The sequence below is a fragment of the Hoplias malabaricus genome, chromosome 10 (assembly GCF_029633855.1).
Source record: "Hoplias malabaricus isolate fHopMal1 chromosome 10, fHopMal1.hap1, whole genome shotgun sequence".
In the NCBI taxonomy this organism is placed as follows: Eukaryota; Metazoa; Chordata; class Actinopteri; order Characiformes; family Erythrinidae; genus Hoplias; species Hoplias malabaricus.
This window is the reverse complement of record NC_089809.1, coordinates 9,990,206-10,545,763: the sequence shown is the minus strand read 5'-3', so window position 1 is coordinate 10,545,763 and position 555,558 is coordinate 9,990,206. Positions and strand designations below refer to the sequence as shown.

At 37.9% G+C, this 555,558-nt stretch overlaps 21 protein-coding genes across 38 annotated transcripts; 11 read left to right on the top strand and 10 right to left on the bottom strand.

The window, feature by feature from the left end:
• Positions 1-51,838: 51,838 nt before the first annotated feature.
• tomm40 (translocase of outer mitochondrial membrane 40 homolog (yeast)) lies at positions 51,839-60,968 on the top strand. 2 transcript variants are annotated; one of them, XM_066683724.1, is made up of 10 exons: positions 51,839-51,869; positions 53,465-53,685; positions 55,042-55,109; positions 56,200-56,292; positions 56,454-56,555; positions 57,680-57,785; positions 58,486-58,608; positions 59,034-59,110; positions 59,534-59,636; positions 60,433-60,968. In XM_066683724.1, exons 2-10 carry the CDS (start codon positions 53,466-53,468, stop codon positions 60,570-60,572), a joined length of 1,032 nt encoding a protein of 343 aa, XP_066539821.1. In that variant the 5' UTR covers positions 51,839-51,869; position 53,465; the 3' UTR covers positions 60,573-60,968. The 2 variants fall into 2 exon arrangements, with proteins under 2 accessions (XP_066539821.1, XP_066539822.1); XM_066683725.1 differs by lacking the exon at positions 51,839-51,869 and adding an exon at positions 52,072-52,157.
• A 2,533-nt stretch (positions 60,969-63,501) lies between these two features.
• On the bottom strand, positions 63,502-67,987 carry nsmce2 (NSE2 (MMS21) homolog, SMC5-SMC6 complex SUMO ligase). The gene is made up of 6 exons (XM_066684068.1): positions 67,580-67,987; positions 66,882-66,994; positions 66,637-66,784; positions 65,134-65,228; positions 64,524-64,630; positions 63,502-64,032 (listed from the first exon to the last, which is right to left on the bottom strand). The coding sequence occupies exons 1-6, from the start codon at positions 67,692-67,694 to the stop codon at positions 63,921-63,923; spliced, it is 690 nt and encodes a 229-aa protein (XP_066540165.1). The 5' UTR covers positions 67,695-67,987; the 3' UTR covers positions 63,502-63,920.
• Positions 67,988-69,006: 1,019 nt separating this feature from the next.
• Positions 69,007-84,506, top strand: derl1 (derlin 1). The gene is made up of 8 exons (XM_066683002.1): positions 69,007-69,348; positions 76,616-76,727; positions 77,565-77,629; positions 78,038-78,064; positions 78,407-78,502; positions 79,138-79,190; positions 80,410-80,520; positions 83,899-84,506. Exons 1-8 carry the CDS (start codon positions 69,196-69,198, stop codon positions 84,050-84,052), a joined length of 771 nt encoding a protein of 256 aa, XP_066539099.1. The 5' UTR covers positions 69,007-69,195; the 3' UTR covers positions 84,053-84,506.
• Positions 84,507-85,835: 1,329 nt separating this feature from the next.
• Positions 85,836-108,775, bottom strand: zhx2a (zinc fingers and homeoboxes 2a). Of its 2 annotated transcripts, XM_066683960.1 has the most exons (5): positions 108,440-108,775; positions 98,667-98,778; positions 91,757-91,961; positions 88,535-91,086; positions 85,836-87,303 (listed from the first exon to the last, which is right to left on the bottom strand). In XM_066683960.1, exon 4 carries the CDS (start codon positions 90,927-90,929, stop codon positions 88,545-88,547), a length of 2,385 nt encoding a protein of 794 aa, XP_066540057.1. In that variant the 5' UTR covers positions 90,930-91,086; positions 91,757-91,961; positions 98,667-98,778; positions 108,440-108,775; the 3' UTR covers positions 85,836-87,303; positions 88,535-88,544. The 2 variants fall into 2 exon arrangements, with proteins under 2 accessions (XP_066540057.1, XP_066540056.1); XM_066683959.1 differs by lacking the exon at positions 91,757-91,961.
• Positions 108,776-111,242: 2,467 nt separating this feature from the next.
• On the top strand, positions 111,243-121,154 carry zgc:110410 (uncharacterized protein LOC553618 homolog). Its single transcript, XM_066684094.1, has 10 exons — positions 111,243-111,254; positions 113,345-113,570; positions 114,382-114,460; positions 115,433-115,486; positions 116,156-116,246; positions 116,329-116,366; positions 116,580-116,667; positions 119,934-120,023; positions 120,106-120,153; positions 120,884-121,154. Exons 2-10 carry the CDS (start codon positions 113,351-113,353, stop codon positions 121,031-121,033), a joined length of 858 nt encoding a protein of 285 aa, XP_066540191.1. The 5' UTR covers positions 111,243-111,254; positions 113,345-113,350; the 3' UTR covers positions 121,034-121,154.
• A 1,178-nt stretch (positions 121,155-122,332) lies between these two features.
• On the top strand, positions 122,333-127,908 carry fam8a1b (family with sequence similarity 8 member A1b). 2 transcript variants are annotated; one of them, XR_010804394.1, is made up of 6 exons: positions 122,333-122,714; positions 123,380-123,500; positions 123,869-123,992; positions 124,696-124,835; positions 126,577-126,885; positions 127,059-127,908. XR_010804394.1 is itself a non-coding variant. In XM_066683664.1 (5 exons), the coding sequence occupies exons 1-5, from the start codon at positions 122,333-122,335 to the stop codon at positions 126,719-126,721; spliced, it is 912 nt and encodes a 303-aa protein (XP_066539761.1). In that variant the 3' UTR covers positions 126,722-127,908. The 2 variants fall into 2 exon arrangements, 1 of the variants encoding a protein (XP_066539761.1); XM_066683664.1 differs by having other exon boundaries at positions 126,577-127,908.
• Positions 127,909-157,561: 29,653 nt separating this feature from the next.
• On the top strand, positions 157,562-167,615 carry atxn1b (ataxin 1b). The gene is made up of 3 exons (XM_066683991.1): positions 157,562-157,693; positions 163,175-165,308; positions 166,847-167,615. The coding sequence occupies exons 2-3, from the start codon at positions 163,398-163,400 to the stop codon at positions 167,393-167,395; spliced, it is 2,460 nt and encodes an 819-aa protein (XP_066540088.1). The 5' UTR covers positions 157,562-157,693; positions 163,175-163,397; the 3' UTR covers positions 167,396-167,615.
• A 15,232-nt stretch (positions 167,616-182,847) lies between these two features.
• mylipb (myosin regulatory light chain interacting protein b) lies at positions 182,848-193,849 on the bottom strand. Its single transcript, XM_066683239.1, has 7 exons — positions 193,724-193,849; positions 191,601-191,791; positions 189,618-189,803; positions 187,590-187,787; positions 186,684-186,848; positions 185,951-186,338; positions 182,848-183,027 (listed from the first exon to the last, which is right to left on the bottom strand). Exons 1-7 carry the CDS (start codon positions 193,808-193,810, stop codon positions 182,848-182,850), a joined length of 1,395 nt encoding a protein of 464 aa, XP_066539336.1. The 5' UTR covers positions 193,811-193,849.
• A 1,453-nt stretch (positions 193,850-195,302) lies between these two features.
• Positions 195,303-239,568, top strand: dtnbp1a (dystrobrevin binding protein 1a). Of its 3 annotated transcripts, none has more exons than XM_066682929.1 (10): positions 195,303-195,536; positions 198,107-198,160; positions 198,745-198,798; positions 199,939-199,999; positions 200,434-200,566; positions 205,850-205,982; positions 213,747-213,769; positions 230,936-231,091; positions 234,735-234,863; positions 237,962-239,568. In XM_066682929.1, the coding sequence occupies exons 1-10, from the start codon at positions 195,481-195,483 to the stop codon at positions 238,249-238,251; spliced, it is 1,089 nt and encodes a 362-aa protein (XP_066539026.1). In that variant the 5' UTR covers positions 195,303-195,480; the 3' UTR covers positions 238,252-239,568. The 3 variants fall into 3 exon arrangements, with proteins under 3 accessions (XP_066539026.1, XP_066539025.1, XP_066539027.1); XM_066682928.1 differs by having other exon boundaries at positions 234,726-234,863; XM_066682930.1 differs by lacking the exon at positions 198,107-198,160 and having other exon boundaries at positions 234,726-234,863.
• Positions 239,569-239,708: 140 nt separating this feature from the next.
• On the bottom strand, positions 239,709-345,178 carry jarid2a (jumonji and AT-rich interaction domain containing 2a). Its single transcript, XM_066682931.1, has 19 exons — positions 344,442-345,178; positions 316,960-317,083; positions 308,845-308,989; positions 299,677-299,846; positions 290,527-290,712; positions 280,531-280,694; positions 273,045-273,407; positions 270,324-271,047; positions 260,992-261,470; positions 259,404-259,496; positions 258,606-258,724; positions 258,000-258,070; positions 257,387-257,501; positions 255,796-255,901; positions 252,494-252,676; positions 251,406-251,536; positions 249,911-250,094; positions 247,680-247,787; positions 239,709-241,618 (listed from the first exon to the last, which is right to left on the bottom strand). Exons 1-19 carry the CDS (start codon positions 344,484-344,486, stop codon positions 241,445-241,447), a joined length of 3,684 nt encoding a protein of 1,227 aa, XP_066539028.1. The 5' UTR covers positions 344,487-345,178; the 3' UTR covers positions 239,709-241,444.
• Positions 345,179-363,452: 18,274 nt separating this feature from the next.
• On the top strand, positions 363,453-375,517 carry zgc:136493 (uncharacterized protein LOC692276 homolog). Of its 4 annotated transcripts, none has more exons than XM_066683582.1 (6): positions 363,453-363,565; positions 367,358-367,727; positions 369,511-369,682; positions 371,962-372,140; positions 374,871-374,967; positions 375,098-375,517. In XM_066683582.1, exons 2-6 carry the CDS (start codon positions 367,361-367,363, stop codon positions 375,264-375,266), a joined length of 984 nt encoding a protein of 327 aa, XP_066539679.1. In that variant the 5' UTR covers positions 363,453-363,565; positions 367,358-367,360; the 3' UTR covers positions 375,267-375,517. The 4 variants fall into 4 exon arrangements, with proteins under 4 accessions (XP_066539679.1, XP_066539681.1, XP_066539680.1 ...); XM_066683584.1 differs by lacking the exon at positions 363,453-363,565 and adding an exon at positions 363,824-363,959; XM_066683583.1 differs by lacking the exon at positions 363,453-363,565 and adding an exon at positions 365,581-365,790.
• Positions 375,518-377,585: 2,068 nt separating this feature from the next.
• On the top strand, positions 377,586-384,432 carry pard6ga (par-6 family cell polarity regulator gamma a). The gene is made up of 3 exons (XM_066683690.1): positions 377,586-377,720; positions 378,720-378,942; positions 381,925-384,432. The coding sequence occupies exons 1-3, from the start codon at positions 377,655-377,657 to the stop codon at positions 382,857-382,859; spliced, it is 1,224 nt and encodes a 407-aa protein (XP_066539787.1). The 5' UTR covers positions 377,586-377,654; the 3' UTR covers positions 382,860-384,432.
• Positions 384,433-388,784: 4,352 nt separating this feature from the next.
• Positions 388,785-400,569, top strand: adnp2a (ADNP homeobox 2a). The gene is made up of 4 exons (XM_066682761.1): positions 388,785-388,985; positions 393,400-393,542; positions 393,646-393,738; positions 395,511-400,569. The coding sequence occupies exons 2-4, from the start codon at positions 393,435-393,437 to the stop codon at positions 398,010-398,012; spliced, it is 2,703 nt and encodes a 900-aa protein (XP_066538858.1). The 5' UTR covers positions 388,785-388,985; positions 393,400-393,434; the 3' UTR covers positions 398,013-400,569.
• A 3,416-nt stretch (positions 400,570-403,985) lies between these two features.
• rbfa (ribosome binding factor A) lies at positions 403,986-411,703 on the top strand. The gene is made up of 7 exons (XM_066682762.1): positions 403,986-404,307; positions 406,246-406,273; positions 408,213-408,383; positions 408,482-408,594; positions 408,681-408,765; positions 408,870-408,949; positions 410,228-411,703. Exons 1-7 carry the CDS (start codon positions 404,090-404,092, stop codon positions 410,589-410,591), a joined length of 1,059 nt encoding a protein of 352 aa, XP_066538859.1. The 5' UTR covers positions 403,986-404,089; the 3' UTR covers positions 410,592-411,703.
• Positions 411,704-411,846: 143 nt separating this feature from the next.
• LOC136708962 (zinc finger protein ZFAT-like) lies at positions 411,847-435,408 on the bottom strand. 4 transcript variants are annotated; one of them, XM_066683893.1, is made up of 19 exons: positions 434,686-434,749; positions 434,485-434,510; positions 433,205-433,277; positions 432,964-433,110; positions 432,325-432,579; positions 430,075-430,251; positions 429,832-429,985; positions 426,071-427,380; positions 425,109-425,341; positions 424,490-424,574; positions 423,493-423,642; positions 421,826-421,999; positions 420,584-420,672; positions 417,763-417,901; positions 416,786-416,910; positions 414,891-415,011; positions 414,147-414,283; positions 413,297-413,512; positions 411,847-412,348 (listed from the first exon to the last, which is right to left on the bottom strand). In XM_066683893.1, the coding sequence occupies exons 4-19, from the start codon at positions 433,091-433,093 to the stop codon at positions 412,337-412,339; spliced, it is 3,507 nt and encodes a 1,168-aa protein (XP_066539990.1). In that variant the 5' UTR covers positions 433,094-433,110; positions 433,205-433,277; positions 434,485-434,510; positions 434,686-434,749; the 3' UTR covers positions 411,847-412,336. The 4 variants fall into 4 exon arrangements, with proteins under 4 accessions (XP_066539990.1, XP_066539991.1, XP_066539988.1 ...); XM_066683894.1 differs by lacking the exons at positions 434,485-434,510; positions 434,686-434,749 and adding an exon at positions 433,814-433,874; XM_066683891.1 differs by lacking the exons at positions 433,205-433,277; positions 434,485-434,510; positions 434,686-434,749 and adding an exon at positions 435,273-435,408.
• Positions 435,409-447,469: 12,061 nt separating this feature from the next.
• Positions 447,470-466,826, bottom strand: dync1i1b (dynein cytoplasmic 1 intermediate chain 1b). Of its 6 annotated transcripts, none has more exons than XM_066683161.1 (17): positions 466,668-466,826; positions 464,843-464,953; positions 464,503-464,617; positions 462,632-462,773; positions 461,120-461,179; positions 460,602-460,717; positions 459,952-460,041; positions 459,293-459,455; positions 457,528-457,627; positions 456,770-456,895; positions 455,444-455,590; positions 454,391-454,504; positions 452,924-453,057; positions 452,690-452,834; positions 450,759-450,899; positions 450,080-450,205; positions 447,470-449,956 (listed from the first exon to the last, which is right to left on the bottom strand). In XM_066683161.1, the coding sequence occupies exons 2-17, from the start codon at positions 464,948-464,950 to the stop codon at positions 449,846-449,848; spliced, it is 1,938 nt and encodes a 645-aa protein (XP_066539258.1). In that variant the 5' UTR covers positions 464,951-464,953; positions 466,668-466,826; the 3' UTR covers positions 447,470-449,845. The 6 variants fall into 6 exon arrangements, with proteins under 6 accessions (XP_066539258.1, XP_066539259.1, XP_066539260.1 ...); XM_066683162.1 differs by having other exon boundaries at positions 447,470-449,953; XM_066683163.1 differs by having other exon boundaries at positions 462,632-462,722.
• A 695-nt stretch (positions 466,827-467,521) lies between these two features.
• tbc1d31 (TBC1 domain family, member 31) lies at positions 467,522-493,238 on the bottom strand. Its single transcript, XM_066683984.1, has 22 exons — positions 492,721-493,238; positions 491,129-491,275; positions 490,934-491,049; positions 490,466-490,644; positions 489,911-490,062; positions 488,300-488,459; positions 487,530-487,730; positions 486,446-486,616; positions 485,723-485,802; positions 485,494-485,640; positions 483,498-483,631; positions 482,350-482,483; positions 481,665-481,844; positions 479,144-479,376; positions 478,408-478,560; positions 477,326-477,461; positions 476,511-476,603; positions 475,722-475,862; positions 474,197-474,391; positions 473,940-474,087; positions 470,738-470,860; positions 467,522-469,376 (listed from the first exon to the last, which is right to left on the bottom strand). Exons 1-22 carry the CDS (start codon positions 492,792-492,794, stop codon positions 469,261-469,263), a joined length of 3,213 nt encoding a protein of 1,070 aa, XP_066540081.1. The 5' UTR covers positions 492,795-493,238; the 3' UTR covers positions 467,522-469,260.
• A 1,372-nt stretch (positions 493,239-494,610) lies between these two features.
• On the bottom strand, positions 494,611-500,056 carry si:dkey-29h14.10 (caspase-1). The gene is made up of 5 exons (XM_066684022.1): positions 499,920-500,056; positions 498,709-498,972; positions 497,436-497,486; positions 496,258-496,377; positions 494,611-495,221 (listed from the first exon to the last, which is right to left on the bottom strand). The coding sequence occupies exons 1-5, from the start codon at positions 499,936-499,938 to the stop codon at positions 495,019-495,021; spliced, it is 657 nt and encodes a 218-aa protein (XP_066540119.1). The 5' UTR covers positions 499,939-500,056; the 3' UTR covers positions 494,611-495,018.
• Positions 500,057-502,358: 2,302 nt separating this feature from the next.
• prelid3a (PRELI domain containing 3A) lies at positions 502,359-518,810 on the top strand. Of its 2 annotated transcripts, none has more exons than XM_066683082.1 (7): positions 502,359-502,515; positions 506,183-506,351; positions 507,316-507,405; positions 508,201-508,271; positions 508,503-508,605; positions 514,106-514,171; positions 514,758-518,810. In XM_066683082.1, exons 1-6 carry the CDS (start codon positions 502,484-502,486, stop codon positions 514,157-514,159), a joined length of 519 nt encoding a protein of 172 aa, XP_066539179.1. In that variant the 5' UTR covers positions 502,359-502,483; the 3' UTR covers positions 514,160-514,171; positions 514,758-518,810. The 2 variants fall into 2 exon arrangements, with proteins under 2 accessions (XP_066539179.1, XP_066539180.1); XM_066683083.1 differs by lacking the exon at positions 502,359-502,515 and adding an exon at positions 503,308-503,359.
• A 1,455-nt stretch (positions 518,811-520,265) lies between these two features.
• Positions 520,266-530,619, bottom strand: fbxo32 (F-box protein 32). The gene is made up of 9 exons (XM_066682975.1): positions 530,413-530,619; positions 529,377-529,489; positions 529,159-529,208; positions 528,978-529,070; positions 525,138-525,231; positions 523,655-523,839; positions 522,945-523,127; positions 522,443-522,586; positions 520,266-521,980 (listed from the first exon to the last, which is right to left on the bottom strand). The coding sequence occupies exons 1-9, from the start codon at positions 530,526-530,528 to the stop codon at positions 521,891-521,893; spliced, it is 1,068 nt and encodes a 355-aa protein (XP_066539072.1). The 5' UTR covers positions 530,529-530,619; the 3' UTR covers positions 520,266-521,890.
• A 6,749-nt stretch (positions 530,620-537,368) lies between these two features.
• On the bottom strand, positions 537,369-540,308 carry klhl38b (kelch-like family member 38b). Its single transcript, XM_066684096.1, has 4 exons — positions 540,283-540,308; positions 537,977-539,330; positions 537,764-537,869; positions 537,369-537,658 (listed from the first exon to the last, which is right to left on the bottom strand). The coding sequence occupies exons 1-4, from the start codon at positions 540,306-540,308 to the stop codon at positions 537,369-537,371; spliced, it is 1,776 nt and encodes a 591-aa protein (XP_066540193.1).
• Positions 540,309-555,558: the final 15,250 nt, after the last annotated feature.

Below are 555,558 nucleotides of genomic sequence, written 5' to 3'. Positions count from 1 at the left end.
TCCACAATGTGGATATGTATGCTAAAAGAAAATTACAAATATAAAGTACTTATTTAAAAAATAAAAGAATAAATAAAAATGGCCAGAAATACAATTAGTTTTCAATCTTTAATTTATGCAAAAGAATAAATGGATTGCCAATTTTTTCATTCTGTTCATAGAAAAGTCATTTTTTGCTATGTGGTAAAAGCAACTGATTGTTCCTTTAATGTAACTTAATCATGTGGTATACATATATATGTGTGTGAAAATTCATTACAAACTTCTATAAATCCCTAAGTAATCTGTCCATTCCAATGTGTTACATACATTTCTTATTAAATCAGACTTTCCATTTCTCAAACATATCATTATTTTAGTTCATAACCAAGTTTCTTTTTAATTCCTAGACTTGATTAAATTATGTTTTATATTTTTTTTTTATGTGTCAAAAAAATGACTAATATACAAATATCTAAAAAACAAATATCAAGGTCATATTATTACTATTTCAAGGTCATATTATTTATGATCCTTGGAGCTTACATATAATCTCCAGCCTTCACACCCTCTATGTGATTTATATCATAGGTAATAAAAATAATAATAATAATAAAATAAAATAATAGCATACTACATCAACTTGCACTTCCCCACCATTATGGAAGCCACAGCAGGAAAGCCATGCTGATGTAAACACGGACTCTTCTTCTTAGGAGAGAAAGGCAGAACAAAATGTCTCAGCCTCAGGCTTTTCTCACTTGAGTATGAGAATTGGGAAGATGCCAGAAACAGCTTTCTTCTTCATCCACATAGAGCTAAGACAATCTTTGTATGAATATTGGGACATGACCCGGGCTAGCATACACCAGACAGAGATTGGAATTACACAACAGCTACTCTTGTCCTGGAGTCTACATTTTCATCCAATATTTTAAATGAAGGGTTTAAGTTGGTAGTTTGACTATTTTGCTGCAGTTACAGTCTCTAATCTTCTGGGAAAGCTTTACATTGGATGCTGGAATATTGCTTTGTGGATTTGATGGCATTCAGCTGCAAGAGCTTTGATAATCTGTGGATCACAAATGCTTATCCATCACTCCAGAGAACACAGCAATGGGAGTCTTTAAACTTCTCTGGCTGGTGCTTGGGGTTGAGCTTTGTGAACTTAAGCTCTTGTACAGTTGCTCCAAAGTGAATCATAAAATTTAATTGGTTTTGTTCACGCTTGAACCTTTAACAGTAATACAAAGAGATTTGGATTTTTTTTTTCTAAATAAAAAGGCAGCAAGAAACAGCTAGGAGGGGGTATATTGGTAAAGACAATTTGGGACATTTTGCCATTTCTAAATTCATAGGTGATTATAATAGCTGGGCAGATGGCAACAGGACATTGGTGAATATAAAGCACATTACTTGCCTTGACTAAAGAAATTTTCCAACATCTAGGGTACTTCCTATCGATGTCTTTATTTCAGAGGAAGTGCTCGATGACCTGGTGTTCACAAACATTTAACCACATATTGTATCATTTTTGACAGATGGCAATAGGACAGTGGTGAAGTTCAAGCATGTTCCCAGCATTTTAATGTGTAGAAAATCTCAAGTAAACACAGTATGTGGTGCATACATCCAATTCACCACGCTCCTCCTACCTCCACATTAAAGCCGCACTGAATCTAGATGCAGGACAGCTGGGATCATCCTGGTGTTATGACAGCTGTTTGTGACCCAACCCAGCTGGATATACACAGTTCATAGTCTCTTCTCACACTACTGTGATACAGTGTCCAGGTCACTTCACAACCTCTGATGACATAATTAAATCGTTACACACACAGGCTCGTGAGCTTGAGGCTTAGACCCATTGGGCAGGCCCTATCCAGCTGAAATTACAAACTGACCACAGAGGACAGAGAAGGCTAAATCTGCAGAAGTGATAAAAAATGCAGTGTGTGAGGTTTGTATGTGTCTATATGTTTACATAAAAAGATTTGCAAAAGCGTGTTCTCCCCGTGTCCGCGTGGGTTTCCTCCGGGTGCTCCGGTTTCCTCCCACAGTCCAAAAACACACGTTGCAGGTGGATTGGCGACTCGAAAGTGTCCGTAGGTGTGAGTGTGTGAGTGCATGTGTGTGTGTCTGTGTTGCCCTGTGAAGGACTGGCGTCCCCTCCAGGGTGTATTCCCGCGTTGCGCCCGATGATTCCAGGTAGGCTCTGGACCCCCCACGACCCTAAATTGGATAAGCGGTTACAGATAATGGATGGATGGATGGATTTGCAAAAGCAAAACAAAAGTGTAAAAAAAAGCTAAATACAAGCCGACACCTACCCAAATGGAAGTGTTCGACATAAAATTCAGTTTGAAAATATAAAACAAATTTTTTGTGAACAGCAAAATATATGATCTAAATATATGTAATATACATCTTTCTTCTCTCTCTTTCTCTCTCTCTCTTTCTCTCTCTCTCTCTCTCTCTCTCTCTCTCACACACACACACATTCTCTCTCTTTACTGACACTACATTCACTGTGGCATGACTAATTAATATAGATCTTCTGCAGCGAGGTCAATAAGCCTAGGCAAGCTTTATTTCATTATTAACCAGGGTCGTTCAAGGGTGGACATGTACATGTCCATAGGCTGTTGCTTAGTGTCCATGTTAGCAGTGGTAGAACTAAAGAATATTCAATTTGACATGTTTTCAGCTTTCAAGCCACCAACTTAGCCAACCAATTAGCAAAATTTATGTTAATGTGGCATTAAGCTGTATGTCTCTGTCTCTTTCTTTACAGCAGAAACAGCTCTGAAACATGTGACTAGCCAGCGCTGCAGATTTCCAGTGAAAAAACTAGCCTCTGTCCATAGCAGAGTCATAGCAAACTCATATTAAAACTGACATTATTTACGAGGCTGCAGCTCCTTATCCACAGACACAAGCTCTGGATTATGCTACATGAATTGCTAGCTAGCGTTAATGCATTCATTCCAATAAGCCTAGCCACTGCATACCAGCAGTGTAGGGGCAAAATTGTACTACATCATACATACTGTCTCTTACTTATTCACATAAACAATCTTAGAATCATAACAAGCTAAAGCAGGTTTTCAGTTAAATCTAGCATGGAGCTTGGGGAATTCACAGCCCACATTGTGAGTCACTGGGTTTGCTGGAGGTCAGTTTGAAGGTTGCAATGACAGTTACAGTGCAGTGAGAATGGAAGCACCAGGATTTACAGGCTATGCCTCAGGGAGAGTGCTAATGCCAGGATCTCCTTGAGCATGTGACACAAGCTAAAATAAATATGGGCTACAATGTAAGCAGGTTGACAGTATTCAATAGCTTTCAGTCTGTTGTGGGTCCAGTACAGTTTAGAACTTGAATAATTTTTTTTATCAGAAACACTATACATTGTGTGTTTATAATTTCTGATTGTAGCTCATTGCTGTACAGTTTATTAATCCATCAGTGGTAATGGACCATTACTCAATAAACACTGACAAGTAAATAGGTTTTGGACTATGCTCAGCTCATAAGTTATTCAAACATAGAAGTGACATCGGGGGTTGCACTCATATGAATGTAGTGTAGACACGGGTGTTGCTAAAGCATTTAAACAACATTTAATTTAATTTTTTATTTGTTTATTGATCACTATTGGATTTAAAAAAGGGGAAGTGGAAAGCTGACATCTGATTTCTTTGTAAAATAATTCTAAAAATAAATAGTAGCAGATATTGTTTTCAAAAGAAGTCTATACATTTCTGCTATAGACCTGTTTCCAAGCACTCTGTCAAAAATAGTGTATGTGCAACCTGCAGGGCAGGTGTAGTTATTCTACCTGTTTAAACTGTTTAAATCAAATACTGACATAAAAATGTAAATATATTTCATTAGCATCCAAAGTGTGTTTTTTGACTAATCTGTTCATAAATCTTATACAAAGGGAGTGTTTTGACAGTTCTCATTATGCTTTGTGTGCATGCTTCAAAATGGTGCTGTGCTATAGTCATCTGAAGTGTGATTAAATTCAATGATATATACACACAATCAACTGTTCAAGAAGAGCAGTTCCCATGGTGTAGCTGAGAAGACCTCTTCATTTTTCTACCCCTTTGACCACCATTTCCCCAAAAATAATACAAACATCTGTGCCATCTGTACCTCTAAAAGCCACAGCATGAAAAAGATTTGTCAAGCGTGTCTGAGTTAATGTTATTCAACCTTCATCCAGTATTTACTTTGTTATCATAAGTAGATAAGACATTATGTCGATGCCCTTGCCTTTAATTATATACAAAGTCAGCCTTCCAGCCTCCAACTTGCAGTGTGTTCCTGAGCAAAGGCTCCAAGTGACAAGGAACAACAAAGACACTTTTTTTTTTTTTTTTTTTTTTTTTTTTGCAATTTGTCTTTTGCCATTATAAGAATCCTTTATAGACTCCTTTTAGCCTTGGTAAGGTACAAATTGAGACCAGAATATCTCCATATTCCATGCCCGAATTTCATCTTCCATTTGGATACATAAAGAGGACTGTGTAGATATTAGTTCACTTTGAACAATGCTGTAGCAAATGCCTTATAGGAAAGTCTATTTGGTGATGATCCTCTCGCTGCTGGGTAGTCATACAAGACTAGACACATATATCTTTGTCTAAGACATCTTTTTTATTATTAGCTTTCTCTTATTTTCGTTATTACCAACTCCAGACAATAGCCAAAACTCAAGCAATTCTACCATGCTTTCCAGCTGGGAGAGTGAGACGTGATTTATTGCATGAAACCATCCATTGCATCTTTTCAATTTGCTATAAACACAAAGCTGTTTGACAGCCAAACATAACTGGAAGAGAATGGTAACTCTCCGGATCTATTATGACATCTGTCCTGCAACATCATGCTGAGTGACATCATGCCAGAGACAGTGAGTCCACCTGCAATCATATTACATGTCTGGCTCATATTTCTCATATTCATATTTGCATATTTATTAAATGAAATCAGTATACTAATGTCTATTATTTCAGATTTGAACTAATAGACATGACCTGAAGTTGGACAAATTAATGTTTGTGGAGATTTTAGTGAGCTTTGAGTAGTGTTACAGTTGCTTATGAAAAACAGTTAATTATATAGTTATTTTTAATTTACAAAATTCTCTACTGTCCCCATGAAATAGGTAAGAACTGCAGATTGTTCATTCATGCATCCCAATCACCAGTAGTCAGTTTCTGACCATATTACAATTGGCCAGCTCTCTGAGAATATGGGAACGACACAGGATAAACACTTTAAAGGCCTTTCTGTTGATTGTTCTCTGTAGAGGTTTCCCAAATCTATTTTTGCACAAAAAACACAAGCTCACTGATGATAAATGGTAGTTGCCATGAGAATGCTACCTACTGGAATGCATAATGCCAACTTTAAAATTTGCTGGAGAAGAAATAGTGGTCTTTACAGGTCTTTTTAGAGTATGGACTCTTAGTTCCTGTGAATGGTAATACTAATGCAACAGCACATAAATTATTTTAAAAAATGACATACAATATATGGACAAACATATTGAAAAGCACCACCTAAACACAGAATCCAGGTATTTCATTAAGTCCCATTGCCACAGGTGTATAAAATCAAGCACCATGCTGCCTGCCTTTAGCAAAATTTGTGAAAGCATCAGTCAAGTTGAAGCATTTAAAAACCACTGCAACTCAGCTATGAAGTGACACCTAAAGTTACAGAGTGGACTCAATGAGTATTGAGGCACACAGAGCCTACAAGCTGCCAGTGCTTTGCTAACTTAATAGTTCCAAAACTCCCCTTGTATTAACATGATCACAAAACTGTGTTCTGAGTCTTCCTGGCATGGGTTTCCATGGCCAAACCTCAGGTGTATAGCATGCTGCCACTGCACTCTGTGGAGTGATAATTCATGCTTCCTTTATCCAGATGTCTGATGAATGAGTTTGGGTTTGGTGAATACCTGCATGCTGCATTGTGCCAACAGTAGAATTTGGTAGAGGAGGGATGACATTATGGGTTTGTTCATTAAGGGATGGCATAGGGCTCTTAGTTCCATTCATTCATTCATTATCTGTAACCGCTTATCCAATTCAGGTTCGCGGTGGGTCCAGAGCCTACCTGCAAGGCGGGGAATACACCCTGGAGGGGGCGCCAGTCCTTCACAGGGCAACACAGACACACACACACACACATTCACTCACACCTACGGACACTTTGGAGTCACCAATCCACCTACCAACGTGTGTTTTTGGACTGTGGGAGGAAACCCATGCGGACACAGGGTGACAGACAGTCACCCGGAGTGGGAATTGAACCCACAATCTCCAGGTCCCTGGAGATGTGTAACTGCGACACTACCTGCTGCGCCACCGTGCTGCCTCTTAGTTCCAGTGAAAGGAAATCTTAACACATCGACAATCCAAGACATCTTGAACAAATGTTTTCTTCCAAATTTATGGAATCACTTTAGGGAACTAACATTTCTTTACCAACAAGACTGTGCCTCAGTGTACTAGGCCAGGTTTATACCTTCAGGATGCAGATTGCAAACCAGACCCTCTCATCCATCATCAGTATCTGACTACACAAATGCTCTTCTGGATGAATGGGTAAAATTTCACACACTCTAAAATCTTGTAGAAAGCCTTTCTAGAGGAGTGGAAGTTGTGATAGCTGCAAACGGGGGACCAACTACATATTAATGCCAATGGAGTTAGAAGGGGATGTCATAAAAAAGGACCAAATAGTGCAGCGGTGTGTGGCTGACAATTTCTATATTAAGCCTTAATCTGAAACTGCACCCAAATCTCTGGCCATAGTCTGTTTATACTGTTTGTCACGGCCTCGTCTCATCGTGTCTGTTTTCCCCGGTCATGTGCTCTTTCTAAGCACATGGCTTATGTTTATGTTTATGTTCTTGTCTCCGCCCTTGTCCTGCCTTTGTTCCGCCTCCTCGTCTGTGTCATCTGTTAACCCGTCCTCCTCGTTATCTGTCCAGGTGTGTCTCATTTATGTCTTGTATTTAAGCCCTCTTGTCTCACGTCCTGTTTGTCGTTCATTTCACTTCGTATTGTACTGTTGGTTCCCTAGTCATGTCGTGTCTATTGCTATGTACCGAGTCTTGTTGTTTTCCTCTGTCCAAGTTAAAGTCTAGTCGAGTCATGTCGTTTTGTTTAATTTCCCAGTCGTATTGTTTCACCTTTGTTTGTTCCTGTTCATGTCCTGTTGTTTCTCTCCAGTCCAAGTCGTTTAGTTTAAATTTCCAGTATTGTTGTTTCCTCTGTTGTCTGTCTTGGTTTTGGTATATCGTTTGTTAAATTAAATCTCACCGTGTTTTAGCAAATGCGTCCGCCTCTGTCAGTCCGTCCCGTGATTCCTGACACTGTTAATAACCCTATTTACCTGCTTATCCCATTTATCCTTTTCCTAAAGGATATTTCTTGCAAGCGCCAGTTTCAGTGTTATCACACAGTAATCCATGAGAATCCAAACAAATCATGTGCTCAATGCCCTGGGACGTGCTCTGTTTCAAATATGGAAAAATGTAAATATTTGTTGTAATGGGATGGCCCTAATGAATGCACTTCTCTTGGGAGAGAATGAGCTTGGTTTGCTAATGTTTGGTGTTTCGTGTTATAAACAGTATGGGAAGCACACTTGTATGTGAAACTTTGGTCTTCCTTGTATTAACTCCATCTACATCGTGATGCCACAAACTTATTGCAAATGTTTGATGTGGTGACAAAACATAAGTACACCACACTTTACACAATAACAGTCAACAAAAGACTAATAACTGTGCTGATATTCACTTGTAAAACTTCAGAAACTATTTATTTATTCATTTGTTTGCATATTGGCATACAAGTTAAGATACTGATTTAAAATATACAAGATAATTGTCTTTCCTAGTGAAATAATATTAAAGATGTAACTCATTAGGAAGGGTGGTGCAGCAGGTAGTGCCCCTGTCACACAGCTCCAGCTGTGAGGAACTTACAGCTTGTGGATTTCCTCCGGGTGCTCCGGTTTCCTCCTATGGTAAAAAAACATACGTTGGTAGGTGCATTGGCAACTCTGAAAATTTTCCATGGCTGTGAAACACACAAACAAATACACATAATAATCACCCCAATGCAACCCCAAATCAAAAAGTCTCAAAGACAGAGAAAAACAAAGAAACTCTGAAAATCTGAAAAAATCACAAAAAATATGAAGCATCAAGGTATGCTCGGAGCTCCCTAATGAGTCTCAGCTCCTCCCAGTACTTGGACACTTGTACCACCCCTAATTTTTTGTGTGTTTAAGAGTGAAATAATGCATTTTTTACAGTAAAGAGATCTAAAAATTTGTGTTTTGACTGATAAAGTTATTTACCATATTTCACTGTTACAGAAACTATTTTCAACCTATTTAGAGTTTAAGTTTACGTAAACCTTTACTGTTAAGGTTTTAAATGAAAATTTAAAATAAATAATGTATGCAGGAGTATTCCAGAATGTAAACAAAATAAATAAAGTAAGTCATTATTAAAAATAATAATAATAAATCATACATACAGCTCCTGTACCTGGTGGGGATGGGTTTCCATGAATGTGTTTGAATACTGAAACTTCAGACTTGGCTCAGCCATGCCAGGAATGATATCAAATAATAGCCTCCATCACCCAGCTGAACTTTCTTAGGTACCAGGTGCGTGTGTCACCTGAGAGGCCTAGAAAGCAGTTGCCAACAGGTCAGTCCAGGTTACTACACCGGTTACTTGAATACAGAGTTCAGCCAACCTTCACAAACACATTACCTCCTCAGTTAGGCCATGCTTTGCTGAACATTGCATAACATGAGTAACAGAGCACTGTATGTACATATGACTACGCTAAGTCCAATTAGGTGGCTCCTTCCAATTAGCTTACCTCTCCTGCTACCGATTAAAATGCTCCCTCATTTTGGCACACTTGATTGCCCTGACCTTGTTTCTCATCAGTGCACTTGGCAGCTACATGGCATGCTCAGTGTTTCAGAGTGGAGTAGAATTTCCTTTGGTCATCACATTTCCAGCCACCTGCCCTGAGCCACTGAGCCTCAAAAGTCAGGCACAAGAGAAAGTGAAGAATGACACTTTCAATTTGGGCTAAAATTTCAGTAAGGTATGAAGATATCATTCACCACATGTCCAAGCAGCCTATGTCCAAAATGTGTATGTTTTAAAGAATTAATAGGTCTTTCATTGATGTGCAAGTTACCCATTTATTAGACATTTACATCCCATACCATGATAGTTACTGACATTTTTTTTATTATTAAAATTACTCAACAACTCTTTAATTGGCCAAACACATCAATAACAAATTCATTTGAATTTTAAGATTTATTTTATATAAGTTTTAGTCAATGAGTAGTTTTGATTGATAACTTAATATTTTAGCACACACTAATAAACCATGAAAAAAAATGTTTCCACATTTATCTATGATAATTATATAAACTACCTATTTCTTTTTTTTTTTTTAATCCTAATTTTACTTTTATACCTTCATAGATTCCTATTTGCAAGTGAGGAGTTTTATATGTATTTTATATTGTGACAGATTTAGTATTCTCTTATTTCAGTTTTTTTTCTCACAGAATTCATGCAACACTAAGCATTTTAATACAAGTTTTATTATCTTTTACCTGAACAGAGCTGTAAGTTCTGAACAGCTTTGAGCTGAATGATCGTGACGTGTGCAGCCTTCTTTAGCAAGTATAAATTTAGTCTTTTTACTTTTACAATTACATTTTATAACAATAAGAGCAGGTGTGTTCTTGACCAAGCAGCAATCATTACACAACAAAGGAGTCTCTGGGAGGATCTCGCATATTATATGCGACTCCCTGATGCCCCCATGTAAGATAAAATCTCCCAGAATCTAGCACGTGCGACCAAGGGCGCACACAAACCACACAGAAATATTTTTCCCGATCCTGTGGGAAAGAGGGAGAGGGAGAGAAAGGCCGTACTTGCTGTAGTAGCCTACCTTCTGTTAACGCCCTCCCCTCATGTGCATATTCATGAAGCACATGCAAAACAGAGAGGGTTCTGATTCTTTGCAAAGTGAGTGAGAGTAAAAGGTTGTTATGCACAGTCCTGTATCAAAAAGTAAACTTCTGTTATCACACATATCCTGAAATCCATTCCCCTATACGCTCTTACTGTAGTGTTCAGAATACGCAGTTCTACCAAAAAGAGAGGGGGCTAATTTGCTCAAGCTTTTCCAGGTGGAGGTTTGACTCCAGTTATCCTTTGGTGTGTGCGTTTTTCTTTTTTTTTTCTTGTTTATGAAATATTAGGACTTTTACTGAATGTTCCAGTGTATTAACCTTTTACATTAAACAAAGAGCATTTCCTCAAAGTGGGTAATAAGTAATAATGTAAGTGTGTAATATAAGTTTGATGCTGTGCTTTGCATCTAACAAAGTTGATACAGTTAAAATTAAATATGGTTTACAAAGCATGCTTTCTTTAACTTATTTGCATTCAGCTTAGTGTAGCAAGTATTTTGTTATTGAGGTTTGTATATATATGAATGGATTTCATAACGTCCATAGAAAAGTATGAAATTAGATGGGATACACTACACCCGCTCAGAATGAGCCTGTGGTCATCACACACAGTGCCAAACACGGGCTTGAACCCCTACAGCACTGTCCTGCAAAACAGTGGATCTGTGTGATGGAGCTCTATCTAAAACCTTTGGGATGAACTGGAGTGGCTCGTGATTCAGAACAATAATAATACCTTAATTTTAGAGGAAATTCTGAGCAGGTGTCCAAATGGTACAGTCTTGTTTCTAAAATAATGCACAAAATGTATATAAAACAAAATTTAAACCTATATTTAACATTTTAAATGTTGAAATTTAAATAATTGCCCATTTTAAATTTGATGCCAGCAACATGTTCCAAAACAGTTGGGACTAACCCTAGTTGGGACAGGTGCAGCATTTAACACTGTGTTGCATTCTCTTGTTTTAACAACAATCTATAAGCATTTGGGAACTGAGGAGACCAGTCGCTGTAGTTTTTAAAGTGAACTGTTTTCAGATTTTTGCTTGTTATAGGAGCTCTGCTGATCAACAGCTCAGGGTCTCTGTTATAGTGTTTTTAGTTTCATAATTCACCAGTTGTTTTCTGTGGGTGACAGGTCTGTTGTTGTAATTCATGCAGAATGTGAGTTGGCTTTGTCTTAGTGAAATAAACAAGGCCTTTCCTGAAAAAAGACAGCATTAACAGTACCTTCACAGAAATGCAAGTCACCCATGCCATGTGCACTAAAGCCTCCTCATACAATTATGGATGCTGGCTTAGAACAAACCAGATGGTCTCTCTCCTCTTTAGCCAGGAGGATGCTGCATGCATGACTGAAAAAAAGAATTTCAATTTTTGATTTGTCAGACTACAGTAGACTTTGCCACTCTGTCCCTCTTAAATGAGCATGGGCCCAGAGAAAGCAGCACTTCTGGGTCTTGTTTATAATTACATTAGTGAGTTTAACTTGTGTTTGTAGATGCAGAGATGAACTGTGTTCAAAGACAGTGGTTTGGGAAGTGTTTCCGAGCCCATGCAGTTATTTCCACAACATGAAATCCATAATTTAGAAAAGTACAATATTATTTTAAATTGAGAAATATTATCCTTGAATTATGTTTGCCCATGCCGTCTTTCACAGAGAATTGAAGCTCTCCCTGGCTATACTTCTGAAAATTCTGCCAATCTGGGATGCTCTTTTTTAACCCAGTCACTGACCTATTGCCAGTTAATATTTTGTAGCATTCCTAAACTTTACCAGCCTTTTGTTCCCAGTCCCAATATTTGGAATGTGCTGCTGGCATCAAATTCAAAATGGGCAAATATTTTTCATAAAACAATAATATTTCCCAGTTTCAAATTTTCAACTATATATATATATTTTTTTTTTCTATTTTCAAATAAAAATAGGGTTTAAATGATTTGCACATCATTGCATTCTTTCATTGTTTACATTTTGCTCAGCATCCCAACTTTTTAGTATTAAAAATTATCATACATAAATGTGGAGACTTTTTTTTTCCTGGTTTTGTTAGCTGAAGCATGTGCTAAAATATTTAAAGTTATCAATCAAAACTACTCATTGACAAGCACTTGTATAAGAATTGTATAATGTTCATTAAACTGCTTTAGCTTTAATCAATTTACCCTATATAATGTATGCAAATATGTATAGTATATAATATATAATATGCTATATATTACTGTCAAATATGAAGTCACTTTTGACTGTGACCGGCTGATTTATGCTTCCAAAAAATGCCCATTTGATGTCTGATGTATACGGGTAGGTATTTAAGTGTTTGGACTAAGTTTTTATGGACTGATGAGTCAAAATTTGTGAGTGGGATTATTTAGATTTTAGGGCAGCATGGTGGCAGCAAGTAGTGTTGCAGTTACACAGCTCCAGGGACCTGGAGGTTGTGGGTTCAAGTCCCGCTCTGGGTGATTGTCTGTAAGGAGTTTGGTGTGTTCTTCCCATGTCAATGTGGAACCCATACTGGTAGTTAAGATTGGCTACTCAAAAAATGTCGGTAGGTGTGTGTGTATGAGTGTGTGTGTGTGTGTGTGTGTGTGTGTGTGTGTGAATGAATGTGTGTGTGTGTGTGTGTGCGTGTGTGTTGCACTGTGAAGTACTGGCGGCCCCTCCAGGATGTATTCATACCTTGTGCCCAATGATTCCGGGTAGGCTCCGGACTCACCGCAACCCTGAACTGGATAAGCGGTTACAGATAATGAATAAATGAATGACTCTGATTTTGAAAAGCAGAGAAGGCAACCAACTATTATGACTGAAATTTGGAAGTGCTTACAAGCAGCAGATGAGTATATTTCTGCACATTTATAAAATCTTATACAAAATGTTGTAGATTTTGTTGTGTTTCTAAGTAAAATAATCACATTGCTACAGAGAACACACCTCTTGCGCAATGTAATGCACTGTTGATTTTTGCTTGCTCAATGTAACACATACAATGTAATCAGAAGAGGCATGTGTTGATAATGACAGCAACAAAACCACAGAACAATTGTGTCATAACTGCAAAGTATTACCAAATGTGGGTGGTGTGTGTGTGAGTGTGTGTACACATATACTCAACTGACATTTCTATTTTTGTGAGGTATTTTAATGTAAATGCTGCTGTGATTACTGATCCCTAACCCTAATCTCAAAAGAAAACCTTTGGACACTTCTACTTCTTCAAAATAAAAAACTCATGGGAACCAGGGAAGAATCGTCCTTTAATACAGAGATTATTTCTAAAATAGCTTAAATCCACAGTTCCTGTGTGGGTCAAACAGTTTATGAACTGGAGGATTTAGATGACATAACCACTGCTGTATGAGCTATTGAAGTAAAAAAAAAAAGTTATAGCAATATATATTCAAGACTATTACATATTGAATGAAGCTCCATCACTCCAGAGAACATGGTTCAACTGTTCAGCAGCCCATTGCTGGGGGAAGGGTATAAACCTCTAGCCAACAGTTTGCATTGAGCTTTTGGCTCGTGTGGCTACAACAGTCTCTTATAAACATCATAATCACGGACATATCATGGTTGATTAGGTACCTTTCAACTAGGTTTAGAAAATGATTCCTGAATTATTCTTAAATTTCCTCACACTAATAATGTCATATCCTATACTTAATAGGCATTAAACCCAAGTAAAACCATACATATGTATATGTAAATTTAATAGGGATTAGTTGACTTTTGTCCTAAAGCTAGGATTCCCACACAGAGCCAGCATTACACGATCAAATTGTTCAGCTGATCTAAACAACCAACCAATGAAATGTGATTTGCAAGATTATTCAGTTTTAAATCCAATGGCCCATATTAATCCTTATTACATTAAATCTACTCAAGAAATTATAACACACCTAATATATGAGGGAACCTTTTGAAACAGGCACAAAGTAGATTGTTTCAAACAAAGTATTTAATTGCTAAATGTTTCTGGGATTTTTCTTATCCCATAACAGTCAAAGATTTTTTCCACACATCCATAGTTCAGCTTTAATAGTTTAAGGTTGCATTTTCTTCTTCCTACAATTCAACTCCAATAACTCCTGTTAATAATTCCAAACATTAGATTCATCACTTTACTCCATACCTTAGAGGTCCTGCTTAAAACAGTGTGTGCGCTTTTCATCCAAATCACTTTTTCCACTCACATTGTCTAGCTTGCCAGTCTGTTTGTGTGCTGGCAAAATCTCTGGTGTTTGTATACAGCCCTAGCTTGGTAAATGGGGGAAAAAATATCGTACCGAAATATATACAGGGAGCAGACACTGAGAGGGTGACCTCTTATAAGTACCTGGGTGTCCACCTACACAATAAAGTGGACCGGACAGATAACACTACTGCACTTTACAGAAAAGGACAGAGCAGACTCTACCTGCTTAGGAGTTTGAGGTCATTCAGAGTGCAGGGACCACTCCTGAGGACCTTCTTTGATGCAGTAATGGCATCAGCCATCTTTTATGGAGTGGTCTGCTGGGGCAGCAGTATCTTTGCCACAGACAGGAGAAGACTGGACAAACTTGTTCGAAAGGCCTACTCTGTCCTGGGAAGCCCCCTAGACTCAGTGCAGGTGGTGGGAGAAATGTTAACCAAGTTAACCTCATGCATGAAACTCTGACAGCACTGGGCAGTTCCTTCAGTGACCGGTTGCTTCACCACAAGTGTGTTAAGAAACGTAATTGCAGGTCCTTCCTTCCTGCTGCTGTTAGACCTTACAACCTGCACTGCTCCCATTAAACCATCACTCACATCTATCTACACTGACACTTTACTTACACTAAAATACAGAACGTACATTTATTTGGGTGATATATACACTGTGCTATACTTAATACAAGAGATATTTTATACAATGTGCAATATTTCAATCTATCTACTAACCTGCAATATCTCATGCAATGTTTCTATGTACATTAGTCATGTTCATAGTGGTAAATATTTTTCAGAGCTTTTGATATTTCTATTTTTTATAATATTTTATATATCCATTATTTGTGTTTATAGTAATTACTAAGTTTTTCTTTGTTACCTTTTTATTACTGAGTACTTTACTGTCCCTTTGCTGCTGTTACACTGTGAATTTCCCCACTGTGTGACTGATAAGGGATTATCTTATCTTATTTTATCTTATATCAGATGTCCTCTCTGCACCTGACTGGCTGATCCACAGCCAAGAAACAGCATCTGGAGGTGTTTGGATTTTGAAGAGACTTCTTAATGATGAAAAGCATGAATGAAATGAAAATGAATGAATATGTTGTTCCATTTCTGCTCCCTATGTTGACTTAATGACATATTTTTGCTGTTTTAGATGTATTATTTACAGGCAACATCTACAATTGCTCCACACCTTTTAAGGTTTAACAGGGGAAAAAATAACTGTTGTTTCTTTGTGGATGAAGTTTAACTCATCTGTAAGTTTTTATTCACTGATTGAATTATGACAGAAACTTTTTTTTTTGTCTGTGTTTACTTTCATGTAGTTAGTGCTCTACCAAATTTAGAGTCAGTTTCATCTACAGCAAAGTCAATATTTCTGACCTATGGAGCAGAAATAGAGCAATATATTCATCTCAGTTCATGCTTTTCAATGTTTGATTTGGACATATTCAGCAAACTCTAATGAAATAAGATTTATTTTCAGTCTTCTGTGTCATTATGCTCCTGTCGGCCTCTTAGACACTGAGACTCCACCAACTGGTAGAAGTTTAAACACACATCTGAGGAACTTATTTTGTTTCTTGTGTGAGCTTATGAGAAATGTTTTTCTCTCCTTAAGATAATTCCTTATTAACTATAGTGGTCAAATGTTGGAACTTTAACAGTGAACAAATACGTAAAGTGTTTGAGGTTAAATATAGAAATGAAGACAGAACATTCTAAGGGAATTGTAATCTATAATTATCATTTTATCACACAGTTCTTCAGTGATTATACAATGGGTAATCTGCTAGGGTAAATTAAGCCAGTAAAAAAAAAGTTAGAGTTATCATTTCATGGTGCATCCATTGCTGAGTAATTCAGCTGAACACTTAGCTTGTATTATCTCTGTAGAAATCATTAAATAAACATTAACAATGTGGAACAGCTACAAATGAGCCTAAAATCACCAAGTTAAATGCTTACAGTCAGCTAGAGGTTTATAAAGTCCCCCACCACTGAACTGTGGAGTAGTGAAACTGTGTTCTCTGGAGTGATGTAACTCTGTTCACTTAGAAAAGGATGAGTAGGAATAAGGCTGTGATGCAAAATAATAATCAAATATCAGTACAAGGCCTCTGGAAGGAAAAAAATTCACCATCCAGAAATATCCAACAGCGTCCTGTGTCCTGAAGGAGATCGAGAGGATGACAAACAAATTGTGCAACCACAAATGGAAGGTGGACCAACAAAGTGGGTGTGTCTAACAAAGTGGACTGTGAGTGGACAGAGTGTGTAAAAACTGCAGCATCACTGCTGTGTCTGATCCAATCATATCAGCACAACACACACTATCACACCACTGACTTCTCAGTGTCAACAATGACCCACCACCCAAATCATACCTGCTCTGTGGTGGTCCTCAACGTTCACTGGATTAGGAATACCTACCTTAGACAGTAGTCCACCTGTTTATCTCACACACACACACACACACACACACACACGCACACACACACACACACACACACACACACACACACACACACACATACACACACACATCAAGCAATTGACAATGAGTGCACCTTTTATCATTTAGAACCTGCCAATTGAGCCAGGTTCATATATTTGGCTTAACAAACAGAGAACTAATGGTTTCATTATGTAAGTCATATAGCCATGAGAAAGCCTGACTTCCCTATGCTCTACCCAGAATAAAGCATAGCAAAGTTTTATTCTTTTAACCCTGTTTATTCTGTCATTCACTGATATAAATCTGGCCTTCGACTTTATGAGCAATTCATTTTGAAGCTAGACGTATGTTGACTCTTCTGCCCTTAAACTGATAAGTTATGAATTAACCTTGTTTTCTCACCTCAGCCAGAGTGACACATTCATTCATTCATTATCTGTAACTCTTATCCAGTTCAGGGTCGCGGTGGGTCCAGAGCCTACCTAGAATCACTGGGCACAAGGCGGGAATACACCCTGGAGGGGGCACCATTCCTTCACAGGGCAACACACACACACACTAAAACCTACAGACACTTTTTTGAGTCGCCAATTCCTACCAATGTGTGTTTTTGGACTGTGGGAGGAAACTGGAGCACCCGTAGGAAACCCACACAGACAAAGGGAGAACACACCACACTCCTCACAGACAGTCACCCAGAGGAAACCCACATGGACACAGGGAGAACACACCAACTCCTCACAGACAGTCATCCGGAGCGGGACTCGAACCCACAACCTCCAAGCCCCTGGAGCTGTGTGACTGCAACACTACCTGCTGCGCCACTGTGCCACACAGTGCATCCAAATAACATAAAAAAAGCAAAATAAAAACAAGGTATTTTACTTCTTATCATGAGTGACTTAAAATATCGTGATGTCCACAACCAATAAGGCAAGGACAACATAGCACTTTTATGCAGCATGCGTAAGAAATAAAGGGAATAAGACATACATAGATTTAAGATTATCACAACAAAAGGTAAAATGCACTAATAATAATAATAAACAACAACAAATTCTTTTTCAGTGGGGACATTGTGAATGCTGGGACCCATTCTGCATGGTCATGCAGATAATGACTAAATGAAAAAAGAATAATAAATAATATTTTGAGGCTACAAAATAATATATCGAGGCCATGAAAAAATACATTGATGCTATAAGATAATATATTATTTTGTGTTCTCAAAATATTATCTTGTGGTCACAGTATATTATGTTGTAGCCACAATATATTATTTTGTGCCCTCAATATATTTTTTGTGGTCATGACTTATTAAAAATAACCAACATGGCTCGGTACTGTCCCCTTCTTATAAACGTGGATTATTTTATATATAATCTCCTCAGAGATATCTCAGAAAAAAAAAGAATAATATGTACTTCTTGGTCATGTTGACTAGAAATTAAATAAATGATTTGATCTCTGCAGTTAGTATGTGGGTTTACTGATAATGTATTTTAGCTCAGAGTTTTCATCAGAGAGATGGATTTATCATTTCAGAGATGATCAAGAGATGATTAGACTCTCCACAGATGATCCTCCGCTGGACATCTGCCACAGAGCAGGTGCCCCAAGCAATCAATGGATTGCACTGTCCTTTCAAAATGAATTGCTTTGCTGAAATACATGGAAGAACATGTAATAGTTATTCGAATGAATGAGCACAACAGCTGTGCAAAGTTCATGCTAAAAATGGCATTCCATTCATGGCATGCAGTAGACTGTAGTCACTGATGCCTTAGATACCATTAAGGCTGTTGAGGTTGTGGATGGGAAGCTTGTATCAGAGTACTACACTGAATCATGCACATAAGAAAACACCAAAGACTAAATTCGATTCCAAAATTAGACCAGGCCCTGCTCACTTCCTTAGTCACTGAATAACTCTAATAAATTACAGTTATCTGTCTAAGCCTTGGCTCTATAATTGGGAGATAGCAAGTTTTTATTTCTGTTGATACAGTAGCAGTCTGTATCAGGTGTCAGTATCAAGAGTACACATAGGTAGGATGGCCATTCCTCTCCCTGCTTTAGTGTTCTCCTCCAAGAAGGAAGTGTTTGGGTGTTTGGAATTTTGAAAAGAAGTCATTGGACTTCACATGACCAAACCATGATGCATAAACAGCTCAAGGGATGTCTCTTTTTTCACACAACATCATGTTAAAACCAACATAGGACCAACGAGCTAATGTCATGCACATAACATTAAAGCAACATCGGCTTTAAATGTTTGATCTGATATTTTGAATATATGAATATTTTTGCTCCTGCTTTACCCCTACTAGGTTTAGGTGTATAACGGTAATACTGTATACTACGGTATATAAAAATGTAGATGGTATCTCAAAATGAGGGAAGCATTTCAAAATTATGGTGTCTGCTATGTCAGATTTCTATGGAAGCCCATTTCCACCTCATAATATATAAAAAAAGAAAGAAAGAAAGATGAAATGGAATTCTGTTGTGTTTGGAGAGTGCCACGGGTGCCAGTCGGCTGGTGAAGTCAAACCCTGAAAGCAGGTGTTTAAAAATCACAATCCATTAGCTCATCGTAGTTGTGAGTTTAGCACCAACTTTGGGCAATATCCAGTTGAAACAAAGCTGAAAACAGACAAAAATACTCAGAAGACATTTTAATAAACTTTGTGCCCATAGTTATGATGCTTTATTCTCTAAACATATGTGATTTGGAACATGGTTTGTGCTGTGGTATTTAGCATCTTAACTCACTTACCTGAGTCAGTGCCTGTCTTTTTTCTTTTTTTTCTCTTAGTTCAGAACCAGTCACTCGACTTTGCTCTCTTAGACACAAGATTTTATCATTAACAGTGTGTTAGTGTACACTGAGCTTCATACCAGCTGCACTGAGCTGAACAAAAATTTATTTTTAATGTGTTTTTTAAAAGAATACAGTGTATGAAAATTTACTTCACAGTGTAGTTACTTTCAAATGGGCATAGCAAATGAAAGCAATAACTTGCTTGAGTAACATGAGGTCTTACTCACTTCCCTCATTTCCTTTGTTAAAAGTTTATGAAAGGCATTTCTTTTCCTGTATGTGATGTGGTTCAATGATATTGTCATGTTTTTTCTTCCACAAAGGACACTTGAAGGATACTGTCTAGCCACTGGAGCTCACGGTCAAAAAGAAAAAAAAAGGTTACATTCTTATAAATTGTTTCTCTCTCATTGATAAGCAGAGAATTTCTGTGGAAAGTAGTGATTTTGGTCAATGTTCCAAATGAAGCATGGAAATATGTGTAGATGTGGGGCTTGAAATAAGGAATTACAGACTAAATTAATAAACAAGCAAATTGAACTAAACCTGACAAGGGAACAGCACTAATGTAAACTAAAGAAACAGAAAAACAACGTAAAAAAAAACAAAAAAAAACAAAGCAGATAGGAACATAAAGGGAACGTCTACGTTTGTGGGAAACTGCAATTCTCTCTGTTTAGTTTATATTTAGAAGCGTGGAATGGTATGTTTGAGGAGAAATACAACTGCTGTTTGTACAAAGGGGCAGAAAACCTAAAATCCTAAGGAAAAACCACAATCATGAAAGTCAGACCTTACACAGAGACCATGAGCAAAGATTGAAAAAAAAAAACCACTCACTCAGCCAATGAACATAGAATGTACAGCTTAATGAAACACAAAACACCTGCCAGTATTTACTGGGACGGGGGGGGGGGGGGGGTGTGGCTAAATGGCCACAAGGATGAGAAGAGCACATGGAACAATAAACAAAAACAAAGAAGCACAGGAACATAATTACAAGAGAAAAGCAGAAAACTAAGGTGAAACAAAGCGAGTAGTGTCAAATCCTGACACATACCATGTTTGTGTGAAAATATGTTGTTATGGTTTAAATCTGATGAAAAGTTTTTCTTAATTTAAAATTTTCTACATTTCTGGACTTGCCCATTCACACGTGTAGCTTACAGTTGGAAATTTCCATGTACACATTCTCACGGAGGAAATGTTCCACACAGGCAGCACCTGTGAAAAACAGTCACAACATGAATTCACTGTGAGTTCTCCGGAAAAATTACCTACTCTATTCACACATAAACTCAGTCTGTCATTACCCCTACTTTGTATAAGGGGGCTGACAGGGCAATGTCTGGTACAAACATTTGGGTTCACACATATAGCTCCTCCTAGGTTACTGTGCATGTCTGAAATGGGCTTTAGAGGAGCATGCTAACTGCTCACATCTATTATGTCAGTTGACAGATATCTATAACATTGTTTGGTGGTTTGATAGTTTTGAAGTAGGAAAGGGAGCATTTAATTCATCAGGGGGAGTGAGGCCAAATGTGCTTGCTTGGATTCCCTCTTATGGCAAAGGCATTACCAGGGACAAAGCTGGCATTCTTCCAGTGATAACAAGTTACTGATGTGTGTACAGATCAGTTTTGCTGAAAGTACAATTTTCCACTGGCTGTGCTATGAATAATGACCTTTTTCCAGTGGCTAGTGTAATACGGTTCAGTAAAGTGTCAGATCTCGAATGTGGTTTGTCCTTTTTTTCCCCACTTTTTAACCTACCCGAGCACCCAAGCGCAATTTGGTTACCCTTTGTGTTGGGATACCAACTGGGCTGAATCTATAAGTGGAGCTAAAAGCAATGCTAATCACTGATAGCTTAAACACATTCATCATAGAATCAACACTTGAATCACAGAAACATAACACTAAGGTTGGTTGATGAACTATGAGCCCTTATCTGTACATGGCTGAGGGAAAAGATACAATGAGATTTGGATTTAGAAATAAGAAACGGGAAGATCTTCCCAGTGATCTCTCTGTGTTTACTAGTGCTAGGCAATAAGACAAATCAATATCATGTTTAATCGAACATTTTATCTTGATTACAATTAATGAACATTTTGTTTTTGTTTTGTTGCCTTCATAGTTCACTGACAAGGCTTGTACTGTAAATATCATCACTGTCCATAGTAAAACATGTATCTCCATTTTTAGTTTATTACATCACTTTAACACAGCAGTTGTCCATTACATGGTATGAAAAATGTCATGATGAATGAACCAATGTCGTCTTTTACCAAAGTCCATATCCAAACTACAGACACAGCAGTTTTCTTTGTTACAAGTTTAGTTACTGTAGTGAGTCACTACAGTAGTATATATTTTTAAAAGACATTACATGACTTGTGACTTGATTTGGCTCGCCTCTTGCATTTTCACTGGCCAAATTTGGTACCTGATCCCTGGAACCAGGTACTTTTTTAGTCCCTGCTCGCTTATGGTTCCAATGGAACCGGGTATGTACTAAATTGTAACATGCAAACCCTGCAGAGCTCTGATTGGCCAGAGAGACCTGTCAGCCACCAGAGCAGCTTTCACATGTGTTTTTATCCGACTCACAGCGGCAGCTCTTAACAATCCCCTGAGGGGTTTTGAAGAGATTCAAATGCTCCTTGGGTCAGAAGCAGAAAGCGCAACAAGGAAAACTGATCTGTGAGAACTGGGGTGCCAAGTCGTGTTCGGTCCAAAAAACAAAAACAGCACGCAAATACACAACGAGTAAAGAGTTGCTGGCATTGTTGTGGATTTCAAAGCATGCAGTTCCCATTAGAGATGGGGTTTTGCAATGTCAATGACTAGCTTAAAGCGAGCCGAGCCAAGTGAAGTCAAGTCAAGCCAATTCTATGCACTGGAAAAGCCCCATTTATTGTCGATTCATTGCCAACCCTTAGAGTTTACTTGAAATGCAACCAGAGATGTTCACAAGTCCAACATCACTGCATTGCTATTTCTTAGGAGTTTAAATAATGTACTGTACTGTCGTTTTTTAGGACACAGTGTCAAAACTTATTAGCTGTATAATCACTTTTAAAAGTATATTTCAGTGCAGTGTGTAGAAAGCTTTCAATTTATAACAGTATTTTGCAATATGTGAACAATTTTTTCTGCACTACAGGATACCTTGTGTTTGTGTTTAGCATCAGTTATGATATCACTTATCTTTGTGCCTAAACTCTCACATGGGGAATTAGCACTTGGCTGAGGAGGCCTTTGACAAGTTTGGGCTAAGCCACATCAAGTGCACATTAATTTATTGTTTAGCATGCTGTTTATTTTTGATAAACACTAAAAATGTATAAGAATATACTACCGTTAAATAATCAGCAGTCAGCTAAATTTACCAAATCCAGCAAATTTCTACAGATAATTTTTATTAAAGAAATATATTTTATAAAAAAGTGTAATTACAAAAGTCTCAGCTCCAGCAGGTGAACTTGCCACTGCTGTGGTCAGTGCTGATGTTTGTGGCGGCATGCATGTGCTACTTTGAGTATTGCAGGGAGGGAACTGAATGCAGGTCACCAGAAGAAAAATAAAAACACACAAAAAATATAGATTTAAAAAAAAAAAAAATAAATAAATAAATAATAATATTACATTAAACAAAGCTTGTTCACAAGTCACAGTTTTCAAGTCCAAGTCAAGTGAGAGTCATTTGAAGACAAGTCTTATGTCTGTGACTAGTACTAGTATCAAATTCGAGTCCCAGTGTCTGGCTCCAACATTTTGCTAAATGTAACTGTTGAAACTGAAAAGTATTCACTGTCTGTGTTTTTTCATGTAAAACCAAATTCTGGTTAAAACGTAATTCAGAACCTGAAGCTACTGTTAGCATCATGTGAGAACTCACATGACCAAAACACAGCCACCAGAAACTCTGCTTTCACAATTGTGTTATTTGATGGGAAATGTGAATAGGTTCTCAAAGAGGGAGCAGATATTTCCAAACTGCCCAGTGGAAAAACACTATATTTACCAGTGCAGCCTGTCAAAAAGTAAACATTGTTCATTCGTTTGGAGGGCTCTTTGCCATTTCTTTGCTGTGAGCAGGAGAAAGAGGAAGCTTAGTATGTCTGACTGAGCCATTTTGTTTTATCACTCATTTACCATCTTCTGAATTTTATTTGAATATGTTATAAGAGGGTGGCACGGTGTCGCAGTCACACAACTCCAGGTTGTGCTGTAAGTTGTGGGTTCAAGTCCTGCTCTGGGTGACTGCCTGTAAGGAGTTTGGTGTGTTCTCCCTGTGTGGGTTTCCTTTGGGTCCAAACACATGTTGGTAGGCGGATTGGCGACTCAAAAGTGTCCGTATGTATGTGCATGTTGCCCTGTGAAGGACTGACGCCCCCTCCAGGGTGTATTTCTGCCTTGCGCCCAGGGATTCCAGCTAGGCTCTGGACCCACTGTGACCCTAAACTGGTTAAGCAGTTACAATGAATGAACATTTTATATGAATTTTATGCATGTGGCACATTTAAATGTTATGCTTCAGTTTGGAGATACAATTTTAAAATCCTCTTTAATCTCATCCATTTTGAACTTTGTGCATTTCAGGGCAGAATATTCTGAACCAGTCACAATGAGGGTGCACTCTTAAGACTGGCTCCCAGCTCTTAAAAAGAGCTTAAAGAGTAACAAAGGTTTACATATGGGAATTTTTAAGATGGGAATGAAAGCGGTGAACTTTACACCTTGGGCTTAGCCTCATTCCAGGTGGCTGAATTTTGGAAGAACCACATCAGCAGCTTTTTATACAGCAATTGTGAAACAATAAAAAAAATCCTATTGTGAATAGAGCTGAGTAGAATGCGTCCACTCACCAAATTACAGGTCAAGGTTATGTCTTAAATTCCATCCTTAGAGTGCAAATCTCATTACCTTAATAAAGAGTACAAAGCCATAAGCATCTTACCTAAATCCAGAGCAGCACCTCACATCGCAGCCATTCTGGTCTCTCCCAATTACAGCCTAAACGTTAAGTGCACACCTGCAGAGAAAACCACAGTACCCTCCACATTTAACCAACAATGGATTAATCACTTTACACATAACCATAGTTCTTTAGGACTGGATTTACTTCTATTAGTTTGTTTCCATTACTTGTAGTTTGGTATACGTACCTTTACACAACACAAGTGTGTTTCAGAGATTTCCCCATGAAGAATATACACTTTATCTTTATCTAGGAGTTCCCATAGGTCCAGGAAATCCTGACATCACAGCCACTATTTCAGTGGTCACTCTAATTGTACCAGAGGCAGATCAGTGATAACGCACAAATGTGAGTTGCTTTCAAAAACTATGAGAAAAGGTTTTGCAAATGACAGTAAAGCTTTCAGACATCAGGATATAGTACAATAGCAAAGAATGTGGAACTGGAAATCAGACTAATTATGACTTCCCAGAAATGAGCTCTGTTTAGCCCTAGTGTTGTATTAACTCAAGATGATATTCAAGAAAGTCGTAATTACGTTTAGATTAATATATATATATTAATATATATATTAATAATATATATATATATATATATATATATATATATATATATATATATATTCCAAATATGCTCCAAAATCTAGATGCTATACATCCAAAATTTACTCAGCTACTGTAAGGTTCATTCGTTGTAAACAGATGTTCAATTGTGCAGCTAAATATGTGTCATGTAGTAGGTCATGTAGTAAAATAATTATACCCCACGTTGCAGCGGCATAATTAATATGTAGCAGAGTCAGGAATAATTAATTATTATTTGATTAATAATTAATTATTTAATTCATTTTGTTAAGCCCCTTGGTTGGGAGCCATTAAATAATATGTAGTGTCTTTACCTGTCCAATTTTAGCTTGAACATGTAGGTCATCATGTTGGATGACTTTACATATTATATAGCAGAATTAGCTAGAATTAATTAGTATTAATGAATTATGCTGTCACGCCCTTGTCCTGTCATGTCTGTTTTCCCTGCCCTGTGCTCACTTAGCACATGGCTCTCTTTGTTATTGTTCGTGTCTTCGCCCTTGTCCCGCCTTTGTTGGTCCTCCTTGTCAGTGTCCTCGTCAGTGTTATTTGTAATCCTGCCCCTTCATTATCTTTTCCAGGTGTCCTTTGTCTGTGTTATGTATTTAAGTTCCCATGTGTCATTTCCTGTTTGTCGGTCATTCGTTTCCTGTGCGATGTTTCCCAGTCTAGTCTGTCTCTGCTGTTCCTTGTTTCATTTCCTCTGTTGTCGTTTCCCCTGTTGTTGTTTTTTACTCTCTCCAGTCCTCGTTTTGTCTTGTTTGGTCCTTGTTTCAGTTTGCTCTCCGCCTTCTTTTTGCATTATCCAAGTCTGTCTCTGTATAGTTATATTTTGTTTAAATAAAAATCTGTGTTATTAGCGTGTACGTCTGCCTCCATCAGTCCGCCGTGATCCTGACATATGCTCATTGACCTGCTGTAGGTTCTTGGCTCTGAAATTGAATCTGAACTAAAAGTAATAATTCCGTACAAGAAAGGTGCACACAAACAAATAACCAAGGATTGGTTTTATCACACAACTGGTTTATTAAGTGTAATATCAAATAATGAATATTGATTATACATTCATATAATGAAATGGATTACAGCGATACATGAGGGAGCAGGGAGATTAACATATGAGGGAATTTCTCTATGATAATTATCTTAAATTCTAAAAAGGCTATAGTTTATCCTAGCAAAGCATTCAGCACCAATCTCTTGAGCTATGAAAGAAATTAAACCATGTGATCTTACGTATCCCTGGAGATGGACTGGAGATAGCTGGAAGTATGTCACTGATGAGCGGTGTTTTCTGGAGCAGTTTAGACACAGGTCTTGTAGCATTGCAGCAGTGGTCGTTCCTCTTCTGCCTTTTGGCGAGAGACATGGTGACTATTCCGTCAGAGCTGGTGGCATTCTGAAGGTCTCTGTTGGAATTCTTTATCGCTGTTCCCTAGTGAGAGACATGTCCATGCAGGTCTCTCCTGGGCCTTTGCTCAGAAGATCATCCTGAGGGAGCCTGTGGCCTTCTTCTTCGTTGCTGATCCTGAAGCTCTTGTCACCATTTTGAGGGTCTGAGGTCTCCTTCATGCTCTGGCCTAACATTGAGCTGTGCTGGAATTAAACTATTACTTTTCTTAAACTATAGTTTTCTACTACAAATAAAAATGAAACCTTCTGGTTGGAAGTTCTGGGTTTGTTCTATCTGGACCCTGCTTGAGGAGTCCAATACTTTTTAAGAGAGAGACATAAGAGAGTCTGGAAAGCTTCTGAGGAAGCCTGAAGAGAGTGGAGGGGCTAAACTCTGAACTGAGAGCTCTAGAGAGAGCCAGGGCTCTCCCTTAACTCTAACATCTCTTCTTGTTCTGCTGTTTTTTTCTGTTCTGCTCTGGTCTGTTCTCTCTGTTCTTCTGCTGGTCTTAGTTCTGAGTGAGTTTTTCGCACCCTTGGATTTTAACCAGATTTTAGGAAACCCACCTTTAATGGCTGATTGGTCCTCAGGGATTGAGGATTGGAGCATCTCTTGCTCCTGACTGGATGTTTCCTGTACCCAATTTATGACACTTGACAAGACAAAAGACTTAAGGAGCATTCCTGTTGAATGAATATCCAAGAGTTCTGAATCATACTTTTGCAATATAAGAGATTAGATGTTAAAACAAAGTAATATTATTCAGAAAAACCCATGTTTTACATCATTCTTAATCAAATGACACACAGAGCTTAGAAGATGTATGAGAGAACATTTAATCAAAGTTGAGTCTGTGTGTCTCTGCTTTCCATTTGATGGGAGTTGCTTGACTCTATGAGACCTTGGGTCATAAAAGTTCCTTGGAGTTGCCTGTAGTGTCAGTTTTTATGATTCTCTGATATAGACCTTCAGGCACCAATTTGGGGCCAGTGCTTGCTGGAAGGTTTATCTCAAATTCCAATCTGGCCTTGTGTGAAGACGAAAGGTCTCTGAAGGACCAGTCGAAAATATAAATAGTAAAGTCAAATCCCAAAAGTCAAATTTCTTATTAGACATTAATAAAATAAATTCATGTCCACTACACTGGATTTAAACTATATCTTTTCTTAAACTACAGTTTTTCCATTAGAAATGAAAATAAAACTTCTGGTTGGAAGTTCTGAGCTGTCTTAGCTGCACCTCCGGGCTGGAAGCGAATTCTCCTTCATTCCACCCCTGCTCTTTTAATCTCTCTCTACATTTTCTTTCTATGTTCTATCTGGTGTCTGGAGAGCTCCTGAAGAAGCCTGAAGAGAGCTGAACAGTGTTCTGAAGAGCTGAACTCCCAAGAGCTGAATTCTGAACTGTGAGCTCTAGAGAGAGCCGGGGCTCTCCCTTAACTGGGAATTCTCCCTCTCCTCTGACTGACTTTCTGAAAAAGAAAGGGAACAAAATCCCTTTTGATACTCTCTATATCAGAATAAAAGTTAATATTTATTATATAATATGTATTATATAATGCTTTGGAGATTCTGTGTATCATACTATTGGGCAGTATTGTAATACACACTATTCTAACAGAGCTGATGCCCAGCCCTAGTGTCAGCAAACCTTCCAAATGAATCTTTGCTGAAGTAAAGTTCAAATTTCCAGATGGAAATGTGTCAAGGCCTGTCTGCATATTCTAAAGCTCATATCCAAGCCCCTGTAGGGTGGGGATTTTGGGGATGGGTGGAATTTGGCTCCCATCCCCAAGACTATTGAAACCCCAGTGTGGTTCATCCCCAAAATAAAGCTTTGACTGCAGGATCCACACAGTTAAGCTCAGTGGGCATGGAACAAACAGATCCTCTTGCTGTGTGCATGCCGCTGTGGGACCAATAAGCTTGCATGCACAAATGCACATTATTTTCTTCTCTAGAGCACATGTACAGCACTTAAGGCCAAGCTTAGTAAAGTCCTTGTAGACCTCCAGGCTTGTTGTTTTTAAGGATCTGATTTATGTTCTCCTGTAGTATACTACATGAACATCACATTTACCAAGATCTTCACATATCGTATAGCAGCAACACTGGTTCTACTGATATTAACCATCCTTCAATTGCTAAATATAACATTAGGTGACATTTATCTGGCAGTGTTTTTATTGGGCCAAGGACAAAAAAGACTGGTATCAACTCAAATCAACATTTTATGTAATTCATAACACCATATTATTTTCTAAATCTATTATGAAAACAATTCCAGAAACACACTGGAACATAAAATCCTTCCTAGTTGTATGCTGTTATGAAGCCAATGTCTGTCACTTTATGGGAGTGAATTTTTGCACATGATATAAGTAATTTACATATTTGTTGGAGCAACCCATGTTGCCTGCTAGATATAATGCATTTTTTATGGATGCTTTTGGACCGTGGGAGGAAATCGGAGCACCCTGAGGAGAACACACCAAACTCCTCACAGACAGTCTCCCGGAGCAGGACTTGAACCCACAAACTCCAGCTCCCTGGAGCTGTGTGACCGCGACACTACCTGCTGCACCACTGTGCCGGCCACCATCACTATGTTTTATATATAATATATTGGTAGGTAGATTGGCGACTCAAAAGTGTCTGTAGGTGTGAGTGTGTGAGTGAATGAGTGAGTGTGTTTCACCCTGTGAAGGACTGGCACCCTCTCCAGGGTGTGTCCCTGTCTTGTGCCCAGTGATTCTGGGTAGGCTCCAGACTTACTACAACAATGAACTAGATAATAGTTACAGTCAATAAATGAATAAATAATATATTGTGTTTTTGTACTGTTTGTCAGCTACTGTAGCTAAAACAGAATGCAATTTTTCATGCATTGTTTAGTTAAAGAAGTTTTAATTACACAGTGGCATGTATTTAAAGAATATATATTACCTGATACTATTACATAATATTGGTAATAGTTTTGTATCAAGTTCCATACAGTATCAGGGTCATCTCATCAGTACTATCAGTTCCAAAGATGAAATAAATAGTACCATCGTTCCACCATGAATATACAAATATTTGTGCATGCAGCAGGGATATCTTGCTTTGTGGATTAGGGAAAGGATTTGACATTGAGCTGCACAGCAGGTACAATACTTAGAGTGTAAACAGAAACTGTGTGTGTGGGTGGTGAGAGATAAATACTTGATAAATGCAGGAGAAAACAATGAGTTATTCTGAATGGCTTGACCTTTTCTAGTGAAAGGTGTTGGAAGCTTTGTTTGGTATCCCCTGGGTGGGGGGAATGGCGTTGCCAGTTCCCAGGTAAACTGCCAGGAAGTTTTCTTTTTAGCTGGGGTAGGATTAGAGGTGACAATAGTAAAAATCCTCTCCATGATTTCCCTGATAATCTGAAACCAGCTTGGGGGATGTCAGCGTAAAAAAAAAAAAAAAAAAAAAAAAAAAAAAATATATATATATATATATATATATATATATATATATATATATATATCCCATGAATTCACAAGAGATACTTCACCAGCATTAGTGTATCAGTGTAAAAAAAATCCTGATTATGTTCTTATTATGAGGTAAGCATCTCGTTATGAGCTAGTATTTCGTTATTGAGAGATATTATGTCATAAAACCATGGACCAATGCATCATGGTCCATGGTCAGGGCAGTGTGACCCAGTGAAACCCCAGATCAGAGGCTCTTGTGTTGGAAAAGTATTGGAATTACAGGCAGAATGGAGACAGACATTTCATAATTACAAGATACTTATCTCATAATCACAAGATATGTCATTTTTATGACATCTCATAATAACGACAGGATTTTTTAAAATTGTATGTGGCAGCAATACACTTCCGTACTAATTGATGCATTCAGCCAATTTAAAGTGGACATATGAAAAAGATTTTTGCTGTGTTTTATGTGTAAATAGCAGGCACTTCAGGATTGTCCCACATCCTCATCTCACACTCTCCAATTGCAGTGGTAAACCTGTATTTATGTGACAGCAGAAAGGTGAGGTTAAACTGAGCAAAACAAACACAACAAAAAATAAGTGTACTGTTCATTCTGAACAGGGCATTTTAGGCAGGATAAGCAAAGGGATGTGTTGTTAGATCCTTATGGTATTTTGACAAGAACATGTCACATGTTTTACTAAGTCCCCAGAACTGTGTAGACTTGTGAAAAATGGGTTGTAATGTGTCCCCTTTAAGTTTCCCCATTGCTGTTGCATGCATACACAGCTTATATAATTCCCATAAGATATTTCAACAATGTGGCTGAAATTCACTGGATGCACTGAAGCCAAAATTGACCATTTTAATCAGCTGGAATGTTATAAATCTTTGCCCAGCATTGAGCTGAGGTGCATATTCAGTGGTGTTTGTGATCCAGAAGTAATCACTTGATATTTGTGTCTGACCCATGTCGCTGAATCAAATTCCTCACAGCAAAGTAAAGAAATCTGTTACCACAGCAAAGTAAGGATGGATTCTCTATTAACACTATACATGTTGGCTAAACTGGTGTCCACAAACTTTTGAAGATATAATGTGATCACCATGTGAACTGTAGATGATGTATGAATTTAAGGTAGAGCTGCTGATTTGTGCAATATGCAAAATGACAGTATTATGCTTTCCAAATGAGCTAATGTGACCTGGATTCCTCAGGGAATCTCCTAAAATATTAATTTCAGCGTTCAGTGTCTCCACTGTCGCCTGGGATTATGTTCTACCCAGACAGGAGTTAAATGACTGGCCCAGAATAGCAAGAGAACAACTGCTCAAAACCAGAGCATGGGTATATAAGAGGTCAGCTGAACTGTAGAAATCCTCGCTCAGACAGACCAGTCCAGGAAAGTTTTGCTCTGGGCAGAAACAGGCACAGAAAATCCTGTCAATAAAATGGCCCTGTTGTTCTCATGGGAACCCTGACATTTCTTTGTTATATCCCTTTTCTTACAGCATCATGTCCAGTGCTGACTCACCAAATATATTTTCAAGTATTTGTGGAGTGAATGAGTGAATGGTCTGAGTGTATTGTGATGAGGTGAAGGCCTGCCTCATCACTAAATCTGTAATACGGAGTAGACCATGTGTTAAAAATGTATATGTTTTAAGAGTGTTTACCTGTTTCTGCTTGTCCCTCGGGTGGCGTGGTTAGAGGAGGAGAGGTCCATCCAACTTCCTTTTTTTCGAAGCTGAAGGGCCCTCGATTGACTGGAAAAAGTGGGTAGGTGATCTAATATGGCACCTGTAGAGGAAAGAAGGGAACAGTGTGAATGAGATTGAGTATACTTACCGGTAAGATGAAATATATGTCGTACGTATGTTTATTTTTAGGGATTAGATCTTAGGAATGAGGATAATAGAAATTAGTTTTAAAGAAGTACTACCTGAATGTGGAGAATGGGTTGGCTCAAGTTAATTAGGGGGCGGGGCCGAAACCTATAAAGGGGAGAGAAGGAGAGTCATTAGAGAGAGCTGGAAAGAGCTATCCTAGAGGGTTAGGAAAACCTTGATTTACTGATTGTATGATCCTTTTTACTTATTTTTCTTTTGTTATTTTTGTGTTTGGAGTAAATAAAATAAAGTTAAGCGCTTGGGGTGAAAATAATTTTGGAGTTTGGAGTGATCCTTGATTGGCGGACCCAGTTTCCTGTCCTTCCACTCCCGTCCCGTGGGAACGGTTCTTTCACTACCTAACCTGTATTTAGTGAAAAAGCACCACCAGTGGACAGAACATGGCTAAGTGAACTAAGTTACAATGAATCAATACTCGCAATCAAAACATGGTTGTTTGGAGTCCCATTGTTCTTGCTATATATCTATTTTTATGTTTTTCCTTTTTTTCTGTATTAACTGGGCATTTGTACTGCACTGTATTCTAAATCGTACAATTTGTGTCTTCCTCTGTGGCCCAAGCATAATCAAAGGACACTTCATCTGGTTCACTCTTGTTTTGTCAGCTGTGTCGACATATTGTTCCAGAGGAAGTTCTTCCTGAGGAGGTGACACATTACCACCTTTATCAGAATAAATCACATCCTTTTCTCAGTTTTGTTTACTGTAGTTACTCCATGGTTCAGTAGAAAAGATGCTTTGTAATAGTAATTCCTAACAATTTTTAAGCTAGGTGCCTTAGTTCCTGTGAAGAGTAATGTTCATTTTTATGGCATACAAAGATATTTTAGACAATTATTTCCTAACAGATGTGAGGCAGAAATTTGGAGGTCTTTCCTGAGACAAAAGTACTGCTTAAATTGTAAGATTTCATATGTTTGCTCCGGGGCTCTCCCTACAGTTGCAGAGTTATTCACATTTACAAAACTGTCCTAAAATCAAGTAAGTGAAAACAAGAGAGGGTTACATAGTTCAGTTTCTGTAGTGCTGAATCTAGAATAGCAACAACAGATGCTCTATTCTCCATATTACATGTAAGTGAAGCATCACAATGATTTTGTAGTTGTAATTTTAAGGTAAAAATTCCATAGCTAGATTCTGCCCTGAATATTGAAGCACGTAGCTGATGACATACAACCCCAATTCCAATGAAGCTAGGACATTGTGTAAAACATAGATAAAAACAGAATGCCATGATTTGTGTAGTGGAGATCAATATGTTTTATTCATTTCTAATAAGAAATTTGACTTTTTAGGGCTTAATATGCCAAAAGGTATCTTAATATGCCGAAAGACCTCTCTTCACTCTTGGTCACTCTTCTCATCACAGCAGCCCAGAGGGGAATTTGAGGTAACCGAGCAGAGAAGGATTGTAAACCACACTCCAGGACGGTTTATGACCCAAGGTCTCATAGGGTCAAGAGAGGAATCTTTGGTCACAGAAGAGACCCCAAGGATCAGTTTATGCTCTGTGTAAAACTGCTTAATTAAGAAATTCTCAAACTATAGAATTAAACCTTAACCTTAAACCCTAATTGGGTTAAAACAGTTCGAAGTTACATATGGGTACGGCTGTGTGAAATTAATTCCATTTAGACAATCAAAATTGGTGGAATTAATTTACATGTGTTTAAAATACCCTTTTTTTAAATGAACTTTTGTAGGAACCAGGGAAGCCACATACTCTGTGTGTTATTTAGTTAAGAATGATGTAAAACATGGGTTTTTCTGAATAGTATTACTTTTCTTTTATATTGCAAAAGTTTTGCAAAAGTTCTTGGATATTCATTCAACAGGAACCCTGTTGAGTCTTTGTCTTGTCAAGTGTCATAAACTGGGTACAGGAAACATCCAATCAGGAGCAAGAGATGCTCCAATCCTCAATCCCTGAGGACCGAATCAGGCATTCAAGGTGGGTTTCCTAAAATCAGGTTAAATACCCAGTGGCGCATAAAAACTCACTCAGTCAAGAGGAAAGTTTTTCAAAGTCAGTCAGTTAGACTCAGTTAGAGTTCAGGAAGAATTCCCAGTTAAGGAAGAGCCCCAGCCCTCTCTCTTTTAGAGAGCTCTTTGGAGTTCAGCTCTTCAGCTCTCTTCAGGAGCTCTCCAGACTCTCTTATGGCCCTCTCTTAAACAGGCTTGGACTCCTCAAGCAGGGGCCAGAGAGAACAAACCCAGAACATAGAAAGAAAATGTAGAGAGAGAAGAAAAGAGGAGGGGTGGAATGAAGAAGAATTTGCTTCTAACCTGGATGCTCAGCTAAGAGAGCCCAGAACTTCCAACCAGAAGTTTTATTTTCATTTCTAATAGAAAAACTATAGTTTAAGAAAAGCTATAGTTTAACTCCAGCAAAGCTCAATGCCACATCCAGAGCATGAAAGAGACCTCAGACCTCTGACCCTCAAAGTGGTGACAAGAGCAGGTGCCCAGGAAAGACCTGTATGGACGTGTCTCTCACCAGGAGGCAGATCAGTGATATCGGAGAATCCTCACAGAGGCCTTTAGAAAGCCACCAGCTCCAATGGAGTAGTCGCCGTATCTAAGAGCGTGTTTCTCCCAAAGCCAAATGGGAGAAGAGGAATAACCTCTGCCGCAATGCTACAAGGCCTGTGTCTACAATGCTACAATACTGACTCCACTACATAATATTTATGCTGCCACAACATGGGGCATAATTATTTTACTACATTTCCTTTTTAAACTATATTCAATTGAATACACAACAAAGACAAGATATTTAAAGTTCAAACAGATAAACTTTATTGTTTTTTAGCAAATATTCACTCATTTTGAATTTGAGGCCTGCAACACGTTCCCAAAAAGTTGGGACAGGGGTATATTTGGATGGCAGCATATGTTGCTCCAAAATCTGTATGTACATTTCAGCATTAATGGTGCCTTCACAGATATGCAAGTTACCCATGAAATGGGCACTAACCTTTCCTCTTTGGCCTGAAGTATAGGACGTCCATGATTTCCAAATACAATTTTAAATGTGGACTCATCAGACCACAGAACACTTTTCCACTTTTTCAGTCAATCTCAGATGAGCTCAGGCCCAGAGAAGCCTGCAGCATTTCTGGATATTGTTGATATATGGCTTTCGCTTTGCATGGTAGAGTTTTAACTTGCACTTGAAGATGGAGCGACGAACTGTGTTCACTGACAATGGTTTTCTGAACTGTTCCTGAGCCCACGTGGTAATATCTGTTACAGAATGATGTCGGTTTTTAATGCAGTGCCACATGAGGGATTGAAGGTCACAGGCATTAAGTGTTGCTTTTTGGCCTTGCCACTCACTTGCAGAGATTTCTCCAGACTCTCTGAATATTTTGATGATATTATCAAATCCCTAATTTCCTTGCAATTGTATGTTGAGAAATGTTCTTAAACTGTTGGACAATTTGCTCATGCAGTTGTTCACAAAGTGGTGAACCTCGCCCTATCCTTGCTTGCTTGATTGAGCCCTTTGGGGACACTCCCTTTATACCCAATCATGACACTCACCTGTTTCCAATTAACCTGTTCACCTGTGGAATGTTCCAAACAGGTGTTTTTTGAACATTCCTCAACTTTCCCAGTCTTTTGTTGCCCCTGTCCCAACTCATTTGGAAAGTTTTGCAGCCCTCAAAAAGAGTGAATATTTGCAAAACAACAATAAAGTTTTTTAAAATAAATTTTAATAAAGTGTTTGAACATTAGGGGTGGCAAGGTTGTGCAGCAGGTAGTGTCGCAGTCACACAGCTCCAGGACTGGACCCATCGCGACCCTGAACTGGATAAGCGGTTACGGATAATGAATGAATGAATGAATGAATGAATGAATGTTTGAACATTAAATCTCGTCTTTGTATTCAATTGAATATAGGTTGAAAAGGGTTTGCAAATCATCGTATTCTGTTTTTATTTATGTTTTACACAATGTCCCAAATTCATGAAAATTGGGTTGTACTTAAATATGATTCAAACCACAATGAATATGTTGGCTTTCTGAGAGAAAAACAAACCTATGACACACGATGACAAAAACCCACTGCTTCCATCCACATCCTGATCCTTATTAGCATCTCATGTGAAGCTGCCCTGTCCTGCTGAGGATTATTTTTGGAACAGGGGCTGTGCAGGAGCCCTTCAAAAAAAACAGGAAGTGCTCAGAAGACAAGCTTGTTTATTTCTCATTGAGGAGGGAAACACAGTGTTATTTCCTATTATCTCTAGCCACTGTGACCCATGACTTAAACTGACTAAATCCAGACCGTGCTTCTGTCTTTGATGATGTTAGATATTAGCTGTTTATGCTGTTAGATATACCTGAGGCTAACAGTCATGTTATCTCTATGAACCATCTAAATAGTCATTGACATGCCCTGGTTTCTAATATAGAAGCTAAATTAATGTCTAGGAGATCCCAAACAGAGCAACAGATGTCCATATGATCCACATGCTGGTCTTGTTAACAGGAAACTGAAGCACACATATTAAAACAGACTTTTATTCAATATTCTTTCCAATTTTTGGTCATGGCCATCACACAATCACACAGGCCAGAAGGGTGAAGGCTAGCATATATTTCTTACAAGACATGTTAATCCACTGGGTCTATTCTAACTGCCGCTACTGCAACATCATAAAACAGCTCAACAAGCTGGGGGAGAACATTAATTGTCCAGTTCTGTTACACTAGCATTACATAAACCAGGGGGGGAATGAAGGGTCAGTTTACCTACCTAGAGACTTTCCCTTAAGCTAAATGTAGTCTGACAACCAATGGACAAATAATTTGCACAGGAATTTTATGACAAACCATCAGTTATATATGACAAAAACATAGAATACATTATACGTTATAAAAGCAATAAAAGCAAGTCTACTTTAGATTAGGCAGGAAACCACCCCCCACCCCGCCTTGATTTCAGGACAGTGCAGTAAAAATGAATTACCCTCTGTAACTATAGGGGAAGTCCAGGAGCAGAAATGCAAAATCTTACCAAGTGTTGCTTTAAAAGGAAAAGAAGGAAACTGATCAAACAAGGAAGCTGATGTTCTGTGCTCAATATATCTGTGCAGGTTTTTTTGAAAAACCCAAAGCAAATCTTAAAAAAAAATTAAGCTAAAAAACACAAAAGGTGAGCTTTGGATTCATTTTCTTCAGCTTCTTTTTAGCACTGCAGACTAAACACCCTTATCTAACAAACCTAAAATTACTGGAATCAGATCATTTAAGTCATTCATCTCCCACGCAGTAATGCATCAGAATGTAGGCCTACACTGTCAGGGTGGAATTAGTCACCTCAGTTATCACTCTCTCACAAAGGCAAGACTGCAACATTCCTCTGCTCATTCATTCAAGTGCAACAATGCAGCTGTATTTTCACTTTAAAACATATCTAAGTTTGGTTGGTTACATATGCCTAATAGCCAAAAGTTTTTGGAAAATTTATCCATTGTTATTTCTGAAATTAAATGCCTGGGTCTGTTTATCCCATGTTCCACACAGTTTATTTAGTTCTGCATAGACATCAAAAACAATTGAAAATATATTTCTAGTATCACTTGTACAATTTTAGCCATGTGATGCCCCAGAAGGGTAAAACAAAATCAAACAAAATGGTAAAGCACTTTGTTATACCAGCAGAGGTTTTTTTTGTCTTACCCTTCTGGGCTTCAGAGAAAAAAAATCTTAGGATCTAAGTGCTAGGAAGTAGCATTATAACACAAAAAAAAAAATTATTATTTTTATTTTATATTTGTTCATAATGGCGATGGGGTGACACACCACCAAAAGTGAAAGGGAGGGTTTTTTTCTGTCATTCTACTACTGTAAAAACCCATGGCTATGTATTAACCAAGCTCTGCCAGATGGTTTGTCCCACCTCTAAGTATCACAGTCCCATCAACATTAGGTTTTGTTCCGTGCAGTCCTGTCTCATTTTTGGACAATTTCAAGATGGTGAAAAATTGCCCCAGACTCCACTCATAAACTCTCATATTAAAGCTCTTTTTTTTTTTTGCGCTGCAAAGCCTTCAGCACTTTCTCAGGAGGTTCCAGGAGGGCTCACTGCAATGTACTTTTGTCATATACAACGTGAGGTGTGTTCCAAATGGCCCCTACACTATTATATATAGTATAGAGTGAATAGAGAACTGGTTAATTTTGGGCACAACCTTATATGGATACCTAGAGCAGCCAGCGATTTGGTCAGCATGACTACCGTAAACGTCACAATATTCTTTATTCCAGAACTCCTACACCTAAAGTAAAATATCTGAAGACTGAAGAGTGAAGAAAGGTATAGAATTTTATATGAATAGTGATAAAGCTGGTTTCTCTTCAAAATATCTTCGAGGGCGACTCAATGGCAATTTATTTGTTTATGACCATAGTTGATTTTTGACTCGCTGTAGAGGCGAAGTAACTTTATTAAAGAAGACATTTATAAAGAATGCCTGGAAAAAGCTCTCCATAAATACTGTACCGTATGTAGATAAAAAGAAAGCTTTATGAATCTAGTGGTTACTGGTCGTATTTCTACATGAGGGGCCCACAGGAGTAACTTCAACGTTAGATGACACTGTCAAGTTAGATTCCTAATTCATTTGTATAGTGCAATGTGCCAACTGTCTAGACTGCTAGCTCTTAATTTGTCCAGTGAACAAGTCACCTTAGCAGTTATCGCAACAATTGGGGGGTTTATGTATTTGGATGGGTAAAATTGTACAAATGCTGCTTGAAATATATTTTCTAATGTTATTGGTGTGCTATACAGACAGAAAAAATTAACTGTGTGAAAATTAGTATCAGGAACACACTTTATCTCCTTTTGTGGAAAGGTTTTAACTTAGATGTGAGAACACTGATGTAATTATTGGAAGGCGTTCAATCTTGGAAACATTAGTGAGACCATTAGAGGTAATGCCACTTCAACTCTTCCCAACTCATACATGATGGTGCTCCATCAGTCCAGTTCAATTGGTTCACCTATATTCCACTCTAGTCGACTATTGGCATTGAGCATGGGGACCATAAGCTGAAGTGTGGCTGCTCTAAAGTGAGTCTTTATATGTCATGTTTTTTTCTGTAGGGATTATATAAGCTGTGCAAGCTGAATTTAGTAATTATATAGAGTCACCCAACATTTAGACGGCAATATTAATGTATTACAGCAGCACAACCAATCTAATACCAACTCATCCAAGACTAAGTGCCTTTCAGTAGAGATGCTAAATGCTGCAGCTACTTGCCACTGACCTACAGTAATGATTACTTCAGATTGCTCCAAAAATAGCTTTGAGGCTCTGGCTCCTGCATCCTTTACTGCACACCTTCCCAGCAGCAGCCTTTAATATCCCCCTCTCAGACAAACTAAACTCAGTTTGACCACAGATCATATCTATCCTGAACAAACATAGACACACACACACAGATGCTTTTTTGTTTACTGAAGCTATGATTACATTACACCCATTAATATTGTGTATGTGAGGACATCAAACAGGTAAGATCATATGGTGCAGGTTAAGTAGAGGGTGGCTGAAAGATGTTATTGCTGGTTATGTAATATCTCTAGGGAAAATATCTGGGGCATTTCTTTGACAAACTACAACCAGAAAAAAACAGGCAGGATTTAAGATGTTAAAAATAGAGTCAGGAATTATGTTCTCATGGTTTTTCATCATGCATTTATATATTCTTTGCATATCTGCATAACAATTCTAAGCCTGTTTTTGCATTTTTACTGCCTCTTCTCTTCTGTAAAGACCGTGCATTAACTATTGGAATACTGATGTGAGAATTCGACAGCAATCAGCCTTGGGAGCTTTAGTGAGGTCAGGTACTCCAGAGGTATTGGGTGGAGCTCTATCACCCCACAGAACGTAGTTTCATAGTCTGATGCTTTGTGGATTTACATCCTTTGTAGTGAGCTTGATGACCTTAAGCTTGTTAGCAGCAGCTGCAGAGAATCATATTTTATTTAATACTATTTGGAGTATGTATTTGTCACTCGTCTGAGGATTATATCATTATTCATTATTTACCAGTATTTAAATATGAAGTAATGGCAAATTTATTTAATAATTAAAAGTTTCTTTTTTTTATTTTATCCTTTATTCATCAGAAACAAACAGGTTAGATTAAAGCAACACTAGGAACAATCTGTAAGGTATTTACTGTACTTAGTCATAAAATGTCCAGGGTGTATGATCACAGATTAAGGAAACAGTCAAAGTGAAAACACAGCACTGCTGAAGCTGTATATTGTCTTTGAGAAGTGCTCAGTCCAGAGCGGAGCTCCTGTGATCCTACCCTCAGAGGTCCTGCCTGCGATCCCACTCTCCGAGGTCCTGCCTGTGAGCCCACCCTCTGTCCAATCATTTTGTAGTCTAAGCCCACCGCTGCCAGGTCTACAAACAGTGTCTTGCAGCCATGATATGATCAAGTGAGCAGAGTTAATGTTATATTTTACAAAAAAAAAAGCCCCATTGCCTTCTAAAATCTCCATGACCAGATGAGATGACCATGACCAAAATGAGAGGAAATATTAGCCTTGTGTTTGAAAGTAGGAGGCAGATTAGAAACAACATTACAGAACAGAGCCAGAGCTGGCTAATTTTCTCCTGAACAGGTAACAGTAAATCATTTCTGAAAGAAATATAGAACTACAGACGTCTATGTATAGATTAAAAGGAGTATATGCCATAGGTTGTGTGTTTCTTATAATGTGAGGCATAGTGACATTTTAAAGGTTTCTAGATGGTTTTGTGTGTTTTAAACGTAGAAAGTAATATAAACATGATTGAAAGGTGTAAATACTAGGGGTGCAACGATACACAAATTTCACAAGATAATACATATTGCTGTTTTTGCTCCACAATACGATACATATCCGATACAACATGGAGAAAGACCATGATTTTACTTTCACACAATGGTATATCTGGAAGGAATGGCTGTTACCAGAAATTTTCATAGAAATTTTTTTTAAAAATATATAACAACGGGGACATGGTGCTAACATATGTTCTATCTAAATGCAGAGATTTAAGTTCCCAGCTGTTCAGCACTGACCTGCTGCTCTCTGCGCTGCAGCAAAACAACACCCTGTAGGAGGGACAGTGACTCCATTGGCTGCTGATTGGCTAAATAAAGGTGACGACCAATGAAAAGTGTGTTCTCTGAATAGCAGCCCTGGAGAATCTGCCCCTCGCTCTGGCTGACAGTGAGCTGTGTGTTTCTGTCTCAAACCATCGCCATAACAGTGTGACCTCAAAAATACGGGACAGAACGCGTCCAGTATCGGTTCGAAATGGAGCGCATCTTTTAGTATCCAAATACGGGATGATTCCGTATTTTACGGGACAGTTGGCAACACTCGTTCCAGCCCAGTCTTGCTCTTTCTACTAGCCATGTTACCATCCAGCTTACAGACTAATCAAAACAATAGCATGACATTGTTTCCCCAGAAGCTCTAAACACTTTTCCAGCGTCGTCATAGCAACACAGCATTCCTATTACATGCCGTGCCACTAGATGTCGCATGAAACTACAGCACACCTCAGAACTATGTTCGGCTCTACAGATGGCTGCAACTCATTGAGGCGGGTTGACAAACGGCTCAGATGTTTTTTTTAAATAAAATCTTAATGTATTCGATTCACAGCTTGTATCGTAATGAAACAACCGTATCGAAAATAATGAACATTGCTATGTGTATTGTGACACCCCTAAATACCATTGTTTGTTTGTTTGTTTTAAAGAAATGTATGCAGATTGTGTGTTTCTCCATGGTGTTTGTGTGCGTTTAAAACAAATTAAGGAGTATGAATTTTGTTTGAAAAGCCTCGCATATTCACCTACTTAAGTTGGAGCGGAGAAATCATGTTTGGTAGTATAATACATTGACTTATGAGTTTAATTTGTCCTGTGATCAAGCTCGTAACTCAATTTGCTCGTATATCAAATTAAATTTCCACATTAAAATGAAATACCATTAATCTGTTCCAGTCCCCCAAAAACCACACCAGATTTTAAATAAGAAAAAATAACTTTATTAATAACAAATAATGTATAAAAACTGGTTCTATTAAGTGTATTGAAGATAAGAGGAAAATGCTTCTTGGTGAAGAAGAGTTGGGGGAGTTTTTCTTTTTGTGATCTATCGCTTAACTTACTTGCTTTACACTTAATGCTACAATGCTACCAAAAAAAAAAAAACGGTTTCATACGGAGCCCCTAAGGTGACATGGTGGGTTTATTTAACAAATCGTGGCCTCTATATAGTATTTTGAGACCACAAAATACTATTTGGAGGCAACAAGATAATATATTAAGGCCACAAAATAGTATTTTGCTTGAAATTTTAATAACAATTGCTTCAAAAAGTTTCAAAAGCACTAGCCCTGCTTCGGCTGTTAAGTTGGAACAGAGAATTCCATAAGCTGGTGAATAACACCAAAAAAGATTCATAAACGAACACACGTAAGGTGGAATGAAATGTTTAACTAAGAAAATTGTGACTAAGTAGCAAAGTATTGCAGAGTGAGATAATTCAATTTTACAGCACTGTCCTGAAATCAAGGGGGTGGAGAATGGGGGAGGGGTGGTTTCCAACCCTCCTTCAAAAGTTACTTAGTGCCATTTCTGGAGTGCTGAGCCCAGAGTAGTTTTAATGACTAATCTTCCTATTACAAGACAGTGGAGCATCACAAGTTTTTATCTATATATCCAAGGCAACAAAGAAGAAAATGGTCTATTGGTGAGTCAAAGCCAGCTCAGTGCCCACAATAATCTTGTTTGCATACTGACTTTGGCTTTTTCCATTTGCTGTATTGACTATCATGTTTGCAGCACACAACGTTTATATGCCATAAAAGAGTATTTTGGGTGAGTTTTCATTAAACATTGGCTGTTCATTAACAAGTTTGGATGATATTTGAAGGACTCTTACCAGCAGTTAACTTTCCCTTGAGTTAACCTTTTCACTTCCCATTGCATTTGTACCAGCATGACATACAACACTTACACACACACACTACCATGGTACTACTTTACAATTTAGACAAAAGATTGTGCACCTGCAAACTGTTCTCCTGAAAGCAAGATATTCATTGGAAGTCTGCCACTCTTTGCACAACTCTTGGCCTCAACTCTTCTGTGAAGGCTTTAAATATGATGTTGTGTAATTTCTACCAGGTGTTGATTGCATTCAGCCACATGAGTATTAGTGAGGTCATATACTGATGTTAAATTATTAGTTCTGGATCACAAATCCTACTCTGAATATGAATCAGTTACTCCAGAAAACAGTTCCACTGCTCAAAAATGAATGATCATGATTAATCGCATGCTAAAATGCTAGTAGTTCCTTGTATTTTTGGGAGGGAGAAAAAAAATATTAGGTGGTATGCATGACAAACTGACTAGAGGATAACATTTTATTTATTATAATATCTCAGAGTAGTTGTGATGATATTTGAATTAGACCCTCTCAATTTCATGAATAAAAGTTTCAGGGAGAGCTTTAGCATGACAAACACGTTGGAAGCACAGAAGCTTTAATGGAGAAAACTAATGTTATTGCAGTGCAGCTTGTGGCTCATACAATAAAGTTTTTTACAACTATACAACAATTTTAAGAGGTATATTGATAGATTTAGCAGTATAGAAGAAACATGCCTAGCTGTGCGTGTGTGTGTGTGTGTGAGAGAGAGAGAGAGAGAGACGACTTAAATAAAGGAGGGACGGGTAAGAAAGTGAGAGCTTGATATGAAATATAATACGTATTTCAACATAAATAATGTAATCTACTGTCTGAACACAACAGTAGCGATGATGTGCTTACATTGCCGAATGTAAAATATGTCACTAGACTCTGTAAAAAATCGAATTCCTAGAAGATATTGTGTCCACATATGTTAAAACTGTTAAAACTGCCTTTTTTCCCCAAATTATTTTTTTCACCTTTACACCTTTATTTGTTACACATGGGAAAACATGGGAATTTCTTTTTTATTTAATCCGAGAACTTACATTTACGTTTCGGCATAGCTGCTCGAGATGAGGGTAGGTACATGAGCTTTGCCTAACGTCAACAAGGACTACTGACGTGCAGACTGACCAATTACATGTTTACAGAGAAGGCTATCGACCAATAACGGTAGCTTTACAGTTAGACCGTGCAATCCGAAGATTTTGGCTACTTCACCATGCCCCCTTCTCACTCAAGCGAACCAAACGGAGTAGGGGAGGGCGGGACTAGTTTGTGAACGAAACGCTTCTCGAAATTCTATACAGGGGGCCCTGATCCGTTCCTACGTCGAGTCGTAAACCGATTTTTGGTGTAAGTCGGAACATACGTACATACTGTACGTAAATAACATACTGTAAGCACTTATCCTATCCTAACACCTATCCTCCTCGGTCCCGAGCCACGTAACCATATATTCTTCCTCTGCGCACACCTTTAAAAAAGTCTAAAAAAGAGGACATGTCCGGGTAAAAGAGGACGTCTGGTCACTCTAGTTGACAGCACTAATTTAAAATAAAGTGTGAATGTTCACACAAAAGCATCACATTTCCACAAATTTACAGCTGCTCTTCAAATAGACAGGTTTATGCAACACATTACATCTATTACATTTCTGTGGTCATACACAGCTTTTATAAATCACAAAATGGGGAAGTATTCAGGTTTTCCCACATAGTTCTGTTGGAAAATGACCTGATTTTATTCTCCCACAGTGAGAAAGCTTGAAGAATTGAACTAAGTTCCTATTATAGGCTCCTCTCTGTCGCTGTCTTGTCTGCTTCAAGGGGAAGGAAATGTTTACACTCACACTATCAGCTGATGGCTGACAGCACACTTCCTATTTCAGACACTGACTGTATGTCAAGTCAGCTCCTGCAAAGATAAAGCTCTGATAGGGATCAGTTTTGACTGAAGTATATGGTTCTGAATGTTTACACTAAACAGAGTACACCCGGCTCATATCACCATTTCGCACTGGGTCATTAATTAGTCAAGATCAAGAGTCTTAATGGTGGGCTCCTTGTCTTTTTTTCAGTTCTCACAAGATTATGCTGCCCCCTGTTGACTGAGATATTAATCATTGTTTGAATCCATTTACAGGAACAAGAAAGAACCGGACATATACCAAAATGTCCAAACATTTGTAGACACTCCTGCTGATTAGTGAATTATGCTATTTTAACACGCTCAGATTCTTGACACCGATACATAGCTTAAATAACCTACATAGAAAATGATTAAATTAATCAGGACATCTACAGCCCAAAGTCATCATGCCAAATACCAAGCTTTGGCATAACAGTTGTAAGGTCACCCAGAATAGGGATGTGAAGCAATACAGCTACATTATGTTACTGCACTGCATTGCACTGCACTGCATGTATGGTGTCACAGTTTACTATAAATAATGAGGCCATTTAGATGATCAAGTCGTCAATTCTTTAAGTGCATGTTAAGTTTGGTTTATAAGGCTACATGACAGCTTGTCTGTGAATCATCATATAAACCAGGACAGGTTTATAACTGCTTGAGGCAGAGTGATGACATTGCAGCCGTCTGTCAGAATGTCTTCCTGCAGTGCAATAATGCAGTGTCCTTCACTTTCTGCCCTGGGACATTGGTGCTGCACTAGGCTCTGCAGTGCTGTAGTGCACCAACACTGCCAGGATGTTTAAAGGAACATTAAGCCATTTTACCTCCAAACAGTAGCCCACCATATTTTTTTTTTTTTTTTCTATTTCATGTTGTTTCCAAATAGTGCTACTCATGTGAGAAGAAAAAACAAATTACCTTTTAGCCCCTGCTCTATACAATGACTCACCCACACAGAGGCAGCCATGTGTATGTGTGATTACATCATGACGAAAGGGGATTACAACCTGCTGAATTCAATTAGAAAAAACACTTCATGTCGCATGTCATCACTGACATGAGCTGAGCTAAAATTCACTCAGGAGATTAGAATGTAATTCTGTGAGTGGCTATTTTCTTTAGCTTTCTTTTAATTGACAGAAATGTTGCTAATACAATTACGAAATTAAATGTGACTTCTTTAAGTCACATTTAAGAATAATCTTAAAGTAGGTTTATAAGATTTTGGTTCTGACTTTCAGTTTATTTAAATACAAAAAAACATTATTTCCACATGTTGGAAATCAGTGTAATTATTACATGTTTAAGATCTAAAATATATGCAGAGTTGGCCAAGAGTCAGTTCATGCAAGTGAATTCTGAGTCTCTAAATTGACAAGAATCCAAACTCAAGTCTTTGGGGATTGAGTCAGGATCAAGTTACCAAGATCTGGAGGAAATGTCTGAATTTATTCTGTGGTTTGTGTTCATGCTGGGCCAAAGTATTAGAGTGAGTGTCAGGTTAATCTGGTGACATCTCAAGTTTATGTAAATCTTGAGTATGAGTTCAAGGTCAGTCTCAGGTCTCTGGGGTTCAAGTCTGTGTTGAGTCTCAATTCTGGGGTCAGATTTTGAGTATCTGATACAAGTCTTGAACCTCCAGGGTCTCACATTTCAACACATTTAATAATTAGTTTAATGTGGACCCACTGTGGCTACATAATTCAATTGTGCATTCCTAGCTTGTATGATCTCTACAGGAAAACAATACAAGAAAGGTTACATGCTAGTGCAGCTGCACAAGGATAAGGTCATCATGCCTATGCAATGTGTTGGCCAAAGTTGTATAAACACACCCAAAATTGAGGTGTGGATCAGATATATTTAATATAGCTGTTCATAAATTACAGAAGGGTTTGAACATGTGTAAATCACAATAAGTTTTCATAGCTGCGATTTTCCTAATCTTCATTATGATCATTAAAATGGCCTCATATTTCACCTCAATTCATGAACACCACCACATTCATGCTGTGCAGTGCTGTTATTAACACTATTTTTACACTATGTTCAGAAGCATGAGGTCACCTACATATACAATAGCACTTCTAAAATCAAGAAAATCTAAAGGAAGTTTACTCCACCCCAGCCCCTTTGCTTAATAACAGCTCTGCTATTCTTTCAAGGCTTTACAGTGGAGGTTGGAAGATTTTTATGAGCATTTATATGGATTCTGAAATTACTTAGTTAGTAAGTTTGTATTAGTGCTGGGTGATATGAGCGCAAATCAATATCACGATTAATTGTACCTTTTACCACAATTAAGATTAATGAATGCTTATTTTGTTTTTGTATTTTTGACCCTAATAGTTCACTGACAAGACTCGTACTGTAAATATGCTCCAGTATTAAATATGGGATATGTTTTCTAATGTTGCTGGGAGCTTGTTCCTCTAGTTTTTTTAGCACTGTTTATATTTGGTGTGTGAAGATGCTTTGGCCACTGAAACTGTTTTTTCTCTGATTTGTTTACATTTGACTTCTTTTTGTTCTGTGTCGAGCTGCTTGAGTCACTTGGTTGGCCTTGGCGTTTAGATTGTTTCTATGTGGCAGATGGGGCAGAATCATGTGACTACAGGCTGGTAGCTTGGTTTTAAATGGACAGTACGTAAATACACAGTGGGGACATAACAGAATACAAATAATCGATATAATAGATGTAGAAAAGCTTATGTTTATTAGAAGTTCTGGATGTCGATTTTGATTAATTGCCCAGCCCTAGCTTGTATTTAACACCATATCTGCAAGTAGGGCCATGCTCATGGCAAGAAAGGTAGTAAGATGTAACTGATTTACTAATACAGTTTTTTTAGATATGTTGAGACTGACATGAATTTAAGTTTGTCTGGTGTATTGCTTATGTTTTGTTAGTAACAGAAATTTTAGAAGTGCTGATGCGTTTGTATTGTTGAATAATTCTGTCATGGACTTTGCAGGTAGGAACTTTTGCCTCTCGTGGCCAAAATCAATACAGTCCAACATTAACTGTTTTGCATTCTGAAATTAGAACATCAATGAGGTCAGGTACTGATGTGGGAGGATTATTTCTAGATCACAAACTCTACTCCAAATCATTGTAAAAATACACTTTACAGCTCCAAATCTCAGTGATGGGGATTCATACCCCTCTGGCATGCTTTCTATGAAGATAAATAAAGCTTGGCATGGGCTAACCAGATTTCATGTTACAAATGTGTACATCAAATTTAGGTGTATTTCAGATTGAGCATAATGAATCTCACAGACTTTTTTCTGTGACATTCCTCCAATGACATTGTAAATCTGTACTTTCTGCCAGATAAGAAAATATTCTAACTTGCTGCCTTTGTTGAGCAGGAAATTTGAGTGCTTGTAGTTTAGATTCGACATGCAGATACTGACATCTTGTGGTGGAATTAAATACAACAAATTCCATTATTCAAATTTCCATTCTTTTATTCTTATTAATTGGTTTTTTATTAAATACTTTTGATTCTGTAAAGCACTTTGAATTCCCTTTGTGTATGTAAGATGCTCTGTAAATAAACCTGCCTTGCCTTGCAGTGCTTTACCATTAAGGGGAATAAAAGGCTCAGAGGAAGTTAACAGTGAATCTCTACAAAGCTCTTGTAGAGTTTTGACACTTCATGAAAAACAATATTTTTACAAAAATAGGAAAAACAGCTAAATTAACATGCACATTTTACAATAGTCCTGGGTAAGGATGGGCCACGTTTTTATTACCGTTATACCTATCTATTAACACGGTATACTATATTAGCGGGTTGGGAGTGCACTGTTGGGCTGCGTGAGCCTTATGAGTGAAGTGCTTTCACACGTTGACGATAAAAATCCATTTCTAAGGGAGCAAATATCAGTAACTGGTGCTGGAGAAACAGAAAAGTTCGAAAATCAGCAAAATAAGATGGTTCAACACTATTTAGAAGCATAGCTTGCCAGCTAACAGGCACCTGCGGTTTAGCACACCACAACAGATGATTTTCCAGTGAATTGAAGCTCAGAACACGCATGTTTAGCAGATAAAACATCATACATGTGAGCACAAAGTCAGGTGAAGGGTTTTCCGAAGGGTATTTTGTCTGTTTTGTCGGTTGCTCCCGTCCTCTCTATGGTAACCCAAACTCAGTGCTAAACACAACTGCAGTGGGCTTGTGTACTTTTTTTATATTTTTATGTTTTTTTCTCCTCAACTCGTTTTCAGTGTGTGGCATCACCAGTCAGTGAGCTCCCACAGCGCCCCCTCACTGTAGCTCTCTTAAATGCACATTTGCAACACCTGTTATCAATACCGCCCTCGTTATGAGATACCGTCCAAATGTTTAAATACCGCGGTATATGGTATTACCGTTATACTGACCAATCCTAGTGCTGAACTCATGAAGTATATGCTCAGAAAAAAAATGTACAGCAGAAGTACATTATTGGTTACCAAAGGTACAAACCAGTGGCGGATGCTGGTCTTTCAAGGAGGGGAAGCTCAATTTCGGCCTACATCATAAAATGTTTCGGTTTATTTATACGTAAATTCTACCCTCCGTTCCTTTTCAAGAAAATGACCTGTGACCCTGTCGTACCAACAAGGCGTCTTTTTCAGGGACTTGACTAGTGTCCTCTCAATGGCCAGCAGAGCTAGGCTGCTTAAACGGCCTTGGTCCATGTGAAGTGTGTCCGCCTGTGAGTGCTTTGTGACGGTGGAGGGGCTCAGCAGCACCCGCTGGACAGAAACTGCGATAGAAGTCAGAAAAAGTGATAGAAGTCAGCCTCAGACTTCTATCAGAACAGAATGAAAATGTAACACTCCCATAGATCTTTACACCAAAGGATCGCTGATTCGCTCATTTCGCTGTCAATCAAAAAGGGATTCAGCCTCAGACAGATCATCCAATCATCATGCAGAAGCTGAGCGTCCGGGCCAGCCGAGGCCAGCCCACTGCCCCATAGACCCCCAGAGACGCTGAGCGTCCGATGGGCGGGACAAAGCCCAGCATTTATCCAATGACTCGTCTCGTTTCCCTGAACTTCGCTGCTTCTCCATTGAACTCTGTGGACGCTCAGCGTCCTCTCTGTTTAAATCACTGTTAATCTGCGCGAATGATTGAGAGGAAAGCCGCGTCTTTACCAGTGATAAGAAGCTGATTCTGAACAAACGTTAATCGCGTTGTAGAGCATATTTATTCAATGACATGTACACACAACAGTATATATTTGATCACTTATTTTTTGACATTTTAGGGGAAGCTGGGCCTCCCTTGCAGTCTTAGAGCAATCGCCACTGGTACAAACTATGTAAATGTATATTTAAAGGTACAACTGTGGTTTTAGAGTCCATTTGTGTTCGCTAAAGTTTCATTACATTATCTTCTCCAGCAGGAGTGGGGGGTATATGTAATATTTTATTATAGAACTGTAAAATAAGTGAACACAAGTCCTGGAGATGAAATGGGGCGTATGAAATCAACACAATTTTAAACTACTATTATAATAGAATAAGGTACAATTATGTTCCCTTATTAAATGTAAATAGGTATCCTTGATTGTACCACCATTACTGACAGTACCAGTGACAATTTTGGCAAGCTCCGGAAGCACTCTCAAAATCAGTTCAGTTTTTGTACATTACTGCTATAATACATTGAAATGTTGTATGTGGGCATTATGGGTCCAATTTTAGACCTATGCCCTAAGGTCCTCTTTGAATTGTAAGCTACATTTTCAACACATTGCTGAAAGGTAATCACACATTCACACATATGTATCAGACATCTGAAGAGTGTAATGCATTCAAATGTTATTTCAATCAAATCTATTATATAAAATGGAAGCAAACAAGTTATGTGATGCCTGAGATGTTGTTTTACAATTAATTTGAGAGGGTTCTGGCCTAAGACATATTTTTAATCTATGTTTATCATTAGGCAGAAGGCCTTGTTGTTAGACAAGGTGTTTAGATAAGGTGCTGTTAGAAACACACTTTTTCAAATGTATCTCTTTACTGCTATCAACATTGCCTAGATACGATTGTGTAGGTTTACTGCTCATTTAAGATATTCATTAAAATAGCAGCAAACGTTGTTAACTTCTTTACCCTTGGTTCCTGTCACAACCACTGAAGCCAGTATTTACATTTAAATATTCAGCTTCAACCATCAAAATGTAATCATCTGATTTACAGTTTGACAACTAAATTATGCGTAAATATTTTTTAAAAAGTGATGGAAATCATCCTCATATTTTGGGTAGTTGACACAGTGTGAAAAAAATGAACCCAAGATATTTCATGTTTTGTCAGCTTAATTTCATTTATTAATATATACCAATTCCTAATTTTCAGGCCTGAAAAGAAAGTTGGGATAGGAATTTAGGGTTAGTAATGACGTAAAAAAAAACCGTAATAATAACGTAATCTTAAACAGGTGATATCAACAGGTGGTTCTAAACATGATTTGGTACAAAACTAGTATACACAGATTACTGAGTGTTACTGTGTGTTGTGAGAAGAAATGACAATATTACAAAAACCATCACAACGTTTTATGATTTTGAATGTGTTGCAGGTCTGATTTGCAGGACTGGATTTATATTAACAAATAAAATAAAGTTCACCAGACAAATCATGGAATAAGTGTTTGATCATATTTTCTTAATTTGCATCCACAATTTCATTCCCGATTTTCTTTAAATCACCCCCTCCCCCATCCTCAATCCTTAAAAAAAGGTTGGGAACCCCAGATTTAGACCACCCTGTGAATAACATCGACTTGGTCAATACCCTTGAACTATGGGGCGTGGCCAGTTGTACGTCAATCCCCGAAGCCCTATACTTCTCCAATTGACTTAACGGAGAAACTACACGGCAGCCAATCCGGTCACATCTATAACGCCTATCTGCCAATTACGTTGCGGATTTGTCGGAATTGGGCGGGGCCGACTACTTAGTGCTGTAGGTTGAGCCATAATATCGTGCCGGCGCTTTACCGCCGAGGAACTGGACCGCATTGCACAACGTGAGTAGAGCGCGAGGCCTTACGGGCGCTCAGAACCAATTTCCATCACAAAATGGCTTCATGTTCGGTTCGGAAAGGTCCGGAAAGTTAAAGACCGAGAGAAGTGTATTACCTCCCAAAATTCATTGTATCCACTTCCATAGAGACGAAATAGCGCTAACGTTAGCACCCTAGCTTCTTCCCGACCGAATTCCAGAGGGAGATCTTTATTTGTGTATCTGGGTTTTGAATGTGGCTCCGTTTTTAATTAATTAGGAGTGATTTGCAGCACGTCTTACCTCGGGAGAGGTAGTTATGTTTTTTAAGTAATGGTTCTTATGCGGTTTATTATTGGGGGTAGAACATGGCTTGATACTCATTTAAAACTAGCAACAGGACACTCTTGACCCAAGTCAAGGATACGGAGACAAAAATAACAGAATTTAAGTTAATGTCGTTTACTTTTAGTAATAGCGTGTATATACACTATGTCCAACCGTATCAACTGAATAAATTAAATCAGCTAACCTTACTTTAATCTGCACTTATTAAATATCCATAGAAAAGCACTGACAAATACACAGACGTACAGCTGCACAGGAGTCTAAGTTCACCATGGCTAATGCCAAGCGTCGACAGGAGGGTTATGAAGTCCTCCCACTGGTCTGTGAAGCAGTGCAATGAAGTGATGGAGCAACATCCAGTATTCAGGGAATTGTGTTGGAGTGGTTTGTGTGAAACAGAATCATCCAAGAGACCTAACCTCTCTAATGTTTGTTTTTTAATGCCATCAATGCCTTACAGAAATGTGCTGGCAACTAGTGTAAAACCTTTGTCTAAGAGTCTGAGTGAGCAAGCTTCCTATTGATGTTTATAGTGATTTGATGTGTAGGGATAGTGCCTCTGTGATATAGTGATTAAAAAAATAGTGTTGTGTAGGGGGCTGTGAGGGGAAATGTATTAATATCCAGAGTACTTGAATATGTTTTCACTATTCATAATACAGACCATGTGCAATAAAATTGGAACCGTTAAAAGCTGCCAGCATGAAATGAACACAAAGATTTATATTTAGTTTTTCCACATACTGCACTAAATCTCATTAAACAACTCCGATCTTGCTATCGTCTTCATGAGACATGAAGTTGGTTATTGTTTTTTAAGAATAGAGGGTATGCAAGATTTGCTCATAAAAGCATATTGTTTGGTTAATCAGTGAAAACAGCAATTGTACGTGCAACTGTAAACATATCACCATATTGCTTAGCTCATGTTTGAAATCATGTTTGCTTTTTTTGTAAGATCAAGATAGATTTGAATTTCATCATCAGTCCACTGCAACCTGGGGCTGTTAACACTGTCTTGATGACACGCCCAGCCTTACAGAATCATTTGACCTGTTGTTTTATTTTATTATTTTGAGTAATTATATGGCAAATATTGTGACTTATAAAAATGTTACAAGCAAAAATACTTTATTACATAATTTTTATGCATAAATATATAAATATGCATAAAAAAAATCAATGGATGTAAACCCAGTATGTTGTGTTTGCTGAAATTCAGAGAATTTCTTCATGCAAGCTGTATTAACAATCATCTTGTTTTTTTGGCAGAATGGGCAGTGTTTTGGCTGCCAGCTCACCTAACCCTCCAGCTTCGGGGGGTGGTGGGACCCAGACAGGCTCTGGGCTGATGGCTGTACCTCCAGGGTTCACCATGCCCCCAGTATCTCCAGCCCCCTCTTCCTCTAGCTCAGCCACCCAGCTTGGCACAGAGACTGACCCACCTCTGCCCAACCCTGGGACATTCGAGGAGTGTCATCGGAAATGCAAAGGTCAGTGTCCTTAAAACTTTAATAATTTGACTTTCATCACCCAGCTCAATTTGTTACGTAAGTACGTAAGGAAACATTTAGCGTTAGGCTGTTCCCTTCAAAACAAGACCAAATTTGAGTCTTTCCGTCAAAACATTTGTTAGTAATTCTCATGTTTGTGTAATGAGTAGTGTACAAAAAATATAAAAGACAATTAAAATATGAACCCTGTGTAGCTTCGGCACTCAGCTTTCCAACGACATGTCAATCAAGTTAGTAGACCAATCAGGGAAAAAGTTATGGTGATGCGCAATTAAGGAAGACGGACAAACACTTAGCACTTTATTAACTAAATTTAACAATTTAAATTTAAATTGTTGTTGGAAAAAGACTTTTTATATAAAAGCATTTATGTTGACATGCATTTGTTTCATTGGTTTATTTATCAATTTTTTTTGTTGAGGTGTTGGTACCGACTTTTCGGTACGTTTTCGGTATGGTGATATCCCTAGTACATATTACTGCTCCCTATGCACTACTGTTAAAGAACAATTTCTTCAAATGGGGTGCTATAACTAACCTTATATATAACCTTAGTATTTTAAGGTAGCTAAAAAAACAAATGTAAATTGATGCAAAACATATTTAATTTGAAAGAAGTCTGGGTTTTTTTGTTTTGTTTTGTTTTTTGTTTTTTTAAACCAGACAAACTTTCCAACCTAAGTACTTAAAAGTAATAGAATGAATGTATAGTGAAAAGTGTGTCACACAGCAAATTTATTTCCTAATAGTTAGGCTCAGAACAGTAAAACTAAAATAATTTAAAATGAAATAAAATACTTTTTAATAACGGAGAATACAGATGTTTCTCCTTTATTATTTTAGGAGGCTTAGATGAAACACTAAGTTACAAAAAAACCTGAATATGTGGTGATTGTACTTTAGCTGTGCTTAGCACTTGCTTTGGGGTCTTTACATGCTTAACAAAATTTCTGTTAAAGGCAACAAAAGGGTGATTAAAATGTGAAATAAATGATCGGACTTAAACACAGTTAAAAACATAATTAAAATTTACGGTAAATTGCAGTCTTTGGTGTGAACCTAGTGTATGGCATTGGGATGTATATGATTGCTGAAATTTTTTTGTAAAAATTTATAAAAGAATATTGCCATAAGAATACACGAAAAAGACTACAAACACATTTTGTTTGAATCTGTTTAAGTACATTAAACATCCATGTTGCCTATTGCCCTACCTTTACAAATATTGCTATAAGTGCTATAAATGGTGTCAGTAACTTCCTACTACAATAATGTCTACGTCTGTGTACTGAGTAGAAATATCTTATTCTGATTCAGTTTTTTTCTGATCTTCAGAAGTCTTTCCAATGCAGATGGAGGGGGTGCGTCTTGTGGTCAACAAGGGATTAAGTAATCACTTCCAGGTCTGTGTTAACCATTTTCTTATTGCTGTTTCATTTTAAGCCTTATTATTCATCTACTACAATACAAATTATATTATTCTTGTTAAAGAAGTGTAATAATAAAAATTAAATTTTATGTTAGCTTGCTCGGGCTAAAAATCTTAAGTTGCTGTTATGTTTTATTTAATGAATTCCTGACTATCCCCAGAGGCTGTGGTTGAGTTTATGTAAATGTTTGGATGAATTAGTCAAATGTAACCATTTAAGTGACTCTAATGCAGTCTGATTTTTCACCATTTCATATCAAGCATTCACCAATGCATTTAAAAAATATTTTTAAGGAACAAGGGGATTTCAGTGTAAAATACATGCACATTTGTTAGTTTAATTTTAGTAGCTCATAACTAAGGAAAGTGTTGTAGTCTTAATTAGCAATCAGAACAGATGGCTTATGTATAGTTTCCATTGAAATGGGCATAGAACACAATTTTTTTTAAAGACTGGTGTAATATCTGAGAGCTAAAAATAAAATAAAAAATTGTATTGACAATTACCGGGTGTGTGTGTGGACTGGTGCCCCCTTCAGGGTGTGTTCCTGTCTTGTGCCCATTGATACCGGGTAGCCTCCGGACCCACTGTGACCCTGAACTGGATTGTAGACAATGAATAAATGAATGACAATTACCAGGATCCATGCTAATTCATTCATTCATTGGCAGGAACACATCTTGGAGGGGGTGCCAGTCCTTCACAGGGAGACACACACTCACACATTCACTCACACATATGGACACTTTTGACTTGACAATCCACCTACCATTTTTTTGGCCTGTGGGAGAAAGCTGCAGCACCAGGAGGAAACCTACATGGACACGGGGAGAACACACCAAACTCCTCACAGACACCCGAAGCGGGACTTGAACCCACAACCTCCAGTTCCCTGGAGCTGTGTGACTGAAACACTACCCGCTGCACTCACATCTCATTAACTATAAGAGACAATCCCTCCTGTATGGTGACCTTCTCGCAAGCATTAAAAGGTGACATCTTATATCTGCACATCACATAAAAATGAGCACATTTAAGCAACCTTGTGATTTGTTCATTCCAGGTTAGCCACACGGTTACACTTAGCACGGTTGGAGAATCAGGATACAGGTTTGGAGCAACATACGTTGGGAGCAAGCAGACTGGACCCACTGAAGTGAGCGTGCTTATTTTAAAATACTCTAAACATGTTGTCACATTGATTTTCACCAATCTGAGATGTTTTTGCTTTAACATATGAATACATGCAGTCTAAATGTAATATTTACTTGGGAGTTATGCCACATGCTTTAATATATGCTGGTTAATCTTCTTTAGTCTTTCCCAGTAATGGTTGGTGATATGGACAACACAGGCAGTCTCAATGCACAGATTATTCACCAGCTGACCACACATGTACGCTCCAAAGTGGCTATGCAGGTAGGTGTGGCACAATAAGCAAAAAATAAACGATAGATGTCTTTCTATAAATAGTAAAGCTATACATTTTAAAATATTTCAAATAAATTAGCATTAAATATATTATTTTACAAAATTTTTTAACTTTATTTTTATATTTAGATTAAAAATGAAATAATATACCATTTTGCACAGTCCAATGTTTTAAGTCTTAATTTTTTTTTTTTTTGCTTTGGCCTAGTGCTGGGCGATATCGCAAATCAATATCATGATTAATTGTACATTTTACCTTGATTACAAGTAATGAATGATTATTTTGTTTTTGTATTTTTGACCCTCATAGTTCAGTGACTATGGTTGTACTTTAAATATGCTGCAGTATTAAATATGGGATATATTTTCTAATGTTTCTGGGAGCTTGTTCCTCTTTCACTGTTTATATTTGATGTGTGATTGTGCTTTGGTCACTTAAACTGTTTTTTCTCAGCATTTACAATTGACTCAGCGTTTACATAGGGGCAGAATTGCATGACTGCTGCTTGGTAGCTTGGTTTTAAAGGGACAGTACATGAACACACAATGGGGACAGGACAGAATAAAATTAATCAATATAGACAGGATTATGTCGATTAGAAGTTCTGAATGTCGATTTTGAATAATTTTCAATAAATTGCCCAGCCCTACTTTGGGCCTAAGGACTAAGTGAAATTGCAGGTATTTTAGGTGTCCATCGCTCCCTTTGCCTGTGCCTCCATTTTGGATTTCCAGAAAATTCTCTTTCTATTTAGGAAAGCAACTCTCAAAAGAATAGTTTTTAAACTAAATATTTCTGTGACATATGGTAGACATGTAGTTAAATTTTACATAAATTTTTGCTTGTTTACAGTGGCCCCACATAGAACTATGTAGGTCTGTATTTCATACATATGCAGGAAGGCTGGTTTTAGCAAACTGGGCGACCAGCTGCCATGTGTAATGCTTGAAGCTGGAATCTTACATTTTTCATTACTGCTTATTGAAATGGAACAAGAGCAAAATATTGGATGTTAAATATGCGTGGAGTTGAAACATACTATAAATTAATTTGTTTGTAATAGACATTACAAAAACATGTTACATTTATTTGAGAAACTCTTATTTTACAGACACAGCAACACAAGTTTGTGAACTGGCAGTGCGATGCAGAGTACCGTGGAGATGACTTCACTGCTGCTGTAACCCTAGGCAATCCAGACGTCCTTGTTGGATCTGGTAATTCCCCTCTTCACTCCAATCAAATGAAATGAAGTGTTTATTTGAATTAAACATTGCATAAACTTCTAATGCAAACTATACATTCAGAAATGTGGGCAGGATACAACACACTTAAAGATGGGGTGTCCACATACTGATATTAAAATATTGTTGATATTTTAGTTCCAAACCTGAACTTTTGGATATGAAAGGAAGGAAGCCCCTACTCCAAGACTTCAAAGACATTAAAAAGCCAGGCTGAAGTTAGCACATTTGAGTGATCAAATGGCCGTAATGATCAGCAGCATAACCCAAAAAATGCTCTGCTGTGAGGCATGGGAGTAACAGGATCATTTTTTTATGGCCGTTTTCTGTGCTTGGGACTGTTGCAGTTCAGAAATAGATGGCCTTATGAGGGAGAATTTAGGAAAAACTCTGTTAACACATGAATGCATCAGCCAGAAAGATGAAACTTGGTAAACTGTTTGTGTCAGTTGTACATAAAGATGTTGTTACAAATATTATATGTAATGGTTTGAAAAGAGAAGACAGGATAATTAAAGAAATTCATCAAATTATTATGGTTACCTTGCTTTCCCTCTTTAGCCAGCTTTGAAAGCTTTTTATTAATTGGTAAAAACTGATAATAATATTCTAATCTTAGGTTGAAAGAATGCAAATTACTGATAATAACAGCATGGTTTGTCTGCGATTACAGGTATAATTGTGGCACATTACCTTCAATCTCTGTCCCCTGCTTTGGCACTGGGTGGTGAGTTGGTGTATCACAGGAGACCAGGAGAGGAGGGTACAGTAACCTCATTAGTGGGCAGGTACACAGGTAATTATGACCATACAGATGCCAGGAATCACTTTAATTTTCCTGAGTGTATAGAGTATGTTAAGGACTAGTTAATGATCTTGAAAGCAAAACATAATACAACAAGGAAAACAATAGCATCTGATCATGAAATGGAATGGTTACATGTAATGACTTACACACCACATATTTTGATGTGTTAAACATTTAGGCAAATATTAATGTTGGCTGTGAAGCACTGGTTACACAGCTGAAGAAGGACCTGTGTCTGGAACATCCTGTATTTTTTAAATATTGTGTAGTACCATAAAATTTTACTACAAATTTAATGTAATGTGTAAAAGAAATATATGTAATATGTAGATTAATGGTAGTTTGCCTGTTCCATAATATTACATTTATTTCATTAATACAGATATATTCTAATTATACACTCTCATTTTCAGGTGACAATTATGTGGCCACATTGACTGTTGGAGGAGCTGGTGCGCATGCCTCATATTATCACAAAGCCAATGACCAGGTAGCCCTTTTTTCTTTTCTTTATAATTTATATATTATAAATCTTCCTCTGAAATGGGAACCCCTTTCATACTCTACTGGCATAACTTTTAATGCTAATGTTTTGTTTATGCATCAGTTATTGATCAATTGCTGCACCATTTCTACCGGGATTTCAGCTGTGGTTGCTGTTCACTGTTTAACTGGAAATCCAGAAAACTAGTGTTAATGTGCATGTATGTAAAGCGTTTAAGTGTATAGTTAGCAGTGCTACTAGAACTTCCTGAAAGACTTCAGAATTAAATCTAAAGCTTCATCAGGTTGTTTCTTTGCAATGTGCTTTGGTGAAATGCATGTTAATTATGCAACATTAATTTAAAATATTTGACTTTATAAAATGAGAGAGGACTTGTTTCTGAAACCTGCAACTGTCTGTTTTCTGCAGTTACAAGTCGGGGTGGAATTTGAAGCTAGCACACGAATGCAAGAAACAAATGTGTCCTTTGGCTATCAGGTGGATCTTCCCAAAGCTAATCTTCAGTTTAAAGGTACTATAATTTGCACTTTTGTGAACGATTGTTTTTTCATCACAGTAGTTTTGGGCCATGAAGCATTCAGTTGGTCAATTATACACAATATACTCCTAAAAATAAAAACCTACGATTTTGTAAAAATTGGAATCCTGCAGGATTATTTATTTGCATGAGCCAAGACAAAAAAATTTATGATAATATTTAATATGGTTTGCTTAGTTTTGTGTAAATGGCTAGATTCTTGCCAGGCTTATGATAAAGTGGTGTGGCGAGAGAGCTAATGTGAGAGTTGGTTATGATATTTAATACAGCTTTGATACAGCTTTAGTCACCAGGGAGGCCAGTGTGCATTTACGGTTGTTGGCAGTTAAGGGCAAGGTAGGACTGTATAGGTAGTTTGGAGGGGGTGGGTCTGGGTTGGAAGGGAGTGTGAAGCTCTGCTGAATTGGCATAGGATATTTTACATCATATCCTGTGTATGCTTACAATTACAGGATAAAATTAAATAATAATTATTATATTTTAGTAGTAAAATAAAATGTACCTTACCCAAAGGTAGCGAAGCTTTATTACTGGATAAAACTCTTAAACAAAAAAGTGTGAATTATGGGAGGAATTTGAGGCCAAAATTGGTCAAATTTATTTTTTTATATATTCATAAGTATACCATATATAAATTATATTAACATTAAAAAAAAGTGTTAAATTCCTGAAATCATGTTAATTTTGAAGGCACTAGTTAAAACATTAACCTGAGTTTCAACAGCACTTGTTTGCTGCGATACTCAAATTCCTCTGCTCTCCATCCCAGGTTCATTAGACAGTAACTGGGTGGTAGGAGCAACGCTGGAGAAGAAGCTGCTTCCCCTTCCCCTCTCGCTGGCTTTAGGCGCCTTCCTCAACCACCGCAAGAACAAGTTCCAGTGCGGTTTTGGCGTCACCATCGGTTAGAGTGGCACAGCGACGAAGACTCACAGCAGCTCGCCCCGTTCACCAGGCTTAGACTGGTGCTGAGAGACAGGGGGACATGGACCAACACCCAAACTCAGACGGATTGGGAGGAACTCAAACAGTACCACGATTTAACCTTCACTCAGATGGACCATGCCACAGAGCTGACAGGACTACACTAGCTGAGTCTATCAAGTTCTTTGCTATGTGTACAAACAATAATCAGGCAAAAAGCCACATTAAGGCAGGTTTGTTTGCCAATCATGTAAAACTGTAACATAAAATATATGGGAGGGGGGCCCCTACACATTTTTGTTTACTTAATGGTGCATCAAGGTTACATAGATGCCTTTTTCATGATTGTTACACACCATTTCTGGGTTTTTTTTTGTTTTGTTTTTTTTTTGTTTTTGTTTTTTTTTTTTTTGTTTTTTCTTCTAAAAGGGAAACTTTTTTTTCTAATTTTTTTTTTATTTATTTATCTTTTTATATATAAACGCCAACATTATCCAGTTTCCTCCTCTTTCACTAGCAAAAGCAGTGTTCATGCAATTCAGGTAGCAGAAAAAGAAAGAAAATAAGCATGCCAGCATCTCCCATCTCCAAGTCGTAATGTACTATACAGGACGTATCCGTGTCCCTTTGTCTCTGACCAGACATTCAATGAAGATGCCTGTCTTGTACTTTTTAGTTGAGGCCTTGGGCCTACTTTGTATGCTGGGTTTATATTCGTTAACAATCAAGAATTTTCTTTTTTTTTTTTTTTTTTTTTTGCCCTCCCCTCTTATAATGATTCAAATCAGTAATCACTTTTTAATGCCAAAGTTTTGAGACTTTATTACTTTAAATAAGTCTGAACAATGGACAGAGAAGAGCAAAAGAAAAGATTCATTACTTTAAAGTCGGAACATAGGTGAAATCTGGTTCATGTTTATTTCTGAGGTCATATGCAGCTCCAAGCCTTGGAAGACTGGGTTTTAACTCCTCTCCTTCCCCCAATTCTAAGACCACACAGTTTATGTGCTGCACTAGATCGGTGAGTTAGGGCTAAGAAACCAGTAAACCACCCACGCTTGTCCTAGAACATGCCATTCCTGTGTTCTCGTTTGCTGAATTGTCCATTTATGTCCAATTTAGAGCTGAGGAAATTTGCTTGTTCAGCTAAAATCATGTGTCCAACAGAAGAACTAAGAGAAAAATCCCTCAGTGCATTTTTGACTTTTTGTCAAATCCTCACCCAGTAACTAATATTGGGCACTTGACATTTTAAAGCCCCTGCAGAACGAGAACCAGCCTAGTGAACCAATTATGAATGAAGAAAATTCTGGGGTTTCCTAATCACTTATATTGATGTGACACACCAGCCCAACATGTGGATTTCTTGAATAACTTTGGGTCTGTGGGCTTTGAGGTTTATGTCAGAGAGAATAATACAAGTTAAGCCAGTGGTCACCAACCCTGGTCCTAAAGATCTAATTAAGTATGAACATTCATATCTGTAACCAATTATCCAGTTCAGGGTTGTGGTGGGTCCGGAGCCTACCTGTAATCATTGGGCACAATGCAGGGATTTAAGTATGAACTTGCTCCAGCTTCTTTAACTTCTTTAGTCCTTTCCTTGGGTCTTAATGAAGTGTATGTGACATGCTTTGGTCAAAATACACAACGATCAAGCACCACAGCACCATTCTCACCCTGTTCAGAATGGCTGGTTATACTGCCTGTTCTTTTTAATTATAACGAGTACCACACAGCTCACTACTGCCTCGAGTGTGCTGTAGTGAGAAGCAAGGCACAAAACTATTTGTTTTTGCTCGTATTCCTTATTTCTTTGCTCTCATTTTTGTTCAATTATTTCTCCGCTATTACCTTGTCTGTTTTCATGACTTGACACTCACATAAAGGGTGCTGTGATTGGAGATATTTGGATGAGGGGTTTGGAGAGTTTTAAAGATTTGCACAGAAATCATTGCCCCCAGTAGTTTCTATAACATGGCAGTAAACATTTAAAATGCTTAATATGACAAAACCATATACTCTATTGTTTAAGGCATTACTTGGCTCTGCTGAAAACTATAGTTAACAACAACAAAGTCACTGCATCACAGTTCTGCACCAAAGCTTTTACCTAGACCAGACAAGTTGCTGACAGATTTATGACAGCAGGTTTCTGATAAACATATTGCAAGGCTTGCCAATTCGCTCATTAAGCTAGACAGATCTGATCCTTTCTGTCTCATCTTTACCCCCTTAGGCTGTGAATCATCAGTTCTGTGACATAGGTGTGTGTGTGTGTGTGCACATCCAAGTTTTGAGCAAAAATCACAGTCCAAAACGGCAGCCTAAATTTTGGCTCTATGATGTTTAATGAACAAAGGCATTCTCACTCTCAACTGCCAACTTTCCCCTCCATGTTTTCAGACACCTGTACAAATAAAACGTCTGTATGTATCTCATGATTAAAATGAGAAACCTTGTAGATCTTGTATATATGCTGAATTATGAACTTAGCACTCACAAGTGCACCATTTGGGATTGGGTTAATGTTAAAAGCATGTTTTTTAAAATTTTTTGAAATGGGGCATAATTTTTAGGAGGCGGTTTGTTGACCGCTGAGCTAAGCCACACCTGTTATGTTGGCTGCTGTTTGCCTGAATAGTACAAGGCAGTGAAACTAAATTAGAAATGTGGAAGTTTATTACAAATACTTCTTTATTAAATCATTTTTCCCCCTAGAGGATCATGGAACTAATTTCTGTTAAACAACAAGTCTTCTGAAAAGTTCCACCTTAAATATGTAATGAAGCCAGAGGTTATGGCTGGATTCATAGCTCTAAATTGTTGTATCTACTGTGAGAGAGGAATGATCTGATTTCACTCGACTGCCTGTCTAAATAGTGTGTTTTATTACCCTGTAATGTTCATTTATCATGCAAAGGATACCTGTCATTGTGACATGGGGAGATTTTATGGCTGTTGTGATGGATTATTTTACAGTGAAATAAATCTGGCTCTGGTTTAAAAGTTCAGAAATATGTATAACATCATTTATAACAGTTTGAGCAAGAAAATTAAAATAATAAAAGATAATAAAAAACATGTTAAATAACAGTATTTTATTGTAGTGATTATGGATAATGGTGTATATTAGGCCAAAATAAGTCTTCAGTTTTACAAAAATGTTAATTTATTTGAGCTGGTGGGGGGGATAACAGGGTTGGCTCCTGACATTTTTATTAGAATTCCTCAATTAACATTTTTACAATTAATTTGAACATTGTTTCAGAAAAACAACATAAAATAAAAACAATTCTACAAAAGTTATAATTTATGACTCAACACAACAGTTCAGGTCTTGGCGTTCTGCCTCTTATAATTCTGAATCTTTCTCTTCATCACCAGGTCAAGTTCCAAATCCGATTGTTTCACATCTGGATTTCCACAACCAACCACTGGACAACTGAAAGAAATATATAAATATTGTATAGCAACTATAATATAGAAAGTATACAGCAAGTGTGTGGCGTCCTTATTCATTCCCTTGATTTTTGAAATTTTGGATGAGCAGACATTTACAGATTTTTGGTTATATATTGTATATTCATCACTCATGAGAAAACGTTACCAAGTAGCAATGAGTTAAAATATTAGTAATATATATATATATGTGTGTGTGTGTTTGTGAAGTACCTCTGTATGGCCCTGGCAAATTTACAATTAGCATTTAGATTGTGTTAATGTAAACTGATTAAACAAAAATAGATTTTGGTCATATCTATGATTTGTTTATTTGCCAAGTAAAAATGCTAGGTGAACATCCACTAAGTGTTGTCGTTCCCTAGCTTTTGCCTGGGGTTAGAGCTACTATGAAACAGCACAGCTGTTAATGAACAAGGCCTGATTACAAAACTCTGGCCTTGTGAAAAAGGCACAAAGTTAACTTCATCTTACCGAAAGTTCTTCTTATTGTTATGCTTAGCCTTAATCATTGCCAGCACAGCTTGTTGGTCGTAGTAATGCTGACACTTCTTGTTTTTCACTGGATTCTCCATCTCTTTCTGGCAGCAAGAAGATGATAATAAACCATCAACAACCCTCAATAATGAATAAATAAATATTTTTTAAACCATGCTCATTGAAATATGATGTTCATAATTTTAGTTAAAAGTCAATAAAAAAAATTTTTGAGGTAGAGAACCTCAAATGTTGAAAAGCACAAACAGATGGGACTTGCTCTATTCCTGCTCAAAAGGTAGGCAATATTGACTTATTTTTGCTGTTTAGGATTACTTAATTTGGAAATGTCTACAAATTTAAGAGACATCTAACTGAATGAAAGTAGTTATAAATTTATAACTAAAGTTTCTGTGGTAATTCAAACAGTAAATAAAAACATGAGTTAAACTTCAGCCACATATAAGTCTCTCAAACATACTGTTCCACCTTAAAATATGCATGAACAAACCAGAGAGAACAGCATTTCCCTACAATCGCAGAAGTTCCCTTTACATTAAAACATGAAAAAAGTCTCATCCTGTTGCACAACAAAGCAGATGCATACCAGTGTAACAGGACATGAGAAGTTTGTCTGGCTTTGTGTCACAGCAATATCTTCGTCCAGCTCCTCTTCTATGTTGTTAGCTGCCACTGCATTTCCTGTACAGAGTTACACACATCATAATAATTGTATCACCACAGAATGATCTCAGTTGGTGCAGGGTATTGGGAAATGCCACTGTCCTTTGCACAGCAGACTAATGTTTGATTCCCAGTTTTTTTTCTTGATACAATGAGGGAAATTAATGAAAATTGTGGAACTCCATAAATCTGGTTCCTCCTTATGAGCAATTTCCTAACAACTATTGGTAACTGCACAAATATATAAATACACTGAACAATCATTAGATTAGGATTACCTACCTTGTCTCTATCTTCATTGTAAAATGTATCAGCTCCACTGAACATACAGGAGCACTTTGTAGTTCTACAATAACAGACTGTAGTCCAACTGTTTCTCTGCATACATACTTATCCCCATTTCACTCTGATCTTCCCACAGAGCATGGATTGATTTGGGTGGTGGATCATTCTCAGCACTACAGTGAAACTGATGTGGTGGTGGTGTGTTAGTGTGTGTTGCTTTGGTACAAGTGGATCGGACACAACAGGGCTGCTCAAGTTTTTAAACACTGTGTCCACTCACTGTCCATTCTGGATGATTTTTTTTACTGGTGGACTGTTCTAAATCCAGCAGTGACACTAAGGGCTTTAAAAACTCGAGCAGAACTGTCTCATCCATTTGTAGCAGCACAACACACAACAATCACATCATGATCCACCATCCAAATCATACCTGCCCTGAGAAACAATTACAATCTGTAATTGTAAAACTACAAAGTGCTGTAGGGTCAATGGAGCTGATAAAATAGACAATGTGTGTAGATACAAGGTAGGTGTTCCTAATCCAGTAATTTTTCAGTGTATATGTAGAATATGTACACAAATAGAAAAGTCTGGAATGACAAAAATATTACACTGTTCAAGATGGAGGTTCAAAATAAATCCCAGGGATGAATGAATTTTTAGTTTTCCTTGGTCAGATTAAACAAATCCTGAACCCTTAGGCCATAGTAATCAGATGTATTAAAGGACCACTATGTAAGACTTTGCATTTATGCAGAATTTAATTCACATTTACGGGTATTTTCCGAACATGTTCCCAAAGTTACATAGTGCAGTTTCTGCAGAGCTGAGCCTGGAGTAGCAAAGACAGAAGCTTTATTCTCCCTATTACAGATCATACACTGATTTTGAAGCTGTAATTTTAAGGTAAAATACTACCTACTGTTGCTTTAAAATGGAAAAGCCAATAAATACTAACATTGTGTATATTTTTACCCATTTAAAATCTGATATGTCTCCGCTATTTATTTATTATATACAATTGCATTATGTATTTGGCAGATTCTCAAAAAAATTATCAAATTTTGAATCTATCAAATCTACATAACTGAATTAAGAAACTTATAAAGGCACCTCGCACAATACTTGATTAGAACCCTACCTTGTGACAGAGATTTCTTGATGTTGTCTCTGAAGGCCACTACTTTGCTGTGGTTTTGAATATCTGAATCTGTGGCCATGAGATCAGTGAAGCATTCCTTAACAGAGTTCACTAGTGTGAACAAGGCATGTGGAGGTTCATGTCTCATCTACAGAACAACGAGAAAAGACAGGATAAGTGAGTGGGATGGGGAAAACCAGGTGAGCGACAGTGTGAGACCATGTGAAATAGCCTGCAATATTTACACGTGTTGTGGTCTGCTCGACAGACTCCACAAAGAGGTTAATCTCTCTGTCCAGTGTGGCACACTCCAACATCATCTGCTCCAATTTCTTCAAATTAGCACTGTCATCAGTCCCTGGAATAAAACGTGAGAACACAATTTTATCAACACAGCTGCAATTTATTCAAATAACACAAGAAATGTGTATATCATCACTGTCCAAAAAAAACGTATAGCTCCATTTTTATGGATTTCTAGTTTACTGCATCGTTACAGTGACTTCCATTTAAAATTAAGAAGTATTTTCCTTCTTTCCTTACCTCCTATAAAGTTACTATTTTGGAGACAGATGTTCTTCTTTGGACAGAAGATATTTAGGTTGATTTTCAAAATAGTGTACAATATCTTACTCAACATTTAACTTTTCTGAAAATATCATGACAATTGTATTTAAATTACATTGACCAACTACATTCGTAAGGGTACATATTCAGTACTTTTAATTAGGAAATATAACTGTACCATGCTCTATATAATATGAATATCTTTCCTCTCATTTCAATATCGGGATTTTTTAAACAGTCCTGTAAGGTAAGTATACAAATACACACCTCACACATTTCTTTCTGCAAAAGAGAATTTAATGTACTTTTAGGAAAAACAACTGGGCTCTAAAACCCCTGTAATTTGTTCAGAAAGTGTATATTAAAGCTACTGTACCTTGGGCTTCAACCAAATCCAAAGCTACGTCTGTGACAATGTCCATCCCTGTACCAATGTCAACCTGACATTGCTTCAGTGTGGATAACGTGGGCTGGATTGAATTCAAAGACATGGCTGTGTAGTTAATAAAATGGGTAACACGTGAGTCTCATAGGGTACGAATTTTCGAATTCCTCTCACTGCTGTGAAGCAGTGTTTTTACAACTTTGCACAGTAAGTTAACTGCGCTAAAGCAAAGTGGTTAGAGTCCGCCACAAGAAGTTAAATTAACACTAAAGGCGGTTAGAGATTCTATCGTAAATATAAGCAGTATATTAAAGTCACCCTACTACATATACATCGTTTATTCCAATCAGAGTCTCGCCCGTCCAAAATCAACGCGCCATAACTTAGTGATACATCTGTTATGGTATGATGCCATGACAAAATAAAAGTCATGAAGCGGGCCGCCTGTACTCATCCTGGGTTGCTGTCCCATAATAATGACTCTTTATTTTTACCACATACTAGACTGGCGTGAGACTTCTGTTCATCATGATTTGGCAATTTTAGAGAGTGGCCAAAATTATTGAGCAAAGGTAAAATAATAATAATAACAATGAAAAATAAAAACGTCCCACAGAAGGTATTAGTGCATTTGAATAACTAGTTGCAATACAAATTCTAATCCAATGTATTCTATCGTTTACACACACCGACGTCAGTTGACAAGTACATAATTTATCCCATCCTCCCTCAACAACTGAATTAAATATGGAATCGATCGACTTCGAATAGTTTCTGGCCAATATAGCAACTGATACAAAAATTTGTTGGATTATTGAGAATGACTTAACAATGCCTAGGAATTACTTAATAAAACCTGTCATTCAAACACCTTACGTCATGTAAAATTAAAAAAATCTCACTCCTACATCCTTCTCCCATATATAATTAGGTAAATCCCATGCATTCTTAAGTCGGTCTCATTCTTTTTAAATGTATTTGTAAGGGATGTCAACAGCAGGGCACTAAGGCTGGCGTGGCATAACAGGTAGTTTCACTGTCACACAGATCCAGGGTCCTGGGGTTGTGGGTTTGAGTCCGTCCATCCTGCCTTGGGTGAGGAATTTGGTGTGTTCTCCCCGTGTCTGCGTGGGTTTCCTCCCGGTGCTCCAAAAACACATGTTGGTAAGTGGATAGGATATTCAAACGTGACCACATGGTGAGTGTGTGATGACCTATGCATTAAGCCCAATCATTCACTGTGACACTGAATAGGACGAAAACGTTACAGAAAATGAATGAATAATTATTGGTGTTATTTTTATTATCAACCCCCACACCACATCCATCTCAAGAAAGACAATCCACACCTCACCCGTTAGTTTAATATACACGGCTTTTATTTTGACATTCGGCCAAAAGGGACGAATCGCTGCCGCAGTTTATCGACTCCTGCGCGGCCACGTCACGCAAACAGAGCAACTGTGAATCCGTCCGCGTCCTAAACCAAAACAGAAGCTGCAGTAGAACCGGGGCTTCCTCCTGCGGACACACATATACACACACTCTCACAGGGTGGAACTGCACATAACACAGTGAAAGAGAGGGGCTTCACCTCGTGCGGAGAGATGTCGGACCTCGGGGACTGGTTTAAGAGCGTCCCGTTCATCACTCGCTACTGGTTCGCGGGTTCCATCGCGGTGCCGCTGATTGGGAAACTTGGCTTAATCAGCCCCATGTACCTCGTGCTGTGGCCCGAGGCTTTCATTCACAGATTCCAGGTGAGAAACGACACTGACCGGGGAGAGTGGTGTGTGTATATACAGAGGCCTAGGCCGTATCTCGTAATTAGAAACTTCGGCCCAGTCCCAAACCACATCCCAACTTAACGTTAGTGCACTTGCTCAGCTCACCGAACTGAGTCTCTTAAACCCAGTGGAAGCCTGTGGCTATAGATTTAAATTCAAAATGCCCACGTTTGGTCACTCTTTTTCCCCCTGAGTAACTTAGCGATATGTTGTATCCAATGATCAATAACTTATGGGGCTCGTGGTACAATCCGCAATTTTAGGGCTAATTTAATATCTATTTTTGCTATAAATGTGGATAGACCGGTGTCGTGCCTAGAGAAATGTGGTCGTTCAGCTGTGATGAAGTTTGCGTCGTACTCGAATTTTCGAAGTGTTAACGTTACTGCATGCCTTTCTGGTTTCGGTGACATGTAGCACAACTTATGTACAATTTAAGGTGGACTGACAAAATGTTACTGCCACACTATTTGAGCTGGAACTGCAGAATTATTTTTTTCTATTCTTTTAAGGAGCTACATTCAGATTCATATTGTAAGTGACAGATAAATTGGAACGCTGTTTATTGCGCAGATTTCTCGTTAGCTTTTCTTAAAAATACGACTCTAATAGGGATAAATATAGCTATATAACCTACGGACCTTGTACAACCAACCAACAAGAAACAAAAAGTATTTTATACAGCACAAAATATATTTAAGGAGTAGGGACAAATGCAAATATTCTGAGCTAATGTTAACCGTGAAATTTGAGCAAGACGTTTGACACTTCCACAAGAGGGCGCTCAACACGCATTTTTAAAATTATTTTTGTAATAATAATTGATTAACATTAAACACGTCTTCTGTTATGCACATGTATCACTACATTTGCAATTTTGGCCAATGTGTTAAGAAACAGCAATAAAATAAACTAAAATTGTGATGCTACATATTATAGGCACACTAACTAACTTTAGTAATGTTGTTGATTATGATGATGACGATACATTTGAGGTGCTCAAAATATGCTGCAAGGGTACAGATATTAGAGGAAAACAGCTTTTTCAATTGTTAATCAAATGTAACATTTTCTCTTATAAACACATTTTCAAAGGTAGTGTGTGCTTTGCAAGTATACACAGGTTAGACAACATGTTTAGACATTGGACAAGTTTGGACATTGGATACTGTAATAGCCTATGACTTTTTATTAATCCATTCACTTGACATCACAGGATCAAAATGCATAACTGCAATTTTAAAATGAATGGTTCTGCAGTTCAGTCCAAAAACACACGTTGCAGGTGGATTGGCGACTCGAAAGTGTCCGTAGGTGTGAGTGAATGTGTGTGTGTCTGTGTTGCCCTGTGAAGGACTGGCGTCCCCTCCAGGGTGTATTCCCGCCTTGCGCCCGGTGATTCCAGGTAGGCTTTGGACCCCCCGCGACCCTAAATTGGATAAGCGATTACAGATAATGGATGGATGGATGGTTCTGCAGTTCTTCAAAATTTCAGCATATTTCAATCATGGAGATGTTGACAGATATTTTTAATTTTTTTATTATACAAATAAATTGCACACTGTCAGATTTCTGTTCAATGGTGAACATTAGAATGGTAGCGTCCCCTAGTGTAAGTTTTTAGAGGCTTTAAAGGTGACACACAAACACATTTCCCTGGGGTCTTAATGAAACATCTGTGACATGCTTTTGTCCAAATCTGACAAGGATCAAGCAGAAGTGTACTTTTCTTATTTTGTCTAACAGCCCTGTTCAGAACGACTATCCTGTTTATAATGAGCCTCCCTTTACTGTAAATATGAGATTCCCAGGAGTTGGATGCAAGGAGAATGAATGCTGGTTTTTAGCCAGTTGGTTTGGTTTTCTTTCTTCTTCATTCTTGTTTTCACCATATTTAAGCAGTACACTTTTTTTCTCATTTCTTATTGTTTTTGTTTTGCTCCATGTAACTTAAACTGGGTGCTCTCACATAAATGCAGGTCAAGTGCTGTGATTGGAGAGACTCATATGGGTGCAGCACTGTGGCTAGAAATATTCTGACATGAAGGAAGGACAACTCTGATGTGCCTGCTATCTACTTACACTATATTGCCAGAAGTATTCACTCGTCTGTGTTCACACCCATATGAATCTGAGTGATATTTTTAATCCATAGGGTTTAATATGATGTTGGCCCACCCTTTCCAGCTTTAAGACCATTCTTCCACAAGCACATATTTGAGGTGAGACAAGAAGGCCTAGCTCACAGTCTTCGCTCTTATTTATCCCAAAAGGTGTTCTATCGGCTTGTACTAAGGGGCCGACCCCAACTCCTGAAAAACAACCCTACAGCAAAATCCCCCTCCACCAAACTTTGCACTTGGCACAAAGCAGTCAGATAAGCACTGGTCTCTGCCAAATGCAGACTCATTCATCGGATTGCCTGATGGAGAAGCATGATTCGTCACTCCAGAGAACACGTCTCCACTGCTCTAGAGTCAAGTGGCGGCGAGCTTTACACCACTACATCCGATGTTTTGCATTGTGCTGAGCAATATAAGGCTTGGATGCAGCTGCTTGGCCATGGAAACCCATCCCACAGCTCTCTACACAATGTTCTTGAGCAAATCTGAAGGCCACATAAGGTTTGGAGGTCTGTTGTAATTGACTCTGTAGAAAGTTGGCGACCTCTGCACATTATGCGCCTCAGCGCCCATTGATCCTGTTGTCTTTTTACGTGGCCTACCATTTCGTGGTTGAGTTGCTGTCGTTCCCAATCGCTTCCACTTGTTATAATACCACTGACAGGTGACAGTGGAATATTTAGTAGCGAGGAAATTCCACGACTGGACTTGTTGCACAGGTGAAAAAAGTGACCTATTTGTGCATAAATGTTTATAGAAGCAGTCTGCATACCTAGGGGCTAGGTTTTAAACACATGTGGTGTATAAAGTGATTGGAACACCTGAATCCAGTAATTAGGATGGGTGAGTGAATACTTTCCCCTGAAACTGTCAGGGTTGTTAGATTTCACAGCTTAATGTGATAATGCACTGAAAATCAATGTTTGTTTTTTATTTTATTGATTCTAATTCTTTTTTTACTTTGTGTTTTATCTGTGGAGTACATTTGGATTGAAGTTGGACTTTTTTTTCTGTGAAGGACACGCTCACATTTTTGTATTTCAGTTTGCTCCTCCTTAGTTTCAAAATGGTGAATGATGGCTCCACAGCTTTTTTTCGTGCACCCAAATGTCCCTGGTCATGATAATTTGCATCCATTGCTCATCAGACTGAGGAGAAATACTCCTTTACTCTTCCCCTCTCGTTTTTGTTTTCTGCTGCCATCTGGGAAGAAGGAGGCAAAGTCAAATAAACCCTTGCATCCACAGGGATGGGGTGGACCTTGGCAGCTGCCCCTTTTTATTGTTCAAACGCCCTCTCTTTGGTCCCTCCAACACAGCAGGCTGGTACACTAATGCCAGCGCTTTTCCTGGACTTAGCGCACTAATAACCACCATCAGAACAAGGATAAGTTGGAGCATTGCATTGTTTAGTCCGAAAAAGTACAGTACACAGAGCAGACATTGGTCTGTACACTAGGCAGCATGATATGGAAAAGAACTGCTATTTAAATTAGCAAAAATATTTGTGGTTGTGGTTAATTACAGTTCTTATAGTTCTTAAGTACTTTGGGGGAAAAAAGTGTTTAGTACAGATTCTGTTACAACCAGACCACTAGGTGTTGATAGAGTGAAGAAAAATCTTTGAAGAATATGTTGATTAATTTGGTAAGATTTTGAATTTTCTCATTAGCTGCTTTTATATTTGTGCTTAATAAGGTTTCACCAATTTTCTTTGCTGATCTAACATTGCAGCTACAACATTTGTTGTTCTCTTTTCCATGTATTTTTGTGCATCATTTGGCGCTTGTGCTAGGAAGGCAAGCTAACATTTATTTATTTATTTATTGGATCAGTAGTAAATAAAGTGTGAAAAAAACGTATATTATCTTATAACAAGAAACCAAATAAACAGCTGCCCAATCTTGTTACTGTGAGAATGTAAAAGAGAAACAAACATAGATTTTAAGATTAATTCAAATAAATAGTATGTATATATTTATCCATGTATCGCTGTTTTGATGCTGAATTTACATCATTGCCTGCATTTATTTACACACACAAACCAAACCAGAGCTTAATTTCTCTATTGGATTTTAACTGTTAGCATTACTCTACTGCCGTGGAGATCAGGTGATGTAAATATAAACCTTCCATGCTAAAAACAAGTTTGCTGAAATATTGTTTGATATTAAACCCCTGTTGGTTCATCAGTATAAGCAAAATATCTAGAGTTGCTAATCATCAACCAACACTGGATATTTTGCTTTTACTGATTTATTTCAGTTTTTTTTGTGATTCACAGCATTGCCTGGTGATCACAAGATGAGGATGGGAATACTTAATCTAATATGAAACACAAGCTGTCCAAAAAGTTGTCCTCTACCACTGAATTTTCATTAATGTCCTTTTATTTAAAAATTGTGCCTTAAAGCTGCAGCATACTTGGCAATGTGAACATGTCGTTTTGATGGCGACAATCCACTGGTCTGACCCTGGCCCTCCCTCTCCCTGTTCCCCGTCAGGAAGCCCTGCTGTGCTTTTTAACCCACTTTTCTCTGCTGCAGTCCATAGAGGTCACCTCTCCACGTGGGCAGCAGGGCCTGATTTATGCAGCATTGAGAGAGGAGGACCCTGGACACACTGGCCATGGCGCAGCTTATTGTGCAGCTAATCTCAGTTTTAGGGATGAGCCCTTGACTTTTCTCTATTGGTTAGATAATGAAATTGTGATTATACCTTTCAAAAAGGACAGTTTGATACAGCTTTGAAAAAGATAAAAATATCATTCTGCCTCAACAGTTTAAAGTTTTGGGGTCTAAAAATTAACGTGCATCAAATTTGATGTTTATTGATCTTTTTACTTTAAAACTGGGTGCTCTTTAATTATTTGAACTAATAGACAAAGTTTCAAACTCAACTTCTTGTGGCTAGAAATTTGAGTTATGGAGGGGAGTGGCTGTGAAGGAAGGGAAATATAAATGATAGAGCAGATAGATTAGCTTGGTTTGAGTTTTCCATGTATAAGCTCATTGTCATTCCAGTTAAAGGGTGGGGATGAATTGCTACTCGTCTGGATAGTTGATTAAAGTATCCAGTTACAAATTTGTAGAAGTCATCTGGAGACTTCATATTTAGCCACTAATTTATTTTCTTTTGTTTAAATCCTTTTTCTTCGGTGTGCAGACTTATGATATACTAAACCAATGTCTGTGTACCTGTTTTCAAATGTTATATCAGATTAAATGTGCATCAAAACATGTAAGAAATGAGCCACACAACAGTAAGAGTCGCGTGCTTGATGTTTTTGTGGATGCATCCACTGTATTTATATACGTTGCTCTGTAATTTAGCTGCTAATTTAGTCCTGAGAAGCTACTTCTCAGGAGTTTTTACTCCAAGTCATTATTTTATAACTTAATGGACCACTATGTAGTATTTCCACCTTAAAATTACAGTTTCTAAACGACTGCGATGTTCCATGGACCTGTAATAGGAGAATAGAGCCTCTGTGGCTGTTATACTTGGGTCCTCTGCTGGTTTACTGCACTAAGCAACTTCTGAATCATGGGGCGAAGGGCCGTCACAAGAAATGGGTAACACTTTACAGCACAAACCTCATGGGTGGTTGGTTACCTAGCTACAAGAAGAATCTAGCTCAGTATTCCGGGTACAGACATTACAGCAGAGAGAGCAAGGAGAAGAAAAAAGAGAGAATGAGCAACCGTACAAGAGTTAATACCAGTGGTAAAGGACAGAAAATGATACCTTTTATATTTTGCTATGTGACGTTGCAGTGGATTGAGTAGTGTTTCTTGATCATTCAATCATTTACTGATAAAGGCATTGAGTACAGTGCCACCATCTTTTTTTCGGAGAACTGCTTGTTTGAGGTGTGCTGTTAAATTGCGTCCCTACAGAAATGGTTCCGCAAAAACAGTTGCTGTTGAAACAGACATAAGGACACAAGTTGTAGTTAAGTATTTATTCCCCTTTTTCATGTGTCGCGGTGTGTGTTAGTGATTTGAGAAGTATTATTTGAGAAAGTGTTATAATGAGTTTTTGAGAGTTACTGAGCAGTGAGCCAGGGTTTGCGGCTGCTAACTTTAGCCCAATTAGCCCACTTTTTAGCATTAGATTCTGTTAATGAGTGCTTCTCTCCGGTTGTTGTGTGGATGAAATGGCTAAAGTTATACTTTGTGTCATTGGAACCCAAGCTTTATTGAGGACAAAGTGTTAGAATCAGGTTTTTGAGAGTTACTGATGAATGAGAGCAAGTTCTAATGCATGCTAACTTTAGCTGGATTAGCTCCTTTTTGGCCTTGGATAATGAGTGCTGATCTGTCCGTTGCTGTGGTTATAATGGCTTAAGTACCACCAAAATTAAATTTTATGATTGTAATGACACAGCCCAGTGTGTTATGAGTGACATATGGGTTTAATCGTGTAGTCAACATAATTTTATGAGAGTGGGAGAGAGGGGTGTGTGATTGTCTGTGACTGAAAGACAAAGGGAGTGTGTGTTAGGAGAGAGAGAGAGAGAGAGAGAGAGAGACTCTGACTTGATTTTACTGCAATACTGTAAATGTGAATTACACTCAGCAGCAGGTAGGGGGTGCTCAGGAGACAAAAAAGCCAATTCTTACATTGTATTCTTTTAAGTATTTTAACTTAATCTTTTCTAGTGAATTCTCCAGACTTTTATTAACCTTTTTAAATATACCTAGGTTTGTGAGCGCTGATCACTTTCTGGTCATTTCCTTCCCTCTACACACTGCCACTGCTTGACTGGCAGCCATGTGGGGGAACCTCCATTAGGCACTGAGCTTTCAGCAGAAACAGTGACATCATTTAACAAGCACTTTTCTTTATCACACCTTGTGTCTCCGGCAGCGCCAGCATCTGTGGCCATATTGTTCCTGTCAAAACTGCTCTGAGCCTTGAGCCTTGACAGGTGGAAAACAGCTTGATGTTCAATGGCTCTCATTTACTTTACACGCAGCAAACACAGCAAGATGAAAACCTCTCGTGTTCCGATAAACTGGCAGTCTGCTGTTTGTTTATGTACATAGTGTGCTGAGCTACACACTGCGTCCTCACTGATTTCATAGTTCCTTCTTCATTGCCTTTTTTTTACAGATATGGAGACCACTAACATCCACGCTGTATTTCCCTGTTGGGCCTGGAACAGGATTTCTATATCTCGTAAATCTGTATTTTCTTTACCAGTACTCCACCAGGCTAGAAACAGGTAAGACTACATATGGGCCTAAGTAATTTGGTGGGGGTGTTTGTTAGTTTTTAGTATTTCAGATTAATATTGCAACTGCAATTTAAAAGGTTATTTCAAATATATTAAGGTAGAGTGTTTTGGACCAAGACCCTCATATATTATTTTTCTGCTTTATATATTTTAAATACCAAGTGAATTTGGACATACCCAATTCTGCAGTTCTGTTCTTATGTCACAGCCAGGGTTAGATGAATATAAACATTTTCACTGGGCTTTCTGGATACTAAGCATTGACATGTAACATTTGAAACAAACAAGACAAGTACATGGCCGTTTTTACACTGTATAGGATTTAACTAAAGAAAAAAGCAATAATTTAATCTAAAAAGAGGCCAATGCGGTGTAAAAATAGATTTGTATTTACAGTATATAACAGATGGATTGGAACAAGCCAAAGTTGTTTGCTCAGTATATTGTAGTATGTTATTGAAAGAAAAATTAACATTGCTGTGCGCAGAGATGTATTGGGATTAACAGGTCCATTACAGTGCATCGTGTTCAGGTACCTGGAGATGGCAGTACCCATGAGCTTCAAAGACTCTGTAGTGGAAACCACAGATTTTTATGTTGAGGGTACACCCAAAACCTAATTTCAGAAAAAATGTTGGGTGAACAAGCATTTGCTAAGTGCAGTATTGCTAGATTGAAGCCAAGTTTCATATTAGCAGCTGTGACCTGATAGTTTGGTGCTTCTATGCAAATATGTCATGCTTTATCAGTCTCACACATGTAAAGTAGATTTTTATTATATATTTTTTTCATTTGAATTGTTCTTTTAACCAACTTCTCCCTTAGGGGCCTTTGATGGAAGACCAGCTGACTACATTTTTATGATCCTGTTCAACTGGATTTGCATTGTTGTATCCTTTTGACTTGTGGCATTGACATTAATGCAGTGTTTTTAAAATGTAGAGTGCAGTCAAGGGGATATTCAGAGCTGTTAAAAATCTTCATCTGTGTGGTACAATTTGCATAATGGCAAGTTTCAGGGCTGAAACAACTCATCTACATGGTTAAATAAAACAGCATATGGCACTTAAGTGGTGTAAACTTCTTGCATTGGCCCTAACATTTTTTAAATAAAATATCAAAGCCAGGTAGTAGGTGTTGGCATTGGCAAGTTTATTTTAGTATAAATGTAACATTTCCAAACATTCAGTAGAAACAAAAATAAATCTGTAAATATTTGGATATTTTCTAAACAACTTAACCAGGTTAGTTTATATATATATATATATATCTACACTGTCCTTAACAATATAATTCAGATAACAGGATTAATGATGGACATGCAGGTTTGTGTGCATTTTTTTTTTTTTTTTGTCTTTTTCTGTAGTGTTTGTATTTAATAATCTGAACCAACGCAACATCTTTTAAAGCTTCACATGAATTGATATGAATCAAGAACACAGTAGATCATCTCTGTGTAAACCGTTTATTGGTTTATAAAACATTGGTCAAAATCACAAATATGTGTGACATTTATTTATATCATCTGTAGTTTTTTGTTTTTGTTTTTTTTTTATTGTATTTTTGTTCATTTTTTTCCAGTCAAAATGGTTGTTCAGGAGTTGTTTGTTGTTTAAAGTAATTTATCAAATGTATTTTTGAAAAAAATATTTTTATTTTTTCTTTAGCTCCTCATGATCCCCCTGATTATGTCTGTCCTGTATGTCTGGGCCCAGCTGAATCGAGACACGACTGTATCTTTCTGGTTTGGTACCAGATTTAAGGTAGGAGTTCATCTTTGCTGATCTAGTTTCTATTGGCGTTTTCCACTGCATGGAACCTAAATGACTCCACTCGGCTCAGTTCTTTTGCTTTTCCACTGACTAAATCTGGTACTTGGTCTAAATCAGGTCCTTTTTTTTTTTTTTTTTTCCCCCCTCGCTTGTGATTGATTGGCCAGAGAGACCGGTCAATCACCACAAAATACAGAGCTCCAGCACAAATTCGCCAACTGTAAAATCTCTGAAGTTACAGCAGCTTTGGCATTTGTTTTTATCTCACTCACCACGGCAGCTCGCAACATTCCAAACACTCCTTGGGATGGTGGCTGGCGAAAGTCGTACATGCAACAAGGAAAACTGATCTGTGAGAACTAGGGTAGTAGAGCCATGTTCAGTCAAATAAACAAAAACAACGTGAATACACAATAAGTTAACATCACCTAACTTTTAGGTGCTGGCGTGGTTGTGGTTTCAAAGCCCACGGTTCCTGTTAGAGATGGGATTTTGCAAGGGAACTCTGTTAATGGAAAATCAACGAGCTAAAAGCGAGTCGTTGAGCCAATCCCACGCAGTGGAAAAGCACCATACATTGATGCCCATATTAAAACCTTTTAACTCTTGTGTCTAAACTTTTGCAGGCTTGCTATCTTCCCTGGGTCATACTGGGATTCAACTATATCATCGGTGGCTCGTAAAGAACCCTTTTTTGTTTAAGAGTGAAATGTCAGAATGCTTTGTAAACTGAAGACCTGGAAACAGTAATGCTGCCTGCACAGGCTCTTTGCAAACTGTTATTTCCCACTTGACAATTTATAATTGCCGTTTCAGTTCAGAGTGTTTTATTAGTTTTGAAGTGTTTTTACGCTGCATAGCACTAAAATCAGGGGATTACACTTAGTAATATGTCTGCGCATCCTGCATCTGACCTGGCTGGAATAGCATTTTACAGGCTCCCTAAAGAGATCCTTAAAAATGAGAATCATTTATAATTAACACATTTTATAGTTCACTTTTTAATGCAAAAAATTTATTATTATTAAATATTTATTTATTATTGTAGAAGATGCTTTATACTTGTTTATAGGTTTTACAATGGACATCTCAAAGATGGCAACAGAGAGGTGTAATGTAACATTAAGCGAACAAAGTGTCTGAATGGTTTACTGCTTGCATGGACAAACACCTTTTAAGCTCTTTAAATAGTAGTAGTTTAAAGAATGCAAACAGAACTTTGATAGGTGAATGTAAATGCTTTAAGACTGGAGACTTGATTAAAAACCTCAAAAGACTAACGCCTCTGAATACTGTATGAGCCAGTCTCATTGAAAATGGCTTCCATAAGATTTATAACAGTCCGTACAGACAATAATGAGTTTCCTCAAAGCTCACTTATAGTAGAAGCACAACATTTGAAGTCTACTTTTGAAAAACATCAAAATCAATGATTATGCTCATTGACAACACACTGAAAATGTAGCAAAATATGAGAGCTGTGTAGGCTCATGGGTGTTAGTTTCATGAATGACCGTTAAGTGCACTAAAGAACCACATGCACCCCCACTCCAACACACACACACACACTTTAATATTAGTGTGTGTCTGTTACCTGAATGGAATTGTCATTTAGTGTCCTCCTCCAAGCATGTTGAGCTGCCAAATAACTTAATTATAGCAGTAGTTCAGAGAGAGAATAATATATTTTTAAATGGCTGCTATTTAAGCCACCATTATTCTCTTTCTTATAATCTCTCAAAAATCTCTCAAAACTGACATCAAAAGCTTAGTGTATCCAGGCCTTTACAAAAAACATGACATGCAACATTTTTTCTGAACAAAATTAATATTTGACAGTAATACATGAAGATTTTATTCCAGAAGTTTTATTGTAATTCTTTTTCTTCTCCTTTCAGGGTAGTGAATGAGCTGATTGGAAATTTAGTGGGTCACCTGTACTTTTTCCTCATGTTTAAGTACCCAATGGACTTGGGTGGCAGATCCTTCCTTTCCACTCCACAGTTCTTGTAAGTTCATCTACAAACAGTTAATTCATATGTTCACACACTACTTATGGTTACTACTTCAGGGTTTTCTGGAAGGCTGTAGGATAACATGCATGTCCCTTGTACATGAAAAGGCATATTCCAGCCTATTTAAACCTTAAGCCCTATTCAGGATTAGATTTATGAGGAGGTGAGGTAATTATCACCAGACTATAGCTTTTAATCCCATCTGAATGCTTCAGGTCAATTTATAGATTGTGAAAATTTTCAAACTATTTAATATTACAATTACCATATTTTAACATGGCAGCATGGTGGCACATGGGCCATGGGCTTCAGGTCTCTGAGGTTATAGGACTTTTTGACATCTCTCTGGTCTTTAGTTCCCTCCATAGCTGCTTCATGTGATGTAGCTCTGGGCTCCCCAAAATGTGGATGCTGTCGTTAACCATTTCTTGGCCATTTGGCTGTATGTTCTGGATCATTGTCTTGTTGGAAGGTCCAGTCCCGCTCAAGTCCAAGTTTTTTCTGCAGACTGCCAGATGGTTTCCTCCAGAATCTTAACATAGTCTTCTTATGATGCCATTTTCTTTGATAAGATTGTCTGGAGGAAAAAAGTCATATTCCTTCCACCTTGCATTCCCATGACCGCGGGGGCGGTGTTTTGGGATTAGATTTTTCTTCTTTCTTATGCCAAATGCAAACTATATCTTTCTCTCCACACTACTCCATTTTTGTCTCATTTGACCACAGAACTGACAACTAAAGCTTCATCCAGGTGAGCTTTAAGAAAGGTGAAGTGAGCTTGTGCATGCCTGTTTTGGAGAAGTAGTCTTCCTTGCTCTGTGTCTGTCTTTACATGTTGGTACCAGAATAGCTCACATTCTTCAGGATGGCCTTGTGGTGATCCTTGGATTCTTCTTTGCATCTCACACTACTATTCCTGCCATTTCAGGTGTCAGTTTTGGTACTCGCCAAGCCTTTTGAGATTTTTCAGCGTTGAGCACTTTTGATTATGCTTTACACTGTGGCCACTGACACTTTAAAAATGACTTGGATAAGACTTTATACTGTTTCCCCATTTTTGTGAGCACCCATCATGCACAACCTAAATTTCGCAGTAGCCACAAGTTGTAGAATGCAATTGCTGCACCATTAATAAGTAAATTATTATTAAGTAAAGGAACATAATGTATTACTACAGTACACTAAGATAATACATTGGTTGTTATAGTTTTTAAAGAAGAAAATACTGAATTTATTACCTCCCCTTCTGCCCTACCCCTCTATCCCAACAAGAATTAAGACTGTTTTCATTGTGTCAGCTTTTTCTTCTGCATTATTAAATGGTGCCAGAGATGATATTGGTTGACAAAATATATTGTGTCTTTTGTGTAGGTCTTTATAGATTTTCACTCCATTGAACTGGCATGTCATTAAAAGTACCTGCCTAATATTGTGTAGATCCCCCCTCTTACTGCCAAAAGCTTTGACTTGTTGAGACATGTACTCCACAAGACCTCTGAAGCAGTTCTGTGCTATACGACACCAAGACATTAGCTGCAGATCTCTAAATGTATAAATCTATAAAACCAAGGACTTCATGGTTCCTTGTAGCCATGTAGCAGACACACAAATTGGATGGAGATCTAGGGAATTTAGAGGCTAAATCAACACAACCATTTGTCGTGTTCCTCAAAACAAACTGAAAGGTTTTTGCCAGTGTGGCAAGAAAGAGGCCACTGCCATTAGGGAATACTGTTGCCATGGAGGGGTGTGCTTTGTCTGCAGGTGTAGTTGGAAATGGAAAATGATGAACTTGCATCCCAATATCCACATGTTAAAGAATACATTGGTGTTCTGATACCATTCATTTGTAGCTTGCCATTTTTCAGCTGTTGGTGCTACAGTAGCGCTTATGTGTTTTCAGACACATTGATGAGCCTGAGCAACCATGACCCTGTTGCTAGTTCCAATCAATTCTCTGGCCACATGTATAAATCCAAGCACATAGGCATGCAGACTGCTTCTACAAACATTTGTAAAAGAATGGGTCGTTCTTGGGAGCTCAGTGAATTCCAGCATGATGGGATGCCACCCATGCAACATGTCCGGTCATGAAATTACCTCTCTACTAAATATTCCACAGTCAACTCCACCAACTAGTAGGCCATGTAAAATAACAGCAGGGTCAGAGGATGCTGAGGCACATGGTGTGCAGAGGTTGCCAATTTTCTGCAGATTAGCTCAAGAACAGTGCGTAGAGAGATTCAGGGAATGGGTTTCCATTGCCGAGGGCAGCTGAATCCAAGCCTTACATCGCCATGTACAATGCCAAGACTCAGATGCAGTGGTGTAAAGCATACCACCAGTGGACTCTGGAGCAGTGAGAACTTTGTGGGAAGTTTTGGGATGGCCCCTTCCTGTTCCAAAATGACTTTGCACCAGTGCACAAAGCAAAATCCTTAAAGACATGGATGAGTGAGATTCTGAAATTCTGACTGGCCTGCACAGAGTCCTGATCTCAACCCAATAGAACACCTTTAGGATGAATTAGAGTGCAGCCAGGCCTCGTCCAACATCAGTGTCTGACTTCAATGTGCTTTTGGAAGAAGGGTAAAAAGAAAATTCCATAAACCCACTCCTAAACCTTGTGGAAAGCCTTCCTAGAAGAGTTGAAGCTTTTACAGCTGGGTGGGCCGACAACATATTAAACCCTATGGATTAAGAATGGAATTCACTCAAGTTCATTTGAGAATGGGGCCATGCTACAGGCAATCCATACTGTGCCTGGGCATGTTTGATCCTTATGCTTGACACTTTTATCCTGTTTCCAATATGTTAACTTCATAAATTAACAATTCACTTGCAGCCTGATATATCCCACTCCTGTACATGTAGCGTTACGAGATATATCCCACCCCTGTACAAGTGTTACTGAGATGAATATAAATTGCACTAGGGGGTGTCTTGGGACCAAAAACCCCAAATCATCCCTAGAGTTCCTTTTAATGTTGTGGCTGATCGATGAAAAATACTGCATTAAAAGGGGTGTCATTTAGTACTTTGCTTTTAAAATTATTTTTAAAAATTCCCCTTTCCTCCCTTCTTCTTTGGGTAAGGAATGGAAGACAACTGTCAGCTGCCTAATTATGATCAGTGTACCAATGGTAATGTATTCAAATGATGTGAAATAACTCATGGACATCAATGCAGAAATGACTTAAGTCCTGTAAAACTATCATTATATAGATACAAATTTAATGACTCAAAGTTAAATATTTTTTTATTGCTAAGCCCAAAAATTCACAGGTGATGATCAGTCAAATGCACCATAAGCCTTTTCTCTGAATGGAGAATTTTAGTTACGGTACATCTCTGGTGTCTTTTCTTTTACAGCTACCGGTGGTTCCCAAATCGACGAGGCGGAGTCTCTGGATTTGGTGTCCCGCCAACCAGGAGACCTGTGCCCCAAGACCAGGCCGGAGGTGGTGGTGGAGGAGGGGGTGGACGCCACAACTGGGGTCAGGGTTTTCGGCTCGGGGACGATTGAGGACGCACTCCTGCAAAACCTCCACAGACACTGACGCTTACTTAGACATGGATGCTGCAGAACACAATTTTTATACCTTTCTGGTATTTTGTTTTCATTTTTGTATTTCCTTCCAGACTCAAATTGAACAGAGTCAATGAGGAACTCCTTCACAGCATCACCTTGGTGTGTTTGTTGACCTCATCTGTATGTCACACTGTAATTGAGTTTGTGTGCAGTGGGCAGCCTTGCAGAAATACAGAACTATCCAGAGGACTAACATATCCAAAGGACTTAAACTTTTTTTTTTTTTTTTTTTCTTTCTTTCCCCCCACCCACAATCCATCCAGAGGGTACTCGCACTGGCTGTGTATGCAGGCTTCATATAACTTGCTTTTATCCTAACCTTTGGTTGTCTTCACATTTTGTAACTGTCCTGTTTATTCCGGTGAATATTAACTTTGAAGATGTAAAAGTCTTAATGTCATTATTAGACAATTTTTTTTTTTCTATCAATATTTGTTATTTTAACTTCTCTAACTCAACTACTGAGTCATCAAAATTCATGCTTTCTACAAGAGGGTCTGGTGAGATTTCTTCCTCAAATTATAGATACCTCTAGATGCCAGAATATTTAAATATCAAAATCTGATAACATTTTACTGTAGATTATGCTTCGTAAGTTTACATGGTATCTGCATCAGCCTTGACAATTGACATAAAGCTACATAAATGAATTATTTTAACAAATACATGATGTAAAAAACTGGTTGAAAATTAGTACATGTAGCTTTTTCAGTTGTCATAAAAAGGCTCATATAGATGCCGTGTATCCTCATGCCCTAAGATTTAACCCTAATTGTTACACAGGGCACTTTACAGTTGTAAATGTTGAAAGCAGCTTGAACAGTAAAGTGCTTTGCATGGTTTAGGCTGATTGTTTGAAACAAATGGAAGCTTATCACAAAGGCTTTGCCGAGCTATGCTGAAACTGCCATGAATTATATACTTAAATCTCAAGTTCCTTAAAATACTACCTAGTCATATTGGAGCTGTATACTCAGTCTTTGGGAAAACACAGTAGTACAAATTCTTCAAAATAAAAGATATAGCACAATTTACCCTCTTAAAACTCCTAAGTACCAAATGCACTAATTAAGCTTTTTCATGATCAGAACCAGATTTGTTGCATTTTAACACAGTAGAGATCAATATTAAAGAACTTGAGCTTTTTTTAAATTTCAAAGTCACTGCTCAAAGTTTAAAGTTATTTAAACATGAATAGGAATATTATATAATCGCAGCATATAGCACTAATGAAATTGATCTTTATTTTTTCACCACTTTTTTTTAAATTATTATTTTTTTTAATTATTAATATAAAGATAATACTTCTCGCAGTGGCTTTAAAATGTAAGAAAATGCAAATTCCCTAATTATGGTCTCCACGGTATCCATTTAAGCTTTTACACCAGCTCTTTGAATGTGACCACTATGGCATCGAGTCAATCAGTCTGTCTAGGAGGAAAATAATTTTATGACTGAAAATGACTGAAATTATTATTAAAAAAATAATAATGAAATGGTATGTGATTGTGTGCGGCAGCCCTGTCAGTCATGTTTATAAATATCTCAGGACATGTTGTAGAATGGCACTGCTGTGCTGATATTATAGCACATTGCTGAGGTCAGCAGGTTTACCGATGTTAGAGGATTAGTTCTGGAACACAAACACCACTCCTTTTGTCCAAAAGGTATAAGATGGTGCACCACATCACACAAATAATGCATTTTAACTGTGCCACAGTCCAATGCACAGGGAGTATGTATGCTTCTAGTTCACTCATAGAATAGTGATCTTAAGGCTCATGTGCATCCTACTGGCAATATATTGGTGCAACCATGGCCTAATGGTTGAAGAAGTGGACTTGGGGGACTGGAACATCATTGGTTCAATTCCCATGACCAGCAGGAAAATTAGGTCATATTGCCAGCGAAGGAACAAGAATATTCTCTGTTGACGTCCACAGCAAGGCACTTAAGCCCCAACTGCTCCCTGTGTACTGGGATGGCTCTGGGGGTGTGTGCACTCACTGCTCCTAGTTCACTGGTGCTTTTGCATATTCACTGCCACGGATGGTTTAAACGGGCACGACCTTTCGTTGTACAACAACCAATGAATGCATTTGTACACATTTCTATGGAGATTACATAGTGTGGATATACACAACTGAGCACCTGTGCGGTTTACAGCAGTGGAAATCATTGAGGTGTCTACAGAAGTTTGACAAATCTGGAAATAGGACAAGAAACAGCTGTTTTAAATACATCCTACTCCAACATGGAGTTTGAAGGTTATGAATGGCCTTTCAAACAGTTGTGTTTTATTGAGTTACAGCAGACTTTCTTCTTTAAGAAAGAGCAAGCATGATTCTTGATAGCAATACAGTATTCCTGATACATGTCTGAACATGACACTAGAGCAGTGGCAAGGGTGGGAGTAAAGGGGGAAAAAAAAAACTACATTGAGCTCTCAGAAAGCAGGCCACAGCCGAAACGTTGAAATGGGTCTATGCCTTGAATAGCAGAAAAAGCCAGCCAACACAACTCTGCTGTGACAGTTATATTGCAAACATGAACTACATGTTTTGTGCATCACTGCACTGAATTCAGTCCTTGATTATGTCCACCCTGTTTCTCTGTTCCCCTAGCGGTAAAGTACACCATGAGACTGCAGGCAATGTTTATATGGTCCAAAAAAAAATCCTTAATTTCACCTCGTTTCATGATGTTTTTCAAAAGAGCACTGCTTGTCTTAGTCCATTTGAAATATTAAGTGCCTTCATGACCACGTTTATCAGCAGGTGAATGAATCACTTTACCAACCCTTGACAAAAGACGAAATACTCCATTGTAAGGAATAAGCAAAATGGCTTGGGGACACCTACAGTATTATAAATGTAACAAAAGTCATCCTCAGAAATCTTTACAAATATGTGGAAAATATATTTACAAGGGCCCTTTTATCTAAAAAATAATAATTAAACAAAGCGGCAAAAAAAAAAAAAAATTCCAAAACACCCAAGTAGTAACATATCAGTCTGACTTTGGCACTCCATGGTCAGTCCCTGGCCAGTGCTTCACATAGACTTTTAGTCCACCTTTTCCTCAGATTACATTAGAGTCCTGGTATAAGATCATTGGTTCCAAATATGTCAATGTGATTGTTGTCTTCCCCGTCTTTAGGTTCAGTCATAGCAGCCTGTTTTGCCCTGCAAAAAAAAATAAATAAATAAAAAAGATGCATATTTTATTCAGAAAAACATAATTAACATAACAGAGGTATACCCCAGTGGGAAATATCTGATTTAAAAAAAAAAAAAAAAAAAGCGCTTGGCTATGAGTATTTTCTCAACATAGACCCCCTCTTAAATAGCATCGTTCCGTGTGTCTCAGAACTCCAAAATTAACATTAAAAGTTATGTCTCATGTCATAAATTAGAGCAACATATACATAATTGAGCAAAAGTCTTAAGCACCCAAGATCATTATTACTTAAAATTGATTTTTTTACCTTAAGCGTGGCGATTGTATAAAACAGTATACAATTACAACAAAGGAACATACACTACTTTTTAGGAGGAAAATGTCTATTTTTAATTTTACTGTATGTTGAGTGTGAAGGACAAATTTGTTTCCAGATATTCTCACGGAATATCTCCTGTAATCTATATTATAGATTTGTTATACCAACAGCACATGATTTAACTTAATGAAGTATTTATCAGCCACTAAAACTAGGGTTTTGGATGAAAACATCAAATAATTAATGAGATTTGGAAAGGTTCTACATTCACATCTAGAATATCACTACTTTCTTCATTAAAGTTATTTGTTTTTATTCTAATATTAGGTGTTTTTATTAGTTTTTTTTTCTTGAGCAGATAATCTCTTACTGTTCAGATCGTTTTTTATAATCATAATTTAAAAAAATTAATCTTCGAGGAACAATTATTAAGGAAAGAAGACAAAGAAAAAACAGCAAAATAATATAAAACAAGTGAAGGATAAACAATACAAATTAACAAAAAGTTTTATATTTTCACCCATATAACCTCAAACCTCACATAAGGGTGCTTACACACTAGACAAGGCTCTTCCGTTTAGAAGGCGTGTACATGGCTGGAGCAATCTATTTTGGATTTTCATCTGTCGTCGGTCTATGCCACCCTCTTTTCTATTGGTTGCCGTCCCTCAATGTCAGAGTCCGTTGCAGCAAAAGCTGAAATGGTTTGAACCTTTTTGATGCTTGGCCGAGCATCGTTAACGGCATACAGGCGCATTTGAAGTCTGTCAGAGCCAAAGCAGAGCCCTAACTGAAATTACATTTAAGAAATGTGTTTCTGACACTGTCAGCCTCTAGTGTGTAGGCACCCTAATGCATATCAAACAGATTTGTACAGATTTTTAAATCACACATGCTACAACGGTGGCTCTACATACCTTTCTTGGTTCATCCAGTCACTATGTGTTCTGTTGTAAGCGCATCGAGATCTGGAGCCACTCTTTGAGCCTCAGAATCCTTCTTGTCATTGTCAGTGACCATGGAAACTTTAACCCATCTTCCATTGTCTGCATGTGCCTGCCCGTGCTGGTCCTTGCTCTTGGTGATATCCGGTATGTTGTGGCCTAGCTTGCTGGTAAACCAATTTACTATGTCCAGGTTGGTGAGTTTTGGACGCTCTGCTAGCATCTCTACCTCCTCTCCTCTCAATACATTTAAGTCCTGGAAATGTCGTTGTAAAACACTCTGGGCTTGCTCTGTTAATGAGGAGCTGTTCTGGCCATTGTGCTTTTGCTTGCTCAGATTTTGAAACTGGTCCATCCATTCCAAGCTTCCGTTTTTCAGGGCTGATCTGTTGTCCTTGAACCAGCGTACAATTTCTGTGCGAGCTAATCCTGTCTGGAGTTCCAGCTGGTTATATTCCTCCGGTGATGGCCACTGCGTCTGTGAGAAGACCTCTTTAAGTAGGCCAAGACATCTGATGTCAATTTCAGGGCACACAGAGGTGGTTAGAAGGGGAAGGGGAGAAGACCTGGGTCGAGCTTCCTGCTCGTGAACTCCATTCAGAATTCCTCTGTCTATTCTTTTGGAGCTCATGGAATTGAACAAGGCCTGTTCCAAATTATCCCGTAAAGCACGGCGCTCTGTGAACCATCCATCAATCTCCGTTTTGGACAATTTTGTGTCAGACACAAGGGTTTCAACCTCAACTTGTGTCGGAAAGCTATTTCTCTGGAAACACTCCTCTAACATTTTCATTTGCTCTGAGGATTTGCCCTTTACTCGCTCTAGGAGAGGAAACTGTGTGGCCACAGGTTTCAGAGGCTGGGTTTCCCTTGATAGGTCATTCTTTACAAGCTGTGCTCCGTTATGATTTCCATGGCGCTGGTCACTGAACCACTTTTTGATCTCTCCCCAGGAAAGGCCAGTCACCTCGATAAGACGGTAGACTTCTTCGTCATCAGGAAACTGGCATTGGCTATAGCTGGCTGTGAGCTCTTTAACCTGCTCTGGAGTTTTTTTGCAACCTGAAGAAAGACTGGGTGTAGGGGAAGCAGGTGTAGAAGCTGTCTGAACCGTTTGGATTATTGAAGGCCTCTTAACCTCAGATGCAACCACTGGGGCCGCGAGGTGTCTTTTAACAGCAGTTTGATTCGCAACCGTTAATGCCAGGGGAGTGCAATTTGCTGAAGACCCATTGGCAAGTGTTGTCAAAACTAAGCTGGACTGTCCAAGAACGTGACAAGGGACGGTCTGAATAAGGGACTGCGAGGCTTTTGTTGATTGTGTTAACTGAGCAGGCAAGACAGTGAATGCTTGTTGAACGGGCTGAATTGTTCCATTGAACATTTTCTTACGAGCCTCTTCCACCTCTTCTGGAGACCAGCTGATGCCTTGTTTTAGCCTTTGCGTTGTGAACCAGACTTTGATTTGTTCTTCTGGGTGTTTAGAAGCTGCAGTGAGCCATGAGAGTTCAGCTTGGGTTGGGTAAGGGAACTTATTGAAGGAAGTAATGAGTGTGAGGTTGCCATCCAGGGATGCATTGTATTTTGAGGTGTTCAGAGGCACAGCAATTTTTGGTACTAAACTATAATTGGGGGGGCGCTGTAGGGATGGCATTATGTGTGAAAGTCCGTCTTTAAGCGTTGCATCTGGGATAAGAACGGTTCCATTGACATTTACTGCAGCAATCTGTTTTTTGGGTAAATCTGGGGTGAGTTTATCTGTCTGGCTGTCTGATAATGGTCGTTTACCATCGGGTTTTGGCCTACCCATCTTCCCTGATTTGCTCAGCGGAAAAGTGGACAAATCCTCTGCAGACTGAGGACTGGTTGCATCATAAATTGCTGCACAGTTTGAACCTTCAATGGTCTGTTCCAGAATGGTCTGACTGTTGAGTTTGATTCTCTTGAATTTAAAATTGCTTTCCCCAGGATGGCATTTTTCATTGTGTTCAGTTAACGTGTCAAACTTTTTTGTGTTGAAGTTGCAAACAGCACACAGGTATAGAGGATTGAGAATGACATTAGGATGGTTGGAATCAACATGATCTTTAAACTGATTAAGGTTTTGTGTGGAGAAGGTACAGTATTTGCATTCATAGCCTCCTTGCACTTTCTTCTGTGGCCGAATTTGTGCCTCAGGCTTCTCTGGCTCTGTAATTTCCTGTGTAGTGCTTACGTGATTCTTTTTGTCAGTCCAGTTCTCACTGGTAGGCACATGCGTTGATCCATTCTCCACTGTGCTATCCCCAGAGTTATCCAAATCATCCTGATCCACCAAGTCGCTTGGCCGGATCATGCAGGGTGTTGTGGACTTTCTTCGACTAGCCATGACCTAGTCTGGGACTGTGACAGTGCAACCTTGATGGAGGACTGGTGGTGAATGATGGGTAGACCTCTGTCTAAACAAGAAAGGTGAATATTTCTGCTGACTTTTAATGTCAGCTGCAGTGGACGACTTCATGAGACTGCATCCCAGGCCAAGCAATCTAAAGAAAAACAAAAGAAAAGCTTAGCCATCTATACAAATTATCCAATAAAAATCAGACACAAGCAGTCAAAAACAATGTCGCCCATGCATGTGTGTGTCATGCATATACATTAATCACGTTTTTGAAGTTACATTCAACCTTTAGTAGGACATCTCGTCTTGAAGTCAACCTCATTGGAAAGTCCATATTTCTATAAAATGATTTATAGAAACAGCTTCCCACACATTCTTCACTACTGTAAACAGAGCATCTCAAGCCGTTGCTGAACATCAGTGTATATGACATGTGTGAATGATTCATCGTGATTTTCAGGGTATGAATCACCTAAATGCAATATTAAATTCAATAATCCATCAGTCCGCACAACACCAGTCACTAAAAAACAATTGCAATCCTACTATGGCTCAACAGTATCCAATGCTCAAGTTTAGGGTGTAGCCTTGGGTTGAAAATTGAGAATAAAAAATATTGCACTGTGCCGATATTCTTCAGCACTGATATTAAATTAAGGTAAACTGTGAAATTTACAATTATTTTTGTTCACATTGCTTCACCTTTACTAGAGTTTTTTCTTTTGACAGTAATTCTAAAACATGTTTTGTGCAAAAATGTATGAAATAAAATAATCTTTAAATAAAATGAGCAATACAAAAAATTTACTACACACCTACATAAATAAAATATAGCAGATCTGTAATCTAACTTTCTTGACTTTAATGTGGCGGCACAGTGAGCAGCATGTAGTGTTGCAGTCACACAGCTCCAGGGATGTGTAGGTTGTGGGTTCAAGTCCCACTCCGGGTGACTGTCTGAATTTGTTTTCCCTGTGTCCGTGTGAGTTTCCTCCGGGTGCTCTGGTTTCCTCCAACGGTCTAAAAACACACATTGGTAGGTGGATTGGTGATTCAAATTTTTTTTATTAAGTCTGAGTATGTGTGTTGCCCTGTGAAGGACTGGTGCCCCCTCCAGGGTGTGTTCCTGCCTTACACCTAGTGATTCCGGGTAGGCTCCAGACCCACCGTGACCCTGAACTGGTTACAAACAATGAATGAATTACTTTAATGTGGCAAAGGATAAAATGTTCAAGCTTATCAAGAAAGAATTCAAACATTTGTATATTGTATTTATTTTACATCCACACACACAAATACAGACATTTTCTGGTACTGTTTACACTACATTTTACTGGTCACCCTCAACCCTCCGGACTGGCCCTGTAGCGAGGGTATGTTCATTCAAAGACTGAGGTGGGCTTCATTAAAAATTTAGGTGAGCTTTTCCATGCTGTAGTTATAGCAACTGCATTGAGAGATGGAGAAGCACTCATGCTGCATCACAGCAGCAGATTAAAAGGATCTTTACAGATTTTAATTAGTCTGGAAATGAAGGCGACTGGCAGGGGGACAAAAAAAAAAAATCTTGTGCCAGGACTGGTTGGGGGTCCAGTGTCAGCATTACTCAGACTTGTAGTGACCCAAGTGTATCTCAATACAGTGGAGACTAATGAAGTATGCATGAGGCCACAGACATCTCATATCTCAGCCTCAACTCAATCCAAGAGAACCAGCCGAAATAGCCAATGGGTGCAGTTAATGTGTTTTTTTTTTCCTTTTTTGTTTTTTTGTCCATCTTTCACACAACTGTGCTAGGGGCAAGGCAGGGGGCAAATATGCTCAAGGACAATTCAGTGATAGGCCTCATCCTAGAAGGTCAGCTGGGTTGTCTAATATAATGATGCACAAATGCATATAGAAAAAAGGCACTTTCTTCAAAAAGGGTTATATTTTGGGTTTCCTAACAGACTATTTAATAATTAGACTACCTAGACATAGGCAACTCCAGCCATCCAGCTAAGACAACTCAACCAAGAAATGTGAGGAAAAACACACTTCTTTTGAGGCATGAAACACCAACGACCAATTCATCACTAACACCACTGGACAGCTCAACATGGAGGAGAATGCTAATTGCCCAGATCTGTAATCAGGGATGGGGGGTATCCATATTTTTCATATCGTATCTAAATATTACAACAGTATACAGTATTACCGTGGGGGCTGCGTGTGGGTCGAGTGAACAGTATCAGAAAAGACAGAATTTTTCCTGGGAACTCCAGCTCAAATCACACGTATTTACATAAAGCCTCGTAGCTGTGAGCACAAAAATGACTGAAGTGTCTTCTGAGTATTTTTGCCTGTTTCCAGTTTCACCCCCCCCCAAATCACTACAAAACTCTAACCTGTGGTGGGCTAATGGGCTTGTATTTTTCACCCACCCATTGTCATTGTGAGACATTAGTCAGTGAACTCTCACAGCGCCCCCTCCCTATGGCTCTCTTAAATGCACTCAAAGGCCTTGTATTTAAAGACAGAGAAATTTGACACAGCACACATTCTAAATTTAAAATACTACTATTTTGAGATACCGTCCACAAAAAAAAGTGGAATACAGTGTTACTGTTATTCCGTCCAGCATCTGTTGGCTAGCATTGTGCTGAGGGAGAGAGAGAGAGAGAGCGCAAGACTGATTGGGCACTTTTGTATTCCTGACCTTAGATGGCTGAGGCATCAAACCAGCAATCTCCTGTTTATCTGGCCAACACACTTATTTTTCATTGTTTGCTAAATTGTTCGCATCACAAGAACATTCCAGTTTTAATTAAAGAAATGGAACACTTTTATGGAATAAAATTTCAATTAAAACAAAATCAAATATGTTTGTGTTATGTGCGTGAAATGAAAAGCAAAATGTTAAACATGTCCTGCTGCTCTCTGCTGTTAATCAATTTAGCTTCAAAGCCTGTACATGTCCCTGAAGACAAAGACTACAGTTCAAAACACTGCAAACAAGAGCTGCCAATTTCTAATCAAATAAAATCAAAGAGCCTCAATGTACTACAGTGTTATCACACACTCTGTAGCATGTTTAAGACTTACTAACCCTCTATTTCAATAGCCACATCTGATAAAAATTGAAATGAATTTGTTACATAAAGGCAGCAGGGAAAGAGCCAGGGAGAGGAAGAAGCACAGTGCTGTGTGATTTTTCCACTGGCCAAGCCACATCCTTCTATGGGAGAGGATGTTGCTGCGGAACTGCTGTGCAAGAGGGTGGAGACTGAGCCTTGTTAATACTGTGCAGCACAGCGGGGGGGGTGAATTTGGGATCGAGGCAGAATTAATTTAAATCTCATCAAATGGGGCCTAGGAACCCTGCAGCACTGCACAAGAACTCACTCCAGACGCAGAGCTGCTGCAATTCTGGCAAGAAGTGCAGAAGACAATGGCATCACTTTTGCTGTGGTGTGCTGTTTAAACACTGTAAGAGAAGTAAAATATATTAGCAATATGGTGATGTGGGCAGCCTTAGTGAGAGCTTGCTATTTCAAAAGATTAGAACATTTATTTACTGACTCCTAAGATGGAAAGACATGAACCCTTGTATGAGATACATAACCTCAGCACAAATGTAATGAACTAATGAACATCCCCTGACCTGGATAATTATGGTGGGTTAAGATTTCCTCTGGTCTAATAGAGGTTTTGTAGTAGCTTTGTAATCATAATCATTACTATTCTTTCACAGAATGCTAATAATGGTGAATAGCTATATTTGCATTTTTCCAAAAGCCTGAACGTGGCTTTTTAAGGGAGGAGGGAAAAAAAAAGAAATCTCCCAAGGTTTCTTCAGTTTTTGGGGTACCTGGGGACAAGGCTGAAAAACTCTAGACTCACTAGTTGCCATGGAAACGGCCTAGCAGCAGGTGGGAGGGATTTTCTCAACAGAGATCCAGATGAGAAACATTCTGCATTACTATTTTTGGACAACATGATTCTTTCAGGTTGAAGCACATATATAGCACACACATATACATATATATATATATACACATATATATAGATCCTTGGGGTTTATATTTCAATAATGTTCCGCAATATATACTGCAATATGAAAACCAGCAGAAGATTTGATAGGAGCTTTAAATAGCTCTATTCAGAATTATTAACTAATTATTGCAGAATGACTGGGTGTTTAAGGTTCATGCACCTGCACAGAAAATAAAAATACAAATTAACTTTTTTTATTATTATTATTCTGATGACTTTAAAAGTGTGAACCACCCTTTCCCAACTTTACTGTTACATAATTGGTTTCAAAGCACAAAACACAGAAGCAGGTGAGTGCTGCGACTGCTCTTTTGAAGTGATATTAGAAGGGGAAACTAGGTAGTTTAGTATGCTAGCTGACTCACCATGACACATCTGTATTCAGAAAATACTCTATCAACTAGTGTTAGAGCCAACTGTGCACACCCTGTGTGCCACTCACTGGCAACACAAATGTATCCAAGAACACTCATATCCAACAGACTTGCAGATAAGTCCAGTCCATCCTTTTTTATCAAGTTAAGCTTTACATGTCTGATTTAAAAAAAGTTAAGCTTTACATGTCTGATTTAATTTGCCTGACAAGTCCTGAGATGTGACAGCTGGCATCAAATTGAAACTGTGTTTCAAATCTAATGAACAAAAGGCAGAGCCGGCAACATACTCAAACTCCTGCAACGCTGACATTGACACAACAAGTCACCTTAAAACAGCACCCAGCTAGTATGTGTCTCATTAGCATGTAAGAAAACACCCAACAGCTACACTGATGTTCACTCTGGCTTTATCCAGTCTCTTTTTGTTAGAAGGCTTCTTCATCCTTTTGTTTAGCCATAGTGTCTGCATCTCACATGCATTAGGACACAGTAATGTAGTAGACAGGCAGGCAAGCTATACAATCATGTTGTTCAGTCCAAATGAAACGGCTGGATGGGTTTTTGGGTTTTTAAACAGTCCTGTGGCCTACATAGAAAACACATTTTTGTTTACATCATCAGAGCATTTGATTTACAGTTTGTCATTAGGCTGTAAAAAGTATTTTGAGGTAAAAACAAAAACTGTTGAGACAAACCACCTAATCCAACTTAAATCTTACAATGAAGAATATCAAATGTGTATTTTGTGGAAATTAAAATAAGAATAGCAAAACAAACAACACCAGCCAAAAAAATGGTGACCTAAAGCACTGAGTTTATAGCATCAGTCCACTTACAAGAATTTATGGCACAGAAACGCTATGATTATACAATCTTACATTACAAACTAATTAGGACAGTTACAGACACATTACAAACTAATTAAGAAACAGTGAATGTGTCATATGCAAATGACGTTGGGTGGGGTATGCACCAGGTGTTTACATTAAACCGGAGAATCTTACAGAGCCAGGTTTAACTGCACTGGGGTTAGCAGGCAATGCAGTGTTTAATTGCCACAACAGATCAAGGAGCATGTACATTTGAGATTTAAATGAATGGAGTTGGCAAGCAAAAATTCGCTAGCCATTTTGTTTTGTCCTCTCTTCCTATCAGCATGTGACATAACCAAACTGAGAGAACAACTAAATGTATGCAGTGGGAGTCCCTAGGGGGGAATATAAGGGGTGGGTTGAGGCTGTTTCTATTGTGGTGGCCTTTTCTCATTGAAATTCAGTTGTGCGTGTTTATTTTGCAATTTACTTTGCAAATGTGGAAAAATAGTGTGTCATGGTATGATTCTGTAATACTCATCATATTCAAATACCAGCAGAGTTTTCAGGTACCAGTGTTTGGCAAAAGGGCACCACTTAAATGAGTGCTGACAAGGATATCACAATCACTATTTTCACTAAGCCGATCCAGCACTTAAATCAAGCGTATTCTATTCCAGTCCTAGAGGGCTTGTGTCCAGCAGAGTTTGGCTACTTCCCTCAAATTGTTCTGGACACTTGCCATCCAAGAACATAACTGAACACCCTTGACATATATCATCTCTGCCATCTGTGTCCTGCCACTACTTTGAGAAACAGAAGATTCATGCACCACAGACATCCAACTGTACAGCTGAGTCACAATATCCAAATGCCTGAAAAACTCAAGTTCCCTAGCAAAAAAGGTTTACACTCCAAGCGATAAAGAAATGTATTTTTCCAATAAAAACTCAACAGACATTTACTCTGAAACTCAAGACTGACCGGGAAACACTGTATTTTCAATCCTGATACAAGGTAAGACAAAAGACTAAATTGATGTGAAATATGTAAATATGAAATAAATAAAATATGATCATGTGAGTACAGAGTATTTTACAAAAAAGCACTGGGACAATCTTTTTTGAAGAAAGACAAAAAAAAACACATTACATTTATATGTTAAATAGATCTTTGTTGTGACAAGTCAATGTTTTCCCTTTAGCATTCTCGTCAGATACTTGACGTACATGTAGAGGTGGAATACATAGTAAAATCATTTTGTAATGCATATTTGTTTTTATTTTTATGTTTGCTTTTTGGCAAAAATGCTGTTTAGGCATCCAGACACATTGTGCACTCATGTGAATCCCAAGTTGATTTTATTATTTATTTTACTATTCATGGTGTGTGGCACAAAACATGTTAATGAATGAATTACATTACATGCTACATACAAATTACCATGCCAGCCACATGCTAACATACCTTTACAAGCGATGAGCTTTCATTTTGATAGTAGTAGGAAGAATGTTTGAGAAAATAAATGAGGAATTTTCTGCCTTTACTTTAGTCTTGCCTGTGCCCTTTTTAAGAAACATTTCACATATAAATGGGCATTTTTCTTTGCTGATGAATATACTGGCCAAATGTCCTTTAAAATGCTTGTTGTTTGCTGAACCAAGAGCTTAATTGGGGATAATGATCCATAAATAAAACAATATAAGGCTTTAAAACTGTGTCCATATCAGGACTGAGATGAACACCATTTAGCTTTTATTTTAAGCATTTATTCTGAATGGAAAAAGAAGGAAATCTGTTCTAAAATCTCAATGCTTGTCAAGATTTGTTCACCCTAAAAAACAATTTCCTTGTACACTGTCTGATATATTGAGATTCTATTTACAATTAATATTTGTTTGTAATTATTTTTAATCTTTTAAAAAAAAATATTTGTATTTCAGCTTTTTATACATTTCACTTTAATTTTTTTTATTTACAAATCCATATGTATATGGGTTAATTTATTTGTCACTAGCTCAGGTATCTCTGAAAAAAAATATTCGCACTTAATGTGATTTTACTGAGAATTAAATGAAGGGTGGCTGAAGTCAGTAATCTAACACACCTGAATCAGCATATCATTAGAAAGCATGTAAACCACATCATTTTAAAATAATTTAATCCATCCATTATCTGTAAGCGCTTATCCAGTTCAGGGTGGTGGGTCCAGAGCCCGCCTGGAATCATTGGGAGCAAGGCGGGAATACACCCTGGAGGGGGCGCCAGTCCTTCACAGGGCAACACAGACACGCACACACATTCACACACTCACACCTACAGACACTTTTGAGTCACCAATCCACCTACAAACATGTGTTTTTGGACTTTGGGAGGAAACCAGAGCAGCCGGAGGAAACCCACGCGGACACAGGGAGGACACACCAAACTCAAATAATTTAATATTATTCATAATTTCTTGTGTGTTGTTCATGTAAATGCTTTTTCAATAAGACACTAACCTGTCAGAGATGGTCTCCCCTGGGAACAGGACTTGACAGTGTATGGGTGCAGAAGCCTTGGCCTCTCCACACCCCTGTGCCTTTGTGGCTGAGACACAGTTCTGTTCAGCACCTGCAAAGGCAAAAATGTTATCATGACATATTGCATTAAGGAATTTCATGTGATGTTACTGTTGCTGCTCCAACAAGGAACAAGAGCATTATTTACATAATATATAAAATTTAGCCAACAGAGTTAAGCACAATTTTACTTTGCCATGTCATGTGGATCTCTCATTTGTTTTTAAATAACATAAAATGTTGAATGGTATTTTCAATATTAATAATCAGATTGTCTACACAATTTATATGATCATATATTCAAACAAATGAAAAACTAATGAAATGCTGATGTTAAAAAAGAAACTAGGAAGCTTTTGTAAATGGTTTCATTTAAAGCCATAGGTGAATGTAATATTTGCTTTGCATAATATTGTCACTTTTACTAAGAAAGTTCATTTTGATTCTAAACTCACACTGAAAAATTATGAAGAATTTCAAGTTCAAAATTCAAAATAGGGTTTAATTCAGCATAGCATTGTGCTGATCTTTTAAGACCACAAAAACAACGAAAGGCAAAACCTGTGCCTCAGTGTGCTTCTGTTTGTGATTTCATTGCAGATAAATTTAAAGATAGATTTTTTTTCTCACTTTACACGAGTACAATGACATTTTGTATGACATCTCTCCAACTGAGGCAGTAGCATTTATAAAACAATAAAAATAGAAATATATAAAAATATAGGAATAAAAATAGCAGCAGTGGTATACAAAAGTGCACGTTATGACATAAAACTTTCACTGCACATAAAATATGATATACCTGTATGTACTAAGTGTGCATATTCTGTATAGATATTTTGTGTTTTTTCCAGTCATGTAGCAAGCCCTAGTCACAAGCCAAAAACTTAAAACAAAAGGTTATTAACTTATAAATTGGTGCATCATTTTATTAGACCCCAGAAGAACCCATGGCAGGATTTATCATTAACTAATGTGAAATTAAAGAGAGAATACAGTTTAATATCTACCACCATGGCAGTTTCATATATTAGAGACCAAAGAAAATATATCTCAGCACTTGTGTTTCCCAAGGTCTCTCTGACCCTCTCCCCCTCCATATCGTACAAAGCCAACACACACACATCCACATACAGATAGTATACACCCAATAAAACACATAAGTTAAAAGATTGGGCTCAAATCAATGAGTAAAGATTCCACATGTAGTAAACTAATGAAGGCATTCAGCCAGGTTTACAGAAAGACTGGAACAATCGACTCCTAATGATATCCTGCGGTTCACCTCAAAATAAAGATGATGACTGAACAGACTAACTAATCTCAAACTGTATATTATATGGCAAAACATTTATGGACATCTCTTCTGATATTTCTTCTAGATTTAAGAAAAAAAAAAGGTATTAATATGTGGACCTCCACCTTTTCTGCTGAATTAGCTTCTACTATTCAGACTAGATAGTCTAATATTTCTGTAAGGATTTGATGGTATTCAGTCACAAGAGAATTAGCAATGGTTCATCATCACTACAGAGAATGAAATTTCACAGATGAGGTGCACCATAAGATTCAGTTGAATGCTACCATTCTTTCCTTAATTTTCTATTATCCTTCACTAAAAATGTAATTAACGTTTGAACGCCTCTCTCTCTCTCAATAAAAATCACACATTTTAACGCCATGTATAGAATGTAGTTATATGTTTTCACCATAACATGCGGTACTATGTTTATGCTTTGTGACTATCACATGGGAGGCCAGCAAGACGAGCGTGGGCAGAGAAATATAGCGATTTCTAACTAGGAAGGGTGTAGGAGACTCGGGTCTAGGGGAACCCTGTGTCTAACAATTCGTGTTTTCCTGTGACTAAGGGTGAGCAGTATGGTGATACATATCATTACTCAGGTAAACCATAATATCAAATATTGCCAGTTCAAGACTAATGCATATCTTCTACCATGACTGTGCCTTGAAGTATTTAATTTTTATTTTTGCCACATTCTGGAAGATGGTCAACACCAAATTCAAGATTACAGCTACTAATTCAGCTTCATAGCATGACATTGGCTATTTATGTTAGTAATTATAAGAGTGCTGTTACTGTGCAGGGACCCAAAACTGCTTGCACTTTGAATTTGGTATGTGTAGTGTGAAAACTGGTTTGGAGACCAGCAGCCTAGACAACTCTGCTCCTCCTAAAATCGGTGGTCTGAGGTTTGCTTCAAGTGAACTCGGTCTACAGTCCATGTGGAAAATATCTCTGCCACATATATGGTTGCGCGTTAGTTTCCTTTTTTAAAAGTGTCTACTAAAATGTATACTATGATTCATATTACAATATTTTAATGAATAATATGCATATAAATGTATTTATTACATATATTTTAAGCTATATATTTTGCATTTCACATCATCAGATTTACTCTTGGTTATCCAGCCATAGGATGGATTTGTAAAATTCCACAACCTTATTTAATTTAATGAAATACGGATATGAAAAACAGGTACTAGATAATTACAAACAATACTGGGCTGCCATAAGGAGAGAGAAACAAAAAAAAATAAGTAAATAAATAAAACACCCACACACCATCCACTGACCAGCAAGAACACTAAAATGACCCCCTTGTTTCTACACTCATTGCCCATGTGATCAGCTCCACTCACCATCTTTATCACTTTGTAGTTCTACAGGTACAGACTGGAGGCCATCTGTTTCTGTATTTTTTAAAATTGAAACTTATTCTGGACCATTCTCAGATATGCAGTGAAATACTGTATTGTTGTTCTTGTCGTTGTTTACCTTTATTTAAACTCAGGGTACACTGAGGTTGTCCGTAATTTACAATGTAGCCAAGGTAACACATTTAAAATAACATAGAAAACATAATAATAAATTAGAGTAGTTCAATCCAAGAGAATGAATATGTAAAACAGTAAAATATTAGATAATGCATTTCTGTGTGCTGAGCTGTTAGAAGTGGATCAGACATATTCATTGCATTTTAGTAAAAAGACATTCGCATCACTGCTGGACTGAGAATAGCTCACCAACAAAAATATCCCACCAGCAGCAGCCTGTGTGTACTGTTGATGGAGTAGATGACTAACCCAAACTGTAGTAACAGATGAGCTAGAGTTTGATTTTATGGCTACATGGTGGACCAACAAGGCAGGTGTCTAATACAGTGACCAATGAGAGAGCAGTGATACTGTATCTGATCCAACACAACACACACTAACCACCACAGCGTCAGAATCACTACAGTGCTGATATACCTGCTCTGTTGTAGCCCTGACCATTGATGAACAGAGTGAATAGGGGCTAACCATTTATACAAAGCAACAGATGGATACAGCCTGTAATTGAAGCACTACAAAGTGCACCTAAACAAAAAGTGGAGTCTATGGCGGCTCAGTGGATAAAAAAAATCATTAACAGGGAATTTTACTGATTACTCATTATATAAACTTATATAATTCATTTTAATGAAGTACCAAAATATTTAGACTACATACTTATAGAATTAAAAATAAAAAATCCTTCTATAGACACACTGCAACATAAATGAATATCTATTAAGGTCAGAATAAATTATACCACATTAAATAATTTTCTATTAATTAATTTAACATAGTGTCTAACATTTAGTAAACCTGCCTACAGAATACAACATAGAGAATTGCTCAAAAATCCACAGTTCGGACAGAGGTCTTCTGTGTGTAAGCAAACCAGCCATAAATGATCCAATCCAGCAAGGAAGCCCAGAATCAGGCTTGGGTGAAAACTCAATATTTGATTGTGTAATTGTGAAAAACCCCTAAAGATAGTGTAAGGCTGTTTTCAGAAGTTAAAACAACAAGCACAACTCAGAAACATGCAGTATTCCCAAGTAAACTGTGAGGTCACACAGTGAGACCATATACAGCAATGGATGTCTGTAAATGATCTTCACAGTGGGAACACATTTTATATTCCTGGTGTTTACTACTTTTATGATCCTTTTTAGCATAAAATATAAAATGTATAACTGTACAGAATATATGGACATTTCATATTCAGTTTAGCTCATAAGGCTTAAGACATACTTGCTGTTAACTGTGTTCACATATGCATAATGGCTGTCTTGCATATCCTGCGTCCATTTATCGTGGCGATTGTGCTCATCCTCAGAATTTAACGCTATGAATATGCAAGGTGCAGTACCCACAAAAACAGGGAGGAGGAGTGCAAGCACTCAGAAGTAACAAAATGGCTGAAAGTTTTGAAGAAAGGCTGTGAGACCAAGTCTGCAATTTCCTGCATCTGTATAATGTGTCTTTGAAAACTGCTTGTCAGTGAAAAAAAGAGACATCAGACTCATTATTTAAAAATAAATAAATAAACAAAATAAAGATACGGAAACCTGCAAAAATAAATACAAACAAATTTTAAATCATTATGTCCATGAACCATGAAACATTCTGGACAAACCCTGTTGTCTGCCTTCTAGTGGAAGCCTCCTACAATTTGCACAGCTCATATGCATGTAAGTGAACACTTATGTTCACGATGCAGCAGGCAGCAAATGCAAATGCATGTCCAAACAGCAACTATATCTCTAGACTAAGCTTCATGTTGTGTGATCCACCAAATGGTAGTTATATAGTGGTGCAGGGCAGTTTTGCTTCCAAAGACCTTGGAACCTTCTGAGGATTCAGAAAATATTAAACTTTGTTCTTTTCCAGAACTTTTTAGGGCACAATGCGACAGTCTCTGCCAGGAAGCTAAAACTAGGTCGTTGCTGGATCTACAAGCAGGACAATGATCCAAAACATTCCTCCAGATCCACAAAAACATCCCACTGACCACAGAATCAAGCAGTTGCAACAGCCAGGCCAGCAGAAAAGTTTTGGGGGAAAACAAGGACCAAGGACTAATTACTGTGTTCTCCAAATCTACGCAAATACGTCTTTTGTATGTCGTCTGGCGTAAAATAGCCTACTAATTCCAGGTAAATAAGGCTTCTTTATATTGGTTTATAAAAACATACAATATTCTCATGTCAAACATTTGAGGAATAAAAAAACCCTTCATGTACATAACATATACATGATCCCAAACCCTCACAGACATTTATAAAAAGCCTATCTGAACAAGACAATTGTGAAAAAATATCATTTTTAATTAAATTACAACAACAGACTTGGTGAAATGATTTTAGTTGGAATAAGTTTTTATTTGTTAATGTAGATTTATGTCAGCTGTGATGTAAGGCTTCTGTTGGTGATGTCATGCAGCCTTACAAATGCTGCCCTTCAGTGACGTGCTACTCAAAAAGTACTTTTTGTCTATCACTTACACAGCTTGAAGCCAATGCAGGACATTGCCTTAATGGTAATGACGAAAGTAGAATGATACATTAGTTGACTAACAGTGGAGTCAGGATGTCTTCATCACCACTAAAAACAACTCAGGCCAACACAGCAAATCAACAGCTAAGATACCACACCGTTTAATGAGTAAGCATAACTTGTAGCATTACATTTAATGGCAGACCAGTCACAGGGAAGGATGAGATCGTGCCTCACAAAAGCTGATCTATCAACTAAACCTCTTCATGAAAACAGAAATGAGGGAAATTATTTTTGTGGATTACTAAAATTATATGGCCCTACAGAGTGAGGTAAAAACACCCTCACAAAGTGGCTCTCCATTCAGTGAAGTCATGACCACCACAGACTGAAGAGGGGAGAGAGAGGAGAAGAGAGGAGAGGAAAAAAAAACAAAAAAAAACACAGCTTTGAAATGAGCCCAGCCCACGGCTATGACATCAGCGACTCTGCTGGCTTAGTCACCAACGGCACAAGCTACAGGCAGAGGCAGCAGCAGCAACCACCTCCTCAAAGACGTCAGCGGCTCAGTATGAACGCAGGCAGCCATTTTGAATCAAGCCAGTCACCTGGCACAAAAACACATTTTGTGCCAGAGCCAGTGACACAGAATCGATGCCTTGAGTTCTTATTTCCATGGCTGGCTACAGACACCAGACAAGTTTGTTTCTGTAGGCTATCACTGATTAAAAAGTTTGCAGTAGGACAAAACTTTTGGAACTGTGAGTCACTCATGACAGTGAACTTTTGCCTTTACTGAGTAACTTTGACTCTATTTCTAGTGAGGATACAGTACGGGTTATACAACCGTCAAAAGATCTGGAACTATATTAAGTAGTAGTAAGCCAACTTATTACAGAATCTGTCAGAGTACTACTAAGTAATTCACACTTTGAAAGAAAAATAAAGGGCATGATATATTTGAATAACACAGATTGATCACCTGATCAATAACTGCATTTTGTTGAGACATTTCAAATATTGCATAAATACATAGTTCTGTATTACATAATGCAGCATTTCCTATGTCCATACATGCATATTAAAATGGCACTCCACTTAGCAGATATCAAGCCCATTATTTAAATAGTTAGTGTCAAAGCAGTAAAACTAAGGTCTAAGCTGGTAATGACAGACATGCCAATCTCAAAATTATACTAAGATTTAACTGACAAAGCAGTTAAGGATATATTCAGGCCTGTTGTAATGTGGTTCCAGTGACCTGATTTGACACCTCTAGTTTGTAAACTTAAACCCTTGTGCTTCCTTTCCAGACTGTTTCCCTTTTTATAAACATTCAAAATATTTCTACCACAAAACAGGTCCATTTGAGGGAGAAATGTATAACTGCTAATTTTGAAAGCAATATATGGTCTGCAACATATTTTTTCTCAATTAAGTAAGTCCTGTTTTGTTGGTAAATAAGACCAGCATAAACACTCGAGGCTTCACTTAAATTATTTTTGACTGCGTTGTCAGCACATCTATGTCATGTTTTTCCAAAAAATTCCTGACCTAAAACTTGAATGCTCTAATTAAAAAGCTCTTGCATTTTAAATATTGCACTCATTGAAACTGTATATTACTATTAAAAAACCCTCATCCACATTTAATCATAGTTTGCAGAAGTACAATGGTTCTACTTATTATAATTCAATTTGAAAGTTCCAGCAAGCAACATAACACAAAAATATGCAATAAAATGCCCTCTCCTCTATATGTGAGTTCTGCATTCACAGATTCAACTAATCACAATTTATTTCAAATATTTATTATTTAATATATTTATTAAAAATATAAATAAATTGGAACAATCCAAAATGTTCTAAAATCAAACCTTGAATTTGCCACATGCCAAGCACTACACTGAATCAATGTAAATGAAATGTTTAGGCATACTCTGATGTAGCCCCCCCACACCAGTTCACAGGCCATATTGTTCACGTCACATCTCATTGAGTCACTACTTGCGTCTGCACAGAATATGTATAGATGCCCCCCCCACCCTTGTCATCATTCCTTAAAGTATATGGTAACAATTTTACATTGAACTTACATTGTTCTAGATCTTAAGTAATCCAGGAGTAATTTAATTTAATACAGGATTATATGCACTGGTTTTTTGCAAATACTACAGCATTTTACAGGAGGGTCTTGAGTATACACGGGGGTCCTGAAAACATAGATCCCACATAAATATGAAGGGCAGAGTGTACACTATTTTGATTAACTTTGTATACGCCAGTAAACCTAAAAACATCTACACAATGTTGCCCCTCAAGAATTTCATATTAAACTACATATAACATACATATTATTGTATAAATGAATAAAATAATTACACTTAATGTATATTTAATGGTTGGTGTGCCACAGCCTACACAGCAGATTCTGTTCATTGTTCATCAGTACATATTATAGCTGAGGAAGAAAATGTTATTATTTAATGTTACAATGACATTTCCTGTAGTTATGGTAGATGCCGGCAAAATTTTAAAATCTATAAAATCCAGCTGACTTCTATTAGACTAAAATATACTCTCCTCGTACTAAAGCAACATCATGGATATCTAACTATAGGAAAATATAAGGAAATTAATACTCTAGACTTACGTAATCGGGATAAAACACTTCTACTAGTTTAACACTTGAGAAAAGGGTAGGTTATCTGTGTTAAATCAACTGTTAAATTGCATATTTACATCTGAATTAGATTTTTTTGGTATATTTCCACAATGTGTTAATTAGCTTTTGCAATTTTTTCCATGCCTGTGTGCCCTCAGAGAACCAAGAAACACTTGCTGAGAGATTTCATAGCATCAGCAAAGGTGTAACTTTAGATAGAACAGCTGGGAGTTGTTGAACAAGACTAACACCCCCCAAATGTTCTACCCAAATTTACACCTTTGCTGATGCAAGTTTTAGCCTACATCTTTCACTGGTGAGAGTGAGAGAATAAGAGAGAGAGAGAGAGAGAGAGAGAGGGAGAGAGATACTTGGACCACCAAAAAAGGGGTTCTACATTAGGGTGGATGATTTTTATTTTACTTTTTTTTATTAGCTGGACATCAAAAAAAATGCTCATGCTCTGATCTTATGAGTGTTCATGAGTTTTGCAATTTCTTTCCAATGCCCATGTGCCCTTAAACCCTGTAAAGATTACTCTTGAACACTCCTTTAATGTTCAACCCAAAGTTACACTCTTTACGATGCTAGTTTGCCATGTTAAGCTTAAGATCAGATACTTATATTCTAGAATATTTCCAGATGTTTAATAGTGTTTGCCATTTCTTTCACAATGCTGTGTTTGTGTCCCCAGTAGGCCTGGGTGACCAAAAAAAGGGTTCAACATTACTTGGTGTGGGATGTCCTTATTATAACTAGTTGGACAGAGGTCGTAGCTTACAACTCATAGTTCTTGTTATAGTCAGACCAGCTGCTGGTTCCAGTGTCTTTTGGAGGTTGTGGGAGAAGGGGTCCACTGCAGTGTGTTTTAGCCATGCAGTGTGTTTGGAAGGCGTCACCACAGCCTGCATCACACGACTAAGACCCTGAGACCACCCCCCACCACCACCACCTCCTCCTCCTCACTCCCCAAAAAAAATCAAAGTAGCGATTTCCACAAGTATGTTGCGAGTCACGTTCGCTTTACAAATTTGGAAGACTGTGAAATTTACGCTGGTTTGCAAACCGGAGGGGGGCTCTAACGCTAACGTTCACGTTCAAAATTACGGACCTATATGCGCTCGACGGCACGCCATGTCGCCGTCGGTAGCCATATTTTCGCCCTCCTTCTATCCTAAACCTTTAAACGTTTAAAAGACTTTAAAAACCTATAGCAAACAGCTCAAGGCAAGCGTCAAAATTTTAAAATCTCGGCAATCCATCGGTTCTTATAAGCGGCGGTTATTTTTTCCTGCGCGTGCTCACTTTTTTTCTCCCCCTACACAAATATGGCCAAAACAAAGTTGAATGGACCAAGTTACGAAATTATATCGCGTTCAAGTAGAGACAGTTGGTCGTTATCTTGAACGCCCAAGCTAAATTCTAGCTGCTACAACTTTTATCAGTTTAATATTCGCTGTTGTTTGACGAGGTCCAAAGTTGGCTTCCCTCACTTGCCCAGCTCCTCACTCGAATTTTCAATACCACCTTAAACGGAGCATTAGTTGCATTCAAGCGCCCGATGCGCCAGGATGTAACTGCTGCACTATTTAAGGTGGAACTAAACAATTCGAGTGAGAAGCTGGGCGAATGAGGGAAGCCAACTTCTATACCTCGTATTTTGGTTTGCTGAGGCAAGGGGATTTTTAATATTTAATTCTCCGCTTTTTACTTACCTGTCCGACTGCCGTATGGAGGAGTGGATCGAGGAGGGCCGACGGTGCGAGTAGCGGTTGTCGCGAAAATGTCACCCTTTTTCCCCGCAGCGAAAGGGACGGCGTACGGCTCGGTTCGGTAACCGTAAAAGATTCGAACCGAACCCCAAAGACAACGGACGAAAAAAAAAATCCGCCAGCGCAGGGGGAATCTACGCCAAAAGCCACATGACCAGCGACGTCAGCAGCCGTATTTGCATACGATACGAGGAGCCCGTCCATGCCGTCCAATGTACTTTACTTTACTTCGCGGACGCGGGGGTCGGTTCCGTCCAAAACAAAATCCAAACACCAAAATTGCACCGAAGGGCTGAGGGAATAGAAGCCTGCAGACCCGACCCCTTCCTTTCACGACTCCTCTGAAGCCTGCTTTTGACGTATCCCTCTCTTGCTGCTGTTTTAGGTGATAGGTCATTGAATATTAAGCATTGTGTATGCGAAGCCAGCGACTGATAGGGCATCTCTCTCTCTCTCACACACACACACACGCTCTCTCTCTCTCTCTCTCTCTCTCTCTCTCTCTCTCAGTCTCTGGCTGTCCCCCTCTCCCTCTACTTGTCTCTCTCCGTGTTCTCTCCTCCTACTTGCCAACTTTAATTCATAACAAGAAGAAAACAAGATATTTATGCCTGATATGACTGACCTTTTTTAATATTATTTATAGGACAACTCTCAGTCTCCTACCTGCAAGCGTAGGTTTGGGTTGTTCATTTTTTCATCTTTTAGGGAAATATTATTGAGTATGCTCAAATTTGGACACACCCTGAATAAGATAGTACATTTACTATAAACTACAAATATATTAAATGCGCACATCCCTTTGTTTGCTGAGATAAACAAAAAAAATGTTAAAATATTAAATTGCAGAATTTTTTTAATTGATCTCATATTTCGGTGTGAAAATAATAAAATCAACAAAATGATGCACATGGCAGTGATTACTGGTAGTGAACACTACATACAACCAAGGAGAGTGGTTCGACTTCTAACACTACATTAGCTTAGCTCTATTTTTTAAAGTCACTCTGGATATGTAAATGAGTTTAAATATATATTTAAATATACTGAGCAAGTGCCAGTTCACGTTTTTACAGCCTGAACATTCAGAAACTTTCCATCAATAAAGTTAAAAGGGGGAAAATTAATAAGAGAAAGAAGAAAATATAAAAGGAGGGTTTGCCTCCTGCTTTGCTACATTTAGTGAAGGCTTCACACCAGCAATTGGAAAATAGCCATGAGGTTTGGTTTACATTCAGCCACATAAGCATTACTGGTGTTAGGTAGTACTGCTGGACTATTATTTCTAGATCACAGATGCCATTCCTACTTATCCCAGTGATAAGGGTTTGTGCTCTATCAGTCAAGTGCACACAGCTGGACTGTTCCTCAGCCCAACACTGAGTGGCTGTACTCCTGTAGTCCACAGCTGGCAGTGAGCAGTTGGTCCAAAGCTTTTCAAAGGGGACTGCACAAAAGAAACATTTCAGTGCCTGTGTGAGCAATAATTATGCATTAAGGCATGTTAACATTAATATTTTCATTCACCATTCTGTTCCCTACAACACTATCAATGTACTACAATTTATTTCACTTACATTACTCCCAAAGTGTAATGTGACAGCTGCACTGTCTCCCCTCTCTAGTATTTATTGTAAATTATTACTGACTTGTGTTTACAGTTGTGCACTATGCAGTCTTATTTGAGTCTTTTAAGTCACAACTTGGATCAGCAGGAAATTTGTGTAATTTCACTATACTGTACACACACAAAAAACAAGCTCATGTCATATCACTCATTAGAAGATGTGTCTATAAGTTTTTATGACATTGTGGATAGTGTGTTTGTAGCAGACAGCTGACCACCGATTTATGAGAGCCTGATTTTACTCTTAAATTAATCTTGTAGCAGGTCACTTAATCTGGCAGAACTATTTAGTTATGCAAGTAAAACTGTTATTTTATTGTGTAATAAGAACATTGGGCCCAAATGTTGCTAACACAGAGCCAAAAACCAATATTTCAGAACTGAAGCCAATTACCCAGTCTGCTTTGCACTCTTCTTACCTTTCTACTGTATAGGCATATATCGTCCTCTAGAGGATCTATTTGGAAGTGTAATTATATTTTAGCGAATAAGTTCGATGCAGTGAGGACAACATTGTGTTTAGGGTTTAATGTTCTTTAATAAAAGGCACAGCACACTTTACAAAGAATGACCCCACCCATTCTTTGGAAAAGTCCCACCCATACACACATATAAATAAATTTAAATAACCAATCCATCTAGCAACGTTTTTTGGTTTGTGTGGACTGTGGGAGGAAACTGGAGCGTCCGGCTGAAACCCACAGACCTACATGGAGACACACGAAACACCTCACACACAGTGACCTGTGGCGGGTTTTTGAACCTGCAACCCCTAACCCTGGAGCTACACTACATCTACCACATGAAGGACTGCACTTCTAACGTTGACATGCAAGGTGACATCCCTCAAAATGGGATGTTATGATCTGTGTTTAGCAAATTTTATCTTTCAGAAAAACTTTGCATGTTCATAAGCTCACAGTATGGTTTAAAAAACATGCCATAAACATAACTAAACTTTTACAACTTTTCATATTCAGTATAATGAACTTTATAGCAAACATAAGCTGCTAATGCTGGCATTGGAGATATTGATTTGCTAGAAAATGAGTTTCCCTGGAAACAAAGAGGTGGAGAGTAGACTTTGCCCTGGATGAATATTCAGGAAATAGAGCCACACTGGACATAAGGGTAAGGCGCATACTCTCATTTCAATGAAGCTAAAACATATCATTATCAGGTATTATCATAATAAAAATGTAATATTTGGATTAGTCTATACCTTACTAAGATATAATTAAGATAAAAACAAAATCCTAAAATATGTGAGGCTACCTTGTGAAATCTGTTACTGTAGCATGGCATTTATGTAACAAAATCGTTATTATCTAATCAGTTTAATTAATTTTCTTTACAGTTTTAACATTATATTATAGTGTCGAACACAAGTTTGAGACCAATTTATATTTCTAGTTTGAAGTGGGCCATACAGTTTAAGGTATACATGGCAATTAAGCAGAAATATATTCAACATGAAATAAATATTTGTAGCATTTATTGTGGCGACACTTAGCCTTTTTTATGTTTTCCATGTTTTCAGGAGATTTGCTGTCAGATTTCAGTATTCAGTTGTATAGCTGAGTCCTAGAAGCTGGCTGCACTTTCTGATTGTCTCAATCCAAATATTTTTTAACAAATAATGATTCTGGGCTCAAAAGTGTCCAGTCTACTGTTAATTTGACATCAAATTGTCAAATTTATTTATTTATTGTCTATTACCTTTTGTTGGTAATGTCATGTAATATATGTCAAGAACCGATGCAACTATTCTGAGAGAACAATTTACAATTCATTTGCACATTTTCTTTTATTTGTGGCCTTAACCATTTTCCACGATTTACAAGACATTGTCTTATTTTCTTCAATTCGTGTCCATATTCCTTTAGTGTGTTCTCTCAAATTACATCCATAAGTTAAATTCTTCATATCAGGCTCATGATTTTAGTGTGTGGATGTTTTGTTTAATTCATGCCCATGAAATAAACAAAAGTTATAGGCCTTTATTTTCCAATGCTTTAGAATAAAGATCACCATCATTGTTTGACAGATGATTGGTTAGTATTGCTCAATTTACAATAGGCAGGTAGTGTTGCAATCACACAGCTTCAGGGACCTGGAGGTTGTGGGTTCAAGTCCCGCGCCAGGTGACTGTCTGTGAGGAGTTTGGTGTGTTCTCCCAGTGTCCACGTGGGTTTCCTCCAGGTGCTCTGATTTCCTCCCACGGTCCAAAAACACATGCTGGTTGGTGGATTGGCGACTCAAAAGTGTTCATAGGTGTGAGAGTGTGTCACCCTGCGAAGGACTGGCGCACCCTCCTTGGTGTGTTCCCGCCTTGCGCCCAGTGATTCCGGGTAGGCTCCGGACCCACCGCAACCTTGAAATTGATAAGTGGTTTCAGACACTGAATGAATGAATCATATTCGTCATTATAAACCAAACTGCTTGCCAACATTTTCACAAATTAAATATAGTTTAAAAAATAATATAATAAAAAAATGGTTGGAAATAAAATTCACAAATGATAACTAATCTGTTTCATCACCTCAAGCAGAAGGGTTGAGGACTAGGAAAATCAAAAATTTGGTTAAAATAGTTCAACAGCCAATGAGCTCTAACCCAAGCAGATGACCTACACTCAGCATAGCAATTAATCTGTATTTGTTTTGTTATTTACTTTAAGGTTACTTTTTGCATAATTTTTTGCTGTTTATTTGCACACACAAACCTTTCTGCATTCTGATTGTGTGATAGATTGATATGCTATATTATTTTTTTAAAAACAAAACTCGAATCTTGTTAAGTTATTGTTGTTTACAAAATAAGCAAATTTTTGGATTTTTTTGGTAATATCTGAATGTTTGAATCTGTTACATTTATAGTAAAATAAAGCTTTTTAATAAATAAAACAATTGAATATTATTAATATATATTAGAAATAATACATGTAATATTATATATATATATATATATATATATATATATATATATTTTTTTTTTTTTTTTTTTTTTTTTTTTTTTGGGTACAATAGTGTGGTCTCAAAATTAATCAAAAGTATTTTTCAGTAGTTTTGACATAATTGCTAGAATATCGTTATTGCCAATATACCTCGAAATACCATGGTATTATTTTAGGGCCATATCACACACTCCTACCTCTACCATACCCGTTTTTTCTTCTGAGAATATACTGTATCCATTCTCATCATGATGTACTTCCTCAGGCTTACATGGAGAGATCAGGAATGGCCAACAGTGAGCAGCCTCCCCCTCCCTACAACCCCTCATACCCTCAGAACTACCACCATGGCAGTGGAAACAAGATTGGAGAGGCAGCCATCCCTCCTGCAGGTCAACACACCAACATTGGAATGGTAGACAGTGCTCCCCCAGTATACGCCGAGGCCTTCGAGGACGTTAGCTCTTTTTCAGAAGCTACTATTCGAAGAGGTTAGTTGATCTGTACGGAGCACACACTTTCAAATCAAGTTTTTTTTTGAGGTGATGCCATGAAAAAGTATTATTGATTTTTCATTTTTCTCAAGCTTTGATAAATCCTTGATTGCGACTCATGCTTCACCTTCTCATAGTCTGTTGATATAAATGATATGTTCAAAAGTTTGTAGGCAACTGCTTACATATAATTTCTGCTGAACTCAAGAGTATTGTTAGAAACTTTGCCTCCCAATTGTACCAGCCTCTACTCTTCAATAAAATATATTGAAACATTGCTGTGGGAATTGTTTGCATATAGCCAGAATATTAAGAATATTACTGATGTCTGATACTGATGTAGGATGATTAGAATGATCCCAGAATTATTGGACAGAGTTCCATCACTACACAGAACTGTTCCATGGCTCCAAAGCCCAGTGTTAGGAGCTATCTATCACGCTTGCCAATGCTTGACAATGTGCATGGTTCCCTTAGGCTTAGTTTGTTTAGTTGTGCCAGTGCCAGTTGTGCCATGTATTTCCATTTTTGTTGATTTTTATTTTACTATATCACTTCAATACAGCAGCTATCCTTCACATTGTGTAAAATTGTCATGATAAATGAAGCAATAGAAATGCTTTAAAATTACTTGGAATAATTTTTTTACACTGACTTCCTTAAGAAGATTTTTTCCCTCTATAATAAAGTTAATATTTTTTTAGATAGATGTTCTGTTTGGACAGCATTGATATTTGATCACTTGAATTAATGTGAATTACAAATTTTTAATGTGTTGAATTAATAGCAGTATTGTTTTTTCTCACAGGTTTTGTAAGAAAAGTCTACTTGACACTTGTGGTACAGTTGCTGATAACAGTTGGAATTATTTGTGCTTTCCTCTACTGGTGAGTAACAGGTTAATTGCCACATATCTAGTTAATCATTTCTTTACATATAAATGATCACATTGTACCAGGGATGGGTTGGTAATAAAAAGGGGACATTTGCTGAGCCTAGTAATTAAATGACCACATTAAAATCCAGTTGAATTCAAAGGCTCTTTTATTTCCATTTGAAACACTATATAAAAAATGGGTGGATTATCCTTCTAGTAATTGAATTTAGCTGTAAAGTGATGATGCTTCATCAAATATCTCTGAGATATATTTGATCCAGAATATAAATATTCATTAAAAAAACTGCCCAGCTATATCCTGTTCTCAAACAATAATCCCCCACACTATTAATCATTAGGAATGGCTCATAATGGCAAAAATCTTAATGATGATTAATTTAGACAGTACTGAGATCATGACAATTAAAAAAAATACATTGGAAATGTCATGTTACTTTTTAGAACTTAATTTATTAATTTAAAATCTTTGCATAATTAATTCAAATTATAATAATTATATTTGTTTAACCACATTCTACTGAAAACTCATGATCATATACGGTCAGCATAAACTATAAACTATACAAAGCATATTCCAGAGAGTATATACACAGACAGGAAAGGAAAGGCAGTTTTATAAACACAAGACAAAATGAAAACAGGTCATTGCAATAATGTTGCTGCTCAAGTTTGGGTTTGAATATGGGTATATATTGGGTCAATTCTTCATGACTGGATTAAGCTTAGTGCTGAATTACATTTACGTGGAAGAAAGGTCATTCAGAATGCTGCGTAGTACAGGACTAGATTAGGACTGACCCTTAGTGTTTAAGGTGTTAATGGCTTATATTCAGAATATGTCCCTCTCAGTAATGTCTTAAGATATAAGAGAGACATTAAAGGTCTCAACATTTGAATAGATACTGAAATATAAACAAAGACCTATTTCTGCTAAAGTGTCATTTTTGTCTTCTTGTCATAGGGAGGCCCTAAGGACCTGGACAAGACGAAGCACATGGTTCACTTACACTATGATGTAAGTATCTTGAAATTCTAACATGGCCACAGTGTACACGCCACTTTACTAGTAACTCCTACAGAGTACTTAACTCATATAATTAGGTACTTCACAACTGTCTGCTTCACATTAAACCAAGCTGTCTGCCAAAGGCTGAAATAGTTCCCTCCAAATTGCAGAGTACACAGTTTAGGTCATAAAACAATGGTTGTTTATCTGCAATAAAATAAGACATTTTGTGTCAGATAATAAAACAAAATGTTTCAATATAATCTTTATGTGCTCTCAGTCTAACATTTGGTGCACTGTCTGAGTGTAGTAACTATAGTTTTATAAATATGACAAAGACAAAATTTTCCACTTTCCACATTAGAATGTCTGATTTTTCCATTTCCTATTGGATTGTGGGGCAATTGTCCATCACTAACCTATTCAAAAATTGACTGGTTTGAAATGTGCCTTGTAGGTTTTTAAAATATACTCAACTCTGACATTTGTAGCTATACAACAATCAATGTACTTAAACATTGGTTAGAATTAGTATTAAGTACATAATTGGGACACAACTAATAGCTATACACCAGCAATGTGGAAGAAAAAGTTAATGGTCCTGATAAAGTAGGTAAACATAAAGTGCTAACGTGTGTAGGTGAGATTCTGAAATTTGTGTTGAATTTCCCCAAAAAGGGCGGTGACATTTGTTCTCATCATTGTGCTTTCCTGCTGTGGTAACATACGCCGGGCCATTCCCTGGAACTTCATTTTTCTGGGGCTGTTTGTAAGTAGAACCAGTCATTCAATCTAACAACACACTGATTCATGAAGTCTAATGTGTTTCTAACAAGTCTTTCTATCTACAGACTATTATAGAGGGTCTACTGCTTGGATCAGTTACAGTGTGAGTGTGTTGTTTACAGATTCAAATCTATTTCAAGTCACACGCTTCCCCCATTAATCAGTGTCAAGGTAGTCAGTGCAGACACCTGGACAACTGCTAGATCGCAAAATACCTAAAATCTCCCAAAAACATTGACTAACTGTGGATGAAAAAGTAACCCTCCTGAGTTATTATTTGCATTATTGACAATTCTGAAGCACGTTTTGTTTTCAGGTTCTACAGTGTGGAAGCAGTGCTATGGGCAGTGGGGGCTACTGCCTTGGTGTGCTTCTCACTGAGTGTGTTTGCAATGCAGTCTAAGGTCAGTATCAGTGTAATGCTATAATACATCATTTTAAGATGACATACATGTGTAGTGTATTAGTCATGAATAAACATCCAAACACTTTCTCATCTCAAATCAAGGGTATTAAAAGGTAGTTTGTCTCACTTTACCATAATAATGGCTTCTATTCTTCTGACAATGCCTTTCACTAAATGTAGACGGGGTCAGGCCACCAGTGAGGTCATGTGATATTGGATTGTTTGTTCTGGATTAAAAACACCACTCTATCTCATGGAAACTGGGTTGTATGGTGATTCAACACTTCAGCGTATATTGTTCCATTGCTCGTCAGCTTAAAGCCTTGGGGCTAAATACCCTTCTAGCTAGGCTATATTAATATATATCGCAATATAAAATGTTTCAATAATAATGATATGACTTTTCAATATACACTATATTGCCAAAAGTATTCACTCACAAATCCAAATTATTGAATTCAGGTGTTCCTATCACTTCAATGGCCACAGGTTTATAAATGCATGCAGACTTCTTTTACAAACATTTGAGAAAGAATGAGTCACTGTCAGGGGCTCAGTGAATTCCAGCATATTACTGCAATAGGATGCCACCCGTGCAACAAGTTCAGTCATGAAATTTCCTCGCTACTAAATATTCCACCATCAACTCTCAGTGATATTATAACATAGTGGAAGCAATTGGGAGTGACAGCAACTCAGCCACAAAGTGATAGACCATGTAAAAAGACAGAGCGGGTTCAGCGGATGCGCATAGTGCACAGAGGTGCCCAAGTTTCTGAAGAGTCAACCGCTACAGACCTCCAAATTTCATGTGGCCTTTTAATTTAGCTCATGAACAGTGCGTAGAGAGCTTCATGAAATTGCTTTCCATGGCCTCACATGCAAAACTTTGGGTGCAGTGATGTAAAGCACGCCGGCATTTGACACTAGAGCACCGAAAACGTGTTCTCAGAGACAAATCAGGCTTCTTCATCTTACAATCCATTGGATGAGTCTGGGTTTGGTATTTGGCAGTAGAACATTGCTTGTCTGACTGCATTGTGCCAAGTGTAAGTTTGGTGAAGGGGGAACTATGCTATGTGGTTGTTTTTCAAGAGTTGGGCTCAGCCCCTTAGTTCCAGTAAAAGGAATAAAGTGTAATAAAGGCAGTAAAGGGTACATTATTTACAGCATTTTTCACTGACTGATGTTCATTACTGGGTGCTGTCATCAGCTCATTGCACTCAAATGTAGAGTTAATTTTAAAAATTGATACTGACAACTCAAGAGATTTATGTTTGATGGTGATGTTATGTTTCTTGTTTGTTCTTGGCAGTTTTTTCTCTGGCTTTTATATTGTTCATATCTATATCGCAATAATATCATATCAACCAATATTTGGAGCCAAGAAATTTTGGCCATATCATCTAGCCCTACTTCTATCCAACTCCTATGTTGCTGCTCCATAGCATCCTATTCCTTTTCATGCATTTTTATAGAGAATATACAAGATTTGTGTGAACAAATTGAACAGATGTGTCAACATATGTGTGCATATTTAAGTAGCGAATTCACCAATTTTATGTGTGTGTCAACAAATGAGTGCATTGTTTAGTTTCTAGACATAATTACTCTTTCTCTACAGACATGAACGAAATGCCTAAATTAAGAGAGAGGACAATTCTACTACTAATTTTTAATTTTTCTTTCAGTTTTTTTTTGTTAATTTTTCAGTTTCAGTTTTTCCTCTTATCTCTGCAATACGATTAAATGAGCAATAACTAGATGTGACAGATTAATGAGCAGAAGCCATTTATAGAGATAATTAGGATCAGACGTTAATAATTAGGGTCATCCTTGTGTCAGATTTGTCTTTGGGGATGGAGTGGGCCAAATGAAACTTTGTAACATCCAAGCAGGATTCTGAAAGGGAGGACTTCCCTAATGGACATGTCTTTTACAGTCTTAGGCTGTACGCCTCCACAGTCAGGTTAAAGATTATGAATATTTGCATAGTGTAGTATGGCATTATTATTATAATTTAAAACCTGCATGCAGTGTCGTGGCTGGTTTTATATGTCTTTATAAGTCCTAATAAGCGGGTGGTACAATAGGCAAATACCAATTGGGTGGACAACATTGGGCAAAACCTAGGTTTTTTTTTATATACCCTTGCATATATATGGTAGCAGTGTATATAATTTTATCATTGATATTATTATTTTTTTTATTGCTGCTAATACTGATATAATAATATTAAGGTTAGGTGGCACAGTGTGACACCTTTGTTACACAGCTCCAGGGTCCTGGGGTTGTGGGTTCAGGTCCCACTCCGGGTGACTGTCTATGAGAAGTTTAGTGTGTTCTCCCTGTGTCCACATGGGTTTCCTCCTGGTGCTCCGGTTTCCTCCCATGATCCAAAAACACATGTTGGTTGGTGAATTGTTCATAAGGTGTGAGGGTGTGAATAAATGTTTGAATGTGTGTCGCCCTGCAAAGGACTGTCACCCATTACAGAGTGTGTTCCCACATTGTACCCAGTGTTTCCTGCATAGTTTCTGGACCGACTACCACCCTGAACTAGATAAATGATTACAGATAATGAATTAATAAATTTTAATATTAAAATACATTGCCCTGCTACAAGACGAGTAGAAGCATAGGAAAAATGTATGTGTTTGATTATGTATCACTGCATAGTATTTATATTATTATATGAATAAAATCAGAAATTAATAAAAATAGCAATGTTAATACTAATACTGCACACAGCAATCCTATGCTTAAAGTGGTTGTACTTTTTTTTTATATGCACACTGATTTATATAATTGCTGTGTACAGAAGCCTCCTCAGGTAGTGCTATAATATAGCTCAGTTAACCAATCTGAAATTAAAAGCTAAAAAACATTCATTCATTCCAGTGTTGCGGTGGGTCTGGAGCCTACCCGTAATCATTGGGCACAAGGCAGGAATACACCCTGGAGGGGCCGCCAGTCCTTCACAGGGCAACACACACACACTTTTGAGTCGCCAATCCACCTACCAATGTGTGTTTTTGGATCGTGGGAGGAAACTGGAGCGCCTGGAGGAAACCCACGTGGACACGGAGAACACACCAAACTTCTCACACACAGTCTCCAGGTCCATGGAGGTGTGAGACTGCGACACTACCTACTGTGCCACCGTGCCGCCCCCTAAAAAACATATTTCATGTTTAATTGTAATGTAACTTCTGAGTCAATGTAAATATGATAATTTTAAGTACAAATACTTTTGCCCTTTAGTGGGACTTCACAGCTGCCAGTGGGTCAATTTGGGTATTATGCTGGACACTACTGTCATTTGGATTACTCTGCGCTATCTTGAGGTCTCATGTAAGTGTATTATAAAATAAAATAATTTACATTGACAATTCAGTTTACATATGTAACTACCTATATTGTACTTTATCAACAGTATCTATACATTGCATACGCATCGTTGGCAACATTGGTCTTCTCTATTGTAAGTATTTGTCCTTAATGTTGGCAATATATTATCATCCAGCTTTGCATATTATTGCTGCCTTGGCAAAACCTTGAATGGCATTGTAACTTTACAGGAGAAGAAAAAAAAACACACTCCTATTTTTGAAATGAGGTCAATAAAGATTTTTTTCCGGTCAATTTGATCAGTTTTATTAATTTCATCTTTTAAAGGGCTGCTGACATTTTCTAATTGTGGTAATAATAAAAAATAATAAAAATAATTTAAAAAAGACATGAAATGAAAATACACTGTGACAAAACGTTTGTGAACCCCTACACATGGAACCTCTTCCTATTGTGTGTACAAGAGCATTATTGTGGTGAAAATAGATAATTGGATTGTAAGCACCAGTCCAATTCATTCTAAAGAAATTTAATGATCTTTCATCTCTGCAGAGAGTGCAGTTACCCCTGCTTCTCAACTGAATGCCTGGGGGCTTAATACCCCACAAGCCAATACTTGGCATGGGGGCATGGTGATGTAAGCACACGTGAAGGCACTCCAGAGTGTCCCATTTAATTTCATGTTTTCCTGTGGAGACTATGAAAGCTGTGTGTGAAAACTGAGCATGTTTCCACGAGTGTATGAATTTTCTAACTCTAATGGTTGTCTACAAATATTTGGATATATAATGTGAGTGACTTTATGATGCATTCTCCTTAACCTCAATAATATGGTAATGTGCTGTCTTATTGTCTCTCCATAGTATCTGGTGATGGACACACAGCTGATGCTAGGTGGAAAGCACAAATACAGCATTAGCCCAGAGGAATATATTTATGCTGCTCTGAATCTCTACCTTGACATTGTCACTATTTTCCTAATGATACTGCAGTTAATTGGTCTCAGCCGCTAATCTATCAAAAAAGAAAACTTATCAGATACTTTGTGCTTAACTGTTGCACTGTGTTTGTATATTTATTTTTGCACCAATTTCTTAATGTGTCTATAATCCTATTATTATTTCATGTTATAATGTGCTTTAAGGTGCAGCACAATTCTTTAAAGCTGTTTATTAAAATATGAAGCAGAAAAGCAGTGATTTGTATATCCATTTTGACTTTAAATTAAGAGTACACAGATAAGACATTTATTAGCTTCACTGTCAGCTTTTATATATATATATATATATATATATATATATATATATATATATATATATATATTTAAATATTTTAGAGAAAATAAATAAAAGCAAAACATGATCTATGCGTCAAATTATAACTGGTCAGTGGTGCTCCTGTGGTGGTACTTTTCATTCCTGAAAGGGCGGCAAACTATTATTTATAGAAAATAAAGAAATGATGGTCTGGCAAACTACAGGCTTAACCTATATGTTATGATCATATGTGGTATGTGGTCCTGGAAAATTGACAATGATGTGTGGATGACTACATGTAGCCATGACCTAAATGTTAGAGAGGCACTGAAGGGTCACTGATTCAGTTGTGGGGGTGGGGTGAAGGAACAACACTGCCTCCTCCCTGAATAGGGGACCACTTTGTACATGCCTCATTTTACCTTTGACAAAAGCATGTTAGGGCTAGCAGTCACAGAAGCCTCTAAAATTTGGAAAATGCATAAATATGAGTCTACCAGACCAAGTCCTTTGCCCAATGGCACTAACCAACCCTATCTGGGTGTCTAACCTCTATCTGGAATTGCTGTTTGCTGTGCATGTGCAGTCAAAATTTCCTTGTACTTGTTCAATGATCATTAAGTCATGTTAATATTTTAGACACATATATGACAAGAAATGTTGTGACATCAGTGTCAACAATTCCATTTTATTTCAAAATGCAACATTTTAATAGTCATGTTACCCTACAATTTGTTGGGAAGTAAAATAAACATGACCATTCTATACCTACCTGTGAATATATTCTTTATTCTCGACATATTATTTTAGTTGTCAAATCTTCAAATGCCGTCATACGGTGCCCTCTATGCTATCGAGGTTCCCGCTATTTTCATTTTTTTTTTTTTTTGGTCTTCATCCGTTTGAGGACAAATCTCACCTCCTGCGTTATGATTGGAGAATCACTTGATTTGATCAATTGAATTAGTGGACTCCTGATACTGGTAACCAATCCTGATACAGAATGCGGAATACGGGTGGAATAGAAAAACAACACGTAGGCCTAACACTCGTGTCATGGCGGACGTCGAAGATTTAAATAGAAGGGATAAAAGAGTTTGGCGGGATAACAGAGGGATGGGGAAGGAATTGAAATATGTAAATGACAGAAATCCACAGAGTAATACAGACGTTAGCACGTCGGAGTATTGTGAGAAACTGCAAGAATGGATGTGGCAATATTATTGCGGTTATGTGAACTGGCAGAGCTGGGTCTCTGCTCTGTCGTTTCCTCCGTGTTTTCAGAACGTTGGAGCCACAGGAACGGATTTGTCAGACGGCTTTTCTGTTTCGTCCACTCGAGTGCCCGCTGTTTCCGGTTCTACCTCTAGTCAAAGAGTAGGACAACGTCCGGAGACAACATCTTTACAGCAACAGAATGGAAACGCTCCACAACCAGGTAAAGGGTAAATGTAGGTTAGTCAGTATCATATTTATTAAATATTATCTCATAATAATGTCCTATAATAATGTCTTTGTATGTCATAACAAATCAGTGGACGCTGTTGGCTGGATATTTTGGTTAGTGTACTATTCTCAATCCAGCAGTGACATTGATGGCTTTTAAAACTCTAACAGCACTCCTGTGTCTGATCAAATCTTACAAGCACAACACACTCACCATCACGTCATTGTCGCTATAGCACTGAGAATGATCCACCTCCCAAATCATACATGCTCTGTGGTGGTCCTGACCATTGAAGAACAGGGTAAAAGGGGACAAAAATGTATACAGAATAACAGATGGACTCCAGTTTGTAATTGTAGAAGTAAAAAGTGCAAGGACCCGAGATAATTTATGGACAGCGAGTGTAAAAGCAAGGAAGTGGTCATAATGTTATGGTTGATCAGTGTATAATGAATTTTAATGTTTTGGGTTATAAACATCACTCCAGTTCATTACAGAATATTGGATATTGTTATTTATACTACTTCTAGTTGATGCCAGTCATTGTGACCTGAGGCTCCAGGGCGTCGCAGTTACATACAGTGTATGCTTGTAGCCTATAATAATATACTCTGTGATGCTAAAATATGTATCTGTGTTCTTGTGACTTGATTTAGGTCAGGAATATTCCATTCCTTCCCCTTTACAACGATTCTTGGCAGAGTTGGTGGATTTCTTCATTCTTTTCTTTATAAAAGCAACCATCATCCTGAGCATAATGCACTTCAGTGGAATGAAGTGAGTTGTCCACCTTTCAGCTAGTTGACACAAAGAACCAATTCTTATAAAACTTCTAATATTAATACATTTTTATATTAAAAATTATTAAGGTATTGATTTTGTGAATACATTCAAATTTAAAATTAGATTTGGCCCAAAATTCAAATATCATTATTCATACTCATCATTCTTATTTTGCCACCCAAGTTAGCTATATGAAAAGATTTTTGACCAATTCACAGTTTTAGGATTTTTACGCATGTTAATATTAATTCCATAAACTCGTATACTCATATATAGCATTTAAACGTTCCATGCATTGTACAGATAGCTATACATTTTCAGAAACCAGAATTGTGTTCTTTCAATGTTCTTTCTATTTCTAGAGATATATCAAAATTTGCCGTGCACTTCATTGTGGAAGAAATAGATGAAGAAACATCAATGGAGGAACTACAGAAAATGATGCTTGTGGCTCTGGTGTACAGGATATTGGTTTGCTTCTATGAGGTCAGTAAAATAAATACGTTGTAGTGATGAGTCAAAAAGAATCTTGCTGGTCAAAACATAACAAAATTCAGGTCAATTAAAAAAAAAGATACAAATAAAAAATAACAATTAACATAAATGAACATAGCAACAGATAGTAGTCATCCAAGGCAGTGAATTACGTTATGTACTAGGGTTGGATGGTATACAACCCTATACATACCGTGCTATTTAAAATTGTGGACAGTATCTCAAAATAAGTATGGTATTTGTGACATGGGGTGGGTAAATTTCTGTTCTGTGTCTTTAAGTATGAGACCATAAAGTTAATTTATTTGCATTTAAGACAAAATGCAACCCACATACTCAGCTCTACTGCTCATCCCACAAATGCATGTTCCTTACAAATGTGGCATCATTTAAAAGGGAAATTAACAGGCTTTCCAACAGTATAAGATTTATTGCCAAGAAGCATTGTTACAACAAAGAAATAATCTACCAAACACACATTTCCTTAATTTTTGTGCTATGTTTATGTCAAACATGTAATTGTGAAGAACGACTTAATCCTTCATAGGGAAAGTGATTAAAACTTTCTTTTTAATATGATTTATAATCACTGTTTAACTGTATTTATTACTTGGTGTTTTTCCTTTTTACTAAATATTAAATAATTTGTAATAATTTGAGTAAAGTTGGACTTCAGGAAACTCTGACTTTTCAGGTTATATGTATTTGGGGAGCTGATGGAGCCACTCCTGGGAAGTTCTTGATTGGCCTGCAAGTGGTCACTTGTGACACTTCAGTCTTGGTGCGGCCCAACCGAGTCCGTGTGGTGCCAGCAACTAACATCAGTCTGTCAGTGTGAGTTCTGATTCCTTAAATATGTGTATTGTTTAGGTTGTATTATTAAGTCCAGGAAATACATTAGGCCAGTGCGATGTTTCTGTGTTTTGTTTTTCTAATTTTTAAGAACAAATTTTTATTTACAATGGTAGTCCATATATAAATATATGGCAGGGATAAAGAAACAGATGAAATATAAATACATTTGCTACATGGTTAGAGATGTACAGGAGTAAAAGCTGATAAACAAATTGTACAAATTAAAATAGCAGAAAAACGGGTACATGTGTCAGTAATAACATTTCTCCTGTAATTCTTGTAAAGTTCCCGTAAAGCTGAGATTGACATCAAGGTCTTTAACTTTAATGTTTGCTGAAGTGTATTTTATTATTTTGGGGCTGGATAACTAGAATAATGAGAAGCCAAAATCAGAATTTGCCTTAGGAACCTTCAATTGGATGTGCCTGAAGCAGACACCAGTTTACACCAGCATGTATAATGCAATGAATGTGCAAGGAGGACCAGTTAACCATAGAGTAAAGTGAACAGTGATGAGTTTTAAAGGGGGCATTTTTTTTATAACAAATCTGGTAACAAAGAGTACAGAGCATCAAGCTTCTAAATGGTGTTGCATGCCACTGTTTATAGACCACTGTAGACATTTACAATATACAAATTATAAACACTTGAAATGAAGGGTATCAATATGAAATTTTACCAAACCTCTGAAGATATATCTTCTGTTCTCATGGGAAGTCAGATAAATATTATCATAAATGGTAGAACATAGCTGTGAGCATTGAATTTCATTGTGTAGGTGTTGTACTTGCTAAAGCCAAGAACCAAGTTTAAAAACTCACTGAGACACAGAAAGGTTTGAACACAATGTTTATTTGAGTAATAGACAGGGAGAAAACTTCAAACTCAAAAATAGTACACGCAGTTAAGTAGTTTTTAGTACAGGGTGTTTATCTTTTGACTGATTGCATGTAGAAAAAAACATGCTTATTCATCCGATCAGCTCGTAATTGCTATAAATCACTATGTAATTAAAAGTACAACATTAACCTTGTGATTAACCTAAGTTAATTACCAGGTTTATTTGCTTTTTCTCTAAACATCTGACTTATTTTTAGTTCATTAAACAGTTGCTATGTTCACTAAAGGGATATCTTTTTGGTGTCTTAGCTGATATAAAAAGAACATTACCACATTTGCCACAATTACCACAGCCAAATCTAAATGCATTTTTTAAAACGAGAAAGTCTTTAATTCAGGGTCAAAAATTAGTGAATTACACAATGGTAATAATTCACAATGAATTATTTTCATTGTCTGACATTCATACTTTATACACACTCTAGCCTACGTTTAGTATTGATCATGGTGAATTTAGGTTCATGTGCAGCTGAGTGAGCTTCCCATGACATTTTAGGCTTATCGAAAGAGATTTTAAAGCTGTGCGCATAGCTGAGTGCTTGTTAGTTTCTAAAAGATTTAGGATATATTATTATATTTGTTTTTCACTCTTTTTATTTAAAATCAAGGATGAACTAAGCTACATCTTAAGAAAACTGAAGGATTTCAAAAGTATCCTTGTGGGATATTGCTGTCTGATTTATTTATTTTTTCTTAATTAAAAGTTTGTATTGCATAGTGGATAACACCACTGGGGTTCAGTTCCCAACTAACAAGATTATTCAGCATGATTCAAATGCAGATGGATTTCTCTGACCTTTTTATCTCCCTCTTGTTTTAGGTCAGCAGTACGGGCCTTAAACAAGAACTTCTCTATTGCTTTCTTCTTCCCAGCCTTCATCACGCTGCTCTTTTTCCAGCACAACAGAACTGTATATGATATTGTGGCGGGCACCATTGTTGTCAAGAGAAACAGGCCAAGATGATCTCTTGGCAGGGGTCAAGGTCAAGCCTACATAGATTTATTACAAGTAAATCTTCTGAGAAAAGACACCCATGTGACAGAACGGACCAGAAGTGAACGAGAAAATCTCTGGGACATTCAGGACCTCTTTTGCAGCTGTCTGACTGCACGTATTTTTCACTACAGGTACAGAGAGATATGTCTTGAAGGCCTGAATTGATGTATTACAATGACATAGTTTTTTCTCATATTCTTTAAATTTTAAAGCAACCCTAGGTAGTATACCTTAAAATTCCAGCTTCAAAGTCATTGTGGTACTCCACTGACGTGTAATAGAGTCTCTGTCCTTGCTAATCCAGGCCCTACACAGTCACTACAGAAACTGCAATATGTAAAATGTGGAGGACAGTAGGAAACCTCCCCTCCTGCTTGATTTCAGGACAGTGATGTAAAGGTGAGTTACACTCTGTAATTTTAGGGGAGCCCAGGAGTAAGAATAACAAATCTTACCTAGTGTTGCTTTAATATATGTATACATTATACAGGCAAACATTTCGACAACCTTTTGCACTATATTTCTTCATCATGTGTGTCCCTTGATTGCTGTAGTAACAGCTTCAACTTTTCTAGAAAAATTTTCCACTAGGTGTTGGAACATTGCAGTGAGGATCTGATTGCAGTCAGTCGTTTGAATGTTAGTGAAATCGGGTACTGATGAATGGTACTGATACTAAACGACTCCCAACAAATCCCAAAGGTACTGATCCATGGAACATTTCCACTGCTTTACAGCCCAATGCTGGGGGGGCTTTATTATTATTTAGTCAATGTTTGGACACAATGTGCAGCTGCTCCAGAGCATTTCATCCTGTTTGTAGTATTTTTCTATGGACATTATACAAGCTGTGTATGTAAGCAAAGAGTTCTCTTCAAAGCAGGAAGCACTCAGAAGAGATGTCACCAAACTTTATACACACATATAGAGCATCAAGACTTGGAGCTGTATTAGGTATATTAAAAAAATAATTAATTCCATTTGTTGGAATTAAACTGTATTTGACATGTATTTGTGTTACAGTGAATGAGTATGTTTATTTTGATAAATGAATTTGCCAAAAATGTATGGCCATTCCAGGCAGATTATGATTATTATTTTTTTTTTTTAATTGCAGCGTAATTTGCTGTTTTGCACATTGCAAGCATTACTGTATGATCTCCTTGAATACAATAAAATGTAAAATTACAATAAAATGTAAAATTTCCCCTTAATTGCCTTATTCAGCTTGAGCTGAATGATTCAATTATACATTATTTCTCAATATAACAAAGTACACTTTTTTTAGATGGAACTGACTTTATTTGTAGTGAAATACAATCATGTACATCATTAGATGACATACACTGAACGTTTACTGGATTGTAAACACCACCTTATGTCTATTTTATTAGTTCTGCTGACCATAAAAGAGTACATTGAATCTGTATCTCTACATACTGTCTTATCCCCATTTCACGCTGCTCTTCAATTGTCATGACCACCACAGAGCAGGTTTCTTTTGGGTGGTAGATCACACTCAGTGCTGCACTGACATTGATATAGTGATATAGCGAAACAAGTCATTTTTAGTGTGTGTTTTGCTGGTGCGAATGGATCAGACACAGCAGAGCTGCTTGACATTTTAAAGTCTTCAGTCTCACTGCTGGACTGAAAAAAGCAAAAATATCCAACTAACAGTGTCCTGTGGGCAGCATTTATTATGTCCACTGATGAAGGACTAGAGAATGACCAACACAAACTGCAACAACAGATCAGCTACTGTCTCTGACTTTACATCTACAAGGTTGACCAGTGAGTGGACACAGCGTATAAAACCCCCTTGCAGCACTGCTGTGTCTGATCCACTCATGCCAGCGCAACACACATTAACACTGCTACCACGTCAGTGTCACTGCAATGCTGAGAATTATCCACCACCCAAATCATACCTGCTCTGTGTGGGGTGACCTTTGAAAAGCCAGGTTGAAATGGGACTAAGGCTGTAGCGAAACAGTTGGACTACAGCCTGTAATTTTAGAACTACAAAGTGCTCCTGTATGGTCAGTGGAGCTGATAAAATAGACGATGACTGTATATACAATACAGTGATCGTATTAAAAGACTCCAGCCAAGATTCAAATATATAGCACTCACTGCCATTTGTATGTATATAACAATGCTTTATATAACAACATGTATATAACAATGCTTTTTTGCATGTTTTTTTTAAACGTTAGTAGTCCATATAATGAAATCTACTATTAGTAGACAGTTCAGTGATGGAAAATCTTCTCAGGCATAAAGAACCTGTTACTCAAATGGCTTATAAGCCTGGAATAAACAGGAATGTCAGAGAAATGCCATGCATTTGCAATATATACTGAAAATATCTATCTTCAAGGAATTAACCCAGTATGTTTCCTTTGCCACCAGTAGATGGCGCAATAACACTAAAGATGTCCGTTGTGTACAAACTGAGTATGGCTGTATTTACACTGTTCACTGAACGACAGCACGTATACAGAAAACCTGCTTACCCAACATTTGAAGGGTATTAAACGTCAATAAAGCATCTACCCTTCTGGGAAGGTTTTACAGTACGTGGATAATTTCTGAAAGGATGTATTGCATTCAGCCAGAACTTTACTGAGGTCAGGCGCTAATGTTGGGTGATTAGTCCTGGCATGCAAATGCCATTCTAACACATCCCAGATGTACTGGATGATGTTGCATCACTCCAGAGACTGCAGTTCCACTGCTGCAAAGCCCAATACTGGGGTTCTGTATCTCTCTAGCCAAAAATTAGAGACTTGTCATCTTAGGCTAATGTGCAGCTGCGTTCCTGAAAGAAAATCAAATGCTCTGACAAAATAAATATAAAGATTCCTTTTCTGTATAAGGTACAAAACTGTACTACATCACCCTCAGAGTCACTCTGATTACCCCACCCCTAGGCACAAATGTTCAGAGACTTGTGCCTAATAAGAATAATGCTAGAGAGAGAAGGCTTCCAATGAAAAGAGGCTGGATTAAGCCAGATGACAAACCAGAGTGAACATCAGGGCAGCTATTGGGGGTTTTCTTACATGTGAATTTTACATGAGGTAGGTGGATGGTGTCTGAAGACAAGGTGTTGTGCTCCTCCCTCTGTAACTTAACAAGCTCTATGCATGTTAATGTTTTAAGAAAGTGGCTTTGGAATAAGGGCTGAATATAGGGGGTGGGATTTTTTTGGTTGTATATTATTCAAATCTGGCTTATATTTACTGGTTCCTACAACATCGCCTACTCCAGCTTTAATAAACACAGCTTGCTGAAGTATTAAATTCTTTTTTCAATCATGAAAATGTCATTAAACAAACAGGCCTAAATGTATTAAAGATTCTGTAAAACAGTAGTTGGTATGTGGTTAAAGTTTAACTTGTATGTTGTTATACACGGTTTGAATTACCAGTTAACAGTCTTCCGAATTAAAATATTCAAAAATAAGTTTATATTATGGTGGCACGGTGGCGCAGCAGGTAGTGTCGCAGTCACACAGCTCCAGGGACCTGGAGGTTGTGGATTCGATTCCCGCTCCGGGTGAATGTGAGGAGTGTGGTGTGTTCTCCCCGTGTCCGCGTGGGTTTACTCCGGGTGCTCCGGTTTCCTCCCACAGTCCAAAAACACACGTGGGTAGGTGGATTGGTGACTCAAAAGTGTCCGTAGGTGTGAGTGAATGTGTGTGTGTCTGTGTTGCCCTGTGAAGGACTGGCGCCCCCTCCAGGGTGTAATCCCACCTTGCGCCCAATGATTCCAGGTAGGCTCTGGACCCACCACGACCCTGAATTGGATAAGCGGTTATAGATAATGAATGAATGAATGAATGAATGAAGTTTATATTACCTATATGTGGAGCAGGAGTAAAGCAATATTTTGCTTTACAAATCTCTTTTCACAATTTTCAACATTTGGAGGGCTCATTTTTCTGCCTTGAGCAGACAGAGGGGAAGCCTAGCATGTCTGACTGAGCCACTTTTTTTTTTTAACTTGTTTACTGACACTGGGGTTTGTAGACACACTAGAATGGTTTTCAGCATGCAAACAGATTGGAGAGCTAGCAAATGGTGAGGTAACATTTTCTGAAAATTCTAAGTGTTTTTGACTGCAGTCATGAATGTTGCCTTTAAGCTAGTGAGTTGTTTTAAAATTAGCTATGGCCCTACACTATCTAGCCCTAGAGCTGTATCTAGAAAGGAGGATTAAGCCGAGCCCCTTTTTTCATGTGTCATTAATGCACTTAACTGTGTTGGGCTTCGCCAACATGGAAAGGAAAGCTGACAGGGGCAGATGGTTCTCTCATAAACAGTCTCTCATGCCCTACAGATGTCTCTCACTCTCTATTCACTTACTATGTCTCTCACCCTCCCACATCAAGCTAATTCCCTGTCACTATCACACAGCCATTATCTTTGACAAAACTTGTAATTTGGTGAGTGTGGCTCAAACATGCTCAACCTTGCCCTGTTTTTATTCAACATAGAGCTGTAATTACACCTGTATACTGTTTTTCCGGTACATGCTTTGTGTCAGCACTTTGTTTTATGATCCTTAAATAACAACAACAGCTTATTGGCATGGAGGTCTGTGTTTAAGGACAAAAATTTTTTTTGTTTTGTTTTGTTTACAAGTCTCTTTTAGCAAGTGCGATCCACAGTACCTGGACAATCAGATGCATTAGCACTTGCAGCTGTATTGTCATACCAACCGACCATTTTAAAATCCCGGCCTAGAAACTGGACCCAAGATCTAAATTTGATGACCTCTGTTCTAGGGTAAAGGTGGAACAGACCTTTCCAGAAAAATAGAAATATTGGATGAGCACATGTTCAAAAACATTTATTTATACAATGGTATGCTAAAATTAGCAGAAAGAGTCTCCATTTTCTTCCAGTCTCATTGTTGTCAGGGAGAAACTGCAGCCATATTATATCATACTTCAAGATATGTCATTTGAAGGGGTGTTTCTTGGACTTTAGAATAGAAAATCAGTCTAGAGATCTTTCTGTCATTGCCATTGGATGTGAATATGAATTTTTGTCACATTTTATGGTGATATATATATTTGTGGTTTTATACCACAAATATATATACCCCCCCCCCCCCCCCCAAGCTTTCTCCACAGTTTGTCTGTCTCAGCATCCCATTCAGCTGTCAAGAGTATGAATTTTCATTGTTAATGTTCTGCCTAATTTATTCCCCTTGTGTCCATGCACCCATTCCCATGCCACATGTATGTATCTGCTAGACCCACACATATTTACATCCGTTCTTTTCACACACTGTGAAAGGGTGCTGTCGTTTTCAAGCTCTCCATCACAACCGTCTCATTGGCTCCTTGTAGTAGCCCTGCATTAATTGATGATGTCTTACTCTGGTCGTAGTAATGATGTCATCTACGGCCAATCGGAGCCCATAGTGACTGCGATCCAAGCCTCCTGATTGACTGCTTACAGGGAGAAGGGAGGAGTCAGCCCAGACTCCAAGCAATAAAAGGAGCTCAGCTCTCTCTCTGAAATCAGAAATGAAAAGAGACAAGAGGACAAACAATCAGCCTTAGCCTCTGAATAATCTAAATTCAATGCATCGGCTTAATCCACCATGGCCTGGTTCTTTCAGAGGCTCTTGGTGCTTATTGCCTCAGTACTGCAGCACACAGCCTCATAACATTGAATTACAGTCTGAGTTTAATGGCCTGTCCACTGTCCCCATAGCTCTCGAGTCAGGGATTTCTTCTTTGCAGCACGACTAGGAAAACACCGCAGCTGTGCATTTAGCTCTGTATTGATCATTTGTCTTTGCCTGCATCTTTTTGAAGCCAACCTGATATTAAAATATATGTCAGAACATCTGTATACATCTCTTTTAATGAGTGATTCCAATTACTTTAAGGTGGTCCCATTAAAGGAACACTATGTAATATTTGTCAACTTAAAATAACAGTTTTAAAATCATCGTGATTCTTCACTGACGAGTAATCCCCCTCTCCCTCCCCTCCCCTTCAGTACTGTTCTGTAAATATGGATTACAATAGGAAGAGCCCAAGGAGCAAAAGCAAACTAACAAAACTAAAAAAAATATATAAAATGAAATAACAAATCTTACCAAGTGTTCCTTTAAACATAGATTTCATAACTTTCAGAGAACAGCATAAAGTAATATGGAATGCTCTGCATTAGCTGCATATGAGCTTACTTCAAGCATGAATACAACGAAATCCTCACAGCAGTGCCCCAATATCTTTAATATCTAAATCCGTTTCACAATAGTAAATGCTGTCAATGAGGCTACAAACGAATCATATGTTAAAGGATCACTAGATAAGATCTTGTATTTTTTCTCCTGGGCTCCCCCTACAGTTGCAGAGTGCAATTCCTTTTTATAACACTGTCCTGAAATTGAAGGGAGGAATTTGGGGGAGGTGGTGGGGGGGGGGGGGGGGGGGTTGTTCCTACCCTCCTCCAGAAGTTATTATTTAGTGCAGTTTCTGCAGTGCTGAGCCCAGAGTAGCAATGACAGGGTCTCCATACTCCATAGTCATACTACATAGTGACTTTAATGGCTTGACAAGATGGACTCTGTATTAGCATTTCCGTTTTCTTGTAACGCACACCAATAGACTAGAGGTCTGCTTATCTAATATGTTTATAAGTGGCACATTTCACAATAAAGTCACATGATCACCTGGACTAGTTTTCCAGCAAATCTTTTTCCCACAATGCATTTCCTGGTCCACAGTTATCCCAGATACACATTACAAACATTGGCCATCCTCTATTTCTTCCAGTGCCTGCTCCATTGACACTACAAGCCAATTTTAAGTGATATTGATGGTTGACAGGGGTCAGTTTGAGCATTCTGAATAGTCTGTTGCTGCACTGAATGGGGCAGTGCACTGTGCGTTATGTTAATACAACACCATTGGACAGTACAACACGCTTGGTGGAGAACACTAACTGCCAATTGTGTTATTTTAGCTAGGTGAAATGTTTCAGTCAAATTACATCTTAACAAATGTAATTATGCAGATATTTTGAAAAGTCAATAGGAGTTTCCTGTAGTAGAATACAATTTTCTAACATTTCATGGTATTGCCTTAGTGTGTCTGTACATTTTCTGTTCTAATTTCAGAACACTCCCTCACACCTTGGGCTTTGGTTCACACACAGACTTCCAAGCTGTAATTAATTGCTCCTGCAGCAGGTGAGCAAGGCCTGCAGTTTTAATTAAGAAAAGATTCTACTACTGAGGTTGATTGACATATTTTTAGAGAGCTGTTCATTAACCAGGTCTGTATCAGCTCCATGAGGTGGATTTTGTCTCTGCTCCATTTGTATATCATCACACAGGCATTAAGATGTTTTCCTTGGGAATCTAAAGTAATTGTTCAATTCAGACTTCTGCGGCTAACCTGGCATCATTGGAGAATAATACCCTTGGAGGAGAAAAATAACTACCCAATATTACCTTAGCTAACAAATTCCCATATTTTTTAGCATCACTCAGAGTAATGGCCAGATGGCAGTGGCATCACCAAAAGTCCAATTATACCACAGTTATTTCTGACCCAGCAAAGTGATTGGCTGAGAGACGTTCCAGGAGTGCCGATATTACACGATAATGGCACTCTGACCCAGAGCCGTATAGAGAGAGAGTTGCATCAACTCCACTGACTACAATTGACCAGTTTTTTTACAGCAATGGCAGATCATGGGTCCTCTCAATAGTTCCCGGAATTTAGCGGCAGACACCAGCAGCACCGTGTGTGATACACATTTAAAGTTTAACACGTTTAAAGAATGATATTTTATATTGTCAGCACATCTATTTGCAATTAACAAGCGTGTTAAAGCATGCTAGCATATTTCCCCACAAAATTAGTAAATATGGGGAACATTAGCAGTTAATTAGGCTACAGAACTGCTTTAAATTTTGGACATATATTGTACAAATTCCAGTATGTCACTAGTATGTTGACAAAATAAACAAACAAAGGCTGATTTAGAAAGTCTGGCAATTCCCAATTTGGGCAATTTAGGCCTCAACATGGTTGCAGTTATTAAAATCAAAACTTGCCTTCTTGCTTTAGGTGTACAGTCTATGTACAGATGTTTTTAGACACTTCTAATGGGTAATTTCCCCTGTTTTACAGAGCAGCCATTGCAATGTTCATCATGCTCGAGGCTAAGCCCCTGTCCCAATTCTTGCCCTAAGCCCTAAAGGCCTTCCTGGAAGGGGTCAGAGCGTTAATAGCGGAATGGGACACTCATGCCCTTGAGATGTTTACATCACTATGGCTTAAACGCAAAACACCACAGCTTAAAGCCAAACTGGGCTTAAATTTACAGTAATTCATTAGACATCTAAACATAAATATGTGTAAAGTTGTTGAGATCCCTTAAAATGATATCTTATGAATGTTTGGAGGCTGTGACCCACAAGCTTTTACCTTTCTATTCTTTTACAAAACAGAAAATCATCTCAGCTCTCTGTTTTCCATAAAACTTTACATTAAAACTCCAGATTATTAAAGCCCCAACATCAGAGAGCAGAGATGGTGACCTCCATAGAACACCATTTATCGAGCAGGCTTTTACACAGAAATGTAAATATTTCTGCATAAATGATTGGTTGATAAAATGTAAATGAACTTTGCGTTAAGTATTGTTAATATAACACTCTTAAAATGTAGGGAGTTCCTGTCATGACCAGTTTTTGCGTGTGAAAAACACACACATCTTAATATAGATAAAAAATTAATTATATTTACACTTAAAGGGTTAATGTTTCTCCATTTTCTGAGGGGTCTTGTTATTTGTTTCTGTGAAAAATGCCACAGACTGACAGTGGAACATTGATAATTGCTTTCACAAAAGTGTTATCTGATGCAGACTTACGAGAGTGGTACATCAGTTGTGCACAAGGGGCACTTATACGCACACTTTTTGAGGAAAAAGAAAAGAATTGGGACATCCTACAGTCTTGTACACTTAGGTGGGCACGCACAAACGAGGAGTTGAGGGCGCAAGTGCGAGTATTGGGTCTAAATCCCCTTGTGGAAATGCATTCTCTGGATTGGTAGAGTTCTTTCCAATCTCTGAAGGAGCTGGAGTGGCAACGTGATCTACACTTATTTTGTTCAAATGTTCAAATATCCCAAAAGAGTAGAAGCTGTTGCTGCAGCAGAATGGCAATAAATTCCCTGCCAATACCCTTGATTTCAGAAGAAATATTACATGAGCAGATCTCCAAAAACCTTTGGCCATATAGTGTAAATGCTGACCACCAGTCTTTGAAGATTGACCACATGTTATGAGGCAGTCCTTCCACTTCAAGTGGCAGCTGAACGTGAAGTCACACTCAGCCATGCCATTCCAGTTTTCCACTCCAGCATTTAGGCAAAGCGAGAAGAGAATTTTGCATCTGCCTGGCAACAGGTTCAGTGTTTACCAAACAATTCACGGTTCTCTTCTTTAACAACAAAGGTGTCCTCAGAACCTCTGAAATAAGCTTTTTTGTTAGTGAGGAAATTAAATAAATCAATAAATAAACCAACCATTATTTACATCAGAGGGAAAAACCTGGCAACCTAATATAGATGGTGCTTCCTTTGCAAAATGTATGGTGGTATGATGGGAAATAAATCTTTTAAAACCCTATATTGAAATATTAATTTCATACACTAGACCACATTGCCCTAAACGTGATTTCATAGGAAAATAAAATACTTTTAAAACACCAACTGTGCTTGTCTTTTAATTGATTATGTTTATGATGTCAAAAATATGAAGACATTACATGAGTGCCTATTCACATCAAAGTGATTAAGAGTGCTGTTTTTAAAGAAAAACTCTAGCACAATTATTGCAGTGGGAGATGAATGGAAAACAATAAAAAGTTGGACTGCTCCTAACTGTCAGGGAGAAAGTGTAGAAATGTAGCCTTCCAAGGCACACTGACATCCAAAAGAAGTGGCTGAAGTTTATTTGTTCTACATTATATTTCCAGTAGTTTTCGCTCATCTGCCTTCACATGCATAGTATGATGTTGGTCCACCCTTTGTAGCTATTACAGATTCAACTCTTCTGAGAAGCCTTTCCAGAAGGTTTAGGAGTGTATTTATGGGAATTTTTGACCATTCTTTCAGAAGCGCTTTTGTGAGGTCAGACATTGATGTTGGATGAGAAGGCCTGGCCAGTCTCTACTCTAATTCATGCCAAAGATGTTCTGTCGGGTTGAGGTAAGGACTCTGTGTAGGCCAGTCAAATTCTACCCCACCAAACTTGCTCATACAAGTCCATTTTATTGGAACTAAGGAATTTGACGTAAGTAATCTGAAACAGTGTAAAGAAGTCAATATTACCCACCTATGGAGCAGGAATAGAACAATATCCTCATCTCAGTTAGTGCTTTTCCACATTAGGAGGTCCATTTGTTGTCTAAAAAACACAGGTGCCTTTTTAGCAGAGAGAGTGAAAGCCTGGCATACAGGACAGAGCTATTTACAGACACTGGTGCTTCATAAACACATCAGACTTGTTTCAAGCACACAAACAGACTGGAGAGCTAGCAAATGTTTTTCCTCACTTATTTGACACCTCAAGATGTTATGTCATGTTATGCAACCTTTCATTTCTTGTAAATGAACCAGATGTACTAATAAAAGTCTTCAGTAATTTTAACTGCTTCTTGATCAAGTGAACCTTCTAGGAAGAAGTTCATAAGGATTCTTCATTGTATACTTAATTATTTATTTTCACTAGTTTAAACTATTCACTTGGATAACTCCTTTTCCTCTGTACTTGGCTGCCCAACCGCTGATGGAGCAGCTGTGCCCTCTTTCCCATGTGCTCAAGTGCTGCTTGTTGCTTGTTATTTAACTCCTTGCAAATAACCCTCCCCCACAAAAAAGAAAAAAATGTTAATAACCAGTTGGGGGTTAGATGTAATTAAGCTTGGAGCTTTTTTGACCATTGTCGATGTTATCGCCCAGAACATATGCTAAGTTGAACTTGGAGGAATGACTAATTTAGCAGGAGAATGTTGTAAGAATGATTGCATTGAACTACTTTCCATTTTTCTTCTTGCTCCTAGGGTTATGTTCTTCCCAAGCAGTGCGTAAAGCTGGGCTATTTTTGGGATAAATGGAGCTCTTGGCTCAGAGAGACATGGGAAAAAAATGTTTAAGCTCTGAAGAAGTGTCTGTCCATATCTTTGGCTTGTTTACAGAAAGAAATCCAGTCTTACTTGTTCTGAGACAGAACAGAATGCAACAATCTAGTCTGAACACTTGTGGATTTTGTGGCAGTAACACAAATAAGAAATGGGTGAAAATCCATGCATTCTAAAGTAAAGCAATTAGCCAAGTGAGGCTTTGTTGAAATAATTTATAATATATGGCCTCAAGTGGCTTATTGATAATACTACATAGACTTTATATGCAAACATCTGTGGACAATATAGTCTGTTCAAATGATTGAATACTTCTAGTTTAACATACACATATTGTTAACACTGGTCATCAGCTATGTACATACAGTTGGAATTTTCTTCACGGAAAGGCTTTGCAGCTCTGAAGCTGTCACACATGAAGCTAATTGTGTTTTTCCACATGGTACCTATTAATTATAATCATACACAAGAAATATCCTATGCCAATCCATTAGACCTTCACATAGGGCCCAACACACACTCTTCCTACCTGCAGCCACAAAATCCCTGTTGAATCCTATACCTCAGTGCTAAGGTTGCTGTGGCCATTTATGATCCAATCAGCAACCAGCTCAACTACGATTATTCATTGAGCCCAGCCCCTGAGTACCCAAACCACCCACTGCATCACTAGCTCTTCACAGGGGTCATCAGGTTGGCACCTCTTCTCTTTGGTGTTTCGCTGAATTAAGCCTACAACACCTCCAGAAGGCTCAGCAGTGAAGTCTGGCATCCCAGATCCACCCCCTCCAAGCCAGCATTACAGTCCTACCTTACCCTTTACAATCAACAACCGTAAATTCACACTGGCCTCCCTGGTGACTAAGGCTGTACCTAGCCCCATTGGTACCGTTAATGCATGCTCAGTGCCACCAGTTCCATGTGAACTTTACATGCTACATCACCAACCACCACAACAGCACCTCTACAGTGCATTTCCCCAATTAATCTGTGTTCTCCCCATCCAAAACCACTGACTAGACCTTTCTGCTGCTTCTGATAACTCCTTCACAGCTGCCCTTAGTTTCCGACCCCTGATGCCGAACTGCACAAGCAGGGATGTGGCAGACTTGGCTACAAATCCCCTAACACCTATCTCCACCGGTTTTACATGTACCTGCCACCCGTGTTCCCTCGCCTCCGCCGCCAAGTCCGCGTACTTCAGCTTCTTCCTTTTGAATGCTTCATCTACTTCATCTTCAAATGGAACAGTTAACTCTATGAAATAAAGTATCCATTTACTTTGAGAATAGAGCACCATGTCTGGCCTCAGTGTAGTTAACACATTGCACTCTGGGACCTGCAGTTTTTTTCCTACGTCCACCAGCAATTTCTCATGCTTCACCCCATCTACCAATATTGGTAGCCTATGCATGTTCTTGAAAACATTCCCCCTCAATCACAAACCTAACTATTTTATCACTACAGCCACTCATTATTACCTCTAGCATTAATCTCTAGCTGTTTGCTGACCAACAAACATGCTAAAACCCTTAGCACCTGATTATGTCTCCATGTATATTGTCAAACTAACTTTACAAGCTGATAGAATATGCTTCAGCATGCCAACCCCTGCACATAATCCACAACTAGGGTCTTCACTTGCCCACTGTCCAAGATTTTGCGATGTTGGAAGGAAGTCATAAAATGCTCCCAGCAAAAACTTAATAAGACCTGCCTCCATCGCTCACAACTCTTGCTAGGAAATATTCCGCTTCTCTAGATTCTCCCATCGAAGCCACTGGCCTTGTTTTACCTGCGATGCTGCTGTTGTGCATCGTGCCTCCTCTTCCTGCTCGTGAATAAAACTAGTCTTCATTGCCTTCTTTCTGGTGATGTGGCCTTACTAAAAGCTTTCCAAGAATCACCAGACTCAAGGCCTGCACTTCCACATTGTACTTGGCTAATCACATCCCTTAGCTCTAATGAGGTCCTGGCTACCTAGTGGTAACTCCAGTAACCCTCTCCAATACCATGCCACGCTACTTAAACACTGCGGCACCCCTAGCCACTTCCTTATGGTCTTGTTCATAACCCTTTCCATCCTCTCTACTTCTGTGATTGAAACATCATAAACTGTTAATGGCCACCAATATGAGACAGTAAGCCAAACTGCAGGCACCACAATTTCAACTTCCCCGGCAAACATGATCTATCAATGCTGTAACAGCCTTCACCAGGTTATATTTTAGTCCCACAACTTGTTCAGTATCATTTAGCACTGCACTATACCATATTCCTAAACTCTTCATTGGTCTCTCCAGTACTTTAGGGATCATTTCTCCTTCCATCAAAAATTTTTCTTGCACAAGTTTTTCTTTGACAATCAACAGACTTATAGACTTGCTTGGTTTAACTTTCAGCCTAGCAAACCTTTGATTATCATTTAACTTCTCCAGCAACAGCCGTGTGCAAGGCACAGTAGTCGTTAGCGTCGTCATGTCATCCATGTAAGCCCTAATTGGGGGAGCCGAGTATCGTCATTCAATATTTCCCTGCCTACAACCCATTTAGAGGCCCTAATTACTACCTCCATTGCCATTGTAAATGCTAATGGTGAAATCGTACATCCAGCCATTATACCTATTTCTAATCGCTGCCATGATGGAACAAATTACCTTGTACTAAAGCAAACTCAATTCTGCTCAGTTCTAGTCTGCTTACTTGCATTTTCATTAAGCAAATTTGTTACCTGGTACGTGGAACCGGGTACTTGCTTGTTGTTCCAAGCGAGTCGAGTATGGCATAAACCATAACTTGTAAACCTTGTACAGCATTGATTGGACAGAGAGACTTGTCAGTCATAATGACATACAGACATCCAATAGAAATTTGTAAAATTTCCAAACTACAATAGAGGCCACAGTTGAGTCACAACAGCAGCGGTAAAATTACAGTGCGAAAAACTATAAACATTCCACAGATTGCAGTGGTGGACAAACTACACAAACCATGTGCTTCAATTAAAGCACAGATACTCACGGTAAAATATTACTCCAGTAAAAGTAGAAGTCCTCGATTTAGATCTCCACTTGACTAAAAGTACAAATGTATTTACCTTCAAATGTACTTAAGTATTGATTGTAAAAGTACCATCATTTATTATGGTTCTAATGTCCAATTATCATTTTTGAAACATGTTTAACGTGCATTTTAGATGAAAAGACTCTAGTGCCACTCTTGATTCACTGGTCCTTTAATAGAATGTCATTAATTAGTCTGACACTGATGAACACAACAGAAACAGCCAAGGATTATTAATTGAATTTTATACCAACTGTCACTGTTTGTTTCCCCTCCAAACCAACAGAGGTCACTGTCCCCTGAGTATTAAGCCCAATTTAAGATTCTGCATCGAACCTACACCATGTGGCACACATCAAACCGAAACCTACACCGTATGCAACTACCGTTACCGTTATGCACCATAAGACTGCAATGAACTGTACTGCAATGTACAAGACTAAACACACTAATCACACAGGAGAGTACATAGGCAAAACATGAAAAAAGGGAGAAGATCCCAGGCAAACCAGGACCAGGAGAAGGAACAACAGGAATTATAATGACCCACAACCCATGTGCAGATACATGGACCTTAAAAAGCCTAAAACAACAAGGAACACCTGGAGATGTATATGTGAGGTGAAGGGGCAGAGCTAGGGGAAACAGAACCAGAGAAAGCAGGAAGGAAAACAAACAAATAAGGAGGAGAAGCGAGACACAGGGGGAGGGACCAGTCATAACACATAGAGTTCCTTTAAGCTCTCTGTTTGTCTTCATAGTTGCAAAATAGGCCTAATTTTTGAGCTTTTTCTGCAATTCTGAGCCATCTGTTTCTTCATTTAATTTTTAGTTTTTCGGCTTTGTTTTTTTGGACATGTTTATCTCGCTTTGGACTTGTTTATCTTAAAAAACCACTTAAGTACTGTAACGAATTACATTTACCTTGTAACTGTCCACCACTGACTGCTACCCAATGAAAGAATACAGTAAGGTTTGGATGGTGCAACTAAGAAAAAAAAATAAGCTACGCTGTGTTGAGCCTGGGCGGCACAGTGGCACAGCAGGTAGTGTCGCAGTCACACAGCTCCAGGGGCCTGGAGGTTGTGGGTTCGATTCCTGCTCCGGGTGAGGAGTTGGTGTGTTCTCCCTGTGTCCGCGTGGGTTTTCTCTGGGTGCTCCGGTTTCCTCCCACAGTCCAAAAACACACGTTGGTAGGTGGATTGGTGACTCCAAAGTGTCCGTAGGTGTGAGTGAATGTGTCTGTGTTGCCCTGTGAAGGACTGGTGCCCCCTCCAGGGTGTATTCCCGCCTTGCGCCCAATGATTCCAGGTAGGCTCTGGACTCACCGCGACCCTGAACTGGATAAGCGGTTACAGATAATGAATGAATGAATGAATGTGTTGAGCCTCAAAATACCACAACTTGCACATTTATGAAAAATAAACAATGCTTAATGCTAGTGCCACCGTTGTTGTGCTTTTCAGAACACTATTCCCTGTTAGAGTGAGATGTCACCAGCTATATTTTAGTTTGTTTGGGGGAATTGTTACTGCAGCAAATGCGAGCAATCTGCCTATGATTATACTTTGGTCGGATGAGCCAGTGTCATATAGTGTTCAGTTTTTTTTCTGTAGTTTTTCCCTATTAATTCCAAATCAGTCTCTCAAACTTAGGACCTTAGGAAACTTAGGAAAGTTCTTTCATTCAGCTGCAGAATGCACAGTGCACCTGAAATTAATAACTAAGCTATTCTGGCAAACTGGGTGTACAACCACCTACTACATCTGCAATAATTGTGAGGAAAATACTGGGATGAATAGGTAGCCCACCTAGGTAGCCTTTCTGCTGTAATTGTTTTTTGCGAAATCAATGTAATTGGAGTCACCAGGCAAAATCAGAAAGTCTTGTTGCAGTGAAATACTGTTATTGTGTTGGTTAATATTCTGTCAACTAGTATTGAAAAGTGTGCCTCTAACTGCTGCTGCAATTGATAAAATAAATCATCACACAAATCACTTTTCTCACACTGTGGCTTATTAATGTTTTGAGAGAGGACACAATTTCCACACAAAAGTGGTCACTGAAACTGAAACAAAATTTAATCAGCTCCACCTTTTTCATACAAACTCAGTTTTCAGAAAAGTTGAGATACTGTACAATATGTAAATGAAAGTGAATGCAATAATGAACCATTTAAGCCATATATTCAATAGAAAACCTTACAAAGACAATTTAGATATTGAAATTGATAAATGGTATTATTCCTTAACGTCAAATTAAATGGGCTTTTTTATGATATAGATAGGGGAAGAGACCCTGTTTAACTGGCCTTAGTGATATATAAACGTATAAATGTCAGACAAATCAGGACAGTGGAAAGCTTCTTATTATTTTTCATGCCAACCACAAAACTGAATCTCTGTATTGTAATGACAGTCAATCAACACTGACAGGAACGGACAAGATCTCATATTAAGGGAAAAGCAAGCACATTTGCAGAAACAGAAGGAATATATAATCTACTTAATAAAGGCATCATTGCATCATCGGAAACCAGTAATTTATGCAGAAATATGTACATTTCTATAAAATGTTCTGATTAATAAAAGTGTACTCTATGTTATGCAGGTAAGTCCAGTCACGGCCTCGTTTAAATTATTGCGCAAACCATTATTGTGGCTTTAATAAGTCCAGAGATTCCACCTGTTTTGCGTACAGATAAACATTAAAGCTATGTAGATGCACTCCTCTGAACGGTATTAACACTCATTCATCTAGTGTGTTCATGTAAGGACTAAGACAATGACTTTAGATTTGGTAAAAATTTTGAACAGAAAATGAAAAAGTAGGTCACAGAAATGCCTCCACACATTAATTAGAGTTTATAAATAATCTCAACAACTTTCAACACATTTCTGCTTGAGATTCTAGTAAAATACTGTAAAGTTATGCCCAGCTTGGCTGCGGGTCGAGGTGAATTGTGTTTAGGCAGTAGGCATGTACACAGCAGAAGGGGTGTGAGGCAAAATGTGTTCCTGCTCTGCTCTCCCACCCCATGAATGCATGCATTCTTTTGGTTCACCTTTCAACAAAGGTCATAAAATTGCACACATCAATGAAGGTCTTAGGGCTTACAGCAAGAATTAGGACATGTTGCAAACCTCAAAGACTGAACACTTGTACTTCATAACGTCATACTTCAGAGGAAAATTGCAGTTTAAATCCTAAAGTTGTGGACTGCACCAAAGACTTCATAGGTGTGGAGACATAGATACTAAGGTTAATGCACTGGCTCCTGTGTTCCTAATGATGAGTCACCAAATGTCAAATGCAAGTGTATTCGAGTGAGATAATTTCACTAAAATAGAAAACACCACCTGGGCTCAGAGTTTATTGGCCCTGGTGCACTCATCAGAGGGAATGCTACATTATTCCCAATGGACTTTTAAACTGTACTATACTACACATAGCTGAAGCTTACAAAAATCACAACACACATGTTCCCCAACATTCAGCTACCAACTGCTGAATTAACATGGATACAGCAATAAATAAAATCTCTTGTATAGTGTTCATACACTATACAAACCCCATTTTCATAAGAATTGAGTCCATGTGTAAAGTGTAAATTAAAACAAAATGCAATGATGGGCAAATTAAAATGGGCACATATTTTTCATAAAGCAATTGCATTTCTTAGTTTCAACATTTGGAATATAGTCTTTTTGCTATTTTCAATTAAATATCTAGTTCAAACTATTTGCACATCATTTTGTTCTGTTTTATTGTACATTTGCCCAGGATATCAAGTTTTCTGGAAATGGGTTTTGTAAAACAAATCCTGTGAAATATCTGAAAAACTGTAAAAAAAAAAACTGTAAAAAAAAAAAAAACAGTAATATCTATCAGTATGGTACAGCATTTTACAATAATTTTATCATATTAAAATAACAGCGCACATCAATAGTGTTGTATTAGAGACTGAGACCATTTTCACCCCAACAACATTTTCTGAACAACAGCTTAATTTATAGAAACTGTAGGTAAAGCTTCACCTACAACAATGTACTGATTCACTGAGTTTATCAGCACTTATTTGTAATTTCTAAAGCATTTACACTACTATAACTTACAGATTCCATTTTTCTTTTGGTGCCATCTTGTGTGCAGTGTGTTAATGTTGTGAAATTTGGAATAATAATCTTATAGTTTTTCTATTGTACATCTGATGAGATGCAGGCAGTTTAATTTTCATAGGAACTTACTATAAAATATTAAGTATGAATGTCACCATTGAGAAACATACTGTTTGTTACTTTTAAAATGTACACTAATTTGTTATATAATTACAGACATTGTTAAGAGTGTATTCTCCACAACAAATGCAGAGAGATCTGGTTTATTTGGAATAAGACACTGTCACACACATACACAAACACATTTTCTGTGAAGCTGACTTTCACCAATAGTTATTTACCAAAGGTGACTGATGCAAAATCTATGACAGAAATGCAAGCTGGAAGAGCTCAGATCTGTAGATCAATACCTATATGTGTTGACATTTCATGATTAACAGATAGATATGGTACATGACCTAGAATACATTAAAAGTTACTGTACAACAAAATTTTGTACTGTGCAAAGGTCAGAGTCCTTTTACATGTTAAAGTTTTTACAAAATTTGCATTAAGTCCAATTATCCATTTAAAGCATGACACAATATTAAACAGAGGCCTAAAAATATTAATTGTGTCAGAATATACTGTGTTTATACTTTTGTGTTTATGCATTTTTTCATTCTTTTCAGGGGACAGGTTTCCTAATTTACATAAAATCTATAAAAATGTTACAGTGTTATAAGGAATCTGTGAGCTCTTGTAAAATTAATTTTTTCCTCAGTTTTGTCATTTGATTTTTCCTATTTAAACAACTGGAGTATCCTATTTATAATCTATTTGCTTGTGTTGGTAAGAATGAAGTTAAAATAAATATCAAAATTCAAACTCCATAATAAACTTAATAGTAAATTCAGCATTGCTGCTATATTTTTATATAGTTTCATGCTGTGTTCGCTGAAGGTTTCTAATGTCAGAATAATGAAAACATATGTCCTCTTGGGGTGTTAATGTCTTTATTTCGATTATTTAAAGACTGATCATGGAATATTTTTCCCATGTTCAGGTGCAGCCATCTTACAGACAAATGAGTAAACTCTCTGAATATATAGGAGTGCCTCAAGGATACATTTTAGGACTTTTGCTCTTTCATAATTTATTTAATCATGTGCTAAGATCCACTTCATGGCTACGATTTTGTGGACACCCTCACACTCAGTGTTCCTTTTTCAAGTCTGATACTTGGCAGATTATTTCTGGATCGCAAAAAACAACTGCTCCATCACTCTAGATAACAGGGCTATTACCTCCCTAGCTGATGATACCTGGCAATGAGAGTGGTGATCAAATTAATTCAATATATGAAGACTCAATTAAATTTCTTTAAGGAAGTTAACTTGGAGTGTGTTTGAATTATTGAACTGAAATTAATAAACAATGTATGAACAAAATGTATCTCAGCATTTTCATTTTATGATATTTTATTCTACATCTGTGAAATGTTCTTTAATTAAAATGTCCTAAAGCAGTGGGCAGAACTGCTTTCCAGTTTTTACTGTGCAAGTTTTGAAGTGTTCAGAAGGCACTATTATATAATTATATAGCTATATTCTTTACATTCAGGTATAATAGTATGTTTGAGGGGACAAAAACACTGTTGTTTATACATGGTTTAAATTTAACTTGTCTGTAAGTTTGAATTACCACAGAAAGTCATTTGTAACTCTTGTAGTTATGTAACACTTTCGAAATGTATTTACTTTTATGTCGTATGCAACCTCACGAATTTGGCATCAGTTCCCCCTTAAGTAACCTGAAACAGCAAAAATAAGCCTATATTACCCAACTATGGAGCAGGAATAGAGCAATATCCCCATGCTACTGGGCTGCCCTACAGTTGCAGAGTCTAATTCATTTTTACAAGGGAATGTGAGGGGATGTTTTCAAAAAGTTACATAGTGCAATTTCTGCAGTGCTGAGCAACAACAGAGGTTATTTTCCCTCTATTACAGGTTAGTGAAGCATCACAAAGATACTGAAGCTGTAATTTTAAGGTAAAAACAATACCTAGTGTTCCTTTAATTCCTGCTCTTACATCTACTGTCCTATCCCCAAACATCTGTCATTGTATTTAGAAATATCTTCTTTTTTTTTTTTTCTTTTATAAACCAAACCGAGGCACACTTTTTCACTTCTGTCCTTCTGTCTTTCCTTTCTTGGTTTGTCTATCAGCTAAAGTCATCAAAGAACTGACAGTCTCTGTGTTATTTTCTATGCCATTACTTTTTTAAAGAACTAATCATTTCTCGCATTGGTTCTTTTCTCAGCCCTGAAGAATGATTATTTACAGCCTTGATGTTTATTTTTTTTCTTGAAAAATTGATCCTCACACAAAATATCAAAATTAAGTGTTTTCTTCAAACAGCAAACTAAACATCTGTCATTTTTTTAATGAAAAGGATTATGTCTCTGAGGCTGAGAAATGAAAAATGACTGTTGCAAATAATTGCATAGATCTACTTTTCATTTTTGTCCATTCACTTTGCTTCTCTCTCTCTCTCTCTCTCTCACACACACACACACACACACACACACACACAGTCACAATACTGATCAGCCCAAACATTAAACTTCCCTCCTTGTTTTTGCTCCCACTGTCCAGCTACACTTAACATATTTTTGCACTTTATTGTGCTAGTTAAAGACTGTAGTCAACCTGCTGCTCTGTGTAATTTTCATCTCATCATAGCTGTTCCTGAATGCTTGAGGACCCCACAAATCTACCCCACAGCAGGTATTATACTGATGGTGTATCATTTTCAACACTGCAGTGACATTGACATGTTAATGGTTGTGTGGTTGTGTGTGGCTCTGATAAGTGTGGATCAGACACAGCGGTGCTGCTGGGGTTTTGAACACTTCAGTGTCACTGCTGGACTAAGACTAGTCCACCGACCAATAATATCCAGCCAACAGAGTCCTGGATTTCCACTGATTTTACATTTATTCTTCCAGAGGCATTTCTGGAAGAGCAGGCAAACATGTATTGCCAAATCTCCGCCCAATCCATTTTAACCAGTCATACTCATCCCTGTCTGTTGGCTGGAAACCAGTAATGCTCCATCTGCCTCAAAGGCAGTGCTACCTCCAGAACCATTTTGAGTACAGATTTTACACACATGCTACACTCCAGCAGCACTTTCCAATTATGTATCGCTAATATAATACCTGTGGGGTTTTAGACCACTGAAAATGAAACAGGATGAAAGAGTGCTAACAATATATGCAGAGCAACAGGTATAGAACTATACAGTACATCTAAGTCATTTGTCATAGAAATCACAGGTGATTTTCAGCTGATTATAGCTTGTGTGTGTGTGTGTGTGTGTATTTTAAATGTCAAATTATACCAAACTGGGGAATTTGGGGAATTGTGTGTCCACTGGTGTCTCCACTCCAACACATATATCAGGGTGAAGGTCCCTAAAACGATGTGTGTACCACAACCCCTCAGAATTCTGTACCAGAACCCCTGCATTCTTACACTGTTTAATTTTCATGATCTGTTGACACCATTCCACTGTATGGACCTCACTCTACTGTTCTTTATACATGCCTGGACATGTCAGGACATGTCCAGTTTTTGTGAGCGGTGTGAAGTGCTGGTTAGAGACGCCTCATCTGAGAGTGGAGTGTGAGCAGCAGGTGCTGTAAAAACCACATGAGGATATGTCCTTTTCTGTTGGAAATCATCTGGATTGGAGACTGGCAGTGTGACGGTGAGTCTATAATCATTGAATGAGTCACATTGAAAAGTCCTTGGTGTCTCAATAGTTGGTATCTGCTGACATTAGACTCTATATTAGTTAACACCAGTGGAAGCAAACTGAATGTAAATGTTTAACAGCTTGAGCTTGGCTCAATATCAGACATGCATCTTAGCTACGCAGTGTGTCCAAAAGTTTGTAGACATCCTTTACAATTACAGAACACTATACTATTTAAAGTATACCAACCTTTCTCCCCCAGAAATGTCTTCTTTAGATTGTGAAAAATACCTTTGGCTGGAATTTCTAATTTGTGTAAATTGCCAAATGGGATTCTTTTTTCACATCAAGGGGAGTTTCTACAGTAGACAAACATTTTGCATGCAGTTTTATGCAGCTTAAAAGTAATGCTGTCAAATTTAACTTGTTAATGTACTTGGGAACATGTTCATTTTCTTTGTCACATGCCAATTAATCACTTAAACAAATCTGGCCACTACTTCCTTCCACAATTCAGTCTTTTTACAGCCTAGTGGTATTAGCTTAGCGGTTTTATCTAGCGATGTAAACACAGTGACTACTGTTGAGTTAAAAAAATAGATGACATTTAATATATGCAGAAATATGTACTAAATATCACCAACTCATTCTCTCTCTCTCTCTCTCTCTCTCTCTCTCTCTCTCTCTCTCTCTTTTACATATCCATTAAAATATTAAAAGCTTCAGTCTTAAGAAGAGACAATGTGACTGATTATGATAAATAGTCTCAAATTGTGTGATTAATTAGTTAATTTATTAAAATCCTTCAACAGCCCTACTTAAAACACATCTGATTAAGTTCCACCCTCTCACTGCTGATATTGGTCTGCCATTGGTTGCTTCCCATCACAGCCTAAAGAAGCTGTAAATTTACGCAATTAGGTTTTTATTTTATTGGGGTATTTATTTTACATTTTCAAAACAATTATTTTTATTATTAACTTATTTTAGACTTTAACTCCCTGCTATTCTTTCTCTTCTCTCTCTCTCTCTCTCACACTCTTTTACACACACACACACACACACAGTCCAACAACTAGACCTATTTGAAGCCCCTCAACCACAATCCTATCACAAATGGCGCCTGCGTGTCCTCAGTGTCCTCTTTTTTAAAAAATTAAAATATGGTCAACCTAATTAAAGTTGCATCCATTTTGAACACAGATGTTCATAAAAGAACAAAATGAACAGAGAAGCTTAAACTAACCATATTCACTGCCAACTGTTGGCTATTGGAGCATAACCCCCTTCAGCACTGTGGAGAAGAGTAGTGGAACTGTGTATTCTTGAGTGTGTGAGGACAAAAAGCTGGAAGGAGTAAGATTCTCAAGGCAATGTTCTGTTAATAGTCTCAATGTTCTGACTTATTGATGTAAATACTGTGTCCAAAAGCCAGAGTTTTTCAATGAGCTTTAGTGCTTTGCTGGTAATAACTTTGAAGGTTAAGAAGGATTGTTCCTGTTTTAATACTTTTCTACTGGCTCTTAGTCATAACACACACATGGTCAGGAAGTGCAAGTCAGTGCAGTTGGATCTTTCAAGACTAGTATTGGAGCTCACACACTGCTAATGGCTTTTTCACATTTCCCCACACACATATCTGCCAGCATTCACAGGGGCTTTTCCATTTACACTCTATGGCCAAAAGTTTGTAGACACCATTGACACCATTGGTGTTTTCTTTGAAATCACAGGTAATAATGGATGGATTTGTCCTGACTTTACAGATGTTACATCCCCTACGTCTCTAGACTTAGGCTTAGAAATGATTAACACTAGATTTTGGAACACTGCTGTGAGCCCAGGAGCATTAGTGAGAATAGAGGGGATAATTAGTTCTGGATTGCTTTGCTTTATAAATATGTGTTATGCATGGGTTACAAAGTCCCAAATATGTGTAGCCTTGTGATATATGTGATAATATAGTAATATCCTTAATCCAGATTCAGGTGCTACTTTAAAATATGACTACACTTATTTAAGTTCATAAATTGTTAAATATCCATTTATTAAATGGTTATTAAATAACTTGCTATAAAGGTATAAAAAGACAGTCTGTTGGCAGATAATTCATAAAAATTGGTGGATAAAATGCTTAAAATTATTAATAAATATGTGCTGAAGCTGACTGTCTTAATATAGACTGAAGGAGAAGACAAAATAAGTTCAGTATCAGGTGAGATCTGAGGTCTAACAGTGTGGATAGATGTGGGTTCACTATCTGGCAAACAGCAGGTCACTGTCTCCCTCTCTATCTATGGGTTATAACTGATTATAATTGACTTTTAATGTATCATTCATTCATTCATTCATTATCTGTAACCGCTTATCCAATTCAGGGTCGCGGTGGGTCCAGAGCCTACCTGGAATCATTGGGCGCAAGGCGGGAATACACCCTGGAGGGGGCGCCAGTCCTTCACAGAGCAACGCAGACACAAACACACACACACACACACACACACATTCACTCACACCTACAGACACTTTGGAGTCGCCAATCCACCTACCAACGTGTGTTTTTGGACTGTGGGAGGAAACCGGAGCACCCGGAGGAAACCCACGTGGACACGGGGAGAACACACCAACTCCTCACAGACAGTCACCCGGAGCGGGAATCGAACCCACAACCTCCAGGCACCTGGAGCTGTGTGACTGCGACACTACCTGCTTCACCACCGTGCCGCCCACTTTTAATGTATTTACACCATAATTAATAAACATTAATTAATTGATTTTAAACCATGTAAATGTAGTTTTAATGTAAAACCGTACCCAGCCTCATATATGAGTTTGGTGAGGGAGATAAAGAGGCAAATTGGCTTTCTACAGAGGAAAACATAATTACACTCAAAAGTGAAGAAAAATGACTGAGAACCCTGGAATCACTCTCAGGAGTATTTAGTTTTGTGTGTGAGCCCATGTATATGTATGTATGAGGGTGTATGTGTGCTTGTTTATGTTATTCTGTGGAGAGTACATTCTTTTGTAAGGTTGTGCATATCTGTTGGTGTATATAATGAGAGTGTATTTGCCTGTGTAAGTGAGTAGAAATCAATATAACTGTCAGAAACTGCCTTTCCTTCCTTACATTTCCACACACACTGCCATAAGTATGTGAGTTATTCATTATTCAAGAGATGCTTTTGTGGTATTGGGTATATGATAATCCTCTGGCATAAAGAGTGGAACAGTTAAAAGATACAGGAATAGAAGTTTTAACAATGGGTGAGTGAGAAAATTGGATTTACAATATATGTCTAATAATGTTGTGAAATTTGAAGGGTCAATAATAATTTCTTCATCCAGTCTTGTGAAGAAGTATGCTGATAAAATATGCTGATAAACTGTGGGAGATATTTAAGTAGTTAGATTACTGTAAATTTACAGTACAGTACTATTTACAGTAGTTAAGCTTCAGTAAATTCAGCAAAACTATCTCCCACAATTTATCAGCACTGTCTCACTTCAGGGCATACCTACAAGGGACATTCAATAAGTACTTGTTATCCATATATCTACTAATCCTGCACGTCATTTTATAATGGTTGTAAAATTACACTTTCTAAGTGTCAGATTTCCAGCCCCACCCCTTCTGTCTCTATCTTGTTTTCCAGTTTTGTTCACTTTGTTTATTTTCACTTTCTTTTTGCCTCTTTGGCTGTGTCTGAAATGAGGAAGGCAGCTACCTCGATGCCTTGCTGTCTGAGTCAGTCAGTGCCTTAGAAGGCAGTATTTTGAAATTAAGCTGTTTGTAATGAATCACATTTGAGGCAGAAATATTCCAGCATGATTCCAGGACAGTGCTCGCCAAAATAACTACCGTTTTAAAGATACTGGAGCCGAAAACAGGCAGGGTTTTATACAACCTTTCATTCTTCCCTCAGAATACTGCCTTTGTAGCCAACATTCTGTTTTTTTTTCAGACACACATTGCTGTGGCCGCGGTAGGACTGTCCTATGAAGACTCCATTTTTGTTAACCTGAACACAAATGGAATGGTCTAAGGAGGCTACGTCGTGATGTCACTGGACAGGTTTTATCTGCCTTGAAGCACTAACATGGCTGTAAGTTAAAATAAGTTGTATTTGGTTATTAATATTATCCTGCAAGACAATACTATTTAATAATATACATTAAAACTCATACTTCAACCTATAAACACTCAAACTTCATCTTTAAACCTTTACATTTCAACTAGAGATAGTTTTCTTAATTAGTTATCTTACACTTTACAAGGTCTTTAAACCATGTAAATTGTTCGTGCTTTTGTTCCTGGTTAATCCTTTATAAAATGTCCTCAGCATGTAACGAACGAGAGCTCCGTTACAATCCTATTATGAGCAAGAATTGAAATCAGTTAACTTTCGAAGCGACTGGTTTCCTCAGTTCCCAAAATTTATTATAAGTATGGAAGCAAATCTGTCTCATCAGACTTTGAAATATTACCACCTTTGAACTTGTAGCACTGAATTTTTTTGCACTGAAATTATGCATCTGAATTTTTTTGCACTGAAATTATGCATCTCAATTTTGCTGCTTTTGAATTTAAGTCTTCAGATTTATACCTCTGAATAGTTTGTTTCGAAATTATGCATCTGAATATAATTGCTCTTGAATTGAACTCGTGAATTTTCAAGAACACGTTTTCACTGTTATTATTCAAGGTTAATAAATTTAGATAAAAATATTCAAGCTCAAAAAAATTCAAACAATATACTTTGAGTTTCTCAAATTCGGTAGACGAAATTCAGATACCAAAATACAAGTTAAAAAACATTCAGAGTACACATCCGGGATACAAAGGATGAGCAATCGATTCATTAGGATTTTTTTTCACCTTTCAGTGCTACAAATTCAAAGGTGGTAATATTTCAAAGTCTGATGAGACAGATTTGCTTCCATACATACCAAAAACACATGTTAGTAGGTGGATTTGTGACTCAAGAGTGCCCATAGGTGTGTGTGTTTGTGTGTGTGTGTGTGTGTGTGTGTTGCCCTGTGAAGGACTGGTGCCCCCTCCAGTGTGTGTTCCTGCCTAGTGCCCAATGATTCCAAGTAGGCTCCGGACCAACCGTGACCCTGAACTGTTTGTGTGTGGTTACAGACAATTAATGAATGAATACATTTTCTCAGTTTCATCATTTAAAATTTTGACATTGTACAGTTATAAATTCATTTGCACAATGTTCCAAGCTTTTAGGAAATCGTATGTACTTCATACCTACACCCGAACCTTGTCAAAAACCCTCATATATAGAATCTTTTCAGTCCAATTTGCCTGGTATACCTCCAATGAGAGGCATTGAGGAGGCATCCTTACCAGTTGCCCGAACCACCTCAACTGACTCCTCTCAATGCGAAGGAGTTGAATAATAAATGAGATATTGCTTCCAAGAGATAACCATGGCCTCAGATTTGGAGGTGCTGATCTGCATACCGACAGCTGCAAACTGTTCAAGTGAACGCTGGAGGCCTCCATGCGAAGAAGCCAGAAGAACAACATCATCCGCAAACATCAGAGGTGCCACCTACCGAGCTCCTTGACAGAAGCCTTCCTGTCCAAGGCTACACCTCGCCACACTGTCCATGAATATCAGGAACAGGAGTGGAGACAAGGCACAGCCTTGACGAAGTCCAACGGCCACAATGAACAAGCTTGACTTACTGCCGAGGATGCGAACACAACTCAAACGCTGAGAGTACAAGGACCGTACGGCTCGCCGGAGTGACCCTGACACCCCATACTCACAAAGCACCTCCCACAGAATCTCTTGGAGAACATGGTCACATGCCTTCTCCAAATCCACAAAACATGTGTAGAGTGGAGTAGCAAATTCCCACACTCCCTCAATCATCTGTGAAAAAGTATAGAGTTGGTCCATAGTTTCACGGAAAGAACAAAATCCGCATTGTTCATCCAAAATCCTAGGTTCAACTATCGGATGGATTCTACTTTCCAGCACCTTTGCATAGACTTTCCCAGGGAGGCTGAGAAGTCTTACACCATGATAATTGGCACACTTTCCGATCCCCTTTTTAAAAATTGTAACCACCACCCCGTTTGCCAATCCAAAGACACTATTCCCGAGGTCCATGCAATATTGCAGAGGCATGTCATCCAAGACAGCCCCACAGTATCGAGGCCCTTCAGTAACTCTGGGTGAATCTTATCCACTCCTGGGGCTTTGCCGGTTCTTGGGTTGCCGCCATAACAGACATGGGCAAGCTTTTGACCAAGCTTCCACAATGGAAGTCTGGAACAGGATCCATTCAGACTCCATTCCCCCTACCTCCTCTGGAACATGTCAGAAGTGCTCTCGGAGGTGAGAGTTGAAATCCATCCGGACAGAGTCCCCTGCCAGCTTTTCCCAGCACATCCTCACAATATATGTTTGGGTTTACCAGGTCTGTCCGGCAGCTTTCCCTGCCATCGTATCCAACTCACCTCCAGATGGTGATTGGTTGACAGCTCAGCACCTGTCTTTACCCGAGTGTCCAAAACTTATGGCCTCAGATCAGAAGACACAACCACAAAGTCACCCAGGATGCTCTGGTACCAAGTACACTGATGAGCAACCTTATGTTTGAACATGGTGTTTGTTATGGACAGACCATGACTAGCACAGATGCCCAATAACATTACACAACTCAGGTTTAGATCAGGCAGGACATTCCTCCCAATCACTCCTCTCCAGGTTTCTCAGTCATTGCCAACGTGAGCATTGAAGTCCCCCAAAACCATAGAGTCAGTGCATGGAATCCAGAACTCCACTCACTACCTCCAAGAAGGCTGAATACTCTGAGCTGCTGTTTGGTGCATATGCTTCTCTGCAAGCCGAAGCTGCATTGAGGAGACCCTTTCGTTTACTGGGACAAACTCAAACTGTACAGCCGCCAGCCGGGGACTTGTGAGTATACCCACACCCGGCCGGCACCTCTCACCCTGTGCAGCTCCTGAGTAGGACAGAGACCAACCCCTATCGAAGAGTTTGGTTCCAGAGTTCACACTGTTTGTAGAGGTGAGCCCAACTATATCTAGCTGATATCTCCCAACCTCATGTACCAGCTCTGGCTCTTTCCACTCCAGTAAGGTTACGTTCCACGTGCCAAGAACCAGTTTCCGCTGCCAAGCTCCATGACGCCAGAGGCCCCTTTGCCCCTGCTCTGTGCCCGATAGGCATTGCACTGCACCCTTACTCTGGATCTTGCGGGTGGTGAGCCCACATGATCTCCTCACATTGCCTTTTTGGGCTGAGCCCGACCAGGTCACGTGGGCTGCCTGGCCACAAGACGCTTGCCGTTGAACACTACCCCCAGGCCTGGCTCCAGGGCTAGGTCCCAGTAACCCTCTCCCGGGCAGGGTACACTTAGTTCTATCTGTTGTACTCATAGGGTTGCTTCTTGGTTTGTGTTTGTCTGGATCTTCATTCCAGACCTGTATGCCATGGGAGACCCTACTGGGAGCTAACAGCTCCTGACGACATAGCCCATAGCCCACACAAGCCCTTCCTCCATGACAAGGTCCCGATCCAGGGAGGCAAATGAAAACAATAAAATGAAAATGCAAATACCGTTTTGCCATTTCTTTTTTCCAAATATTTGCACAAATATCACGATAGAATTAAAAATTAAATGAAGCAACTTAAATGTTTCTGACATAAAAATAAAATCCACAGGTTTTTCTGGCCATTGCAAGAAATCTGAAAGGATGTTGAGCTCTCAGAAAGCCATTAATGAGAGAAAGATAATAAATATAAATTAATTAATTAATTAACTAATAAAAAAAATCAGATGGTGTTTTCAGAACAATGGTCTGGCCAAAGCGCCCTGGCCTGTGATGTGTTGCAGACAGATTGTACCATGAGCCGAAATAGGAAAGTGTAACCAATGAATGAAAGCTGCAATAAAGTCAAGGGCCTGCCAAAATAAATCTTGTGTATTTTGATATTTTTTTGGAGCCATTTAGGATTTTGGGTAATTTACTGTTACGTATAGGTTTCCTAACTCTACACAATAGAACAAACAAGGGATGGTCTCTGACTTTTGCACAGTACTGCTTGTGTGTTTCTGCAGTGAGTAGTACATCCCTCCTCTGTGTGTACGAGTCTCCTTGCTTCTCTCCTCCCCTTGCTTCCTCCCTCCCTCCCTCCCTCCCTCCATGTGTAGTCTGGGTGCCCTGCCAAGTGGAGTGTGTTTTTTGAATGAATACCTGATGAGGCTGCTGCTGAGGCTGAGTGGAGGGGGTAGGAGGAGGAGCTGCATTCAGTAGAGCACTGAGCATGTGTGTGTGTGTGTCTGTGCGTGTGTAGAGTGAGCCATAGAAGCAGAGAGAGAGAGAGAGAGAGAGAGAGAGAGAGAAAGAGAGAGGAGGAAACGCTGGCAGTCCCATTGCCTTGCATAACATACGCCGAGCCTCCTCACAAGGGGCTTGATGTGAAAAGACAGGGAGCTTTTTTAAGACAGGGGACCGCAGAAGGGAGGCTGAGAGAGAGAGAGAGAGAGAGAGAGAGAGAGAGAGAGAGAGAGAGAGAGAGAGAGAGGCAGCAAGGAGGAAATAAGGAAGGAAGGAAGGAAGTAAAGGGAAAGGAAAGCAGAAGCACTGGACATGGATCTGATCTTATGATGAGACTGGACAAAGGATGGTGAATCGAGGATAGAATGCTTTAGTGCTTTTGCACTTGGCAGGGGAGAGAGAGAGAGAGAGAGAGAGAGAGAGAGAGAGAGAGAGAGAGAGAGAGAGAGAGAGAGAGAGAGAGATATGTTGGCTCTACTACAGAAAGGTAAGGCTCTGCACAAAGGAATCCTCACTATGACACTAGACCTGTTTGTGCTTCATTTGACTATGTACTGAAGCTTTAGCATTAAAAACATTGACATTTCAGTGCTCCAATATCGTGTTAGGCTGCTACAATGTTATTTTCAAACTATATTTTAATCCCTAGCATGTTGGCATGCAAATGTGTGTTTGTGTCACTCTGTATGTTTGCACTATTTTTGCTCGTTGAGACAGAGAGAGGAAGAAAGAGAGACAGTGACATGCAGAATAGCAGCCTGTAGTCATTGTAAAGCAGCAACAGCTCTGTTTGGATTCATGTCTAGCTCAGGACTCCCCAGCCCGCCTCTTAAAGGGACAGAGCGTCTGCTGAAAAATAATAAAGGGTCGCAGGGACTGCTTGCTTCAGAATGAACAGCAAAACACTGTCATTTTGCCTTGGAAAAAAATAGGGATTTGTTGTATTTAGTTTACTCGTGGCTGAGGTCTTGCTGAAGGGTAGTGCTCCATTCCAAGCTGTCTGTCCATTCATTTCTGGGAATGACATCATACGGTTTGGCGTCCCCGTGATTGTAACATTGGGAGGCTAGTAGTTGCACTAGGGCTGCAGGAACAAAAACACAAGCTGCAATGAGGGGACCATGATATGATTATAGATTGTAAAATTACTTGCACATTTTGGACCAGCGCATATAACATCTGAGTCATGGATGCTCATATTTCCACACAATATTATTAGCCCTACATTTTGCAAGCCTTTGCGATATTACTGTTTCAAAAGGCAACAAATGATACCACACTGCATAGCCAAACATTGTAGACACCCCTTATAAGTACTGAACGTATATCACCATAGCAGAGCATTGCTAATAGAATGGGAGCTATGAACCTGCAGCACATGAGCCTTGGTTTACCATGCTGAATGCCACGCATTGGCTAGAGGGCTATAAAGCCCATGTCACTGGGCTGTGGAACAGTGGAACTGAATCTTCTGTTCTGCCTAATCACTGGGATGAGTTGGATCCAATACTGACCATCTTGACCTTGCTATATTTTATGAGTGAATGCAGTTCAATTCTCACACCAATATTCCAGCCTCTTCATCTAGAGTTTGAGTTATGTTTACATAGCAAGCCATGATATATAAAAACGCTTTCATTGGACACCTGCTTATCGACCATTTATTCTGAAATATATGGTATTAAAAACAACACCAGTGATCTTCTGCTACACCTCACCCCTGATCCCCTATGTTTTTTGGCTGTGCTCCATGGACCTGGTGATGTCACATGTCAAGCATTCATTCATTGTCTGTAACCCCTTATCCAGTTCATGGTCGCGGTGAGTCCGGAACCTACCCGAAATCACTGGCCATAAGGCAGGAACATATCCTGGAGGGGGCACCAGTCCTTCCCAGGATGACTCACACCTACATGGACACTTTTGAGTAGCCAATCCAAATACCAACTGTGTTTTTTTGTACCATGGGAATAAGCCAGAGCACATGGAGGATACCCACACAGACACTGGGAGAGCACACCAAACTGTTCACAGACAGTCACCCAGAGCCGGGCTCATAACCTGGAGCTGTGTGAGACCGACACTACCTATTGCACCACTGTGCCCCACTTTGCTGTTCTAAGAAAGCTTTAGACCAGATATTGGAACATTGTTGTTAGAAAGTATGATTACATTCATCCAATAAATCATTAGTGAAATAATGGATGATTAGTTTCTGGATTAGTTCAGCTCATCCCAAATTACTGGATTCAGCCCCACTTTAAATAACAGAGACCCACCACAGACCAATGCTGAGGGAGAAACATATACACCTCTAGCCAACACATGGCATTGGGAATGGTGACCTTAGGCTAATCTGATATATGCTATTGGTCAGTGCATTTTCATGGGCATTATACACGCTATGCATGCAAAGTGAGTGCTCCCTAAAGAAGCTAAACCATTGGACATATAGTTTGCATACATAGGGTTCTGTAGTGGAATTTCCATATGATTTGCTTTGTTAAGTCTGTGCTTTGGCTAATGTAGTCTGAAACCCTGAAGAAAGTTATTCTTATGTTTGTGTTTGGGCTTCTAAAAGGGGTATGCATTGGTTTTGTGTGTGTGTGTGTGTCATGAAGTGGGGGCCCAGCCAGCTATCTGCAACAGGGCAGCAGTGTGTGGCAGAGCAGGGATGATACTGCTGTGTTAATCTCCCTGACCCTGTGACCAGTGTGTGTGTGAGTGAGTGAGTGAGAGAGAGTTGTGGGTGGAGTCTCAACAGTTGCTGAACCATCTGCACTTGACGTGAGCAGCAGTAGTTCTGGGAAAGTCAATGTTCGGTTGGGACAGTTGGACAGAAGACTCTTATGATTAAAATAGAAATAGCCTGTCTGGACCTGTCATATATATAACATTGCTTATATTGCTATGAATAAAAAAAAGCCCTTACAGAAAAGATTGTTGTAGTTGTAACTGAGAACAGGAAATAGATCAAAATTAGGGGGAAAACCCAAGCAACGAATGTGCTGTAGTTCTGTTGGGTGCTTTAGAGCCTCAACCTTGACAATGCAATGAAACCAGTGCCTGAGCCTGAACCTTTTTATAAAAGTTTGACAGATTTCTTCAGTAAATTGTAAGGGTCTCTTCCAAAATGAATAGAAGGCAAAGAGCTTGAACAGTAAACACTGACAGTCTAAGGGTTCTATGATCATTTAAGAAAACAGAAGGGTGGTCTCGAAATTTTACATAATAGTGTATGTGTCTTGCATATCTTAGAATACTGTATTTTCAAATTGCACCTTTACAGATAGTATTATAATATTTTTTGCATTTACTACACTTGCGTCTGTATAGTTTGATGTATTATGCTGTGTGACTAATGTATTATGCTGCAAGTGTAACATGGGGATGCATAGGCTATCAATCCATTGTTCTTTGTTTGATGTGCATGCTGCAGCGTGTGTTAAAGTTCATAATAATGGTGTGTGTGTGCATGTGTGTATGTGTGTGTTTACATGCGCTTGTGTGCATGTGTGTGTATTTTGTATCATACTGCATGTACAATAGACTATAAAGAACCCTGACTGTGTGTAGAGTAAGCTTTAGCAACGGAAAGTGGGACAGTGATTGGTGCGGATCTACAGTGACTGGGGAATCGCTGGCGCTGCCTCCCTCCCTCTCTATCCCTCTATCCTCCTATCCCTCCCTCCCTCTGTTTCCACCATTCCTCCCTCACTCCATAACCACGCTAGCTGCAGGCAGTGCTCAATGTGGGTCAGGAGAGCCAGTGCACACGCTCTTTTTTACTCTCCCTTTCTGTCGCTCAGGTGCTTCCTCTGGCTGGGGCAGGAGCTTGATTTTTACACACTTCCACTAGCTTTATTTTCCAGTTTCCAGTAGACAGTGATCCAGCAGTGTTTACACATAGCCCAGGCGTTCCTGTGTCTGTGAAAGAAAGATTGCATGAGAAGGAGGTCATCAGGTTCAGGCCCAGGCAATTTTCACACACTCCATTTTATCACCCTACAACACACAAACACAGGGGTGCCTACAGTACACACAAGCACACATACAGACATATTGGTATTTTCTAAAATGCCAGTTTACCAGCTACTACCAAGACTCAGATTCTATTTTGCCATGCATATCGTTATAGAAGTCTTAGATCACTCTTTTATTTTTTCATTTCTTGTGAAAATGGCCAAAATTTGGGAACAAAATGTAGCAAGACCACTTTTTTTCTCTTATACATCTGTAGAGATAGAGTCATCAGAGTTGTTTGCAGTCTCTGCATTTCTCAAACACATTCAGTTATGTCAAAGTATCAGGTCTTGGATGATCACTCAATAGTTTGGAATCTACCAAATGTACTAATTGGCACAGCAACATTGCTGGAGTTTTTAGATTTTGTGTACTGTAACAAAATGACAGATTGCAGATATACATCTGTCTTTAATAAGGGTCTTGTGTGACAACACTAATATCCAGGTCTAAAGAGTGTCCAACGTTTCATGAGTATGGGACAAATACAACATTTTGCCTTCAATCAGATATTGTAGAGTACAGAAATCACATCTCAGGCCAAATCCCATATCTTATTTGTAACCCTACGCCTTTCATTCAAGTGTCATCTTACGTCTTGAAATTAAGTTTCAGGGTGTCATGCTTAAAACCTTCCCCTGCATACAGGATGACCCTTCAAATGCCTGATATGTCATCAGAACACAAATTTAATTTTAGAAGAACTACTTCATTCCCAGGCTACTCGCTGTGCTCTGTATGGAGCTCTGCCAGACTGCAGTGATATCAGAAGACTTTAGGTACAGTTTTAGGTATAGTTTTAGTTTCAAAGCCTTCAGAAGTGTTCCACAATCATATATTATCACCCCCTCCAAACTCTTCTGTAATATGGAGCTGAATTCAGCTTGTTTTTCCATGGCTTTTTGTTCAGACCTTCCAGTTCCACATTAAACGCTGTAGTGTCGTCAGGCCAAAATGTAAATGCTTCACCGTTTAAGGTGGAACTGGATATTTACAGCTAATACTAGTGATGCTTTCTGCGTGTTATGACGTAATGGGTCATAATACACTAAAACTATATCAAACTAAAATAATTAAATGGTTATATTTTTTAAAGTACAATACACTGACATCTGTGGGTTTCTTTTGTTGCTGCGCAGTGTCTTGCAAGAGATTTACCAGACGTTAATAACCCTCTGTTTGGAGTGTGACTCTGAAACATCTCTTTTTGCAGGGCCATTTTATCTTAACATACACTTCTATCCTAAAAAGAAACTGAGATCCCTCCAGTTAATTAAGAGGTAGGGCCAGGGGGAAAGTGGGACTGGACTTGAATAGGCTTAGAAACTTGTTTATACTCAATATAATATCCAAAGCAGTTGGGATTCTTAATCAAAACGGCAAACTGATTGATGTGCACATTCGTAGAAATATGGTGTTGCATGGGGTGTGTTGTACACTATGCTGTAAAATTGACCCCCACCCCCTTAATGGAGCCACTGCGCTGTGATGCAAGACAAATTTCAGAGACAATAAAGTTTGTTGTATTTTATTGTATGATCAAATGTCTGTGAATCCCCAAAACCAACAAACAATGCTTAAAGTTTACAAGTTGCATAAGAAATCCATGTGATCTAAGCATGTACATGTACATGAACAGGAACTTGTTTTATCTGTTAATCTGACAACAAATGCATCAGTGTCAACTGTTATTGCCTATAGTCATAAAATGTGATCTTAAGTGGACACTGGAGAGACTTCTGAGACATATTTAAATGCCCTGTGTGAACAGTGAAATATGACTGAGGTCAGCTAACTTGAACTGAATGAGAGAGAGAGAGAGTGAGAGAGAGTGAGAGAGAGAGAGAGAGAGAGAGAGAGAGAGAGAGAGAGATCTGGTGGCAAAAGTGCAATTATAATTTTGTGATTTTATTTATTTATTTATTTATTATATTTTTTTATAAAGGTACAGGCAGCCAGTAATAAACAGGGGATGGATGGTTCCATGGACAGCAAGAATACATTTCTGCTCACAATTAATCCCATTTGTTGGCTAAGAAGACAAAAAGAAGCAGAATTGTAAAAGCACATATAAAGCAAGAGCAATGGCCTTCTTGACACCCAAATCCTACTTGTAAATCCCCACCATCCAAAGTAGGACAACACAGGAGCTGAGGACCCTAAAGATCATGAAGTCCAACCAGGAACGCAGTAATGAATGCTTGCCTCCAAAGAAGAGAGAGATCCTGGCACTTGAGGAAAGACAGGTGCTGGTAGCATCAACCGTGAGTGAAAGCCAGAGTGGAGAGAACCTGGCATGGCTTGCTAGCGTGGCTAGCATGGCCAGCATGGCCACGGTTCCCAACCATGTTCCATCACAGAGCAGTACTGCTCATGTTGAGAGTCCTTCACCATCAGCCAAAGCCCCAACTGTTGTAACAGAGTATCTGCCAGAGTCCACCTGTGCTTCCACCAGCTCCTTATCATCATACAGAAGCTCTACACCCAAAGGAAGCTTCTCTGGGGCCACAACAATAACAGCCAACCCTGCTGTCCTTTCCTCAACATTTGCTCAAACAGCAGGAACCATCCAGCACACGCAGTTGCCACCTAATCTACAAATCATTGGACCCTACACTGGCTACATCTCCTCCCAGATAGTTCCAACGGCAGCAAGCCCATCCCAGTCATGTAGACCCACGCAGGATGTTTACACTGCTGCAAACGTCATCTCACAAGCTTCTACTGAAAACTCACAGAAGCAACATATGATTTCAGCTTTGCCCAATATAGCCCACTCCACAAGCCAGTGCATCCAGGTAGAAAGTGCCCCTGTTGGCTTGACAGTAACCTCCCCAACTTCACAAGTGCCCCTTCAACTGCATCCTCATTCAGCTGTACTTGCACCTCATGGCCTGACACTTGCTCCTTCCCAGGTACTTGTTCATTACACTGATGGCCTTGTCGCCAAGCACCCTGACTCTCAAAATAGAGATCTGCAGAATGGGGCTTTGGGAGAAGTGACAGTGGTCAAGCATGGCACCAGTGTGGTCAAGGGAATCTCTGGCAAGCCAGAGAGCAATGAGAGCCAAAGGCAAAATCACAACCTGGGTCTCCAGGCTCCAACTCAGGTCTTGCTCCCTGCTGAGTACACAACACATGAGAGTGCAGGATACCAGACATCGCTAATGCTGGTGTCAGGCAATCACCTGGTGGCCAATAATAGCACAGAGCTTCAGAGTACCCTGGATAAAGATCAATCTGCTCTAGCTCGGGTCGAAAGAACAGGACTGTCTATGATGGAGCCAGTTTCCAGAATTTCCTCCCTTACTCTTTCATCTTCAGATGGTCTAGCAGCTACTCTCTCCCCTCATTCCCTCTTACAGACTTCCCCCACTGCTCCCACCCAAGAACTTTCCACAAGCCTGTATTCAGCCACACAGCTGCCCATTATAGGATACATCACCAGCACATCCGGGGGACCCCAGCAAGCTGTGGCCAGTTACCATAGCAACCTCCCACAACATCTAGTGATCTCAGGCAGCCCTTCCCTTCTTATTCCTGTGAGTACTGGCAACGTTAACACATCAACCGCTGAGGCAGAAGTTACTCGCTGCTCCATCCCTACCATAAACCCTGCCAATATACCAGCTGCCACAGGCCTGCCTCAAGCCTACATCACAGCGGCCACACCTACAGTGGCAGCTTCTGTCCTACCTAATGGTAAAGAAGTCACTGGACCTGACGGTCATCATATAACTACTGCAATACAGAGTTCCACACAGGTGCAACTGCCTGTCTTCTCCACGGGTGTAGTAGCATCTCCTGCTTCCGCTCCCAGTCCAGCTCCCACAGTCCCCCAGAACGCCCCCTTATCACCATCATCAACCCTGCCTCCATACTTCATGAAGGGGTCTATCATCCAGCTGGCAGATGGGGAGCTTAAGCGAGTAGAGGACCTGAGGACAGAAGACTTCCTGCAAAGTGCAGAAGTCAGTGGAGAGCTGAAAATTGACTCCAGCACTGTTGAGCGGATAGACTGCAGCAGGACACCCGACGCGGTCATCATACAGTTCTCAGTTGGTGAACACAAAGCACAAGTGAGTCATGTTATGTTTCAGCGGCATCATACATTTGGCCAATGTGACGAAATATGGGCCAGTTAGTAGAAAAGGATGTGGATCTTATAAAATTAAGTAATACACTGCGCTGTAACATCAGGTATTGGCACAGGTGTACTTCAGTCATAGTCAGGAGGCCGCAGGCCAAGTCCTGAAGATCAGTAGACCAGTTCATTTAACAACGTTAAATAGACCCATTCCTTCACCTGTCTTTTAGCCCTTTTTGAGCCAGCCTGTGTTTGCACGAGTTTTGATGGGAATCATTATTCAAGATTCGGGATTAACTTTATTATCATTCAACTGTACACCAAGGTGCATAGATGAACTAAATGACATGCACTGGGTTCATCATAAAAGCACAGCACACTAAGATAAAAACCTATAAAATAATAATAAAAGTAATAAATAAATGAGTATAGAAATATAGAGAGCCTAAAATAGATACAGGGCGGCACAGGGGCACAGTAGGTAGTATAGCGGTCACACAGCTCCAGGATCCTCGGACTGGGGTTGTAGGTTTGAGTCCCACTCCAGGTGACTGTCTGTGAGGAGTTCAGAGTGTTCTCCTCATGTCTGCAGGGGTTTCCTCCGGGTGTTCTGGTTTTCTCCCACGGTCCAAAAACACACATTGGTAGGTATATTATCGACTCAAAATTGTCCATAGGTGTGAAAGTGTGAGTGTGTGTGAACGTGCAAAGGACTGGCGTCCCCTCTCGGGTGTGTTCCTGCCTTGCACCCAGTGATTCCGGGTTGGCTCCGGGCCCAACGCGACCCTATACAAATATTTAATATAGCCCATGCCAGAATTACACATTATTACACATGCCAAACTTTGATTTCTTGGACATTGTAATATTGCACATTACGATACTGTTAAATTGATAACACTTCGAAATATAAATATGCGTTAATATTTTGCTGTTTTGTTCAGAACTCTAATGGCAATTTGTTAGAAGGAATCGAACCCACAACCTCCAGGTCCCTGGAGCTGTGTGACTGCGACACTACCTGCTGCACCACTGTGCCACCCTACTAAATTAAGTTGAAGGAGAGTATTTTTTAATGTGTTTCCAGAGCATTTCTGCTGTGCTTGTGAACAAGAACAGCAAAGAAAAGTAAAACAGAACATGCTTTGATACTCTGACCCCAGCCCTAGAAAACATACAGACAGAGCATTTTCCTGTTTTTAATACCTTGCGATTTTCTTTTCTGTTTTCAAATCAGAAGCCAGAAAACATCTCTGTTGCTCCATAAACCCTTAATCTCTGTGCTATTTCTTGGGCTTCTTTAGCTGGACAAGCCCACAGACACCTTCAGGGTTTGTGCTGAAGAAACTACTATTTTTTTGTTTGTTTGTTTCAGCTGGGAATTAATATTTCAGGTTTTGGGATCTATTTCTTGTTGGAAATTGCAGGCCTGCAATTTGTGTAACTAAATGTGGTATAATATGCATTTTGTATACAATTTGTTTGGCATTATTGGGTAAAACATTTTGTTTATTTGTCTCTCCTCTGTAGGTATGTGTGGAGGTGCTAGTAGAGTATCCTTTCTTTGTATTTGGTCAGGGATGGTCATCATGTTGCCCAGATCGCACTACCCAGTTACTGGCATTATCCTGTGCCAAGCTCTCTGTGGGTGATGTCTGCATCTCCCTCACTCTGAAGAGCTTAAAGAATGGTGCTCTGAGTAAAGACCAAACCTTTGGCCCTTTGAAGAATCACAGTAATACTCATCTGAAAACAGCCAAAACCAATGGACAACCTGAACAGAGGCCAACTCTGAGGGAGGATCAAAGGGATGGAACGATTTTTAGATCAGTAGAGGAACACAAGTTTGAAAGTGCTGGGCCTGAGAGTCTTAACTCTGGGAAGGGTGTGATCTTTTCAAAGAACGGGGAGGGGAAAGTTCATGGAACTGCGGGCCGCAAAAGAAGGTGGTCTGCTCCAGAGAAGGGTGAGGTCGGGAAGTCACAGGAGAGCAATCGCCCTGAAACTCTGCCCAAACTGTCTTTCCTCTCGCAGGAGATAAAGGTAAACATAGAGGGAAGGTCCAGTATGGGCACCTGAGCTCCTTCAGACTCTCTAAAGATACAAGGGTAACTGTGATCCAGTTTCACAAATTCGAAATATGAAATAACCTCTTCTATTCAGTTATATGTTGTGTTGGCTGGTGACAACCATTGTCTAAAAACTATATATATTGTCCTCTGGACAAACAAAATACTCAAGTCTCTTAGTTATCCTCGTAAAGACCTTTCTACATATAAACATAAATGCAGCAGGACAAGAACACCAGGATTTATTTTTGTGATGTTCAGTTACCTTCTCATGATAGTTTCCTCTTTTTTAGATTAATGTAACATAAGCTAAATTTGTGTGACAGTATTTACACTATGTGTTTTTGTAATAAATCATATAGATGTGTAGTTTCTGACTTGGGGCATATATATATATATATATATATATATATATATATATATGTTTTTTATTTTTTCATTAATTCCTTCCTTAACAATTTGCAGCACTTAATCTATTTCATGTTAGGTGTAGCATCCTTGTATTCCAAATCAGTGGCTTGAATTTATATGGACCAATGGGTTGGAGGGACTGTTAGATATTCTGTGACGACTTTGGTTAATTTACAAAGTATTTGGAGCTAAAATTACTATATATCTTTATCAAATAGAGTTACTATTACTACATACATATAATTAAGAGAACCTTTTATAAACAAGTCCTGCATAAATAAAGGCCATTGTGCAAATTACTGCTCTTGCATGCAGTTTAATTGGAGAATAAAGATTATATAATAGATTTGCAGCATAAAGGGTAATTCTGACAATTCTGCTCATTTTTGCACTGAGATGTAACTGAAGTCACTTAGGTTATTTTACGTTTTTATTTTTTGTTTTTTTTGTTTTGTTTTTTTAAATGAGAAATACAGTAATGCAATGTAGAAAATGGTCTCAGTTTTCTTTTCAGTGATGGTGATAGAAAACAAGGTTCACTGTGTGATCTGCTTTTGTTTATGAAATGTGGATAATTCTCATTTAATGATTGGTGCCTTGTGGAGCATTTTATTTAACCTGAAAGTTTTCTTTGGGTACTTTTTGCTCCACATGTACCACTGGGATTTCAGGCCAAGAGTTTGAAATAAAATGTCTGAAATTTATTGTATAACCATGTTTCCCAGGAATATAATGTAATCATTCCTGAGGTATCTTTTACAGGCTTTTACATGATTCAGACATCTGTTTCCTCTCACCACCACTGTGAACAGCTTTGACTTTTCTTTAGTGTCTTTAAAAATTTCATTAGACAATTCTGTATCACTTGGTTTAAATCTTAACCATATTAAAGCAGAAAGTTAGAAAAATTGGTGGATTCCCTTTAAAATGTCAGTGAAATTGACATTGACATTCTGAAGCTGCCTATATATTTGACATTTGGTGCCCCCCCATTTAAGCCTGCGAACATTCCCAGTGCTTATTGTGAAAGTTGTAAATAATGCTGTTTAAAATCTAATGTTAATCCTTACTCTTTTTTTTTTTTGCCAAACCCAGGACAAAACAGACATATAATGTTGAGTGTTATTCCAAAACTCACTCACTTTGGAATCAAATAAGTCCTCTTGATATGCAATATTAACGTTAATCACATACCTCATATATGACACAAGGCTGTTTCAGATAACCCAAAAGGATCTGCCATCTGTGTAATGGACAAACATGTAATGGACAAACATTAACTAAATCCAACAAACAGTGAAACAAACAAACAAACAAACAAAAACATTCATGTTCATGTTCATGTGGTGGATATCTGTAGGCAAATCCTCACTCAGCCCTTGAATATTAGCACTTTACAGAAGGCATTGGATGGTTAACACCCTCACCTCTGATATGTTGCATGAGCAACAAGCATTTGCACAATGAAGATTTTTTAATATTGTCAGCCATCCCATGCATTTCAGCACCATTTAAAACCTTAAAGGCCCCTCTATCCTCGTATTGCATTGTTTGTGTAATTTTGTGCCATTTGTACAGTGACCCAGAGAGTTAAGAAACAAGCTAGGAGGTGATCTCTTGATTGGAATACAACAACATTATGTAAGAACACAATAAAAAGAACAAGCCTAACAAAATTAATAAAAAGAGCCTGAAGATGTTTCCAGAGCACACAAACACACAGGAAAAGCATGCAACAGTTTTGCTGACACTCATAATGAGCAATTTCTAGATTATTTTTATGTAACAGTTATAAGCTAATGTAACTATTGTAGTCTTGCCCAAGCCTCTTATTGATGTAATGTATTGCTGCCCAGGTTGGGACTGAACCCCAGTCTGCTGTGTGTGCCCCTCTGAATCTTTATGGATGTGTAAAATGGTCCTAATTTTTCTCATTACTCAGCATGATGCTAAACAATATGGGTGTCATTTAGCTAACTAAGTAATTAGTGCTCTCCTTGAGGTGTGTTGAACTGTCCTTTAATGTTGTGCAGGTGGGCATTTGAAAAGGAGCAGAGGCTTGCTCCACAGACTCAGACTCAGAATCAAGCTTTATTGGCAGCACACAAGGAGTTTGCTTTTGGTTGCAGTAGCTCAAAGTGTGAGAGAATGAGAGACAGCAAACAAAGCAAAACAAAACACACAATAAATAATAGACCTTAATGATGCTGTTACTTTGTTCTCATTTGAAGGTGACATTATCCACAAGTTAACACACTTCTATGAGGTCTTAATTAATTTTTGTGACATGCTTTGGTCAAAATACCACAAGGATCAATCACCACAGCACCATTCTCCTCCTGTCTAAACGGGCCTCTGCAGCATGGCTGGTTTCAGTGCTTGTTCCTTTAAATGATAATGAGCCACAGCTCATCCTCACCAGCAATCAGCTGTTTCTCTTTTTTTTTTTTTTTTTTTTGCTCTGTTTTCTTCCTTCTCTGTTCCCTTTATTGGTCTATTTTTGTTTGTTTTTGTGTTTCATTTTTTCCCGGATGTCTCTAATTTTGAACTCTCTGTTCATATTCTACTCAGTTTAATTAATCTTTTAATAATTGTGGGTCTGGTGCTGTGATTGGAGATACTCAGATGAGGGGCTGGGACAATACTAAAATTTCCTGTTCTGACGTCAGTAGGACAGCAGAATCTTAAGAGCTCATTAAATATCATGGTTTCTGACTTAGTCAGCCCAAATACAACTTACAGAGATTTAATTTTTCACAGTTTTTGTGTTTGTAGACTTAAGATTTGCAAATGACCGTGCAAATGAAATTAAAAAAGTTTATTATAATATGCCCTCCTTTAAAGTTATTGTGTTCTTGTCTCTTGTTTGTTGTCTTTGGACTCTGTGGACCACTGTACTACATGTGAAATCCAATCACAATATCACCATAAACATCTTCCATCATATGTGATTGTTCATTTGATGATCTTGTAAACATCCTGTAGTGGAAGTCTAAGAATGGAGTTTAGACGAGCCGTATTTGAAATTTAAATTAACATTTTTTTCCCGTGAAAGTGTAAATGACCCAGTAGCAAGTACAGACACTAAAGATGTTAAACTTTGTGGAAAGGTCAGTGTGACAGATTCAGGGAAGGACCCCAAATGTCAACAATACAAAATGGAGCAAATAATTAATGTTTCTAAATTACAAAACAATTAAATGTAAAATTATGTGTGAATTTTCTTTTAGGTTTCTCATCCTGGGTTAAGCACTCTGTCACAAAAATGTTACTCAGACACACTAAGTGGTCAAAAGTTTGTAGACGGCAGCTTTCTTCTGAAATCAGGAGTATTAATAGGTATTGTGGAGTAACAGCCTCTACTATTTGGGATATGCTTTAAGCTATAACAGAACAGCGAGACTGGGTGTGCACAGTTCATAGTGTGCACCAGCAACAAGTGCACCTTAAAATAACAGAAATTACTCATTAGAAGAGGCATCTACAAACTTTTGAACATGTAGTGTACTAGATATCAATTCTTCATGGTGTGATGTATTGAAATATTTTCTTATATTTTCATAATATTTCTGTTTTGATTGACTTGAGGTAAATGATGTGGCACATAGTTACAACACACAACAGTAAATGAGCGCTATTATGAGTAGAAAGCTAAACTTTGTATATCAGAATATTGAGATTTGCACAAGTAGAGATTAAAGTAGGTTTGTGGAATGTATGTATTTGCCTTTGGGTTCTCTCTTTCTCTCTATTATATGTGTTTATTTTATTATTATTATTTATATAATAGTTTATGTGAGTCTTTGTGTCTCATGTTAGCAGGGTTGGAAAAAATTACAGAGAAAACTGAATGCTTTTCAATTCAAACTTACAAACTGGGGATAATGCTGTGTTCCATTTGAACTCTGATGTTAGAATGTCAGAGTTCTAAGTAGGAAATTTAAACTAAAACCCTCCCACAAGTCGGATTGAGCACTCTAAAAGTAGGGAGAGCATCAAGAGTTCAGAATCCAAAATGGCTGCCCACACAACTGTGTAAAAGGAGTTGTATCATACAGTTTATTAGCGTTTCTAATATGTTTTAATTAAATCAGCTGAAAATACATTACTGTCAAACTGCACTATGTGGATGTGTTTCCATTGTGTTTGGATGCGTAAAATATAGTATATTGTGCTGTTAATAAATGGTATCGCTAACAATGCTAACTAGGAACAAGATAATACGCTCAGCTCATTCCTATCTCCGACATCCGGCTTTTGAACACAGCATTTGTCTAGTGGATAGAATGACCCTCCCTCTTTCCCATGTGACTCAACAAAATGGTTGCCAGCACAGGTGTCTGTTAATTAACATATTAGGACTGGTAGGCAAACGTATCCTTAGCATGTAGTTTAGGATCATAAGTGTGACTGACTTCCCACACATTAATCTTTTCACTCAGCTCCTGAAGTCCTAACCAATGGAAATGCTTGTTTGGCTAGCACTACCTGCCTACAGGCACCACGGAAGAAAGAATCCTGACGTCATAAAATATAAAAAAATATTTTGTTTTATTATATGAAACTACAAATAATTCCTTAGACATTATTGAAAGCCCTGAGGGTTCCACACTGGTGCAATTATTCAGATTAAATGGGATGTCTATGATTGTGGAGAATCTCTTTTCTTTGGGTTTGTTTATGTTCAAAAGCTTCATGTATTTTAAGGTGGAATGGTATGTTTGAAGGGACAAATATGACTGTTGTTTATACATGGCTGAAGTTTAACATATCTGTAACTCGAGTTGTTTTGTTTTGTAGCACTTGTGGTCTGTGATTTCTTTTATGCAGTTAGCGCTCTCCTGAATTTAAAGATCTGTTCCATCTACGGCAAAAATAAATCAATATTACTTACCAGTGGAGCAGGAATAGGGTAATATCCTCATCTCGGTTCATATGTTTGGAAGTCTCTTCATTGTCTAATGCCGTTTTACTGCAGTGAGCACAGAGAGAATGCCTAACATAGTAGTAGACACTTTATTTTTTACCCATTTACAGACACTGGAGCTTTGTAAACACATTAGACCGTTTTAGAGTACACAAACCGAATGAAAAGCTAGCAAATTGTGAGGAAATATCCTCAGAATTTTATAAAAAGTATTTTTGATTCACTTAACATAAAACACCTCTTTTAAAAATTAAGTAAAGTACAAATCACTCAAAATAATACTTGTTTATAGCAACAAAGTATAATACTTGTTTATAGCAACAAAGTAGTTTTTCTCCCCTCCATTTGAACTAATATTTGTTTCTGTCCAAACGATGTCCATGTGTATTTTAATTGGACGAATTCCAAGGTTACATTAGCAAAGCATGATTGCACATTTAGCCATTTCCGCACTTTCAAAGCTGTGTATGTGTGTGCCAGATTTCTCTCACAGTGTGAAGACCAAACTCTAACACACATTTCAGGATGACAAATGACGTTATGTTCGAGTTAGGAAAGGTCTTCATAAAATGAATGTAAGTCAGTGGAAACATATTTTTATATCAGTGTGTTTGTGCCAGGTTAGTGTAATGTTAAGTTTGAGGTTGAGGTTTGGATTAGGGTTAGGCGAGTGGTACATGTTAGGACAAGTCTTTGCGAAATTAATGGAAATCTGTGAAAAGTCCCATCAATGCATGAACACAAACATGAGTGTGTGTGTATGTGAAAGAGAAAGAAAGTGAGAGTGTGAACTAGTGTTGGAAGATCCACACTCATGGGCAGCAGAATTACACACATACACACATGAAATAGTGCAAATGAATAAGTTGATATTGTTATGAAAGTAAAAGGCCTGGTGCTATGACATTACAATTGAAGCCATTTATGTAGGTTGGAGGCTTGTTTCTCCTAGAGTAGCCATCTTAATTTGTAGTTTGTTGCCCTTTTTCTGTAATAATTATTACGTGTCTTTAAGTGTCTTTAAATATATGGACATTTTGTTTCCTCATGGCATAGTTATTTGACCATAGCTGTCATATATGGAGCAATATGTACATTCTGGATTGTACCATTTTTACACATTACTTCAAATATATTTATCTAAAAAGCATGAGGGAAATTCAGTTAAACATGCCTTGACTTGTTTTTGGCATGGTTATTTCAATGTTATGTTGCAATCTTCCAGTGATAATATCTGTTTAACAGCCTTCCCCACAGTGTATCCCCAGTAAATGATACACTGCATATCCAAACGTTTCTAGACACCTGTTTAAAACTCCGTACTCCATAACAGGGAATTTGTCCCCCTTTAAGCTGCAGTAACTCTATTCATCTTGAATGATTTTATACTAGATGTTGGAACACTAATGTAAGAATCTGAATGCATTCAGCCATAAGAGAATGAGAGAGGTCCAATACTGATCTTAGATCATTTAAGTTCATCCCAAATATACTGGATGGTGCTGCATCACTCCAGGTCAACTGTTCCTCAAATTCATTATAAAGTGGTACTTTTGGACATATAATGTAGCATGGTTTTGATTTGTTTTGAAATGGCTTTTATGTTTGAGTGTTTTAAAACATGCATGAAATGCCTTGAAAGTGAAGTGAAGTGAAGTGATTTCATTTCGCATCATCATTTGGAACCAATGTACATATGATCAGATTTTGATAGTTTAGTAGTATATATATATATATATATTTTAATTTATTATTCTTTTCACTGCAGACTTCAGGCTCAGGGTCATACAGTGGCCAACTGACTGTTTGTTATATTAAGTGTATCAGCAATTTTAAAAATTACTGGACACAGTTTTTACTGAAAGGATCCCTCCATACATCATATGTGCACTGTTGACCATGTTAAAGAAGCAATCAGTCTTTTAATCTCCAAAATGTAGCAAACGATATTCATGAAAATAATGACTTTTTTTTCAATAACATGCAGCTCACCTGAGATAAAAAATATAATTTCTATAACAGGGGTGGCATGGTGGCGCAGCAGGTAGTGTCGTAGTCACACAACTCCAGGGACCTGGAGGTTGTGGGTTCAAGTCCCCCTCCGGGTGACTGTCTGTGAGGAGTTTGGTGTCCCTGTGTCCGCGTGGGTCCAAAGGTGTGTGTGAGTGTGTGTCACCCTGTGAAGGACTGGCGCCCCCTCCAGGGTGTGTTCCCGCCTTGCGCCCAGTGATTCCGAGTAGGCTCCAGACCCACCCTGAATTGGTGGACCCACGCTGAATTGGATAAGTGGTTACAGACAACGAATAAATGATGAAATTCTATACATACGTATGCTCCATAGAGGGGGTCCACCACATTGTGGCATGCATGTTTAAAATAGGTTACAGGGTATTGATACATCTGTGTCAAAGGCAACTAGGTGTCAGTATAATGGTTGTTTCATAAAGTGACTGATTTCTTCTTTGATGTGTAATCCTGTTTTTATGGTTGGATGTCATTTGGATTTAGTTGTACAAGTATGCCTTAATATTTCATAACTAAGAAACTCCTCAAGCAATATAATCATGTCATAGCGAGGGGAAGGGATGGGAGGTGGGTGGTAAATTTAAAGGAGCAATCAGTCATTTTCTGCAATGATTCTTCTTCATATCATGAAACAGTCAGTATACTGATCACTATGTGGCATGGATGTATCAGGGCTGCATATGGCCTCCTGCCTATGGGTAATCTTCTGTTAATCAAGGTAAAGCAAAGCAGTTTGATTTACATCTCGTAATTAACACTTAAAAAGAACAAAAGGAATAAGTATACATAAATATGGTCATTATTTTATATCATTTATTTATTTATTTTTGCATTATTTTGGTGATATAAATGACATATTGCAATTTTAACGTGGTCCACCTTCAGACTTTTACCATGGTACTTGAACTGTATTTACAACTCCTCTCCAGGAGATGGCTGTATTCCTGCCTAGAGTTATAGGTCTGGAGAAATGAGTCAGTGGGTCACACATATAATACTCCACTAGCGCCACCTGCTGGCCAGTTTGGCTCTGATAATGGATTTTGAGAACAGCGGATGGTGACACGTCCCAATATTTACACTTTAAAAACCTCAAACACGTTCTCTCTGTCCTCTTTGTCTCAAAACGTATTTTTCTGCAATGTAAAGCAATGTACCGTACTATTACTATTATATGCGTGTGAGTAGTCATATGGGTGTAAATGTACTTTTCTCTTCCTCCTTTCAATTTTTCATTTACAGAAAAATGAAGTGGGAAAAACTGGCATGCTTTTCTCAAATTTTAGCCATCATTTGTTATTCTTTTTCCCATAATTTACAGGTAATTTTGGTTTTATTTAAATAGTATGCATGCTCTTTTGTATTTTTCAACTGTACGAAGTATATATTTACCTCTTTTCTTTTTTTTTTTTTACATTAACCAGTTTTTGTTTTTTATTTATTTTTAAATGAATATTGAGAAGACCACAGATCCCAAATTGTGCCATCAATATATATATATATATCACTCTCTGAGATTCCATACATTTTGTATGACACCCAGCAAGAAGCAAATAACAGAATCGAACCTCAGATATTGTTTTTTTTTTTTTTTTTTGGCGTATTCTTGTAAAAGCCAGACCCCAGACTGTGCCGTGCTGTTTTGTATTTTATTTATTTATTTATTTTTTGGTTGTTTTTTTTTGTTTTGTTTTTGTTTTTGCAGTGCTTGAGCAATTTTTATATGTAGAAAATACTTATTTGATTTTCATGACATGTAAAGAAATAGGACTGTGCTTTTAAGAAACTGTCCACTTAAGAAATGATTTGTTGTACGGTAAACATTTGTTGTCTCTGTAACCTCTAATAAAAAACTGCAACTTTTGCTTCACTTTTCTTGCTTGTAATACTAACTGTAGACATATGCAATACATATAAACACTCAAATATGCATTCTTAAATGTTAACTCCTCTTGGATGTCTTATTACGATAAATAACACACACTGATCGGTGCGTGTAAGTTCACATTTGTTCACTGAGACCCCAAGCTTAAAAGTAGTAAATTGTAATACTGACACTCCACATTAAAAACACTGGAGGGAGTTGTCTACCCCAACACCTTCCTTCCCAGACTGCGTTCACATAGGTTGCCAGATTGAATAAAACTGGACCTACACACACGAGCGTAAGTCAAATTTAAGAACTTTGGACTTTCATAGCAAAAAAAAAAAAAAAGTATATATATATATATATATATATATATATATATAATATTTATTCAAAAAACATCATAAATGATATAATTCACTTATTTGCACAGAAAAGTATGCCTCATTTCACTAAAGCATCTACCTATTTTAGTGAAAGGCAAAAAGGGAATGAACCACCACGTTTTTCTTTTATTTACTCGCTTTATATTTCACTATCCATTGCCACCTTAAATATTTCACACTGATGTTACTCCTTATTGATTTATCTCCTTTCAACCTTAAATGTCACTTTAGGAGGCAGGTATTTATTTCTTATTCACAATTTTCACACTCACAGTTAGTTCCACCTAAAATGAATCATTTTACAAAGCTAATATTGGTGTTGTTCACCAGCTTCTAATTTGAATTTTCTGTTCCACATTTAATAGGCAACTATGCAAGGATAAATTTAGCTTTTGAAACACAAAAATTATTCCTCACTTTAGTGATAAAAAACAGTCAGGATCACGGGCGGACTGATGGAGGCGGACGCACTCGCTAAAACACAGTACTTTATTAAGAAATCTAACTAAACAAAGAGACTTTAACAGAAAGACAACAAACAGGGAGCCAAGCAGGCAAAACTGGACACGGGGAGCTAAACAGGGCAAACGGGACTGACAGACTAAAGAGATAACCAGACTACAAAACGAAACAACGACAGAGGACATGAAACGATGACGTGGAAAACAATGACGGAGAAACTGCAGAGACAGACAGACTTGATAACATGGCATGGCCGACAAGAGGAAGTGATACAAGGGGACTTAAATACTTAACACAGACGAGACACACCTCACACAGATAACGAAGGGGAGGAGGAAAGGCGGGACATAGGCGGAGACATGGACAACACAAAACAGAGCCATGTGCTGAGAGAGCACATGGCGGGGAAAACAGACCTGACATGACGAGGGCGTGACAAACACACAAAACACTGCATTTGCATCTCTTAATCTACTGGTTTTCCTCACTTTATTTCTTTGAAACACACAAACCACAAAGTTTACATCCATAATCTGCAGTTATTTTTCACTTTATTTGTTTAAAACACACAAACTACATACTTTACACCTTTTATCCATACATACATGTTTGTACAGTATTAGAAAAAAAGGTACTGTAGGGGTACATTATTAGTCACTAAAGTTACAAACAGTGTAAATATACCTTTAAAGGTACAACAGTGATTAAAAGTCCAGTTGTGTTCCTTAAAGGTACATTACATTCTCTTCTCCAGAAGAAGAGGGGGATATCTGTAATCTTTCATTATACAACTGTGTCAAATAAAAGAACATAATATAAGTCCTGGAGATGAAACGGGGCATATGAAATCAACACAAATTAAAAATTTACAATTATTATAGAATAAGTTACAATTATGTTCTCTGATTAAAAGTTCAGACATGTACCACCACAGAAACAGCAAAAGGTACCACTACAGTGACAAATTTTCTGACAATGTACATTTATAGGTTTTCAGAAATTACTTGCTTCATTTTTTCAGTTACTGTCCAGGAGAAAATTAGCCATGGCATCTGTCTGCTAGTTTTGCTGAGTTCTTTTTTTTTTTTTTTTTTAAACGTCCTCAGTACTCTCACTTTATTCAGTCTCTATTTATGGAGCTTTTTAGAAGGATTCCAAGGATTTTAATGTCCGGTAGAATCTAATGTTATGTCTGTTTGAATGCTCTCTTCTATGACTGCAGCATGCAGTATTTGTGTCTATTATTGTGTTTCATACCTGGCAACCCAGTCTGTGGAAATTTTACTGGGATTTGATAGTGGGCGGGATCACATGAAGCATCGACAGAGTTCACCTCTGGGATGGACACTCTTCAAAGAGAATATCCTGGCTGCAGCACTGCTGTAACAGATGCCAAGGCTTCAACTTATTATTTTCTTTATCTCTGATGACACACAATGGTCATTTTATGATTGAGGACAGTAAATATATTACATATTTCTCCTTTAAACTCTAGTAGCTCCATTCCTGCTGTGTAGTCCACCATGTAGGTCATGAAATAAAGGCTTCTAAATGAATTAAAAAAAAACTAACTGTCTTGGTCCGGTATGCTAGGCTTTCTCTCTTTCTCTGCTCAAGGCAGAGGAATCTGTTTTTTTTAAGACAACGGAGAGAACTCCAAACATTGAAAAGCACCAACCAACATGAGGATATTGCTCCTTTCCTGCTCCATAGGTTGGTAATATTGATGTATTTTTGCTGTTTCAGATCACTTAAGGTGGAAATGTCTCTAAACTCGAGATGGCCTTTCGGAGAGTGCTAAAAAATCAAACAAGTTGCAAATGAGTTTCTATGGAAATTCATACAGTGATTAAAAACATACAATTTTGAGAAGAAGCAACTGAATGTAAACAACCATAGAGAACTGTGTTTCCCTTCAATGTTAGATGTTCTTTTTAAGCTACAAGCAAACGTTTATTTCTTGGAATAGATGTGCTGGAACCTCTTCAAAACACCATGGGGTAATGCTACCATTGTGGTAAAAACAAATGTGGAAGCTGCTGTTAGTTTGTGCTGGAGCTCTGCATTTCATGGTGATTGACTGCTCTCTTTGGCCAGTCAGCTATCTACAGAGTTTACACGTCACACTGTAGTACCTACTCGGCTCAATTGGAACTGACTGGAAGCGATCAGGCACTAAAAAGTACCTAGATCCAGATTGGGCTTGTGGAAAAGCAAAATAACAGAGCCAATTATTATTTTATTATTATTATTTTTAATGATTTTAAATAGACTTTATTGGTACATTAAACCTTAGGTTCATATTGTTCAAGTACGTCTTATGGTTTATTATTATTATTATTTTGTGTGATTATTTTTCTACCATAAGTTCAGGAAGTGTTACAAATATACAGAGTAAACTAATGAAATTTGAATAATAAAAAGGTTTTTGCAAGCCTTTTACCATCGGAAATAACTTGGAGCAGATAAGAATAAGTTTAGACCATAAATATCCCCAGTAGATTGCACCTTCCTGTCTTTCTGACAGAAGAAGTGTCTTACATAAGTGGTACAGCCATTTCCCCATTACATAATACTTATGTACACAGTGCTTGAATAACTTGTGAAGGTGATAAAACCAGCTGTGGCTGTGGGTTAAAATGTAAAGATTGTGACATGCAGTGAACTTTGGATAAGCTTGTCAGTGCCCTAAAGGGTTGTACTATGTACAGTGTAAATATCACATACTCCAAGGAACATCTGGGTTCATCTGGATCCATCCAGTCTGATTCTCCAAAAAAAAGAAAAAGGCCAAAACTAAAGATAGCATTCAGAGCTGCTTTAGCAATCATTTGTCTTCCCTCCTTTTCTTACTGTCATTAAATATGTAAAAGTAGAGTGATATTTCTGAGGAAATGTGATTGTAAATAAGTGAAAAACAGAAGTTTTCAAGCTCAACTTCTGCTTGAGATCTGAAAAAAATATCCCATATATCTTTGTTCAGCTTTCCACTGTGAGAAGACAACTGAAAGGAGACAGTTACTGAGAAAAGAAAATAGACAATAGAGAATTAAATAGAGAGTGCTATTGGGACAATATCGGGACAATGGACTCACCACTTCAAAGCCCCAACCTCAATATCACTGAATGTATTTGGGATCATTTGAGTAAAGAGAAGCAGAAAAAGCAAACAATTCTGGAAGACTAAACTTCTCACAAATAGAATGGAAGCTATAAAAAGGTGGACAAAGTATATACAAAAAAAAACTTATTTGTAGATTTGTGGGTAATAAAACAACATTGATTTTTTTACAGTGAAATATTAATAGCTTTTAATATCTATTATTTCACTTAAAATTATATAAATGATGACAAACACTGATCATAGAATTTGGCCAAATGTTTTACATGGAGTGTTTATAAACACACTACTACAAACATGATCCTGGAAATGTTTTAGAAAAATCGTAGAATATCTTTCAGTTTCAGAATAGTTATTGCTAGGCACCCGAGACATAAATACAACACATACAGCACTGTGTAATAGTTTTAAGCACAATAAAGCTATTTATCTGAGCAATTACAGTTTATTTGCTTAAAAAATAAAATATTCTTCATGTGCATATGTTGGTTTAACCCTTTCCACATATGTCCTCATGACAGTCCAGTATAATTTGAGGTTATCATCCAATACCTATTTTTAACCCATTAATAAAGACTGATTTATGTTCAATCAACTGCGCTGTTGATTAAACAAATCCACACGATCAATATGAATATCCAGATACAATCTTTATTCTGCACACTTGCTCCCTTTTACTATATCCCAACGGAGGCGGCGTCCCCTGCCGCTTCTGCACCCGTGACTGTGGCCCCGGCCGCTCCAGGTCATGTCCGTAGGAGATCCCAGGCTGGTTCCTCAGATTTCCCCACAGACATTTGCCAGTCCTGGGCATCCCCCAGTTGTTTTGATTCCCATGTCTCTTCCTGTCCTGATTCCTGTCTCTGTCCTCATCCCTGTACCTGTGTCTGCCTTTGTCTCTGTACCCGTCCCTGTCACTGTGTTCATGTCAGTCTCTGTTAACGTCCTGGTCCCTGTTCCCCTGCCAAGTTCTGTCCAGTCCCCTGTTAATCCAGTCCAGTCCCCTTTTCAGTCTACTGTCTTATCACCTGTCTCTTCTGCTGTCTTGTCTCAAGTCCAGTCCACTGTCCTGTCCACTGTTCTGTCACCTTCTTCTGTCCAGCCTTCTGTCTCTAGTCCCGTTCTGGCCCAAGTCTTGTCTCCATTGTCTACGCATGTCCAGTCTCAATCCCTGTTCAGTATCCAGCCCAATGTTCAACACCCTGTCTTGTCACATGCCCCTGTCCAATCTTTTGTCTCTGGTTCTGTCCTGTCCTCAGTCATGTCCCTCGTTCCTAAACCTGTTCAGTCCCCAGTCTTGTCTCAGTTCCAGTCCAATGTGTAACTCCAGTCTCCTGTCAAGTCTTGTGTTTCCACTCCCGTGCTGTCTAGTCCGTTCCAGTCTCTAGTCCCGTCTCCTATATCCGGTCCTGTCTTGTCCCCAGCTTCTGTGTCTGTTCCTGTCTTGTCTTGAGTCCTGTCACCCGTTGGTTAGTTGTCTTGTCTTGTTTTCCATGCCCTCTCCTGTGCCAGCTCCTGGGGGGTTTAGGTGTACGCGCCCTGGGAATTGCACATTCGGGGGAGGCATCTCTCATGCCCTCATCCTGTCATGTCTGTTTTCCCTGCCGTGTGCTCTCTTAGCACATGGCTCTGTTTGTTGTTGTCCATGTCTCTGCCCTAGTTCCGCCTTTGTTCCACCTCCTCGTCTGTGTCTCATTTGTTACCCTGCCCTCTCATTATCTGTCTCAGGTGCGTCTCGTCTGTGTTTAGTATTTAAGTCCCCTTGTATCACTTCCTCTTGTCATTGTTTTCCATGTCGTCATTTTGTTTCGTTTCCAAGTCTAGTCTGTCTCTGCTGTTCTTTGTTTCATTTCCTCCATCTTGATTTGTCTTTCAGTCATTGTGTTTCCTTTCTTTCGAAGTCTATCAGTTTTGTTGTTCTTTTGTAAATAAAGTTTGTTGTGTATTAGCCTGTGCGTCCGCCTACGTCAGTCTGCCCTCCGCGATCCTGACAAGATGAAGCCTGGGCGCATTCCCAAGATGGCCTTTAAGCAGACAGACATTTTAGGATTCATACTTAAGACTTTGTTTTGTGCTACCTCCTTTAATCTCTCCTTAAGGAACAAATTCAAGAATTCTCAGCAGAAGTGACCAGTGTTGTTCTTTGCACACATCAATAATAAATGAATCTAGGAGCTGGTAACTGACAGCAAAAGGAATGAATGAGTTACCCAAGCTGACAGCTTCTTTAAAGAATTTTGACTGAAGACCCCAACACACTTTTCTATGTCTTGCAACAATTTTCCTCTCTTCTAGAAACATCTATGATGTCTCTGTGAGGTGCCAATCCAATGTGTCTGTTGTCCATGTCCCTGCAAGGCTCCACAAGGTCTAGTAGACCGGAGAAAGTGGGCAAGTAGACATGCTGGACACAGTCAACCTCCGAACGACACACTGGGCAACACTGAAAAAAAGAACATTACATTTTAGAGGTTTTTCAAAAGGTTTTTGAAGTTATCAAAAAAAAAAACCAAACAAAAATATACAAAGAATATCAATTTAGTTAAATAAATAAATATATATAAAATGAAGAAAAAAACATAAATCATTTTTGGGTGTTTAAGTTTATTCCTTTAGTTTTGTACTGGAGCTATAACTCTAGCATAGAGCTGTAGGTATTTAGGCTCCTTAGCTAAAAAGGCTAATGGCCTTTTTGTATCCTTACTTCTGTATATTTTTAAAAGTTAATTATATGTGCAAATGTTTGCAGTCATTTTTTGTACTCCTTATTATTAGCAGATCCAGCAACTTTAAGTTGCACACAGATATTCAATTTGTGCAAACAGCTTGTATAATCTCCACTGAAAAGAAATATATGAAGCAAAACACTCTGCAGAAGCAGCACATGAGCCTAAAGTCACTATGCCAAATTCCATGCTTTGGCTAGAGGGGTATAACCTCCCCAACAAGCTGTAGAGTAGTGGAACTGGGAACTGTGGTGTGACAGATCAGTTATAGTGACACTTGCAATCTGGAATTAATCATCCAATATCAGTACCTGACCTTACTAATTCTTTTATTGCTGAATGCCACAATAGCCCCAAAGTAATGTTCTAATATCTAGTGTAAAGCCTTTACAGAAGTGTAAAAGATGATACTGTCGGAAACGAGGACAAACTCTTTATTAATATGTTTCATTGTAGAAGAAACTTTGTAGGACTAGCATTTGTAAACATTGCGGGTCATATTTTCTTGTTTTATTTATTTGTATTAAAGACAACATACATGATTGTAATAAAAAAAAACACTTCTTTTAAAATTCAGATGTTTCCTCACCTCTTGCTAGCTCTACAGTTTGCTTGGACACTGGAAACCTCTCTAATGTTTTATGAAGCCCCGGTGTCAGTAAATGAGTAAAAAAACAAAAAAACAAAAAGGCTCAGTCAGACAAGCTAGGCTATCTCTTTTTCTGCTCACAGCAGAAAAATGGCAAAGAGCCGTCTAAATGTAGAAAAGATATGAGGATATTGCATTATTCTTGCTCCATGTGAGGGTAATATTGACTAATTTTTGCTCTTTCAGATTAATTAGGTACTAAATTTGGGAGACTACTAACTGAAACAAAACAATTCGAGTTACAAATGAGTTTCTATGGTAATTCAAACAGCAAATAAAAACTTACACACAAGATAAACATCAGCCACATACAAACAACAAGTCTTTTTTCTTATTAATCCTACTGTTCCACATTAAAAGACTGGAGCTTCTGAATGTAAACAAACAAGAGAGAATTGCAGTTCCCAAAAGTTGATATTTAATGTGCATTCATTTTTTTAGGTGTGATTTTTACCCTACCATAAAAGTTAATAAATAAATGTAAGCATATTCTAAAGTTGTATTAAATATGGATATATTTAAGAATACACAGAAAGCAAACGTTTTCCAATGGCGCACAATTAAACCATGCTAAGAGCACATAACTACAGGATCTAAATTAGGCCCTCTAATACGTCTGGTTATGGGGTTAAAAAAGGCTGTTGGCCTTTAAGTGTTCAACGGTCTGCGATTCACGTGGCAGTAATAGCTTGTTCCTCACATAGCAGCTGATGCTGGATAAGCACTGGTTGTGCAAACCTTGTAGTGTATGTTATTTCCTCAATTATTAACCACAGTGGTCTGTGGGACACTGATGACCGATTTCAAGCACTATATGATACTAAGCGTGTATTTACTGACAGTGATGAAAAGTAGAGTACAACAGAGTGGGTTGCACTCTCTGCAACCCTGCAATTTCAATATCTGTATGTTCAGGTTTGAATCTGTTCCACAAGGCAACAGCAACATACACTGGAATCCCATATTAGTCTCCACCAGTTGAAATAAAAATCAATACATGACTTGGCATCTGATGATTATGACTTAGTATCTCATAATTGTGAGTTTGCATCTCATAATGACTTACAAACTCATAATTATGATGTCACGCTTATGGTTTAGCATATGATAATTAAATTATGACTAACTATGATGCATCATCTCACGATTTATTATATAATTATTACGAATAACATTGGATTTTATTAAATTACCACATATTTGTGGTAACTGATTTGCTATCCCATAAGAAAATTCTATTATTATGATAAGATGCTAATTCATGAGATATTAAATAACAGTCGTGGGAAACCTTTTCAATATTATAACCTACTAAATGACTAAATTTTTTGGGCAGAAGAGGGATATGGCAATGTATTATTAAAGTAAAAGTAGGTAAGGTTTGGCATTTTTGCTTCTTGGCACCCCTTGTAATTGCAGAGTGTAATACACTTTTACAACCTTGTCTTGAAAGCAAGGGGGCATGACATTTACATAATGCAGTTTCTGCAGTTCTGAGCCCGGAGTAGCAATGACACAGGTTCTAGTCCCCCTATGACAGGTCAGTGAAACATTACAATCATTTTGAAGTAAATTTAAGGTGAAACTACTACTTAGTGTTGTTTTAATAAGTACACATTATAGTGCACACATTGAGCAGTTTGTTTCTTGTATAGAATGATTCTAAAGCTGTAATTATAGCGTAAAATAAAATATTCAATTTTCCTTTAATTTAGAAAATCAGCAAAACAAATTCTTAAGGCCGTTTGAAATTTGACCTCATTTAGAGATTAGTTGAACTTTAATGAGACAGTCCAGTAATAGTGAACAGCAGTTTTTCCTTCCTGCAAAATTTAGCTCCAATCCAAATCTAAAACCCTATTCAGCTTGATTGAATAAAAGGACTACTGAAGACAATAATTTGATGATAGAGCTGAACTCTAGGTTGCTCTTGATAAGACTGCCTAGCTAAATGTAAACTGTGAACAGCATGAGCGTATGTATTCATTCACCTGAAGCTTGGAAGCGCAGCTATGGCAGCAGACCAAGTGACCGCAGGGGCAGAAGACAGTGTCTATCTCAGCATCACAGCACAGTGCACAGATCAGAGCTTCCTGCAGCTTCTGTAGCTTCTCTCTGCAGGCCTCTATCACAGCCTCATCTGCATCCCCCGCCCCTTTGTGCCTGGGATGGGAAACGAAAGAGCCCTGCACGACACTCTTCAGCCCTGCTCTGAAAAGTGTCCGCCGAGCGTGGTCATATGCCTCCTTGGACGTGCGCTGGACATCAAAGATGTACTGTTTACTCAGGTCAGCGCTGTCGTTGAGGAAGAGTGAGGCGAGGTGACCCTTGAAGTCTCGACTGTACTGCATCATTACTGCATTTGTCACTGTGTCACACCTAAAGGGTTAAATTAAAGAAAATTTATGATGTAAGGGGATTGTAGAGCATTAATAAATTGAGGTTATATCCCAAGTTGAGTTAGCTTAGTGTTGTTAACACACTGTGGTCCTCACCTTTATACAAGGCAAAATGTGGGCCATAAGAGAATTGAAGGTGTGCTACATTGGTGAACCAAACATTAACTGCTATCTGAGAAGACTGCATTTCTTACTGTAGCTGTGGACTACTGCTGTCTCAATATACACCCCACCCTTGGCGGAACAAATCTTATGGCCTGGAAATTATAAACAAAGCCTTGTGTCAAGATTTCAGTAAAGTAAAGGAAATAATATGAATGTTCACCTATAGAAGGCGTGGGTCTCAGTAATGGCCCGGTATAGTCCACTGGCAGCACTTGTGGTCATGAATTTAAACAGGAGGACCAGGTTATTTCCCTCATCTTTAGTGATGGTCACATACACGTTTTTCCCAGTCTGTGTGGCCATTAGAATTGCTGGATATATGAACCTGGTAGGAACCACAGGAAACAATGGAAAGTGAGGCAGCACTGCTACTACTGCTTTCAGTCCATTTCAATGTGTACCATTTTATCATACATTTTTAGAAACCACATATGCAACTCCATTAGAGTTTACTCAACAGTTCTATGCAGTTTTAGGCCTGTGCAGATATACAGCTACATTTAGAAGAAGGGAGGAATGTTTCATCTTTTTTTAATGACAATATTACTGATAAAAACTTTTAACTGATGTTACAGCTATCAGATCAATATTAAAGTAGGTTATTGATGTTGGACGATTAGTTCTGGATCACAATCATCACTCCAAGTCATCCCTTGGTGCTCCTTCTACATCATACCAGAGAATGCAACACCAGTGCACTACAGTTCAATGCTGGGGGGTTTGATACCACTCTAGCCAACACTTGGGTATTAATGTGATATATTATGACAAAAAATCACTTTTTATTTGAGGTCCTAATAACACACAAAAAAACATCTGAAAACATGGGAAATCGAAGACTCAGGCTGTTTAGTCTGGGTTGTATTGGTTGGCCCTTGTGGTAATTTGAAGAAAGATGACACTCACATTTTATTAAGAGAACTGTGTAAAAGTGTGGAAAAAATGTTGTAAATTGTCCCCTTTACGTATTTAACTTAATTAGTCATTAGGAGTGTCTGGATATTTTTGGATATGTACTGTATGTTATATTTTTCTTGGCTATTTGTCTGTTTTCCTGTATGCTTACTTATTAACTGTGGTGAAGTCCTCTTTGCAAATGAGCAGGCCCTCTGGCCCCACACCAATGGCCACCTTGTGTCCCTCAGTGTCCCTTGCCCAGTGCCACTCCATACCATAATTCTCCAGAGAGGACAGAAGCTGAAGAGCCTGGTACTCTGCTGAAGCCTGACTCAAACTCTGGAGCTCTTTATGTCTTGCAATAATGCTACAAGAAAAACAGATATTATGAATTTAACACTTTGGCCATAAAAACTGTATATTTTGTAAAAAAATTCATGAAGAATGATACCAATACACCGTGATTCATTCATTCATTGTCTGTAACAGCTTATCCAGTGAATCATTGGGTGCAAGGCAGGAAGACCAGCCCGTCCTTCACAGGGCAACACACACATACACACATTCACTCACACCTATGGACACTATTTGAGTCGCCAGTTCACCTACCAACATGTGTTTTTGGAAATCCACACGGACACGGCGAGAACAACAAGGTGTGACTACGACACTACCTGCTGTGCCACCGTGCTGCCTTTGTAAGCCCAGATATTGTAACTATTTCATTCATTCATTGTCTGTAACCGCTTATCCAGTTCAGACAGAGACAGAAGGCGAGAACAAATAGTTTTTATTGGCGACTTCAGTTACTGGTGTCAATCCTGCAGAAGTTTCTGATTTCTAATCCAAACGTAGATAGATTATTAGAAATTATTATTAATATTAGAAATTAGAACACAAGAGCAAGATTTACATTTATGACATTTGTCAGACCCTCCTAGAGAGGCTACTAATATAATCAAGCATCTATTTATGCAGTCTGGCCTAACAAACATTTTTTAAATAATTGGATTCTACAAAGACCTCACTGAATTCAAGCATGGTGCTGTAGTAGAATGTCATCATTGCAGCAGGTAAATTTGTGAAACATTTTCCCTCCTAGATATTCCGTAATCAGCTGTGTGTGGTATTAAAGTAAGGAGGAACCACAGCAACTCAGCCACAAAGTTGCAGACCATGTAAAGTTAGAGTGGTGATCACAACGTACTGAGGCCTACACTGTATGCCTGCAGAATGCTGACCCAAAACAGAAGCATAACAACTGAACTGCAATTGAAAAAAATATTAATTAAATCACTTATTCTGTTATTCATAATTTGTCCTTTGTAAGTCAAATTTTGAGTCATTAGGTGCAAGATAAGTATATAAATCAAAGACAGTACAGCAGTCCACTGCAGGGCATCACACATTCAACCAGTTACTCATATTTGTGAACAATTTGCACAGTTAATCCATCTATCAACATGTGTGTTTTTGGGCTCTGTTTGCGAACACTGCAGACAATGGGTGGACACAGCAAACTCTGCATAGACAGTGACCAGAGGTGAGGACTGATCCAAGGTTTTACAATTGACTAGATACGTTAAACACAGTGCGCTTGCTACATGTAGACATAACCCTATGCTATGACCATCTTGCCACAGGGAAGCAGGCCAAAAGCTCACATTAACCTGTGAGTTAACATGTACATTTTGTTGTATGTTGTGGCTGAAATGCAACTTGTGTACCACCTGCCTTCCCCCAGGCTGTCAAATATGCCAAAAATAATTTTTTGACAGACATTTGGTGCGCGGCACGGTGGCGCAGCAGGTAGTGTCGCAGTCACACAGCTCCAGGGGCCTGGAGGTTGTTCGATTCCCGCTCCGGGTGACTGTCTGTGAGGAGTTGGTGTGTTCTCCCCGTGTCCGTGTGGGTTTCCTCCGGGTGCTCCGGTTTCCTCCCACAGTCCAAAAAACACACGTTGCAGGTGGATTGGCGTCCGTAGGTGTGAGTGTGTGAGTGAATGTGTGTGTGTCTGTGTTGCCCTGTGAAGGACTGGCGTCCCCTCCAGGGTGTATTCCCGCCTTGCGCCCGATGATTCCAGGTAGGCTCTGGACCCCCCGCGACCCTAAATTGGATAAGCGGTTACAGATAATGGATGGATGGACATTTGGTGCACCATCCTCAGCCTTGTTCAATCTGAATGATCTTGGCTTACCTGGTCACTGTGTTTGGATCACACTCTTGGCCATATATCTGGGTACAGAAATATTCAGCTGTGTGTTGATGGTAGTCTCCTAACTCTGCCTGCGCTAACAGGGCACACAATTCCACGAGCTGGTCTGACTCCAACTTCAGGCTTCCTAGGACAAGTTCTTCCTTCACATGCATCAGGAACAAATGCCTGCATTGAAATAGTATGCCACAAACTTGGTGATTAAATATTTGACAACTGGAGTGATGATTCCATCAGATTTAATCAACTTTATAGAATTTCACATAACCTAAACCAAACTTCTTCTTTTTCTTTTTTCAGCTGTTCCCATCTGGGGTTACCACAGTGGGACAATCTTCTAAGTTGCCAATTCACCAATTCACCTACCACCGTTTGTTTTTGGAGGACAGTCACCCGGAGCGGGGCTTGAAGCCACAACTCAAAGTCCCAAGAACTGGGTGACAGTAACACTACTTGCTGTGCAACCATGCGGCCCATAATCTAGCCCAAACTGATCAGTCAATATGCTTGGTGTCCGTTTGTTTGGAACCGTAGCTGTGATTGCATTATTACTAATGCAAATAACAATGCTTGTAGTTAGCAGCTTAGCACTGTACAAACTTGCCTCAAATTTTGTCCACTTTTACAGATACTAACATGTCATAACTACATAGGCATAAATATATGTGACAGAGCACAGTATGAGACAAATATGTGAATTTAAGGCATGCAGTTTGCTAACCAAGGACGATATGGTGGCGCAGCAGGTTGTGTCACAGTCACACAGCTCCAGGGACCTGGGGCTGTGGGATCAAGCCCCACTCCAGGTGACTGTTTGTGAGGAGTTTGGTGTGTTCTCTCTGTTTCAGCATGGGTTTCCTACCACGGTCCAAAAACACACGTTGGCAGGTGCATTGTTTACTCAAAAGTGTCCATAGGTGTGTGTGTGTGTCTCCCTGCGAAGGACTGGCGCCCCCTCCAGGGTGTGTTCCTGCCTTGCGCCCAGTGATTCCGGGTAGGCTCTGGACCCACTGCGACCCTGAACATGATAAGTGGTTACAGACCTACAGACACGAATAAGTTTGCTAAACAGCTAAACTTACAAAACCAGGTTTTTAAATCAGCATAGTCTAGTAAATTATTTTATTCATTCAATCATCATCTGTAACCGCTTATCCAGCTCAGGTTTGTTTCTGGAGCCTACCAGGAATCATTGAGCCCAATGCAGGAACACACCCTGGCCCCATAACATACATTGCCAAGTAGTAAAGCCCAGGCAAAATCTACCAATTATTTGAAGCACACAAACATCAGAAAATGTAGACTGCAGATTAAATAACCCTCAAGCTTAGTCACAATCTATCCACTGTTCAATGAAATGAGATGTTCACTGTGTGATTTGTATTATTTTTTAATTTGCACTGGATTTTAAGCAACACTAGGTAGTATTTTTACATTAAAGTTACAGCTTCAAAATCATTGTGATGCTTCACTGCCATGTGATAGGGAGAAAAAGATGCTCTATCATTGTTACTCCATTGCTACTATCATTACTTACAACGTCAAAACACAGAAAGCCTAAATGCTAATAACAGTAACACCACGAATATATACTAGTCAAAGATTCATACCCAGTGAAAAATCAATTTTACAAACGTCATATTATTATATGTGCTATCATTCCTAAAATAATATTGTTTCCCTCCAGTCAAATCATGAGGTGCCTAGAGATTCTCATCTCTATCTCACCTGTCAAACATCTAATGATCATAAACTGACCAGTGATGAATAGGATACAAACCTACCAGGGTAGCATGTGGTATGTGGAGCTCATAAAATGGCTAGTGTGTGTAAGTAGCTCTAATAAAGAGGATGGGGAATGTACGTGCCAGATAAAGCAGTTGCCCAAAGACAACTATATGAAAGGAAAGAGGCAATAATGGCAGTAACACCAAAAGAACAGAACCAAACAAAACAGTAATTAACCTTGTTTGTTCTTGCAGTATGAGGTGGGGCTCCACGAAGAATTTCACTCTCAGCTTTAGTCTGCAGGGCGACACATTTTCCACTTGTTGAGAAATTCTGTTTCTTAAATTCAACCACAAACTCTCTCCCTTACTCCCAGTGTACTGGAGTCCAAAATAGTCCACCTCAATGATCCCCAGTCTCTGACACACCTGGAAAAACACATCTGGTAAACAACTCTGAATACTGTCAGGAATACATTGCATACATTATATGTGTGTCTTTAGGAACTAGTCAGTTATTCCTGCCTAAGGTCAAACAAGGCTTAGCCTTGTTCTGTGTCTAGCCCCTTTGTTCTGTATAGTCCTTGTTTAGTGTTAGCCTTATTTAATATTTAGATTTCTGGTTTATGTTTAGATTTCTGTGTTTAGCCTCTGTGTTTAGTATTAGCCCATTTGTTCTTGTTTAGCGTCCTAGTCCTGTTTTACCTCTCTGATTTTTAAAATAAATCTTTTGCACTTATCGCTGTCCTACTCTGTGTACCTTGTCTTGATCACTTGACCAAACCCAACGTGACAATGTGATTTTATGTAGTGCAATAGTGCATCCCTCTGTGTGATGATCTTTATAGTTTTGTATCATTTGTAAATACCCATCATTCATATGCAATCATGCCATTAAACCACAAGGGACCACACACACACACACCCTGCAAACCCCACTCCTAAAGTGTAAAAAGAAGTACTTTGTTAAAACGTTCTTCCACCTTCAAAACAAATGGCCTCTCAAGAGGTGTTTTTCTAGTCTTTAAACTGTAAAATCTCAGTCTAGAGCAGAGGTCTTAAAATATAATCCTTGGATCCTGGTTCCAGGCTCGGATTTACAAAATGGCTGTTTTCGAGGTGAGGACCACGCTTGATGTAAGCAGGGCAAGGAAGGGGAACTCAGAAGGACTTGGGCTGGAGTTCTGGGGGGCTTCTGCTAGTGGACAGTGAAGCTGGAACCCCCTTGCCTGGCAAATTCATTGGTGAAAGAGGAGGAGTAGGGTGGGGTGGGGTGGGGGTGGTGTGCGAATTTCATCATGAGAAGGTGAGGAGAGAGGAGTGGTTTTTATAGGGTGCGTAATGGTGAAGAGGAGGCGTCTGGGAATGGTCCTTCTCCCAAACTTAAGCTATTTCATAACTCCATGTATAACACTGTAGCTGCAGCAACTGCTAATGCACCTGACAGGCCAGGTATATTGTCATAGTCGTCATAGGATTGTAAAATCCTGGCCTGGATTATGGATCAAAAGTCCAGATTTTAAGACCTCTCTGCTCTAGAGGATGTATAGTTTGCATAAATATGGGATGAGAGAAGAAGACATTACAGCATTCATTTGGGCTGGAGTATACTTATATAATTAGAGGTTCAACACACTTAATAACAACTTAATTTCTATGAAATAAATATAATTTTAATACTCAAATACTGTTTAAAATCTCTTGTTCATTTGATAATGCCGCTGTTGTAAGATTCAGCACTGCTGACAAGTTTTACAATGCTTTTACAATGATTGGCCACAACATTACTACCACTTCCTTTTTTCCACACTGACTGTCCAATGTGCCCTCACAGGACCACCACAGAGCAGTTATGATATTCATTCATTTCATTCATTCATTATCTGTAATCTCTTATCCAGTTGAGGGTCCAGAGCCTACCTGGAATCATTGGACGCAAGGTGGGAATACACCCTGGAGGGGGCGCCAGTCCTTCACAGTGTTATGATATGGACAGTGGGTATATTTGATTGTTGGACTGTTCTCAGGCAGAGAACAAAGTTGGGCAAAGTTGGAGGTCCATTATTGTATTGCACAGAGTTTTCTGGACAGACCACTGTTCGATAAACAGTTTTAGACAACATGTGACTTTTTAATGAATTAATAGAATTATTATTAATTACTTCTCCTATTGTCAATAATATAGTCTTTGCACATGAATTTGCTGGAATTACGTAACGAACAACGTGCATATCGGATGTTTTCATTCAGGCATTAAAATGCCATACCAAATGAACAGTTATGTGTTAATTGCAGTAGATAAATAACTACATGTCAAAAAATCTCCACTTTATAAAAATATTTTATATGAAGCTGGTTTACCTTACTGAGACAGTCCTCTCCGTTGGCCTTGGCGTCGACCTCCACCTCCATAAGCACACAATCCGGACGCGTTATGTGACATAGCATTTTAAACTGCCTCAAAAAAAGACCCGTTTGCACTTTCTGTACAAACTATCTCCTCAGGACAGTAACAGAGTTTTATAAATGCCTTGTCTGAAGCCCCGCCTCTCTTACTCAGACAGACCAATCAGCTTGTGGAACTTAAGAAATGGGCATGAATTTCGTAACTTACACAACCACGCAACATTTATTATTATATAAGCCAGCTCTCCTAGTACAGCTACTACTACTACTACTAAAAATGATTTCATTCACTTTCTATTCATGGTCGCAGTTTGTCCGGAGTCTGCCCGGACACTTGAGTGCAAAAGAACACAGTCGATGGAACAGCAGTCAGTCCATCGCAGGACATCATAATACAAACATATACAACAAATATAATTAAAATAGTATAGATAGACAAGTAATAAAATAACTTAAGATGAGATGAAACAGTTGCTTAAATTACTAAAAACCTAAAACATTTTAGGATTATTATTATTATTATTGCTGCTGAACTTTTGTCTCATATATATATATATATATATATATATATAGAAAATATATATATATATATAGTAAATTTATTGTATAAAAACATGTGAAATATAGGGTTTACTTATAGGCTACAACATTTGTAAAATAAAAAATAAAAAAATAAAATAAAATAAAAAGATTTTAATGAGTTTAAGCGGTATACTATGCAAAAAACCTTGGACACACGTGTTAAACTTTGGTGTGTCAATAGGAACACAAGGAAAAAACTTAATATCACTTGGTTCTGCATATTTTAGTGCAATTTTTTCTGCATGTAACATACTGGAATATAATCATACATGACACACATTTTATTTCCCCAGTGCACTAGTTATAGTAAATAAATTGTCATTAATTAGTGCAATGAGTGCTTACATCGCTTAGAAAAGTTAAACATTGTGTCATTTGACCAGAGGTTCAGATACTTGCAAACTGTTTTATAGGTTTAACCTGCATAAAGCGGTTCTGGTCTCACTGTAGTTTATGCATATGCGCATGCGCATCGACTGTAGTGACGGGAAGTTCGATTCACTCTACTAAACCGGATCTTTTTTCCCGTTCATTTTAATGAATCAGAACTCTGATTCAATTATTCATTTTTCGATGTACACAAACTTTTACATTCCCAAATAATATACAGACACACGTATTTAGGGCAACCATTTGAAGAAATGTAAACAAATGAATATTCCATGTTTTACTTCGTGTTCTCTTGTTACCTTTAGCTTAAATGTCTTTAGAACTGACTGAATTTTCCTCACCATACCTTCATTTATTTTACACGAACTCAAAAATAAATGTATAATTTCGAAAATGGTATGTGGTAAGGGCTAAATTGATCATCTCTGCTTAAAGTATGGGAAACTATTGTTTAACATTTACTAGAATAAATGGTGACGTTATATGGAAGTTCGATTCAATCTCATGATTCTTTAAAAGAATCATTGGTTCAAAAGAATGATTCATTCACGAGTCTGACAGAAAGTGTGGAGTATGGCAAACAGCGTAGCATGACTTTCTCAAAAGGAGATGATAGGAAATGTCCAGTTTTGCTTAAATAAACAGCTTAAAACAGTGTTCGAAAAAGAGTACAAACCCATGAGCCAAGCAGAAAGGATCTATAATATTGCGTTGAGAAGGTGAAGGTTTTAAGGTGAAATATGTTTGAGAATTTAAGAGAGAGACTGCAAACAGTGCAGCAGGACTTCACTACAGGGTGAGTATTCAACATTTGTAACGTTTGTTTAACGTATTATAACGTTTATTTAACGTATTTTAGAGTTTGTCTGTGACATATCTCTAAAATGTCAATGTTAATTGAAACCACTGCTTTTAAAGCGCTTTCTTCAGAGCTCCAACGAGAGTTGAGATGTATATGTCAATCCCAAAATGGCTCTGTGCTCCCTTCGTAGTGCACTTTTTAGGTCAAACTTACACCCTTTTGTGCCAATAAAAATGTTAGTAGGACGATCTAGCTACAGCTCACGAATATACATGCTTATCTATTTGACATAGAATGTACAATTGTAAGGGCAAATCCGTATTTTCATGACCTACATAGTGCCCTACTTAGGGAAGAAAGAGCCAAATTGGGACAAAACTCAGGAGTTAGCTTTCAAATTAGCCAGCTAACGCTCTAGTTCACACACGACTTAATGAGTTTGACGTGTTTACATCGCACTGGTTTAGTCACTAAAGATTAGCATTGTGCAAGTATATTCGAATAGCTCAGGAATTTGAATATGCACTAATAGATCTCATTGTTGTATAGATAAACAGGTCACTAACACAATGTTAACGTCTGCTTTGCTCAAACTAAATTGGCTGGATTACGTTCGGATGACTGTCATGTGATAGACCCGAGAACTTTAAAGGGCAATTCCAGTGATTTCTCAGAATTTTCAGTGCAATAAGTGTAAACAAAGTTATTCAGAGTGGTTCAATACAAGTGCATAAACGTAAACAAACTTCAGCTGTCTGAATTTTTCACAGGGGTGTTATTGGAACCAGACGTCACTAGAGTTTCATGTCTCTAGCCTAATCATAGCATCTAGCTTGATGCCAAGATGTTGTTATTACTAGTTGAGCTTTTTAGTTAGTCTTCAGCGTCTTTGAAGAGACAATTAATAGAGAATAATCTGACAACTTGCACGTCACTATTTGGATGAGACAACATTGTTGATTTTAGAACATCAAGACAAAGAAAAGGCTGACTTAAAGGTGACTTTAACGACTGTAAAAAAAAAAAAAAAAACACTTTTTATAAAACTCAGAAGATATTTCCTTAGCATTTGCTAACCTTCCAGTCTGTTTGTGCACTGAAAACTGGACTAATTTGTTTACAAAACCCAGTAAGTGAGTAAAACAAACAAAGTGCCTCTGTCAGACATGCTAGGCTTCCTCACCTTCCAACCGTTGACCGTCATGAAACAAGATGAGCATATTGCATTGTTCCTGCACCAAAGGTGGGTAATATTTTGCTGTATCAGATTATTTAAGTAGGAACCAACACAAAATCTAGGAGAGTGTTAATCGCATGAACATAAACACAGTCCAAAACTAAGCACACTAAACATGGTTACAAATGAGTTTCTGTGGTAATCCATATAAAATCTTAGATACAGGTTACACAGCCAAATACAAACAGTAGTTTTACCCTTCCAGCACGCCATTCCACCTTAAAAGAAACAGAGCTTCTGAATGTTAACAAACCAGAGAGAGCTGCCATTCCCCACAATAGAATAGACAGAATCATCTTTCACTAAATGTTTGAGATGACAGGCATGCACCCCATCTCTACCAAAACTTATGATTCATTCAAAGTCATATGGTGTAAAGCCAACATTCGTAAGTAGCCACTTCCAGCCCCTCACACACCTGGTTTGTAACATACCCACATTTGGGTTGTACTTCTAAAGTGTCTGCTTTCTCTCTTATTATACAAGATGCCTCTCCCTCCTTTCCCATCACTCTGCGCCATTTTAGTGAACCTGTTTGGCTGTTGACTAACAGAACAAAGCTGTCCATTTATGTTGCTTTAACCACCATTCGAGTTATCAGAAATAAAGCATCATTAGGGAATCAGTACAGAAGTGAAGATATCATGTATTTGTCAATACTGAGATGTTCTCCAGATCAAATCTTGGTTCCTGTCACCAATGTTTGAATGAAAAGTCCAAGTTTCTCTACCGTACATCATTTCACAATATCTTTATATCTTTGATTATATCTGAGTGATTATAGGAATTAGAAAAATGAATAGATTTCACCTAAATCACAAATTGCAATGTCTTTATTAAAATAAGAAACATGCTCTTGAGATTGAGTTTATAATAAGAATGCATTTTTTTGCTAATCACCTTGTAGTGACATAAATTGTATGGTCAAAAGTTTGGGGACATGCCTTTGTAGCTACAGCAGCACATCATCTTTAATGTTTTTAAAAAATGTTTAAAGGTATTTATTTATTTATTTATTTATTAAAGAATATATATAAAAAGCTCCAGAATCCACAAGTTGTACACTTTAAAGTAGCAGAATTAACTAATTAAATTTAAGGAGTGTCTGCAAACCTTTGGCCATATTAAGTATATATTAAGTATTTAGGGGCAGAACTGAGAATATGAGGAACTAGTCATAGAAAAACACTGTTATAAAATGAAGAACAATGAGCCTGTTGCAGAAAGCACTGAAGTTGCTTTGGCTAAACACCAGCTTCGCTTCGCTTTGCTTCATGCACTTGAACACCAGTTTTGAACATCCCACTCATGTTTTCAACCTTTTTAGAATTAAGACCCTGAGTGACAAGTCCAAGGAGGCCAAAGTGAAGAAGAAACAGAGGTATACATTAGATGAATTGTAGTTTTTTTTCAACTAAGTCTAGGTGCAGAAATGGTACAATAACCTAAAGTGAAAGAATCATTTGGCAACAGTAAACAGAAGAAAATCAAGTGTGCTATGTTTTATAAAGCAACACATTCCTGCATGAGCCCTTACTTACATGTTTATAGGGAAAATATTGTGTACTGTACCTTGAAATCCTGTTTAGTTTTTCTGTGCTATCAACATATGTATGTAATCCAGCAAAAGGCATTCATTTTAGATGAAGCCTCTCATAGAACTAGTACTGCACTCACCTGCATCAGGTTTGCATTTCTCCATAAGGGAGCATCATAAACATCTACTATTCATAAGAATAATGCTTTGTGTCAGTGACACTTTGCCTCTTTGTTAACATTTTTCAAGAAATATTTTAGTCACACTATCACTGCAATACCTGTGTTTTAACCCTGTTATTCAACTTTAACAAATATTTCTCCAGTCACAAGTTGCCAAATAATCTTTCAATGTAATTAGTTTTATTTTAAAATGGTCTCTTTTTATGATTTGGTGTAACATGTCAGTATGTTTTTTTTCTTTTATAGTAAAAAAGAAGAATATGTCACCCAGTACTCAGCTGGAGTAGAACTATTGAACCGGTATGATTTATTTTCATGCTTTTCAGTCTATCAGTACAATTGTTTTGGTTATGAACTCACTGTATATGATGTTTATGGGTTATATGGTTGTATATGGTTATGTCTGTGGCTCTGCATACATTGTTTGCTCACTTTCACCCTATTCTTCAATGCTCAGGACCATCAGAGAGCAGGTATGATTTGACCGTTATAGGATTATTTCAGTGTTGCAGTGCAACCTGAGTTTTTAAACACTTGCCTTTGACTGTCCTCTCTTCCTGTCTGAAAATAATTATTTGTACTTTGCTTATTTCTTCTACTTTTTCATGTTTGTCACACAGTTGTTTCAGATATTGGAATTAAATTTGTTATAAGAAAAAGGCAATCCATTTAAAAGCAATTAAATTTTTTTTTAAAATTACAATTTTTTAAAAATATATAATTTCATTCTTTCAAGGAAGGACAATTTCTAAACCAATGAAAAAACAGTGCCCCTTATTTACATAATCGACCAGTTTTATTTTAATGGTCTATATTAAACTAGACACCCTCAAGTTTCATTACTGGCATCCTTGTTGAATCTTAAAGTGACAGTGCTTTGAAATTGACAGACATTTTGGATTTGTTGAATTTAGAGACCTCTCTGGTGAGAATGTATCATTGCACAGAGCATGTCGCTGTGCCATGTTAAAATACATTCCGTGTTTTAAGCACAACATAGAGTGCAATTATGGGTACATAGACGGTCAGTTAGACTAGCTATTTAGATTGCTTGCTATCATCAGCAAAGAACATTATAGCTAAGAGAGTGTACAGTATCTGAGCAAGTGTGTGTGTGTGTGTGTGTGAGCTCTAAAACCATTCTTTCAAGTTTTAGTTGTTAACTTAAACATGTTACATTTTATTTAAAAAAGTGAAGTAAGCTACAAGATCTCATCAAGCAGTGCAATGTGCCCTAAACAGAATTATTTATATCGTTTATAGTTAAATTGAAATATTCATTCCAAAGCAATTTATAAGGGCTCTGGAATATCAGCACACCAGAGTGAGGGCCTTTATCTTTAAAAGAAAACAAAAATTTATAGAATGAAAAACAAAACAACAATTATTCTAACTAAAACCTTCCATTTGTTGTTGTTGTTGTTATTATTTTCCCTCTAGGTATGAAAACACTTGGGTGACTCTGCACAAACGAGCAAAAGAATGTGCCAAAGCTGCAGAGGTGAGTAGATTATGTTGTGGTTTATGGGATTGATGTAAAAATGGGTGACGTGTTGGCATTCCATGTAATGTCAGATAGCTCCAGGCTCCTGGGGTGCTGGGTTTGATACTTGTCTTGGTCTGTGAGAAGTTTGATGGATTCTTCCAGGTTTTGCAGAGCTCCTCCACTTGAGAATGCCATTCCCCCCTCTAGCCAATGTTTGGCATTGGGAATGGTGACATCTGCTGTAATATAATAATTAATTTCTTAATTCAGATGTAATTTACAGTTATATTTAAACACATTCTTTTACTTCACAATTTATTTTGCATCTACTTTCTTCCACTTGAACTAAGATCATTTTGACCATTAAAATTGAATTTGAATGGGAATTTGTGTACAGACATTATGTATTGATATTTTCAATGCTCTCTAATACTATGGATATCTCTCAGTCAGTGGACGGAGAGGTGGTGATGCTGTCTGCTCACTGGGAGAGAAGAAGAGGAGCCTTGCTAGAGCTGCAGGAACAGCTACAACAGATTCCTTCTTTCCTCACAGACCTTGAGACCATCACTGCTCAAATAGGTGAGAAACTGATCTGAAAAGTACCAACATAATACACTGCACTGGATTAGGAACACCTACTTTGTATCTACACTCATTGTCCATTTTATCAGCTCCACTGGCCATACAGTGCTTTGTGGTTCTAAAATGAGAGACTGTAGCCTACCTGTTTCACTGCATACTTTATCCCAGTTTCACCCTGCTATTCAGTGGTTAGGACTATTAGTTGGTAGATCGTTTTCAATGCTGCAGTGACACTGAGGTGGTGGTGTGTTGTGTTGTGCTGGTATAAGTGGATCAGACACAGTAGTGCTGCTAGAGTTTTTGAAGCCCTCAGGTTCACTGTTAGGCTGAGAATAGTCTACCAGCTAACAGTGTCCTGTGGGCACTGATGCTGGGCTAGAGCCCCCTGCGTACACGTAGTGTGAAGACATGCAAAACTGACGCACCAAACAGATGCAGAATTCGCGAGGCAGCCATGATGCGTACCCAAAGACGTAGTTAATGCTTTAAAGCTATAGAACTACAAAGTGCTCCTGTATGGTCAGTGGAGCTGATAGAATAGACAATATGTGTAGATGCATGATAGATGTTCCTAATCCAGTGATCGTTCAGTGTAGAATCGAATCATATGGTGCAAAATCAAGATTCTATAACTCAATTATTTCTCCTTTTATACATATAATGGCATATAGCCAGTATCAGACTTATTAGTGTTTCTTCAAGGCAAAATAATGTGATTCACAATGGTGGTTTTTAACTTGTAAGAACACAGATATATTTAATAAATTAAGTTGTCAAAATTATGCTGAGGCTATTTGCAGTATAACTGCTCTCTGATGGATATTGTCTCAGGAACTTTTCAAGTAGTTTTTAATGTTTCAGGAGTAACATTAATTTCAGTCAGTAAATCACTATCTTACTCAAATCCTGTGTGAAATTAAAATATAAATAAAATCCTTTCAGCCTTTGTAACTGGTATGAGTACCAGGCACTCAACCTCAGGTATAAATTTTAGGGTGAACATGCATTAACTTTTACTTGCTGTTTTTGCAAGCTTTAAAAAAGAACATAATGTAAGTTTTGTATTCATATTAATTATTATTAATTACCCTGAGGAATACGGTTAATGATTTATGAGGTTTTATTTCTTCTGTTTTAAGAAATTAAGACATTGGCATCATATCATTCAGTATAAGGACCCAGGGCTTCTCAGTGAGACATTGCAGAAAGCATCATGCACTTGCCCAGGAGCACACAACAAGCCTTGCTGTGTTGCAAAATCTAGCCATAATTATGTTATGTCTTGTCTACATCCAATACATAATCTATGAGAAATGACTGTTCATATACTGATCAGGGTTTTACAGAGAAAAATGATAGTAATTAAATAACTAAATGGTATGAACAAGCATGTAAACTCAAAATGAACATGTACACGAACACCCTCTTGTGCAAGCTGTACATTATGCGGTAAAGCAGACTGTCTTGTTAGCCCACGTGCTGCTGTTCTAACTAAGTGTGAATCCCATTTCTTATATTTACCCTATTCCTTGTTGTTGAGTGTCATCCTTGGAACGGATTTACACTGTGTAGCCCATATGAAAGAACCTGATGCATTATCAGAACACAAATAAAAAGAGCAGTGCTTCATTCTCAGGCTGCTAGTGATCTTAAGGTAGCTGGGCACTTGTCTGTAGTGATGAAGAGCACTCCTGGACTTTGGGTAAATTTAAGGTATCTTGCTGAACAAAAATATAAACGCAGTACTTTTGTTACCTCAAAGGGCAAAGGGTACACAAAAGGCATTTTTTTCTCAAATATCATTCACATATTTGTCTAAATCTGTGTTAGTGAGCACGTCTCCTTTGCCGAGATAATCTATCCACCTCACAGGTGTGGCATATCAGCATGCTGATTTGACAGATTTATTGCACAGGTGTGCCTTTAGGCTGGACATAATTAAAGACCACTCTAAAATGTGTAGTTTTGTCACACAGCACAATGCCACAGATGTCGCAAGTTTTGGGGGAGCGTGCAATTGGCATGTTGACTACAGGAATATCCACCAGAGCTGTTGCACGTGAATTGAATGTTCCATGTTCTGTGCCATAAGCCGTCTCCAAAAACAGTTCAGATAATTTGGCTGTACATCAAACCAGCTTCACAACTGGAGACTACATGTAACCACACCAGCCCAGGACCTCCACATCCAGCACAAACGTTCAGAAACCGACTCAGGGCCGCTAATCTCAGTTTGTTATTGTAACCGACTTGAGTGGGCAAATGCTCACACAATGGCATATGGCATGTTGGAGAGGTGTTTTTTCAAGGAAGCATCCAGGTTTTCACTGTGCAGGGCAGATGGCAGACTTTATGTATGGCGTCGTGTGGGTGAGCGGTTTGCTGATGCCAACGATGTGAAGTGACTAGCCCATGATGGCGGTGGGGTTATGCACCTCATGTTGCAGCATGATAATGCGCGGCCCCATGTTGTAAAGGATCTGTACACAATTCCTGGAAGCTGAAAACATCCCAGTCCTTGCATGGCCAGAATACTCACCGGACATGACACCCATTGAGCATTTTTGGGATGGTCAGGCTCAGGGTATACTAGTGTTCCAGGTCCTGACAATATCCAGCAGCTTCACACAGACGTTGAAGAGGAGTGGACCAACATTCCACAGGCCGCAATCAACAACCAAATCAACTCTGTGAAGGAGACGTATTGCACTTCGTGAAGCAAATGGTGGTCACACTAGATGTGGACTTGTTTTCTGACCCACTGGAATTTTCTGAACAATAATTGAAAAAGAAAAAGTCTTAGATCTTTGAGGTCAGGTCATGAACAATGGGAGCAAAAACAAAAGTGTTGGTTATATTTTTGGTGTGTGTGTGTGTGTGTGTGTGTGTGTGTGTGTGTGTGTGTGTGTGTGTGTGTGTGTGTGTGTGTGTGTGTGTGTGTGTGTGTGTGTGTGTGTGTGTGTGTGTGTGTGTGTGTGTGTGTGTGTGTGTGTGTGTGTATATATACAGAGAACAAAAATATAAACGCAGCAATTTTGTTTTTGCTCCCATTGTTTGAAAAACCCTGTCCTAGACCTTGTCATGCAACTGTTGTTATGAGATAATCAACATTATTCCCATTTTAATGTTTTGGTTAATAGGCTTGTAGCAAAAAGTAAATACATATAGACTTAGTAAATGATTTATGTTAATCTCTAGCAGGTATTCTTATCTGTTCCCTTTATAAGCCTAGACAGTCCATATTGCCTAAATGGTACTGCTTTGTTCTGCGTCATTTCTGAGTTGTGTAAAGCATAATGCATAATGTACACCTGTTTTTTGTTACAGACGTCTTGTTAACATATTCAGATAAAAGAATCATTGTGATCACCTTGGTTGACTTTGCGGAGCAGCTGCTCCGTGGTTCGTGCTGTCTCAGTTTCTGTGATGTATGGCAGTGTTGAGAATGAACCCCTGTAGAGATCCATCTGCTAGAATTTGCAGCAAAGCAGGCTGCCGCCTGCTCGCTCAAGCTTATACCGTAGGTGTTTGGCAGGTTAAACCTGAAGCAGTGGGTTACATTTTGTATAATGCAAGGGCTAAATACACTGAACCTTAAATCTATCTTGGACATTCTATGGTCACTGACCAATTTATTGAATGAGAGGCATTGTTTAATCATTTGAGGAAAAAATTGAAAGATGTAGAATTACTGAGACATGGAAAATTTGATAAATTAGCCACACATGAGGAAAATGCCAAGGTATTTCTAAAATGTGGGACCTTAATGGGTCTGCTGATTTTCATGAGATTTCCACCATTCCACAGGGTTTAAATAAATGCTATTTAAGAATTTTTTTTTTCTCCATTTAAGGCTTTTCTTTTTCTCCTGGGCTCCATGGTGTGTCTCTCTCCCTCTCCCTACCTCTGCCATAATGTCTGTGCTAGGAAAGCCGAGCTAAACCCTTCTTGTAGCGAGCTAAACAATTGTGAGCCATTAAGTGCAGTTCTACCAACAGTTCTCCTCCCTGTGATTCTCAAGTTACATAGTAAAGTTTTTAGAGCACCAGCCCGGCACATAGGTGAGAGAGGCATTATTCTCCCTATTACATGTCGGAGGAGCATCACAATCATTTTGAAGCTGTCATTTTAAACCGAAAATACCACAGTGTTCTTAATAAGCATAGGTGGCATTATAGAGCTGATGAGACAAGCATATACTGACTTGCATATTACAGCCAAAATTGCGTAGTTCCTGTTTGTTGGAGTCAAACCATCAAAAATGTGTGAATGTGTAAAAGAAAAATACGGCTGAATTTAGAATTATCCATCAGCCAAAAATATCCATTCACCAGCATCCTGTGGGCAGCATCTTTGGACTACTGATGAAAGACTAGAGGAGGCCCAACATAAATTGTGCAGGCACAGATAAGCCACTGTCTTTGAATTTACATCTATAAGGCGGACAGACATTGTAGATGTGTTGGCAGTAAGTGAAAATAATGTTGAAAATAACAAATATTATTGAGAAGTACAACTTCAAGGGAAATCCATATGTTTTGAATTTGATCTGCTTTTGTCGACCTGCTGTTACAGTTTACTTCAGAATGATGAGTCAAGTCAAATATGCCTCAAGTCAAATATTATATTTTTTTATTAATTTATGTGCTCTGTTGTGGGGGGGTTTGTGCATATGCTAAAGTAGAAAATTAGTACTGGTTAGCTGCAGCATAGAGCAAGTAGAAAAGAGAGTAGAAAGACGTATTCATGGTGTACACAAATTGTGCTATTATCACAAATAATGATCATGAATATTTTATGAATACTGCAAAATTAAATATGTATAAGGTTGCATGTTATGGCTATGTACTTAAGAAAGAAGTAAGCAACAAATTATCAAGCTTTTAGTTGGCGCAGCTTCATCCCATCAAAATATAAACAGTATATATTTACTCTTAGCTAATTACATTTTGAACCAGGTGTATTTCAGATCAATGTATATTAAATGTTAAAGAACATTTAGCATATTGCTGTCATTAGTTTTGAATCAAACTGTGCTTATCATAGAATAACCCTTTTCTAGAACTGCCACTTGATGGCAGTGAATAGCTTTGTGGACACTTGTGTTGATTTCACAAAACAGACTTCAGACAATTATGAGGAATATTGACAACCAGATCCCGTTATTTACACAGTTTTTAATGTCCTTTGTGCAAGTGATGATAAGCGTTTTGTTTTGAATGGCGTCCTGTGTATTTTCTATTTTTTATTTTTTTTATTTTTTTTCCCTTCTTCTGACAGCTCAACTGGAGGCAGACTTTGAAGAGATGGAGGGTCATCTGATGTATCTGGAGGACCTGTGTGGTCAGTGTGAGCAGCAGCGCTTTAAACACTATGAAATTCTAGGACTGGAAAACTACAAGAAGAAGAAAAGGTGATTAGTTTTTAAATTTTTAGCTTCCTTCCTTTTAATTTCTGCTCTCCTCAGACTTTGGGAATTTACTAAAATCACTAACATATTATACTCCTCTTATAATTAGTGAATTCAGGTCAACACACAAGCTCAATTGTGGATATGTACAACCTTTAATATCTTAAAAGAAAAGCATTTAAAGTAATGAGCCACATTGAAACAGCCTAATGTATGCATAATATTTGGCTGAAACGGAAACAACCAATTTGACCAAAAGCCCAAAATAGTGTAAATGTATTTTTGCCTTGGATAAAAAAAAACTTAAAAAAAAACTAAAAGCTAAACTGCAGTTTAAAAATATTTATTGTACAATGAACATTTTTAACCTCCCAGCAGACATACCACCAAAGCAAGATATGAATTAAAATAAATTAATAAATAAAAATGATTTGCCCCCTAGTAAAACAAAAAATGTGAATATGACTTAAATAATTAAAGTAAAAAAAATACTTACAAAAAATTACAGTACCACCATATTGAGTAAAAAAACATAAATGTAAATGTAACATCTCTATATACCAATAACTAAAAAGTCACTGAATGAAAGCTGAGAAACTCCTGTTTCTGGTGTGACTTGTTGTGAATATGGACGAGTTAAAGTGGGTATTACCCTGGAGTAGGTGCAACTAGCCCTGATGCTAATGAGTGAAGTTCCACTCTGGTTCCCATCTACAACACCTGTTGAACTAGAAAATGATAAAAGCATCATTAAGAAGTGTCTTTTGAGTTATTCGGACAAACACCTGAAGTGTTTTTATTTTTTTGGTTTCCATTATTGGCCTAATAATTTCAGTTCCTGAATATTTATATATTTAATATAAATGAATGAATGAATAAATCTTTCTGTCTAACTATATGTATGTGTACAAGTGTAAATATGTGGTGCAATAAGAAAAGAAAAATTTGCACCAAAGTAGGGCTGAGAAATTAACCAATGAACCTACATCCAAATTACAAAGAAAAATATAAACTAGCTATATCTCTCTATTTCTCTCTCTGACAACACTTGCTTCCTTTGGAGAGTTCTCTAACCTTAGTTTTGACTCATTTACATAAGAAAGGGTAGCTCATAGTCCACTACTGGACTGCAAGAATGAGAGATCTTGTCCTCAGGATCCTGAAATTTTAGTCATTCTTAAAGTCTGCTGTCTTCTACAACCAGTGCTGTAAGTTTAGCCATTTTCACAGAGAGGAGGACTGCTGAATTTGTCTTATTTCACATGAAAGTGTGTCCTTGTCTGAAATATTGTAAAGGGAAGGGGTGGGGAGACATTTTATGGTGTTAGTGTGTTTATAAAACTTCATATAGCTGCACACTATGAAGGATCAAATCTGCCAAAATTAAAAATAAATAAATACAAGTGAAATTAAAAAAGAAAAACAAGAAATGAGGAACATAAAAGGAAAAAAAAATAGTAATTAAATTAATAAATAACTTAATATGGGCATTTATTAATTACTCAATATATTAATTTCTGCATTATTTATATAATTCCTATATCATTTCTTTTTAAAATATTTTTTTTTCTATTTATATTTTCGACATGTGTGTGATTTATTTTATATATATATATATATATATATATATATATATATAAAATATATTTATTTATGTATTTCCTCCTCAATTTATGCTAATGAAGGAGGGTTTTTTATTTATTTATTTATTTATTTATTTATTTATTTATTTATTTATTTTTAACTTTCAGGCTTAGTAGTCAAGTCCAGAACAGAGCAGTTGATTCTAATAGAAGTGTCTCAGAGGCGAAGGTTGATGTCATATCTGCTCAGAGAGGCAGCTGCTCGACCTGGAGCAATGAAATGGAGCAATGTGTGTATTCACTTGTTATGTACCCACACCACTTCAGGGTCCAATTGCGCCTTTGGTCCTGTGTCATACATTCATAGACATGTGTTTAATATTTGAATAAAGTTGAATGCTTCAATCAATCACGTGATCTCAGTTCAGGGGATAAGAAAAAGAAATACATCAAATGTAAAAGGAAGCAAATGTGTCTTTGGCAGCGCTTTTTGCACATTAGCAGTTCATTTTGTTCCGTCTACTGTGCAGACGGACTGTGATGCCCAGTCTCTGGGAGAAGTGAATCTGCGTAGCGAGAGCAGTGCCTCCCGTAGCTCCATTCCTGGGAGCAGAATAACTGCAGGGAGAGAGCTGTCTCTTCTGCATACTCCCGGTGTTCTATCGATATGTGCTGTGGGTATTTTTAAAGGCCTCAGCATACTTCTTTACTGTTTTGTCGCATGGCGTTTATGTCCATGGAGTTTCCCCAGCTTCATTGCAAGACATGCACAGTTGATCATCAGGCATTGGTCAGCCAATAAGAATGTTTAGGCTCCTTGATATCATTGATGGACAGCCCCCTTATTGTCATATTATTCATTCATTCATTCGTTCATTATCTGTAACCCTTATTCAATTCAGGGTCGCGGTGGGTCCAGAGCCTACCTGGAATCATTGGGCGCAAGGCGGGAATTCACCCTGGAGGGGGCGCCAGTCCTTCACAGGGCAACACACACACACACATTCACTCACACACTCACATCTACGGACACTTTTGAGTCGCCAATCCACCTACCAACGTGTGTTTTTGGACCGAGGGAGGAAACCGGAGCACCCGGAGGAAACCCACACAGACATGGGGAGAACACACCAACTGGAGCTGTGTGACTGCGACACTACCTGCTGCGCCACCGTGCTGCCCTATTGTCATATTAGAGCAAGGAAAAATGAGATACAATTAATACATGAAAAAAAATATATAAAAAAGAAAGTTAATTAGTCAAGAGAGAGGGAAAAATTAAAAAAAAAAAATTAATTAAAAACACATGCAGGTAAACAGACATTTTAATTTATGTAAAAATGTGTTTTATTTACTATTGTCTGGGGATTGTAAACATTTATTTTTATATATTATTATAATTTATTATGTGGAAATTAATTTTACTGAGTCATTTATTAATTAATAATAATTAATTATTTATTTTAATTTTTGGCAGGTTTTGTCCTCCAAAGCACACAGCCACCTTAAATTTCATGTGCTTTAGTCTAACCTGTTACATTGAATAAAATAAGTAATTGTAATTCTTAAAATCAACAAAATGTTCTTGGTCTTTTTTGTGTTTTTTTTGGTGGTAGATCATCTAGTATTTATTCTTACTACCCCAATAGCAACGAAGTTGGGACATTGTGTAAAACATAAATAAAAACAGAATAAGATTTCAACCTATATTCAGTTGAATACACTACAAAGACAAGATATTTAATGTTCTAACGGATACATTTTATTGGGTTATTTTATTTATTTATTTTTTTTTTTACAAATATTCACTCATTTGAATTTGAGGCCTGCAATACACTCCAAAAGAGTTGGGACAAGAGCAACAAAAGACTGGGAAAGTTGAGGAATGCACGAAAAACACCTGTTAATTGGAAACAGGTGAGTGTCATGATTGGGTATAAAGGGAGCATCCCCGAAGGGCTCAGTCTTTCCTAAGCAAGGATAGGGCGAGGTTCACCACTTTGTGAACAACTGCTTGAGCTAATCATCCAACAGTTTCTCAAAGTACAATTACAAGGAATTTAGGGATTTCATCGTCTACAGTTCACAATATCATCAAAAGATTCAGACAATCTGGAGAAATCTCTGCAAGTATGTGGCAAGGCAGAAAACCATCATTGAATACCCATGACCTTCAATCCCTCAGGCACCACTGCATTAAAAACCAATATCATCCTGTAACGGATATTACCACATGGGCTCAGGAACATTTCAGAAAACCAATGACAGTGAACACAGTTCGTTGCTCCATCTACAAGTGCAAGTTAAAACTCTACCATGCAAAGCGAAGGATATACATGAACAACACCCAGAGCTCATCTAAGATGGACTGACACAAAATGGAAGTGTCTTGTGGTCTGACGAATCCACATTTCAAGTTGTTTTTTGAAATCATGAATGTTGTGTCGTCTGGGTCAAAGAGGATAAGGACTGTCCGGATTGTTATCAGCGCAAAGGTCAAAAGCCAGCATCTCTGATGGTCTGGGGGTGTGTTAGTGCCCATGGCATAGGTAACATGCACATCTGTGAAGGCACCATTAATACTGAAAAGTGCATACAGATTTTGGAGCAACATATGCCGGCATCCATGCAACGTCTTTTTCAGGGACGTCCCTGCTTATTTCAGAAAAACAATGCAGAGCTACGTTTTGTACCTGTTACAATTATGAAGCGCAAAATATGACAATGGAAAAAGTTGTATATCATGCAAAAATGAGAAAGAATTCCACCTGCAAAGCTTCAACAATTAGTGTCCTCAGTTCACAAACGCTTATTGAGTGTTGTTAAAAAGAAAGGTGATGCAACACAGTGGTGTTATGTTCACTTCACTGTCAACTTCACTGGAAATTTAAATAAAATGAACAAGTAAAACACTGATGCTGGTGTTATATATTATGAACAAAATTTTTTTTTTTTTTCTGAATTTACTATTCCTGTCCTCCATATTTTTCTTACAAAACATTCACATAATAAAAACCACATGTAAACAAAGACATTGATAGGAAGCACCAAAACTTCTCCAGACCTTCCAATGACAAGAGTATGTATTTTGGCCTTTCCTATTTTTGAAATGCCAGAAACACCTCTGTGACAATGGCTATATAAAACTAGTTCATTTTATGCTTTTCTTCTGAGATTATGGTTTGAGACAATAATAGCTATGTCTTAAATTAATTGAATTCCTTATTTAATAGATATGTCTTTACATATTTTAAAGTGTTTTTGTACAATGTGACTAAGGCTATGTTCACACAGCAGGTGAAGGTGGCTCAAATCTGATCTGTTTCTTCATGTGACACAGATGTGTCATTTCTGTGGCTGTGTGAACTCCATAAATTGCATTGAATCTGAATATTTAAGATTAGACTTGAGGCAGTTTTGTATATGTTATCATGTGATCTTTTACATCAATTCGTGGTCCAAAGCGTTCTTGTTTTGTAAAAAATAATAATAATAATAATAAAGAAATTGTAAAAAATGAACAACGCGTAGAACTCATATATGAGGAATACGAAATTTGTGGAAATTGTTATTAAGAATTTTATAAAACAAACACCAGAAATTATTTCATAGTAGTTCAATATCAATTTTATATAGTTTATTTTGGTATGAAGGCTTCTCAAATATGGATCATGGAAAATATTAATCTAATTTAGTCAAAACTCATCTCCTCCTCCTTGGAGACCTGGTGTTTGCAAGAGTTGAATCATTTGTATTCAGTTTATGTTTTAAAACTCTAAGTGTTTGATTTACACTTTTTTTACACAAAGAAAACACAAACAGAAAAAAATAGTTGTTTTGCAATACAACCATTAACAGTAAAATGCCAATCAGGTTCCATTCCTTCATTTAAAAAATACGAAAGCACTTTGGATAAAACAGACGTATGTTTCTTTCTGGTCAGAGCCTGTCCTTTTGTCCATGCGGGGTTTAAGCCTGGCCCATACTACAGGATAATCGGGCTGATTTTGGGACCGATTTGCGCCTCCAGACAATCGCAAGTGTTCTCCCAATGTTAGGGATATCGTAAACAGTTATCATTCCAGATTATCCTGTAGTAAGTCCAGAATCCAATTTTACTCCTCCGATCTTCTCCCAGTGCATTTGGGGCTGTCTAAATTGTCAATTGTAAATATGAAACATATTCACTAATTACCATTCAGCATACTGTAGTGTGACGCGCCGACTCTTGGGTGTGAAGCACCACGCTAACGCCATGCCTGAAACAGTGTGTTTGTTTACATCTAATCTGTGTCTAAAACAACCAGAATGCTATCTACTAAGACAGTTTTTGAGTGAGGATGGGGCAGAGTCATGCCTGTTTTTAATGCTGGTTTAAAATGCTTTTGCTCCAGTATCTTCAAAATTGAAAGTATTCTGGTAAGGGGGCATTAATGTACCCTGACAATGTGTTGAAATATTGCTGCCTATAAAGCTTGTCTCTAAAGTGACTGAGATTTCCAAACACATTCATATCAAAATGCTGACTTGTGAGGCAGCAAGAGAGCAAGCTATCTTCTGCTTTCTGTATCAGACACAGCCGAGAAACTCCCACCTGTTTTTGCGGCGTAACGTTTCGCAAGAACCTCCTGTAAGGTTCTGAGGAAGAGAGCCGTCTGTCGGTGTGTGTAATCAAAAAGTGTGTGGTGTTTCATTCATGGCAGGTTGTGTAATCTGGGGACTTTGAGTAGTAACAACGATAAAGCACAGAAAAAAATCTGTAAAGAAAAAAAAAAAAAGTCTATGTATGGAGTGTCTCACATTTTAAACATCGGTTAGGATTTTTAAAATCCTTTAGTGGGTGCATGAACTGTTGAGGCTGATGCCTGATATAGGCAGGATTGCTACCGGAGATTTTGGGCCCCATGAATGTATATCAAGATAGGTGCCTCCATCGATAATCCATTTTCATTTCTATGCTATATAATGTTCTATTAATCAATATATTTTTATTTTGCAAATGTTCTCCTTATTCTTCATTACTTGAAAGATCTAAAGTGACAGCAGTAGTTTTTTTATTAAGCGTGAAATCAGCATGGGTCAGACTAAATTCTAATTATTCTTAAAGTGAACTCTAGAATGGATATGTCTTCTGGCCTGACATGAGTAAGCCCCTCTGGAACCTCGGTATACTATTTATTTTTCCTGTGTGTTCTACTGCTGTTTCAAATAGTTGGAAATGTCACTTTAAATCTTTCAAGTAATGAAGACTGAGGAGTACATTTGTAAAATGAAAAGAAATTGAGTAGTGGAACATGATATTTCATACAAATAAGATATTTTCACTATGTTTCAGTGGTTTATTTGGTATTTACAAATGATCATTCATTTTCTTTGTCCATTTCCTTTCACAATTTCTTTATTAATCAATGAAGATTTAAATATAATTTGTGCAGCTAGTATGTCGATGTGAATGTTCCCTTAAGTTTATCCTCATTCATCGTATCCGTAGCTCAGAATAAGCGAAAGTCATTTGGCGAATAAGAGGCAGAAACCAAACTAGTGGGTAAGCAAGTTAGTTATGTGCTATTGGCAGAATGGAACAGTGGGTTTGTGGCACACGTCTTGCAGCTCATGTTCAACGCTTGTCAGTCAAAAAGGGTTTTTAGGGCCCCTGTCAGTCACAGGCCCTTAGAATCTTCCTAACCTGCCACCCCCAGTGCAGTGTCACTAAAGAGCAGAATAAAACAATCTTATCACAAAATCAGATTTGGGCCATCTTTTTTTGCTGTGTGCTTAGGAACAATAGACTATATATGGGATTTGTATAATGTTGTGTAATGCACTGTTTGTTGCTTACCTAATATCTGAGGGCATTTGCCATGTCTTCTAATGTGTAATGCCCTACAGAGCCTACAGCCAAATCATGCATCTCTAGCATTAGCCAGTGAGTTGGAAAGCAGCTGGGCTTCACTCCCACAGCTCAGCTTTCTATCCATGTGGAGATTTTATTCATTAGCATAGAAGCATATGCATGGAATGGGCATCAGTATTGTGGAAAAGAAATATCAGAGGTTCTCTGTGTGAAATATGGGTATACATTATATTCATGTGTGTAGCATAATTGCCTTGCTGTCAGTATTCTATGAGTGATATAACATGATATTTTGTAGTTCTCATCAATTTCGTTCTATTTATTTTATAGGAAAGAACTGGAATCTCTTAAAGGTAAGACCCTAAGATTGATTTCAAGGCTGAGGGTAGGTTTATACATGGTCGTATGCAATCAGTTTAAACAACTTTTGAATTTTGATGGTGGGTGTAAATAAGAAATATAAGCAACTGCTGATTTTTGGCTTAGTGGCATGGTGGCACTATAGGTATTGTTTCTGTGCCAGGGTCTTGTGTTCAATCTTCTTGTTTCTGTAACTGTCTGTGAGGAGTTTAGGTGAGTGGAGATCTCTGTGTTGGTGTATCTAGGTATTCAACTATATGTATCAGATTGTTAGGGTGGATCATCATTATTTTATTTTAAAGCATTTTAATAGCACCATAACCCAATAAGGATAAATAGAACTGTCAGATTAAATCCCAGAAAACAAAGATTAAATTGATTTACCATAAATTGATAGGATTACAAATTAATTAAATAGTAAGGAAAATAAGAAATAGTAATTAAAATGTCACTGATGACCAATGGATGAGCAACTCATTAATTCTGTTGCCAAGGACACTTAATATTATTTTGATTATCCATAATGGCATTTGTTATTGCAACGCCATGGCATTTAGTCTGTGCATTCAATATAAATGTAGGTTTTGTTGGGCACTTCCTGTGAAAATGGTATGTTTTAGGTTATATAGTCAGGTTATAAAAGGTCTTTTTACGCTAGGACAGTTTTGCGTTCTTGTTCCTCAGGCTTTTATTAATCAGAATTCAAATATAAAATCATTATTGATCCTGATATTGCAATATAAAGTATATTTTTTGTTAGGAGGGGTGGGGGAATTAACATTTTAATATTTGCTCCAAACTGCTTTTTTTTTTTTTTTTTTTAGCTCAAGCTGTGAAAAATTTTCAAACCACTGACCTTTTTACCCTAAGTTATCAAAGCATGACCAAATGCATAAATGCACATCAGTGCATGCGCAAGCTGCTTTGTGAATAGCTCAACTGTAAAATCTATGTACAAATTAAAGTGAATTGAGGGCTATGTTGACTGCCAATATTTTGTGCATCTGTAATTCAGTCTGAGGAAAAAGTCAATGGTGGCTCCAGCTTGACACTTACAGACTCTGTTCTGAAAATTAAACATCTTAATATATGAGCTGAATGTACAAAAACTAAATTCTCTGCTGGTTTACTGTGCCTGTGTGGAATATTGAATACATGAATTAATACTTGCCCTAAAGTAGTCATTTTAAAGAGTGTATTTAATGTTGTGTGACAGGGCCCTGGAATGGATTTTTTTTTTTTTTTGTGCTAAATGGTACATATCCATATGTCCTTGCATTCTTTATAAATTCACTTAAGAGGCTGCTGTGGTGAGTGGGTGACAGAGGATGTGTTTGTGTGTGTGGAAGAAGAAGATTACTCTGTTTCCAAATATTGTTGGCTACTTTTTCATGGTAAAGTCACAGTATGTGTTAAATTTTAGGCACATATTATTTTGTTTGAAATATATGCATAGTTGTTCTGCACCCCTGCCAGTGATCTTGAATGGTACGTTCCAGGCTTGCATCTCTTCGCTACAGTTGTGCCATTAGCACTGTGTCCCTGAGCAGGCAATGCTGCCTCTTTGGACTGTATAGGGAAGAGAGAAGCCCTGCTGTATGTGTGTGTGGGTCTGTGTGTATATCGGTGTGTGAGGTCTCCAGCTTGATCGGAGCTTTGGAGCCCTGGGAAATCATGCAGTTTTAACTGTATCTCTGCCAAACCCAAGCTCACAGTCTTTGGTTTGTCGACTCGGCTCTTTGCTCATCTTCAACAGACAGAGAGAAAGAAGCATGTCCTCGCCTGGAACACTGGACGGCAGTAAGGAAAATTTGTGTAGGTGTTTCTCTGCTGTGGATGTGGCTAAAACTACCATGGTGATGAGGGCTGTGGCTAATGAAGAGTCACGCAGCAATCTGGGAATAATGTTCTTGATGATTTAAGGGTTTATTTCTTTTTTTTTTTTTTTGATTGTTTAAACCTGGAATTTCACTCTGACCTTCCAGCTTTCTTAAAAGTGAAGGCTTAGTGTGCATCTTAGCAGTTTCGGAGGCTGCTGGTCTTTGAAATTGATCTTGGTTCATCTCTGATATGAAGAACCTGTGCTGGCCAGCTACTTGTTTGATCTCTTTCATAATTTGGTTCCGTTTTTGTCTTGTAAAAGACTGTAAATATGGACAGCTGCAAATATTTTGTCTTATCTGTTTTTGATGTTCTAACATAAGTTCGAATATCCACATTCAAATGACCTGATAAAGATAAGTTAATGCAAACTTTGCAAATTCTGCTGCACAGTTTTGTTTGCAGTTTTGGAAACAAACATATGGAGGAAAGGCATCTTGAAATTCCAAATGGGCAATAACTTTTGCCACATTTTATTTTTGATTCAATATATTCAATTTAGCAAATAAAACGTAAATGTACATAAAAATGTGCACAGATGTGTTATTTTACTTAATAAAATCAACAAATTGTTAAATTAATCCAACAACAAGGAGAGCCTGATGTGATAGGAAAAAGATGTTGACTGGCTGGTGTTTGAAATGTGTACTGGAAGTATTATTACATGTATCCTTGAGTGCCCAAGTTTACAGTTTATCTAACAGCAGAAACTCTCCAGGTAATAAATGATATGATAAATATTGTAGCTTATATTCTATACTGTTGTTTTGTCATTGTTTCCCAGTTCAGTCTGTATTGCAGAACTAATTTACAGTAGCTTAGTAGGCTCTGCAAGGACTGGTCTAAGGATCAAGTAACAGCTGAAATTCTCTTAGTGTTCCTTCTCATTGGAATGAAAACAAAACAAGTCTAAATATGTCTGTGTCAATGCCAGATGCTGCAACAAAAGTGAAAGTGAAAAAAAATTAAATGTGCACAATTTTTAATTAAATTTATTTAAACTGCCTTTACATGCTTAAATAAATGTCTGTTTATAATGTAAACATCACTGCCCTTATACGTCTATGCATCCTTTAAGTTGGAGTGAATGTTAAGCAAAAAATCAACATGTAGGCAATGACAGTGGAGGTGCTGATAATGTAACATTACATGCTTCAAAAAAATCCATCCATCCATCCATTATCCACCGCTTATCCGGGTCCGGGTCGCGGGGGAAGCAGTCGGAGCAAAGAAACCCAGACCTCCCTCTCCCCAGCCACCGACGCCAGCTCCTCCGGGGGTATACCGAGGCGTTCCCAGGCCAGTCGAGACATATAGTCTCTCCAGCGTGTTCTTGGTCTGCCCCGGGGCCTCCTCCCCGTTGGACATGCCCGGAACACCTCTCCAGGAAGGCGTCCAGGAGGCATCCGAACCAGATGCCCGAACCATCTCAACTGGCTCCTCTCGACGTGGAGGAGCAGCGGCTCCACTCCGAGTCTCTCCCGGATGTCCGAGCTCCTAACCCTGTCTCTAAGGAAGAGTCCAGACATCCTGCGGAGAAAACTCATTTCAGCCGCTTGTACCCGCGATCTCGTTCTTTCGGTCACTACCCAAAGCTCGTGACCATAGGTGAGGGTTGGGACGTAGATTGACCGGTAAATCGAGAGCTTTGCTTTTCTGCTCAGCTCTTTCTTCACCACAACGGACCGGTACAAAGCCCGCATTACTGCTGACGCTGCACCGATCCGCCTGTCAATCTCACGCTCCATCTTTCCCTCACTCGTGAACAAGACCCCGAGGTATTTAAACTCCTCCACTTGAGGCAAGATCTCACTTCCAACCTGGAGAGAGCACTCCACCCTTTTCCGACTGAGTACCATGGACTCGGACTTGGAGGTACTGATCCTCATCCCTACCGCTTCACACTCGGCTGCAAACTGGTCCAGCAAGAGCTGGAGTTCCCGGCTCGATGAAGCCAACAAGACCACATCATCTGCAAAAAGCAGACATGGGATCCTGAGACCACCAAACCGGACACCCTCCGCCACTTGGCTACGCCGAGAAATTCTGTCCATAAAAATTGTGAACAGAACCGGTGACAACGGGCAGCCCTGACGGAGTCCAACTCCGACTGGAAACCAGTCGGACTTACTGCCAGCCATACGAACCAGACTCCTGCTCTGTTTGTACAGGGACTGGATAGCTTGTAACAAAGAGCCCAGTACCCCATACTCCCTGAGCACCCCCCACAGAATACCCCGAGGGACACGGTCGAATGCCTTCTCCAGATCCACAAAACACATGTAGACTGGTTGAGCAAACTCCCATGCACCCTCCAGGATCCTAGCGAGGGTAAAGAGCTGGTCCTGTGTTCCACGACCGGGGCGGAATCCGCATTGTTCCTCCTGGATCCGAGGTTCAACTATCGGTCGGACTCTCTTCTCCAGTACCCCCGCATAGACCTTACCGGGGAGGCTGAGGAGTGTGATCCCCCTATAGTTGGAACACACCCTCCGATCCCCCTTTTTAAAAAGGGGAACCACCACCCCAGTCTGCCAGTCCAGAGGCACTGCCCCCGATGTCCACGCGATGTTGCAAAGACGTGTCAACCAGGACAGCCCCACAACATCCAGAGCCTTGAGGAACCCGGGGTGAACCTCATCCACCCCCGGGGCCCTACCGCCAAGGAGTTTCCCTACCACCTTGGCCACTTCAGCCCCAGTGATAGACGAGCCCCCCCCGGGGTCCCCAAGCTCTGCTTCCTCTGCGGAAGACGTGCCGGTGGGATTGAGAAGATCCTCGAAGTATTCCTTCCACCGTCTGGTGACGTCCCCAGTCGAGGTCAACAGTTCCCCACCCCCACCATATACAGTGTTGGTGGAAAACTGCTTTCCCCTCCTGAGTCGCCTGACGGTTTGCCAGAAACTTCTCGGAGCCGACCGAAAGTCTTTTTCCATGTTCTCACCGAACTCCTCCCACACCCGAGTTTTTGCCTCAGCGACCGCCGAGGCTGCAAGCCGCTTGGCTCCTCGGTATCTGTCGGCTGCCTCCGGAGTCCCCTGAGCCAACCAGGCTCGATAGGACTCTTTCTTCAGCTTGACAGCCCCCCTCACCCGGGGTGTCCACCACCGAGTGCGGGGATTGCCACCCCGACAGGCACCGACAACCTTGCAGCCACAGCTCCGTTCAGCCGCCTCAACAATGGAGGTCCGGAACATGGCCCACTCAGACTCAATGTTACCAGCCTCCCCCGGGATGCAGTCGAAGCTCTGCCGGATGTGGGAGTTGAAGATCTTTCTGACAGGTTCCTCTGCCAAACGTTCCCAGCAAACCCTCAACACACGTTTGGGCCTGCCAGGTCTGTCCGGCATCCTCCCCCGCCATCTGATCCAACACACCACAAGGTAGTGATCAGTTGACAGCTCAGCGCCTCTCTTCACCCGAGTGTCCAGAACATATGGCCGCAGGTCAGATGATACGACTATAAAATCGATCATCGAAATGCGGCCTAGGGTGTCCTGATGCCAGGTGTACTTGTGGACACCCTTATGTTCGAACATGGTGTTCGTAATGGACAAACTGTGACGAGCACAGAAATCCAATAACTGAACACCACTCGGGTTCAGATCAGCGGGGCCGTTCCTCCCAATCACGCCCCTCCAGGTCTCACTGTCATTACCCACGTGAGCATTGAAGTCCCCCAGCAGAACAATGGAGTCCCCAGAATGAGTGTTCTCCAGCACTCCCTCTAGGGTCCCCAAGAAGGCATGGTACTCTGAACTGCTGTTCGGTGCATAAGCACAAACAACAGTCAGAGCCCTTTCCCCAACCCGAAGGCGCAGGGAAATTACCCTCTCGTCCACTGGGGTAAACCCCAACGTACAGGCGCTAAGCCGGGGGGCTATGAGTAAGCCCACACCTGCCTTACGCCTCTCACCCTGGGCAACTCCAGAGTGAAAGAGCATCCAGCCCCTCTCGAGGAGATTGGTTCCAGAGCCCATACTGTGTGTCGAGGTGAGCCCAACTATATCTAGTCGGTACCTCTCAACCTCGCGCACCAGCTCAGGCTCTTTTCCCACCAGGTTACGTTCCATGTTCCAAAAGCCAGTTTCAGTAACCGAGGATCAGAATGCCAGGGCCCCCGACCCCGACCACCACCCGATCCACAATGCACCAGACCCGGATTACTACCTCTCCCACAGGTGGTGGGCCCATGGGAGAGTGGACCCATGTATCCCCTTCGGGCTAAGCCCGGCCGGACTCCATAGGTGAAAGTCCGGCCACCAGGCGCTCGCCAAGGAGCCCCTCCCCCAGGCCTGGCTCCAGGGTGAGGCCCCGGTAACCCTGCTCCGGGCAAGGGAGGCTGTGTCCTCGTTGTCTTTTTCATCTGTGTCTTTATGGATCACTCTTTGTCTGGCCCATCACCTAGGACCAATTTGCCTTGGGAGACCCTACCAGGGGCTATTGCCCCCGACAACATAGCTCCTAGGCTCACGCAGGCACGCAAACCCCTCCACCACGTTAAGGTGGTGATCCAAGGAGGAGCTTCAAAAAAATAAAACACAAAATAAGCAACAGATTAAAATGGTGGTGTGTGAGGCCAGTAAATACTTTGTAACATGGAGATGGAGAATTATTTTCACATTACCAGAGGTAATTTGCTTGAATTATCGGCTGCACTGCCCCTACAATTTCCAGTGGTACTGCTCCATTCCATCCACATACATACCTCTCTCACATATAGTCACTGTGCAAGGAAAAAACATGTATCTCCAAAATAGTGACTTTATCGGAGAAGGAAATAACCTTCACAAGATTCAATAAAAGTCAATTAAAAAATATTTTATTCCAAGTAATTTTGGAGCCTTTTCTATTGGTTCATTCATCATGAACGTTTCACACATGTGAAGGATTGCTGTATTCAAAGAAAAAATTGGCAGAAACTGAGATATATATTTTTCTTTGCACATCTGCAGTATTCCAGCATGTGGAGGAATAAAACATTTACCAAAAATTTTGTATTTTGCAAGATTCTTTTTTTCCCCACTAGCCAGTGAATCACTTTATGACAATAAAACCCACTGTGAATTTTGGTTAAAGTTGGATGTATTTATGGATTTCTACAGTGGTATATCATTACTCACGTTTTTGTATGCCAATATAAATGGAGTGATTTCACTGTCTTTCTGTACTACCAGAAAAAGACACATTTTCTGTAAAAGAACAGATTGGAGTGTACTTATACATTTGTGTCTTGACACTGGAAACATGAATAGGATTAGCCTGCTGCCCACAAAGTTTAATCCATACACTTTCTGTTCTGTACCCTATTTTTAAGTAGGCTATATTCACTTCCTTTTAAATCCCAGATCAGAAATGGCAGGCTAATTTTCTGGCACTGGAGCAGAGGCCTATAAGATTATACATACTACAATAAACCTGTGCCCTTGCCATATACTCCACTAGTAAATCTGAAACTAGTCCAGAACTGGGAAGCTGAAATGTGGAGACTTTTCAGAAGCAAATTTATTATGTTTCATTAATTTATTTGACATCGTTCGGCCCTGAGAAAATTTGTGAGGCCAGGTAGGGATGATGTCTGATTAGTTCTGGATCAGAAAATCCATTACAATACATTTTTATTGCTTAATGCACCATTACTCCAGAGAACACAATTCTACTTTTCCACAGCCAAGTGTTGGGTGCTGTATATCCCATTAGCCCACACTTGGCATTGCATTGAGCATGGGGACTATAGGCTTGCATTCAGGCACTCCAGAGTAACCCATATCGTGTCATACTTTTCTATGTGCATTTCAATTGTGTCAATCACAAAAACATTCTGCCTGTTTTAATGCTGTATCACAATACATATTGTATTCCCTTAAGTGGGGAATGGTGTTCTCAGTGCAGTGTTTACCTGAATAACAATGCAAAAGGTTGCTTGGAATATTTTGGAGTTTCTGTCTTCTCTCTGCACTTATTATGGATGCTTTAGTGGTTAGCGCAGACATGTGGAGGAAGGTAACCTCATTATGAGGAGCCATTAACCTAACCGGCCCTTGGGCTTAGCCTCTACTGTTACCATCCACTCCATTGTCCTTCCACTGATTAGCAGCCTGGAGTGTGGGGGGTTTCGTTCTGCTGGAGAATGCTCCAAATGGATGTAGGTTGCATGTAAATTTTGTGTGCTTAAATAGCAGTTTGTGATTTACAACCACAGGGACTATGAAATAACTTCTAGTTTATCTGAAGAACCGTGTATAATTTGTGAATTTAAGCGAGAATGATGTTGATTATATGGTTTGGCCAATAATATCAACTGATATTAAGATTATAATCCTTTATTAGAATCTGCAAAATGAGTGCCAAAACATTGGTGTCATGTTCTTACAAATACCAGCGATCACCAATTTTGTACCTTCATTACATGGACACAGCCTGGTTTAAAAACAACATTCAAAAATAAATTAGCAAAGTACTTGTGGTAATTTTTTTTGTCTCTGTGTCCAAAACTGTGCCCTATTCACTAGTTGACAGTTTGGTGGTTCCGCCTTTGTTTGAAAGCATAGTGGACAATTATCAGTGCACACAAACAATCACACAATTCACTTCAAAAATATTGTACAACCCATACACTAGTGAATAGTGGATACCAACAACCCACTGCATATTTTTGGTAAAAACCTGCATGAGGCCTGAAATCATTCACTTCCCTCCTGAATTCAGTTTACTGTAATAGTGCTGTCTATACCATAAAATAGTGAACCATGAATAGGGAGCCATTCCAGATGCTGTGTCTAAAGTTATGCCCTATTCACTATATAATGCGCCATTTTGGGCTTCAGCCATTTTGTATTAGTGTCCAAAAAACGTTGTGAATTATTAGTGCACTCAAACAATGTCACAACACACTGCAAAATGTAGTGTTCAACCCATGTTGTCTGGTAAAAACCCACATGTGGTAGTGTCTTAATTCGTTCACTACTGTTGTGAATTCAGTTCACTATAGTAGTGCACTGTATACTGAGGGATAAAACAGAATAGGGAGTCATTTTAGACATAGCCTCTGTCTTTACGTTTATGGAATTTGGCACATTCTCTTATGTTGAGCGACTTATTTATTTTAATCCTGTTGCAGAATGAAGGAAAAATATTCTTAAAGGCATAGTTCATGACTGTAATGAAAAAACACATTTTATAAAATTCAGAAGATGTTTCCACACCATTTGCTAGCTCTCCAGTCTGTTTGCGTGTTGGAAACCAGTCGGATGAGTTTGCAAAGCCCCTGGTGTTGGAAATGAGTAAAAAGACCAACTGGATCAGTCCAGTAAGCTAGTCTTCCTCTCATTCCCTCTCTCTGCTCAGTGGAAATCAGTATAAAAATGTATTCCAATATAAATAAATATACATTTATTAATATTTATTTTGGAACATTTCTTTTGGTCCATTCATGATGAAATTTTCACACAATGTGAAGGATTGCTGCTGTGTTCAAGTGGGGTAGAAAAGTAAAAAAAATTGACAAACAGAAATACATGATTTTCTTGGGAATCAACGATATTCATGTCATAGTTTTACAATACCACATTCAATAATTAACAATTCACTGTTATAGACGTTTTTAGCTTTTATCGTTGACAAAACATTAATCCATCTAGCCATAATATAGAGCCCATGTAACATGGTACTGGCGAAATATTTGTAATTGATCTTCTCTGGTAAAGGGTGGGTTGTTCTCTGAAAAGTGTACTGAGTGGGCTGCTTCACATCTCGAATAGCTGCAGTCATGTGCATTCCTCCTTCCCCGTCATACATTCAGTATGTGTGATGAATGTGATGAAATGTGCCTCAGGGTCATACCATCCCTTCATCCATCATTAGCCTCTAGAAGCGTGCTAAGGAGCATGTGATGAGGGGAAAAAGGCAATAATTAAGTGAGGCTGGGTGGATTCTAATTGGCTCTTAGTTTCTCTGTGATATAGTTTGTGTTGTTTTGGCTCTGATTTCAAGACCACATCATTACTGTAAGACAAATTGCACAATTTTAGCTTAATAACAAATGTATATTCAGTTGAATTTATCAAGCACGTAAAGCACATCCTTAAAGCACATGCTCCTTCTATGCAGACTCCAGATTCAAATGCCACTCGAGACCTTTTGTTATATCTCTTATGCATAAACCAACAATGCAAAAACACACACGTGGCCAAGATGCAACTGAGTAGCCAATTGTGTAATTACGTTTAGTCACATGAAGCAAGGACATTGTTTATGAAAGGGCATGGTTCCTATATGATTCACTCTGTATGGAAGTAAGTACCCTGAGATTAAAGCTGACGTGACATTTGCATCTGGAGGCAAAGATGGGGATGAAAATCTGGGACACAGACTCGCCTTTATGGACTCACTACTTGAGACTTAATACTTGGCTTAAGAGATGAATATTATTTCGATAATTTGCCTGCCATGTCCTGCCAATCCTGATTTAGTATAATGTACGCTGATGAACATTGACAAATTCCAAATGCCTAATATGCTATTCAAATTGGTATGCACATGAATAACAGAGCCCAGTTTTTTTTAGCAGAACATTTGCTCAGAGCATCACACTCCCACCACTGGTTCTTCTTCTTCTCACACACATACCCAGTCATTCACGAGATGGAAAAGAAAATAGCAAGCACGGGACCAAGTGATCTACCATCATTCTAATATCCAGTTTTGACATGGGTCAACATGGCCACTCTTATGGCACTTTTCCACTGCATGCACCCTAGTCTTCTCTACTATGCTCTATTGCTTTTCCATTAGGCAAATCTGGTACCTTTTCCCTGAGTAGGTACTAAATGCGACAGCTTCGGAAAACAAACACAAATGGGGCGATGGTCCCTGTGACTTCACATTTAAACATTAAATAACTTAAACGATTAAACCAATCACCACCCTCTTCACTTTGTTTGTGCCCCTACCGCTTCCAGGATCCTTTGCGGGGGGCTGCTGACAGTCCCTATGGAAAACAATAGGAGACGTTTTGAAAATGCAGCGTAATGTGCAGCAGCACTGGTCTGCCACAGGGTGGCGGTGTACAGAATTGGTCAGTTATCTCACTTCTGTTTGATCTGCTGGAGAAACTGGCAACAATGTTTCTAACTCTGATCTGCTTTAGCTCTGCTCCAAATGGTGGGATGGCACAGCCTTTAAGTTCTGTTTTAGTGTTAATACAAATATAGCACCTGTCTCATGGACTGTGGTTCTTATGTGTGAGGCTAAGGTGGTGGTGTAGTTTTTGTTTAATTTTGAGTAGAATATGTATGATGATGATGATGGTGATCTCTATCTAGTCATGTTATGCTTAGAGTATGCAGTAGAGATCTGAATTGTTCATTTATATTTTGTAATACCAAAATAATACTCAAGTGTATAGTAGAACATACGTACTCCTTGAATAAATGTGGGTATTTCACACACAGATTGCTACTAGATAATGAATGTTTTTCACTGTAACTCATCTTGATTTTATTTAATTAGCGTACATGGTGAAAACAATACTTCAGCTACACTAAATATGGCTGCCCATTTTTTTCATTTCAGTTTCTAGCTAGATTAGTAAGAAAATGTATTTAGCTTTTACAGATTAATTTATATTTTTATCATCTTCTGTATCTGAGTCAGTATTAGACTAGTGACATCTCTAGACCACTTCATTCTTACTGAATACTGATGATTAATTGGAGTTTGGAGAACAGCCAGATATCAGAATGGAATGGTGAAAGACACCATCTAATATGTGTTTGTTTGGAGCTTTGTAATTAGGTTCATTTACACTATATCTGGCTGTTTGCAAAAGAAATATTCTTTTCATGTTTGCACACTAAGCTGAATGACATTTGGTACTATATACGGTCTTTGAGCTTGAGGTCCTAAAGGAAGTCATGAGTGAATCTTGAGCTTAAAAGGAGGAAAGCAAGGGGGGCCTGCAGGATGATGCTGAGAAAAATCACCTTGACAAGCGAACCGAAGCAGATTATCCAAACAGGCAGGCTGAGAAGCTGCTGACAAACACTTTTCTTTAAGAAAACACGACCTGCATGTGGAGCTAGATGTTGGTTTCATGGAAAAAAAAACTTATATTATGTATTCTGTACACTTAAAGTGGACATATTCGACCCCTTTTCCACAAGTTCTCTCACCTCACCATGGGTCCAGCACTGTGATTGGAGTGATCCAGGCAAGCAGGCGGGATTAGTCTTTGTGCTCTACATGCACAGATCAGCCATAATATTATGACCATCTCCTTATTTCTACAGTCATTGTCCATTCTCTCAACTCCACTGACCACTGGAGTTCATCTGTTGCTGTGCATTCATTGTTTGCACCCTTTCACCCTGTTCTTCAATGGTCAGGAACCCCCATAGAGTAGGTATGACTCAATAGTCATTCTCAGCCTGGTGGTGACACTGATGTGGTGGCAGTGTATTAGTGTGTGTCTTGTGCTGGTATAAATGAATTAGACACTGCAATGCCACTGAAAATCATCAGTGTCACTGCTGGACTTAGTCCACCAATCAAAAATTGTCCAGCAAACAGCATCCTGTGTCCACCGATGACGAACTAATGGACGACTACTGTCTGTGACATGTGTTGTGTTTGCTGCTACTGGTTGCTAAATTTCCTTGTCGGTCTGTTTGTTTGTCTGTGGACAGCATGTGTAGAAACAGAGAGGTAGTCGTCATGCAGAAGCAGCACAAAATCACAATGACTCATTTTATCCTGTTTTCTGATTTTCAACAGATCACAAAACCTGACTGGGTCGTTTTATTCCACAGTTTGTGCAGTTTATAATATGTCCCCTTTTTAAACGTATTATGATCGACAGGTTTGAAAACAGACCCAAAAACTGTGCAAAATATTATTTTACAACTAACACTGCAATAAATCATACTAAACATGACTATTGATGACTCTGCTTATTCAGTAATGACGCATGCACTTTATTGACTCACCTAAAGGACAGTTTCTGGCCAAAATCCAAAACTGAAACAAAAAAATAGTAATTAAAACAGCCAACAGCATTCATCCAAGCCAATGAATTACATTTTGTTACAAATCTGAGTTAAGCCTCTTACGTTTCAGTTAACGCTGCAGCACATATTTTGGGGTCTAAGGTTTCAATTTGAAAAAAAAAAAATTAGTTTCACCTTAGGGCTGGACAATAATTCAATATCAATATAAATCGCAATATAAAATTTTTCAATAGCAAAATGATTTTTAAACACATTTTCAATATTTCAGTATACTTTATTTACATCTTTCACTGACTGACATTCATTACAAGGCACTGTCATCAGTTTAGCGCAGTCAATTTTAAATTTAGTTTAAATATTAGTTTTGACAAAGCCAATATGTTTATTGTTTGATGGTGATATCATGTTTCCTGTTTGTTTTTTGATTTTTTCCTGTGGATTTTATACAGTTCATATCGATATTGGAATCATATCCAACAAAATCAAGACTTAAGATATCAATTTTGGCCATATTGTCCAGCCCTATTTCACCATAAAGGATGTTGCAGTTACATTATGGCACCTAAGGTTCCTAGTAGAATTTTGGTTCACTTATTGTAACTTATTGAATTTATTACATTCTGACACCTACATTTATTTTTAAATTTTTCATTTACACTTGAAACTATTAAGCCGTATTTGTTAACTTCAATGATGCAGTTAAAAGCATTTAAAAATCTGGTGCCAATAAAAATGGTGCAGCTATAACAATATAGTACATGGGTACTAGAGTATATTTTTCTTTCTGCTGGTGTTTTCATGTGTTCTGTGGGTCTTGCAGGATGTGGCTTTTTTTTTCGTGGTACCAAACCTGTAGTGTTGTACCCCTTGATCCTTCACATGGAAAGAAATTATAAATCTTGCCAGTAATATTCCTTGTAGAAAAGGGAAATATTTCCTGACTGCTGTAGCTCCCTACTGGGTTTTATATATTTTTTTTTTTCCTTTTGGCCAAAGTGAAGATTTTCAGTAAATGAAATTTTGCTGCATACCTACAGCAGTTGGTAATTTTTTTCTATATCCTGCTGTGTTTAGAATTGCTTTCATGATGATAAAATGTATCACTATACCAATAAAATAATCAGCATATATTTCCAACTCTTATGGAACTACTTTAAAAAGTAATAGGTTTGAATGTATCCTGATAAAAGAGGTAAACTGACCTTACTTGGCTGCCTGCCATTCTGTGTCACTTTCCCTCTGGTCTTCACAAAGCAGGACAGAGCTGAAGTACATCATGCCCTGTACCATTAATGCCACTTATTCTTTCGTATTGGTTGAAGGCGGCAACTGCTTGGCAGCTGTAGATGATGATAGAATGATCCCTTTTTTTGGAACCCAGTGAACTGCATTGTCAAATTTTGTAGATAATTTCACAAGAAATAATGGAATTAGTTTCATAAAAGGAGAACTAGTCAAGCCACCGTATCGTTTGTCGAATAGTTGTTTCAGGCATCTCAACAATGGGAATGTAGGGTCCTAAATGCATACATTCACAATACCAGACTTAAGTGATTTTTTTTTTCTTCACAGCTGTGTACATGTCAAATGCAATTTTTTATATCCGACTTGAGTCACTTTCATATGTGGATTTAATATATATAATAATATATATATATTTTGTGAGCATGCAACATGAATATAAACAGTGAGATCAGATTTCATGTGCTGTTTTACCTGTACACATTCACCTAGGTCAGCCAGCACCAGCAGCACAGCAAACAACAGTGGAGGAGAGGCTGGAGCTACGTCCCAAATAGCACCCTACTCCCTACATTGTGCACTTCACAGATAATAAAAAGTAAAACTACTACACCTAGAGAGGGCACTAGTTTGATACCAAGATGTTTTTTGTAAGCCATTATTTTTTGACTTATGTTGTGCACTACATAGGGTAGCGGGAGGCACTGGAGATTCCGCTGATATCTTGGTGCATCAGTGAAAGCAAGCTGGCTTTGTCATTTCGTTCTATTCATATACAGTCAATAAACTGGTCGCTGCACACACGAGCTGCTAACGCGTCCATTTGTTCAGTTTTATCACAATGATTTGTCTCACAAATATGTTTTTATTATTGATTACTATGGCATAAACATGTCAATATGCGCATGCCTGCCATTTCAGAGACAGATTCCTCCCTGACTATTGAGGTGTGTAATGTGAACATAGACTTTTTATGTATTAAATAATAAATAAAATATATTGTTTGGTTAATACAGTAGATTGGAATGTTATACGTCTGGACAGGTTGTGCACCTGCTACATATTACAACTTCAGGGTCATATATGGCTTATTTCAGCTTGCACAAAAATAAATAAATAAAGACTCGGATTCATTTGTTTTTCAATAATTTAACAGAGTTTGAGCACAGTTGTGAGCCAAGTTACTAACATTAGCCTCAACTTAAAGTAGGTACATGGGCGATGTTTGAAGCTGGGGTAGCATTAGGCTAATATTTTAGATGGATTTTATATATGGTCTTGAGCCATTGGACATTGCACCAAGACCGCTGAGCTTTACAAATTCATTCATACTATTGGGTTTCCTCACATTACTTCCCTTTACAATAATTTCTCAAGCAAAGACTCAACCCCACATGAAATGAAGTTACAATTTTGGTCAATAAATGAAAGTGGCCCCGCTATGTGGTCCAGCATATAAATATAGGCTAATAGGGCGATGTGTCCTCTAGCAACTATTTTAAACTAGCTAAACTAAGATTCTTTAAACACATAATATTGGCTAATGTAATTGCAGATATTCAAATAATAAACTGTCAAATTTACCAGAGCATCTTTGTTCTTTCAAAGAAATCAGTGGAGCTGATAAAATGAGCAGTGAGTGTAAAAAGGTAGGTGTTCCTAATCCAGTAATAGTTCAGTGATGAATTCTCTGAATCTCTTGAGGTTCTCTTAATCTAAGTTGAATACCTTAAAATACCTTTAAAAAAAAAAAAATCAATAGATGTATCAGGGCTGTTTAGACTAGGGGAAAAAAGGTTAGACTGAAGGTTAAGTTACTGATCTTTTGTATTCTTTTGAGCAGCAGATTTGTCATACATTGTTTATATTTAAATACACCATATTTCTGGAGCCTCACCGCAAGACGTTTGTAGGAGTTCTGCTTCTAACAACTTTGACTGAATACCTACATGCAGCACAGAGACAAAGCCACTTTACTAGAGAAGGCACGCTTCCTGCTATTAAGTGCAATGAGCGCTCTTCCTGTCTAAGATAAAGGAGATAAAGAAGCGCAGTGTGTAGGATATACTACACCCTTTCACTCATTTACACTCTGTGAAGTGCCAGTGATAATCTTGGCTCCGTTCTGCTGGAGGAAGTAGCTTCACTGCACTGTGGGGTATGTAGACGAGCATGAAGTGGCACAATCTTTACCAACTGCTTTCTACACACAGTTTCTTGTTATGGCTGCATGTAGGGCTGCACAGGAAGAAGCAGATGGGTAGATGGCGTGGGAGAAACACAGGAACACTCAGGACAATGAGTGTGACAAGCAGGTTGGCAAGTTAAATCAGCGACAAAGGACAGACTTTCTGATGTCCGTTGTGGGTGATGTGGGATGATTTATTTCTGCAAAAACCTAATTTCTACGCAGTTTATCGCCCTTATGCAAGTGGATTTGCTAACACGGTATCTAAAGTATGTCACTTCAACTTTACACGGGAACTACAAAACCAATGCAGTGTATATCCCACTGATTAGCATTGGGCCTGAAGTCACGGTTGCTTTGATACCATGTAGTGCTGAGCAGTCTTAGACTTGCTTATGTTGTTTTGTATTATGTTGTTATGCTGATGTAGCTCCAAAAAGAAGTATTGGCAGCCATTTTGAAGCCTGGATTTACACCCTAATTTGTTTTAGAAACCAGATTTGGACATGTAGTTTGGATGGTGCCAAGAATTGCAGTGAAAAATTTGCAGTCAGAAATTGAAATGTATAATAAGGATAATTTGCATAGCAGACAAGCTGCTGGTGTTGTCAGAACACGTTGCACTGACCTAGAGCCCAGACCTTAGCATCAGTGAACATGTTTGGAGTTATTTGAATAGGTTTGAAGAAATTGAAGGTCTCACATGATATTAGTAGTAATAAATAATAGTTTGATACCTTTTTTTAAAGTGTAAGTGCCAGTGTAAGATCTGATTTGTCAGTGTAAACTCTCACTCTCTCTGTCTCACATTCTCTCTCTGTTTTTTTTTTTCACTATGAAAGCGGAGCTGGATGCTGAGCATGCTCAGAAGGTCCTGGAGATGGAACATGCACAACAAGCGAAGCTGAAGGAAAGACAGAAGTACTTTGAGGAGGCATTTCAGCAAGACATGGAGCAGTATCTCTCTACAGGCTATTTACAGATCACAGATCGAAGAGGTGAGGCACTCACATGGACATTGTCTACTGAGCTATCTTCTACTGAATTTACAGCACTGTGGCTTAGACAGCATTGGGTCAGTTGACCTAGTCTTATTTTAACCAAGCTTAGCGCTCTTAGTTATAAAAGCCAACTTTGCACATTGTTTGACACTGCCCATGTAAATGGCAGACATCTGAGGGATTTGTGACATTTTGAGGCTATCTGTACAGTACCACATATATGATGACAGATTTATGAAGCCAAATCAAATCTAAAAACATTGCTTTTCATGTAAATATTTTGGTTTGCTCACATAGACTTAGAACTTAGTTATGCTGTTGTTTTTTGCATATATTTATTACTTTTAATTATTGTTTTTATTGTTATTTTTATGATCAGTTGTGTATATCTGTACATGTAGATTGGTGTATCAACATGGTTATTAAGTGCCATCAAGGAGTCTGCCCTGATCGCCCAATGGAAAAGGGGTTTCGATAAACTACTATATTGAAAATGGTCTAGTTGTTCCTTTATAAAATTGAATAAAAAATTGATAATTTGGTTAGGAAGCCAAAATTTATATTGTAGATTTTGTATTTGTTGTATTAAGCCAATAATAGTTAATACAACAAAACAAAAACACAAGGGTTAATGTTCTTTATTAAGACAATATAAATAGCATATATACATGTTTTCACAATTTTCAGAAGGGCATTACAACCCATTTTTTGCATTGATTCTGATGGTACAGAAGGAATGTGATCTGCCACCTGTGCCCCACCTAATTGGACCTCTGCTACATTTGAAAAGCATGTGAACACAGACATGTATAAATGCCACCACTGATCAAATCATTTTTGATGATTTTTGAACGTGATGTTTTAATTGATTATAATGATATTGAGGAAGTATGCACTTAAGAATAATTTACTGTCTGTCATTTTTACGTAAGGCATATATGACACCTTCATGAGCCTTTCATGACAACTCTCATAAACCTACATTAATATTTGTAAAGGATTATTCCAACCCGCAGGAATTGTTTTAGTCAGTTTCACCCTAAAAAGTGTTATGACAACTGGCATTTGCTGAAATATACTTTAATTTTACATTTATGTAGGTTTTTTGTAGTTTTTTGTGTGTCATTTAGTCTACTGCAAAATGACTTACCGTAAATATTCATAATTAAATTTTTTAGAGGTTTGATTTTCTAATATTTTACAATAAAAATATATACAGTCGTGCTGAATGTCTAGCCATTCATTTATATTTAAATTAACTAACTAGGCATTGTTTCAGAAAAGCAATCCAAAGCTTTCTCTTTAGCTGCACATTCTGAACAATTAGTAATTTTCACCCATGATTCTAATTCACATTATGAAACAGCCATTATTTGGACACAAAGTGGCCTAGATTTATCAGAGATTCTGTGCTAAACCTATTTAAAAGCTGCCCCTGCTCTATGGAATATAAACGGATCCATTCAGGGCTTCATGATAGTTATACTTAAAGGAAAATAACGTTAAAATACTTTTTGGACGTGAAAATGACTTCTGGTTTCTTGGTGTCCAACAATATTCTGTCCACACTGATGGACCAAAGGAAATGAGCCAGGTTGTTTGCATAGATAAGAAGATTGTTCCTTTTCCCTTAATAAATATTAAAGACTGTGTTAATGCTGTGTTAAGTGGGAGCTAATGGAGATCCATCAGGATGTAGATCAAGACAAAACTCACTCTCTTCTCTTTCTGTTCTTCTTTCCCTGCTGCTGTTTTGCTTCTGAGAGAGGTACGCTTTCTGCTATGTTCTGCTGTGATTTAATGCATGTGTGGTGTGATTTGTCATGTTGTTGTTGTGTGTGAGCTACAAAAAGCATTAGGGCTGGGTGATATGATTAACATCTCAAAATATCACAATATTTCAAAGCCTTTCCAAAATACCCATTATAATTTTGTTTCTCTAAGGTTTATGAACAAAATACACAAACAAAACAAAGTGTCGTGTTCAATTAACCCTATTAAAAATATTTTTAATCAAAGATATAAAACAATTTTACATGGTACATGTAGAAATATCTAAATACATTTATTTAAACACTTTAAACATATTTAAAAACATATTCAAAAAAACCTCTTTCAAACATATATGTCATCAGCATCTACTTTTCTATACATTTTACTGTATGTAGTTCATGGGATGTGGGTGACCAACGCTCTAATGACCGTACAAGAGCACTGTGTAGTTCTAAAATGATGGACTGTAAACTTTTTGCTCTATTTCATTGTTTTTCAAAGGTTAGGGACCCCACAGGACTACCAAAAAGCTGTAATTACCAACTGATTTTGTTTGATTTGTTAACATACATAAATGTGTACACAGCTTCAAGCTGAAAATTTGCACCATCAATAGAAGTGAATCAAGTTAGTGAAACAGCCAAACTGGCAATTTAAGCCTTGTACATTAATAGCTGCATAAAAAAAAGAAGAGACATAATTTTTTTTCCACAGTATGTACTTCATTAGTAACATGAAGAATAATTTTAGATAGAGCATGTGAACATTACATTGAAATGCAAACCACCAGGAAAAAAAGCACAGCAAATATTGACTTATTGGCTCCCTTCTCGGTTTTTAAACAGCCTATCAGATCCCTTCATAATGAACCGTTCTACAAGTGACACATAAACAGCCATTAACTTGCAGCGTTCTGTTGTGGATCAAAAAAAGACATGTGTTTAGTCTCTGGAGCGGAGCTGGCACGCTGAACTGTAGAGATGCTTATGTTTTAAGAATATATTTATGACAGTAGGGTTCCAAAATTCTGGGAATTTTCAAAGTTGGGAAATTTAGCATGGGAATAAAACAGGAATATGGCGAGGATAAATAAATGTAAATTTACTTACGCCTAGTGAAATCTTTTCTTTGTAGATTTGAGTAATTTGCATAGTGTACGTGTATTTTATTTTCTGATAACTATTTGAAAGTTTTAAATAATGACAATAACATTATTATTATGACATTAAAATAGTTCATGTATTCACTCTAAAATAATTTTTAATGTATATTTTTAAAACTGACAATGTTAGAAAATTAAATATTGAAATAATTATATATAAATTATATAAAAATTATATAAAATTAACCGCGACCCTGAAATGGAGAAGCGGAGAAGAAAATGATGATGATGATGATGATATATAAAATTATATTTACCAATCAATGTAGAAAAAAAGGCCCAGGCCATATTGCAAGCAATTACAGAGATAACATTTTGTGAGGCATTAATATAACAACACTGTCATACAATCCACTACTTTCTACTAAATGAATTGCACTTGTTTCTGAAGGGTATTGTTAGTTGTAGCCCTTGTTCTGCAAGATTTTAAACTAATACCTAGTGGTGCAACAGGTTACCATTTTTTTTCTCATTTCTCATATTTTGCCGCTAATTGAACAAAAAACTTGTCTCCAAAATGAGAACTTTATAGCAAAAAGAAAACATAATTAACATTTGCTATAAATGAATGGAAGATTCTATTCTAAGTCATTCTGGGACTTGTTTCCAAATTATGATTTTTAAGTTCGTTTTGTATATCTTTATGATTTGCAGTGATTATTTTGTACCAAATCAGCCTTGTTTTTCTCCTGGCAGATACAATAGGCAGCATGTCCTCTATGGAGGTGAATGTAGACATGTTGGAGCAGATGGATCTTACAGATGTTTCTGACCATGAGGCTTTGGACGTCTTCCTCAATTCTGGTGGAGAAGATAATGCTGCCTCTCCAACAGGTATGTTTTTAATCACAACAAAATAGATTGTGGAGAGGCTGAGCAAGTTTTAATTGCCCCAAGTAATTTTTACTTTTTTAATTATAACATATATATATATATATATATGGTTTTTTTTACCCAACACCTCCACACTTCATCCCTTCTATTGAACCGACACATTTAGTAGAACATATTTCAAATGTTTTCACTGAGCAACTTTATTTTGTAAATATACAGCAGATTCAATTTGCCAGAGACTTCAAATGCTCCAAATATTGAAATTACTAAAATGACAATTTTCTGATCAGTATAAAAAAAATAAAACAAAATCAGAGAGACTGTGCTTCCTTTGAAGGCTATACATGAATACTCCCTTATTAGAAATAACAGATGATAATATTATAATAATGATATATGATATCATAATGAATATGATAATATTGTCAGTTGTCAGCTGTAAATTATGACGTTTGACCAAATGTTTCTTAAGCTGCATATTGTTTAGTCTTGAGTCTGCAGCAATGAGGGCACAGTATTCTGAAAATCTTTGCAGATTTGGTAAATCTTTATCTTTTTTTCATGATATTGTTATTAGTCATTATAGTATGATCAGTTCAAGTTTACCACTTTCATATGTAGATTTGTTAGATAGAAATAAATCTGCCTGCCACAGTGTGGACAGAGTGGGACATTTGAGGGCATGACAGTTAAAATCCACTTGCGTGAAATTAATATTGCGCTCCTATTACTAACTAAATAAAACCCCACTCTATTTCAGTACACATGAATAGTCTTCATTCAGTAATTTTTATTAAGTATTTATACGTTTCAGTACTTTTTAAATTTATCTTTTAAGTATATTAGTTGTAGCTCATTTATATTTGTATTTGTAATCATGTTTCAGTAATAAATTCAGACGCTGAATGACTCTATATCTACTTTCATGTGTTTTATACAAGATGGGCTCCTGCACTGTTGTGGTTGAGAGTACGTTTCTGTTGTTTAACCTGCTGTGTGTGTTTTTACACTGTTGTCTGTGTGTGCATGTACTGAGCATCGCTGATATTTTAAATTAGTTTTCACAACAGAGAAATTTAATCCCAGAAAGTGTTCTCTGTAGAAACTGTGAAAAAATTCCACATGGCAGACATAGTTGTGTATTTACAGGCATCGGTGCATATTCACAAACACAAAAAAGGCGCCAAGTTATCAGTTGTATTATCGGCTAAAATTCCCAGATCAGACCGATAACAATAACTTTAAACCATCCACATATTCAGTATAGTGATAACAACAGAGCCCCTATAGCTTTCTCTATCTCCTCCTGAGGCATTCCCAGGCCAGCTGGGATATATATTTACTCCAGTGGGTCCTGGGTCTAACCTAGGGCCTTCTCCCAGTTGGTTGAGCCTGGTATGCATCAAGATGTCATCCTTATCAGATTCCAGAACCACCCCAACTGCCTCCTCTCAATGCAAAAAGCAGTGGCTCTACTCCAAACTCCTCCCAGATTGCACAGCTCCTCACCCAATTCAGGGGGAGACTGTGCCTAGCAATCCATGGAGAAAGCTCATTTCAGCTACTTGTATCAGCAAATTTCTTTCTTTTCGGGCTCATGACCATAGGTGAGGGAGGAGATGTAGATTAACCGTACAATGACTGCACTGGTGCTGCCACCACACCTACACTATGGTTGATATCACATGTCTCTTCCCATCACTCATGAACAAGACCCTGAGATATTTATACCTCTCCACCTGGGGTAGGTTCTTACCTAGAAGGAGAGCATAGCATCTTTTTCCAGTAGACAACTGTGGCCTCAGATTTGGAGGCGCTGATCCACATGCTGACTGCTTCACACTCCGCTGCAAACCCCTTAAATGCACACTGGAGGCCTCAGTGCAAATGGCTGATGACACCTTCTGAACCCCCAACAGAAGCCCTCCCGTCCCAGACTATGCTTTGCCAAGCTGTCTATGAACATCAGAAACAGGAGCGGAGACAAGGTATAACCTTGGCGAAGTTCATTACCCACGCTGAACGAGGCTGACTAACTGCCGAGAATACAAACACAGCTCACACTCTGAGAGTACAAGGCTTGTCTGAGCAACCCTGGCCCCCGATATTCCCAGAGTACCCCCTACAGAATATCTCGGGGAATATGGTCATGTCTTCACATGTAGAGTGGAATGGCATTCTACCCATGTCCCTTCAATTATCTGTATGATAATCAAGGACGGAGTCTGCATTGTTCGTCCAGAATCCCAAGTTAAAATAACTGACAGATCCTCCTACACAATTCCCAGGGAGGTTGAAAAATGTGATTGATAATTGGCATATACTTGACCTTTAAAAAAAAATAAAAGGAACCAGCACCCGGGTTTGCCAATCCAGAATCTTCAGAAAGGGGCAGGGTTCCAAGGTCCAAATTGTGTTAGCTACAACAGCCCCCTCAATATCCATCCTCCAACCTGGCTCCTGGCGCCTTGCAGTTTTGTAATTTTCCAACTAATTTAGTGACCTCAGCCAAGGATATGGAATCTGAAACAATAGTATACAACTTCTCAGCCATACTCACACAGGCCTGCTCTACATGATTACACTGTGTCCTAGCTGCAAGCGAGTGTTTAAATGTAGTTTTGCATTGAATACAAAGCCTTCAGAAAGTCTACACCACAAACGTCAACACAGCGCGTCCAGTCAGAACATATATCAACTACTGATCAGTCACAAAACAGCTGGAGACTGCACCTAAAATGGACGAGTATCTTACTGGAACTGCACAATGGTTACAGAAATAGAAATGTAGAGTTTGTAAATACAGTTGCATTGTGTGCTGCTGTTGCAGACACCATTGTTGCTCACGCATATTGCTTACAGTTTGGACATGATGGAAAGCATTTGAGTTTGAAAAAGGCTAGCTGAAACAGCAGACAGAGCTAGCTGGTATCCTAATCCACAAAATCCCTTGATCTAACAAAAGTGATACCACCCCCACCCCCCCACCCCCCCCCCCCCCCCCCGCCACCAAAAAAAAAAAAAGTCTGATCCCTATATTCATTGTGCTTTTCTGTCTCCTGTTAATTCGCTGTGTGTATCCTTTTTGTGTGGCTCAGCTCCAGAGGCAGGTTCTGCTCCAGCTGATATCTGTCTGAAGGGCCCCGGTCAGTCAGAGCTGCGACAGGCTGCCTCCTCGCTGTCTTCCTCCTGCACAGACACCCAGAGTGGAGTGACCGAGGGCCCAGATGAAGAGGATGATGGCAGTGAGGAGAGCGGAGGAGGAGGAGAGTCTCCACTGGTGCAGTCAGACGAGGAGGACGTGCAGGTGGACACGGCACTCGTCAGACTGCCCGAGGCTGAAGACAGGCTCAAGAGCTCCGACGACAGCGACACACACGTGTCCTAAGAGCCTGGCAAATTTACCAGGAAATAATTGGACAATTGAGCCAACTGATTCTCTGTGAATCTGAGACTGCTGAAATCTGAGGTCAGGGCAAGAGCAGTTTATACAACCAGCCTGGAGTATCATGTACTTTTGTCTGAAGCTGGAAACTTTGAGAGCTATGGAGAACATTATTTTGACTTTTTCTTAGCACTGTGACTTCGCTTATGTTCATTGTATGGCACCTGTAAGTATTGTAAGGAAAAGCCTGCAGCATCAGATTCTATCTCAAATAATAAAGATTTTCCTATTAACTCTCAATAAGGCTCTAACTATCCGCTCTTTTGCAAATATATGGCATGGATAGAACATTTTACTTAACTATGCTGAAGAAAAGTCTACTGGACACTTACACATGGAGGAGCACATGAACATTTTCCATCTGGGCAATGAAACAGCTGTCAATTTACATCCTTGGGTTTTTTGAATTCATCACACCTACTGTTGAATTGGTATATGGTGCTGGTAAAGAGAGACAGCGATAGTTCCAGTGAAAGGGACTGAAGTGGAACTCAGCAAGACAGTTATTTTTAACATTTCTGTGATTTACAACAGACTTGGAGATATTGCAGTGGATGGACATGCACTGCCAAACCTCAGGATTCTTTAATCACGTTTGGCAATAATTTATTTGCTGATGGATTCCCCTGGTTTAATTCAATTGTTTGTTTGGCTGAGTCTAAAATTCAAAAACCAGCTGTGTTTTAGGCTTTGCTCTGGTTCGGTCCACCTGTGGTTGAAGAGACGTATAGAAAGAAATCAACATAATTTGATTATTAAGCACATTCGGAATCATATCTGGAAGGATTGACAGTGATTTGTTTATTACAACAAAATTATACAAACCTGAAAAGTAAAAAAACAAAAAAGCCAGTAACCAAAAAACAACTCCACTAGATTGAGAAACAGCGATTATAAATAAAAAGCAAGCCGAGCAAGAGATTTACGCCGGTAGAAAACCTTGGTGTGGGGTGAGGGGGAAGTGATCAAAAACCATTTTAAGGCCATAAAAAATTTTACAACCACATTTTTTTTGGAAACACTTCATTTAACTATCTTTAAAACACCAGTTTTTTTTTGTTAGTTTTTTTTATGTTTTTTGTTTTTTTAGATTTTTTTATTTATTTTTTTTATATATTTTAGAAGAGGGCAACTACCATGTTGGACTACAGGACTCATACAGTCAAGTGTAATTATGGCTAGCTAATACATGGTTGACTTTTTAGGTAAAGAGGTTCCTTTTTTCCCTTTTTAAAAAAATTAAAGCTAAAAAACTAGGGATCACCACTATTACATATTTCTTTAATGATTAAGCAGCACTTTTCCCTCTCAATATGTTACAACAGCAACCCTGTGAACATCTATCTTGTACAGATTAAGAATCTGATAAAGGTGGGCGGTTTTGGGGGGGGGGGGGGGTAGTGGTGGGGGGGTAAGGCGTTTTCTTCATCTTGGCTTTTTCATCCAAACCATTATAGGCCTTTTTCTTTTTCTTTTTTTTTTTAAAGGCTCAGTTTTAGGTGAAACATATTTTATTGGCATAGAAACATATTTGGGAACATTAGTGTTAACATTAGACATTTTGATGTTATAATAAATATTTTATGTAAACAAAAGAATATTCTTTTATTATTTATTATGATTATTATTATTTTATATTAAGGTGGGGCTATTCTATATGATAAAGGAGCTAATTCCTCTGGATAACATCAATAACCAAACCAGAGGGATAAGAATATATGGCAAAGTGCTTTTTCATTTTAACATATCTAATTGCTTCTGAAAATATTGCTCTGGGCATCACTTGTTAATATTAAACTAGATTAAGATTAGCTTTTCATTTGGGAGATAAGAAAGGCCTCAAAATGTGCTTTCAAAAGGAGCTCTAATGTTGCCCAGCCAAGAAATTCAAACCTACATATATTACAAAGTGGAATATATATATATATACACATACACAGTACTGTGCAGAAGTCATAGGCACCTAAGATAATTAAATATATTTAAACTAATGCCTTCTCAGTAAGTGTGGTGCTTGTATAATTTTTATATAATCACAGTAAATACAAAACCAAAATAATATAAAACAATAAAAAAATAATAAAGAAAAATAAAAAAATAAGAAAACTTTTTAATAAGACTTTTTTAGTAGTGTGAGTGAGTTTTAAGAACAATGTTTTGTTCAGATTCTCCTTGATTGCATGAATTTGTTAAATCAACAGCACACAATATTTAAAATTATTATTAATTAACTGCTAAAACTAGGTGTTGGATGATAACCTCAAATAATACTGACTGCCACAAGGAGAGATTTGGAAAAAAGTTAAACCAACACATTCACACACACAATATCACACTTACTGCAATAATGTTACTTGGTTTTATTCTATTCTATGTTGGGTGTTATTTGTTGTTTGTTGTGAGCTTACTGCTCAGATAAATAGCCTTTTAAATCTCAAACTCTGGTGCCTAAAACTTTTGCACAGTACTGTGTGTGTCTATATATATATATCATGCTGCTTACAACTATTTCTTAGGAGGGGGGCATAATTATAACATGTTTGCTATTATATTATAAACCTATCCAACATAGGTTAGCCCAAGGAAAAAAAAAAACCTGGAAGGGCTGACGGAAGATGTGACACTACAGCACCAAGTTAAACAACAAACAATAGGTACAGTATAGGATATATTCATATCTAGGTATATGTATATTTATATTTGATTGAACGCTGAACCAACTCAAAAATACTTTTAAAAAAAAAACAAAAAACAAAAACAATCTCCAAACTAGTGCAAAAATCTTTTCCGTGCGTGATCAGTCTCCCCAGTCTCGCTGCTATCTGACGTCCCTAGCGACCATGTTCTTAATAGAATAGCTACTAAATTATGGTGCAATATTTGTATATATGTGTGTGTCTCTCTGTGTTTGTGTGTATATGTTTTTATGTCCCATACATTCAATTTTTGCGCTAACTACGCATACCTAACACAAAGTGCCACATAACAGCCATGTGTCCACACTGCTAGATCCTTTGTCCTGGGGTGTCCTCTGTGTCGCTTCCCGGTTGGAGAGAAGGTTCCTTGCCTAGGGTGACTGGTCAGCCGATGCCCATCGAGACATCTGGGAAGGAGGGAATGCTTTTGATGGGTTTGGTCAAGAGCGTGAAGTGTTCTTTGAGGCGGATCGCAACATGGAGACCTGGGTTGAGCTCTTGTTTCGCGGGCTACGTTTTGCTGGTGGTGTACTGGGGTTGGCAGCTTTGCGCTTCTCCCCAGTCCGTTCCGGCACTTTCCCACACACTCGACTCACTAAACCGGTCAGGTGCTCCTGTGAAACACAGGAAAATTAAGTAAACATAAAGAAGAAAGTGTAGCTTCCATCATGTCTCGAGAAGTGCAGTTGAACACCTGTTTCACCAACAGGAGGACCTTAAATCCTGGTTTAGGGTCGAAACATGCTTCACACAAAGACGCAAACACAGACGCTTCGATTCACGCAGACTGGGTTCATTCATAGTTGCATTCAAAAATGTGTTACAACATTACAACGCAATGCTTGGGCAAGCTGCATCCTAAGCGTTGCTGCAAGGGGTGCTACAGCAAAAGTCATATCTATGACATATCTATGTCATATCTATGACAAGCTCTCTGGAGTCACTCTAAGGATTGATTCAAATATATTCCACTAAAAGCAATTCAGAGTGTTTCTTTTTTTTTTGCCAATGCAACATGTAAAGCAGCACATACTCCACTACTGTTATTATAAAATGTGCTATAATACATTCTTGAATGCAACTACACATGAAACACATTCTATGTAGTTTGAAGCACCTGCGTTTGTGTCCTTGCATTTAGTATGTATGCTAGGTTTTGATGAAAAGGCATCTGGAGGCTTTTTAGACCATGGAGAGAACTCCAAATGTTGAAAAGCACAATCCGGGATGAGGATATTGCTCTATTCTTTCTCCTCGGGTGAGTAATGTTGACTTATTTTCCTTCTTTCGGATTATTATAATTGCATAAAAGAAAACACAGATTGAAAGTGCTAAAAATCAAAACAACTGGCAGCTGGCAGCAGGAAACACCAGTCATTGGCAGCTTGCAGTCAGTAAGTGGCAGCCTCCAGTCAATAAATACAGCTGCCAGTCAGTCAGTGGCAGCCACCTGTTGGTCAAAGTAGCCACCAATCAGCAAGGGCAACCGCGATTCGGGCAGCGGGAGCTGTCTGTTACATATATTCCCATTATCAGTAGTTGTCAATACATTTTATCATTTCAGTCAGCTCTGGTGAAACTTTAACTGGTTAGCCAGTTATAAGTAAGGTCTAAGAGTATTCAATACCTGCTGACAATTTACTACCATTGACCATGTATCAATACCATTAGTCATATTACCATATTTACCATATTTTCACTGAAGCCATCCAAATCTACTTGACAGTGGATACTGCCTTGCACATGTGAAACGACATACACCAAATACTCACACAAATACCATGCATTATAACCCATCAAAATGTATGTATAAAAAAAGCTAAACTTCCTTTGGTAGCTAGTGTAATTATAATGCTGTTCAACTTAGTTAGCTACACAGCTAGCTAAAAAATTAGCAGGGCTACCAACAGTAACAAATTTTCCTGTCAATGGCAAAATAGTACAGAATATACTGTACCATTTCTAATAACTTCTGATTGGATGGGCAGTCTTATAGAATGCTTCCAAATTGCTCTTTGCCCACTGGAAAGGTAATATATTCTGTATATTTTCTTATTCCCATTTCCTTCCCACCATCTGAAGTTACATACTGCAGTCTCTGCAGTGTTTAGCCTGGTGTATCAATGACAGTCTCCATTCTGCCTAGGTTAATTTTGTTGTAATTATAAGGTAAAAATAGAGTTTCTTTAATACCACCTATAGCATTTTACAACTGGCCCTGTGTGAAAAACACAGTGCGGGGGGAAAAAACACATTGCAACGAAGAAACATAATTTGGCATACAAGCAAATGATACAAGCAAACACCACCAACCAAACTGCACATGACAAGAAAGCCCTTTGTGCGCACATAGTGAAAGGACCTGCAACTATTTCAGCATAATATAGTACCTAATCAGACATAAATTGCACATAATTTTGTTTTGAGATTTAAATTTATTTATTTATTTATTTACAAAAATGCAGTTTTTGAAAGTCAGTGAGAATGTTCGAAAAAAAAGTGAATGGACGTGAGACCTGTTAATTTAATTGGATTATCTGCAAGTGCAATTAGCCTACATGTGATGCTTCATTTTCAGTTGTGATTCACAACTGACGCTTGACATTGGCAACTCCGTCAAATTACAATACCAGTGATTGTGAGCTTCCACCGACTGCTCTTTCCTGCTGCCACTGACTGCTGTTTCCTGCTGCCAGCTGCCAATTAGAGATTGAACCCCCGCTCTCCTTGTGGCAGAAACCGCAGGGCTCACAGGCTGCGCTGGGGGTGTACCACAGGAAACATGAAACAACGTACACAGTCCACGTAGTGATGCAAATGTTTGGCCAGAGAATGTGTAGAACTACACGGTCTCCAGGTACAGTGACATGAGAACTATGAACATAAAGAAGTCTATGAATGAGCCTTTAGAATAGTTGAACTCACTAGTAAAGTGGTGTCTACAAATATTTGGGCACAAATCTCAATCCCTGGAATGAATTTAGAATGACGCCTCATACACTACATTGCCATTAATTTGTGGACACCTCTTTTAATTAGTGAATCTATCTAGTTTAATGTGCATCTAGGTTCAGAAACAGGTGTTCAACTGTGTGGGCTAGAGGAGTGTTTCTCTGAAACGATGGAGCGCCAACCAATATCTTTAATGAGCAAAATAAAACACAAATGCAAACAGGGCCAACTAGAAACAACCATGTGTATCCCAAACACATTCAGGACGAAATAGTACTGAGCATCAAAACACGGGCAGTAATGCTATCACCATGGCAATTTCTTTTTTCTCAATAGCAGCATGTAAACACAGCATCAGGGTCCCTGAGTACTGAGTTGAGAACATATAAAATGGATGGTACATCACCACTGGTTCCCATTATGGCATTTTGAATCCACTGGACAGACGAAATGGACGTTACCATCTTGAATACGCTTGCACAGTAGATTAAAATTTGCGCCAGCACATACGTAGTAGACACAGGAGGTGAAGCGGGTTGATCTTCTGAACTCCGCATAAACTGTTCTTTAGGACATGCCCCATCCTTTCCATGCTGGGAGCACGAGTGACTGTAGCACTGAACCTGACATCATTATCAACAACAAAGTTCACAGAGATGGTCAGACAGCTCCAGAACAAAGCGGTGAGTCCAGTCGTACTTTTACTTTATTGGTTTGATGTTTGCAGTGGCGTAAAAAATGTTTTTGTTTAACAGGAATATTTACACATAATGGTTAAATAGAGGCAAAAAGTTTTTTAAAAATGTCAGTGAGTTACTGTAGAACATGCACTATGCTATTTTGGGAGTAGGGTAGGAAATTATCCCCCTCCCCATTGATTTCATTACTGTGCTTCAAAAAAAAGCCATGAGTTTGTTTCATTTATGTATATCAGAATATCAGCAAAATATAATAATATATTAACAGATCAGTGTAAATCAAACAAAACCCATTTTGAAAATGTAAACTCGTTTGCTTTCTTTTATTATTTAATGACACTGCAAATCTGAGTGCTGCAAATTGTTTTGACTCTAGAAGTCAGTGAGTTACTGTTACTGTTACACTCACCTTCGCAGCCAGTGTGAACATCTTTGGTATATACCGATAATCACAGCAAGTCACACATGTCACTAATTTATGTAAATAATTCCACAGGTATTTGTCTCTTTACTTGCTTCCGTTCAATAAGAAGTTGCAGTCTTTTTATTAATTACAATGTGGAGTCTGGAAGCAAAAGACGTGTGTGTGAATCGGAGTGGGGTGCGGGGTGTAGTGACGGGGCTCGAAAATATTTCCATGTACAAAAGGGGAGCACTGCAAAAAAAACGTTGCCTTAAAAATTAAATCACAATGTAATTTTTAAGTGTTTATTCGTCAAAACAAGTCATCATCTCCAATCTCTTTTGTTTATTGCATTGTATGTTTAATGAATGATGAACCTTTACACTTTTTTTTTTTTCAGATTTAACACTTCCTAAAACATTGTCTCAAAGAGGAAAACATGGAGAGCTCATCCACCCTGAAAACAATGAGCCGGACGTCTGATGACCAATTAGACCAATTATAGTGACCATTTAGAGGAAAATATATTGACTATGATTTGAATTGCAATTTCTTTTTATAAATTAATGTCCAGGCCTGGTGTTAATTTAGAAAACTCAAACACCGACTGTTTGTCAGTTAGTTTTGTGCTGTTGAATGTGCACATCCATGGGTGATTTTATCATAACATTTTAAATGAACTTGAAATGCTCAGTTAATTATCAATATTATCCTCAAGTGAAGACAGAAGGAACTTTATTTCTCCACAATTACTTTCCAAACTCTTGTCTCATTAACGACTGGAATCACCAAATGTGTTGAAAAACAGAAAACGGTAGATTCTGTTTTGCTGACCAAACCATGATAAGCCTTAAATGAAAAAGAAACAGTGTTATGTGTAAATACTGGTAGCATGTATTTACTGATATTGATTAATACATTAGTAAAATCAGGAGACTACTCTTTATATGAAAACTAATCTTCTCACATTCATTAACTGAAACAAGCTTATTGCTACATCTGAAATTGAAACATATATTTATTATTCCTTTTTCTCTGAACTTGGTTGTGTTTTGAATTTGATACCTGCAACACACCCTCAAAAAACAAGTAGGGACAGGGGAAAAATAAGAGAGAAAAGCTGTTCTAAAGCATTACATGATAAGCAGGTGAATATAAAAGTTATATTAAAAATAAGAGCATTCACCAAAGACTCCAAAAAATTAGTTTTTATGTTTCATGAAACTTCATGTAGACAAAGGCTGGACATTAATGTTGAAAGAGCATGAACTTCCAACCCCTAGGTGGCACTGCATAAGAAACTGTAATGCTACCGTTCTAAATATAGCCACCTGAGTTAAGGAATACTTCAAAAACCGGTTGTCAGATTCCGCTACTGCACAGAGAAATGCAGTAGAGTACCTAAAACTCTAGTACACAAGGAGAAAGTCTTGTGTAGAAATATGTGCTGGGTTTTTAGAGAGACATATGCTGCCCTGAAGGTGACATTTTTCCTGGTATGTCCATTGTAATTTCAGCTCAACAATGCCAGACCACATTCTGTATAGGCTACAACATGGCTTCATAGAAACAACGTGTGTGCGTGACTGATCAGCCTGCAGTCCTGATCTATTTCCTATGGTGCATCATGAAGAGCAGAATCAGGCCACAGTGACCACTACTATTTCACTACTACAACTATTTCACTTGCCACACTTTAACAAATGGTATCCTCAACTCATGATTAAAGTCTAATTAAAAGGAAAGGTGATGTAACACAGTGCTAAAAATGCCTTTGTCCCAATTTTTTTTAAATGTGCTGCTGGCATCAAATTCCAAATGTGTTAATATTTACGAAATACAATTGCATTTCTGAGTGAAAAGACACTGGATATCTTTTCCTTGTGCTTTTGTCATAAAAATCACCATTTTTTTAACATTTTAATGTTTATTTAATAATTCTTCTGGAAATGGGGTTTCAATTTTAATTAAGTTTAACTCCTGTTTGCACTGTCTGGTGCAACAATGTTATCTAGCGGTTAGTTTAGTAAAGTTATGAAAATGAGACACTTACCGTAACAGCACTTTGCCCAGAAGATCTTTCTTTTTGTGTTTCCCGACAACACATCAGCTCCAAAAAATGTTCAAAATCAACAGCAACAGTTAATAAAATTGTAGAAAATGATGTAACCTGAGACGGTTACAGTGTAGTGACTGCTGTTCTCAGTTAGGCAATGGGTTCCTGCACATTCACTGAGCTGTCAATCAACTCAGCCCAGCCATCAATCAAATCATTGCCACTCACTTTGGAATATCACCAAATTACTTCTTTAGAATAGGTTTATCATCAATAAAAAATAATGGGGTGTTTATTAGGGACACGATAGTTTGTCAAACTGACACATTACCACTCACCAAATAATTGCTGCATTTACAAACTGAAATCAAACATTAATGGCAGAGCCGTTCACTAATGTGAGTGTGGGTGGGGTTAAAATTAGTATTGCAGCCAGCCACCAATTTTAGCTTTTATTTTTCAATCCCTGTTGTCCAGACACATTTATATGTGCTCTCTAATTGAGAAACATACATTACATTTGCTGTAAAATAGATAGCGATAAGAGAGTGATGATAGTACACTACCTCAGTGTAACGAAACATCATCTTCAGACCTCTAGGGGACCTGCGCTTATGGATGTATTGAAGTGCGCACTCTAGACAGAACACCACATTATCACTCTCATGTACCACCTGTTCAGGAAAAGCGAAGCAGAAACAATGTGTAAAATTAGTAAGTCAAACCTAAAAATAAATAATCTTTATGAAGTCTTTTCAATAATCTTTAAAAACGTTGGTTTAATGTGAAGTGGTAAGCGACTGATTCTGGGCTGGGAGAATAACAAATCAGTTTGATTTTAGCTGGCTTTTTTAGTCTTGGCTCCTGTACTGTGCATTACACAACCATTGCAGGCTGCCTGGCATGTGAAACTGAACAACCAGTGTGCTCCCAGCACCAACAGTACAGTCATGTGTGTGAAGAAGTCCAGAAATTCTTCAGAGTCTTTCAGTGAATTTAACATGCCTGATACTGAAAAAGATATACTACAGTTAAAGGTAATTGCACGCGTTGTAGGGCTGGACAATAATTCAATATCAATTTATATCACAATATAAAATGTTTCAATAACAATAAATATGATTTTAAACACATTTTCAGTATGACTGATTGACCTTCAACACAGGGCACTGCCATCAGTTCATTGCACTAAATTTTAAAATTAATTTAAAAATCTTAATATTGACAAAGCGCCCTGTGAAGGACTGGCGTCCCCTCCAGGGTGTATTCCTGACTTGCGCCCAATGATTCCAGGTAGGCTCTGGATCCACCGCGACCCTCAACTGGATAAGCGGTTACAGATAATGAATGAATGAATATTGACAAAGCCAAGAGATTCATGTTTGTCGATGATGTCATGTTTCTTGTTTTTTCTTCTTTATTGTTTGTATTTATTCTATTGTTTGTATCAATATTTGAGTTATATCGTATCGACTGAAATTAAGAAACATATTGTGACAAAAACTTTGGCCATATTAGATCATATCCAGATCTAATGCCTATTTTTCAACACAAACAGGTTTAAATGAAGCATATAGTACAGTGTATACATTTGGTTTGATTAAATTACCCAGTGTAATTGCTCTATATTTGCTCTATTTCTAGAACATGTGTGAATGATGCCATCATTGGTGTGCACCAAATAAGACTCCCATGAGGTGGTCTGTCTCAACCTGCTTCCAAATAAAATCTGGTGTGTGTTGTTTTAAATATTAAGGCAAAATATGGACCAGAAAATACAGCCTCGTCTCTGCACACTTGCTTTTGGCTGTGGAAACTACAACTTTCTAAAGATCATCAGTTCTTCAGGAGGTACGAATCAGCCATTATAAAATTTTATAAAGCCATTATAATATACTCTATATTACTGATGTGTGACAGACACTCTGTTTTCTGAAAGCACTAATCCACTCTTCTGTCATGGAAAATTCAAGGTAATGCAGTCTCTAAAGACACAATGCTGAAGGAAGTTCTGTTCAATCAGTTGTAACTTTTCCATATTCCAAAAGGTTTAATACCTTTTGTTTGACGTCAGATAGGATCTAGGTGTGAATGACAAGTGAACCCGGACCATGTTTCCTGTATGTATCATTTTTTTCTTTGTTAGAATAAACATACCCTAAAAGATGGGTGTCGTGTCTTAAACAGAATAACATTAAGTTTTATTTGCAAATACCTTCTGCAGAATTCTAGAAAAGGTTCTGCGAATATTTCTATGATTGCTTTGAAATGTTTGAAAAGTTTTCTACTTTAAAGCAACACTTGGTAGTATTTTTAACTTACCATTACGGTTTCAATATCATTGTGATGTTTCCCTGACCTGTAATAGGGAGATTTGCTTCTCTAGGTTCATCACTGGAAAAACTACACTAGGAAACTTTTGGTTCAAGGTAGGAAACCACCCTGTGCCCCCAACTCTACCCTTGATTTCAGGACAGTGCTGTAAAAGTGAATTACATTCTGCAACTGTAGGAGAAGTCCAGGAGCACAACTACCAAATTGTACCTAGTTTTGCTTTTATTGCAATTTTATACCATTTTCTAGTACCTAGAATAGACTATGTTTTGCTATTCTTGCTAAACTACATCTGAACTCATTATTATACATTATTCACATATTCAAACAGGTGTGTACACTTATGCTCATAGCCCTGCAGGAGAAGAGTGTGACCCCCACTTTGCATTACATAGGACAGGACATTTGATTAGATGGGAAGTCCCAGTACAAAGCCAGTAGTATGTAGTAAATGCACACTCACCATGGAGAGGTAACACAGATGCTGGCACACCTGGCAGCGGCGGTCAGCCGTGTCCTCAGTCAGCCGCGTGCGCTGTAGTTTCTTCCTCTCTGCAGGGGACTGGTCATCCAGCTGAGTGCCGTAACGGGCAGACAGCCGGAGCCCAGCCTTAAAAAGCTGCCGCCGCTGGCTAATCTCTGTGTCCCTGTGTGGAAAACAAAGTTCTGCCTGTAAATCACAGCCTGAACATGATGTAAACAGGGCTGGGTTTGATTTTGAGTGCCGGCTGATTTTGAGTACCATTTTGTCTTAACAGGGCAACCGTTCAAGACCCTGATACCTTTTGGACATGAATCTTATACCATTGGAAATGGCCTGTTAATTTCCCTTTTAAATGGTGCCAAATTTGTAAGGAACATGCATTTGTGGGACAGTAGAGCTGAGTATGTGGGTTGCGCCCATGAAAAATTTGCCAAATCCTCTCTGCCAATACCAAACTGTGAGATGGCATCCCATTCTTCAATCAGCATTTGTCTCAAGTCAGCCAGCATGGTTGGGTTGGTCACTCTGGCACAAACAGCACGCCCAAGCTGATCCCACAAATGTTCAATGGGGTTGAGGTCAGGAGCTGTTAGGCAATTCCATCCTCTCCACTCCCAAATTCTGTAGGTAATATCTGATAAACCCCGCTCTGTGGGGGTGAGCGTTGTTTTTTTTTTTGAGGATAGATTTTGATCCCAGACTGTGGAGATATGGGATTGCCACTGGTTGCAGAATTTTGTCTCTTTCTCTCTGCATTGAGATTACCTCCAATGATGACAAGCCTCATTGTTCCAGTGAGGGAGATGCTGCCCCACACCATCACACAACATAAGCTGTTTGGCATTGGCAGAGAAGATTTGGCAAATTTTCATATGATGTACGGATAGATTTAATAGATTTTGTTTTTACTATATTACGTACAGTGTACACAATGTGTGTGTCATCCATGCATGTTTAAACTGGGACTTTCCTTTGTTCCTCTTCTCTACAGTGGTGACAAGAGCAGCTTCCAGCAGCACTACAGCATGACACCCAGCTTGAGCCTAGTTTTATTCATAGCTTACGCAGCCATCTTGCCAGTGATTTACAGGGCATCCATAAAACTCTGTAAGTAGTATGCCTATGAAAATTCTCAGTTTCAAGATCTATATAGATCTAACCCTCTGCCCTACGCCACTATCGAAACAAGAACAAAGACACTCAACTTCTAGAACTGAGGGTTAGGGCTAAGTGACAGAGGCAAGGGGTGGAATGGGATTCACCAAGAGATGCTTAAAGCCAGCTGCCACTTCTGGACAGCTAAACAAGCTTGGAAGTAAACATTAACTGGAATTTTTTTATTATCAGACACAAGGGCTTGTATTTTCATTTTTGATTTCTGTATCAAAAATGTATTATACGCTTACAGAACACTTACCAAAGAAGCAAATTCTACACTTCCAGGCTAAATATTAAATACGATATTCTCACCCACCTGAGATCTACAATGAGAGCAGAAGCTGCACTCAGAAGATTTCCGTTCTCTGGTTTGGATTCCGACGTGACGATTTGGCAGAGCAGTTTCTCTGTAGAGAACGGCTCCTCTATGCGCCTCCTCTTCAGATCCTGCACAGCAACCATGGATGAGAAGTGAGAAAACAACAGGAGGTGTGACCATGCAGAAAAATAAAATCTACCTTAAAGTTGTATAGGTTTTTTTTTAATCAAGCTACTGTCAACTTGTCTTCGCCATTTCCCTTAATCTGAAATTCCCAATGATAGAAGACCATTAGAGGAATCAGATAAGGGCCCATGGGTGTGTCATCTATTGAAATGATGCATGCACAAACAATTTGCGTCAAAAATGTAGCATAGCTCAACCTTGTGGAGAAACTTTAGGCTGAGGAACGTGCGCCAGTGAGTGAGTTCTAAAGTCACGTCAAGTCATTTACATATTAGAAAATGAGGAATTGTCTGCTCTGAAGACATGGTGGTATTTTTTGTTAAACTGCACCATGGTTCTCACTCTAAAGGAGTTAGAGAAGCCGGCTTGAGTCTCAATGGTCTCAGTTAGTTTCCTGGACAGTCAGGAAAAAATGAGGAAAGAAGTAAAGGAACAGCATGGTTTTTTTTCTCCTTTAACATTTGCTGCTGAAGTTCCCTTGAACAAGACACTTAACCTCCTATTAGTGGGCACACTGCCCCTAATGTGTAGGCTTCAAATTGCACACTATTATGTGTGTATATGTGTCTGGGTTTTCACTGTCAGAAATGGGTTAATTGTAAATTCTAAATCTCCTCAAGGACTTAATCAAATATGACAACTTCTTCACTTCTACTTAAATCTAAAGCTTAGTCATAAATTTGGCATATTTTTCTTTGAAATAAAACAGACTACATTTATTGTGTTTCTAGCCAAAATAAAAGTCTTCACTGTTCCCTCATGTTAAAAATAGCAATAAAACTCTGATCTACAATGACAATTCCCCAAGCATAAAGAACAGCAGGTAGAATGCTTTTGGATCTGTCCTTTTAGCTTACTCGCTAAAAGCTGTTCTCTCTCCTTCTTTAAAAGACACTCACCTTCGCTGCCTCATAGCCCAGCTTCATCCACTCAGGTGTGGCAAAATGCACTGTCTCAGACACACTATAGCCACAACACACCTTGGACACGAAGGTCCCGGGGAAACACACCATGAACTGGCCGCACCGCTGCACTGCCCGGTGCACCTTCACCCCTTCACGACGGAGCACCTCTGGAGAGATCTGTGTGAGGGCAACCAGAAAGATGATGCAGTTATAGCTATGTAGGAGCCAAAATATAGAACTATGCTGTGCAAAATCTTGACGATTTTTCAAAAAGAAAATTAGATTTCTGAAACTTTTCTCAGATGATCAGGCTCTGTTCACAACAGGCATTAAGAGTTTCAAGTGATCTGATCACATAGGACTGTAATAAAACATAGCCATATACTCTTGGCTGTGACGTAAACACTTGAATGAAACACAAGTGATCATTTGAGACTGGATTTCTAGGTAGTTTATGGTGAAGGAGGTGTTGTGCACATACATGACTTCATTCCTACAACAAAATGTCCCACAACAGTACGTTGTACAAAACTGGCTGTTACAAACTTTAGGCTGAGTGGTCCCTTAGCCCAACTTATTAATGAACAGGAGAGGAGATCCCTAAAGGCAATCCTAATAACCAATGGCGTAGCTCTTGACATGGGTGAGGGCCTATGAATCTACCACTCACCCCCCTTTTGCTTTGTGATAATATGACAATGTAAGAGAACTGACATTTGGCAGTTTGTGGTGCAGTTAATTTCCAAACCTAGTTATTCATAGCTACAGATGATTTTAGCCTGCTGTTATCATAATGGACTCATTTCATTAGCGAACTTGACTTTAAGGGAATTGAACGTTTCTTTAAAAAGTCCACCATCTTTTCTGCTGCTGTCCTCACTCGCTTTTGACACGTGTCACCCACGATGCACCTGAGTCTTGCACGCTTATGACTGGAAAGATTTCCTTCCAGTTTTGGTGCTGTTAACAACCAAACAGCAGAGACTCACGTGACAGCAGGGAAAGGCACAGGCAATCACACTGTCCGTATGTGTTACGGGGAGGTAGGTCTTGAGTAGAGAATCTGATTCAACACTTTCTGCACCTCTAGGTTAATGAGATGTTGACAGATCTGGGTTTATTTTTTATTTTTTTAGAGGGGGATCAAATTATTGGAGGGGACAATTCAATAATCGCTGGATATTGTTGGGGACATGTCACCTCTGTCCATGCTAATTCTACACCTTTGATAGGTCCAGGACCTGGTATATATCTTAATAGAATAACGTAGCGTTAATATTCTCCATTAAAGCTTCTACGCCCAATAATAAAACTCTCCCTGAAACTTTTACTCAGAAATTCTCTTTTTTTCTGAGTATTTATCTATTTATTACTCACATATTATAATAAAGTAAACAAGAACTGTTGCCTCTAGCCAGTTTGTCATTTTAACCAATATGTTGTCTCTGTGGTGGTACCCTCAAGCGTACATATTCGTACCTTTAATTAGGGAACATAATTGTACCTTATTTTATTATAATTGTAAATTTTAAAATTGTGTTGATTTCACACACTCCATTTCATCTCCAGGGCTTTTATTATGTTTTTATATTAGTTACAGTTCTATAATGAAAACTTATAAATATTCACTTCTCCTTCTAGAGAAGAGAATGTCATGTACCTTTAGGGAACACAACTGGAATTTTAAACATTGTTGTACCTTTAAAGATACATTTATACTGTTTGAACCTTTATGGACTAATAATGTACATCTAGCCTACCTTTTTTTCTGAGAGTGTACTGTGCAGAAGTCTTAGGCACCTAAGATAAATATATACATTTAAACTACTGCCTTCTCAGTGGGCGTGGTGCTTGTATAAATGTATATGTAATCACAGTAAATACAAACAATAATAATATAAAGCAAACAAAAAATACATCTTTTATTCTATACAGTAGTAGGTGTGAGTGAGTTTGAAGAAAAATATTTTGTTCAGATTCTACCTGATTTGCATGAATTTGTTAAATCAACAGCGCATATTATTTAAAATCATTATTTATTAACTAGTAAAACTATAGGGGTTGGACAATGAAAGTGAAACTAATAATTTATTAGTATGGTATAGGGCCTCCTTTTGCGGCCAATACAGCGTCAATTTGTCTTGGTAATGACATATACAAGTCCTGCACAGTGGTCAGAAGCCGTTCTTCTTGCAGGATAGTGGCCAGGTCACTATGTGATGCTGGTGGAGGAAAACGTTTCCTGACTCGCTCCTCCAAAACACCCCAAAGTGTCTCAATAATATTTAGATCTGGTGACTGTGCAGGCCATGGGAGATGTTCAACTTCACTTTCATGTTCATCAAACCCATCTTTCACCAGTCTTGCTGTGTGTATTGTCGTCCTGATACACGACACTGCCTTCAGGATACAATGTTTGAACCATTGGATGCACATGGTCTTACTGGTGCAATGTGCAATTAATGAAGATTGGCCACCAGGCTGCTCCAATTTAACCATGAAACCTCCCACACTAAAATGACAGGTGTTTCAGTTTCATTGTTTAACCCCTGTAGGTATTGGATGATAACCTCAAATAATACGGACTCCACTAGGAGAGATTTGGAAAAAAGTTAAGCCAACACATACACACATAGAATGTCACACTTACTGCAATAATGTTACTTGGTTTTATTCTAATGTTGGGTGTTATTTGTTGTTTGTGTTTTGTTTTTTAGCAAATAAATACTTACTGCTCAGTTAAATAGCCTTTCACAATCACTGGTACCTAAAACCTTTGCACAGTACTCTGTGTGTGTGTGTGTCAGCTTCTAATTATTTTCAATCTATCTTTTTTAATCTAATTATCTAAGTAGGTAAATTTGTAAAACAAACAAACAAGAAAACCTTACCAAATATACACTATTTTAAGGAGCTAGGAACAGACATGTGAAAGGATGAACTGAAACGTTTTTTTTTTGGTTTGTTTTGAGACTGGAAAATGACTTCAGATTAAACTTATTCTCTTGGTGACAGAAAGGTTTTCTAACATAACTGCTATATAAAGGATATGCCGCTTTAATCAGACTTGCCTATGTTTGCTTATCAGCAAATGCTCTCCTACATTCACCTGCCAGGAAATGGACTCGTTTCTGAAATCTTCTGAAATCTCTGCCAGGCGCAAAGCAATCTTTCTGAAGCGCGTAGGCTGCTAACACAGTTGTGGGCTGTGAACTCTTTTTCACAAATCTCTATTTGCAGGATCACGGAGGAGTCTTTTACAGCACTGTATGTGGGAAATAGAACAACCATCTCACCATAATGTTCTTCTCCAGCATCTCAAGCCCTGGAGTTCCGTTGGCCTGCAGCAGTGTGTGTACTACTTTGTCAAGTTTTGACTTCTCCTCGGCAGGAATACAGTACCTATAACAGACATGACACGGGTCATTCACTGGTCACTTTACTGGAAATCGCTGTCTTGGTAGTGATGGACCGGTCCACACTTTTTCAATTCTGATCCAATTCTGATACACAACTACCAATACAGATACAGATTCTGATACAAAAACTCTTTCTACATTAATATGATCATTGCTGTTGTTGTCGGTTTTGTTTTTGTCACATTATGGGTGCTGAAATGGGACCCAAAGAAGTTATAATTATTCATTCATTCATTCATTTGATGTCTTATCCAGTTCTGGGTTGCGGTGGGTCCAAAGCCTATCCAGAATCACTGGGAACAAGGCAGGAACACATTCTGTAGGGGGCTACAGTCCTTCACAGGGCAACACACACTCACATATTTACTCACATGCATAATAACTCCAAAATGCAGCATTTCACAAAAGCCAACCACAACCTAACATTTTTTCAAATGCTCGTAGAGTGCTTGTAGAGCATTTTTCGAAAAATGGACTTAGATGTGGATCTGTGGAACGTATTTTGCTACGTATTTTTGCTATTATGTTGTTACGGCCGGTTTGAGGTCTAGCACAAGCTGAGGACTGGTATACGGATTGGTAAGTGGATCAGACCTGTCCATCTTATATCCGATTAAGTGAATGAGGTCATCTCTATTAATAAGTGCAACATACATGTGTTCAATTAGAGACTGTAGCTGTCTTGTTGATGTGCAATTTGCTTTTCACTAGCCTTTAGTTCCAGACCAAAGAGCCATTACTGTGAAAAAAGCAATAAGCAAAAAAGAAGAAAATGGTCAGATATCACACGGTTTGTTGAATGTGTCTAAATTACTTGGATTGTGAAAAGGATCAAATGCAACCAACTACTAAGGCAGAAATTTGAAACTATTGAAAAATGATCCTCTCAGACTGCTGACTGCAGAGCCACTCTTGGGTGGATCATATTTTTGGGTGATGGACCACTCCCAAACCAGCAGTGACACAGACGTGTTTAAGTAACACATACCAACTCCATACAAACATTTTTGTTGTATTAATGTGCTGAGAATGATTAACTGCCCTCATATCTTACAGTGGTCCTGTGGTTGGAAACCAATGAGGAATGAGGTGAAAGAGTGTTGACACCAACATCAAAGGGACTGAAGTCAATAACTGTGCACCTATGTAGTGAACCTGTGAAGTACATAGAGCTCAAAAACTACTCCTCTAAACTACACATGCTGGCCTTGGGTTCATATGCATCTGCTCCAAAGAGTCTAATTCTAGTGCAGATAATGCAAACAATGTGCAATGAAACGCCTGTGTAAGCAAAGAATGCACCTTAATGTAGCTGTAATTTACTAATTACAAGGAGTGTCCATATAGTTCTGTGCATCTGCTTGTGATTTTACACACATATTTTAGCCTCAGTTAAAAATATAATATTTTTATATAATATTTATATACCATCTAAGAAATAAAAATATAATTATCATTAAAGTCTTACCAAATGCAATCAGCACCAGTGTGTAGGTAATCTATGTATGGAAGGCTATTCTGGTCCCTGGACCAACATGAGGTAGAAAAGACCATGCCTATATTCAGCCAGGGGATGGTCACTCCTGTTCACAACAACAAACAAGCAATGAAAAAGTCAGAACTTTTCAGAGATGAACTGTAAATGAATACACTGAGTGTGTTGAAGGTGAAATAAGGTCACATGTAATTTGTGTAAACAGCTTTATTGGTTATAGTAGGGTCTTTTTTTTGTCTATGGCTTGTGGTTAGGATGCAGTGTTCTTTTTGGTTTCTTACTAATACACTTTGTTGTGGCTGTTTCTTTTTAACGGCTAGAATAAAGCAGAATAAGGTGGAGAGATATTTGATGAAGAGTTTTAGTTTAGACGTCTATTAAATATTTCCACATTTCCAATTACATTACATTAGAATCTGTACTACACTATAATCAAGAGACAGAATAAAACTATAGACCTAAAACTATATTATAAAATTATTATTGTTGCAGCCTACACCACAAACTGCCTTGGACACTGTCTATAAAGCTGAACTGAACTGAACAGAATAGACTTCCATTGAGGGGTCCAGAAGAGTGGGCTCACCTGGCACAGCACCAAGATGACGCAGGATGGATCCTGAGTTATTGGAAAGGACAGTGAGATTCCATCCATGCCTGGAATGAGTGAGAAATGAAGTGTTGAGCTTAGAATTCAGAATGCACACCGGAATTGAAAAAAAATAATAATAAATTTCCTGATAAATATACTTAATATTATTTAAAATTCATACACATAATTCTAGATGTTTATTAAATGTGTAATCCAAGCACATTACTAAACAATTATTTGGAACTAATGTTTTTAAAAATATAAAACCAGATAATTCTATATGTCACGCCGTCTTGCACAGTGGCTTTTCCTTCAGGTAAAAGTCCAAACTCTTAATTCCCAAGATCCATCTGGGAATGACATTCCAGTGGCAGTGATGCCACTTCCTTAGGGCTATTTTAAGCATGAATGATGATAAGTTAATAATAATATGTATAATTTATATATAAATACTTAATAACTTTAATAACTTAATAACTTAAATACTTAATAACAATAATTAATAATTACTTATTAGTAATTGATAATTATGTCAACAGTACATGTTATTTACATATTAATTGAATACTTTAACATTTTAACAGTTCTGTGGGTTCTTACTTTGAAAATGGCTCAGACTTGCCCACAGGAAATCCACTCCCATGAGTCTTTGTGTCTACTCGTCCACAATGAACTGCGACATGGCATAATTTTTCCTCTACCAGTCTCCAGTACTCTTGCTGTGAAACAAAAACAGTGAAAAATTGTATTTATTTTTGAAAATTATAACTATAACTCCTAAAATTTGGTAGCCAGTTTGAAGCCTTTCTTTTGTGTTTACATTTGATTTGTAAAGGTAAATTATATCTTGCAGTGTCAGAAACAGCAAAAGAAAGTTATTTAAGTTAATAAAAACATTTATAGAGTTAGCACAAATGCTAATTATAGGTTATAAGCTTCCATAACTTGTTAGCTGTAGCCATGTGGCTACAGTGCACAACTACAGAAGAAAACTTCAAACACAGCTTGTCTTGGCTGACTACGTATGAGGTAAGTATATTTCAAAGAACTATCAGATATTGAAAATTTTTGCCACTAGTTTCACTCTTTCACCTCATTCCTCATTGGTTTTGGAACTAGTTCGCTTTCATTTATATGTCATTATCAGTAAGATCTTCCTGCTTTCTTTGGCAACTGAAAGAGTTCTTTGTCTATGGACTTTCTGAAAACCATGGTTTGCTAACTTAAACCAACTGTATAAAGTATGTCCAAGTGTTTGTAGACCAGCTGTCAGTTCTACTACATGCCTTCTCATAAAAGTAGAGGCTGATAAACTACATATTAATACACTCAATTTCAGGGAAAAATGCTGGAAAAGCAAAGGATATTGCTTAGTTTTGTTGAAAAGAACAGCTGTACCTCAATTTCAGCTGTATCTGGCTCTCTACTGAAGCACATGTTCATGGTGTTCCTTGCTGCCCGGTAGAATGTCATTAGGGAGAAGGATTTTCCCTGCAAATGTGCACATGAAATGAAAATGAAAAATAATCCTGCCAGAAGGTAATTTCAACAGAAAATGTCAAGCATTATTCACATGTACACTTTGTTACCAGTTACAGAAACTATCTAACTTCTGTGTTAACTGAGGAAATTCAAGTTATTTCTAGAAAAGTCTGTTCACATGGTCACTTCACAAAAACTCTCTTTCAGTTTTTTGACAGAAAAAACATGTCCTGTCATTTATAATGGTATTTTCATGGCAACATCTGGACTGCATTGAAACAGTGTTTAGGGGGATAATAAAAGTAACCCAGAACTGTCCTGTCCTGGGTGTAATGTGAAAAATGCTTAAGGGTTAGGCCCATGCTAACAACACTGGCTACCTAGCTGTTAACACCATTCTTAATTGAGCACCCTGCTCGAGAGGATTTTCCACGCTCAAGTTTTGAATTGGGTGGGGTGTAGCCATTTTGGGGGAAGGGTCAGGGCTGTTCCTCTCTGTGAATGCTATGGACCAATGTCTCCTGGATCTATGACTGCCTACCTCATAAATTGTATATGGCCCACCTAATGGGAGAAGGATTGATATTTGCACCCATTACTTTTGACATTGGTGAGATGCCATACTAATTGGCCTTTAAAGGCTAAGCACCAGCTATATGAAAGTGTCAAACAAATAAATACAGTGGAATTTGTATTCCTAACTTGTGTTTATTGATAGTCAGAAAACATGTTATTTCTTAGTAATTCAAGGAATAAGTGTTCGGAAACTCTAATAGGCGTCTTGCCTGTGATGTAGATGGTGGACAACAACTCTAGAATTGCAGTTAATTTAATGCAAAATGATGAAAAGGTGTGTTGTTTTTGGCTGCAATAATTCAATGTACAGTGGGACATCTGTGCACAAATGGCCCAAAGATCCCAAAATATCCAGAAAATGGACTAAATTTGTCAACTTTAAACAGGCACTTTGGAAAGGACCATCCGCTCACTCCGTTATCTGTAGCTCATTTCACTGGCGCTTTTCCAACAATATGGGCATGTAAGGAAACCAACTAAAGGTGTTCAAGAGGTAAGTACACTTACTTCATCTGTTTTAGGCGGAGGTCCATTAAGTGGTGCTTAGCCTTTAAGGAGGGTCCAATATGGTACTTTATATACACTCGCCAAGAAAAAAGTTTGGTAGGTACAAAGAGTTTAAAAGTAACTTTAAATGTAGAACAGTGGTGTTTAGAGTCCATTTGTGTTCCTTAAAGATGACTATTGTAAGCTTGAATTATAGGTCTGTGTAAAATAAAACAAACAATATTCTGGAGATGATTGTACCCTTGAGGGTACCACTACAGTGACAAATTTTCCATGTAATCCTAGTCTAAAACTGCTACTGGCTCTTGATGTTTGTGGATGGAAGGTTTTCCATTTGCTGTGAAATAGTAAAAAATAACTGTGTTGTAAATAACTTAAAATAACACAGACTGAGCCGAACGATGGGGTCCCAAAACTGTACCTTATAGATGCATTTGTGCAGCTCGTTCAGCAGCCCATCCTCCTCTGCTTTCTTGTCCTGACGTTTCGGGCGCCCAGTCCTGATGATAGGGTCTAGTTCACGGAGACGCTCTCGGACACCGCTCCGGTGCAATGCTCCATTTACCAGGCCGTTCTTGGGCTCACAGCGGGGCAACACCAGTGCAGCATGCTGGGAGATATCAGCCTGGCCTTCCAGAGATCCATTCTTCCTCTCCATGCCATCCTTCTCACTCAGCACTTCTTTCTCCAGCTGAGCCCTCTGGCTTGGAGACAGAGTGTCGTAAGACAGCAGGTACTGGCAGTAGGCCTCTTGGAGTTTGGCCAGTCTGTCCTGGGCAGAGCGGGGGATTCCCAGCAGGTCAGCCAGTCGGCCCCACGTCTTTACATCCGTCACCTGCTGCATGCCCCCCATCTCATTCAGGAGCTGGAAGAACCTAGCCAGATCCAACTCGCAGCCTCCTACACAAAGGACAAAAAGGTGTGAGGAGGACTGATTCAAAACATCTCTTAAATAGAAAAGGCACAGACCATGAAGCAAAGCAAGAATGACTGTTTTCAGCAATGTTGATATTAGAGCTGAAACAATTCAAGAAACTCAACTACTAAAAACAAGAAAAAATAAAAATAGGCAAGAATAGTTTAGCTGGACTGCCATTAGCCATATAGCCAATGTCACAGAAGTGTTCCTGTCAGAAACAGGAAAGCCTAAAATACATACACTTGTCATTGGAAGGTCTGGAGAAGCTTTGGTGCTTCATATCAGTGTCTTTGTTTACATGTGGTTTTTATTATATGATTATGTTATACAGAAAATATGGAGGGCAGGACTAATAAATGCAGAAATGAAAAAAGAAGCACAGAGCTTTGCTCATAATATCTAACACCTGCATCAGTGTTTTTCTTGTATAAGACAAATTCAGTAGTCCTCCTCTCTCTGTGAGATATAATACATGTGTAAATATTGCAGAGTTCTGAGCAGTCCTGCTGAGCTTGTGAACTAACCAAAGCTGAGCTGAGGCTCTGGCTAACGTGCATGTTGTCGCGCCAAACACAGCCCCAGAAACAAACAAATACGGAGGGTGTTCCTGTCTTATTTCCTATTATTTATATACAGTATATGAAACTTTGCAAATTACCTCATCCAGCTCCTCTGTGTGATAACCCTTTATTTGAGGCTCTGAGCTCTTTCTTGAGTTACTGAACCTCGACACGCCAACGGATGAAGCCACAGTTCACACTGAAGAACATACTCTTCTTTGGTTCCATCTGGGAACTAATTTTTCTGTTTCACAAACCAGTTTATATCACTGGAAATGTGCTGAACAGTTCCATGTTTAGTTCACAAACTGGAACCTTTCCAGTTCCTCATTGTGGAAACACGCTCTGTGAAATATGGCTGAACTAACAACAATGGTGTAGTAGCGCCACCTTAAGTTCTCTTTGTGAAATATGGCTGAACTAACAGCAGAATGTGAAATAACGTTCCTAACCGCGCAACAGTCAGTCTGTAAGAGAAAATGCAGGTAGGCGGGCCGGCAATAATTATATCCATGTACCTGTATGCAGCTGTACCTGTATGTTTCAGACAGCCGACATTTACAGTTGCAAAACGCAACAGTCTCATGTTATCTCTCTCTCTCTCTATCTCTCTCTCTCTCTCTCTCTCTCTCAGACTCACAAAGACACCTCCTCTTCTTCACACAGTGATACATAAAAAAGCAAAATACATCAGGTTCTATAAGTAGCAATTATAGCATGAAAAGCACCAATCCAAATTCAGCCAGCCTGTTCTGTTTAGTTTGTTTACAATATGTAGGGTAGGACAAGTATAAAACATTTCAAAATATTAAATAAATGTACACTATTCAGTCATAAGATTGTATGATATTTTGTGTTAGTAATAAAAATCTATAATAATAATTTTTATTTGATTTTATTTGAATTTGTGTGAATAGCTGCACCATGTTCAACTGAGCAAGCAGCTGAGCTCACAGACAGCATTCAAAACAATTGTCACATACATTGTGCAGTGACATTTTTTGCAAACTTGCATTTTGCAAACTTGCACACACACACACACACAAATAAAACACCATATCTACCTCATTCATGAGATACGATTCTGCCAGAACTTTATATTTTTGCCTCCTACAAATGCCACAAAGCCTTTAAAGAAAACAGTAAAAGTTAATGTTATGCCTGAGCTGAGGTTGAAACTGGTAGTTGCAAACTTGCATAACTTAGAGACAATGTTTATGTATTACTATGCTTTTTTCAATTATTACCTCAGTTGCAGGTTGCATGTATACTTTATTTCTTTGAATTTTTTAATTATTACAAAAAAGTAAATTGATATATGTTAATTTATATAATAGTATATTAATGCATTAAAAAATAATATTTTCATTTAAGTTTTACTGTATGCCATCTAAGAAATAAAAATGTTGAGTTTTTAATACAAAAAAGTTGTTTTAAGAGACTTACTCATTTACTATTGCTCTTTCATAAAGCAAAGAATATTTCTTATCAGATCACTCATATAATCGATGAAATAATCAGTGGAATACTTGATTATTAAACTAGTCGATAGCTGCAGACCTAGTTGATACTGAAATGTTTTAATAGCTGTTTAATTGTGATTCACAACAGACATGAATCATAACTAATACTTTGTTCACACAGGGCAAATCAGCTTTCTGTTTTTCAAATCTGTGAATCAGTGTTCACATTGGACAAATCTGATTTGTAGGGTTAAATCAATCTTTCTTAACCTTTCTTCTTCTTTCTTAAAGCAGCCTTAAAACAGAATATTGAATTAAATAAATCAATAAATACAGGCACCAGCTATAATCAGCCATAATATTTTTAACATACGTTATTGAAAATAAAGCTGCGACAGCATGTTTTTTTTATTGAACTAATTTGCTTGAGAATTAAATTTGTTTATGGACGCATCGACGGTGTCCACTCACAATGTGAACTCACTGCCCCACTCCATCAATAGTGTGCAAAAACCTAGATGGAAAATAGTGATTAAATGTGTCACTGAGAATTTTTAGATGTTGAGGGATGAGGACAGAATATTCTATATCTGAATATTCTATATCTATATATTCTATTTTTCAGATAAAAAATTTTCCTCCAACCATCGGGAAACTAACCTGGACACCCGCTTTTACCTACCCACTGGTTGTAAATGATATGAAGCTGAAATTATTCAGGCCCAACAGTTGTAGTTTTATTTCTGGCCACACCACTGTTCTGACCTGCATTTTCATGATAAAGTTTTGTAACTCATTTTTATGTTAGCAATATCAGAATATCTTTGATGGCACCCCGGCAAAGCTAGACGGCACCCCAGGGTGCCACGTCACCACAGTTGAGGAAGACTGGGTTAAAAATAGACACATTTGGAGCTACACTGTTTTTCATACAACTCTATTTCCAAAATAGCTGGGACATTTTGTAAAAATGAATGAAAACAAAATGCATGATATGTTAATTGTCTTGTATACTGTTATAGTAAATATGCAGATGTAAATACGCTGGCAGGAAGAACCACATACAATTATTCCCAAGAAATTCAGTTTCAAGCCCAAGTTGTTTTTGTCCAAGAAGGAAGCATACCCACTTGTTCTGACTTTACACCAATCAGCCATAATATTATTTTTTATACACTCACTGCCCATTCTCTCAGCTCCACTGTCCTCAGGAGCACTTTGCAGTTCTACAATTACAGACTGGAGTCCATCTGTGCTCTGTATACCTACTTTGTCCCCTTTCACCCTGTATTTCAATAGTCAGGACCACCACAGAGCAAGTATGATTTGGGTATTGGATCATTCTCAACACAGCAATGACACTGACGTGGGGGTGTGTTAGTGTGTGTTGTACTGGTAAGACTGGATCAAACACAGCAGTGCTGCTGGAGTTTTTAAAGCCCTCAATGTCACTGCAGGAATGAAAAAGTCCACCAACCAAAAATATCTGTGTCTAACTGAGTGGACAGTGAGTGGAAACACTGCTTAAAAACATCAGAAGCCCTACTGTGTCTGATCCACTCGTACCAGCACAACACACATGAACACACCACCGCCACGTCAGAATGATACTCCACCATATCATACCTGCTCTGTGGAGGTCCTGGTCATTGAAGAAGAGGGTGAAAGGGGAAAATTAAAGTATAAAGAGCAACAAATGGACTATAGCCTGTGATTATAAAACTACGTAGTGCTTCTGTCTTTATATTGATGAAAATAATTTAGAGGCAATTCAAAAGCTCTTTAAGTTACATTTCTTAACTCAGACTTGCGATTTACTTTCAATTTAGGCTAAAATTTCACTCTTTCCTTCTGTGATTTCAATATGAAGATGAGTAATTTATAAGTCATATAAATTAGGTGTGTAAATATCCAGCATCTCATTCACTTAGATTATTTTTTTAAGGATATGATTATATTTTATTTAATTTGTTAATTCTTGTATATTTCCACCTGACATGATTTATTTGCTAAAATAATTATGACTATTATATTATATAGGTGTAATTATTTTTTATAAATATATTTTATACTATATAAGTATGAATATATCATTATTTTACATTTGCCAAATATATGTGTACAGTTTCCAGCTGGTCCTAACAACAAAGCCTTGTGTGTACACATTATTTTCAAAGATTTAATAAGTAAATTCAGCTACATTACTGTGCATCCATAAAAAGGAACACCTATGATTGTGGGGACACTCTGTTCCGTCTGGCTTGTCTGTAAGCCTTTATTCACTGCTTGAATTGCCACAGAAGCTCATTTGTAACTCGAGTTGTTTAGTTTTTGGCCTGTCTACTTTCATGCATTTAGCAGGAAAGTTTGTGTGCGTGTGTGGGGGGGTGGACGATTACTGATGTGCAGACTGACCAATTAAATGTTTATAGACAAGGTTATCGACCAATAACGGTAACTCTACAGTCAAACCGTCCAATCCAAAGATTTTAGGCTACTTCAACACGCCTCCTTCTCACTCAAGCGAACCAATCAGAGTAGGGGAGGGCGGGACTTGTTTGTGAACGAAACGCTTCTCGAAGTTCTATGTAAGCTCTAGAAAAACAAAATCCCGGAAGTTTGTGAAATTCATTTTTGTAAGCCTAAAAAAGAGGACATGTCCGGGTAAAAGAGGACGTCTGGTCACCCTAAGTAATCCGAAACGGCAAAAATAAATCCGACTTACCCACCTATGGAGCAGGAATAGAGCAATTTTCCTCATCTCTGTTCGTGCTTTTCAATGTTTGGAGTTTTATTCGTTGTCTAAAAACACCTCCAGATGCTGTTTTTGTGCCGTGAGCAGAGAGAGAAGGCCTAGCATACTGGACCCATTTACAGACACAGGGGCTTCGTAAAAACACATTAGACCGGTTCTGAGCATGCAAAGGGACTGGAGAGGAATTTTTTTTTTTTTTAAGTGTTTTTTGATTACAATTGTTTACGTCACCAAGGACAAAATAAAGTGGGATACACTGGAACAGCTTCACATTGGGCTTAGAGAAACACTACGTAATATCTTTACTTTAAAATTACAACTTAAATCATTGTGATGCTTCCCTGAGCTGTAATAGAAAGAACAGAATCTATGTTATTGCTCCTTTAGTCCCCGCACTGCAGAAACTGCATTATTTAATATTTGGAGGAGGGTAGGAAACCGCCCCCACCTCCCTCCCAATGATTTCAGTACAGTGCTGTAAAAATGGATTACAGTAGAGGGAGCCCCAGTACCAAAAACCCAAATCTTACCGAGTGTTCCTTTAAAGTGTGCAGTGTATGGAAGCAAATCTGTCTCATCAGACTTTGAAATATTTTTTTAAAAAAAATCAGTGTTACAAATTCAATAGTGTTAATATTCCAAAGTCTGATGAGACAGATTTGCTTAAATACAGTGCCCAATATCAAGTATCAGATAGATGTCAGTGTTTAGTTTTCTGATCCATGCCTAATCATCTAACATCAGTAATTGATAATACTCTCATGGCAGAATGCCACCAAACCCTCCGAAATATTCCAACATCAATTCTGAAGACTTCACACAGTAGAAGCCATTGTGTCTTTTTTTCTGTGATATTGTCACAGTAAACGACTGATCAGATGTTTGTGTAAAAATATTATAATAAAATATTACAAAAGCAGTACACCTTCAGAGTACCTCTTATATCCAAACTATGAATCATTTAATTTCCTTTCAAAGCCATTTTAAAGTAAAAAATATTTTCAGTTGAAACTTCTTACACAGGTCTTCAAATCCAGACCTTGCATCCATGTTTCATGCAGGGCCGAAGACAGAGATGTGTCTCTCGCTCAGTGTTCTAACGAGTTGTGCTATTGATCATCTAATATAAAATAGCTAAGGATTGTACAGAAAGTCGGTAGATTCTTTTTTCTTTAACTCCCTAGAAGGTCTGAAAATTCATATCTAGTGGCAACATCACTAACTTTTGACCCAGACTCAACAAGCAGCTATCTGCAACTGCCAATGCACCTGACTGGCCAGGTATAGTGTCATATTGATTGACCATTTCAAATTCCTGGCTTGGAACCTGCATCCAAGAACCAGATTTGAAGACATAATGCAAGTTATTTCAGTCTTAAGTGGTCAGCTGGTTGAACAACCAAAAACAAACTGTTGAATCAGAACAGGCTTGACACAGAAAGAGAGTCCTTGCCACTGATCTCTATATAAGATAACTGGACATTCGTTTTTGTGTACTCTTGATTTTTCACAGAAACTCAGAGGGGCTACTAGTGCCAGCTGAGTGTGTAAGGGGCCAATGTGGGCAGTGCTGGAGTGGCACTGAGAGGCTGCCCGGAGCTGGAGGACTGGCAAGCATGAGGCTGGTCTCTTGGCACATCATCTCTGTCTACAGGTGTCCAGATTGAGCTGGCTCACCAAGCCTTGGCTCTGGGACAGCCACAGATCCAGCGTGATCTAATCAAAGAGAGCTGCTGGTGTCTTGACACTCTCTACCCAGAGCACGCAGGCCAGATGCTCAAGAGAGAGAGTGGACACTTCTACTCAGATCAGGAAGGCAACAAGGGAGAAAAGAGGGGTATCTGCAGCACAGAAACCAGTCAAGTAAACATGGGTCTTCCAAGAGATCAATAGAGATGACTAACAGAGTTACTTACTTTTCAAGGTAGGCTGTAAGTTGTTTGCAGATGATGTCACGCCACTGCCTGAACTGCAGATGGAGGGCAGGGAGTGTTTTCATACACAGGGAGCTTTGTCAAACACTCTTGTAATGCCTGTGGTTTGTTATTTATTGTTGCTCAAAATAATTGCAACTGATAAGTCGTAAGGAATGTGTATCAAATACCAAAAGTTGTTGTTCATGAGTAAGAAAATAGCTAGAATTTGACTGAAAACATGAGCTGCATGATATGCGTTCTGGACAAGAATTAAGGCAGCTTCCTGTTCAGAAGCTTGTTGTTCGAAATTAGGTGTGTTACTTGCAGAACACAATACTCACTTCTCATTAGCACATGAGGCTGAAGTCAGCTTTTAATTCACCAATGTCCTGTTCCACTTTAAAAGTGACATTCACAATTGTAATCCAAAAACACTTTTTATACAATCTAAGAAATTTCCTCACCCCTTGCTAGTGTACAAAAAAAAAAAATAAAATAAAAAAAACCCGTGGCTCCATCAGACCTGCTAGGCTTCCTCTCTCTCTGTTCACAGCAGAAGTACGGCAATGAGCGCTCCAAACCTTAAAAATCATGAAACGATATGTAGAAACAAAGTTGTTTTTCTCCTCAAACATACGGTCCTTGTATAAACTCCATAGAAAATCAAGAACTGGAGGGCTCTGGAGGTCTATAGTCACCACTACCAAGAGTCAGCTAGAGTGCTCTACTGGAAAAGTGGAACTGTGTTCTCTAAAAGTGAAATGTACTTTTGTATATTAGGGATGGCCAATATGATATTATAATGAATTATGTCACATTGTTTTTCTGAGCATATTTTGATGTAATACATCAACATGTACATTTGTACATAAAGATTACTGAAAAAATTCCCTGGATGGGGCGTCAGTTATTCGCAGGGTGACGCATACACACACATTCACTCACTCCTATGGACACTTTTGAGTTGTCAATCCACCTACAAAGGTGTTTTTGGACCATGGGAGGAAACCCACGTGGACACAGGGAGAACACACCAAACTCCTCACAGACAGTCACCTGGAGTGGGACTTGAACCCACAACCTCCAGGTCCCTGGAGCTGTGTACCCAAATGTGCTTTTAATGAAATATAATTATTGTCATTGAATTTCATTCCTGTATGTTAAGTGTTGAGTACAAAAAATGCTGGTGCTTTAATCAAACTTTAGAAACTTAATAAACATCCAAAGATTTTTTTTCACTCTTGCCTATGAAAAGAAACTGTGAATGTAATCCACTTTATAAAGCAATTTACACAGTTTCATCACATAGTTACAAAACCTGTCCAATTACAGCTCACTGTAAACAGTCAGAGTGTCAACGATCATTAAACAAACCCTGTAAAACTATATGCAAAAGCAGTCTATACTAAAATCAATGATTATTTAAAGTTCCTGGCAAAACTCAGCAGCTAAAATTCAGCATGATTTAACCCTTTCCAATCACAGCTAACCGCGACTGCCAAAGTCAGCACGACTAATCTGACTTTATTAATACTCAACAAAAATTCAGAAGAGTGGCCCTAAATACTACCTAATCACAGCTTACTTTCAAGTGTAAATGTATCGAATATGTATGGATATGAAAGCATGTGGAACTCTCAATTAATATTTAAGGATTAAAAGTAATTAAAGGAAAACTACGTAATATTTATATATTAAAACTACAGCTTCAAAATCTTTGTGATGCTTCATTAACCTGTATTAGGAGGAATATAGCTTCTATTGTTGCTATGTTGGGCTCAGCACTTCATGAAGTACACTAGGGGAAGCCCGAGGAAAAGAGAAAAAAAATTGCAGTGTTCATTTAACAGGAAAGTACTAAAAATGCAAGCCAAAAGACCTGAAAAGAATGTACTTACCTACTGAACTTCACTAAAAAGGACACAGTGAATACTGGAATGTGAGATATTATACACTGTTTTTTCATATGTATAATTTTGGTAAAAAAATAAATAAATACATTTCGGAGAGTAGCTTGTACTGGCATGATTGTTTTTGTTGGAAATAAAGTAAATGTAGGTTGTTCTTTCTACAGTATAATATGCTACTAATATATCATATAATTATTGAGCTATATTTAATGTTTATAGAGCATTCATACCGATGAGCGGTGACTCCTCCATGTTGATGCCCTGAGCCCGCAGGTGTTTTCTGATGCAGGCAAGCCGCTGCACGTTTGGGCCCCAACGGCGGCCAAGTTTGTGCACGTGTTGCACGTGAGAAACAAAGCGCATCTCCTCCTTCAACTTACACTCAGGCCTCCATCCCGCCGGCGGGACCACGCGGAACAACCCGAAAGGTTCTGCCCGGTGCCGGACCAGCTCCACAAATGACAGTGGGTCATGGAATTCACGGGGTGCTGGATGGAAGACGGGAACCTCAGTCATCTCGGGGACCGTGCCTCGTTTTCCCTGCTCCCGTTCCTGGGTCACTACAGGTTTGGGAGGACTGGCCGGCTCAAGTGGTTTGACCGGCTTGGCTGGCTCACTAATTTTGACCGGAACGCATGACCTGGGCGGTTTAGCTGGTTTGGGAACTGTGGCTGGTTTGGGGACATCCCTGGTGGGGTTCTGGGTTGAGGTAGTAGGGCTGCTCCTGGCCCGAGTTGTGGCTGGACAGTGTGTCTGTTTGACGAACATGAGCTTCCCAGCTGAGGCTCGTCTGGGTCTGTGGGACCCGTTCACTTGTGTCGTTCCTGCACGGGTTCCTGCTGCTGATGTTGTCCCCTGAGCCGTTCTCCTGCTCCTAGTGTCCAAAGGAACCACTTGCAATTTGACCTTTTTGACCTCCACCTCCATCCCTGCTTCCGTAAGATCTGCTCCCACCTAGAGTTGGGCAAATGGACAACATAACATATTATTTCTCAAAATCAAGATGTTTTTTTAAATTAATATTATATTATAGTAATCTTTTCTCTCTCTGAGATTACATGCAAGTGTGTGAAGATTTTTTTTATTTAGCGTTATACTTGTATAGCCTTCCTAAAAATCCAGAGACGCTTTACATTCATTAATTCATTCAATCTACACACAGTGGTGAGAAGCGGCAGCCAAACAGGCACAGTGTACTCTCAACCAGGAACGCCTGTCCAACTTGAGAACTGCATCAGGCACTAGGGCCAATCCATATCTGGTTGCACACACATACAGACATTCATTCACATTCACACTCATAAGTATTCATTCATTCATTCATTGTCTTCAACCGCTTACCCAATTCAGGGTCACGGTGGGTCCGGAGCCTACCCGGAATCTCCGGGCGCAAGGCAGGAACACATCCTGGAGGGGGTGCCATCCCTTCACAGGGTGACACACACCCACACATTCACTCACACACTCACACCTACGGACACTTTTGAGTCACCAATCCACCTACCAACATGTGTTTTTGGACTGTGGGAGGAAACCGGAGCACACGGAGGAAACCCATGTGGACACGGGGAGAACACTCCAAACTCCTCACAGATAGTCACCTGGTGTGGGTGACCCCACAACCTCCAGGTCCCTGGAGCTGTGTGACTGCGACACTACATGCTGCACCTCCGTACCGCCTATGAGTATAATGTTGAACCTTTAGTAAATACAAGATAAATGCTGATTTAACTGTACTTGTAAGAGGGGTTTCCAGTCTGCTCTCAGGATTTTTCTGTAAGACTTTACATCGATCAACCATAATGTTACGACCACCTCCTTGTTCTACGCTCACTGGCCATATATGACACTACATAGATTTATAATTACAGACTATTGTCTATTTGTTGCTCTGTATACATTATCTTCCCCCTATCACTCTGTTCTTCAATGTTCAGGACCTTCACAGCTCTGACATGTCATGTGGTGATGTGTTGTACTGGTAGAGTGTATCAGACAGCAGTGCTGCTACATTTTTTGTTACTTTCTATGTACAGTGAAGGTGGTGGATTTATTTTAGTGTTGTCAAAGTTAACACTTGTGATTAATCTGTAAACGATGAGACATTTATTTGTTTTAATGCAAATTCGTCATGTTACCAAATTTGGTCACAACATCCCTCTGTAAATTAACTCATTTTACAGAGCCTAGCAACATATTAGGGGTTTTATGAGGTGATGTAAACACAGCGTCGCAACTGTTGATTTCAGCAGATAGGACAGAAAGTTTATTTTAATAATAAATCTTAAATATGAATTAACTAACTCTCCCTCTCCCTCTCTCTCTGTCTCTCTACTACACACATGCACAAACAGCTGCTGCAAGAAGTTCAGCACCTTTTTTCCCCTCTCATGCCTGGCTTAATCCACATGTTTATTGCTGAGAAAATTGTTGAAGCTGGAATATGGAGATGTTTTATTGTCTGAGCTGTGAGCTGTAATTTTCTGTAATTTTTAAAGCTTGTGCCCAAGCTTCGTTGTGTTTGATGTCATGTCTCTCTGAAACTTTAATGACCAAATTAAAAGATTCTAATTTAAATATAAAACTACCCAGAAATCTTACAATAAAGTTGCAGTTTGTCATGCATACCACTCAGCGCATTAATTTACAAGGAAATACTGGCATTTTAACTTGCGATTAATTATAATTAATCACAGAATGTATTTATGATTAACTTGATCAATTTCATAAATCAATTGACACCACTAATTTACTTATATATTATATTTAAATTGATTTAAGTTTGATACACTTGGCAAATTTATTTTTCAGATGTTTGAAGATACACACATTCATTAAGGAGGGTTTTTGGGCAGTTGTTCTGTGGCTTTTATATTTTTCTTATTAATATATGAATTATACAGTATCGACCAAAGTTAAGAAATATATTGCGATATAAAATTAAGCCATACCTTCTCCATCTGCCTCTTTGACTGCCGTAGTCCATCTCGTCTAGGTGGACATGCATCGGGTCTGCAGTTGGTCAGTGCGCTGAGCCTCGGGCAGAGTCCATTTGTCGTAGATGATAGCACCTGTTTCCTGGCTTTTCCTGAGTTGATGTGCTGAAGGTGTGCGTGGGTGTGCTGCGAGCTCAGGTGTCGTCTGTGTGCGCTCAGGTCCAGCTTGGCCTCTTTCAGCAGTCTGGCTTTGGTGTAGGTCACATGGCCCTTGGGGTATTTCACAGCTTTGGTCAGGGGAGGAGGAGGGAAGTCTTCCTTCCGTGCTTTCCGGCTGTTGGCGGACACTTCTCTCTGGGGTCGCTGCACTTTATTCAGCTGGGGGAGGGAAAAGTAAAGTTAGAGCAGTGTTCCAGGTCATACAGTTGTATGTAAAGGTTTGGTACCCCCTGGTAAAATAACATGTTCTGTTGAGTTTTTAAGTAAAAAAAGTTATCGCATCCTCTACAGAGAACACATACATACATATGTGAAATGTAGACAGGCCTTTGCACATATATTATCACTGTCATAAATATACAATGTATCATCATCAGTTTCTCTTTACACTGTGTAAATTTCTATGAATTCTCCAAAACGACTCTCTACCAGGGGTGTCAATATAAACATTATATATATATATGTTTTTTTTTTTAAATACAGAAGTGGCACGAAGATATGCAGTGTGAATTGAATACAGTTAATTTGTTTAAATTAACTTGGATGGTTGATTATCCAAGCTGCCTAGGCGAACTGAGCAGAAAGAACTAGCCTGAACTGGAACAAATTATCCACATGTTCATCGCTTGTTTGGACCGAACAGGGACCATGTGCTGACACTGCTAAATAGGAGTATCATATACTGATGCTAATACACTGAATATACAAAAATAGCTGTTAACATAGTAACAAGTGAGAGCAGCTTTTTCAAACTAAGTATCGAATCTGAATGAATGAAAGAAAGATCACGCTAAAAGGATGTTTAAAGCTTAAGATTCATAGGCATGAATTTGCTGGAGTGAGTGAGCCATGTTATTCATGTCATTCACATTATTCCCATTCATTTTGGATGTCTGTGAATCTGTAATTTACTGTTATATGCATAAGTTATTTACTGCGCTCTTAGGGCCCACGCAGCTGTCCCAAAACTGCTCCAACTCAAAACAAAAAAACACAAATTGTTTCCTTAAAAACTAAAAGTTAAAAATATAGACTAAATACAGTGCAGTCTGACACTGAATGCAGTACAGATATTTTGGGGCTATAATGCTCAATTTATTGAATACTGATGTTTAGCTTTATAGCCTATGATTAATTTTTTTATTTGCTTTTATGGGTTAGCCAATGGATGCCATGTTCAACATTTTTAAATCTTGCACTATTTTAAACTATTTTATATATTGTTGTCTTTTCCATAGAATTTGGACTACTGTAAGTCCTACTGTATACATTTACACTGCTGTTTTCATCGTCTTCAATGAAGTAACATACATTACATTTTTTGACAGAGATAATATTTTACATGGCCTGGGCAAACTGTTCATATTTTAATATTAAATAGTTAACTCAGAAAAAAAAGAAACCGTGCTGTAAAATTTGCATCATTAAATTTGTTCCCTGAAGAGGATGTGTTAAGTTTCCACTTAAAAATCAACAGAACATATCCAAACCTTTGCATGTAACTGTATGGAATAATAAACTATGAAGTAGCGAATTCATTTTGAAGCAGTAGTACAGAAAATGTTTGCAACATTTCATCAAACGTAGCCATCTTTGTGTCTGAAGTTTGCTTCCTTAGTGCACTGGAGCTCTAATCTTAATGTGACTAACAAGTAGTGGATCTGTACTTAGTAATGTGCAAACTGTATTATTCAATAATCAAATATTTAGACTTCATTATACAGTTTCTAGTAAGTATGACATAATGTTTTTAAAAATGGACAAAACTAGAGTCATAAAATTTTTTGCAAAGCAGACACACACCCTGAAAGGGGCACCGGTCCATAGAAACAACACTGCTTAGCTGCAAAATGTTGTAACAATCTTCTTGAGCCGTCCATGTTAGCCAATCTTTATGAATAACATAATTTTTATTGTGTCAGAAACTGGATAATCATGGTGATTCAGGCAGGCAGTTTGCACAATGCTAATTGCTAATAAGCACTCACTACTTTTAGCTAGCTTAGCCTTGAAGATCCAGTGCAAAACATGTCAAACCACATGACTTCTAACCACATGACTTCATGTTTCAAATAAAGGGAAAATTTGTCAGTTTTATCGCTTGTCCAACCAATATTCAGAAACCAACATTAAAAAAAAACCGGAATAGATAGAAAATAAAAGAAGAAATTTAAAAAAAATTTTACTTGGACTGTGAGAGTGAAAGTGAAAAATGTAACCAACTTTTTTGACTGAGTATCTTCAGGTGTGGAAGTATATCCTTGCAGATTTCAAGCAAGGAAAGAAAGCTGGAACACAGTGGCAAATGGCGGACACAGTAAAATCTGAAACATCATATTATATACTGTTTTTGAGGCTCCTTTCCTTAAACACTAGGCATGAACAGCGTGTAGTTCATGGCCGTTTGTTTGGACGAAAAGTAAAATAAATGGACTGTGCTTTTGGACGCAGTACAGTACTCAACAAAACCAAAGAGGCTGGTTTCTTGGAAAGCTCATCAGAGCAATTCCATTAGTAGGTCTACTTTCTGCACCACGTTTTCTCCACTAGAGGGCTCACAGAAAACACAGCACCTCTTTGGGGAGCATGTGCACGTGAGCTGGTCCATGTACTGTGATTGTTCAGTGGTGGGGGAGGGGAGTGCTCTGCTGTATCCAAAAAAAAATGTCTGCAGATATTTTCACACACATTTTCCCACGAACCTTACAAGATAAGGTCACTTAAAGATTAGACACAGGTTTTTTGGCCCACTGTGTCTCAACACAAGTGAACCAGTAAACTAGTTTTAAATTCTCTCTCTCTCTCTCTCTCTCTCTCTCTCTCTCTTTCTCTCTGTATATGTATGTGAGTATAAAGCGAACGAGTTGGGGGGTTGGGTAGAGAAAAGATGACATCATGTGTTGCTACAGGCCTGCTGCAGCAAACTTAACCTGAACCGTCTGCCGCTCTGTACTGGCGGCCCAAAGGAGGGTCTGGTGAGAAAAAGAGAGAAACTTTAGACAGCTCATGCAGACACACATACAGATCTGCTATGAGGGCACAGTGAACAGTGCAGGTTTCTTCAGCAGCACAGACATGTCTGTTTTCTGTGTCTGTGACAGTTTGGGCAGTTTAACGTAACTTCAATAACGTGAGGGCTGTCAAACGAAAAACATATTCGCGATGAATCACATTTGTCTTATTTGACCCTAATGAAAATAATGATATAGTTATAATACTGAAGTTTGTTTCATGCAGGGCTGACTGCATGCTACACCCAATGAATAGTCATATCGTCACTGCCTTAAAACCAAAAATAATAATTCTCCATTCTTTCTATTTGATTTTTCTACTTTTATATCTACTTCGGAACACAGCAGGTGTCCTTTACTCTTCTACAATGGGTTAAACTTTCAAGAAGGACAATTAGAAATGCTCCAAAATAGCTAGGATTAAAATTCTATTAAATTAAGTTTTTTTATTCATTCATTCATTATCTGTAACCCTTATCCAGTTCAGGGTCACAGTGGGTCCAGAGCCTACCTGGAATCATTGGGCGCAAGGCAGGAACACACCCTGGAGGGGGCGCCACTCCTTTTTACAGGGCAACACACACACATTCACACCTACGGACACTTTTGAGTTGCCAATGTGTGTTTTTGGACCGTGGGAGGAAACCCACGCGGACACGGGGAGAACACACAACACTCCTCACAAACACCTGGAGCGGGACTCGAACACACAACCTCCAGGTCCCTGGAGCTGTGTGACTGCAACCCTACCTGCTGTTCCACCATAGCATCCCCAGGTCAGGGAACCCCCAGTGGGGGACAATGCTCTGGCTTCGGCGTGCCCTGGGCTTCGAGGAACCCCCCAGTTTTTTTTTCCATTCAATGGCCCAAAGCTTGCATATTTGTCCTTAAGGTGGAGACGTGTTAATTTGGTACTCATTGATGACAAATTAATATAAAATAGGAATCCCTTAACTAAATAGAGATATCACAGCAAAATAAAAAAAATCTGAGCTGTTGGTTATAGTGTAGCTGACAGAATTCCTGCCAACTACATGGCAGAATAGGGCTGGATTAACCGCAAGACTCCAACTTATGTGACATTACTAATATCCTAACTAAAGTCCCAAATCTGCCAAATGCAATAAATGTTACTGAAGGGTCAAAGTAGGGAAATGCATTAACGCACTTTTTAAAAGCAGCGGTGTTAATTATTGATCACGTTAAATCTTTAATTTGACAGCCCTAGACAATATGTAAAATAGAGGTGTAAAATGCATCAATTTAATGCATTCACGATTGCCAAAAATGTATAGGTTAAGCCCAAAAGTAATATATACAGGTACATAGATATACATTTCATAAAATGACACGATGAATGAAATCACAGAAGATGCCAATGCAAATACGTTTGGCAATTGGTCATGTCGTTTTATCCATAACAGATTTCAAATTAACACTAATGTTCTGGTTAGAGATGAAAATGATAGTGTTAGCATTATAAGTCTTTTGAAAGTTTTGGCCCTTTTAAAAAGAGCCGATATGTTTGCTTTATGAGGCCCATAAGCTTTTTTGATTTATTACAAAGATAGATGTAGCTAGAATGTATGTTGTTATACTGTTTTTGATATATTAACTTAGTACTTAGTGTATAAGGCTTCTACTTGTCTGAGTATTACAGTGAGTTACTGGACACTGATTATATCTATAACCTGAGCTTGAGCAAACTTAGATTTGATCATAGAGAAACCACTGCATTCTGCAGTGAGCTGTGATTGGACAGTGATAACAATAACATCTTGGGTTTGGCAGTGAGATGAATGTAGACAGTGATTACTGCTATGCCCCTGAATTCATCAGTGAGTTGTAAAGGAACAGTGAACACCCTCTGTCTGCAGTTGTGAGTTGTGATTGGGCAGTGGTTACATTCCACTGCTGTGTACCGCTGATGTAAATCCATCACTGCTTTACATTAACGTCTGACATGAACTCAGCATTTCATTCTTAAAAGCCATGTCAAATCAATGTAAAAACAAGTATTGGTTTTCCTAAACAAAAATTAATGCCATGTCTTTTTTCCCCCCTGATATTGTTAATATTATTATTGATCGAGCACAAAATATTCTCAAATACATCAGTCAGTAAACAGTGGCAAGTTGAAAGTGATCTATCTAGTTTAAAATATTTGGGCAAGATCAGTGATGTGCAAAACTACAGGCCAAGTAGTATGGTCTATATTACAATACAATACAATAATGGTTGAAATAAAAAATAAAATAAAATCATTGTATACCCTTAAAACTAAAGGTGCCAAAGGAGTTTTATCTACAACACCATAAAAGAAAAATGTTTGATTACCTAATGAACAATGTCAAACAATGTAAAAAATAAAAATACAGATGTGACACTAGAAAACTGTCCCAGAGTTACTGTCCAGCATACTTCAAATATAAATGAGCTAACAAATGAATTCCTCATGGACTAATGTAAAACTATTACTACTATTATTACTGTCATTATTGTGTGCATCCTACAAAATTTCCTATTGCAGAACGAACAGAACCTTTCTTACTCATACATGTGAGAGTACAGAGAGATTTGTATACCTCTGTTGGGAGACAGATCGGTTCTGCCTTAGGAACTTTTATAATTGCCATTAACATGTGATTACTGTGATTTGATCACATTTTCTTACATAAACCTTGAAATGACTGTTCTCCATCTTCTGAGAAACAACGAGATCAACCGTTAGATGAGGCAGAGCTACATAGTGTCAGGCAGTGAATCTGGACAAGTCACGTTTCATTAAACAAGCGCACACATACACACATGAATTTAAATTTATCCTGTATTGGATATTTGTCTGTAAATGCATTTGAAGATATGCGCAACTATGTTTGTGATCTGTACAAAATGTGTTCAGATGTATCCCCTGATCCCCAAATCTAAATAATTTGGTTGGGCAACAACATACATTTGTAATTTTTTCCAAATATTTCATTTAAACATGGGCATGGTTTAATTTTTAGAAACGGCAAAAAGCATAATGGCTATAATGGCTAGACTGTTTGTCTCTTAGTTCATTTTTGCAAAATAGCATTAGGTTTTGGTGTGATATGGTATTCCCTGCTAAAGCTGACAGAACAGTTATGGCCAGTGACAATGCTTTTACTGAATGCGTTTACTTTATGAATGAATCTATCTATGTTCAGCCTCACTTTTGTCACAGCCTTAATCATCACAAGTCCTCTGATTAAACGGTAAATCATACATGCCTATACACCGGTTTAACATTGTTTCTGTGAAGAGCAGGATAATTTCAGTGCTGCAGGTGGCGAGTTGGGTCTAGAGCCTAACTGCTGCATGATTTAATGTGGAATGAAAGATTCCAGTAGGAAACTCACTGCTATTTAATGTAAACTATAAACACAGATGCTCAGAATATTGTACTCACGACTGATGTCAAACACTGAAACTGTTCTATGAATCACTTATGAACAAAGGCATGAAATTTTCAGATTTCTGATCCTTTCACTTTAAACACACAAAGCGCTATGAGCTGTTACCATTGAGACTGTCACTGGTTGAACTGACTTTGGCTGAGTAGAGGTAGTTTCACAATCATTTTAAAACACTTTCCTATTGAAAATGGATCTGATTTGGAACCCCATTCCAACTCGACTTCAACTCTCGGAATAGTCTTCCAATGCCTGCCAATTGATTTCCACTCCTGGAGGAAAGTAAGAACATTAAAGAAAAAAATCGCTATAGTTTTCATTGGCTAGGCAGCTGATTCCTCTGGGCGCGCAAAGCCCTCCTCAGCCCAACCGCAGACATGCCTCATCCTGAAGTCATCAAGCATGCATTGTGATCGGATCTGAGTTTGTGTATAAACGCACTGTGATCTGATCTGTGTGTGTTTATAAATGCATTGTGATCAGATTTATGTGTATGACAAATACATTATGATCAGGCCTGTGTGTGTGTGTGTGCATAAATTCACTGTAAACATGTTTGTGTGTGTATATATATAAATTCATTATGATTGGATCCAGCCTGTCCATATTCACAGCCAGGAGTCACGTATAGCTCTGCCCTCATCTTTCATATATTCCTGCCCCTCGTTTTGATGAGGACACCTAGCTATGGAGCACAAGGTTTAATTCAAATTTTGAGCAGTAAAACAAGATTCTTCCATGGTATTGCCCAACGATGCGTTTTTAGCACCGTTTCGAGGGTGTGAATAAATATGGATATCAAACATATTGAAAATAGGATTCAGCGTGCAGTACCTGCTGTTTGGGTTCCAGTGCAGGTTTGCAAGGCCTCAGGTTGTGTGTGGTTGAAGCTCTTGACAGTGCTCCAGAGCCTCTCTCTCTCCCCTGGGCTCCGTCTTTCCCCCGGACCCTCAGACTGCTGTCCCGCTCCCCTGTCGCATGTGAATGACCATTGAACACTGTAACATAAAGAGGGATGGAGGCAGAGAGAATGAAAGAAGTTTAATCATAGTTAAATGTGATAAACATGCTTTTTTTGTAAAAAAAATATTCCTCTGAATTTAACCCTTTCATGGCAGTGACCACACACACACACACACACACACACACTTGGAGCAGCAGCTATCTCCAGTGTCTGGGGAGCTGTCGGGGGTTATGTGCCTTGCTCAGGGGCACTTCAGAAAGATATTAATACTTTAATGTATTTGTGTACTGCAAATCATGTTTATAATTGTTTATATATATATTTGATCCTAAACATAGTCAATGGGTAAAAGAATAGAAAATGTTGTCTTGTTTTTCTTTTGATATGCAATATACCATACATGTGTGTAAAATGTTATCCAGAACTACAAATAAAAAATAGGTCCATTAAAGTAATTCCTCTAATGTACATCTAATACAAAGCCCTCCCAGAAGAACAGAGACTATTGGCTGTTGTACACAAACATTTGGCCACACAGTCTGTGTCTAAGCTACATTGGGGGTAAGAGAAAACATTCAAATTGATGATTTCAGCAAATTAACATACGCCAAACTGTGAAGCTTAATATACCTCTGAAATGTTTTTCTGTAGCCAGCATCATGCCTATATTAAGAAGTTCAGGTCTAAACTTTGTTTTTTATGTAGTTTTAAGGAACAGCTGTTATTCAGTTCCAATGTAAATTGGTATACACATTTATCCTGTGAATGCCTATTTCAGTACAGTGCTGTGAATATGAATTACACTAGAGGAGTGCCAGGAGCAAAAAACTAATAATACTAATAAAGTAACAGATACTGTTTTGTGTCTCTGGTGAACCATGAAGCTTGTACTCGCATTCGACAATGTGAGCAGCCTCGAACACACCCACAAGAGATAAATTTGCAGTCACATAAGTGACTTGTCACCTGTTAGTGTGAACGTAGGGTTAGGAGGCAGGCTTCATTTAATGTATATACAGAAGTCTTACACCTTTCCTACCTGTCCACGGTTCCCAATGTGCTGTTCTTTGGAACTATATCATTGGGTGGGAACGAGATAAAACTGGTTAAGAAAACAGAGTTTGTGGTAAAGCAAAGCCTGGACTCTCCAAAAGCTCTGGTACAGGATCAGGAAGGAACTGGACTTAATTCTTGATAACTTCACCCATCTACTACACATTACACTCCTTTTTATCATCAGCCAAATCATATTGGCAATACTAACATGTTATGCCACACTTTTCCTCATCTGCTTAGACATATGCATACAGTGGCTCTTGAAATTTGTAAAACCTATAGAATTTTCTATTACACTGCATAAATATGACATATAACATCAGATTTTCACTTACAAATATAGTTATTCAGAACCCTGTCATAAAAATAAAACAAAAATGTATTTATATATTGAGGTAAATGACCCCACATTCCACATCTGTGATTGGTAAAAGTATGTTCCCATCTATTGGGAATTAAGGGAATTAAGATTTGCATCATGAAGGGGTGCTTCACGTTGATGGAGATTGTGCTATAGATGGTTCTAAATTGCATCTTTTAGAAAAGGGTTCTATATAGCACCAAAAATGATTCTTCTATCGTAACAAGCTTGACATCGTAGGAAGGTGCATTATACAAGCATTTTCGGAAAGGTGCTATTTAGAACCATCTATAACACGTTCTCCATCAATCTGAACTCCTATACAATGCAAAGAACCCTTTAAACGTGCAAAAGGCTCTAAGTATTCATGGTCATGTGAAGAACAACTTTTTTAAACTTCAAGTACCCTTGAAGGACCATATATTTTTACAGGCGGAGGTAATTCAAAACTATGGCTACTCTCCATAGTAGTGATTTACCAACAACGATCATTCCAAGAGCAAGGCATGTAATAAACTAAAGGCCTTTCTCATATTCAGTAATATCAGTAATATTAATGTTCATGAATCCATCATCAGGAGAATACCAAACAATAATAGCATGCATGGCAGACCAACAAAGAAAAAAACAGTGCCCTCCAAAAAGATCATTGCTGCCCTTTAGCAGTTTGCTAAAGATCATAAGGACAAACTGAAAAGATACTGGAAAAAATTCTTTGGACAGAGGAAACCCAAAGAATCTTTTTGGTTTGAATAAGAAGCGTTATGCCTGGAGACAGGAAAACACTGCATTCCAGTATAAGAACGTTATCCCATCTGTGAAACATGGTGAGATAATTTTTCATGAACATGGTGGCCTGGTTTGCTGCATCTGGGACTGCATGGCTTGTTATTATTGGTGGAACAATGGATTATTAATTGTAAGTAATTCCAAGGAAATTTGTCAGTGAACTAAATTCAGCAAGGCAATGAACCTAAGCACACAAGTTGTTCTATAAAGCAATGGTTAGAGAAAAATTTAACTATTTGGAATGGCAAGTCAAAGTCCTGACCTTAATCCAATAGAATTGTTGTGGAAGGAAGCAAGCGATGCAAGCAGCTCATGGGAGGAAACCCACCAACAAAACAGAGTTGAAGCTGTTGTGTATGGAGGAAGAAGGAAAAATTCCTCCAAACTTTACCAAAAATAAATTAATTAAAGTGTGCTATTAGCATAACTCAGGGTAATACTAAACAAAATTATACTTAGGTGTTTGCCTATGCCGACAAGTATACAGAAAATCATAATCTTTAGCCTGAGATATGCTTAAGAAAAATATAATTAAGTATTCTTGCCTTGTACATAAAGTATATTTGGCTTTTACTTTGGGGTGGAATAGCTAGTAGCTAGTAGCCTACATGGTGTAACTGTACACAATGTAACCTATTAACTCAGAAATAGATAAACATTTGGCTGATTTTACTGAAAATATTCTTCCAACATTTGAACAACATGAGTTCATGTGCTAAAATGTAAATAAACTACTAAAAGACAGTACCAACTAAAACATTGTCACTTGTATGTTGAGGACACCTTGCTTCACCATAAACTTTTATTATTGTATACCACTGGTGGCACTGTTTCATTGCATGCACTCAAAGTCTCTGTTATTTACTCAAAGAAGGGTGATAAAGACAACAGAGATGTCTTGTCAGTATAAATCAATGTGCAGGACAGCTCGATATTTACAGGAGACATTTAGTTGCAGTTATTGCTGCATAAGTAGGTGATCGCAGCTGACACCGAATTAAATTCACAAACTTTGGCCACTCACATATATGTTATACTACATTATTTTCCTCAATAAATGAATGACCAAACATATTTTTGTTTTTTAGGTCATATTTATGCAGAAAAATACAAAATTCTAAATGAATTACAACTAGAAAAAACTACTACTACTACAAAAACTACTAGAAACTGAGATTAGGCTAATTCTCTAGCAAGCGAAACTGGCTAATTCTCCAAGCTAAGAATTTTTTTAATTAATGAACCACTTTCTTATATCCTACATCTTTGGACAGATTATAGTCCTCCACAGAGAAAGCTACAGACATTTAGCATTTTCAGCCTCTGCTTAGCTGCTCATGGCCATTTAAACTAATCCAACCAAGATTGTTCAGTGTTTCTCACAAAACAACAACAAAAAAGACTGCCTCAGAAAAACACAATCAACACCACCAGGCTTTTTTTTTGGGTATGTTTTCTAAATGAAAATCATACTGTAGCTCCTCCTGGGACCAACATATCAACCAAACAGCTTGGAGCTCAGCCAAAGGCACACATAAAAGCATCTTACTTGGTTCGGTGTGGCTAGTCCAAAACTGAGAGGGGGGAAAAACTTCTCGTTTGTTTTATGAAGCATGATGGCATGACATGATTCCTGATTTCATATGGCCTCACACCAAAGTGATTCCAATGTCCAATTCCACATGTAGAACCACACAGACTAGCCTCAGTGTATGCTATGAAAATCAGAGCATCTCCTCTTACAGCAAAAAAGGTTCAGATTCAATTAAAATGTAATGATACCCAAAATAGCCAGAAACAAGTCACTGTCTGGCAGAACAAATGTGTGTGTTAACTTGTTTATAAGCATATATTTAGCAGTATTATTATTTCTATGGCTGAATTACTTCATAATAAAACACATATTCTCTTCACACTTATGGAGAAATGTCCACTATATGATAAAATGTATGTGGACATGCATAGTAATTGGTCATTTAAATATGTAAAAAGTATGACAGCTTTGTTTGGGTCGCTATTTTCAAGGTATTCAGAATACCAAGGCTTTACTGTAATAAGTCTGTAAAAATTGGAGCATTTTCTTTTTGTTCACTTCCTTTTAGTGGTGAAAAAATAGAGTAGTGTTTTGTGAAAGTTTGCAATATGAGGGAAAATTTAAAAAGAAAAAGACTTTAGAAGAAATAAATGTGCAATAGGATTTTTCTGAGGCTGATTCTGAAGAAGTACATCCCTGCATCCCTGGTTTATGACTGCTGCCACTGAAGGAGCTACAGAATGTTACACAACAATATTCTGCTTCGTCTGAGGCAGGTACTAGCACAAAGTGAAATAGTGCATGATTGCTGCCTCTGAGGAATCAGAGCTTTATTATGTGTCATTCTGCAGCTTCTTCAAAGACTGCAGTCATAAACCATATGTGCAAAATTTCTTTTCTACACTCTCAGGTACGGTAGAAGTGCATTATTGTCAAATGTACATTTAAAGTTACAAAAGTGGGGATAAAAGTACATTACATACTGTTCTCCTGAAGGAGAGGTGAAAATTTGTAATCTTTCATTACCGAACTGGGTAAAACAACAGAATATACGTCCAGAGATTAAATGGGGTGTGTGAAATTAACATAATATTTCAAATTTACAATTATAATAGAATAAGGTTCTACTATGTTCCATAATTTAAGGTACAGACAATATACTGTTGAGGGTACCACCACAGTCACAGTTTTTTGAGAGTGTTCTCTTTAGTATCTGCCTCAGAGGCAGCACAACTGTACTGTATATCATTCTGCAACTTCTACTGAGCAGCAGTCATAACTCAAATGTGCAGGACAATTCTGCCTCAGAGGAAGCAGAGCTAAAAACCTTGGGCAGTTTCGTGACTATATATATTATAAATATTAACAAACCCTGCACCCAGATGTGGGCTTCCAGGAATTTATAGTTTCAGAACTGTTCACAAGTAAACACACTTATATTGTAAAAAAAAAAAGATCGTTGGTAATATCCAAATTTGGGATTTGGAGGTAAAAATGCACGATCTGCCCACCAACTAACCGCGTATGGTTTTATATTTTTAAAAGATGACAACTTATCAACATAAAAGTCGCAGGTTTGTCTCTGTTTGGAATCTTCTCACTTTGTTCATGCTTCACCAGTTTTTAGTGCTGAGTTTAAAAATAATTTAGGTTCTTCACTGTTTTCACAGTACCTGTCACTGTGAAAATACCTAAATAAAATGGCACATTTGTCACAGACACACAAGGAAAAAATTAAAAAAGAAATAACCTAAGGGACTGACAAAAGACAAAACCAATTACTTAGTTCAAGTGGTTTAGCTGAGTTCTTTGCTAACAAGTGCATAAAATCAAGCATACAGCAATGAAGTCTCCACAGACAAACACTGACAACAGAAAGATTCTTCAGTATAGCACTGATATAGGATTCCACTTTTTGGTGCTTTTCTATTTGTCCATTCATTGTGGAATTTTCACACAATGTGAAGAACAACTGCTGTATTCAAATTGTGACATAAACTAAATCTCAACAAAAATACAGATACAAGTTTTTCTCTGGACAGCAACAAACTAATGTTTTGTGAAGAATGGATAGTGGTCTTGAGCTACTTTTCAGGGTTTGGTGCCAGCTCTTCTTTCCTATGAAGAAATAAATGCTGTAGAAGACAGACAAATTAGACAGTTAATTGCTTCCAAATGCTTTATGAAGTTTGCTTAATGCAAACTGGCACAATGTTGTTAGCTATTTTAGCCTTGTTGCTCCAGTGTCGAGTTGCCAACTTTCTGAAATGAAAATAAGGAACTCAGAGGCCAGGGGGCCAGTATACACTTGTAAATCCTTTTCGATATGTCTAGTCACAATGTCATAGAATAAATTGCATATTTTGGACTCATATCCCATATCGGTTCAAAATGAAACGCATCTTTTAGTGTCCAAATACAGTTTGCAATAGTACTCCAGTGCACAATGAAATAAGCACTTCTAAGGCACCAATATCTATTGGCTGGATTGCAATACACTGTATGTCCAATATTTATGATCCCATATCCTTCCAATCTACCTTCTGAAATCAAGGGTATAGGAAGCGTGCCTCCCTTTGCTGCTACTCTTATAGAAAGTGTTTACTATAGATGCTGGGACATTTCTGTGGAAATTGTATTGCATCCAGCCATAAGAACAGTAGTTTTGTATGTCAGGTAATGATGTGTGATTATGTCTTGATCAGGCCATTCTGAAGTATCCAAAGATACTGAATTGCGATTTATTATTCCAGAGAACACAATTCCAATCCTTCACAACCCAATGCTCTAGACCAGGGGTCACGAAAAGGCGGACTGCGGTCCGGGTCCAGACCCAGACACTGTCTTATATGGATCTGGACCTGTAACTGATAAACTATTAGGAACTGTTTAATTTTGAACAGAGTGTTTGTTTTAAATGGTGTGACTCTTCTGGTCATTACGGTTCAGTTTTAGCACTCCAGGAAATTGCCAGACTAGTCGTATGTGTTTCTGTGTATCACACGTGAAGCTCAGCCAATCAGATCTGTGCATTATGATGAGCGCTGTGACACACAGGGTCGCTCCAGACACTGCTGTCCTGGGGCCAGTAAAAATAGCCTAAAGGACGTGATAAAAGCTCTTTTGTGACATTTTCGGGATGACAGTATTGTGTAAGGTAAAACCAGAAACTTTAATAAGAAGGGAACATTACCTGCTCCATACATGCTGTTCCAAAGTGTCCCATTGCAATGGGCCTTGCTTCTCAATGGAGATTATACAAGTTATTTTTGTGTGCAATTGAATGTCTGTGTCAATAATGGGTGCATTATAATATAGTAACGTTATGTAAGTTTTTTTGTTTTGTTTTTTTGCACTATCCCTTTAAACACTGTGCCACTGAGGTCAGGTTCAACTTTTGAACTGAGGCAAGACGAAGGTTTGATGCCCCCTCAGACATATATAGAATGTAGGGGAGAAGCATGTGACCACGGGTTCAGATTACACAGCTGATTGTGCTGAGTGGCCAATGAGTCTAGTTACACATATGGAAAAAGGCAGAGAAATGGAGCAAGAACACTAAAGAACCAAAATTATTTGGAAATTATTCAAAATGATTTTGAAATCCAGGGTGAAGGCTTTACACAAGAAGTAGGAACTTTGTTGTAAAGACTTGAAAAGAGCATTAGTTAAATACTAATGTTGTATGATTAGTTTTGAAGCAAAAAGTTCACTTCTACACATCTTAGAGACACTTGATGGAGCCCTATCACTCCACAGAAAGCAGCTCCACTGCACCTTACCAGTGGTGGGGAGCTTTATATCCTTCTAGCTGACATGAGCAATGTATAAGGCCTATACACATTATGCAGCCTGCTTTTTTTCCCTTCTTAAACACGTGATAAATGCTCATCACATTTCTTCACCACAAAAAAAAGTGTCAGGGAAGATCACACTGCCTCCATTAATGTGCAAATAGTTGCAAATGACTGAGTGTTCCTAATCACACTTATCTAAGTACAACATAGCAAGAAACTCAGCACTTGTCCTAAATATACACTAGACTAGGGTGCTCTTCCATAGCTCACTATTATTGAAATGCAGAGTTATTGCTGTACTTTTTCTCTAATTTTCATATTCAGATGAAAAAAACTAGGTGCCCCAGACAAAAATTTGTTTTGCATATTTTAAGGCATAAAAGGCATAATTTCTAAACTTGCTGGTGCAACATATATGTCACATTTTAGATTTATTAAGTGTACAGATAGATTTTAAATGTTTTTGTGCATCAATTTAAGGTAACTCTGGTGTAATATTAAGAATTAAATTTATTTAAAAAAAAAACAAACAAACAAGGAACACTAGGTAATATTTAGCTAGGTAGCTTTATTGCTCCTGTCGCTACCCCTAGTATAATTCATTTTAATACAGTCCTGAACTCAATAGGGAGGGGGACTTAGGGGGTGTGGTTTCCTACCCTCCTCTAAAAGTTACATAGAGCAGTATCTGCAGTGCTGAGCCCAGAATAGTGAAGACAGTGGCTCAATTCTCCCTATCACAGGTCAGTAAGTTTTCACAGTGATTTTGAAGCTTAATATTAAGTTTATTATTTGTTTTCTCCTGGTGTCTGCGTGGGTACTACTCCACATTTCCAAACAAATTTGTCTGCTTCAACTATAACTAAGGAATCACAAAACCATGTGCTCTTCTTATCACATTGACTTAAAGGAATATGTTGCAGCATACTAGCCCTTTGTTCTGTAGCATGTACATGTGCAGCATGCTTGAGTGAATGTGCACACCCTGCGCTATATGGACAGTATACAGTTAATGTAGGCAATCTGACAGAGTGCTGTGTATAGACACGGGTCATTAACTGCACAGTGTGGGGTGAGACACAGCTATAACTCACCTTACTGAGGCCCAGCAATGAAAACCAAATGTCTGCTCTGTTTACAGCTTGCTTTCAATAACACACTAAACCGACACTAAATGTGGGCTTTTTTATTACAAGAAATAAAATAAAATGTTGGAAAAATCTAATTACTGGATAAAGTTTAAGCATTAAACGTGCAGTTGTCACAGTCATAAAACTAAATACCTGGCTTTATACCCATTATTACACATATAGACCTTATTGAAGTAAGTTTTTAAAAAAAATAAACCTTCAATTTATACTGCATGGCTTTTGAGTTTTATGAAAACAAAAGCAACCATAGAAAAATGTTAAAAATACAGCCCCAGACCTGTCAAAAGAGTTTGGATTAAACTGGAAAAATAAATAATGTATAACTGGGCCAAATTCAGAGACCATCTAAAAGGTCAAGTTCCTAAGTTCAATCAAAAATTTTTTATAAAATTCTGAATATATTTTCTCAACATTGGCTCACTCTCCAGTTTGTTGGCATGCTAAAATCATGTGTAATTTTTTTTGCAAAGCCCTGGTTTTCAGTACACAAAAAATCCCCCCCCCCAAAAAAATAGTGGCTCGGTCAGACATGCTAGGCTTCCTCACAGCAGAAAACAACAGAGCCATATCAATGCTGAAATTTATAAAAAGAGATGAGGATATTGCTTTATTGCTGCTCCATAGATGGGTAATATTGATTTATTTTTGCTGTTTCAGATTATTAACGTAGCAACCCATTTTTAATTTGGGAGAGCACCAACTGCATGAAAGAAAACACGTGCCGAAAGTGCTCCAAAACTAAACAGCTCTAATTACAAATTTCTGTGGTAAATCAAATTAAATTAAAAACTTACAGACAAGATAAACTTCAGCCATGTACAAATAACATCCCACCTTAAAAGACGCAGAGCTTCTGAACTTATACAAACCAGAGAGAACTGAAGTTCCCCACAATCGTAGATGTTCCCTTAAATACCAGTTACTCATTAACTTCCACTAATTTTCCAAATTATTTTCCACAACTTATCATTTGAGATGCAACACTCAAACATTAGCCTACAGTTGTAAAAAATACACCATTCTAAATTATTTTCGAATATGTGGTAAAGGTGTTTTTTCATGTTATGTTTCATTTAAACAGCTCTACAGACTGACAGTAATAATTGTAGACATTTCAGAGCATTAAATAGCTGTGAGCTTTGTGTGAGTGGGTTTGTGGTGTGAAGGGCTGAAATTACCATGTCCGTTGGCAACAACTCTGCTCGAGGATTTGCTCTTGCGCGGACTAGTCTGACAGGATGTGGATGCTCTGCAGGCCACCAGCTCCTTTAGCTCTATGTCCTCGTCTTCTTCTTCCTCTTCTGCGTCTTCATCGTCCTGAGCACTGCCAAAGTACTTCATGTTGCTGGGCAACGCAGGAGAACCTGGGGGGTGGGGGGGGGTTATGGAAAGTCATTAGCTAAACCAGACGGAGGTGAGGGTTTGAGCAAACATGATAGATATGAAGCTACTTAAACAGCTTACAATTTTAATAACCCAATGTCCCCCTCCCCCACGTAAGACTAACCTAAGTCTCCTCCAATCAAACAATGGTAATAAGCTGGGAGGTTGAAGACTAGCATCCAACAAACCAATCCATTACTTTTAAGCTGTTGTCAACTGAATATCTAGCTAAATAGAGGACTATCTAACCCCCTTCACCCAAAACTCCATCAGACTCACAATCTCTTGTTGATGACACTAACACTTGAAACACTTAGAAGCCCCAGCATACAATATAAATACAGCTGTTCATGATTAATCTCCTTGTCCCTTCTTATGACTGAAGTTTTAATATTTAAATGTAAAATAAAAGAATCTGTATAAAATCAACACAACGGTATCATATTTATATTAGCAATGTCTATTGATTAAAAAATGTAATCACATAACATATAATTAAAATACTAACATGCCATTTATTTTTGGGAGGGTGACAGATGTGTAGTGTGATATGCATGACAAACTGACTTGAGGAAACTGTTCTTTTTTACTATATATATATATATATATATATATATATATATATATATATATATATATAATCTTTTTCATGATTTTAAATAAGTAATAATAATAATAATCTTTTATGTGCTTAATGGAGAAAATGAATGCTACAGCGCAGCTTGTGGCTTTAACTCCTCCATGTTCCAGCTTCAACAATTCTTTAAAAGAATTACAAGATGTAAAAGGAGCTGTGTGTGTGTATGTGTGTGTGTGAGAGAGAGATTGAGTAAGAGAAAGACGAGAGAGAAGGAAATGTAATCTTCTGATCTCTTAAGTAACAAAACTGTGTTTACATTTCTAGACGAAACCACTAATAGGTGACTAGGCTCTGTAATAAGATTGAATTATAGGAGGAAGGTGTGCCCAAATTTCGTAAATTGATTAACTGACATAAAATAATTGTAAACAAGTTAAATATGGATGTTTAATGTTGCCAGCATTAAATATAAAGTAATAATTAGTTTTTTAAAAGAATCACACAATTCTAAGTTTACGACAAGGCCCAAAAAAGTGGAAACAAGACAGAGCTTATATTGGTGTTTATGCTTAATGAATACTAATCATCATACACTTTCCTTATACCATGATTTGTTAGGTAATCTCAAATATAATTTGACTTAGTGGTTTCTGACAGTGTATGATATTCTGTTATCTAATACAATGGAAGAAATCACTCACAAAAAGACAGAAAAGCTTAATTTCAATTGTAACAATTAGGGATGCATGAATACCATTTTTCCCCCCAAACAATAAAGTACAAGTATGTGTATTTTTGTAAATGCCGATAATGATACTTATTTAGAATTAAGCAATCAGGGGCATTGTGTAATACTGTAGTTCATTCATTTATTCATTGTCTGTAAACACTTATCCAGTTCAGGGTCACGGTGGGTCCAGAGCCTACCCGGAATCATCAGGCGCAAGGCGGGACCAAACCCTGGAGGGGCGCCAGTCCTTCACAAGTCTAATAGTGTAGTTATTAATTAAAATATTTTTGTTTAATTAAAAAAAATATTGTTAATTTCTGGAATCATTTATTTAGCATTTTCCCACATTAAACCACCAGTAAAGTATGTATCTATAAATTAGTAACATGAGATGCAACAAGCTCGTGTTTATTTAAGAGAAGCAGCCTGATCTTTGGCATCGGCTACAATTCAAAATTCGCGAGCGGGGAGAATAATTTAATTTGAGGAAAAACCAAGTCGGGCAACGAACAGTGCTCTCGCAAAATGGAAAAACTTAAGTGAAAAGAAAAACCAACTTGTTCAAGGACAGTCGAGTGTAGCATACTCACGGCTCTCAGTGACTCACGACTTCTCACTGCAGTCTGCTTTGCCATCACAGATTGTGAAATAATTCCAGATCACCGACATTTTGAGTTGTCTGCTCATTAGTGCAACTATGTGCTCTAGACTCAAGGTATCAGATGTTGGTATTGGAGTCTCGTTTGCGATTATGAGTATGAGTAAATGAACATGAAGTATCATTATTCATGCATCTCTAGTAATTACAGAATAAATATTAAATATAGAATATATTATAAGTCTAGAATAAATTATAACAAAGCAGCTTTAGTCGATACAACAGTAGCAAGGAAAACTCCCTCCAAACACAAGGGAGGTCAAAATGGTGTGGGGACAATCAAGTAGGGATACTCCCATGCTGACAAAAAATTTAGCATAAAAAATAGCATAACACATAAATATTCTAATAAATATTTGTTATTGTAGTATTTATGAACAGCAACCCCACTGTAATGTCTCTTTCTCTGTGTGTAGATGAACAGTTGTTGCTGACAACTTCTTAGTGTACGCCTCAGTTCTAAAACCAAAACATCCCTGTGGTACAGCGGCAGCTTATTGAAGATGTGAGCCGACTAAAATTCTCAGAAAAACAACTGCTGAAAGCAAATGCTCTGTTTTATTTCAACAGATCCTATGTAAGAATATGCAGCTTCATCTTCTGGCATTCGTTGTCCTTTCTGTGGTTCTCTGCTACAAGCCGGAGGCCCAGAAACAGCAGAGAGAGGTTAATGGTTGAGATGGCAGCGTGGCCCCAATCCCCTTTCATCCAACCTGTTCCTAATCCTTGCTGAAGGCTCTGCAGCTCATAATGGAGGGGCTGTCCACAGGCTCTACACATGCCCTCAATGGCCATTTATCTGCAGCAGGGTCACAGGGTGCATGTGACCAGTTTGGGCTATAACATACGATTGTGCGTGCAACCGCTAGGTGCTGAATGTGTACATGGATGCCTTTGTCCATGGGAAGAAAGATATCTATAATAGTGGGAATAGGAGTGAATACATCCAATCCTGTCATTTAAAAGAAAACCCAAATATATTCCAACATTACAGGTGCATCTCAATAAATTAGAATATCATCAAAAATGTATTTTAGTAATTCAATCCAAAAAGTGAAACTCATATAATATATAGATTCATTACAAACAGAGGGATCTATTTCATGAATGTATTTATTTTAATGTTGATGATTATGGCTTACAGCCAATGAAAACCCAAATGTCATTATCTCAGAAAATGTTAATATTAAATAAGACTGATTAAAAAAAAAAAGATATTTAATACAGAAATGTTGGTACAGTATATGCACTCAATACTTGGTCGGTGCCTGAATTACTGCATCAGTGCAGAGTGGCATGGAGGCGATCAGCCTTTGGCACTGCTGACATGTTATGGAAGCCCAGGTTGCTTTGATTACAGCCTTCAGCTTGTCTGCATTGTTGCGTCTGCATCTGCCATCTTCCTCTGGACAGTAGCCCATAGATTCTTTATGAGGTTTAGGTCAGGCGAGTTTGCTAGCCAATCAAGCACAGAGATACTGTGGTTATTAAACCAGGTATTGGAACTTTTGGCCGCGTGAACAGGTGCCAAGTCCTGTTGGAAAATGATATCCACATCTCCATAAAGCTTGTCAGCAGAGGGAAGCATGAAGTGCTCTAAAATTTCCTGGTAGACGACTGCACTGACTGTGGACTTGATATAACACAGTGGACCAACACCAGCAGATGACATGGCTCCCCAAACCATCACTGATTGTGGAAACTTCACACTAGACTCAAGCAGCTTGGATTGTGTGCCTCTCCACTCTTCCTATTTGCTTTTGGATTAGGCAAATCTGGTACTTGGTACCTGGAACCAGATAACGTTTTAGTGCCTGCTGACTTGTGGTTCCAAACAAGCTAAGGACTAAACCTTGCTGGGCGTTGGTTGGCCAGAGAGTTTTGTCAATCACTAAGAAATGCAAACATGCAGCTTGCGTATCATCTACAATAATATCTTAATGCATGAGCTGACATTACTGAAATACAAACACCACCAGCCTCGCAATCTACATCACTGGAGGTGATTTGGCTTTGAAAATGGTGGTGGTGTTTAGCCCTGTTAACGTGTGTGTGTGTGTGTGTGTATGCACATGTGGATAGGGAAAGTGTGGACAAAAGCAGAGGGAGAAAAACAGCAGTTTTAGTTTTATTTAAAAATGTTTTCCTTACATATGTTGTTTTCATTAATAACTTTTTATAAGTGTAAGCTAATATTATATAAGGCCTTTACAAACACCAAATGATGCACAATAACTATTTTGTCTGTTTATTGTCTATGTATCCTTATCAAAAAATAAATAAAAATCAGAAATTTATGATTTTTGTCAATATCACACTCCTCTACATCCAGCACAAACTAGCCATTGGTAAAATCTCCAAGCTACAGTAGTGCTCACATTACAAGCCAATTCCACAAGGCTAAAAACACCCATAGAAGCCATTAGATATTGAATTCCACTGAATTCCCACAGTAAACTCTTATGTATAACACATTTTTTGTAGAACACTCATGAATTCTTCACTCAAATGAATTTTTAGATGGAGTTGTAAATCTGTATAATTGATTCTTTCTTTTTTTATTATAGGGATTTATAGGGAGGCATTTGCTAGTGTAGTAGTGTGAGCCAGGGACACATTTTATGGATTTCAATTCTGATTTCTTTATAGCCAAAGTCACTAAGTGATGATTTCCTTGGCCAAATTTTATAACTCTATAACTTTATAACTTAATTTTGCTGGTTTGCTGCTTCAACAGCCTTCAGGGAAGACTTAACACTAGATATAGCCTCATTTCTGTGAGCCTTTTATGGCATTTAGCCATGATAATATTAGTTAGGTGAGGAAAAGATGATGTATGATAATTCTGAATCACAAATTCCACTACAACTCCACCCAGAAAAATACTGAATGGTGCTGTCCAGAAAACAATGTTCCACTGCTTCACGGCTCAAAGCTGAGGTTGTTATTCCCCTCTTGCCAACACTTGTCAGTGTTTATGGTAACCTTATGTGCAGAATTACGTTTTTAATCCACACAGCGGAAGCACCATAAAGTAACTGAATACAGGGGTGCATATAAATGTTTGGGCATATGTTGTACATTCTAGGCAGTTCCTAAACAATAGCTTTTTGAAGGTTCTGGTCTTTTCTATATACAAGAAAAATGTGTTGTGAGAAATATGTGGTGACTATAGATTAAGTAGAAAAATACTAAAGGATTCCTTTAAAATTGTGATCAATTATTGAAAATGATCAATTATTAATCATTTCTGCTCTGAGCTTGTTCACAGGGAGTACTGCTTCATGCTAGAATCCACAGAACACTGAGATGGCTTGTTAAGCCCCCAACTTCAAGGCGTTTAGCATGAGCTAATGAGAGCCTAGAGCTGCAGGCTATTGTCATTGGCTCCAAAGGAAAAATAAAATAGGTCCTCAGCTGATATCTTTAATGATAGAGATCCATTAGTGGGAAGTGCTGCTGAGTACAATTATAATAACTGTATCCTGCATTGTAATTAAATTTATGCAAATTCTGTTTTATTTAGTCTGCTCACAATGTAAACTCATATTATACATAAAATCAACAATCTATCTGCAATAAATATTGTATTGAAATGGCATTTTAAAGTTGCATTTTAAAGTGTACAATTTAAGGTGGTAGAAAATATACATTTGAATCTGAACTTGAATGTAGCTGATCCAAATTTGAATGTATTTCTAGTGAATCTGAACCAGAAACTAATAAATAAGAAGCCAAATTCACACTCATTATACCTGCCTTTTTACCTGACTTGTAAGTATTCAAACTTCAGTAATACAACATCACTTTTTTGAGGCGAACACAATATAAGGAGTAACTGCAAATGTTCAAAATAGCCAAAATATAACTGCTGTACTATTTAAGACATAATGAAAATTGGAATAAGAACCTGGTGAATACTGGTATATACTATGACTTTGAGTCACTTACTATAGACCTAACCAACTCTAATAAATAGCGCTACCATTACAGATAACACATGAATGACCAGTATAAATATGATTTAGTAAATCTGGCAGGTTTCTTGAGTGGCATCAATTACCCATCATGGCTTTTGCTTAAATATAAGCTCCAATTACATTTCAACACACATACGGTAATGTGCTGCTCTTAGTGGCTGGAGGTTAGGAACTATGAGGATGAAACATGAGACGGGGGAAATACTCTTTCATTTACATCTTTTATGTCTGAAAATCCATTAACCCACTTTGCCCCCAGCCAATAACGCAAGGCAAATCTAATCAGTCTGCTCTCTGTCTTTACAGACCTCTGAGTGAGTGAGTGTGTGTGTGTGTGTGTGTGTGTGTGTGTGTGTGTGGGGGAATAATTCAATTTGATCCTGCCATGTTTGCTCTGGCTTGACACTCTTGATGAAACAGCAACTTTGTGGAGAGGATGGGGGAAAATTTTAACTACACGTGATAACTGACACAAAAGCTACCTTAAACGACTGGTATGATTTTTCATTTTAAATTAAATTATATAATGACATTATTAATTGGAAGGACTCAAACCTAAATATGCATTAGGTGCAAATAGGTTGGTCAAACCAGCCCAGTACCACTTTTAATATACAATTTACACTGAACGACTACTGGATTAGGAACACCTACCTTGTATTTACACTCATTGTCCTTTTTATCAGCTCCACGAGCCAAATTGTAAATGAAAAATAAAATCTCAGTGCACTTATCAACTGCATTTACAAGCAGATAGATCTTTAGACTCAATTAACATTTATTTAACATTAATGTATTATTTGCTTCAACACAGAAAATATATATATATTTGTTTATTGTCTCCACTTAATTAGATAAGTAATCAAAAACTGAACTCTGTAGAAAAACCTCTATGAATAAAAAAATAAAACGTTTTAGTGCACAGCATCTCCTTGTAAACACTGCAAAAATAAAAAAATGTCAGAGAAGTGCACATGGTAGCAACTGCTTTGTTTTAAGCATATTCCCAGTTACGAGCAGCAAGTTGTAATGCAGAGAACAAAGTTTTCTGTCTTCTAATAAATGGCCCCACCCTCACAGAAAGCTCTCGCAGCATCTCGCTAACTATTCCAAGCGGGTGTTAACGCAAAGTGAGAGAGACGCACACACGCACTCACACAGGCACACGCGCAAAAATGCAGAAACTGTATGTAGAACGTTCGTTTCCCCAAATTGCTGTTAACACTAGCTTTCGGACTGCTAACGTAAGACAACAACTTAAATCTCCAGTTAGCAAAAGCAACCGACTGTGAGTATCTTTGAGAATCTTAAAACTCAGATCAGTCACTTATGTTAGCAGACTGTTGAGTTGAGATGAGAACAATAGGTTAAGACCTAGTTTAGCTGGTTAAAGGCTTGCTAAAACTACAATTCCCAAATAACATTATTTGCATTTTCTCAATAAATGACCAGAATCAATGTGACTGTACAGACAGTAAACATTGTAAACACTGTACATGTTATTAATTTTGAATTATGTACATGTTATTGAGCTTTGAAAGGTGGGAATTAATGTCTAACTGTGTGTTCTCAGGAAACATTTTGTCCAGGCACGTTTCATATCATCAACTACTGTCAGCATGTACAATTTTGAAATGAATAAAAGGGGGAGCTCTAACATCCCACCACAGCAGCCCGACTTATTAGGCTTACTGCGGCTATGCCAGTAGGCATTTTTAGATAAGCAGTCTCGTGAGCGGAGGCATCCATCGGTCGACCACTACTGTTGATATTAGGGCAGCCATCTTGGACTCTGAACTCAGCGTTAGTTAGGCTATCATGACTTTCAAAGTAGACAATCTGATATGTTGAGGCATTCCGACTTAAATTTCTTACTTGAAATTCTGACAACCAGGTTCTAATGGAATGCAGCAGTATAACTTTGAAGACTATGAAATAATTTTTAATACATAAAAGTTACAAACAAACAAAAAACGTTTTTATGGTTTTTTTTTTATTAAGTGCCATTCCCTTCAAACTAATCAAAGCCTTTGTATTCCCTGAACTAGAACCAAATTGAGTCTTGCTTGGAATGACTGCCATGATTAAAATAGAGATCATTTTAGAGATTTCAGAATATTGTTATGCATCAGGGGTAACACGGTGGCACAACAGGTAGTGCCACTCTCACTCCAGGGTCCTGAAATGGGTGGGTTCGAGCCTGTGAGGAATTTGGTGTGTTGTTCCTTTGTCCACATGGGTTTCCTTCAGGTGCTCAGGTTTCACGCTGGTAGGTGGATTGGCTACTCAAAAGTGTCCATAGGTGTGAGTGTTTGAGGGAATGTGAGTGTGTGTCACCTTGCAATGGACTGGCACCCTCTCGAGGGTGTGTTCCCGCCTTGTGACCAGTGATTCCAGGTAGGCTCCAGTCCCACTGTGACCCTCGATAAGCGGTTACAGACAATGAATAAATGAATGAATGAATGTTTTGCCACAGTACCTAATCACATTCCAGCTGGCCTTGTCACCGAAGCCAAATTGTGATCGACATGACACAGTTTTGTTTGAAAAAGGGGAGACATTAGCTCTGTCAGAGTGAATATTAGGTCGTAATGGCCTGGAGTGGCAGAGGGCCCAAGAGGAAGGACTTTCCGATGTCTTCCCCACGAGAATAATTAGAAGAGCCACAAAAACAAGCCGAGGAGTGAGGTTGAACAGATTAAGAAGCTGCAGTTAAGCGTTAAGCAGAACTCCGCGATGGCTGGGACAGCAGCCAGAAACACAGCACTGCAATCAACAGCACTCTCTGAGTGGCAAAGAAACCTGTTAGTCAAACGGTAGCGGTTTGTGTTTTGGTTGAGGGGTGTACTAGGTTGAAGTCCCCCAAAAATCAGCAACAACTGCAATTTATTCTGTAATCGTACTAATAACATAAAACACTGAGAAATAATTAAAAAGAATTAGCCTAACCATCAAGCCTACTTAGTTTAATTTCTCTGATGCAGAATCCTGGCTTACCTCTTAGACAGAGGAATGTGAGGAAGTCCTCTGTTTTGGGTTTGCACTTGGTGAGATCACTGAGAGGAAGGCTAGGGCTGGGTGGCATTGCCTCCAGTAGCTTAACCGGAGTTGCATTTGGAGAGCTTGGCTGAGACTGGGCAAATTTCCTCTGTGCTTGCAGCCTTGGCCTGTAGAAAGAGAGTGGAGGAGCAGATTAAATATCTTGGCAAGGTACAATATTTCAAGGTTTTGTTAGCATTTATGTATAATTAATGCAAATATATTAAAAAGTAGGACCCAGAAAAAGTGAAAATATTTTGACTGATTGCAATACTACTAGGAGGACATCATATACATACAGTACCAGTCAAAGGTTTGGACACATCTTTTCAGTCATTGGTGGAACAGGGCTATTCAATTTATAGAATGTGTACCTAACCTACCTCTGCACAACCCAAGTAATGGTCTCAAACACATTAAGAAGGCGAGCAGTTCTACAAATGAACTCTTGACGAGGCTGTTCACTGAAAACCATTCCAAGTGACGACACTTTTTTGTTTACTGCATAACTATATGTGTTCCTTCATAGTTTTAGTCAAAAGTTTGGACATCTCATTCAATGCTTTTTCTTTTACTTGCTACTGATCAATGTATGAAAAAAAAATCAGTACGTATTAATCTCAGTTACGTTTATATTTATGACAGCTTTAACCATGTTTCAAATGTAGTCCAATCTAGGGTGACCATACGTCTTCTTTTTCCCAGTCATGTTTTCTTTTCGGGAAGAGAAAAGAGGTTCGGCCTTCTCGCATGCCAACATAGATCGGTCATGTACACACCTTTCACACAAACACAAATAATATTATGTAAAAGGCATTAAGTGTTGTTGTTGTTGTTGTTGTTATTGTTTGGGAATAAATGCTGAACACAAAGAAATAATGTTATAGGCCAAAAACTGGTATTTGTTAGTTAACTTGTCCAAGACTAGCTGTTTATGTATTAAAGAACAGTAACATAGTTGCATGGTTATGGAAGCATTTGTCAACGATCCCTTATTTCTCAATTGTCCTTTATAATCTTCACTGGCTCCCTAAAATCCTGTTGCTCACATACAAACCTTAAATAAACTTGCCCCTTCCTACCTGTCAGTTTTTCTTCAGCCTTATAGACCCTATTGCACCCATGGATCTTCCACCACTAGGCAACTATCCATTCCCATTTTCAATCTTCACAGCTTAGGTGACTGGGCTTTCTCTAGAGTTGCTCCCAGTCTCTGGAACCCTCTTTCCCCACAGGTCCAGTGAAATTTTCAGTCTTCTTTCAAATCTCAGCTTAAAACTCACATTCTCCATTGCAAGCTACCTCCCAGTAGCATAAATGTTTGTTTTCCTGTTTTCTTTATGTTTTCTGTCACTGTCATCTTTGGGTTCTTAAACAGTGCCTTATAAATGTATTATTTTTATTCTTATTAACTATTAACACCACTACTCTATACACAATGTAATGGTGCGACTAATTAAATGAAAGCATACACCTCCCCTCAGAAAACCAATCCTTTCACCCACTGCATGTGTTCATCTGCCCCATACCGCTATTCTGCTCCAAGTTTGAAAACAAAAAAGGTCACCCTAGCTAACGTAGACTTATTGACTTTTTTCCAAACAGGCAATTGAACCATAGTCTGTAGTGAGTTGGGCAGCATTATTATCCATTAAACTAACCACTTCTACTAATTGTGTTGTGTTTTGACTGACACTCCTATATATAAAATATATAATATGTTATTTCTGACTAGTCTTCTAACCAATATACTTAACAGGCTCGGTTAAAACAGTATTAAAGAAATTGTATTATTTCAATTTGAATAAATCGCTCTGAACACTCAAACTGTGTTAATGTGTCATATTATTTAATGCTGTGTGAGATGCTTGGCACCACTGCCTGCTATTGAACTGCTGCCAGAGTTTTACCTTAATTCATTTGCATTTAGTCATGGCCTTGCTTTACTGCCAATGGAAACACACACTAACACAACTTCTCCTGCACATTACAATCCTAATGATATAATCCTATTATCCTAACACTCAATCGTGTTGGCAATTTAAATGATGGAATCAAGACTGCAATTATATTCCCTTTGCGTTGGCCAAGGGACTTGCAATCGCCTGATGATAGGGCCAACACTTAGAGAGTTGCTTCATTTACAAAGTCATGGCAGCCAAAAATGTTGATCCTAAAAACAACCACAGAAATTCCCACATGAGGAGAATTCACAAAAAACCTACAGCACATGTTGAATGTAACATCTGGATAAGTTTACTTTTGAGAGCACTTAATAAACCTTCCAACAAGAGGCCTGTTCTTATACATTCAGCAGGATGGTGTGTTTGTATTTCTTCAAGAATGAGCCAATTTCCCACTATAAACAGTTCAAAATGGAACACTAGATCAAGGACAACTTAACCTACACAGTGGACACAAAACAGTCCCGCTGGTTGTAATTGATATGTTCATATTTCCTATTGTTTCCATTATGTTGTGTAAACTCTGTAATAAAATCCATAAAAAATCACTTCCCAGTCCTTTCTGAATCTCAACATTTGAAGCACATAATGCTATAATAGTGACTTATTATAGGCAGGGCATTCACTTTATTTTGTTAGACTCAATGACAATTAAAAAAAGCAATAGGGATTTGGTCTTTTTGAATTGATCTTTTTGGACTTTTGAATTCCACTCCAAATCATCGGGGTCAAGGAGCACCCTGTAATATATTTACTGTACTAAATCATAAAATCAGGTGTGTGTCATCAGAAGTGAAGGAAACATGTTAAGTTGAAGCACTGGCAAATCCGACAGAGGTGATGCAGCCACAATATTCTTCTTTGGGTTTTGGCCATTCTGGGGTAGGACTCTATTGGTGTTTTGGCTTGTGAACCTGCCCTCTGTCCAATCACAGTGAATTTTGGACTCCCTGGATTGCCAGGTTCAGTGTCAGATACAATATGCTGCAACTGTGGAAGTGTGCAGAAGAGCAGAGATAAAATTAAATTCTACCAGACATAAAAAGCCTCTACAGCCTTCTAAAAACAAGAGTAAATATCGGTAATGTATTTGAAAGATGGAGACAGAGCCTAGCGAACTATGAGGGCTGGTGATATGTGATATGCCTTTATAAGGTCATATAAGGTCATATGACTTCGCTCTAGAGCATCCAAAGTTATTATGCACTTGCTGTGTGTGTCCAAATAAAGGTTTGTATCCACACTGGGTCTGAGCTAAATTCCCTTATATAAAGGATCTTTATAAATTTTGAGATATATTGTGTACACCCTGAGAGTTTTAATATTTTTGTTTTGATGGTAAATAAAATGGTGTTTGTGTTATGGCTAACTATTATTACTGTTGCCACTGATAAAGGAAATCTCTCAATAATATTTCCTTTGAGACCCATTTGTAAATGTATGACTGGTTATAAAATAGAGGCTTAAACTACTCAAATGTTAGAGAAAACGTGTGGAATTTAAAATGAGTGGAATTTAATGTCAGAACAAACGCCATGCACCTTTACTCGAATGCATATGCATGAGGAAAAGAAACACATTTCACACTGTTAATTCAAAAGGATATAACAATGGGCTTGTTTTGAACATAGAATGTACGTATTTGCAATTAAAACAGCAGCATAATCTCCAAAAAAAGTACACCAGGCCCTTGTAAAGCTTGGGGGACGAAATGAAGCAGCGGTAGACCTCACACACCTCAGAGGAAGTGTGCAACGTTTATACTTCCTGTTTGGTTATACTGATATGTCATACAGTGAAGTAGTTACCACAACTAAGAATAATAAATGTTTTTGGCACTACTACTGGAAATGTTTATAAGAAGGGAGCTAGATCAGCAAAAAAAAATTAGCCTATTTAATAACACAGAATCAAATAATTAATTGGATTATTGGTGATTAATGTTTGGAGCAAATATTTAACTTTGGTTGATTCCTGTTGGAATCCTGTCCATGACTTGTTTTACCTAAAATAGAAAAACTACCCTATTATCTGGCCTTCATGAGCTCTAGGCCTTAGCCTTGCGCCCCTGGGTGTGAAGGATGGCATACTCTCATCCTTATGACCTAGAGAAATCACGATTCATGATTAAATTGATCATCATTCAACTGTACACCAAGGTCCATAGAACAAAGATATTAAGTGCATTGGGTTCATGCTAACAGTATCGTTTTAGTTTTATCCATTTTAGGTTCTATATTTATGGATTAATTTAATCATTATTGACTAAATATACTAATTAAATGAATATATTACAATATAGAGCCTAAAATAGATACAACAATAAATTCAACTATTTAATATTGCACATGCTAAAAAGTGCACATAGTGGTTATTTCACATAGTAATTTCTTGCATGTTCGGATTTTGCACATTAAAATATTGTAACCCATAAATATAAATACGCATCAGTATTTTGCTGTTTTATTCAGGAGTCTGAACGTGGTGGAGTAGAAGCTATTTCTATATCGGGTCTTATTGCAACACAATTGCAAGTCACTAATGATGCATCCTGGCTTCCGACAGGAGGTGATTCTGAGCCACTGTTTGAGGAAATGCTAAACAATGCAAGAGAACACAATTCAGACTGCGCATTCTCTGTGGCACAGCGGCACAACAGGTAGTGTTGCTATCACACAGCTCCAGGGTCCTGGGGTTGTGGGTTTGAGTGTGTCTGTGAGGAGTTTGGTGTGTTCTTGCCCAAAAACACACATTGGTAGGTGAATAGGCGACTCAAAATTGTCCATAGGTGTTAGTGTGTGAGTGAATATGTGAATGCGTGAGTGTGTCGCCCTGCGAAAGACTGTTGCTCCCTCCAGGGTGTGTTTCTGGGTACGCTCCGGAGCCACCGCGACCCAGAACTAGATAAGTGGTTACAGACAATGAATAAATGAATGAGTTTGCATTCTCCAAACCTACCGAGCTTCAGTGACATTGCATCCGTTCACAAAACTAGTGGTATGTATATGGCTTCAGCACCTGAGCTTTGGAGTTTTTTGTGGTGAGAATCTTAGCTCACTTAGCCCACAGGAGTGAAATTAGCATTGACAAATTAAAACATTTTTTTTTTTATTTAGAAGAGAACATTGAGCAAAATAGACAAGATCAATGGATCAAAACAGCTTTTAATATTATTTTTGGGTTTTGATGCCATACAAAATTCCATCACTTCCAGCTGCTACAGAGGGTATATGCTTGTTGAAATGACAGGTAAATCTTTCATTCACTGCCTGGCGGAAGATTAAACAGACCCTCAGACACCATAAATATTATTGTACGTAGGCATGCCAAGGCAGAAAAGGTGTGCATGTGTAAGCCTTCTCAGCTCCTTTCTGCATGGCGATGATGTACTCTTCACTCGCAGAATTAATCATCTGACGGCAGAGGCGCTGAGGGGGAGTCGGGAGATTTCCAAGCCCAGCAAAAAGTCTCAGCACTCAGGCAATTATCCAGCCCTGCTCTGCCTAATGAGCAGTGGAGGGTTTTAGAGAACCACAGCGGAGCTCAGTCGGAGACAGGAGCATGAGCAAGCCCCTGCTTTTCTCCAGTGAATACACAGGCCAGCCTGGGCTTCCATTAACCTTCAGCTGCAGATGAAAGCCTGTGTGCAGCTCTTTGAGCTGGAGTGGCTATAATGTAAAATAGTCGAGTGTGTGTTCAGTGGAATGGAATGTGGAGACTCTTTATTCAGCTTGAGGACTTGGTGGTTCCAGCTATACGCTGATTAGAGTTTTAACTGGGCCTGAAATTTTGATTTGAGCCCAAATATATGGCCGGTGAACCTTCCCTGTTCATCCTGACATAATACTGTCAAATCCCAACTGCAGCCTTAAAAAAACATGTCTTATTGTTTGACAAGTTTATATCAGAATTTGTCTGTCGTTTGACAATTTTTATTTGGGTCTCTTCCAATCACATGATGTTACCAAACTGGGTTGAATGCTACTCTGTGTAATACCAGACTACAACATCTTTTCGAGTTACATCTAGCCCAACCTCATTAAGGAGCTAAACACACTTGGAGGAGAACACCAAGGGAGAAAGCCATGTCACCCCTTAGTCCTACCACTTAGCCATACTCCTCTGTTTTGCCTAGGGCTAGGGGTGTCTCAATTCTTGTTGGAAAAGAGGGGTAGGGCTGAGGGGAGCAATTAAACATAAAGATCATGATACACATTGTTTTACCTTAGTTTATTGTAGTTTCAATGTATTTTCAATGTAATGTCCCTTAACTGCATGAAAAGCATACGTAGCAGTGTTGGGCGATATGAGCACAAATCAATATCACGATTAATTGTACATTTTACCACAATTACAATTAATCAATGATTTTTTTTTTTGTTTTTGTATTTTTGCCCCTCATATTTCATTGACGAGGCTTGTACTGTAAATATGCTCCAGTATTAAATATTGGATATTTTTTCTAATGTTGCTGGGAGACTGTTCCTCTCTTGTTTTTTGAGCACTGTTTTTATTTGGTGTGTGATTGTGCTTTGGTCATTGAAACTGTTTTTTCTCATCATTTAAATTTACTTCTTTTTGGTTTGGTGCCTGCATGGAATCACTGGGCGCAAGGCAGGAACACACACTGGAGGGGGCGCCAGTCCATCGCAGAGCAACACACATTCACACATGCACTCACACTTATGGACAATTTTCCTTATCGATTTGAAAATAGTACTGCAAGAGTGAATTATACTCTGCAACTCTAGGAGAAGCCCTAAAAAAGCTTCTCTAGCAAAGAATCCTTGAAGAAACACAAGCTTATTTCAAATAGATTAGTTTATCAGGGGATGTATGCAATTACAGGTCTTCTCAATGAAAAAACTCATGCATCGAGACTGCTTTAAAATCACCACAGAGCTACAGAGACTCCAAAAATGCCATGCAGCTCCCTGACCTTACCGCTGGTGCCTGTTCTCAGAAGCAGCAATCTGGCTCTCCTGCTGCCCCGGTTGACAGGTGCCTTTTGGCCAGTGATGACACCTTTTTCTGCCAAGCCTTTGGCATGATGAGCAAAAGTGTACAGGACCCATGGGCCTCAGTACAATGTCATGGGAGTACAGACTCACCGGACAACTCTGAGCTCTTATCCTCAGCGGGAGTATCTACTCTCAGGCTAACCAGCCTAGCTTCAGGGCTTTTCTGCCAAGGTTGTACATGCAGTGGCAGGTGGGGGGTTTGGCTCTCTGCCTTTGTACAAGAAAAGATGTGTGTAGGTGAGTTCTTTTATTTTCCAAAACCATGAAAAGCCTGAATTTGAACAGGACTAACATTATCAGCTGACCACTGTGTTTAGTGTGTAATTCAGCCTGTAGTTTTCTCATGTGAAGGGAAGTGAGAAAAACACCAACATGGTCAATCAGGATGAAAATAAAAACAAAGAGGATCACATGTAAAAAGAAGTAAGTACCCCCATGCCCCCATGTTGTAAATTTAATCTGAGTAGAGCTATATCCTGACAAAACCTTGGAAAAAAAAACCAGACAGAATTCTGTCCAAGCCCAGCAGCAGCCTGATAAAATCCTATCAGGACCTGACCGAAACCAGACATGACGGTAGACTAACTGACAGTGCCTGCCATAAAGCCTGATGAAATTCTTTCCAAATTCGACTGTAGTCTGACAAAATCTGGTCAGCTGTAGTCTAATACATTTTTATCAGAACCAAACAGGTACTAAGGCGGTATAATTCCAGATGATATCAATATAATATTTAAAACAATTACAAAAATCTTTATCATGAATATATATATATATATATATATATATATATATATATATATATATATATATATATATATATATATATATATATATATAAAATACAAATGTAGCAGAAAGTGGCCCTGTGATGAAGGGGCAAGCGACTTCAGTTGTGTGGAGGTGGTTTGGTTACAATAGTAGATGTACACCATACCACAATAAAATGTAAGTTACACAAGAAACCTTTAACAAAACAGGAAAACAATTAATCTGTGTCACCACCTCAAGGAAAAGCATTCAGTTGAATACGAGGAAATTCAAAAAATGCCATGAGGATAGCACAATAGCCTATGAGCTCTAACACATGCTGACAGACCAGTGACCCAACACCATCAATTTTTAGTTTGCTTATTTACTGTTTAAGTTTTAAGGGAATTTTAGAATACTTTATATTTGATGTTTATATGCATGCAGTAAATTTTATGCATTTGAGTTTTGTGGTAAATATGTTACATTTTATACAAAATTCATCTTGGTAAATTGCTGTTGTACGTACTTGAAATTAATAAAATATCTTTCTGTTCATTGTTTTGTCAAATTGCCAAATATATCATTAACACATAAATACCCTGAAATATTGAGACATTATTTTAGAGCCATAATCACCCTAAACAGTTACCAAACAAATGCCCAACAACTCCGTATGAGAAAAATTCTGCGGGAGCCTATAGAAAATATATAATTGTGATCAAAAATGTGTGTATATATATATATATATATATATATATATATATATATATATATATATATATATATATATATAATTTTATTATATATTATATATTCTACAGTTATAACTGCAGTTTTAGGGAATTTTCAACCCAGTTATAGGAGCATTGAGTAATTTTTTTCCATTGAGTCTTCTTTACACTATGAAACAGCCACTACACTGTCACCTGGTTGCCTGGATGTAATACTCAGTATCAAATTACACTGTTTATATGTGCAATAACAATAATAATGTAATTCGTTTTTCTTAATTTTGTGTGCAATAATTTGAACAGCTTTATACAGCATATTCCATATTTTTTATTACAGCCACTTTACTGTATTTTTAAGAGTTTAAATGTGTACATATTGCAAATTTCTCTCTTTTTTTTCTTTGAAACAATTATTAGTTTTAGAGTGATTAGTTTTTAAGAGTTTAGAGTGTTTATTCTTTTACATAAACGGTTGCAACACTTTCCCTCTGGGATCAATAAAGCATTCCTGATTCTGGTATCAGAGATTCTGTTTAAAACTACTGTTAGAGACATGGCCACTGCAAGGGACCTTCTGTGTGAGGCATAAACTTATTTTAGTTTCAGGGGGAAAAAAATGAAAGCAAGGTGTATGATAAATAACTGATTAACACTCACCTCTTTCTTACAGGCCCTTCTCCTGAGTATTCACTGTCGTCGTTGATGGTCTGAGCCGCACGGCGTGATCTGTCTGACTTACAGCTGCCCGTGAACAGTCCTGCTTTTGCTCCTGACCCATTGTGATGACCATTCACAAAAGAACCTGAAGAAGAAGAGATATGGTCAGCTTCACTACACCATTTACACAGGAAAAATAAGAGTGCACAGTCGGCACACTTTTCTGTGTGCAATTTCACACTTCTGTGGAATCTAGGTCTTTTTTCTGTTCCTGCCTATACACTATATTATAAAACCTAGGCAGAAACTTGCCAAAATGGCCCAATATTCATTGCAAATATGCCTGTATTTGACAGTAAACAGACTCTATTTGTCTCAGATGTCCATCAGTTTAACTAAAGCTATGGGTTGATTATTCTTATTATTAGCTTATAGATGGATTTCTAGACTGGTTGACACCACAGGGACACTTAAATATGTATGCATTTGTTCAGTGGTGAACAAAAACATTCAAAATTATATAAAATTTGAAGATTGCGGGATAAAATACAGGCTACAGAATACTGCAAAACATGACCAATTCCCCTTAACATAGCAACACTTAACTGGCCATGTTTTTAGTAACACTGCCTGAAACTGACATTAGACAGGCTCTCTCAGTCTTGCATTGGTGCATGGACATAATTCATTCATTTTGAAATATGTAACAGATGATATTGTTCACGTCATGCTTTGATATTTAACTGCATATACTTGACCCTGTTTTTGCAGTTGTGGAATAGGTGGTTGAAAAGCGTTTGGAGGGATATTAAAATTAGATAATACTACTGAGTGTCTTTCATGGTCCTCATTTGAATGGTGAGATTTGCATTGTATTTCCAAAGGCTTTAAGGTTAAAGTAAGTGGCGGTTACATTGTTAGACTCCCCAAAGGGCAGGCAACAATTATGGAAATGCCAGATTGGGTTTTCTTTTGATATATTTGAGCCTCTTTTACCCATGAACTCTGGAGAAACTCTGGAGTTTCAGGTCAAGAGATGTGTGCAGCATGTGTAGGAGTAGCACTAGTGGCTCTATTTACATATGCGTTGACCTGGAGTTTTTACTACGGCGCTACTAGGAAGATAAAGTCTGCATAATGCCTGGGACTAATTTTTCATTCACACATTTTCCTCCAGATAAAGTCCGGAATCATGTAAAATGAATGTATTTGCAGGATTTAAGAGCAATGTGTCACCATTACATGAGCCTATATTGTTAATGATCATTAGCTGATATTGTTATTATTTACATCTGAAAAAAAAACAACAAAGTAAAAAATAACATTGTCTTCAGCATCCATTTTGTGCTGTGTAAAGAGAGAATCACCATTTTCTTTACCATTTTATTTGTTAATTGATGTCATATTTACGCTAATTATGCTAGGTTGGTCGTATTTACTAGTTTAAAAATAGGTTTAAAAGCATTTTTTATTGTAATAAAAAATTCAAACATTCTTTATTCTGTTCTTGAAGATAATATTGTATACAAAAGTATGTGTGAGGTTTAGACGTGTGTTTTGGTTTAAACGATTTAAACATAGTGATTTTAATGTCAGTGTTCATAAATATAGTGTAGTGACACAAAATTCATAACAGGACAAACAACATAGTAAACTCTAGTCCAATTGCTTCCTAGCTAATACAAAGGCTTAACTACAGATTTGACAATTCGTCACATTTGACACAGTTCCATGGACCTGGAGGTTGTGGGTTCAAGTCCCACTCCAGGTGACTGTCTGTGAGGAGTTTGGTGTGTTCTCCATGTGTCCGCGTGGGTTTCCTCCGGGTGAGTCACCAATCCACCTACCAACATGTGTTTTTGGTGGACGAAAGTGTTCATAGGTGTGAGTGTGTGTCGCCCTGTGAAGGACTGGCATCCCCTCCAGGGTGTGTTCTCGGACCCACTGGGACCCTGAACTGGATTAGCGGTTATGAAAAATTAATAAAGGCATGCTAAGCATACTCTATAATTCCAAAACACCCTGTACACCTGTTTTGGACCCAGGTGTTCAATTATGTACACAGTGCTGGTATAATCACCACAGAAAAGCATGAAGCAAAATTTGAGCAATTCCTGGCTTCATTTCCATGACATCAGGCAACCAACACCCATTTTGGTCCGTAACAGGACCTTTGGTATTGAGTTACTCTATACACTGGGCTCAGTGTCTAAAGCATCTTCTAATTGGCTGTTAGGTCATACACTCAATGTTCTCCCATAGAGTGAGAATGTCAAACCATTTCATCTGCTGTAGCATGACACCTGAGTACAAATAATAGATCAGTAGTTCCTTGGTGAATGTGGATTCTCTTCTTTATGTGTTTGCCACAGCTGTTTTGGTGCTGAGAAATATCTTTTAGCAGACATTGGTTATGGTCAGCTGCATACTGACACTTGCCTGCCCAATATTTCTTCTGAAATTAGAGTCATTTGTAGGTAGTTTGTCTTCTTTTATTCAGTCACCCTTCGGTGGGTTCAGACCAAACAGGACTAGCCATTGTCTCCTTTACAGTTCAATGAGAGTTGCACCCCCAGCTTTCTGTTACCTCATGGTGGTCCACAATCAGTGGGTTTTCAGAAATGCTGAATGGGATCATCTCCAAGCATTTCCATTTTGGGCCAAATTGGCTGGCCATAACAGCCTGGCCCTTGTCAAAATTGATCAAGTCTTCATGGCTGTCCATTTCTCCTGCATCCAACACACCAGCTGTTTGCTTACGGTCTAATAATTCCCAGATATAACACTATTACTAGATAATCAATCTTATGGCACTTTTCCACTGCGTGGTACCTACTATACTCAACTCTATTCCATTGGTCCATTTTTGGTTTTTCACAAGAAAACCCCTGTGGCCCCAAAAATGTAGCCAGTGACCTCACAAAAAGCCTTCTCTAAAGGAAACCACAGGCTTTGGAGGTCATATTTGCTCATCGTGTATCCGTGTGATGTTGTTGTTGTTATTTTGTGGGACTAAATGCAGTTCCGCACACCATTTCATACAGAGCTGTGGAGTTTTTCTGTTCCTTGTTGTTCCATCCAGCTCTCGTTGGAGTTTTTCACCAAGGATCACTTGAACCTCCTCAAAAAAACACAGCATAACTTCACGAGCTGCCGTTGTGAGTCGGAAATTAAAAATAATAAACATTGTCGCTACTGTAGGTAGAGATTTTACAACCGGCTTACAAGTAGCCAATCAAGTGCAATGATAAACATCATGTATAGTCTCTACTCAGCTCAGTGTGCAAGCAAAGGACTACAAAAGTGCTCGTGTAGGGACGTTTTGGATTAGCAGTGGTGTAGATGAACATGCATGCATGCTTTTAGTTTGTGTGTATGTGTGATGTTTCTGCATGTTTGTATGTGTTTTTGTGTGTGCTGGACTTCAGAGTCTTTGGGGAGTGTGTGAGCAGAGGCTTTATACACACACACACAAAACACACATTCAGGCCACTGGGTTCACCCATTAGAGTGCAATGACTCAGGCAGGCACAACGTAACACAGACCCAGTAAATGAAACCCATACAGAGAGGGCATTATTCCGGGCATAATTTACTTCTCTAAAGCATATTCAGTGCAATCATGGCAGAACAATAATAGTTCTAATGGGCCACTGAGTGGCTGAGAAAATAAAGGAAAGGCGCACAGTGCTCAAAGTGCTACACAGCCCTGAAGCACCACGCACTGTCACGAGTGAGGTTAAATAACTCTACATATACACAGCTGTCACACATTGTATATATTGGATACCAAGAATACATGCCAATCTCAATCCAATCTCCTTGAAAGTTTCATTTACATGGTATTAAGTGATTAAAATCTATTTGAAGAATCTGTGCACTTCAGCATTTTCTATACATAAAACAAAAAGATGGGGATATTCAGTATCTATACTTTCATCATTTAGGCCTGTTTTCAGTCTGGGTACAGCATCTGAGATCGCATTCCTTTCAAAGGCAGGCAGCCTTGCCAAGTATGGCTCTTAAACCTGTATGATCTTTCTCAGGCAGACTAGATCTATGCATCTCTTTTCAAGGATTCACACATTACATTAGAGAAATACAACCAGAACACTCCAAATGCATTAAGTTTAATAGTAGCTACGCTACGTCAGCTAAGCACTACTAATGAAAAAATGATTTTTTAGGATCAAAAAAACATGTTGGTAGGTAGATTGGCGACTCAAAAGTGTCCGTAGGTGTGAATGAGTGAGTGAATGTGTGTGTGTCTGTGTTGCCCTTGAAGGACTGGCGCCCCCTCCAGGGTGTATTCCCGCCTTGTGCTCAATGATTCCGGGTAGGCTCCGGACCCACCGTGACCCCGAACTGGATAAGCGGTTACAGATAATGAATGAATGAATATTCTAGGGTCACAATGCCATATAAAGACATTTGAGGTCTGCTTGCAACCAAAGCGCATTTGCATAAATATTTTGGACATTAGTAAATAAACAGTTAATAACCTATTTAAACCATCTTAAAAAATACATTGTACACTGCTTATAACTGATATGTTACTATTAAATAATGGTTAATTACTTGTAAATAATTTATTTACTGTTTGCTAAAAGTTAATTAATTGATAAGAAACCAACCTATAAATAAATTGTTACAGAAGACTTTATTAATAAATGATTCTGTAACATTTCTATTGGTCCATTCATCATGAAATTGTCACATCATGTATAGGACAGCTGCTGTGTTCAAAAATTGTAATAAAATAAATATTGAAAAAAAGGTAAGAGATACGTTTTTCTTTGGAAAGTGACAATTTGTGACAATTCACAGTTGTCACTGATAAATATATCTGTCAGTAGAACACTGTAATTACTAGACTCGGCATATAAAATCACATCATCTTTAACATGTACATTTTAGTGCCTTAAAATCAGTATTAAAGATAATATTCAGAATTGTAATCAAAACAAACTTATAAAATTCAGAAGATGTTTCCTCACCATTCACTGACTCTTGCTACATTTCTACGAAGCCCAAGTGTCAGTAAATGGTTAAAAAAAAATAATGGGCTCAGGGCAATATGCTAGGCTTTTTCTTTCCAATCGTTGTAAAGCATTAAAAGAAATAACAAGCATGGCTCTATAGATGGGTAATATGGACACATTTCTGCTTTTACAGATTACTTAATATGGAACTGATGCTTATTTCAGGAGACCGCTAACTACATGAAAGTAAACTACATGAAAGTAAATTCTTGCTTTACTCTCCAATGTCTCTTCTTACATTCCTCTTTTCCTTTAAACTCATTCATTGTCTGTGTTTCACTTTTTGACCCTGTTTTCATGTGGGCGCGGGGCAACTGGAGTGAGGCGTTCACTGAGAAGAAGTTGTGTTTCCCCTCACAAAAGGTTTGTCTCAAAAACACTGTATTGGCCAAAGGTTTGGGGACACTTACTCATTCAACATTTCTTTCAAATGAAGGGTGTTATAGACTCTGTCTTTGCTTAATTAATTTTAACATCTGTACTTCTACATATAAGAAGGTCTAGAAATCATGACTCGCTATTGTTAATTAGAATAGCGTATTTCACTAACAACACAAACACACTAACTTCACAAACAATTGGATGTTGTATTCTGAATAACAGGACATTTCTGAATTTACAATATTATTTAGACTTTTCTGTTCTACAAGCATGTTTAAAACCAAACATTATTTCACATATATTTTTAGTATATTAAATTGCAGCACATAGGGGTTGTTTCCCAGATAGGGATTAGGCCTAGTTCTGGACTACACAGCATTTTGGATTATAATTTTAAATTGAAACCAAGACATCGTCCAGGACCAATCTTAATCCCTGTCTGGGAAACCAACCCACAAACTTTTGTTAAGCTGCAGAATACATTTCTTTCACATTCATTGTCTCTGCTTAACTTCACTAGCAGCTTCCCCCTAAGCATTTTCACAAACATACTCCATGTTTAAAATGTTTGATCATTTTCTAGTTTTTGTTTTATTTTAAAATGCAGTTGGCGTGGCTGTGGTTTTATCCTATATGTGAGATGGAGTGCACAATGATAGTGTTAGCTGTGTTATTGTTAATCACGAAGGCTTCTCTCCTGGCACCAAAAGGTCAGCACCCTACTACGCGTGGAGCACTGGTACTGCTGCTCAGCAGGGCCACTGGGAATACCAGCCATTTTTCATCTGCATTATTAACTCAGCCTCACTCAAACACAGCATATTTTCACATCAATGACCTAAATTTGGTTAGGGAGTAATATAAAATGTGAGCTGTCTATGACTGCAGCTGCTGACTGATCACTACCAGGTCACTGAAAAAGCATACATTTTATATAATTGCTTAGATCAGTTTAATCTAATAAAAACATATATTACAGAGGAGAAAAAAAATCTTGTGAATGCCATCATACAGATGAATGTGTAGAGCAGGGGTCACTAAGGGTGCTTTTGCACTGCATGGCATTGGCTCGACTCCACTCCACTCTGCTCAGCACGGCTCGATGCACTTCACCCTGGTTGCTTTTCCACTAGCACAGTTCCCCCACAAAGTGGAGCTGATGATGTCACAAAACAAGTTTCAAAAGGGAACTGTGGGCTTTGAAAGACACAACAACAGCTCCATTGGCGAGTTTGTGCTGGGGGTCTGCATTTGGTGGTGATTGACAGGTCTCTCTGGGCAATCAGCACACTGCAAGGTTTTCACATCACATTTAGTACGTACTCAGCTCGCTGTGTACCAGGCACAAACAGGAATTTAAAAAAGTACCTGATTCCAGGGACCATATTTTGGCTAATGGGAAAGCAAAAGAGCTGAGCCGAGACAAGCTAAGTCGAGTAGATTCCATGCAGTGAAAAAATGCCTTTATAGGCAGAAAGCAGTATGGGTTGGGAAACAGATGCTGTTCTATCTGGACCTTGGCCTATAGTTTTCAAGACCTTATAGTACAGGCTTAGTAGTCCTGACAACTCACTGACCAATTGCATATCAGCTAATCAGAAGAGCACTGTGAATTGACTGAATGACAAAAAAATTTGCCTAAAAGCTCTTTTGGGAAACATTCTGGACGACAGTGTTGTGTGCGGTAAAACCAGAAACATTATAGATAAGGTGATTATTTACTGGTTGAAATAATTGGGAAAAAAATGGAAAAAATGGGAGTTTTAATACAACTCAACATGTGTCTATTTCTGGATAAAGTCCCACGCTTCAGTAAAAATATATCCAATCAACTTGCTGGTTATGGATCATGTCCCACCCATCAGCAAAAAGAGCCAATCAGCTTGTTGGTTAAGCAGCTAGCACATAATACACAATAAGTATTTAAAATTATGGTTTTATTTTTTATTTTTTCTTGAAATCAGTAAAGAGCATTTTATTTAGAGTATTTTTTTATTTATATGTCCACTTCTGTGTGAAAACTCACAAATGTTTTTAAAAAATTTAATTGTAATTTTCATTTGACAATTAATATTCAAAATTAACATTCTGTTGCTTTTATCTACAAAAATATATTGATATACTACTAGGATACTTCAGTATACAGGATATTTCACTGATAATAATGCAAGTTAGACATAATGAGGTTCCAGACCTCGGCTTGAGAAAATTATCTATAAATGGACCTTATTGTATTTTAATTTAATACCCCTTGTGTAGAGATTAAGAGGTGGGTGCATATTATGCTTGGGCCTTCTTTCCCCAAGATACTCTACAAATGATCTTTAAATCCCTGTCCACAGCTAATCCAAACAGGTAGACACCCCTTAAAAGCAGAAAATTCAGCTTCTTAAAGGTGTACCCACAGCTGAAACATGTATATAGCTTGTGCTTATGTGGCTGAATGCCATCAAATCCTCACAGCAATGTTCCAACATCTAATGTAAATGATGAGTAGAAGCCGTTGCTGCAGCAAAGGATACCAAACTACCTATTAATACCCTTAATTTCAGATGAAACATTGGAAGAGCAAGTGTCAACAAACATTTATCCATGATCAATAATGTCCGGCCACACATCAGAAAAAAAATCAAATGAAGCCACATCCTGCTCCAAGAGTGTGTAGAGTAAACATTGTAGGAGGATTACTTACGGTTAATGATTCCTGTGCCATTGTCAACTTTACTCTTCTGTGCTCTCTTGAACTCTTTGAGGGAGAGGTAGAGCACCCTGCGCACCACCCTCTCCTCCGACCAGGGGATCCCATCATTATCATCCTGCATGAAAAACAGAGAAAGACATTTACAATTTGTTGTTACCTACAGCTAAAAATATGTACAAAATACCATACTCTTTTCAATTCCTAGTAAAATAAATAAATATATTAAAACTGTATTAAAATGATAATTCATTCATAAAATACTGGATTGATATTGAGTATCTGGCATAAGTCCAAACTTTACAGGTTGATTGCTTCTATATCAGAGTAAGCCATGACACATCGATCACGCAAAAGCAGAAATAACCCCTAAAATCTCAGTAAAATCATGTATTTGATTCCTGAAAGAGTCTGGGGCTGTGCTTCCTGATCCAGTCTCCCCCGCTAGATGTAAGATTGCACGTCCCTGAAAGAAGCAACAGGCTAAAGCAATCAAACTGACAATGATGGGTGATGTTGACGAATATGATTATTTTACGTTGCATTGAATTGGCCAGCAACAATGAAATAAATAAATCTTTAAATTATTAAAGACTGGGCAGTATGGTGTCACAGTCACACAGCTCCAGGGACCTGGAGGTTGTGGGTTCAAGTCCTGCTCCAGGTGACTGTCTGTGAGGAGTTTTATGTGTTCTCCCTGTGTCTGTGTGGGTTTCCTCCGGGTGCTCCGGTTTCCTCCCATGGTCCAAAAACACATGTTTTTAGGTGGATTGGTAAGTCAAAAGTGTCCGTAGGTGTGAGTGTGTGAATGAATGTGTATGTATCTATGTACACCCTTGCGCCCCCTCCAGGGTGTACTCCTGCGCTCTGGACCCACTGCAACCCTGAACTGGATAAGCGGTTACAGATAATGAATGAAGGATTGAATGTTGATTGAATGAATGATTAAATAGTTTTAAAACATCATAGTTAAATACTTTATTTATATAATGTTCATATAATAAATATATTGAACTGACGCATTTAAAATGTAAAAATGTGTTTATATGATTATTTATATATTCATTTAATAATGTCACAAATGTCTCTCAATATTGGTTAAAGTGGTTCATAATTTAGAAAAATACTCAGTATAACCCGATGCTAATTTCCTCATATTGTAATATAGAATATATTTTAAGTTATGAAATACGCTTGACTTAATTCTGATTAAGCTTTAGATTAGGAGATAATGAAATTTGGGATAATGTAAGCTATTCTCTAGTTTTGATATTCATTGTATTAGAACTAATGTGGTATGTCATTCTATATGCCCACAGGAATGCCAGGTCAAAGCTGGGATTCTGTATGACGGAAGTGAATGGGATATCGGCTTCATCACCACTATCGTCTCCTGTGGTTTCAAACCCCACACATATATGAATGTCATTGGATCTTGTAAATTATGGAGAATTATGAACTGGAACTATGAATAATGCTATACATACTATAACATACTAAGCCTAATATACATTAAAAAGACAGTACTTCTGCTATTTAACTGTTTAACATCAGTTACTTACAGTATTGCATTCAGCAAGCTTTCACACATGCTAAAGATCTGCCATGATATATTAAGCTAACACCAAGTACAACACATCACACTTCCTCATTTTTCAAGTGGTACAAAAATGAAGAAATGCTCATGTCTTAATGCAATATGTCCTAAAGTTTGTAGACAGCAGTCACCATACTCAATGAATCCACAGTGGAATGTGAATGTGGTGGTGTTGTGAGTGTGACGGTGGATTCACCTGATATCTACAGATGGGTTTGTGGGTTATGTTAGTCAGAAGATTACATGTGTTCATATTTTCAGCTCGGATGCAGATTGTTAATTGTATATAATTACATGATGTCTATAAATATACATCAATGTATATAAATTTATTCAACAAAATTAACCTAAAAATAAGGTAAGCAAGTAATTTAGCGTATTCATCCTTAATTAAGGATTATATATATATATATGACAAGTGGCATTTTTAATACTATGCAACAGTTAACATAAAATGACAAAAAACAGGAAAAATTTTGAATTTTTAATTACAATTTTACACAATAAAAAAATGGACAGTTATTTAAATGATTAAAAGTATGATTTGCACACCTAATATATTATCAGGAGATTTGAGTTGAAAACATAAAAAAAGCCCCCTGCTCAACAAATCTAGAGTTCTACACACTGTGTGTGATTAGAAACCACATGACCGGCTAACCATTTGAAAATGCTCTGCTGCTGACGATAACCTGCATGCTATTCCCTGATCATAACCAAACTGAATAGTGTGTAAATCATGTCTATATTTAATAAATATCTGAATAGTGTGTAAATCTCACAAACATTAGTAAAATATTTTAAGTGTTGTATTAAAAGGGTTGTTCGATTTACAAGAGGAATATTTTTTGTGTTATTTTTCTACAGGGAGGATTGCATCACCACACACCTACCCTCTCAGTTCATGAACCTCCCAGTGAGGACAAATACATTGAAAAAAATATAAAATGGATGACTCTGGGGATGTTTATTAGATGTAAGGACTTTGGCCAGAGAGAATCCTTAATAGGGGCGGGCAATATGGCTGTAAAACATTTATCACAGTATTTCAGGGTATTTTTGTGGTAACGATATATTTGGTGATAAGATAAAACACTGAAGATAACTTTAATAATTTCAAGAACACAATGCAACAAAAACTAAATGTCAAAGTTTAATTTTAGTATAAATGTAGGTTTCAAACAATCAGTAGAAAAAAGAAAAAACTTTCTGTTGTTTTGTAAACAACTTACCAAGACTCTGATATTGAATATCTGATATGAAATAAATAATGTAACATATAAATCGATTACTAGGGCTCTGGCTATAAATGCTATTGATCAGCCAACTGCAGGGAATAGCAAGTAACCATCACAAACACAATGTATACCCGTTTTTGCAAGGTCTTTCTTGTTTTACACTTTAGTGCATGTGTATTGAATTTTAAATAATTGTTATTTTTTCCCAACTGTTGGCCTCTGAACTGCTGCTGCTGGAGAGCTGAGTGCCAATTTTTGTTTTATAAAATGGAAATAATGGTAGCTAACACAGTCGCAAAACCAAATGCAACTTCACCAGTTTGGGAGCATGTTGGCTTCCAACCAAATTAAAAGGGAGAGCCAGACAGTTTACACAAGGCTGCAAAATCAGTGCCAGAAAGGTCGCTGTGAAACGGGGAAACACACTGAATCTGAGACCTCGTATAGCTACCCATCATCCAGCTATGAAAGCCCAACTTCCTCCACCAGCACCAAATCATGGAGCAGCCTGAAAAGGAACAGCTCAGGGCAGTTCCAGACGACAGTTAGCACTAGAATCAGAATAAATTGAGTAATTTGGGATGGCACACATAATGAACATACGCCATTTTATGCATAATTTCATAACATCGTTATGTAAATAATTCAGAATATTGCTGATATGATGACACAGATTTTTTAATGATACCAACATTATCATGAACAACATGGCACAGCCCTAGGCCTCAATATGTCTTTTCATGTCAACATTCTTATAGTATACACGTATCACATATACATCCCCTACAAGACGCCTCTTTTGAAAGTGCACATCTCCCTTCTATGGTGATAGAAAATACATATTTGATAGACATTGGAAAGAAAGATTATTATGGAAATAGCTCTGGTTCATCCATGCTCACTGGGCTCCTTCACACTCTACCCACACTGCACACCAACACACATCTAAACCAAACAGAATATTTCCAGTAGGTCTGACACAGAGAGTCTCATGCTGTGCACTACATTTGCAAAAGGGCAACTCTAGACAATGCCCAGACCTGATTCTCCGAACACTGTCCGTACTTCATGTGTATAAATGGCTTGAGTCTTAGGTTAACAAATATCTTAGGACAAAAAATGAGTTAATTCATTAGTGCAAAAGTATATCATGCCTAAAATGACATACAAAAACACAGATGATTTACCATGTGAATGAATGACAAGACCTCCTCAGAGGTCCTTAGACCATAGATTTTAATCCACAGGGTGAAAAGATGTGATAATTTGAACAGGTAACAAATGATATGCTTCTTTAAATAAGGTTAAAATTTTAAACATTTATTCTCCAGGGACCTGGAGTTGTGAGTTGAAGCCCCACTCCGAGTGACTCTGTGTGAGAAGTTTGGCGTGTTCTCCCTGTGTCATGTGGGTTTCCTCTGGGTGCTCCATTTTCGTCCCGTGGTCCAAAAACACACATTGGTAGGTGGATTGGCGACTCAAAAGTGTCCATAAGTGTGAGTGTGTGAGTGAATGTGTGAGTGTGTGTTGCCCTGCAATGGAATGTCACTCCCTCCAGGATGTGTTCCCACCTTGCACAGTGATTCTGGGTAGGTCCAGACCCACAGTGACTCTGAACTGTATACGCAGTTACAGACAATGAGTAAGTGAATTAATGAATGCTTTAAATACAATCGACATGTACACTGCAAAAACAGCACAGTATGGTTTATTCATTCATTCATTATCTTTAACCGCTTATCCAATTCAGGGTCGCGGTGGGTCCAGAGCCTACCTGGAATCATTGGGCGCAGGGTGGGAATAAACCCTGGAGGGGGCGCCAGTCCTTCACAGAGCAACACAGACACACACACACACACATTCACTTACACCTACAGACACTTTGAGTTGCCAATCCACCTATCAATGTGTGTTTTTGGACAGTGGGAGGAAACCAGAGCACCCGGCGGAAACCCACGCAGACACGGGGAGAACACACCAACTCCTCACAGGCACCCGGAGCGGGAATCGAACCCACAACGTCCAGGTCCCTGGAGCTGTGTGACTGCGACACTACCTGCTGCGCCACCATGCCGCCCCACAGTATGGTTTAATTATTTTGAAATAATACTGGAATCATTCAGCTGTGGCTGAATACAGCGCCAGAGCCAGAGTTAAACTGTCAGAGTCATTGTTTATTTTTTGTTTACCGTGGAGTCAGACCAGAGTGAGATATAATACTGTGTAAATGTTGCTGAGTTCCGAGCCATCCTGCTGAGCTTGTGAACAGCAGAGAAGCGTAACGCAGAGCTGCAGCTCTGACCAACGTGCATGGTGTCACGCCAAACACCGCCCCAGAAAAACACACAAAAATGGAGTGTGTTCCTGTTTTATTTCCTATTATTTATTTATTTGAAATGTTGAAAATGACCCTGTTCAGATCGATAACACTGTTTTTGAGGCCCGAGCTCTCTTCTGACTTAATGAACCTCGACACGCCCACAGACGGTTTGTGCTTAAAAACAAACTATTCTTTGGTTCCAGATGGGATCTGAACTCCAATGTTCAGAGTAAAAAACCTGCTTGTTTGTCCAGGTTTTAGCTATTTTTCAAAAGATCTTAGTTCATTCATTCATTATCTCTCTCTCTCTTAACTCTTTTGTAAGTCGCTTTGGATAAAAGCGCCTGCCAAATGCATAAATGTAAATGTAAATGTAAATCTGTAACTGCTTATCCAATTCAGGGTTGCGGTGGGTCCAGAGCCTACCTGGAATCATTGGGTACAAGGCGGGAATACACCCTGGAGGGGGCGCCAGTCCTTCACATTTTTGAGCCACCAATCCACCTACCAATGTGTGTTTTTGGACTGGAAACCGGAGCACCCAGAGGAAACCCACGCAGACACAGAGAGAACACACCACACTCCTCACAGACAGTCACCCAGAGGAAACCCACGCAGACACAGGGAGAACACACCACACTCCTCACAGACAGTCACCCAGAGCGCGACTCAAACCCACAACCTCCAGGTCCCTGGACGGACTAGCAACAAATCTAGCAACTTTCTGTACAAAACTACTTCTCACAGAAGAGAATCGTTAGTAGCACAAGTTGTCAGAACACAGAGACTGACTGAGCGGGAGGCCTCCTCTCTCCGAAGCCCCTCTGCTCCCAGAGACAGCGTTCTCTCCTAGATCCTCTGTTCCAGAGACGGAGCAGCACAGTCCGTCCGACCTGGCAGGTCACACAGATCAGAATAAGCTGCGAATGTGCAAACGGTGATGCCAAGGACAAATGTCTGCTTCTTTTATTCCTTTTTCTGAATTCCTAAACTGAGATCATATAATTCATTGAGATATTCTGCTCTATTCGAACTGTGAACAGATGTCTTATGAATGTCTGACATGAGACCTGAAGGTGTGATTGGACCCAAATATGGCAAAACGTTATTAACAAGGGGACAGTGTTTCCCGACCTGCCATTTTGTGACTCTGCTGGGGGACAATGTTGCTTTCATGGCTTTGGTGTCCAAACACAGCATTGGTGGTCCATAAGCTACCCCAGTGCAATTTAATCTCATGCCAGGTACTCAAATTTGTACGCCTTTTTCGCACTATACTAGCTGATGACTAATGTTGACAGACCAGCTGCAATTAGTCCTGTTGATGTAACTATAATGCAACCACAATCCAGTGAGCAAGAAATACCGGAAAAAAAAATATTCACACACCACAAGATTTGCTCATATGAAAGCAAACCCCAAAGAGATTAACAGTGGATACAATATGAGAGCTTTATAGTCTAAACAAAGGGAATACAGCTCAGTCCAAGGCTTGGCCTATAAATAGCACAGTTTAGCCATAGTCTTCACAACTAGTAAAGCCAGGCAGCAAGTGTCAAAAAGCTCTTTAGTACTGTACACACTGCCTGCCATAATCGCATATCAGTGTTATGATAACACAAATTCCCCATGGGTGAGCTGATTTGATGGAATAATACACATTTCTAAACCAGTAGCTCAACAGACCTCTCTTGGAGTTTGCTGATTTCACTTCTTACCACTGGCTGTCCTCAAATCTTGTGAAATCTTATCCTCTGCATTTGCCCTCATTTAGAAAGTGTTCAACATAACTCGGTGCCTCGGCACATCTCAGTGTGTTTGAACAATTATGAATAAAATGGCAGTCATGGGTCAATTAGAAGTGAATATTCAAAACCTTAATTTACAGGCCATATCTAAAAATACACCATATTCCAGTTCATTGATAGCCTTAATAACATCTCAAGTAAAATCAAACTGACCTGGCCTGACTTCTTACAGACAGTGGAATGCTGGGTTAGGAGCTCTACTCTGTACCAGCTGGTTAAAGGCCAAACACAAAGGAAAAGTATTTAATGAGAAGGACACGACCCTCGCTGCACTGAAGAAATGATCAGCATGTACAACAGAGACAAGAAAACTACTAGGTTCTCCAGAAGATACCAATTTTTCTTTCATATCCGTGACCATTTCTACCACCCTGCTGAGCTTGCTTTCATAACCATACTGAGTCTTTTCCATTATTCGAAGACGATGTGAATGATCTCACAAAGCATGCACTCTGCCACAGTTACTCATTTTGTAATTCCTTAATCTGTTTTGCCAGATTCCCCTAAATTAAGTCATGCCCAATTCTTTTCACTAAAGGTTCCTTCCCTACAGTGCATCAGCAGTACAAATCTAGACAGTCAAAATCACATAACGTCCTCAAAATATGTAGAGCCTGCCACTGCTGCTTTTTCAGTTTGAGTCACTAAAGTGATATCCCAGTGTGCCTACATGACCTAGCAGATGCCAGTGTTTGCTCACATCCACAGGGAAATCCTGCTGCCCCAACAACATCAATAAGAGGGACATCAGGCCAAAGTCCAGCCAAGTCTGCTCCAGCACCCTTGAAATTAACTGAAAAGTCTGAATCAAGATTAAAAAGGGAAATGACAAGGGCTGGACCCGAGTATTCGGCTATGTGTTTGCTGGGTAGGTATGTGGTTTTTAATTTTGAGATTTGGTTATTAATTTTTTGTTTATTTGTTTTCTAAATGTAGGCTATCAATAAAAGTGAATTGCAACATGTTGTAACCTTTTGAAGTAATATATTATGACTCGAAAAATATGGTCCATGAACTTATAAGATTTATTTTTAATTTGTTGAAAAACATCCAAACACAGCGGAAAGAATCACAGGTTGTGTCCAACAGTGTACTTCATACTAATAATAAACCTATGTACAAACCTTAAATGTTTGACTTCGACAGGCTAGTACACAAATTGTTAACATACTACATTTTTAACAGAACATGTTCTATTGTTGCTAACGACAACACACGTCATACACACTAGCTACAGTTGCAATGCTGTCCACCAAGGCTGGAACTCAAATATCTCCTAACCCTGTTGTGCACAGCGTAGGTCATAAAATAATGGTTTCGTCATTAAAATAGTGGATTAGATAATAATAAAATAATCATTTATATTCACTATCAGCTTCAAGTCCCTTTGTCTAACATTTAGTGTACTGTCTCTTTGTAGCAGCATTAGTCTGTGAGACAAAATTTTCCAGACCTGAGAAGCTCCTCCCTTTCCAGTTCCCTTCGGATATTGGGACTCAAAAATCAACTGATTCTAAGTATGCACTGTGGATTTCTGTATATACACATTAGTAAGAAATGCACAATTGGGACACACCTAACAGCTAAAAACACAGTCCTCTACTCTCTTCTGGGAAACCTCCCCTCCACCCATATTTAGGCTTGTCAAAATAAAAGTCTTTGTATGAATGAAACTAAAACATTTATTTATTCATTCAGTCTCTGTAACCACTTATCAAGTTCAGGGTAGTAGTGGGTCCCTTATTATTATTAGATGGCAAGTCATAATGAGAATAAATACTCTAATTAATTTATTACAGAAACCTAATTACTATGAGCTCCTAAGTCATATATATATCAAATGCTAAGTTCATTCATACATTCATTCATTGTCTGTAACTGCTTATCCAGTTCAGGGATGCGGTGTGTCCGAAGCCTACCTGGAATCACTGGGCGCAAGGCAGGAACACACCCTGGACACTTTTGAGTTGCCAATCCACCTACCTACATGTGTTTTTGGAGCACCCAGAGGAAACCCATGCAGACACAGGGAGAACACACCAAACTCCTCACAGACAGTCACCCGGGGCAGGACTTGAACCCACAACCTCCAGGTCCCTGGAGCTGTGTGACTGTGACACTACCTGCTGCGCCACCCAAATCTAAAACAGCATAACAATTTCTTCTCTTAAAAAAAACTGAACTACTTACAGCAAATCATAGAAATGAGAGAGATTGTTGTTTCTCAGCTTGTATTTCTAGTTAGACCACCTCTACGAAGTCCATGTTAACCCATGCATACACTGTGCTCTCGGTATATCATTGCCAAAGCTCCAGAGCCCTACAAAATAATATTTGGCACAGCCCTAGAAATAACTAAACTAGAAAATGAGAAAACTGATGACTCCTGACATAGCTTCATTAGGAATAACTCTCCCAGGGCAGAATTCACCTCCCCTTTGCTGTAGCAACAGCTACAGATAGCATGATGTTTAACAGCACTTGTCCCCTATCTAGGTACATAGCTGGCTACAAGCTATTTCACCTTGGTTTTCATTGTGAATTCCTAGCTTGATTTCTCCACCAATACAACCATGTTTTTTGTTCTATAACATTTCTTACACTTATCTAGTGAGCAGTCCTCTGTCAGAAGGAGCTGAAGTGTATAATATATAGTAATATCCAACATCAATGGGTGAGCATGTAACAAGACTATGGTCTTTCCAAAACAAGTGAGTACAGACGCCATGAGAGTTGACTTTTTCTCTGTCCTTATCAATGCCAAACAGGCCACTGAGCTGAAGGTAATGATGCCAAGTCTCGCTAAGCTCTAAAGTTGTGAAAGCTAACAATGATGTAGTGGTGTGTGCCTTAGTAGCTTTAGCTACAGTGACCACCTGCATCTTCTGTTCTGCCTGTCTCATAGTCTTTTTGTACCAAAAATTTATTTTTAACTGGTTCCATTCAGGATTCTTGGAACCATGGTGCTATCCACCCTTTTCGATGGGAACCAAGGATTACCTCATTAGTTGGGGGGGAGACACACGACAGAGTCATGGTTTTTACACTGTTTACATTGATTCACACCACCATAGAAATTTGAGCATTTTGAGGTATGGTTCCAGAAGCTTCCTTGTGAGCTTGTGAATTGTAGCACCACAGAAAAGCTCCAGAAAACACACAGAGTGACAATTTTCCTATTTTTATTTCCTTTTGATTTTATTTCCAATTCAGAATTTGGATAAATGTTTATTAACAATTTCCATTTTCCTTATTTTAAAATACAAATGTACACAGACTCTTCCAGTTTGCTGGTCTTTGACCCAGAACACCATCAAAGGCAATATAACATACAGCATATTTTCCCATCCAGTTCCTCTGCGATAATGCTGCTTGAGACTCTGTGCTCTTTCTTGAGCTTCTTTAGCTCAACATGCCCACAGATGTGGTAATGGTTTGCAATGAAGAAATTGCTATTAATTGGGAACCAACTTTACAAGTTCGGGAACCAATATTTTTTGGTAGAAACATGCAGAACAGTTCAGGATTAAGTTCACAAAAGGGAATCGAACAAGTTCCACATTGGTGGAAAAGGGCTATCAATGGACTCTGTTGTTCTGGCAGCCTTTTTTGTTTCTCTAATACTGAGTGGGGCGGCACGGTGGCACAGCAGGTAGTGTCGCAGTCACACAGCTCCAGGGGAGGTTGTGGATTCGATTCCCGCTCCGGGTGACTGTCTGTGAGGAGTTGTTGTGTTCTCCCCGTGTCCGCGTGGGTTTCCTCCGGGGGGCTCTGGTTTCCTCCCACAGTCCAAAAACACACGTTGGTAGGTGGATTGGCGACTCCAAAGTGTCCGTAGGTGTGAGTGAATGTGTCTGTGTTGCCATGTGAAGGACTGGCGCCCCCTCCAGGGTGTATTCCTACTGAGTGACTATTTTTGCAGCTCGTGCAAAATGTGTGTTCTAACTCCCTGACCATCATCTCAGCCTCCAACAATATTAGCAGAGGCTCTCTTTCCCTACCTCTCTGAATTCACTGAAATTTTTAATCTCTCTCTATCTCTACCTGAGTTACAAGTGCATCTCTAGTCGTTCCTGCCCTCAGCTTCCAGATATAATTCAGCACTCTTATCTCTTCACTTTCAGCCTACATCACTGACCCAGCTTTGCTGTCATCTCTCTTTCTCCGCAGTCACTTCCCTGTGGTAGCTTATATTCTGCCAAATAAACCTTGTCTCCCAGAGGATATGTGGCTTGATGCAACAGCACCAACAGCAACAACTGCCCCCGTGGGTTCTGTTGCACTATGGCAAAATCCCAGTCTTCTATAGTGCCCCACTAGAGTTCACAAGTGTTGGCAAGTGTGTCAAATCAGCACCAGGCGGGAGGTTAGGATCCATTAGACGAATATGTAAACACAGGCACAAAAGTCAGGTAGAGAGCTGGAAAAAAGGGGTCCAAGTTCAAAAAAGGAAAGCACAAAGAGTCATAGTCCACAATACGAAATCCAAAAATCAGGAAGGGACCGCAGGCAAAATGATCAAACATCATAAGGACTAAAAACTCAGAAAGGCTTGGAATTGCAGCAGAACTGACAATACTTCACAGGGATCTGAGGGGATGGGGTAGTTTTTAAACTTGGGCGAATGATGAGGTGCAAGTGAGATCAATCTTGTAGACTTGGGAACCCTTCAGTACTCTGAGAAGAAGGACCTTTTATGTCCAGGATTCACTGGAGGTCAAGAGGAATAATGCCACCTCAATCTCTAAAAATATTACTAAGCCATAGCCCAGTAAACTTTATGTTTACGTCTTAATTTTACTGTTGCCACCACATTTAGGCTTTTAGGCTGCCTCCAGGCATCAAATGTAATGGAATCCACAAGAAATATTTTGCACTATTCATCAGCAAATAAAAACTAAACAATGATGTGAAAAACAGACAAATGACAAGGAAATAAAACAGGAAAATGCTCTTGCCTGTTGTCAAGGCTATGATGCATAAATAAAGATTCCCTGAAAGTGGACTCGTCTTCACTATCAGCATTTACATTGACTTAGCAGATACTCGAGTGTGTTTGTTGTGCAGTGTGTAAAATGGGTTTAGAGCGTGGTGCAGAATAACCTGAACAGCAACTCTGAATAAAGAAAATGCAGTTAGTGAAGTGGAGTAGATTCCCAAAGAATCATTTCTTCGAGGTTCTGTGAGTCACCCGTATCAACTGTTGGAAAGAGATGAAACTCTTTGAGGTGACAGCAGCGTACTTTTAACTAAAAGGTTAATGTTACATAAATGTATGTAAATGTGTTTTATTGTATTTCAACAAAAAAGTTACTTTCCATCCATAATTATGGACGTTAATGTGTTTTTTAACATTTAAGCTAATGTTTACTGAACTTGGTGATAAATAACACCTCCCAGAATAGTACATTTACAAATACATGACCAAAATTAGGCTTTTTTAATTTAATGGAATAAATCTAGACTAAAGTGCTTTTAGTTTTTGTCAACTAAAACTAGGCTAAATATAACATCAATTATATATTATGTATGTGATTTTGATCCAAATATTTATAAAATTCAGAGAGCAAACAGCTAGCTCTTCAGTTTGTTTGCATGCTGGAAAAAAGTTATGTTGGTACACAGCCCTAGCTCTGTAAATAGGGTAAAACCAAGGGTCTCATGCTGTCTCTTTGTGCATCACCAGCTGTGTCACGGCTGAGAAAAAGCATCTAGACTTCTGAACGTTAAAAAACATGAAAATAGGCAAGTACGTTGCTCTATTCCAGCTACATAGGTGGTTAATGTTGACGAATTTTTTTTGCTGTTTCAGATTACTTACGTTGGAACAGTTCCACCTTAAAAGTTGCAAAGCTGCATTTAAATGACTAAAATTATACTAAAACTAATCCATATTTTAGTCAAAAAACTAAGACTAAATCTAAATCTAACTCAGCTCCTAATTTAACACTGCTCTACTGGCTGGAACTTTCTAAGCTCAACCCTGGCTAATCTCCTTGGGCACAGCCTGCACCTGTGTGTTCTTATGTCCCTATTGTCAGTATACTCTTTCCCATTGGAGCAGTGCTGCTTCTGTTAACTCAGTATGTTTCTGTTTCTGCTTCTCATTAGCTTCACAGCAGTTATGTCCAAGCTCCTAGTTGTGTTCATTGAAAGTAACTAAATAAATATTAACCCCAAAAAAACATATGTTACAGTCACAGATCTGCAATTTATTGTTACTAATGCAGTTTTTATAGCTTATCACAACAAGTCTGCAACCGTGTCACATACCTACCACTGCCAAAAAGCCTCTGCGGGGCATTACCTCTCTGCATGTGAATCCAGCGAAATGTAAAAAGAGCTGATCACAGTTGCTTGGCCAATGAATCAAACACTTCCCTTTAATGAGTGTCATTTCCTCTGCTGCTGTTTAAACTTGTGATGGAATGAAAGAAGAAAGATTACCCGCAAGACAATAACAAGGAGTGCCACCAAACATTCTTTTCAAAGGCAACAAACTGTGTGCATCTCTGCTTTGACAGATCTGAGCAATACAATCCTAAGCTTTATCCCCCCTTGTAAAAAAATAAAAATAAAATACAAAATACACAATCCTCAGGAGAGTCCCCTGTGAGCCTGATTATGCTACTATAGGCTTTGGGTTTGCTTATCAAAGACACTTTGTTCTCAGTGACAGCACCCTCCACAATTTCACCTAGCAGTGGAGACAGATTGTGGCAGACCGAGCCAAGAAAGCACAGCTCCACCCCATAACAATCCCTTTCTGCACCATGACAACAGGAGAATGCCAGCCTGGCTGCCTCTACAACTGCACGTCTCTCTCTCTCTGTCAGCCTCCTGCATTCTCTAGTCCCCATCCTGCCTTTTGGATGATCTGATACAAATCTTACAATGAGAGTTTCAAGAGTTCTATGTTTTTGTTTGTTTGCTGTCCTCCAGGCACACTTGGATTCTTGTTCTCAACTGCTGCAAATATTAGCATATATTATTCATTTTCAAATGAAAATGTTTAGATTTAGAATTAGATATGTATTAGGAACACTCAAGATGTAATTACTGTTACACTTAATATAAGTGTTATTTATGATGATGAAATACTGTTATTGCAGTTTACGTTTAGTTCACGTGTTTTTGCAATTTTTAATTATATTTATTGAACTGCTACAATGTAATTAAATAGCAATGCTTATATATATTGGGATAAGAAAAAAACAAGCCAATACAATACCTGTTTTACTTATATATCACTTAGTAGATAAACAGCTATAAAATGTATAAATTGGGGTAATACCCATGCAGATTTCCACTACAAAGAACTATATACAAATATATTTTTTGTTTCTTTAAGATCCAGTAAAATAAGTAAAATGCATATATCTTAGCACAGTATACAATAAATAAATATCATAATTTTCCCAAGAAAACACGTATCTCCATTTTTGTCCATTTTTAGTTTACTACATCACTGAACACAGCAGTTGACCTTCACATTATCTAAAATTTTATGATGAATGAACAAATAGAAATGCTCCAAAATTATTTGGAATAAAATCTTTTTACACTGACTACCACTGAAACTGAAGAATGTTGTTTCCTTCTCCTGTAAAGTTAGTATTTTGGAGATTAATATTTTTCATTGGACAGCAACACTAAGTAAAACAATCATATAATAAATATGCCCTGAAATATCAGTCTGAAGAGTGAATCAAATTTAAACATCCACCAGATGCTGATCATTTAATTTAAGGCAAATGTCTGAAAAATACAGATATGATTCTGATTTTATCATGCATCCAAAGATTGTAATATAAATAATTATTTTAATAGAAATTATTTTCATAGAAATCTATAATCAAGGGGGACGCCAGCCTGATCTGGCCTGATCTCTAGTAATCCTACTGCAGACACTAAACTGCCACCTAGTGGCATGCATCAGCAATTTGTACTAAATATTTTAAAACATGGCTGCTCCCATGTAAGAGACACTCTCTATGAATGATAAACGGGTTCATTCAGGGACTACAAGCAATTTGTTTCTTCATTGCTTCATTTCAAGTGAGCTGCACTTCACAGAAAAACTATTGTAAAATAATTACTGTTATGAATTATGTTTGTTACATCTTGGTAATAAAAATGATTTATTGCTTCTTTAAACCACTCAAGCCAGAATGCTGCATAAAGACAGCTGTGCTGGAATAAATCTGAATAAATTCCCCCCCTCCTTTGAACATTCGGAGCAATGGGAAATGTATTTGGAATCCACTGGGTGATTAAAGACTATTACTGCCTCATATTAGAGCTCTAAACTTTTTAAGTGCCCTGATTGTGGACACGGGTGTTCATTGCACTCCACACAACTTGTATAACCCTAATAGAAAAACATGGAATGGAATGATTTAGAACAGCTGCACATGAGCCTAAGGTCAATATGCTCAAAGCCAAGAGATGGCTAGAAGGCTACAAAGAACTGCAACATTTGAAGTCATGTACTGGTGTTGGATTAGTTTCAGATCCAAAAAGCCACTACAAGTCATCCCATAGGTACTGGATGCAGCTCTATCAATCCAGAGAATGCAGTTTCACTGATCCACAGCCTAATGCTGAGGGGCTTATACATGTAGCCTACACATCCTTGGCCTCCCATAATTCATGCTTTTTACGGAATCCAGTAACATATTAGCGGTTTTATGTAGCGACGTAAACACACTTCTTCCAAATTAATGCTTCTGTGTCCAATGTGGCCTGTGGCCTAAAACTCTTTCTGCAATATATTAAATATGTATAAAAACAACCCTTTGGTTACAACCATATTTGTCACAATAGTCCGTTTTGGTCGATATATTGTCCCAGAAATAAACAGTAATATTGTCAATTTACCATTTTATGAACCTGATATAATGATAATAGCATAATAATGCAAATTACACCCCTTTGAAGAGCAATGAACTTTTAGCAAACCTTAATAAATTCTATATAAAATAAAACCACTGTTTTCAAACAAAACGATAAATAACAGCCTCAGGACACAGAGACCACAGAAAACCAGGGAGGAACACAGCAAAACTGGATAAAGCACTTGTGACATTCATTCTTATGAACAGAAACATGCACAGCAAATTCACCAGTGTTAAATTAACACTGATTTAACACTGGAGAATTTGCTCTGTGGCAGTAAACACAACGCTCAATAACGGTCAGCAAATAAAATTGTCCATATATTGTTTAATAAATCAGTAACCTAATTATTGGCACAGGCCTAGCTACAGCCAATTTGTTAAAGGACTGTACAGATTCTAAAAATAGTTTATTCCATATATTACCCCATATATGAATCGACGGCACTTGTAGACATCCCTTACAAATCAGGACAGATGCTCAGGTCTTGTATAATCTCTTCTGAAGCATTAAATTAAATGAGATGCTCTGGAGCAAATGGACATGAACATAAGGTCACCATGCCTATGGCCAACTGTCAGCTAGACCAGTATAAAGCACTGGGAACTGAAGCACTGGGCTGTGGAGCAGTGCAATACTGTTCTCTGTAGTGCTGGAACCAATCATGCAAAACCAGTATCTGACCTCACAAATATTCTTGTGTCTGAATATCTTTAGATCCTTGGCGTTATGTCTCAATGTCTAGTATAAATCTTTGACAGAACAGTTGTTACAATAGCAAAGCGTGGGGGGTGGGGGGTACCCTTTTTAAAAATTAAATTTTAGATGAGCAGGTGTCCAAAAATAGAACAAGTTTGACTAATTGGATATCGGTTGCTGCTGGACTGTATCCTAGGGTGACTAGACGTCCTCTTTTACCCGGACATGTCCTCTTTTTTAGACTTAAAAAAATGTCCGGGCGGAATTTCACAAACGTCCGGGATTTCGTTTTTCTAGAGCTTACATAGAACTTTGAGCAGCGTGTCGTTCACAAACTAGTCCCGCCCTCCCCTACTTCGTTTGGTTCACTTGAGTGGTAAGGGGGAGTGGTGAAGTAGCTTAAAACTTTCTGATTGGACGGTGTGACTGTAGAGCTACCGTTATTGGTCGATAACCTTCTCTATAAACATCCACCCGTTACTTGCTTAAGAAAATGATTTGTCATTAAAATGTATGTACTAATCCCTAATCAGAATGTGTGTGTTGTTGAAGCAGTTAGGGCTAGAACTGAAAAAGAACAAAGAAAGCATGGGGCTCCTTTCAGTGTTAGTGGACAGAAGGTAAAATATAAAGCCACAGACTTGAGCATATGTAGTATGCCCTATTTCAATGTAATACACATAGAAACTAAACTACAAGAAGCAGCAAACTACACTATCTACGGGTTGGTGATGTCACTGTATAGTAGCCATTATATTCATAAACACACAACTCAAATAAAAACTGTGATGTTTAAATAGTCTTATTGTTACTTTCAACAATTTTGGTCCTCATTTACATGCTAAAATTAAAGAAATATAGGTATGGAATCCTTGACCCATTTATTATAGAGCTCTGTTCGTCTGTGTAAATATGTAGGAGGATTTCAGGCTATGACACAAATAGCGCCATACTCCCTACATATTGCACATCAGAGATAATAAATCTAAAAATACTGCACCCAGACAGTGCACTTACTCAAAAGGGAAACCTGAAACTTAGCTGAACAAACATTATTTGTGACATACAATGCACTATGCAAGTGTGTTTATGATCTACACTGTGCCTTATGGAGGGTGTAGAAAGACTTTTGGGACTCTGCCTTGGCTTGGAAAACATTAAGCATTAAGCCAAATTAGAGCAATACTTCAGGCAGACAGTCGTGATAAAACATCATCCTCCAAGAATATGTTCCATTCTCATAGTACATGGACAGTAGGATCTGATTATTTACCCTGTAAACATGGGGAAACAAGACAAAAGAGTTAGTGGCTTGGATCTGTAGACTGTTAAACACTAAAACAAAACATGACTGAAAAAAACAAGATTACTGAAGTTTATAGATAATCTGTGTATGACAAACTCACATAGAAAAATACATTGGAATGTAATGTGCTAAGAGTTTTCCATTAGATCCCAAGTCAAAAATGCATATTTTGCACTGACGATAGCATTATTTTCTCCTCATTAGGCAACACTGGGCTCCTTTACCCCTTGACGCAAAGAGGCAGTGGGCTTCTGTGCTTCTGAGTGTTGTGAGACTCTCTCCAGCGCAAGGAGAGGAGCTGTGTATGAGATAAGTTTATCAACTTTTCCCACCTGTTTATATTAGCGCTGTGCTCTATAACCAGACAGTCATTCCCTAATATGGAACCTATACAACAATATCTAGAGTAGATGTTAAAACATAGCTTTTGGGATTTGATGGCATTCAGCCACAAAAACTTTAGTGAAGTAAGACACTGATGCTGGATGATAATTTATTATAATGATGATGATAATATTTACTCATTATTTGTCCCATTATGTTTAATGCTTTAAACAAAGGTTAAAATGAATGCACCTAAACGTTACTACATTCTGTAAGTATAACAGATGTCAACAAACATTTGGATACAGAGTATATATGCTCCAGCCACAAACTGGAGAGAAAGAAAAAAATTTACATTGTTATCTAATTCATAGTCACATACTAGGATTCTTGACCACAGATGCCATAACCAGTATTTAAACTCACAACCTCCCAACAATGGAGTGAAGCCTTAGACAGCTGTGTACCGGTTATTTCAATTATACTGACTAGTCTTTCCAGAGAATACAAACTGACATTATAATAAGCATTAATTACTGAGAGTTATCATCTAGTCATTACATCTGAAAATGCATCAATAATCTTTGTAAATGACTGCAGATAAAGACCTAAAAATAATGGAGAATAATACACCAAATAGATGTAATAGTAATTCACTTGATTAATTCAGTTATCGCCCTGTAATCAGATCCTCAGAGAAATATTCCATAATCTACAATAAACCCTTCCCAGAATAGTAAAATGGAACAGATCACATATAAATACCCTTCATTTCAGAAGAAATTGTGAATAAGTAGATGTTCATGCACTTTTGGCTATACAGCGTAACTGTTACACAGTAAATTCACCAGTATTAAATCAACACTATTAGTGTTAAATTAACACGGTTTGTGTAATAATAATGAGTTAATAGTGTTTAACACTAACAGTGATTTAACATTGGTGAATTTACTGTGAAGGACAATAATATCTATAACTCCTACACATCACAAAAAGAGACAGTATGCATATAGGTTTTCTTTAAGCACATGTTTCCTGACAGCAGCAGGATGCAATAAATACTTGCAGCCTGAGAAGTCTGTACCACACTACACCAGACACTGAGTAGAAGACATCTGATAGTGTTCATTACCTCTTCCACATGTTCATTTGATCAACAAGATTAAACTTCAGCGAAAGTATATTTTGGCTAAAGTATATAGTAGGAAACAGTTCAACACCGGGAACTTAACTATCTTGTATTTCCATATTAAACTTCATTTGAATGCCATACCACTAAATACAATATCAACATCTCAAATGTTTATGGCTGCAGTAATTCTGATTTTTCTCTATACCCTGAGTGCAATATATACACTATGTAGCCAAATGTGTGTGGAGACCTGCATAGGTAACAATGTTTATATATATATATATATATATATATATATATATATATATATATATATATATATATATATATATAGTTAGTAGTATTGATATGTAATGGTAGGTGGATTGGTGACTCCAAAGTGTCCGTAGGTGTGAGTGTGTGAGTGAATGTGTGTGTGTGTGTGTGTCTGTGTTGCCCTGTGAAGGACTGGCGCCCCCTCCAGGGTGTATTCTCCGCCTTGCGCCCAGTGATTCCAGGTAGGCTCTGGACCCACCGCAACCCTGAATTGGATAAGCGGTTACAGATAATGAATGAATGAATGATATGTAATACCCCTTCCCCCTTTGCTACATAAATAGCTTTGTTTTTGGCTGATTTGAAGTGCTGTGAGGATTTGACAGCACTAAACTGTAAACAAGACTGGCATTTCTTTACAGTGGTGTTAATAGGAACTATGGCATATCAGGCCATTGTACATTTTTACCCAAATTATAAAAACTTGATTTCAGGATAGTGCTGTAAAAATTAATCACACCCTGCAACTGTAGGGGGAGCACCAGGAGCAAAAAAAAACAAATTTTACCTAGTGTAAAATTCTGAGGTTTCCTCACCATTTGTCAGCTCTCCAGTCTTTTGCATGCTCAAAACCATTCCAATATGTTTACTAAACCTCAGGTTTTTAGACTACGGAGAGAATTCCAAACGTTGAAAAGCACATACAGAGATAAGATATTGCCATAGATGGGTAATATTAAATTATTTTTCCTGTTTTGGATCACTTAAGTTGAAAATATCTTTCAAATCATCAAATGCAGATGACAGCTAACTGCATTATCGAAAGTGTTACTAAATAACTCCAGTTACAAATGAGTTTCTGTGGTAATTCAAACAGTGAATGAAAACTTACAGACAAGTTAAACTTCAGCCACGTACAAACAAAAGTCATTTTTTTCTTCAAACATACCATTCCACTTTAAATGAAGCGGAGCTTCTGAACGTAAGCAAACCAGAAAGAACAGTGTTTACCTACAATCGTAAATGTCCCCTTTAAACCACTCTAAATCATCTTAACGGTACTGGATGTGTTCTCACTCATACAGTGCACATGAAAATACTGAGAATGGGCTTAAATATATATCACTACATTTCTAACATTAAAAAAAAATCCACAATTGCAAAAATGGTCTCAGCTCATATTGAATGTCAACACATTGTTTAGGATTACACCACTATTACACCAATATTACAGTTTGCTTTAAACAGGTAGGTAAACAAAACATTGCCTGCTTGAGCTGCTTAGCAGACTTTTAACTTTCTTCCAAATTTATTTAAAAACTAAATACAGTGGTCTGGCAGGCCTGTTCACAATGCATATGTGAAAAAAGCACTCTGCCGATAAAGCAGTGCCAGGACTTAAATGAGCTGTTCAAGTATCTCAGTGAGGAAACCAGCAGCAGCTGAACCACACCTTTACCCAGCAGTCAGCTTAACAAAGAGAAAAGATTAACTCCCTGCAAATAGTAGTCAGAGCTGACTATGAAAAGGACATAAATTCCTATGCTGGCCATATGTAATATAATGACTGTTACAAATGTAGTATCAGCACTGACTGATAAATAATGCTGTAAACAATTCAGCAGTACCTGGCAAACAAAATAGTATCTCCATTCTGCAAGTCAAAGGCAAAGGAGAGCTTTAAATCCAAATAATAATTGATGGAACTGTGCTTTACGTATTAGGACAGTCATTTTTTGACCAGGTACTAGTCAAAGCTGACACATTAGCTTTGATAGAATTTTAAGACAGGGCCAAAATATGAAAATCAACTGAAGAAGCAATACTTAACCAATCTACTTGAGAGAAAGAAAGAAATATATATATATATATTGCTTATCACATTTTTGTGGTCAAGACACTGTCCATTTAGCAAAAATGTAGTTATTAAGAATATTCAGAAAATGTATTATATTTAAATATCCTAAATAAATAAAACATATATAAAATAAAACCACTGTTTACAAATAAAGCGAAATAATGGCACCAGAACTGAGAGACCAGAGAAAACCATAGGACAGAACACAGCAAGTGGTTGAAATATTGGTGAAATTCATTCTTACATAAACAAACACATAAGTAAGCACAACGGGCAATACTGAGGTCAGTAAAAATTATTGAGGAAATGTCCCTGTATTGTACAATAAGTAGACAATGTAATTATTGTGACAGGCCTAGGGTTTAGCAAGGTAGGAACACTTTGGGGAGAGTACCAGTCCATTGCAAGGCATCACACACTCACTCAGTCACCCACAAACTGAATAGCCAATCAACCGATCAACATGCCTCTTTGGACTGTGGGAGAAAACCTGAGCGCCAGGAAGATAACCCACACAGAAATAGGAGCAACACCCCAAACTGCTTCCAGACAGTGACCCAAGACACAAGATCCTCGAGTGGTGTGGAAGCAACACTCTTGTGCCTCTGTTCCACACACATTAAATCATTTAGGCCTAAAACATTTAATTCCACCAGGTTGACATGTAAACTAACTAACTCAGAGTGGTTTAATATCTAATGCACTGCTCTAGAGAACATTTTAGAGAGTTTTTCAAGACAATGGAGCAGTCAACCAATGAGTCTATAAGTCCCCTATAGCAGGGTATAAGTCCCCTATAGCATTAGGCTGTGAAGCAGCAGAACATCTCTTGATGTCACTTGAGCACCAACCAATACCTTAAGGGTGAGACAGAATAGCATTTGTGAGCAAAACTAATTATCTAACATATGCTGCATTCCATTTACCTCATAAGTCTTATGTTGAGAATGATGTCAAACCCGAGCTGACCCCATTCCAGTTAAACATTCAGAAAACACAATGCCTTAGATTTTCATTTGTTAGCTTATTGTTTGTTAGCTTAGCACTGTTAGCAATACCAGTTGATAACAGCAAATTATGCAATATTTTATACATCAAAACACCTTGAAAACATGTCTACATACAGCAGCTGGACAGTACTGACAGTAGAGGAACTAATAAACTGGATTATAGTTCTTCTTTAATATAATCATGATGTGTGGGCAACCATCTTGGATTTTGACCTCGGGGTTGGTGAGGCTCCCTGACATTCCAAGTAAGAAATATGAATTGTGGGGGATCTTCCAATTGATATTTTTCACTTGGAACTTGGAAATTCAGACATGCAAGTACCAGTAGAACACAGCATTAGTACCTGTCCTCATTTGTGGATGAATTGAATAAAATAATAATATAGATTGAATGTCTCTTTCAATGGAAGTCTATTTTGGAGAATATATATGTGTCCATTCATCATGAATTTCACACAATGTGAAGGTCAGTTGTTGTGTTCAAATAATGTATACACAAGAGATACACGTGTTTCTTTGGACAGCGACAATATAAAAACAAACATCTATAGACTCATTAACAGTTTTAACCCATGCCCTATAATCCCTATGAAAAGAATTATTTTTATTCACATTGATGGTGAAATTAGGCCTAAATTGCCTGTACATAAATGGGCATGTCCATTACACTTGCTTAATTCCTGTGAAAGAAGGAAGTCGGAAATTTTTTAAAAATGATTATCATCACACAGCTTGCCAAACAGCCCAGTCATCAAGAAAGTAGTGACATACATATTGGCTATAAAAGTCGATTCAGCAACGTTGTGCCTGTTATACTAGTTTTGCATTTACATCTGCAAGACATGCTTTGCAGGAGGTGAGAACTTGCAATTCACATTACACAATCATAACAATCTAGCAATCTGACTATAAACCCAAATCTGCCAGGTGTGCCCTTTTGCACAAACCCAAATGACGTCGTATAATATTCTTGGGCAGATAGCTGGAGATTGCATAATGGCAACCATAAACCAGCCGGGCTACTGTGTACGTGTAAGGCTTGTTATTCAAAGCACAACACATATCAGCTGCTGATCTGATGGGGAAGCTTTAACTGACAGCTCACTAGTGTCTGGGCTAAGTCAATAAACAAGCATAACCTTCAGGGAACTGCATAGTTTCAGTGTACAGCCAGACAGTAGTGTTTTAAAAGAAGCCTCACCCTTTTCTTTCTCTTTCTCGTTGTCTGAACTGGACAGACTAACCAAGCAAGCACACTGTATCTATGCGCAATGCATCTAATACCTTTTCCTCACATTTCTTTGTGTTTTTAAAAACAACTTTTTACCCCCCTGTATCCTGTCCATACAAAAACAACAAATCAGTTTTAGATACTGAATTACAATATGACTTATACTGAACAACACTATTGTGGTGGTAATGCACCCATTCACTGAGTTAGTGAATGTTACTTGAGGCGTTAGACATCAAAATTTGTGGTATTATCACCCCTTAATTGTCTTGATTGTGTGTGTCGTATAGTTATACTGCAGTTAAGTTCAGACAATGTCAACTTTACAGTTTACAGATCTAAACATTTCTGTATTGCTATCCATAGCTGACCAACCAACACTGAGCAATCTCTCTCATCTCTCACTCAACCAACAAAGGGTGTCTACAAAATACTCGGCATAAAGATTACAGCTTTGGCATAAAAAAAGAGCTATGAATTTATTATTATCCAACAAATGTATTATTATATATTTCGTATTGCAAACATTTAAAATATACATTGATCCTGTTGGTTATTATACTGCTGGTCACAACCACTAAATTTAAACAGATAAGATCAACTTTGCTCAAAGCTATTGTTAAGGATGCATAAATATAACAATTCAAATCAGATTTGAATGGCATTTGCTTTACAGTTGAGAGAGATATTAGTTATTAAAATTAACTTATATTTAAAACGTATGATTTTATTGTTCTCCCTAACAGTGTATGTATGTCATTAATATTAATGTGTAATATTTGTAAATAATTATAACTCTCTAACTCTCTACTACAATTTGGGGGAAATAGTTGTGAATTTCAGAGCCAATATTTTGCCTACAATTTAAATTGTGGTTCTTACTATACATTAATATTCACTTTTGGACAAAGACAACCATCATATCCACTTATTTTAGGCTTCAGGCTCTAGTGCAGAAAGTAGTGTAGGTATTGTGGGCATTCAGTAGCTTCTGATTGGTTTACCTTTCCGCTACAGGAAATACACAAGCTCTGCATAAGCTATAATTAAAACAGCAGCTACTAGAAACTTTTAGAACATTTTCAAAATGTTTAAATAGTAACAGATACATACATTGGCTAAAAATCCCATAATTACATTGCAATTTTGAGTCTGATATTCTCAGTTTTGGGAATATATGACACTTTTAACCAATGAAATGCTATAACCATATCACATTTTAGGCAAAGGTGATAGCTTTGTAGAACATTTGTCCACAACCTTACACAAAATTTAGTATCTAAGAAGACAAAGCAACCTTTGTAGGCCTCTATGTGTCATTGCGTATGTGTGTGTGTGTGTTTGCATGTGGGTGCTCAACTTGACATGCCAGTTGTGTGCTGATAAGACGGACACTGACAGGCTCTTTTATGACTAAATGCCCAGCAGCAGCTGGGTCTAGCTCACTGCACTCCAACAAATTACACTTTATGACCAGCTGAACTCACAGTGGGGGCTAAAACACAAGGAGGCAGTGCCAGCACACTTTTTTTTGTAACCAAAGAACACAACACACTTTGCTTCACTATAAACATGGAAATCAGTCAAGTCCAAGAGGAAGTAAATATAAATATTCCAATATAATAATAAAAACTTACTTAAGCAATTTACTACAATATCGCTCACTATAAATTAGCTTATACTTATTTTCAAGCTATGTAATGTAGCCTGTGTGCTGTTCAGATATACTTGGATATTCGAAACAAGAATATTATTTAATCTAAGAATACATAATTATCATATACTGCACTGTGGGTTATAAAAAGGGACAACAGCTTGCATCTTCTACAACAGTGGGGAATATGACAATATATAAACAACTCCATATTTGCATCTTTCTACTTGCAGTTAACTTCTTCATACTGGATATGCATAGCACTGACCGACTTTATATATTCGAAACATGCTACATATGATGCCAACAAGCCAAGACTATAAACAAAATTTTCCCAATACTAAAAAAACAAAGACATTTTCTCAAACATGCAAAACATACAAACTGAATCCCTCTCCATTTAAGGTGAATTCCACAGATTCTATTTACACTACCACGTAATGAAATGGTGAAGATGTCAAAAAAGTCACTCATATGTTATCACAAATGTTTTGTTTATATATTTTAGATTAAAAAAAGCTATTTTGGGTGTCTTTGTGTGTCATATATAAGCCTCCAAATGTAATGGGCTTAATTTGGTGTAATTTACATTTACATAATATAATTGAATGTAATTGTGAATCAATTTTATGGCCAAATAAGTAAACGCTCTGAGAAATTCATTTATTCATTCATTTATTCATTCATTCATTGTCTGCAACCGCTTATCCAGTTCAGGGTTGCGGTGGGTCTGGAGTCTACCCGGAATCACTGGATACAGGGCGGGAACACACCCTGGAGGGGGCACCAGTCCTTTGCAGGGCAACACACACTCACACATTCACTCACACCTATAGACACTTTTGAGTAGCCAATCGCCCTACCAATGTGTGCTTTTGGACCGTGGGTGGAAACCACAGCACCTAGAGGAAACCCATGGAGACACGGGGAGAACACACCAAACTCCTCACAGGCAGTCACCCCACAAACCCCCAACCCCAGGATCCTGGAACTGTGTGACAGCGGCACTACCAGTTGTGCCCCTGCCCTGGGAGAATTTACACTAAATAAATGGGTTTTATGTCAAAGGTGTTTACTACAAATGTATATGCAGGGACATTTCTTGAAATATTTTTACACTTTTTATCCAGTCATATTTAACGTGACACTGTCTAAAAAAGCATTTAAATAAAATAAAAAACATAAATTAATCAAATATAAGGTCAAATATAAGGTTATTTTCTAATCCACGATTAAAAAAACAGCCATATGCTTTATTAATTCATATATTTAAGCTTGAAAATTACTTATTTACCTGTTTCGAATATTATGGACTCTCTGACCCAAGATTTTTGCTTAGAGTGCTAAGCTCCAATATGCTTAGCACACATGTTTGCATATTGTTGTTTCATTTCTTGACTTTAATCCTAGACTAAAACAAAAAAACGTGAGTGTGAATGCTGCCAACACTGCTTTAACCCGGAAACAGCAGATGTGAAGCGTGACTGCGAGGCTACTTTAACACACACACACACACACACACACAATATAAAGAGTCAGAACCGATTGTGTTTGTCATGACTTAGACTTCTACATTACTGCAGCCAAATCATGCTACACTTACACTTATTCCTAACCTACAGCAAACATTTAGGTGAACGTTAACCTCGGAGACACAATGGCAGTGTAACCAAAAGTTGGGTTCTGTGGTGAAAACAGTTCGTTTTCTAAGTGGGAAAAGCAAAAAATGCTATGTTAATATGACGTCCTAACATCGTGAGAATGTTTAGTCCTCACAGTGTAGCAAGACGAGTGTACACAAACACACACGCACACACTGCAATATTTGGGTCAACTACGAGACCCACATTACAGTCTGCCAATCCGTCCTTAGTCTGAAAAACCAAAGTCAAGCCGACATTAACGTTAGCTCGACGCGTTTAGCCTCGGTCTTTAAAAATAAACCTTTATCTACGTTTTTGTTAACGTTAGCATGCTAGTGTGAGCCCTGCAACGTGAAGGACAATGGGACTGGTGATTATGATTAGTCTGCATTAATAACATTGTAAATAATGCTGTCCTTATCGGACCATAAGAACAAAACAAAAAAAAACAAAAAAAAAAATAAAACACAACGCCACCGAATGCAACGGACATTTACACTTACGAATTTCTTCTGAATTATGTTTCTCTTCGGCCTTTCCCTACTCATTTTGGCTCTCCGTCAACCTTCAAAGCAACACATGAACGCGAATTTCAACGTTTTTTTAACGTTCCCGTCGTTTAAAAACACGTGATGAGTTAAATCCCTGGTAGCAAATATGTGTCGAGGTAGGCAGGCAATGTTGTTATTATTTTGTTGTATTTAAATCCCCTCGTAACGTTGGTGTAACGTTGCGATAACGTTAGCCTTCGTCTCCAGTCGAAATCTGATTTTAAAGCTCCAGGGCCAATGCAGCAGAAAAAGCACGGCGGTGTTAACTGTTAACGTTAAAATCCACAGGAAAGAAAGAAGGCGCAGGAGAAGAGAGGAGCTCTCACTCTCCCCCTTTCCTTCACTCCCTCTCTCCTTCTTTATCCTTCTCTTTCTGTATCTCTCTTTCTGTGTCCCTCTCTGTAAGGTTAGTCCATTTGTCGTTGGCTAAAAGCGGTGGTTATTGCGAGTCCTCGAAGCTCCACATTCCCGCGGACCGAGCACAAACAAACCGAGCGGCGGAGCGTCGTATCTGCCTCAGCCCTTGCTCTCGGCGGCGCGAGGCTCTGCGTGGCTCGCCGCGGGTGTGGAGGAGCCGGATAAAAACTCGGCAGTCACGTTTTGGCCGTCGTTATGCTCCCGCATATTGTGTGTGAACTCGATGGCACCGATGCTAACGCGACCTTTCTTCTGGGCCTCGCTCCTATCACACACCGCCACTGAAACTCAGCGGCAAATTCAAACCTCCGCCTTCACCATAACTCGCTTTAAAAAACCCGTCTTTGTGTACTTTCTCCAATTTATAGTCAAGTTATTATACATTAAGGCCTTATAGATTTCGGATTTGCTGTGTCCACTTCATTGAGAAGAGACTGAGTTCAGCTTCAATAGTCTTTGTTTTGACTGAAGGAGGGAGAAAAATAGTTTAAGCGACTAGAAATTGAAGAATGTCTTTTTAATAAAAGTAAACTAATACTGCAGAAACATGCCTTTATGTATCTATGGAAGCCTGGTTAAGCTGTTTGTATACATTTTATTATAGGATTCTTGGTTCAGATAAGCTTCAGTATTTCAGTGTTTTATTTGGGTGAGAGAGGATTAGATTATGCAACAATATGTGGAGGAATTTCATGTTGAATAAAACAAGCTTATCTAAAATTGGAAATGTACCAAAAAGAACAGTGGTAATGCAAAAAGTTTTGTATGAAACTTAAAGTAAAATGGGATCATTTATAATACACACTGGTGCAGTGGGTAGTGTCGCAGTCACACAGCTCCAGGGACCTGGAGGTTGTGGGTTCGATTCCCAATCCGGGTGACTGTCTGTGAGGAGTTGTTGTGTTCTCCCCGTGTCCGCATGGGTTTCCTCCGGGTGCTCTGGTTTCCACCCACAGTCCAAAAAACACACGTTGGTAGGTGGATTGGCGATTCTACAAGTGTGTGTCTGTCCTGGCGCCCCCTCCAGTGTGTATTCCCGCCTTGCACCCAATGATTCCAGGTAGGCTCTGGACCCACTGCAACCCTGAACTGGATAAGCGGTTACAGATAATGAATGAAGGTGCCATCGTGTTCAGGGTTCTATGTAGAACAATTTCTTTTAATAAAGAACCATTGTAGAATCACAATTTTTAAGTGTGTACTTCACTGCTGGATCCTGCACAAGTATTATCTGCCCTGGCTCCTGTGGCAAAACAAGAGCCAAGTTTGATGACGGTGGCCTCAAACACTGGGCCCAGCAGCATAGGCACTGATCATGAATGTGGTGGTGCCCACAGCACAGCACTGGAGAGCAGTTCCTTAACTGTGACGGAGTCAGTGGTGAAGATGTGGCTGATTACAAAACTGGTGTCAGTGGTATCAGTACCACTTGGGAGGCCTAGCTCACCCCGCTTCAGGTCATAGAGCACCACCAGATGTGGTTGGAAGAAACAACTGTCATGCAGCTCTGCATATTCTTCAGTTTGCTGGCAGACCAATATGGCAACCTCACTGCACAGATAATGGTACTCCATTTCTGACGCACTTTAGGACATTTGTGTAACTTTGCCTTTGACTGGGATGGTAGGAGTATGGAGGTGGGGCTATGTGATATTGGCCCTGATCCCTACATGTTGTTGGGGCTTAAAGGACAATGTGCTATGAGAAAAGTGCTCATGATATATACTCTTTTTGGTGAAAATTGACAGTTCGTTTATTGGAAATGTTAGGTGGAGAGTAGTTAGTAAGCTCTGTGTGGCTTTTAACTAAAACTGTTCATGTCATCCTCACTTTCTTTGACAAATTTGTTACAGTACATTAATTCATTCATTCATTCTTCTTTAACCACTTCATCCTTATCAGGGTCACAGTGTATCTGGGGCATATCTGGAATCATTGGATGCATAACAGGATCCTGGATAAGACACCAGTCGTTCACAGGCTATTACACAGTCACCCATTCATTTATACAGTCAGAAAAAAGCACTGTACAACGGTACACATGTACATTATGTTTACAAAAGGTAAAGGCAGTCTAAATGTACTTTTAAAGGCACAATAGTGGTTTAAAGTCCAGTTGTGTTCCCTAATGATACATTTAATTTTCTTCAGAAGGAGAAGTGAATATTTTTAAGCTTTCATTATAGACGTGTAAAAAAAACACATCCCCAGGATCCTTGAGCTGTGGAGGCAGCCATGGCCTTGAGTTTAGAGAAGCAAGCTTGAGGCCGGTGGGTCACTGGTTCAATTCCAGGGACAGGCAAGGAAAAATTAATTCACGGCTGAAGTGCCCTTGAGCAAGGTACCTAACCTCCAAACTGCTCCCCAGGTGCCGAGGTGTTTGGCAGCCCCCCTGCTCTGGTTGTGTGTGTGTTCACTGCCCCTAGTGTTTCTGAAGAATTGCTCACTAGGGTGTGTTCGCTGCCACAGATGGGTCAAATGCAATTTCCCTAAGGGGATCAATAAAGGTGTTTCTTCCTCTGTGTGAGAGCGACATTACCTGTTGTGCAACTGTGCCGCTTTTATATTAATATTATTGTGTATAAATTTAGATATCATAGATTTGCTAAGAATTACTGGAAAAGTTTGACAGTACATGTTTGTAGATGTACACTGGTGATAATTACTACAAAATTATTATACATTATTTTATATGACTACATTAATATTATCATCATTAACAAGGCATTGTAGTGTCTTGTTTCTGCCCAAATCTTCATTTGAGAGCTTCTTAAATCCTATGAATTTCTTTGATTTTTATTATTTAATGTGAAAATGGACCCTCAGAGATAAAAAATTTGTCTGAAATTTGTAAAATTTTGTTATGCCTCACTATTAAACTACAGCATATATAGTTCAAAGTATGCTGTTATATAATTCAGGAGGTTCTTACATAATAATTACAATCAAAAAACTACTTCTCAATGAATCTTGAATCAGATAAATCTGTAAAACACGTTTTAGTATTTTATGCACTTTTTTTAAACATGCTCCCCATAATTAAGCTAATTCAATCAATGCTGCAGCTTAAATATCAACCTTGTGAAAAAAAGTAATTTTTTTTTTCAAGTAATTACACAAGTAACGGTTATGTATTCCCTTATGTAAAGTTTGATTTCACCTCTGACAAACCAATAACAACTTTTTATAATTTATATGTTAATGTAAAAGTACTTTTAATTGTAATTATAGTTTTTTTTGTAATACTATTTGCAGAACTGCATTTTTACATTACTATACCTATTGTTTTTTACTAGAATATTTATATGGTTTTTATTTTTAATTTTTTTGTTAAATGGTGAAGAATAGGAATATAAAGTTTGAGAATTAAACTTCACAGGGCTTTCCAATGAAAGAACTGCTTAATTGTTAGAAGACATTGAGTTCAGTCTGTTAACTGACATAACAGCAATGGGCAGTTAATATTCTCTGGCTGGATTCACATAGCTGTGTACACTATTCAGTAATGCTAATTTATTTAAAAACTCATTGTGGAATCAAGTTAGCAGAGATAACTTTGTATTACAGCAAAATAAATTGATATAGATCTCCCTGGACAGCCACTTCTACAAAGATTCCTCTTTTTTGTTGTTTTGTTTACAAAAGAATCATTAGCAGCTGTTGCAAGGCCTATTGTCCAGTTCACCGGCACGTACAGGACTTGATGAATACCCTACAAGCTCCATCAGCTTCACAGGAATCACAACAGATCACAGTAGACATTTACAACCCCCTAGTTTCCACAGAAGGCATCATGCCAAATACATTTTAACCAGCGGCCTGAAATCTGTTTAGTGTTACAATCAGAAACCTACACGTTTATTTAATTTTCGAATTAAATGGCTAATTAGTACAAGTTACATATTTGTCAGTGACATGATAAAAATCTGAAAACATACACTATATGTCTAAATATTTGTGGGCACTCTTCCTAGTTAATTTAGCTACTTTAAGATGCTCCCATTAATGACAATGTTGTTCAGTTATGTATTATGTGCTCATAATCTCCACAGAAAAGCATGAAATGAAATCAGACACTCTGGTAGAACTGCACATGAGCCTACACTCTTAAAGACAAAGGTGCTACAAATGGTTCTTTGAGTGATGCAACAGAAGACCAAATTTTGGTTTCATAAAGAACCATTTTTGCTAGTTACTTTTAAATTGGTAAAGCAGCATTGGCCACACAATGGCGTAACAGGTAGTGTTGCTGTCACACAGCCCCTGGGTCTTGTGGTTGTGGGTTAGATCCCCGCTATGGGTGACTGTCTGTGAGGAGTTTGGTGTGTTCTCCCCATGTCCACATTTCCTCTAGATGCTACTGTTTCCTCCCAGTTCCAAAAACACATGTTGTATGTGTGTGTGTCACCCTGCCAAGGACCAGAGCTCCTCCGGGATGTGTTTCTGTGGTTCCGGCTAGGCTCCAGACCCACCGTGACCCTGAATAAGTGTTTACAGACAATGAATAAAAGAACCATTACATCAAGTGAAGTTTAAAAAAAAAAAAAAAACATTTAAAAGGTCCTTCACACTCACGCTCTTTTAAAAAAATGGTTCTTTATGCAACCAAAAATGTTTGTTTTTTTTGGACTCGCTCAAAGAACCCTTTGTAGCACCTTTATTTGTAAGAGTGTAAAGTCACCATGCCCAAGGCCTGTCAGTTTGAAAGATGTAAACCACCCAAGATGTGTTCCACTGAGCTAATTTCAACTAGTGGTTTTTGTGTCCAGAAATAATCATCCAAAATCAGTACTTGACCTCACTAATTTCTCTATAAATGAATGCAACAATACTCACTGAAATATTCCAACATTCTAATAAATGCCTTACTAGAAGAGTAGAGGCTGTAAATGCAGAAAAGAGAGGAGCCCTATTAAACATATTATTTCGGGAAAAAAAGTGTCTGAGCAGGTGTCAATAAAAATATAGGGTAAGGCTTGAGAATATGTCCAAAACTTATATCACAATATATTTCTCAGTTTCGGTCGATACAATATAGTTCTGATATCCATCCAAACAATATTAAAACAGGAACAAACAATGTGAGGTTAAGGGGTGGTTTCCTGCCCACCTCCAGGAGTTACATAGTGCAGTTTCTGCAGTGCTGAACCTGAAGTAGCAATGACGGAGGCTACTGGGTATTGCTGGATTGTTAAGAGTCTCATTTTACTTATTAATTATAAGTAAAATGAGACTTACAATGTTACATAGAAACCATCCATCCATTATCTGTAACCGCTTATCCAATTTAGAGTCTCCAATTTAGGGGTCCAGAGCCTACCTGGAATCATTGGGCGCAAGGCGGGAATACACCCTGGAGGGGACGCCAGTCCTTCACAGGGCAACACAGACACATTCTACATAGAAACCCTCACTTGAAATTATTGTCTCAAGTCATTCTCTGTTGTTTCCTTTCTACCAAATAGCTGATGCATGGAGAGTGTACTTGGGTGCACTGGCTGCTTTTGCATCATCCAGGTGAGTGCTGCATATTGGTTTTGGTTGAAGTAATGTTCCAAAGAATTTAAAGCACCTTGGCATATACGGAAGTGTTATATAAGTGTAACTATCATTCTTTCAGAATTTGTACTTGAGGACCCATGTTTTGCACTGCCTCAGTATGCTAAATGCTGGGCAGAAAGAAGTGTTGTTGCTGGCCTAAAACAAGTTGAATGTGCTGGAAGAAGGAAGTGACAGTAAGTATTAAGTGACGTAAACACTTGTGTGCAAAATCACTTACTCAAAATGGTTCTTAATTTGTTACCAGCCAAAAGGTGGGGATGAATGTGATTGGTTAGCATACATTGGGTGCAGAGCATACACTGGGGGGAGATTACAGTGCTATAAACCTGTAAACCTCTGCCTAGACTCCTGTGTTTGCCTGCGCTGACTACCATAAATGTTTTTAGAAGGGATAAATGTGCACTATATATTTTTTGTTGGTTACTCTAGACTAATTTCTATTTCATGATTTAAGATGTGATAACACTTTATTGATCCCAAGGGAAATTGTAGTGTCAGAGTACAGCGCATAGTGCACATGAGAAGACATAACTAATAACAGAAATAACAATAAATAAACAGAGATATAGAAGTGAATACACAAATAAAAATATGTGTGGTACAACACTGCTATGAACCTTAATATAATACATTTGAGGAGGGTCTCAATGTACATTTGAGTTTTGTACACATGAGTATACATTTGAGTTTTGTACACATGAGTATACATTTGAGTTTTGTACACATGATACATACAAGATGAACCTTAACAGGTATTGCCCTAAGAAACATAAGTGATAAAATATTTCACAACACAAGTTAAAAATTTCGATATACATAAATGACAATATCCATGACAAAAACAGGGCAGCATAATTACTATAGCACTAATGGAGTTCAGAGGAAGTGAGGTAAATATATTCTTAGCATTAGGAGCCACAGTGACAAAGGTGGTCAGTCTAAAGGGCAGAATAAATGTGGACTAGTAGCAGGTCATATCAGATAGCAGTGACAATGAGTGAATCATGGTATAAATGACAGTATGGACTAGACATGTAACTGTATGGTGTAGTTCGGCACAGTTCAGACAGCAGGAGATCAGTAGTGTCCCTGCAGTAAGGAGACTCATTGTAAAGCCTTATTGCTGTGGGAAGAAAAAACCTCACACGGTGCTCCTTAGCACAGCACAGCTGTATCAGTCTTCCACTGATCGTGCTTCTCTGTTTGTCCACTGTAGTGTGCAGATCTGAGAAATTGTCCATAATGGCTAGCAGCTTATTAAGAGACTGTGTTCCTGCCACCACCTCCAAAGTGTTCAATTTGACTCCAATGACAGAGCCAGCCTTCTTAACTAGTTTGTCCAGTTTGTTCAGTGTGTTTTTGTTGATGCTGTTGCCCCGGCACACAACAACAGAATATAGCACTGGCAACGACAGACTGATACAATGTTCAAAGGAGTTTAATGGACACTCCAAATGACCTCAGTTTCCTCTGAAAGTACAGATGACTCTGTACTATCTTCAACACTGCCCAGGTGTTAGAGCTCCAGTCCAGTCTGTTGTTCAAGTCCACGCCCAGGTACTTGTAAGCGCCAACTACCTCAACTTTCACTCCATCGATGGTGACTGGCGATGGGACAGGACTACGTTTCCTGAAGTCAACCACCATCTCCCTCATGTTACTAATGTTGAGCTGCAGGTGATTCAGCTCACACCAGCTGACTCCTGTCCATTTCTGATACACCCTACAATGGCAGTGTCATCTGAAAGTTCCTGCAGATGGCATGTGCTGGAGTTGTATCTGAAGTCGGAGATGTAGATGCTGAAAGTTTGTTGAAAGTGCTGCAAAAATCTCAGTATTTTGTTTTGCTTGAATGGAGGATAATAACTTGCTGCCTCTGAGGTGACTAACAATAGCTGCCTCTGAAGGAGCTACAGAATTTCATACAATAATGCTGTTTTCTCTGAGGCAGAGTCTAAGACAAATTTGAATGGCATGATTGCTGCTGGGCGGCACGGTGACGCAACAGGGACCTGGAGGTTGTGGGTTCTAGTCCCGCTCCGGGTGACTGTCTGTGAGGAGTTTGATGTTTTCTCCACTTCACTGGATTTACTCCAGGTGCTTCGGTTTCCTCCCACAGTCCAAAAACACACGTTGGTAGGTGGATTGGCAACTCTAAAGAGTCCATATCTGTGAGTGTGTGTGTGTCACCTTGCGCCTAATGATTCCGGGTAGGTTCTGGACCAACCGTGACCCTGAACTGGATAAGCGATTACAGATAATGAATGAATGAATGAATGATTGGTAGTGTCACTGTCACACAGGTTCTGACTCCTGGGCTTGTGGGTTCAAGCCCCACACCAGGTGACTGGCTGTAAGGAATGTGGAATGTTCTCCCTGTGTCCACGTGGGTTTCCTCTGGGTGCTCCGGTTTCCTCCTACGGTCCATAGGTGTGAGTGAATGTGTAAGTGTGTGGCCCTACAAAGGACTGGGGGTGTGTTTCCACCTTGTGCCCAGTTATTCCAGGCAGGCTCCGGACCCACCGCAACCCTGAACTGGATAAACGGTCACAGACAATGAATGATCACTGCCTCTGAGGAAGCAGAACTTTATTGTATGTCATTCTTCTCCTTCCTCAGAGGCAGCAGTCATAAATCAAGTGTGCAAAATGTACTTGTTTAGAATCTGCCTCATAGGCAGCAGAGCTTTATAACATTCTGCAGCTTCTGCAGAGGCAGGAATCAGAGACAAGATTTTTACAGGTAAGATGATGATGTTATGTTTGTGTTTATCTCCTGTGTTTCTCATTCTAGTCTTTGCTATGCTGTTACAGTCACAAATGTTCGCATTAAGCTTGGGCCTGGAGGGCAGATAGACTGCTGTAATTGGAACAGTGTTAAAAATAAACCAAAAGAGGTATCAGGGCCATATCGTAGCATGAGCTTTCATTTCATTTCAGCTGAAGCCATGGGTCAGGATGAACCAAGGACGGGAACACCAAACTAAAAACAGTGGTACTCTGGCATATGTGATCTGATGCAATTCTATACAAACTTTACTAAATTAAAATAAGTTAACACATTCTCTACTTGAATGTGGTAAGCTCTTCATGTGAAATTTGAAAAAAAAAAACATACAGTATATGATGTTCAATAGCTTTTGCACAGGCCACATTTAGTCCTTTCCGCCTAATAAATTGTCATCATGCATTAAAATGAGATGAACCTGGCTTCTAAATGTGTGAATGAGAGAGAAGTTTTGGCTTTGCTATCGAGAGATTGTGAGTGCAATCCCCATTGATCCCACAGCCATCTGTGACCAGCAGTACAAGAGAACACATTTGGCCTCGCTTTCTCTGGGTAAAGAGCATGACTCTTCGTCCTCTGCCACTCATAATGCTTGCCAACACAGACTAGCAGAACAGGACTGAGCAGTTAGTGTTCTCCTTGCATGCTGATTGGTAAAATGAAATGTAAAAATCATATTAGGTGTACAGATAGCATTTGAAGCGTGTTTTTGTGTATAACAATGTACCATAATGTAATTCTAAATCTCCTGCTCTTTTGTCATTTTATGGTAACATTTGCATAGTATTAAAATTGACAATTGTCATTTTATTCAACAAAATACCACCTACAAATTAAGTAGTTTGAAAATGGTAAGCAAGAAGAATTTATTAATCACTGCATTCATTATGAGTTCTAGCATCAGTTTTTTTCTGGTCTCAGGGATAATATTGAATGCAAATGTATGTATGAGTTTTGGTTTAGAAGATTTAAAGATGATTTTGATGTTGGTGTTCATGGTTGTAGTGTATAAATACTTATTTTTTAATTGCTTTTTATTAAATAAAGTGAGAATTATCATTTTTATTACTATACCACCAAATGACAAAAGAGTAGAAGAATGTTTGAATTTTAACTTATATGTTACACAAAAACATTTTAAAACTTATTTGTACACCTCATATTTTTAATGTCATCCCATTCATATTCAGCTCAAAAGTACAGTCGTGTATTTTATCTGAGTTAAAAGCTGAGTTTATTTTGCCAGGGGAAATGTCCATGTTTCCAACGTTTTACATAGAAAAATAAAATAATTCTCCTTATAAAATCCATACATTCAGTGAAGATAAACCCTTGTGGGATACTAGGATACTACTCCAGAGAGAACAGTGGTACGCTAAACAATACAGTTTTGTTTTGTCTTTTAACTTAGAATAACCCTCACTGCTCTGAACAAATACTTTACATTTATAAAATGGGTCACCTGACATAATCCCCAATCTCTAATCAGTGAAGCTAAACATGCTGCTCAGTGTGATTGTTTTGGACTCTGGCTCATTCTGTCAGCAGGACCGGATGGGCACAGGATGTTCAGGCTGAAACCACAAAGCTCCAGCACTTTGAAGCACCCCACCCCCGCCCCCAACACTGCCCAACATTATGGCTGGTTTCTCACACACCTGCAGGATGTACCAAAAACACACAACAAATAAACTACAACATTGCACTGAATAGTGCTGATACAGGCTGTGTTTGAAATAGTATACGGTGTATTCTGACTGCACCGATATATCAACCAATCATCTTGCTGGTAAGCCCGGGTTTTATATCTACTTAAATAATGTACGTCAAATGTAAGTATATTATACTCACGTTAGTACACATTTAAATCTATTAACAGTTTTCCGTTTAATTAACTAAAACTTGTATGTTTTTAATTTATTAACTTAAAGCTTAAATTAAGGTAATTTAACAGAAAACTGGTGACTTTTTACGTGTAATTCTGCCATTTTGTTTTTTTCAGCTTGCTTTTGGTGCGTCAGGCCAAAGACGTTATCAGATAAGTTGGTGTTTTAGTACGTTTTAACCAGTGTAACACCAGCGTTTTCACCTCCTGCGTACAATTTGGTAGCTTAGGCGTTGTATGCTTAGGTTCACTATGTGTGCTTTTAGGTTCTTTACACCTTATTTGTTACACATGGAAAAACATGGGAATTTATTTTTTAATTCATCCGAGAACTTACATTTACGTTTCGGCATAGCTGTTCGAGATGAGGGTGAGATGAGCTTTACCTGACGTAAACAAGGACTACTGACGTGCAGACTGACCAATTAAATGTTTACAGAGAAGGTTATCAACCAATAACGGTAGCTCTGCAGTCAGACCGTCCAATCCGAAGATTTTAGGCTACTTTACCATGTCCCCTTCTCACTCAAGCAAACCAAACGAAGTAAGGGAGGGCGGGACTAGTTTGTGAACTAAATGCTTCTCGAAATTCTAGGTAAGTTCTAGAAAAACAAAATCCCGGACGTTTGTGAAATTCCGCCCGGACATTTTTTTAGGTCTAAAAAAGAGTATGTCTGGGTAAAAGAGGACGTCTGGTCACTCTAGTCAACCCCTTACTTGTTGACAGACTTGTTGTTTTTTACCTGTTGAAGGCTTTTGCAAGAATATGGATTTTTCACAAGTTCTCAACCTTTTTTTTTGTTTTGCGAAGTGGAATCTTTGTTTTACCAAATCGACAAATATTTTTAACTCGAACACTCTGTTTTTTTAGTGTCATTTTTGTTGTATACCAGTTTAACAGACGCTTTCATCTGCTACAGTTCTGCCAACTCAACCAATGACTAATTTTGGTTCTGTATGTTACCTGACTAATTAGTTTGAAATATATTGTTATGGTATCTTTGTTTTCAGAAGAGAATGTGGGACAGTTTACAATCCACCAGTAATGGACTTATAGCATCTATTTGCTTCAAAACAAAGATTTTGAGCTTGAAACATGCACTTTCATGCCTTCACACATTAGCTAAAAAGTGTGCAAGAAACAGTATGAATTCTTGTGATAATATCTGTAGGCTTGCTATGTATTGATTAAAGATTCAAATTTGATGCCACTGGTGCAGTAAATATTACTGTTAACTCGCCTATCTAATCAGGAAGGAACATACTGTATAAATGTATTTAAGACCACGTTTCATGTAATATTTTCAAAATGCTGATTAAAATAAAGATAGTGTACTTAAGTTTTCTACTAAACTATTTATTTATTTATTTGTTTTTGTTACAGTGTGTTGCCAGTCTGGAACTTTTGTCTGTTTAACTGTGAAAAGAGCACAGCTGTTTAAGCATTATAGGTTAAAACATGGAAGTTATGCAAGAACAGAGCCATTTCCTTGTTTATATCAGGAATGTGTTTGTACCATGCAGTTTGTAATGCATCACACTTTTTTCTTTTTTTGTTTTCCTTTCTTCATTTTTTATATTAATATTTTGGTTTCTTGTAAAATTATACTGAATTGAGCTGAGTAAAGACATAATACCAGCTGCCTGAAATAGCTGCCCCATGGCAGCTACAAATAAATTTTTATTTTGTGTTCTGGATGCAGTTTGACTGTTGTGGTTTCAGCATGTACTTGTTGAACATGTTTTTGTGACAGTACATTTCCAGAGTTTATTACTAATGTTAGCCTTACAACCACAGTTAAAATAAAATAAAAATATCTGGACTTTAATCATCACTTTTTTTTATTATTTGACTTTGTTATTTGACTTTTTTGAGTTATTTGACTATGTACTGGCTAAGTGGAATAAAAATGTAATTTGGTTTTGTGTAAACTATTCTTCTGAAGTGTATCTTTGGTAAACGTCAAATACAGATTGATATAAACTAAATCTGAATCTGATTCTGCACTGGTACATTCTAAGGAGGGTAAATCCATGTTAAATCACAAGAGGCATATACAGGTGCTGGTCATAAAATTAGAATATCATGAAAAATTTTGTATTTCAGTAATTTCAGTAATTCCATTCAAAAAATGAAACTTGTTTATTATACTCATTGATTACACACAGCCTGATACTGTTCAAGAGTTTGTTTCTTTTAATTTGATGATTATAACTGACAACTAATGAAAACCCCAAATTCAGTATCTAAGAAAATTAGAATATTACTTAAGACCAATACAAAAAAAGGATTTTTAGAAATTCTGGCCAAATGAAAAGCATGAACATGAAAAGTATGAGCATGTACAGCACTAAATGCTTAGTTGGGGCTGTTTTTGCCTGAATTACTGCAACAATGCGGCACGGCATGGCGATCAGTCTGTGGAACTGCTCAGGTGTTATGAGAGACCAGGTTGCTCTGATAGTGGCCTTCAGCTCTTCTGCGTTGTTGGTTCTGGGGTATTACATCTTTCTCTTCATAATACCCCAAAGATTTTCTATCTATGTCAAGGGAGTTTGCTGGCCAATTAAAAACAGGGATACCATGGTCCTTAAACTAAGTACTGGTAGCTTTGGCACTGTGTGCAGGTGCGAAGTCCTGTTAGAAAATGAAACAGAATCTCCATAAAGTTTGTCAGCAGCAGGAAGCATGAAGTGCTCTAAAACTTCCTGGTAGATGGCTGCATTGACCTTGGACCTCAGAAAACACAGTGGACAAACACCAGCAGAAGGCCCCAAACCATCACTGACTCTGGAAACTTTACACTGTACCTCAAGCAACGTGGATTCTGTGCTGCTCCTCTCTTCCTCCTGACTCTGGGACCTTGATTTCCAAAGGAAATGCAAAATTTACTTTCATGAGAGAACATAACTTAGGACCACTCAGCAGCAGCCCAGTCCTTTTTGGAAGTGAGATGCTTGTGATGGTGTCTCTTGTTCAAGAGTGGCTCGACACAAGGAATGCGACGCTGAAACCCATGTCTTGCATACGTCTGTACGTGGTGGTTCTTGAAGCACTGACTCCAGTTGCAGTCAAGTCTTTGTGAATCTCCCCCACATTTTTGAATGGGTTTTGTTTCACAATCCTCTCAAGGGTGCGGTTATCCCTATTGGTTGTACACTTTTTTTCTACCACATCTTTTCCTTCCCTTTGCCTCTCTATGAATGTGCTTGAACACAGAGCTCTATAGCCTAGACCTTTTGTATCTTGCCCTGCTTGTGTAAGGTGTCAATGGTCGTCTTTTGGACAACTGTAAAGTCAGCAGTCTTCCCCATGATTGTGTAGCCTACAGAACTATACTGAGAGACCATTTAAAGGCCTTTGCAGTAACCTGTTAACCACTTAGCTACTATATAGCCATTGGGGGGAGAAAAAAAGACATATGACTTCTCTAACCTAATGCTCTCTAAAGACAAAGTTATATTTAAATTACAGCTAAACAGGTGCACACATGAATTGTAGTACACTTGTGAATACTTGAAATATACTTGTGAACACTTGTGAATACAGTGTATTGTGTACACTGCAAACAGTGCAAAAAAGCAAAAACATAAACAAAAACAGTAACAGGAACAGTAACCTTCCTGAATTCAGTTTCACACAGCAAGCTGATTTCTTAAAGTTTGGATTTTGGGTGGCAGCTCACGACGACCCAGGTTGAGTATAACCTGCTGAATAAGGCAGAAAGTGTTTTTCATGCCCTTAGGGTAGTCCAGGTGTAGGGCATAGATGAGGCAGAAAAGAAGACGGACAGCCTGGGGTAGATTAGCCAGGTCATCCATCACCACATTGCCTTCCAAGATGATCCCCACTTTGGATGGGTTTACGTGAGGGTATTCCTGATCAACACAGAGTAGTCCCACTGAAGCTTGACTGTATGAGTCCTTGTTGGTTACAACCTAACATAGAAAAAAATTAAATTGACAAACAAAACAATTAAGCTAATTGATGTGTTGCCCACCAAATACCATTTAAACAAATGTTTCCACCTGAGTTGCTTTGAATTGCCATATAGTATCTGGAAACCATGTAATTCTGCCCAATAATAGTGTGAAGAATTTCAGGCCTGTGTATTTCCTATTCTGGTGAACAGGTGCTGGTCATAAAATTAGAATATCATGAAAAAGTTGATTTATTTCAATAATTGCATTCAAAAACTGAAACTTGTATATTATACTCATTCATTACACACAGACTGATATATTTCAAGTGTTTATTTCTTTTAATTTGATGATTATAACTGACAACTAATGAAAACCCCAAATTCACTATCTCAGAAAATTAGAATATTGAAAAGAATCAATATTGAAGACACCTGGTGGCACACTCTAATCAGCTAATTAATGGCCACATCGTAGCTAGGTTGTTAACATGTTATTGCATGAAAACCTGACTAATCTACGTGTTTTTTATTGTACTGTTTTGAAGCCAGTTTAGCTCAGTTTTAGGAGTTTTTGCTTTCATGAGGTAAACATGTACAGTTGTACTCACAAGTGTACATCACAGTGTGTTTAAAATAACATTGTTCTGCAAGATCATTCTTATTTTAAAAATGGTACGAGTCTTACAATTTTTTCCAGGAGTGTAAATTTGTAACTAGGCCTGGAAAAAGGCATTGATTCTGATTTATTCAATGCTAATTATATGTGTAATTGCTTAAGAATGTTTCAGTTATAAGAGCAAATTTTCAGGGCAGTGCATTATGCCCCTTTGACAATGATGTTGTATTTCAAGGAAATACTACTGAACTGAAATAAAGCACAAAAAGGACTGTATTGGTCTGTCTTGTGTTTTTCTATGAATATTTCTAATCAATAATAAAGTTAAATAGGAAAAAGAAAATTAAGTAGAAGTCAATTTTATTTTATTGAACTTAAGATAGTAAGTAGAATTACTAGGTAAAGTAATTGGTATAACAAAAACAAAATATTTAAATGAACTTACCCTTTGTATAATAACTTGACATTTTAAGTTACACTGACTCAAGTTTTCATTGCACATTACTTAACTTTTTAAGGCAACCGGTTTCCTCAGATTTTTTTAAGTAAACTCAACTTATCCAAGCTTACAGTGTAAAACTGCAAATTTCAAATGTGTATTTTACTCTGACATCCTGTTGTGGGATTAAAGGTCTTTCTCATTCAAAGAGAACCCTGTTTTTTATGAATGTAAATGATTGCCACTGAGTGGAGAGATTGTGTAAGGGTGTTACATGCTTTTCTTCATAATCATACACAGTGTTGATTAACAGAAGGTTATTTCTAAGGACAGAAAGAATATTATTTGGGTGCTTTTGGCATAGTGGCAAAATTCTTATTGGTAACATACTTCATAGGGAAGTCCAGGACAAATTTATCATGTACATCAGTGGCGGATGCTGGTCTTTCAAGGAGGGGAAGCTCAATTTCGGCCTACATCATAAAATGTGTCGGTTTATTTATACATAAATTCTACCCTCCGTTCCTTTTCAAGAAAATGATCTGTGCCCTGTCGTACCAACAAGGCGTCTTTTCCAGGGACTTGACTAGTGTCCTCTCAATGGCCAGCAGAGCTAGGCTGCTTAAACGGCCTTGGCCCGTGTGAAGTGTGTCCGCCTGTGAGCGCTTTGTGACGGTGGAGGGGCTCAGCAGCACCCGCTGGACAGAAACTGCGATAGAAGTCAGAAAGAGTGAAAGAAGTCAGCCTCCAAACACAAGCAGCTACAAAAAACACCACCAGAAATAGAAGCTCGATTTGTCGTTTTTAACAAAGAAAATGCCGCTAAAAGGATTAAGAAAATCTCCGGTTCAACTCAGAACAGAATGAAAATGTAATGCTCCCACGGATCTTTACACCAATCGCTGATTCGCTCATTTCGCTGTCAATCAAAAAGGGATTCAGGCTCAGACAGATCATCCAATCATCATGCAGAAGCTGAGCGTCCGGGCCAGCCGAGGCCAGCCCACTGCCCCATAGACCCCCAGAGACGCTGAGCGTCCGATGGGCGGGACAAAGCCCTGCATTTATACAATGACTCGTCTTGTTTCGGTTCACTTCGCTGCTTCGCTATTGAACGTTTAAAGCACTGTCTTTACCAGTGATAAGAAGCTGATTCTGAACAAATGTTGATCGTGTTGTAGTGCATATTTATTCAATGACATGTACACACAACAGTATATATTTGATCACTTATTTGTTTACATTTTAGGGGAAGCTCAGCTTCCCTTGCAGTCTTGGAGCAATCACCTCTGATGTACATATATTTAATTTACTGAAACAATTTAAATATGATTTTGCTTTTACCAATTAAAACAGCAATTACATTGATTTTTAAAGACACACACGCATACATAAACACGTGTGTGTTTATGCATGCGTGTATAAAAGCTTCACCTCTTCTGGGAAGGCTTTTCACAAGGTGTAGGTTCACTGCTTTTAGTGAATGTTGACAGGTTCATGTGTTTATTTCAGTGCGAGGGGTGATGGCGCAACAGATAGAATCACTGTCACATAGCTCCAGTGTCCTTGGGTCAAAGGTTCGAGACCCAGATCCGGTCACTGCCCTGGGGTGTTTGGTGTGTTACACACTATTTTAAAACACACGTTGGTAGGTGGACTGACTGTGCAGGAGTGCCTATAGGTGTGTGGTGCCCTGTGATGGATTGGCACCTTGGTTACAGACAATGAATTAACTTATTTTTAGATTAGTTAATAGTATTGAGTATACAGAAATTCATATTTTTGAGTTGTATTAAGCATTAAATGAAGTTGTAGACACTTATAGTAAATGTGTATGCATACTTCTGACATTTGAGTTTATGAATTTAAAAAATTTATGACAACTGATTGGCTTAATTTTTTTGAGTTCTGCTAATTTATTCAGGTTTACAGTGTGTTGGAACAGGAAGGGGCCATCCCCAAACTGTTCCAACAAAGAAACTGTCCAAAATTTTTGGTATGCAGAAGCATTAATATTAGTTTTATTGGAACTAACGGGCCAAGCCCAACTTATTCCCCTTCCACCAAACTATACATCTGGCACAATGAAGTCAGACAAGTTCTCCTGGCAGCCACCAAACCCAGACTCGTCTATTGGATAGTCAGATGGAGAAGCATGATTCATCACACCAGAGAACACGTCTACACTGCATCTGCATCACTGCATCTGACACTTTGCATGGCACTTGTAGATCTAAGGCTCGTATGCAGCTGCTCAGCCATGGAAACCCATACCATGAAGCTCTCTATGCTTTTCTTGAGCTAATTTAAAGGCCACATGAAGTTTGAAGGTCTGTAGCAGTTGACTCTGCAGAAAGTTGAACATTTTACACTATGCTCCTCAGCATCCACTGACCGTGCTCTGGCATTTTACGTGACGTACCACTTTGTGGCCGACTTGCTGTCATTCCCAATGACCTACAATACCACTGACAGTTGACTGTGGAATATTTGGGAGGGACGAACTTTCACAACTGGACTTGCCGCACAGGTGGCATCCTATCACACTACCACTGTGGAATTCACTGAAGTCCTGAGTGACCCATTTTTTTTTTTACAAATATTTGTAGAAGCAGTCTCCATGCCTAGGTGCTTGATTGTATACACAACAGAGAACAGAACAGAAGTAAAAGTGAACTGATGACAGATGAATGGGTTATAGTAATGTGAATTTTAGACTGTTAGTGATACATGAATCTAAGGAAGGAGGAGGTGGTCAGTGATTTCTGTGCAAGTTAAAAGTAGGTGCAGAGTTAATTTGAGATAAAACACCATGGCCAAGCATGATATTGTAGCTGAGACAAGGCCAGGATCTCAGGATCTTGTACAGGAAACACAGGGGCAGGGGCAGGATCAGGGCAACACTTGGAGAGCAGTAGGACATCTCAAAGCATGACCTATATATTTCCCCATTTTCTGAACATATTGACATTTGACATATGAAAAATGTGCTTTATCTCCCTCTAAACTCCCTGGTCATAGTGTTCACTCTCGTGTCCATGCTTTTTTTTTGGAGATTATGTTGTGTGTCTCACACTGAATGCACGATAAAGTTGAATTTACATATTATATTATATATTAAGGTTGGCACACTGTGCATGTAAGGTGAAAGAGCTGGTTGGACATGACTAACTATATTAACATGTACTTCTATTACCCTCCAGTGGCCGTTATAGATATTACAACCTTGTAAAGTCATTACTTAAAGAAAAGTGCAAGAAAACATATCTAACTAGATTTGAAAATATTTCAAATCACCTTTTTGCCTGTTCTGCTCTATTAAAAGACTGCATTTAATAGCACACTCACCCAGCTTGCCCTTTGACCTGTCTTGAATCATTGGTAAACTAGTGATTGATTAATCATGTCTGTGAGAGGAAGTTCAGTCTTGCGGTTTTGGAGGAAGAGGTAAGAGCTTGTTAGACGCTCAGACGTTTATAAATGTTTTTTTTTTCTGAGGTAAAAAGTTCATTTAGCATTTTAATATTGCCTTAAAACTAAGTCGTGTATTACCCGACTTGTCTAAACGTGCTGTATTTGTGTTTCAAGAGATATTTTATTTTATTGCAATATACATGTCATAACTTTTCTGGAAATGGGCTCTGTATAGCAAACTTTTGCTGAAACATGATTATATGGAGAGAGATTAGTCTCAAAATACTTGACAGTTGCAGTTAGCGTCAGTGACGAGGGAACAGGAGCTACAGATTTAAAAGTGACCCAACGAGGTGTGTGAGTGAGCGAAGAATAGGGGCGTCCTCCTGTCCTGCGTGATTTTGGAAGAAGAGTCAACGCTCCTCAGGTAGAATGAAGTGTTGTACGACACTGCATAACGCTAAATTAGTGAAGAGAAATCCACAAGTCTGTCACAACATCAGCATTTTCTAGATAACCTAATATGAATATGTATGGGGAATTTACTCTGTGAACCGATGGCAGTGATTTAATGTACCGTTAAGCTATATCTAGCCTACTTGCTGGGGGTAACTTTACCGTTAGTGTAAAACCTTTTCAGTCTTTTCAGTCATTCTCTTGCTATATAATATAGTCCTAACATAGAACTGCATGGGGTTCTCCATTGCTCCTAAAGAGAGCACACGCTTTTCATTGGTCGTGACCTTTTATTTAGCCAATCAGCAGCCAGAGTTACTTGTCCATCATTCAGTGTAATGTCAAGTAACTACAAGGGGGTTGTTTTGCAGCGAAGCTGACAGCAGCGGGTTAGTGCTTAAAAGCTGGGAACTATAGCTCTGCTACAGAAATAATTTTAGCACCTTGTCATTTTGTTCTCCCTCAACACATCACAGAAAAATCTTTGAATAAATTCATTCATTATCTGTAACCCTTATCCACTTCAGGGACGCGGTGGGTCCAGAGCCTGCCTGGAATCATTGGGCGCAAGGCGGGAATACACCCTGGAGGGGGCGCCAATCCTTCACAGGGCAACAGACACACACACACATTCACGGACACTTTTGAGTCGCCAATTCACCTACCAATGTGTGTTTTTGGACTGTGGGAGGAAACCGAAGCACCCGGAGGAAACCTATGTGGACACGGGGAGAACACACCAACTCCTCACAGACAGTCACCCGGAGCGGGAATCGAATCCCACAAGCTCCAAGCCCCTGGAGCTGTGTGACTGTGACACTACCGGCTGCGCCACCGTGCCGCCCTCTTTGAATAAATGTAATACTTTATACATTAAAACACATTAGATATTTTCATATAGATTAAAATTAATTAGAGTGTAATGAGTCCTAAAAAAGCAGTTAATTCTTATTTATGTTTTGTGACATTTTGAGTGGACATCTGATAAAGAAATTACACTAAAGTCTTTTAGACTCTTAGACCAATAAGATTCTTTCACTTCAGATTGCAATTAATGAATAATTTAAAATAATAATTATTTTAAACTGGTAACACAGTATTTTCAAAATACATGGACAGATTTTGCTTTGCCATTGTTCAAAAAGGCTTAATGACTGACAACAAAAATGTCTGATGTACTACAGCCCAAAAAAATTCTTATTTTGATTTCAGAAAGTTGGCAACCCTAGAAGGTGTAATTCAAGAATGTGTAATTCATATCCTTAAAGTGAGTGTCGTTTCAAGACAGGAATAAAGAGAAAAAATGTATTTATTGGCTGTTACAGTCTTTAATTAACCAAACTGAAAAGCCACTGATGCACTAGCTGAAATGGCATTATGCTAGCAGAGTAACCCTGGTTAATGATGAATGTAAAGTCAACCTGCTGAAAAAGCCAGTTAAAATGGTCATGCATTAAACACTGCAGTATTTAGGGCAGACTGAACTGATGTTTATGTTCTGTCCTGATGTTATGACTGTGTATTTTACAGATACCTGTATATAATCAATTAATAGTTGTTCAAAACTAAGTTTGTGTTTTCTACCTGTAGATGGATACTTACATTTTTTTTATTTTGTAAAGCCCGCAGCTACTTGTGGTTTGGTTTAATCTGAACCTCATCAAAGAAAAATTCTACTATGAGGCAATTACCCCAGACCCCCCTGGTCTCTAGTGACGACTCTGGGACTGTGTTTTTGTAATGCAATATTAGGATGCACAAAAGAAAAAGGCATTGAAGATTCCTTTTTCAAGCTAACACAAGTAAGTGGAGTTGACCATTTTCAATGTGTAACCCCTCATGTGTCTACTTCGTGGTTTTCACTCAAAGATCAAGGAGACTTGGGACCATGAAGCAGTTTTATTCACATGGCACAAACAGTAAAATGTTGGGACTCCACGCAAGGCAGCATAGGTTAAATGCATGGGTAATGCTAGTATGGGGAGAGAAGGATCAAGTGTAATTTCAAAATGTTGAGATAAACCACAGTATTTCCCTGGGCCTAGATGTACATAAAATATAGAAATTCCGGAAGTTATAATTGGTCGTGACTGTAATTATCATTTAGCTATGATAATTTAAGAGAGGATTTTAGTTCCCCATTCCCCCACTTTTGAAAAGATTGATACACCCCTGTTTGTAATATGCGGACCTGCCTCAGATATCCTGTAGAAAGAGTATGACATGGTGGTGCAGCATGTAGTGTCGCAGTCAAACAGCTCCAGAGTCCTTCTCCGGGTGACTGTCTGTGAGGAGTGTAGTGTGTTCTCCCTGTGTCTGCGTGGGTTTCCTCCAGGTGACTGTCTATGAGGAGTGTGGTGTGTTCTACCTGTGTCTGCGTGGGTTTCCTCCGGGTGACTGTCTGTGAGGAGTGTGGTGTGTTCTACCTGTGTCTGCGTGGGTTTCCTCCGGGTAACTGTCTGTGAGGAGTGTGGTGTGTTCTCCCTGTGTCTGTGTGGGTTTTCTCCGGGTGACTGTCTGTGAGGAGTGTGGTGTGTTCTCCCTGTGTTCACGTGGGTTTCCTCCGGGTGCTTTGGTTTCCTCCTACAGTCCAAAAACACACATTGGTAGGTGGATTGGCAATTTAGAAGTGTCCATATGTGTATATGTGTGTGTGTGTGTGTGTGTGTCTCATACTGTGAAGCACTGGCGCCCAGAGGGCTCCGGACCCATCACGACCCTGGATAAGAGGTCACAGACAATGAACTGTTTAAGCTTAGTGCTGTTTAGGTAAAAATACTTTTTAGAAAAAGGTTAATTTTTTTGCCTTGTAAGTGGGAGGAAATTTCCAATAGCTAATAACATCACGAATGGCTGTCGTATATTTTATGTCAAATTAACATAAGGAAGACTGCCACAAAGCTCAATATCGCATTTTTATTAATGAGCCTTCTTTAAGTAATGCATGTTGGAAAATTTAGAGATATATTGAATATTGATGGATGAAAATGTGAAAACTATACAAAATAATGAATCCTGTCTTACCAGAAACGCTGGATAACAAAATGCTGAAAATGCACAATAAATGAATGACAAAGAAATTATACTTTTTAGCCATAATACCATTTAGGAGGTTGTATGTTTTCTGCAGATCTATATCATTGCTGTCCAATTACTTGGAATAAAATCTTTTTACCTTCACTTCCATTGGAACTTAAGGTTTTTCCCTTCTCCTTTAATGCTGCTATTTTGGGAAATGTATGTTTTTAATTGGACATATTAGTGTGTAGTGTCATACCAAAATTCTATAGTTTTGATTTACATACGATTTTAAATATGTTTTCCACTTATGGTTGATTTTTTTGTTTGTTTGTTTTTTTATCTGCACAGACCATGGAGAAACCCTGCATACTGGCTGTCATCGGAGTGAATGGTATCTACAATTGTTTTGTACCATGGATAGAGAAGCATTTCACAGTAATCTCCACTGAGACATTTGCTAAGAAAAAAGGGGAGTTCGCTGACAAGATCCAGGCTGTCTTCGTTTGGGGTACATCCTTAAATGTTGACCGCAGTCTTCTGCAGTCTTTGCCTAATCTTAGAGTTGTTGTAAATGGTGGGGTAGGAGTGGACCACCTGGACATACCTCTGATCAACAGCTTTGGGGTAAAGGTTTGTAATACTCCTAATGTCGTCGACAATGCCACTGCAGACATCGGTATGGGACTGATGTTGGCATCTGCCCGAAAAATTATTCAAGGTGAGTATCGGCACTGCATAGTTTAAAATTTGTTAAATGTAATTGAGATGTGAACCTTTGCAGTACTGATATGGCAGAAGGCTACAATATGCAAATGCATCCTTCACCTTGTGGGCCCAGACTTGTGATGAAAATATGCATCTGGGAACAATGTGATAAATATTTACTGCTGGGTACTGGCAGAATTTGTTGCAATGAAGTGTATGTCTATAAAATGCACTCAAATTCACTAAAATCATAAGGAATAATTTGTTATATTCATAAAATGCACTATATTTATTTAACCTGTTATATTTATATTGTGTTTTTCAAGTATCCAAAGTATCCATTTGCTGACAAATTAAAACGCATAAACATACAACATGAACAAAGACATAAAACACAGAAATAGAGATGGACACAGAAACATTAAAGCAGCACTAGGTTATAATTTTTCCTTAAAATTACATCTTAAAAATCATTGTGACCGTTTGATTTCTAACAGGGAGAATACAGCCCCTGAGTTGGCTACCCCGGGCTCAGGACTTCATGAATAGCACTATGTACATTTTGATGGCAGACATGAGACCACCCGCCTCCCTCAACTTTCTCTTGATTTCTGGACAGTGCTGTGAAAATGAATTACACTCTGCAACTGTAGGGGAAGCCCAGGAGCAAAAATATCCAATCTTGCCTTATGAGAACTAGGTAGTCTAATTTAATAGGGGCGTGAATTCCAAGCACAGATGCAGGAATTCTAGAGAAGGCTACAGTGAAAAGAAAACCCAACAGACAAATAAAAGCAAGGTTTCTTTTATTTAAGAGCCTTGAATGTGAACAGAAAATTTGAAGTGGGTAGCATTTTACAGGAAGCTGCTGGAAATTGTGGAGGGCAGGAGTAATGAGATGAGTAAGTGAAACTGAGGGAATGGGCATCAGAGTTCTGAACTTCATCAAGTAAGGAAAAGCCAATACTAGTAAGAAGATAAGTGTAGAAGTCCAAGTGCCTAGAAGTGAAAGCATGATTAAGCAAGCCAGCAGAAGACAGGGATAGCAATGTGCATTGAATGAAAGAGTTGGGTTGAGGATGACCCCCAGGTGTCATACCTGAGAAGGGGAGACAGCTATATGATTGATGGTATTGTTTATGGGTTTAAGTTCTGCTGAGAGCCAGTAAGAATGAGTTTTGTCTTATCACTTTTTAAAATGGGAAAATGATTTGATCATATGCTTGATTTTTGACAAACAAGTTTCCAAGTATCAAAGTGGAGAGTTTTAATGGAATTAATTCTGAAATAAATCTGGGTATCCTCAACATTGCAGTGAATGTTCACATAGAACCGGCATATATTACCTAATTGGGAAAAGTGTAACTCGTACATAATAAAAGTTCAAGAGCTAACCATGAATTTAACTTGTGTTTTGCAAATCTCATCAGATTTTGTAAAACATGCACACACACAAGTTTTTTTCCTAAACTTTTTAATCATTTGGGAACAGAGCACACTTACTGTTGCATTTTTGCAAGTGGAACTATTGCTTTTCTTGCATGTCACAAGACTTCAGCTGCTCAACACTCTGTGGTCACCATTTTCTGATTTTATTGTTTGGCAGACATTTTGTCTAAAAGGCTGCAATGTTTTAGCATGTGCAGAATGTGACGTTGGGACGTTGTGTAAAACATAAATAAAAATAATACGATGATTTGCAACTCCTTTTTAACCTGTTTTTTTTCCAGGGGCACTTTCCATTACTCCACTGAAATATAGTTATATCTACATAAATTCTTCTTTTTCACTTGTAGGACAAGACTTCTTCAAGCACCATGAATCAACGTGGAAAGATGAGTCCATTTTGGGAAATGACATTAGTGGTGCCACTCTGGGAATAATTGGAATGGGAAGAATAGGATACAAGGTTGCCAAAAGGGCCCAAAGTTTTGACATGAAGATCCTGTATCACAACAGGAATAGAAGGTGAACAGTCTGTTTAAACTGTTACTAATGTCCCAGGCATTTCTATAGATACGATTTATAAGTAAGCCATCTTCACATCTCCTTGGTTTAAAATTACCCCACTATGAAATCATTAGTTACTCAGGCAGAAGAAGGTGAAGTTATGAAAATAGAGGTAGCTACTCTCTCTGACATTATATCTTCGTGCCTCGTTGTATTTGCTGCTAGGGCAATCTAATGGAATAATCCATCACTTTATTATCAAACATTTTTAAAAATTAACAAACGATATTCATTAAAGTTAGTGTTGGATATGTTTTCTTTATTTCTACAAAAAGCAAAATAGTATTTACCGAATTATTTAGTTTTTGTAATAGATAGCACATAGCACTTTTACATAGCACAGCAATCAATAAATTAATAAACATACATGCACTAGTGAGCATTTTCAGTACACACAGTGGGGAGTGAGCACACACACAAACACAAGAACCCAATCGATGTCCTGTGTCATTCAGAGTGATCAAATGATATAGTCAATAGACACATAGTAGACTACCAATCAATTATTTCATTTTTGGTAAGCATTTTATCCAGTTCAAATTTGCGATAATTGGGAAATTGTTGGCAGTCCATCACAGGACATTGTATACTCACAAATTCACTCACAACTATGGACAATTTTGTATAGCCTATACCAGCTTTAAAAATGAATATCATATTTTTTCTGCTAAGGACAATAGGCAATATCTACACTATTAAGACGGCATCTCTCATGGTATTGGTGACTTGAATATGTGCAGCGTTTCCACTGACTTGGATTTAGAGAAGCATTTGCTGCCATCAAGAGTACAGGATGGGCCATTTATATGGATACACCTTAATAAAATGGGAATGGTTGGTGATATTAATTTCCTGTTTATGACACATTAGTATATGGGAGGGGGAAAACGTTTCAAGATGGGTGGTGACAATGGTGGCCATTTTGGATCCAACTTTTGTTTTTTCAATGGGAAGAGGGTCATGTGACATATCAAACTTATTGAGCATCTGAAACTACGGATACCGGAAGCCTGTGCTAGCATTTCTCCTGCGGTGTTGCTATCAGTGTGTGAAGAGTGGGAGCGGAGGGTTGCATTGACAATCTAACACAATGGGCAGCACTTTGAACACATTTTATAAGTTGTCAGAAACTTGTAAATAACTCATGAAAGAATAAAGTTACATTAAAACCAAGCACACCATTGTTTTTCTTGTGAAAACTTCAAAATGGCCACCATTGTCACCACCCATCTTGAAAAGTTTTCCCCCTCCCATATACTAATGTGCCACAAACAGGAAGTTAATATCACCAACCATTCCCATTTTATTAAGGTGTATCCATATAAATAGCCCACCCTGTACATCATTTCCTGTAAAGTCTATGGCTATTTCAGCAAGACAATGCCAGGCCTTTTCTGTACATGCCACAGCAACATGTTCAGACAAAGAGGGCCTATGTTTAACCAACCTGCCTGTAGTTCAGATTTGTCTCTAATGGTGCATCATGAATGAGATAATCAGGCAACGGCCACTACAGTGTGATCATCTGAATCAGCTGTATCAAGATAGAATGGGCAAAAATTTCACTTGCAAAATTTTAACATTAGTATCCCCAGTTCCTAAAGATTAAACAGTGTAAAAGAAAAGGTGATGTAACACATTGATAAACATAATTCTGTCCCAATTATTTGGAGTGTGTAGCAGGCATTCTTTCTAAACATGTTTATAATTACAAAATATAGTCAACGTCTTCAGTGAAAGCATTAAAATTCTTTATGTAAATAAATCTTCAAGAGATGTAACAGATTATTGTTTTTATTACATTTTACAAAACTGCCTTTTCTGGAAATGGGGATAGTTCTGGATTACTGACAATAGATGGAGCTCCATCGCTCCCTCACATCCTCATACTGTGTGCTGTGCACTTGTTTCAGAGCTTCCCATTCTAATGGTCAATGCTTTTCCATGGCTAAACAAACTGTGTATGCCATTGAACTTCTGTTACTGCAATAGGTGCTAGTTAAAACTAATGAATTAATCCCTTAGGTTGAATGCCCACAAACCTTCAATAAAAGAGTGTAAATTGGTAACCGTGTTGTTTAGACCAGTTCTATGGCATTTAAATCCTGTCTGTGTGTTGAAATTTTGGGGAACTATCCACACACATCCTGTAAACATGTCTCAGCAAAATACCTTACACACACAATTCACAGATATTCTGGTAAGAACCTAGCTGTTTTAATTTTCTTTTATTTCAGGAAAGAAGAAGAGGAAAGAGCCGTGGGGGCTGTGTACTGTGAAAAGATGGAGGAACTGCTGAAGAAATCAGATTTTGTCATGGTAGTGGTCAACTTGTCCCCTCAGACACACAAATTAATTGGTGCAAAGGAGCTGGCCATGATGAAACCCAGCAGCACCCTCATTAACATCAGCAGAGGTAAACCCGACTCTATACAGAAATTCAGGACACAACAAATAAATGAAAATATAAACTTAGCCAAAAAAGTAAGGAATTTTGTCTTTGGTAGATTATTTCTTTGTTGTATTTATTTGGCAAATTTTTCATGGTCGCAACCCACATACTCAGCTCTACTGCTCATCCCACAAAGGCATGTTCCTTACAAATGTGGCATCATTTAAAAGGGAAATTAACAGGCTTTCCAACAGTATAAGATTTATTGCCAAGAAGCATTGTTACAACAAAAAAAAAACTTATGTATATGTATGTATATACATGAGCATTAAAATAGGTGACCAAAACAGTTGGTACAGCTATGTACTATTGATGGTAATATCAAAAATTATTCTAGGAATGGGTTTTAAACGTTAAGATATTACTGTTGGAACAGTAATTAATTGTCTGTTAACACCGTTGTAGAGTTAAGTGTGGCCTTCTACATATTTAATTTTAAAAAATACATATTAAATCATTCCACAGTATCTTGCAAGAGAAAAATGTTATAGAGTTTAGACAAAGGAAGTTTATTTAATATATATACAATCATACACAGGACAATATGTAAAATATCCTATGCCAATCCATCAGAGCTTCACATAGGGCCCACCACACTCTCTTCCTACCCGCAGCCACAAAATTCCTGTTGTTTGAATCCTACACCTAGACACTAAGTTTGCTGTGGCCATTTATGATCCGATCAGCAACTAGCTAACTTTAACAACTATGGTAACTCATTGAGCCCAGCACATGAGTACACAAACCACCCACTGCATCACTAGCTCTTCACAGGGGTCATCAGGTACACTCTCTGAAAAAAAGGTACGGTAGAGGTACAATATTTGTCACTAAAGGTACAAACTGTAAAAGTACACCAGTGTTTAAAAGTCCATTTTTTTCCTTAAAGGTACATTACATTCACTTCTACAGAAGGAGAGGTACATGTTTGTTATCTTTCATTATAGAACGGTCATAACATAATAAAAGTCCTGCAGATGAAGAGACATGTGAAATTAACACAAATTAAAATCTACAATTATAATAAAATAAGGTACAATTATGTTTCCTAATTAAAGGTACACATATGTACCACCACAGTGACAAAATGTCTGAGAGTATAGACACCTCCCCTCATCTGTGTTTTGCTAAATTAAGCTCAGACACCTAGAAGGCTTAACAGTGAAGTCTGTCTTCCCAGACCCACCCCACTCCAAGCCAGTTTTACAGTCCTACCTTACCCTTTAGCAGGGACAGACTAACCATCTGGCATACTGGGCATTTTCCAGTGAGCAGACAGTCCTGACACATTTTTAAAAATCTATCTGACCGGTTCATAAAACCAGTAGAGGAGTAGTAAAGGAGGTATAGAGAAACTGCGAGGAAAATAGGAACTTGCTCTTCAAGCAACCGTTGCCAAATGTGCCAAAATTACAGACATGCCACAGCAGGGCCTTCATCCGCTCCCGTAGCTAATGACAATGCTGCTGGTGGCGTATGGAGTAAGATTACTGTCAAAAATAAACATGTGCATGCTCATCCACATTTGTACATAAATATTTAAGTTGTACAAAAATGTCTGTTGTGTTTGTTTTGTACAAATAAAACTTAAATGTACGATTATAAAGACTTACCCATACGACTTGAATTATTACAGGTACGATTGAAAAGCGAGAAAATGCTGTCAAAAATACGTCACTAGACTCCTAGGCAAAATGCATCGAGCAGAAGACCTATCAATTCGACACATTGCGCATGTGTGGTCTGCTGCGTATTGTTTTGAACTGGTGGGAGAGGTATCAAATGAAAGTTTATGGTGTCCCATTGTGGCAGATGTTATTTTAAGATTATATGGTCTTTACCTGGGTTGAAGTGGCTTTACATAGAAGAGCCCCATTTCTATGTTTTATTTTCATGTAGTAACTGATGAATATACTGGATCATATTTGATAGAAAAGTTGTAGACAGACAGTTGAGAACTTTCAGGAAAATCTCAGCAATTTGGTTATGCCAGGTTTATACACACAAGTTGTATAACCACAGATATATATTAGTACAGGTGATTTGTTTTTCCCCAAATCAAGGATTACAAATATTTCCTAAATTATATAGAGATCTGAACACTTGACTGAATAATACTTTCAGTTCATAAACCCAGGAATCAGTCTGTTGATTTGATGAGTGATTTATAACTTTTGGATGGCATTTATTTTAGTATAGATTTGTTTATTTTTGTATTAATTTCCATTCCCTTTCATATTTCTGCTTTTTCTGGAAATAATTAACATAATAATACTGCTCTGATTGAAAGAGGATAGTTCCAGCTTTCATATGAGACCTTCATCTAGTATCTGTCTTATAGAGGAATTTATGTAATTTATGAAGTGAACAATGTGACTAATGCATGTCTGGAACCACCGGTGTGTAGAATATTTAAGTTACACTGTTTTCAAACATTACACATTATGCGGTTTAATCGTGAATGTATAAATATGCATTCACCAAAGACTTGTTGATGTGGAAGTGAAATAGGGACATATGCCATCAGAGTGAAGACTTTTCCTGAGTACTTCCCAACAGAGTGTTCCCAACATCAACATCTAAATTTGTTTAAATGCGCAAAAATCAGTGCATGAGAGCTGATTAACAAATCAGATTCTTGTTTTTGTTGCATTTTACAAAGATAATCCCCAATTTTCCCCATTTGTATCGCAGGTTTGGTCATTGACCAGGATGCGTTGGTAGATGCTCTCCAGAGAAATGTCATAAAATCTGCAGGACTGGATGTTACCTACCCAGAGCCTCTTCCAAGGTGCTTTTACATCATTTCTCTGGGCAAAATTTTTATCTGTCTATCGCTACAATATATCAGCTATGTTAATGTAACTATGTGATGCAAATAAATGCATATCGACTTTTGATTATAATGTGCTTTGTTACAGGGATCATCCCTTGCTGTCAATGCCCAATGTGATTGTGCTGCCTCATATGGGCACCCATACAGTGGAGACATCTCAGATTATGTATGAGAGAATGGTGACCAATGCTCTAGCAGCTCTGAATGGAGAACAGCCTCCTGACGAAGTGAAAATAGCACAATCATCTTTTTAGAGGTTCAAATATCTGAAATCCTTGGAAACAGTTGATCATAACTTGTGATTGCTTTAAAAGACTTAGAATTCTAATTTACTATGTAGTAATTGCAAAAATGGTATGACACTGGTACATGAAATGCAGCATTGCTTAGGTTATTAGATTTTCTTCATTAAGATTTTAGATCATTACACAGAGAAATTCAAAGTCGTTTTTAGAATCATAATATGCAAAATGAATGTCAAAACACAGTTTTAATAAAATAATGTTACACATTGTGTTCATTTGTACATCTGTACATTTGTACAGACATTTGTGATTGTACTTATTTTTCTGAAATTTTATTTGGTTTTCAGAATGCAATATAAAGATTGTGTATATGTTGTAATTAAACACAAATTGTGATACAGAAAGAAAGAAAAATACCTAAAAATACATTTTGTAGCAGACAATTACATGGACATGATAACATTCTTTAAATATAATGGCAGTAAACACAGCATTTATAGTTAAATTGTTTTAGAAAGAATTGCATAAAGCAGAATGAAAAGCTGCATGGGGAGGGCAGTTATATTTTCTCTATATGGTCCAATATTGGTTGCCATATTTTAGTAAAAACCTCTAGTCTATTGGTTAAACTGTATCATGTCTGCTTCAAGTGGAGCACATTACCAAGACCTCTGATCCATGCTTCCATGCATATGATGGTTCAGCTTCTCATTTCCACTGTTTTAATATTACTCTATTTGCCAAAAGGACACCAAGAGATATCACATGTTAGAGTCTCTTATTCCAATAATTGCAACTAATGGGTCTGGTAAACAGGCTCTATCAAGTACTGTACAAAAGAATTTAAACAGACTTCCAAAACTTGTGAAGTTTAGAGCATGTCCAAAATTCATTCATTCATTATCTGTAACCCTTATCCAGTTCAGGGTCGCAGTGGGTCCAGAGCCTACCTGGAATCATTGGGCGCAAGGTGGGAATACACCCTGGAGAGGGCGCCAGTCCTTCACAGGGCAACACACACACACACACACTTTTTGAGTTGCCAATCCCCCTACCAACGTGTGTTTTTGGACTGTGGGAGGAAACCGGAGCACCCAGAGGAAACCGGAGCACCCAGAGGAAACCCACACGGACACGGGGAGAACAGACCAAACTCCTCACAGACAGTCACCCGGAACGGGACTCGAACCCACAACCCCCAGGCCCCTGTGGCACCTGGATGAATCAATGTTCCTTCAATTTTACATTTGCTGCATGTTGGAGAGAAATCTGGGAAGATCCTACGTAATTTCTTTTTTGAATAGTGAAGTCTATGAACTGTTTTGAACTGTATTAGTGCATGTCTTGCATTTATTGAACATCTGTTAATATACATTAGAGCATCTTCCCATTGTTCATCAGTAATTTCTATACCAAGTTTTCAACCAATGCTTGTTTGAAAGAGTTGGACTGGATGGTACTGTGATCATATAAGATGTTATAAAAAGCAGAAACTGTTCCTTTTGTATATGGACAGATAGAAAGAATCTTCTCCAAAGGTGAATGATGCAGTTTGGTTTCAAACTCAACCAAATGAGCTCTAGTGAAATTCAACAATTTGCAAATATGCGAAAAAATGTGAAGAGGGAAATTTATATTTATTTTTCAGTTGCTGGATAGGAGCAAAACAGTTGTCAATGTAAAGATCTCAAATGGTTTTTAGACCTCTGAGTTTTCACTGCAGAAAGACAGCACTTCCAGTGCTGCTGGAAAGGCAAGGTTGTTACATATTGAGAACTTTTAAATATATTTTAATTTGTCTCCATATAAACAGCTTTATTGTGACCAACGTTAGATTTTAGTTAACTTATTTCAAATAGACTTGTTCAATACTACATTTAATTCCATTATTGTACTATTTTCAAAGCTATATTTATTTATTTATTGTATATTTGTTCGTTTAGTTTTACAATGCCCTCTTGTGGAGTACAGAGTTTAGACAGATTTGTTGAGTCTATGTGAAGGAGTAACGGTAGAACGGAAACGAATTTGAAATCAGTGATGATAATTTACTTATCAATTAAGGTTGGCTTTACTTTAAAGTTTGGATAGAAAGCTTGTATTTTTGTCATACAACATATTACCAAGAAAATGGGTCGTTTTGGAGCATATAGGACTGAATAAGCCTTCACTGTAAAAGAAATGTTGGATGCGCGAGTTTCCACAGATGTTTCCGCGTTTACTGTAAATACAGCGGGAAAAGGGATGTCTCTGAGATTGTTTGGAGCTCCTCCTCGGATCATCAGTGGTGGTTTTCCGTCCATTCAACTGCGTTCCGTGTTTGTCGCTGGTAAAGTCACACAGGAAAGTCACCAAACATCCCGGCGACCTCTCACTGGAGCCTAAAAACCGAAGGATATGATCCGGAGTTGCAGTAAATCCATGACTTTGCGCTACAGCTCCGTTGTTGAGGTCAAATGCAAGGTAGGTTTACTCCAGAACGAGCCGATTTACCTTCATATGGTTTGGTACGCTTTTGTCCTGTTGATATTTCTGAGAATCACTTGCCTTGCTCAGAGGGCTCTGATAATGGCCTTTGGCACCAAATGTGGGCTGTTTTTAATATCTAATAAAAATGAACATTACCTGTCCTCAAATAGAAATAAAACATGTTGCATGTTATTTCAGTTAAATAAAATGTAAAAATAACACTAATACAGTAGAGTCTAAGTGCATTCAATCTCTAGACTTAGACTATATTTCACTTTTCTTACTCCCAAATTAAAATTGTAACAGTATAAGTCCTGAAACAACAAAATATAATTAAACTACACAAGAATTCTAAATAAAAAGGAAAGAAGTAAAACGTATGTTTTTTACTGAAAATAGTAGCTTAAAAATTCATGTTATTTATATAATTCATGAAACTAAATTTTCTTTTGTTGTATTGTTCGTTTTCCTCCCCCTGTCCATAAAGCTAAGCTGCTAAAACATTTTTTAAATGTATTTTATTTGTGATGACATGAAAGCTAACTCATACATCTGTTCAGCCTACACCAGTAAAGCTCTACCCACTCATAAGAGCTGTTAGAGACAGCACAGCTTTAGAATGAGGCGAAATAAGATTTGTTTACATTAAAACAAATAATAAACTGTGACAAAACCACCTGCTTAATTTTGAGTGAAATTCGCATGGTGGAAATTGGTTAAATGTAATTATGGTTAATGCCACCTTTTTTGAGAAAAACAAAAACAAAATTCCATTATCTAATTGTTTATTCTGTTATTTGTATCATTAAGATGTGCTAGTGCTATGCATATCAATTTGTAACAATTTTATATAACATTTCGAAATATAATCCCTCATTTATAAAGCTGAAGATGTTACTTAAAAACTAAATAAGTACTAAATATTAATGTTCTGTTCTCAGTGTTTAGCTTTTGTATAACACCTGTATTTTGTTTCTTTATCTTCTCTCAAAGTTTGGTGCAGAATTTAGAAGGTTTTCACTCAGTCGTTATGAACCTGGGTTGTTTAAAGACTTTCTGCAGCTTGTCCAGTGCTTACACCGTTTATATCACACGGACGTTTTCATCAGCTATGCAGATGTCCACGGAGAACTGCTGCCAATTAATAATGATGAAAACTTTCACAAGGCTGTGTCTACTACACAACTACTACTGCGCATCTTCATTCAACAGCAAGGTACAAATTTGCTCAGTGTGCTCTGATGTATCTAGGCCATCGACAGTATTATTAGTTTAGACATTTGCTAATATTATTGAATTATCATATGATGTTTTTTTTTAAAGCTTACAATTAATGGAAATAGAATATTATGGAAAACATATTGTAAATGTATATTAACAGTTATGTATAGTTTTTCTAAGAAGAAAAATTGAATAAGAAGCATTTTAATGTTTTCAACCGACAAGATTGTGGATACAGTAGTTCTGCATGCCGAGAGCTTCTATAATCTCTATTGAATGGCAAGAAATCAAATTAAAGTCACTATACACAATGTAAAGTTTCAGCTAGATGTTTATAAATCACCCTGCACTAGGCTGTGGAGCAGTGGAAATGCATTCTCTGGAAAGAGGGAGCATCACTCAGTATATTTGGAATGAATGGAGATCTAGATTAAACATCTAGCATAAAGCCCAGAAAATCTAAATGCCATACAATTTTGACAAAAACATTGAATTAGCAGTTTTCCACAAATTTTTGGTCTTATAGTGTATCACCAAAACATACTGTTTACCGCTCTTACTGTTTTTTTTTTTTTTTGTCAGGGGCAGTTTATCAGAGTGTCCATCAGCCTGTAGATTTTTGTTCTGTCTTTCTGTCTGAAATAGGAAGCAAATTATCTTGTGAGGAATTATGTTTACTGGAGGGTATTTGCTTCACTGTCCCTTGAGATGGGTGGGTTTGTTTGTATTTTCCGGCCATGTTCAGTTGGACCTCTGAAGTTGTTTGATGACAACCCTGAACAAGTTGTTTTGAACCTAGAAAAACTAGTAAGACAAAATATTACATTTACACAGTTATCTCTTATTTCATATGTTGATGGTCAGTCAAGCCATGTTTGACATTTATATATTTTTTATTTATTTAGCTATTTTACAATCTTTTCATCCAAAATGTAATGTACAGAGTCTCCCAAAAGTAAGGTGACAGAAGAGAAAGGAAACACTCATATAAAATATAGTGATCCAATTTAATGAACATGAACTGGCCTAACAGGTTTGCTGTCCCCCTACATCGTCTGTCTAAAATGGATCACCATTTGTTTATATGGATGTTTCCTTTCTTTTCTGTGTCCTTATTTTTGGACACCCTGTAGAGTGACATGCCACAAATTCCTATTTTTTAAATTGCATGCCTGAATCAACTTACAACTGTGTGTAATCTCATACATACCCATTGTCATTTTATTTATTAAAGCATGGTCAAATTTGATATAAAGCCTAAAATGAGCACATGCAAACTTCACTGATGATTCTGATGGTCAACATTAATCTTTGGAGTACTTCTACACTTCTACATATACTAAGGTGTTGCTATGGTATAGATGTTGGTTACTGAGTCGTTCCTATGTTATATGTGTTTATTGCTAAGGTGTTGCTAGGAGGTTGCTAAGGTGTTGCTATTGTATATATGTTGTTTCCTACAGTGTGGCTATGGTATAGGCTTGGGCTGCTTAAGTGTTGTTTGGTAGTTGCTAAGGTGTTGCTTTGTTTTAGGTGTTGGTTGCCAGGTGGCTGCTAAAGTATTGCTGTGGTATAGATTTTGGTTCCTGGGGTTTGCTATAGTATTGTTGTTGGTTATTAAGGTTTCGCTCAGTGGTTACTAAGGGGTTGCTATGGTACAGATGTTAGTTGCTAGAGGGTTGCTATGGTGTAAGGTGTTGCTCAGAGGTTGTTAAGGTGTTGCTATTGTACAAATGTTTGTTGTTAAGTTGTTGCAATGTTATAAGTGTTCGTGGCTATGGTAAAGATGTTAGTCTGTAAAAACAGTATTGTGATTTTTTTTATTATAAAATTACTTTTTGCAAATATATATACATTTTTTTCATTTTGTTGCTCTCCAGAGAAAAGTATGTACCTCCATTTTTTGTGGACTTTTAGTTTACTACATCATTTTGAACACAGCAACTGTCCTTCATTTTCATAATGAATGAACCAATACAAATGCTCAAAAATAGATTGGAATGAAATCTTTTTACATTGATTTCCATTTAAAAGTTAAGAGGGTTTTTTCTTTTTTCTATAAAATTACTATTTTGCAAATACATCATTTTTACTTGGGCAATGATGGTATGCACCAATATAAACTAATGGTGCCAGTGTTCTATGTCCCATTTAAAGACATATTACACTCTATTACACACTATTATTTAGATAATAAAACATAACCACGGATATTCCAGTAAAAGCCATCTAAAATTCTGCAATAATACATTGTTTAAATATATAAAACTTTTGAGAAAAATTGCACTACACAATCACTCCATTCTACCATTTTAAACTCTTTTGAAATCAGTTTATTTTCTTTATTTTAGTCCCCAGAAAGTCATAGTAAATTTAACACTATAAAGTTTGCCATTTTTTGCACCTGTTAGTGCAGGTGTTGGTAATTGTGTTGGTCATGGTCATAGAGGAAAAGATGGAGGAATACAACCATCCCCATAAATTAACATACTTCTCAGATAAATCTTCTGCAATAGAGATTTTTAAAAATGGAGAGTTACCCTTCATGTTCTGATGTTAGTTGATCAATTCTGATTTAAAATTTAAAAAATGAATTCTAACTAACTCATTCAAATGTAAGAGGATTGAACATAATTTCCCTTCTCCACAGCCTAGTGATTTTTATCCTTTTAGCTCATGCTTGGCTTTGAGCATGGTGACATTAGGCTCATGTGGAGCCGTCTGGAGCATCTGTATCCACAATTGTTGCATATCAAAAAAGCAGAATCCACTAGTTATTAGGTGTATTTAAATTGTGTACTTATAGTGTATTATATCTGTGCTTTCTAAAAGAGATAATACACTGGTAGTTTAAGTGACTAAAGGATATTTAGAAGATATTTTAAACTCACTCACACATGCCTCATTTTTAACAAAATACCCTAGAAGTGCTCAGTGGTCTACATCAACAATGTATCCTGTGTGCCCTTGTTTACAGTGGAAATTGACCAGGCTACCATCAGCACAAACATCATAACAAGGCGAAAGAAATCCACAGCAACAACACATCGCAGAAGATCCCAAATTCAGATCAGCATGCCACAAAACTTCCGCCCGGTCTCCTCCATAATTGATGTGGACATCTTGCCAGAATGCCAGCGCAGAGTTCGTCTCTATAGACAGGGTTCGGATAGACCTCTGGGTCTCTATATTCGTGATGGAACTTCAGTCAGAGTCACTGCCCAAGGTCTTGAGAAGGTCCCGGGCATCTTCATCTCAAGGATGGTTCCTGGTGGACTGGCTCAGAGCACTGGATTGCTTGCTGTTAATGACCAGGTCTTGGAAGTCAATGGCATTGATGTGATGGGCAAGTCTCTGGATCAAGTGACGGACATGATGATTGCCAACAGCCACAAGCTCATCATCACAGTGAAACCAGCAAACCAACACAGCAATGCCAAAAGCTGTGTCTCCCAAACCCCAGGATGTCATTTCGAAAATAAAGATTCTATCATTTACCCAGGATTGCCTCTGATTATGGGATCCAACATCTGGACAAGTAAAAGCTATGAAAGCAGTGAGGATTGTGACATGATTGTTGAGCGATCCGTCAAACATTCATCCATCTACTTCGATAGTACTCCACAGTCTGCTGGCTCCAATGCTCACAATCGCTACAGAAGCCTAGGACGCCATTGCTCTCCAGACTATTGCCGCTCACAGCCCTGTCTGAATCAGACAGCCCTCGCAGAGCCCAGTATCCCACTACAACGAGAAATGACCCAGCAGCATCACTACAGAAGCAGCCCAGCATTCAGACCGAGCACCTCCAGTTCCTGTGATTTCCTGAGCATGTTGCACTCAGATGTACGGCAACGACTCATGGTGCCTCAGGGGGCAATGGAGGAGGATGGAATTGTTTTTATTCTGTAATGTACATTTCAAAACTGTTTATTTATATGTATACAGTGTTTATATCTTGGTGTAACCTGTCTATATCCTGCCTATTATGGGAAGCAAATCATGACAAAATTGAAAACATTCATTCATTCATTATCTGTAACCGCTTATCCAATTCAGGGTTGTGGTGGGTCCAGAGCCTACCTGGAATCATTGGGCGCAAGGTGGGAATACACCCTGGAGGGGGCAAAATTGAAAACAGTAAAATGAAAATAAATAATAATAATAAAAAAAGTACCCCTTAGCCCAAAAATCTTAGCCCTACTCCTCTATTTGGCCTACGGGTAGGGGCGGGGCTAAGGGGCAGGGCCAAACTGTAAACTTAAACTCTCGTTGACATTTATCCATTTAAGCAGTAGAACACGAGAGGGAGTGTGTTTTCATGAAATAACAGTATGGCTGTGATGCTGAGCTGAAGACTTCATATTTATGAAATTAGTAAATCATTCCGCCCGGATTGGATCAACCTCAGCTCACCACTAATGCATCACTAACCTGCTGCGTGAACTACCAAGACCGCTAATCTGCTGAATAAACTACTCCAGATAAACTTGCTTCTGCCGAAGAGACTTTATCTAGCCCAGTGCTCTGTCGTGCTGCAGCCATCTCAAATTTACACGTTCCCTTTGTAGTGCACAATAAGAGGTAACAAGCCATAATGCATTACACTTCTAATATAACATATATTCATATTGAACCACGGTTTCATGACTTAATTTTAAACATTTTATGCTCGGTTCTAAACCCATAGTCATGACTTACATGTAATGTTACTGTGTAGGGAATGGAGCATGATTTGAGACACGCACTGAATGTGCAGCTAAAAAAATAACAGCGATTGAGTGTAATCGGTACCTGATTTATTAAGTAAACCGAAGACAGATTATTGGTGTGAAACCTGAACTGAAGCTAATTTAGCGGTGAAAAATGATAACGACATTTGAACAATACTGAAGTTTTTAGCAGCGAAGTTCAACTGTGAAAAAAACGTGCTGTTATCGCGATATAAAACACGCTTTAGAGCGCTTCTCAACCAATCAGAGTGCGCGACCGGAACTAGCTGTTGTATAAATGTATGAAAATGCTTTTTCATTTTAGATTTGACCATGACACACCAGCATGGTATGGAAAATTACCTTTTTAAATGTAAAGCTCTTTAAATTTATATTTCATTTTTGTCAGTGATTACCCATGCTTGAGTGAAATATTAATTTGCATATTAAGTTTCATTACATTTTTTTATTTTATCATGGTATTTGCACAAAGGAGTGGTAAAAAGTTATTTTTGCGTTTTTCATTTTATTATATTACTTTCAGTTTCTGTTTTGCCTGGATTTAAAGCTCATTTCCTGTGAATGTGTTCTTTCCAACTGTTGCAAGGTTGGATAAAAGACCTAAAAAAGTCCCTCATTAGTATTATATATGGTTTATTTAGTAGCTGAAAATTCACACAGTTTGGATAAATATGATATATTTAGGAATTAAACATTTAAAATTGTATAGAATTTTTTTAGCATTGATAGCAAATAATTAATTATTCACAAAATTAATAATCATGTTTGAATAAAAATATTTTTAAACAAAGCAACATTAATGAAAGACTCAAAATGTGCATTCATGTTATTGTTTTTATTTTCTGTTTTTTTTTTTCAAGCTATCAACATTGTAAAAGTCAATTGCTTACGATTTTCATACACTAAGCTTATATGCCAGTAATAACAAAATAATATGATACCATTCAATAAAGTCCTGCAAAGTGCAGTACACAACAATTCAAAGTATAGGAGCCAATCTTAATCTATAACTTAAAAGTTAAGTCAGTTAATTCAAAATTGCAAGTGGCTACAAGGCTCTGGTCTTTAATCAAAACTGAATTTTTTCATTACGATGGAAAAAAGTAGATTAACTAAATTTATTTTCTAACCTTAAAGGTGTACTTCACCAAAAAATTCAGAAGATGTTTCTTTGCCATTTGCTAGATGTCCAGTCTGTTTGCGTGCTGGAAACCGGTCTGATGTGTTTACGAAGCCCCAGTGTCTAAATGAATGAAAAAACTGTCTCAGTCCATTATGCTAGTGTCTCTCTTTTCATGGCAGATGCTTTTGGAGTATCTTTAGATAATGGAGAGATAATACGTTGAGAAGCACATACTGAATTGAGGATATTGCTCCTGACTTATTTTTAGACTTATTTTTGCTTTTTTTGGATCGCTTAAGGTGGAAATGTCTCCAAATTTGTGAGACAGCTAAACAACAGCAAAACAAAAATAAACAACTTGAGTTAAAAATGAGTTTCTGTTGTAATTAAAATTTAAATAAAAACTTATAGACAAACTTCAGCCACATACAATCATTTGATTTGATCATTTGATTTAATGGTCCAAAAATCCAAGTGTGCATTCTCCAATAGTAAGCATACACTCTACCTATCTGCAAAAATTGTGAAAGTGGTGTTTCATGTGTTCTTCTCATTTGTAACTCGAGTTGTTTAGTTTTGTAGGACTTTCAGTCTGTGTTTACATTTATGGAGATCTCTTAAACGCCATAAGTTCCAAAAACAAAAAACAAACAAAAAAAAACAGCCGTGAATAGAGAGTCAATATTGAGAGAGGTCAGTATCTCCTCATTACAAAATTATTTCCATTCACTTGCTGTCAACATCTCGCATAGTGGAACAGGGGTCCTTAATAGTTGCATAAATAGTCAAGACATTGCAAGCAAAAAAAGAGGAACTGTGATACTTCTTTGTTTTTCATTTAAAATGGTTATTGATTATCAACTGTGATAATTATTTAATGTTCTTCATTTTTGTTTATATTCTTCTTTTTTTTAATAATTAATGCTATTTTAAATTCTGCTTTTTTCTGTTTATACTCGTTTAGTGCTGTTTTTCTCTGTTTATGTTATTTTATATATACGCTGTTGTTCTCAGTTTACTCTTAATTTTTTATGCTTTACTTCTCTATTTACACTCCACTTTTTTCCACTTTGCAACTCACTGTATATGTTCCTCTTTTAAATTTACACTCTGATTTTCCTGAGTTTATGCCTCTATTTTTTTATTCTTTTCCTCAGGTTACATTACTCTTTATTCATGCTTTGATCTTGTTGTTTACGCCTCTCATTTTATTTACTCTCTACTTTCTGCTTTCTTGTATTTATACTCCTTTTTTTTATTTGCACATTTTTGACCATTTTTTGATGTGGGGGATGGGAAACCAGGAGTGTGGTGTACCTAAAAACAAAGTGTGTTGTGTATGTTTCACGTCATCGGCTGGAGTCAGTGCCACAGCCCGACAGCACAACTGGGTGGAACTCATCCTAGCAACAGCAACAACAAAACACACTGATTTTCTCATCTCAAATAACTAACATGGCCATGGGTTTATGGACCAGACTGATCTGTAGCCCATGGTTTGCTCATTCATCTCAAATACATTTTATGGCCACCTCATATGCACAGCATAATTTTATTAATACCATCTCACACACAGGATAAAATCATGGTCAAAACATGTGAGCTTCAGTGTGTGTTTAACAAAATTTTTAATGATCCAAAAATTTCTGTGAAACCCAATATATTAATTAATTTTTTGATTTTGTTTATGTACGGTTTCCTCTTTGCATGGCAGAATTTTAACCTGCATTTGTGAATGCACCAATGAGCTGTGTTCAAAAACACTGGTTTTCATAAGTGTTCCTGAGCCCATGCAGTGATTTCCACAACAGAATCATGTCTGGTTTTAATGCAGTGCCACCTGAGGGCCTGAAGGTCTTGGTCATTCAGTATTGTTTTTTGGCTTTGTCCCCTGCATATAGAGATGTCTTTGAATTTTCTAAATCTTGTAGTGATATATTCCACAGAGGTTCTTTGCAATTTTATGTTGAGAAACATTATTCTTAGAAACTGTGCATTATTTGCCCACACAGCTGTTTGTTCATTCATTCATTCATTATCTGTAACCGCTTATCCAATTCAAGGTCACGGTGGGTCCAGAGTCTACCTGGAATCATTGGGCGCAAGGCGGTAATACACCCTGGAGGGGGCGCCAGTCCTTAACAGGGCAACACAGACACACACACACATTCACTCACACACTCACACCTACGGACATTTTTGAGTCGCCAATCCACCTACCAACGTGTGTTTTTGGACTGTGGGAGGAAACCGACGCGGACACGGGGAGAACACATCAACTCCTCACAGCCACACTGTTTCACCTTCCAAATCCTTTCTTCTGAAACACTCTGCCTCTCTGAGATACTGACATTTTGCCAATAGTTCTAATTAGTTCTGAGATGTTTTGTAAAGTCCCTAATAGACTTTTATCAATGGAATGTAATGTGCAATAATTTGTCACTTCAGCCATGGATGTTCCTGCTAGTCCTGGGGATCAAACCGGCAACCTTCCAGTACCAAGCTCTAACCATTAGGCCAAGGTTGCCCCCGTTCCTTTGTACCCTTTTTAACCTGTTAGCACAAGTCAAATGGTGCTTTTCCACTGCATAGGACCTACACGACCTACACAAATCTGGTACCTGGTCCCTGAAACAAGGTACTTTTTCAGTCCCTGCTTGCGCCTGGTTCTAGCCGGGTAGGTGCTAAATGGTGACGTGTAAACCCTACAGAGCGCTGACTGGCCAGAGAGACATGTCAATCACCATGAAATACAGACCTCATTCCAATCCAGCACAAACCTGCTGCTTGTAAAAGCTTTTAAGTTACAGCAGCTTTCACATTTATTTTTATCTGACTCACAATGGCAGTTTGCGACATTACCACGAGGTGTTTTGAAGAGGTTTATATGCTCCCTGGGCAGATGGCAGATGAAAATTTTCAGCGAAAGCCAAACATGCAACAAGTAAAACTGATCTGTGAGAACTGGGGTGCGGATCCATGTTCAGTCCAAAAAACTACTTGTGAATACACGATGAGTAAACAGCGCCTAAATGTACCGCTGCCGTTGTTGTGGTGTTCAATGCCAGTGATTCCCGTTAGAGATGACGTTTTGCGACATCACCAGCTCCATATCGTGGGTGAGTTGTGCTAGTTGACAAGTGACAAGCTTACAGCGAGCCAAGTCGAGTCGTGTAGAGCCGGACACAATCAGGGGAAAAGCACCAAAAGTTTGGGCAGCATCGTGCCACAAAAGGTATTGATGCAGCCACACAGCTCCAGGGTCTTGAGGTCCTGGGTTAGATCCACAGCTTGTGTTGTTCTTATGGTGCTTTTCCATTGCATATAATGTACTTGGCACGGTTCAACAGTTTTCATTCCTTGGTCCCTGGTCGCTTTTCAATTAGCACAGCCTCCCTTCAAAATGTAGCTGGTGACGTTGCAAATCCCTGTCTCTAATTGCAGATTTTAATTTTTTTGGGACTGAACACAGCTCTGCACCCTAGTTGAACAAACGGCCTATCCAGAGTGTGATTTCTTATTGCATTTTCTTTATGAAATAGCTAATGTGAAGCAAGCGTGCTGGTGCAGATTGGCTACTGCAGCACCATCTAGGGTTAGGGGACACATTGGATGTGTGTAAAAATGTAAAGCATGTTGTGTGTCTAGAAAGGTCTATATATTGTAAATATGAAGGTAGGCTAAGCATTGGCAGAGCTGCCATTCGAAGCCCAGTTTGACGGGCATTGCCTTAACAGCTAAAGTGGGCGGGGCTTACTCTGAAGTTTGCTAAGATTCAGCTGTCTACACCTGTTCTGACCACAGAGGGTGACCATGTGGGTCACAGGTAGGACAGTGTTGACCTACACCAAGGCCATCGACATAATACTAAAAATTTCCATTATTATTAAACCCCGCCCCCGGTAGCTCTCAATGGTAGATTCTCACTCGAACATGCAAATGAATGTCGTCACTTCCCTTCTTCCTGCCCGCCATGTTATCCAGCAGGACTATGGCGATGTTTCGCTGAAGTGCAGACAAAAGACAGACAGATATTCCGCTGCTGAGGGCTCAAAATAAAGCAAGAAACACCATAGCGCTAAGGCAAGGCTTCGTACTGGAAATGCTGCTTTACCTTTCCCCACTGACGGACAACAACGGAAAGAGCCGCTTCTGACCGCCTTCTGCCCGGGAGAGCTTAAGGTAGCTTTTTACCTCCAGAGAGCTGAAATAACTGACTAACAGGTTCCTGTTCTTTCATTTTTTAAAATTATTACAAACCCAGCAAAAACAATTATGGCTGAAATAAGCCTATTCTTCTTCGTCTGTACGGCTGAAAATGCCTTCTCATTCGATTGCTCTTTTTCTCGAATTTTCCATTCCACCTTAAATGGTGCAGCATTCACATTCTGGCGCCTCCGTTTAAGGTGGAAAGGAAAATTCGAGTAGGCACCCAATTTCAGCCTCGTTAATAGTCTCTTTAAAGCAGACTCCGCCATACACAAGCTCAGATGTGAGAATTTAGTGGAGTGCAAACGGTTTCGCCCTCCTATTTGTTTTAAATATTCAACGTCCAATGTTGACGCACAATTTTGTAGGGTTAACGCTATCTACTTGATTCATTTGTCATCACGTTCTGAAACAATTTAATCGGTGTCAGCTTCATCCAACTGACCCGTTCAAGCTTAAGAATGAAATGCAACAGCTGCAAGATTTAAGGTGGAACAGAAAATTCGAACAAGGTGCCAGATTCAGCAACATCTATTTTCATTGCCGCCTATTTAGCCAGTTGTTATTAATGACCTAAAAGCTATCATTTTAGCTCATGCTTCATTTTCCCAGTGATTGTTTTGCAGATTTTCTTTTTTTAATTAAAAACACATCCTCTCTCTACAGCGAAACACACTTCATTTTAGCATCTTCTGCAGAGCTTGTGTTTTGGCACAGTAAAGCATGTTGGAAAAAAACTGTATTGCCTCTTGTTTTTGTCATCCACACACAGAAAACTCATTAAAGAAAGAACAGTGTGTGTTATCTCTGGATTATATGTATTTATAATAAATTGGTAAAACTTTGAGAAGTGACATTTTTTATTATTTTTTTTTAATATAAAGATTTCTTGTTGTAGTTGAAATATCAGTCTATTGTTTGGGTGTAAACAATAGTTCAGAGTTTATATGATTTGATTGATTCATATTCAGTTTTCAATATTGAATAGATTTATATATTATAACCATAAAAGTAAATGTTCTTCAAAGCTGATTATATACCACACACATACTGGGCTATGGTATTCTTCAGTAGTATAGAAAATTTTTAATAGGCTTCAAAAATGTATCTTAATATGCCTTGCAAATAAATTATATGATTTTAGCATAAGAAATCAATAACATAAAGAAAGCAGAGTCATTTTGAGCTTTAGAGCGTGTCTGCAATAAGCCCCTGCCCCACTCCACCCACTTTACTCGTATTGGCTGCTGAGATTTGATAGACGTTGACAGTCGTTTCCCTAAAAATTGGCCAATGAGAATCTCAGAATAGACTGAGGGGTGTATCCATGGCTGGACAGAGTTAAAAAAAATTGGATTAATCACAGTCAGGGACTGCTGTGGTGAGAATATTGGAAACATGCATCTAATGCATTGTACTTACAATTAACGAACACGCTTCAGTACTGGAGATTAAGTTCATTCATTGATTTCTGGGCCATGGTTTGGTTTTTGTCAATTCATGGGTGGGGAAGCAATGTTAAGTTTGGTAATTAAACATAAATTTAATTTGCATATGCATGTAGAAAACAGTCTTTTAAAAAAGATTCAGGAATAACAATACATGTGTATTTGATAAGTAAAAGAGAAAATCACTGCCTAAAAGTAGAACAGTACCCTCATCTTTTTTTCTTTTATTGTCTCCTTGTGTAAAGTGACCTTGGGTATTAGAAATGCGCTATATAAATGTAACCTCATTTTTATGCAACCAACTCTGTAACCAACATTTGTCATGCCTCGGGGTTCCGATTTTGCCCTCAGCATGGGTAACACACATGAGAAAGTACCATTTTTGTGAGGTCATGTGTTGTGCTTTTTAGAGATGGCGATGATGTTTCTTTGAATATGTCAGCAAGACAGTGCCAGGGTTCATTCTCCATGTGCTAAAACACTGGATTCATTGACACTGTGTTTGACTGGCTTGCCAGCAGTCTAGATCATATTGTCTGGCGCATTATAAAGAAAAGAGTCAGACAACTGCAACCATGAACTGCTGAGCAGCTGACATCTTGTATCAAGGGAAAATATGCAAAAGTTCAACTTGAAAAATTGCAAAACCATTTTTTGTGGTCGATACATTGCCACAGACATACTGCGATAAATATTATTGCTAATAATTATTTCTATTTAAGTAGCGCATCCTCCAACTGATCAGAGCATTTAAAGAACATTAAGTAAAAACTGAAAAAAGGTTTTATGCATTAAATTGTACGTAAACAGGAAGATAATACATTTTTAAGACCATTCATATGGTATAATGATAATGTAATAGCATAACCATGCAATTACACCCCTTTTAAAAAGCAATGAACATTTAACAAAACCATTATTATTAAGAATATTCAGACACTGGAATGGGTTCAGATTTTTGATTTTATTAAATTTTACTAAAACATGACACTTCTAGAAACTGGGTTGTAGAAGCCTTTATAATGCACACATGTTATTGACAGGTAACAGGTTTGCTTCAGTTTTAAAAACCAATCACACAATGCTCTGAAAAACAAGACTAAGAAAGCCAAGTTTAGCTGGACTACCATTAGCCATGTAGCCCATTTCACAAAGATCTTTCTGGCATTTCAAAAACAGGAAAGCCCAAAATACATACCCTTATCATTGCAAGATCTGGAGTAGCTTTGGTACTTTATGTCAATGTCTTTGTTTACATGTGGTTTTTATGTGATTGTGTGTGTACAGAAAACATAATGGGTGGGACTAATAAATGCAGAAATGAAAAAAGGAGCACAAAATATTTTTCATAATATATAACACCGGCATCAGTGTTTTTCTGATCTGCATCAGGGTTTGTTTTATGTAAAAATAAATACTACATGATCTACCACCAAAGAACAAAATAAGACCAAGAACGTTTTGTTGATTTTAAGAATTACAATTACTTAATTAGATGTCCTGCTGACTTGTGAACAGCAGAGAAACGTAACCAGTACTGAGTCTCTGGCTAATGTGCATGGTGTCGCACGCCAAACATAGCTCCAGAAACACACACAATCGGAGCATGTTCATGTTTTATTTCCTATTATTTATTTTTATGGAACTTTTGTAAATAGCCCTGTCCAGCTCCACTGGGCGATCAAGCTGTATTTGAAGTTCTAGGCTCTTTATTGAATTACTGAATCTCGACACGCCCACGGACAAAGCCACGATTTATGCTGATTTATGCTTATACTTTTGTTCCATCTGCTAATCAATTTTTCTGCTTTGCGAACCAGTTTATGTTGGCGGGAACACACAGAATGGTTCCAAATGTAGTTCATGAATTGGAACCGTTCCGGACCTCGTTACCAGAAAAGTGCTATGTGAAATATGGCTGAACTAACAACACTGTATTAGTGCCACCTTGTGAAATATGCTAACAGCAGTAGGCGAAATAACGTTCCTACACGTGCATGTGTGTTTTGACGTTGGGCATCAGTCAGTCAGTAAGAGAAAATGCCTCTTCTAGGCTGGCCCAGTAGGCGGTCTAGCAAAAACATAAAATAAAGAAATAAACACTTGACATTATGAACAACATTTTCATTGTGCTCTTTCAGTAATGGGTTCAGTGTAACACCAGCATTTTATTGAAGGAATGCTTTGTGATGTCAAGCAAACAAATTCAGCAGGGGAATCATCAAACTGGTTTTAGTTAACAAAATAGCACAAACTTTGCACCATTAGTGCAGAAACTGACCAAACAGTACATTAACTTTGGGCTGTGGAGTGCATCCCAAACCACAAACTGTGAGAGAAAATAATCTGTTTTTTGTGGTCTGCCTAAGTTTGAAACATGGAATAAAATAATATTTGATTTTGAGAGATAGCAGACACTTTCAAATTGTCCCTCCTCCTTGTCTTAGTCTTTCCAATCAGTGTTGGAGCTGTGATTATTTGAGAGAACAAAGATAATCACAGCAAGCATGGAAAATATGTATACTGGTTTAATGTGGAAAAACAAGAACAGAGAAGAAGGACAACAATGTGAAAATTATTAAAAACCAGTGTTTCTTTTCCTCACTCCTCTCTCTTGGGCTCCTTGCAGTGACATCAGCTGTGGTTCATACTCATTTAAAGAACAGGTGCTGTAACAGGTCATTCTGAACAGGGCTGTTTAGACAGGGTAAGAATGGTACTGTAGTGTTTGATCCTAGTGATATTTTGATGAAAACATGTCAGACACATTAAGACCCCAGAGGTACAGTGTTAACTTCTTGTACCCCTTTTTCCACATGTTTTTAAAAGGGATAAATGGTGCAAAAATATGAACTATTCCAGCTAAGAGTACAAGGCAAAAATCAGTATTTATCCTGAGTGTGTTTTGATTCTAAAATCACTTTCTTTCCTGATTTTAGGGGTTGACCCTTTTGTCCCATCCAGGGCCAAGAAAATGTATCAAGTACCAGTGAAAGATGTGGCAAAACTCAGAAGATCAAGAAAACGAGTGAAAAGTATTCTGTGTGACATTGCATTGGCGGACTGTCAGGACCTAGTAGAGGTACGCAGTCCTGCATATTGATCTTTCATGCAGAAATCATGTGATTGTGTGTGAATACATAACACCACTCGGATTAATCAGTGTTTTTTTTTTTCTTCCACAGAAATACAAACCATTTGATGCAGGTGATGGATGTTTCAACAACACAGAATGGGTTGACTTCATAGATGGAAGTGTTGGCAAAAAGAGAAAAAAGGTAAAGTGATTCTATTCTGACGCAGCAATGCGTCTTTAGTATTCTTAATTCACTATTATGTAACTTATGTCACTGCTCCTCACAGTTTAATGTTATCTAGACAAGAATAAATAAATATCACAGTATAATATATGTAAATGTCAAATTTGAAAAAGATCTGAAATGAAAATTAAAGAATACTTTGGGATAATTTAGTTATTGGGCTAATCAGATATCTAGTGCTGATATCTTTATCTGACAAACCCTATTTATCTAGCAGTGCTCATAATTATTTTTGCAAGATGCAGAGCTGCTGCATGATAATTGAAACCCTGCAACAGCAGGATCTTCAGACGAGAGCAGAAGGAATGACCCTTTCAGATACTGCAAGACAATTTGGCCCTATAAAACCATGTTATCAAGAATGCTGAAGTTTTGCGGTGACAGTAATTCATTCATGTCCCCAAAAAATGCTGGTCATCTGTATAAGACAAATAGGCATAAGAGCAGGGTGAAACGGAGAGAATCTGGACAGACAGCTTACTCTGTAATAACCAAAAAAACTCATCAAATGTTAGACTAATCTCTGTTGTGTGTTTTGTGTGAACAGACAAGAGAACAGGTCCAAAGTTCTCTTTTGAAGAAGGTTTTTGAAAGTTTTTAAATTGATTGGGTCAGATGGGAGTCTGTTTCTTATTAAGAAAAGACTGAACCCAGAAGGTTGGGTTCCCACACAAGGATTAAGCCTAGTGCTGGACTACACATAATTGTGATTTTTAAAAATTTATTTATTTATTTATTTTCCTCAAATTTACAGGAGGATATAGTCTAGCACTAAGTTTAAAACTTTTCTGGGAAACAGCCCAAAAATGTTTGAAAGTTTCAATTAATTTTGGAGCAGGAAGGATTATGGTTTTGAGGGTGTTTCATTCATTCATTGCGGCATGAATGCTAATGTTTATTACACTTATGATAAACAAATGATTCTTGTCACACAAATGCCTCATCACATTGCACAACAGGTAAAGCACTTGCTTGAAGTTGTAAATATTAAAATCATGTTATGGCCACGTGTTGAGTCATGATTAAGAAACCCACTACAGTTAACGGACTGTGGGGAAGATTTGTGGTATGTAATCCGTCCAGGGCAGTGTAAGAATTGGGTGATGTCCCGCAAGCATAAATGTGATGAAGTCATGCTAAGCAAGGGCCCTTACTTTCCCTACTAACATTTGAAAATGGTAATCAAAAAGCTCCTTTGCTGCTACAGTGATTACTGTTCTGTAATTTTGAGTAAAGCTGTTTTTCAGAGTTTACGCATTTTGTAAATTTTTAATATTGTAATGCAGGATATTTTTAAATAATGACATACATTTCCTATGCACCCCCTCTATTCATTAATTCATTCATCCATTGTCTGTAACTGATTATGAAGTTTAGGGTCACAGGACACTACCTGTTGCACCCTTGTATTTATGTCAGAATAATTTTTATTTTGGATAAGAATTAGTTTTGAAATTTGAAAAAGTTGTGTTCTATACTCTTTTCAATCTCTACTGTACATATGCCAAAATTTTACCTTTCACAAAAGCTTTCTTATTTGAGAAAATATTGCTCTATAGATAGCATGTGTAGTTCAAAGTTTACTAAATTCCAGGTTTATTTCAAAATCAATATATTAGAATATTTCAATTACTGTATTACATTTGTAGTTAGTTTAAATGTGAACAAGAAGGAAATTGAGTCCTCACTTTTTTTTCTTCTTCTTCTTCATGTTCATTTTCCTTCTCTAGTGGCGATATCGCACTGAGGCACTGTGCTGTAACCTGTGTTGGTTTTCGACACGCTCCTTTTACACCTTCAGAAGTCATGTGCAGCGGTGCCATGAAGAGGAGATGGATCTCGCCTGCCTCTCTGCCTGCCCCAAATGTACTTTTATTAGTCGCCCTGATGTCACAGAGCAGCACATTAGATTTTTCCACAGTATGCCTCCAAAAATTGTATCCCCACCATCTGCCACCTCCAGCCAAATCATTGCTTCAAACCCCAGCCTGTCTGTCAATCGCCCATTAAAGACTATTCCTATAACAGCCACTGTTGGAGCCTCTGTCACAGCTTCTGATACAGATGAAGATAGGTATACATGCCTGAACTGTGGCTACCATGACTCTTTACTTTATGTGATGAAGAAACATGTTTTGGTTAACCACAATGCTACATTACTGAACCGCTACTTTGGCCACAAGATTGAAAATGCAAAGAAGGCCCTTGGTTCAACCAAAAAGGCCTTTATTACGGCCCCTAAATATTACTGCAAGGAGTGTAAGTTGCCTGCAGAGACTATAGAGCACCTCCTGTATCATATTTTGAGCTCAGAAAAGCATATTGATCTGCTTTGGCATATTATGCCATTCATCCGGGAAAAGGTGCCCAATCAAAAATTTGCCGACCAGCAGAAATTCCAAAACCTGGCACCCAAAGCAGTGCAGGCACCATTTATGGTCGCAAGACCCAATTTCCTACAGCAGGCCCAGGCAAAATCAAATGGCACCATGCTTCTTGCAGGGGCAGCCAACACAGCTGCCCTTTTGTGCCCTTCATCAAGACCATTATTTCTGTCTCCATCGTCTTCAGGTTTAGTACCTGGCACAAGCATGTCTACCCTACAGGGTACCCAGCATCAGCAGTCTACAGTTGTTAACTCTCTGAATATGGTGGTTCCAAGCATGTCTAAGAGCACCGCAAATCGGGTACCTGTGAACATGACTATACCCAACCTCTCACAAGCTCAAGCAGCACAGCAAATGCTTCTGCCACCAGGGGTTCAGGTCAACGTTCCAGGGAAAATAGGAGCGCGCCCGCCAATGATGGTGACTCCTAGACTACAGGTTAATCAGCCTTCTCCCAGATCATCTGTTATGGCTTCTCAGTCAGTCAGGCTCGTTCCAACGGGCAACAAAGTGAATGGTGTCCCAACATACACTCTGGCACCAGTTCAAGTTCCACCAGTCCAGCAGAGGACTGGTCAGCAAGTCAAAAACACACCATTGGTTCTGAGTGAAAATGGACTTCCAGCTGGCAGTCCTTCTGAGGCAGTTTCACCTAACACGTCAGCCAAGGCAGCAACTTCAAGCCAAAAGCAGGCCATGCGCAAATTGATTAAACCCAACGAGTTGGCTGTCCTCGCTCCGTTTCTCAAGATTCAGAGCAACCATACTGTCAAATGCTTGAGGTGCAATGTATTGCTGACCGAACAGTGGATTTTTCAGCATTTGTTGCATGGTTTGAAGTGCCTGTTCTGTCCCTTGATGTTTTACTCCTTCAAGCAGATAATGGAACACACTAACAGAGACCACAGCTTGAAAATGAAGAAGAACAGAGACTTCATTAAAGAGCAGTTCAAACTTAACTGTGATGATGAAGGAAATCTTGTGTTTTCCACATTTAACTTGAACACGGATGTCCCCAAAGACCTGCTGGACAACCGAGAGCTCAACCTTATACTGATCACTAGTACACAAGAGAAGATCTACATAAAGATGTATCCACACTCTGCAAAGGCTGTATACCCACCCACACAGAAGAGCACGCCCACTGACTGTCCATTTTGCAAGGTGAAACTCCGGAGCTCCGAGGACTACGAGGGACATTTGAAGGCAGTGCACCACATTGTGCCCACAATTCATGCCATATTGAAGTCTCCTGCCTTCAAGTGCATCTATTGTTTTGGGGTGTATTCTGAAAAGTCGACCCCCAAGACCATTTCCATTCACGTACAACGCTGTCGGTGTGCACCGAAGAATGTCAAGGAACTTGAGAGGCAGCTGAATCCAGACCCAAATGTCTACCTGAATGGAAGTCTTCAGAATTCCATCCAACAGAAAGGGATTTCACAGCTACAGAAGGGAGATAGTGGCAAGCCAAAGACTGGGAGTTCTACCGAGAAAAATGTCAAGGGGAGCAACATGTCTCTTGCCTCAGTTAAACTTGAGCTGGACCCAACAGGATTTGACAAGCGATCTTTTGACGAAAGGAAAGAGTTCCTCACAAATTACTTTCACCTTAAGCCCTATCCGTCAAGAATTGAGACACAAGTCCTTGCTAAACGTTTGTGGTTAAACAAGGCTGACGTACTCTTTCATTTCAGTGCCAGGCGTACAAGGTGTATGAAAGCAATCCAAAAAAAGAAGACGGCGGTACTTCTTGGCTTTAACATGATTGAGGTGAATAACTTGAAACATGACCTTCTCATTCCAGAGGTGGCTCCTGTTTTCAAATCTGAGGACAAATCATAATGAGATTTATACTGTATTTCTGTAAGTTTGTTCAAACTGTAAACCCTTTTCAAGTCAAAATTACCTATATTGGAGTCTCAAACTCAAGTTTGTTTGAAGAGAGTTCATATACCATTTGTTCTCCATGTTCCAGCTCATCCAGTTGAAGCCAGAAAGACCTTCATAATTACCTGGAGTATATTATAGTTGGGAAATCAAAACTCTAGGCGGGACATCTGAAATGGGAAATGACCCCGCCCCTGATTTACATGTTGACAAATATTCCTGAGTCTCTGTGTTTGTCTCATTGAGAGTATCCAAGAAATTAGAGAGAAGTTATTGTTTGGACACCTTTTATGATATTACTTAATATCAAGCCAGTTTGTAAATAGTTTGCACCTCTATGATGTTAAAGTAATTTTTTACATAGCTAGCTATTCCTTCAAAAAAAAAAAACCTACTGTGGATTTTTTTTTTCCCTTTTGTACATTTTTATGTCAGTTGAATTAATGGGGGACTTGTATGTATTCATTTTTGCAAGTCTGCGGTGAAATAGTTATATATGAAAGTAAAGTTTACTTTTTAGTACCTTTGAGTCAAGTGTACGGAGCTGTATACTAATAGGCAAATTTGTTTTGATTTTAATACCATTAATGTTCTATTGAAATGATAAAATCTTTGGGATTTTTTTTTTGTTTCCCATTTTTGAATACATATTGTGTGATGGTTCTTACAATTGAGTACGTTGAGGACCATCTGTTAAATGCGATGAAGTGGGTAGGGCACATCTTAAAATTCTTGAAATAATCAAATTGAAGAGTATTGTAAACATTACATAATGTATTTTTTATTTCATATGAAACATTATTTATCTACTAAAGTGGTTCACTTAAATGCTTTTGGTTGCATTGTGATGAATAATTACATACTTAGACAGTTAATAATTGTGAGACAATTACAATTTGCTTTCGATGGCATCAATCCAATACCCAGTAAAAACTTGCATCTGTTGAGGAATAAATCAGATTTAACCCGAAATATCCCGGAGTGGCTTGTAGCACAATATTAATGTTTCATATGTAGTGTAATGTTAATAAAAGAGCAACTTGCTAGCCAAGTATCATACAATAATTACTTTTTATTTATTTATTTTAAGTAGTTTAATTGTGTGTTGCAGTTTATCTTGCTTTTGTTTCCCGTCATTATTATTTATGGGTTTTTTTTTATGCAGGTTAGTGTTTGAGAGATTCGACTGTGGTATTCAAAACATACCTTAAAAGCCATACATACACTGATCAACCATAAGATTATGACCACCTCTTTGTTTTTACATATATTGTCCATTTCTCTCTGCTCCATTGACACTACAGGGGGACTTATTGCTCTTTAATTTCTGAAATCCATCTTTTTGTCTGCATACTATTTTTACCTCCTTTTCACCCTGTTCTTCAATGGTCAGGAACCCCACAGGACGACCACAGAGCAGGTATGATTTGGGTGGTGGATCATTCTCAGCACTGCAATGACACTGATGGGCTGGTGATGTGTGTTGTGCTGTTTTGTGTGAATCAGATGCTTAAGTGCTGCTGGAATTTTCAAACACTGCCCACTCATTGTCCACTCTAGTAAACCCACCTATTTTGTTGGTCCACCGTGTAGATGTAAAGACAATAGCTCATCTATTGCGGTACAGTTTCTGTTGGTCTTCCTTCATTAGTGGTCACTGGAAGCTTTTGGCTGGATTTTTTTGGCTAGTAGACTTTTCTCAGTCCAGCAGTGACACTGAGGGGTTAAAAAAAAAAACTCCAGCAGCCCTGCTGTGTCTGATCCCCTTGGACCAGCACAGCACTCTAACACACCGTCACCATTTCAGTGTCACTACAGCATGGAGAATGATCCACCACCCAAATCATACCTGCCCTGTGGGGGTCCTGTCCACTGAAGAAGAGGCTGAAAGCGGACAAACAAAGTAACAACAGGTGGACTACTTTCTGGAATTGAAGAACTACAGAGTGTTAGTCAGTGGTCAGTGATGCAGAGATAATGGACACAAGTGTAGAAAAAGGAGGTGGTTGTAATGTTACAGTTTGATCAGTATAATCTGCAGTTTTGCCCCACCCTCTATTTTTTTTTAATTTTTTTTTTTATATCTAACAGAGAATACATATCCAAATGTTTGTACACCCTCTTAGATGTTGAATTCAGCCAGACCTCATTTCTAGAAAGTTGGTTTTCACTAGACAACTTGATTTGTATTTTTGTGGGTTATAATCATATTTTGAATTTGATGCCTGCAAAAAACACAGTTTCGACAGGGGTTTGTTTACACCTTACATCACCATACGTTTATTTCTACATTTGAATCATTTGGAATACTAATTGTTGCCATTTTGCAAGTGTATTTGTTGCCCATTCTTGCTTGATAAAATCTTCAGCTGCCCAACATGGGTTCGTGGATGCTGTTGTCTGTTTCTTCACTTCACGTCATGCCATAGGAGAGAGCAGTCAAGAACAGGCACCCTATACAGGTGTAAAATTAGAATATGGTGAAAAAGATTTATTTCAGTAATTCCATTCAAAAAGTGAAACTTGTATATTATACTCATTCATCACACACAGAATTTAATTTGATGATTATAACAGACAACCAATGATTTTATGACCAGTGCTTGTAAATACTGGGCTGTTGTAGCAGCATCTTGCAGGAATAACAACAGGCTACCCAGGAAAATGTGACCTTGATGGCATAATGTCTCTCTAAAATCCTAATATAAGTCTCCAGATCAATTGTACTTTATCACGTGCAAGTCACCCATTCAATGAGAGAAGTTGGGTTTGGCACCTACGGTTGATAACAGTCTGGATGGTCCCTTGTGTCCTTAGCACTGATAATTGATGTCTGTTCTTGAAATGCAGCTGGCCAGAGCACACAGGTTTCCGATGTCTTTTAGACCATCTGAGTTGAGCTTGAGGCCGGAGAACCCAGCCGTTTCTCTGCAAACAACAGATGTATGCCATTCTCGTTGTGTATCAGTTTAAGGTTGCATTTCTTGATGCAGCAGCGGACTGTGTTAAATGCAGTGATTTTCAGATGGCCTCCTAAGCCACTGTGACTACATTTGTCACAGTAGCAAGGTGGATTCTCATGTAATGAATTCACATATTCAGCAGTTGTTTTGGATTTACCTGTATTCCCTCAGTCATTTCAAGATATGGACATCTAGATTTATTTATATATATATATATATATATATATATAAAAATTATAACTTCAAACTGTTAAAACAATGCAACACATGACCCATCTTTGGCTTCTCCCTTTTATATATTTCTTTAATTCTAGTTTTGTTGTTTTGACTATTTGAATTTTTTAAAGTGTAACCTAAAGATTCTATAAAAATTTAACTCCTATTTTGCATTGTCCCTAATGTTTTATTTTGCATGCATTGTTATATATATCGTTAAAAGTCACAACCAATATGGTCACCTAGAAAATCTGAAATCATTTCTTTGTACACCTATCAGTTAAATAAGAGTTTCAAGGGAATTTAAAATAAACAATTCTTGATTTTATTACATTTTACCAAAAAAAAAGTCCTTCAGAAACAGGGTTTATACTATGATAATAGGCTCTTAATGTAACCTTGCCCTATTCCAGTTGTTGGCTAGAGGTGTATCAGGCCCCCAGCTTTGGGTGTAGAGTGTATACTCTTGTGGGATGGAACTCCATCTCTTTGTTTTGGGATGAGTTATTTGTGGTCCAGAAAAATCCAACATGAATAACTAATCTACTGATCCATACAAGAATGTTCCAACATCAAGTGCAAAAAAAAAACCTTAGTAGAGTTGTGCCTATCAGAAAAATAAGTTTGTCAGAGAATCTACACAATTTTTACATTTTTTTCCCCCTTTCACCTTGCAAAAGTACCTCAAGATATTTATATTTTGTTAAGTCATTAAAATGTTAGGGTGAGTCTAAGAAGGTTAAGGTTACATGCTGAAATAGAAAGCTCAGCATGCTTGGAGGAGAACATTCATTCACAGTCTAATACTGCTTATCCAGTTCAGGGTTGCAGTGCGTCCGGAGCCTACCCAGAATCACTGGGCACAAGGCGGGATCGCACCCTAGAGGGGTGCCAGTCCTTTACAGTGCGACACATTCACTCACACACACACACCTACGGACACTTTTGAGTCGCCAGTCCACCTACCAACGTGTGTTTATGAACTGTGGGAGGAAACCCACGCAGACACAGGGAGAACACACCAAACAGTTACCCACAGCTTGAACCGGGACTTGAACCCACAACTGCTGCGCCACCGTGCCACCATCCAGGTGGAGAACGCTAACAGCAAATTTTACCAGCTAGCATCAATTTGAAATTACGAAGATGGAAGAGAGTCATCTTAGGCACCCAAAAAGTGCAAGTTTGTCTCCAAAAATAAATGGCTATCTCCGGATGATGGGGTGAGTGAAGAAACACAGACTTACAAGAAAATATGTGGCAATATTTCTATTATAAAGTTAGTTGGAAAAACGTGCCAGGTAGTCAGTATGTGCAGGTTCCACAAATACAGACTTATTTTTTTTTTTTAATAAATATCCCATTTGCCTTGTCTTTCATTTACTCCTAAATCTCATTCAAATGACCCAAGTTGTACACATCTGCTGAGTACACCTGTCTGTCTAGTTGACTTTTGACTTGTGGCAGAGTCTGGAGGATTCCTTAGCTCTTTTAAAGGAACTGTATATAGTATTAATACATTAAATCTACAGCTTCAAAATAAGCTTCACTGTGATATTTCACTGACCTGTAATGGGGAGGGCAGAGCTTCTGTTGCTGCTACTCCAGGCTCAGTACAGCAGAAACTGCACTATTGTAGGAACACCCCTCCTTGTTTCTAAACTCACTGTCAATTCTATCAGCTCCACTGACCAGACAGGAGCATACTAGTTCTACAATTACTCACTAGTGTCCATGTGTTGCTTTGCATACCTGGTTAACCCCCTTTCACCCTGTTCTTTAAATGATCAGGACCAATATGTAGCAGATATGATTTGGGTGGTGGACTGTTCTTGGCTCTGCAATGACACTGACGCAGTGGTAGTGTTTTATTGTATGTTGTGCTGGTAGGTGTGGATCAGACACAGCAGTGCTCCTGGAGTTTTTAAATCCCTCGGTCTCACTTCTGGACTGAGAAAAGACCACTAATCAAAAATATCCAACCAACAGTGTCCTGTGGGCAGTGTCCAGTGAACACTAATTAAGGACTAGGACACCCAACACAAACTGTGCAGCAACAGATGAGCCACTGTCTCTGATTTTACATCTACACAGTGGACCAACAAGGTATGTGAGCCTAACATTAGACAGTGAGTTGACATAGTTTTGAATAACTCCAGCAGCACTGATGCGTCTGATCCACTCATACCAAAACAAGACAGCTTTATTTATAAAGCACATTTAAAAGACAGCAAATGTTGACCAAATTGCTTCACAATAGAAAAGAAAATCAAGATAATGTTAAAGGTGTAACACACACTAACCACCACATCTCTATAACTGCAGCACTCCATAGAGGAACAGGGTGTAAGGAGGGAAACAGAGTGAATAGTAACAGTTCTTTATGGAACTACACTGGCCTTCTGTGTGGTCAGTGGAGCTGAGAGAGTGGAACGTCAATGTAGAAACGTAGGTGATCATAATGTGATGGCTTATCGGAGTATGGTGCGTTTATTAACTATTTTTAAAGTCTTTACAAAATAGCCAGTGTCCGATAACTCTTGTTTTTAACTATACATTTCTAATTGTATAATCTTCACGTAAAATGTGTTGAAAGTGCGGTTCCAAATGTAACGATGAATTTTACAATGACCCTTATCTGGCATCGCTTACTTCTCCCTTGCTGTACTGATTAGAGTGGGCCTGTCCTAAATGTGGCTCTAAGTTAGGCTTAGTGCACACTTCAGCGACGTTTAAAAACATGCCCCTGAAATAGTGCTTGGTTCAAAACACGGAGATTTGGGACGCGGCCGTCGTGTGTCTGTATCCCCTCGCAGTTAGACAGCGGCTAGCGTGTTCACACAGATTATAACAATGTTGGCTCTTAACGGTCATTACTGGACTTGTAAATGTTTACTGTCTCGAAGTGTTAGCGGGTTTGTGTCAACATTATGTAAAGTAAACCTGCAGACACCACTAAACCAAAAGGCGAGAAAGTCTGCGGAAATGTCGGTTAAACTCGGAGCAGCGAATATCCACAGCTCCGCGCTTCTTAACCGGGATTTACTGATGAAGATGATCAACAAAAAGAAGTAAGTTTGGACGTTAATAAAAGCTAATGAAGTGTTTTAAAATGTGCTGAGCACTAAACTGCTATATTCTGAGCATTTCACCATTGAAGAGCGGCATGAGATGGGAATAAGAAAGTATGCAGAGAAACAGATGGACTACAGTCTGTAATTATAAAGTGCTCCTGTATGTAGTATGGAGTGTAGTGTGTTCCTGATCCAGTGATCGTTCAAGGTACATCTCACCTTCTTACAGATGGCACCGTAAGGAAATAACCTGCTTTGTTCAGTTCAACCATCAGTGGACTTAATGTTTTTGGTTGTTCTGTGTTATTATTAGGAAGTCGTAATAATGAGAATAAATGCTCTAATGAATTTAATTAATACCGAAACCTAATTATCATGAGCTCCTAAGTCATGTGAGATGCAGAGTTTATTCATTCATTCAATCATTGTCTGTAAGCTCTTATCCAGTTCAGGGTCGGGGTGGGTCCGGCGCCTACCCAGAATCACTGGGCACAAGGCAGGAACAAACCATGGAGGGGGTGCCAGTCCTTCAGAGGGCGACACGCACACACTTACGGACACTTTTGAGTCGCCAATACACTTACCAACATGTGTTTTTGGACCGTGGGAGGAAACAGGAGCACCCATAGGAAACCCACACGGACACGGGGAGAACACACCACAGTCCTCACAGACAGTCACCCGGAGGAAACCCACGCAGACACGGGGAGAACACACTAGTGATGGGAATTTCGGCTCTTTTTGGGGAGCCGGCTCTTTTGGCTCGGCTCTACATAAAGAGCCAGCTCTTTCGGCTCCTAAATGGCTCTTTGTTTTACCACTTTTCCACTGGTACAGAACAATATTATCTACATTTTACATGACTATATGGACAAAACATTATTGTTCAATATTAAAAATAATAAATAGTGTTGCAATGGCCAATTGTTTTATGGCTGTCTTGTAAGAACTCACTGATTGCACTCACACATTCAATTGTATAAATAACTAGATTTTTATTTAAACACCTTAATAAAAAACACCTTGTTGTTCTCTGATTGGTTGAATGACAAGCCTTAGAAAAAAAATGGCTCGGTCTTAGACGGGAACCAGCTCTCATCGTTCACTTACAAGAGCCGGCTCTTTGAACCGGTTCGTTCGCAACCAACACATCACTAGAACACACTACATTCTTCACAGACAATCACCTGGAGGAAACCCACACAGACACAGGGAGAACACACCACACTCCTCACAGACAGTCGCCCGGAGGAAACCCACATGGTGGACACGGGGAGAACACATCAAACACCTCACAGACAGTCACCCGGAGCGGGACTCAAACCCACAACCTCCAGGATCCTGGAGCTGTGTGACTGCAAAACTACCTGCTGCGCCACCGTGCCCAAGATGCTGAGTTATTATCATTAACTGCAAGGTGATCATTGTAATTGAAGGCAGCACAGTGGCACAATACAGTATTTTTCCCACAGCTCCCTCATCCTGGGGCGGTGGATTCAAACCCCACCTCAGGTCACTGTTTGTGAGGGGTTTCGTGTGTTCTTCTTGTCTCCCTGGGGGCTCAGGTTTTCTTTCACAGTTCAAAAACATATGCTGGTAGATGGACAGGCTCTGTAAAATTGCCTATAATTGTGAATGACTATGTGTGTGTGTGTGTGATGGATAAATGATTATGGTTAGGCATTGTCCCCAGCATGACCCTGAACAGGTTACAATGGCTGATGAGAATATGAATAATGGATGTAATACAATCACAATTTTGAAATATCAAGACATAATAATGAGGCAGTAAGCCATTATGAGAGACCTAATTATTATGACATACTAAGTCTATACTAATAAAATTAAACGCTGCCATTATTATGAGATGTTAAGTCATAATTAAAAGAAAAGAGTGAAATTTTAACTGTCTTTCACCCTGATTTCTTTAAACAGGAAGAAGAGGTGGTATGAAAGTGTCCAGGTAAGAGCCACTATGAAGAAAACCTGCTCATCCAAAGAATGGGTTCCTGATTTTTACATTTACTGATTAAAGGGGAAATTCTTCTTATTTTCAAATTTTCTGCCTAATTTAATCTTTTGGATGTAAACAGTTATACGGAGAGGGTTTGATGTGAAACAAACATTGTCAGAGATATTTTCAGTCATTTACGGACATGTTTAGTGGGTGGATTCTTACATCTGAAAGCTACATCAGAGAAAGCTTTTCCACAAAAGAGTTACTTGGTGTGATGCCTTTATATGATTTGGCTGGATTTTCACAAATGTCTTTCTTCAGATTTTGCAGTATTTTGCCATCATTAGCATTTCATATAAATACCCAGAAGACATGTGTATAGTACATATGAGTTGGTAGTTATTGTTTTGATATACCATTTGCATTAAGGTGGAAAAGATACAAATGATATAAATTAAAACAGTATATTTTTTTTATTTTGTACAATACAAAAATGTGTTTTAAAGCATTGTGTGGTGTATTATTGTGCTTAAAAATTCAAGCATTCTTCTGCTTTTTTGTCATTTTATAGTCACTGTTGTGTAGTATTATAAACGACAATTGTCATTTTATAACAAAAATGATCTAAAAATTATTTTAACTTCACTGCAGCAGTTATGAGTTCCATCAAAGAAAAAGCACAGCAAAATGATTTATTTGTTCTGTTCTTGGGTTAATTTTGTATCCAAATGTATGTGCAAGTTTGGATTAGGTGATGCAAACATGGTTATTTGATTTTACTGTTTGTGAAATTAGCATATTGCTACTTAATTTTGGTTATTTTTTTCTGAATAAAATGACAGTTGTCATTTTTATTACTACACTGAGGCCAGATATGGTGCTGTACCCTGAAAGTAAAAAGATTTATTTCATAGAATTAATAGTTCCATTTTAGGATGCAGTAGACAAAGCATTCTATCAGCTTGTAAGGTTAGTTTGTCACAGGGGAGGTATACATGGAGACATGATCAGGTGCTAAAGGTTTTAGCATGTTTTTTGGACAGCAGACACTTAGAGGTAAACATGAGATTAGAAATTGCTGGTGGACGTAGGTAAAAAAAAACAAAAACCCAGCAGGTCCCAGAGTGCATTGCATTAACTACACTGAGGCCAGATATGTGGGTGGCAGGCACATGTAAAACCGGTGGAGATAGGTGTGAGGGGATTTGTAGCCAAGTCTGCCACATCCCTGCTTGTGCAGTTCGGCATCAGGGGCCGGAAACTAAAGACAGCTGTGAAGGAGTTAACAGAAAGGTTTAGTCAGTGGTTGTGGATAAGGAGAACACAGACTAGTTGGGAAAATGCACCGTAGAGGTGCTGTTGTTGTGGTTGGTGTTGGTGATGTAGCACGTAAAGTTCACATGGAACTGGTGGCACTGAGCATGCATTAACGGTGCCAGTGGGGCTAAGTACAGCCATAGTCACCAGGGAGGCCAGTGTGGATTTATGGTTGTTGATACTTAAGGGTAAGGTAGGACTGTAAAGCTGGCTTGGAGGGGGGTGTGTTTGGGACACCAGAGTTCACTGCTGAGACTTCTGGAGGTGTCATGGGCTTAACTCAGTGAAACACCGACGCGGGCAGGTGCCTACCTGATGACCCCTGTGAAGAGCTAGTGATGCAGTGGGTGGTCTGGGTACTCATGTGATGGGCTCAATGATTAACCATATTCGTTAAGGGCAGCTGGTTGCTGATCAGATCATAAACGGACACAGCAACCTTAGGATGTAGCTGTAGGATTGGAACAATTGAAATTATAGTGGCTGCCAGTAGGAAGAGAGTGGGGTGCTTTAAAACATATTTGCACACCTAATAAATTAATTCCATTACATTTTCAGTTGCTAATACATTTAAAACTGAACATAGCTAACCAGTCCAGTAATTGTGTCTTATATTATGTCTTTTCAGCCTTTACCCACTGCTCAGTCTGGCTTTTTGACCCCAGTCAAGAAAAAGAAACAGGAAGTCAGTCAGCGAGTGCGAACACTGAACATTATCGTCTATAAAGCAGTTTCAGACCTGCTGGCTTCTCCCGAGGTCAACCCAGATATCCTCAGTTACAGTGTGGAAATTACTCAAGTAAGACACAGATTAGCTTTGTTATTTATTTATTTATTTTTATTGGGATTGACTTCTGAATATAACCTGGACCACACTTTTCTGTTTCTCTATGCAAGGTTTTGTTTACAGCAGATTTAACTTATTGTCGAATCTACTGGAAGACGACTTGTTCAGCTGACAGAGACAGCAAAATTCAGCAGCTTCTGGACAAATGTGCCCCTCGTATAAGGTGTTATTATATATTAACAACTATTAATTAAATTCTTGTCTGTTGTCAAGAGGGAACTAACTCGAACTGTTGTTTGGACATTTCAGATATCTTCTCATGTCACTACAGATCCTGAGCAACGTCCCTCCTTTAGTTTTTGTCAGAGATAAAAAATATGCTGCTCTGCAAGAGGTAGCTACATTTATGTGTAATATATTTGGCAGCTTAGTACAACACATTAATATTAGGAATGGCCTCTAAAACATTTTAGTTCTGTTATATTTTCTTGGTTTCAGGTTGAAAAACTTTTGGAGATTGCAGATTATGGCCAGAGAGAAGATTCAGCAAATCTACATCATGATGGAAATGAGACTGAGTAAGAATTCAGTGTTTGACATAACTGTGTCACATTTGCAGCTGAAACTGTGTGGAATGCATTTTTGTGCAGCAGCTCTGCATGGCAGAAAGGTGCACCACCACTTTTATGCCAGTATACAAGTTGAGAGTTTTCTCTGTCTCTGTACACTTCTATAAAAAGGCAGATTTCACACCAAACACATCTGAACGATTTTGGAAGTTTGAAAATATTTAGGTGGCAATCTTTGTTAAAACACTGCAAACATTGGAACCAGATTCCAAGCTGATACGTATGCCGATTAGCATTGGAATTATATATAACACACAGACATTTACAGTACTCTGCAAGTCTTGGACACCGAAGGTAAAATTAATATTAATAATTAAATTAATTATAATAATTAATCATAATTTTTTCTTCTCAATAAGTGTGGTGATAAAATTATATAAGTAGAATAAAATAAAACATAAATGCATTAAAGGGTGGCACGGTGGCGCAGCAGGTAGTGTCACAGTCACACAGCTCCAGGGACCTGGAGGTTGTGGGTTCGATTCCCGCTCCGGGTGACTGTCTGTGAGGAGTGTGGTGTGTTTTCCCCGTGTCCACGTGGGTTTCCTCTGGGTGCTCCGGTTTCCTCCCACAGTCCAAAAACATACGTTGGTAGGTGGATTGGTGACTCAAAAGTGTCTGTAGGTGTGAGTGAATGTGTGTGTGTTGCCCTGTGAAGGACTGGCGCCCCCTCCAGGGTGCATTCCTGCCTTGCACCCAATGATTCCAGGTAGGCTCTGGACCCACCGCGACCCTGAACTGGATAAGCGGTTCCAGATAATGAATGAAGAAATACATTAAAAAGCTTTTTAATCCCTAAAATGCAGTAGATGGGTTGTGAGCGAGTGAGAAGAAAAGTTTGTTTTCCGCTTGATTGTGTGATTTGTTAAATATAAACAGCACAGTTGATTCTAACGTAATGGAATATTTATTTAATATTTAAACTTGGATTGGATGAGAAAAAAATATCTAAAAAAATAGATTGCCATGACGGGAGATTCGGAAAGGGTTAAACAAACACATTTACATCCAGAATATCACTACTTATTTGACTAATTTTTTTTTTTGAGCGAATAAATTCTTGCTGCTAAAAATAAGAAAAACCACTCAATAAATCTCATTTCTCAGGTGCCTAACATTTTGCACAGAACTGTATGTTGCCAAGTGTGAATAAAAATGTGGCATTAAATACAATTATTTAGATATGAGACACAGGAAATGAAAAGCGACTTGTTTCTTTTCTCACAGGTTCCAATCTGTAGAAGCTCTGGACAAGAAGAAACCTTTATGGTTTGATATTGATCACGATGCTCTTCACAAACAGATTAAGGACTATAAAGAATGTTCGAGAGACACTCAGTCAGCCAGCACCAGCTCTGCAGGACTAACTCAAGATCAGCTGGACATGTTAGCAGAGATCCGCAAGCAGAAGCTCGTCGAGAAAAAGAAAAGGAAATCGAAGAGATTGAAGGATTATGATATTTCCCCAAAAGCGTTTCTGCTCTCAAGGCAGCTTCAGAACGAGCAGCAGGAGGAGGACGATAGCAAGGAACATGGTTTCGAGGACAGTCAGGTTTTAGAACAGATGCCAGATTACAACAGAAAGCCCTAGAAAAATGTAGCTACATGTGATTTGAATTTCATTTCAACATTTGACTACATGTTCCTCCCTGCACTGTTCTGATTTCTGAAAAAGGAAGTGCGTATATAGAAATCTCTGTTTTGGAAACCTCAGCATATCACAGATTAATTATTGGGCCTTCTTTATTTCTAAGAATCTAAATTAACACTTATTTGACACAGTAAATAAAGAATGCATGGTTCTCCAGCATGTTCAAATAGTCATATTACACACCCTTTTAAAAAATCACTTAGTAACACTCCCCTTTTTCATTCTTGATTTAAGGATTTTCTCCTTCCTTGCAAAACAAATCTAGTTCTGTGATGTTTTAGGCTGAGGAATGCACAGCCCGTTTAAGATCTACCCCCTGGTTTTCAGTGATTACATTAGGGGACTGTGAAGATTTGCATATCTGTAAGTAATTGGCATTGTGGATTTGAGGTGTTATTTGGCTCTTTGTTGTGTTATAGTGAACACAGTTTACTGTCACACACAAGACAATATTCACAATTGTAACTAAAAAAAAAACTGTTTATAAAAATTCAGAGGATTTTTCCTTACCATTTGCTTGCTCTGCAGTCTGTTTGCGGATTAGAACGTGTCTGATGTTTTTACGAAGTCCTAGTGTCAGTACACGTATATATTTATTAAAAATAAATAAATAAAAAAGGTCTCGGCCTGGTACATTAGGCTTTCTCTCTCTGCTCATGACAGGGAAACTGCATCTGGAGATGTTTAGTCGACTTCTAAACATTGAAAAACCATGAAAACATGCCATGCATGGGTAATACTGACTTATTTTTGTTGTTTCAGATTACTTAAGGTGGAAATGACTCCAAATTCAGGATACCTGCATGAAAGTAAACAGACTAAAAAACTAAACAACTCAAGTTACAAATGAGATTCTGTGGTAATTGAAACAGTGAATAAAAACTTTGCCAATGTACAGTTGTTTTCACCCTCAAACATACAGTTCCACCTTAAAAGACGCAGTGTTTCTTAATGTAAACAAACCAGAGAGAACAGCAGTTCCCCAGAATCGTCAGCATTGCCTTTAAATGCCATTATGTGCCTCATTAGCCATTTGTGCATCAACTTTAATTTTTATATTTTTAAATTAAACTTTAATAATTCGCTACAAAAATGTGTCACTATTTCCTTCATATGCCAAAAACATTTAATGAGTCATTTTATTAATAGTCCACATGGTGATGTAGTAAAATCTTTTTTTAATCATTTTGGTATTTATAACATATACATTCATAAAAATGACAAAAACACTGTGTTTCAGGTAATTAGGCTTTAGCTGCCTCCCTTTTATAGGAAACTGAAATGATTAATTTATATATTTTTTAATGTTCTCAAATCATACATTACAAGAACAATTTGTTGTAAGATGCTCTCTAATAAGCCCTTCATTCTGGGTCAATTTTAAATGTGTTTGTGTGTGCAGCACTGTGCAAACGTAAGGAATTTACAATCTTTCCAATTGTTAAAGAGATTAGGGAGTTAGGGAACAATATCAGATTTACACAATTTAGCCCTTATATATGGAAATCTATGTGATATTTCTACCTTAAAAGTTGTAGCTTCAGAATCTTTGTGATGCTTCACCGACCTGTAATAGGGAGAATAGGGCATCTGTCGTTGCTACTCTGGGCTCAGCACTGCAGAAACTGCACTATTGTAACTTGTAGAGAAGGGTAGAAAATCGTTTCTTCACCTCTCCACTGATTTCAGTACAGTGCCTTAAAAATAAATGACAATAGGGGGAGCCCCAGGAGCAAAAAAAAACCTTAATCTTACTCCCATAAAATAAAAGGTGTTACAGACGATTCTTAGAGAATGCCATAGAAGAACCACTTTAAAAGGTTCCTCTCCCTCTCACATTTCTTAAACAGTTCTTTATGAAACCAAAAGTGATTCTTCTATGGCAACCCTTAAAGAACCCTCTGTAGCACCTTTAAAGGAACACTAGGTACACTCTTAAACAATATTATACGTATGCAGCTAAAACAGAATACCAGCAGCCACCTTGAAGCCTGAATATTTTCTATGATTTTTATAGATAATTCTATAAAAAGGTTCAAGCCATATACCGCTAACCCAGCATGGCTTAATGCAAGTTGATAATGATTTTGTGGATCTTGCAATAAGCTACATTGTAGGGTTTCCAAACAGGTTTCCATTACTTGTATGAGCTACATTAGCTCATAGCACATGTGCAGAACTAAAGATGCCAAAGGAATTGGCTGAAGAACTACACCCATTTTAACAAGTGCAGTCAGCTAGTACGAGGTGCCCCAATTGCGGACACAGACGTTCAGCTTCTAATCTCCACAAAAAGCGTGAAGTCATATGGAATGCTCTGAAGTAGCTTCATGAGCATTCGAGATCACTATCAATGATCAGTATAAAGATCAATGTCAAGCATTGACTAGAGGGGTATTACTCCAGCACTGGCAGCTTTAGGCTTGTTTTCTCTGGATTAATGGATGAACTGGAGTGATCAAGAACTAGTGGCATCAAGTTCTGACATCTGTGTTCCTTCCCTAAAAGTTTTACTCCAGCAAAAAGGTACACGTTATATTTCACTTTTTTTGTACATTTCAGAAGAAATGTTGGATGAGCTGGGGTTCACAAATTTGATTTTTTTTTTTTTTTTGGTCAGACTGTCACTTTAACTTTCAGGTCACCTCTGTAGTGGTCTCCTCAGTTTGTACAGCCTCCTGAACGTAGACTATGAACTGAGAAGCGTCGTCGCCTTGTGTGTACACCGTGACTGTCTTAATGCCCTCCACATCGTCTGAAGACACCACCAGGTGGTGCTCTTCTCCGAGACCCACTGAGGCCTGCTGCAGGGCATCCTGGATCATCATGGCATGGCCTGGCTGCTGCTCCTCCTCTGTCACCTAGAATAATATGAATTGATATGATTCTACGCTTTGATATTATGGCTGATCAGTATATATAAATGTTAAATTTGTACAATATAGGGTTTTTTACTCGTAATCACAACGTTGGGCTTTGTAAAACTAATTATCTGTTACAAAGTTTAAAGTGTGCTGTGAGCATCTAGATTAACTAGAGTTGTAGATAAGTATTAACATGTTGTTAATTAATAAAGTCAATCTGTATCTTCTCAAAATAAATAAAAAATATCTGCACATACTTTGTGTTCTACTACACTACTATTCCCTTATTCACTACACAGCACATTATAATGATAGGGAACAGATGCCCTGCTTTCCACTAGTGTATATAGGTTGTACCCTACTTTTCTCTGGTGCATTGTGGGATTGTTTGAGTACTCTAAATATTTTCGTAAAGTGTTCAGACACTACAACAAAATGGTGGAATTGTGCACTACGTAGAATATAGTGTCAAATCCCCCTTTTCTGCTTTATTTAATAGTAACTAATCTAAAATTGTGAGCTAATTTGCAAACATATTTTTGAAAACTATAAACCCTGCTTTTAAGCACACATTTGGTGCAACTCCTTGATGAATTAATGCACTGCTGTGGTGACAGTTTTATAGAATTACCTGCTCCACTACGGTTACTGTGCCTGGTGCCATGGCAACCACAGAGGCCACTGTAGTGTCAGGGTTCTCTGTGCCAAGTTCAATTATCTGCTGAAGAATATTCACTGATGCAGGGTCCAGTCTGTCTGCTGCTGATGCTGATAACACCGGGACAACAAAGAGAGAATGAGAGATCAGGACAAATATTACACTGTATACATCTGTAGGGTTAATGAAGGGGCCATAAACATGCCAGGTATTCTAGATCCTAGACACAGTTTTAAAACAATGTGTTACAATGTAGAATGTATTTAAAGATCTATCATCCATCAACATTCTCAATCTGCTTTATTCTTATCATCTAAGATACTGGTTTACCTCTACTTCATATACAATGAGCCTCTTTGTTGATGGAATTATTTAAACAAAGAGACAAAATATGCACTTCAGAAGAAAATGAGGGAAAAAATTTTAAACTCTGGGAGCAAGTAGGAAGAGTGCATCACCCACCCCCCTAGAATTGGGAAGTTAATTGTTCTCCTCCATGAGTGCTTTTGAATGAGAGTCTTTTTTTTCCTCCATGAGTGAGAGAGTTTTTTTTTTAGTATGAGATGTAATAGGTGGGTTTACATATCTTGTACATGTCACCATATCACCCTGTTGCTATCATCATGTGATTGAGAGAAACTTGGTACTAGGTGGAACTGACAATGACTCAAATTTGAGAGAAAACTTAGAGACACTTCTGTCCACACTGAGACTGACCGTTCTGTGTCTTAAAGCGAAGGTTCTGCAGTGCTGACACAGCATCTTCTGTTCCTTGAGCCTCCTCCATCTCAGTAATTCGAAGGTACTGTGTATTTGGCTCCTCCACTGTTTCTATCACCTGAAGCATGAATCATATGAATTTTGCACACTCTTTTTTTTTTTGAAGGATATCAGGACAAAGACTGCTTAAAATGCATAAATATGGAATACACCTTAAACAAAAATGATGGAGTTTTCAGCCCATTTAAAAAATCTATATTATATTTCTAAGGAATAATAGACCATTGTTAATACATATTTCCCTGTGTGTAGATACAAATATCATTTCTGGTATAGTTGTTAGTAATTTTTTTTTTCTCTTTTTGTAAGAAACAGTCTGAGTTTTACATTTATTTAAAGGAACAATAGGTAAGGTTTTTTATTTTCACTCCTGGGCTCCCCCTAGAGTTGCAGGGTGTAATTTATTTTTACAACACTGTCCTTAAATCACAAGAGGGGGCAGAGGGAGGGGAGATGGTGACACCCTCCTCCAGAAGATACATACCGTGTTTCCCCGAAAGTAAGACAGTGTCTTACATTCTTTTTACCCCCGAAAATCCCACTATGTCTTACTTTCGGGGTATGTCTTATATTGGTAAAAAATGTCGATTTTTGTTTTAACCATAAAATGAACATTTATTAACAACCTGAACAGTATGGTATTCACCATAAAACAGTTTTATAAAAGCAAGTGCCAAGAATGTCTTGTTACAACCATATCATGACGGTATTTCCATGTATAACATGTAAAACAATGAAAAACGGTAAGAACGAACAGTTTGAATATGTTATACTGGAAGATAAAACAGATTTATTCCATGACAACCATGGCTGCGTGTTGGACCACGGACAACATTACTGCTGCTCCCGCGGCCTCCACATCCCTCCGCTCATTCCGCTCCAGATCCGTCCGCATCCCGCAGTTAATGCAGCAAAAGGTACCAGTACTATGGCTTATATTTTTCCATCGTACAGTTTACTATGTCTTACTTTCGGGGTACGTCTCACATTAGCCGACCCCCCTAAAACCCACACTGCGTCTTACTATCGGGGGTGTCTTACTATCGGGGAAACACGGTAGTGCAGTTTGTGTAGTGCTGAGCCCGAAGTAGCAACGACTGAGGCTCTAGGCTCCCAGAGAAACATCTCGATGATTTTGAAACTGTAATTTTAAGTTAAGAATACTACCTAGTTTTCCTTTAACTGACAAAACTACAAACAAATTTTTCACGTTTTCATTAAGCAACTTATTTTGTATAATGAATCAGTAAAGAACCAAAATCCTGTACTTGAGAGATAATTGAATAAAAATTGAAAGTGAAACACCTGGTTTTAGACCACAATAATTTATTAGTATGGTGTAGGGCCTCCTTTTGTGGCCAATGCAGCATCTTGGGAATGACATATACAAGTCCTGCACAGTGGTCAGAGGGATTTTAAGCCATTCTTCTTGCAGGATAGTGACCAGGTCACTACGTGATGCTAGTGGAGGAAAATGTTTCCTGACTCGCTCCTCCAAAACACCCCAAAGTGGCTCAATAATATTTAGATCTGGTGACTGTGCAGGCCATGGGAGATGTTCAACTTAACTTTCATGTTCATTAAACCAGTCTTTCACCAGTCATGCTGTGTGTATTGGTGCATTGTCGTCCTGATACACGACACTGCCTTCAGGATACAATGTTTGAACCATTGGATGCACATGGTCTTACTCGTGCAATGTGCAATTAATGGAGATTGGCCACCAGGCTGGTCCAATTTAGCCATGAAACCTCCCACACTAAAATGACAGGTGTTTCAGTTTCATTGTCTAACCCCTGTATTTTTCAGGTAGTAAAGAATAGGTTATTTACCTCCCACTGGTTTACCCCAAGGCTGTCAGTCTCCACTACTTTGAGGCCATGCTTGCTCTTCAGGTGTCTGTTCATTTCCCATTTAGTGCCGTAAACATAGTTACAGACCGGACACTTCACACCTCCTATACAAAGCCAAAAAATATTCATTCATTCATTATCTGTAACCGCTTATCCAGGTCAGGGTTGCGGTCCAAAAAATATATATTATATATTTTAAACCACACCTTGAAATCAAAGTTATAAATATGTAGCTTGCTCCCCTTTACTACAGTAACACATTCTTCTTGAAATGATTTATACTAGATGTTTGGATCATTTCTGTTCGGATTTAACAGCGCACAGCTAAAACAGCATTTCTGAGGTCAACTACGAATGTTGAACAATCAATCCAGGCTCAGAAACACCACTCCAACTCAAAAAGGTACTGGATGGATCTCCATCTCTCCAGATTTAGCAGTTCCACTGCTTTACAGCCAAACAATGGAGGTACACTCGCCACTAGGCATGGCAACCTACACTCATGTACAGTTGCTCCAGAGCATTCAATTTCATACTACTATTTGTAGTTCTACAAACAGACTGTAGTCCATCTCTCGTTTGCTCCCTTTCACCCTGTTCTTCAATGGTCAGGACCCCCACAGAGCAGGTATGATTTGGGTAGTGGGTCATTCTCAGATCTGCCCTGGGTGGTGGAATGATGATCCCCAACCCAAATCATACCTGCTTTGTTGAGGTTCTGACCTTTGAAGAACAGGGTGAAAGGGAGCAAACAAAGTATGCAGAGCAAGAGATAGACTACAGTCTGTAATTGTAGAACTAGAAAGTGCTCCTCTATGGTCAGTGGAGCTGAGGTAATGCACTGTGATGGTAGAAACAAAGACATGGTCATAATGTAATGTTGAGTGTGTATGACTAGACATGGACAATCTACAGATCTTTCCCCAAAAAGGCTCTGTATTTAAGTTAGAACCTACCTTGTTCTATTACTGTTTCTGAAGAGACCGTTTCAGGGCCTGTGTTGCAATATTGCTCACCCGGATGCTTCTTATTATAATGTCGTTTGAGGGAGCCAGAAATGTTGCAGGAATAGTGACAAAGTGCACAACGAAACGGCTGAAAAACAAATTCCTTTACGTTATACATATGAACATTAAAGAAGATACAGTCACGTGAAAAACTCCGGGTGACTGTCTGTGAGGAGTTGGTGTGTTCTCCCCGTGTCCGCGTGGGTTTCCTCCGGGTACTCCGGTTTCCTCCCACAGTCCAAAAACACACGTTGCAGGTGGATTGGTGACTCGAAAGTGTCCGTAGGTGTGAGTGTGTGAGTGAATGTGTCTGTGTTGCCCTGTGAAGGACTGGCGTCCCCTCCAGGGTGTATTCCCGCCTTGCGCCCGATGATTCCAGGTAGGCTCTGGACCCCCCGCGACCCTAAATTGGATAAGCGGTTACAGATAATGGATGGATGGATGGATGTTGTGAAATGTAATGAACAAAAATGTACATTTCTTGTGTGGAAAAAGTTAGGACACCCTTTGCCCTTTTGGCTGAAATAACCTCAATTAGATGTTTCCTGTAACCATCTACCAGTCTCCGACATCGACTGGGAGGTGGTTTTTCCCATTCCTCCATGCAGAATTCTTTCAGCTGTGTATCTCAGTAGGATTAAGATACAGGCTCTGACTTGGCCATTCCAGAACTGTCCTTTTCTTTTATTTTTGAGTCATTCCTTGTGAATTTACTGGAATGTTTTGGCTCATGGTCATATTGCATGGTCAGCTTCAGTTTTTGGAAAGATAATCTCACATTTTCCTCAAGCACCCTTTGATACAGTGAAGAGTTCATAGTAGATTCTGTTTTGGAGAGCTTGCCAGGCCCAGCTTCAGCAAAGCAGCCCCAAACCATGACATTTCCACCTCCATGCTTCACGGTTGGTATGGAGTTCTTGTGCTCAAATGCTGTGTCGTCTTCTGTTACTGTGTCCAAATAATTCAGCTTTGGATTCATCTGTCCAAAGCACATTGTTCCAGAAGTCCTGGTCTCTGTCTAGGTTGTTTCTGGCAAACTTTAGTCTTGCCCTGATGTCTTTTACCTCCTTGTGCAGTCGTTTCCTGATGGTAGATGCATGTACCTAGACATCAGCTGTGGCAAGAGCCACTTGTAGGTCCGGTGATGTCATTTTAGGATTGTGGGAGACTTCTTTATGCATCTTGTGGTCTGCTCTTAGACCAAACTTCTTAGGATGGCCTAACCTGGCTATATTGGCAGGTGGTTTAAATGTTCTCCACATAGAAATAAGCCATTCTACTGTCCAGAAAATAATTTATAATTGTTTTAAGATCTTTTTATATCTATTCTCAGACTCATATACATCTATAAACTTCTTTCTGAAGGCCTCAGAAATCTCTTTAGATCTCGGCATGGTGACACCACTCACTTCAGCCATCAAGGGCAAACTAATATCTGAGGTTTAAATAAGCCTCCTGCAATGTCCTCTTTAATGATGGTCTAATCATTTGAAGCTGATGTGTTGCATCTGATTCTAATCAGAAATTTTAGACAGTAATAAATGTAGGGGTGTCTTAACTTATTGTGTCATATACACATGGCATAAAGAACTACGCCCCTGATTCTAAATTCACTGTCCATTTTCTCAATGCCATTGAAAATATAGGGGCATTTTGTAGTTCTACAATTACAAACTGTAGTCCATCTGTTACTCTGCCTATTTTGTTGGCATCTTTCACCCTGTTCTTCAATGGTCAGACTCCATATTCTGCTAAATTTCCATGAAAGTTACCAAAAGTCCTACAAAACTTAACAGCTTGTGTTAAAAATGAATTTCTGTGGTAAGTCAAACAGTGAATAAAAACATACAGACATTAAACTTTGGCCATGTACAGTTGTTTTCACCCTCAAACATACAGTCCCACCTTAAAAGACACAGTGTTTCTGAACGTAAACAAACCAGAGAGAACAGCAGTTCCCCAGAATCGTCAACAGTGCCTTTAAATGCCATAAAGTGTCTCACTAGACATTTGAGCATCAACTTTAATTTTTAAATAATTCGCTGCAGAAATGTGTTACTATTTCCTTCATATGCCAAAAACATATGTAATGAGTCATTTTTATTAATATTCCCCCTGTGATGTAGTAAAATCTTTTTTTTTTATCATTTTGTTATTCATAACATATGCATTCATAAAAATGCCACCATTTTATATGAAAGTGAAATGATTAATTTAGCACATGTTCTCAAATCATACATTACAAGAATAATCTGTTGTAAGCTGCTCTCTAATAAGCCCTTCATTCTGATTCTGGGTCAATTTCAAATGTGTTATGTGTGCAACACATAAGGAATTTAGCCATTTTTCCAATTGTTAAAGGGATAGTTTGGGAATAATATCAGATTTACACAATTTTGCCCTTAAAGGTAAACTATGTGATAACTTAACAGCTTGTGTTAAAAATTAATTTATGTGGTAATTTAAACAGTGAATAAAAACATACATTAAACTTTGGCCATGTACGGCTGTTTTCACCCTCAAACATATGGTTTAACTTACGGACAAGTCAAACATCAACCAGGACCACACTACAGTTGGCTTCTTATGCAAACATACCATTCCATCTTAAAAGCTTCTGAATGAACACAAACACAGGGGAGTTTGTTTTGCTGTGAGAACAGCAGTTCCCCAGAACTCTCTTTAAAACTGTGTGTTTTGAGTTCACTGGTTTTCTGTTACAAAATACTGTGTATTATACAAGCTGCTCTAAAAAGAACATTTTATTTACCTTAAAAGAGGCATGCTGTTCCATGTGGCGAAGGAGATGCGGCTTCTGAGTCGCAGTGAAATCACACTCTTTACATTTGAACTGCTTACCTACAGTACAGCAAATAAATAAAAAGTCAATGATCCCTGATATTAACAAGACCTACTTGGAGAATTTTAAATCCCTTTGGTTGTATTTTGAGGGAAACATATACCACACTTATGTCTATTTCAGGAGTTGCCTGTATTATTTTATAATTTAGCAAATTAATAATTTGGGATACAGACCTATAAATTAGAAAGTTCCGTCACAAATGTATGTATTATGCTCATCTAAGGAACTCTGGGTCTAATCTGGATTTTTATGAGCATTCAATAAAATAGCCACAACTGCATTGGTCACCAGTCCAACCCAATAAAAAATTTTCACAAATATGCTACAGGATCCTCTGAATTATGAGGTCATTAAAGAATTGTAGTATACATTCTTTAATTCCTCAAACAAACCAATAGTTTTTATCAAGTCCGGTAGCTATTTCCTTGGTCAAAAATATAGCCTACATTTTTAAGTATTTGTTCCTGTCATGTAGTATTATTTAAAATGTAGACTTAATTTAATGCATTGCTATTTCACAACACAGCAATTTGAGCTTGTTTGTAGTAAACAACTGCTAAACAACCTCTTATTTCACATGATCCAGTTATATCCACATATTTTTTTTCCTTATAAATTAATGACATGAAACTGGATTAAGAAATTTTATGTTTTTCATTTCTGAATATTCCACACATTTATTATTTATTTTTTTGCTCCCAACAGTGTGAAATTATCAGGAACGTCCAGACGGTTTGATGTAAAGTTTACATTAATTCTGATTGGGCTGTTCAAACAGGGCTTTTTTTTGTGGCCTAAATCCAAACTGAAAATATCAGATTCAATGCATTTTTTGCAGTTCATTGTTCACGCAGATGACAAATCAGTTTAGCATATGAAAAATGCAGCTTTGGGCTGATGTGTGAACATGATTTCTAACAATATATATCTATACTTATACACTTATCTATAGATAAACGTACATTGCATGACAAAAGAATTACTTGTAGTCAACAAATCTGAATTAGGTTCATTTGTTTAAACTGTTGATATGTAACTCAGGTGGTCATAAACATATTTTAGCTACATTAGTCTCATAGTTCATAGTAGTCTAAAGAAGCAAATGTGTAAATCTTATTTTCCAAAAACTGTAATGAGGTAAATGCTCACCATCTGCTGAGTGCATGAGCTTGTGGCTCTTCAAAGTGCCTTTAGACTTGAACTTCTTGCCACACAGATCACACAAGTGTGTCTTATCCGTATTGTGTCTGTTCATGTGAGCCTTGAGGTTACTTTTACTGCGAGCGGCGTAGTCACAAAGCTGACATTTGAAGGGTTTCACTCCTGAAAAAATCAGAGGAAGAAACACTAAACAGTATATTATTAATACATTAAAACAATATACAATTATATAAAATTGAAATGAATGAGTACTAATAAACGCTAATTCCCCATCGACTGTAAAGAACAGTGATGTTTAACAAGCTTTGTATTTGTATTATATTTATAACAAAACATTTATTTTGTTAATTGTCTATTGCATTATATATAATATTATATATCTATATTTCTATGTTTTGTATTTTGAGGGGTTTTTTGGGGGGTGGGGGGTGGGTTTAGAAGGCCTAGGGATAATACTATAGGTTGGTGTGAGAGTGTTTCTGGGTTTAATATTTGTGGTGGGGTGGGTATGAAGGTTAGGAGACTATTCTCTTTCAATTATTCTTCTATCCATCATACAATGTTCTGCAATATTAAAATCAATAAATAAATTAATTTACTGTTTCATAGCCAGATGGCTGTGACAGAAACATATTGTGGCTTGGCTTGTGAGTGAGGTCTCATATTTCTTTTGGACTTCCTCAGACAGTGACTGATATATGGCTCCAGGAGTGATGGAAGTCGAGCCCCAGTGATGTGTCGGGCTATCCTCATCAAATCAAGTCAAATGTATTTGTAAAAATGATGTTGTCACAAAACATATTTAGAGAAATCAAGAACTAACACAACAACTAAACGACATGTGAGCAAACCAAGGTGACACTGGTTCCCAATTTTTTTTTTTTTTTTTTTCACAGCACATCCTGTAGATCAAAATATTTTCGAGCTGCCCACCACCACCACACTCCAACACACACAGGCTAGAAAGGTATGAAGCACCCTTTATATTTTTGATGGCGCTTTATCCTGCAACATTAGTGTGAAGCTTTTTCAGAGGTGGAGAAGCAAGAGTAAAAACAAAAGTGCACAAAATTCCAGATTAATATACTTGATTTCAGCAGAAATATTGTATCATTGCACATCCAAATACATTTGGCTACATACTCCATGTATGGAAACAATATAAAGGCAGGTGGATTTGAGCACAGATTACTCTGTCCATCATCATCAGAAATCACTAAATTGTATATTAATTACTACAGATAATTTATGACATTGTTAATGTCTTTTTTTTTTTAGTATAGCTTAATCGGTTGTGGTCCTCCTTGATTATGGGTTTGTGGGTTCGAGCCCCATTCCGTGTGACTGTGTGTGAAGGGGTTTGGTGTGCTCTCCCAGTGTCTGCATGGGTTTCCTCTCAGTCCATAAACACACATTGGTAGGTGGACTGACTACTCAAAAGTGTCCATAGGCATGGGTGAATGTGTGAGTTTGTGTCGCCCTGCGAAGGACTAGTGACCCCTCCAGGGTGTGTTCCCGTCATGGTGTGTTCCCGTCATGCACCCAATGATTCCAGGTAAGCTCTGGACCCACCGTGACCAAATTGGATAGGCAATAACAGCTAATGGATGAATAAATAATGTGTTGTAGGATTTTAATATGAATACATATCTGACCTTCATGAGCCCAGATGTGCTGCTGCATGTCAGTTCCATTCCTTGTGAAGAAACACTCACAGTAGGGGCATTTTGAAGCTCGCTTACCTATCACCCCTTTTACATGTACACGTATTCCCAGTGTTTCTGAGACCATAATCCATGATGCATCTTAACAGTAAAGAACCAAATACCATTAATGTCTTATTCTCAATACAAACACATAGAATAAAAATAGAATAAAATCCCTCCTCTAAATTGTGACTTTACAGGAGAAGGAGACAATATTTACATATAATGGACAATGGACATAATGGATAATGCAGCAATATTTGATGTAAGTAATTCTGGATCATTTCTATTGGTCCATTCATCATGGAATTTTGACATGATTTAAAGGAAGCAGGATATTCTCTCGCTCTCTCTACTCATGGCAGAATAATGGCATCTGGAGTTGCTTAGACAACAGAGAGAACTCCAAATGTTTAAAAGCATGAACCAAGTGGAGGATATTACTCTATTCCTGCTCCATAGTTAGGTAATAATTACTTATTTTTTGCTGTTTCCATTTACTCTGAAAATTTCTAAATTCAGGAGACCACTAACTGCATGAAAGAAAACACAGACAAAAAGTGCTTCAAAACTAAACAACACAAGTAACAAATTAGTTTCTGGGGTATTTCAAACAGTGAATATAAACTTACAGCTATGTATAAAAAACAGTAATTTTTTTTCATCCTCAAACATACTGTTCCACATTAAAAGATGCAGAGCTTATGAACATAAACAAACAAGAGAGAGCAGCAGTTCCCCAGAGAGGATTTTTTTTCTTTTTTTTTTGTCTAGCTGTATTTACTTGATTTTAAAACATTGAAGAAGATTTCCACATCTGATGTTTTATATTTTTTCTGTTGATTTTTGTGATATTTACAGCATATAACACAACTACTCCACTCTTCACTTACATGCCTTTTAAGCAGGGGTGCTTAAACGTACAATCAATATATATTTCCTTTACCTGGATGGGTAATTCTGACATGATGTCTGAGTTTGTCTTCTGGAAACGACTCCTTACAGACAGGACAAACATACTGCCTTTTAACCTAGAGAAAACAGAAAAATATGTAAAATTGTAAACACTGTAAAACATGGTAAACATGGTATTTTTAGATTTATGGCATTTTGCAAAATGTCAAAACATGGTGGTGCAGCAGGTAGTGTCGCAGTCACACAGCTCCAGGGACCTGGAGGTTGTGGGTTCGATTCCCGATCCAGGTGACTGTCTGTGAGGAGTTTGGTGTGTTCTCCCTGTGTCCGCATGGGTTTCCTCCGGGTGCTCCGGTTTCCTCCCACAGTCCAAAAACACACGTTGTGAGGTGGATTGGCGACTCAAAAGTGTCCATAGGTGTGAGTGAATGAATGAATGAATGTGTGAGTGTGTGTGTTGCCCTGTGAAGGACTTGCGCCCCCTCCAAGGTGTATTCCTGATACATGGATGGATGCAGGTGAATGTACTGTTATGCGTCTTGCCCAAGGAATCTTACTGATGTGTTGTGTGCCTCTGCATTGGGAGCAGTGGTGTTACTTATTACAGTAAACTAACTCACAAAGAAAATATAAAGTTTTTGGGTACTCACGAATTCTACATGCGTTTTTAGATGGGCCTGCAGCTTGTATTTGTCCGGTGTACAGTAGTGGCACCCTTCTGAAGGACACTCGAGGAGGATGTTACTGTGTTTCTGGATCATATGTCGTTTCAGGCAGTTTTTGGTGATGGAGGAGTAGCTGCACTGGGAGCAGTAATGCAGGTGCTCACGTGTATGAGTTCGCACATGCATATTGTAGTGCACCTTGTACCAAAAAAGCTTACCTGTCCAAAGAAATTTAGACAAGAAAATAGACATTCAACACAGGGATGAATGAGGTGCATCGATTAAAAAATATATATATAATGTGATAAAGAGCAGGGCTGGGACATTGGGCTAAATGGTGATAAATAGTGACAAAACTGCCAGTAAACATAAATAAACCATGGGTATTTTACATTCATATATAGTCTACAACTCTTTCTATTTTAGTCAGAGGAAGATGACAAATACAAAAACAAAAACAAAAAAGCAAGCTGCAAATAACACATTAACACTAGTTTTCAGCAGAGCTTGTGCTTACTCATAAATACTTTTTTCCTTTTAAATACTAAAATAGCACATGCTTCATAGAGCTTCAGCTCCTGTGTGAGCCAGGGCTGTAAATTTATGGAAGAATGGGCTATTACCCTGTTTCGATGTCTCTGAGTTGCAGAAAAATTCATTATTTCTTCGCAAAGGATCCATTTTTGGCACTTTAGTTTTTTATAAATATAGCAGGACCAATTACTGCTATGCAACAAGTCCAAAATTGTGTAGAAACCCATTTTAATGTGTTCCACTTGGTGCAACCATTCAAACTGCTACATAAATCAAATAATTACATTTAATTAAAATAAATAAAATTATTCTTTTTTTAAATCTTTAAATCCATCCTAATGAATTAACAGCCATCCTTAATATTTAAGGGGTCCCAGCCCTAGTAAAGAGAAATGAATATAGCCTAAAATTACCACAGTATTCACACTCCAGGTCTCCATAAACTTTACGGATCCTCTCAAAAATCTCCATGTTAAGCTGTATTTTTTGCATTTGATCTAATATCTGAGAAAAAGCAGATCTTTCTTCTTGGTCTGTGGTTGCCAAGTCCTCTGCACCTCTATGGGGAATGCTACACTGAGAAACAGATTCATTTTGAGCAAATGACATGTCACTTGTGTCTGCAGCTACTATCTGCTGGTTTGATGACATATCTGATATTGCTGAAACACTTTGTGAAGCCAAAGTTATATCTTCTTCGTTGTCTAGTCCATTCTTGCAGACTGCCTCATGCGTCTGCGCTTCGACAGTTGCCACAGTCTCACTGATGGGACTGTTGATGATGATATCTCTTGCAGGTAATCTCTCTTGAGAATTCTCTCCCAATGTATCTACATTTGCAGTCAAGTCTCCAAGAATTTGTGTTTGATCCGCTTGACTCTCTTGTTCTTCTACGGTACCAACTTCCGTGACAAGTATTTCTTGTGTGTTTAGAAGGGATAGCTCCTTTGTAATCTCCAGCTCGTCTTGGGTAAGGAGGTCCTGTTGATTATCATCTCCTGGTTTCAGCAGGCAGAAACTGCTCCTGATAGAATCTGAGAAAGCCGTGGACTCGTCCACTTCAGGGTGGGACTGTTGGCAGTGGGACTTGAGCTGCACGGAGCTGACAAACTTCTGCAGGCAAAGGGCACAAATGTACACAAAGGGATGCTTCCTGATATGAGCAATAAGTGCCTGGAACTTGGTGGAGCCATGATCACACAGCTCACAGCCAAAGGGTCTCTTGCTGCCATGTATCATTAGATGCCTATCGCGGTCCAGTTCACTCTTGAATTTACGGTCACATATGTGACAGTCATAAAGAAGCTGCCTCTTGCCCTCCCTGGTCTGGAGCTTGTACTCATCATAGGACTCTTTGACCTTCTTGTCATTCAAGTCGTGACTCTCCCGGATGTGCTTGAGCAAGTTCTTAACGTCTGAGTACTTTTTCTTGCAGAAATGGCAGTGCTGTTTGATTTTATTGTGCACCCTCTCCACGTGGACCCTAAGATGACCCCTGCTGAGGCAGCTGAATGAGCACTGGTCACAGGCAAATTTTTCTCCGGTGTGTTTCCGCATGTGGACGCTGAGGTTAGCTTTGATTGTGCTGGCATAGTCGCAATGGGGGCATTTGAAGGGCTTCTCGTTTGTGTGAATTCGTAAGTGGGCTTGAAGTGAGTGCTTGAACTTGAAGACCTTGTTGCAGTACTCACAGGTGAAAATTTTCAGATGAGTCTGTCCTAACCTGTGAGGAATAAATAAATAAATAAATAAATAAATAAATAAATATGTAATTCTACAATTACAGAGTGTAGTCCATCTGTTCATCTGTTGCTCAATGCTGCGGTGACGTAGTGGTGATGTGTTAGTGTGTGTTGTGCTGGTATGAGTAGATCTGACACAGCAGTGCTGCTGGAAGTTTTAAACATTGTGTCCTCTGTGTAGACTTGTATAATACATTGCCTCTCTAGACTAGGTGGCGCTGTGGGTTCACTTTACAAGATGTGACTGCATGAAAGAAAAATCAAATTCAACACTTCTTTTAAACAGAAACTACAGGAATCACACAGCTCCAGGATCCTGGTGTAGTGGGTTTAATATGGAGGTATATTTGGTGCAAAACCTCTGGGCACCTGTGACAGTGAGATTTGTAAAGATCTATCATCTGAAATATTTGGTGCAAATGTGAGAGCACCTGCAGTGATTTGTGCACCTGCAGTGAAGAATTTGTAAAGGTGTAACTGTTAAGCTGTACTTGTGGGAGAGGAATAAAAATATAGGTTTGCAACTCCTGAAGAGATTTTCCCTGTGACTTCAAATTTACTGATACACATGTGTGACTATTTTCTATAACTACAAATCTCACTGTCACAGGTGCTCAGGGGTTTTGCACCAAATATACCTCCATAGTTAAAGTCCCATTTTGGGTGACTGCCTGTGAGAAGTTTGGTGTATTCTCCCTGTGTCTGTATGGGTTTCCTCCGGGTGCTCCGGTTTCCTCGCATTTTGGAAGGTGGACAGGCAACTCAAATGTGTCCATAGTAGGGGTGGTTGATATAGCCCTAAAATAACATCACAGGGTGATATCTCAGGGTTTTTGGGCAATAACAATATTCTTGCCAATATGAAAAAATACTGAAAATGTATTTTATTAATTTCAAGAACACACCAATGCAACAAAATACATGCTATATATTAATATTAATTATATTAATATAATAATATATATAATTTCTTATTTTAATTATATTTAATTACATTTTATTTCAGTACAAATCTAACACTCAAATATTCAGAAGAAACAATAAATAAATATGTAAACATTTGCTTATTTTGTAAACAAGAATCTGACATTGTATAAAAAAATATTTAGAATATTGGTATTTTATATCCTCCACATGACTGAAGTCACTCCTCTTTTGGAGCAAATTTTTGTATGCAGAGCAATTTCCACCACCACCATACACGTCGCTGTGCCTAAATGACTCATGGAATGAATGTATGCCAAATTACATGTAACTGTAATGATGCATTACATAAACAAGTCAGAATACCACGATAATCACAATGCTGATTTATTTTCTCATTTAAAAATTTTTGCGATATTTTTGCACACGATACGATATGGCCCAGCCCTAGACCATAGGTGTGAGTGAATGTGTGAGTGTTTCACCCTGCAGAGTACTGGAGCCCCCTTCAGGGTGTATCTCTGCCTTGCGTCCAGTGATTCCAGGCAGGCTCCGGACCCAATGTGACCATGAACTGAATAAGAGGTTACAGACAATGAATGAAAAAATGAACAGGAATCGCAGGCCTAGACTGTTGTGTTCATTCTGATCTGTGATGCAGGGGAGACTGAGTCTCTCCAGAGTCAGACTTCATCCCACATTCCACAGTCATATTTTGTAAAGTGACCACACAGCGCTACCTACTGCACAATTCTACATGTCAGATCTAATTTGTTTGCAGATCTGGTTTGCGCCTGGTAAAACGGTGCCAGCATAATCTTACAGATATGGATGTATGTACCTATGAATCAGGATGCATGAAAACCATGCTTTATTGCTTTGTAACAATCGCGTTTTGTATTTGTAAATCAAATTGTGTGTGTTAAAATGTTGTGCTTTTTATTTTTAAACCATGTTGTATTTGTTTGCGAATAATAATGTGTTTACAGAATATGTTGTTATTTGCAAAGTTTTGGCACTAAATAAACTCCATATCAGTGGAGCTAAGTGTATATATAAGCTAGAGGTTACTAATCCAGTGATCGTTCAGTATATTTATTTATTACCGCATGGTTCAGATGCTTTAGAAGACCACAGACACTTAACATAGTCAACTGATGTATCAAGAAACCTGAGCTTCTTTTATGCAAGAAGTATGTAAAGCAACAACTAGACTACAGTATGAAATTGTAAAATAACAATGTGCGCCTGCATGGTCAGTGAGACTGAGAGAATGGACAGTGAGTGTAGAATCAAAGCAGTGGAAGTAACATTATAGCTGAATCTCTGTACATAAAGAGAAACTTTAGTTTCTTTCACTACCACTGTAAAAATGTAAAGTCAGTAAATTCTTCATGCATTTCACATGAATCCATATTGACTGATATTTTATAAAACGCTACAACTGATTTATTATGCAAATAATTTGAAAACTTAATGAATACTGCACTATTTTAGAACTTGTGTACCTGTTTGATTTGAGAGGCACCTCATAAGCTGCTTGCTGTATGGCATATTCATGATAACCCTTCTTCAATCCTGACTCTGGAGAATCTGTGGTGGAATCTGGTTGAGTAACTGCCTTGGCTGGGGCACCTTCAACTGGAACGATTTTTGTTGCACCTTTTGCAAAACAACACACTCAATTAAATCATCTTTGATTAATTTTAATATAATGCATTCATAATTGCAGTTCTACACTGATATCTCACCAGGAATGGCTTCATGGGCTGCCAGGACCACACTGACAATTGGGTTTTTGGTGCAGCTTGTTGGATCCAGGTCCTTAACACTGTTGGCCTTATCTGTCCTTGTTGGTCTTGCTTTCTTAGATGTGCATTCTGTGTCTTCTTCTCCATCCATAGTCTTAGCAGTGTTAGGATTATTACCTGGAGAGCATAGCACTGACTGTTTATTATTTACTTTAATCTAGTTTTCCCCAGAGTCAATACAAATTCCACCTATTCGTTTTCCACTGGGAATTGGGGTAATTTAATTTTAATACAGGATGTCAGTAATGTTTATGGTGAATTCGTACTCCAAAGAGATCTTGGTGAAAATAACAGAGATGGGATTGGCTACTCAATTCCCACATTGCCATCCCACAGTATGGATCAGACACAGCAGAGCTACAACAGTATTTAAACTGTCACAACTGTTCTGAGAACAACCCTTCCACCAAATATATCCAACCCTCAATGACCTTATCTTCTAGTCCATCAAAATATATGATGGGTGTGGAGATGGCAAATAATTCACTAATTCGTCACAGTTTTTATAACTGACATTATAAAAAGGTTAATGGTAACTTAATGAGTAGGACATGTTCATAACATGTCTGTAGGCTGCCACTGTGCAAAAAACCTACCTACAGCTACTAGAAGTTTGCCACTGAGTGATTCTTAAGGTCGTGTTGTGGATTTGAGCAAGGTGCGTCATTCAGCAGCTGAACTTAATCTCATACTTGGAACATATATTTCAACACTAAATGCCTCCTCCATCTCCATTCTAATGACAATCTGCTTTAATTCCTTTACCCCTGGATAAGACATTTTCTTGTCACTTTACGGTAACTGTTTGTAGTATTAAAAACTGTTTCATAAAAAAATCTAAAAATTAAATCATTTGGAATTGGGTTGGGTGGTATAATGGTAACAGCATATACCGCGGTATTTAAAAATGTGGACAGTATCCTATAATGAGTGTGGTATTTATGACGTGTGTGCTGTGTCAAATTTCTTTTCTGTCTTTAATAACACGGCCAAACTTTTTTGTGCATTTAAGTGAGCCACAGGGAGGGGGCGCTGTGGAAGCTGTGGACTGGAGATGTGAAAACAGGTGAAGAAAAACAAGCCCTCTAGCACCGCGCAGTTGTGAGTTGAGCTTGGGTTAATAGAGGAAGAGGGATGAAAACAGACAAAATACAATGGAACCTCTACCTACGAACTTGATCCTTTCCGTGACCCGGTTCGCAAGTGGAAAAGTTCGTTTCTCGAGTCAATTTTCCCCATTTAAAATAATGGAAAAGCAATTAATGCGTTCCAGCCCCCACCCCGAAAGTCACCCTTTTTGCACTGATATATGTTTACAAAACTCTCAAATTAGTAAAAAAAAAAATACATGTAGCATTACTAAAAATAAAAAAGAAATACAGTGGTAACAGTAATAAAAAAGAAATAAAGTTTTAAGTGGTTACATATCGCTACCCTGAAGACGTGACGACTGGCTGGAGGAGTAACACAGGCACTGGCTGTATGACGGAAGGTGGGGGTGGGTGGAATAACGGAGAGTAGGCGGGTGGATGTGGGGAGACGAAGCGTAGATACGGCTTAACTTAGCACGAATTTCGATGTCTGCTATTTACACTAATGCTAAATTGCTAAAACTACAATTTGCTAATCTTAAAATCTCACTCAAGTCTGGGCGCGCTGGGAGACTTGCCTATTGGGGTCAGTGGCCATTTCCAGCCGCCGGCTCGGCGGAGGCTCGGGTTCATTTCTAGAGTCATGGTTCGTTGGTGGAGGCAAAAAATATTCAAATGCCTGGTTTGTATCTTGGAAAGTATGTTAATATAGGCGTTCGTTAGTAGAGGTTCCACTGTACTTAGAAGACCCGTCACTCTACTTGTGCTCGCAGGTTTGAGGTTTTATCCTCCAATTTGAAAATGGCCTGCAAAATAATTTATTCATCACTGCATTCATGAAAATCTCTGCAAATACATGTGCATGGATTTCTTTGTTTTTTGGGGATAATATTATACCAAAATGCATTTGTGCGTTTTTGATTAGATGTCTTAAAATATTGATTTTGACGTTAGTGATCATGAACATAGTGTATGAATACTTAATTCTAAGCAGAAGCATGTTTCAATTTTGAATTTCAATTATATATTACATAATTTTAAAAAAAAACTTATTCATACACGTAACAGGTACAGTTCTATGGATATAAATAGTACCTACCATGATTTTCATCATCATCAGCAATTTCTTTGAGTCCTGCAAAACAGATGTGTTTGGAAATTTGTCGTTTGTTGCTAAAGTTGCGCTGGCATTTCTTGCACTCCAAATCAGTGTCATCTTCAGTTAGTTGTTCAGCCACTACATCTGATGCCTCTTCCTTTCTCTGGCTGGATGCCTTGCTTGACCTCACTTTTTCCACCTGGACCTTCTTGGTTGAACCCTTTGGTCTGCCACGTTTCCTTTTGACAACTCCTTCTAGCAGAACAAAATGTCAACAGGTATTACTGTAGTTGAATTTTCTCTACAGATTTTTCTTCAAGCATTAAACTGACATCTAGTGACCTGATTGTATCAGTGATTCGGCCCTCAACTTATTTCGAACAAGACCTGTTCTATGAAGCATTAACAGGTTCTTTTAGAGACTTACATAGCAATTTAGGAACAAATTAAAACATGTAAATATAATACATTCTCAATTTAATACATTTTGTTGCCTAGTTTTGGTGGTAAAAATTTATTATTGATTCTTTTTAGATGGAATAAAATGTATGCACTGTTTGACTTCCATTCATTATTTGAATAATGCTGCCTCTAACCTTTGAAACATATTCATAATTTGGTTCTTTGGTAAAATCCTACCTGGAGACTGTAAAGGCTTCAGCAGAATGATGACACCATCAGCCTCATCCCCCTCCTTTTTGTGGGTCTCAAGGACATGAGACAGGAGCAGTGATTTACTGGGAGAGAACAGGTTGCATATTTTGCACATGAACACTGAAGAACCCTCTGTAAATACATACAACAAGAGATGAGTTTACCACACACACATATATATATATATATAGCAGTAACACTGAGGGGTTTAAAAACTCGAACACACCATCACAACGTCAGTGTCACTGCATCTCTGACAATGATCCACCACTCAAATCAAACCTGGTCTGTGGGGGTTCCTGACCATTGAATTACAGGGTGAAAAAGAGGATGAGATGGACTACAGTCTGTAATTGTAAAACGCCAAAATACTCTTGTCTGAGCTGAGAACAGACCATGATTGTCTGGAAGGTCATAATGTTATGGTTGATTGGTATGTACACACACACACACAATAAATAAATAAATAAAACAGCAGTTTCCAAACTGCTGGGCCCCTATTTTGTAGATAAATATATTTTTGAGCCACCCCACTCTGACACACACATTACCATGGATATTGCCTTATATATTAATTCCTTTGCATTGCTATGCCCCCCTGCGATACCGCCACACTCCCTCCCAACCCCACAACCCAGGGGGGCCTTCCCCCCACTTTGGGAATCATCGCAATAGTCGATTTTAGGTTGAAATTATAGGTTTTTAAAATTTTAATGCAGGTTAATATTAATAAATTGCTATGTGAAATTGTATTTTGCCTTTGAACTTATTTTGTTCATTAATAATACTAAAAATAAATAAAAATACTTTGATAGTGTACAGAGTAATTACTTACAACAAATGTAGAATACTAAAATCAGGAAAAGGACTTTCTCTGAGGTGCAGTGATATGGAAAGAAAACGTGGTCATTGAGCAACAGCTAAATCACTGGTTATAAGAGTTGACAGATGGTCACTTATACAGTAGAATTTTATATTGTTTGCTAATATTAGCAAAACATTGTGGCTAAGACAGAGGCTTTTAAGAGGCCTTAAACCCCTTCTTTAAAGCTCTGATTGTGGAAAAGAATAGAGCATGTTGTATATGTGGCTTTACTCATGTGGAAGCAAACTATCCTTTTACATAACTAAGACAAAGAATGTGTTAATCAGTTACATCATTCGCCACCCACAAAGCATATTTATCATGAACAGCAGGTTAGTCTGTAACCAGTAGTTGTATAAATCATCCACTCAGTCAGGTATCTATTGAAGTACACCTGAATGTAAAATTTAGGAGGCTATATTAGCAGAAATTGTATATAGTACAAAAATCCATGTTTACTTCAGTGTATAATCACGTGTAACTATGTAAAACTATATAAAAACATGTCATTCACTGAATTTGAGCATAGTTTTACTCACTAAAGGTTAGTTTTAGAGCTGTATGGATTCACTAAAAATTCTGCTTTGAATTTGACTGATTACAATGTACTGTATTTTAGTTAGTGTTACATCTAGGCCTACCATAGCCATTTTTTGTGGTTGATTCACTGTCCCAGAAATAATAGAGATAAACTGGTAATTTTATGCCACTGATATAATGATAAAATAATAATGAAATTACACTCCTTTTAAAAGAGCACTGAACACAAAACATTTAAGAATATTCAGTCATTGAAATTGGAATATAAAAATGTTAGAAAATCCTAAATAAATAAAACGTACATAAAATAGTGATATACGATTTTCCTGATATTTCAGGAATAAGCCAAAATATTAACTAGATGAGGGGCTTAACCACGTGTCTCATCTGGGCAAATCTAAGTCGAAGCTGAACTCAAAAGTTGGTGTTACCTCCATCTTTCAACAATAAAGTTGAGTATTTTTACAGTGTCTCATATTATTCCCTTTTATTCAGAATTGCATTTTAACGTTACCAAAAACCTGACTGGAATTTCTGGCTAAAAACGAAAACTAAACACTTATTTGAGCTATTCAGCAAACATATCTCCCGATTTAGGGATTACATTTAATGTTAGCAGCTCTCTATACGAATATTTGTGTTGAGAACAAAGGTTATCATTGGTTTAATTAACTTCAGTGCGGGAGAACACCATTAAATGTGTTAAACGTATTAAAACCCGCCTCGAAGACTTGTCAGGAGAGAGACGCGGCTATGTTTTAGTCAGTAACTGAAGTCTAGTTCTCTGGAGTTTGTAGCAGTGAAGTTGACTCATCAAATCATCGGTATTGGCTGTTTCTCTGCGCTGATTTGAGAGGGATGTCGATGTTTTTCCCCCCGTTTTTCTTACCTGTTTGCCTGGGATCCATCATTCCCAAATAAATCCGGTCTCTAAAGGCTTGTTAAAATTGTCACTAACGTTTATTCCTCGTTCTAAATATCATTTTATAGGTATTTATTATATTAAAATTACTTTAACCGTCGTTTATGGCGAATCTGCGACATCACATATGGCGGGTGGAATCTCCTTCTTGGCGCTGTCCTTGGCTTTCTGTGTGAAATGGCGCCCTCCACGGCTGGGAGGGTCAAGGTCACAACTTTATTTAGAATTTATTCAGAGCTATACTACAGTCTAGAACGGAGCCCTGTCTAATACTCGGGATGAGTTGGAGAGCTGTTTATAACCCAGAACATATCAGCCAACATCACTACCTGACATCAGTACCCAGATAGCAGAAATATTCGGGCCAAACTGGTCTCACATTGGGCACTTATAGGAGGACAGTGTATTTACAATTAATTATAGTAATGGGAGCCCCAGGAGCAATAAATAAATAAACAAATAAATAATTGGACATAGTGTTACTGTAATACCTCAAACTGAAACTAAAATTCTTTGAACCAGAGTACATCGATTATTCTCAACAAACATATTATCATACAAGCCATGGACGTCATTGGACCTATTTAAATGTTCTTTAGACGTGTGGCACCACTAATTGCAGACCATGAGACACAGATTGGGATATATTTATTTGTGAACTGTGAAACGTTTTTTAATTTGCCGATTAACATTTACGCCTTTGTAAAGTATTTTAAGACTAATCTCTCTCCATACAACAGTGTCACCTCAAAAATACAAAATAGAACACGGGATGTTTTTTTCTTGCTTGGAGTGTTTATAGGAGCAGTAGGGACCCAAATGGAAATACAAAAGCACGCAAAAAGTGAGTTTTGCATAATATGTTCCCTTTAATATTATGAAACAGAAGCTATTTTTGAGGAGGAAAATGTCAGATATTACTTGTTTGTCAAAAACAAAAAAGTCTGAGAAATCTTAAATATTATAATAAAATATACTTTAACACTCATTAAGATCATGAGCATTTACTGAAGAATTGTTTGTGGTTATGTGTATGTGGAATATTGTACTTTCTGCCTAATGAATACTTTATTTACTCATTGTTCCCAAATCAACTCATGCAATTAAATTTTAAAATATGAATTCAATTGTTTCATTCATTCATTCATTATCTGTAATCGCCTATCCAGTTCAGGGTCGCGGTGAGTCCAGAGCCTACCTGGAATCATTGGACGCAAGGCAGGAATACACCCTGGAGGGGGCGCCAGTCCTTCACAGGGCAACACGCGCGCGCGCACACACACATGAACACCTGAGTCGCTAATCCACCTACCAACGTCTTTTTGGACCATGGGAGCACCCGGAGGAAACACACGCAGACATTCACACAAATAAAATCCAGAAGATTGAGAAATTTTATAACTTCATAATTTGCTTGTGAACATGGTTTTTAGCACTACAAAGAAAATTAAACTGTGTGCTGAATTCTTAAGTTATTTGCTCTTTATTCCCAAACGATCTCATGAAATTTTACAGTTTAATGATGTGAACACAATGTGAGTCAACTCTGTCTACTTAATTTATAATCTTGTACTTGTTCCCAAACTCTCATTAGTTCGACAGAACAATGTGTCACACAAAATGAAAAGTAAAAGGAAAATCAATAAAATGTAGCAAAATGTCACCATCTTCTGGATAGTGAATATATTGAGAACCCGAATGTATCTGCAGCACATTGTAATGTGGAATGGATCATGCTAAATAAGAACCCATCTCCCATCTGTTTTGACCTCTGAATTGCATTGAAATTGAACAATGGGATCAAGTCTATTGATCTCAGCCCTCCAAGGACTGCAATTACCTAGGACAAAGTTTTGTTCAGTTTTCCACTGTCTACTTCATCCACAAAGAAGCATAACCACCAAGCTATTGGCTGAGAGTAGTCATCGCTGCCAGGCAAGAGTAATTGCACACGGCTTTCACTACAATTAACCAGTAATGTGTAGGTCTAATGTTTACATCATAATACTGGACAAAGTACACTACCTGGCCAAAAAAAGGTCACACACTAACATTTCATTGGACCACCTTTAGCTTTGATTATGGCATGCATTCACTGGGGCATAGTTCCCACAAGCTTCTGCCATGTAACATTTACTTCTGTCAAGAATCTGATACATTTTTTTCCAATGATTTTGTATTTATGATGGGAGATTTGGACCACTGCGCAAAGTCTTCTCCAGCACATCCCAAAGATTCTCAATGGGGTTCAGGTCTAGACTTCGTGGTGGCCAATCCATGTGTTCGTGTGAAAATTATGTCTCGTGGTCCCTGAACTATTCTTAGACAATTTGATCTGGATGAATCCTGGCATTGTAATCTTGGGAAGGAAAAAAAATTCACTGATGGAATAACCTGGTCTTTCAGTAAATTGAGATAGTCAGCTGACCTCATTCTTTGGGCAGATATTGCTGCTGAACCTAGACTTGACCCACTGCAGCAAACCCAGGCCATAGCACTGTCCCCACAGGCTTGTACGGTAAGCACTAGGCATTGTAGGTGCACCACTTCAGCCACTTCTCTTCTTACCCTGATGCACCCATCACTCTGGAACAGGGTAAATCTGGACTCATTAGAGCACATGAGCTTCTTCCATTGGTCCTCACAGGTTAGCCTCGCCGATAATTGGTTTTCTTAAGGCTACACAGCTGTTTATTCCCAATCCCTTGAGTTCCCTTCCCATTGTACAAGTGGAACTGCTCTTACTTTCACTATTAAACATATCCCTGAGTTGTACTGTTGTTTTTCTTTTAACTTTCTGTTAAGTGATCACAAACATTCAAGATTTTATTTTCAACCACATTCCTTTCTCGAGACTTTTCAGTAAAGCATTGGACAGTTCTTAACCTGATTTTTCTTGATGCATGCCATTAATTTGACCCTACTGAAACAGATTAACATCTTTTTCACGACCACAAGATATGTTTTTTACATGTTTAACAACTGAGAAGCTACTTGATGCACGTTAGGGTTAAATAACTTTGAAACGATCACCCATGCAACAATTATCCAATGGGTGGCTCTTACCTATTTGCTTAGTTAAATCCAGGTGGTGACCTTTTTTTTTGGCCAGGCAGTGTATTATTCATTCATTCACTCATTGTCTTTAACCCCTCAGGTTCAGGGACACGGTTAAAAAATAAATTCTTAATTTATTAAATATAAACAAATTCTGTACAATTCATGTATGCTTTCCTACTAGTCATTTTTATATTTCCTTTTTTTTTTTTGCTCAACATATTCATTCTCTTCTGTTGGTGCAGAAGTCCAGTCTTTTTGCTGCAGCCTGTTGGATGATTATGAGTCTAAGGTTAACATTTTATTTGACCACTCCAATTGTCCAATACTGTTGGAAAGCCTGATAACTTTCCTTTGAATGGTGCCACGTTTGTACTGAACATGAATATGTGGGTTGCGCCCATTAAAAATGTGCAAAATCCTCTCTGCCAATGCCAAACCGCTTATTTTGTGTGGTGTGGGGTGGCATCTCCCTCACTGGAAAGACAAGGTTTGTCATCATTGGAGGCAATCTCAATGCAGAGAGAAAGAGACAAAATTCTGCAACCAGTGGTAATCCCATATCTCCACAGTCTGGGACCGAACTCTATCCTCCAAAATAACAACACTCGCGCGCCCCCCCCCCCCCCCCCAACAGAGCGGGGTTTATCAGAGATTACCTGCAGAATTTGGGAGTGGAGAGGATGGAATGGCCTGCTAGCAGTCATGACCTCAACCCTATTCAACACTTGTGGGATCAGCTTGGGCGCGCTGTTCATGCCAGAGTGACCAACCCAACCACGATGGCTGACATGAGACAGATGCTGGTTGAAGAATGGGATGCCATCCCACAGCCCTGTGTGACCAGCATGAAGAGGAGGTGCCAGGCTGTTGTGACTGTATATGATTCTTCCACACACTACTGAGTGTCTTGTTTGTTAAATTAATGAATTGTTAAATTGCCAATACGTCTTGTTTCTTCAAACTTCAATCACCCAGTCCACTACCAAACGAGTCAATGGCAGATTAAGCTGTTTGACACTGGCAGTAGAAGATTTCACAAATTTTTCATGAGTGCAACCCACATACTCTCTACTAGAAGCTGTACTGCTCATTCCACAAATGCATGTTCCTTACAAATGTGGCATCATTTAAAAGGGAAATTAACAGGCTTTCAAACGGTATAAGACTTATTGCCAAGGAGCATGGCTACAACAAAGAAATAATCTACCAAACACAAATTCCCTTACTTTTTGTGCTATCTTTATTAGACTGTTCCATTATAGCTTTGACTGTGTTCTCATGGAATGTTATCTGAATGTGAAAGTACTCATGTTTTATTTAGTTTTTTTCTCCACTGCATTTTTAATGTGATTATGTATTTCTACCAGAAAGGTTGCCATTTCCCCAATTTTACATATTGCAGGTTTAAAGGAAGCTTACAAGGCTCCATCACAATCAATATACTTTCTTGCCACGTTGTGTAATACAATCTTATACATCTATTATACGTTAACATTATTATTCACATATTACTATCCAAAGAAATACATACATCTTCATTTTTGTCAGTTTTTACTTTATTACATTTGAATACAGCACTTGTCTTTCACGTTGTGTGAAAATTTCATGATGAATTGGCCAACAGAAATGCTTTAGTAGACATGTTTTTCTTTGGACAGTGATGATATGCTCAATCTTCAATAAAATGAATCATTAGCCATATGCAACCATTTTAGATCACTGATGGTTTTTGATCATTCGTGACTTGATGGAAATAAATGTACACTTGTCCCAACATTTGTAGAAACCCCTCATATTTAGTGCATTCAGATCCTTTAAAATGTACTAGTTATGGAGCCAGATGTTCAAGTGTTAACAGCTTCTATAACCACAGTGGAAAAGCATGGAAATAAATGGGATGGCCTAAAGCAAATGAGCACAATATTATCATGCTCAATACCAAGTCGCATTGCATGTGTTCTTAGCCCAATTTCACACTACATATATTTATGATATGCTCAGAAAATAAAATGAGTGTAAATACTGTAGTATTATCTGATTGTAAAGTCTCACAAACATGATGGGAACATGTCTGACATTGGGATAATTTTTTTTATTATTAAATCACACAGTATAGCAGTTGCAATGCTGTTAACTTAATATGATCTTTAGCTTACAGCAAATTTAATGAAATCAAGTCATGTAACATCTAATGGTTTTCAGTTTAAATGCATAATTTAGTCCTGCTCCCCTGTGGCTCTCCAACCAATCAAAGCAAACACCCTCCTCTCAGCCTTTCTAAATGACTAAAGCTGAGTGTAGGATGTTTACAATGACTGCAATTGGAACACATCCAAACTTGCAGCTGAACATTTCAGAAAGTGCATGTCCCCTTGTCTTCAAGATTTTCCATGAAAAAATTAACAAAAGCATTCAAACAGGTAAACAGATTATATATAAAAATAAAAATTAATTTCCTTTAACCACTTCATCTCGTTCAGGGCCCTTGTGTGTTTGGAGACTATCTGGAATCAATGGGTGCAAGTCCAAGTCAGGAACACCCCCTGGATGGGGGGCCTGTCCATCAAAAGGCATCAATCACTCTCAGTTACTCACACCTATGGACTTTTTTGAATAACCAATCCACCTATCAAAGTTTAGCAGCGTATTCTATGGCATTTTCAGTCTCATTTTAAGTAGTGCTGTCAAAAGTAATGTATTAATGCATGCAGAAATGGAAATGTAATGGGTTTTTTTTTTTTACACAAATTTATATTATATAATAATATATATTATATATCCCTCTCAAAAATACAAGTTAATAATAGCATTTTAACGTTATTCTTGTGGAAACATTTTAATTGATAGACAGTAGTAATGTAATTCCACTTTGCTTACATTGATGCTTTTATTTAACTTTTAAACATCCATTATTACAAGCTTCAATCTAAAGAAGGGACAACGCAATTTATTGCGATTGATCACAGCAAACAGGGTGATTCATTACATATTTTTAATTGATTGACAGCCATAATTTAATGTTTCGATATCCTAAATGTTTTTGAAAATTGTGAAAAATATATTTTTTTTTCATCTCACGTGACACGTGGGGGTGAAAATATATCTCAAATCACTCCCTATTGCCAATGTAATGCATATAAATGTATAGTACACTCTCTTCACCCAAACAGCACATATATTGTAGATAGTGAGCTGTAAAGCACATAATTGGTTGTAAATGGCTTTATGTTATACACAGAGCACTGTTTATCTACAGTAGAATATAGCATAAAACTCAAAAACATACATGCTAGATTGGCCAATGTTATGGGTTATCAGGGCATGTTATGGATTTATTTTAGACTAATAATCTCTGTGATAAAACATCATTTAAGCCCAATAAAAAAAAAAGTCTCATAACATTCAAGCATCACCCTTATTTACTATAGCAGTTACTACACGCTGTTTTAAAAGGAGCAATAAGTTCTGTACTGAACCCTAAACATGGCCACCCAATTAGGGAGACCCATTCTATGGACCATAAATTAACATTTAAAATTGTAATAAACATAAAAAATAATAATTTTCATAATAATAATTTGATTATAAATGACTGATTTCTCTTTGTATATTGTAAGATGTAGTTTCTTAGTGTTCTACAACAATAGACATATTCAGAAAAGTTTGGCATAATGGATTTTAATCACAATAGTTATACTGCTAACCCTTTAAAACCATGTGGTAGGAAGTCAAGCCATCTTATCCAAGATCAGGAGGTCAGAAGTGGTCAGCAGCAGCAAACATCCAACTGAAAGCTCGCCAGTTTCTCACACAACTTCCAGTCGGGGATGTTTACAGTCACAAACAACCAGTTCTCACAGGCCAATAAAAAGAAGAAGCATGAGTTGGAAAAGGGGAAAGAACAACGGTGTGTTGGCTGCCCTCCACAGTTCCTATATAGATATCCTTATATGTCCAAATGCTTGTAGACAGCCCCTAGAATTAGTGCTTAGAGCACATTTAAGGTTCAGGCCATGTGAACACAGACATACAGTTGTCAACACATTTGAATTCCACAGATAATCATACTTTGAAATATGATGTCCTGGAGCTATTTAACATGAGCTTAAATTCACTATGCTCAATGCCAAGCGTGGCCATAACAGAACCATTAACAAAAGTAGTGGGCTGTAGAGCACTGTAACCGTGTTCTCTGGAGCGAAGGACCACCATCCAATATTGGAGTGGCGTTTTGGATCCCGAAAAGAATCATCCAACATCGATAAAACAATCAGCACTCACTAAAGCGCTTGACTCCAATCCACACATCACTGTCCTGGTGTTTAGTTTAAAGTCACCACAAGAAATAAGAAAAGATAATCTTCTCCTTAACGCACATTATTTCAGAAGTAACGCTGAATAAACAGGTGTCCACAAACGTTTTTCCAGTTCTTTCCTGAGAAAAACAGTAAGTTGAAGGAGACACGCTGGGCTGATGTCACTTTTAAACACCCAGCAAATTGCTTACACGAGTTAGATATTGCAAAAGCGTTTTGTAAAATAAAGTTTAGTTTTATTCAACGTTAAACTCAGAAGCGTGCTTGTATTCTCGCTGAATGTGGAAACAACACTTGCAAAACCTTCTTGCTTAAGCCAGCGGCCTCAGCCGCAATTAAAGTTCACCGTGTTAAAAGCGAAACGTTGATTAATGTGACACATAGTAGCTGTTGTGATGAACCATTTTTATTTAAGACCGTTCAAAAGTGTAAAAAACACTTTTAAACACGACATAAGCGACGGTTAAGGATCTCTGAGGACTTGTAACGGTCGAGAAAAGACGTGGGAATGGAGAGCAACTTTGTTTTGCTGTTAGCCAAGCTGTTTTGAAATCAGTTTGAAAGTTGCTCGCGGACTAGTTTCAACCGTTCGACCACGGATCTCTTCGAAAAACAGATGTCTGAAGTTCGGTTTTGCTCCAAATGAAAACGAATGAAGTATCAGAGAGTGCTAACATTTTGGTTAAATGGTCAAAGTCGCCCTGTTGCTGACCCAAACATATGATAGCCACTCCGTCGTGTCTGTGGCTACAGCTAACGGTAGCTACGCTCGGGCTGACCTGACCGAGCCGCTGTGGACGGCGTCCCCCCCCCCGGGCCTCGGCTCACCCAAGCCTCCCGCTCACTTTTGCCGATAGCCGCTGACACCGAGAAGAATCCCCCGCAGTTACTCTACTGTCCGCTCCTCCGGTTCTTGCCGCCGAGCTCCGCCATTCCGAGCGCCGCCTCCTTCCGTCTCTCTCCGTCTTTTAGTTTGACCTTTAGTTACCCGCTCCAGCGATGTGCCGTTCACCAACGAGTCGATTCACTGAGTCGGTTATTTTATAGCAAGGTTAGACTGGACACTCAGCAAACTTGAGTTTCATTTTAGAGCACAACTTCCATTTGGAGTATGTATGAATGTTTGTAGACAGCTTTTACAATTACTGGGCTCACATACTTTGCTTCACAAAGACCATAGATTTATAAACTTTATACTCTACAAAAACCATAGTTTCATAAACTATGCTGTGGACCTGTCTTTCTCTTAAGCAGTGAAACAAAGTTAGTTAATGAATTCATTCATTCTTTATTTTTAACTGCTCATCCAGTTCAGGGTCGCGGTGGGTCCGGAGCCTACCCGGAATCACCGAGTGCAAGGCAGGACTAAATCCTGGTCTCCCCCTATAGTTGCAGAGTATAATTCACATTTACAGCACTGTTCTGAAATCAGGTAGGGGAGGGGTTTTATTTTACCTTCTTCCAAAAGTTACATAGGGCAGTTTTTGCAGTGCTGAGCATGGAGTTGCAATGACAAAAGCTTCGTTCTCACTATTAAAAGTTAGTGAAGCATCACCATGAATTTGAAGCTGTAATTCTAAGATAAAAATACTACATACTGTTTTTTAAGGGGCTCTCTACAGCATAAGGAGCTAGCTTGGGGTTCAATATGCGTTAAATTTGTTTACATAGATAAATGTGCATGATAGAGAGTGTCAGTACAATGTTTATGAATTGCTTGGCAACAGTCCAGTTCCGGTACAGTTGTGGAAATATTTGTGTTGGCAGAGCCAGATAAATTATTGTGGCAAATGAGATGTGCATGTTCATGGGTTAAAGAGAGCTGTGTAGAGTATCTGTCATATTGGTTATTTACTCATTACTCAAACATAAAACTATATATAAGTATGGATCCCTGACCCATGTATGTGCATCATGTTTGTTATCTGTGTCAGTCAGTAGAGGTGCTTGGGCTGTTTATCAAATAGCACCAGACATAATATATATTATTATATTGCACGTCACAGATAACAAAACTAAAAAAATGTAAAATACTGCAGCCACATTGTGCTAATTTGACAGGGAAACCTAAATAATAGATAACTTTTCCGCCATATACACTTAGTGACTGGAGAATTTGTTAATTTATGACATTAGGTATTCAACCTCAGCTTTACTAGAAACATCATTCATCGATCATCTCGCATTTTCAAACAGAGAGCCACTTTATTTAAGTTTAAGCCAAATCAGGGAAATAATTTAGGCATTATCCTCCAAAAATTTGTTACACATTCAGATTGCAGGGCCAGAGGGATCAGAGTATTAACCCTGTAAAAAAAAGTGCTTAGTGTTCAGACAGAATATGTGTCCTAGCTAGTACCAGTAGGTTTGTGTCCAAACTCCCCTGAGCTCACTCAAAGAACAAGGGCCAGTGCTGATACCCAGAAAGTAAAAAACAGTAGAACACAGCATCTAGTCAGTGCTCATACCTAAAAATAACTCACACAGATTTAGTCACATGGACAGACAAAAATGCTAATAACGCTAACAGATAATAAGTGTTTTTTTTGTCCTCATTATGCAATGCTGTGGGATTATTTACTCCATCTCCCCTGATGCAAAGAGGTAGTGGGCTTCGGTGCTACTGAGTATTGTGACACTCCCTCCGGCCCGAATGAGATAGATATATACATCTATCCTATCTGTTTACATTAGTGTTGTGCTCTAAAACCAGAAATCAGTCCCCAGTATGGCGCCTATGGCCAAAAAAAAAAAAGCATCACATGACTGCAACGCATGGATTGAAACAGCCATACTGCAACAAACAATCAATATTGCGTACCTTGAAATTGGTACAACTGCATAAATGTGCATGTGAACAAACAATATTTGGACTTGGTGTGTAGTGAGATTCACATGCCAGTGGACACTGGTGATGGTGAGTCCCCAAACAAAAACACATCTTGTTACACATCAAGCCTATACACACATAAACTCAAAAAACAATGACACCCCACCCACACAACATAAAACCTCTAAAATAACCCCAAAACTTTGAACAGCGGGGTGCTTGTTTGTAGCTTGCCCATTAGATCCAAGCCCCTCCCAGTTCAGCACTGCTACATCAATAAATGAACAAACAAATTATTATCTGTTGTCACTTATTACAGTTAACTTACTAATTATGCTTGTATACTGTTGTATAAAACCAATACCACAATCGAGGTTGGGCTGTTATACTGGATATCAACCTGGTAATGTTTCTCTTTCTGAATTTGGGCTGCATCTTTTTGCCTACAGCCAATTCACAGTAAGGGTCATGTTCAGTATAACAGCACTCCCTCTCGTGACATTGCTTAAATATTTCTTCATGACATGCTTCCAAAACAACTGTGGGCAACTGAACTCCATGAAGGACACTTTGGTGCCACCCTCAAAATCACTCCCAGTGTAGGCTGCATTACTTGACTGTAGTCATAACACGTAAGAGTCATGCGCTATGACATGTAAGAACATTTTTATTAACAAAAATGAACAGAGAGTGGTGACACTATACACTCACTGCACAAGTTGCAAATTACAAGTTAAAGGAAGTTATGAATCATGCTGTTACCCTGCCTCCCAATTGCGTTAAAGCAGGTGTCAATGTTTACTGCTTTGATTAGAGGATGAAGCAGAACTCTTTCGGCTTACGTTAAAAAAAATGAAAGAAAGAAAACTTGAGTGAATTCCAAAAACAAGAATCAGGCATTCCAGTGTTTTCTCTATGTTTGATGTCCACAAATAATACTAATGTTAAAACCTCAAAAAAAAAAAAAAAAAGCTCATCTCTGTTGATCAAAATTAATATCCATTCATTCATTATCTGTAACCGCTTATCCAGTTCATGGTCGCGGTGGGTCCAGAGCCTACCTGGAATCATTGGGTGCAAGGCGGGAATACACCCTGGAGGGGGCGCCAGTTTTTCACAGGGCAACACACACACACACACACACACTTTTGAGTCGCCAATCCACCTACCAACGTGTGTTTTTGGACTGTGGGAGGAAACTGGAGCACCCGGAGGAAACCCACACGGGGAGAACACACCAAACTCCTCACAGACAGTCAGGAGCAGGAATCGAACCCACAACCAACTTTAGTCTTCTTTTATATTTTTGTCAGAAAATTCAAATTTGATTCAAAGAATATTGCCAATTTAGTTATCATTTGGCAATTAATCTACCATTATGATATTTAAAAAACAATAACAACAACTTGCTAAATCAGGCATTGGACTAAATAATAATGATTCAATCGGAAGTCGGTTCTTCATTGTCAGCAGAGTCGGTTGATCTTATTCACTGAAAAGAGCCAGAATGCCCATCACTACGCCAACGCTGACGTAATCGTCATGGCAACGCGAGCCCGCTTTAGGCGCGTTCACGAGAAGAGGTCTCAACCACCTCAGCGTAGATACGAAAGTTTGACATTTGTGTTTTTACTAACATTAATCTTATTGCTTTTCCTATAAATGTGTAAAATGATGTTTAATATTCTAGTCCAGAGTATCCTCGTATGTTTTATATTATATTTAGGAAAATAACAACGTAAAACCTCTGAGAATGTAATAAAACATCATTAATAAAAATAAATAGTATTAATCTTGTTTCAAAGTCAAAATTTGACAAGACAAAAAGTTTACATACGTCGTTTATTAATTTCTTGTTGTATTCATAGTGATTAAATTATTGAGTAAAGCATCTTAAATTCTTTTTTAGGTTTTTGTTCTCATATGTTTTAACAAATTTACCACTCATTACAAACATGCTTATACTCTACAGCAGAGTTGTAAAACAGTGTTTCCAGTTTAAAAACTACAAAAACAAACTTCTGATAATATCTTCAGGTTTTTGAGAAAAATTTTGAGAGTGGGCTGTTAGTGGGTGGGACAGAGTTACATTTACGTTAGCTCGGTTGTGTCTATAGCCTGGGCACTGAGGTAAAAGAACACTGATGAATTTAGCACACTGTGGTTCACTGTGGTTGCCACTTTACAAACGTAACTAAACTAACATGCCAAGAATAAGACAAAAACACCATAATGTGCCTCAGCGTGTTTATTTTCAGTATGCTATTAAGTCACACTCTAAGTTGAAAATACAATGTACATTAAACAATTTCTTCTCTTGAATATGCAAGAAACAACGAAATTCATACTATACATGCCTATCCAACTAATATAAAACCTCGCACCAAATAAAAATGATGAAAAACCCAAAAAACTGAAGTTGCCTTACACTGATATTTATGAGCAACCCCAAATGCCAATTTATCACTTCTTTTGTGTGTGTGTGTTTTACAGAATGAAACCTTGCAGTCCTTGCTAATCAACACTTGAGTTATAAATAGGCCAGAGCAGGCAGAAGCACAATGAAGTGCGATCACAGCAAAGGATGGATACATGATCCTGTTATATTTGGCAGGAGTGGGGTCGACTCATCAATGTGCTGTTGGATTAAAAGAACAGCTATGATAAGAGTTCTGATCTCTCTCTCTCTCTCTCTCTCTCTCTCTCTCTCCGTTAGTGTTGAAATGTAAAGACTCTATGGTCACATATCTCAAATGTTTCTTCACAGAATCCAGAACTTATCAATGGTTTTACTAAATATTTCAAGTCTTTAGGTTTTTAAGTTCCCACCTAAGTACAGAGAAGCACATTAAAATGAGAGTAATGTACAGTTCAAAGGCCACACTTAATTTACCTTCTAGTCCAAACTGCAAATAAGGTAAATAAATAACTGCAAATAAATAAACACTAATAAAATAATCAAAAGAAATGTACAAATATATTTCACAAAATATACAGTTCACCGTTTGCATTTATGACAGCTTCTATGCTTTCATAAGACTTGCTTTTAGTTTTTTAATAATGTTCAGACTTAGAAGATGGCTACATTCCCACATCCTTTCAAACCCACTGTCTTCTCACTTTGGAAGGATGGACAGAAACACCTGTAGTGTTTTTTAAGTCTGAAGCAAAAGTGAAGTTTGATTTTCTCCTGTTTCTCAAAGATGAAGGCTGCAAACATATTTTTATCTAATGGTGAGAATTCTGATGCTCTGTCAGGTTTTGCTCAGCTGTTAGTTGTTTGAAAACTATTTTTGGAATCTCCTTTTTTTCATGTACTAAGTCAATAATCTTATATCAAATCCTCAGAAATACCTCCTGAAAGTATCTTGTATTTTGAAAACATTTGACATTAACATAAAAAATATCAGCTTTTCGGTTGTAAGTCATACCAAAGCCTTGCATATGGATTGTATGGTGTTCGTATTCTTATTATTCATCTATAATAACTACACTTAATCTGCGAAAAGCCATACAACTAATTAAATGCCTCCTTTCAAAAAAATCTTAAGATGAATTTAATGTTCACTGCTAATTAGGTTCACTGTTACTTGATATATGAATACCAGTGTTTGCATCAGTGAATTGTTGCATGTAATCCCTGTAATTAAATAATATAAACAAATGAAACTCGACTTGCTCAAATAACTGTATATATACCCAATTGTTTGTTCACTCAGTATTTAAGTCTGAAGAATTGTAGCAATGTTAGTACTTGCCAGTCACTGCACCAGCTGTTAGATGGTATTGTGAAGCAGCACTTAGTTTTCAAGTGTTCTGTTCACATGAATTACTGTAATTATGTGATTTCATGATTCCCGCTCCGGGTGACTGTCTGTGAGGAGTTGGTGTGTTCTCCCCGTGTCCGCGTGGGTTTCCTCCGGGTGCTCCGGTTTCCTCCCACAGTCCAAAAACACACGTTGCAGGTGGATTGGCGACTCGAAAGTGTCCGTGAGTGTGTGAGTGAATGTGTGTGTGTCTGTGTTGCCCTGTGAAGGACTGGCGTCCCCTCCAGGGTGTATTCCCGCCTTGCGCCCGATGATTCCAGGTAGGCTCTGGACCCCCCGCGACCCTAAATTGGATAAGCGGTTACAGATAATGGATGGATGGATGTGATTTCATTTCCATGTCTAATTTTTCCATGATATAATAAAAAAAATTGTAAAGATTTTCATTAAGTTTTATTAAGTATAATTTTGCAGCGCAACTCACAGTAGACCCCAGCCCTACTATTTGTCACCTGCTCTGGTAACACTGTGGTAATGAATGTAAAACTATACAAATGTGTATTGCCTTCAGCCAGTCACTTCTATGGCACTTTCTTGTTCTCCATCTGTGTTTGCTCGGATCTCCATTAGAACATGTGCCAGTCTGCTCCAGTCATCTGAATGGGGTATGGCCAGCTGCTAAAATACAAAAATATTGAACCTTTGTTTAATGTTGTGCTTCTCAGATATGTACAACTGCTGAAATAAGACTCAGATAAAGAAATTACTTCCTGATCGACTTATTAATTTCTTGTTTATTACCTCTCCTACATCATAGATCCACACTCGTCCCTCTGAATCTCCTGCTGCTACCTCCCGGCCTCCTGATCCCCACCTGACCTGGTTCAGGGCACATGACCCCTCCACTGTCACACTTGCAGAAGGAACCTGTTAAAAAGAGTAAGAACAAATGTTTTTTTGTTCAACTGGGATTAAACATGTAATCATTTGTCCAAGTTATTCACAACATAATGATTCATCTTTCGGCCCTACAAACTAGCCTGTCTATATAATTGAACAATATTGTGAACTTAAACCAATAATGGTATTATTGTAATGGTAATCTCTACAAAGACAGGGGTGTGTTTCCAAGTTTGGGCAGAAACACCATGCCATACAAATAAGGAACTAATTCAAATAAACTTCTAAAAATAAAAGATGATTAAAATTGCATATCTCTCTTTCTAGCTTGGCTACCACTGCAAGTATGCCAATTTAAGACCCAGTAGTACACAAAAGCTTTATATATAAAACACACTTAATAATATATTTATGTACACTGCAGAGTTTTTGCAATAGTTTTTTTTTATATCCATCGACATAGTCTGTAAACTTTAGTCTCTCTAAATATCTCTTAACAGCACTGGAGTTTAATGTGAGCCATGTAGGGTTAAAACAAAATATCCAAGTTATAATATTTGGTAGATCTGGGCCTGCTCACCTCAGTGTCATTATTGAGGTTCCATAGGTCTAAGTGACCCATCCCATCCACTGTGGCAAAGAGAGCCGGATGCACAGGGGACCACATAACATCGTAGACATAGTCTGCATTGTCCTCAAAGGAGTAAAGTGGTTTGTTGTGCTGTGGGTAAGGAACAGGGAAGGAGGGCCACAATAAGAAGTCACCAATAGATGAGAATCAAAATGACATATATTTACAGACGCTAAAGTCTCGGAGAGAGGAGATACGTGTAATGGAAATCAATTTTTTATATTGGTCAAATGTTTGCCACCTAAGTTGCACAGTTACAATTATCTTTGGACATGCAAGCTCTTAATGACTTTGTGTATGAGAAGCCACAAGGAAGAAACATAAATAAATAAATAAATAACAGAGTAGGGGAATTTGGAACTAAAATGGTTAGCTTTAGCTATTTTGTTGTTGCCATATCTGCCAGACCTTTTGTATTTTCTGATGCAAATTAGAGGAAGCACCTGTGTTTAACAAAAATTAACAGAAGGGATTCAAGGGGTTGACTATGAAAGTAACATAAAGTTCTTAGCCAACAATATTAAATTAAAAATTATTTGTATCAAAAGGACAAATACAGCAGACATTAAGCAAGATTCAGTATTTACTCAAGTTCACAGGGTGTTGCCTTCCAAAATGTTTGTATATTACGGACTCAGATTTTTTATTTTAATTAATTTGCCATTTTAATGTAGTAGATTTAATTTATTTTGTAGTAGATCTTTTATTTGACTTTATATGAACTTAATGCAATCTTCATGAATTTGCTTATGCTTTTCTTGTTCTTTTTCTAGACAAGTATTTGAGGGTAGTTTGTGTCAAAAGAGTCTTAAAAGAAAAAAGAAGGATAACCTCTAGCTCCATTTCTGTTAATATATGCAAGTGGGTTTGAACCTATTTCAAATTTAAGACTGCTAGTCCAGGCTGGTTAAGCCAGGGTATAGTTAGGGTCAAGGCTTCAAATCCATCCCTGTACATACTTCTAATATAAATAAATCTATGAAGATACAATGGATTACATTTTAAGACTATATATGAATGATGTTATATATCATATTTTAAAATGAGACCTTTAATGAAAAAATGTCTTGTCTAATCATTTAAATTTTCCAATCAAAATATGTTTAGAAGGATGTGGCAAGTATAATGTTTGATCGGTTGTACACAGATCAACCATAACATTATGTCTACCTCCTTGTTTCTACACTCACAGTCCATTCTCTCAGTTCCACTGATCAGAAGCATTTTGTAGTTCTACAATTACAGACAGTACTCCATCTCTTGCTCTGCATACATTGTTTGCTCACTTTCACCCAGTTCTTCAATGGTCAGGTCCCCCACAGGACCCCCACTGAGGAGGTATGATATAGGTAGAGGGTCATTGTCAGCACTGCAGTGCGTGTTGTGCCGGTACAAGTGGATTAGACACAGCAGTGCTGCTGGAGTTTTTAAACATTGTGTCCACTCAGTTTCTACAGTACGCTGTTAGACAAACCTACCTAATTTGTACACCTTGTTGGTGGACTATTTTCAGTCTATCAGTGACACTAAGGGCTTTAAAATCTGGAGCTGCCCTGCTGTGTCTGATCCACTCGTATCAGTGCAACACACACTAACACAACCCCACCTGGTGTGGTCCTGACCATTAAAGAACAGGGTGAAACAGAACAAACAAAGTATGAAAAGCAAGAGATGAACTACGGTCTTAAATTGTAGTGTTACAAAGTGCTCCTGTGGACAGAGGAGCTGAGAGAATGGGCAGTGAGTGTAGAAAGAAGGAGGTGTTCATAATGTTATCGGTGTAAGTATTATTGTTGTCTGAAACCATTATGAATAACTAGCCTGTATTATTATGAAAACAAAAACACTGACAGAATGGAAAGTTGGAATAAAACTTTTACTTTAGTTGACCAAAGTTTGACGGTCCAGTCAAACGATGAGGTAGTGAAGAGGTGGGAGAAATCAATGGGTCCCATTGCATTATGGCAGCTGATTCCTGTCACAGGTCCCTGGTGTGCCTCAAACATCTCACCAATGCCAGCTTTACTGCAGACAGAAATGTAAGCACATGGTCAGGGATTGGCAGTGTTGTAATATAAGGTAAACTTATATTTGATGTACACTGCCATACTTACCTTCCATGCCGTGATGCAGTGTAAACTGTCCCTTCCTCACTGCCCACCACAAAGTTGTTCACATCACCAGCAGGAAAGGCCATCCCAGTGACTGCCACAACCTTGGATTTGTTGTAGACCAGCTCCATACTTTCCTATGCAAAACACATTTCAGCATATGGTCAAAACAAAAGTTGTTCATTATAACAAAAAAAAGGTTTGTAACAACATTTTTGAATATTTTCCAAGTCATTGTGGGCAATTTAATAATCATATATTTGACTTTAAATAATCTCAAAAATATTGTTTTATAGGTTTATTGGTTTAAAAATATTGTTTTATATTGGTCTATATTGGTTTATAATTCTGTATAGCATAGCATTTTTAGTGAAGATGTGCATGGGAAATTTTGTACTAGGGTAATTGAGCTAATATGCAAACTCGTAAATTAAAATCTCATTTTTTTAAAAGGAAGGTGAAAATATGGAGACAAACAATATTAATTTAATATTATTAACATGTATTTGCAAGTATGTATCCAGAAGGTTCAGAAATATGAAAATGTTTCTCTGAATACCAAACTATATCTTTCCTGCCCTGCCTTTCCCTTGTGTTTCTTTTTCTTTCTTGTTTATGTCCTTTCTTGTGAATGTGACTATGTGTTTCTGACCCATGATTTTGTTTTGTTTTCTTGATCTTTCCTATCACTGCAACCTTGCCACCCCCTCACCTGTGTTTTGATAGTATCCCACCTAGTAATTGCTCCCAGTTTGCTCCTGCTTGTTTTTCAATGTGTTGGTCTTGTGCTTGTTCCAAAGCCTTTGTCTTTTGGTTAGTTTTCTAATCAGTTCTGCTTACTCCTCTTCTTTTTGTCTTCTATCATGTTAAGCTATCATAAATGTGCATTATTCACTGAAGAGAACACTTTCTGTAGAAGGAAAGCTCTTATAAGCTTCCAATACTTTATGGATAAGCTTTAGAGTCAATTCCTCTGAAGAGAAAGCTGGTGATCATGCTGGACTGCTTGTTGGCATGCTGTCCCTAACAGTTCAATTCTGTAATTAAAATATGTTAGAATGGTAATTCTCTGCCAGGCCCATTTGGGGTTTAGGGTAAATTTAGGTAAATTTGATTTCACTGAACGTATTAAGTAAAAGAAGCATCTTCAATAATCATTGTTACACAATTGCTTTTATGGGATATGGTTAAGTCAGGAATTGGCACATTTTTTGCCTTTGGTATCTATCCCCATGTGCTCCTGTTTGCTCTGTTTCTACTGCTTGTATTCTTTGTCTGTGTACATTGTTTTGTCAGTGTATTTCTTCAATATTATGCTGAAGTGACGTTGCCTTCCCTTCTCACGTATAATTCCAGAACAGAATAAAAATATAAGAGTAATAAAAGTATTCATAATAACATGATTATATTATATATTATGTGATTATTTGTACATTTCCATTAACTTTTTAAAAAGTGTGTTGTTTTCACCTGTGGCAGAGACAGCATGTCTAAGCTCCAAGAGCACATCTTGCCATCAGTGGACACAGTGATCAGGTTGTTGGCATTTTGGGTTCCCACCACATTTACACAGTACACTGGGTGCTGCAGAGAAAATTCCAATTAACACTCTTCATTAGTAGAATCATATAGACCATATTTCACTTTATTTGGAATTACAATCGAAAGGTTTTAAGAAACGTTTGTCATTTAAACTGTCTTCCACACTTTATCCCACTTCATCTTCACTAGTCAGTTTCTGAGCACAAGATTATCATTGATTATTAGGGAGACTGTCGTTGTATTGGGGTGGTGGGACATCGTCAGCACAGCTGTGACACTGACATGGTAGTGGAATTATAACATGTGTGATGTTGGTATGAAAAAATCTGATAAAATGGTGTGGGATATTTATACACATTAGTGTCACTATAATGCTAAGAGTGGTCCACCATCTATCCAGCCAAGATTGGCTTTGTGGGTAGAAACTCATCATTATTATTATTAATTGTGCATCACCTATCTCTGCCAGCTCCCCAGTAAGGAGGAGCGACGTAATAAAATGATTTGAACATAGAATTTTAATTAAAAATTATTACAGGTTATTGTTGCTTAAAATTAAAAATTACAAATGTCATTTTATTAAAGGTAAGAAATTACGTAAAAATTAAGTATTAATACACTGCACCCACAATAGGCAACATTAAAATCACTATTTTTAAATCGAACAGAACAAACTGATGCACATGCCTTTGCACAGCTTTCACCTCCATGGACCTCATAATGAATGTATCGACAAATTAAATACTATCGCTTGCCATTTTCAATACTTCTTAAGTTAATTTGTTGAATAAAATGGCAAGTTTCATTTTTAATACAATGCAATATTTAACATAAAAAAAGCAGGAGAATGTTACATTTTTTAAAACTTATTTGTACAAGAGAACGTATCTAGTAAATATGTGTATTCATTCTCATTTTGAGACATATTTCTAGATGCTGTCACCCATAGTTTTATCAACTGAATGAGCAGTGTGTTCTTACCGTGTGAGCAGCAGCAGATAAAGGTGTTCTTTGTACTGGTGTCCTCCTGTGGCTTCGATTGTCCCACAACACAATCTGCCCTGAGTAAGTGCCTCCAACCACCAGGTTTGGATGAAACTGTGCAAAGCCCACTGACATCACAGATGACTGCAGGAAGAGAAATGAATGACTGAACTTAGGATAAAGAGGAGGAACTGTAGTAGTTCAACTTACCTAAAGCAACAGTCCTTAAATTTTGGGCATTTAGAGACCTCTCTGGTGATGTGTAACTGCACAGTGCATGTGCTGTGCTGCGGCTTGCTTTCAGAGCAAAAGAAGCTGATAAGTAGTTAGAAGCCCTGTTTTCACCTGGTCATTTCATCAGTCTGATTTCAGTCCAATTGAATACGGAGAGGTATTTTACTAAAGTACTCAAGCAACTGAACAGTGAAAACACATATCCTGACATGTGGGTGAAAACTTATTTGGGCTTTTTTCACAGCACCAATTTAACAAAAGAAACAGTGTTTCCTTTTCTTTTCTTTTGTAAAAAAGAAAAGTTCCTCTGCACACCATGACAGCAAAGATTGTGTCAGATCAAGATATACCATAGTAACTGTATGACATGAAAAATTATTAACTGTAAGGTTTTTTGATGCGAACTATTCTGATGGCTTCACCACTGTATAAGACTTTACTTCCAGGCAGTCTGTTTGTGGTGAGTATTGTTTACACAATTATCAAGAAAAACAGGTTTAGCTGCTACATGATACATGCTCAAATCCACAAAATGACCTAAAGAATCACTATGTGGAGAGAAATTTCTAGTAGCTGTAGGTAGGTTTTGTGCACAACAGCTTACTCTTGTTTATAATATTACTTATTAAAATTGTGTGAAAGATTAGAAAAGTTTTTTCCATCTTCTTGCTCATTATGTGTTTTTATTTATATTTTTAGTGAGAGGGCTGTTCTCAGAACAGTAGTGAAAGTCAAAAACTTCTGTAGCTCTGCTGTGTCTGATCCACGCTGTGTGATAGCAATGCATAAATCAAGTAGCCGCACTGTTATTTTCACCAAAATTGTTTATCGACTGCAAATCCACCACTGACGTCCTTTTGTAAAATTACACTACCCTAGCTGCCCATGTATAACTAATCCTGTCCTGTCAAATTAAGTGGTTCTTGGTCACACTGAGTGATAAACTCACCCAACTTTCTGTCAACAGAAGCATGATTCTACCTTGCATTTAAATTTCCTCACTGGCTTAACAACTTCACATGAAACACCAGCAATGTTTAAAAGAAATGTGTTATACGACATTTAAGACAAACAAGCAGGGATCCTGACCTGACAGTGAAATATGTATTCTGGGGTTGTCTTCTTGAACTTCATGTTCCAGACGAGCACAACTCCATCTGGTTCATGTGGCGCATCCTCATTAGAGTTGTAGGAAGCCACTAGCAACTCAGAGTACTAAAAATGATTGGTACACAAATTGATTAGTACTGTAATAATATTTGAGGTTAATTTAAAATTAAAGTGGCTGGGTTATTTCCCATATTTTTTTTGTTATCATAAAATCATTGTACATAGCATTATGCAATTCTGTAAGGTTTTATTACAAATTATGCAGCACTTCACCACAGAGTTTTGAAAATCAATAGACCATCCTCCTCCTAATTCATTTTAATTGTCTGGCCGGCTGAATCAATAACTGAGTATAAATAACAGGATCTGTCTGGAAGCTTTAAACTCTTCAATATCCAGTGAGCCTGATGTAGAGAAATAAACTTGTAGCAATAGTAGAATGATGTTATTTTACATTACAGAATGTTTCTTTCAAAAACCTGTTAGCTTAAATCATCAAACCATCTCTGGGTGCTGTACTATCACTTAGTGCTGATGTATGGCTAAATTATACTTCTATCTATTCAACATGTGAGGACATACAAAGACTAATAGTCAAATTATCATGAACTAAAATAGTCATTTGAAGTAATTCAGGCTTAAACAAAAAAATATATCATTAAATAAAATTAAATTAAATTAAAAAGAAAAATCTTAGTCTATAGCACCAGCATTCATACTAGAGTAGTCTCTATTACCTGTGGTGACCAATCCAGACAGGTGACCACACGATGTTTTGACCACTGCTCATCATAAAAGACACGGTTGAAAGACATATTCAGTCCAGCTTGTGTGTCCCTAAGGATAACAATTCATCAGTTTAGTAAATAGTAAATCATTAGATTAGTAAATAGTTAAATATAGAGCAACAGAACATTACAATATGCATAAGTGTAAATGTTAGAATGTGTTCACCCCTATCAAACACTGCTCCAGCTTATATGTCATTATAAAGGGTTTATATTGAATGTAACACTGTTTTTTGTATTTATCACTCTTACATTACAATATATGGCCAAATGTGGACACATGCTTTTTGAACAATCTAACCCTTTGGAAAAAATTTTTGAGGATTTTAAACATTAGTTATTGGATTAAAGATCTAAATTACAACCAGCATTTCATCACTTCAGCACACATTTGAGCCTATAGTGCCAAGGAATACATATAAAATCTTAAGCAACTGTTATTCTAATAAAAGAGCTACCAATGTTTTTATATAAATTCATATGCACTACAGGCCCTAAGGTTTGGTGCATTCTCTGGAGCAAACGTTTGGGCGCTCTGGTTAAATGACATATTGCTGATCCTCTGTGTGAAAACAGAACACACTATCTAATGAAAATATACATTTCCTGTTCATGATCAGGGAAAAAGTTAAAAACTGTAAGTGATGCAATGTAGATTTTAATTTTAATTTCTAAGCACCTCATGGAACTGACTTGTAATTCACTTACTCACATACATAACTCATTCACTCAGAGTTTGGAATTGCACAACAAGGAGTGTTACATCTCACATACAGTAGTCCCTCGCTACTTCGCGGTTCAACTTTTGCGGGTTTTTTCAAGGGGGCTTATGGCCGCTATATTGCGGATATTGAGGGAAAATCTAGGAAAAAAATGTAAGTATTTCTTGCGTACAGTACATGTATTGTTCATGTCCACATCCGAGTGAAATTTACTTTCGCTAAATCACAGCTTAGGAATTACTGTATTAAAGAAACTGGTAGGATATCACATGTAGTTCCAGCTGAAAAACATTATAAAATGACTGTTTAATGCAAAGGGTGGGTTGTTAACAGCACAGGGAGGGTTTTAAAAGTCCAAATTCTCGTTAAATACATAAAAAAATATATTCACTCTACTTCACGGAAATTCGTTTTTCGCAGGTGGTCTTGGAACGCATCCCCCGCGAAAATAGAGGGATTACTGTTCTCTTAGATTTCTCACATTTAGGGACTGTTCCACAAGGTGGTGTGTGATGCTTTGTGTCAGGGACACTTTGTGTGTTCAATTCTTAGTTAAGCTCAAATAGTAAGAAGAAAGAGTGCCCTAAGATTATTTAAAATTTGTTACCTGTAGGAAAAAAAAGCAACTATTACTGGTGTAGTTGACATTCATACTTCTGCACATGATTTAAAGGCGCTGTATACAATTTCAATCCAATACAATTTTTGTAAAATTAATATAATAGTCAATAGTAATTCTTCAAAATTGTATACAGCAGTTTTAATACAAGTTGCAAAATGGTGAATATATCTATCTATCTATCTATCTATATATATATATATATCTATATATATATATATATATATATATATATATATATATACCTCTATATATATATATATATATATATATATATATATATATATATATACCTATATATATATATATATATATATATATATATATATATAATTCATGGCTCAAAGCCGTATCAGAAGACAAATTCTCTGACCCATCTCTGTCCTCTATGTCCCGGCCACTGTAGTCAAAGAAAATATCTGAGTCTTCAGCTAAAGCATGCTCCATCACCCGGATACTGCGGTCAAAGAAGATCAGGAAATCCTCAGAGTGAATTATCTGTTGCTTCTCTTCTTCTGTCGGCTCCATTGGATGGTCTATAAGACAAAAAATAAATAAAAAAACAACCAAAAACATAGCATTGTATTTATCTGTATACATTTTCTTTCAGATTTGACCTTAAAATAATATTCCACTGATTTCTAACATCCTTTCTATCTTCCTATCTGCTATATCTATGTTTTATAATTGATTATAATGGACAATCATTTTCTTTGGATTTAAAAGATTTAAAACAGAACAACTCCTTATAACATTGTAATACCCCAATGGTCAGTTGTTCATTTCTATGTATTCCAATACTTTTAAAAATGTAAATATGACATAAATTAGAAACTGCAAATGTTTGAATCTGCTAAAGTCTAAAAAGTGCAGGATTTTGCAATTATACTCAAGCAAAATTTTACCAGATATTATTTGCATGTTTTAAAGGAAAAGCAAAGAATAAATAAAAAATAAATAAATAAATAACACTGACTTAAATTTTTGGTGGGTAATATACTTAAATCAAGTTGCATCATGTTTCATTCTTACTTTGTTGAATTTCCGGATGGATATCCTCCTCCTCTTCTTCCAACTGTGGTTTGGGTTTGGCCACTGGCAGCTCTTCATCCTCCTCCTCGTCTGATAAGAAGAACAAAATATATTTTATAAGACCTCAAGCCAACAGTGGCTTACGATAAGTGTGTCCTTTGGATACTACCTCAGTCTTATTTAGATCATAAAGCATTCTGACGACATAATTATAGACCAACTTAGTAGGAGTACCTAACAGAGCAAACAGTGAATGTGAACACATTTTTAAATACTTCAACAGCAATGCTGTGTCTTATCCACATGTACCAGTCCAACAGGACCACCAACAGGTCAGTGTTACTGCAGCACTGAGAATGATATACCAGACAGACCATGCCTGCTTTGTGGTGGTCCTGTGACCGTTAAACAACAGGATGAAATGGGGAAAACAAGGTGTGCAGAGAAACAGATGGACAACCGTCTGTAAATGTAGAAATACTCCTGTTTGTCTCCTGTATGGTCAGTGGCGCTGATAAAATGGTCAACGTGTGCAGATACAGGGCAAGACTTAATCTAGTGGCAAGCAAATGTATTTGTTGGCAAAAAATGACTTTTTCCACTCCAAATTGCTAAAGAAAATATTGGCTTTGGCATTTCCTGAGTTTTACCTTCAGACAGATTTGTAGCCATGGGTGTCTGGGTCTCTTTAGAGTATGTAACCAATTCTTTGGGAATAAAGTCAATCTGAACAATCTTAGAAGCTCCAAGTCTGCGCATTCTGCACCTGAGTAAAGAAATACAGATTTAAAAAATTAAATACAGATGAAAAACCCTTTTAACCCACTCAAACTGCAAAACCCATTAAAAAACTGTGTAAAACTATTATATTTTTTTCATATTTATTTTTTTCTTTTTTGCAAATTAATCAGTTACAATTAATGTCACAACTTCTTCCTATAATTCACTCTTTTTATAAAAAATGTATTTAGCAAACGCAACTAATACATTACCGCGACCCTGAAATGGAAAAGCGGAGAAGAAAATGATGATGATGAACTAATACATTTCTAGAATTTTATTTATGTAAACACATAAGACAGCCCTAAACATACATATGAAAAATATATAATGTGACATATAAACAGACCTGGATAGCTCACTTATCTGCAGGTAAAGAAAATCTCACCCATGCTCAGAGTCTGCCAGAAGCTGAAGAGCAGATGGCTCCATATCCCACTGCAGGGTCCTGGAGATGCCCACGTCACAGGACATAAATGGGATGGCAAGAACAGAACTTGCACGATTAGCTACCAGTGCAGAATTAACAGCCCATCTCATGCTTGATTTCATGAGGGATCACAGTGTCACATACAATGAAGTCACATGTACTGTACACAACAATGTCATACTTGCTCACTAATGGGCAAATCACACATATATTCAATATATACATATATTTAACACCCATGTTTCTCCTTACCTATATCTGCTTTCCCCATTAAGAGATGGAAGAAAAATAAAAATGATCAGGCTATTAAAAATCAAATATCAGCAAAATATATTTGGCTTTAAATACGGGAGCACTGGGCATAACTTAACACTGTGCAAAATGTATTATGGGCATGATCCTACATTTCCTCTGATATCAGTAACCTTCTCTTCTGGAAGCCTTTAGACAAAATATTTGATGAAATTGCATTGCATTGGGCAAAGTGACTTTAAAATTGTGTAGCAGCTTCAGAGCATCTTATATAATTGTATGCATTTCTATTTAGATTATGCAAACTGGGTGTGCACAGTAGCCACATCTTTAACAAGAATTATAAGGGCTCTAGAAACTTTTGGACCCAAAAGTGGATGTCAATTTTATTGTTTTGATCAATTTTCTATACTCTGTTGTCCATACTCCATTAGTTATAGGCTGCTTATACTGAATGTAGATTACAGATTTAAAGTAGATCTAAAATACACTGGCCCCATTCTAAAAGCTTTCAATCACAGATTAAGTTTCTCAGAAAAATGGGCTATTCATTAATATTATTACCACTGCTCCTTTGTGCATTGTTTAATGTGGAACCGAAAATGTGAATATACAGCTGGAGAATAAGAAGCCAGAATGTAGCTGCCACACCTTTAAGGTGGAGCATATAACTAGTTTATATTCTGATTATTAATATTATAGTGGAAGTTATTTTTGCTTGGGCTGTGCTTTACCTCCTCCACTGTTAAATAAATATCTATTTGCTATAAAAAGCTCAGGGTAGGGGGAAAGGTGGAGGGGTTTGGAAATGGAAGGCCAGAAGCCAATTTCTGTGTGCTTATTGGTGTATGTTTTATTATTTTCACACTATTATTTTTAAAAATTTTAATGTTAAAGGGACACTAGGTATTATTCTTACCATAAAATCAGCCTTAAAATCATTGTCCTGTAATAGTCATAATGCCCTCTGTTGTGGCTACTCCAGGCTCAGCACTACAGATATGGCACTATGTTCATTTTGGAGGAGGGTAGGAAAACAACATCTCCCTCCCTCCCACTTGTCCCTTGATTTCAGGACAGTGCTGTAAAGTGAATTACACCCTGCAACTGTAGGAGGAGACCACATGCAAAAACAGCCATTCTTACCTAGTGTTCCCTTAAATTATACTCAGTTAAAATGCTGAAGAATTCTTGTCCCCTACATTGAGAGCAACCTACCTGGCCACCATCCCACCGTCCATGGACTCCTGGCTCCCCGCGTCACTGGGTGTGCTCACTGATTGCGAAGAGGGAGACATAGGGGTTGGGACTAAATAATGAAAATAACAGGTATCCCATGTTAAAACCTGCAGTGGCTGCACTGAGGTCAGCAGAGGCAGAAGAAAAGCCAAATCAAAATTAACATGATGGATTGAAATGGTTAAAGTAAAGAGGAAAAAAGCACAAAACAGGAGAACAACAGGAGAAATTGTCAAATTCTTTTTTTGTTTGAGTTCTGATACACTTAGAGAATTGGATATACAACTTCACTTCAATATTACATCATTTAAAGTGATAATGCCCCAACTTTGTATGTGCAAAACTACAAAAAAATTAAACACTGGTAATTATGCTGCCATAAGAATTTTAGTTTTGCCACAGTAAAGGCTAATCCAACTGCAAATAACTCTGTCTGCTAATTTTGCAGTATACCATTCAATATTCACGACGAACATTGCATAAAAACTTCAAACCCAATAACTTAAGCCACATTAAAATATAAAGTCCATATGCAGCTGCCAAGTCATTTTTCATTCTTTATCCATATATGGGGAACACACTGAGTTTACTCATCATGGGAATCAATGAGGCAACAGAGTTATGGTCAAAGAATGCACACTTAAAATCACTATGTTGTGCGGTTAGTCACAATATCCACACACAAACACACAACTAAACTGACTGACGTATGTTTTACCGCAAAGCATTCTATACTTCAATGAATACACTTAGTATCTAGTATATTTTAGACAGAAAAATAAGTAAGTAAATAAACATGCAGAGAACATTTCTGCAAGATTTCCTCAAATGCTAATGTCTCATGGTCAAACAATAAAATGGAATGTGGACACTTATACACAACCCAGTTTAGATGGCCTTAGATTGAAAGGGCAACAGTAGAAACACATTTGATTTAATCAAAACAAAGGTAATTCCATGTCCTTCCATATACAATATCAACAGAAATATAAGAAATAGTATTTAACTAACAGAAAGTTTTCACTAGCGTTAACAGAAGTATGAGGCAATGTTACATGTAAAATAATCTCCCGTAAACGAAACATGATGTGAATAATGTGCCTTATTACACCAATAAGCCATAACATTACTACGACCTCATTTCTCCACTCATGGTCCATTTTATCATCAACATTAACTGTGAAAACACACTTCAAAGTTTTACAATTACAGAAATTAATCTGTAACTGTAGAACAACAAAGTGAACGTTTACAGTCAATGGACAGTGAGCGTAGAAACAAGAAGGTGGTGTTAATGTTATGGCCAATCAGAGTATTATTATCATATAATACAATAGCCTCAACCCGTCATTTTTATAAAAATGAATCATGATGCATCAATACATTTTCACGGCATAACTTATTAGCTCATACAATTTTTTCACCCATCATTCATTCATTCATTATCTGTAACCGCTTATCCAGTTCAGGGTCGCAGTGTGTCCAGAGCCCACCTGGAATAATGGGTGCAAGGCGGGAATACACCCTGGAGGCGGCGCCAGTCCTTCACAGGGCAACACACACACTCACACATTCACTCACATCTACGGACACTTTTTAGTCACCAATCCACCTACCAACATGTGTTTTTGGACTGTGGGAGGAAACCGGAGCACCTGGAGGAAACCCACGCGGACACGGGGAGAACACACCAAACTCCTCACAGTCAGTCACCCGGAGCGAGAATCGAACCCACAACCTCCAAGCCCCTGGAGCTGTGTGACTGCGACACTACCTGCTGCGCTGCCGTGCAACAATTATTTATAATTATTAGTAATTAAGAAATAAGGTATTATTAAGAAATTCAATACCTAAAGGTGGTTCAGGTGAGATGCCAATGCTCTGCAGGAGAGCTTCTGTCTCTCTTCTCTTTCGGTCTAAGTCTGAGTCTTCTGATGCATTCTCTGGCCTTTGCTGTATCTCAGACTACAATAAAATACATAGCAAAAAAAAAGACAGAAAAATGATGAATATGAAATTTTGCTTTTAAAACAGTGTTTAATATCCTGGCAATGATTAACGATGTACGACTAAAATACGACAGAAATTGCTACAATTTTTTTTCCTGGCATTTTTGATTTCATAAATAATGGTACTCCAAAACACTGGAGATTTGTATGATTGTGTTTTCAGTAACAAACCCTTGTTTACCTCTTTCTTTTTTTTCTCCTCCTCCTTCCTTTTCTTTTCCTCCCGGATTTGAGCAAGGCGTTGTTTTTTGCGTTCAAGTTCAGCTTTCAGGTCACCTCGGTCAGACATAGTCTAAAGGGTTCACAGAGAGGTCAGTTATGAAAAATCACAGGTCATTTAAACAATCTGATATTATTTTGTTACATGTTTATCACACCACTGAAAAACCCAGAATGCCCAGAATCCAAAAGCAGGGCCAAGTAATTATTACACACTTCTATAACCTAATAATATCCCAGCGATATAGGCTATGTAGCTTTTGAATATTTAAGCTTATTATATTAAGCATGGGATTAAAAACGGCTTTATGTTGACTATAATTACTACTAACACTATTGCTATTACAACTATAGGATGGCACAGTTGCTATCAAGTATATAAACATTTCCATCTTGTGATGTGTTCCCAATATGCAGTGGGAAGTACCAACCAAAAATGCTCAAAGGAAGGAAACTTGGATAAAGGTTTATGATTCATATAGGGAGTGACAGCTAGTCCATCTTTTACTGTCCCACAGAAAAGCTAATGTAGCACACAATGCAGAAAAATTAATGCTAAATCAGTGAATTGCAGCTTGTTCCATATGGGGCTGGCCCCTTCACCCCATTATGCATGCATGACCTGTGGTCAGCTTCTTGGACCACATTTTGCAGTTTTTTTTTATTTTATTTTATTTTATCTTAAGTTGAAAACAATTTTAGTAAATGTATACTTTTAGGATCTTTATGTTAATATTATTATTATTAACATATTTCTTATCCTTTTATATATTGTTATCTTATTTTATTGTTATTTTACAGAACCAATTCTTTCTGAACTGAAATTTTGTTGTATATCCTACACAATGACCACAAAGTCTACGTGACTATTTGACGACTTGAATTGTCGCCACTGCATACACCCCACAAGATTTCTTGTGAAGATGTTCAGACCAAAACAATATGACAATCATAATGTGGCCCTTGTAAAAGTGACTGAGATTTTTACACTTTACATATATTGCTCCCCTTCACAAGTGCCATAGTAATAGGACAATCAATGTAGTCACTTCACCTCTAAATGGTTTTTAACTTGTTATTTGTGGGTTTATACCTGTAAATGTACTGCATATGTCAGTGGGTCACAAATAGCACCTCAATATTGGAATCATTCAACACTGAAGAAGAATGTTTAATAATGTTCAATAGTTGTTTCAGAGAGATAATACTTGACCTAGGAATAAACCTAACAGTATGGCAGACCCTAAAATATCTCCATAGTGCCTATTTAGTACCCTACACTGGGCATAATATAATGGCTTGGGACTCTCATGTGTGCGTAATGTCTAGTAAAGAGCATTTTTGTTAGTCATTTATGTACATTTCAATATTGGAGAAAATGCACAGTTTGAGCGCAGAAGTCAGAATTTCAGTTTACATAGCACATTATGTAGGGAGTAGGGAGCCATTTGGGACTCCATCTGTGTGTGGGGCAAGCGAATGCAACATAATGTAAAGGTACTGGTGATAAACAAAAGAGAGAGAATGCGTTGACAAGAGAAAATGAAGTGGCACAACATGCCGGGATTGTCAATTTCTTTCAACATTTCTGTTCATTTTTATACTATATTTTACCATAAGGAACACAATTCATGCCAGCAAATGTCGTTGTTTCTTTTTAAAAAAAATATCCTATTATTTCAACGGAATCCGTCACCAACACAATGACGCGAGCAAACCGAAAAGCGTCAAAAGAAAACAACTCCTCAAAAAAAATTGAAGCAAGAGACCACGTAAATGCACTATACCGTCGTTTCTTTGTCTTTACTGATGTCAAACGTTATTACAGCCTCTTAAATAAATGTCCAAAAGACTCAGCGACTGAAGAGATTCACTCCTATATTGTCATCATCAGCAGCAGCATCCTCTACGCCTAGTTTTATTTCCCACCCATTCTCCGTCAGACTCCGTATTCTGTGCGCTGGTTGGCTGAGACTCAGCTGGTCGCGAGTGACTATGTGACTATAACCAATCCCAACACAAAAGGTGAAACACCACTAGCCAATCCCGGCGTAGAGAGGCGGGATTTCCCCGAAAATGGGCGAAAAAACAAAACAACGCGTTATAAGCGAATACGGAAGTGGCAGTTTTGCTACGTCATGTTCTACGCCTATCAAAAAACGCAACATTTATAATTAAAATTACAATATATATATATTTTTTATATAAAACTTAGACTTCATCACGACATATATTCATTTGTTACTAATGTTATTTTCAAATACTATGACAGTCAAATTCTATCCATCATTTACTTTTCACTATCAATAAAAATAAGACTAAAATGTATGGTACATGTTATTAAAATTAAGGCTGAAGAGTTTATATTTGAGTACAAATTTAAACCTATACTAACTAAATAATAAAGCTGCCCCATTATTTTTCTAAAATAATAGGTAGTTAAAAAAATAATATAAAAGCTAAATTAATATGAACTGGCTGTTTAAACATTGTTTTAAAAATATTTATTTGAGGTCACATAATAGCAGTCATATCAAAACAAACTAAATGCACATTCAAGAACATATAAAAACAGCCAAAAATAAAATAATAAAATGAATAAATAATGTAGTAATGCACATTCTGACAAAACAAAAAAAGAGAATGTAATAAATATAAGTAGTGATCTGTGGGATATTATAACATAGAAAGAAGTAATTTAACAGAAAATCAGTTCATTGTTAATATTAATTTTGCATGGTATTAATTGCATGGTTTAAACGAATCACAGTTAGGGGATACACTCAATGGTGCTGTAGTAATCAAATGGAGGGGCATATAATACAGATCGCAATATGAAGTGGAAAAACGTGGAATATAACAAGAGCAAATATTTATCTGTAAAAATAATGCACATACACTGCACAGGGCAGAGGGAAATCATTGACCACAGAGATACTGTGGTTATTAAACCAGGTATCGGTACATTTGGCAGGTGCCAAGTCCTGCTGAAAGCCCAACAGAAATTTTTCAGGATGAAAATCAAGATGTATTTAGTTAGATACATCCAAGCAATCCCTCATTGTTTAAATTTTCAGACTTAAGGGACTGTCAGTGAATTCCACCACTGTATAGATTTCCGATAGTTGGAGCAGTTTTGTGAGAAAAATAGATTTTCTGCATTCTTAGATATGTCACTTGCTGTGGAAGTTCTTGTCTGGCTTTCAGTCAGATCTACAAACTGGAAAACTGCTGTATCTGTGGTTAGCTATAATGAAGGTTTTCAATGGATATTTAAAAAAGCAGACATTCATTTCTGTGCTAACATCTAACACACACTATGGTATACTCCACTTCTCAGCTGTATACTTTCATTGTTGTGGTATCTTCTGCTCTAATAGGACTCCCATTCTTATAAAAAATGTGTAAACACCATATTTTCTGATCCTCTCACCACAGCCAGATTCAATCAGCATGACCTCCAAGAACTCTGAATTGATGGGAATATTCTCCGGTTTGAAATATTCTCCATTTATAAATCCCAAATGTTACTTTATTATTACCTAGTGAAATAAAAATCATGGAACTACTTCATTCATTCATTCCTTCATTGTCAGTAACTGCTTGCCCAGTTCAGGGTGGCGGTGGGTCCGGAGCCTACCCGGAATCACTGGGTGCAAGGTAGGAACACACCCTAGAGGGGCCATGTAATTACTTCCAATTTTTTACTTTCCACAAATTAAAAAAAAGAAAATTATGATCACATGGTCATCCAACATTTCTTCTGAATTATAGGGTATTAATATGGAGTTTGCCCCCTCTCTTGCTGGAGTAAAAGCTAAAACACTTCTGTAAGGATTTGATGGCAGCCACAAGGACATTAGCATGGTCTGGTACTGATATTGGTTGATTAGGCATGTTATGCCTTTTCAACACAACCCAAAGATAAAAAGTGCTTCAAATGTTTTTAAATCCACCATATCAAATTATGAAAATGATATATTGTCCAAAAAATAAAGCATGAATATAGAAAACTCTAAAATTAATATTTTATAATAATGGGATGAATATGAATTAGCTTAAAGAGATGGTTTAATAAAATGCCCAGAAAAATAAGGCTAAGTGGTCCAACATGGTCCAGTGAACACACACACACATATATATATAAAAAAAGTTACAAAATAAAACATACAGGTTTGGTACATAATGACTAATTAAAAATAATTATTTGAAGGCCTTTTACTCTGACAATGTGCAGCATGTATGTATTCCACAGTGAACTCCCAAAATATTAATCCATTGATAAGATTGGACTGTTCATTTGTTTAACTCAAAGTCGTTTCAATTTGTCACAGAACAGCGTTGGTGTGGTCCTTGGGAGTGTTGAGAGATGACCGATTACTACGTCCAATCTGCTGTTCTTGCTCTGGCGGCCAGTTTCTGCCGGAGATCTCTGACCTCCTGCAGCAGTTCCCTCTCTTCAAGGTCCAGTCTACCTCGACCCCGATCCAGAGAAACTGCAGAGCAATCAATACAACACACACAGATCAACCATAACATTAAATCCATCTCCTTGTTTCTATTAATTGACCATTATCAGCTCTGTGGAATAAACAGGCAAAAATGTTTTTCTACAATTTCAGAATATATTCCATCTGTTTCTCTGCCTACTACGTTAGCTTCCTTTTACCTGGTTCTTCAATGGTCAGGACCCCTACAGAGCAAGTGTTATTTGATCATAATAAGTAGTGTCGCGGTGAAACTGACATGGTGGTGGTGGTGTTATTGTGTCTTTCCCTGGTACAAGTGAATCAGAGACAGCAGTGCTGTCCACTCTCTGTCCACCTTGTAGATGTAAAGTCTGAAACAGTAGCTTAACGTTTGCGGCACACTTTGGGGGGTTTGCGTTTGGGAGTAACAGAAGCACAGTCTACTTTTAGAACTAAAAAAAAGCAAAGTATTAAACATGTCACTAATTTTCTAAGTAAAAATATTTCTGAAGGCACTATTGACATTAAATTCTCACCAGATGTCTGTAACAACTCATTCAATCCACATATGCAAAGAAATCAAATTGTAGATTTCCATAAATTAAGTAAGGATGAACAAACAAATGTCTAACAGGATGATGCAGATGAAACGAGGGTGGACAAGACAATGATCCCAAAGGAAACTCTCAATTGGTTTCAGAGAAAGAAAATAAGCTAGAATGGCTCATCTAATTAAGATGCTAGAATAGTCCAGCCAATAAACTAACCTGAATACAACTGAAAATCAATAGAAGGAACTAAAGCTCAGTTCATAGAATGAGCCCACGGAACCTTCAGGATTTGAAGAGTGATTGTGTGGAAGAATGGGCCAAAATCACACCTAAACAATGCATGCGACTAGTTTCTCCATACAGGAAGTTTCTTGACCAACAAAATATTTTGTATGAAGATATAAATCAGTTTCAGTAAGCACGTTCAATATTTTTTGTCAATACATTTTATTAAAAAAAACACAAAAAATTTTTTTTATTTAATTGGTGTGTGATAATTGAATCCAATTTGATTCAAGTCATTTGCTCAGTCTAACGTGCCATAACCTTGGCACATGATTTTTAAAACCTCAGTGTAAAAAAAACAAACAAAGACAAAACAAAACAAAAAAAAAAAACTGATGAGGTTTCCAAACTTGGTTAATTTTCAAAGTTTAAAACTGTTACAACTGTACAGCATTTTGGAACGAAACATTTCATATTCACATTCCAAATGCTAGGTTATATTGCAGAAGCATAAAATGTTTGCTGTCATGTACAAAAGGTGCTAATTGAGTTGAAAAACCCCATTCGGTTTTATGGAGGCTTTCAAAACATGCATTTAAACCGTCTACTCACAGCATGTAGAGTCATCTGAAGAAGAAAGGTTGTTCAGACAGATATTGGTGGTGGTCTGTGTCCTGTTCATGTGCTTAAATCCTTTTGTGGAACAGGAAGCATAGATCTCCTCCATTTGCTGATCTACAGAAAATATTTGCTGTAAATCTAGCAGATCCTCCATTATTCAGCAAATACAAAGGCCTTTAGGGCACTGAACAATGTGTATAGGCCGGTCACATAATGGAATTATTGACTTGTACAATATATGGACATTTCCTCAATTATTTTATTCATTCATTCATTCATTCATTGTCTGTAAGTGTTTATCCAGTTCAGGGTCGCGGTGGGTCCAGAGCCTACCTGGAATCATTGGGTGCAAGGTAGGGAGCCTACCTGAAGGGGGCGCCAGTCCTTCACAGGGCAACACACACACACACACACACACCCTACGGACACTTTTGAGTCACCAATCCACCAATTCCTGTGGGAGGAAATCGGAACACCCGGAGGAAACCCACACAGACACAGGGAGAACACACCAACTCCTCACAGACAGTCACCCGGAGCGGGATTCCCTGGAGCTGTGTGACTGCGACACTACCTGCTGCGCCACCGTGCCGCCCTAATTCTTTTATTATAAATATATATATATATATATATATATAATTATATCAGTGGAATAAGATGGTCTTTAAATGACAATAATATTGTTTATCACAATTATTTCTGAGGTAATATATCAATCAGAAATATGGCTATAGTGAAAGGCCTAGGCGAGAATCATTTTGAAATCCTGCTATATTAGGAATGATTTAAAACTGAAAGTCACGAGATCCAGAATTTGGATTACAATGTAAAAAAATGAATAACACTGCATTCCTGCTACAGGCAAGCAAGACTATTTCATGAAAGTAAATCATTTTTAAACAATAAACACTATTCTATTACATCTACAATTTCTTTAAAAAAGTCTCATGCCAGAGCATATAATCTACTTTTTTACTTACTGTTTAATGTTTAGAGTGAGTGGCAGGCATTACTAATATATATATATATATATATATATATATATATATATATATATATATATATATATATATATATATATATATATATATATATATATAGTAAAAAACTGAAAAAAAAATATTTTTGTTTTTACTTATTTTTACAAAATATCCCAACTTTTTGGGATTGGGGTCGTCAAATGGACAACACCTATATGTTTGTATGAAGTATTTTGGGAGGTTGCATGTACAAAACTAATACCAACCCCAATTCCAATGAAGTTGGGACATTGTGTAAAACATAAGTAAAAACAGAATACGATGATTTGCAAATAATTTTCAACAAATATTCAATTGAATACACTACAAAGACAATATATTTAATGTTCAAATGAATAAACTTTATTGTTTTTTTTTCCAAATATTCACTCATTTTGAATATGAGGCCTGCAATACGTTCCAAAAGGGTTGGGACAAGGGCAACAAAAGACTCGGAAAGTTGAGGGATGCTCAAAAAACACCTGTTTGGAACATTCCACAGGTGAACAGGTTAATTGGAAACGGGTGAGTGTCATGATTGGGTATAAAGGGAGCATCCCCAAAGGGCTCAGTCTTTCACAAGCAAGGAGGTTCACTTTGTGAACAACCACGTGAGCAAATCGTCCAACAGTTTAATAACAACATTTCTCAATGTATAATTGCAAGGAATTTAGGGATTTCATCATCTACAGTCCACAATATCATCAAAAATATTCAGAGCATCTGGAGAAATCTCTGCAAGTAAGTGGCAAGGCCGAAAACCAACACTGAATACCCATGATCTTCAATCCCTCATGTGGCATTGCATTAAAAACCAACATCTTTCTGTAACAGATATTACCACATGGGCACACTTCAGAAAACCATCGTCAGTGAACAGTTCGTCGCTCCATCTACAAGTGCAAGTTAAAACTCTACCATGCAAAGCGAAAGTCATATATCAACAACACCCAGAAACAGCGCCGGCTTCTCTGGGCCCGAGGTCATCTGGGATGACCGACGCAAAGTGGAAAAATGCCGTGTGGTCTGACGAGTCCATATTTTAGGTTGTTTTTGGAAATCATGTCCTCTGGGCCAAAGAGGAAAAATACTGTCCAGATTGTTATCAGCGAAAAGTTCTAGAGACAGCATCTCTGATGGTATGGGGATGTGTTAGTGCCCACGGTATGGGTAACTTGCACATCTGTGAAGGCACCATTAATGCTGAAAGGTACATACAGTTTTTGGAGCAACATATGCTGCCATCCATGCAACATTTTTTCCCTGCTTATGTCAAGCCACATTCTACATGTGTTACAACAACATGGCTTCATGGTAAAAGAGTGTGTGTAATAGACTGGCCTGCCTGCATTCCAGACCTGTCTCCCATTGAAAATGTGTGGCGAATTATGAAGTGCAAAATACGACAATGGAGACCCCGGACTATTGAGCAACTGAAGGTGTACTACAAGAAAGAATGGGAAAGAATTCCACTTACAAAGCTTCAACAATTAATGTCCTCAGTTCCCAAATGCTTATTGAGAGTTGTTAAAAGGAAAGGTGATGTAACACAGTACTAAATATTCCCTTGTCCCAACTTTTTTGGAACGTGTTGCAGGCCTCAAATTCAAAATGAGTGAATATTTGCAAAAAAAACAAAAAACAAAAAAAAAAACCTATTAGGTTTATCCATTTGAACATTAAATATTTTGTCTTTGTAGTGTAGTGTATTCAACTCATTATAGGTTGAAAAAGATTTGCAAATCATTGTATTCTGCTTTTATTTATGTTTTACACAACGTCCCAACTTCATTGGAATTGGGGGTTGTATTTTTACCCTAAACTTACAGCTTCAAAAGCATTGTGATGCTTCACTGATCTGTAATAGAAAGAACAGAGCTCCTGCAGTTGCTACTCTGGGCTTAGCACGGCAGAAACTGCATTATGTAACTTTTGGGGGAGGGCAGGTACAGAGATTTCAGGACAGTGCCCGCCTTGCGCCCAGTGATTCCAGGTAGGCTCTGGACCCACCGCAACCCTGAACTGGATAAGGGCTACAGATAATGAATCTGTAATCTGAATGAACTCTAGGGCCCAGGAGTAAAAATATCAAATCATACCTAGTGTTGCTTTAAAGGGTTTCTAGAGAAATTCACTACTGAGTAATGTAGGAGCAGTTTTTAATCAGAACTCACTGCTGGACTCATCTGGGCTCCTCAGTTCCTCCTGGGTTTGAGCGGTGTTGTCTGCTTTCTTAAAGTGGTGTGATCTCTGCTGAATTACAGCAGTAGGTGCTTGTTTTTCCTCCTCTCGCTGTCCACGCTTAGTCACCACATCATCCCACTGTCAACACAGCAGCATTGGACATTGAATGTGGCTAATTCTCGGATAAAATCAAAGACTGTGATAAACATTCATTCATAAAAAGGAAAGCAAAAAATAAGCCTTGTACCTGCTTGTCTTGTAAATCCATCATCAGCTGAACAAGCTCCTCCTCCTTGGCTTGTGTTTCTCTGCTAAGCTCAGCTAGCTGCTGTCTCCTCCTCTCCTGCTCCTCATCTGCATTCTCCAGGCGTTTAATCACTTCTGTCTGCCAATTAGCATCCATCTGCAACTGCTCAGCCTCTGCCAGAGACTCTTCAATCACCTGCAATAAAGGAGTCTCACAGTGGCTGCATCCAAAACTAAGTATAATGCACTGTCCTCTGGTAACAATCCAGACAATGGTTTTGGAAAAATCTCTATTTTAGGACATTAAAGCAAATATTCTGATGATAGATTAGGTTTTTTAAATTTATTTTCAACATGGGCGTCTTTAGTAGTTAGGATGTTCTGGCTGGGGGGTTTCAAATAAACCTAAGTTGTACAACCAATTGCAGGGTGTGTGTGATTATGCAAGTATATTAATGAACATTAATGCATAAACATAGTTTATACCATATACCATAGTTACCATGACAAATAAATAGAGATATCCCCTCCACTTTAGAAATCCTGTCCATGCAAATTTTTCATATCCCAGAGGTAGCTTTTATACATTAACTTGGGCGTCTGAAGCTCATACCAACTGTGAAATAAAACAATGCAGTCAGTTTTCTTGTGATCTGCCTAAAAATTAAAAAAATGAGATTTTCTGACTTTGTGCTGCATCTAACATAGATGGTAGGCACATCGGTATGGTTCCGCCTCTCCAATCACAGCGCTGGATGAGTGTTTATGTAAAAGCACAATGATGAGATTAGACTGATCCAAACATACCCGAGCATGGAGAAATAAGTGCATTGATTACATATAGTGAAAACCAAAACGGAGATGAAAGAGAATAAAGCATAAATGGCTAAAAAACAGCACTGTTTAGACAAGGTAATACAGCAACTGCATTTTTCCCTGCAGACTTTTAAAACCACCCTATATCCTTATGTATAAGATCTACATATAGGGTCATATGGATATAATCTAATTGCTATATTACCAAGTTTACACTCCACATTGTTAACATTTTTTCCCCCTCAGTGTTTATACTGCACATACTGACACTGTATTTCAATATCTTCTTTTTGTTTCACCTTCCTGCACAGTTTATCATTGCACTGTTCTTTGTCATTTAACCTATAGTTTTCCTTTTATCCTTATTTCATCTTGCATCTATATTTTACATTTTGTATGCTCTTATATCTTGGTACTGTCACCCCCTCCATGGGGAAAAAAGGGGTGTATTATGTTCCTTATAAAACCTGACATCAGTTCATATAATTTAATATAAACTGAAGTTTATCCAGCAGTTAAGCATTGCCTTACTGACGGATATTGTGAGTTCAAGCACCTTGGGTTTATGCTTCACCATGGAAGTGGAGAGAAACTATACAGTACAATCCAAATCTTTTAATTAATAATTAATTCATTGATATGCTCCTTTCTGTGCTGGTGAGAAATATCAAACTTTCAGAAGAGGTATACTTGTTGCTGAGGACACATACCCGTTTGTTTTGCTGACTGATATTACTGTCTGCATGAACAAGGTTTTGAACGGCAGAGTCTTCTGCTTCTGCCCTTCTTTGTCGGGCATCCACTTCGGCTCGTACCTCCTGACTCACACGCTCTTGTTCTTTTGCCAGTTGCTGGAAACAAATGCAAAGAGCTATTTCAGTCACTAAAACTAAAATCATTTACACAGGATGTAGATAAAACATATTGCAATATAACAAACTACGGACAAATATAAAAAAAACAAAACAAACAAAAGAAAACAAACCAAATTTGCAGAATTAAATTACATTTGGAGAAAAGTACCATATTTTATCTTGTTCTCTATAGATTAAAAAAAAACATGTCTATTACAATATTGAAACAAGACAAGGTCTCCCAAACATCTGGTGGATGAAGGAGAAATGCAGCGGTTACAAACACATTTGTAGGAGAAACTCCTCTTTTGTTAGTTTTTTTTTGACTGAACTAACTCATCATATGAAAAAAAAAAATGCAAAAATTGTATTCAAATATGACTACTAATCCATTCTCCCCCTACATGTCATGTTTCATAGATACTGCATGCAAGAACATATTTTATTTTAATTATACAATTACCAGGCAAGAAATTATTACTGCAATCCCATTCCAATTTCTCACTGTTTTAGTATTGATTAATTATTGGTTGGTTGATTTATTTATTGCAAAATATATTCAAGTTACATTATGTGTTTGTATATTTGTTTTGCGCTGAAACCTGTCTGTGTTATCAACCCGAACTGGCTATGATTGGCACTGACCTGCTCCAACAATCTTCTTTGAGCATCCAGCTCCATTTGTCTCACTTCCAGATCCTGCACAGCTGTCGAAGTCTCCTGAGCTCGCAGTGCCATCTAAAAACATCCATATTTAGTAACTGAGGCCGTTCTTAATATTCATAGAATACAACTGTTCATAAAAAAATATATACTGATGATAAAGGACAAATAAAAATAACACTTTGTTCCTGTCTGGCTTCACGAAACCTACACAAGACTTTCATGACAAACATTCCTTCATTCATTATCTGTAACCGCTTGTCCAGTTCAGGGTCCTGGTGGGTTCAGAGCCTACCTGGAATCATTGGGCGCAAGGCAGGAATACACCCTGGAGGGGGCACCAGTCCTTCACAGGGCAACACACACACAAGTTCACTCACACACACACACCCCTACGGACACTTTTGAGTTGCCAATTCACCTACCAACGTGTCTTTTTGGACTGTGGGAGGAAACCAGAGCACCCGGAGGAAACCCACGCGGACACGGGGAGAACACACCAAATCCTCACACACCTGGAGCGGGAATTGAACCCACAACCTCCAGGTCCCTGGAGCTGTGTGACTGCGACACTACCTGCTGCGCCACCGTGCCGCCCCATGACAAACATATAAAACATAAATATAAATATACTTTTTAAATCAGTTTCACATCAAAAACTGTTTGAAATTTGACAACTGTTGGCCTTTATAGATGTTTCTGCATGTTTATGCTAGGTGATATGAAAGGTTTCTATAAGAATACAGTAACCTTATGAAAGAACAAAGAAAGAAAATGTAATGCAGACATGAGGGAACCTTTCTCTGGATCTCATCATCCAGTCTGTTTATCTCTATCCTGCGCTGGTTTTGTTGGTGTTTGAGGAAGCGTCTCCTGGCAGCATCAAGCAGTGTGAGCTCTTTTACTTTCAGCTCACGTTTCATAGCAGCCAACCTGAGCAAAGCACAAAACATTCAGATGTGAGTATATGAACAGAAGGAAAACAAAATACAGAAGTGCTATTTTTGGATGGCACATGACATAAAGAGCTGCTTGTTTGAATGTTTAAAAGGAATCTGATAAAACCCAATTTAACAGGAAGCCCTTATCATAAAATTCATGATTTTTTTCCATTCATTCACTGTCTGTAACCACTTATCCAGTTCAGGGTCGCAGTGCGTCCAGAGCCTACCCGGAATCACTGGACACAAGGTGGGAACACACCCTGGTAGGGGTGCCAGTCTTTCATGTGTTTTTGGACCATGGGAGGAAACCCACGCGGACACGGGGAGAACACACTAAACTCCTCAGAGACAGTCACCCAGAGCGGGGCTCGAACCCACAACCCCAGGTTCTTGGAGCTGTGTGACAGCGACACTACCTGCTGCGCCAATGTGCCAGTTCATGAAATTTTCAATAACCAAAAGGTAACGCGATGTCAGCAAGATCACTGGCATGAAAAGCTCCTTCGTGTTTTAAAATGTTTATTCTTATTTCTTGTGCTGTTTTTTTTTTTGTTTTTTTTTTTTTTACAATCATTTAAAGAAAGGAACAGTTAAAATATTATTTTTACTTATAGTTTACACAGTTTTTTTTTTTTTTTTTTTTTTTTTTTTTTTTTTAGAAGTTTTTGCCTAATTATTCCTTAATTACAAAACAGCTCAATTGTTAACGTAAAGCATAATAAACCCATATTGTTTTACCAGCTGTAATGTAAACACTTGTATTTATTGGTAACATCAACATTTCAACATTTCATTTCTTCTGAGACACTGTTTTTCGTCTTGTGCAGATAAATTGGCAGGTCAATTTTGCAATGTGTTGTGACTGAGTTGTGCTCACCTTTTACTGTTTAATTACATACTCCAGTAAGTCTGCATTTGTTAAAAGAATAACAAACCTGGCTCTTTGCTCAGTGAGTTTGTTCTCCTCTTGCTGTAAGAGTCTCCGGCGCTGTTCCTCAGCTTGCTGCAGTAGTTCCTGCTGTGTGTACCAGGCCTTATCCTCAGCTTGCTGCCTCACAGCTTCCGTACGCAGGTCCTGAAGGGCCTGCCTATATACCAAATACCAGTACAACTCAGTAAGCAAATGTTCATGTTTGCTCAATCAACTATATATATATATATATATATATATATATATATATATATATATATATATATATATATATATATATATATATATATATATATATATATATATATATAAAAATATATATAATTTGTTGCACACCTGCCTATTTGCCTCCTATAGCTTTGACACATAATTTCATGATTAAAACATTTTCTTTATGTCAAACACAGTATAGTCATATACACATAGTATTAACAGCCATTTTGTCCCCCTTTGCTTTACAAACAAAGTATTTATTTGACTCAAGAAATAATAATTTAGCTTTTTTCCCCCAAGAAAGAATGCAAACAAAATACAATAAAACAAGCAAAATTAGCTGTCAAAAGAGTAAGGAATGCTCTGTAGATAAAATCACTTTAAAAGAGTAAAGCTCCTAAAAAATGTAAATAATATTTTAATTGTCATATTCACAATCACATTATAAGAAACATTGGCCATATTAAGCATACTGTTTCAATGCACAATATCCTATGTAAATTTCCATTATCTAGAACAGCTCCCACCTCTCTCTGAGGTATTCCACTTCTTGCTGGCGAATACGTTCTCGCTCCTGGCTCTGGTACTCCACTATAAAGGTGGGGTACTTATTGAAGACAGGGTACTGCCCGTGCGTCAGGGGTTCAAATTCACTCAGCATGGAGCTCGGGTGCAGGTCTGCTGGGGTAGTCTCCATCAAACGATATGCTTCCTTCAGCATGGCATCTATGTCCAGATTGTTTCGATGATGAAAAAAGTACTGCAGAATGGACAGATTTGAAGATGTCTATGAAAAGCTCAGAGTATCGAGAGACTACAATATTCAAGACTCAGTGTTAAAACATTGGTTAAAATAAAAATAAAAATACCTTAAAATATTTTTTGTCAAACAAGCTATGTCAGGTTCCTTCCTTATTTAATTGCACTGGAGCTATGACACTAATAATTTTTTGTTATGGGACCAGGGTTGGATGATAATAACGTATAACATATTTGCTGTATTGTGTTAGGCTGTTTTAGGCTTCGATCAAGACTTTTATGTTGACAAGGCAAAATACATGTGAAGTGAAGGGTTGCCTTTATCGCCACATTTATACAAAAATATGAATATCCGAATGTCAAAATTATAAGCCAAACACATACCCAACGAAAAAATAACTCAATAGCCGAATATTCGGGGCCAGCCCTAGAGTTTAGCTGTGAGTTTGATTTGAAAAAAGAGAGAAAGGAAGCTGAAAACCCTTCACTCAACTTTGTGTTCACAGGTATGAGGCTTTATCTTCTAAAGATGTTTGATTTGAGCTGGAGTTCCCTGGAAGATCATCTGCTGTTGTGTGCCAAACCACTCCTTGTTAGCTGGCCAGCTATGCTTCTAAGCAGTGTATTTTCAGACAGTATGGGAAATGTGGATGCCACCCATCCCGATATGGGACAAACCTTCTCTAGTTTTATATATAAATGTATTGTGCAGAATCAGAACCAACATAAATGTTAATAATAATCATACACAAGATAAGATGTAAAATAGCCTATGCCAATCCATTAGAGCTTCACACAAGGCCCACCCCACTCTCTTCCTACCAGCAGCCACATAATTTCTATTGTTCCAATCCTACAGCTACACCCAAAGGTTGCTGTGGCCGTTTATGATCCGATCAGCAACCAGCTGCCCTTAACATCTACGGTTACTAACTGAGCCCATCTCATCACCACTATTGTGCAGAATCAGAACCAACATAAATGGTAAAGATAACAGGGTGAGAAAAACATTAACTGAACATTTTTCAAACAATTTTGAACCAGCTGTTTTGGCCTGTCATTATGTAATTTATATTCTGCCAAACTGAGATATATTCAGAGGTCTGCATGGGAAAATTATTGTAAAAGAAGGTGCTTCCCTGGGCTACTTTCATAAGCGGCTGTGGAATTAAATTTCAGAAAATAAAGATGAATCCAGCCCTTTCCTCCCTCTCCCTGTTGAGTCGAGAGCCAGTGCTGTAAAAATAAATTACCAGTCAACTGTAGGAGGAGCCCAGGAGCAAAAATACCCAGTCTTACCTACTGTAGTCTTGGCTAGTTGCTGTAATTTCCTTTGAATCTTTCTTATTGCAGAAAGATATGAAATACTGGTGATAAACAAGTAGGAAAGAACAACGCAGCCTACTTTAAACAATATCTAACCCCCAAACCTTTACTCTTCCATTATATACCAATGGCTCCCTTCCATCCAAGCTGCTTCCTAGGACCATAACTTAACGCATAAGAATATAATTTTATTAACATATTCCAAAAGGGAAAAAAATAAAATAAAAAGTATTTAGGGCTGTCGTAACAACCTAATACCGCGCCATTGACCAGCCAACCACAACGAATGGCAAGAACTGTCACATACTTTCCCTTTCATTGCATGGTCTTCCTTGTTTTACACTTTAGTGTGTGTGTGTGTAATAAATGTTAAATAAATCTGTTTAAAAAATTTAAAAAGGTTAGGAGTATCATTTTTCCAACTTTTGGCATCAGTGTCAGTCTTCGTTTTAGAAAAATGGACACAATGGCAGCAAAGTCATAAAACCAAAGCAACTTCGACAGTTCGGGAGGATTTCAACTTTCAACCAAATGAAAAGGGAGAGCCAGGCAATTCAGACGAGGCAATATGCAAAATCTGTACCAGATAGGTCGCTGTGAAACAGGGAAATCCAAAATTTGAGATCTCACCTATACTCCAGCTATCAATGCCCAACTGCCTCCATTAGCACCAAGTCATGGAGCAGCTTCAAATGGAATAGTTCAGGCCAGTTCCATGTGACAATTAGGAGTGTAGCACTAGAACAAGGATGAATTAAGTAATCTGGGGCGGTAATAACGTGTATCGCAGTTTTGAACATTGTTGGGAAATTCTTTCACCGCGACAGCCCTAATAGTAATAGAAATAGTAATTGCTTACACATCATCATCCTCTTCAGGAAAAATAGTGGAACTGTTAATCCAATATAGGATTCCAGGTTTTATAGAAGGATTTAGTATAAAAATGTAAAGCCAAAGGCATACCTCAAAGTCCTCCTTTTGAGTGCAGTGGAGCAATGGTGCCCTGCTGCAGGTCACGTAGGCCACCACAGACATCAAGAGGAAAGATGGGTGATTTGTGAAGACATTATCAAACAGCTTCAACCACTCCTCTCGTGTCAGCACCTCAGAGAACAGGGTTTCCAGCAGGGGCCATGCATAAAGCTGGAGGAGACAAGAGTGTGGAAAATACAACCAAGCTTAAGTCCTCAATGCCAGTGGTTTATTTTGATGGACTATAAATATCTTTGCCTTCAGTACAATATAAGAGTTTACGTATCTAGCCAGTTATTTCCTTAAACATATTCTTGTTGTTTGCATGTTTATATTGAAAATTACCTATTACACTAGAACAACCACTTTGCTTCCTGTAGTCCATTTGTTCACCAAGTGTGTGCATAGCCATTGTAGGGAAAGTATGAAATGCATCATGCATGTGATGTGTAATAATTCCACTGTTAATTTGATTTGTCATTTCATTTTGTTTTGTTCAATAAGAAGTTGTAATTCTGTATGAATTGCAATGTATAAAATATATTCCACTGGAGTTTGAAAGTTGCAGATGTGCATGTGTGTGTATTGGAGGGCTCAAAAATATCTCAAGTGGTGGCTTTTTACAAGTGGCACTACAAGTGGTGAGTCTTTTTAAATAGATTTGAAGTTTACAAACCTGAGAAGTGACACCAAAGTCAACAAAATGTTGTAGCAGCTCCTTATCATGATGTGCCAAGACATTTTCCACCATGCTCAGAATATTGAGAGGAGGGTTTGGGAAGTACTCAAACCAATGCTGGCACCAATTTACTGGAAAAAAAAGTTACAGTTAAAACAGGTGATTTGTCAAACATTTGTGATTATATATTTTTTTAATACTTTTTTTTTTTACATCCCCATAGCAATCAGTAAAACAAATGCTGAGACATGAATAAAAAGATTGCTTTCCTATATTGGCAACAGGACCAGCCTGTCTACTACATCACTCTGCCCTCATGCACGCATGTTTAAAGACTCGTGCCTAGAGACGGATAGGGGTGAAGACACTACGACTAAACAAGAAGAAAAGGATGATGGAGGTAGAAAAGGCTTCCGACAAAGTGGCTGGATGAAGCTAGAGGACAAACCAGAGTTAACAATGGTGTAGATATCCAAAAGAGACATGAGGCAGGTAGATAATGTTTGAAGGCAACTTGTTGCACACCTCTCTCTCTGTCACTTATCACTTAGTGGCTTTGAAAGGAGGACCGAACATGCAGGGGTGGGACTTCTTCCGATTTACACTTAATGGTTCCTAAAAAAAAAATGTATCTCTAGTTTTGATAAAGACTTTATGAGAACTATGATATATGAGGATCCAACTCATTCAAGTACTCTGTCCCATAGGCTAGACTGACTGATACTATTTCTCCCCCTCACTGAGCCTATTGCTTTATTACTGCTCCATTAGTGGGTAATCTAGACTTATTTTTGCTGTTTTGGATCACTGAAGTTAAGAAATGTCTCCAAACTTGGGAGAAGGGTAATTGCATTACTGGATCTGCTATAAAACTAAACAACTCGAGTTACAAATGAATCTCTGTGATAATTCAAATAGTGAATAAAAACTTGCAGACAAATTAAACTTCCACCACATACAAACAATTGTTTTGGAACACACCGTTCCACCTTAAAAGACGCTTAGCTTCTGAATGTAAAGAATCAGAGAGAATTGCATTTACTCACAATTGTAGACGCTCCCTTTTAAGTGAAAAGGCTAAACTTAAAAAGGTCTATACTAGGTAATCTCTAAACAGAGCAAGGTTATCTGTAGCTTGTACTCACCAATGACAGTGGCGACTACTTCAAAGCAGACGAGGGGGTTGTTCTGAAAGAGCTTGACAAATGGAAATGCTACAAGGGGGAGATACTCTGTCTCACCAAAGATGGCTGACCAGTGAGCTAGAGCAGAGAGAATCCTGGGAGTGTACAAAGAGAAGGAAGTTATTTCTTACAGAGACATTCATGTAGTTAAAGATTACACTGTGAAATTAGGTTAAAAATGTCACTTTACAACATACAATACAGAATCCAAAATATAAAAAAAAACAAGAGTGCCACTTTTAATAACAGAAATTATACTATTCATCTTAAGTTGTCATCTTTCATTAGACAAAGCAATTCTATCACGTTAAAAGCTGGAATCCACAGTTAACATTGCAGAAATGTTAATTCACCAACCATTTAACAATCAGGCAATATTCACTGGGAAGCCCCAGAGCATTCTAGAACTAATGTTTTCTGAGGGGCAAAAAAAAAAAAAAACGAAAACGTTTTCCATTACTCTTGGCAAGAAACAAGAAGTGATTTCTTAAAACAGCCAAAGAATAACTGTTCAAACAGGATCGGTTTTCTAATGGAAGCAAACTCCAAAGTGATTAGGCACAGTGTTGGTCCAAAGGCCTTGTATTTCTGAATAATGACCAACATAATCACAAACCATCAGAGGAATCAACCAGTCATGTTTCGACTCAAATTCAACAGAAGCCCTTCAAGATACATAACTGACTGCTATGCACACAGATATGAGCTGTACTGTCACTTATAGGTTTCAGTCAGTACAAGACAGCAGCTGTATTTCTTTGCCTACCCAATTTTTATTTAATGTAAGATTTATTGTTTATGTAAACCTGCAACATATAGTCCCAATAGAAAATCATACCCTATCCTAATTATTGCCTATGTGAAATTACTCCCTGAATATTTCAATAAATATTAACTCTTTTCATAATTATAGCAATAATCTCAAAGGTTTTTAGATCATATATATATATATATATATATATTGCCAAGACTACACTAGGTAAGACTAGGTATATAAACGCACACACACTAATAATCATGCTATTTTACATGACATTGTTTATGAGTGCAAAGTAACTGACTTCAGGTGGTAGGATTGTGCAGGCCATGCTGGAGTTGTACTGGCATGATTACTTGCAGAAACATTTTTGCCACATTTCTTATAAATGGGAGTTAATATTTCAAAACTGTGTTCTGCTGACTATGGGCAGAGCCAAACACCTTACACATCCGGGGCTTAGCCCAAATGTCCAGAACATTGCTCACCTCTGAAGATTTATCTGCGCATTTACAGCAGTGACATGAACTCTTCAAGCTATTTGAAACAACAGAATTCCTAAACTAATTTCTATGTTCAAACATAACAGTTGTTGTATATTTTTGGTTGGTGAACTATAAACGTGGACTATAAACATAGGGTTAACAAGCTTCATCATCACTTCTGTGTCTGATCCAATCATAGCAGGACGACACACACTAACACACCACCACCGCATCAGTGTCACTAAAAGTCTAGTGTCACTAGATCTGTGGTGGTCCTGATCATTGGATAATAATGTAAAAAGGAGCTAAATCAATGTTATTATAAAAAAACAAACAAAAAAAATGCATACACATAGCAAACATCACTTGTAAAAGCATATTCATGGCTTGCTTTGCAATTCTGCTTTTTATTACATTCAATATATTCATTATACTCACTGGGCGGTGAAAAAAAGAAGCGCAACAATTAGAATAAAGTTAATCATATAAAAAGAATGTTTATTTACATTTTAGTTATAATTTTTGCCATAAAATTTTGTCATAACGTTAATAAAAGGCTCACATTCGTATCAGTTAGCGAAGTAACTTTAAATTGTTTAACTTATTGTCAAATATATTACATTACAAATGTAAACTTTACATCTGTGAAAATGTTAATCACTGTTAGCCACCCACTCACTCTGCCCTTGCTGCTGCCTTAATTTGTACATCCTACCTCTGTAGCCCTCTCTGCAGTCTGTGACTCTTGATGGGGTAGCGCTCCTGTAGGCAGAGGTAGGCTGAGTGGACACCCTTATCGGTAAGACTGCTAAAAGCAGTATGGTTCTCAGGTAGCCGCAGAAGAGAACGCCAAATGAACATCCTAAACAACCAAACATACAAGTGACCAATCTATAAAATATGAGAGAAACTAGCAACAGCTTATTAGGCTAATTAATAAATACCTGTATTTTTCTGGGTACTCTCCAAATGTTTTCAGTAACGATCGTAGGCGCTTCTTACTAAGTGCATCTGGTGAGTCATTCTGCACAGCAAAGGGAAAATATTAAAAGTTACAATCTGTGGATAAAACTGTGGATTCTTTTTTTTATCTGAACACTTATTAAAAATTAAACACTTATAATTAAAATTAAACACTTAGAAAAATTTAAATATACGTCTTATTAACTCACATTTAATAATTGCTCAATTGCACAGTACACATTAAACCAATGAATATATGGTACAAATGTGATAGGAGCAATCTCTGGGTGTTGGGATGGATCAAAAAATATCTACTACTGTGAAAATAAAACCAAAATAATTGTGTTCATACACTGACCAACCATAACATGAGTTTCTGCACTACAGTCTATTCTCTTAGCTCCACTGACTATAGAGGAGCACCTATAAAGTTCTACAATTACAGACTGTAGTCCAGCTCATGCTCTGCATACTTTGCTTGCTCCCTTTCACCCTGTTCTCTAAATGGTCAAGATCACCACAGAGTCTAAATTTGGGTGGTGGCTCATTCTCAGCACTGCAGTAACACTGACGTGCTGGTGGTGTTTCAATACATTAAAAAAAAAAAAAAAAACTTCTAATAGCAACATTTGTGATGAATAGGTTTAATATGATGCAAATGCCCTCCTAGTAGCATCTAAATAATTAAAACAGTAAAGCAATACCTCTTTTTCCTCTACTGTGGAAACAGCAGAGCGTTGTCGAAGTCTGGTGTGAATTCTTCGACCAGATGTTTTTGCCAGACATGGCACTGCTCCGGTGTGAACCTTCATCTTCAAAAAGGTACTGTCAGTTTGCTTGTCTGAAGTCACCACTTTCACCAAGGGCTGTGGAGGCTAGAGGAACAGCCAAAATTAATAACCAAAGATAAATTACTTAATCTGTAGGACTTCCATTACTTGTTTTTATTTCTCAGCAAAATCACTGCCAATTTCACTCAATTTCATTTATAAACAGCTAGCTATGACCGGGGAGGCCAACCAAAATCTCGTTTCTAACTACTGATACAACATCCAGGTATTTTAACGTCTATCATGGCGACTTCTTTTTCAGGTTTGAAATAAATAAAAAATGTATAACTGAACATTGTTGGAATCTGTTCAATTAAAAAACTGTGGCTAGTTTGTTATGAAAATGGACAAATCATTCTAGCAATGTTTGCATTGGCTGGCCAAGTTTGCGATTTTAACAGAAGATAGTGAACTTAATAATTTATCAATAGCAAATAGAGGAGACGAATAGAAGGTAAAGCCTGAAGCTAAATTTAGCTTCTTTCCTAAATCATCCATTAGTGCTTGCAGTGTCCATACCTCAATTAAACCTGCTCTCTCTTGCTTTTCCACTTTAGAACAAGCAGCAGCAAGTTGAGGTTGGTCCAACTCAAATCCAACCAAGGAAATACAAAGATTCTAGAATCTGTAGCTCTATATCTGATTTATGGCAATATGGCAATTATGGCAAAAACCATCGACTCTAGTTCAAAGCATTTGAGGTGTTTAAACAAGAATCAGATGTGCTCCTGCTTAATTGGAATGAAAGCGTGCAGTCACACCGGCCCCTTGTGGAAAAGATGGGTGAATATTTGGCGATTTAGGTCTGCATTATGCTAATTAATGGGGTATAAACTTTAATCACCTATTATCCATATTAACCTTGTAGCTCAACTGCAACTAAACTTGAGACACCAAAATTCCTGGCTGAACATTTTGTAATGTTTTTTTTTTTTTTTTTTTCAGTTTTTCAAGTTACCTTGTTGGTCTCTCGTGTGAGAGAGTGGACAGCGTAGATCCTCAATGATCCATTGTCCATGACAGCAACAATGTGGCGGCCTTTTGGACAAACAGCTGCAGAGGTGATGGCGTCGTCATGGGTGCCAACGTCAAAGAGCTGCTTGCATGTTTGGATGTTGATGAAGCGCATGATGCCATCCTGACTCAAAACACCAAGGATCTAAAAGACCAACATTCAGAATATAAACTGTAAAAGTTAAAGCCTAAAGTCTTGTCTGAAGCCAAACATCAGCATTTATTTGGGATAAAACATATTCAATGGAAAGCAGACTATTCTGTGGAACTACTGTTTGTTTTAATTAAGAAGGTCTGCATCTTTTAAGGTGGAACAATATGTTTAAGTATGAAAAGGGACTGTAGTGTATACATGGCTGAAGTTTAACTTGTCTATAAGTTTTTAAGCCACTGTTTGAAACCTGTTTGTAATTCGAGCTGTTAAGTTTTGTAGCACATTCAGTATGTGTTTACTTTCATACAGTTAGCGGTCTCCCTTAAGTAATCTGTAACAGCAAAACTAAATCAGTATTACCCATGTATGGAGCACACAGTGCAGCATCCCAAACACTACATGTTTTCCAACATGTTTTGGAAGTGTTTCTTTATTTCACTTAAGGATTTAAATGGGGTTTATATGCTTTTGCATAACATCAGAGTTTACTCCCTGCTGTGAATGTAGTGAACCCTGTCCACAATTTGTTTTTTGTTATATTTTATTTATGTTCTATGTACCTGACTGGATCCTCCGTCAAAGCTGTCTGGCAGGAAATCAAGTTGCCTGATGGTCCGCACTTTTGGTGGCATTTGTAACACTCTGAAGAGTTGTTGGCTGTCCAAACACCACAAGTAGATCAAGTTTGAGCGTCCTCCTGCAGCCAGTATCTTTCCATCTCTTTAAAAGAAGATACATCCTTGGTAACCATTAAAAGCCTTTTCTCACCTGGCATGTCTTTGTGATATTTAGCACCTTTTTTTCGGGAAGTAAATTGCCCAATTAGTAATGATAATGAATTTCACACAATTTCACTGCAACAATATTACAATGGTGTAAATACTTGCTGTGCTTCTGTCCTCACTATCATCATAATGTCTAGATGAGCTGTCAAATGTAAGATGAGCTGCTCTGCTCTAATTTGTTTAAACCAAATAGATCACAACAGAGCCGGGAAGTGCCTGATTTATGATGCAACTATTAACACAGAAAACTCAACTTTTCAGACTGGAAAATACAACATTTCTGTGCATGTTTTTGTGTGATTCTGGGTGGTGCATGTGTAGCAGCACCTTTGAGACACAGCATTATTCTCTGGAACTGACATTACCTAGACTTTTTACTAGAGTTAAAGAAATAAAAAGTCTGGGTAATGTCCGGTACATGTTATGGACTTTTGCTTTCACACATACAGCTCATCCAGGTAACATCCGGAAAATTCCTGGCTTTCCGTGCATGTGTGAAAGAGGCTTAAGTGTGAAAACATTGGATAAAATGATTCATTCTGATTTTGCCCAGCTTCTTATGCAGATAGCAGGCACTGAAGTGTAGCCCCACCTCCTCACCCGAGACCCTCTGCATGACCCATATTTGTGTGTAATAATTAAACATGGTGGGTGGCACGGTGGTGCAGCAGTTAGTGTCGCAGTCACACAGCTCAAGGGACCTGGAGGTTATGGGTTCAAGTCCCACTCCGGGTGTGTTCTCCCCGTGTCCGCGTGGGTTTCCTCTGGGTGCTCCGGTTTCCACCCACGGTCCAAAAACACACGTTGGGAACACACGTGGGGAAAACCCACGCGGACAGGGAGAACACAACAAACTCCTCACAGACAGTCACCCGGAGCGGGAATCGAACCCACAACCTCCAGGCCCCTGGAGCTGTGTGACTGCGACACTTCCTGCTGCACCACCGTGCCGGCCAATCTTGCAATAATGATTTCCAGTTTTAAAAAACTGTAATCAGGGCAAAAACATCAATATAGAACAAACCTAATGTAATTCTGGATCATAAAAGCTACTTCAGGTAATTCATCCCTTCATCATTGCAGAGAATGTGATTCCACTGTTTCACAACCTAATGCTGGGGATGTTTATAATCTTCTCGTTTACACATGACATTAGACATGGTGAAATTAGGCTTATGAACAGCTGCTCCTTATACATTCAATTAGCAAGTCTCCCCTAAATAAAAATATATAAACCCTGGGAGCACAATTGGATTGCAATGGCTGGACTTCTAAGTCCTTATTACAAGAAATGTATATAAGACAGAGTGTAATTAAACATTTGAAGTTTCAAGGCGATGGAGTACCTAGGAAAGCTAATACAGGATTGCTATACATGTCTCTTACTGTGTGACAGCAAACGCCTTGTAGTGAACTCTGGGTCCATCCTGAGGGACTGGAAGCTGATATTTGCTGAACAGTGTATCACTCTCCCAAGCAAAAATGGAGTCATCAGTGAAGCAGCTTAGAATGGTGTTACTCATTGGGAGGAAGAACACCTAAAGAAAAAAAAAATGTTAATAATTGCATTGCCCCATGTCCAAAGTTAAAATGAATCCTGATGAATGAATTTTACAGACAGCTATTGTGTGTTGAATAAAAACCAATATAATGTTTACTTTAGCTTGGATATTTTACAGATTAGTTAAAGGCTAGTTTATGCTGGACAAGTCTCTCTGACCAATCAGCACTCTGCAAAGTTTACACATCACTGTTTAGTCCCTACTTGATTCGCTAGAAACCACAGGCAGGCATGCACTTAAAAAGTACCTGGTCACAGGTACCATAGTCAAGTAGAGTAGAGTAGGAACAATGCAGTGGAAAAGACTGACTGTTTTAATTCAACGCTCTGCAGTGTCAAGCTTCAAGAGAACGGAATCTCCAGAAGGAGCAGGTTCTGACCTTTTGTATTCCCACTGACTGGCGCAAATTCAGTTTCCTCTTCCTCTGAAAAGTGTCCAGGTCCCACAGTTGAGCAGTGTCGAACGAGGTGCTGATAGCATAGCGTCCAGAGCTGTGGACAGACAAAGAAGACACAGCTCCCTCGTGGCCTCTCATCCAGCTCACCAGCTGCTTGGTGTCTGAAGCACAGAAAGAAATTGTAAACATTTAAAAGTACAAAAGTTCTCCAAAAATCACTTTTCTGTATTTTATATACATATCTCTGATACATAGAGGCCACTACGTGTCAGTATAACTGGCTGTCTGATAATGAGACGAAGAAAAACTAACTGCTTCTTTAACCTTATTTAAAGCATTTCAGGTAATTAACTACATCTGGGTTTACGGGAAAGCTGCAGATTTTTCACCAAACTCTTCCTTTAGCACTGCTCTTTGTGAACCTGGAAGATGTTGTTCAGTGGTACATACCTTTGTCAAAGCATTTGATGGAATAATCAGAGAGGGCAACCAGGTACTCAGTTGTTCTGCGCAGGTTGAAAGCTAAAGCAGTACAGGCTTGCCCTGTTTTCTGGACCAGATTAAATCTGAGAAATAACAGTGTGTGTTATATGGGTGCCAAAGGTTACTGACATGAAGTGATTAGCATTTTGGTATTTTACAGACCTGTTTCTGCTAATATCAAATACATAGATATTTCCATGGTGATCACCAGCAAGGAAAGATTCTCCAGTAGTTTCAAACGTCACCTGGAGGAAACGGACTGTCTTGTTTTGGTAAGCAGAGGCACTGCGGATCACATTCACCAAGATTCTAGTATTAGGAGAGAGAGAGAGAAAAGTGGTTAAGGTTAATCTGAGCATCATCAGAGAGAACACTTAAGAAATAAGTACATGTAACTAATGTAGGGGAAAGGCAAATACAATTTTGCGTTGGCCATTCTGGCCTCTAAGCCAATGAACATCGTAGACAAAATGAAAAAAAAAATTATAACCAAAATAACAACCATGTAACTAAAATAATAAATAACATTTATCGTATATATACATCAGCTCCAAATATATGTATCAGTAACAAATGATCAGATGATGCAACGTGCACGACAGCTTTTTTACTAGCTACACACTCTAACATCTGTAGAAATCTCTTCTAATGAGTGAACTCTGCTTGTACACTGTATTCCACACTTAAGAAATCCACTGATAGCAGAAATCCACTCTACTCAAAGGTTAGTAGAAATCTGTTCTTATGAGTGAACTCAGAAGAGAGTAGGTAAGATTCGGTATTTGCCCCTGGGCTTCCCCAACAGCTGAAGAGTATAATTAACTTTGACATCACTGTCCTGAGGGGTGATGGGGAGTGGGAGGTTGGTTTCCTAAACTCCTCCAAAGGTTACACAGTGCATTTTCTGCAGTGCTGAGCCTAGAGTAGCAATGGCAGAGGCTCTGTTCTCTCTATTACCAGTAAATCAAAATGACTTTGAAGTTGTAATTTCAAGGTAAAAACTACTTGGTGTTGCTTTAAGGTCACCTTGCCTAATTACCAAGTGAGGGCTAAAGCTCCCAACATTTGTCTTTTGGACTGTGTATCAGTGGAAGTGCATGATACGGGTTAGTGAAGCTTTCCAATGTGTTTTTAAATGGCGTGTAGTGAACTCAACCTTCACAAAATCATGAATTCATGTAACCTCTCTGCTATTAACATAAAAAAAGGCCAAAACATCCTTGTAAAAGGGCTTAGGCATGTTAGTGTGCATTTGTAACCACTTTAAGCAATATCTTTCTGTGGGGAATGGAGCTTTTAAAGAAACAGTAGGTAAGATTTGGGGGTTTTGCTCCTGTGACTCCCTCTAGTGTAATTCTTTTTTACAACACTGTATTAAAATCAATGGGGATGGAGGGAGGGAGTTAAAGTGATTTCCTACCATCAGCCAAAAGTTTCATAGTGCAGTTTCTGCAGTAAGGAGACCACAGTTGAAACGACAGAGGCTCTATTCTCCCTATTACAGATCAGTGAAGCATCACAATGATTGTGAAGTTGTAATTGCGACATCTGATTGCTGTCACTAACGTTACCACTGACATGGCAAGTTTTTCCAGAAAGTCATTTTACATCCAACCACTCTGAAAACTATTAAAACCCTAATGGTGAATTTATGGGGGAAATTTGGAGAATTCAGTAAAAAAAATAATTTAAAAATACTAATATTAGGGTTCAACTTTTTTCAATGTGTCCGCAGATTGGAGCCTAAAACTTACCCGTTATTGGAAGAAACTGGTTTGCGATGCCATAATTTTCCATCTGTCTTACTTCCAATGTCTATGGTTTGCATTTTCCCAGCTTAAAGCTTTAAAGCATTAGTTATTTTCGATGCCACACTTGTTGCTAACAACAGTGTAGACGAACGGTAGGTACTGGTTTTGACTAAACTGCATAGCAACCAATTTACGACATTGAGAATTATTCACAGCTTCTAATTCAGCAGCTAAAGCAGGCTCCTTCTAGGTCTCTTCTAGGACTCGACGCTGTGAATAAAATGGTAAAACGAACTGGAGGATGCAGATAAGTCACTTTCCACTTTACCGTCTTTTTTTTCACACTGTGTACAATGCTCAGGCTGGAAATGGCCAAATAAGAACCACTTAAATTAAATTCACAATGTCCTCGTTGCTATAACCCTACATTCATAGTAAAGTATTTAAATGAAGGTTTAGTAGAATAGAGTCCAGTGCAGACTACAGTATCACCCGATTTCAGTTCAGATGCACCCTTGGTTTGAAACAAAGCCCGCGGAAGTGTCCGCCGGATGTTAGTCACTTTAAGGCTAGGTTCCCATTGACTTTGAGGTGTAGTCCACTAAATAGTGCACTTCTAAGATTCCATGGTGCTCTAGCCTTTTGTTTAATAAAAAAATAATGGGGGGTCGCGGGGGGTCCAGAGCCTACTTGGAATCATTGGGCGCAAGGCAGGAATACACCCTGGAGGGGACGCCAGTCCTTCACAGGGCAACACACACTTTTGGGAGCACCCGGAGAAAACCCACGCGGACACAGGGAGAACACACCAAGAGCTGGAATCGAACCCAAAACCTACAGGACCCTGGAGCTGTGTGACTGCAACACTACCTGCAGCGCCACCATGCCGCCTGATTTTTACCAATGATGATATTAATGTTTTTTCAAATGTGTTATTTATAAGATACTTAAAAAAAGGAAAAAATCCAGTGCATTATAAGAATTATTTTAAAGCACACTCAGAAGTTAATCTAAACATAAGACAAAAAATAAGGAAGTGTTGTGTAGATTACTTCTTTGTTGTAACAATGCCTCTTGGCAATAAATCTTATACCTTTGCAGAGCCTGTTAATTTCCCTTTTATATGGTGCCACATTTGTAAGGAACATGCACCATTTAAAAGGGAAATTAACAGGCTTTCCAACGGTATAAGATTTATGGCCAAGAAGCATTGTGATAAACAAAGAAATAATCTACCGAACACAAATGCCTGTTTATATCTGTCAATCTTCACATCTTCATCCTCCTAAATTACTTGTAAAGGTCTATTTTCAATAAAATTTAGGGGTACTAAATTGTGGAACGTCTTCCTGACTTATACATTTTTCATCTCTACAACATAATAAAAGGTGTTTAAAATACCATTTGATATATATATATTAACTATTGATATTTTAATATATGCTACATTGTATGTGTTATATATGGAGCATGGTGGAGGCCTATGTGTGTTTTTTGCCTCTATCTGCATTGTATATTATGGTTTGTATTTTACAATTGCACAAATTAACTAAAATACTGTGTATTTTTTTGTATGAACAAGCATCTGTCATTGCCAGGCATGACATAAATATTTTGATAATGATAGCCTACCATAAATTGTCATTTGTATCTGCAGTGTTTCTTTACATATCCCCCCCCCCATATTTATATCTGACTGACAGAGAATGAGAGGCAGGTCAAAGAGTTTGTCATTGTTGCTCTTTGGAATAGCAGAAGTCACTCATTAGAAGAGGTTTCTTCAATCGTTTAGCAGTTAAATTCACCTTCTTAGGTTCATAGAGAGAAACCTCTTAAAATTATATTCATATTTTGAAAATAAACAATTTCACATTTTTATGAATATCTCTTTATAAATACAATATAAACATCATAAAATTCTCAAAATCTATAAACATTCACAGCTGGCTAAGTGTGACAAAGCTGTAAAAAAACATGGCAACAGGTAGCTTACTAAAATATTGCCAGTTGTAACCTGTGGGTCCTGTCACTGGTTACATTTTGTAATAAAAATAAATAAATGTTCAGGTACATATGTATCATTAAAAAAAAACAGTTGGCAAGTGGTTGCAAAAGAGAATTCAGGATTCATAATTCAATGATTCAATCTCTGATTCAATTTTCCATCTAATAGGTTTATCTGGTAATCAGTCTTTGTATTTATATTAAAACCCAACTGATCCATCCTCTAATAAAGAAAGAGGCAGTTCTCAGTTAATGGATAACAAATCCCTGCAGTTCATCCTCAATCCTTCAAACTTGTCATCCCTCAGAATCTTCAAGCTCACTCTCCTCTTCTTCTTCTTCTTGCTCTCCCTGGTCATTAAAGCTCGCAACATCCATATAGTTGTTGTCACCTATGATTACATAATTCACATTGGAGCTTTGCATCTGGACGCTAGAGGCCTTGCTGGAGTCCTGTGCTGCCTCTTGTTGCTGTGGTCTGTGCACGTCTTCCAATTTCTCTATAAAAAATTAAAAACCACACAACATTTTTAAAAAAATCATTTGGTGGGGTTGGGGGCCGCAGGACACTTACATTTGTTATTTTTGTTTATATATGTGAGTGTGGGTGTGTTGTGTTTTTTTATTTATTTTTTATTTATATATAATTGAAATTAGATTATTTAATAAAGGTTTATCCCGATTTTTCGATCTAGAAATTTGTCTTAGAAGTGCTGCTTGTCAGAATAAGCTTTTACATATGTTTCTATATGTTTATAATATTTGTCATGAAAGGCTACACCTACAGTAGTTTACCAAACATTTTTGGACATGTTGTGATAGGCAGCTATGATCTGAATTTTAATTTTACTGCCAGCAGTGTAAACAGCTACAAACACATGAAATCAGACTTTTATCTGGTTTTATCTATTTTAGATTTTGGAATCAATTGATTCTTGACACAAAAATGAGGAAAAAAACTCACTCTGACATATTTCAACACTGTGAGATCAGTGACAATTCTTCAATCTTCAAATTTAAAATTCTTCATTTTTAAAAAAAAGTCCTTTTTTTCAATTATAAAAGCAATCAGAAAAACTCAATTGGCTATTAAGCAAAACAACAATGAAATGTGAACATTAGCTTAGTTGGTTGACCAAAAATAATTAAGTACTTTTCCATGGATTGGCGGAATAAAGTGTTTTGGAAAAGAAGATAGACTGTTAATTCTGTTACCAGCATATTGTAAATCTGATGTTTAAGTTTCACCGTAACTCATTTTAGAGATATGCAAACACCATAAACATCTTATAATATCACCAAATTCAAATATTGCCTTTTAGCTCATTGGCTCCTCCAAAGATATTCAGAGAACTATATTAAAGGAACACTAAGTTAGAGGTCATTACAGGTCAGAAAATAATGATTTTGTATCTGTAATTTCAAGCTATAAATTGTACGTAGTGTTGTGTTAATATGTATGAAGTGGCTGTTTTGAGCTGAACATATATGCTGAATAGAATTGCCTATTTAATGTATATTTTTGGCAACTCTTACCATTAGAGACATCAGTCTGAGAGTAGAGAGAGCGCAAGTCATTGTTGTTTCCGATGATACAGTTGCTCAATGAGGAATTGTGAATGTTTATTATACATGGTGGAACTGTTCCAGTTGTCTCTGTTTAAAGTGAGAACAAAAGCATGAAATAAGGCACATGTAATTAGCATACAGTGGAAATTCTATCAAAAAGTGAAGTGAAAACGGAAGCGAACTCTACAAGAATGTGGTCTGCACACTTTTTTTTTTTTTTACCATCCTGCTAACCATCATGAACATTGCTGACAGAGCTGCTATGTTCAGTGGCATACACAGCTTGTGTTATTGCAACCGAAGAGCATGAAATGAAATGGGATGCTCAAGAACAGCTGCACATGAGCCTAAGTTCACCATGCTCCATTTGAATCAATGACTAAAACCTTCCAGCACTGGACTGTGAAGCAGTGGAGCTGTGTTGATGGAGCTCTGTCCAGCGCTACTGTAGCACCCTGTTCACATCTGGCATTAACATGTGTCCCGGGTAATCTGATCGTAAGTGGTCAGCAAAAAGTACAGGTGTGAACAGGCTACAGTGCATCTCAAGGACGCATTGTAATCCAAACACTCAAACCACATTTGGAGGTGGTCAGAGATGCATATCACCACATTTTTTTTTTGGAGTGTGAATGCCAAACCGTCTCGATGTATCTTTGACAATAGTAACCATGGCTGCATAAACCAGGTCACGGCCACACCCAGGGTTTTACAAATATACAGTGAAGCTGCAAGCTGTAAGTAGTGTGTGTCTGAGTGTAAGAGAGGCAGAGAGAAGAGAGAAAGAAAGACACTGGACCACCTAAGACGCATGTTAATGCCAGGCGTGAACAGGGCCTAGGAAGTGTTGTCATTTGTGATGCGAACCTATTCAACATCAAACCCAATTGTAAGTTCTAACCAAAGGAATATAAAGCCCCCTAGTCAGGACTTCAGCACCTCACATAAATATTTTAGTGTAGTGTAAAGCTTCCACCAAAAAAATAGAAGATTTTACTGCAGCAAAGTGGGACAAACTACCTATTAATTAGGTGAAGTTCAAAAGAAATATCTGATAAGCAAGTGTCCACATAGAGTGTTTCCTTAACAAGTCCATTCAACAGAGAACATCAGACAAAAATCAACCAATAAGAAGTTCTGCATACCTGACGTGATGTTGTCTTCAAAATGATTGTGGTCTATACCCGTTGTTTTCGCTGCAAGACAGAGACAGAGACATGGTTCACTGGTTTGAACAACAATCAGTCGTTGTCATAGAAACAGAAAACCAAACCCAATCATTGATACTTTCATAGTTATGGCTTAAGCAGAAGTACAAGGTAAATGTTTATATGACACAGATCTCATTTCTCAGGGCTGTGTGGACATGTAAAATCTGAAATTTTAAAATCTGATTTGAGTCACTTTCGTGTGTAACACTAGGCTGTGCTTGCATCATGAATGTGAGCTGTCAGACTGGATTTCTTGCATCTTTTTTGTACATAGCTGTCGTCCTCAGTCAGTACAGCAACATGCAGGTTGAGTTTCAGTAGTCCCCCTGGTTCCTGCCTGGGGCCTATCTGAGATGGAGCTGCATAAATGTACCAGTGTGCACGTGTGACATTTCAGGGACAGATCATTCACAATAAAGACAGATAAAATTATTTACATTTATGAATATGAACAAATGTGGTCTGACCAAAAAAAAAATATGAATTCATTAATGAGGCTTGTAAAATGCACTAAGCCTTGAGTAAAAAGAAGACACAAGTAAGAGTCAAGTAAGCTCAAATAGCAACTCAAAAAAATATTTAAAAACTGAGCACACACCTGTAGTGGATACATTCACTAACATTCAGCCTTTATCAACAAAGAAACTGAAATCAAGGCAACTCCATTTGTCTGTTTTGTTCTAAGAAACAAAATGCTAAATCCCCAAAATGACAAGTCACACCAAGAAATGTCAATGAAGCCAGATCTTACACAAGTCTGTGCTACACAAGGACAGTAATAAAAATAAAACATTAAATACCATATTTATGATTTATTAACTTGTGAAGCACAGCAATTACATTTTTTGTATTTAAAATAGGAGGTGAGAGAATGATAAATAGGTTTATTTAAATTATTGAGAAAAGGAAATGTTTATATATAAAATGCCTCATGGAACTGCCTTGTAACACTGTGCTATTCTGTGCTTCATATTAAATGTGTCCTTGTTTTTTTTTTTATTATCCACTTGCCAAAATTATTCACAATGGTAGTGACAGGCACAAGACACACAAAATTAAATACATATACAAACCCCCTTGCTGAGAACTGTATCATGAATTGGACATGATTACCTCCCTGGCTGAGACATTGTTACAAAATACATATCAGATCAACTTTTCACTAATTATACCTTAGTGAAAAGTTATAAAAAGTTTTATACCTTACCTGTGCAACCTGTGATGGACTCAGTCAGTGAAGGGTTACAGACAGCCAGACATTTGTAGAACATCTGACAGGCCCTGGGTCCTTTACGGATGAGAGTAAGGATCAGTGTGGATGCTTTCTGCATGTCTGTGGCTTGAGTCTGGATCAGCTGGACCTCATATTCAGTGAGAGTGTGAGACCGGTACAAACAGGTAGTGATCTTCCCCACCAAACAGCCAGACATGGTTTTTGACAGCTTGCTGAGCTGATGCCGCAGCATTTTGTCTTTTGAAAGATAAGCAAAAAATGTGATTTAATACAAAATGCTTTTGTTAGAGAAGCCACCACTCATAGTTACCACAAACACCTTAATATTAATACTTTTCCATAAATTGTAACTCTGATGGGCGGAACGGTGGCGCAGCAGGTAGTTGTCGCAGTCACACACAGGGACCTGTAGGTTGTGGGTTCGATTCCTGCTCCAGGTGACTGTCTGTGAGGAGTGTGGTGTGTTCTCCTTGTGTCCACGTGGGTTTCCTCCCACAGTCCAAAAACACACCTTTGTATGTGTATTGGTGACTCAAAAGTGTCTGTAGGTGTGTATGAGTAAATGTGTGTGTTGCCCTGTGAAGGACTGAATGAATGAATGAATGAATGTAACTCGATTCTGATGAACAATCACATTCTTGACTTGATTTATTCTTGATTTACAAGCCTGGCTAAAAGAAAATTATAAGTAAGCCTTTGCGTTTTGGCTCCTGGCTTGTCCTACATTTGCAAAGTGTAATGTGCTTTTACAGCACTCCCCTGAAATCAAGTGACAGTGAGGGAGTTAGGAAGTTTCCTACCCTTCTTCTAAAAATGACATAGTACAGTTTCTTCAGCGCTCATCCCTGAGTATCATTGACAGGTTGTGTTCTCCTACTACAAATCAGTGAAGCATCACAATGATTTTGAAGCTGTAATTTTAATGTTAGTATACTGCCTAAAGTTCCTTTAAATCGTAGTCTAATGTTTACAGGCGATTGTTAACATTATACAGACGGCCACTAAACTCGTCCTCATGTACTAACTTATTACTAAGTTATGGCCACGGATATGACCAGCAGGGGGGTTGTAGACTTTGTAGGCCTAAAAGCGTAGATTATTGTAAAATGTATGGAACGCTACTAAAGGTGTAAGACATGATTCGTCGTTAAAGCGTACTTTTCAGAAGAAATGTACAAACTTACCGGGCTGTGTTAGAGCCATGCAGCGTTCAGATACAGCCGTGTAGCCGTCACATGTAAGTTACCAACAACTAACAACCGTCCTTACACCTACTCAACATTATCAAGACGACAACTAAACACGCTCATGGATGTCTTGTTGTTAATGTGTGTGTGTGTGTAAGAGAGAGAGAGAGAGAGAGAGAGAGGTGGCTCAATCCTAAATGTCTCTCCGACCCCTGCCTAGTGCACATTACGTACAGTCCGAAATTGTAAAAATATGTTGCATTTTTTATATGAAGTTCATTTATATTCAGTCATGAATCTCCACCCTATATTTTAGTGCAAATTGTACGTCCAAAATGCATATATACATAATCTGTAGTGCACTATATAGGAAGTAGGGAGAGGTTTGGTATTTGGCCGGAAAGTGTAATTTCCCGTGTAGAATTCCCCTCGATGAGCTCATACTTGTTTTCAGGCAGCATGTGGACTGAGAAACTCGTGCCAATTCATGTTTTAAGAACAAATACATAAAATAAAAATAATTAAATATATTTCTAAAAAATAACATTTTCTAACTAAAATCATACACAAAGTATAAATAATAACAGACAAATACCAACGAAATAGCTAGACATTTCACCTGGATATATTACATTATTGCACAGAATTGCTTCCAGTCAACAAACATACATTAGATCACTTCATTATACACTGAGGAAATTCACACATATGAGTTCACCTACTTTAAGGTGCACACATTGTTGACACAGCTGTTGGTTTGCATAAACACCTTGTGTATTCTACATAGAAATATTGACCAATAGAATGGGACATTGAAGCAGCTGCACATTGGAAGAACAGGAAGAACAGGATGAACTGGGGAAAATAATGTATATAGAGCAACAAATGGACTATAGTCTGTAATTATATAACAACATGTTCATGGCTCCTTTATGTTCAGTGGAACTGGATATTATGTTTTGGTTGATCAGTGTATATGGACCCTGGTCAAATGACATGACCATGAGGTCAGTCATTGGCCTTCTGCCCAAAGTGCTTTGGTACTAAATAAACATATGAGCAAACATATGATTGAACATGGAGTTCGTTATGAACAATCTGTTATAAGTAAAAAAGTCCAATAACATCCCACCACTCTGACAGGTTGTCCGAATCATTCCTCTACAGATTTTCCAGTCATTGTCAGCATGAGCACTGAAGTCCCCCAGCAATACATTGAGTCAGTGTATGGAATTATCCAGAACTCAGCAAAGGCCAAATATTATACTTCCATGTGTATATGCCCACAACTGTTAAGTTTTTCTCTCCATGAGCCCAAATGTGCTTTTAGGCAACTCTCTCATTTACCAGGACAAATCCTGGGGAATTTGTGTGTGTACCCAGACCCACCCGGAGTAGGACATAAACCAACACCTGTTGAGGATTTTGATTCCAGAGCCAACACTGTGTCCATTGGGTCCACACAATCCTACCATATTGCCATGTTGATTTGAGCTTGGCCAAATTACATGGGCTGCCCAGCCATGATGCACTTGCCGTCAGACGCTGCAACAAGACATGGCTCCAGGGATAGGCCTTGGTAGCATTCTCCTGAACAGGGTAAATAATTTTCTTTTAATTGTATTGGTCATAAAAAACGCTAGTATATGATATTGCATCCTAAACCATCAGAGACCACAGAGGCTTCACATTTCAGGCATCTCGGATTCTGTCTCCACTCTTCCTATAGACTGGACTTTGATATCCCCATAAAATGCAAACTTTTCTTTTATTTAAAATAGGACTTTGGACCAGTGAACCAGGTATTTTTCCCCTTATACCTGGTGCAGTAGTGTCTTGACAAAATCCTCAGTCCATTTCTTGTAACGAAACATATTTTAAAAACATATTTTTGTGTTTTCTTAGGTAGGATGTTGTGAGCTATGTGTATTCCCGCCTTGTGCCCATGATTCTGGTTAGGTTCTAGACCCACAGTGACCCTGATTAAGCGGTTAGAAACAGTGAATGAATTAATCGAAAATTACAGAATTTTAGGGAGGCTTTTTATTATTAGCATATGAAATATTCAATTCTGAGAATTAAGGTGTAATTTTTGAGAAAACAAATTCAATATTTTTTCAAATATATATGAATTAAATGATATTATTAAGTGATAATCGTTAATAATGACTTTTAAACATTTATTTGAGATATTTTTTTTAAATACTATTTTATCCTGGAAATATATATTTTTCCTTTGAAAACTAATCCCTTTCAACCACAGCTAAAGTTGAATAGGGGCTGTGAACACCTGTGAAATTTGTTATGCGTGAAATTTTCTGCGCATATTCGACGACAAACTGATCCTCATCAAAGCACATTATTGCGTCTTCACGCGGAGCTCTATCGTTATTGGCTAAGGTTGCGGTTGTGGGTGGGGCATTCTGTCGCACTGAAGGGAGACCGTGGGGAAGATGCTGCCGGCCGGTAACGAGAGAATACAGCGACATTTTGGATATTATTTTTTATTTTTCATTATTTGACTCGTTTATTGAGGAGGGGGCATTTACAGCAGCGCAGAAATGAAGATTTGGAGCACGGAACATATATTCAGGTAATAGCTCTGGAGAGGGTATTTGTGAGGTCTGACTCTTATCATTAGAGTGCATGCAGACTGTAGTTGATTAAAAATTTAAAAATAAAAATATATTTAGTTGGTGTTTTTGTATTTGTTTATGTGTAAGTACTTACAAAATGACACTTACTTTGTGTAAATGAAATATAAAATACGTGGGGCCTAATTTCATGTGTCTTTCCAAATCCTTCCAAGATGCGTTGTGAATATTAGTTATCAATATGTGTCCAAAAGTTGTCATTAATTCAGCACGCACAGCTGTAATATCCATAGAAAAGCTTGGCTCCACATGAGACTAAAGTCAGCATGCTCAATGCCAAACGTTGGCCAGAGGTATCCTAGCAACAATGGAATATGTTTAGATTAAATAGATCAAGTAGAGACTTTGGACTTCAATAATTAAAAGACATTACAAACAAACAAACAAACAAAAAGAAACGTTATATATATTGAGCTGGTTGTAACTTATTATTTATTTATTTATTTTTAAAATTATTTTCCTCCATACATTATAAATTGGCCTTATCATCTCCAAGCCAGAAATGATAAAAGTGTCCACAATTTCATAGAAATCCTGTGAATTGGTTGTTGAGGGAATGATTGCCATCTCCTGTAATCATTTACTTGACATATGTCATAAACAAGTGGGGAGGTTTGATGTATTCAGTAAGCCATCTTTATATGTTTTTATTTTATCAAACAGACACATTCCAGCATCATCTCCTTGGCCAATGCTGTTTGTAATTCATCTCTGAATATCACTTTCATCCAGTTATCCACACTCCATGGCTGTTTCTCTTTAGCCAACTGTTCTCCTGTTTAGGTGTTAGTGCTGGTTTGGGTTTTCTCTACTTTAAATCATGTTTCATTTAAGCTTATTTTTACAGTTAGTTTTTCATTTGTTTAGTGCATTTTCTGTTTTCAAAGCATAATGTTTTGAGATTTCTATTCTGATGCATTGACAACTTCCTTAGCCTACATTGTGTTTTCTTTTTATAACCTTTCCATTCTGTTCCTATTTGCACCAAATTTCAGACACAGCTGACTAAACCAATTTGATAATATTTTCCATTTTTCAATTGACAAATTTCTTGTAGGAAACTCTTTTTCTCTCAGTTTGCCCTGATGTTGTAAAACTCTTGCTTTGTGATGCAGAGCACTAAAACTCTGTTACGTAGAGTCACTGAACTACCATTCAGCACCCTTGGAATTTAAGCGTGTTTAGTCTTTCAGTCTAATCACCCAACATTTCTACCTGATCTCACTAAGCTTTGTGACTGATCACAACCAAATCTAAATATAAATGTTCATCTACACACATTTAGTGCAATAATTTCTCAGAACAGGACCTGTTATTACAGCAATAGTGACAAACACCTAATTACGCTAAAAACACGTAGTTGTTAGTACATGTACTAATCTAACTTTAGGATCTTTAGGAGTGTTTTGCTTTGAGTTTTAAAATGCTTTAGTGTTATGAAGAATAGGCTGCAATCTTTAATGATTTTGAGTGGTTTTAATTTTTCAATAAAAACATTTGTTTATTTTTAATAAGTTTTATTTTTAATAAGTTATGTTAGCACTATCACACTTTCTATGAAATGTCATGATAATGAAAGTATACCTCAAAACAAATCTCTTTTGAAAGGGCTCTTTCTACTGATACTTCCCATTTTGCCACAGTGCATTGTCCTTATTCACAGCTGAGGCCTAATTTGACATTTGCCTACACAAGCCACAACTTCCTTTTATCAAGTTTTTTCTTGCTCAACACAAATCATCAGCCTTGTCATCTGGGAAAAAATGGTCACAGTCTTAAGTAAGAAGTTATTAAATTAGCAGTCATTTTACCACAACAATTAGCGTTCAGTATTCAGTGATATGTTTTTATTTTTAAATTGTAACATTTTACACATTTGAGAGTTCCAAAGATTTGGTCCCACACACTGGGATGGCCATGTTTAAAATCGGTTTAATTCAGAAGCTCTGATATATCACCTTAACCCAAGGATTGTGTATACTTTTCTAAACAATTAAATACCATAGATCCAAGCATTACATAGAACTTAGACAGCCCTATTACCACTCAGTAAAATACATAAGCCACTGGCTACATGAGCTCTTACATATCTATTAGTTTACACTTAAAAGAGCACAAATTTGTAGCAATGGTGTTGGTTAGCAGTTAGATTATCTCTTATGATCAGTTTTATAAAGGGATTTAACACTTTTATTATTATTATTAGTGTTATTATTATTATTAAACATCCTCTCAGGTCTCAAATTCTGCAATTTCCTTAGATGCAGATAAAGCAGGAGACAGTTTTTTCTGTCCTAGGCAAATTTGGCTGTGGAAATAACCTATTGACCTAGCTTCAAGCTTCTTTATACTTCCCTCACTACTCTAGTTTGTACAGTCAGTTCTGTTTATTTTCCAGGGCTGCCTATTGTGTTTGTCATTATTGTTTTAGCTTTGGAGCCTTAACCTATTGTTTTTAAAGCTTTACCAGAGATACAGGGCATATCACAGAAAGATTTTGACAGTAGAGTCTTACTATATTTATCTTTTTTCTATTTCATATTCACCCATTATCTTCAATTTAATTCAATTACAGCCCAAGCTATTTGAAAGAAGTAAACACTTCCACATTTAACTTCTTTCAGTTAGCTTAGACTTGTATTCAGTTTGTTTGAGCCCAGAAATCATCTTTAACATCACACAAACATTGTCCTTCATTCAGAAATTATATTCACTTCTAGAGGTGAATTAATCTCTATCAATTTTGCAACCAACATTCATAAATTGTACTTTTGATTTTATCACAAGTCACTGGTTGGCATATTTTGTAAATACTTTTATGTAATTCCAAATCTCTAAATTCATTATCATGTCCATGGCCTTCCAAGTAGAGATCCAAGTAGAAGCTGGTGCTTGTGGTGAAACTGGATGTGGCCTGGTGATCCAAATCATTAAAAAGACATTATTAAAATAAATTATTCTTCCTCCTGTGCTTGTCTAAATGAGATACAGTTCAAACATGACCATACTTTATGTAATTCCAGACTGTCAAGTATTTATTCAGGTGATAACTCTTTTTCTTTTTTGTTGTAAAGAACTTTCCAGCCTATTATAGATATTTCATGAAGCTTGAGAAAATTTGAGCAGTTGCTTTTAACTCTCTAGCTGAAGCCATAGGGTGGCTTCTAGGGAAGCCATACATTCCTGCTGACTGATTAGAAGATTTGGGTTTTCACCAGAATTACATTTCTTCACATTTTGTTTGTTATATTTTTCCTTCTCTTTGCTGATTAGTTCCAGGTACATAATCGCCAACCCACACTCCCAAATAATGAATAAAAACAATTTACTTCTATGACTGTTTTGTTTCCACACCTGGGTACACCATGTCTCATCACTGTCTCATTCTTATGTTTTACTAACTTGTGATCTTGTATTATTTTTGTTAGAAATATATGTATATATGTTTACAGGAAGAGAATATTTCTGAGAGTTGCATTTAAGAACATTTGACTTCTTAAATTTTGTAGTAAAACATCTTAAAAAAGTTGGATGTTGTTATTTTTTATTTTTTAGGAACTCTAGCTCTGAACTCTGATTTGTACCTTTTTTGTTCTTCCTTTGTAGCTACCCCTGGGAGACTGTGATTAAAGCAGCAATGAGGAAGTATCCCAACCCAATGAATCCCAGTGTAGTTGGAGTGGATGTCCTTGATAGGAATCTGGACAAACATGGCCGTCTTCACAGCCATCGGCTCCTGAGCACTGAGTGGGGTCTGCCAGGTGTAGTCAGAGCGGTTAGTATATGATCTCTCATCACCATTTGCTGTAAAAATTTTCATCTATGTTACATCATTACTGTAGGACCAAAGCTTTTTTTTAAGTAAATTTAGATTATTTCTGCTGTTCTAGGTGTAATGCAGTGTAGGCTATATAACAGATTGTCAATAAAATGTATATACAACAAAATGAGATTGCATTTTGATAAAATGAAAAAACATAATAATTCATGATTATTTTTTTTATGGATTATTCTGAATTATTTATAAACATTTATTTATTTATTTTTAGCTTTAATATAAATAATGATATCAACAATGTATATATTTTTTTCAAAACAGCAGTAGGTATATAGCCATGCATACTATACAAGATTTTACATAACATTGTAAGATTAGAATTTATTTCAATCTGTAATAGTATCTGTAATAGTAACACCATATTATTTTGTAACATTGTTCAGGGTGTTTAAGTATTAAGAGAATTGATTGCTGTGTGTGATATATATATATATATATATATATATATATATATATATATATATATATATATATATATATATATATATGTATTATATTTATTTAGATAAAATTTATTGCGAACTTTCAATGTATTGTCCAAATTTGAAATGTCTCTTTTATTGTTTTTTAGACTGAGAGCTAGTATAGCTTATTTTTGCCACTTATAGAAGCTTTGCATGCTTCTCATTGCAAGCTGATGTTCGTTATGTGTTTATTTTAAAGAACTTGTGTTTTTCAAACTCAGTTTCTGATCTTTTACCAATTTTATATTCTATTACTCTCTTCATGCAAAATGTGCTTCTTGTAGTAATACGATTTAAAAATCCATATCTATGCTTTTTTAAGTTTATCACACACCAGTATATGAAGTTCCAAGGTGTAAATAAAAGCCATAAAGTTTGAAGCCTGAACACTTACAATTGTGTAGAAAGAAAGTAAAAATAACACATTTTTCGCATAGATTTTGGGTACAAATCGAACTATCACCTATGTGAAGGAGCATTCCATTGTTGATCCTAAAGAAAAGAAAATGGAGCTTTGTTCCACAAATGTGAGTACTCCTATAAATGTGTATCTGATAATGACTTAAAAATGTTTATTTACATCAATAATGTTTGAGATATTTTGTGTGTAGCTAATAATTAGTATTCATAAATTAGAATATTTGTATATTACTTTGGTAATTTACTTACTTACTATGGGCACCACACAGAGAGTAAGGTGTCATTTAGGACTCAGACAATGATTAAATTAATTGTATTTAGTTGCACTTGCGTTGGCGATAAGACAGGTCTAAAAATGTGTAAAAATACATGTTGTATTTTAATTGTCACAGCCATTTCTGTGCCATGTCACCCCCTTTTCTGTGCCATGTCACCCCTTTTTTTGCAGGTACATTTTTATCTGTCTACGAAACCTACAAATGGCAATAATAATAGCTTGCACCCTGTGAAATGAGGAAAAAGGTTTTAAAAGTGTATTTAACACCACCGTGCAAGGTGGGAGGGTGTATAGGTTTTTTTTTCTTTGTGGGGGTTCATTTTATTTTATGTTCTTATTATTAAAAAAAAAAAAAAACAACAACACCACAGTGCAGACATGAAATTAGAGCCCCATAGATGTCTGTAGTCATTATTCAGGTGGTCAAAATTATAAAACAATTAAAAATAAGGCACCTACCATCATTGCCTTTAAGTAAATCTTTTGGACTAACAGTAATGGATTTCTTTACAGCAACAAGTATTCAAAGACTGTTAAATGCTATTTGGGTAGGCTCAAATGTTGTGATAAAATGTTATGTAGCATGTTATAGGGAAAATAATAAACATTACTTTTTTCTTTTTAGATAACCCTCACAAATTTAGTATCTGTTGATGAGAGACTTGTTTACAAGCCACATCCAGAGAACCCAGAAGTGTAAGTAGTAAAATTAATTTTATCTAATGTTTTGTTGCTTAAGTATAGTGCATTGTTTTTACTTTTAACACATCTAGCTGAGAAGTAATTTATAATAGAGATCCACGTTAGTTCTAATACCACTTTAGCACAGAGCAAAGTTTTGGTTACACGTATTAAAATCTGTTGTAAATTTGTGTTTGCATACATGATGATGATGATATAATATTTTATAATGATTTTTCCCTGCAGCACGGTGTTAACCCAAGAGGCCATAATCACAGTGAAAGGAGTCAGTCTGAGCAGCTACCTTGAAGGACTCATGGCTCTTAGTATGTCAGCAAACGCAAGAAAGGTACTTGATATTGGCTTATTTTAAGTAAGATAATTTTTTAAATTATAATTTTTAATAAATATATATGTTTTAACACATTTTAGCAAAAGGTTGATCTCATCTTTAATATCAGTCTTAAAACAACCAGTGATGATTCAAAGAACTTTCCCTTAATATATAACAAATACAAAAAAATGAAATTATTATATTGGGAAAGAGAAGATTCCTGCCTTATATCAGAGGAGATTCCTGCCTTATATCAAATATCAGAAACCTATCAAATTTAAGGGAATATAGTTAACTATATACTTATACTTATATAAAAATATAATTAAACTTTAAACGTTAAAGTTACATTTATATTGAAAAGAGATAAAATGGACCCTACAGCCACGTCCTGAACAGTATATGTAGCTATAGCCATTTTCTTTTCTCCTCTCTGGCTGAACTGTCTCTGAAGTGCTCTGAAACAATGGCGTCCCCTTCACTCATTCAGCTACCAAGAGGACGGACCCGGTGTGCATTTTAGGACATCCTCAAACTTCAGCATCAGTACTCAGGCATTGAACAGAACGACATCATTCCTCGTACGAAACGAATTCAAGTCTTGGGAAAACCATCGTCATGTCTCAGATCTTGTATAATTAGACATCAGTCTTCAGAGTAAACGAAACTAAATGGCCTTAGCCCAAATGCCATCAGAAAAAAAGGCTTCAGACCAAAATCTTTCAGACTATCCAACAATAGTACTGCTGTCCATGCCACAGACAACACAGCCTTTTATTTTTATATTCAATATTGGACACACATTAGCATTTCAATGTCGTTCAAAGGGAGCACATGACAAGATTTCCACTTTTATCACTTCTCCAGAGAACACAAGCTCAGCACTACACTTCCATTTTATTTTTATTGTTCGTTTAAAGAAAATCTCAACAGTTTTCTGAACAGAATGGTGAATGGTGGTGTTCTCTGAAGAAGGAATAAAAGTGGAAATCTTGTCATATGGTCCCTTTGAATGACATTAAAATGCTAATGTGTGTCCAATATTGAATATAAAATACTTATCTTCCTATTATTCTTCCTGGTTGTGTCTGAGCTGGAAGGCATTTGCGTCAATGTCTTACTGTCCTTGTTGTCTTGCAAGTCGGTGCCTTAGAGGGCTGCTTTTGAAATTTATATTTTTACCTAAGCTGCATTAGAAAATGGCTCGTAATCTAAAATATATTTCTGCACATTACCAGGGCACTAGTTCACCTATAGTGCTCACCAAGATTATTGAATTTAAATTGATTGGAACAGAAAGCAGGCAGCACGTTTAAGCATTCATTCTGAATTCTGAGCATCATTGCACCCATTTAGCATTGCCCCTCTCTTCTCCTCTCATTCTCTCCTATCCTGCCTTCCTCCTTTCTCTTTCTGTCTCTAGTCATCATCCCAACCCCCCTCCCTTTATCACCCCACCTTCTATCCCTGGGGTAGCCAGCGCTCCATGCCTCAAACTTTCTAGCTCACACTCCTCCACAGGTGCTTCTGTGGTCCTGCCTCCTACCCAGCCTTCTGGGTCGGCGAAGTCTCCCCACTGCATGGCTTTCTTGTCGCTCCCCCTCACAAACAGGCTCCCTCCTGCTGGATCTTACTTCCTGCCTCTCTGCTCGCAGATATGCTGCTCCCAGCTCTAGCTTTGTAGCTTGCGCTTGCTCTTACCACAGACCTTCAGCCCAACCTCTCTTCTTTCTGGCTACGCCTCTCCCATTCTATAAGATGTCAGCACTCAATCTGTCCTAGGTACTGCTGTGGACCTTCGTCCCATCCTCTCCTCTCGGTAGCTGCTCCCAGCTTCTAACGTTCCAGCTTGTGCCACTGAGGACCTTCGTGCACCTCACCCTGTCTCCTATGCTACTGTTCACACTGTTTCCTCCAGCAGCCACACTGCTCCTAGCCCCTAATTTCCAGATTATGCTCTTTCTTCAGGTGATGCCTTGGACCAGCCCCCTGTCTGGTACTCCAGACACGTAGTACTACCTCTTTCCTAGATGGATTCCTCAAATTCAATTCGCGCTCAGGTGCTGCCTCTCTGTCACCTGCATTTCGCCAGCTAGGCATCTTTGCCATCCTTGAGTCAACTTTCTACCTTGTCACCATACTTGAGCTCCTCAGCACCTTTCAGATTTCTCAATTTCCTCTTTGTGCCACTGGAAAGGCCCCATCACGGCATACCTGCCAACTAAGGACATCTCAGTCCATTAATGCCTTCCCCTCAATAGTATTTGATGTTCAGGGCTGCTACTAATCCACTTTCTGTTGGCCCGATGATCTTAGCTGACCAACTCTGACTCGTGTTGCGCAACCACTTCCCCTTTTTTACTGCGGCACTTTGAGGACTTGAGTTACCAGTCATGTCATCCCCCTTCACTCTAGAATTTCTGTCATCATCATAATCAATAAAGATTCATCTAGTCATGATCCAGGACACCAGCCAAACCCGCAACAATAGTACCTCAATCTATACATTCTGTTGCACTTAATGACTAGCATTCGTGTAATTTTTGGGGAAACTTCTGAGTTCACCTCCCCATTTCAGCCTATCAAATAGCAAGTTAAAATTCTTAATCCTTAATCATTTGTTACATTTGTTACATTTGGGTTGTGGTGGGTCCAGAGTTTTACGTGGAATAACTAGATACAAGTCAGGAATGTACAGTGGTATTAACACCTCCTCTTTTTCTGTCACACACATGCACTTTTTGTACACATTCTTTGTATAGCCAATCCACTTAACCTAAAGGCTGAATTATACTTATGCTGTAGGCTACGCAAGAGTCCTATGCAGTTGTGAGCATTTATACTTCTGCGTTGGTGGATGTGTCGCTCTGCAATTACACCATCACAACTCTAGGACTCAATCTCAAACATCTTCCTCTAAACTATGTAGTACACAATATAGTGGTGTAGTGGAAATTACTTTTATAAATCTTTAAAGTGCACTATTTAGTGAGTAAGTTATTGTTTGGGACAGAGCAGAGTTTACATTAGGTGCCAGGAAAGTAACTAATACAAAGCCGGCACGTTTTATCCGCATGTTATTACTTCTCGTTGACATTTTTTTTTTCTCGAGAACTGTGTATTTTTCATTTGTTTAACATCTTTATTCATCCCTGAAGTCCACACCATGTCTGAGGTAATCTTTTGCTATGAATGCGCTGCTGTCTGCGCCTCTATGTGTGGAGGAGAGGAAATCATATTCCTGTACTTATTCAGTTCAGTATAAACAATGTCCGCCCGACATCTGACCAATCATATTTGCTGTGTAGAATTCACGTTGACGCGTATGGTCGAAGCAGAAGTATAAATTGTGCCTGAATGAGTTGGAATTAAAACCCATTAAAATTTGGTGTATCAGGCAAAAATTTATTGAAAAGTGCTGGATTATGCCAGGGCTATGTAATTTTTGAAAAAAAAAAGTGTCCATTAGAAATACTTTGCTAGAGAAATGGTAAATAAATAAGAGTTTGGTGTAACATTGTTTCAGAGCAACACACAATGTAGGCCTTGTAATTCATGGTCAAAAAATGGTCAGCTCTTCAGTTCTTTCTTTAATCAGCTTAGATTCTTCATTCAATGGAATACCCCCCTACATGTCACATGATTGGATGAAATCATAGAATCTTGGTCAAGATTTGAGACTTATTCAGCAGGCAAAGAGGAAACAGCAAAATAGTTCTCATTTGCCTGGATGACACAATCAGAAAATTACCACAACGAGGCTTTTACTCAGGAAACAAAAGTTTCTGAAGAACTATTAAAAGTTCCAGAGTGTCTGTCCGTATATATGACCAGACAATTATGTTTGTTATGAAATACAGTATAGTTGTTAAAAGCTTAGTCAGCATAAATATGAAGAAAAAATACAGAATATCAGCTATTAATGCTGAAAATGTCCAGGTATGGGATTTTTCATAATCAAGAATAATCTGCATGTCCACAAATCACAAATAGACCAAAATGAACAAATAAAAATTTTCCTAAAGCTTGCCAGACCAGAGTGAACTTGTTTGTTTGGCTTGATTAGTTTAATGTACTCGTACAATACTGTGCAAAAAAAGCAATAAACTTAGGAGCTGGAAGAATTTTTTTATATCCAAATAATGCCTAACTGTCATTGATATTTTCTCTGTTTTTACACTTAATTTTGATGAATAGCTGGTAGCATATCAACTATTTCATGTTCTATAGATGTATTTACATGTGACATTTAGGATGGGGACAATATTGTTTATCTCAATATAGTTTGATATTCATAAAGTCGTGCTTTATGAAAGTGGAAGCTTTTCTTGGTTTCACTCTGTTCATAACCTCTCGTAACCTCTCATAACATGGAATATGTGGTCCATGTACATTTTGGTAATTCTAATTTCATTTCAAAGATAGAAATTAAAGGATGGAAAATCCACAACAGTCTGCATGTAATTGATACATTAATTTATTGCATTATTTAGAAAATGTGAAAAAGAAAAAAAATTGAAAAATAAAATTTTAATTCAATTTAATGCATTTTTAATACAATTTAATTTTTATTTACTGAGCAAGTAAAACTAAAATTAAAATATATTTTTCTTTCACCACTGTAATGAGGCACAGGATTCCTGGAGTCAAATTCGACCCTTAATTCAACTTTCTTGAAACCAAAGGTGGTATAACAAATCTTCTCTGATTAAACCAAAACTTGTTCTTATTAAAGACGTTTAACACAGAGGTTTGTAAATGCATACATTAGTTAAAATGTAGAGTGGAGTCAAGTCAATGGCTTTATGAGAAAAATGATTGAAAGTAAAATATGAAACTTTATTAAAATGCAATTTTATTTTCTGATTTGGCAAACAAAGCAACGCACAGTTTATAAAATTTTACATTTTGTATCTGTTACTTCTGACCATTAAAATGACAAATGTCTCTTTCTTGTATTTGGATTTTGAAACAAAACCAAATGTCCATATGTTTAATAATATTTTCATTTCATTTCAGTTTGTAAATTGAAAATACAATTGCCAAATTATGCTTACAGAGTCTGTGTAATAACAAAGAAAAAAAAAAACAACAACAAAAGAAGGTGTTTTTATGTTTTCTAATATTATATTTTACAGCTTAAAATGCATAAGCATAAGTAGATTTTAAAAAGGTGTTTCCAGTTTTTTTTTCAGTTCTACCAAAACAAACTTCTAAATGTCTGTGCACTAATACTGGAAGAATAATTTATTTTGGGAGAAACCGTAACAAATTTCTAGCATTTGTAATTGGTTGTTAACTTTTTAAAGTATAGTTTAGCAAAAAAGAAAGCACAAAACAAAAGCATAAAAACTAAATGACAATTCTCCCTTTAACCTAAAGTCTGAAGTTTGATTCTTCAGTTTTGCACATATGAGAACAAAACTTGTGAAAGCATAGTTTAAATATGACAAGCACAATAGTTAATATAAAGCAAAAATTACAGCCTTTTTTCCCCCCTCTTTTTACTCTCTAGGGATGGGATGCAATTGAATGGATCATTAAAAACTCTGAATGTGATATGTGCTGAACACCTCAAAAGGTAAAATTTATATACATCTATATGTCTGTACACTTTAAATATTTGTACATCATATATTAACTCTATAAGTTAATACTCCATGTAGCTACTGACTGTCAGTCTATTATACCAAACCTTTTTTTAAAGTAAATGTTTGTTCCAGTTTAGGGCCATAAATGAATAATTTTATAACTTTTGAATATGGCACTGCTGTTTTAATGGTGCATTTATTCATATTAATTTTATTATTGCATATGTACATTCAAAGATTGGACTTTGAGACAAATTAGATATGCAAACTGATAAAGTATTATTAGAAAAATATTTAGAAGAATACGAAAAATATTTAGAAAAATACAATCCAAACTTCAAATATATAAGATGTGACTTGAAATGTACATTTGTAAATTTACATTTATACAGATAACACCCTAAAAAATCCTTAATTACAGTCCTCTTTACACTCTTGTGTTTTCATACAATGTCGTGTGAATATGTCTCATTATAATTTGGCTTTATTACCTAATATTACAGTAATGTATATTCAGAGGCTGTATATATTACATTTTTGTAATGTGTACCTAAAATGTCTGGTTTTTAACCATAGGGCCAGCTGAAGATTGTGTGGAACTATGTGGAACATAGTCGGAAGCACCAGCTCTAGAACCACAACTGGCCCAAGCTGCATTATCCAGCTTTGTGTTAATTTACAGTAAGTGTGTGTGTGACTGTATGTGTGTGTATTTTAACATGGTTGAATGCCTGTGTAAAGTACATTTGAGAATGTCATGGACCTCATGAAACTGCACTTTCGGAGTACGTACGAAAGAAAAAACTATGCTTTTAAAACTTGAGCAACTAAAAGTAATATATCAAGCCAAACTACTTAACAGAGTGTGCTATTTCAGGTTCAGTTTGTTACAGGATTGAATTGGATTTTTACTTCTGCTAATATCACCCTAATACTTATATGTCTAATGAAATGTCAAAGGTTACACGAGAGTATCAACAATATGCACTGTTCTGACTACCTCCTTTCAGGTATTTTAGGGTTGATTTGTGTATAAAAATGGAAAATATTTATTGTTTATATTGCACCTCTGGTTAAGGTTTGCTTGCAGCATGTTAAATGTGTTTTTATCCAATGTTTATATGTGTTCCATGTTGAGTTAGAGGACAACGATTATGAAATACAGACTTTAATAACAAGGTTGAGTTCACCCTGAATGTTCAGTCAAACATTTACGTTTATTGTCATATTTTGATTAGATAAACAATACATTCTCAGAGTTCATGCCATCTGTCATGATACTGAATTAAACATAACAATTAGGGCTCCAAAGTGTTGGCCCTATTATAGAGATCTCCAGTGACACCTTGGCCATCTGTGGCGTGTTAAACTTCAATGAGGTTGTGTTAGTGGCCGTTGGATGAGAGATTGTCTTCATATGTCTCAGAGGAAGCAGGTACCTTCGCCCTCCCAGCTATGTTGTGGGGGAAAATTAGGTAAAATGTGGAATTGGAAATTACTTACTTTGGGGGAAACATGGGGGGGAAAGTAAGGCAAATGACTGTGTTCTGATTACAAAATTTTAATGGCCTTTATAAATATTACCATATTGCTGCCGCCTATTTATTGAACAGATTTTAATTCAGCGCTCATGAGTTTGCATTCCATTAACAAAAGAAAATGTATTTACAGTAAAAACCTACAATGTTCTAAATTAATTTGTTAAAACTGTATCAAAAATGCTCATAGAACATTTGTATCTGGTATGGTTTCTATAAACCCCATTTCCAAAAAAGTTGGAATGAAGTGCAATGCAAGTAAAAACGAAATGCAATGACATGCAAATCATTTAAACATTATATTTAATTTAACATTATACAAAGATCACATTTTAACTGTTGAAACTATGTCTTGCATCACCACATGGTTACATTTAAGGAACTGAGGGGACCAATAGCCTTAATTGTGAAAATGCAATGTTTTCTCATAATTTTGTACTGTTGCTCTGTCCCAGGATATAAGCATATATATTTTTTGGACTTTTTAAGTTAAATAAATAATAATAATAATAAAGGTTCAAGTGAATAAAAAACCCTCACAAATTCATGTTGTTCTCACATTTTAAAAGATGCCTCAAACTTTTCAGGAACTGGGGTTTGTAATTGTCATTGATTACAGATACAGTATGGATGTTTAAGTAAAGAAATATTATGTTTTCAAGTCTCATATTTAATTTATATTTTTAGAATCCTTTGTTATGGATTCTGTCTTTTGGTTCTCAAAATTACACTGCTCTTTTATGTAAAATGACTGATGGATCATCCTTAGCAGTGTGGTAACACTGATATGGCAAAAATAATATACCAAACCTATATAATATCTGGACAGTGCCGTGGTCCATTTCCAGTAATGGATGGTGAAGAGATGTGTGATAAATTGTGCATCAGCAAAAGGGCTACAGTCTCTAATTGTACACCTATAGTCTGGTTTCATCAGAAACATCACCATATAAGTTTGAGAGTATGTGGTGTTTTCTTTACTTTGTCCACTTGCAGTATTTTGGTATAGTCCGTTTTCATATTGAATACAAGTTCATAGTTGGTGCTAAAATTTATTTTTACACTTCTGATCACTTTTTCCTCTATCATGAGGGACCATAGCCTGGTCTTAGGGCCTAAATAGAAAAATGCCAAGTTAATCTGCAGTTAATGGAGTAGCTGAAGTAACATAATTTATTACATTATAATATTTTTTTATTTTATTATTGTGGAAAGCAAATTCTTCAATTTCCAAAAATATATTGTAGTCACTTGTATTTTTTTCACAATGGTCTATTGAAGAGCTTCAAACGCTCTTTGGATTGGTGGTAGACAAAAACCTTCAGCAAGAGGCAGATATTCAAAGACAAAAAACAACTCAAGTAACAAATGTGTTTCTGTGGTTATTCAAACCATGAATTAAAAACTTACATGGTTTGTACTTCAGCCATGTACAAACAACAATCGTTTTTCTCCTCAAACTTTACTATTCCACATTAAAAGATGCAAAGCGTCTGGATACAAACAAACCAGAGAGAACAGCATTTCCCCAAAATCTTTGACGTTGCCTTTAAATTCTGTTTGGGGACTGTTTTTGTCTTACGGGTCTTGCATGGCTGTTAGGAGTCCTGTAGTTCTTTTGCCAATGTTTGTAACTCTGAATGTTTGGAAACTCTTAATTTTCTCTGACTTTCACCTTCCTTATGCGAGTGCTTTTATCAGATTTCCTCAGAATGAGTAACTTCCATTTTGCCTTGAAAATAAATGAGTGGTCTCCAACATTTGCACAGTTGACGCTGAACAGTCATTCCATAACCCAAGCCTATGGAATATATAGTGTCATATACTATTAATGCATTTAAGTAATAGGATGTAGTTATTTTTTTCATTAACTTGAGCCAGACCTTTATCTGTATTTTCATGTACAGATACAAGTGCTATTTCAATAGCAGTGTAGAACTGTCTTGTTTGCATAATAACAGTATATTGATTCTGTCAGATTCCGTATGAAATCTGTTCTAAATATGGATGCCAACATGTGAGGGACCAATTCTATGGTGCATAAAGTGGTTCTTTCAAGAACTGCTTTTTCCTGTAAAGTTGGATTTTGGAGATAAAAGGTTTTGTTTTGACAATAATCAAGCTCTGATTCCATGCTAGTAGATTGCTTTGTCTTAATGGCAAATAGCAGTGAACTGCACATTCTCAAACTTTGGTTTTGTTATAACACGCAAAGTTACGATTACATTACTTAAAAAAAAAAAAAAAAAGATTGTTATGCCATTATATTGCAACAGTGAAATAGTAATTTTGCTGCATCCTCCAAATTGAAGTATGATAAATATTGGTATTGGGCATGAATTAGTTTTAGCTTGTGATTGCAATAAGGTGTCTAGATTTTTTTTCCCTAGATTTGTTGTCCAAAGTATTTCATATTTGTCTTTATATATTTTATAAACTAAAAAAAATTAGTTGAGTTAGCCAGTTATGTTGGTGATTATGCCTGGCTGGCTTAAGAATACCTCCGTTATGTTTCACAGATGAAGTGGTCATTTTTTAATCCCCCCTCCCCCTTCTTCCATTTATAATTACAGCAACATAATATTTCATACTATTCACAGAAAATGCTTTGTTACACATTGAGTAGTGTCACTAAAAATTACTGAGTAAATATTTTTAGCAAACAAGCATAGAGTAAAAATAAGCAGTTTGACTGTCCCAGTACTTGTGGTTGATCAGATGCTTTTTGATCTGATTACTACTTGTGTTAACACTATGCAGAGTGGGTGTTTAATGTAACAGCTGTTTATTTCTTTTTTTAAAGGAGTTACATGTGGGATTTTAGATTAAACCCTAACCCTACTGTTACACATTATCAGAACATGTGTAGTCCAGAACTATAATACATTACAGTTATGAAAATACCTGTCAAAATCAATAAGTTGCAGTCTGATCCAAAGGTGTCAGATCTAAAATTGCATTATAAAGCACTATAGCAGATTCTTTATTAATTAAACATGTAGCTCATTATTCCCATTTTTTTCCTTTTTCAAATCATGCTGCATATTACTGTGTTTAAGGATTTTTTTTATTGTATTTATTTCTGAGATGCACTGGAATGTTTATTTATTTGTTCATACATTATTTAATATTGTATAATAAGAAGATAATAATTACACTTCATGCAACTGTGACAAATTTTTTTGAAGGATTAATAAAAATGTTACCACTGTTCTTTTTTTTTCCTCTTCATTTTTTCCCATGCTATATGGATGCTATATTTTTGTACAAGGATGGCCTTTGGTATTTTTGTCTCCATTTATATTTATTGCATTTATTCATTTATATTTACTGATTGGTGTTTTTGCAAATGAACAAATACTGACCTGTTTATATCTTTCTATATTATTATTTAACCTAAAATCTTTACACATCATATATGAAGTTATATACCATATAAAATTATAATACTACACAAAAGAAGGTATTTTGAGGTTAAAAAAAGTTATTAAATGGTAAAAAGTAAAATAATCATTTCATTAATTAGCTGATTATCTTCCTGAAATGTGTAAATCACAAATATATGGCATTTTTTCAGAATCTGAGAAATCTTAGTCTGTCTTATTTTTCAGTTTCATAGCTTTGTAGTATCTGAATGAACAAGTTTAGGCTCCATAGAGCAGGGGTCGCGAATAGAAGGCCTACGGTCCGAATCCGAACCAAGGCGCTGTCTTATCTGGACATTAACCTGTAACTGATAAATTATTAAGAGCTGTTGTATTTTTTTTTTTAATGGTGTGCCTCTTCTAGTCATTGCGGTTCAAGTTTAGAGCTCCAGGAATATACCAGATTAATCACATGCATTTCTGCATATCATATGTGAGGCTACTCAGCCAATCTGATCTGTGCCTTATGATGAGCGCTGTGACTCTAAGTGACACACAGGGCAGGGCTCCAGAAACCGCTGTCCTGGGGCCAGTAAAAATAGCCCAAGGGAACATAAAGAATTTTTGGGACACTTTTAGGATGACTATTGTGTGATTTTTAAAGTCAAAAACTTTAAAAATAAGGGAATGAGTATGTTGAACATGAATTTATAAATCTTGTAATATATATTGAAATGTAATTGAAAGGGTAATTTGATTTGACATTTCATTGTTAACTACATAAAATGTTGCTATAACTACAAGGCTACTTCAGTATGCAGGACACAGCACTGATCATAATGCAGGTTACACATTATGTTCCAGACCTTGGCATGAGAAAATTCTCTCTAACTGGTGTTAATGAATTTTAATTAATTACGCCTGCCATAGAGCATGTTTCTACATAGAGTGGCCGTGATTAAAGGGAATGTAGAATGTTACAGAATCATTAGTTGTTTTTGTTTTCAATGGTTCCTAATGTCTACAAATAATTTCATGCATTTATCTGAAACATTTTAATTACACCATTTATTAAAATGTTTTGAATACTAGTGTATTTATAACAAGAAAAAAAAAATAGAATCCGCACCAGGCAGCAGTAAAGTAATCTCACACTCCAGCAATATTTAGATGAACTTGGTTTATTTTTCACCCATCTAGACCCATGACTCTCTTGGCGTGCTCTTCACAAGGATCATTTGTTTGCATATTCACAGAGGCATGAGCAGAAGTGTTAGGACATTTTTGTACAAGTTATCCTTAGTTCTGCTCAAACTAACAGTCAGCCATGGAAATTAATCCCTTTGGAAAGCTCTTAGGTATCAAATTCATAACATGCAACATAGTCAGGAACATATTCACAATTTATAAAAAATTCACACTATATCAACTGCATTATTACTCTATACCAATAAATGAAAATTCTTTACTTTAAAAAAGAGCAATGAAAGTGGAAGTTAATCCTGTAAAGTAAAATTCCCAATAAAGCAAATTGCTTTGTAGTCTGTGAATGAAGCAGTTTATGCTCCACAGGTTTACCTACATAGGGGCGGACATGTTTATAACAGATTTAGCAAGAAATAACTGATCTATCCAGGCTACTAGTCTGCGATAATGAGAAGAGCCACCATTGTAGAAAATGACTGACTGCTCTTTTAAATTGGTACTTAAACTTGTGAAATGTTAAAAGGCACATTTGGTAGATTATACTGTTACTATTTAGTGTTGTAACAGGGTCGCAATGTAATCAAGTATTTCCTTGTATTGCATTAACTCCAAAAAACAAGATATAAACAAACGGAAACTGGAAAATATCAAACGTATAAAAGTGGAAATAACAAACAAATAAACACTTCAATAAAAAACATTGCACACCATTATGATAGCTTTGGTAAACATAGCTATTTGCATTTCTTGGTAAAGCACCAGCATGCTTTTTGCATACATGGAATTGTCCAATAGGATTTATACAATGCCAATTATGATGTTTTGAGGGCAGGCACCTTTGTGTTTAGTTATATTTAGTGTCTACAAAAAAGAAAAACACAATATTTCCTCTAAAATTAAGAGTAGTAACCAGTATGTCCTCTTTAGGCTTTAGACTACATGTGAGAACATTTGTGATGATTTGATGGCTTTCAGCCACAACAACCTTAGTCACATTAGATAATTGTGCTCCATCACTTCAGAGAAACAATTCCAGTGTTCTACAGTCCAATGCTGGGCTTTACACTTGACATAAAACATGTGACCTAGGCTCATGGGTCTCTCCTCCAGACCACCCCATTTCACTCCATATTTTCTATGGAGATTATACAAGCTGTTTGTGTGTTGTGCACATCTGTGCACTTTAAATTCACATAATATTCTAATTATATGGGGTTTCTACAAAATCTGGGTATGTAGTGTAACAGTACTCTCATTCACATTCATAGTCCATGTCCCTTTTTCTTCCCATCTTTCAAAATACTTCACACTTCAACATCCTGCCTCAAACCTTGGTCTTAAAAAGGAATATTTCAGCGCACACAATGTTTTTTTTTTTTTTTTTTTTTTTTTTTTTTTTTAAAAGAAGCCAATAAACAGTTGCTAAAGCAACTATTATTGTTAGTCATAAATGGAGCAGATGCTGCAAATTCAGCAGCTGGAGATCAGGTTGAGAAAGGCTGGAGTATACCTTTAAAACAACCAGATATCTATTGCACGTTTGACATTATATACACTATGTACATGTGGAAGCAAATAAAAAAAAAGAAGAAAAGCCTTATTAGAACTTGAAAAGGTTGATGAAACCTTGTGGGGACACAGCAATGCTGCAGCTTTCTGGATTGTTGGCTGTGCAAGGGTGGTTTGTATCCTGTAAATGGACAGAAACAAGAAAATTGGTTGCCTAATTTCTGAGCATAATATTAAAGCATAAACCTCAGGTTTGCAACATGTACAGCCATTATCTAAGATAGTGATATTGATTGTCTGAGTTAAAAAGTTAAAGAAATATATAAAAAAAAAAAAAACCAGATGTTTTAATGCATGTTTTAAATGGACAATAGCTTATTAATTAGTGAATTCAACATATTGCGGATAAACAAACATTTTAATGTGGCTTGTGCAATCTATTAAAAGAAACTGTAAAATAAGCAGAAATATAATCAGAAAATGTTGTCATTTTCAGCAATGTTGTGTATGAAACTGCCTATGTGTATGAAATTGGCCACAGAACAGGCCAATATTTACTTGTGACATAATTAACTAAATGCTATATAATAAGCTGTATCTCAAAAATATTAAGTAATATTATTTAGAAGTGCTGTAGGCTCACCTTCCAGAACAGGATATGGCAGTGTGTGCAAAACTGCAAGGTATCGCTGTACTGCTCCTTGTGAGGATAACACCTGCAAAGTTTAAAGTACATTTTCTTCCATTCCAGGTGTCCTTTATCTGATATGATGAGACGCTTGCGGATCTGTGAGCAATACATTAATGTCTGTTAATCATTTCATTAACACCATTTCATTGTTTATAAAATCTTAAGGAATGCAACCTTGATACGTTATCCCTAATGGGTTTCATTACTGGCCATTGTCCTCATAGGCTGTCCTCCACTGCACACAACTGGTTGTGCTTCCTAAGAACATTTGGTATGTACTAACCACTGCATACCTCGTACCCGACACAAACTGCCATTTTGAGGCCCAGTCTTCCCACCTTTATAATCTTTATGCTTGCCCAAATTTGATTTGTGATGATTATGTAAATGCTAGGGTATATATATATATATATATATATATATATATATTTTTTTTTTAATTAGGTAATATTACCTGACGTTCTGTGAAGTGGTACTGACAAAGGTTCTTCCACAGCAGACGGTCTTCAGTCAGCATGCCCAGATCAGGACACACCTGGCCCAGACTGACCAGGTCTCTTCCATCTGTCAAACGCTGCATGATGTTCAGCTGTAGACTGGCTGGAAGGTCCAGGAGTGTCATACCAGTGTTTGTGGGCTACAGGCAAAAGAAAAATGTGAGTTTCAGCACATCAGCATATAGGCCTGACTGTGTTACTCATTCCCACGGGTACTCATGTTTAGCAGGGTCAATATTCTCCACAAAGGTGTATCAATAGTGTTCAAACTCCTTTGGACGCTTCATAATAATGGGTGCACCCATGACACAGTTTCCAAATCAGCTTATTTACTGCAGTTAAATAAATCTTGCTTACTTTCAGGGCGCAATATAAATGCAAGAGTAGTCTGTGTCCACTAAGGGGACAATTTTCCTAAATTTTAAATCTATGGATTGTTTAAACTGATGAATACTTAAGAATATTATGGGGTCTTACGACAACCCAGAACACAAAAAAGAATCTATTTATGAGTGATTGAGCATTCATCACAAGTTGCTTCATATACATAAACAGTCAGGGCAAATAAATAAGTGTGAACTCTAGAGTTTTTCACCTATTTAAAACTAAAACCTCAACAAATTTGCTGGTGTTTGTTGGGTTTGCTCTGGCCTTAATGTCTACTCACCCTATTGATCTGAATGTTGTCCAACTGCTGCTGCCACTGCAGAATGTTCTCCATACGGTGCACCCAGATATTGATGTTTCCTACCAGCACAGATTTTCCCATGTCTTGCACCAGACTACAGAGTGAAACGTACAAAGTCTGCAGCAGTTCCTTGATGGGCCTAACATTCTGTTGATCTTCCAGCACTAGAAACAAAGCAAAATAGGGGTAAATGTTCAGAGGATTAGTAACAGAGGTTAGATACACAATCACAGATTTTTATTAAGTTTCTGCTTGTGTATAGAATCTAATTTCATTAAACACTTGAAAGCTAAGAAATATTTTAATAATAAAATTGGGAATGATATTTTCATGTTTCCTCTTTCAAGATCAGATCTGCTAGCTTCGATGTGGAAGAACATGTTGGAGGAAAAAGCACTGCCTTGTAAAACAAACAACTCCACGTCCAAGTCCCAGAATTATTAGTCGCACCGTCATACCCCTTGGGCTTGGTCTAGAGTTTGTGCAGTAAAACCCTTGTGCTTAGTTGAGGGAACACTTAGTTTGCACTACCTTAGAGGTTCGTGTCTGCTCTTAAAGGCTTCTCATTCTTTCCATTGCAGGTAAATGCAAAGTTTACCTCTGCTCTGACCAAATTTTTGCTGAAGAGTTTGTGGTGATGTTGATAAGACTACATACATAAGCTGATCTGTTGCCAGACATTTGTTTCTCTCTTATTTGCATGTAAGCACTTATGTAACAAAGATACCAAAGCCATAAAGGGAATAAAAAGCTTAGGGAATTAAATTGGGGATAATGTGAATGTTATTGGTAAACTATGCATGTATGTTTTTATAACGAGAGAGAGAGAGAGGTGTAAGTGATTTAGAAAGGGGGGAAAAATTATGTGAGCAAGAGAGTGGCATAATACATAAAAGTATGTCAAACTTGAGAGGATAGAATGCAAGACAGAGAGAGGAAAAAAAGTAAGGGATTGCGTGACCAAGGAGAGAGTTGAGCAAGAGATTAGAGATGACTGAGAGAGCAAAGAGGGCAAGAGTGACAGTCAGAGAGAAACACAGGAAAAGTAAGGCAGGTTGGTTGTATACCTCCACTCTTTTAGGATGCCTTTTGTTAAATGGTACAGCGAGTTTAATAAAGAGTTTAATAAAATGGTTTATGTAGACAATGCTAATATAAACTTCAGCTGAAATGTATATAGCAGTATTTAATAACAGCAGATTCTTTAAAGTAAATAACATGATACATTTATGACTTCAAATTAATGAGAGAGTGTCGTCTTAAACAGTTCAGATGACAGTTTTCACCATCCTCAGAGCTTACACAGGAGGAAAGAAGGCAAGGATGAAACAAAGATAGAAAACTTAGATAAGTGACTGAGCAGAGAGAAAAAGTACCCAAATTGTAATTGACGCGAAGCACAACAGCACCCCCTTGTGAAATGTGTATGTGGCAGTGTGTGTGTGTAAATATGAGTCCTCACCTTTCTGCACAACTCTTTCCAGAATGTTCATGTAGTTCTTCTGTGCCACTCCACTCAGCGAGGGCAGCTGGGACTTGGCAATCAGCTCCAGCAGCTAAAACACAAGACATAAATGAGCGATCAGACTGAAGACTTTCCATTCCAACATCACTTACACACAGTTATGCTACTCTCTCCATCCAAGCATTAGTTGTAAAAACAAACCATGACCTGAGAAACAGCCAAACTTTTCTCAGCTCTTAACACAGTGAGTTATATCAGTGTGAGCCCTGTACTGTTTTGGACTGTGCATTGAGCCATATACTTTGAACCAGTTAATGATAACCTTTACTTATGCACAGATTTCAGGGCTGATGCAAATGGTCCATGTTTTCCATGTAATTCAGTGCATTCCATGAATATTTAAAATAAAGAAACTGAGGCAAAATCCACCTAAAGTAGCATTAGAGAGCAACATAACATTTGTTTCTATACAAAGTGCAATAACAATTAAGACAATGCCGTATAATAGCCGCATTATAGTGTTATTACATTAAATTTATATAATCATCATTGTGCATTATAATTGTTTACAGTTGCAAACCTAATAACATGAATTTGGGAATTACATTTAATGGAGTAAAAGTTATAAAAATGTTTTTTTCAGTTTGTAAAATTTAATGCTGAGCTAAATTTATGGTTTTAAGCAGTGTATAACTGTACATGAACTTACATTCACACAGAGAAAAACTTTGATTATTTCCACTGGGCAACAACGCCAGTCTAGCATAGGGTGGCATGCCTGGCATCCAAGAATGGCAGAGCCATGGAACAACACTGACCCCTGCTTAAGCTGAAAGCATGTGACCAGCACTGTTCTCCACTCAATCACTACCACCAAAGTCCTTGCTTTGATAAACACTTCAAGTGCTTTCATGTGGCATATGTTAGACATGATATTTCTACCCCCTCCTGGTTGGACAGAGTTATACAACTGGCCATTCACCCAGTTTCCAAGCACTTTACACAACGTCTGTTCCTCTGGCATGGGTCTTTCAATTAGAGTCACAACTTCTATTTCACTTGTCCACAAACAAGTGCACACTCCACTGTCAACACATGCTTCGGATGCCCAGAAAATAGGCAAAATATTTTATTGGTAATATTTGAAAAACATTAGGTTTTGAAGACATAAAATGCCACAACAGAGTGAACAATATTATATATTTCATTGTTATTGTCCTGAAGCGCTTCATTACAGGCATTTCAGAGCTTAGTGTCAGAGCTTCAGAGTCACAGTGAACTGAGCATGTTTAGGGCTCTTAACAGCACAAAATATTCAATACATGTCATTGTAGTCCAAGGTTTTTAATAGCAATTTTAAATAAAGGACTTTGTAGTATTTATATGTAAAATAGAGCAATGTTATTTTTACCACTGAAAAGTAGAAAATATTTATTTATGCAGAGATATTTATTTTATGTATGCATTTATTAAAGTACAAACCATAAGATGAAGAATAAAATTACTTTTTGGTCCTGGAATGGATAAGTTTATGCTCTATAAAGCAGGTTAAGAACATGAGCTCTGGGGTGTCAGTGTAAGGTCTATTTTATTACTTGAAAAGAAGCACTGGAGAAATGTTGTTGCTCACCTCTGAGTTTATTGTCAAATATTTGACGACAAAAAAATTATAATTCTATATTAATTTCTGAGCCAATCTAACAACACTGACAACCACCATTCTATTAAGAGAACTGAAATAATGCTATGTCTGATGTAATGAGGTGCTGGTTAAATCCGCTCATGTTAATTGCTCTTAATTTAAAGGCTTTATCCGGTTGCTTTCACGGCAGGATGTGACCTAGTTAGTCACATGATATTGTTACGAAATATGTTAGGGGGCGGTTTAGCTTGTCAGGGAGCTTTAGATGTTATCAGGCCATGCTATCATCAGGCGATCAATGTTGAGTGAACCATAGGGGATGACTCTGCATTTATTGGGGTGATGGAAGTGGGGGTGGTGTGTCTTCCTGAAATCACCCCCTCCCTGTGCATCATGGTCCTGTTTTTCCATTACTACTTAAATTTGATCCCTGTAAGTAAGCTCCAGAAAACAGCAGCACACTTGGCTACCTCTGCTATTTAGATTAGCAGCAAACACATTGTGACACAAACCTGAACACGTTGTCAGGAATGGAGGAAAGTACTAACAGTACTGACCAGTGTTATTGGTATATAAATAAACACTATGGTGACACGGAGCACAAATACCACAATACTTAAGAGCTAATTTAATATAAAAGAGTATTAATACATATAGTCTGTCCCTCCATTTGCTGCAATAACTTGTTCTTTTTTGGGTAGGCTTAAGAATAGATACTGGAACATTGTAGTGAGTGTATGAAGGCTGAATTCGTTTAACACCAACTTAAATTCTTTAATTAGTCAATTTAGCTACATTTAAGGAGCAATCATCACTGTCCAAAGAAAAACATGCACCTCAATTTTTTTGATTTTTGTTTTAGTACATTATTTAAACCTAGCAGATCCCTAACATTTCATGTTCAAGATTTACTTGGAATAAAACATTTTTACATTGCCTTTCACTGAAATTTAAGATGTTTTTTATTCTTCTCCTATAAAATGACTATTCTGGAGATGAATGTTTTTTTTAAAGATTTGTATGTTCTGCGTGTACTTACACTATTATGTTTCTCAAAAGCGGAACAATATCATAATCACGTTGCCTATCACTGTTATTACTTATTTAGATCCAACCTATGCATGCTTTCATAGGTTGGATCTAAATATCTTCTCAAACAGTTGCAGCCCCCAGCTGATGACAGACTGACTACGCCACAACAGGACCAATCGGTCAGGTCAGAATTCGAGGTGGGGTCACAAAGCATGACTGGAAATGTCCTCTAAAAGCAGAGGGAGAACAGGAGTAAGGGGGTTTTGCTGAGTTGAGTCACTTGACTTTCCAGTCTGATTTCATAGCTGTCATTGAGTTCAGCTTGGCGCTATGACACATCCTGACAGTGGCATCCACTTCACACTGGTCTGCATTGGTCCACTTGGAACCTGCCTGAACTTTTTGTTTTCAGCATTAGGCCAAATCACTTAGCACAGTCCATCTCTTAGTGATAGACTTTTTTTCCAGCTTGAAACTGGTTTTCAAAATCATTAGCAAGTATTTGGGACATAAAATCCTTACAATAATTTAAATCAATTATCTCACTCTTAAAAAAAAGAACCTAGAAAACCTGCAAAAATGTAACTGAAATAATATGTCTGGAGAAATATGACAAGATTTTCCACATTTCTAAAGTTCAATCTCAAAATTTGGTTACATTTTCTACTCATCATGATTTGTTTATTTCATGTCTGCACTCTGAAAGCACCCAGTTGATTGTCTACAAGAGCTCTTCTAATAACTTGAAAACTCCAGTTTTACTATTTGTTTCCCTTTGATCTTAAATTATCCTTACTTTCCAATGCATCAATCTTAAATTTGACTCTTTTAGAAACATCTTACTAAAAAAAACTACCATGTTCTGATGTCTTTTAACAGCATTATAAAAAATGGTGGGTAGGTACCACTTGAAATCGTTCTCTCTCATGGCCCAGATGAGCACAAAGGAAGTACAATACGCAGACTACACACACACACACAACCACACACCAAACCAAAAGGTCTGATCATCAGGGATGGAACTCTGGAGGCCCTCTTGTCTGGAGGGCAGTGATAAGAGCAACAACGAAGCCAAACACCATGGCCTAATACTCAAACCTTCCTGCTGTAACAGACTCACGCCTGGCTGTAGAGCAACATTACACCACAACACATATACTCACCCTCACAACATAATTAAACTTCCTGGTGTCCTTGATGGCACTGCTGAAGTCCAAGCGGTTAAAAGCTTCTCCCAAAGTACAATAGCCATGGCGCTATAAATGAAAACATTTAGCTGTTAGGTAAATGGCAGTATAGGGGAAAATAAATAAATAAATAAATAAATAAGACACCAGGACTTACTTCTTTGGTGCTCCCTTTGTGGACATAAATCCACTTGTCTTTATGGAAATCTATGAAGACAAACAGCAAAAAAAACATCCCCGTTTCATTTCATTTGTGTAAGTACTTTTAATATATTAAAAGTGGTCCCAAAGTACTTGGATACCTAAAAGTATTGTAAGTAAAGCAAAAATATCCAGATATATTTTAAAACCACTGTACATGTGAATCTCACTTACAAGGAACCTTTGTGTTGTTATTCAGCAAGTCCTTCTTTCGCTTCTTGGTGACCATATCATAATTAATGGAGAGAAGTAAATTGTCTTTGTAGAATTCCTCTTCTTTGTTGTGCCTAAAATATAAAAGAAACATTTAAGTATTAGATGTTTTATCAATTAATCAATTATCATATTGCGTTTTAATAAAACAGAATCAAACAAGCTTATGAATGTGGGATACAACTTAAAATAAGTAAATTAATCTAAAGAATTTATGTAATTGCATAATGACAGAACAGCAAGAGTCCCTCACATATTTGGCCAGTGGCTGTGGAAACCAGGCAGATGACCAGTAATCCCATTACCCTTACATGTATTAATAGCAGTGTGATTAACATTGGGGCAAGCACTGACCATGGATGTAGGACAACAAAGGCAGAGAGCAACTATTTACTGCTGTAACTTGAAGCCTTACTGGCGTAACATCCAGTTGTTTTTCTCCTCAGCATCCTTGGCACTGCTGAGCTCTTTTCTCCTGTTGTAGTTTTTTCAGGAGTCAAAATAATAAAACGTATCCATTTCAACTTTTTAATGCAAGTTAACATTAACTGTGCTTTATTAAACCTAACAGACAAATGTCATAAGCTTCACAAAGTCCACATAACTGACTTCTTATTGGAACTTTAATCTCCACCTTAAATGCTGCAGATAATATGCGTCACTTAAGGCGGAACGGACTGTTGGAAAATACGGTGTCGACAAATTTCTCCTTGAAACAAATTCTTACAGTGTGAACACAAATAAAAAGGTCACACACTTGTTGGGGACGTCTAAATAAAAATGTATAATCTTTACACTCCTTGCGAGGCTGACTAACGTCCATGATACCGTTCCACCTTAAATGTTGCAGTACACAGTCACTATTTAAGGTACAAGGGAAGATTCCAAAAAGATGCTGGCTAATAAGTTCAGCTTCATCAAACATTCAGAAGAATTATTTAATGGTTTGCTCCTGAGTGAGGTTTAAGTAATACATTTTTAAATGGTTAGCACTGACCGTTCAGAGATGTTGTTATTCGCCTCGTTCTCGTCTTTCGTCGTTTTTTTCCAACCGTCCTCAGTTTTAACCCAGTTTTGGCCAGGCGAGCGCCAGTCTTGTCCAAGAAACGGCATTTTTGATGATTTAAAAAACACAGAAAAACACAATAGTCGCTAAACAAAATCCACGCTGTGGAAACCTTCTATGATAAACTTTTTAACCTTGAGAAGCGGTTCTATCTGCGAGAGACACGCGGACTGTATTTATATTCTCAGATGTAGCCCCGCCCTCTCCAGCACGTGGCTTTGTTTACCGTCTGCTTCAGTATTGCAAAACCTCACTGGAAACATCTCCATCACCTGCTCCTTATTTCCATCTGAAATATCATAGGCACCAACACGGAGAAGTGTTCATTTACCTTTAAGTGTTCTAATTTACTAACCTTTAGAAAACGAATTGGGAGTTGGGAACACAGGTTATTATTTACATATTTGACACCTGAGACAAACTAGCAGGTGTTATTAAAGCTGTTTCTTTTCTTAGTTAGACAGAGTTGACTATTGTTATTATCATTATTTTTATTATTTTGTCATTTTATTTTGACATTAATGTTCTCTCACTACAATATGCAGCATGAAATAATGTAACCCCTGAGAATCCCCTCATTTTGACAAAAAACAACAACAAGCAAACAAACAAAACAACTGATGTGGAGCCTTAGCACTGCTACTAAAAGAAAAATATAAGTCTGTATGTCAGTTCCTATAATCAACAACTGGTTTTGAGATGAATTAAGAGTATTAGAGCTAAAACAATGTGTTCATCCAGGACTAGAGCTGGGAAATGTTTGCAAAAGTATAATGCTTAACACCCGCCTGAAAAATGTGACAGTTACTGCTTTTTGGATTTATCCTTATGAATAAAATCATAGCTCTATGGATACCCTTCCTTAAGGTATAAGGGGGTCAGGATACGCTAACCGCTAACTAATGTCTAAAATGACCTTTGCTGACATTCATTAAGGCAGAATAAGCTAAAGTTTTATTGAGTGTACTGTAAGTGGATCAAGTTTTTAAGGTAAAATGTTGTTTGTAAGATTTATCTTATCAGGGGACGAAGTACTCAAAAAAGGCAAAGTTCTTATGTGAAGTGCAAGAGATTCTGAATCAATAAAACATCCCAAAACACACTACCTTTTCTTTTCAAGTGATAAGAATGATTAACTCATGAATATGCTTGATCACACAGACATTGAAGGTAAAGATAATTGTTGTTGGCTTTAAACTGAGCCAAAGAAACACTTATTAAATCAACAAGAACGTAGAATAGTTTTCTAGATTACATCATTTGCACAGTAAGAAAAAAGTGCAAAATACTGCAGGGAAATGGAAAACCTGCTTTTTAATAGCACATTCAAGCAAAATCTGCCCATTCAGCAGCCATCTTAGCTGTTATCACAACACTGAATGTAAACTAACAGCAATTTTAAATGTTAATCTTTCAAATTTACAGGTAAAATCTAACAAAACTTTTACTGATGAATCTGGACAAATACCACATATTTTATTTACTGCATTTCACTCAGAGAAAGAAAAGGAAGAAAAAAAAACACTGGAAGCAAACATCAGAAATCAAACTTGTCTTGACCACTTAATCTAATTCATAGTAAAGGGAAAGTTTACCAATTAGCACATTAAAAATAAAAGTTCCTTGAATCATGTGTCACAACATGCAGTCGTGAGTAAAGTATGAATGTTAACACGTTCACAGGAGCAGCTGTACATATCTTTAGGCATCTCTTGATGATAGGGTCACATTTCATTTCAGAAGTGAATGTCCTGTAAGACATTTGTCATGCAGGATCATCTGTAATACTGAGAAAAGCCCCTTCTACAAAGCCAGGCACACAATGTATGTGATATTCAATGCACTTTTTCATTGATACTAAGTTTTTCCATAGCAAGGATTCTTTTGTTTTCATCATGAAATACATTATATAAAATTGCATATACATAAATAAATTGGGACATTTCCTGAAAATTTAATAAAAAGGAACCTTTAATTTGTTAATTAATTAAATGAGCCTTTATTTAACAGACAAAAGGTCATGATGCACTATAAATTTTCAATTGGAGACAGATCTGGACTGTAGGTCAGTTAGTAATGTAGGCCTTATTAAATTTTTTTCCTGTCAGTGCTATATACTTAACTTCTTATGTAAGGCCAATTTTGTTTGCCTTTCTATGTTGTATTTGCCATTCTGGCTGTAGCATAATTTAGCATTACCTTTAGTTGCTGTTAAAGGTACAGAGATTCAGACAAGACATTACATAGTAGGATCTCTTAGTTGTATAAATTTCTTCCTTATTATTCTGTGTAAATTCAGCCTGTTCTAAGATTTCTGGGGACATAAGCAAGAATGACTACAGTATCCTAGTTATTCAGTGTAAATCATGTCACTGCTGTTCTTAAGTTTTGTGGACTGGAGCTGTTTGCTGACCATCAAAGGTGGATCATTGGGTCCATCATAAGAGCACATGCTTCAATCTTTAGCCAGATACATTCAGCAACATGTGACATTTGTTCGTATCCTAAAATATCTTTTCCCAAAGTGTTCAGCTCCCACGACTGATGCTTATGAGGGGATTTCCTAGATATCTATGTGGATTCAGTGAGCTAAAGCTAATTTATAAGCGGATGTTATATTGTTAACTGCTAATTTACTGAACAACTTAAATCAGAACGTCAAAGGTACTGTAGCTGATATGGTTCTCAAGTAAATAAAGCTCCCTATGCTATTTCAAAGGGAAGTTGAATTGTTTTGTATGGAGTGTGTTAACGTACTATATCCTTTGAGGAAAAGCTACATTTCGGGATGGTAATCTAGTATGCTAATCACCACGTCTCTAACATCTGTTGCCTAAATAAGGGAGTGTAAAAGTGATGACACTACATTTATTCCAATTGAAAACTCATTTTGCAAGTAACTTTTGATTTATAATGGCACTTTCTGCTAGCTTGGTAATGTATATCTCAGTGTTATGTTAGCATCAACTCAATGGAAATGCACATTAACCAATTTCTTTGATAGTGCATATGATGACAAGTCCATGTTAAATGACAAGGAAAATTAAGCTATGTGTATTTGCTCTACTGAAAATAAAGTAATAAATCAATACTGTTGAAAGCTTGCTCAACAACCTTCCATGTATTTGGCTCTGTAAACAAATTTTACAACATGCAGATCAACAAGAAAGCTAGCTTGGTCAAACTGTTTATGTTGGTGTACTAGTTTGGTCATGCAGGTTATACTGATCATGCTGGTCACTCTTGAATATCAATATATTCCTGCTAGTCAAGCTATGTCAAACATGCTGGTCAACTAGATGGACAAAGAGGTCAGGCTGGTTAAAGAGCTTTGTTCAGCCAGCCATGCCGATCAAGTAGCTTTTTACCAGCTGGTCAAAAATCTTTAACATACACTGGTCAACTGAGGTACTTCACAGCCAGATAAACCTGAATCAAGCCTGTTCAATAAGGAATCAGCTGACAATCCCCATTTTTGGGATTGATTTATTTGGCTAACTGAGAATTGCTTCTATTGAAACACTCCTTTGGTAAGACATGAACTAGTCAGGATGTTTTTCTCAGTAGCAGTCTCTTTTTCTCGAAGCATCTTTGGAGCTGCAGGATCTTGTGTCTGCAAACGCTCATACAGGCCCAAACGTAAACATACTCACTCACTCAACCACCCCCCCCCCCCCCCTCACACACACACACACACACACACACACACACACACATACACTCACACATACACACACACACACTCTCTCTCTCTCTCTCTCTCTCTCTCACACACACACACACATACACACACATACACCTGTTGCTGTTCCTCTAGCACCAATTTCATCATTCCCCCAAGCTGGCTGGCCGAAATGTTTCAATTTACGTACTGGGCTGTCCCATCTGTAGCGAGGCACAGCCACATGATTCTGAGGGTATAATGTTCTCCCTTGTTTGTTTCCAAAAATAACATTGTTCACTAATAGTGCCCGGGGACTGGACCTTCCAGCATTATCCAACTGTTAAGACACTCTTTAGCACAGTACATACAAGCTTTGGGGGAAATATAAACTGGCTTGTAATATGTAAATATGGACACACAAGTACACAAATGGTCTTACAGGAAATTCCATCTTATTTCGAACTGATAGCCTGGCATTGGAAAGTACCTTAAATATTTTGAAAATTTAATATATTTTTTTATATATTTGTCATGAAGTTGATTTTCTCAAATCACCCCATTTGTCCAATAGACCTCAATTGGCTTCATTCTCTAGTGAGTAGGATGGCCCACCCACTCCCCCACACATTCATTGTGATGCTAGCCAATGTGAGCCTTTGTTAGATGCATAAGAGATCTGAGCATTTAGTGTACTCCAAGTGTTGAACAACGATGGAACTGTGGTAGCAGCAGTTCAATAAGAAGCAGTGGTGGGCTTCATATTTCTCAGAGAAAGCATCACCTTCTCAGGATGGTAATATCATGTGAGTGAGGGAGTCTCAGCTAATTGGTGGAAATGTAAATGAGCACATTTGAAAGAAAAAATATAATTAATTAAATAATGTAAACAATAATTTAAATAATGTCCATATCATTAAGATCATATGAAATAAAATAAAATATAAATATTTATTTATTTATCATTACACTTATTTATAGCTGCTTTCTAGATATGCAAGGATGCTTGCAATCACCATTGCACAGAATGCAATTTTATTCAACATTCAATCCGTACACAGACAGGTGAGAAGAAATAGCCAAATGGGCACAGCATACTCTCAACGAGGAACAACCATCCACTTGGGAGACTGCAATGGGAACTGTGTGGTTCACCCAGGATACAGTGCCAATCCATCTGGGTGTACACACATACATACATTGATTCACACACACCATATATATATACAAAATGTGTTTTTACTGGAAATAATTATCATGCATTTAGTCTGCAGCACAACAAGTGAAAATGTTAGCTACTGTCAGCATTATATAGCATATCATTTTTATGCCTTTTATGTATTTTTTCTTCTCATATAAATCTAAAGCTAAAAGGTTAAATAAATTAATAAATTCTAAATCTCATATTGTAGCTAAATTACCCACATTGTTATATGTTATAGTTATGTTACAATACAAAATATTAAAATACTACATTACTAGAAATGTTTGTTGAATAAGCAAATTCTACAGATTTAAAAATACAATGCATTTTACAACATGTTCCAAAATATCTGGAAATGGGGATCATAATTATAATTGCATTTTTCAAATTAATTACCATCAAGCCAAAGGTCCAACTTATGTTTACATTATATCAAAATTTAAACAAAAATGGACAAGTCATCCTTTGGGACTGGGGGGGACATGAAAACATGCATGGTTGAGCACTGCCCCATAATTAATAGCAAAGGCACAATATACTCACAAGTTCAAACCATGAGGTTTATCTTTTTTTTCTTTTTGGTAAATTTAGCATACAAAATAGAAAAAGAGGGAAACAATAGATGAAGCCAGTGCTTGTTCATGACCTCAGTGATTTACAAGTTCATGCCTGGACATGTTGATGCACCAGTGCGGTATGAGACTATAGCACCACTGCCAAGATGTTCAAGGCTCCCAGCTTAGCAGGTCATGATACCTTCCTCAGAATGTCTGAGCTGTGGAAAAAGTGGTAACTCTTAGCTTGTTGGAGTTATACCAGCATAATAACTGCTTAGAAAAAATGCCATTGTTCAAACAGAATGAAACTCTCAATGTTTCCACAAAAATCACAAAAATATTTTCAATCAAAGAAAACTACATATAAAATGTTATATAATTGAATCTTACACTGTATATTCAAATTCAACAAATGTCGCTACGGTATATGAACCATTCATAGCCAGCATTTTCTATTTGAGGTAATCTAAGAAAAAATCTATTTTATTAAAGCTTCAAAACTGAATTAAATCTAAAACTGACAGTTTTCACCTGATTAACACAGTATGGAATTAGACAAATTTTATTTAACTATACTATACTATACTATACTATACTATACTATACTATACTATTTTTTATTTGAATTAACATATTATTAGTTATCATGTTAGCATGATAAAATGAAACAAAGGAAATGATTAGGAGTGAAATTCAGTGAATAGAAGATTGAGGGAATGTGTTTGGACAAATGAGCATGAAGTAATGGAACTCTAAAGTGCTAAGTGTGCTTTCAGGAATAAAGGAGTTCAGTTGGATCAGAATACAATCTAATACAACTAATGACATGCAGTCTTAGAGCAGTTAGAATTCTGAAGTCTTGCATTATTCCTCTGGTAACTTTGCTCTAGCAACAAAAGTGCTACATGCATAGGAAGTCCAGCTCCTTTATTAATCTATTTATCCTAGGTCATATAACTTTGGGATCCACATTTGACTAGAAGAGTTGTATGCTTTTCTACATTCTAATTTTAAGCCATATTCACTAAAGCACCACAGAGGATCATGTAGAAACTTGTAGAATCTTGCCAAGTATATTTTTATTACTTGGTTATTAAAAACTAGTATCTCTTGGCAAGTATGGCAGGGGTTCTGCTTTCCTCAAAGATCTGAGCCTAGAAATCTTAGACAGAGTACCCCTCATGAAGCAGGATTTCTTGTTTAGCCACCTAACTGTCAGCTTAGTTTGATCTAATCCTGGATTGTCTGTTACATTCTGTTATACATACATCACTTTATCAGACATACATCTATAAGCATGACTTATATTAATCATAGTTTGGGTATATTAACTGAGTTTAACTGAAGAAAATGGTTACTGTCTTAAAAAGTGATTTGTTAAGTTAAAAAACTAAGCTGAATTAAATTGAGCTTGGCCACTGTAATTCAAATTCAATCTACTAAAACATGCTGGCTACATTCATTTTCATGTAGGAAAAGTTTTGGCGGAAACATACACCATAGGAACTGCACCATGGTCAAACAGTTTAAATGGAAGAGTGCCCTTCGATGTCCATGCATCTGTCTCTGGGTCATAGCAGTCAAAGCTATCTGAGTCCTCAATAACATCATGGCCATTGATATAGCGACCTCCAGTGACATAGAGCTTGTTGCCGATGACCGTGGCTGAGTGATGCATCCTCCTTTCTTTCACGTTAGCACATTTAACAAATTTGTTTGTCTTGATGTCATAGGCCACCATTCTTCTTGTGTAACCTGTGGAAGGAAAAGATTCTGTGCTGAGAAAGCAGAAGCCAATAGACTAATTGGATCATTGAGCTGACATTCCCTTATGCAAGATAATCCAATTAATAAACTGACCTCCGATGATATAGATTTTGCCATCAATTTCTGAAGCAGGAGCACATACATTCTTCACCATCCTGTTCTCTATTTTGCACCAGAGATTCCTTCCAATGTGGTATACCTATGAGAAAGTCAAAAGTCTGAAAGTATACTGATCTAAACCTTAACAGATCAGTTTTAATAACTATGTCTTATTACACTGATGTTTGAATATATTTATCCCCTTACCTGTATCATTCGTACTGGGTTTTGCATGGCATCTTCCCCTCCAAACACATAGATTCTCTGGTCATGTGCTGCCACAGCAGGGTGCTGCACTGCGGTTGGCATGGGAGCCATGAACTCCCATTGGTTAAACATGGTGTTGTATCTTTCCACCCCATTAGAGATTTGTCTATCGCTTGTAACCCCACCGAGGACAAAGATGAAATGCAGATAGGAGATACACTGATGGGCAAATCGAGGACAAAGCATGGGCTCGGCCATTCTCCACTGGTTCGTTTTGAGTGAAAGGGTATATACCATGGCACTAGGCACAAAGCCTCCTCCTGTCCTCATGAAAAGACCACCCAGAACATAGAGGATACTATGCATACAAACATAGGAGGCACGGAAGAGTCGTACGGGCAGTTTAGCTAGCCACTGCCAGCATTGCGTCTGTTCATCAAACAGCAATGCCTCCCGAGATGTGCGCTCATTGTTCTTCCGACCACCCACAATCACCAGAGCCTCTTTGCAAGTGTGCCGCCTTGGTGTTGCCCAAAGTGGCTGCAGATCACCTGGGCAAAAAGAACCAACAGAAAAGAGAAGACGTTGAACTGATTCAATAATCTCCGTACACAGGGAAGAGGACTGCACCAGGGGGTCTTTGGCAATGAACTGGAAGAGGTAGGAAGGATGGATGTGTCGGATCCTCACTCGTCGGAAGAGATCGTGGATTGTACCATGGCGGACAAATGGGTCATGATGGATCCAGGCCAGGAGGATCTCAAACACTTGCTCTTCTTCAGCACACAACTGGTCATCCTCCAGGTATCTCATCAGCTCAGGCAGGGAGAGCTCACTGAAGTCCTCGGAAGACACAACATCAGAGAAACTTTTCACTGCCATTTCTCTGGCTTTCTTCTGCAAGCTTGTACATTGCAGGATCTCTGAGAGGCGGATCATGCTTAGGCAGTTGTCTGGGCTCAGCTGGGCCTGAAGGAAAGTAGAGCAGGCCTCAAAAAGTCTTTCATACTGAAGCATAGCCGCAGCTTGCATTAGAGGGAGAACCAGCTCTATGGTGATGCTGATGCTTCCTGTGTAAACGTATTCCACAATGCTATTCAAGACATCATAGGGCACTCCCTGCATATCCACCAAGGCCTGGCGTGTTTCCCGAAAGTTGCTGCAGAACATAGCAAAGAAGTAAGGACTGCTGGATGCCAGAATGTTCCGGTGGCAAGGAATCTCCTTGCCATCTGAGCAAAGGACAACATCCGTGAGGATTTGTTCCTTTCTCAAGTTGTTCAGTTGCAAGGGCAGTGTTTCCACAAGCTCTTTGTCTTTGTAGTGGAGGACCTCTGCTATAGGTCCATCTATGCTGTCAATGGAAGAACACAACTGATTTAACACGCTGATAATTTGCAACTATTTGGTCATTGGTAAAACAAAGCTTTCCATGGTTAGCAAAGATTGTACTGATGTTATGCTAACAGTAAACGTTTAGATTACGGAAATTTTACCCAATGTTATGGATAATGTCAAGTGATAACCTTCACTGAATACACTGAAATTTGCAGGGTTATAGCTTAACTGCATTGTTTGTCTGAATATCATCAAATTCTGTGAAGCTGCTTTGTGACAACATCAATTATAAAAAGCGCTATACAAATAAATTTGATTTGATTTGATCAAATATATTGGAAATGAAAGAAACAATGTGTGGTAGAATACCTTGTGCTGTTTAATTATTACTAAGCATTTCCACTTGGATGGTAAAGAAAAGGTCCTAGGTGCAGTTATTCTTTAGGCCACACCTATTTTTTTGACACGAAAAATAGGTGTCAATTGTTCAATAACTGTCTTCAGTGTTGTTATCAATATTTGTAAACAAGAACTATCATACGAAATGTCATCAAATATGTCAATAATATTTGCCATGATTGTGTTATTTAAAGCAGAGAGGAAAGTGAGTGGCTCCATTTTGTATTTGCACATGCCAACATGCAATCTATATCAGAACCTATTAAATCAGATTTGAACAGGTCTGTGCATTATAGGATAAAAAAGGGGGAAATATGGATTTGCATTTTTTTTCTACAACACACTGTTAAAAAATAAGAACACTGATTCAGCCATCTGTTCGGTCAATTGCCTACTTCTATTAGTCTACTATAACTGTCAACACACACACACACACACACACACAAACAAACAAACAAACCAATAAATTAATAAATAAAAGAAAGTTTCAGTTGTCATGTCTATAAGCATACGCTAGTGTTTACCCAGTCCCAAAGAGACCCAAAATCTCCAGGTCCCGCTTGGCTTACCTGGTCTCTGCCAACTTGTAGCACATCCTAGATGTTTTTTGTACTGGCAAAGTTCATTCAATCATCACTGTCGTACACACACACACACCCACATTTTCTGAGTTCTCTTTGTATCTTAGAAGCAGTCTGGAAGAGTAGAAGGTGGATCTTTATAGGGGAACATGCCGGGTTGTTTTGTCAAGTTCTCCTTCCACGAGGCCTCTGTGTACATTCCAGTCTTTCCTAAAAATAGAAAGGCTTCGTCTCCATCAGAGCCCCAGCAACTCACCCCGCTTAGCACCAACATGAAACATCTAAACTTCTATACTGCCTGCACTGCATATTTCAGTCACCCCCTGTGACCTACTGCTGCATGTGTATGTTTTCAAAGGTTGTAAACATTACTGGTACTCAACAGGCATTCCAGGAGCTGGACCACGTGTTTGGAAAGACCCCCTCCCTCTCCCTCTCCCCTTAGACATTCACACTAAGCCCTCCAGCAGCTAGCATTGTGTTACAACAGCAGCCAATACAAAACAGCATGGTGATGAGGCCTGTCAAGGAGGAGGAGAGATTGCTGACATTTCTGAAGCCATAGTCACTGTGGTTTAAATGAATTGGCAGAGGTTGATATGGTGTTGGTTTTTCAGTGAATGGCCTTAGCTTTGGCACTTTCAAATGAAAAATAAATACATAAATACACCAGTTTTTTTCTGATTTATATATACAAAATGTAACAGTAGAAAATGCATTAACTATTTTTCACTCCACAACAAAAGTTAGTGTTTTTTGTGGTTTGCCTACGTCAGTATATGCTGGGAAAATTATATTTTCAGATTTTGTGCTACTACTTATATAGGGTTCAGACATTTTAGAACTGTCCTGTGGTTTAAAGGAGCTAAACAAGCACAATAAACATGGAGAAATAAAAGTACTGACTGAAAAACAACAGCACAAACAAGAATGGAGAATAAAGATAACCAAGCAAAAAATGGCTAAATATCAGCATTTCTTTTCACTGCAATGTGCTTTTGCTGGAGTAAATAGTGGCTTGTCCTCATTTGAAGGCACTGAAATTCAGCCGTTCTGAACAAGTATGTTTAGATCTTTGTAGTAACCAAAATATGTTATGTGACATTTTATTGAGACTCCAGGCAACTGTGTCATTTTCTTAAGGAAAAGGGAATATGTCTCCTTTCAATTTTATCTTGTATTTTGAGGAATGTAATGTCACATGAAATGTGACTTCTCCTCCACATAACACTAACTGTACAAATCTATTATGTTAGGGAGCAGAGACATAGATGAGGGAGAGGAAAGACTATACTGAGATCAATCATAAATGTTTGGATGACCCTGAATGGTTGAGCTGCACTTGAGCTATAATTCTAACATGGCTAGTAAGTAATTTCATTTAAATTAAATCCTATTAATAGATCTTTATCTTTTTACAACTTGTGGTGTCACAAAGCAGCTTTACAGAATTTCAGATCCTAGACTGAAGTGAGCAACTGATGCAACGGTGGCAAGGAAAATCTTCCTCAGAACATGTGGAAGAAACCTTAAGAGGAGCCAAGAATCTGGTTGACACCAGAGCAAGTATAGTGAGAAGCAGGTGACCTGTATGCAGGTTAATGTTAAAGGGACACTATGTAATATTTTAACTATAAAATTACAGCTTCAGAATCATTGTGATGCTTCACTGACCTGTAATAGGCAGAATAGAGCCACTGTGATGACACGTTCCCCTCTCAGTGCTGGGATCTTGGATTCAAGTCCCATCTGTGTGGATTTTCCATTTTGTCCCCGTGTCTGCGTGGGTTTCCTCTGGGGTCTCCGGTTTCCTCCCACAGTCCAAAAACATGGATGTTAGGTGAATTGGCTTCTTCTGTAATGACTGTCCTGGTGTGTGAATGAATGAGTGTGCATGTGAATGAATGTGTGAATGTGTGTGAGCCCAGATATGGATTGGCGCTCTGTCCAGGGTGAAACCCTAGTGCCTGATGCAGTCCTCCAGCTGGACGGTCGTTCCTGCTTGAGAGTACACTGTGCGCGTTTGCCTGCTGCTTCTCGCCAGTGTGTGTGTGGATTGAATGTTGTGTTGATTGTAAAGCGTCCTTGGGTTTCTAGAAAGGCGCTATATAATTGTAGCGTTAAATAAATAATAATAATAAAAAACTTGTCATTGCTACTCTAGCTTCAGCACTGCAGAAACTGCACTATGTAACATACGGAGGTGGGTAGGAACCTACATTCTAACCCCCCCCTCCCCACTGATTTTAAAATGCTGCTGTAAAATGAATTACACGAGTGGGAGCCCCAGGAGCAAAAAAACTCAAATATTACTTAGTGTTCCTTTAAGCCCACTTTCATCCATTACTTTGTGGCATGAAAGCAAGACACTCTGGCACATACAGAAGGCTCCATTAAAGATGATACATGTTCTGAGTGACATGTAGGTACTGTCTAATGGTCAAAGCTGGCTGACTGTCAGGCAGCCAGGGACACCCTAAGTGAAACAAAAGTAGCGGAAGCTTATGCTTCAGCATTCAGCATGGTGCAAACTATTGAGTGTACTAATAGTTTTAAATCATGTTTTTTGTTATGTGTAAGTCTAATTCCAAATGTAAATATTTTCTTGTTGCATAGTATTGAAAATTACAATCATCATTATATTTAACAAAAAATTATCTAAACATTAAGCAGTTTGAAAATGGTAAGCAAGAAGAATTTACTGATCACTGCATGCATTATGAGTTCCTTCAAGGAAAAAAATGTCCTTATCCTTGGTATCCCGGATGTGTACTCTGAATTTTTTAACTCGTATTTTGGCACCTGAATTTGGCCTATCGAATTTGAGCAACTTGGAAATACATTGTTTGAATTTTTTTATTTGAATTCATTAACCTTGAATAATAACAGTGAAAATGTATTCTTGAAAATTCACGAGTTTAATTCAAGAGCAATTATATTCAGAAGCATAATTGCGAAGCAAAATATTCAGACATGGACATCTGAAGACTTAAATTCAAAAGCAACAAAATTCAGATGCATAATTTCAGTGCAAAAAAATTCAGTGCTACAAATTTAAAGGTGGTAATATTTCAAAGTCTGATGAGACAGACTTGCTTCCATGGTTTAGGGAGCAATGTCATCTGCTGATGTTGGTCCACTGTGTTATATCAAGTTCAAAGTCAGTGCTACCGTCTACAAGTAATTTTTTGAGCACTTCCCTCTGTTGAAAAGCTTTATGGAGATGTGAATTTCATTTTCCAGCAGGACTTGGCACCTGTTCACACGGCCAAAAGTACAGATACCTCAGTATCACTGAGCTTGATTGGCCAGCAAACTCACCTTACCTAAACCTCATAGAGAATCTAGGGGATATTGTCAAGAGGAAGATGAGAGATACCAGACCCAACAATGCAGACGAGCTGAAGGCCTCTATCAAAGCAACCTGGGCTTCCATAACACCTGAGCAGTGCCACAGGCTGATGGCCTTCATGCCACGCCACATTGATGCATCATGTAAAAGGAGCTCTGGTCATGTATTGAGTATGTACTGTACATACTTTTTAGAAGGCCAACATTTTTGTAGTAAAAATTTATTTCATTTTTAAAATGGTCTTATATAATATTCTAATACGCTGAGATAATGACTTTTGGGTTTTTATTGGCTGTAAGCTATAATTATTAACATGAAAAGAAATAGACGCTTGAAATAGATCACTTGGTTTATAATGAATCTATATATGAGTTTCACTTTTTGAACTTAATTACAGAAATACGTTAACTTTTTGCTGATATTCTAATTTATTGAGTTGCACCTGTATTTAATTTTAAGGTTTTTTTTTAAATAAAGTACAGTGGTGCAAGAGGCAGTGTCTCTGTCACAGAGCTCCAGGTTCCTGTGGTTGTGAGTTCAAGCCCTATTTTGGGCGAGTGTGTGAGGAGTTAGGTGTGTTCTCCTTGTGTTCGTGTGGGTTTCCTCTAGGTGCTCCAGTTTCCTCCTATGGATTGGCTGCTCAAAAGTGTCCATAGGTGTGAGTGTGTGGGTGAATATGTGAGTATGTGTCACCCTGCGAAGGATTGGCACCCCCTCCAGGGTGTGTTCCAGGGTAGGCTCCGAACTCATTGCGACCCTGAACAGGAAAAGCAGTTAAAGACAATGAATAAATGCAGATAGTGCCGCAGTCACACAGCTCCAGGGGCCTGGAGGTCGTGGGTTCGATTCCTGCTCCGGGTGACTGTCTGTGAGGAGTTGGTGTGTTCTCCCCGTGTCTGCGTGAGTTTCCTCCGGTTGCGTGAATGTGTGTGTGTGTGTCTGTGTTGCCCTGTGAAGGACTGGTGCCCCCTCCAGGGTGTATTCCCGCCTTGCGCCCAATGATTCCAGGTAGGCTCTGGACCCACCGCGACCCTGAATTGGATAAGCGGTTACAGATAATGAATGAATGAATGAATGAATGAATGAATGATATTTAAATTTCTAAACTATTTACATCAATTACAAATTGGCCTTAAATTCATTGCTGAGTGATCTCAAATTATCTTCATTATGGGGTTTCTAAGACTATTGCATACTATTAATAAGATAATACAAGAATTTTTTTGTGATAAATTTTAGTTTGAGGTAAGTGTGTGGTGCTATGGGTGGCTTCAAATGAAATTTGACATTTTAATTATTGGAGTATTATCTTGCTGCTTATGGACTGTTGCTTACAGCTCCAATGCACAAATACAGAAGCAAACATATCTCTTTATTCTGAAGTTTTTCCTTAATTAGCGACTGTTACAAAACCCTTGCTTACATTAGCATTAGCATATTCATTGTTGTCAAATATTACTGTGAAACAATAATATATCCGATCTGTGTCATTTCAAGTCTCAGAGGCCTTTGTCTCTGGAGACTTGGAGGACTCCATTGTTAAGATTAGTTTAGGAGAAAGAAATAAGTCAGCAGTGCCATCTAGAGCTGGAGCTAGTCTAAGCCACAATATAAAAATGGTACTGTGCCAAAAGTTGTACAATCTCTTACCAAACACAGATACTGAAAAAAAATTGCTACACCTGTATTTGAAGGCTATACAGTCCTTCACTCTATGTACAAACATTCCTTGTAAGTAATGAATTTAGCTACTTTAAGACACTTTAAAATAAACAGATGTTCAATTCTGCAAACACAGCTTGTATAACCTCCAAAGAAAAGCACAAAATGAAATGGAGGCCTCTCGAGCAGCACACACAAGCATAAGGTCAGTGTGTTTGTGATCCATAACTAATCAATGTCAGTACCTGACCTCACTAATGCTCTCAAGTGCAATCAGCTACTCACACTAATCCAATATGTAAAGCCTTTACAGAGTAGAAACTGCAGCAAATGATGGACACACCCTGCAGAGGGCGCCTGTTCTTCACAGGGCGACACACACTCACACATTTACACCTATGGACACCTACGTGGAATCTGTCCATGTATTTTGCAAATTCCGTATTACCATTTTAATGCTGTACTATTTTAAAATGTTAATAATTAATTACAATAAGATCTGAAGTGAAAATATCCTATGGAACAAAGATGTTTTAAGAGGTCTCATCCTCATTAAATTAACATATTTATCATATTTATCCAGTAAATGTCATATAATTAAATGTCATAATTAGTTATGTTATTCTTAATCTTACTTGCAATTATCTAATGTGATTATTATGAATAAAGATTCATTCGTACCAGCACAACACCCACTAACACACTACCACCACGTCAGTCAGTGCAGTGAATCATACCTGATACCTGTGGAGATCCTGTAGGGGTCCAGTCCTTTGAAGGCCACAGCAAATGCAGAGAAACAGGTGGACTACAGTCTATAATTGTAGAACTAAAAGGTGCTCCTATATGGACAGTGGAGCTGATAAAATGGATAATAAATATAGATGCAAGATTGGTAGGTTAGAATGCACAAGTGAATGAACTAAACTATCACAGGTGTTCAACTGCATACATGCTTCAACCAAGTGGTAGGTAGAGGGTTTGGAACCCCTGCAGCAATGGGTACTGCAGCTGTATAACTGTGTGGGAAAAAAAATAAATTCTGATGTGTATGAAATACGTTTGCAAACAGTAACATTAGTGCAATGTTTTCGTAAGGGATATCCTGACCTAATTTATCATTAACATGCACAGGCAAGCACCAACTTCATAAATCTCCATAATTTGCTGCTTATGCAAATTTGAGTGTTTCCACATATGCCACAAAATGAGAGAGAGAGAGAGAGAGAGAGAGAGAGAGAGAGAGAGAGAGAGATGTGGCTTTAATAAATGAGGTTTCTGAGCCTGGCAGATAATGTGCTATTAATTGATACTTAGCCTATAGAATAACTCTTGAAAGGAAAGCTCCAAGGGATATTTGAGTTCAAAGAAAGCATGGAAGCACTCTTTCCTGTTTTAGCATCTATTATCTGTCCCCTGGAGCGGCCACTTCAGAGAGAGAGAGAGAGAGGCACACATCAATGTTAGGATTAGGCTCGTGATGAGGCATCTCTCTATTAGCATTCGGCGACCCCTGGGGGCACCTTTTTTTGTATCGCTTAATTGTCTCTTGTTAAGCAACTGCCCAAGCTTTTGCTACAAGGAGTTGATTCCTCCTGTTTATTACGGAAAGAACTCATGTACAGTAAATAGTATTAGACCTACAGGTGAAGGAATGGCTTTAAAAAATAACAAATCATACACCTTATTGTCAAAGGTTTTTGGACACTTGCTTGTCCAAAGTTTCTTCTGAAATTACAGACATTAATAGGCAGTTTGTCCATCATCTACATTTCTGGGAAGGGCTTTCACTAGATGTTTGAACATTTGCGGTGAGTGTAATCCATCTCTTCTTCTGCATATATGCATACTACTATTAATGTCTGTTATCCCCATTTCACCCTGCTTGTAAATGGTCGGGACCACCAGAAAGCAGGTACAATTTCACTGGTAGGTCATTCTCAGCACTGTCGTGACACTGATGTGATGTTGGTGTTTTAGTGTGTATTGCGCTGGTAGGAGTGGATCAGACACAGCAAAACTGCTAGTTTTTAAAGCCCTCAGTCTAACTGTTGGACTGAGAATAGAAAATGAACAGCAGGCAGTATCCTGTGTCCACTAATGAAGGACTTGAGGATGACTAACACAAACTGTGCAGGAAGAAATTAACTACTGTCTCTGAATTTACATCTACAAGGTGGACCAATGATGTAGGTCACATAGTGTACAGTAAGTGGACAGTGTTTTAAAACTCAAGCATCACTGCTGAGTCTGATCCACGCATATCAGCACCAACTAACACATCACTAACATGTCAGCGCTGAGAATGATCCACCACCCAAATCATACCTGTTCTGTGGTGGTCCTGGGCTGTTCTGATCACTGAAGGGTAGGGTGAAATGCAAATAAGAAAGTATGCAAATAAACAGATGGACTGCAGTCTGTAATTGTAGAACTACGAAATGCTCTTATATAGCTCATTGGAGCTGTATTATATAGCTCCATATAGTCATTGGAGCTGATAAAAGTGTTCCTAATCTAGTCATTGTTTACTGTATACTCCTATGGCCAACACTTGACATTGAGTATACTGAGCTGCTCCGTCTGAACATGTGTTGATACCGGATATACCACAAAGCAGCTGAATCCCCAGTTTAAAGGAGTGTCCAATAATGTTTGGACATATGAATACTAAAAATCACTTAATGCCTAATTTGATGGAAAAAAAAAAAAAAAAAAAAAAAAAAAAAAAATATATATATATATATATAAGCCTTGTACAATACAGTAGTGCATTTCTGTAAATAATAAGTAAATAAAAATAATTGTAATTAAGTTAATCCTTGTCTTTGAGGGTTATGTGTGTATAAATGAGTGGACACTCCATATTACATGACAAGATGATTCCTTCACAAAATGCAGGTATTACACTAAAGGAATAATCAGACTTGTATAAATACAGACCCCTGTTGAAATATGCAAATAGCTGTGAGTCTTGGGCTGAAGTGGGAGTAGAGGTCTGACAAATCATTCATTCGTTCATTCATTCATTATCTGTAACCCTTTTACAGTTCAGGGTCACGGTGGGTCCAAAGCCTACCTGGAATCATTGGGCACAAGGCAGAACATACCTTCACAGTCACTCACACACTTACAACTCGCCAATCCACCTACCAATATATGTTTTTGGACCGTGGGTGGAAACTGGAGTACCTGGAGGAAACCCACGCAGACACAGGGAGAACACACCAAACTCCTCACAGACAGTCACCCGAAGGAAACCCATGTAGACACAGGGAGAACACACCACACTCCTCATAGTAACCCAGAGGAAATCCATGCAGACACAGGGAGAATGCACCAAACTCCTCACAGACAGTCACCCGGAGGAAACCCATGCGGACACAGGGAGAACACATCACACTCCTCACAGACAGTCACCCGGAGGAAACCCACGCAGACACAGGGAGAATGCACCAAACTCTTCACAGACAGTCACGTGGAGGAAACCCACCCAGACACAGGGAGAACACACCACACTCCTCACAGACAGTCACCCGGAGGAAACCCACGTGGACACAGGGAGAACACACCACACTCCTCACAGCTGCACAACCGTGACGCCCTTCTGACAAATCAGAGCCTGTTTTAGATGCAGCTTGAAGAGGGTCAATGTGTTTATTTAGTATTTTATATATCCTAGCCACGCATCAAAATAATTCATTTAGGCTTGAGATGAACAAAAGATGGCCACTATATTTTCCACTTCCATTTCAATGTGTAGATGACAATACGACTACATGGATTAGCTTGAACACCCCATGTCAAATGACATGCATAGTTGATTCTGTGAAAATACTTTCAAACCTTGTCTTTCAAAATTTCTGAAAATAAGAGCGTTAATAGGCAGTTTGTCCCACTTATCTGGAAATTATTTACACACTGCTTTGAAGACTTCATGATATTCGGCCAAGAGAACTGAGGTGCAGGATGATAGGTTGATCTAAATGATTTAAATCTGCTGCAGTTCATCCCAAAGCATAGTGCTCTATCTCTCCAGAGTTTCAGCTATATATTGACTGGTAGGTTGACTGATCCCCAGTATAGAGCTTAAAACTACTGTTCTAATGTAGGCAGGATGAAAATCTCATTCACAAAGTTCTCCATCCTTATCAACTAGTTAATGTTTCTTTGTCATTGAAATGTCTACATGTGTTAGACGGTTTTATGTTTGAACAGACTTGAATCAGCAGAAAAAAGAACATGACCATACGCTAATGACAAAACTTAGGTCCTGGAAAATCCAAGAGACTACAAGGCAGTATGATTTTTCATCTCGTATGATTGTAGAATTTTATTGAAATCAAGAGGAACTGGTGAAATCTCAAATGGCAGGTTGTCACTGAACTGTGATGATGACATAGTTCTATGGAAATTAAGACAATACAATTTTTCTGGGCTTATGCCACACATTTCAGTGGTGTTAAACATGTGCCCCATTTTAATGATTACATCTCTTAACAGTAATTTATTAATTTATTCATCTTCTGTTAAATCTTCATCCCGCTCAGGGTCTGTTCTAGTAGATTATCATTTATTGATTTATTAATTTTCTGAACCTGCTTATGAACTTCTACATAGCGCTCCTCTAGAGGTCAGTAGAGCATAACATAATGAAGTCTTAAATCCAGGGCCTGTATTTATAAACTCCTCAAATAATCAGTACTACATTAGGATCCAGTAAGATTATATTATACAATTATACAAATATGAGAGGAGCTTCTCATACTAATTAAAAATACAAGCCCAGCTCTCGTTTCCTTGGAAATATATTTAAATCATTGAAGGTATTTCAAGATCTCAGAGACACCTAAATCTAACAGAGATATTCTTGAGTTCTATAGATGATATCAATATATAAACTCATCAGTCATATCTAAAACACCACCTTCTTGTCTCTACACCTGTTCATTCTCTCAGCTCCACTGACTATACAGGTTCATTTTATAGTTCCACAGTCAACTGTGAAGTCTTTCTCTGCATATGTTTTTAGCCCCCTTTCACCTTATTTGTCAATGCTCAGGACCCCTTCACGTCACGTATTGTTTGGGTGATGGATCATTCTCAGTGGTGCAGTGACACTGATGTGGTGGTGGTGGTACAAGTGGATCAGACACAGCAGTGCTGCTGGAGTTTTAAAACACCGTGTCCACTCACTGACCACTCTGTTAGACACCCACCTACCTCTTTGGTCCAACTTGTCAGAGAAATTAGCACATCTATTGCAGTACAGTTTTTGTTGGTCGTCCTCTAGTGCTTCATCATTTGTCACAGGACACTGTCAGCTGAATGTTTTCAGTCGGTGGAATATTTCCAGTCCAGCAGTCACCATGAGGAGTTTAAAACTCCAGTAACACTGCTGTGTCTGATCATCTCGTAAGCCCAGTTGAGATCCAACTGAAAATGAAATCTTTTATACATTCAACCCTGTTTCCAAAGACCCTGTTTAGGAGAGTCTAAAACACAGGAACCACTAGGTTTTTACAGTCTTGTAATCCAACTATAGGAAAAGAATATTTTATTTACTAATTGCTATCAGGAAGAAGAGAGTATTTCATGAAATATAACAAAAATTGTTTTTAAGGCAGATCACCTACTCCACTGTTAAGTATCATTGTAGCTAATGTTTTTTTCATGATATATTTAATCCATCCCTAAAGAAACTGGTTATAACTGATAGTAAATATTGTGAAATTATGTTTTCTCCGTGTCCACGTGGGTTTCTTCTGCGTGGTCCGGTTTCCTCCCACAGTCCAAAAGAGTGATAAGACGTATTTCTAAATTTACCAGTCATGAACTGCCCATTACTGATCACAAGTATGTAAATATTAATGTTTTTATTTGTGAAACACACAATTAAATTTGTTTTCTGATTAATAACACCCCTTGGTGAGCAATTGGTGAACGAGTGAGTTACAAGCAAGTTCCACGAGGTGCTATCCAAATACCGCTCATTTGCCATGTGCACGAACGGGTTTGTTCGCCACCTACAGGTCATGAACCAGCACTGCAACCATCCCAACACCAGGATGCCTCAGATCAGCGGATAAAACATCTCTGCCTTTCACATCTCCCGTTGCACTATTGGTGGGGTTTACATGGGGATACATGACACAGAGAGATACACGCCAAGCACTTCTAGCCATAATCCACCTTTGATGGAGAGTGGTCGCCTTTGGGACCGTAATAGAGGGAAAGGAGGGTTAAGGGGCTTACTATTAGCTGCTTAAAATTCTTCTGATGCAACCAGATCGTGCCCAGTGGAAACAAAAAGTGCTCTGTGGCACATTTTGTTTACTTGTATTGGTGTTTTGCACTGCCCCCAATTATCAAAACTCTCTTCTTTTTTTTTTTTTTTTAACCTTTGAACAGGAAAGACAATCTCTGTAGTCTTTATTTTATTATTCTACACTCTGAGAGTATATAGAAACTTAATGATACATCACACATGGGCTGTTAAAAATGCCATGCCAAAAAGAACCAGAGTTTTCCCAGATTTCTTGGGGAGCCGAAAAAGTCTTTGTAGAGCTCTAACACTTTGAGGGATTCCTGTGGCTGAGTTGAACAGCTGCTGAAATGTCAGGTAGTTGGAATTCCTTGGGTTACTCAAAGAGAGAGTGGTAGAAAGTGGGAAGTTCTTTTTTAACACTCACCATCGAAGGAAATGTCAGAACACTGGAGATTTTACTAAACCCAAAACAGCCTGTATCATTCACATGTGCAGTACAGGATACTTCCGTTACTAAAATCTGATTCACATTGGAAACATTGTTATAGCTTTGTTGAAAGATTCAAATTTTACACATACAGTGTGACTTTTTTTTAATATGCCAAACTATTAAAAACCCTGTTAGCATGGTACAATGGCCCTTCCCTACCACTTCACTCACCATGAGGCTAGATAATGCAGGTGACTGTTAGCTAACAAATCATAATAATGATAATGTGCAACTATTTGTCATTGTACAACAAAATGTGTCATTCGCATTTAACCCATCTGTGGTGGTGAACACACACACACACACTGGAGTGCAGCCATCCTGGGGAGCATTCAGTGCCTTGCTCAAGGGCACTTCAGCCATGGATGAATGTCTGATCCTGGGGATTGAACCGGCAACCTGCCCATACCAAGCCCAGTCCTCTAACCATTAGACCAAGGCTGCCCCATTAGGGAAAGGCTATTTATTATTTTAATTCTGAAGATGTTTCCTCACCAGTTATTATCTCTCAGGTCTCTTTGTGTGCTCCAAACCTATCTAATGTTTTTAAGAAGCCCTGGTGTCAGTAAATGGTTTAAAATACAAAATGTCATGCTCTGGTATTGGAAAAGCGGAAAAGGAGAAAATGATGATGATGATGATGCTCTGGTAAGTTAGGCTTTCTTGCTTTCTGCTTTTCTCAAGAGAGCTCTCCGCCCAATGTTTCAGGAGTTGTTTAGTCCAGTAAGCCAGTAGTGGACCCAGGCTCTATTCTCCCTATTACAGCTTATTAGAACATCACGATCATTTAGTTTTAATGTAGTACAGGGTGGGCCATTTATATCGATACACTGGATATACTGGAAGCCTGTGCTAGCATTTCTCCTGCGGTGTTGCTATCATTGTGTGAAGAGTGGGAGAAGAGGGTTGCATTGACAATCCAACACAAAGGGCAGCACTTTGAACACGTTTTATAAGTGGTCAGAAACTTGTAAATAACTCATGAAAGAATAAAGTTATGTTAAAACCAAGCACACCGTTGTTTTTCTTGAGAAATTCCCAATAAGTTTGATGTGTCCCATGACCCTCCTCCCACTGAAAAAACAAAAGTTGGACCCAAAATGGCCGACTTCAAAATGGCCACCATGGTCACCACCCATCTTGAAAATGTTCCCCCCTCGCATATACTAATGTGCCACAAACAGGAACTTAATATCACCCACCATTCCCATTTTATTAAGGTGTATCCATATAAATGGGCTACCCTGTATATAGTTCCTTTAAGGTGGAAATATCTCCAATATCGTGAGATGAATATAAAAAGTATAAAAGTATACATAGACCAAAATCCTACAAATCTAAACATCTTGAGTTACAAATATTTCTGTGGTAATTCTAACAATTAATAAAAAACGTACAGATAATTTAGACTTCAGCCATGTACAAACAACATGTTTTGTTTCCTCAAATATACCTTTGCACCTTAAAACACATGGAGTTTGTGAATGTTAACAAACCAGAGTTAAAAAACTTTCCCTATAATAGTAGACATTCCATTTAATAGTATTGTGTTGTGGCAGTGTTATTTGCTTGGAGAGAAATGACCCAGTTCTTTTATTCTGGTTAACAGGCACCTGCAATTGCTTGCATAACATACAGTAGTGTTTGGCTGCTAATTTGGTGTTACTGCTAAGCTGAGTTGTTCACCACTCAAAAATATCTAGCCAAGAGTAGCTCTGTGGTCAGAAACTGACTGGTGATGAGGGCTAAATGATGACTGACACATAATTGTATTAATGGCTGGCTACAGTCACACCACCAAAACTGGTGTTTCTGATATAATGAAAGTAGTAATATGTATACTGAACAGGATTCCAATGACTGATAAATGATAACATGTATTTTAGGATGAAATCAAATAATTTTTGACTACTGTTGTGGGTGCTCAGCATGATAATGAGTAACAAACGATATGCCTTGCAGCAACACCCAGACACCCCAGTGCAAAGTCCTTTAGCTGTGGTAAACAAACACACAGCACCCTCTCTGGCCAGCTGTTAAGGGACATAATTAAAAACTAGGCTACAGCCTGGAGGTGGGAAGAGAGGCTTCTTTACTGATGAGGACAGAAGGACAGCTGAAAGCAGTAGCTAGGCACAGAACATGACCAGATCCTGTCACTGGTCCAACTAAATCTCACAAGAAGAAAGACTTCTGAGTTCATTTGTCGTTTTGTACTCTTAAGCTGTTTTCGCCTAAGGAAAAACTGAATGGATGTCATCTCTAACACACTTGATTTTTCAAAGAAACCTACAAGAATCGTTTTCAAATTCCAGTCCTATTAATTAATTGCATTTTCTGCTTCTCACAATCCATGTGATACCACAGATATATTAAATGAATTAGCAGACCAGCATTGGGTTGTTCTGAGGATGTCACTGGATTTATGTATTTATTTATTTAAGATATAAAGCAAGAACCTAACTTCATTTTCTTCCTCTCTCAAAGATTAAATCTTTAAGTACTGTTTGGTGTTTTTATGGTGTAACATTTCTTGTATGGTTGTTAGAGTCCTCTTTACATTTGCATCTGTATGCCAGTAAACGGCTTTATTTCTAATCTCATCAGAAATATCTCCTAAAAAGTACACATCTTGTTCTTTAACGGTCATTTTAATTAGAAAAAAGGAATGATGGTCTCTGACTTCTGCACAGTACTTTGATTCTTTTATATAAGTATTTATAAGTATTATAGTGCATATGTTCATGTGTCATGTGTGAAAGTGTAACATAGTTTAGCCGTTCCATTCAAGTAAGGTTGCCAGTATTATGATGTATACGAAATGTGTTATGTTACATGCAAACAATCAGGTGAAAAGAAAAATCTTTTTGGATTTGGATCAGGGATAACGTTCATTAGTTGAGCAATGGCAACAAAATTATAATGAAGACCCAGTTCCGGACGTTTTGGGCCTGTGCAAATAAACAGCCAGCCAAAATGAATAAACAGTGTTTACACTGAGTGTGTAATTGCCCTAGCCAGTTTTCCAAGTGCAGTCCAATATTGTGAGATCCACTAATGGATACGTTAGTGCCCATGGGATTGTTACTGATGTTTCTATTTTTCAATCAAAGTCTGTGTTAGATTTGAATGAAAACTGCACTTTAAATCAGGTCACTGTAATATCAATACTAATGCTTCAATAATGCTGGAGCATGCTTACTGCTACAAAGTTCAATAGTTTTTGGCAGTCATGTACATCTTAATATTGTTGTCTAGTTGTTTAAAGATCTTAGTTCCAAGATGTATTCAGAATGTATACAAAAACTTGCATACAGGTTCTCATCATGGTGACATATTTATAGAGCTTCGCTAAGATCCAAATCGGTGTGCTTAACGTATCACATTTCAAAGAAAAAACAAAACAAACAAAAAAAAAGTGTATCTCCATTTTTATCGATTTTTAGTTTACTATCATTTGAACTCAGCAGCAGTCCTTCACATTGTGTGTGA

Coding starts and splice junctions, on each gene's coding strand:
- tomm40 (XM_066683724.1), top strand. CDS start 53,466: ATGGGCAGTGTTTTGGCTGCCAGCTCACCTAACCCTCCAGCTTCGGGG. Junction 56,293..56,453: donor AGCAGACTGGACCCACTGAA/GTGAGCGTGCTT, acceptor AATCTTCTTTAG/TCTTTCCCAGTAATGGTTGG. Junction 56,556..57,679: donor GCTCCAAAGTGGCTATGCAG/GTAGGTGTGGCA, acceptor CTTATTTTACAG/ACACAGCAACACAAGTTTGT.
- nsmce2 (XM_066684068.1), bottom strand. CDS start 67,694: ATGTCTTTGAATTCAATCCAGCCCACGTTATCCACACTGAAGCAATGT. Junction 66,995..67,579: donor GGATTTGGTTGAAGCCCAAG/GTACAGTAGCTT, acceptor GTTTTATTCCAG/GGACTGATGACAGTGCTAAT. Junction 64,033..64,523: donor AACAATAAGAAGAACTTTCG/GTAAGATGAAGT, acceptor TATTTCTTTCAG/TTGTCCAGTGGTTGGTTGTG.
- derl1 (XM_066683002.1), top strand. CDS start 69,196: ATGTCGGACCTCGGGGACTGGTTTAAGAGCGTCCCGTTCATCACTCGC. Junction 78,065..78,406: donor GATTAATGATGGACATGCAG/GTTTGTGTGCAT, acceptor TTTTTTCTTTAG/CTCCTCATGATCCCCCTGAT. Junction 79,191..80,409: donor AACTATATCATCGGTGGCTC/GTAAAGAACCCT, acceptor TTCTCCTTTCAG/GGTAGTGAATGAGCTGATTG.
- zhx2a (XM_066683960.1), bottom strand. CDS start 90,929: ATGGCTAGTCGAAGAAAGTCCACAACACCCTGCATGATCCGGCCAAGC.
- zgc:110410 (XM_066684094.1), top strand. CDS start 113,351: ATGGAGAGATCAGGAATGGCCAACAGTGAGCAGCCTCCCCCTCCCTAC. Junction 116,668..119,933: donor TGTTTGCAATGCAGTCTAAG/GTCAGTATCAGT, acceptor TTTGCCCTTTAG/TGGGACTTCACAGCTGCCAG. Junction 120,024..120,105: donor GCGCTATCTTGAGGTCTCAT/GTAAGTGTATTA, acceptor CTTTATCAACAG/TATCTATACATTGCATACGC.
- fam8a1b (XM_066683664.1), top strand. CDS start 122,333: ATGGCGGACGTCGAAGATTTAAATAGAAGGGATAAAAGAGTTTGGCGG. Junction 122,715..123,379: donor TGGAAACGCTCCACAACCAG/GTAAAGGGTAAA, acceptor GACTTGATTTAG/GTCAGGAATATTCCATTCCT. Junction 123,993..124,695: donor TATTGGTTTGCTTCTATGAG/GTCAGTAAAATA, acceptor CTGACTTTTCAG/GTTATATGTATTTGGGGAGC.
- atxn1b (XM_066683991.1), top strand. CDS start 163,398: ATGAAGTCCAACCAGGAACGCAGTAATGAATGCTTGCCTCCAAAGAAG. Junction 165,309..166,846: donor TTGGTGAACACAAAGCACAA/GTGAGTCATGTT, acceptor TCTCCTCTGTAG/GTATGTGTGGAGGTGCTAGT.
- mylipb (XM_066683239.1), bottom strand. CDS start 193,810: ATGCTATGTCACATAACGCGTCCGGATTGTGTGCTTATGGAGGTGGAG. Junction 189,804..191,600: donor ATACTGCAAGAACAAACAAG/GTTAATTACTGT, acceptor ATTTCAATGCAG/GCATTTGTTCCTGATGCATG. Junction 183,028..185,950: donor GCTGCGCTTCCAAGCTTCAG/GTGAATGAATAC, acceptor TCTTTTTTTCAG/TGTTGCCCAGTGTGTCGTTC.
- dtnbp1a (XM_066682928.1), top strand. CDS start 195,481: ATGTTTGAGAATTTAAGAGAGAGACTGCAAACAGTGCAGCAGGACTTC. Junction 198,161..198,744: donor AAAGTGAAGAAGAAACAGAG/GTATACATTAGA, acceptor TTTCTTTTATAG/TAAAAAAGAAGAATATGTCA. Junction 200,567..205,849: donor GACCATCACTGCTCAAATAG/GTGAGAAACTGA, acceptor TTCTTCTGACAG/CTCAACTGGAGGCAGACTTT.
- jarid2a (XM_066682931.1), bottom strand. CDS start 344,486: ATGAGTAGGGAAAGGCCGAAGAGAAACATAATTCAGAAGAAATTC. Junction 259,497..260,991: donor TGCACAAATGCATCTATAAG/GTACAGTTTTGG, acceptor GCACATTTGCAG/GGAAAATCCTTCTCCCTAAT. Junction 251,537..252,493: donor TGGGCTATGAGGCAGCGAAG/GTGAGTGTCTTT, acceptor GTTGCTGTGCAG/GATCTGAAGAGGAGGCGCAT.
- zgc:136493 (XM_066683582.1), top strand. CDS start 367,361: ATGGAGAAACCCTGCATACTGGCTGTCATCGGAGTGAATGGTATCTAC. Junction 367,728..369,510: donor TGCCCGAAAAATTATTCAAG/GTGAGTATCGGC, acceptor TTTCACTTGTAG/GACAAGACTTCTTCAAGCAC. Junction 372,141..374,870: donor CCTCATTAACATCAGCAGAG/GTAAACCCGACT, acceptor TTTGTATCGCAG/GTTTGGTCATTGACCAGGAT.
- pard6ga (XM_066683690.1), top strand. CDS start 377,655: ATGATCCGGAGTTGCAGTAAATCCATGACTTTGCGCTACAGCTCCGTT. Junction 377,721..378,719: donor TTGTTGAGGTCAAATGCAAG/GTAGGTTTACTC, acceptor CTTCTCTCAAAG/TTTGGTGCAGAATTTAGAAG. Junction 378,943..381,924: donor CATCTTCATTCAACAGCAAG/GTACAAATTTGC, acceptor CCTTGTTTACAG/TGGAAATTGACCAGGCTACC.
- adnp2a (XM_066682761.1), top strand. CDS start 393,435: ATGTATCAAGTACCAGTGAAAGATGTGGCAAAACTCAGAAGATCAAGA. Junction 393,543..393,645: donor ACTGTCAGGACCTAGTAGAG/GTACGCAGTCCT, acceptor TTTCTTCCACAG/AAATACAAACCATTTGATGC. Junction 393,739..395,510: donor TTGGCAAAAAGAGAAAAAAG/GTAAAGTGATTC, acceptor TTCCTTCTCTAG/TGGCGATATCGCACTGAGGC.
- rbfa (XM_066682762.1), top strand. CDS start 404,090: ATGTTGGCTCTTAACGGTCATTACTGGACTTGTAAATGTTTACTGTCT. Junction 408,384..408,481: donor ACAGTGTGGAAATTACTCAA/GTAAGACACAGA, acceptor TCTCTATGCAAG/GTTTTGTTTACAGCAGATTT. Junction 408,766..408,869: donor AATATGCTGCTCTGCAAGAG/GTAGCTACATTT, acceptor TCTTGGTTTCAG/GTTGAAAAACTTTTGGAGAT.
- LOC136708962 (XM_066683891.1), bottom strand. CDS start 435,294: ATGATGGATCCCAGGCAAACAG. Junction 433,111..435,272: donor GATGGATCCCAGGCAAACAG/GTAAGAAAAACG, acceptor ATGTATTTACAG/AGGGTTCTTCAGTGTTCATG. Junction 413,513..414,146: donor CAGTAACCGTAGTGGAGCAG/GTAATTCTATAA, acceptor ATATTATTCTAG/GTGACAGAGGAGGAGCAGCA.
- dync1i1b (XM_066683161.1), bottom strand. CDS start 464,950: ATGTCTGACCGAGGTGACCTGAAAGCTGAACTTGAACGCAAAAAACAA. Junction 462,774..464,502: donor CTCACCTGAACCACCTTTAG/GTATTGAATTTC, acceptor TGCTGACCTCAG/TGCAGCCACTGCAGGTTTTA. Junction 450,206..450,758: donor ACCTCAATAATGACACTGAG/GTGAGCAGGCCC, acceptor TCTTTTTAACAG/GTTCCTTCTGCAAGTGTGAC.
- tbc1d31 (XM_066683984.1), bottom strand. CDS start 492,794: ATGCAAACCATAGACATTGGAAGTAAGACAGATGGAAAATTATGGCAT. Junction 491,050..491,128: donor TTTGATATTAGCAGAAACAG/GTCTGTAAAATA, acceptor GTTATTTCTCAG/ATTTAATCTGGTCCAGAAAA. Junction 488,460..489,910: donor AAGGCGTTTGCTGTCACACA/GTAAGAGACATG, acceptor CTTCTTTTAAAG/AGATGGAAAGATACTGGCTG.
- si:dkey-29h14.10 (XM_066684022.1), bottom strand. Junction 496,378..497,435: donor TGAAGACAACATCACGTCAG/GTATGCAGAACT, acceptor CACTTTAAACAG/AGACAACTGGAACAGTTCCA. Junction 495,222..496,257: donor TCAGACTGATGTCTCTAATG/GTAAGAGTTGCC, acceptor AATTTTTTATAG/AGAAATTGGAAGACGTGCAC.
- prelid3a (XM_066683082.1), top strand. CDS start 502,484: ATGAAGATTTGGAGCACGGAACATATATTCAG. Junction 502,516..506,182: donor AGCACGGAACATATATTCAG/GTAATAGCTCTG, acceptor CTTCCTTTGTAG/CTACCCCTGGGAGACTGTGA. Junction 506,352..507,315: donor TGCCAGGTGTAGTCAGAGCG/GTTAGTATATGA, acceptor TTTTTCGCATAG/ATTTTGGGTACAAATCGAAC.
- fbxo32 (XM_066682975.1), bottom strand. CDS start 530,528: ATGCCGTTTCTTGGACAAGACTGGCGCTCGCCTGGCCAAAACTGGGTT. Junction 523,840..525,137: donor GGAAAGAGTTGTGCAGAAAG/GTGAGGACTCAT, acceptor CTTTGTTTCTAG/TGCTGGAAGATCAACAGAAT. Junction 521,981..522,442: donor GCCATATCCTGTTCTGGAAG/GTGAGCCTACAG, acceptor GTCCATTTACAG/GATACAAACCACCCTTGCAC.
- klhl38b (XM_066684096.1), bottom strand. CDS start 540,308: ATGTGCTACAAGTTGGCAGAGACCAG. Junction 539,331..540,282: donor TACAAGTTGGCAGAGACCAG/GTAAGCCAAGCG, acceptor TTCCATTGACAG/CATAGATGGACCTATAGCAG. Junction 537,659..537,763: donor CAAAATCTATATCATCGGAG/GTCAGTTTATTA, acceptor TTCCTTCCACAG/GTTACACAAGAAGAATGGTG.